Source organism: Artibeus jamaicensis, unplaced genomic scaffold, assembly GCF_021234435.1.
Source record: "Artibeus jamaicensis isolate MK-2021 breed Jamaican fruit bat unplaced genomic scaffold, CSHL_Jam_final contig_519, whole genome shotgun sequence".
NCBI classification, from domain to species: domain Eukaryota; kingdom Metazoa; phylum Chordata; class Mammalia; order Chiroptera; family Phyllostomidae; genus Artibeus; species Artibeus jamaicensis.
The window spans coordinates 29,950,202-30,492,035 of NW_026521871.1; the positions used below are offsets into that span (position 1 = coordinate 29,950,202).

Sequence of the window (541,834 nt, forward strand, 5' to 3'; positions counted from 1 at the left end):
TGGTCTTAAGGGGACCTGCTTGTAGAGGTTTTAATTAAACGGTGTCTTGTATTCAAGTGTTTCTTGATCTGCTTGTGGATTTTGGATTTAAAAATGCCCCGTTTCAGTTAGTAGGAAGCAGAGATGTTATCTGTTTCCAGAGAAGTTTTGTGTAGTATTCCAAGGAAGAGAAGCTTTGATCTTCTCATCTTCATATTGAGCCCACCATTGTGCCTTCAGGTCACACTTCCTGTAAGAACTAATTACAGAGAAAAAGTGAGTGAGTGGTGGAGTCTTTATTTTCCTCTGCATTTGAATCTTTCACATGGTTTGCACCATGCCCTGCTGTCTTCATTTTACATGTTCCCTGAAATATAACGCTCTGGACTATTATGGCCACCTTATTCCCGTAAAGAGGATTTTTCCATTTGAAAGTGAACGTGTTGGAGGAGAGCAGCTCATGTTGCTCGAATCAGTGTCGTGGACTTTCACAGGGACCGGAATTCCAAACAGAGAATGAGAAGGGTTCCGATGGTATCAGCTTGGCTGACTGGGACAAAGCCTGTGCACTAGTTGGGGAAGTCACTTCACGGGTGTGTGTACTTTTTAATCAGGGATGTTTCCTGAGGATCTGTATGCCATGCCTCTTGAAGAGAATAGGGGCTAACTTTGTTCTCTATATTCGATCTTTCCATTTTTGTCTTGCTAATATTTTTTAATACACCACAAAGCCCCTTTGGATCTGTGTGGTAACCCCAAGTCATATTTCCTAGGCAACAGCAGTCAGTGTATTAGAATCACAGAATATGAAGACAGAAAATTTTATATGCATTTAAAAATGTCGCATGGTTCAAGACCATCCTGTATGCATTAGAACCGACCTTGCAGGATAGAATAGAGTTGCATCTGACTCTACTTTTCTTCTGATTGAATGTAGATGATAAAGAACAGATTACAGGACTTCAATGCTTTTTAGGATGTCCTAAAAATTCTATAATAGTTCTTTGGAGGCAAGCATGCTATGAAAATTAAAGGGCTGGAGTTACAAATTATTTTTTGAGCAGTGTCCAGTGTTTCTGTGAAGATTGGTGGTGGGTTCAAAATCAGGCTCAATAAGGGGATCAGGCAAGATGTACTGTCTTTTCTGTGTTACTTGTAAAAGACAATATATAGTAAAGCCTCAATCAACATTAAATTCAACAAGTGGATATCTGATAAAACTTGTGATTACACAATATTTTCAGTGTTTTCTTCACCAGAAACCTCCTTTATGTGGGAGCTTCCTGTTTACTAAGTGTATACGATGGACAGTGTGTTTTCCTTAAGTTGGCAAATCCCAGGAAGCCCTTTATTTGGCTGCTGTATTCTTGGGAAAGCCTCTTGAGAACCTCTAGCTTTTAGCTCAGTAAACGTTGAAGACCCAAAGGCAAGTCTTGAAAAGCTGACAGTGATAAGGCTGACTTATTTGGGAAGGTTCATTCCAGCCCTCTGGTTTTGGCGCAGTCCTAGGGTGGGAGAGCACCTCTAGGCTGGCCTGTGGGGGCGCATCTCCACACTGTGAACAACAACTTGATCACTTTAAATCTGTGACTGTGGCTCTCTTTAAATCAGAGAGCTGGGGATGGGGGATGGGGGTGATGTGTCTGAGCTAGCTGTTTAATTTGGCAGATGCGGAAAGTAAACCTCAGAGAGGCGACTTGCTCAAGCTCAGAGGACTCATTCAACGGCCCTCTTGATTACTCCTCTCATAAGGAGACCCAAGTTCCCTGGAGATAATTACTGTGGTGGTGCCAATCTGTGGCGCCACGTGGGCTGATAATCTTTATTGAGTTGGAGATAGTGGGGGTGGGGCATGGTGGGGGAGCTCCCGCCTCTATTGTGGTGGTTGGAGGAGCCGGCTTGGGACTTATTACATTGCCGTCTCTAGGAGCCAGTGTAATACTTACCCGATAGATATGATTAAATTTGTACGAAGTCGTTGTCTGCAGCCATCCGTGTTAATGTGCCTGTTTTGTGAAGAATGGCTCATGCGGTCTTGGCGTTCTATTTTAAATGTCACAACCCAGTCAATAAAGTAAACAAAGAGATTTTATGAGTGTTTACAGTTCCAGGGACCCACAGGAGAATCCTTTATTCTGTTTGAAATTAAAGGTCCGTACAAAAAGAATGGACTTTCCAAAACATTGCTTTTCTATCTCCGGTGCAGAACAGAACATTTCCTACTTCATATCTCTTACTCTTTAGAAAGCTAGAGACAGTTCTTGGAAACATCAGGGGGAAAGTACAGTGTTTCAGGTTAATTCTAGAAACCTTCTCAGGTTTCAGGTGTACTGACCAAAAACCTTCCTTATTCAAGAGATCACTAGCTCTGTAGGGGAAATTCATTTCGCTTTGAGGGAGAGGAGGAATAAAATCAAGGTGGCCGGGGTCAAAGGCCTGGGCAGCCCAAAAGGTTGAGAAAAGAGAGGAGCAGGGGAGCCAGTCGGCATTAGAGTAGATGATCGCTAGAGGGCGCCGGAGCACCGGCGGAGCCCACCTCCCGGGACCAAGAACTGGACTTCTAGCCTCAGAGATGGGGTTTGACAGAACCCGAAAGAGGTGCTCAGGAGTGAGACATTGGTTTGTCTGGCGCCTCTCACTCTCCACCACAAATTACCTCTCTGCAGAGAGGCAACAAAGGTTTTTGCTTTGAGCAGCTGGTGGGGATCTTCCAGCGTTTGGTGGGGTGGTTAGTGGCTGCACAGCCTGACCTCTGCTCTCAGGGTTTTACCTGGCAGCCTGGAGTCCTGCTGCCCTTGGTTTCCGCGGAGGCAGAACTTGTGATCCAGAAATACCTAGTTTGAATCTTGGGTTTACAGTTTTCAAGCTGCAGGTCTTTGAGTGAATTACTTCACCTGCATGAGTGTTAGCATTTGCGAAATGGGACCAGTAATGACTGGGGGAGTGTTTCAAGTGTCCAGTATTTTAGTGGGCAGGCAAACGCTAGTGCCTGTGCCCTTTCTTGACAGTTCACTCAGAACTCCTCCTTCCTTTCCTTTCCATCTGAGCTGCATTCTTCTGTCTCCACATCTATCCCCGCCACCCCCTCAGCAGAACAGTCTCCTTTGTCCATCTATTGAAGTAACCAGGCACGGCCTTTATGCCGAGAGCTATATTAGGTCCCGGGGATAAACATGAAGTCCATATCTTTTGAAGTCACAGGCTCGAGGGGCAGACAGGTGCGTGAGAAGAAACATGGTAAGTGTGAGGCAAGAGATGAACAAATGATGTGTGTAGGACATACCAGAGTCATTTGCTTTGTCTCGAAGAGCCTGGAAAAGGGTCCAAGTCCTTTACACTCAGGTGTTTTCTCATCTCCCTGTATTTCAAGGGACAGGGTCTATGGAGGGGAATTCTGAGGGAGGAGAAAGGGCAGGCGAATCTCACTCAGCATGTGATTTGGATTTTATGTGCATTTAATGGTGCTCATAGAAGTTTCCAGCCAGCTTGTACCACAGCCTGGTGTGGCCTGATTTCATCGGTATCAGAAAATGAATGCTGATCTAATTGACCTAATCTGTTTAAACAGGAAAGTAATTTTTATTTTTCAATTGTTTTCATTTTATGTATTTATTTTTTTAAATTTATTTTCTTTTTTGGTCACCATTTATTTCCCCCCCCCTTTCCCTCTTCCACCTCCACCCCCTCCCCCACCCGCGATCATCACACTGTCGTCCCTGTTCCTGGGGAAACAGAATAGAAATATACCAACAACCAAACCCTTACCACTAAGCGGCAGGTCTGGAACAACCTACATAAAGGTTCCGTTTTGAAGATATTGAAAGACGTATTCAATGCAAGTATGAACAAAAATGAAAATAAGGGCAGTTGAATGATCCAAAGAAATACTTTATTATCACCATTAAAGTGACAGAAAAGCTTTTATTATTTTTTTAGTAGGCACTGGAGGTACAGGGATACCTGGTTAGATGTCCTGGTTATATTTTGTGCTATTGTTTCAGCAATAACTTTGAGACAGAGATTTCAGTGGCAAAATGCAAGAATCAAGGAGGTTCATGCCTGAGATCGTGTTGAGGGGACCCCGGGGATGGGCACTTGGGGCCACGCGGGTTACTTTTATCTGACCAGGCAGGTGGCAGAACTCCTGGGAAGTCGTGGTTGGAATTCTTGTGCTGGGTGCCCCTCAAATCCTGTGACTTGACTGATTGTGAATCGTGTTGGAGGAAAGGCCTGATTAGAGGGAAAGGGGGGAAATAGTTGATTGGGGGGCATTTAATGGCATTCTTCACAGCTTGTGGCCTGATTGAATTTTAAAGAGACAGGAAAAGACATGTTTTTTGTGGAAGCAGAGACTGTGAGAGCTGGACAGTCGCGTGCAGTCAGGCCCTTCCTATTTTGCAGGGGCCCAGCCAAGCGAGATCACCACCGATGCCAGTTGGGGGTGCTCGGGTCCTTCAGGGGTGCAGGCCTCTCCCTGTTCTGTGCACTGCTGAACCCCATGCAGGGCCAGACGTCTTGTCGTTCCTCAGACAGCCTTGGTCGACTTCATGAACGGTGCTCTTTCTTCCTTCCTTACTCTTATTCTTCCTCACTCTTCCTTCCTCACTCTTGGCACTTCCTCAGGATGTGCCAAGAAATCCCCAGATTGTGATGCAATTTGATCATGACTAAATATTTCTTGAATTTTGTTATGACTTGGTTCAAATTCTGGCTCTGCCGCTCAGTAGCTGTTTGGCTTTGGGAAAATTACCAAACCTCTCTGAGCCTTATTTCCTCATCTGTACCAATGGGGTTAAAGCTATATGAGGTAGCAGAGGACCTGCATCCCAGGTGTGCACTCTAAGGGCTGCCTTTTCTTCCTCTCTCATTCCTGCTCTCTGTTCTTCCCGGTGGATTTAAAGGAGGGTATAGGACTTTGTACAAAGTGTTTTTACTTATTTATCTTGCAGAAGAAATAAAATTATGGCACTAAACATAAAGGCATACCCAACCGCTACAAATATATATTCTATGGATTAGATATTATTAGCCCCAGTTTTTAAATAATTGGGTCAATGCCCAAGCACTAGCACCTGAGGAGGAACAGGACTCAAATCTAGGGCATCCCTACCCAAAATCTAAGACAAGGGTGTTTTTCTCAAACCCGTGTGTCTTATGATCTTTGTTTCTCACCCAGCTTTCCATGTCTGCTTCCCTTGAGAAGGCTCAGATCCTCTTTCCTCACCGGCCCTCAAGGCCTGGCTGTGCTCTGGTCCCTGCCTTGTAACATCACTGGGTACAGGTGGGCCCTCTCCCCAGGTGCAGTGTAAGCTTCTCTGGGTAGCAGCTGTCTAGTGCACTTCCTGCCATAACTCCAGAGTACCTACACCCTTCTGTTACCCTGCGTGTGTGCCCATTCCCTTAGCACATGTCCTGCACTCAGGCCAAGTTTGTGGGTGGTTCCCGTGTCCATTTAACTTACTGAAAATCAACTCTATACCCTCTCTCATTTATTAAAAACACTCATATTGGATTGTTTGCTCAATATTATATAATCTAAGTGAATGTGTGAAGTTGTACAGATATATTACTGTACGCTGTGTATGTAATGCAGTATATATTATACTTGATGAAAAATTGATGGGATTTTTTTTCCAAAGATTTATTATGGGAGGTTTCACTTATGTATTAATTTTGCATCATAGCCCCTATCTAAAGTGTTTATTTGCAAGCCTCTTCTCTGTGCTGTATATAGATAGGTAGAGTTATCAGTGAAGGGCCTGCATGGCGAGTCAGGCATTCCTGGGTTTGAATCCCATCTGTGTTATCTCTTGAAGCTCACTTTCTACAGATGTAAAATGAGAATAATGATAGTCCCGTGTCCTAGGCTAGCTGTGAGCCTCGAAAGAAACCGTGCACATCTCTAGCATCCAAGCACCCCTCTTACTGCGGGCACATGGAAATTACTCACATTGCAGCTGTTGCTGGCTGGTGGCATCCCTCAAAGGTTAGGACTCATGAGTAATTTCCCTAATGGCAGTGGTTTGCTGTGTTGCCAGTGAGCTGTGAAAACTAGAAATCAGCAATCCAGTGCACGCTTTCCATAGGTACTGACACAGCCATCCCCCCTCCTCTTCTCTCCTCCTACCCACAAATTTTATGTGTAGCCACAAAGATCGCTCAAGGGTTATGCTGGGGTTCCTCTCGGGGAGAACTGGCTGTGTTCCTGCAGATCCCAGTTTTATTTTAAATGCAAAGTATGTTTAGCACTGGACCCCAGATACATAGCCAGAATACAGAATTAGTCACTCTGCTCTGCAAGGCCCACAACAGATGTTTATTGTATTTGACTTTCTGGATCTCCTGCTTTTGTCCAGAAAAGAACCCAGGCAGCCAGCAGTAGGGAACATATTGTGCACTTTCTGCTCAAAGTCCAAAATGCTGCTAGCACAGAATACTCTTTTTTTCAGGGAGGCCCCATGCATATCTTAAAGCCATGGTTCTTGAGCACAAATTAGAATCTCCTGGTGGGCTTGTTCCAACATAGACTGTTGGGCCCCACTCCTAGAGTCTCTGATTCAGTGGGTCTAGTGTTGGAGCCAAATGATTTATATCTGTGACAGTTTCTTAGGTGATGCTAATGCTTTTAGTTTGGGAACCACACTGGATAACCCCCGTCTTAAGCATGCACCTTATATAGATAAACTGTGCATTTCTCTCCTGTGCGGTACACCTGAGAACATTGGTGGTGAAGAAAGGGAGCTGACATTTACTGAGCACCTGTGACATTTGCCACACGCCACCATCAACTCATATTTATTTATCGAGACCATGTTATGGCTGTGCTAGGCTTTGGAATGAACAGAATGGGCACTACAGACATAATCCTGACCTCCTGGATATTATACTTCAGTAGAGAAGCATGCTTGCACAGATTAGTCTGACCCATAGAAAATGGAATATCAGAGAGGCTAAGTAAGTTGCCTAGGGTTACACAGCTAGTGCCAGACAAGAGACAAGAGAAGCTTAGGTACCATTTTACTTCCATTAAACCAGAGGTTCTTGGACATTTTGGTCTCAGGGCCCCTTTATACTTTCGAGAAGTATTAAAAACCCATAAAGCACTTTTGTGTATTTGGGTTAAATCGGTCATCACCTGCTGTGTTGGGAATCACAACAGAGCGGGCCCTGGTGGCATCAAACCATCCTGCAAGCGGCACCACCGCTCTCAAATCGTGAACTCTCATTTGTCTTAATGGCTCTTATAGCCATAAGGTCTCATCTTATGGAATCTTATAGCCATAACTTCTCATCTCCCTCAAGACATTTTTTTTTAAACACGAGGGTCTCTCTTAAGCCTTAGCTTATATTTCTAGTGGTGGCAACTTCCCTGCAGAAAAGGCCGACCTGCTTTGGAATTGCCTCTTTTGTATCTGTATTGTATGCATGTATGTATTTATGTGTATGTGCCTTTATGATAAGGAAAAGCAACAGTTAAATTGCCAGTTGCAGAACAAACTAAGGTGCGGCGGCTTTGCTATTCGTGGAATGATCTCTCTCGTAGCCGGGGGCATTGAAAAAGATCCAGGTCACGGAAGCCTGAGTGTGACGTGCACTGCCTTCAGGGTTCCTCCAGGCGCGCGCCCCCGAGAGGGAAGCCCGAGCACGCTGCCAGCAGCTCCGCAGATGCACAATTGGGCCCGAGGGCTTGCAGCTTTTATGTAACGCTGCCAGCTGAACTGAGTTTAATCGCGGGCTAACGACCGAAAAACTGCCCTTTCCCATCATTTGTATTCATTATCTAATGGGAATGGAAAGTCCTGGTAGATATTTTCCTTCGGTGTGTAATGGTCCGTGGTTGCTCTGGCACTGATGCCCTGGCTGACTCTGCATGCTTGACGTCGTCGTTAAGTTTCATTGTGTAAAACCAACCGAATCGGAGCTGACACAACTCAGTGTGGTTCTCAGCGGATGATCAATGAATTCAAATAGCCTTTTATCTTCACAGAGACCAGTGAACTGAGGGGGATGCTGCAGCGAGGGCGGTGTGGTTATTTAGAGGTAACAGATCCTCAGAGGAGGTGTTAGAAAGAGGGACTCTTCCAGGCATCTGACGATTTGATCTTTCCAACACTAAACATCTGGATCACTGGTTCAAGGAGAAACTTTTAAAATGTTTATCCAGATGTTTGGTGTCACACAGCACATCCTGTAGCCCAAGTCAACCAACCGAGACCGCATGGTGCTAGATGAGCGCTTGTCACCATCCTTTAAAGCTGACACTTGCTGTGAAGCGTCTCTGTTGGGTGACCCGTGGCAGCATGGATGCCTTCACACAGCATCTCTGGGTACAGGGCACATTTTGCGAGGCGATTATAACTTTTTGGAGGAAGTAGCTTCCTGGAAAGAAGCCCTTGTAGGAGGGCCTAAGGCCTAAGTGATTGTTGAATCACCTTTTCACCTTCACATCAAAGGGGAGTCTGAGAGATACCTCCTGGGAACCCTTTTGGCCAAGTTTCCTGAGCTGTTTTTCACTTGTGAGCATTTGCCCAGAATCCTCAGATTTTGACTCAATGGGCTCCTGTGAGCAGCATGCACTCTCACTCTACGTGATGAGCTGTCGGTTTTGCAGATTGCCGGGGCTGCGTCGGAGAACCCCTTTCTCTCAAGTGGGCACAAACAGGGAGGCAGCCGGGCTACCTCTTTCTCACCTACCCACCCTGCCCAGGTAATGGACTCCGGGAAGACCAGGCCTGCTTACCGGCTGACCCTTCCCACCTGCCTGTGTCTGCCTTGCCGTCTAAGCTAAGCAGCCCCGGCTTAGAATTGCCTCCAGCAGGAATGGATGAGAGTTATTTTCCATGTGGGTGGAATGATGATGGAATCTACCTAATATCATGGGAACATTATCTTCCCCAAGCTGGGGCGATGCAATATTCAATGGGGAAGGCTCAGTGCTTTGTTACTTAGATGGAAACGTCTGTCTGTCTTTGCTTACATGGGCAGAGACAGTTCTATTTCTGATTCCCCCCTCTCTGTGTTACGAGAGTAATTAGAATAGCTGCTTGTGAGGTTCACTCTCTGAACTCCTTGCTTCCTTTTTCTGTTATTTTTCATATATATATATATATAAACTTTGATGAATCTAAGGGAGGTTTGAGGTGAGATAAGACCCGATTAAGGCAAACTTGAGATCTGCAGCCCAAAAAGGTCATTGTCAAATGAGACCCACTAGGGCAGGGGTCAGCAGAATACAGCCCATGCATCAAGCCCAACATGTAGGCTTTTCTTTTTGGAAACAAAATTTAATTGGAACATAGTCACACCTCTCACTGCCTATAGCTGCTTTCACACTACAATGGCAGAGCTGACTAGTTGCAACAGAGACTGTATGGCCCACAAAGCCCATTATCCTTGCTTTTATTTTTTAAAAGATTTTATTTTATTTTACTTTTAGAGAGAGGGGAAGGGAGGGAGAAGGAGAGGGAGAGAAACATCAGTGTGTGGTTGCCTCCCACGTGCCCCCAACTGGGGACCTGGCCCACAACCCAGGCACATGCTCTCACTGGTGACCTTTTTGGTTCGCAGGCCAGCACTCAACCCACTGAGCCTCACCAGCCAGGGCATATCTTTGCTTTTTATAGAAAATGTTTGCCAAAACCTGCACTTGGGGCATGTCTCCGTTTGGCCATCTCCAGGCAGGAAACATACACAGACTTCAGGAAGTCCAGGGGAATATTATTCTGAAATATGTACTGTGGACCTAATATCTAACTGATAAAAATTTGTTGCTGTGCATTGTGAGGAACTCGTATACAGCAGGCACTTATAGGATGAATGATTATGCATTTTGATGTAACTGGTCTGGGTTTTATTTCCCCTTTTATAAAATCAAGGTGTCTGATTTGATGTCCAAGAATCCTTCATACATGTGTATTGTACAAAATATTAGGAGGTAAAACAGCCTTGGTGTCTTGTACCCTGGTCTGCCAAAGTGACAGCCACAGCCTCCTGAGTCACCGTCAGTCATCTTCACTTAGCATCAGCGGGAATTATTAGGCAGGGTCAAAAAGCATGACCGTCTGCTGTCATAGTGATATCAAGTGTGTTACATGGAGAGAAACAAAGGGATTTAAAAGTCGAGAACACCCGAATTTTGCATGATGCTTGTTCTGAGTTGCTTTCTGGAGATGGGCTTGAGGAACAGATTTGTGTGGCTCTTGACATATTCTTGGTCACATGCCAGGTGTGCCTGAGGTCCCTTCGCTCCTGTACTGAAATCATACATGAAAATCACACTTCCACTAGTTTCCAGGTTTATTGTACCGGGAGGAGGACAACTATTGATTGATTATTTGATTGAGGAATGGAAGGAGGGAGAGGTGATGGCAGGCTCCTGGCTCTTGGTGTCCTCTGCCCCCTGGGGAGAAGTATGACGTGTGTCACCCCAAGAGAAAGGCTCGTGCTCTGTGGTGTGATTTGGGCAGTGGACTCCTGATTTAAAGCGTATGCTATGCCCCTCTTTAGTCACTGGAGTTCCCACGGTCCTCCATCCTGAAAAAAAACATAGCCAGGGTTTCCATCTGTTCAGATCCACATATTTGACCATGGGGTTATCATTTATTAATTCATTCATTTGGGAGGGTGGCACGCTGCCTCTGCTGAGACGTGAGCAGAACCTCACCCTCCGTGTCCTCATCCCAGGCTGCACAGGGGCTTTCCTCTCAGGCACTCCAGCCTCCTGAGCGCCGGGGTTCCCATGGAGCATCCCTGCCTGCCTCCCATCTGGTAAGTGACTTACTCACCGGGGCAGGTCGGACAGCTGAGGGCAAGCAGGACCCTGAGCAGCCCCGGGCTGAGCAGGGCAAAAGCTCAGGCACAAGCTTTTGGCTTCCACGTGCAGGAGCCAGACCACTTTGTCCTTTTGGAGAAGAGAAGGGTAGAAGGGTAGAAGGGTGGACCGGACTGACATTAGCAAGATAACAGTTTGTGCTGGGTTCTGACTCTCATCCCTCTAACCTGCATGGGTGGAGGGCGTGGTGCATGGACGGACTGACTCGTTCTCTTGGCTGAGGAGCAGAATTTGCTACTTTGTAAGCTTTTAGCTTCTGAGAACTCCTAACACTTAGAACCTCTGAAAGCCATTAGTCTTAGGACTGGAAGCAGAGAGATTGCTTTGTGATCTGCTGAAGCATGGCTGGTACTGCAGCTCAGTAAACTGGCATCACTGTGTTAACTGAGAGCATCAGGGCAAATGTTCCTGAATTCTCAGTTGCACACTGGGTACCTCTACCATTCAGGGTTTTCAAGTAATGGGACAGATCATATGGAGATCACTGGAAATCTTCCTTATTCCTTTACATGGGTATCTTCGTATGCCCCAATTAATATTTTCCTTCACTCACCAAATTTGTGTTTTAGCTGCACTGCATCGTAAACTGGTGCAATACTGTGCCTATTGCTCTGAATCAAATTTATTTAAATGCTTCACCTAAAAAACAACAGCAGTCTGAATTATTTAAGTTACTCCCATCCCAGGACTTAGAAGATTTTATGTGCAACCAAGGCAAAGTCTTAGTGTAGAAGTTTTTAGTTAAAAGAGGGCACCATTTTTGCAGCTTGGAAGTAAAGGTGCTAATATTCGGCGTCACAGAACTGGACATGCTGTAGAACTTTAACACACTTTCTCGCTTGTCCTATTTGTAAATGTTGATCCTGGCACTGAGAACCTCAGAGCTTTTTCTATTTTCTTGTTTCACAACTCTTTAGGAACGTGCAAAAGGAAAGGTAATAAAGGACAATCTTTTCAAGATAAAGCATGATTTATAAAGGCGACAGCCATGCCATATGTGAACAGTGATTAACAGCTGCAGAGTCTGCCAGCAGCTCTTTAAAAATAAAGTGATAAGGCAGATTTTCCCATTATTTCATGTTTCGGTGCTTGCTCAAGTGCATTGCCCTGGTTTTTCTCGGCTTCATTTTATTCTGTAGCAATCGAATTACTCTTCATGTCCCAGCAGTGCTGTATCGGGGCTTACTTAAATACTTCACACAGATCCCTGGTTATTCTTCCCGCAGCATTTTAAATTTCAAGACAATGATTTGGTGTATTAAGACTGCAACCTCCTTGAAAACTGCTCATCTTTTTTTTTTTTTAAAGAGTGCATTTGGATGGACCGGAGGGAGTGTATTTCTAAGGCTTATTCATTTGGAATTGGTTCACTTTAATTTAGAGCTGGGATGGCAGTGGGCAGGTGCTTAATGAAGTGTCACAACTTTAAATGGCCTTCCCTTGCCATTACCGACAGATACGGGCTGCAGGGCTGGTGGGGACAGACAGACAGACAGATGAGCACAAAGACTGGTTTATCTCTGAGATGTGAGGTGGAAGGGGAAGCGCTCCTAAATTGAAATTTGTCACCTTAGAGAAATAGGTTAATTGTGGGAAATGCATTTTCATGAAATTCAGTTGTCTTTTCCTAATTGATAAACCCCTGACAATTTGCCTTGTATTGGGTGGTAGTTTTAATCTTGTTGGGATCCTAGTTTCCTTGGGGAATCTACTGAAAGCTATGGACCTTCTCACCTGAAAAGTGAAAACAACCTACAGACAGAAGTCTGTATATAATTTCAGGGGCTTAATGGACCTGTCTTAGGCATAGACCTTTTCCCATCAAGAGTCCCTTCATTGTATATTCAATGGATGTGTTCTCCTTGGCAAATTCCTTTTAAAAATATGTACGTTAATGTTCATGATATTATAGCATTTCTGTGAGGGGGAAAGGGAGCAGTAGAGCTGGAGACATCTTGGGAGACCCGGGCTGCCCGGGATGTGTTATGGGGGTTACCACAAAGAGCTGCGCACTTGCCAGGAAAGCTTTAGGCTGCAACCTTCCTGTGTCATCTGGGCACACTCTGCATTGAGTGTCTAGACCCTGGGGGGTGGGTGGAGGAGACAGGTGGAGGAGGGATGATGGCTGTGCCTCAGGGGGTTGGCAGAGAGGGTGGCCTGGCTGTGTGCCAGTGAGTATCCTCAAAGGCGCTCCTCTGCCCTCACCCCATGGAACCTGGGAGCCCTGATTCCCTGATGGGCTGCCCAGGATGTGGGTGGACTGAGTGGGTCATGTGATGCCTTGGCACAAATAAGAGGAGAAGGCCTCCCACTGCAACTCCTGCTGGAGGACCAGTGGTGCCTCGGGCTTATGCCCAGACATCCTCCAGAGCTCTGAGTCCTGGGCCATGAAATGCAGCCTTCCTGGGGCTGACTTGCCACGACTGGTGGCACTGTACTGGCAGGAGATGGTGGGTGCTGACCAGTGAAGCAAATCAGCATCGGAAGTGGTTCACGCACAGCTTTATGCAGGTGCACCGACAAGCCCGGAACCAGGTGCTGGGTGGCCCATAAGGCACCAAGAGCTATTTTGGAAATAGAAAGGGAACAAGTATAAAAATGGAAGATCCAGAAGTACAAGGGTAAGTCTCGTCCTGCATCCCAGTTTTGCCCCTGTTTTTCAACCTCCCTTTTCCCTCTTCCCACTCTTTCTTCTCTTTCCTTCCACTTTCCCTTCCAACCTTCCTTTCTTCTAGTCTCTCCTCCTCCCACCCCTTTCTCTCTCCCTCCTTCCCGCTTTTTCTTTCCCCTCCTCATTTTTCCTTTTCATTACTTCCATGAATCTTTCCTTCCATCTCATCTTTTTTTCCCTAGATCCGTCTTTCAACTCAGCAGATGTTTTCCCGTGTCCCCTGGGTGCACTTTGTCCTTTCCGATCCTTCTCCATCACGATGGGTCTGCCCTGCAGCACAGTTTTGTTCTGTTGCCTTCCCTCCGCTCCTTCTTCCTTAATTGACTGGCATATATTGAACACTGACCTGTGTCATTTACTGCCTCAGAAGAAAGCTAAAACAATGACGGGCTTTGCTTTCAGGACGGCTAAAGTCAAATTTAGGAATCAAAATACAAGTTTGTGAAGAGCCAAATAATAGTGTAATTGTTACATGATGTCACAAGAGAAAAATGTGAGATCACGCAGGACAGTGTGAGCATTACTGCTGCGGGAGGGGAATGAGACCCCCTTTTGAGCTCAGAAAATGGAACAATTTTTTGTGGGGTGCTTGAGTCTGGGAAAGTCCTGTAAAGAAGGAACATAAACTGGGGTTTCAAATAGGATTTTAATACTTGGAGAGGAGAAGAAATTTCAGTCTGGGAAGTGGGACTGATGTAAGTAAAAACTCAGTGATATTGGTTGTTGTGGTTGCTGTTGTTGCCTTTGTTTTCCAAGGGAAAGTTCCAGGAGAGCCTGTTTTGCCTGTTTAGGGCTCCTCTGCCTTCTCCTCTTCTCCCCGGCGTCAACATTTTCTCTCTAGTCTCCGTATTTCTCTCCCAAGTGCCATTTGTCTTCAGCCAGCGAGTGCTCAGGGGAATCGTCCCGTTCATCTCAGACCTTACCTTGATCAGCAGTCACTTTATGCTGCACATAAAAGCTGCTTAGAATGGGTGTCTGACTCGAAGAGGAGGCATTGCATCCTAATTCCCAGCTCGGTGGTTGAAATTTCAACCATTCATTGTTGTCAGCGCTTGGTGAGCCAAAGCAGATCAGGGTTGGAAGGATCTTGGAGGTTGCCTTGCCTTTCACACAGTCCAGTTTCACCGGTCAGGGGACGCTCCCTCTTTTCTGGCTCATCACATACACATTTAATGTGTGTGCTCGGATGTTTTGATAGTAGATGTGTGTTATGAGCTGAAACCAATTTATATTATTTAGTTCTGGCTTCCCCGATCCAGGAAGGGATATTTTCTTTCCAGGTGTCTGAGCAGCCCTATCCGAGCCTGCCACCCGGGCGTTTTCTGGCAGGGACTTAAATAAGATACGACTGATACCTTGTGGTGACAGCCGAGCTTGGGAGGCTGGAGATTCTGTCTATTCCCTCCGAGGCTGGCATTTCCCTGTGACTGTTCCATCAGGCCCAGCCTCGTCAGCAGCGTTGCTTGGGAGATCCAGGGTGGCTGGGGTCCCCTCCGCTTGTGGCCTTTGGATGTTTGCCCTTAACTAAAGGAAATAATCCCTTTACCAAATATTTGCTGGCTGCTCAGAGTAGAAATTTTCTCATTGGTACATTATGACTGCTTGTTGAAGAGTTCACCTTCAGGCACCATATATCTCTCGCGTGTGTTTGTGACGGAGGGGAGTTAGAACAAACAATTCCTTTTCTTTCCAAGGACAGTGTGGTGATTCTTAGGGTCCATATCACCTTTCCTTCTCATCCTTCATCAGGTGAAACCTGGTTAGAGGGGTTGCTGCTTAGCAGAAAGGAAGGGGGCAGGCGGTCCCCGTGGTGAATGGGAGCCTCACCACAAGCTGTCCTGGAGTGATATCACCAGAAGGCAACTTGGTCGTTTTTTATTCACACACGTTACAAAGAAGAAGAACCCAGGTCCAGAGAGAAGTGGTCTGGGCCAGAGCGATGCAGCAGATTAGAGATAAACCTCGATCTGAGTACAGCTCTCTGACACTCGAAAATAATTTGAGTTACCGGATCTTTGCATTCTATCACCAAAATATGTTAGCCGAAGAAAACAAGATACATAAATACTTAATCAGCAAATAAGTCAAACAGTTTTGTTCCACATTTTATTGGGAGTGATTTTAAATAACTGTTTTGTGAAAGACAGAAGCCAAGAACACAATCCTTGTACATTAAAAGGCGATAGAAATGTGTTCTTCCCCATGTACCATGGGGTACGCTCCTGTGTAATTAGACTACATTTTCTACTCCCAAATGCCAATGTTAGACAAGAAAAAAAAAAGAGATTAAAATAGCTTCTGAATTGAAAACATTTTAAGGAAAGAAAAGTAAAAATAAAAATAAGCTGGGTACCAGGGAAGGAAAAACGAAGTGGTCTAATGAGCCAAGCTGCCATTTCAGCCTCTGCTTGAGAGCGCCTCCGTCTCCTCCTCTTCCTCGGCTGCCCTGGCCTTTCCTCCAACCCCTGGGAAATTCAGAATGCCTGACCCCTGCACCCTGTGGGAGGAGGTTTGGGGAGAATGCGGTGGGGTGTGGCTCTGGGGCCATTTTTTCTTCCCTGTCCCCTTAGGGAAGCCTCTGAAAGTACCCAGAGAGAGCACCATTCCCCCCTGTAGACCATTTCCAGGGCCTTCCAGTCTGAGGCTATTGAAAAAGGGACTTTCTTTACAGAGCCGCCCCCATCTTCTTGAAACTCTTAGAGTTTGGCTCCCCTTTGAGAGCCCTCAGGAGGGTATAGCGTGCCTTACCCGGAGAGAGCGGAGCAGAACGAGTGTGCAGGCAACCGAGCAGCTTCGGCGTAGCTTCAACTCGGGCCTCGTCCTTTGCCTCAGAGTCACTACTGTCATTAACCCCAAACATCGATTGCTCTCCTGTATAGGTTGCATTATTAGAAGCAGGTAGTCCACAGAAGTTAAGAGCACTGGCTCTGGCATTGGGATGCCTGGGTTCAAATCTGGGCTCTACCACTTGTAGCTACATGAGTTGGGGCAAGTTACTCTACGTTTCTATGTCCCAGTCCTATTATTTGTCAACATGGAATAATGATGATAACAGGTCCCAGTTCACAGGTTGTTGTGTCCTTTTGGTGTCCTGGGAAAATGTAATGGAGAGAGCAGTCCAGTTTGCAGAATCTTAAACCGATTTATTAATAGGATGCCCAGACAGATGCTGTGGGGATTAGCATTTGAGACGTACCTTAGAATGAAGCATCCGTAGTTCCAGACAAGTCCTTTCTCTGACTGCCAATACCAACCTTGTCTGTTTAATCCTCCTGTCAGCTTGATGACAGTCAAGTGTGGGATCAGAGGAAGAATTTCCCACCACTGCCATCTTGACTCCTGATTTCTGTTTGACCAGGAGGATTACCTCTTATGGGCTTGCGTCCAAGACCTGGAGCTCAGGTTCTGCCCACCTCATGCCCACCTAGAGCAGGGCTCAGCAACCTGTGGCCGATGAGCCTAGTGTAGCCTACTACGGTTTGTTAATAAATGAAGCTTTATCAGAACACAGCTACACCCATGAATGTACATATTGTCTATGGCCACTGTTGTGCTGCAATGGTAGAGTTGAGTAATTGTGACAGAGACCGTGTGGCCTACAAAACCCGAGGCAGGTGCTGTCTGGCCCTGTGTAGAAAAAGCCTACAGATCCTTGACCTAAAGATCAGCCATAAGGAAGAGGGGGAAGTCTATCCAATGCAATATAGGGAAGCGGAGGTCACCAGCTAGTTCTACAGGCAGGGAAATTCAGGAGAGAGAGAAGATAAGTGTAAGAAGGTGGCCTATAGACCAAGGGGGACTAAGTAGTAAAGAACTGTTTTAATACAGGGTGCTGTTGCTTAAGCTGGAGTATATAATAACTTCTCTCATTTTAACTGAAGTTGCCCCTAATAATGTGCCGTGTCTTATCACAAAAGTCATAGGTAGTACTCCAGGGATGGGAAACTTAATGGGGTTCTTTGAACTGATCCTGTTTTCCCATAGCTGTGCCGTGCTGGTTGTTACGACTTCAAAACTGAACCATCCTTTGGGATATGAACTCACATTTTTAAGTGTGCATTCTGAACTGAGGGATTATTAGATTCCCATTCCCCAAGTACCAGAGTCCCCTCACTCCTTTGAATAGGTTGAGCGACCAGCTACTGTGAAATATCTCCGAGGGTCCACCCGCCCAGGTGGTCTGCCTGTCCCCTTTCTGTCATTAAAGGTGCCTAAAGGAAGACAGAGTGTGAAACCCAGGCTTTTTGACCAATGCATCTTGCTTTTTGAGGACAGCAGATAGTTCGTGCATAACTAACACCATCTCTACTAAGAGCTTGTCAGTCTCATCTCAACTCTGCGAGAGCTCATCTTTGTGGTTTTGAGTACACCCTTCCCCAGAGTTTCTGCACAGAATGGCTTGGGGCACAGCAAAGCCTGTCTATTGGTTGGAGATTCGGATCACTTTTGCTGTCAGGCTGTTGTTCACTCTGCTCAGGACCACCGCCATCCCGATGGGCACTGTTTCTAATTTCTACAAAGGCACCCTGTGGGCTGGTGGCAGTCCTGCCCCTTCCTCTCTCTGAGCTTCAGCTGCACCAGCTAGGGGAACCTGAGCTAGCTGGTTTCCAAGGCATCTCCCAGCTCTTTGATTGAAGGCCTTTTGAGTCAGCCAAGCAGTTCCCTTCATGCTCAGTGGTACTGCCCTGCCTGGAGTGCCTTTGAAGCCGGCAGGGAAAGCCAAGTGCCAGGAAATCCATGGGGCTCTGAGAGGGGAGAGCTCCTGGGTTGTTCTGAGGACAGAGCTCTGAATACTGGAGGTAACAGTATCGAGGCAAATAATGGCTATGGGAGGTCAGAGGGATGTCAGACCAAAGGCAGGTATGGCTGAGTCTGCCTGATTTTACTTAGTATTGGAGCAGAAGGGAGGCCAGAGCTTTTCTGGCTCCATGTACAAGAAGACATGTGCCTAAGCATCAGGTATGGACAGTCTTCTCCCCCTGACTGTACCGTCACTGGAAGTCATGCGTGGCCTTTGACACAAGACCTGGGCACAAAAGTGACCAGTTCTCTGGGCTGACAAAGATGACAGCGATAGTTGGGAAAGGGCAATAAAGCACACAGTTGGGTGTGAATGGACAGTGGTGAGGCTTGTTGGGGCCAAAGAACCCTCTGAGGAAAGAGGCAAGGAGCATCCTTGGGATCATTCATACTCCACCTCTAGCTACCTCCTATGACCAAAGTGCTGGGTGTATTTCTCTTAAAACCTTGTTTTGTTCCGTTTTGCTGCCACTTTGTTGAGCACTCAGTAATTTGTAGCTCTGTGTAGACATGATGTAAGTGGTTTTTGTTTTGTTTTCAACACTTTATTATGAAAATTTCAAATGTACAGCCAGGTTGAAAGAATATGTCCACTGCCATCTAGATTCAATCACTGATTTCTTTTTACTCAACCATATCTATCCATTAATCCATTTTAAATGCTTTTGGAAACAAATTATAGTTATCAGCATACTTTTCCCTCATACTTTAGCATGCATAACATTAACTAGAATTCGATAGTTAAATGCTTTCATATCATTATCTCATGTCATTTAAACCCCACAAGGTCAGGTGTGGCCTGTTCTGTCTGCATTTGGCAGAAGAGGAAACTGAGGCTCAGTGAAGATTGGCAGCCTCTCCAAGGCCGCAGAGCTAGAGAGTTCTGCACCTAAAATTCAAACCCAGATCTGTAACACCCAGATGATACTGTTCTTAAATACTGTGCCCTGGGGCCTCTCCACACTGCCTCAAATGTGGCTGTTTTAAGGGCAATGCGGTTGTAAGAGAAGGGGGAGCTTTCTTATCTGTTCAGAGTTAACCTAACCCAGGGTTTCTCAACTTTGGCGCCCTTGACATTTAGGGCCAGCGAATTCTTTGCTGTGGGGGCATCGAGAAATCTTTGACCTGTGCTTTGTAGGATGCTTAGCATCATCTCTTGCCTTTACCCATGAGGTGACAGTAGCACCCTCATTTCCACAAATCAAAGTATGTCCAGGCTTTGTTCAATATCCCTTGGGAGACAAAATTGACCCTGGTGGAGTGAAAATCACTGACAGAAACTAACGTTAATTTGTCATTAAAGAAAACAATCTCTACATAGGTAATTTCTGTATAAGTTTCCTCCCCCCCATCAAAAATCTATTATAACGAATACTGTGGGCCCTTCTCCCTGCCTGGCTGGTATCCTGACCCGTGTTCACCTTGCTGGCATCTTCCCCAGCTTTCCAGACATCGTCTCTTGGAGCATGGAGTCTCCCGAGGAAGTATTAAGAGCCAACCAGCTATGAAAACAGTGTGCTCTTGTGCTAAGTGCCTCTGCACAAGCAGTTAAAATGCTTCAGTGGCATAAACATATGGCATCAACATGGCCCCTGAAAACCACGCTGGGCTTCTAACAAGCATGGAGGGAAGGGGACAGGCTGTGCTGAGCTCCGGAAGCTTATAGAACAGGACCTCAGGAGCCCCCAGGAGCAGCTGGGCTGGGGTTTCTCAGGGACCTGGACGCCTTGCAGAGCAAGGCTTTGCAGGGAAGAGGCCTGGTGCCTTTAAGCCATTGCATTTTGTTCTTTAATAAAACGCCCTGCAGACCTTGACATCTGCCACAGAGAAAAGCCTGGAGCTGCTGTGTGGCCCAGTGCCTGCCCTTACCTCAGGCTCCGTGCAAGCTGCCTGCTGAGCTACGCCTTCTGTCAGGTAAGAGAATGTGTGCAGCTCAGCGGGGACCCCCTGCACCCTGCGGGCACAGCCTCCTAAGGGTGGGGCCCATCGCTCTGAGAGTTCTGGGCCCATAAACCACCTCCGGTCTTGGTCCCAGAGCAGGTGTCTGAGTTCCTCGGCAGCCCTGTTTAATAGTGCTAGGATGCAAAAGTTAAGGTCACTGGCATGGCTGACCAGAAGAGCGACTGCCTGGGACTTTTCATAATCAGGGCTAGAGCAGGACATCTCCCTCCCGGCTGATGTCCCCATGGAGACTGTTAATGGATTTTTTAAATAGGCTTTTTTTAAACGAACACACACTTTTGGAGCTAAATAAAATCACCAGCAAAAGTCTTTAGCAGTCCAGTGCCGTGCTCTGTTCTTTATGAAAGCGTGTAGCAGCACATCCGGCGCCACAGGCAGTGTGAGGTGTACACGGCGTGTGCCCCGATCTGCGTGCACGTGTACGCGGGCCTGGTTTTCTCCATCTGGAGTGATCACAGGGCTCAAAGCCAGACGAGCCTGTTTCAAGTTCCAGTTTAATTACTTCCCACAAGTAAGGCATGAATGAATTACGTAAGGTCCCTGAGCCTGTTTCCTTGTCCTTGAAAAAGGAATAATAGTACCTACAACGTGGCATTGTTGTGAAAGTTGAATGTAATGCATTTGAAGTTGCAAAGCATAGAAGGCACTTGATCAATGGCATTATTATTATTATTATTATTATTATCATCATATCCTCTTATGAACTATTAAGAAAAAACAGATACCAAGTCTGGAATAGAGCTAATTTTCTCAAATTACCCTTCAGTAATTAGGTTGTTATACCAGATACTCTGTTTCCCTCTTAGGACTAGATATGGATGTTTTCCATTTCAAAATAATTTTTTTTCAATTCCCATTTGATACGAAATGATAAGTCAACATTTAGGAATCTAAATTATTCTCACATGACACTCCAAAGGCTTCAGCTCATTCCACAAGCATTTATGAAGCACCTACTGTGTGCTGGGTGCTGCTCTAGGGGCTAGGGGCTCAACAATAAAAACAGAGACGAAGACCCCTGCTTGCTGGTAGCTCACAGGCCGAGGCTGCAACAGTCACGTGTCCAGATAGGATGGGTGCCATTCGGTGTTGGAGCTGTCAATCATGAGCAGACTCTGTTTCCCACCCTGTGCTGGGTATTGAAGGAAGCAGGGTGCAGTGAGTAAAACACTGGAATACGGTTGGTGTGTTGGGTAACTGACACGTGAGTAATTGACTTTGAGACAGAAAATACAACATCGTGACAGGTGTCATGGCAATCCAAGAATTGCTCTAGGATTTGTTTATGGATGAGTGATTCATTGAGATTCATTAAAGGGAAGTTGGTGGCATAAGTCCCTGGAACACAGTATGTGAATGTGCATGAACAAGCTGCTGAATGAAGAAAAAGCCTGCCAGTCATGGCTGTGCAGGTTCTATAGAACGCAACTCCAAGGCATGCCATTCAGATCGTGGAGATCGTGTCCCACCTGGGCAGTCAGCGACTCTGCCAAGCACTTCCCACACATTGTCTCATTTAATCCTCCCAACACTCCACCAGGTAAGTTGTGTTTTCTCTATATTGCAGGCATGGGATTTGGACTCAGTGAGGTTGTCACCTGCCCAGGCTAGCGATGAGCCAGTGATGGGGACTCACAGTCGGAATGCAGACCCCTCTGGCTTCAGAGTTTATGCTCGGAGAAAACAGCCCCTTGAAAATGAAACTGGATGGGTTTGAGTCTTGTCTTTAACCAGATGCTTACGTCTCTGGGGTCAAAGAGAAGTGAAGACAATGAAATTCATGAAGGTCCTGGGCTTCCACTCACAACCCCTGTCATCCCTGGCCCTGTTTTCTCCCTCCTGACCACATCCTGTTCTTCACTCTTCTTCTTCTTCTCCTCAAGAGAAGCCCAGAAAAACCCACCTGGTAGATAAGCTGGGCAAACCATATGCATTATTAACAAAAAATGAAAAGTAACAGCCTTGGACCAGCTGAAGGGAGGAGCTGTATTTGTAGCAGCTGTTACTGTAGTGTGAGTGGCTTCTTGGTGGAGAATCACCTCAAGCTCTGATGTGCTGTTTCTTTTGTAACTCATTTTTAATATCTCTCCACCCCTGAGTCACCAGTAAAGTGGGTAATACAATGTCATGTTGGTGTGTTCTCGAGACTTGTTGATTGTGAAATAACACGTCCTTCCCCTCACTGCCCTGCCAAGGTCTTGGCACTTCAAGCCCCTGTGATCCCAGAAACCCACGGGAGGCGGGATGGTCTGACTGCTCGTAGTTGCTTGTTGCTCGTAAAGGCGATTTATATCTCAATCAACTTTTTAGTATAATAGCTCAGCCCAGAGAATGGCAAAAGGTGAAAGAAGAATATATGTCAGGTTAACAAAAAAATGAAAGGTGAAAGTAAAAGGTGTGTCAGGTTAAAAAATTGTGTGAACCAATGACTACAATTTTAAAGTTTCCAGGTGTGTGTAATAATGACTCTGGAAGGGGACAGCAGCGTAACTGCCTTGGAAACATCCTGATTCTATGCTGTATTCTTCTGTCTCCATTTCAGAGCCTGTGGCATATATAGAGATAATGCACTCATTTGCTTTGCATCTTTTGTTCTGTTTATCTTTCTCTCTGAACGAAGGGTACGAAAAAGAAAAAAATTATATTTCTGAGTTACGTGCTTGATTTCCTTAATTTCCTCCCAGGATCCCGAGAGAAACATATTACTATCTCAATTTTACTGATGATGAAATCAAAGGCGTCAGAAGTCACATGGCCCAGGGTGTGTGTCTGAGCCTGCACAATGCAGAGCACACACTCCTTCCGCAGTGTTGTGTGCTTTGACGTTCAGGAAGAGGCCGCTTCCTTCAGTAGAAGAAGCTACCATTTTTTTCTTGTTTTGCTTTTATTTTATTGTTATTATTTTTAAGAATATTCATTTTGGGAATGACATTGGCTACTAAGATCTTATAGGTTTCGAGGGTACAATTTTGTAAAACATTGTCTGTGTTTTGAATTTCGTGCACATCACCAGCAGTCAAATCTTCTGTCACCGTATATTTGACCCCCTTCACTGCCTCACACCCCGCCTTCTCTCTGGTAACCACTGTGAGTTTTTGCTTGTTTTTCTTGTTTGTTCATTTCTTGGCTTTCAGTTTTACATTTCACATATGAGTGAGATAATATGGTTCTTTACTTTTTTTGTCTGCCTTATTTCATTTAGTGTGATATTCTCAAGGTCCATCTATGTTGTCACCAATGACAGTATTTTTTGTTGTTGTTGTTACAGAGAGGGAAAGAGAGGGAGAGACACATCAGTGTGAGAGGGAAACATCGATTGGTGGCATCTCATAGGTGCCCTGACTAGGGCCTGAACCCGCAACTGAGGCACGTGCCCTGATTGGGAATTGAACTCATGACCTTTCACTTTGTGGGACAACACCCAACCAACTGAGCCACACTGGCCAAGGGGCAAATGTCAGTATTTCAACTTTTCTTATGGCTGAAGAGTATTCTGTGTTAATAATAATAATATTCCCTACAGGTAAATAAAAACCAATAATAATAGGTATTAAGAATAATGAGTAATTACTCTGCATTAGACATTTTAATAGATGTTATATTTTCATAGTGCTTCAGTGAGGAAGGTACTATATATTTATTTATTAAAAAAATTTTTAAATCCTTACCTGAGGGTATGTTTATTGGTTTTAGAGAGAGAAGAAGGGAGAAAGAGAGGGAGGAAAACATCAATTCAAGAGAGAAACATGGATTGGTTGCCTCCTGTACGGACCCTGATGGGGGATTGAATCTGCAACCTAGGTATGCGCCCTGACCAGGAATTGAACTTGTGACCTTTTGGTGTACAGGATGACGGTCCATCCAACTAAGCCATCCAGCCAGGGCAGGAAGGTACTATTTTTATACCCATTTGACTGATGATGAAGCTGTGGCTCAGAGAGATAAGTGACCATCCCAAAGTCACACAGTTGTTAGAAGTTTCCATCTTTGCACTCTTGTGGTTTTCTTTTCTGTTAGACTTCAAACTTCTGGAAGGAGAGACTGTCCCTAATTAACATCTCTATTCCTAGAAGCCCCTGCAGAGTAGTTTTTTTATAGTAGGTGCTGACTGGACATTTGAATAGATGAATGTCAGCTAACTCTGGAGTCTGCCCTCCTTGATCTGTGCCTTTGGTCCCTTCACATGTTCTGGTCAACCCTGTTTTATCAGGTGGGCAGATGGGGGAAGAAGGGTGTGTCAGGAGATTGCTGTCTTTCTTCTGTAAAGCATAGCAACCTACAGCTATCGTCTATATATGGTAGGAAGGGAACATTTGTTTCTTTATTTTTGGGTGACTGTATCATGATAAGATGGCTTATGTTAACTTGACAAATAACCCCAGTGGTTTAGTATTACTGAGCAGCTAGCTCTTTAGGGCAGTTGTCCTGTACTTCGAGTGGTCCAAGATATGGCCTTGACCTTCGACTCTGCCATTTCAACACAAGGTTTCCTTCGTGGTCCCACAGGAGGATGAATGGGTGCTGGGGCTGTCTTGCATTGGTCTTTGAAGAGACATTCATCATTCCGGTCTCATCCTATTACATGTCTCCAGACTTCAAAGTAGGTGTAAAAGAGAAATTAATTTGCCCATGTGCTCAGGAGAAGAACATTAGATGTAAGTGAGCTCCAGGAGACTCTACCCTACTGGTATTGGTTCTTTATTGTGTTTCTGCTGCCACATCATAGGAAGGATGAAAGGTGACAGTTATAATTCTACGATGTTTCTTCAGAATAGTGTCATGAATTGGCCATCTTGTTGGGTGTGTGAGATTAATTTCAAGTCCATATGCTTAACCACAGTGACTTGTGACCAACCCTGGCTATTTAAAGTTTCTACATGTTGGCTAAACAAGCAGTTGCATTTTTAAAGGGTAAGATATTTCTTCTAACCTATTGAGAATGGTTCAGTTCAGGAAATTGTTCTATTTTCTCAATATTGTCTCAAAAGATGGACCAGCTGGCTTACCTAGAATGGTTGGTATTTTTTAATGATTGTGTAAAAATATTTTTTCAACAGATTGTTAGAATCCTTCACAAAACAATGCTAAGTGAGCTTAATGGAATATAAAATTATACATATATATGTAATCCCAAATTTCTAATAACTTCTGTCTGTGTCTCTCAGTCCCTGTGCACATGTGTGAATGTGTGCACACTCACACACACTCATGTGTTCACACCTTATACTGGAAATCAATACATCAAAATATTAACTGATACAATTTGTATGCTTAAGGGTTATTTTTGTTTCTTCTACATATTATTCTGAATTTTATAGAAATTTTTATGCAGAATATTCACTTGTAAAGTGTGTAATTTATTTTGTTTAGATTATGTTATAAACAGAAAAAATACATTTTGTATGTAGAGATAGAATGGATACTTAAAAGTGTTCATGTATTTTTTAATAATTCTTGCTCACAAAATAGAATTAAATAGTCCTAACTGTAGATAACTTCCTTGCTCAGCTTCCTTTGTGAAGTCATTGAGAACTTGGAGACAGTGTTGAAAGAAGGATGTGGAAGGCATGGGGAGAGAGAGAGATTCCATTCGGAGATGAAGGGACCATCATTTCCATCACGAAACTCAATTTAATTAGGGTCAGCCAGTCCCTGTATCACCGTCCCCTTCTGCTCTTCCAGGTTAGTTAATTTGGTATCTTCTGATGAATGTTATCTTGCAATTAAAATGCTGGTGCCAGCAAGTTCCAGCATCGTGCTTTCCTTGACCCCTAGTTGTCAACAGATCTTGTCTTTTTAATCAGAACCTGTATAACTCTGTTCTATCAAGTAACTCATTTTCCCAGATCCCAGCAAGTATGAGTGGAGAAGAGAGGCACTAGCTGAATTTTAATTTAATCACTTGCATTTCAGGAAATGTGTTAAAAACATGGCACTAGGGTGGTTTGTACAGTGCAAGGAGGATGCACCTGCTGTGGCCTGATTCCCACCCACTTGCACTCCATTATGGAGCACGCAGGGCAGACAGAAGGCCTGCCATCCAGAAGCAGGAGGTGAGCGTGGCTTCCTGTGGAAATAGGAGAGACGGGGACCATCATGTGGGCTATCATCTGAGGCAAGAGAGGAAGGAGATCCAAGCTCCACATTTGCCTGCTCCCTGGGAATGAATGATGTAGAGAGACAAGGTGCTGGGGTCAGCAGAGTGTGAATTGGATAATGGGGGCCTTTGTGAACAGGCTCATTGGACTCGACAGCTCAAAGCCCCTGACCACAGGTAATCATTCAAAACAGACTGAGAAGTTGTTCTCTGTGGCAGATGGCCCTGGTCCTCCCTCACTTTTCCCCTTAACTGCATAGAGTCCCTCAAGCAGCAGCCTTGATGTCATCTGTGTGACCCATGTGGATGGGCTTACGTGCAGTGTGTGCATTCACCACAGGCAGCTGCCAGTGCTGGGTGAACAAGCACAGTATGTCGGTGAAGATGAGTCCCATTTGGAACCCAAAGCTTATTCATTGAACTTGGTGCTTCTTGAGCTCCAGAGTGCGTGGAGATCACCTGGGCATCCTGATAAAATGCAGATTCAGTCTCCGTAGGTCTGGAGTGAGGCCTGAGATTCTGCATTTCAGCAGGTGTCCAGGCCGTGCTGAGACTGCTGACTATAGGACCACAACTTTGAGTAGTGAGGATTTAATTGGCAGCTGTTGTCTTCATTGGGATGCTCAGCCTATCAGAAGGATGTTGGCAAGACTTGACTTCTTGACCTGTTCCCTTATTTACATTTTTTTTATTATAAAGGATGCTTAGCCTTTGGTATACAAATAACTCTTAAAGGGATCGATTCATGGTTGTTTTTTTTAAATCCTTACCCTAGGATATGCTAATTGATCTTAGAGCGAAAAGAAGGTGGAGGAAGGAGAAAGAGAGAGAGATTGATTGATTGATTAATGTGAGAGATAGCACTGGTCGGTTGCCTTCTATATGCACCCAGACCAGGGATCGGACCTAGGTACGTGCCCTGATTTGGGATTGAACCTGCAGCCTTTTCTTGTGGGCGCAACACTGCAACCAACCGAGCCACCCATCTGGGGCACAATTGTTTTTTTTTTAAGTTGGGAACAGAAGTGTCCAGATGAGCACCATGAGCTGATTTTCTGCAGTCTTATCCACAATACACCTCCTAACCTAAAAGTTAATTTCTTTTGTTTTTAAACTCTAATTTCTTAAACTATAAGCTTCTGGAGGACAAGAGCTAATGCTTTGTGCAGACAAATGTGTAATAAAGACCTGCTTGTCATATTCCACGTTTTATGCTGTGATCTAACTTGACAAAAAACAAAAACAATAAAGATGGTTGATACATTTGAGTTAAATGTGGCAAGAAAAATTGAAGCAATTCCTCTAGAACTTCATGGCCTTGTATTCCTACTTAAATCGGAGTTGAATTTCGTATGCGTCCCATGAACATAACAAGTCAGCTACCCGTTAATGAAAGCTCTGGTCTCTGTCACCTGCCAGTTCTTCTTGGGTCTCTTTGAGGCTTTCTGCCAAAGCATTGGTTTAACTTAATATCCCCATCTCTGCAGAAATTGGTCTATGGCCTTTTGTGATTGTTCTGAATGCCATGATGTGCCATTGAGATGATGAATGGGGCAAATAAGAAAAGTCAAGAAAGCAGCCATAGGAGGCTATTGCCATGTGGGTGTGAGTGCCAGAGGTGACGACAAGATTGGCAGCCTAATAGATTTTTATTAGCTGGCCCCGATGTGTCTACAGTGATATCATCCTTCAGAAAGTGGCCCAAGCACTCACTGGGAATAACGTAACGTGGTTAAGGGAAATAAAAGTGTTTGGAAAGGCTCAGAAATGGGAAAAAATTCTATTCAGCAGCAGCTGATCTAGGGAAGTTACAAAAATGAAATCGGTTGCGTACGGGTTACCAGAGTGAACTTGAAATTATTTCTTCCACTGGGTACATTGTAAATAACCTTCTATAAATTGGAGGGACTCTGTGGTCTGACCCATAGATACAGGTTTTAGCTTCGATTCAGCCCTCGAGTCTCTGGATTTGTGGAGTGTATGGAAGGAGGAGAGAGGCTTAAGGATCATCTTCCATGTGCTTTATACAGGCATGGAGCTGTTTGTAGGAGTTGTTGCTTTGAATCACATAGGGAGGGAAAATTTTTTTTTAATGCTGAGAACTACAAGACTTCAGGTATTTCTTACGGCTCAGGCCAGTAGGCTTTGAGTTTCTGCTTGTAGCAATTGTGACATGATATTTGTGATGTATGTATAGTTTTCATTTGCAGCCAGATTGCATTTATCATTTCATTTGTGGTATATTGATTGAAACAACCACATTGCTGACATTATCTACTCATCATACTTGAGTAAGATTTGCCCTCTGCCCTTTCATGAAAGTGTTTTATTTTGTTCTTCTGAATTAATCATAATCCTCATCTATTCAAATCAAATAATCTTTTGGTTGGCCTAATTGACCTTCTTGTTCTCAAGCCAGCAAAATAAATTATTTGGTGATGAGGATTTAGTTGAATTTGCTTTGCTTTCTTGTTCAGGTTATAATATTCAGAACCTTCGAATTTTACTTCCTTTTAAAGCTCGCATCTACCAAGCAAAGGGCAAACAGGCTCTGATTGCACATTAAAGCAATTTTGTTCTGGCGCGGTCATGACTTATTTTACCGAGGGTTGTTTTGAGTGGATCGAAGCTGTCTTAACATTTCTGTGTCCTATTTCCTTAACTGTAAAATGTGTGTGATTTATAGGACACAGCTTATAGGGCCGCAGATTTCAGCAACTAAGCGAGATGATAATATGTTCTCCATTCTTTGTGTAAATATTTGAAATGCTGCTGCCTCAGAACTTCATCCTGTCTGGAATGTTTTTCTTCCATTTCGCCAGCTCTCTCACTCCTTCGTGTTTTCACTTAAGAATCCCTTTCTCAGTGAGAACTCCTCCTAACTCTTATAATATAAGAATATTCTATGTAATATAAAGTATTTTATAGCCTTCTTCCCTGCTTTGTTCTTTGTCTTGGCTCTTTTCACTGTCTAGTAAACTGGATAGTTTATCAGGTTTACTGGCTATCATTCCCTCCCTTCAACCCAGTAGAATATAAGGTCCATTAAGTAACAGAAATCTGTGCCTTATTTTATCCCTAGCACCTGGGAATGAAATAAATATCTGTTCGATTAATATAATGTGATTGGTACAGCTCAGCACATAAGTACTTAATACACATCGAGTTGTGACCTGGAGACCTCACACTGCCTTCTCGGGACTTTGTGTCTAAATTTTCCAGCTGAATCCAATCTCATCCGTCTTCCTGGGCCGCTCCGACATCCATTCCTCTTTGCCGGTTGCTTTTTTCTTTAACTCTCATTTTTATGATAGCATTATCTTTTTCTTTCTCCTAGCTTGTTCTCTGATTATTTCATATGACTTGGCCCAATCTCCTCAACCATTTGTGCGAGGGTTTTTTTTGAAGTTTGAAAAGTGACTCATAGTTTTTATTTTCTGTTTCCTTCAGCATAGTGGCGGGGACATGATGCATGTTCATTGAATATTGTACCAATTCACATTGAGGAAATGTGTGACTACAGAATTTATTATTTACTAACTGGAAACCATGAAACCAATTGAATGGAGGAAAAGCAGTATCATTTTTAGTCAGCAAATACGTGAGTGAAGTACATTTACTTGTGTGAATTAGCAGATTAGTACTCATCTTTATCCCATTAGGGTGCTCTAGCCATACTGGACTTCTTTTCTTTCCCTAGCTTTGACTAGGAAAAAATTTAAATATCAGAAACATTGAGGGAATTTTACAGTAAGCACCTGTGTACCCGTGAGTTAGGTTCTGTTGTTAAAAATTTAGTCTAATTGTGATATCACCTACCCACCCAGCTGTCCACTTTCTGTGTATTAACTTCTTCTGTTTAGTGCATCTCAAAGTAAACTGCAGACATCGCTATACTGTGCCAATAATCACATCAGCATGTATTGCGCTAGAGTTTAATATTGCACCTATCCTTCTGAATTTTTTTGTCAGCATAGATTTCATTTTCTTCTTCTAGGATTTCATATAAAAGGAAAACATGTAGTAAGTACTGTCTTTTGCATAAGGCTCATTCACCAAACACAGTGTTCCTGAGATTCATCTATGTTCTTACAAGCTTATTCCTTTTAATTGCCAAGTAGTATTCCATTCATGGATATATCTCTTTGTCCTTATACCAGTTGATGGACATGTGAATAAGGCTGCCATTCATGTACATCTGTGTACAAAGCTATCTTTTTCACTTTGGATAATACCTCAGATTGACATTTCTGGGCCATGGAGGGCACTTCTTTTCGTTTTTGTCCTCAAACATCCATGCTTTTCCCTGCACTAGCTCTTCCTTTTGTTGGGAACGCTGTTCTCCGTGGCTGCCTCTGTTGTATCACTCAGATTACAGCCTGCCCTGACCACCCATTCTGAAGTAATCGCATAGTCCCTCTTTAGCACAGGGTGCTATTTTCATTATCCGCATAGCATTTCCCATCATCTGATACTTCCGTTTTCCCCATTATTTTAACATGAGCTAGGGATAGGGCCTGTTTGCCTTAACTGTTCTCATTCCATAATCTAAAATGGTCAACAGTAGTTTAGTTTTAGTTTTAGACTACTCTATGGTCAATATGGCATGGTATGTATTAGGTTCTCAATAAACATTTGAAGATGTCAGTACAGAAATGAATAAATTAAATTCCAGGTTGCTAGAACCCCACTTATTTTCGTCATTGTTCTATTTTCAGTAGCCAACACATAGCAAGTGCACACTATGTATTTGATGGATGAATAGATGAGACCATTTCTTGGTGGATCAGAAAATCTTAAGAAAATGCCATTCTGGAAAAGGTCTTTCCTGCCTTATCCTATAAAGGCAGTGAATTCAATTGCTTAAATGTGTTCAAAACCTGGGTAAAAATAGGTCAGAGCTGAAGGTAGGAGGCATCTGCCCTATATGCCTTGATATCCAGGGGGAAATTGCTGGCGGCAAACTGGAAAACACACTTGTAAGCTGCCATATGAACAGATTGGCTCATTAATTAGATGTTTAGTGATGCTAAAATATATTTCTCCAAATTCGAGATTTTGGTAGACACCTTAATTAAGGGGATAAGCATCAAGAAGGAAGGGCTTACCTTACAGAGTAATCAGTACACACAGTGCGGTTGGCAAGTGGACATGGTTTTCTTGACTTGCTCATGGATTGTTATCTAGGATGCCTGCAGCAACAGCAGCAGGGGATCTTTGAAGTCCAAGTGCAGGAAAAGTCAGCATTTCTATGCTCTTAGAATTTCCTGGAGTGGTTGAGAGGGACAAGAGAGAAAGAAGGCATAGTGATATCTACATCTAGGTCCTTTCTTAATCTAGTTGACCTTGTACTATGTATCAGCAGAGAACTGGACCTGCCCATCATGTGAATTGAGAAGGGGGTTCTAATATCATCCAATACTCCATAAAAGAAATGGACAACCAGTGGGGACATTGGGAGAGAACCTTCTCAATATCAGCTTCTCTTTGCATTGGCCACTGGCATGCCTGTGCCCTGAATTTTAAAAGCAGAGGTATGCAAAGAAGCAAGGTGGAACTTAAAATTCAACTTGGACATAGCTCCCCAAACCAGTGTTCCACCCATCAGCCCTAGTCTTCTACCACAGTGCCCAGTAGAGAATCCACTTATTTGGAGATCAAACTCAGGAAGCCACCTTCCAAGTTGTGCCTTTCACTGTTAGCACTGCCTCTCCTTTCTCTATAGGAATAGCTCATGTTTAGTACGGTATCATTACACAAGTTGAGTTAAACCCTGCCTGGCAAATTTTGTAGTTTGAGGGAAAGGAAAGTCAATAGCATTAAGATGATCTAGGGAAGCTTGATAAGAGATGTGGGAAACTTTATGTGGGCTTTTATTTCTGCAGCAGACATAACCATGAAAAAACCAAGCACTCCTCAAGCTTTTTTTTTTTTTAAATCAGGCCATAGTAATTCTCAGGAGAGGCTAGCTACTCGGCAATGTAATATTTTGAGAAGCAGAGTTTGCTCTGTAATGTGAATAAGATCCATTAGGTCTGTTAAAAACCACAGTGGGATTCCTTCCTTAAGTACCCAACATTATATCTGTTAGAAACTTGGACTTTAATTATTTAGTTATATATATTTTTTAAATATTTGAGTTTCAGGGACACTCTGAGGTAGGGGATTCTGGAAAGGTGGCAAGTAGAAGGTATATTCTTCATATCATCCCCTCCCAACCTCCAGTGATCTACTTCTACTGAGCTGGGTGGGAGCTGGGGTTGACAAGCTGGCAGACAATGAAGGTATAATTAAGGCATTTTTTTTCTTGGGAGTTTCGGATAACAGAGGAAGCTTAGGAACTTATTCCCAATTGGGCCAAACAGATTATAGAAGATAGAGAGCCTGAGAGGCCAGGGGCCAAGGATGCCTAATGATTGGCCTAGGAGAGATGAAAGGACCCCTGGAAGGAAGGAGCCCAAGTGTAGTCTTTAGTGGGGCTGTTGGATCTGCCTGCACCCTCAATAATGGCCAGGGAGTTAAGTGGATAAGATGGGATCCTCAAATCTCTGAGTCTAGGAGACCATTAACTACTGTTAATTCAGAAGGTCTGGTGCAGAGTGGCTTCTCCCAGGAGAATGGACAGAAGGTGGGTGGTTGCTGATCAGTGCCTCACTGGCTGACAATGACCGCTGCACTGTCCACTGTTTGCAAGTTTCCTACTACCTGGGGTGACTTTTAATTTTTTAAAAAAATTAGTTATTGAATTTTAGAGACAGGGGGAGGCAGGCAGACATTGAATTATTGTTCCACTTATTTATGAATCCTTTGGTTGATTCTTTTATGTGCCCTGACTGGGGATCATACCCACAGTCTTGGCATGTTGGGACAATGCTCCAACCACCTGAGCTAATGGGCCAGGGCTAGGGTGACTATTACTTGATTGCTGGGAGGCAAGAGGAGTGTGGAAAGGTTATAAGTAATGATTAACCAAAGACAATAATAATGCAGCTGTGGGGGGAGGGCCCAACAGAATACCCAGGACAGATGTTGCCAGTGAAATTGAGCTGCTACAGATGCAGGCTGACCAGTGGTAATAAGAGTATTTAGGGAGATTTGCCTAAGAGTAAAAAGGAGTTATTGGGATTTTTAAGTTATTTTGAAATTAAAAGGCAATAGTTCAACTGAAAGAATAATTGCTATTAGGAACTAAAAGAGCGGCTTGGAAGATGAATGTGAAGAAATATTTCAAAGCTCAGAGGAAAAGCATAAAAATATTAAAATAGTGAGGGAGGCTGAAAGGCCCAGAGGACAGCTGAGGACCCTCACGTAGGTGTTCCAGAAGGTCCACGAAGAACAGAGGAAGGAGAGGCGGTTATTTTTAAAACTGATAAAAGAAAATATTCTGTCTTTGAAAAACTTTAGTCCATAAATTGAAGGTCCTCGCTAAGTTCTGAGCAGGATTAATTTTTAAAAAAAGGACACACGTCTGGGCACATGCTTTTAAAGCTTCCTGGGACTCATGTGCATAAAACTATTAAAAGCTTCAAAACATAAGTTACTTGGAAAGGAAAAACAAATTAGACTGACACCAGATTTCTCATCTGCAACTCTGAAAGCTAGAATGTGGTAGAACGAACATCTCTGGAAATTTTGAATTTTTATGTTGTGTTGGACTTTCTGAAAAGAGCGTACTCCTGGTATGAGGCTACGTGGCTTAGACGTGCTAACTGGTTTATTGGGACAGAACTCAGAAGACTAGTGGGCATTCCAGACATACTCTCGTGCATTACAGAAAAAGCCCATTTCACTGCGTTTTCTCCCAAACCTCACCGTTTGTTCCTGGGAAAGCCCTCATCAGTATCATAGAATATAGTTCCTGAAAACAGAGATCTTGGAAAAATATCAGGCTTAAAATAGATCTTTTGTATCATCTGATTCTACCTCCTACTTGATAAAGACCAGGAGGCTAAGAAATATCAAGCAGTAAATGAACTCATAGGTAAAGAGTGGAAAAGCCAGGACACACGGGCACAGCTCTTGTTTCAACTCTAATAATCCTCCCAACTAAGGTGAGGGAGGAGTTCTTTACTTTTGTGATCTGCTCCATGTTCTTCGGATGGATTTCTCTGTGAAGTAGCCTTGAATCGGTTTCTGTTGCTCACAATGGAAGGACCCTAGGTGATTACAAATTAAGCTATTTCCCTAGTTCCAAGATGACATATATGTACTCCTATGATTGCTGGATTGATGTTTCTAGGCCTGTATGATATTTCTAGCCATTTCTTGTCCACTACTTTCAGTATCTCAAGTTCCCTAACAAGTGTTGCTCATTCTATGGCTTATCCACTTTTCTTTCTTTCTTTTTTAAAACATTTTTATTGTATTTTTTTCCATTACCATTTAGTCCCCAAATACCCTCTCCCTCCAACACGCTTTTCAAACTCAGTAGTTAGGAACTCGCACTTACATTGTCATCTCCAAAGTGGTCATTTCCTGATGTTCCTATTTCTACTGGTATCACTATTACTCTATAAATGCACGTTGCTTTTGCCCTGACCAGTGTGACTCAGTTGGTTGGAGCATCGTCCTGTAAACTGAACGGTCATGGGTTCGATTCCCAGTCATGGCAAATGCCTGGGTTGGCAGTTTGGTCCCTGGCTGGGTGCATACGGGAGGCAACCAATGGTTGTTTCTCTCCCTCTCTTTCTCCCTTCTCCTCTCTCTAAAAATAAATAAATAATATATTTAAAAAGTTAAAAAATTTATGCCACCCTCCTCAGAAACCTTCTGCTTTTCTTCCCTGCTTGCAAGATCATGTTTGTGAACACCTCGGCCTAGCGTTCAAGTCCCTGTCAAATCCGTCTACTTTATTGTCATTAACCTAATTATTTTCCATTTATACCTGTGACCATACTTAACATTATGCCTACAACAGCTTTTCCCTGCCTATAAAAATGTTCTCCGTCTTGCATGTAACCAAAGAGTTTCTGGCTGTGTGCTGAAAATCAAAGGTTTTCTTATCTATAAAATATTCATCTGTTCTCTCTTTTGGGCCAGCCCTTTCATTTTACTCATAGAGATAAAGGAAAATAAGCCGTAGAGAATTTTAGGGACTTGATTAAGATCACAGTGCTTCCAAAGAGCCGGGCCAGAACTGAGGAGAATTGAATTACTGTTTCTCAGGAGTCCCCTTGCCTGTTGCTGCTGGTGGAGCCATGAGCATAGTCAGCTGGAGGATGAGTCCACACAGGGGAAGGGGGACTGGGCAGAATCCGACCCGTACAATCGGTTTCTGTGTTTAGAATAACGGTGTTGGGATGCCGGAAAATTTCATTCTTGAGTAGTCTGCCATTTTTTCTTTTTTCTGTTTTTAAAATTTATTGATTTTAGAGAAAGGGAGAAGAGAGAGAAAGAGATAGAGAGATAGAGAAAGAGAAAGTAATTTCTTTTGTTGTTCCACTTATTTATGCATTCATTGGTTGAGTCCTGTATGTGCCCTGACTGGGGATTGAACCTGCAACCTTGGTGTTTTGGGACAACGCTCTAACCAGCTGAGGTACCCGCCAGGGTGTGGTCTGCCATTTTCACTGTTGGTTAAAAGCAAACTTTTAATAGTCTGGGAAATATTGTTTCAGGCAAGTAAATTAGGCAGTTGGAGGGGCTCTAAAATCCAGAGACCTTTATATAGAAATAGATCGCCTCAAAGCCATGGTGAAGAGAGTGACTCTTGACCTCGTCCGCGTTAGAGGGAGGCGTTTCCAGTACTCATGCTCTGTCAGCACTTATCACGGGCCCCTCGCCCCAGCTCTTCTCTGCGTTGTTATTTCCATGTGAGGGTTGTTGATGTAACCCAGCCATTCTCACCATCAACACATTTGTCTCCATGGTTCTTGAAGTGGATGCTTGGCACATTTAGGTGTGTTTCCAAATTGCTGGTGCCAACCCTCTAGGCCTCCTAAAACTCAGTGTCATTTCTAGGCAGGGAGATACTTTTCCAAAGAGATGTGGCCATTCCTTCATTCTCCCCTCCTAACAACTACCAAGCCGGCTCATACCTTATAGGGCATGACAGTGCAATCCCAGGGGACTGGGGATCCCTCAGTAACTACAAAACTGTGAAATCTGCTCTTGTAGGTGACCCAGCAGACAAGCCTGGTCATATTGTGTCAGTACTCTGCAGGCAGATGGTGGCTGAGTTCACCACCAGTGCCCAAAGTGCCAGAGGGCACTAAAAACTCCCGGCTGGTGTGAGGATTTTCTCATGTGCCCATCGCTGGGTTCCCTCCCCCGACCGCTCTGACATTGCTGAGCTTGTCCTTCTCGCTCTCCTTTTTGCTTGGCCATCAGTGTGTGCGTGGATTCCTCTCCCTCCTACTTGTTGACTTTTTCATCTCTAGCCTTTCTGCCTCGGGCCCGCGTTCGTTTTATTTTTAATGGAATTTCTCCTCTGGTTCTCTTCTCTCTCCTCCTACTCTCTGTGTTCTTCCTTAATCCCTCAGCTATAAATAACCCAAGGCATTGAACCTTTCACTCTCATGGAGAAATGAATAATTAAAAATGTAAAGGTAGGCACATGGATTAAATTAGGCACTTAATTCCTTCAAAACATAGCATTTTATGGTGTCCTGTTTAAATGGATGAGTCACAGCCAATTACTTCAAGAGGGAAGAAAGCTGAGGTTTAGCTTGATTAACAACATGTTTTCTAGAGACGAAGTCTGCTAACCAACGCCAGCTCTTGGCCAGGAAAACACTGCCCCCAGACTCCGCAGCCTGAGACCTGGTGTCCCCGACTGTGAGGCATGCAACAGTGACCGAGTTCACTGGCCAGTTATTTCTGAACAGTGTTTCTCTGTGAGATTTTTTTTTACATAATCAGACGCCACCAGTCCTGAGTTCCTGCTTGGTATGTGTGCCACAGTGGTGGTTCATCTGCTAGAAATAATCTGTTTGGTGAAGTGGGAGATAGGGATTCTCTTAGAGACCATGTTGAGGTGGACTTCAGAGGCGGTTTAACAGCAAACATTCAGAAAGCAGCCAGCCTGCTTTGTGTAGAGAAAGTTTCAGGGACACCAAGGAGGCTGGGAGTCGTTTGGCTAAATGGTTCTTACCAGCTTCCCCGTTTTACAAGTTCTCAGGCTTTTGGCTGGTTTCCTTCCAGAGTGGTCTCACTCTGTGGCATCTTGCTGGGTCCAAGAAAGCACCATATCAGGATCCATCTGGCCACCACTCTCTGTACTGTACTCTTGCTCTGTGAATGGACTTTCTTTATTTTTAATTTAATTTATTTATCTTTAGAGGGGAAGGGAAAGAGAGAGGGAGAGAAATATCAATGTATGGTTGCTCTCGTTGTGCCCCCTGCTGGGAACTGGCCTGCAACCCAGGCATGTGCCCTGACTGGGAATCGAACCTCTATCCTTTGGTTCGAAGGTCCGTGATCAATCCACTGAGCTCCATCAGCCAGGGCTGAATGGACTTTCTGAACGAAAGTCACGAAGTGTTTTTGACCTGGCCAGAGTCTGAGAGCCTTTATAGGGGGGTTGGGCTAGAGGCTTCTACAGATCCTTGGAGGAGAAAGTAGGGCATTCAGGGGCTCAGGTAGAGGAGAGGCCTGGGTCCTGGATTTAGAAATAAAGCACACACACACTTAAAGAAGAGAGCAGTAACGTCACAGGAATATGGAAGACCTGGCCCACCCATGTGATAGCCGTGTGTGGAACTCTCCCGAAAGAACAGGAGCATGTGTGTGTTTCGTGTGTGTGTGTGTGAACTCTGCTTTGAGTACAGATACAATAAAATGGAAAGTACTTTAGAGGAAATTACTCAGTGAGGTAGGAGTAAAGAAAGAGTGGCACCCGAAAAGTTGAGCAGAAAGGAGGAAAGTACCTGTGTATCTTTATTTAAAAAAAAAGATTTGTCAGCACGTGCTTTTGGTTAGAGCCCTTCTCTTTTTAACATTAAGTATGCTTTTCTCTACAAATGAAAGTTTCATTAGAGAAAATCGTTTTTCATCCGTATATTCCCCCTCCATCGTACATACCAGTATCTAAAACTTTGGCTTCTTTGGAAGGAATAGGTGTTCATTAAGCTAATTAACTTGCTTTAACTTAGTCCGACCTTAGATATGGCTTCAGGGCTCAGTACATGGGGCTCTCCCAGAGACATAAACAACAGACCTCGGAAAGAACTAAAAAAATAAAGAATTTAATTAATTTCCTTCACTTGCGCTTTGATACTTAAATAAGGGAAAAGACTTTGGACAAGAGTGATTTGTTTGGAGAGGGGCTGGAGGTGGAAACCACACTAAGACAGTGCTTCTCGGACTTTCATGTGTGTGTTGGCTGAACTGCCTGCGACTCTTGTCACAGATGGGGAGCCTGGCTCGGCAGGTCTGGCGTGGCTGCCCCCGCTGGGCCACAAGCCACATGCCGAGAAGCACGGAGCTGGCCTTTCAAACTCTAATTCCTTGTCCTCCGAGTTTGGGGTTATCTTGACTTTTTCTTATGTAAGGTGATAATTTGCCAAATTATAAGCACAGACTCGCCTTACTGATATTTTGATTCATATTGAATCAAATCTACACAACAATATTTAGTCATCCAGTCCACAAAGTGGACATAGCTCTCTCCGTTTACTTAGGTCTTCTTCAATTTTTCTCAATATTTTATAGTTTTTAGCATACAAATCTTGAGCACATCTTGTTAGATTTAGACCTTCATCTAAACTTAGATTTCGTCTAGATTGAGATTTCATGTTTTTGGTGTCACTTTTAAGTAGTACTTTTAAAAAATGGTAGTTTTCTATTCCATGGCTAGTATGTAGGCATGCTATTGACTTTCGTATATAGTCTTTGTATTGTGCAACTCTGCTAAGCTCACTATTAGCTCTAACAGCTTTCTTTGTAGACTTTTAGTATTTTCTGTAGAGATAGTCATTTTGTCTGAGAATAGAGAATAGTTATTTCTTCCTTTCTAATCTGTATGCCTTTTATTTATTTTTTTCTTACATCTTTGCACTACCAAAGATTGCTAGTATGTTGTCGAATCAGAATGCCTTACTGGTTCTTTTAAAAGTAAGAATTTTTCAAGCAATAATGAGAGCACATTGAGGAGTGCTAGCTTAAAGTGAGGGCCCATTGCCTATTAACATATCTTCAAGCATTTTTCATTCTCTTTATTGTATTACAAAAAGAGAATCTGTTTTGAGAGTTAGATACCTTCCTGGAGCTCTTCTCTATCCAAGGCCATTGTTTCTGCCACACTTGAGGAGGGTGAAGTTTACCCAGATACCCGACTTCCCCGAGTCATGCTAATAATTATCACCAGGACCTCAGCTCATCACCTTCTACCACAGGTGGCAAACACAAGATCCGAGGCCTGAATCTGGCCATCTACCTTGTTTCAACCATGAGGCTGATGTGGCCCCTGGTGAAAATGAGTTTGACACCCCTGCCTAAGCCATGTCTTTCTTCTCTTATCATCCCTGCACACAAAACAGGAGTGTTTCCTGCTCGGGCAACCTACACTTGAATAGCTGTAACTAACAGTATTCCTCTGTGAGCATCCTTTGCTTTTTGAAAAGGATGCTGAGACTGAAATAAAAATCACAAGTTTTCTGTGCCCTTTTGTAAAAGTCCTGAAGCAGGGAGCATTTATCAATCTACTTAACTTCACATAGCAAAGGAAACAGCAAAAGTATTCTTTCCATAAAGCTTTAGTGCCGTCCATGAAAGAGAATGGAACGTTTTTGTATGGACCCAGCTCCTTAATATGTGGTAATGAAATTGCTTATACTTCTCCAGAGCCACAGAGGGACCTCTTCTGGCTCTGTGGTGTGCCTAATATGGTGAACAAATAAATCACGATGGACAGAAAAAGCAGGGGATACGAGTGATTATTCTAATCCATTTTTGAAGTATAAATTTCAAGTCAGATATTTATTTTACTAAAAGAGATAAAAGAGAGTAAGGAAGCTCAATTCTTTCATGTTTCATCCTAGCCTCGCACCTGTTTTTGTGAAGTCAAGTAACACTTCTGCTACAAGTTTCACTGACTATGTCCTTAAAAAGCTCTGTACGTTTGTTACTGTGTTCTCTGGGGAGTTGTAAAGTGAAAAATAACTTAAAACAACATTTATTTAATGCAAAACACATACAAAACATTTATTTACTTCTATTCATAATGTCCATATAGACTTAGTCACTAAAAACCTGGTTAGAACTCAAGACTCAACTCAGCCCTCCACCCAAGAAAGTTTTAGGGGTGAAAACCCTATAGCATGTACAATTACAATTTAGGTATTGAAATTATTCTTTCCCCAAAAACCTATAAGCCAAGTCTTTTCTTTTAGAAACTTGGATATAGATACATTTTTTATCTCTTGAAAATATGGTCATAGAACTCTATAGAGCCTTGTATGGTAAGTGAAAATGATAAAAGAAGATTTGGGATTTTAAATGCCTCCTTGATAAGTAAGCATCGCTTGTAGCGAAATCACAAATATCACAATTCAACTGGAGAGCATGTGGGCTTCGACTAAAAATTCACGGTAACCCAATATTTGCAGTGTTCTCATCATCCAGTATCTCGTCTGCTCCAGAGCCATTCACGACTTCCCAGAGCCCACGCATTACACTGTAGTCTCCCTAGCCCAGTACTCTGCCCTCCCTGCTTCATCCTGACCTTACCCACCCCGGGCAACCGGACTGCGTTCACTCCAGTCTGCCAGCTGTTTCCCAAAATCTAAATGCAGTTTTGCTTCTTGATGCTTTTGACATGGCATTGTCTTAGGCTGGACAGGCTTTTCCTACTTGTCGAAATGGTATTTATTTCTCAGCCACCACCACCTCAAGTGTCATTGTCTTTACAATACATGCCCTGTCTCCCCAGTAAAGGAAAATATATCATTCCTCAGTGTTTCACAAAAATTGCTTCTCTCTCTTCTTAGCAGTAGCTATATTCTGTCTATATTGCTTTTTGTTCTTCCCATATCTGTCCCCCTGGTAGATTATAGTTCCATGAGGGTCAGACTCTTGGTTTATAGGTCCCCAAACTTGCACTGAGTTCTGGCCGTGGTTAGTGCTCAAGGTATTTGTAGTCAAAGCCTCTGGTGACACACCCATGGTGACCGATGAAAACTCAATGTGTTATATCCCAGGGCAGCATTTTGTGCCTGAAACAAGCCTGAGTATTTTTAAGGACATGTAGTTGACCTACAGAGGCCTCTGTAGTTGACCTACAGAGGCCCCAGTCAACTCCATACGCCCATGCTTTGGTGTTGACTCTGATCTCAGTAGCCACTGAAAGGTTTTATTTCCTCTAGATACCCAGGCCTGCCGCTTGTCTCATCCAGGTCATGTCCATCATCCACCCTGTTTTGTGAGGCCCCTGTAGTCAGTCATTCAGGCAGGCGGGCTCTGAATGTACTTTTGCATGTTGTGCATTTAAATACATACAAATTTTATTTGTCAAGCGTGCCTCAGTAAAACTGGAGGGAAATCCCACTGTTTTATAACATGACAACAAAACAGAACAAAGCATACATGACTCTGGGGAGTGCATGCAGCACGCGACGTGCCAGCAGAGCACACGGTCACAAGAAATTTCCAAAGAGTGTGTCTCCGCAGACAGTAGGCCACCGTCAGTTTGTGAGTGGTGGAGGAGAGAAGGAGGGGAGGCACAGAGAGGATCATGTGGATTCCGTTTTTGACCTGTGGGGGCTTTGTGTTCATAGTGAGACATATGTGGGCCTGGCCCGACCGTGATCTCTCCTTGTGTGTCTGCCTCACGTGCGGAAAGCGCTCCCCTGACATTGCAAAAGAGGTTCTATTGTTATCATCAGACTCTTTTTTGTTTCAAATTTGTGGATCTATCTTTAGGAAAAGTCTTATATTTGATAAACTATGTTTACTGAAAAGAATACTTTTGCATGACATGTGGATTATCCTGGCAAGCCTGAAAAATGTGGGAACAATAAAGACAGGGTTCCCCACCTTTGCAAATGACAGCCCCGTTTTTACTGCTGTGAAGATAAGACTCAGAGTCATCTTTGACACCCACCCCCATAATCGGTCTATCGTTGATACTTGTCCGTGTTCCCATGTAAATCTCTGTAAGTTATTTCCATCTCCGTCTCCTGTGGCAGGTGGTGGTAGGAAATACCACTGTTGTAGCCACTCAAATCTAATATGATAAAGCATAAGTTTTGCTAGAGGCACTATGGCTTAGTAGAAGGACCACAGGACGAGGAGTGAGGAGGCTTTTGTGGCATTTGACTCAGTCACTTACCATTTATGTGGCCTCTGAAAGGAGCAACAGCTCCCCGAGTCTCCACTGAAAGGGAAAAACTACCTGCCTAGTTCATTTGTTGTGAGGAGCACATGGAATGGTGCTTTGAAAAGGGGTTGGTCGTCTCAGAGGTGGAGGCAGGAGAAGCCACGTCTTCCATCAGCCACCAGAGCAGGGTACTTCTGATGGCTTTTGGCAGGATTCCTGAGTTCCCGGTGGGGCCTGGTGATCACCCCACGCTTCTCCCAGAACTGCTGCGATTTGTGGTCTGAGACCTGGTGATGCTCGTGAGGCACGTTCAACACATTGATGTAAATCAGCTGCTCCCAGGGACTCTGTGCAGCTCTTGTCCTCAGTAGAGAGTGTGGCTGCCACATCTTTGTTCATTTCCTTCCTGGAAACGGTGTTGATACCAGTATTGCCAACATGTGGGAACATTTCCTCAGCTCCTCAGACATGAGGCAAAGAGTTCACAGCAAATGCCTGTGTTAGAACTTTATTCTAACTTATTCTTAAATCCAAGGAATGATCATGTTAGATTTGGGGGCTGGAAGGTGGCTTTTCTCTCAACACACCTACAATTTTATGAACTAAGTTCTACTTGTACACGAGGTATTCATTTTGCGCTACTGAGCAAATTATAACTGGGTAAATATTTAGGTGGAAGTCTTTAGAATTCCAAGAATTTGCTGCATATTTTGAACTTTAAAGAGCTCCTTTTCTATAAATTATGTTATCCAACATGTCTTTTCTCGTAGCTCCACATAGGAGCAAGGAATTTATAATATGTATGTATTTTAAAGATGCAATGTGACATTCTAGCAATGAGACAGTCTCAGTGTAATATAAATGTAAATTAGTTCTGTTAAGCTCTGTTTTAAAATTCCAGTGCAAAATCATATACATTTTAAGGATGGACCTATAGTTAGACAAAAATTACTGGCGTTATTTTTTTTAAATAAATTTAGACAAATACGGATTAACTAGAGTTAATTCCTAGGACCTAAATACTTTCTTTTTGCAAGCTGATGGGCCTGTGTGTTTGTACTCAGTGCATGGAAGGTGTGCAGGGCATAACTGCAGGTCGGTTGGACTGAATTCTGACTTTTTATTCATTTATTCTTATGATAGTTTATTTGTATCTTTGACAGTGTTTTCACTAAACTCTGTTATACCTGTAAGACTTTTCACTAGTCTCAAATGGCCATCCGTTAAGAAATTCAAATGGATGAGTTCTGGTGGTAAAAGGATCTATCTCATAGGCTACATTGGTAAATAAAGCTTAAAGACGTAGGTGTAGCAGGTTTCCAGAGCTTTCAGTGATCATACAATGGACATGTTAAAGAACCATTGTCTAGAGGAGATGCCTAAAACTAAATAGCGTAGCAGTGGTTCCCGTGTGTGTGCATGCGTGTGTGTGTGTGTGTGTGTGTGGAGGGAGGCAGGGGGAAGGTGGGGCAGGCTGGGGGAAGGTAGGTAGTGTCTTCCTTGGGAGACTTATTGTCCAATATGAATTCGCTGGATTTTCAGCATAGGATGCCACTTTTGTCTCAGGACCTTATCTTGTGCTGCTTTTCACGGCCCTGAAAAGAGGAGGTGTTGTGATGGTTAGTGGTTCCTGTGTCTGTGTTATTGGTATATCAACAAAATGGTGCCTGGCTTATCATTAATCACCAGCTTATGTGGTAAAGATGTCTTCCTGGTGACTTGGTTTACTTATTAAACCATTAAAGGGCAAGTTGGGGGAGATGGCCTTTTTTTATTTATTGTCTGCTGTTGTCAGGTCCTTGGGTGCAACAGAAGACTCTGGTCTCTGTGCCCCTCTCACTGCGTCTCCCTCGCTTCACCCCTTCAGCTCCAGTATTGGTGCCAGACCGAATTAGTCTATAGTTGGTTCGCGTCTTTACAAAGGCTGGGAATGGAATGAAGTAAGTTTCACTGAAAGTAGGTTTATCCAGAATGGTAATGTTTTTTTCCTTTATCACCTATTAATTTTTCAGTGTTGGATACTTATTCTTTTCAGATATTTAGAAGCTGGATGTCAAATCCTTTGCCAGCCATTACACAACCAGGTCATTTCCTTGGACTCTAACTCAGAAGTAATTTCCTCGATCATTTATTTGATCCACTTCCCCCCTGACCCGCCACCCCCAGGCTCTCTTAATTACTTTTCCTCTTGGGCATTGTGCAGCCTGATGCTAGACATAATTTTCTGACATTCATGTTCGCAAACTACTTCCGGGGGAGAATTTTTTCCTCTTTTTTTTCTTTCTTCTATTTTTCCTCCTGAACAATAAAGAAACAAAGAAACAATAACAAACAAGCAAACAAAAAAAAACCCGACTTTCTTTTACAGAGTCTTGGACCCAAATTGCCACATGCGGGCTGATCTTTAAGGAAGAATAGCTTAGGTGAACTTCATTAAAGTTTTCTGTTGTTAGTACTGAGTTTTCCTTTGTTTGCTTGTTTTTATATGAACTGAACATCTTTTGGACGAAAAAGTAAACCAGGGTCATAGTATATGAAAGAAATTAAGCCCTATGAAAATAAACCTTCTCCCCAGCCCAAAGTTCTCACCCAAGCTTTCTTCCCCGATGCTTCTTCTGTAGTGATAGGTAAGGCTGATTTGAGCAAACACAAGAGAAAAGGATCACCTTGCATTTTCCCTCTACAGATGCATATATCAGGGTGTTTATTTCTGTAATGTAGGCTTCGGAGCCGTGGAAGCAGCATGAGTAGATTTCCTCGGATGTGAGATGGGGGCTGCAGAGGTTGGAGCCAGCAGCACCCAGGCTCGCCCCAACTCAGAAGCCCAGGCTGGCGGCAGTAATCGAACCCATCCCCTCCCTCATTCTCCGTGTGGAGGGACTGGACATCTAGGGAAAGTCCTGTCTGGGTCACTCACTCCCGAGAGGGGCAGAGCCTCCTCTTCCCCACCCAGGGCTCATTCTACCACACCGTGGACACCTATACTTTGTCTCTGTATTTCCTGCAGGCTGACTCTCCTGCTCTTTGTTATTTCCATTCATGACCTTGACTGGATCTGTTACCTTACAGATTTAGAGTAGAAAGAGACACTGAAACACCTTCTCATTCAATCTCCAGAACCTAGATCAAATCTGGCAGGCAGTTTTCTCTTGCAGAAGAGATTTTGCCAACTTCTCTGAGGCTGGAATCTCAATTTGATGATAGTTTCAAACATAGTGCTAAAAATTAATGCTATAACTTTTGAAAAAATTGATGGTTCTCTTTCTATATCCCACATCCCTTTCAAACAGGCCGAGGGGACCAGCCTGGCCCTATTCACATAGCATAGGGGAGGGGAGGAGCAAGCAAGCAGAGACTTTTTCTTGCCGGTGGGAACCTTAATGAATCAGATCCCATCTGAGTTTGGCCCTTGTGTCATTAGAGGCAGGGAAGGGGAGATGCCTCTTGGTGTCCTTTCTTGGTTGAATCTGCTTCCAGATGGACAGGTCATATGTCAGAATCATGAGCTGAGAGTGTCATGGTGAGAAGTTGGGAAGTCTAATACATGTATATATATTAGATTTGTGTGAATGTGCCCATTATGTGTACATACATGTGCACATACTGCATGTGTGTATATATACACATGCACATATGTGTGTGTATAAATGTGGGCACATGCACACATAAATATGCAAACACATATATACACACAATAGCTTTTACAATATACAGTTGTGAGGGCGAGCAGAAGATATGATCCCTCCTAAACCTCTTCCAGGGAGAAAGAAATAACTGTATTAAGAAGATCTGAGAACAGAAGGTCCTGACAAAAGCAAGAGTGCTGTTACTTTTAAAGTAAAATATCTCCCACAGGGCAGATTCTCCTCAAATGCCCACTTTGTACCACAAACAGGAGTGTAATGACAGCCTTCCTCCTGTCTGTTTGTATGGGGGCATCATCATGGACTCTGGTAACCATGGTGACTTAAAGCAACTTGGTATGGCCCTCTAGTTTGGGTAAAGAGCCCAGAGAATGCACATTCTGTGGCATGGCACCTTGCTGATCTGTGCTGAATTCTTAGGGTAAAAAAAAAATCAATGCTATGCTCTATGAACCAATTTCTTTTGACAAGATATTTACTTTTGCTTCCTTGTTATAGTATACAGATTAAATGGACCTTAGAGATAAACATTCACACTCATTTTTTTATTTTTATAACTATTTAAATCATTCCTTTCAGATTACTTTGAAATAGACTCATATTTGAGGAGAAGTCATTCAATGTAATGGGTTGAAAGCCTTGATTCTGGAAGCAAATTGCCTGGGTGAATCCCAGCTCTGCCACTTTTTGGCTAAGCGACCTTGAAAAAATTACTGAAACTTTTGGATCCTCAGCTTCCTTTTCTGCCAGCAGGGGTAATAATGGTCTCTATTATTTGTACTAAAGAATAAATTAATATATTTAAAGCACTTAGAATCATGTGTAGTTCACACTATGTACTACATAAATGTCAGATATAATCATCATCATCATTATCATTACTTATTTCTATTATTATTACATTAAATTCTTGGCAGGGAAAATTGCCATTTTTTCATCATGACTTTCTTCATCCTACACTTAGATGAGCTTTGGAGGAAAGAAGGAAAATAAGAAAGTCCACAGAACAGAGGCTGGTAGAACTTAAAATCACACAAATTATTTCAGGATCACCTAAAAATCTTGAAACCACCTAAGGAGCTTCATGCATTCTTTTCTTCTCCTAAATTCAGGTTTTGGTTATTTTTTAGGTAGCCGTGACACCCTTAGTCTGGTACAAAGTGACTTTCTACAAGTCACTAGATAAACTAAGTGTTCAAGCTAAATCATACTCTTCTATTACATCCAGCTGGAGTTTTGGAACCAAGCTATGAGTTAGGGAGCTCACATACATGTGATGGGGAAGAAGGTGGAAATTAACCTGAATTGTAGACCTGTGTTACCTTTAATTCTCTTTTTTAAAAGTATGTGAAAACGCTGAGAGTTCAGGGAAAGATTAGGAGTAGAACTTATTAGTAGTGCTTTGTTGCCAGGCTTTCTTTGAAACGTGTGATCTTAGAATGGTAGGTCTGGGAAGAGTCTGCTGGGCACATTTGGCCCAACCCTCCCATTAACGGAGCAGGAGACACAACCCCAGAAACCTGAGTGGCTTGCCCAAGGTAACCTAGGGAGGGAGGGACCAAGGGAGGATGGAAACTCAGGTCACCTCTGGCCCATTCCAGAGCTCCCTTTAGAAGCAGAACTGTTCACAGTTTGAGTCCTCTGTACCATCTGGCCTCTTCCTCATTGTCACCTTCTAGTTCCTAGGCTGTGGTATAGAAATGACTTCTTGACACTTTGACACTGATGAAGGATTCTTCTCAAAGGTGAGAGGATCTTTTGTGCCAAGACAGCAGCAGCCTCCTGTGTGGTACAATGATTCTCCTGTGAAATTCCCGCAGGAAAGCCCAGTGTTCTTTGTCCCCAGTAATGCCATCTATTTACTTGAAAGAGAACCAGAGGTCACTGGGCGGTTGGGGTTGGTCTAGTTCTGTGGGCTTAAGCAAAGAGATTCATTTTAAATGCTATGATGAGGCTTCAAGTTGGCCAGCTGAACTTGGGGAATTCACTAGGCAGAGAGCCAAATATACATATATGTGTGTATGTATAGTTATACTGGACTGAAGACTTGTTGACAGAAGTGAGACCTTTGTGTGTCAAGGGGGTGTTGATGTGTAACCTTTCATCATTTCATTCACTTCAAAGGCTCGGAGAGAACTAGTCACTGTCTTCTGGAAGGACAAGCATTTGTTTGTTTGTTTCGTATACTTTTTTTTTCACTCTAGGATAGGACGATAAGTTTCATAATCCCATTTCTGGCCTTTGGCTGTCCTGTGCATTTTCTTCTCTTAAGTATATAAGCCTTGCCATTCTCTCATCCATTCCTTTGTCTATTCAAACATTAAATATCTACCAAGTGCCAGGCACAGACATAATGAAGGGGGAGCAAAGGCAAATAAGCCCATCCTGTACCATGATGGGTCTACAACCTAGTGGAGGGGAGGTAAGTGAGTGGTTTCATAGTGTGCTCAGCAGATAGTACTTCATAAATGTTTGGTGAATTCAGATGAATTAAGAGTCATGGGTTACCTGGTAAGATATTTAAGGTCTGTTGTCTCACAGAGGGAATATTTCATATCTTCCAGTCTAAGGGAGGAGATATTCCAAATCTTCTAGTCTGTTTATGATCAACTTTTTGTTGGAATTTTTGTTGTTGTTTCTTTTTGACATGGGTCAATTCAAGAATTGAATTCAATAGTAATTTCCTCATTGATTTCTCATTAAAATATTTTAATGTTAAAACAGAAAATATAATCTAAGCATGTAAGTACTTTAATGTAACACTAACCTCAAAGAGGCCTTACGTATATTTAATTCAGAATTGTTTTTAATACAGGGGTTATTGAAGTTAGAAAAAAGTAGTTACCATTCTCGAGGAGGATGTCTGGCTGGAGCTGTAACCTGAGCTCTGCTAGAGGAACATGACCAACTGCAATGCTCCAGGGGGAAGGGAGCCAGGAAGTCCTGCCCCTTTTACTTGCCCTTTACTCCCCTACCAGCACCTCCCATTGGCTGCATCCGAGGAGATACCAGAAGACAAGGGAGCCAGTGATGCAGCTCATACAGATTAGACTTCCAGGGAATCTAGCAAGGGAGTAAAGGGTGGAGGGTGCCTTGGCAGGTGGAGGTGGGGTTATGGGGAGGTAGTGCTATTGTAAATGAATCCAGATAACCCTCTGTGGCTGAAAGGAAGGCATTTAAACTTGGAATTACCATTCACTCATCCAAGATTAATGTAGCGAGTAGGGTTTCTAGGTCCAATGATAACTTAGAGAATCAGAGAAGCAGTCAAGAAGTTATTTTATAATAAAAATGGTTACAAATACTTTACTAATCCTCCCTTTAAGACATAGAATCTAATAGTTATATCGTTATATATAACCTAATTGGATTTTTTTACTAATAAATTTAGTAAAATTTATTTTACTAAATATAGTTATATAACTATGTAGTTATATAGTTATATATAACTCCTCCATATAGTTATATATAACCTAATTGGATTTTTTTTTACTAATAAATTTCAGCACAAGTGCTATTCTGGGACTTCTAAGGCTAGGTCCTAAGAAGCCTTGCAGATTCGGCCTTGGAATACTCTTTCTGGAGATCTTGATCTACCACAGAAGAAATCGAGCTATCTTTAGACTACAATGTTGGATAGTCACGACAGTTAACAGACCTACACAAGCCCCCGCCACCCCGCTGTCCCCACCAAGGTGCCAGGCATGTGAATGAAGTCATCAGGACCCCCTAGACCAGACTTGCCATTATGAAAATACCACCGAGTGGCCTCATCTATGCCGCATAGAACAGGAAACTCACTCAGCAGAGTTTGTCCTAATTTCTTGACCTAAAAATACATAAGATACAATAAAATGGTTGTTGTGTTAAACCACTAAGTTTCGGGACAGTTTGTTAAGCAGCAATAGAAAATCGGGAAGTGCTTCTACCCTCTCAGATTGATGATTTCCATTCATTCTAAATCCATATTAACTGTGGGAGATAACAGCAACACTCCATCAACCCCTATACTCATGTATGAACAAGGTTTGTTCAAAAGGTATCCATCCATGTAATATGAAAAATAGAGACTTTTATTGAAGAAGATACAAAATATAAGAAACATTGTACACAGGGCAGTGACATCTCAGTCCCCTTGAAAGTAGGCACCTTGGGACCTCACACAGTTCTAATCATCAGCTGCCCCATTATATTTTCCTGAATCTCATGGATGGTCTGAAATCTCTTACCTTTTAAAGGTGATTTCAATTTGGGGAAATTTCAGAAGTTGCAGGGCACCAAATCTAGGCCATAGGGGCTGAGTCCCCTGGGCGATTTGATCTTTCACTAGAAAATTCTACATGAGACGTGACGCATGAGTATGCACGTTGTCATGATGAAGCTGCCAATCATGGTTGCCCAAAGCTGTGGTCTTCTGAATCATTCAAATAGTTTCTGTGGAGGACTGTTCAAGCTTAATGCAAAATTTGTTGAAGATTTGTTGCTGCACTCACTCAGTCATTTTGAATGTGACAGCCACACAGTACATATGCCCACTCAAGGGCGTCGACCATCCCCACTGACTAGTACAGTGAAGTGGTCATTGTTCACACACACACATTCAGTCTGCTGTCCTTGGCTGCCAGGTTACATCGATGTTGTGCAAACTGTTCTCGTTATATTAACAATGGCTGGATTTTTTCCAGAAGACATCATATACTAGCTCATACAAATTAACTTTACAATTCTATAATAAGTGATCCAGCTAGATAATGAACTCTAGTGTGAAGTTGTTCTGTGTGGATTTTGATTTCTGGAAATGGAGAAGGCAGTAAAGGGCAGCATCACCAGATAACTTAAAAAAGTGTAGCACATGTTAAGACAGTCACCTTCTTAACCTTGACTTTTCCTCAAATAAAAGTTTAATGTTATAGAACCTTAATAAATTATATGCTTTTTGCCCAGGTGCTCCATCAAAAAAACAACCATAAATATTTTATGTCACAGTGAACTTTTTTCATTAGACTGATTGCAACAAGAAGTGTGTAGCTAGCAAGACTTAATCAGGAAAAGGACCTAACGTATATTAAGTACAAATTTGATCAGAATACAGTGGATTGTGCCACCATAACAAGCCCCATATCTCAATGACTTAATATGAGAGAAAGGTATCTCTGGCTCTTGCTATTGGTCCAACTTAAGTTGGTGTGTGTCTTTACTCACTGAAGTTGCTCAGAGTCACGTGGCAACTGAGGCATCCCCGATATGTGCTTCCCACATTGGCAGAGCGTTGGGAAAGGGACATGGCAGCTCACACACTGATTCCTAAAACTTCATTCAGAGTGAAACAGATAATGTTCATTTCACTGGCCAAAGCAAGTCTTGCAACTACATTCAGTTTGAAGAGGGCAGGGAACTTTGCCTGGAAGAAGGAAGAACTGGAAACCCGTGGTGAGCAGCACCAGTCATGTTCACAAGCATCTGTTATGGGGCAGGCACTCTGCCAGGCCTGTCTCACTGAATTCTAACAGTAATGCAGTTTATAGGTAGAAAACAGGCCCGTCATGGTTGAGTAACTTGAGCATAGTCACAGGTAATAATTGGCGAGGAATCCAGGTCTTTGGGTCTGATTCTAAATGCTTTTCTTTTCTTTCTTTTTCTTTTCTTTGTTTTTAAATGAAACATAGCTTCTATCAAGCAATTCATATCATTTAGGAACTTGAAGGGGCAAAAGGAAGTGAGGAAAATTTGATAATCATATTGGTACTTTGGGATCACTTTCGTCTTAATAAGGTGCTTTGTTCCCCCTTTGACCTGTGCTCTGATTTGACTGGGAAGTTGTGGAGCCTGCCCTGTGTTCAGGGCACTGTTCTTGGTTTGTAGAGGTTACTACAGTCTAGGGGAAAGGAGACATTCTTTTAAAAAAGGCTTATAGACACCTCAAGAGTCCACTTGTAAATTAATACATGGTGCATTTTTTGAAGTTTGAACAAGGTATTTTATCAAAAATAAAGATTGCTTTTATATGCAAATAGCAAAATCTTGGAACTTCTTCAGGTTTAAATATATATTGTTCCAAGCAGAGTTTAGAACAATAGTTCTTACTTTTCTTTTTTTTTGAATCAAGGACTCTCTTGAGAATCTGCTGAAAGCTGTTCTCTTACTAGGAAAATGCATTTTTACACTTGTAAATTTTTTAGCTTCAGGGGCTTCACAGATGCATTTTCCCACTAGAAGCTCATCTATTTGCTTAAGAGTCCAAGATTTAGCCCTGACCGGGTGGCTTAGCTGGTTGGAGTGTTGCTCCATACACCAAAAAGTTTGTGGGTTCAGTCCCCCGTCAGGGCACATACCTAGGTTGTGTGTTCAATCCCCGGTTGGGGCACATACCAGAAGTAACTGATTGATGTTTCTCTTTCTCTCTCCCCCTTCCTCTCTTTAAAATCAATAAACATAACCTCAGGTGAGGATTAAAACAAAACAAAACATATGATTTAGATAAAATATTTAATTATAAATGTTTAAGTTCCTAGAACAGCACCTTCTACATATTAGGTTCTCAATAAACAACAGCAAATGAATGAATGGAGAGGAAAGGAAGGAATGTTTGAGATGTAGCTCTGATACCTGTGCTTCCTTGTGTGGCTGTCACTCAAAATACAGACGTTTTGCTTTTAGGCGTCTAAGTACATTTCGCTGTGGTTCGCAGCATGAGAGTTGGATCCAGAGGAGCTGAGAAAAACCCCTGGGAAGCAAGATCACAATGAATTGAGAAAACACGCCAGAGGATGGCGGTTTTACAGATCTTTTTATAAATTAGATTCAAAGGAAGAGACGTGGGGCAGGGGTTACATGAAATCTATTGGTAGTAGGTTTGGGAGATGGGAGAAAGTACAGTGCGGATGTCTCTGAGACTGGATAAAGAGTGAAACAGAGGCACACATACTTCTTTTACATCGGTGGGTTCAGGGCAGGTAACAATGTACATTTACAGCATGGAGATGGTGTATGGGAACAATAGAAGAATGGGAGGTTCTGTGGTCTTCTGCTCCGGTGGGAGGTTGTGCCCCGAGTGGTCTGGAAAAGGGGAATTCTGTCATTCCAAGGGTATGTTATCCTACATGCAAAACAACAATGGGCAGGTTCAGTTAAGGGCAAGCTTGACCTTCACGAAGAAAACCACTGGCCTGACACGTGACTCCCTGCCGTGACCCTCTTTTAGTTAGGAATTTGTGTGTTCAGACCACCCTTTGTGGTTACTTTTGTAATGCGGTAATGCACTGAATGCATGGTTTAATGACTGTTTCAGCCAGACATCCTGGCCGAGCACTCAGGATATTGGAAAAGCTATAATCTAAGTGTGTTCACATTGTTCGTGGCCCAGCCTCATTTCCTTTGGCTTAGTAATAATGTGTATTTGCTGAGCGCTACTTTGGATGGGCTCCTGGGTCAGGCAATATCACACGTGTTTGTTCCTCCCAGCAACTGTGGGACTTAATCTGAATCATTAATCTGAATCGTTACTGTTTAACCAGTGGTGAAACTAAGGCTCGGAGTGAGTGATTCAGTTACCTGCCCAGGGCCATAGAGGAACAGCTGAAACTCAGTCCTTCAGAATGTAAGGAAGCTTAAATTCCAATGAAGCATTGTGACATGATTCTTTAAGGAAAAAGGAACAAAATCATTCTAGGAGTCGTAGTTACTCTAAAGGGTTTTTTGTTTCGTTTTGTTTTTCTGGTTGTCTCTCTATAAAAGCATGTTTAACATGGACCAAAGTGCCCTGGTTCAAGATGCAAGTGATGAAGATTTTAATGCTGCTTCTGCCCCTAACTACCTACCTCCGTGGCCTTAGAGAAGCCGTTGGGCATTCTGGACCTCTGTTTCTTGTGACATCTCTCTGAGGTTGTTTTGTCCATCTTGTAACAAGCTGTGTTGTTTGTTCTCATATGAATTATGGTAGCGAGACTAAACTTTCTGAAACCAACTCTGCGGATTGAAGGGTAAATCAAATATCACATGAAAATAAACAGAAGATGTTATCAGCATTTTCAAAGCAATAGGGTTTCTGAAGTAATACCATTATATGTTCTGCTTGCTATTCAGTATGAAGAGTGCTCTCTCTCTCTCTCTCTCTCTCTTTCCCTTGTACCCCACATAGTCTATTATCAGGCTTACAGTTCTTTTCTTTCCAAGGCTGTTTTTGAGTGAGTCATTTTAATAATCCGAATCTTTAGGAGTACCCCAGAGTATGACATAATACTTGAATTTTGGATTTTTGTATTCAGAAGATATATTTTTTTTATAACAATGCAGTTAGTCATTCAAAAGAAAGAAGGTTCTCTCAGGCATTCATATTGATAGGTTATTGTCATTGTAATTCAGGGCACTGTTTAATGATTTAATTTAGGTGGCTTTGCAGGTGAGTGGGTGGGGGAGGTGGTAGAAGGGAGTAAAAAGAGATCACCCTAAATTTCATCTGAGAGTGAAAACATTCTTTGTCACCTTCCATTATTTTTCAGGAGTCACCATCATGCTCTGGGGCCATAGGCAGTTACATGAATAAGCCAGACTGGGTGGGGGAGAACTTTTTATTTCATTGTTTTATTTGAGTGTTTCAGTTTTCTCCTTTCCGTAGTCTGATGGTGTGTTCCCAATGGTCCTCGAATGAGAAGGTGCTGGCTGTGCCTCCTCAGTGCCATCTCTCACACTGTTCTGCTCAGGTCCATTGGCCTTGGTGATTGATAATCTGTTCTGAAAGGACAGTGTTTGAGTTTGTGATTTTTTTCCTCATGGCTTTTTTTGTTTAATCCTCACCTGAGAACATTTTTTTCCATTGGATTTAGGGAGGGAGGAAGGGAGAGAGGAAGGGAGGGGGAGAAACACTGATGTGAAGAAGAAGCATTGCTTTTCCTGTACATGCCCTGAGTGGAAATCCTATGCACTTGGCCCAGAGATCCAACCTGCAACCTAGGTATGTACCCTGAGCAGGAATCGAACCTGTGACCTCTTGGTCTACAAGATGACACTCCAACCAACTGAGCCACACTGGCCAGGGCTCTCATGACTTTTGATGAAAAATAACCTGCCTTTTCTCCCCAACCTTCCTGGCACCCCAATGCTTAGATGTTGCAATATTTCACTGAGTCATTTCTCTATTAGTGGATGTTTTGATGTCTTCAGTACCCATTAATGACTCCTAATCCCTCAGGTCTTCTTTGCTAACTCCTTGGCCTTTGGTGTAGGTCAGACACTCTTGCCCGGTGCACAGCATATGGCCAGTGAACTTGGGCTGCAGGTGACATTTATGGAGCCTTCACTCCATAGAGTGAAGACACTTTGCTTGCACTTACCTCATTTTATTCATTATAAACCTCTCCAGGATTGGGAATGCAGGAGTACTTCTTATTATAACTCCATTTTGGGGAGAGAAGAACTGAAGCTCAGAAAGGAACACAGGTTGCCACACGTCACACAGCCGGTGTTGTATGCGGGAGAGCTGGAATTTCCCTCCAAACCTCTGATTGCAAAAGGTTTGAGACAGAGCAGTGGTTCTCCAACATCAGGCACGTCAGAGTCCCCTGGAGGGGCTGCTAAAAGCTGCCTGGGTCCTAGCTCCAGTTCCCGAATCAGCAGCTCTGGGGAGGGGACCTGGAAATGTGCATTTCTAGCTGGTCACACTGGAATCACTGGTGTGTTTGTTGTGCAGAAATGGGTTTCTAGAATCAGTCTGCCTGGCTTTAAACACTGACTATTACTAAGAGCAAGAACCAGGGAAAATCACTTGGTCTCTGAGTTACTGATTGAGCATCTATACCTGCTTCATAGAGACGCAGTGCAGATTACATGAGATAAAGCATTTCAAATGCCCGGAATCTAAAAATAACTCTATAAAGTGATTCCTATTGTTATCTTTCTCACTAAATTACACTGCCAGGACTCTGCTAGTCTTTCTTGTGCTTGGAGACATCATCTATTCTATTCTTGAAGTCCCATTATTTGCTTATCACACCCACATTGTTTTCTATCATACTCTATCATACTTTCCCCCTTCTCCAACAACTCCTGCCCTAACTCACATCTCTTTCCTTCTAGCCCAAAGCGCGGTGTTTAGAAGTGTCCACATCCACAGGGGTAGATAAAACGTCCATCCCTCTAGCTTTGCAATTTCTCTTCCTCAACTTTATCTGTAATTATTCTTTGCCTCATCTGCCTTCTGGCACAGGAGATGCAGTATAATCATTGGCTTCAGAACGCTCCTAGAATAAGCTCCTTGAAGATGGGAGCTGTGCACAATAAATCTTTGACCCTCTCTCTGCAATGCCTCCCACAGAACTAATATCTGGTGAGTGAGTAACTAAGCGAGGGAGTTGAAGGCAGGTCTGAAAGAGCTTTGACACTTGGGAGGAATATTTCCCCACGTGGATTCTGATGCCTCAGTGAGAAGTTTGAATCAGACTTTACAAATTTTAAATACTGCCTCTTCTGTTACATCTACGCATTCCTCAGGTCAGACGACTTCCTATTCAGCAATACGATAACAATGCTGATAACCAAAGGTTCTGTGTATGCTTTATTGAGCTAATTTTACAATAAGGGTCTCCTTTCCAGTGTATTTGATGCTGAATGAAAGGCAGGCCGCACTAGTGTACACTGCGGGGACTTTTCTTTTTCCAAATCCTTAGGACAATACCAGAAACATTGTTTGTCCCACGTCCAGGCTGACAGCCTTGGAGACATTATCGTGCTTTGGAAAAGAGTTGCTCCCTTTTTTGTTGTTTTTTAACAGTTTAGGGGAAGCCCTAGATGTACTCTGACAAGAGTATGGCTCTAGTGGGGATATAGTCTGATACAGTTACAGAGGAGAGAGCAGCTTCTCACTGGGTTCCAGTGTGGGGTTGTCTTGCGTCCCACCCAGCTCAAGTAGGACATGGTGTTACTGAGTGAAATAGGCCAGGTGTTGGTGCTGAAAGACAAATACCATATGATCTCACCTTTAACAGGAAGCTAAATAACAAAACAAATAAGCAAGCAGAATAAAAACAAAGGCACTGAAATACAGAACAGGGGGACAGTGACCACAGGGGAGAGGGGAGGGAATTTAAGGGGGAAAAAAAGGGGAGGGATTTGGAGGAACAAGTATGAAGGACACAGGGATGAGGACTAGGGGGGGTGGAAATGGGAGGGAGGTGGGGAGCACGGGGCGGGGGGGGGGCTGGGATGGGAGAAATAGACAGAAAACTGTACTTGAAAAATAAATAAAATTTTAAAAAAAGAAAAGGAGTAAGTAAAGCAAAAAAAAAAAAAAGAAAAAGAGAGAGCTGTGCACCCAGGATGATCTAACACCCCATCCTGGATCCGCGTGCCTGTAGAAAACCGGTGGCTTTTTATTTGTATTATCTCTAATTCCTTTACTCGCCTCTAAAAATTATTTTGTTGAATTTATTAGGGTGACATTGTATGTTTTTTTCCTGATGACAAAAATATCGTCAGGTTTATGATAAAAGATATAAAATTTTAACGAAGAATATAGCAATGCTATAACTTTGGGATAGTTCCTGCTAGTCTTTTACTCTTTCTCCCTCCTTCCCTTTTCTGGTCCCCTCTCATACCCCCGCCTCTCCCCCGCCCTCCGTCTCACCATTTTCAAACAAAATTAAGTAGTAATAGAATAGACACACTTTTCTCACCTGCCAACCCAAAATATTTTCTAAATATTTTTCAGGAATATAACTTTTATTGGCTACATGATATTCAGTTGGGTGGATATAACATATTTTTAAGACAATCTCCATTTTTTGGTTATTTATATCCTTCCCCCCAAATCAGTGGAATTACAATAAATTCTGTATTGTACTTCTTTATTGTACACATAAATTGTGTCTTAAGTAGTAAAAGTGGAGTTTTACTGGATCAGAGGGTATGAGCATGTTTGCCATTCTATAAATTTCAAACATATTTTTTTAATACAAATCATTTTAATACTTAAGATTTCACTGACTGATAGAGACATAGAAGACCTCGGTGAGCCAAGGCCCATGAAAGAAACAGACCGGTAGTTAAAAAATATGATGCCATCTGTCCTGCTTTTCTCCACTGTAAGAAATACACCAGGCTAATAAACTTCGAACACAAATTTTCTCAAATTCAGTGAACCAGTAATTCCTGTTTCGTGCATATTTCAGAGAACACAGAAAGACAAAAAAATCTTCCACACTCCTTTTATAGACAGGTATTACTTTGATACTCAAACCACATGCTGACAGTAACAGAAAAGAATACTTGTAGACCAATCTTACTTAGAATCATTAGAATCATAAATGAATAATGCCTAAATAGTAGCATATAAAATCCAGTATTTTATTTATTTATTTATTTATTTATTATCAAATCTATTGGTACGACACTTGTTAATAAAATTATAAAGAGTTCAGATAAAGTTATATAGGTCTCAGGTTTCATCACAAATACAAATGATTTATCTTGAGGATGAAGGATTGATGTGTTTCCATCTCTGTATCAATATATAGCACCATATTCGTATCTGAAAGAGATTAAAAGAGGAGGATGTTCATGTTGTCTCAGTAAACGCAGTAGGATTTATCCTAAGGACCCTTGTCTGGATTTATGGGGAAGCAGAGCCTGGGGCCCCGGGCTCACATGCGCACTTTGAGAGGGGCAGAGGTCAGCAGTGGGAGTGAGGAGGCTAGGAACGTGGCAGGCAAGGGAAGACTGAAGCAGCTGTGTCTCGCTGTGCTGGCCAAAACTTCTCAACCCGTTGTGAAGGCGCTCAGTGGTAATTTCGCAGCTCATGGGAACTTCTCCAGGAGGTTTGTGAGAGGAGGCTACCGTGAAGCAGTTCAGAGAGGGACAAAAGGAGGGGAAACTTATCCGATCAGTTCCCTCCTAACTCTTGTTTTCCTTTGCTCAGGGTGCATCCTGCAGAGACCTAATACACAGCTGACACCATGGTGGCTGCTTAAGAAATCCCAAGAAACCCCACCCTAAGCCCCATAGGGTGCCATTTCGTCCCACTCCAGAAGCCCAGGGGAGCTTGGAGGCAGGTTGGAGGACCAGCCAAGAGAGAAAAGGAGGCAGCTGAGGGACACATGGGGGGCACACACACGTGGAAGGAAACAAAACCTGATATATGCAGATCGATTCTGACAAAGCACCAGCTAGGATGTAACATAGGCAGTTTAATTTAGAAAAAACATTGGATATGATTTAACACTTAGGATAAAAAATACATAAAACAAAAAAACCTCTTGACTGAAAAAAATGAAATTACATCACAGGATTCAAAATATCCAAAAGCTACGGCAAATTTTTAAGATTGGTTTGGTATTCAGGAGACGTTGAAATTTCATAGGAATTTGATGAATCCTATGGGATATTGCACTGGAATGTTATTCAACCATAAAAGAAGGAAATCCTGCCACTACAATATGGTGTAGGCCCAAAAAGAAAGCATATAGATCAGTGGAATAGAATTGAGAGTCCAGACATAAACCTATAAATCTGTGACCAATTGATTTTTAAACATTTTATGTATTTATTTTTATATAGAGGGGAAGGGAGAGGGTGGTGAGAGAAACATCAATGTGTGGTTGCCCCTCGTGTGGCCCCCACTGGGGACCTGGTCTGCAACCCAGGCATGTGCCCTGACTGGGAATCGAACTAGTGACCCTTTGGCTTGCAGCCCGCACTCAATTCACTGAGGTACACCAGTCAGGGCCCAGTTGTTTTGTTTTAAGTGTGTCAAGTCCTTTCAACAAAAGGATAGTTTCTTCAACAAATGGTATTAAGATAACTAAATATCAATGTACTGACGAAGTGAAGTTGGATCCCTACCTCATGTTGTATGAGGGGTACGAAGTACCCCCACCCAAGAAAGGGAATTATCTTCTGGAGAGTGGGCCCTTCTTACGACAGGCTTCTCCTGCTACGTGAGTGTTCTAGGAACCCATGTGTATCAGTGTGCCAGCTGGCCTTGTTGTGAGAGGCTGAGTTTGGCTTCAGTGAAATTTTTTGAAGGCGCTTTTAACACATTCACCCATTTCGTGAGAGGTGATTTACAAGTGCACCTGCCCACCCCACACCGAGTGTTCAGCAGTTTTCAACCCAAAATGGCACGACCTCCATGTCCTACCCACCCTATGAACAAAAAATGGCAGAAGCACTACAAGGCATCAAAATCGATGAGTTTAAAAACTGTTTTGAGCGGTGGGAAAAAAAAGGCTTGATAGGTATATTGCCTAAAATAAAGAGTACTTTGAAGGTGACTGAAGTTTAAACATGTAAGAGTAAACACACAATTTTTTATAAATAAATTCCATTTTGGGGGTCTCCTCTTGTATACAAAATTAACTCAACATGGATCAAAGACCTAATTGTAAGAGCTAAAATGATACAACTCTTAGAAAATGTTTTGGAACTAGATAGAGGTGTTGGTTTTACAACAATGTGAAGATAGGAAATGAGAGTGAATTTTCTTTAAAACATTTAATTCTATGCAATGTGAATTGAACCCCTAAGGAATTATTTTTAAAAATATTTAGACCAACCACTGGAGCTTCGAATAGATCTGTGATGGGTATGGACTGTGTCTATCTGAAAACAGCACAAGTGGCTCAGGCCTGCAAGCTGCTGGCCTCCCCACCAGCCGCCCTGCGGACTTTCACGGGCATTGCTCATTATCCCCTTGCCGCCCTTGCTGAGCCCTCTGAGGACCTGAGCAGTGGGTTATGTTCACTCCCTGTGTGTCAGTTTTGGTCCTCCCAGAAAGAGGTGCCAAGATGGGATCAGACAGGAAAGACCTTTATTGAGGGGAAATAACTGCAAAGAATAAACAGGTAGAGAACAACTTAGGTGGGAAGGACTTTCAGATTGAGTACAAGTCTGAGGACTGGGAGAGGGCAGCAGGGAGGTGGGAGGATTGGATGAGAAAAGCTTCAGACTTCAGGGCGGCTGAGAAAATCTCAGTGGGGCAATATGGACCCCCAGAGTGCAGATTGCCTATCAGAGTCTGCTTTGGGCTAGAATGACCCATCTTCCCCTCCCCTCCCCTCCCCTCCCCTTCTTTCTCTCCTTTTTTGCTCCTCTTTCTTTTTGCAGTCATTCTCAATCATTGGCTGGGAGCAGCCCTGGGAGGGTGTGGCCTCAGTGATGGATGCTGCTGTGGATTCCAAGATAGGCAGCTGGAGGACGTCCAGTGACCCTCCTTGCAGCAGGTTCTCTTGAAGAAAGATCTGAGCAGTCCCTCCTTGGTCACCACAGTGTGCTATGGGACATGTCCCATAATATTTCTGAACCTCATTTGCAAAGTGAACTTAGTGTCATCTCCATCACCGGGTTTTAGGGAGACCAAGATGACATAAGTAAAAGCACTTGGCATTGTATCTGGAAAGGATGTAAGTGAATGACCATTAAATTCTTTTTCCCATCATCCATATGAGTAAACTGTGTCTCAGAGAGAAAATGAGCAATTTTTTCTCAGAGGTTTCATGACTTGTTGCAAATGCAATATTAAAACTCAGCCTAACCTCGTAACCTACACATACTCCATTTAAGCACGTAGTTACCTAGGAACTTATTCCCAGTGTGGAACCAGGGGCTGTACAAACACTCTGTAATCTATAAGCTGTCTGTGGTGGCACATCTGCCAGCCCCGCGGGGGCGCATGCATACCTTTCACTTAATTTCCTTGTGTCTTACTTTCCGTTGGGCATCACAGACAACTGCCCAGCACATTCTTTTCTCATCATTGGATGCATATTAGAATTTGGAGCTTTTGGAAGGAGGACAGTATTTCCAGCACTGAAATATTCATCTTTGATAAACACTATCATAGGAGGAAAAAAATTAAGATGTAAATAGGAAGGGGTGGGCAGGGCAAGGGAGAGCAATGCAGGGGTCGGGTGGGGGGAATTGGGACACCTGTCATTGAACAACAATTCTTTAAAAAGATGGAAATAGGTTTCATTTAAGTTTTACCAATTCCACCACCCAACTCCACGAAGTTGACACAGCCAGACTAGAAATTGCTCTCTTTCTCCCACGTCATCAGTAGAGAGATGGATGGAGAACAGCGCCTCCCTGTCTGGGGTTTTGGGGTCATGGGACGCAGCTTGCTGCGGGCAAGTTGAGCTCTGGCCCTTTCATTTCCCCTGCTGCCGCCACTGTTGTGGAAATTGTAACAATACTGATAGCCAGGAGCAACCTGCGGCCAGGGGTCAGGGAAGCTGCATGTAACCCCCTGTGGTCTCTCAGCCATTTGTCTCACTTCTTACTTACCCGCTTGACCTCTTCGGATGTTGCTCAAGAACCATCCCCCCTTCCCTCAAACTGCCCACTTCCTGAAGTCATGCCTCCGGATGGTCTCCCTGGGCTTTCCCTGCGCAGGTTGTTTTCTGGAGATAAACATTTGATGCCTGGTTAAGCTTGTAATACATGTAGTGTTAGACCTGGGATTCAGTTTGATAAACACTTTTAGTGTTGACCATGGCTTAGGTGCTAGAAATTTTGAGCTGAAAAGGCAGTTTCTGTTTTCACAGAGAGAGACATAGATGCAAATCAGTTCCAATCCCCTGTAATACATGTGGTGGTGGAGTTAAGTTAGGTATGTGGCAGAGTGACAACAGAGAGGATAATGACTTGGGGCATGTGCGATGGGGTGTTTGAGTGCATCAGGGAAGGCTGCCAGGAGGAGGTGCTGCCCAGAGGGGACATCAAAAGCTAACTGTGGGTTTATCAAGTGGATAATAGAGATTAGCATCACAGGCAGAAGGAAAAGCTTCTGCAAAGGTGCCCTGTGTTTGATGGGACTTAGGCATTGCTAGAGTAAGGTACAAAGAAGGATTTAGTCGGAAATGAAGCAGGAACCAGAGGTTTGGACCAGAACAAGAATTGGTTCTGTAGATCATACTGAGTGATTTAGACTTACTGGAGTCAGTGACAGGAAGCTGGTGAGGGTAGTAAGTAGTGGGGGGGGGGGTGTGTGTGTGGTCGCACTTGTATTTTCAGAGTAGTCCTGTGCTTCTGGGGGAAGAAGAGTGTACTGGGGGAGCCTGAACCAGGCTGGAAGATCAGTTAGGGGGCTGACAGAAAAGTCCAGGTGAGAAAAGGTGGGGATCAGAATTAGTGCAAATTGCAGTGGCCGTGGGGAGCGGGGATTAACAAGAGAAGGCCCTTGGATAAGAAATAGTAACAGTAATAGCAACATAAATTCTTATTGCTGTAGTAATATTATTCAAGCGCCCTGTGATTGATAAACACTCTTCTTGTTTACGACAGTCCTATGAGGTATTAAAGGGTTACAATCTCTCATTCAAGATTCTAAAATTCCCTGAAAACAAAAAGTTTTCTAAGTTTTTTATTTGCAGTAAAACTTGGCCAGATTTTTTAATTACCTTGGTGGGAAGATCTGACCTGAGTTGCCGGGAGGCTCCTTAAGTTTCATTTATGTCTCCCAGTGTGGATATCCTGTTATAGGAATGAATAGAAATGTGTTTGATGACAGTGCTGCCCCAAACCCTTCTGGGGATTTTACCAAATATACCATAGATGATGTAATGCCCTCTGTGGGTGTTACAGATGATACTTTGTATCCACTTTATTGCCTTTGTAAATGTCAAAGCTTCTCAATTTCCATAACACATTTGACCCCAAGGGTTTCATTCAGATAAGGGACTGTGGGCCTGTAGTCACCTTTTATAGCTGTGGAAACAAAGGCACAGAGAGGTTAAGTAACTTGTTCAAAGGTACCCAGCTCTTTTGGGTACACAGCTCTTTTGGACTCTAGCACCTGCACTTGAACCCTATTTCTGTGTTGTCTCCATTTAGCAGAAAGAAAACTTAGAGATCACTTTATAGATGAGGCAACTGAAGTTTCTACCTGTGAGTGATAATACCTTCATAGGCACTAGAAGAGTGGAAGCATTTCTTTTCCAAAGTTACTCAAACGAATCCTGTGGCCAGAAAGAAGACTCCAGGGTGATGGGGTAGGTTTCCTGGGGTGAGAGCCGGGGTGGGGGAGAGGGAGAGATGATGGAGGTCGGTAGCCAGTTCAGGGGGGTTCCTCCAGTGGAGATGGAAGATAACAGCTACGTACCGTCCTGGGGCTCCAGATTGGAGGAACTGGGACGAGATTTTGGTCTCCAGCTTTCAACGCACAAAAGTAAAATGATGGTGCCCATGTGTGTGCGTGATGGTGCACACATGTGGGCACCATCATTTCACACACATGTACTGGAAGGAACTCTGTCAAAGTGTTAACAGTGGTAAACTTTGGGTGGCAAGGTTATGGATGATTTTGGTTTTGGTTCTTAAAGCTTTATAGATTTTTTCAAAGTTCATCACATTTAACTTTTATAATTAGAAAATATGCTTTTAACATTTTTTGTTACAAATGACATTATTTTGAGGAGAGAGAATGCAGGAAGTGCCTTGTAAATAAGGCATTCGGTAAGTATTTCTCCTGTTCAATTGGGAGACAACTTTCTTGTCCCACTGGTAATGGCCATCAATACCGGAGAGTGGGAAAGTAGAATTTCTGTTAATTATTTGGAATCACGTCATGTTTTCCAAAATATATTTTAGTTTTTAAAAGCTATGTTGGCCCACTTTATTGCAATAACAAATTTTAAAAGGAATTGAAAGATTTTTTAAGTCATAATGAATTATTTGATCAAAATGAAGCAATACTTAGTTTGATAAGCATTCCAGTGCCATTAGAGAATTTAGGCAGTCTTTTGAAGCTTATACTAGGTTTTAACAAGAGAAAAAAGTCTCTTCTGTGAAACAAGGTATAATTATGTCATTTTATGTATATTAGAAGTAAACAATAACATATCTATATCTCATAAGAGGCAAATTTTTATTGAGCACCTGATTTATGCTAAGAGGATGGGGGGACTCTAAGCAGTGGTGGGTCTGGTCTTGGGTTTTAAAATATGTATCTTCTAAACTGGAAGTTTTAACCTTCTCTAATCTATCACCAAGTCAACCTTCTGTATAATATTTTGCCTTTAAGGAAGAGGAAATTGCAACAGATATACTGCATGATTTTTTCAAAAATAACTTCTCTTTGGGTCGTAGTCTTCTCGTCGGTAGTCAGGGATAAGAAGACCTATTTTGTAGAACTGTGGCTGGTCGTGTGCTGCTAAATGTTTAACAAACAGCCTCTGAAAAGAAGAAAGGAGAGTAACGCTCTGATTGGCAGTGTTTCCTAATGCCTGAGCTGGGAGGAGTCCCCCCAGGGCTGACTCCATGCTACCGTGGGAACATCAGACCACCATTATATAGTATTTCCCCCCTAACTCTACACTTACATATAATAAATATAAATAACCTTAAGAGCATAGACAACAGTAAAGTGTAGTCAAACAATTAGGGAGTGATGAGTTTCGAGTATTGATTACCATTGTTTTAAATATAATTTAATTTTAAATGTACATAATTTGATTTTTAATAACGCCATGTTTCATAGCAAGCTTGCAAAGTTCCTGAAAATTTAACAGTCAGTTCTTGGAGCCAATGCAAGCCAGCTCCAGCATACTGCTCACTAGTTGTTGTGCACATTAAAAGGAAATGGTTAATTTTAAAACTGCCTAATAGTGACTTAGAACATCATAGGTCCTCCATAAATCCTAATGTTCTCCTCTCTTTGTGTTTCTTTAAGCTCCATCCCCCTCCTCAGAGCCCATGACAGTTCTAGTGTGATGCATTAGCCAGAACATTCAGGAAAACTTAGTGAGCAGGATTCCCTTACTCTCAGCCAGTTTTTGAGAGGGGTCAGCTTAACGATGAGGAGAAAGGACAGTCATTGCCATCTTCCTCTCTTCTGGGAAGCATTTGTTCCTGTTTACAAAATCTGCGTGCCCGGAGTTCACTGCCTTCTTTTCCCCTGGATCAGTTGTTCTTTATTTTTCCCTCATCCTCGATCTGACCATGGTTCAGATATGCCATTAACGGATTTAAGCAATTCTTTATTTTTCAACTTTTAGACTGTATGCAAAATTTAGCTATTTCAGATAATGCTGTAATGAATAATTTTGTGTATGGGAATGGATGGGTCAAAAGGTACATGCCTTTATAGTTTCAAACAGTATTGCTAAGACTCCCAGTATAAGCTGCGTACCGATTTGCGTTAGCGGTGTATGAGAGCACCCATTTCCCCAGGGCACTGGCCACAGAACATACTGGCCACTTTTTATCTTCGTTTTGGCAATTTGATATATTGTGTAGTTTATTTACTAATATGCTGAACAGCATTCATGATGATGGCTATACCTGACCTTAGTTAGATGCCCCTTGAGTTTGCCCATTAAACCTAATACTGTCTTTTGAGTTCAGATTTTTTTTCAATGTTAAGTATCTATATACTAGAATTTTGTGATGCTTTATGTGTTTTTTTAATAAACACCTTTTTGTTTTTTTACAAATGATATTTGGGAACATCTGTATTTTTATTTTAATATTGTCTTGATAATTATAAATTTATGTAACATGCTTAGTGCATTTCCCTCATTCCCTCCTTTTTTCCTTCCTTTCTTCCTTCCTTAATTCCACACGTAAGTGATATCATGCAATATTTACCTTTCTTTGTCCGGCTTACTTCACATAGTATAATGCCATTCAGTTTTATCTATGTTGTTGCAAGTGGCAGGATTTTCTTCTTTTTATTTATTTATTTTTAATTTTTTAAAAATGTTTTATTGATTATGCCATTCCAGTTGTCCCATTCCCCCCTTCATTCCCCTCCACCCTGCTCACCCCCTCCCACCCACTTTCCCCCCATTTAGTTCATGTTGATGTGTCATAAGTTCTTTAGCTTCTACACTTCCCACACTACTCTTGCCCTCCCCCTATTTTCTTTCTACTCTTTATGCTACTTATTCTCTCTACCTTCTCCCCGCCCCCTCTTCCTCCCACTCCCCTGTTGCTAACCTTCCATATGATCTCCATTTCTGTGGTTCTGCTCCTGATCTAGCTGTCCTCTTAGTTTGCTTTTGTTTTAGGTGTGGTTCTTAATAACTGTGAGTTTGCTGTCCTTTCACTGTTCATCTTTTCTATCTTCTTTTTCTTAGATAAGTCCCTTTAACATTTCAAATAGTAAGGGCTTGGTGATGATGAACTTGAACTTGATCTTCTCTGAGAAGCACTTTATCTGCCCTTCCATTCTAAATGAAAGCTTTGCTGGATAGAGCAATCTTGGATGTAGGTCCTTGCCTTTCATGACTTGGAATACTTCTTTCCACCCCCTTCTTGCCTGGAAGGTCTCTTTTGAGAAATCAGCTGATAGTCTGATGGGAACTCCTTTGGAGGTGACTGTCCCCTTATCTCTTGCTGTTTTCAGAATTCTCTCCTTCATTTTAATCTTGGGTAAGGTAATTATGATGTGCCTTGGTCTATTCCTCTTTGGGTCCACCTTCTTTAGGACTCTCTGAGCTTCCTGAACTTCCTGGAAGTCTATTTCTTTTGCCAGATTGGTGAAGTTCTCCTTTATTATTTATTCAAATAAGTTTTCCACTTGTTGCTCTTCTTCTTCCCCTTCTGGTATCTGTATAATTTGGATGTTGGAACATTTAAAGATGTCCTGGAGGTTCCTAGGCCTCTCCTCATTTTTTTGAATTCTTGTTTCTTCATTCTTTTCTGTTTGGTTGTTTCTTTCTTGCTTCTGGTCCACTCCATTGATTTGAATCCATTTTATCTCCATCATTATTGGATCCCTGTGCATTTTCCTTCATTTCACTTAGTGTAACCTTCATTTTTTTCACTTAGCATAACCTTCATTTTTTTAATCTAATCTGTGACCAAATTCAACCAATTCTGTAAGTATCCTGATCACCAGTGTTTTGAACTATGCATCTGACAGGTTGCCTTTCTCTTGGTCACTTAAAATTATTGGCTCTGGGGCTTTGATTTATTCTTCTAATTGAGCCATTTTTGGTCAGGTCGTGCCTGTTACGTATGAGTGGCAAAGTCTTAGGTGTTCACCAGGGTGGGGCAACCCACGTTGCTGGGTCGTGATCCTGTATTTGGGGGCAGGGTCAGAGAGGGAGCAAGGACATTTGTTGGGTTCTCTCTCACATTTCAGTTCCCTCTGCTGCTTCCCACAAGCAAATTGGGCCCTTCTGGTGCTGGTTCCTGGGTGTGTACATTCTAGGACCCTGTGGGTCTCCCCAGTGAACTCTCCTGTGAGGCTGGAAGCCTCTTGCACCTCAACCCCTCAAAGTTTTTCCAGTTGGTGCTTTTAGGCTTTATTTTTTGTCGTTGGGCCCCTGGGTTGTGCAGTCTGTCTCATTGCCCTTTTTTTTTTGCCTGATTTATCTGCACACAAATGTGTGTCCACGGTCAGCCAACTGCCTTGCACGTCTCACTGGGTTTGCTGGTTTTTTTCCTGGATGTGGGTCTGCCAACCACCGCCTGTTACTGCTGGGACCCCTCTCCGCTGGCCACTGACTCTGCCCCTCTAATTGGTCTGTATGAATGGCTTATTGTTGTCAGACTTTGGTATGGTTCAATTTTCTGTCTGTTCTGGTTTTGCTTTTGTTTTGAAATCTTTGTTGTCCTTAAATTTGGTTATGCGAGGAGGCACAGTGTCTCCACCTATGCCTCTATCTTGGCTGGAAGTCTGAGTTTCTTCTTTTTAAAGGCTGAATAATATTCCATATAAATATATATGAGTGCATATACATATATATGTATATATGTCTACATAGGTATATATAGTATATATATATATGTATGTGTGTATATAATATGTATAGTACATACAAACATTTTCTTTATCCATTCCTTGGCTATTGTGAGTAATTCTGCAATGAACATGGGAGGACAGATATTTTTTGGGTGAGTGATTTTATTTCCTTTAGATGTATCTCCAGAAGTAGGATTGCTGGGTCACATGTTAGTTCTATTTTTACTCCATACTATTTTCCATGACGACTTTACAGTTTCCATTCTCATCAGCAGTGCAGAGGGGGTCCCTTTGTTCCATAGCATTTATCTCCTGTCTTTTTACAGGAGACCTCTTAGCAGGTGTGAGGTGATTATCTCCCTGTGTTTTTGATTTGCATTTTCCTGATGATTAGTGATATCGATCACCTTTTCATGTACCTGTTAGCTATTTGTATGCCTTCTTTGACAAAATGTCTATCCAGGTCCTTTGCCCATTTAATAAAAATTGGATTATTTGGGTATTTTTTGCTATTGAGTTGTATGAGTTCTTTATATATTTTGTATATTAGCCCCTTATTGGATATGTGGTTTGCAAGTATTTTTATCTCATTCCACACATTGCTTTTCATTTTGTTGATAATTTCCTCGACTGTACATTGGCTGTTTCAGCCTTAAATCATTTCTAGGTTCTCTTAATGCCTAACGGGAAATTCATACCCTTTCAACAATCCATCTCTACTATTTATAGATTCTAAGTATTGTCCTTTCCCTCCAATAAACCATTTCCAGTTGGTATTTTCTAGAATTTTCCAAACAACACACTTCTCTAAATATTTTACTTCTAATGCAAACATTCCATTCTTCATTTTGCCTAGGTTGACGTCTGGTTGAACCTCTAAGTTACCACTTTTGCTGTAGCCTTCTCCAGCAGAGTGTATTTTTCAAAGCCACATTATTAAGCCATGCCATCTTCTCCTCTTATTGCCTGGTCACACCATTTCATGCCTGGCTCCCTGCCTTCTGCTATCAACCTAAAAAACTTGACGTCTATTTTGAACATCCCCCAGAGGACTCAGATCTCCCCTTTCCTTGATTCCTTTCTGTCTTCTGGTGATCTTTTGTTTTCCTGTACTGCCCTCTTTCAGTCTTTCATATTGTTGCCTTTCATCATAATACCAAGTGCCCCACCTCCAATATTGCTAATTCAGTCATCCGGCTTTCCAGTTCACATGCTCCAGTATCTCTATACAATGATTCTGAGAACTTATCCAGATGCTCAAACTATTGATTCCTTAATTTCTGTATTAGCTGCTTCCTGTTGCATTTTATCCTATCCAGATTATATTCTACTAGCCTTCATTTTACTCTCTCTCTTGCAAATAACCTCGTCTTACTTGCCCTCCTCTCTTTCTCTGTAACTGCCTGATCTCCGCCCACTGGAGTGAAACTGAGTACCCACATCCAAAGAGTTAGCTCAAAATGTCTGGAGAAAATCACCCATTGGGAAAGAATGGTATGTGTCATTGTCACTTTATGAGCATCAACCTCCAACAGCACCCTCAAAAATGCCAAAACATCTCATTTAAATTTTCCTACTGAGTTTTCCCTTCATCACTAAATGTATTTTCCATCTCCTTCATTGTCCTTAAATCTTTAAACTGCCTTCCCCCAAACTTCATCAAGTGATGTCTTCCTGTTCAAAGAAGAAAGAGAAGCCATCAAGTGGGAACTTTTCCTCCTCCCACCATCATATCCACAAGACTTGCCTGCATTTCCTTCCTTCCTGTTCAGGGGTAGAGGCATCCTTCATCTAATCAGCAGCTGGTGCCTCCACAGACACTCCAGACACTCTCCCTTGTCATCTTCACGAGCCTTACCGTACTGGGTGCCCCCTCAAACACCAGCAGCTTTAATCTCTCCACTTTCACTGGATTCTTCATAGCAGCCTGTAATGGTCAACCTCAGCTGTAAAATACTTTTCTTGATACTGCATCTCTCGATGGCATTTTATGACAAACTTCCTGAAAAAGCTTTGTACACATGCCACTTCCATTTCCTTACCTCCCATTCATGTTTTCATTCACCTCACTTTAGATTCTGTGCTTGTTATTTTCCATGAAGTGATCTTGTTAAAGTCAGCATGTTCTTCCTAAATCCCAATGATCACCTTTAAGTCCTTACGCGCAATGTCTTCCCAGCCGCAATGAACATAGTTCTATTAAAGCAGAACTCTTTACCTCCATCTCTGGTCCTATGTCTTCCTTCCTCAGTGTCTCTCTTCTCCGTTGGTCATGCCCTGAATATAGGCCATATCATTTTTTCATCTTCTTCATTTTCTATTCACATATCTCACTTTCCCCCCACAGGACACTTGTCAAATATGCCCAATTTTCCCCCTTCTCCTCTGCTACTGCTTCAGTCCAAGCTTTCATCTTCTGACTGCATGGCTGTCATGACCTAATAGTTCTTCTCACTTTTATTCTTGCTCTACCCGATTCATCTTTATACTGCTCCAGAGTGCTCTTTCATGAATGTGCATATGTCATGCCACGCACTACTATAATTAAAATCCAGAATCTTCAATGTGGTCTACAAGATGTGATCTGATCTTTGACTTTCTCTTAATTCTCATTTTCCTCTTGTTCTCAGTGCCTCAGCCACACTGACTGACTTCAAATGCAGGCAGGTGAGGAGACTTCACATATACTGAACGTTCTTCTACCCACTCTTCATGTGGCTGACTCCTACTTTCCTCCCAGGTTCAACTTAAATGTCCCTTCCTCAGAAAATCTTGGTCTGACCCCCAAAGATACCCCTCTTATAACATCTCATCACACTTTTTAACCCTTTCTCCATGGTCTTTATTCAATTGTATAGGAATAGATTTGTATATTTATTTGTTTAATGCCCATCTCTTCCATGAGGAGAGGATCCAGTTTAGTCTTGTTTTTCACTGAATTACCAGCATTTCTGGCAGAACATGACACAAACTACAACTCAGTAGATAGTTGCTTACTGGGTGATTGAAAGGGAACTTAGGCTTGGCTTTGCTTTGACGCAGAGGTATTTAGTGGCCTAATCTCACATAGCCAGGTGCCCTTTCAGGGTTCTGTACTGTGACTCGGGCACTGAATCAGCAGGTTTTATGGTAATGAGGCCTTTCAAATCATGAGCATGAGTATACTTTTGTTTACATGGTGAACCTTAGGGTCCGAGACCTCTCATCCTCCTCCCCAAACCCATTAGCTGCCACGTGAGGTCTCTCTGACATTCACAGCCACATTATCCAGGAAGCCTCTCGAACCTTCTTGTCCTCTGACTACTGGTCCATTGGGAGCCTTGCTTTTTACTGTGAAAGCTGTAGCCATATCATGTTGGTGCTCTCCTGTATCACCGTGCCAAACTAGAAGTAGGAAAAAGAAGGAGCATTTTGAAAAGCAATAAACTTTGAGTTGGGAGAACTAAGGGGAGTGTTTTCTCTCTCCCGAAGTCATACAATGTCAGAAAGGGAAAGTACTTTACAGCTCTGATGCAAACCTCCATTGAACAGATAAGTTTGAAGCCCAGAGAATTGATTTATCCAAGGTCACACAGTTGTTTGACCTCTGTGTCTACTACACTTTGTATTTATCTTGAAGTTTTTTCTGAATTATAAAAAGGCTGGAGCAAAATGAAGGTTATGGATGAAAGGGGGTTGGGACATAGTCTCTGTGGTTAGAGGGAAATTCTCAAGTTCTTTATCCCTCAGGGTTGAAAGGAACCTCAAAAGTCAGGTAAACCATAAACACTGGTTCATGCCTTACCAACACTGTTGCCATGTCCATGGGTATGATGCTCACCATTGAGGAAATTAGGTGAATATAGTGTCCTTGGCAAAATAGTGTTGTTGACGAAGAAAAGGTTCCTATTCTACTTGAAGGGACTTCAGTTTATCCCTAACCTTTTAATTAAATGGGTCCACCAAATTCTCCTTCACCGAAATGATTTTCATTTCCTTGCCTGGGACATGTTCCACTCCTCATATGCTAAGGATTTTATTCAGTGTTGGTTGGGTTTCAGAAGTATGGCCAAAGGATTCTACAGTCTGAGTGGTAGAGCAAGTTTTCATTGGCTGTGCTTCATACCATGATTGAAACTGCCCTGAAATTTATGAGGAATGAGTAAGTGTAAATTGCCTTTGCTAAAATATCAGGTAGTAATATTTCCTGTATGAAGTATTGGGCCATGCATCAACGGAATATTTCTAACCAGCACCCTTAGTTTCCTGTGCATGAGCTCATTCTTTCTCACCTTGCACAGTTCATCTGCCTCCCCCCACCTTGTGGGAGAGGCAAAGGCACAAGATGGGAAGCAGGAAGTTCCAAGGCACCTGCTTCTGAAAAACCCTGTGATTACAGGCGTCAGATCTGAGCGCTCCCCAGCAGCGAGTAAGTTCTTTGTACCTGAAGGGAACAGGTAACCTGGAGGGTGGCAGCTCTGGTCCATGGGGTCCCGTATGTGAGGACCCATGGAGACCTACACGTAATTGGCAGCTTTCAATTAAGTCTGTCCCAATTGAAAGACGTAAAGAGTTAATATTCAGCGAGCAGTTACTATCCACCAGGCACTGTGCCGAGTGATTCCTGGGGTTGTCACGTTGCATGACTCCAGGGGGAGCACCCTTCCCACCGCGGTCCTTGTAAAATGTGCCACCAGAAGTTGTGTGGTGGGGCGTCCTTATGTCTATTATAACAGTGACTGCTACTGACTGTTAAATAACCATGCTGATAAATTAAATCCTTTGGCTTCCTATTAATTTTTTTAAAAATGGCAGGCCCCAGCAGGAGATCAGAAGAAGGCAGGAGGTCAGGGTGTATATTCCCCTGGCTTCTTCCCTGTGAGGTCATTCTGGGCTGGCTGTGCCTTTGCCCTTCTCAAGACAGTTTTTTTTTTTCTATATAACTCTGTTCCTCTGGGTTCTGGCTTATTCTGCTGTCCCTTTGCTTCACTAATCCTTGAAGATTCTCTGTATTGCACTTACCCTAATTTGGATGTGCCCTCTATTTCCTGTAGGGACCCCGACTACTACAGGCTAGATTTCCAGATGAAGTCTATCTGACTAGAAATTTAGGGTCCTTCCCACTGTCTCTTGTTAACACCCATTGAAAAATGCTGATACTGTAACACAACTGTCTTTTGAGTCAAGTGGAGTAACTGGCAAGAAGCTCCAAGGTGGTGCACATTGGGTGCCTACTTGAAAAATCTGCACAGGACATTTACAATAGTACTGGAAGCGGAGAGGACCTGCCCTGCATGCTCACGGTGCTTGAATGATTGCTTGAGACACACTAGGATACTACCTCCTGTAAAGGAGGTCTCTCTGGACTCAGAAGCTTGTCAGTGCTATTAATGCAGATTCATTCAATTGGACTCACGTTTTGGAACTCCAGAAGTGTTCAATTAAAGATTAAAAAAAAACTTGTAAGGAATAGGAGTATACATCTTGACGGAACAGCTAATTAATTGGAGAGCTTTTTAACAAGATGGTTAGGCAGGAGAGAATGGGTCACGGAAAAGGTCAACTTTGATAAGGGAGGGAGAATGTGCAGAACAGTGTGTGGAGCTTTGCCAAGGGGGCAAGTTCGTACCAGTGGGGTGGTACTGTGAGGAAGCCCTGGGAGGTCAAGGGCACTACCCACTGGAGGGCAGGTGAGGACATGAAGGAGGTGAGATATGGGACAAAGCTGAAATCTCCACCTACCTGACAGGTTTTCTTTCTCTTGCCTTGGATGACGTCATTGTAGATCTCAGGTAACATTTCTTCATGGCTTAGTTTCATTCTTCCACCTTAGTCTAAAAAGACACTCTAATTTCATGTTTATTTTCCAGCAAAAGGGAAGTTCAAAGCATGTGATTACAAGCGGGTTCACAGCCTGGAGGTTGTCTCCATAAAAAAGATTAGAAAAGCAAGAGGAGTCGGCCAATTTTGGAAAATGTGTTTCTGTTACTTAGTTGTTTATCTCTTAAGGAGGCCCAGGGTTGGGGCAGGAGCTACCCAGAAGCCACTGGGGTCTATGTTAGTGCCATTGGTGCTCTAACTTCACAACCATGGTTCTGATCGGAATACCAAGGATGGAATGGAAGGAGAGAGTAGAAAGGGCCACGGAAGGGAGGCCAGTGGTTAAGAACAAGCTCTGATGTCAGACCTCGATACTTAGTAGCCACGTAACATAGACCAAGTTACAGTACTGGGTTGAACTTCAGTCATGTTATCTGTAAGCAGGACAGTAATAATATATCTTACATGCATACAAATGTACCTCACGAAGGTACATTTGAAGTTGTTAATTTGAGTTGAAGAAGTTAATTTGAGTAAAGTGCTTAGAACAATTCCCGGTACACAGTAAGGGCCATTTGGCCATCACGGTTTATTGTTACTGTTAGGCAGTAAGGGAAGGAAGGAGTGCTGTTAACAGTTGGTGAGAGGTTGCCAGAGAACTATTACTGACTTGAACTTGGCTAAAACTGGTCCAGATTGTGTAACTCAGAAGCACGTTAAGTGTATACGGAGAAGGAAGAGGGGGATGGGACATTTTAGCTGGAGGTTGGCCTGTGGACCAACCCCTTAGTAGAAGAAAATAGGTAATGCATTGAACAATACACTTAAGGTCAAAGTTGATTTATTGATCAATTCAATAAGCGTTTATTGAACACTGCCCCCTTGCCAACCATTGAGCTAGGTGCTCTAAAACGCCATGAGGGTAGAGACTTTATCTCTCTCTCTGTTCTCATTCAATGCCTGTGTATGAATACGAGAGTGTGTAAAGGAAGTCAGAGACCTAGATGATTCCAAAGGTTAATCAAATCTTGGTCTTTATGGCGAATCTCTCATCCCTTGTGACATTAGTGTTTGTAATAAAGGGATGACATCAGTGCTTCTTATCTGGCACAAATGAATGAACAATGAGTAAATGTGGCCTTCAACTCATTGGTATCTTCTGGAACACAGCAAATTTTTTTTTTGTGTGTGTGTGAAAACATGTTGGGGGCTGGTGATTGGTGATGAAAAGAGAGGTTGGCAGGGTGTATGACATGTAAATCTGATTAAACTGAAAAATCTGAAGCGTCCCAGAAACTGGGATACTTACTTGATGGACACCAGAAATCAGAATGACTTCCTTTGCTCCCATTGCTTGGAAGACTCTCTAGCCCTGCTTTTCCTCGGCTAATCCGAGGACTGGTCCTCTGCACTGGACTGCATCCAGAGCCTCATTATTCACCATCAATACCAGAAGCCAGGCTTCGATGCTGGTACAGCCAGCTGCTGCTCATTCCCTTTAATCTTTCCGCATCCTGACAGAGGTGTCAGGGAAACAACAGCTTCTCAAATGACAGCTTCCCCTGGCTTGTGCCTGGGAGACCTAATGTTCTTCCATCTGCTCCAGTTTGGCCTAGAGTGAGCGTGGGCAGCAGAGCAGTCACTCCAGGATGTTTGCCTTAACAAGCGTGGTCCAGTGCAGACATAGGACAGACACAGCTCGGAGACACATGGAGATCACACCTTAGGCACACCCACTAGGACACAGCTTCAGGTCTCCAGATGGGCTTTGGAATGCTGGCTGTGGGCATCACTGCCAGGATGCCGCTGCCCTTTCAGACCCCTGTCTGTGACAGATGGGCAACTCCTGTTGTTGAATGGCAAAGGAGTACGGGCAGCGGGGGGCACTGTCTTGAAAGGCTTGTTCTTCTTAACAGGTTTGGGCGGCTTTTGTGATAAAATTCCCATAGGATTTCACAGCCAGGTAGACTTAAAGTATAAATGACAAAGTGTTTGTTTCAGTACCATCCCAATGTACCTGCAAGCAATTTTTTAGAAGAGCAAACATAAATTTTAAATTATAACTTACTTAGTTCACTGATATAATTAATGCATGCTTATTCTAGATTTTGAACATGGATATTATGTAACAACTCATGTCTGTAGAGTTTGCTTAATGCTTTGTTACAAAAGTAATATATGCACGTTTATTACTTACAATTTAGAAAATACCAAATGAACAACACTGAACATTAAAATCGCCTGTAATCCCTGACTCTGAATTAGATTCACATTGTAGTGTATTTTCTTCCTGGCTTTAATCTTATGAATACATCTAATATGTTTTTGAGTAATTTTTACATATAAAGCTAAATAACATCAACAGCGCAAAGAGCAAAGAAAAGGAAATTACTTTTTTTTTTTGCCTGTTTGCAAGTTTGCCCTTGAATGAGTGTTCTCACAAACACAACACAGCTACCTCTGTCTCCTACTTCACAGACAAAGCCAGAAAGCTGTGGTGAGGACATAGGCTGGGGAGTGAGGACAGGCAGAGGAAAAGGAGACTCCGTTTAATATCTAGACCAGAGGGTCGATTACCTTACTGAATGCTTTTTGGGGGGGTTGTTTTACACAGGCGAACATAAGGATGTTTTATTGCTTAATTGATTGATTCATTCACTTATTCATCCATTCAGCAAACATTGATTAAGTCCTCAGTTTGAACCAGGTATTGTGTAGGCAATGAGATAAAGACATAAATAGGACACCCCCTTGACCTCAGAGGGCACCCAGTCTGGGGTGGAAAGGAGATGAATAACTCGGCAATGACAATGAGATGGCTTAGGAGTTGTGACAGAGCCACATGAATGTGTGGAAAATAGCACCTCAGTTGAACTGGTTGGAGGGAAAGGCACTTGTGGAGATGTGGTGGGAGAAGGGCTCTCTGCGTGCTGTGCTGGGGAGTTTGTCCTTCCTTAATCCTGAAAGTGCCTGGAGTCCCCGAAGGATGTAGAGAGGGGAGTTAATGGTTCACGCTCGTATTTTGGTGAGCATGATTGGAAACAAAGAAGACTTTGACATCAGACGGCTGCATGATCCTTTGAAGAACAAAACAAAACAAAAAAACTAAAAAGCAAGTAAGATTCTCAGAGCTTCAGTTATCCCATCTGTAAAATAAGAATAACTGTCTATAAGATTGTAGTGAGGTTTTAATGCAAAAGAAGGTTCCCACTAAACTCCTTGTAATTTTAAGTTCCTTCAGCATCCTTATAACCTTTACTTTGAATGCTATGTCTGATAAATTGCTTGCCTCAATTTTGTTTAGCTCTGGGGATTCCTCCTTTTCTTTTGTTTGGGGGTTGTTTCTTTGTCTTGCCATTTTAGCTGTCTCTTTTCATTTGTTTCCATGTGTTTAGATAGGTCTGCTTTGACTCCCTGCCTTAGTGGGGTGACCTTATGTAGTAGGACTCCTGTGGGACCCAGTGGTGCAGTCTTCTTGATCTCCTGAGCTGGATGCTCTAGGAATGCCCCTTGTGTGGGTTATGTAGGCTCTCCTGTTGCATTTGGGTCTTGATTTTGTCGGCCTGTTCATTGGTGGGCTCTCCCCTCCAGCTCACTGATTGAAAGGCTCAACCCCAGTCACCCCAATCCCAACAGAAAAAACAAAACAACACAAAAAGACAGGCAAGAAAAACAAACAAAAAAAACCTCTCCAACAACAACAGTAAAATCAACAACAAAAAGCAAAGAATAAGAAAAGAAGAAAAGGAAATAGAACAGTGAAGGAAAAAAAGAATACAAGACCAAAAGAAAGAAAAATGATTATGAGAGAAGAGAGGGCAGAGAAACAGTAAGAATAAAGAATAGAAATAGGAAAATAAAACAAAACAATTAAAAGAACAAAAAAAGAGGAGGAATAAAATATAAGAAAAGGGAAGAAGAGACTTCCGCCAAGATGGAGGCATAGGTGGATGTGCCGTGCCTTCTCACACAACCAAGTTTAGAGACAACTAAATATTAGCAACAGAAAACACAGCCAGAACACGGAAAATTGAACTTTTCGGAAGTCCGTTAACAACAAATTCTTCAGCCTGACCGGTAAGGGGCGAAACCAGTGGCTGGTGAGGGGTTGCACAGGAGGACTCTGGTCAGACTGACTCAGGCGCGGAATCCAGACACGGAATCCAGGCGCAGGGTTGGACCTAGTGAGCGACCGCGAAGGAGACAGCGGGGAAGCGGTGCTGCGTGTTGACTGTGGTCGCCCATTTGTGCACGAGCAGACAGGCGAGGGAGTGGGCGGTTGGACCGGGGCCCCAGCGGTCCCCGTCCCCGTGGCTAGCGGCAGTAGAGGGCGCCGCCATTTCCCCGCTCTGACCACGCCCCCACATACAGTGTCACAACCCAGCAACCTGGGAGTCCAAGGCACCGCTTCTCACACTTAAAGGGCCAGAACAGACCAAAAATGTCGCAAGTTCTCAAAGCCTCAGAGCCCATAGATCTAAGCGATGAAGAAATAGCAAAACTCTCAGACGCACTGTTTAAAACACTGGTCATCAGGATCCTCACAGAACTGGTTGATTATACCGACAAATTAGACAAATATATGAAGGCGAAACTAATTGAAATGAATGGAATTGCACAGGACACCAATAGCAATGAAAAGGAAACTGGGACTCAAATCAATGGAGTGGACCAGAAGAAAGCAAATAATGGCCAAACAGAAAAGAGTCAGGAAGCAAGAATTCAAAGAAATGAGGAGAGTCTTAGGAACCTCCAGAACATCTTTAAACGCTCCAACATCTGAATTATAGGGGTACCAGAAGGGGGAAAGGCACAGCCACCAGTGGAAAACTTATTTGAACAAATAATAAAGGAGAATTTCCCCAATATGGCAAAGGAAATGGACTTCCAGGAAATCCAGGAAGCTCAGAGAGTCCCAAAGAAGTTGGACCCAAGAAGAAACACACCAAGGCACATCATAATTACATTAGCCAAAATTAAAATGAAGGAGAGAATCCTAGAAGCAGCAAGAGCTAAGGGGACAGTCACCTACAAAGGAGTCCCCATCAGACTGTCAGCAGATTTCTCAAAAGAGACTTTACAGGCAAGAAGGGGCTGGAAAGAGGTATTCCAAGTCATGAAATCCAAACACCTACAACCAAGATTGCTCTATCCAGCAAAACTTTCATTTAGAATGGAAGGACAGATAAGGTGCTTCTCAGATAAGATCCAATTCAAGGAGTTCATCATCACCAAGCCCTTATTATATGAAATGTTAAAGGGACTTATCTAAGAAAAAGAAGTTAAAGAAACATGAACAGTGAAAGGACAACAAACTCACAGTTATTAACAACCACACCTAAAACGAAAGCAAACTAAAAGGACAGCTAGATCAGGAGTGGAAAAATAGAAATGAAGGTCTCAAGGAGGGTTAGCAACAGGGGAGTGGGAGGAGGAGATGGGGGGAGAAGGTACAGAAAATAAGTAGCATAGACAGTAGATAGAAAATAGAAGGGGGGGCAAGAATAGCATGGGAAATATAGAATTTAAAGGACTTGAGACACATGGTCATAAACTAAAGGGGGGGTAATGGTGGGGATGGGGGGTAGGGTGGAGGGGAATGAAGATGAAGGGGGGAATAGAACAACTGTAACAGCATAATCAATAAAAAAATTAAAAAAAAAGAAAAGGGAAGAAGAAAACAATAGAGTAAGAAAAGGAAAGAATAAAATAAGAGATATGAAAGAGAAAATAGAGAGAAAAAGAAAAAACAATGCAAAGCCTACGAAAAGAATTATGAAAAAGAGCAAAGTGGAATTTGTGCCAGCAGAGTTTAGTGCCTGCCTGCTGTGTTCTCCATTTGGATGTGGCTCTGACGTCGTCTGAAGCTGGTATAAGCCAATGTCAGATGCTGTTCATGTCTAGCTTTTGGCTGCCTATTCAGGGCACAAAACAATCCATAGTTTGTGGCTGTCTCCTCCAGGCTTGGCTGCACATGGGATGGGCCAAGCTGTGCTGCACGGCTGGCTTTTACCAGCACACAGGGCCCGGCTTAGGTCAGCAAATGTGCCGTAGGATCACTTCTGCCTACCTCTGCCTGCAGGCCTGCTGTTAGTCTCAGTTACTGACCAGACTGTTTCTGAGAAGGCTTACGGTGGAATTGGGAAGATGGGACCCCTGGGTCTCCTGTGGGGGTGGGGGAGGTGCTGTGAAGATTTCAGTGAAGATGGTGGGTAGGTTTCCCAACCCCAGAGACACATGTCTGAGATTGTCCTGGATTATTTCCCTGCACTCAGCAGGCAGAGAGCTTCTAGTAGGAAAGTGGGTGGGGTCTCCAGAGCCCAGAGTTCGGGTCTGCCAGAAACCAGGAGGGTGTTTCTATGGGTCTCCCATGAGGGCAAGCACCAGTACAGTTCCCAGGAAAATGTGTGGAATGATCATGCCCTAAAGCCAGTCTCTGACACCCCTGATCCTGCCTATGTTGCTCTCTCCTCAGCAGGGTTTAAAATGCAAAGGTCATAGAAACTATAAATAAGAACCAGTCAAACATGGAGAATGCAATAGCTGAAATGAAGACTATATCAAAAGAAATTCAAAACAGGGTAGATGAAACAGAAGATTGCATCAGCAATTTGGAAGATAAGGTAGAAAACAATATCCATGCAGAGCATCAGAAAAAGAAAAAAAATACTTAAAAAGAATGATAGTTTAAGGAAACTTTGGGACAACATGAAGTATAACAATATCTGCATCATAGGGATACCAGGAAGAGAAGAAAGCAAGCAAAGGATAGAAAACATGTTTAAAGAAATAATGACAGAAAATGTCCCTAAGCTGGTAAAAGGAAAAAGTCACAGAAGTTTTGAGAAACCACAGAGTCCCAATCAAGATGAACCTAAAGAGACCCACACCAAGATCAATCATAATTAAAATGGCAAAGTTTAAAGACAAAGAGAGAATCTTCAAGTCAGTAAGAGAGAAACAAATACCTACCAGGGAATACCTACCTATAAGACTGTCAGCAGATGTCTCAACAGAAGCACTACAGGCCAGAAGGCCAAAGTAATGAAAAGCAAAGACCTGCAATCAAAACTACTCTATCCAGCATGGCTATTGTTTAAAATTAAAGGTGAAATATGGAGCTTCCCAGACCAAAACAAACAAACAAACATTCATTACCACCAAACCAGCATTGCAAGAGATGTTTTTCTTTATGTATAAAGAAAAAATGACAACAAATAAGTACCTATCAATAATAACCTTAAATGTAAATAGGTTCAGTGGTCCAGTCAAAAGACATAGGGTAGCTGAATGCTTAATAAAACATGACCCATATATGTGCTGTCTACAAGAGACCCACTTCATAACAAAATATTTACATAGGCTGAAAGTCAAGGGATGGAAAAAAAATAAATGGAGACCAAAAAAGCTGGGATAGAAATACTTATATCTGACAAAGTAGATTTCAAAATAAAGACAAAACAAGAGACAAAGAAGGTCACTATATAATACTAAAGAGATTGATCCAACAGGAGGACATGACCCTTGTAAACATATATACTTGCATTATAGGAACACCTAAATGTATAAAGAAAATCTTGGTGGGGTTTAAAAATGATATTGAGAGCAATACAGTCATAAGAGGGGATTTGAACACCCCATTGTCACCAATGGATAGATCTTCTAGAAAAAAATCAACAAGGAATCAGTGACCTCAAACATCCCACCAGATCCAATGTGTTTAATGGAATATTTACAGAACATTACATCCCAAAGCAGCAGAATATACATTCTTCTCAAGTGCACATGGATTGTTCATAAAAACAGACCACGTGTTAGAACACAAACTTAGTATGAATAAATTCAAAAAAACTGAAATCATATCGAGTATTTTCTTGGATCACAATGGCATGAAACCAGAAATCAACCTGAATAAAAACTCAAAAACATTCCCATTCATGGAGGGTAAATAGCATGTTATTAAATAATGACTGGGTTATCAATAAGATCAAGGAAGAAATCATAAAGTACCTGGAAACATGAAAACGAACACACAACAAACCAAAACCTATGGGACACAGTGAAAGTGGTCCTGAGAGGGATGTTCATAGCATCATAGGCCTACCTTAAAAGATAGAAAAGAGTCAAATAAACTGTCTAACCCTACACCAAAAAGAACTAGAAAAACAACAACAAACAGCCCAGAGCAAGTAGAAGGAAGGAAGTAATCAGATTTAGAGCAGAAATAAATGACAGAGAAACAAAGAAAACAATTCAAAACAGTAATGAATCCAAGAGCTGTTTTTTTTAAGAGATACACAAAATTGATGGTCCTTAAACTGGAGTCATTAAGAAAAAGAGACAGGATCTAAATAAATAAAATCAGAAATAAAAGAGAAGTAACAGCTGATATCACAGAAATACAAAGGATTGTAAGAAAATACTATGAACAGCTATATGCCAAGAAATTGGACAACCTGGGTTAAATGGATAAATTTCTAGAAACATATAGTCTCCAAAACTGAATCAGGAAGAAGCAGAAAACCTGATTAGACTGATAGCAACTAATTAAATCAAAGCAATAATAAAAAAAACTCCTAGCAAACAATAGTCCTGGATCAGATAGCTTCACAGGTGAATTTAACCAATCATTAAAAAAAGAACCAACACCTATATTTCTCAAACTATTCCAAACAATTCAAGAGAAGAGAAGACTTCCAAATTCTTTTTATGAGGCCAATATTATCCTAATTCTAAAAACAGATAAAGATACAACAAAGAAAGGAAATTATAGGCTCATATCTCTGATGAACATGGATGCTAAAATCCTCAGCAAAATATAGCAAACCAGGTCAAGCCATACATTGAAAAAAATCACACACCAGGATCATGTGGAATTTATTCTAGGGTGCAAGGTTGGTACAATATTTGTGAATCAGTAAATATGATATACCACATAAACAAAATGAAAGATAAAAATCACATGATCATATCAATAGATGCAAAAAAAACTTTTGATAAAATCCAGCACCCATTTATGATTAAAAAAAACCCTCTCAGCAAAATGGGAATAGAGGGGTCATACCTGAACATAATAAAGGCCATTTACAAAAAACCTACGGCCAACATCATACTCAATGGGAAAAAACTAAAAGCATTTCTCTTAAGATCAGGAACGAGACAAGGATATCTGCTTTCACCACTCTTATTCAACATAGTATTGCAATTCCAAGCCACAGCAGTCAGACAAGAAGAAGAAATAAGAGGCATCCAAATGGAAAAGAAGAAGTAAAACTGTCGTTGTTTGCAGATAACATGATATTGTACATAGAAAACCCCATAGGTGCCACCAGGAAACTACTAGACCTAATAAATGAATTTGGCAAAGTAGCGGAATACAAAATCAATACTCAGAAATTGATGGTATTTTTATATGCCAATACTGAACTATCAGAAAGAGAGACAAAAAAACCCCATTTACTATTGCAACAACAATATAAGGTATCTAGAAATAAATTTAACCAAAAAGGTAAAAGACCTGTACTTTAAAAACTATAGGATACTGAAGAAAAAAATTGAGGAAGATACAAATAACTGGAAGCATATACTGTGTTCATGGATAGGAAGAATTAATATCATTAAAATGTCTATACTACCCAAAGCAACCTATAGATTCAATGCAACTCCTATTAAAACACCAATGCCATATTTCACAGATGTAGAACAATATTCCAAAAATTTATGTGGAACCAAAAAGACTACAAAAATCCTCAGCAATCTTGAGAAAGAAGAGCAAAGTTGGAGGGATCACTGTATTTGATATCAAACTGTACTCTGAGGCCTCTGTAATCAAGACAGCCTGGTTCTGGCATAAGAACAGACACAGAGATCAATGGAACTGAACAGAGAGCCCAGAAATAAACCCATGTCTCTATGGTCAACATTCAACAAGAGACAACAAAGTCAGTCTCCTCAATAAATGGTGTTGGGAAAACTGGACTGGTCCATGCAAAAAAGAAAAAAGTTGAACTGGACCAACTTACACCAGAATAAACTCAAAATGTATAAAAGACTTAACTATAAGTTGTGATACCATAAAAATCCTAGGGAAAAACAGGAAGTAAAATTTTAGATATCTCAAGTAGCAATATTTTCACTTATATATCTCCCAGGGCACAGGTGGCAAACACAAGGCCGAATCCGGCCCTCCACTTTGTTTTATCCGGCCCTGCACCTTGTTTCTACCTGGTGGCAGCGCCAAGCTCTCGCTTAACTGTTAAGGAGTAGTTACATTTACACAGTCCTAAAATTATATTCGGTCCTCTGAAAACAACTGCAAGGCTGATGTGACACCCCCCCCCCCCCCGTGAAAATGAGTTCGACACCCCTGTTCTAGGGCAGGGGAACAAAAGGAAAGTAAACAAACAGGGCTACAAAAACTTACTCAAACTCAAACACTTATGCACAGCTGGAAAAATCCCATCAACGTGAAAAGGGAACTGACTATGTGGGAGGACATATTTGCCAATGATTCTTTGGACAAGGGTTCAATCTCCAAAATATATAAAGAACTTATATGACTCAACATCAGGAAGATAAACATCTAATTAAAAAATAAGCAAAGGACTCAAACAGATATTTTTCCAAGGAGGACATACAGGTGGACCATAGACATATGAAAAAATGCTGAGCATCACTAGCTATCAGAAAGATGCAAATTAAAACCACAATGAGATGTCATCCCACAGCTGCCAAAATGGTTATCACTAATAAATCAGCAAATAACAAGTGCTGGTGAGGATGTGGAGAAAAGGGAACCCTGGTGCACTGTTGGTGGGAAGACTGGTGCAGCCACTGTGGAAAACAGTATGGTGTTTCCTCAAAAAATTAAAAATGGAACTGCCTTTTGACCCAGTGATTCCATTTCTGGAAATATATCCTAAGAATCCTGAAACAGCAATTGAAAAGAATATATTCACCTCTATGTTTCTAACAGCATTATTTACAATAGCCAAGATTTGGATATAGTCTAAGTGCCCATCAGTAGATGAGTGGATAAAAAAGCTGTGGCACATAGTGGAATACTATGCAGCAATAAAAAAGAAGCCATTTCTACCTTTTGCAATAGTATGGATGAAACTAGAAACTATTATGCTTCATGAAATAATCTGGTTCATGAAAGACAAACACTATCTGATCTCACTCACAAAGTGGAATCTAAAGAACAAAATAAACTGAAGATCAAAATAGAATCAGAGACATGGAAACATGAAGACTGATAGCTGTTAAGAGGGGAGTGATAAGGTGGGGACTGCTTGAAAGAAGGTGAAGAGACTAGACAAAGAACGTATATGTGTGACTCATGGACATGGACAGCAGTGTGGGGATTGTCTGATAGAGGGGGGGGGCTGGGTGGATGTGTGAAGGGGGAAATTGGGGACAACTTTAATAGCATAAATGATAAGATATTTAAAAAAGAAAAAATGCAAAATAAAGGTGTGAGGCAAAAATCAATGAAAACAGATGAATGTTCAGTAAATCACACTAGCTATTGTTAGTTGCAAGGTATACAAGTTCCTTCAGTCCAGCCTCCCTCCAGTCCTGCTATCCTCTCCACCCCACCCTGCATTCTAACCACATGGACCACTCCAGGCTGTACACCCGCCCCCCCCCCCCCGCCCACCAGCCATTGCTCCAACCTCAGACCTCCTCGCCTTTGTCCAAGCTGTTCCATCTTTATGGTATGCTGGTTTCCTTTCTCTTGCCTGCTTTAAGAACTGTGACCCACTGTTTAAGACCTGACTTTAAATATTCACTGTTCTCTACAGTAGTAAAGGAATTTGGAGACTAGGGAGAAATGGAAAATTTCTCACTCAAAATTGGGAGACGGAGTTTAAAAGAATCTTCTTAACAGTCTCTCACATTTTGAAAAGTGAGATTTGCAGATACAAACTTTAAAAGAGTTCATTCTTGCTTAAAACAGCCAACCCTGCAACTGGGGCGTGCCTCTCCAGGGCAGGTCCACGGATTGGTATGTGACCCGGGAATATCAGCTTCCTTCTCTGGTTCTCCTCCCCAGCCCCTCCTCGTAAGCCATCACTTGTTTTGTTCATATTCTAATTGTATTTTATCTTCTAATAACCCCACTTGTTTTTCTCATTATAATTCTTTTCTTTTGTCTTATTGATCTTTTTATTTTTAAGAATATCTGTCATATTATTATTATTACTCATTTTAAATTCTTGATGCATCTACTCCAGTAATTCTGCTTCAGATCAACAAATGTTTGCTGGCTAATTGTCCTCTTACGGTGCTTGTCCCAGGCTAACTGGAGGACAAGCAGGAGAAACACTTAGAAGTTTTTCTTCATTTTGTCCGTCCCCTTGGAGTTTCTCACAGGGTTTTTTTTTTTTTTTATCCTTCTGATTCATACTTGCCTCTTGTTTCTGTAGAATAGATTCTCCATCGGTAATTCTAGGGGAGCTATTTAGCCATTTTACTATTTTCCTTAAAAAATCACACTTTGCTGTATCTTGGGTATATCATAAGCTTTAAATGTTGTGTGTCTGCATTTGTTTTAAAGAACCACATCAGAAAAACCATAGAACTTTTTCTACTAATCCTTAACTGCTGTGATACCTAATTAACATCCCTCTTTCCTTAGTTGGCTTATTTGCTATTGAAACCCACCAGAATGAATAAATCTCCCTCCCACCGGCATGTCACTTACAGATGGAATTTCCAGTGGCCTGCAGACCTTTTCTGCGGTTAGTCTCCTCTTTCTCCATCTGCAGATGTGAAAGGGTCAACCCTGTTTCTGACTTTCTCACTTTCCTGACCAGGCAGGTAGAAAATATGTCGACTATCCCTAGATTCCCTGAAATTCTCAATAAATGCAGGATGACATGGTGATTAATCACGGAAGAGTGTCCATGTTAGTTTCTCACCTTTCAAGTGCCCATTTGCTGCGTGACCCTGGGGAAAGTGCCCCAGTTGCCTGAGACTGTCCCTGGGGAGTGTCTCAGTACTTCCTTCAGGTGGCTGCTACAAGGGCCCAAGGCGCTGGCATCTATGTACTTTAGAATGGCTCTGGGTGCATGGTAAGGATATATTTTTCTTCTTTCTCTTCCCATTTTTTCTTCCCCATCCTCAATCCTAAAAGACATATTTTGCCATTCAAGTAGAAGAGTAAAAATCTCCTATTTTCCCTGAAGCAGAACCTTTTTTTCTGCACAAAGAGTTTATTTATTTTTTATGTCATGTGTCAGTTCTTGGGGATTTACAGATGGAAAGCTGGAGGGCCCATACCCTCATGGGGCTTACAGTTCTGTGAAGGAAGCAGGCAAGTTAATTGATGATTTTGATCAAGTAAGATACCTGTGTCGGTGCAGTGATGAACCCAAGGAATTACAGGAGCCTTGAAGGGGGCAATCAATTTAGCCTAGGGATAGCCCTGGGTGGCTTCCTGGAGTAGGTGGTGTTTTAGCTGAAACTGTGATGTGTATGTGTGTGTGGGGGGGCGGCCCCAAGTAAAAGGAACGTGGAGGGGAGAGCAACAGACACTTTTAACAAATCAAAAATGACTGGAAGAAGGACCCTCAGGTTTTGAGAGTGTAACTTCTTTGTGAAGATGAATCCACATGAAAATTCCATGTGAAGAGGAAACTCTTGCAGCTGGTTCTTGTTGAAGGCCAAGACCTCCCCTGGTTTACGCTGTGCTTCCAGGTTTCACTAACAAGGTCACTACCCCATTTGGAAAGCCGGGAAGAGACCTTAGGTGAGGTTACAACTATGACTCTGCTGTTTGAGTGCCGGGGACACATAAGTCATTTTGTCAGCTGGTTGATGATGCAGGTATTTCCATTTATTAGTTTGTTTTAGGGTTTGACCTCCTTTAAAGTAAAAATGTACATGTTTCCTATTCTACTCTTTCTGGGGAATGGACATGAAATAACTGGTCTGCATCCTGTAACATAAATCTCTACACTCATGGTTTCTAAGTCCTGATGCATATTAGGATCACCTAGGGCACTTTTAAACTTCCCCGGGCTCAAGTCTCCCTCCAATTAATCAGCATGGCTGAGAAGGAACACAGCTGTCAATATTCTTTTAAAGATCTTCCAGTGGTTCCTGGATGCAGAAAGGTTTTGGTACCACTGCTGTACTCATGGGAAGACAATTTGTTCTTTTCTTCGCATCCTAGATCCTTTTACAAAGTTTTCCATTACTTTTGTCATTTTTGTGGTCTTCCCTAAATCCCTTCTGTATAATGTCAATGTTATTTAGTTTAGTATTTGAACTAACTTCATGACTGAGTTAAATGCCTCATCCCTCCTGCTGTTCACTGCCCCAGCTAACAAAGTTGGGAGTTAGGGCAGAGGATGGAGATGAATGGTTACAGGGGGCTGGGGAACAAATGAGACTTAGTGGATGAAAGGGAGATAGGACATGTTAGATGCGAGCTGTTTGTTTTTAGCTGGGCCTCTAATGAGATGGGGTCAGGACCTTTGTTCCTTCAGTGTCCTTGGTGGGCCCCCAGGAGACATGTCATGTATGGAGGACTCTAGATAAACTGTCACCAGGTGGATCATTGACCCCAAACCCTACCTAGTGTCCCATTCTGTTGAATTGACTGGACCACAGGAGAGTCAGGAGGGTCCCTTTCATCTTTTGAATTGAGAGGAGAACAGAGGCAGGCAGCTAGCCTCTTGGTGCCTTTGCCTTGTTCGTCTGTGTAGACGGACTCTGGTAGAGAGAGGAGGATTAGAGATAAAAGCTGGGAGCAAAATGAGTTGTTTTCCTGAGAGCCTGAGTCTTAACAGGCATGAATTGCTAGACCCCTTTCTAGTCTTCATGGGTTTTCTGTGTTTTCCCTGGCCATTCTCACAAGCCAGATGGCCCTAGCTTCACTTGGAGGAGCACAGAGCAAAAGTATCCGATTCCTTTTAGGAATGGGTCTATAGAATTTTATGAAGCTGGGCTTTGGGTTACATATACCTACTAACTAACAACACACTGTAAATGGTTGAAATATCCAAGAAAAGGGACTGGTTGACCAGATTTCATATGGCAGTATAATGGAACACTAGCTATCAAAACTCATGTTTATAAAAATTGATGACACTGGGATATATTCTTTAATGTATCATTTGAAAAGCATCATGAAAGTGTGCATGGATTTTGATTCTATTTAAAAGTCATAAACATAAAAAGGCTGTAATAAAATATACAAAAATAGTAATCATGTTTTTCATCTGGATGATGAAATCACACATGTTTTTGTTCCTTTGTGCTTTCTTTCTTTTTTAAATATTTTATTCATTTGTCTTTAGAGGGGAAGAGAAGGAGAGAGAAATATCAATGTATGGTTGCCTCTCGTGTATCCCTGCTGGGAACTGGCCTGCAACCCAGGCCTGCGCCCTGACTGGGAATCAAACCATGATCCTTTGGTTCACAGACCTGTGCTCAATCCACTAAGCTACACCAGCCAGGGCTCTTTGTGCTTTCTTAAGAGTTTCCATTTTAAGTCATGGATGTGAATTTCTTTGATTTCTGAGAAATACTAAATAGAAGAAAACCGTAAGTTGTATTTTTTCAAATGTTTGACTATGGAAGGCACATGACATCAAACCCATGGGCAGAAAATGAATGATTCCTGGAGAAGTCGTAAACAGTGGACCGTGGCTCTGCGATGCCGGGATGACAGGTACTTAGTAGTTGGTTATAGAGAAAATCAGAAGTGATTGAAGAAGAACACGAGAGATTGGTAATGTAAAGTAAGAACTGGCTTTCAAGGCGCCATTCTGCCTCACAGCCATTCTGGGAATAGCCACTGACAGAACATTCAGTTGTCATTATAGGTAGCTTCCTCTAGAAGCTTCCTCTAGAAGACCCTTGCCTGAATTTAGGAGAAAGGCCTAGCAACTACAGCCGGTAAATCACACTGTTCTCTAACAGTGAACACATTTTCACATACTTTTCTCTCAATTTCTTTTGCTCATACCCCATCACACACATACATTTTGTTTCATTCAAGAGAAAAATATGAATACGGATATTGTATTGTTCAGGATAAGTTAGGTTATGCTGCAGTAACAAACAAGCCAAAATCTCAATGCCTAGTGCACCAAAGGTTCTTTTCTAACTAACATCAAGTCCTTTAAGTTCTAGGGCTACTGTCTTGCAGTGGTGACTTGGTGACTACAGGTGCTTTGATGTTGTCACTCGACTGTCTTAGTAATGGTCTTTGGTCAATGTGGCAGTGGAAAGGACAGCTAGAGGACATACACTGGCTCTTCTGTGCTCCTTCCCAAGGCATTTACCTCTCAGAACTTATCACTTGGCTCTGCCTAACTATGAGAGTGCTAAGGGAGCAGGTGAAGTGTTTGGTGAGAAGATTTTACACATACACAGATTTTTACCTTTGCTTCTTTGGTTCTACTCTTATCATGAAAAGGACTATGATTAAGCCAAAGTTATTTATAACCAGCTTTCTAATTGAACTGAATTTTGACTTTTCAAGTTAGAATGTGTTGAACTAATTTTTAACCCCCTCAGAAGTTAATTTCTTTGTCTTCAGAACTTTCCAGAAAATCCCACATGTCCCATAAACCAGTATAAATTATAGTCGAACCTTATTCATTCTCAAATTTTTGACCCAAGCATGAACTGAGTTTTCACTTGGAGTCTTGATTTATAATAATGATTTATCTTTAAATCATAGTTTTCTCAAATGATCCGAAACTCGAGTGTGGGAGCACTTGGGTACTTGCTATATTTTAAACCACAGGACAGGAGAAACAGAAAAACATTATTGTAGCATCTGCTGGGTTTATTATTGTGCCTGGTTCTGTTATGTCTGTTATCTCCTCTAATGCTCAAATAGTCCTGGGAGGTAGCTATTACTATCTTCTTTTCAGAATGAGAAAACTGATGGCCAGCAAAGTTATGGTACAACTAGGAAATGTCAGAGCCAGGACACAAATTCAAGTGCATAGGTCTCTGAGGCACTTTTGACTCTCATGCACCACTCAGGTGATACTCGCATCCATCTGAGCATCTTATGACCCCAAGACATGGTTTTCTCATCTCTAAAATTGAAACGATATCAAGCTGCCTGTCACAACCACTGGAAGGATTAACTGGAAGCGTGGAGCACAGTGCTGGGCATGTGAGTGTCCAATAACAGTTGCATGGTTGGGGTCACTGCTGCTATTATTTTACTGCTGCTATCATGTTACTATTTTACATGTGGCCCTGTCCCTCTGGTCTGTCTCTGCCCACACTGAAGTCCTCAGGTTTTCCCGTGGTCACATTCTCTTCACATTGAGTGAGGATCACATATTCATACCAAGTCTCAGCTGCCCCACACAGGCCATCTGTCACAGTTCTTCCTCATCTAATAAAATCTCCCACAAAGGCTGGCCCAGGTCATAGACAAGCAAGTCAGCCAACATCACCACTTGCTGCCAGAGAACCCCTACAGTTTCTCTGTGCTAGTGGGGGGACTTGAGGAATGTGTGTAGGCCCACATCCGTGTGTGGCTGCTGCCATGCAGATACCACTCCTTCCATGTCTGCTGTGGCTTTTCTCTTCTCCAAAGTGTTGCCCAGGTGTCTCTGAGACAGACGTGATGCTCTCCTCCAAAATGTCCTCCCTGTCAAACACCCCTCTCTCAACCACCCAAGACATACCCTGTTCACATGCTACATCTACCTAAATTCGTGTCTCTCCATTGTTTTCATCCAGAGCTGCTCTAGCAACCCCATTGGCCTCGGCTAGAGGCAAAATGGGAGCTAGTGAGCTCCCATTTTGAAGCATTTAGTAGAAATATCATTACACATTAGGAAGAAGTTCTAAGGAGAGCTGAACTCTAGTGTTTTTCTTAAGGTCTCTCTGAGACCCAGCAAGATGTGGCCTAGGGCTGTCACTTTCTTCTTCCTTGCACGTGGATGGCACTCACCATCCACCGATCAAGCACTCTTCCTCGTGCGTCCGTCTCCACGCAGTTGTCACCCATCAGTGGCACTGGTAGGTGCAAGAAAGGCCTTATGAGCCAAACTTGAACCTGTTGAGTCCTTTTAACACTTCTGCATCAGTCTCCACCAAAGAGTGCGAAGCTGGATTTCTCTTTTTATAAAGGAGTCCCATTTAATGAACTGCTTTGAGATGAAGGCCTTAGACAATGCATTTGTGTTGGAAAGACCAACACCATTCAGTTTAGTATTCAGGAGAAACAAAGGAAAAAAGAAAGCTATCACCAGTACATGTCTACTATGGTAGTCACTCGCTGTAGGTGGCTATTTAAATTAAGATAAAATATAACTAGCCCTGGCTGGTGTAGCTCAATGGATTGAGCGCAGGCCTGTGAACCAGAGGATTGAGGTTCAATTCCCAGTCAGGGCACATGCCTGGGTTGCAGGCCAGTTCCCAGCAGGGGACACAGGAGAGGCAACTACACATTGATATTTCTCTCCCTCTCTCCTTCCCTTCCCCTCTAAAAGATAAATAAATAAAATCTTTAAAAAAACTTTAAAAAAGATAAAATACAACTAAACTTTATTTCTTCAATTGCACTAGCCACAGTTCAAGGGTTCAATAGCCACTTGTGGCCAGTGGTCGCGTACTGGGTGGTATAGAGAGAACATTTTCCTCATCACTCACATTTCTTGTGGCCCATGGTGAACTCGAGGTTGTGTTCAGTATCCTAAGAGGAATTTCTTTTTACATTTTGTCATTTATTCAACTCCCTCTTCTCCCCTTAAATGCTCTATCTTGTCTGCCAAGTAAGTGAAATCACGACAGTGTCAGGATGTCATTCAAAGTGGATGAAGCAAGTCTTAAATGAGAAGGTGCAGAAATAGAGCAAGGCCCATAAGTAGATCACTTCGCATGCTTTCTCAGGGAAATTGGCTTCTGGCTTCATGTGCTGTCTGTTGAACGTAAAAATAATCATGCTCCTTTTCTTCTTTTAACTGTAGCCACATGTATGAGACCAGAAGCACATGCTCCACTTTGAGAGCCCTCAGTTTCCTGCTAAACGACATTAGTAGAAGAATCCAACCTATGCGTATATTAACTGATCAAAAGGAGACGGGGATTTGATCTTTCTACTGGATAAATTTAGTTGCCTGAGTGGCATTATCTGCAACTCATTCAGAAACTATTTCAGTGCCAAAATCATAAAAGCATCACGGAATTCGATTTTTTCTCCTCTGATTCAGGAGCTGCTGTTGCCTTTGGTGTGGTGGGGAAGGGAGTGGGTGTGACGAGGAGGAGACAATCATTCATGAGATTTCTTTATTCAAGTATTACTTTTAAAGCTTTCTATAGCCTTTTATAATTATCTAGTTAAATTTATAATCCAGTTCTCCTAAAAATGGGTGACATTTGAGTGCTATAAAATTAATATGAATGAGACGCCATGGACGTAATTGGTTTCTAGAAAAATCTCATCTTTACGATTCACTGTTAGAGACAAAAATGTGAGCCCAGAACTTCCTAGAATATCAATATATCTGATTCCTTTTGTCCGTTTTCCCAAGAAAGCAGTTTTTCAGGAAATAGAATCTCTGCTGGATTTTTTTTTCTTTTGGTCTCTTTATTGTTTCAAATTAGAAAGCTCAGGAAATGGCTGAAATAATAATTCACTGCACTTGAGTGATTTGGCGCGGTGTAGTTCAGAAAAACATTCACATTGCCCGACTGGGAATCGTGTCCATTGGAACCATGACCCTTTGTGGTTTACAGGGTTTATCTCTGCGTTCCGGGTATTGTAGCTCCACCATCTGTACCTCATCAAGTGCTCAGTGCTTGAAGTCGTCAGAGTAGGCACACCGAGTTCCCAGACCCTCCGACGGATGAAGCTGCTGTCACTGAGTTCCCAATGTGCTGTGAGCCTCTAGAACGAGGCAGGGGAAGGCAAGTGTTTAAAGATTGCTGGAGCACAATCTCATGCTCAACTATCATGCCCTTACCACATCTTTGCAGTTTATTAAGATTGGAATGGGGTTGAAGTTTGCCTTTGCATGATCTAGAAAGTTACTGTTAAGCAAATTAAGAATGTGAATCATTTTATAAGATATGGCCAAAAAGACGGGTTTCGGAGTTCATTGGACCCAGGCTCCCTTGCTGGTCCTCTTACTTACCAGCTATGGCTTTGGGGCAAGTTATTCACTATCAGTCTTATTTTTTATGTGTGTGAAATGGGGCTGACAGCTCCTATCACAAGAGACTGTCTCGGGTCTGTTTTTAGTGTAGTGAGTATTAGCAGTTAAGAAAGCAAGCTATTTTTTAAAAGATTTTATTTTTATTTATTTTTAGAGAGAAGGGGAAGGAGGGAGAGAAGGAGCGGAACATCGATGTGTGAGAGAGACATCGCTTGGCTGCCTCTCGCACGTCCCCCACTGGGGACCTGGCCTGCAACCCAGGCATGTGCCGTGACTGGAAGTTGAACCGGCGACCTTTCAGTTTGCAGGCTGGTGCTCGTTCCACTGAGCCACACCTGCCAGGGCCCAGAGCAAGCTATTTTTAAAAGAAATTTATAGAACATTATATGCTTAATGAGGACAAAATGTATAAATATTCATAGCTTTCCTTCCTCTCCCACTCTCTTGGGAAGAGTGGGCGTTTGTACTGCCCAACCGGGAGCTAGGGGTGGGGGCGGGGCTGAGCAGAATAAGCAATGATTAAAGTTGTGAGTGGAAAGAAACCTAGTGGGCAGATGAATTTACAAAATAACGGACTCTTTATAAAAGAAAAATACTAAAAAGTGTCATATAAAAGTCTAGAGGATTGAGAGGGAAGGGTGCTGGAAGTTTTGCGGGACAGACAGGGAGGGAAGGAGGGGTCGCTGCAGTGCAACATTCAGGGGAGCCAGGTGGGTCAAGAAAATTTTGGAAGTGTTGTGTGCTGAAAGTCTCCGGTTGTCGGTGTTATCAAAGTCTTCTTCAGTCCCTGTCTCACAGGGAGGCAGGAATAGCGGAGTGGCTGCGGGCCTACATTCTGGACCTGCGGTTCCTGGTTCAAATCCTGCCCTGTGACGCTGTAGCTGGGTAGCCACGTGCAGCTGTACCCTTCTCTACGCTGAAGTTCGTCCCTGTGAAACGGGCAGCCTAACCAGGCTTCCGTAGGGTGACCCTGAGGATCAGCGGGAGGAGTCTCTGGGGGGTCCGGCGCCTTAATGTTCAGCGCTTGGTGGGTACGTGAGAAGTTGATAAATGTGAACTCAGCGGTGCCATTTTTTAAAGTACAATAATGATTTCCATTTATCAAGTGTTTACTATGAACCAGGCACTCTTCTGCAGACTCTGTGAGGATTAATTGATTTAATTTTTAAAAAAAACCTCTGCAAGGGAGGAACTGTTATTATCCCCATTCCACACATGATACACTGAGGCACAGATGATTCACGTAACTTGGCCAAAGTCATGTAACAAGATAGTAGCAGAGCTTGGGTTGCCCTCAAATGCTGTGGTGCTAGGTCCTACTCTGATCTTCGGTGCCATCCTGCATCTCGTATATGAGTGTCTGATCTTAAGATAAACTCTGGGGCCACTTGTCCTCTTTTATAGGTGCTCGGTTTATACCCAACACCCTAGCTACTCACACTGTGGTCCACAGGCCGCCCGGGAACAGAGTCTCAGGCCCACCCCAGACTCTTGAAATAGGAACTGCATTTTAACAAGCTCCCCAGGTGATTCACCACCATGTTCAAGTCTGAGAAGCAGCGCTTCAGAGTGTGAACCTGTCCGCGCATAGACTGTGTCTCATTCATGTCCCCATTCTTTAGAGGGTCTAGCATCGCATTTGTCACCCTGGAGGTTGACACTTGATCCAAAAGTAGATCAAGGCATGTTGATTATGAAATAAACCGACACATCCTGGTTGAATGACAACTGGTTTATCTTCAGCTGAGTGAGTGGATGCTCAGGGCTGCCAACTTCCAGCAGAGGACCAGGCATAAAACGTATCCCATACATATTTCTTGAGTTGAGGTGGAAATATTCTGTGATAGAGACATCGAGTGTACCAGCCGTCCCTGGATGTGCTTCGACATTTAGAAAGGCCAGAGGATGCCAAAGCAAGCAGAACAGCGATTACCCACTTATTCTTAACACAGCTTTAAGACAAGGTCTGCTCAATTGGTTCCCCTGTGAACTCTTCCCTCCTGAGCTCTCTGTTGTCTTGGCACTGTTTGCAACTCATTCAGAAGCTAATTAAGTTTCAGGATCAGTTTGTCCTGTTAGAGAGTGTGGATATGCTGAAGTAGGTTTTTTTTTATAACTTAAATTATCTGAGTGAAAGGGCAATTATAATTTGCTTCTAAAATTGGCCAAAAGTCAGCTTTCATCAAAATAATTCTCAAAAGACATTAGTCTCTGTAAAACCAGGATATTTTATGAAAGACAACAAATAGGATTTAAATAGGCCATGGAAAATGTATTGATAATCTGGCCATATTTTAATCCTGTTCTCTAACAGAGTGTGAAATTACTTGTTTACTTCACTTATCTGGGGCTAGAGGTAGCTCATCACTCGTTGACAGAGCCGTTTTTTTGTGATCACCTTTCGGCAGTGAGCTTCTGCTGGGCCAAGGCCAAACAATTTGACTTCACTGGCCCAAGTACTACCTCCAAAGTCAAGGTCAGGACTGCTGGTACCTCTCAGCAGCCAGAGGAACTCATGAACTCTGATATGTCTGGTCAGGGCTCTCATTTGTGCCTGGACAGGGAGGTAAGCCAGGAGTCATAGTGGAAAGTTGGGAGTTTTATTTTCAGTATCCCCACATTTCTTTCCTGTGCCATATTCCTCCAGAAGCGATGGTTGTGTTGGTTTTATCATCAGTCTACAATATTATCAAGTAGTTGAACACTACTGGGAATGCAGTAAAGTGTAAGAAGTAGTCCCTGATCTAAAGGAGTTCACATGTATATGAATAGCTACTGTGGTGAAACAGGCCTTGTTCAAACTCGGTCCAGATCCCCTTTATCAAGTTAATCCATTCATCTCCTCCTAATGGCCATGTTAGAGGCTAATGGCTCACAGCTGCTCCTTTCTGGAGAATTGGCTGATTGCTCTCAGCCAATGGAAGGGAGGGACCAAACCTACGTGTTTCTGCTTCCCTAGCATGACTACAAGAGGCTGGAGCCCTTTCCTTCAGGTGGGACCATCCCGTGGTGCATTGCCTGTGCCAGGGCCTCCCTTGGAACCATGCTGAAGCAAGACCCCTGCTGAGATCACCTCGCATCTTCCTTCACTTCCTTTCTGCCCTGTTTAGTTAATTGAGTGCATCTGAATCTTCTAGAATGCTCAATTTAAAACTTGCAGAAAGCTTTTACTAATAAGCCTGAAGGAGCCAAGGAGGAAACAGTTCCCCGAGTGCAGTGAGACCTGTGCCCTTGGAGATGGAGTCGCCTGGCAGGACCTGGGTCATGTAGGGACGTGGCCACAGCTTATGATCAGAGTAGGGATTGGGAACAGATATGCCCTCTCTCTCTTCTCTTCTCTGGGTCTGCAGCCCTTTATTCAAATCCAATTCAAGCTGCTATAACAAAATATCACAGACTGAGTGGCTTACAAACAATAAAAAATTATTACTTACAGTTCCGGAGGCTGGAAGTTCAAGATCAGAGTGCCAGCATGGTCAGGTAAGGGTCCTCTTCTGGGTCACAGACTTTTCATTGTATCCCGACCTGGTGGAAGGGCCCGGGGAACTCTTTGGGTCTCTTTTATTCGAGCTCCAATCCCATTCATGAGGGTTCTTACCTTATGACCTAATTACACCTCCCAAAGGCTCTTTGTCCTAATACCACCGCCTTCAAGCCTTAGGATTTCAACATTTGAATTTTGAGGGGACACAAAGATTCTGACTGTAGCAACAAGAAACTAGTTAACAGTGAGCTGGCACTTAGTAGAGGGATTGTCTTCATTTTATAGATGACAAGGTTCCCCTGTAGGGAAGTAGTGCCTTGTGAGGTTGAGGACGCTGTTGCTGGTGTTCCTGAGGAATCTACAAGGACACCGAATTCCATGAGAAGGATATTGAATTTCGCTCCTGAGAGAATCTTTCAATGTCCTTACAGGTCCGGTCTCCCTCAGAGAAGGAGGCAAGGGCCTCTGGGGGATCCCTGTAGCCCTGAACCTCCTGATGCTAAGAGTTATTGAAAGGTTATAACATGGAGATGGGGTGGGGCCTGCAGTGCTTAAGTGTGGCTGCTGTTGGCTTGAGTCCAGGATCAGCGGCTCTGTGCTTTCTCCTTCCCCCACCAGTCATCCTCCTGCTTTCCCCCTTCTGATTCTGAATCCTGATGTTGCAGGTAGGAGCTGGAAAGGGAAAGGTGAGAATGGACTTGGGCACTTGGGGCAGGAAATCAGATTCTGGGTCTCTCCCTTGGAGCTGACTTGCCGAGGGCATCTTGAGAAGGTGGATCAGAGTTTAGGGAAGGGAAATTTGGACAGTTTCTTCAGGTGGGGCTGCGTACCTCTCTGTGCCCTCATATAGAAGAAAAAAGGAGAGCTGGATTTGGGGGAGCCTTAAAAACTTGGAAAGTGATTCAACTGATTAAGCAACAAGCCTGTAACATTTCACACAATCTATGCCCTTCATGGAGAACTGGATTACACTTCGCAGTCTATTGCACTAATTCATGAATTTTATTTCACAGACTAAAAATTTTACTGTGCAGATGTATACAAATCATATAGGAAAACTGTTCTTAGTTAAGTGCACCAACACCTGTTGAAGGTTTTTTTTCTGTTTGTTTCAGTGTTTTGTTTGTTTTTTATTGGTTTACCTCACTGGAGCTGTGCCACTGGGTAGGATATGAGATAGTGTGAATAGTCAATATTTGAAGCTGTGTGTAGAACAAGTTGCTAAGTGGTGACTGAGAGGCTTTATCCTTTGACAAACACTGTGGTGATTGGCATGTCTCTTTTCCTCCTTTTCTTGCCTAAAACAGAATGAAGAAGATGAGCAACATTTATGAGTCGGCTGCCAATACCCTGGGCATCTTTAACAGCCCCTGCTTGACCAAAGTTGAGCTGCGGGTGGCCTGCAAAGGCATTTCCGACCGAGACGCGCTGTCCAAACCAGACCCCTGTGTCATCCTCAAGATGCAGTCCCATGGGCAGTGGTTCGAGGTAGGCTTGTCCCCGCCGATGGACCGAGGCGTGGCTGGAGGGTGGGTTCAGAGATATTTGACATTTTTCGTCTTTTGGTGATTTATTTTGATAAGACGCAAAAATCTAGAAATGAATATGATCATGATTCTGCTTGCATCGTGAGGTTGCGATGCGGCTGTTTTAGTGCCGTGGATATGTTGACATTTATCTTTGGTTTGTGTGGTCATGGTGGACACGGTGGCCTTGAGGACGGGCAGGGAGGACTGCCTTTCAGGGACCACATTTTGTCCACAGTGTTTTTGAGAACTTAATATTAATTACCCTTTAGTGGGTACTTACCGAGTGTCAGGCATGGTTCTAAGTGCTTTATGTAAAAATAACTAAGTCCTCACAACAATCCTATGAGGAAACAGAGACAGATTGGTCAAGGATTTGTCGAGGATCTTTGAGCTTGGACAGAGACAAGCTAATGTCTGTACCCAGGTAGTGGAGCTCCGGAGCCCTGGGCTCTTCATTGTTCTTTTATCGTAATGGTGGGCACCTGTGTAGTCTTGGGTGGCTTGTGTGGTAATGTTGTGGGTTGAATTCTGCAGTTGGGTTTTGTTTATTCAAAAGTTGGAACAAATTGGATGAGCACTGGATTTTAAGTTTTTAGTTTTTTCCTTTTTTGCTTCTAGAAACCTGGTCTAATTAAGCTATGCTTTTGAAGATCAGGCCTGCAGTGAATGGGGCGTTAGGGAGAAGCAGGGGGTGCAGCAGAGTAAACAGCTCTTATCCGCTCTAGGGGAGCCAGGTAGTCGGTGGAATTTGGATCTAGGTTTGAAGCCCTGCTGAGTCAAGAAAGAGGAGACAATGACCTTTTTTGGATCCCTGAGGACAAACTCGTTGAATGTTCAAGACTCCTACCTCTTTGCAAATGGTTGGAATGTGCTCCTTCATCTAGGGGGCAAGGCTTCCACTTCACAGTAGGAAGAAGGCTGGAAGGTTCTAGGGACAGCACATTTGCTGGTTTGTACCTAAGTGGTCAAAGCCACTTCTCTGGGAGGGAGGTGTGACCGAGGCTGGTGAGCAGGTGCAGCCAGGTGAGGAGACACTGTGCGTGGGGGGATGGGTGACAGATGGGAAGGTTTGGGATCTTAATTTAACTTCAGGCTTGTGTTCTCAACTCACAGGTACCTTGTATTCTAAAACAGCACTCACAGGTACCTTAATGTGTAATGTTTTTTTTTCCTTCTAAATGTCCTTATTGACTTTGTTAGTGGGGTTCATTTTTTTTTTATTAACAAAACTAAGTGGAATTTCTACATCAGAAAAAAGTCACTCTGAAAATTAGGGGAAAAAATCTCCTAATACCCTCTTTACATAATTCTGTGATTTTTTTTTTGGTACATATTTCTTTTCAGTCTTCTCATGTATGTAAAATTTCCTTTCCTGATTTTATTACCTAGTACTATGTTTTTCCCTTAGTGCTATGATACTCATAGTTATAATTTTTAAGGCTATATAATATCCCATCGAATGGATTAAATGAATCATTTTTCTATTTTTTTAATTTGAGGTTACTTCCAGAAATACCCTATTTTGAATAATGCTGCACTAAACATCTTTGTGCATGAGGCTTTATTTTATTTTTCTCAAATTTATTGGGGTGACGTTGGTTAATAAAATTATGTAGGTTTCATGTGTACAGTTCTACAATATATCATTTGTATATTTATTGTGTCAAGTCTCCTTCCGTCACCATTTGCCCCCATTTACCCTATCCTACCTCCCAACCCCTTTGCTCTTGTCTGTCTATGAGGTGGGTTTTTTGTTTCTTTAATCCCTTCACTTTTTTTTTTTTACCTAGTCCCCAACCCCCTCCCCTCTGACAGCTGTTAGTCTGTTCTCTATCTATGAATCTACTTCTATTTTATTTGTTAGTTTATTTTGATTAGATTGCACATATAAGGGAGATCATATAGTCCTTGTCTTTCTCTGACTGGCTTATTTCTCTGACCAGAGAGTAGTGTAATACTCTCCAGGTCCATCCATGCTGTCTCAAAGGTAAGACTTCCTTCTTGTTCATGGCTGAGTAGTATTCCATTATGGCACCATACCATGGCTTTTTTATCTACTCATTTACTGATGGGCACTTAGGCTGCTCCCATATCTTAGCAATTACAAATAATGCTGCAATGAGCATAGGGTGCATACTCTGTCAAATTAGTGTTTCAGGTTTCTTAGAAATATTCTCAGAAGTGGAATACATCTGGTAAGGTGTTAATATCCAAAATTTATAAATAACTTACAAAACTTGACAACAAAAAACCCCCAAACAGTCCAATTTAAAGGTGGGAAAACGACCTGATTGACATTTCTCCTAAGAGGATGTTCAGATGGCCAACAGACATGTGAAAGATGCTCAATGTCACTAATCATCAGAGAAATGCAAATCAAAACCACAGTGAGATACCAACTCACACCTGTTGGAGGCTTTTCCCTTCTTCTGAGATGAGTCCCTGGGAGAGATTCTGTCAAAGTGGAGCTAGTGAGACAAAGGATAGGCCACTGGTGGGCCTTTTGATACACATTGCCCAATTGCTTTTCCAAAGTGCTCTATTACAGTGTCACTCAAAGCGTGGACCGCCCCCAGCAGCGCGTCCACACACACGCTTTGTTGCCAACGCACAGTGAGATAAGAAACTTGTGCCACAGTGTGTCTGGATTCACTGCTTCCTTCACCTGGAAAGCCTTCACTCTTTAAAAACAGTCTTGTCAGCTGAACGCCCAGTGGGCTTAGTGATATGGCTGGTTTGTATTCTGGTACTTTGAGAAGCTCTTCTGATAAATTTTACATTCATCACAAAATACCTTCAGGATACAGTCAGGAAAACAGAGCTCATGCCAGGTAGAGAATAGAATTTAATTCAGGCAGCCAACTAGTAACCACAGAGTTAGAAAGGCAGAGAAACTAAGAGGGACTGTGAGGGAACCCAGAGATTAACAAGGGAACCTGCTTCGTTGCACAGGGGTGAGCAGGGTGTGTGGAAACCGGCTTGCATAGGCTCGTGAGTGTTGGGCCAGTAACTAAATGTTGAGGAATTGTGCAAGCCCGAATGTGAGTCTCCACGCCGCAGACATAGGCAAACATTTCAAATCAGGGCTTCTTTTCCCTCCCCTCCCCTTGCAGAGCCAGTTGTTGAACAGGGACAAAGGAGAACCCAACAGCCGGGCCATCTAGCAGCAGCTGGATCCACGGACAGAGGGCCTCCCCAGTGGGAACCAGAAAGGCAGCAGAGACGCAGGTAGTGCTGCAGACGCTGCCTGAGAGGGAGGCAGGGATAGCCTGGCATTCCCCTCTGTTGTTCTCTGTTCTCCCGCCAGAGTTTTCCATTAACCAAACCTTGATGGAAGCCAGTTGGCAAGGTTTGCAGGCATGGAATGTGTGTGAGAGCAGAGAGGTAAATGATTAGCACACAAACCGCCTGACAACTCACAGAAACTTGGGGAATCGTTCACCCCCTCTCGTCATTAGTACTAACACCTACTTTTCTGTACAATTCAGCCAGTGGTCCTATGCTACACGTGGGAAGCACCTGACAGTCTATTTAAACTGTGTAGCTACTACTACCAGAGTTTAGTGAAGACTAGCAAACGCGGGCAGTGCCCTGGGGCAAGACTTGCCAATATGTGAGTTGTCCTGTATATAGCCCGCTGGATATACCAAGCGAGTGCTCTGTACATTACAGAGTTGAGAGAAAGCCTTGCAGGAGAGAATTCACTCTGGCTGTGTTGGTTCCTTGGGTGTCTTAGTTATGGGGAGTCTGGTAACAGACTAAGTGAAGATGAAAAATAGAGGCCGAGCTAATTTGCATAATGAAGAGATTGCTGGGGAGCGTTGGGGTGAAAAAATAAAAAACAAAGCGAGCTTCTTTTTTATAGAGAATTTTTTAAAGATTCTATTTATTTTTAGACAGAAGGGAAGGGAGGGAGAAGGAGAGGGTGAGAAATATTGGTCGGTTGCCTGACTTGCCATCCAGGCATGTGGCCTGACTGGGAATTGAACCAGTGATCTTTCGTTTTGTAGGCGGGGGCTCAATCCACTGAGCCACACAGCCAGGGCTATAGAGAATTTTAAAGTTTGGAAGAGGAGGCTTTCTCTAGATTAGCATTGTCCCTGCAATGTTGGAAATGTTCTCAGATCTGTGCTGTCCAATGGGCAGTCACCGGCCACACGTGAGCCCTTGGAAGGTGGATTGTGTGACTGAAAAACTGACATTTTCAATTACTTAGTTGTAATTAATTTAAGAGTAAGTATCAATAGCTAACACAGTTCCGGGGTATCTTTGGTGTGCTGGAGAATGCAGCTGGGTTAAGGAGGAGAGAAAAGGGAGTTTGTAGACGTGTAACTGTGGGCTATTCATGTTACAGCTGAAGTGTTTTTCAGGGGAGCTGTAACTAAAGATTGACATTTCCTTTTCATTACTTGTGATTGCTGGCCTGTGCTTTAGGTAATGAAATTCCAGCGGGGAAAGGGGCCATTATGTCAGGTTCGAAGCTCAGGTTACTACAGCAGTAGTTAGAACTACCTCAGATGGTCTTCCCAGATGGAGGGAAGCTGTTTGCTCTTTTAATTGGCTGTCAGTTGTTAGTGAAAAAAGAGAACATTTGATCTCTGAGATGGATCCTAAAAATGAAAGCCTGATTTTTTAGACTCAAAAAAGACCCATTTTAGGCTCAAAAAAGACCCATAATCTGACTTCCTGTGCTGTTAATAGTATTGAGTCAATGAGGATACATTTATGTCTTTAAAATATTAGAAATCAGTTGATCTGGATTGTTCCTCTTTATAGACCAGCAGTGTTTGGGAAATAGATGCCTGAGGACTGAGAGACAGACAGGATGGTTTTGGTGGGTTTTTTTGCAGAATAGGGAGATAGAATGGTGCTTTTATTGGGTGAAACTTTTAATAAATCCTTAGCGACCATGATGGTAACTGTGAGAAAGAAGGAAAGAGAAAACCTGTCACTTGAAAATATATTCCAGGCAGAGTGTCAGACTTACCATTTAATTTCCCTAATTTAGAATCATACCTATTTTTTAAAATCTGCCTCGCACCTACTCCTGGCCATGTATTAGCAACAGTATATGGTGCCTTTCAGTGTAATGCTAATTTAGAACTCATTTCATCTTGCAGTGAAGAGTGGAAATAACTTTCTCCTGATTTGTGGTGAGTACTGATACGTTCACCAGCTCCTGGAAGTAAACAGCATTCCAAGTGGGATAAATGATCACTTCTCAGGGACTCAAAAGGCAAGGGCCCCTGCGCACCACACACTTTCATTCCGTGTCCTGGAGCTTGCGCTCTGTTTCCTGGGCGCGCTGAATGTTCTCCAGGAAGCAGAGAGGATGCTGTAGCCCTTGGCAGAGTACTTGTCCTCATTAGGAAAAGCCAACTTATTTCCCACACTACTAGGATGTTGCTCCAAACACCTTTCATTGCATTTTTCCATTTAATTTTAGTGCACAGTTATTAAGCCTCTCCATGGGAAGCTCTCAGTAATCCTGAGGACTCATTACCCTTGGATCAATTACGCATGAAAACATGTTATGATGAACCTGGTGCTTTGGTGGATTGTTGGTAATAATAATAATTGTTAGTGATAATTATTATGGTTATAGTTTAACATATCAACTATCAGTGGACTCTAATGCAAGATTATTTATAATAATAATAATAATGTATCCACATAGCCCTTTATATTTACAAAGCCCACCTACTGACATGACTTCTTCTCATAAAAGCCCCATGAAAAAGTAACTGGGCATTGAAAATAACCCGAGTATGTATTGAGTGTCATGAAAAAGACAGGTTGTGTCCTCAACGGCCTCGGAGTCCAGGAGAAGAACTCCCCCTATTTTAGACACAGGCGGCTAAGAGCTCGATGGTCACGTGACCTTGAGAAAGCTGGCTCCAAACGAGGCTCTGACTTAAATTCTTCCTGTCCTTCAATGGGCACCAGGCAGGCCATCTCACGGGGGCCTCAGGGACCTTTATGTGGAGGGGCGCTAAAAACTGCTCTTTGACCCCTCCGTTAGTTTCCATCTCCCCCCACCCCCCCCGCACACTCCACCTACCCAGCTGTGTGTAGTTGTCATATGACTGAGCGTCCCCGCTAACGGCACAGAAGGGGAAGGGCCATGGTGGTAGGATGGCCGCTCCCACGTAAGTGGGCTGTGAGCTTTTTTAGCAGTTCCTTTCACTAGAGGGCTCACAGAGGAGTTCCATGGGGGAGTCTCTTTCATGCAGGGGGCAGTAGTGAGCCATCAAGCTGGGAGGATGGAGTCCAAAATAGTAGTCTCACCCACACCTCGGATATTCAGTTTTCCATTGCTCCAAAGTGCTAGAATGGTAGGAAAATGGGTCAGGCCATATGGACATTTAGGTGATGACAAAATAAAGTTGCCAATTATATGCATCGATACCAGCTGTGTATTAGCCATTTTACAGGTATGTTTTCTAATCCTCATAACTATGCTGCTGTGTAGACTTTACTAACCAGGTGAGGAAACTGAGGCTGGGCAAAATTAATAAATCAGCCAAGGTCACACAACTAGTAGACAGAAAATTTACTGGGATCTGGTTGATTCCAAAACCTGTCTTCTGTTCACTGTCCCAGAGGTTGCTGACTTGAACCTGAGGCCTCTGTCTAGTCTTCAGGCTATTCTGCTTGGCTTTGCACAGTGTTCAAACCAGTTTTGTACTTGTGGGCAAAACTTAAAGATCAGCAAATTGTCATAAAACTCTGTGTTTCTGGTTTCACATTTGAGTTACCAGGAAATCTGGCAACACGAGTCCTTTCAGTTTTGTGCAATGATGAGCTGGAGATAGTTAGCACCCAGAGCCTGGGTTTGTCCCCAGGCTTCCCGCTGGTGAGCCAGCCGGCTCCACTCACCTCGATTGCCCTGCTAGGAAGGCCCCCGGAGGTGTTCGAGTGTGGAGTACACTCCTGTACCCTGCTGCACGGGGTCTCTGAAGCATGATGAACTCATCAATGGTGGACACAGACAAGTGCTGAAAAATGAAAATTATGTCAATTAAAGCATTCTCTCTGGATATCACAAACAAGCTCCTTTCTCAAAAGATTTTCTCTTCACACGTCGCTGACTTGCGGTGTGTTAGTGGCTAACACCTAGCATGACAGATGATTAAAAAAAACAACAGTTTTCTTCAGTTGTTCACAAAGTTTCCCCCTGTGTTTTCACATCAAACTCCCATTTGGGAAAACTTTGATGTTCCTTTCTATCTTCCCCTTAACACATCCTTAATAATAATAATTTCTTAAGAAACAAACAAAAGAAAGTTGGTTTTGCCAATATTAGAAACCTTAACTTGAGCACTGAATAGAGAAGAAACAAAATGACATGAAATATTAGAACCAGGAAATGTTTTCTCCCGGCTGCCTGAGGTTACATCCCTGTGACCAGAGATTGAGGTCGCACAATGCTCACTCTGTGGGGGATGCACTTGGATGACGGGATAGAAGATGACTGGGTTGCAGAATGGGTGACTAAGTGGCTTTCTTATCGTTGAAATCTCAAGAGTTGCCAATGTCATGATATCTGAGAGCAGAATCGCACAGAATGAGACACTTGGGGCTGCCGATGAGGAAATGACAATTTCAGCTGAAATCTTGTCTTGACTGTTAATTCTCTTGTGTGCCCTGAAGATGATTTATCAGCAGGAAGAATAATGTCTGGTCTCCTCTGGAGAGGAAAGCACCAGGACGTGGGCTTCGCTGCCTCTTAAGCTAGAAGAACTGGCATGTCACACTCTGGGCCATCTGTGGGTTTTCAGAATATAGCCTGAGTCCCACGAGGAGTACTTGACATAGGGAATTATAGGCTGGGGAAAGCGCCTGGGGCATCTGTGGTTTAGAGCCTACTGCCTCTAGCTGGAAACTCCTCCAATATTCCAGACAAGACATTTTCAACAGAGATCCCAGGGGCCTGTGATAATGCTTAACTGGACCCACTACTGATAATTATCTGCTTAAGAGAGTCAACTTTCCTTTGTCATTTCAGCCCATTTAATTGGTTTTGCTAATTGTAATGGTAATTTATTGATAACGACACCTGTAATATGTTGAGGGCAGTTGTACCAGGTATCAGGTAATCTCCTAAATGGGTTTATAGGTGCCGCCATGTTTAAGGATCACGACAGCCCTACAGACTGGGGTCCATTTGTATTTTATACGTAGGCACAGTAATTTGCTCAAGTAGTAAGTGGAGGAGCTATGACAAATTGAACCCAGACTGTCTGACTTCAGATCTGTGCTATTCATAGAATCTCCAAGGCGCCGTGAGAAGATGGAGGTTGTGATGACCCATGTTACAGGTGAGAAAACTGATACCCAATAGAAAAAGCCCAAGTCCAAGGTTACAAGGGTAGTAAGCAGCTATACTAGGATTTGAACTTGGATTGCCCTGTCTTCAGTGCCCATGATTCTGCGCCTCTCTCATCTTGGCCTCTGTGAAGGTAACTCCTTATAACTGCCATTAGTCTTTAAAGTGAACGTGTTTTTCTCTCTTCAGAGAACTCAAGAATGCATTTAAAACCGTTTGCTTTTTATTTTTTTAAATGTAGATCCTGTTGTGGTGAATACTTGAAACCTCCTTCTCATCCCCAATTTACAGTGGTTTCAGCCTGACCCCCCGCATGGCACAGGCTGTGGGGCCCAACTGCCTAGATCACAGGCCTGGCCCAGCTGTGCTCAGGGCCAATGCCCAGACCTCTCCGTGCCTCACGTTTCCCAAGTATAAAATGGGCATCATAATGGCACCTGTGTCCCGAGGGCCGTTATGAGGACGAAATGAGCCCGCACACATGGGGTGCTTAGAACAGTACCCAGGTGGAGACACTGAATGCTCACTAAGTGCTCTGATTATTGAATGCGTAATTTTCTGAGAAATCTTTTCTAACTAAGGATGTGCTGTTCAGTCTTCAAGTTTTGTGAGAACTAAGGCAATTTAAAGTGCCCATGGTTAGGGGCAGAGAAGTGGGGACACATCTGGAGGTCACTGGGGCACTGAAGCTGTACCCACCTTATTGATTTTGCATTCCCAGTGTCTGACACCATGGATGCCTGTAATTCATTTTCCTGGTCCATTTCCCTGTGTTTGCCTGCAAAGACACTGAATTTTTGAGGGTCATTCTATTACCATTCAGGAGAATACAAACTCTACTCACAAGAACTTAACTTGACCATGAGGCTTATCCCCTTCACATTAAGTGAGATTAGGGGTGCCTGATATGAGAAGTTGCATCTAAAAGGGCTTTGTTTATGTGTTTGTGTATAAATTCTAGGCAAGATGGTTGTAAATATGTTGAATAGAGTCAGGAAGTGAGATTTGAAGGACATTTCCTTGCCACTCAGGGATCAGGTCTAAGGAGTGGTTTGTAACCTGCTCCTGTTAACCTTGATTTTCCTTTGGTTTTGAACTTCTTCACACATCTCTTCTTTTCTTCTCCCCTCACTTTTCCCCCTCTGAGGACAGCAGAGCAGGAGCATGAGGAAAGCCCTGTAGCCACAGTTAGCGTCGGAGACCTGAGGCCTGGCTGCTTCCTCTCTCCTCCTCCGCAGGCTGCAGCCGAGTTGGTCCTCCTCCTGGGTCTCTCACTGAGGCAACAGGGAAGACGGGGTGGATGATTTGCGGAACACGCAGCTCCATCCACCTGCTTTTCTCCTCTGCCTCCTTCAAAGGCTACTGAGTACAGATGTCTCGGAGGGTGTTTCTTGTTGGCTCTCAGGGAATAGATGGTTTTTAAGCCATAGGAATTCCTGGGATGAGATTCAGGTTCTTCAGTGTCTTCATTTGAACCTTAGGACAGAAACAGTTTTCAATGTCCCCAATCTGAGTCCCTGAAATGTTTGCTTGCAAGACTGCAGTTAGTGTTCTGGAAGGAGCTTAGTTACTTCAGAAGTGCTGAAAACATTTGTTTGAAATATAAATATAAGTGTTTGCTTTTTATCTGCTTGAATGAGGTAAGTTGCATGTAAGATACAGGAAAATGCATCTATTTTAAATAGATGCACCATCCCACTGAAAATACAGACCATTTCCTAATATAGACTTTAATATTTTAAATATACAACAGTAAACAACACATACCTTCAATATACTGGAAACCGCTAACTCTCAGATTATGTTCCCATTGATTGGTATTATAGTGACAGACATTTGAACTTATAAAATAAATTTATGCTAATAAAATATCACTTTTATCTATTACATGTATTGAGGGCCTATGTAAGATTCTGGTTTACCATGGGAAAATATGGTTCCATTGCTTAAAAATATTTGAGAATGCAAGAGAGAATAATATGAGGAGAAAAATAAACCCAGAGCTGGTTTAGCTCAGAATCAAACTAAGATATTGTAGATGGTGTGGCTCACGAAGCTTCGGTTCTACTTGAGATCACCACCCAGCACTTTAGGAAGCTGTCATAGCTGGCAGGCTTAATCTGAAGTTAGTCTGGAAACAAAGTGTAGGTCCATGACATATTAACTTTGTGACCTTGGAAAGTCACCCAACACCTCTGTGTCTCTCCTACTACCTCATGTCTAAATGGTTGTTGACAGGATTAATGATTGGCTGGCAGGATAGTGGAGAGGCTGATGCTACAGACTCTGAAATCAGACCGCTTGGATTATCTGTGTGATCTTAGCTTATGGAAATGCCTGAGCTTCCTCGGGCCTGCGCTTTCTTCATCTGTAAATTGGAGGCAACAGTAAAACCTATTATGGGTTTATTATAAGAATGAAACAACACTTAAGAGTTGCATATCATACTACCCAGAGCATAGTGAGTGTTTAATAAATATTAAATGGTATTATGTTTACAGGAGATAATGTATGCAAAACTAATGTGGCGGACACATCACCTAGTACTCGGTGTATAGAAGATGTCATATAATACCTGTATCAGGGTACTGTCCAGTCCAAGTATTCTTGGTCTCATACTTTTGTGTAAAATAAGAGAACTTCCAGTGAGAAAATGAAACAGGTCTCTAAGTTTCTGCCAAATCTCTGACTAACCACTTGGATTGATCTGTTTCGGCTTCCCCAGTAGGGAATTATCGAAGACCCCTTATCCCCTGCAATCCCTGTATTTTGAAGAAGATGAATAGTTTTGGAGCGACTTCATTCCACTCGTCCCCGTTCTCTAATCTGTGGATGGGAATCAGAGAGGCCATGGCGATAACCCCAGCCTTCCCTCTTTGCTTCTGCGCCAGCGTCAGCCCCCACTGTTTGGCAGTCTTAGAAGAGCAGTGACAAGAAATTCTTCCCTGGTGGACACTCCAAATGTTCTCGGGGTCAGTTTAGAGGCTAATTAAATATTTTATCTCGATTCAAGCTCAGAAATGTTCAACTCCCTATCTTGGCTTGTCAGTTTTCAAATACTTTATATTTCAAGAGCTTCCTCTCATCTGAGAATCTAGTTTTAGACATTTTCTTCTTGAGTGTGAGGACTAGTTTTTGTTGAAAGATTACAGTTTTGGAAGTGTGTATTGGAGCAAGAAAATTTGATACCTCTTTAAACCCCCCTCCTTTGAATTCTAGCCTTTTTACAACAACTTCTGAAAACCTGCAATTTGGTGCAGGTGCCTATTTAGGTCTACTCCTAATTGGAAATTTGGTTCATTCAGCTTGTTCTAGTTAATGCTGTTGTATAACAGTCATCCCCCAATTGAACAATCATTTCATTAAACTCATGGATTGCGTGCATTGGACCCTCAGACAGGGCACAGTAGGGGTGGCTTAGCCCTGTTCCACAGTGTCTAGGACATTGGCTGGGAAGACTGGAAGGCTAGCAATGACATAAGGCTTTCAGATCATCTAAAAGCCTCTTCCCTCTCAAGTTAGGCTTGGACTTTCCACTGGAGCATCTGCAGGTGGCCTCTGCAGGGCAGACTCAGGGTGCAGACATTACCCCTGCCTCTGCACGGGAAGGTGTCGAACGTTTGCCTCACAGGTGAATCATGGGCTAGATCTGGAAATGTTAGTTAACTATTGGGCCTCATCTTATTATCCTGTGTTCCTATGATTACCTTAAAGGGCGTGGATAGGAGTGATGGTGGAATATTTATTATCCCAATTCTCATTTAGGGTGTTGTCTTAGAAGCTTGGAAGATGCAAATACTGAACTTGTAAAAGGAGAGACTTTCTAGTGTATTCTGAATGATAAACTTAGGAAATGCATAGCCTGATGAAGTACAAGAGGATGAAAATATAAGCTAAAGTCTTTCCCCTGGCTTTAAACACCAGTTTCTTTTTCTTTTCTTTTCTTTTTTTTTAAAATTTTTAGAGAGAGGGGAAGGGAAGAAGGAAGAGAGGGATAGAAACATCAATGTTTGGTTGCCTCTCACATGACCCCCACTGGGGACCCAGCCTGCAACCCAGGCATGTGCCTTGACTGGGAATCAAACCATGACCCATTGGTTCATAGCCTGCACTCAGTCCACTGAGCTACACCAGCCAGGAAGACACCAGTTTTAAGAATAATAAACAACAGTGTGTTGATTGCTGGGGGGAGGGCGTATAAGGGAACCAAGTGGTAATGGGAAAAAAATGAAGATTAAATAAAAATAAATTAATATAAAGAATAACACACATATATGCTACCGCCACTAGATACAGCAGAAGAAGAAAGAGAAGAAAAAGGGGGCGGAGGGAAGAGGAACAGGACATAAGAGCAACTAGTATCTGTATAGCTCTCCTACGTTTTTTCCATCAATTCCTCACAACAACCTACTGAAGTCAGTACTGCCATTTTTACTGCCAATATACAGATGAGAGAACTGAAATTCTGAGTTGTCATAGCATCTCTAAGGTCGTACAGTCAGCACGAATGGAACCTGCGCTCTGAAATCACAGCACTTCAGATTCCGGGTCCCTCAGTCACGCACGAGTGCTCCGCTGCTGGAGCCCACTGTGGGGGTCCTGTCCCCTTCTTAGAAGCCAGTGTACCCATGGCAGTGGGAGCCCCTGGGCCCCGAACACAGTGCTCTCCATCTCTGTGCTGCTGGGTCCTTGCACACTCTCTACTTGCTATCTTGAGATGTGCCCAACCACATTTAGCAAAGCTAATAAATATTTTCCTCTATGAGTGACTGACAAGAGAGCAGTTCATACTACAGTTGAGCTGTGATTCACATACCAGTACACCTGTAAATGGTTCATTTCTTTATTCATTCAATGAACACTTCTTGAGTTTCTGCCATATGCTAGGCATCGGTCCATGGGCTAGGAATACAGCAGGGGACAATATGTGGCCCATGCTTTTGTGCTAGTGGGGGAAATAGAAAATAAGCAATAAAGACCCTACTGTCATGTAGTGCTACATGCTATGATGAAAAATGATGCCTGGAAGGGTGTGGAGCATGACAGAAGGACGACTTTAAAAATCGCCCTGGCTGGTGTGGTTCAGTGCATCAAGTGCCAGCCTGTGGAGCAAAGGGTTGCTGGTTCGATTCCCAGTCAGGGCACGTGCCTGGGTTGCAGGCCAGGTCCTCAGTAGGAGGCACGTGAGAGACAACCACACATTGATGTTTCTCTCCTTCTCTTTCTTTCCCCTCTCTCTAACAATAAATAAATAAAATCTTTTTAAAAATTGGATTCAGGCAAGTGTTCTCTGAGGAGGCAATGTCTGCACAGAACCCTGAGTGGGTAAGGGAGGGAGTGTTCCAGTAGAAGGGCTCGTAGAAGCCAGGACGCAGGCATTTTCTTGGCTTGTTTAGAAGAAATAGCGTGGAGCAAGGTGGCTGGAGAGCAGTGGGCTGAGAAAGCAAGAGTGAGAGGAAAGGATGTTGAAGAGGCAGCTAGAGGGCAGATCGCGTAGGGCTGTTTATGCAGAGTAGGGACCCTGGGTTTTAGCCCAAAGGTGATCTGTGGTGGGCGGGCACTGGAAGGCTTGGAGCAGGAAGTGATTTGCATGTTAGGAGACAGTGTTGTTTGCTTGCACCAGGCCGTGTAGAGAGACACGGAGATGCTGGAGACAATGCAGGGGCTGCTGCATTTGTCCATGTGAGAGAGATAATAGTTCGGATCAGGTGGTAACCAGGAGGAGATGAGAAGTGGTTTGAAATGAGGTGTTTTTTAAAAAGCAGACTCTAATTTTGCTAATGGATTGGGTGCAGGATATGAGGAGAAGAGAGGAGGCAAGAGTGAGTCCAGAGATCTGAGCAATTGGGCAAATGATGATGGATAACACTGGGGGGAGAGCAGGTTGTGTCAATAATTCTACAGTGAACATGCTTCTAATGGAGAGACAGTGTGGTCTCACCATACGTGACTTTGGCCACGGACTGTATTTGAATCCCAGCTCTATTTACCCGCTCTAAGGTCGTGCACAAGTCAGTTACCTCCATGTTCACATCTGTATAATGGGACAATAAACATACCTACACCGTGGGTAGTTCTGAGGGCTTAACACACAACAGTGTCTAGCACTTTGCCATCGTTTTTACTATTACTATAATCATGTAAATGTTTGTGATCGCTTTCTTAAGGGAAGTGTTAGGTCAAAGGTTACACACATTTTTGAGCTTTGAAAATTACCCAGTTGCTTATCTGGAATGATGATATCAATGTGTTTCTACTAACTGTGAGATGCAAAGAAGGAAATTCTTTAAAAATTATGTGAAACAGTTCAGGTTTAATCTATAGACTCCTCAGACCACTGTCCTCCCTTCTTGCCCCAGTCAGAGAAGGAGCATTTGCTTGGCTCGGCATGACTTGTGCCTACTTAAATGATTCTAATCACATGTCTGTTCTCCTCCCAAAATTACTATACTAACATATATATTAATTAATATAATATAATGTGGCTGACATAACGCAGTACTAACCTAATGAAAATGTAACCAATTATTAACATGTTCTTATTACTATACAGTGTATGCGCGTTTGCAGGAGAGTGAGAGTGTGCAAGAGAGAACTGGGGTTTGTGTACGTGTGTGTTAGAACTGAAGGGTGAATCCAAACATCTCTGGGTTGTCGTCTTTAATTCTAAGTGAGCACTGTACTGATGCTGTGCTTTATTTAAAGAGAGGAAGAGAAATTGATTTAATAACCTGTCATATTATGCAACATAAAGGGAACTTGGGAAGAAAAAACACTCTGATATTCTTAGTGGGAAGAAAAATATTATGACAGCTGCACGGAGAAATCTTTGTGCAGAGAGAACTAGTAGGAATTATGATGGTAAGTGGAGGATCTTAGAGAAATAGACCGCTTCCACAGAATAAATTTGACCTCTGTGCAACAGAGCTCTATGTTATAGAAGGAAATTTCCCTTTATTACATAAGAGGCATAAGAAAATAGAAACTCCAATTATTTATTCTTTTTTTCATTTCTTAAACATAATTTATTTCATCATTTCCTCTGGAGGTTTTTTAAATATTCTATTTAACTGAGGTGGGACAGAAGAACAAGTTATCATAATGCGATAGAATTGCAAAATTTAATCAAGAGAGTTTAATATCTTAGTGTTCGACTCTGGCATCCTGGAAAAGTCAGTTTATACTTCAGTGAGCAAATAAAGTTAGGTAATAATACCCTCCAACCACCAGGAAGACGCCTGTGGTTGAATAAGTTGGCTTTGTTGCTTATTGCCACAAGAAAGAGCACTCTTCATGGTGAGCTGTGAGGCATCTTAGTAAGAGTTTAAGAAAGGACTTACAGAATGCAGACTATTGTTGGGTGTTTTTAGGAGAATTTAAGGAAGACTGCTTTACCCTGGATAGGATGGTTTTAGGAATCCAGGACAGTTCTATAATTGAGCCCCCCAGGAGATCATATCTAGGAGGGAAGAATAGACCCATGCTAGAGCTGTAGTGGGGAAAGAAGCAGCAGTCACTCATTTTAACCAGGATGAGGGATGTTTAGTCATTGTGTGTATGTGAGTGTGATTTGGACAGTGTTCATGTTTTTGTTTGGTTCAAGCATGATTATGGAGAAGTCTAGTTGTTGACTTGCTCCTTCAAGTCACACAGCAACCTTGGGCTGTGCTGGTGTTCTGATGAAATTCCTGTTTTGTTCAACAAAACATGTATGTTTTATGCTGTATGTGCCAGGCCAGCCCCTAGCAACACCGAGCCCTCACTGACAGCACCAAGTCTGCCCACCAAGCCCCCTCCCAGATGTCAGGGGTTTCTTTCCTTTTGCTCAGAGCGAAAACCAGAAGTTAAGCTGTTCCATTTAAAAAAAAAAAACATCTTAACAATGAATGGACCAACGTTGGCTAAACAAAATAGCAATCATACAAGTCTTAAATCTCAACAAAATAGCAATCATACAAGTCTTAAATCTCAACAAAATAGTAATCACAATGAGTCTTGAATCTAAACCTTTTATTTCTCAATTATTATTCAAAGAATGATATTTATGAGGCTCATTGTATGTGGATTGTAAAAGTTATTTTTCTCTTTCAGCCTAACCTTGTGTCTCCCTCCTACTCTTTTCCTATCTTCCTGATCAGTCAGAGGGAAAATTCCCAGCAGCTCTTTTGAAGACTTTCTAGTTTCCGCTCACCTCTCCTATAGAAATTTCCTTAAGAAATACCCTGAGTCACAAGAGATGTAGACAGGAGAATGTTTAAAGATGAGATAAATGGCTTACTTTCTGTACCATTTATTAAGCCAGCTCCTTGTGTTTGCAGGAAAATTAGTTTCCAGAAGTTTCATTTTATAAGTAATACCTGGTCACTGGCATTCATTCAATAAATGGCGATCGAGTATTTACCATCATGCTGTTCACTCTCCTTGCCACTGCATATGAGAAGGGGCAATCATGGTCCCTGCCTTCGTAAGGCTCATGTTCCTCAAGGGACAGAAAGCTTTGTGGTCCAAAATATTTCTTAAAAGCTTGAAAGGGTCAGAGGTCAGTATTTTCAACTTTAGGTTTTGAAGAGATGCCAGGTAAGGTTTAATGGAGAAGCAGGTACTTGAACTAGATCTTAGGTGATGAATCCGCCAGGCAAACAAGGTAGGGAATAACATTGTTTAAGAAGGGAAGGTTGTTCAATGTGCAAAAGGATTGACTTCAACAGGAAAAGACAACCCCTTCCAATGACCAAACCTTGATAATCGTGACAGTAAGGTTCTTGAAAGGACCTTATGAAAGAACCAACATTTTTTTGGCTAGAGCTCTGCCTAAACCATGCCTGCAGGAGAGAACATCTCTTCTATTTTTAAAGACCTTTGGAGAAGGGGAATCCGCAGTCATCCTAGGAGGTCGAGGAGTTTTAAGTCACACAGCCTTATTAGCACAGATGGTGTTCAACAGCTCTCAGTGGGGGGAGGAAGGAACATCTCAGGAGGGATAAGGGGCCAGTTTGGAGGGCTTAATCTTTTGAATAGAGAATAACCCTGATACAGCCTTGAACTTGAATCACATTGCTGATGCCTTGGCCTTTTCCCATGAATATAACACAAGAGACTGGATATGGTAATGTCAGATGAAAGATGAAACAGTTGACTTCTTTTACATCATGAGATCTTGGGGAGGGATGGGAAAGCTTAAGAAAAAACTCACTAATGGAAGAGATTTATGTCAGTCGCAAGGTTTCAGTCTTACATACATCCTTATTTATATACTCTCCTATAGTGTTCCATACTTATTTTACTCACTTCACCTAATCATATTTTTGTCTCTTAGATAGTACACCCCAATACACCCACTGTGTTGCTTGTGGTCACTGACTAACTCTAACAATCTGAATATGTATATCTGTATGTTTTAATTAATGCTCATGTATACTTTCACACTTTTACTTAACTGTGGTTAGTGAGTTTACCAAATGAAGCTAATATCAGGAAATCAAACAGCCACCCTGGTAGGTGTGGCTCAGTTGGTTTGAGCGTCGTCCCATGAATCAGTGTCATGGGTTCAATTTTGGGTCAGGACACAGGCCTAGGACGCGGGTTCAGTGCCCTGTTAGGGTGTACAAGGGGCAACTGATCAATGTTTTTCTCTCACATTGATGTTTCTCTCCCTCCCTTTCCCTCTCTCTAAAATCAATAAGCATGTTCTTGGATGAGGATTTAAAACAAAAAGTCAAACAATAGGAGATAGACTAGGTTATATATTTTTTAAGTTAGTTTTTATTTATTTTTAGACAGAGGGGAAGGGAAGAAGAAAGAGGGAAAGAAACATCAATATGTGGTTTCCTCTCACACCCCCTACTGGGGAGCTGGCCTGCAACCCAGGCATGTGCCCTGACTGGGAATGGAACTGGTGACCCTTTGCTTCACAGCCTGTGCTCAGTCCACTGAGCTACACCATCCAGGGCTTAGTTACACTTTTGATAAAATCTTTCAGAACAAACAAATCAATTTCCTAGGTGTCCTTTATTCAGGAATGTAGGGTGGGGCAAGGTAAAATCTATGAGATCAAGATTTTTGTCTATCTTACTCACCACTGAATCTCTAGCTCCTAGAACAGTGTCTGGTACCCACAAAGCACTAAACAAATGCTTGAATGTGTAGACGGAAGAGGTTTCCTCTTGCTTGTACAGAGTATTGATGTTTCATCTGTGCTGAATTTCATAATTTGGAAGTCCTCTGTCTAGCTGTGGGACATCTGTTGTTAGTGGAATATCTTATTTCTTGACAGCAAATGGATTAAGGATATGTCTTCTTGTTATTTAAATCATCTAATTAGTGTGGAATTTTGTTTAAGAGTGTCTTTGGAGGAATATCCTCTGATAATTATTTGAGGTAATCTTTTAATTTTGTAAATCAGGAGTGTAGAGCTCAAAAACCTTTCCCAAAATGAACCCAACTCTAAAACCTGCATCCGGATTAAGAAACAACAGCAACAGCACCTCAGGGCCCCTCTTGAGCCTCCTCCTGTTTACTGCCCATCAGCCTCTGTCAGGAGTGAACACTAGCCTGACTATCTTGATTTTTATACAGAGAGAACAGGTTCTCTGCAGTGGCATTTAGCTTTATGGTTGTGAGATGCCTGGTATCACTTATAGTCTGCGGCGTTCATTCTTGTTGCCGGGTACTGTTCTACTGTATGGATTTTCCACAAGTCGTTTGTCCATTCAGCTGCTGGTAGACATTTGGGTTGTTTCCAGTATAGGCCTATTATGAATAATGCTGCTACAAACATTCTTATAGAAGATTCGTGGTAAGGATATGGATGTATGGCTCTGAATAAATACCCAGGAGTATGATTGCTGGGTCAAGGGTGAATATATGTTTAGCTTTAGTAGATGTTTCTGAACAGCTTTCCAAAATGGCTGCACAAATGCACATCCCCATCAGCAGTGTATGAGGGTGCTGATTGCTCCCCATCTTTCCCTGCATTTGATAGCACCTGTCTTTTTCATTGCAGCTATTCTGGTAGGTATGTAGTGTTTCATCGGAGTTTTAACCTGCATACGCCTGATGAATAGGAAGATGAGCACTTGTGTGTATTTGTTGGGCATTTGGATATTCTATTTTGCAAAATGCCTCTGTGTGTTACACATTTATTAGTTGTGTCTCTATTCTGTGTATATGTGTCCAACCCCAACATTTGCTCTTGTTTTAATCTATTTCTGATTCACTCGTATAGTAGTTATTACCATAAGAATCAGGGTAATTATTAGCTTTTACAGTCAGTTTTGCCACCACTCTTTTATTGTGGAAATTTATACTAGTAAAGTGATCACACATATTGTTGATATTTATATTGTTGATAATCTCTTTATTAAAAATGGTATTCTTGACTCATGGTTTTTTAAAACCAATATTAACTTCTAGGACAGAGAGAGCACACCCTCCTGTCTGTCTTGGTGAAGTTTTACAACAGTTGGCTACCATCAACTTGGAAGTACCAGTTATAAACATTTTCATGTTACTGGTTCTTTTTTTTAACCCTTCCTGATTTATCCAGGGACCAGTTTTTTACAATATATTTTATTTATTGATTTCTAGAGAGAGGGGGAGGGAGGGAGAAAGCGAGGGAGAAAAACATCAATGTGTGAGAGAAACATGGATTGATTGCCTCTCGCATGCCCCCAACCAGAGACCTGGCCCACAACTCAGGCAGGCGGCCCCCTTGCCAACTGAACCTTTCAGTTTGTATAATGGTGCCCAACCCACCCAGCCACACCACTCAGAGCCAGGGACCAGTTTTGATTTCTCCAATATTTCTTCCTTCTTTCATTCCTTCTCATTTCCTTTTCCCTCACTTTTCAAATTTTTTCCTGGACTAGTGAGGTAGCTTAATGATGGGTCTCCCAACCTACAATCTTTTCCCACCCCTACACTCTTAACATCACAGAGGGCACTCAACCAACGCCTGGTTTTTCCTGGGAGGTGGTTATTGAAATGCCATTGCACCTGTTCTTCTCCAGGAGGATTGATCCCACTGCTCCCAGCGCTTTTCTAACATGGCTCAGTGTGATGTCTGCTACCCCGAGTCAATGATTTCTAAATAGGAACCTTCTGGTAGCAGCATTATTAATTAGCACCCTTTTTCAGAATATCTGAAAGAAGCTAGTTGGAAGAACAATGTGCTCCCAGCACAAATGATGAAGTTTGGAAGTTGGCTCCTTTAAAGATAAAAGATAGATGGATAGATAGATAAATAGAGTGAGCAGCCCTTGCTAGTTAAGTGTTTATGAGGAGTTTATGGAGCTTCTCTCTGTTGTTCCTTGTTCCTATACCTACTTGTCTTTCAGCGACTACACTATGCCCTGTTCATGCCCAATTATGAGTAGCTAAAGCCCCATACATACCACCAACTTACGCAAAAACTGCCTTTGCTGACAAAACCAGTTGCTCCTTGAGGGTAGGGACCAAGTCTTATTTAACCCTTTAAGCTCTGTAATTAGAGCACAGGGCAGGGCACATAGTAGATGCTCAGTAAATATTTAATGACTGAGCAGATGAACCACTTATTAGTAAGGAATGCTATTTTGCCCACGTTGGGTAAGGCAGCCAAGTGGGACCTACAATGACATCATGTTGTGTTCCCACTGAGATGCTCCTGGGCAGTTGCCCCTATTGTTCACTCTGCTGAGGATATTCTTCCCATTGCCGTCATCACTGAGACATCTCCTGCTCACTGTGGGTAGACTTTAGCCTAACTGTCCTTTCCAGAGGAAGTTCCCCTAACCTCCTCCAACCTTTAGTCTCCCTTCCCTTCTTACTCAGTTAAGGATTCCTCTATATGTTTCCTTATGTTTTTCATGTTATAGGAAATGCCCTATTTCACTGTTTGCTTATTAGTTATCTATATTTGCCTTCAAACTATATGACCCAGGAGAGACAGGTTCATATGTATCTTGCTTTCATTGTAGTCTCAAAGCCATACTGAGTTTCTGGTATACTGTAGACTCGGAATAAATATGAATAAAAATATAGGAGTGATTAATAAAAACAAGATCCTTCCCTGTGAGTCTTGGAATAGTTGTCTCTTCCCCTGTCCTTCCTCCACCAAAGGACTATATCATCTGTATACTTACTATTGTGCTATGAAAAAATAAAACCGCAAGAAAATGTAACACATTCAATACATTCCACAAAAAACCCAGCAACATCTTTTATTTATGCTTTTGTCTAAAAATATTTCAGTACTGTAATATGTAGAAATAGAAGATACAAGGCCCACAAATTCTCCTCGAATTGAAAAGCTGAGCTGAGTAATGGACTTCGGTTGCCTCCGCTGTGCATTGTGAATGGGCTCTCCCAGCTGTTCCGAGCACCATAGGTGCCATCCATCTACGTCTTAGAGGAGACTCTGTTTACTGTGAGAAACATTGAGAAGCTGTGTTTAAAAATGGCCAAATGAATGAATAGTCCTAATGCAAGTGATGCTGGAATAATATTTCCTGCTCTTCCAGCTTCACCTGCAATGGGCTGTCAGAACAGACACTACATGGGAGGCCAGCAAGGAGAAATTCATGGTCTCACTGAGCACAGGCAGAGTCGAGGCTGACTTCCCCACCCCTTCGCTTTCTGGAAGTGATAAGATTTATCCGAGTGCTTGTTTTAGGACTGGGCCAGTGTGGAGGCGCTAGAAATGGGAGAAAAAGTAAATACTTCTTTGTTTACTTACTCAAAATTCCACTTGAATTTTACCTTAGGTCTCAAAAGCCTTTAAAATGCACCCTCACAGCAGCCCTGGTAAGGGGTGCCTGTGTATGTCAGTCATTTACCTACTATTCCTGATCCTGAGTTCTCATTTCCTCCTAGTCCTTACTTAGATACTTTGAGGAGAATAAGAGTCCTTCCTAGAGGTGATATCCAATATTTCCAATGTAGTTCTTGAGAGGCAGTTGTCCCCTTTAACTTGCTGTAGGACTGTCTTTTCACGTGGAATGCAACATGAGCTGCTTCTGAGATGTTCTGCTCTGGGATGAATTCCGTTTGAGAGGGTTTGTATTTCAGCTTACATCTGCTAATGGTTGCTTTTATCTATTTAGAGGGAAGTAGGAAGTGCACTGGACATAGGTGTCAAAATTGCCATGTGTTCAAATGTCAGTCCTATTGGAGTTGGGCTAAATCTGTAGAATAAAACTATTAATTCCTGTCCTTATACCAGTTAGGACTTATTTGGACTGCAAGGGAAGTAAGTAAAAACATTAGTTATGAAACAAAACAGAAGTTTATTTGACCATATATTAATGGTTGCATATTAAAGATTCTGCAAAAGCAGATTGATGGAACCATTAGGAGCCCAGGTGCTTTGTCCTGTTGCTTTTCCATCCCCCACCTGGAGCTTCTGGCCCCAGGGGTTGCTTGCACTCCACCAATCAGTCTATAGTTCAGCCAAGGAAGCAGAAAAGAGGAAACAGGTGCATGGCCACTTCTTTTTAAGGGTGTTTTCCAGAAATTACAGCACTGTCTTTGTCAGAAACGTGTCCTGCCTTGCTGTGGGGGAGGTGGGGAAAGGCAGCCTTTATGTCAGGGTTCTTGGGCTACAATAAAGGGCAGAAAGAATGGACGTGGGCGGGGGCAATTACAAGTCTTTGCTGCCTTGAGGGTTAATCCTCATATTATGAGGATTAAGTGATACACATGCATTTCTTAAACTGTTAAGTCCTGTATCTTTGACAGATTTTATTTAAAAAATATAGTTAGTACTATTTGTGTGGTAGGAATTCAGAAAAATTAATACAAAGGAATTTGGGTTGTCCATTTCTTAAGAGGGCAGTTGTTAGGTAAAATTTCATTCTGGAGAGTTATTGTTGAGATCTGTTTTGTGAAGGATTGTTATAAGGAAACATCATTCATTATTCATCTGCATAGAGGATGCAGGAAACGGAGAGAGATGGTCCATCTCTTTCATTTTACAGATGAGGAAATGAGGCCCAGAAACAGGGGCATTATGCTTCAAGGTTGTAACGCTGATCAGTGGCAGAGCCAGAATCAAAACCCAGGATCCCTGACAGAATAATCAATATTTTACCCATATTTCTGTTTCCCCCAAATGAAAATCAACTGTAAAATGAGAGGTGATTAAATTAGCAGGGGAAGTTGTGGTAAAGAAGTTGCTAGAATTTTCTGAGACTGTAAGGGACTGGCATTTGCACAGATGAGTTGATCTCTTAAGGTGACCTCAGCCTTGGGTTTTCCTATTGGCAGGAGTTCAAGTTCACAGGGACTCATTCAATATTGTCCCTGCTTCCTTTTCTTAGAGTTGGTATTGGCCACCCTATGTCACCCTGTAGTTCCATTCTTTTCTCAGTCCTGAAATCTGTTTAACGTTTTACTTGTCCTTTGGTTGCTGCATCCCAAATTCAAGGATTCTTAGTTCTCAGCTCCTGGTCCTTTTTGTCCTCATAGTTTTTGCTGTCCACTCCTGTGACAGCTGTGCCCCAAGGGAGGAGAGGTGGGGGACTCAGTTTCTCCTGAGTTGTACAGCCCTCTTTTCATCTCTTCCCGTGCATCAGAAAAACATTTCTATCTTCAGAATGTGACCTTTAGCTTCTTTTATGAACCATGGCAACAAACACTTAACACAATCCCAGCAGCACCAGCTGCCGTCTCAATTGTCACTTGCATTTCTAAGGAGTGTCACTGACTGGTGGCTGAGGGGTCTGTGCTTTGTGTTTCCTGCTCACTGTTTTGTCGTACTGCCGGGTGGGGTCTTGTTCCAGTTTTGTCCTTTTCTTTATTCTCTTCTTTCCCTCTTTAATTCAAGATGACTTTGACTCTGTCCCAGCAGTCTGTTTTCTGCTGTGTCAGGGGCTGCAGGCCTCTCTCGGTCCCTCATCTCCTCTGGGAGGCCTAATTAATGCATATGATTTTGCTATGCTAAGTGGGAAACATTCAGTTTTCGAAACAGGAACTGCCATATGAATCTATCCTGTCTGTGGTACCCAGTCGTATTACACGTCACTTGTTTCTCCTTTGGACCCGGGTTTTTAAACCTGCATGTAAGTGGCAGAAATTCTTCGTTATTTAATGTCTATTCTCTCCTTTTCACTAACAGAGAACTCTGCTTTGGGGCAGTCTAAGAGAAACACAATTGCTACAAACTATAGAAATAATGATTTCTGTGCCATGAATTTTTAATCATGATACAAGACAAAATTTAGTTTATACTTCTGCTGCTCCAAAATTGTTATCTTTATGTGTCTGTCTTTTGCTTCCCTCAGCCAAGACTCTACACTTGGATGGAAATATGTCTTTTATTTACACATCTCTATTATCTCATTATAATGTCTTACACAGTGACCATTGTATTGTGACTAATATATATAGTGATACAAATTGGGAAAGATTAATAAATTTGAGTATGATTAAAAAATTATAATTTCTAGCCTCCCTTTCATCTAAGGGTGGCCATGTGATAGTATTTCCCCCAAAACATGTAACTATGAGGGTGGGACCCCCCCCAAAATCAAAATTATCTTCTGGAGGACAGGCCCCTTGTAGTACAGGCTTCCCCCAATAGGTGAGTGTTCTAGGAATCCATCTGTGTCTGTGTGCCAGCTGGCATTGTTGTGAGAGGCTATGTTCAGCTTCAGTGAATTTGTTTTGAAGACTCTCTCAGTGCACAGGACTTAAGATTGCCCCCACCCACTCTGCACTGAGTGTTCAGCAGTTTTTGACCACAAACAGCATAACCCCCACGTCCTACCCTCCCTATTCACCCGATCTCACTGCAAGCGACTTTTTTTTTTGTTTCCCTGGATGAAGAAAAGTTCTCAACCGGAAAAATTTTGCTGATGTGGAAGAGATTAAACAAAAAATAGCAGAAGCACTAAAAGGCATCAAAATCAACAAGTTCAAAAACTGTTTTCAGCAGAGGCAACAAAAACGTCTTGCTGGATGTATTGCACAGATGGAGAGTACTTTAAAGGTGGTTGAGGTTTAAATGTGTAAGAATGAATGCACATTTTTAATAAATAAATTCCAGGAGGTTTTTTTGGGTCCCCCCTCATAGAAATCTGAGCTGGGGAGCTGTGTAAAAGTTTGACTCCCCACAGATCCCAGCTCCTTATTCTATGTCCTTTGTCATTTGTGCTCCCTGGAATGTGGACATGACAGAGGAAACTGCTACAGCCATTAACCTTTGACCACAGGAGAAAGGCCCAGAGGCCTGAGGAGACCTCAGCTCTAGAGTCCTGGACCACTGAGTGAATGCCAGTGATCTCCATTCTCCAGAAATCTTTATAAAAACAAGAAGAAAAATATAGCCTCTGATATGCTTGCTTCACTGTTGGGGGGTCACTGCTGCTCTCTGTTAAATGCAATTGCTAAGGGATCTGTTTATAATTAAATGAACTGAGACCCTGTGATGGGCACTGTGACATGCCACCCAGATCCCGTACAAGGAAGAACTTGTCACCTAGTCACTGGCAGTGATGTCAGCAGGCAATCCTCAGCTGTCAGCCCCTTCAGGCATTACTCAGTTTCAGGGAGCCTCTTCACCCAAGGTGACTCCATTTTTGGAGGGGTCCACATTCAATAAATCATCAGTTGGGTATATACAGGCCTGGCCATGTTGATTTCACTTGGGACAACTCCAAAGGGCAAGAGCTCCTCTGGGAGCTCAGTGTCAGTGGCTGTCATTGAGACCACATAAGCTTGAGTTATCTCTCTGTTGTCCAGTGATTTCCTCCCTGTCCTTCCATAGCTACTGGTGCCCAGAGCACTCCTAAATATATGCAGACCTCTCTACTAGGTTCTGTCTCTGGGGTTGCTGCTCAGAGAAATCAACCTGTGAAACCTGCCGAATTGCACTTCAGTCCACAGATGTGTACTGACACCCTAGCCGGTACCAGGCTCTATGCTGTGCCTTGATTGTTGGTGGGGAGGTTCGGTTGGGAGCACAAAGGCAAATAAGACACTGTCCTTATCAGAAGTAGCTCTGGTCTAGTGAACGAGTAAAATAGATAAACAAATACTTTTCATGATGGGTGATAAGTCCAATTATAGGGGTGTTTATATGGGAATATATGGGGCAGATTGAAAATCCTTCTGTGATAATCAGAAAAGCTTCATAGAGAATGTGAGATTTGGGAAGAGACTTTAAGACTGTGGAGGTGTTTACCCTATAAAGTAGGTGGTGAAAGGCATTAAAAAAGGGAGAGCATGCATTGAAATACACAAGAGCTTGAAAAGGCATGGCATGATTGAAAAAGACTACTTTTTTGGTAGGAGGGGAAACAATTGAATTGAAGCCAGAGAATGGAAGGCATGTAAGTCCTTGAGAAACTGTTGGTATTTGCATCAGAGTCAAAGTTATATGAAAATTCAAGGATTGATGAAAGGCCAACTTATGGTCATGTAAGAGGTAAGCAAACCACTAAAGAGCCTGTTAGGGTATTCAGGTAACAGATGATAAGAGACTTAACCATGACAGGGACTGGGGGTATAAAGAGGATGTAATAAATTTAGGAAATTTTGGCGGAAGAGTTGACAGGGCTTGGAGTTTAAGTTGACATGGGTAGTTGACTTGGAGTCAAAGTTGACTGAGAATTTTGGCCAATGAGATACAGTCATGGTACTCTCAAGAGCCAGGAGAGGGATTATGAGAGATTCAAGGTATCAAAGACATCAGGAAGACAGCTTGCAGTAAATTTCCAACCTATGGAACCATCCTTGGGTTGCAAATACAGGTTTCTAATACACTGAGGTATTTATACTACTTGAAGATACATACTTGAGTGATATTATTTAAAGGGAGGGTGTCAAATATAAGAAAAAAATTGGCAAAGGACAAAGCCCCCAGGGAACAGCTGTTGTGTTTAGTAGGACTTAAATAAATACTGCTGAAGTGAGCAGAGTGACAATGACTAAGTATTTGTGTCCCCATTCCCTTCATTAACATGCAGCGTAACTCCCTCTTTCACTGTTCTAGAAAACTCTAGAATAGTGTGGAGGCTTTATCTCTTAGTATACTCACTGGCTAAAAGCTTGTTTATTTTTTATGCCTTGGAACTCTCTTTATAATAGTGGAGGGAAAGTAGCATTTTCTCAAATTCTAACATCTTATTTTCTTTTTAACAAGATGGGGTGTCCCAAACTTTGGGTCACAAGAAGTAGCAGGCTTTCAAAGAAAGCAGACGGAATTTTGCAACTTCAAATTCTGAGTCCTTGAATCAGAAGAGCTTTCTGCAGTAAAATCAAACTCTGGTCTCAGCACCTAACCTATGAATTCTTTGAAAGCAAGAAGTGTCTGATTTGTCTTTGAAAGTCTTGGTAAGGAAGAAACACAATGACTGCATTGAACTGAATCAGGTGGAACTGAACCGAGCCTGTAAGAATCTCTTCAATGAAATAATGTATTACTATTATTACCAGGCTCCAAATGTGGAGTTTTCTGCCAAGATGGGTGGTATATGCCTGATTTCCAAAAGACTAAAATGAAGGTAAATACTAATATATTTGTGATTGTACTCAACAATAAGACCTCAACTCCCTTTTATATGAGGTGGTGCCTTAGTCCATTCAGGCTGCTATCAACAGATTGTTATAAACTGGGTGGCTTTTTAACAACACAAATTTATTTCTCACAGTGCTAAAGTCTGGGAAGTCCAAGATTAAGGCGCCAGCACATTTGGTGCTTGGTGAGAACCTACTTTCTTGTTCACAAACAGCATCTTCTCACTGTGTCCTCACACAGAAGAAGGGGCAAAGGAGCTCTTTGGGAGTCTCCTTAGTAGGAGCATTAATTCCATTCGTGAGGACTCCACCTTCATAACCTAATCACCTCCGCAAGTCCTGCCTCCAAATACCATCACACTGGGGATTCGGTTTAACACACGGATTTAGGGGAGACACAAGCATTCGATCCATAGCAGGTGGATACAAATGCTCAAAATCAGAGGTGGCAGGATGTAGCTGACATGGGGTTTGTATATTGAAACTAGCAGCTTAGGGGAGTAGCATTTGCATTGTTGGACAGGGTTCTTTCTCCTCAAGTATTAAAGACAAACTCACGAAACAGGTGTTATTCAGTCAAAGACTCACCTGTCATTTGTTCTGTATGCTAAGCACTGTGGTTTATTTTTGTTGTTGTTTTGTATTGCTTGGCAAATAGGGGGTACTAGTTATTTTATCCTTCCAGCATCTTCTATGGCATAAGATGTGACATATAACTCCCATTTACAAATGAAGAAACAAAGATTCTTTGGTTTGACAGACTTAGTCATACAACCTACATCTTTCAAACTTAGGTCTACTTGACTCAAAGTCTGACCCTTTTTAAAATATGTACCCAGTGTTTCCAATAACCCTTCATTCACAATGTGCACAGAGCTTCAGTCAAGGGAAGTCAATACAATTTTAAGGTGTCTTTATTTCTCTTAGTGTATTATCCATCCCAGGGACAAGAAATACTAGGGAACATGCAGACTTTATCTCACTCAACTGTGTTTTGTTTCATATCCTGCCATTTCTTTTAGTGTTTTATAGCAATAATGAAAATGAGCTCGATTAGTTTTTTACATCTTTATATCTTGGCCCTACTCTTCTTGAGTTCTATACAACCAATAATCCTCAGTTAATTTTTGAACTGTTTATGAAACAGTCATCATTATAATTTAGTAACACACTTGTAAGTCTGTGCTTAGAAACTACTAGCTTTGATGGATCGGCTCTTCATTTTGACTGTTTGTATCTTCCAAACATAACTTCTGAGGCAATGGTTTTCATGCTTTGTTGCGTGATGTGCCAACACAACTGGGCAGACAGGAGGTCTAAGTGATGACAAACAGTTAAGAGCCCAGGTGCCTTAGCTTGTCTAAGTGACTTGGGGGTTGTCATATTCTGAATTAATGAGCAATAGACGGAGCCCAGGAGGTTACTGGTTTGAGATGAAGAAAATAAATGGGGGAGATAATTGCTGAGTGAGAAAGTATGGAGTGACACTTTCTGTGGGGTCGTTCTGTGGATGGATGTGCAGTGTTTTCTGTTTTAATCAGGTTCTGGCCTAGGTTCTATTGGATCAGAATCATTATAATTTCTTTAACCAGAGTCATTACTTCTCTGCATCTTTGTCCACTAGCCTCTCACACAAGTTTTGACTTTTGATGTAAGGTTCTTGAGAAACTAAAGAAGCCTGGGAACACCAGAATCACAGACGGAATCCAGGGCCTGCCTATAATATGAATTGGATGGAGTTCAGTGAGTGGCAACACCAGCTGCTTATTGGAGTCGCCTGGACAGCATTGGCTCTCAACCCTGGGTACACATTCAAATCACCTTTTAAAAGTACTGATGCTTGAGTTTCACCCCCGTTGATTCTGCTTTTATGGAGTATGGCCTGGATAATTGAATATCCTATGGTGCAGCTTGAGAACCACTCAGACAGAGGTTGAGAAACACTGAGATTGCTACTAAATTGGGGGGAAAGTAGTAATGAAGAGGGTCCAAAGCAAAGGTTAGCTTGGGTTGCAAATGTAATCAAAGGAGTCACTGCAGGTGGTTTCTGGGGATGGGTATTGGGCAGAGCAGAGCATCCTGAGGGCTCCTGACATGCCAGCAGATGAGAGGCAGGCAAAATAAGGATGCAAGCTGGGACTTGTAATGGGCTTTGTTGGGGTTCTTCATGGGTAAGGTTCACATATAAATTATTATTTAAATCAAACATTTTTGAAAATGAAAAGGAGTGCTATAATAATTACATTGAAGGAACAGGCATGAACCAAGATTATCTTGGAAATATTGGGATGTATGGTCACCTCAGCATGGGTCTCATTCGTGACTTCTGGTGCTAAGAGCATCTTTATAAGTATGCACAGTTGAAAGTTGCTTTTGACCTTTGATAATATCATCACCCCAGCTCCACCAGCTTCTCTAGACAGTGGTTCTCAACCTTAGCTGCACATTAGATTCACATAGAACTTCTAAAAATACTTGTCCCCCCTCCTCAAGAAATTTAGATTTTGGTCGTAAGAATGCAGACATGGCAATTCTCCCTTTAAAGCTTTCTAAGTGATTCTAATTTGCTGCCATGGCTGAGAAGCCCTGCTTAAGAGAAAAGGGACTGCTGGAATGCCACCTGTTTGCATTCCTTTCTGTAGGATTGACAGGTGACAACATTATAAAGATTGGTCGTGGTCTTCTGTGTAATGAGTCTTGTTGCTCCTATAGCTACAACTCCTGGATGTACCTTGTTCCCATTTGCTGTTAAAATTATGTGACCATTACGTGATTTGAGGATTTATGGCCTTTAAGTTGCTGTGACCTTGTGAGGACTTTGGCAGTGATTATTTCCAAGTGTTTCACTGATATGATGGCATTCAAAGAAGAACCATGATAATTCTCTGGGATGCCCACTTATAAAAAGGTCTCCAGGAATGACAAGAGACGAAAAGCACCTTCCTTTGTGTTTTTAGTACTTATGAAATACTGCTGCTTTGTAAACATATCCACTCTTTTTTGTTTGTTTTAATCCAAGGCTCTGTGAAGATAATTAGAGCTTGTCTGTCCTCCTGTCTCTTACCTTGAGGCTACTTGATTTTTGAGCAGAAGCTCTTTACAGTCCATCAGAGGAGGGGACATCATAAAAGAGAAATGAAAATCTTAGAAGAAGAGAGAAGGAGAGAAACATAGTTTGTTCTCTACATCCCCTACTGGCCTGCACCCAAGCATGTGCCCTGACTGATCGAACTCTTTAGACTCAATCCACTGAGCTACACCAGCCAGGGCTCAATTGCTATTTTCTTTAATGGATCTGGTGATAGGGTTGAATGGGAGGAGGATATAAAGCTTGGGTTTAAATGATGCTTTTACATTGTCTTTGTGATGCAATTCATTCATCTTTTTTATTCCTTGTGTTCTTGGATCAAATCAGGGTCAAACCTCCGATTCTCTTGCCTTTGAGAATTTAAAAGAAGTTTAAAGATATAATTGTGTGAATTAACTTACAAAATGTGAACAGTTGATATTTAAAAATTAATAAAAATTCTTGAAGAAATGTGTATAGCTGGTCTTAGAAGTTGAGTTGTCAAGTTAAGAGACTTACTTGCATAATTTGGAGAACTTATTCCCCTCCAAACACCCATGTGGTAGTATTTATATGGGCTACATCTGGTATGAGGTGTTTTTCTTCTTAACCATATAGCACCTGCTTGAGATTGCTTGTGTTGTTAGTAGAAATTAGGATTCTGTTAGATTGAGATTTCTCTGTGGATTCTGCAAGACTTGGTTCAGGAGTATAACTGATTGAGCAGTAGAGAGGTTGGGAGATGAAGAGGCAGTGAGGACTGGAAGAAGGCTTCTTTCTGATATTCCACAGAGGGTTTCTTTCACTGACCCTTTTCCCAGAAAGTAAGAGTCACAAAGAACATTCTGTCCTGAAGCCAACCAGCACCAGTTCTGTAGAACTATAGAATGTCATATCTAAGGCCTCAGATGATTTCTAGTCACCCAACTCCTTTCTGCAAAATGAAGAAAATAAGGCACAGACAGTCAGAAACATCACCAAAGCCAAGCTAATTCAGTCTGCTACTCTCCAGCTTATTGCTCTTGTCACTGAATCCCACTGCCCACCCCAGGCTCCAGGCATAGGTTTTGTAAACTCTGCAAATGAGGAAGTACTTGTCAAACAGAGAGGGACTGAATTGCTGCTAGAAGACCTATTCTTCCCTTTTACCCGAGTTATGTTACAGAATTCTACACAGGGTTTTTAAGATAGAGAAAGAAACCTCAGGTAGTTTTGCTACTAAAAATAGAAAATATCCATGTGCCTACAAGAGTAAGTTCCACTGAATGCAGTTTTGAAACCTTAGAATCTGGCACTAAGATGGGAACCAAGCTGTCTGTCAGTAGGTTTTTCTTTAAAGAGCATGAGACAGAACATGTGAATGGAGGAACGTGACTTACAATCTTTGTTTCTCTCATTGTACAGTCCGTGAAGGCAAAGATTTAACATCCACTTCTAGGTGCAATGGTGTAACTATGGTCTAGGCCAGGGGAAGCTACCATGTTTTGTAAACAGAAATAATTGACAAAAACCATTCTATGTTATTCCACTGAGTGAACAGACCAAGTCTCCAGAGAGTTCTTCCCAACTTTTCCATCTATGAGCTGTGTGAAATCTCATATGTCTTCTGTACTGTACTTTGCTCATCTGTAAAATGGGGATAATAACCTCTATCTCATGGGAATATGAAATCTTCTAAGGCATGCAGATCCTTAGAGCAATATCTGGTACATAAAAATATTTAATAAATATTAACAATTGTTATCAGCCAAGAAAGATAATGCCTGGAAAATCCTTTCGTTGACATCTTCTCTAAGGTCTTATCATTTCTCAGTAGGCTTTCCTCTCTATCTCCCATGATTCTCATTCACATGTGTGTTCTTTTCCTCTCCAATAACTTAGTGCAGAAATTGCATGTGAACATCCCACTGAACTGTTGCCTGTATTCATCATATTCTGAACAACCATAGAATGTCAGAGCTGGAAGAAATCTGTAGACTATTTAGAATGTATAATGCCTTTGATTATTTCTGGCTCATTCCTAAAGGCATTTTGGAATACTGTGTTTTTTATAAAACATCTTAGCCTGGACAGCATGAGTGCACGATCATTATGAAAGAGACAATTATATAGAAACTGTGTAAAGGGAAATGTTTGTCTTCCAGGGTTCTGCACATAGTAGGCACCCCAGAGATATTTGCTGAATCAAATTGACTTTATAGATAAAACCACATGGTTGGTCATGTTCCTCTTATTCCTATTAGGTTATGTTATCAAAATTTCCTGGCCTGCCTTGGAGGAAAGCACAATATATTGGCAAACAGAGGAACGACTCCAAACAAATTACTTGTTATCTTGAATTTCATATATATTCCTGGTTTCAGTGGCACTTCAGTCAGAGGAGAACTCACAGAGAGGCAAATATATGAGACCAAGTGCAGGAAGAAGCTTACAGTAAATTTTACTTTATATGAACTCAATATCTGTTTATTAGAAAAGATCAGCCTTGGCTGCAGGGATAATAATGACAAATATTGCCGGATATATGATGATAGATATAACTGAGCAGAGTCTGGAAGTGAAACACTTTATAAACAGAGGCCCAAACAAATTCTTCAAAATTAAATGTTTGCAGTATTACACACACACACACACACACACACACACACACACACCCTCACGAAGCACAATTGGGAGAACAAATTACTACTTGGATCAAGGCAGAAATTCAGGAACTCATCCTTGTGCAACTAATAAATGTGAAATGAAAAAGGAAACAGATGATTTTGAAAACCATCCAAGTTTTGAAAAAGAAAGTAGGATTGCAGGAGGTAAAAGATCCTTTTCAAATACCTGAAACAGCTTTTCCAAAACAAAGGCAGAGTCAACTTTCCCATCAGTGCTGTGAAGGATGGTCCATTTATTGCAAGTCAAGAGCCAAAAATACCTGCTTGTTCTTAGAAACTGAAGCCTTATGTACTTGCCCTCTTTATGTCTGCTCACTCATTGGATTCTGCCTCAGTTGGCGCAGACCCAGTACGGTCATGGTGATAAGGGACGAGTTCCAGGACCAAGTCTCCTTGTCTTTTCATAGGCCAGTCTTTGTCCAGTTGGGCAATCATGAGACCTTGTTCAACAAACAGAGCAGTGTGTATTTTTGGGACCAGGGGAAAAAGTCCAACTACTGTGAAATAGATCAACTGAGATCAGACCCGACAAGACCCTCTTGACTGTTGGAAACTGAAACCCAGAAAGAGGATCATCAGAAATGCACCAACACGAAACAAAAGCTGGTTTCTCTTGAATTTTGTTGTATTCCTGATCAAAAGGAATGATGGGAACACTGGTTCTCTGGTAGGCTTGTCCAGACCCATGGAAAACATTTGCTACAAAATCATTTGAATGCATTTGTTATGTGTCTTCATCACACAAAATTGAAGTTCTTGGATTGAGTGTACTTGTGTTCTTCAAATAAATCTGTTCTAGTTTTCTAGTAATCCTCAAAAGAAGAAGAAGAAAGAAGGAAAGATAGAGGGAGAGAGGGAAGAAGGGGGTAGGGAGGAGGAAAAAGAAGAAAAGAAATAGGTACATATAGTCTCTGCCTAATGACATGAAGTATTTCTTATTTTAGTAAGGGAATGGAAAATGTTGATGTCTTACTTTGGGTTGGAGTTCAGATGGAATGCACAAATATCTTCCCTGATTAATATTTGACCATTTTTAATGGTCAAATTTGAAACCATTTTTAACCCTTTTTTTAAATTGAAGTAAATCTGCAAATAAAACAAACAGATCTATTCAGTTTGTTGTCAACACATATTTTTTTCAATAATTAAATACACTTCTGTAACAGCCACCGAAAACAATATGTAGGATAGTTTCATCACCCCCAGAAAGGGGTGAGAGTGAACCTCTTTTCTTTGTTTCTGATTATAGGGAAAAGTATTCAGTGTTTCATCATTAAATTAGATGTTAACTCTAGCTTTGTTGTAAATGCCCCTTATCACACTCAGGAAACTCCTTAGTATTTCCAGTATTCTGAGAAGTTTTCATATAAATAGGTTTTTGAATTTTGTCAGACAATTTTCTATTTTTAAATTTAAATGTAATTTTTATTGAACTTATTGGGGTGGCATTGATTAATGAAATTGTATAGGTTTCAAGTGTACAGTATTGTAACACATCACTTGTATATTTTTTTGTGTCTTCACCATCCAAAATCAAGTCTCTGTCTCCATTTAGCCTCCTTTTACCTTCTTCCACCTCCCCTACCTCCTTTCCCTCTTGTAAGCATCATACTCTTTTCCGTGTCTGAGGTTTTTGGCTTTATTCTTAATCCCTTCACATTTTCACCCGGCTCCCCAGCCCACCTCCCCTCTGAGAGCTGTCAGTTTGTTGTTTGTATCTGAGTCTGATTCTGTTTTGCTTGCTTGTTTGTTTATTTTGTTCATTAGATTCCACATATAAGTGAAATCATATGGTGTTTGTCTTTCTTTGACTGGCTTATGTCACTTAGCATAATATTCTCCAGGGCATCCATGCTGCTGCAAAAGGTAAGAATTCCCTACTTTTTATGTAGTATTCCATCGTGTAAATGTACCACAGCTTTTTTATTCACTCAAGTACTGATGGGCACTTAGGCTGCTTCAAGATATTGGCTGTTATAAACACATAGGGGTGTATATATTCTTTCAAATTAGTGCTGCAGGTTTCTTTGGACATATTTCCAAAAGTGGAATCACTGAGTCATATGGCAGTTCCATTTTATTTTGTGAGGAAACTCCATAATATTTTCGACAGAGACTATACCAGTCTATATTTCTACCAACAATACATGTGGGTTCCCTTTCTTCCACATCCTCACCAACACCTGTTGTTTGTTGATTTATTAGTGATAGCTATTCTTACAGGCATGAGGTGATTGATATCTCGCTGTTGTTTATTTCTGGGCTCCCTATTCTGTTCCATTGACCTATTGTTTTGGGGCCAGTACCATGCTGCTGATTACCATGGTTCAATATCAGGTACCATGATTCCTCCAATTTTGTTCTTTCTCAGGATTGCTGTGGCTATTTGGAGTTTTTTAGGTTCCATATCAAATTTTGGATAGTTGTTATAGTTCTGTAAAATACACTTTGTATCTTGGTAGAAACTGTGTTGAATCTATAGATTATTTTGGGTAATATGGACATTTTAATGATGTTAATTCTTCCTATTTATGAACATGATATATACTTCCATTTATTTTTATATTCAGTTTTTTCTTCATCGTCTTATAATTTTCCAAGTATAGGTCCTTTACATCCTTGGTTATGTTTATTCCTAGGTATTTTATTTGTTTAATATAATTGTAAATGGAATTTTTTACTCTTAGTTTCCTTTCTGATAGTTCATGATTGGTGTCTAAAAAGGCAAACATTTTCTGGATATTTATTTTTATCCTGCTACTTTACTGAATTTAATTGTCAGCTCTAGTAGTTTTTTGGTGGAATCTTTAGGGTTCTCAATTTCAGTATCATGTCATTTTTAAATACAGACAATTTTACTCATTTCTTTCCAATTTAGATGCCTTTTATTTCTTTTTCTTGTCTGATTGCTGTGGCTAGGACTTCCAGTACTATGTTGAATAAAAGTTGTGAAAGCAGGCATCCCTGTCTTGTTCCTGATCTTAAGGGAGATGCTTTTAGTTTTTTCCCATTGAATGTGATGTTGACTGTGGGTTTGTGATATATGGCCTTTGTTAAGTTGATGTATATTCCCTCTGTTCACACTTTGCTGAGAGTTTTTAACATAAGTGGATGCTGGGTTTTATCAAATGCTTTTTCTGCAACTATTGATATGATCATGCAATTTTTATCCTTCACTTTGTTCAACAGATTGATACAGGTTCAAACTTGGTGCCAGTTCTGGGTTTGCAGCCACTCAGCAACTGTCCCATGATATACCAAGTTTAACTGCCACTTGCTAGGTGCCTGTACACCTTTGTGGTGTTGTAAGGTGTCAGGGAGTCATCAGGATGAGGCCAGCAGAGTTTATCAGGCCCAAATAGGCAAAGATTAGACCATGTAAAAGGAGGACTCTGCACTGGTGAGGTGTGTGAGGGAAAAATGTTCTTTGTTATAGAACCACACAACTCAGTCTGTCTCAGATTCTGACCAGAGCCTGATCTCAGCGGGCAGGGCCATAAGGAGACAGTAGGGTGGGGCTGTTGAGAGCCTGGAGAGTGGGGCTAGTGTATGCCCAGTGGAGGAGAAGCACAGGTCAGGTTTATAGGAAGTGGGGAGAATGGCCCCTGCCCCAAAGCCACACAACTCAGTTACTGACACACTCTGAGTCTGCCTATGAAGTTGACTCTTCAGCAGGGCACTAACTCCACAGTTGAAGGCAACAGGGAGTCCAAAGGGTGGGGCTGTTGCATTTTCCCATCCTGATGCCAGGAAATATGGTGTCTGCAGTGTTGGAGAAGAACTCAGAATAGGGATCCTGGTAGCTTTCCTTTTAGCTCTCTCCCTAGAGACACAAACCCCAGTGTCTCCTGATGTGAATCTAGTCTACTCTACCCTCCCTCCACTGGAGCCCAGAGTAGGTGGCTGGGAATGAGATTTTGTGCATTATTCCTTTAAGAAGGCACCTGTTTCTCTAGTAGACTCTTGTCTCTCCCTGGTGGCAGATCCCCACTGATTTTCATAGCCTGATGTCTTATGAGTGCCTCTTCAAAGCTCTGGGGCTCTTGGCTGGGGAGACTGGCATGAGATTGAGCCCTCACACCTCTCAGGGGGGAACCTCTGCAGCTGAGATAGCCCTCCAGGATCTCAGCCACCACCCATGGGAGTGGCGCCAGCCCTTTTCACATCTCTGCCCTTTTTACCAGTCTCAATTTGGCTGCTTTTGTAAATCCTTGGTTATATAACTTCTCTTCAATTGTTCTATAGAAAAATGCAGGTTAATTGTTCTATATTTTAGCTGTAATTCCCATTTGGTCTTGGGATGAGGTGAGTATAACATCCACCTACTCTGCCACCATTTTAGTAATTTTCTTCCATCTCTTGATGAGTATGTTTTTCTCCTTTATTCTGCTAATGTGATAAATAACATTGATTCATTTTTTAATGTTAAGCCAACCTTGTATCTCTCAAATGAACCCCTCCTTGGTTGTGATATACTATCCTTATATATTGCTGGGTTTTATATATGGCTAATGTTGCAGTGGACACACACAGACATCAAAAGTAAGTGGGTTGAGCCCTGGCTGGTGTAGCTCAGTGGATTGAGCGCCGGCCTGCAAACCAGACAATTGCGGTTCGATTCCCAGTCAGGGCACATGCCTGGGTTGCAGACCAGTTCCCTGCAGGCCAGTTCCCAGCAGGGGACACACGTAAGGCAACCATACATTGATGTTTCTCTCCCTCTCTCCTTCCCTTCCCCTCTAAAGATAAATAAATAAAATAAAAAAAAAGTGGGTTGAAAATATTTTAAGAATAAAATAATTCATAAATAAACAAAAGAATGTCTCTATCTTGGTTCTCCTATGTCTCTTTCAAGAGTAGGCTTTGTTTAGCAAGAAGCTCAGGCCTAAAGCCTTCCCTCCGCGTAGGTCAGTGCCTTCCACTGACGTGTGCTACCACAGCTGTGCCTGGTGTGCACAGGTGTCGCTGTGGTGGTTCCATTATCGCTCGTGAACAGAGAGGCTCATCCATGAGACTGTGCAGTGACTAGAAAAGAGTTCTGGCTGGGGGCCTAGTCTGGGCCCTGCTGTGACAGGGAATCTTCAGTAACCTGCATTTCCTGCCTGTGACTCTGTTCCCTCATCTGTAAAGTAAGAAGACTCAGTCCCTGAGACCTCCTCTGGGCATGAGATTCAGTATGTCTGCAGGTGGCAAACTGAATTTCTGGAAGGCCAGGAATAAAAGCCAGAACTCCTAGGACCAAACTGCTTGTGTATTCCCTGGGATTGCTCTGCCTTTCTTTTTCTAATAATTACTGTTCTGTGCTGTTTGGAGGCTTATATTAAAATTGTCCAGCACTAGGAATGCCTATTCTCCCTCTCTTCCATCACCAACTCCTACAAAATGATTCTATAAAGTTTATTTCTACCAAGTCTCTATTAAGATAAGGATGGAAGTCACACCCTTATTTTCCTTTTCAGATTTTTTGAAGTATAACTGAGGAATAAAATTGGTAACATATTTAAGGTGTACACAAACCCTCATGTAGCGACTTGTTACTCTTTCCATACCTCAGAGCCATTCTGCAGGTATGCGTCCTGGAGAAGAATGCTCCAATCTGCGTGTTATGATTGCTCCCATTCTCATTTATTCAGCTGGTCATCTTTCCTCTGCCCAACTGTTACACAACACGTGCTAAGCTCAGAGAATTTTCTGCAAGTCAGCTTTTGGAATTTCTCGTTGAGTTTTTTGGTAAGGAGGGATTAAAAATATTAATTTTTAATTGAATGAGAAATATACAAATACAGTCTCATTTTTATAATTTCAAATGTTATAAATAATGCTTAAATTTTCTGACTCACCCACCTTCTTTCCTGGTCACTTCCCAAGAGGTTAGCCATTTGGTGACTTTTCTTATGTATTTATGCATATATACGTACCTACATAAATACAGAATATAAACATAAATAGCATCATGAAGTGCACATTTTTTGCAGCATATTCCTTCATTATATTGTTTCAGTAAAATATTAATATTATGAAGGCTTTTTACTGAATGTTCTTATACTGTTGTCTTGTACACAAGTATAAGAAGACGGTGGCAGGAAGTTAAATTGCTGCCTCATGGATTATGTGCATATTTAATTATAATAGATAATATTACAGCAAAGTGGCTAAGAGCATGGGTCCTTAAACCAGACTACTCAGGTTTGAATCCCAGCTCTGCTACTTACTGGCTATGTAATTTGGGGCCGTTTAAGCACTCGGCAAAGTGGGGGTAAGATCTCACAGGATTGCTATGGGGATTAAATGAGATAACACGTGTGAAACACTTAAAACAGTACTCACCCAGTGTGTCTTCCACTATACTGAAGCCAGGGACTCATGTTGTACCGCCAGTAATATGCTGTACTTGGCACAGTGTTCAGTCAGGAAATCCTTACTGAACATTGTTAGTTTAACACCAAAATGGCTATTCTTCCACATAGACATAGTAGCTCCTTGCATGAGATGGGAAATGGAGTCAGAGTGGGCAAAAATGAATTTAGTATATTGAGCAGCTGGTATATGGCAGACACCATGCTGGGTACCCTACATTCCTTACCTAATGTAACTGCCCTGTGAGGTCTCATTATAGATTAAATGACTGTGGCTCAAAGAAGTTAAGTAACTTGTCCAAGGCCACATAGCTATCAAGTTTGAATTGAAATTCAGTGTTGTCTGCTTTCTGATCCATTGAACACTCTCCCAGGGCAACCTGTGCCTTCCGTCCCTACAGGCACAGACCCTGTGAAGGACGATATGTCTGCAGGTGTCATATCCCTACATCAAGGACCCTTAGAAAGCACTTTGTAAGAGCAGGCACTACCTTAAGATCTGTTTGACATTAAGCTGATGAAAGGAATCCTGGATTTTAGCAAACAAAACAAAACAAAACCAAAAAAAATCTGTGTTTTAAATTTCAGAAAAATGGAAATGACTTGTACAGACTACTGCAACAAAATGATAACTCCCAATATTGAGGTACCAGTGAAGAATATTGCAAATTTTATACACAATGGAATATAGCTTCTGTACTTATACTGAAAGTTAGATTTACAGCATCAGATCCAAAATAAGGTACTTCTAGATCTTAATACCTTCATATCAGTTTGCCCTTGACCCAGTGATGCCGTGGAACAAATAACCATGAAAATTCAGTGGCACAGAAATGTGACCTAATTTAGTTCAGGAGTCTGTAGGTTGACTGATCGCCAGATGATTTATTTATTTATGCTGGGTCCTTCTTGGTTGGGACAGCTCTGTTTCATGAATTCCTCATCCACCGCACCATGTTCTATAGTGGCGACGGCACAAGTCCCAGAGTGAGAACCATCACACAGACCTTGTAAGGCCTGGACTCAGAGCTAATACACTTTGCCTGCACTTCATTCTATAGCCAATGAAAGTAACATGGATAAACCCAAAGTTAAGGTGTGGAGAAATATACTCTATATCTGTAGGTGGGGAAACTTCAGAATCACTTGACAAAGGGCGTGGAATGCGGGTGGGTGAGAAATTGGAACCAAAAGTGTAGTCCTAAATATCATAGGAGTTCCCCTGAGGATATTATTTGCTCCTCCCTCCACTCTTGGTTGGGCAGCTAAAACAGAAAGAGGAGGTGATGGTGTCTGCGTTTATTTGTTTCTTTTCTTTTTTTTCCCTTCTTTTTGAATCACTGTTATTCCTCTACTGAGGCTGTGATGGAATGCCTGCTTCAGCCCGCCCTCCCCCATGGGCATGTGGAGAGAAGAGTAATTTAAAATGAGCAGGCTGCTGTAGATTTTTCAGAACACCTGCATCTTATTTTAGAAGCAATTGACGCTCTTGGCCTGGTTTGTGCTTGGGCAATTTGGAGTGATTAAAGAATTTTACATTTCTCAAGTGTTGCTGTGTTCAGATGAGCCAAATACAGGTTGGGTGCAAATCTTTGTTAGGACTTTTTTTTTTTAGGTACTTTTAATTACTAATCACCTAATAAAGTAGCTAAAATATGAAGCTCCCAGTGTCCCACTTTGAATTCACAGCAGAACAAGTTTAGAAGCCTCCCTGGGAAACTCCAGTTCATTGTCTTGGTATATTTTCCCTTTGCCCTTCTTATTTTTAACAACAAAAAGTCCTCACCTCTGGGTTTGTTATTTTTGTTCATGTGATTGGGCTTGAAGGAAGTAGCTTAAAACTAATGCTCCCTTAAATGAGAATATCCTGGGATGGGTTTTAGTGGGATGAGATGAAGTAGGTAGAAAAGAATGGTGGGGGTGGAGGATGGAGTAGAACCCAGAAAACAAGATTGGCCATTGGGAATATCTGCTTTAGATAACCTGGAGAGGATAACCATGATGCAAAGGGAAATTTTTTAAAATTTTTATTTATGTATTTATTTCCGTTTTTTATCTTCTTATCCTCACCCAAGGATATATTTATTGATTTTAATGAGAAAGAAAAGGAGAGAGAGAGAGTGAGAGAAACATTTATATGAGGGAAACATCAATCAGTTGCCTCCTGTATGTGTCCTGGCTGGGGATGGAACCCACAACCCAGGTATGTTCCCTGACCAGGGATTAGATCTACAACTTTGTAGTCTACATGGTGATGCTCCAACCAAGCCACCTGGCCAGGGCAACATTTGAATTTTTAAATTAAGCTGTCTTCCAAGGAAGGTGGATTATACTAAATCCAAGTTCCATTGGTTGACTAGACCAGTGGGTTTGGAAAGAAAAGGTGGGTTCAGAAATATAGCCTAGCCGTAGAAGCCCAGAGGAGAAGAACTGATCTGCGTAAAAGAAAAATATGGAATTCCCAAGAGCCTTCTACTCAACAGTATCATCTTGGACCAGCAGCATGGGTAACACATAGGAGCTTGTTAGAAATGTTGAATTTTGGGCCCATCTTAGACCTATTGGATCAGAATCTACATTGTAGTAACATCACCAGATGTTTCAGATGAACCTAGAGAAAAAAACTGCCTTTGAACGGCCGGGATGGAAAGGGTTAAGACTAAAGACAGAGGGAGAAAAGGGAGATCGGGAGGAGGTGGTGCAGACTAAGGAGTGGGCAGCTCCTATGAGAACTCACCAGCGATGGGTGGGCTAATGGACTGTTAAGAACAACATTGCCTGATGTTAAATTTTAGTTGTTTTCTGAAATATAAATTCCTTATCTGTATCACCTCCTACCCTTTAATAAGGTTTTTTCTATGTATCGTAATGGCTTGGGGGATGTCTGCTTTCTCCTTTGCATGTGTATGGAAATCTCAGGACTGAGTTTTGCAGCTGAGTCTAGGTGAGAAAGAACAGACGGCACATGCAGCACAGAAAGGCGATTCAGGACTTGAACTGATCTATTGGAACTGGGAATCTGGGATAGGAGACAACCCAGGAAATGTTGATACAATGAGAATGTTTTAGAATATATTAATATATTTTCCCCTTGTGCATTTGACCCTTGTGACCCCTATATTCAACCAGAAGAAGTCTTTGCCTCAAGGAATGTTGGGATTATTAAAGCCACAGAGCAACCAGAGAGGCATTCATTGTGCAACTTGTGATTATCTTGAAGACCATAAGAATTTTAAAAATTGGACACTCTCCCTTTTACATATCAAGAGTCACAAGAGCCTGCCTGGCTCTGATCATAACATTTTATTCTAAACTCTTGTGTAAAAAGATCCAGACTATGAACATAGGAAATACCATGTGACAAGAAGTGGACATGGGAGTCTTCAGCTGGGTGAGGACAAAGAGAGTTTAGGATCCAAGTCTAAAGTGAGGACTCTGTAACTCCCATCCTCAGGAATCCAGTTTCTTCATTCCATGGGCTTCAATTCAGGAGATCTGATAAAAAAAAAAAAAAAGAAACCACAGACAGGTTGAGGGAAAAGCTGAAAGGTCTTATACCTGCTCTTGTTTATAACTCTGTAGAGAAATAGCAGAGATACCTCAGGTTGACATGTGATTGTCACAGTAGGCTTGAAACGGCATTGCAGGATGTAGAATAAGGACTTGTTGCCATTTCCCCCCAGTCCCTACCATACTTTTCTCATAGCCTCATGGACCATAAGGAAAGGACCAGACTTCAATGCTTTCAAGAATTTTCCTATAAGAGCATAACAACATTGCATACTTTAGGGGGCAGTACTTAGAGAATATTTCAAATTTCTTTAGTGGTGATTGGACAGTTCCGATTGTCTGCTTTTACTTGTGTCAGCTTTGGTCCTTCATATTTTCTCACCAATAAAAATAGTCCATTTTATCAAACTGAACCCATTCCTTTATAGTTTTCTAAGTCTCCTCCATTTTTGTTACAATAAGATTTTTTCCCCAGTGTTTTACTGTGAATTTTTTAAATGTTCAGAAATGTTTAGAAGATTTTACCATGAATACCCATATAACCGTCACCAAGATTCTACTGCTAACAATTTGCTGTATTTGCTTTATCCCATTTCTATCCACTAGTTCATCTTTTCTTTCTTTCTTTTTTTAAATGAACTCCCAAGTAAATTGCAGACATGGTGATAGAATTTTAAATGAAAACTTTTTAAAGAATCTCATTGAGCAGTGTAATAGTCATGTATTGTTGGTTGACGTATCTGAGGGTCCTGGTGGGAAAGAGGTGGCATGTCAAGTTGGTTAATTTGAGGATCATTTACCAAGATGGGAATGGTAGGGTGGCCAGGGACATTGGGGCACCAGTGCCACCCTGGGGCCTGGCGGGGCAAGAGAAGAGAGTGCTCACTAGAAGTACAGATAGAGTTGTGTGGAGGGGGCTGGCGGACAGGAGAGATTCAGGTCAGAGCTGGAGGAGGAAATGCCAGCCTCACCCTCCTCCCTTCTTCCAGTCTCCTGCGGGTGATCCCCATTTACCAAACCCTGCCAGAAGCCAGACAGCCTGGTCAGCCATGGGAGCAGACAGCAGAATGGGGAAGGGTGGAGAGTGGATCAGGAAGGGAGAATGCAAGCTCTTCAGCCCAATTTTAACTTCTACAGGGTCCAGCAGAAGTAACACCTGCTTGAGTGTGGTTGATAGCGTAGTAATATGGGTATAATAATTTATAGTTTTAATCTGAACATTTCACCAAAAATGTTGTATGGTGTGCTTGAGTGTGCTATTGTTACGTCATGGGATTACATGCTTATGATTTTGTAATTAAAGATTTTGTAATAGAAAAGGTTGTTATCTGTGCCAGACCCTGTCTATCTGGAAGAACTTGAACCACCTAAGTAGCATAAATACTAGACAGAATGTAACATGTTCAGTAGTAACCTGAACGTTGAAAGCAGTGGGATAGCTCAGGTGGATATATATGTACATGGTAGGTACCCAGGAAGTGTCAGTGTAGTGAATATCAGAATTGTGAGAAAGCTTAGTTTAAAGGTGATTGAAGCTGAGAACAAGAAAACTCTGTGGCTGATTGATTATGCTCTAGGCTTTTGTTTTCGGGGGTCTCCTGTCTCATTAGATAAGATAAATGGCAAGACCAATGGACTGCCAACTGCATGGAAGTGTGCTCTCAGCTGTGCGCATCTGGCCTCCTGCTGACTCACTGGCCTGCTGGCTGTGCAGCTGAGAAAGTTTGAGACGAGGCACTAATTTATTTTCTCAAAAGAAGTGTTCATAACCTCATGGTTACCTTTATATTGGGAAATTACAATTTGTAAGACAAGAAATGTATGCAAAGCACCATCTAGGCACTGGGTGCCTTTCTCAGCCCATCTAGGAAGGGCTGCCATGAGGAGCTTTTAATCAATAAATGAGTTCTAATGAGGCACAGGTGACATCTTTCTTGCAAGCATCACTGAGAGATGATTTTATCTTAAGGTGGTTGCCATGTGTATCCATATTATAATTTCTGCTTCCTCTTAATGCCGCGGGTCAGGCCAAGGGCAATCAAATGAAGAGGCCCCCGCTGTGAAGTGTAGTAGATGCTTCTCATTTGTTTCCACTGCCCAGCTGCACACTTATTTCTGTGTTTGGGAGAAGCCTCCAGCTCTGTGAACTGGCCACGGTGGTCTTGGTCATAGACTCAAACACCAGTGATTGAAACACAAGAGGCAAGCAGTTCTTTCTCTCTGGGGCAGTCGCCACAGGGGCAGTGTTTTCTCACCAGACTCAGTCAGAAAGGAAGGTGGCAGTCATAGTTTCTGGCTGCTAAGCCTCATGGCTGGTTTTCAAGCCTCTCTAAAGTACCTCTGAACCAACTCAAATCCTTTTAGCATAGTCCTTTTCCTTCCTTCTTCCATTCCTCCCTTCCTTCCTTCCCCTCTTCCTCTCTCCCTCCCTTCCTTCCTCCCTTCCTTCCTTCCACTCTTCCCCTTTCCGTCCCTCCCTCCCTCTCATTTACTCTCTGTCTCTCATTCTTTCTCTCTTTCTTTCCTTGAATTTAAGAGCCCTGACTGATAAATAAATCCATGCTGCAGATATTATTATCACATACATGTGAGGCAGCCTGTGGACAAAATTCCTAAAGCAGACTTTTAAATGGTTAATAAACACATAAAATGTTCTACTCTGTTAATAATCAAGTAAATATGAATTAAAATAAGATACACTTTAAAATTTATCATAATTCCTTAGATTTTAAAGATGATAATACCCGGTGTTATTGAGGCTGTGTGTGTGTGTGGGGGGATGCTCTAAACCCCTTATGGTGGCCAGTAGAAGTAGGACATAATGAATATGTAAATCTTGTGTATAGAGAAGGTTGCTCCTCACAGTGTTGTTTATAGTAGTAAAAATATGAAAACAATAAGAACTGCCTACATGTACAACAATAAGAAAGTTATTACATAAATTATGTTCATACAATTTAATATTGTTCAATCATTAACAATGAGATTTTCAAGCAATATTTAATGACATAAATCATGAATTAATGTCACTTAGAAAGAAAAATACTTAACTGTAGGGGTAATATGATCCCATTTCTGTTAAAATTATGAAAAAGATATATCATCATGCACAAAATTGCCAGAAAAAATATTTCACTAAAATGTACACACTGTTTATCTCTGTGTTATGAGCAAATGAGAGGTTTTAATTTTCTACTTTATTCTCGTTGATACATTCCAAGTAGTCTTCCAAAATCAAGTATAACTATTTTTTTAAATCCATGGTCATGATTTTCCGCCTTACAGCTTGCTTGATAGCTCATCTGCTGCAATTAGCATCGATTTTCTCTCTCCATTTGAATTTTTTGGTACCCTCTTGAAGTAGTGGAGTTTTTAATCAATGGGATCTCTAAAGTAGATGAATATCCATATTTCTGTGCTGGTCTTAAGACTAATTGTACTGCCCTGACTGGTGTGGCTTGGTTGGACAGCTTCCTACAAAGCAAAAGGTCTCCTTCAGTTCCCAGTCTGGGCACTTGCCTGGGTTGCAGGTTCAGTCCCTGATTGGGAAATGTACAAGAGGCAACTGATTGATGTTTCTCTCCTCTTTTTCTCCCTCCCTTTCCCTCTCTCTATAAATAAGATCTAAAAAAAAAAGACTAATTATACCAACCTGGACAAAACCAGCATGTGATATTTGAGGGAAATCCTATTGCTTTGGCATCATAACACTGATTTAGCAGTAGCTTTGGATTCAGCCTCTGCTGATCCATGATTATCTTTTCAATTTTCCTACAAGTTAGGAAAGAATCAGGTTTGTTCTCTGATTACACAGGGCCAGCAATGCATTCAGTTATACTTACTCATATATGCTCAGGATGGTGGGAAAATAAATCACTGGAACATCAGTTTCTGAAACTAGTAACACTAGTTATAACTAATAATGAAATAAATGGAATTTGCTTCTTTATGGAAGACAGACAAAGAAGTGAAGGGCATATGTATAACTTATATGAGACAAAACTGACACTGAGTGGAATAGTGGAGGTGAGCAAAACCAAGCAAACGTAATCACCTGGACCCAGGGCACAGCTACAGAGAGAAGGTGAGATGGAAGCCTTAGGAGATGGTGTCTAGAAGCAGAATGGCAGGACACCGCCTGTGAGGAGCCAGTGATGAGATGGTGTTATAGCTGAGTCAGAAGACTAGACCAAGTTCGCTAGAGTCTGAGAGGCATGTAGCACATTGCGTTTTCTAAGGATGGCTACAATGATACGATCATTTCACATGTTCCTCCTAGAATAGGGCTTTGACATCTGTCTTCAGGATGTGGCATCTAGGTAGACTTTTGACTGCAGTGAATTTGATGCTATGTGACTTCTGAGGCTAGGTCATGAAAGAAAAGGGAGCTTCTGCCTGTTTGGATTTGGGGGGGGTGTTTAGTGTTTTGTGTGTGTGTGTGTGTGTGTGTGTGAGACATATGCTCTTGAACCTCAGCTATCATGTTGTGAGGAATTCACAGAATCTATAAGCATGTTAAAATGATTGCATTACACCACTAGATGTAGGATGTGTGTTATATAGCATAATAACGGGAGTAGGGAACATGTGAACATAAATGGGTCAAAATCAGGGGATTTGGTGCCGAGACAAAGCTGGATCCCAAAGGACAGAACCAAGTTGATAAAGAAGGATGAAAACAAAGCAAGTTATCTAAAATAAAAGATGACATTTAGCTAGTAGGAACTTCATGTTGAAATATCACTAAACGCACAGAAGAAAATTACGACACCTTCCAACATCAGGAAAGACTGTCATAGCTCCACAAGAGTTTTCACACACTTTAAATCTCATGGAGCGGAACTGAGAATCCCAGTAGGCAGCCCGCCCGCTGAAGCCATTCCCTCGTGTGAAAGGAAAGGAAAGAAGTAAGGAAACACTTTCTCACTTCCTGACTACAGTCTGCATCAGGCCGAAAACTGATCTTTTTACTGTGTGGGTATGAGTTCGTGAAGCCACCGGTTTATTTTATCTTTGCCATGCCTCCTGTAAGTGTTCCTAGTAAATTCTAATCTGATTCATTACCTTTATCCACCTCTTGAATAAGGCCAAGCCCATAACACCTTTCTAACTGCATCTATTCTGAGACAGTTTTTCCCTGCCAATAGGCAAAGAAGTGGGTAAGGGGAAGCGGGCTGTACTATGGAAACTGGAGTGATACAAAGGGTTTTTAAAGACAGAGTTCTGACAGCAAAACCCAGTAACTGAAGGGAAAAGAAGAACTCAGGTAGCTGAACATTGGAGAGAGAGGGGGTGGGTATCTGTTGATTTATTTCACTGAGAGTGTTGGTGGTCTAGGAAATAAGGAGAGAAGATATCAGCTCATCCCAGAGGATCTCTGCTAAATAAATGCCTCTTGGATCCTGGAACGTATACTAGATGTTCTTGAAGAATATATACTTAACTACGTGCCAAGCGGTTCTAAGTTACTTACACGTATTAAGTCATAATAGCTCCATGAGTAAAGCACATTGTTTTCTCCATTCTTCATATAGAAAATAGGCATAGAAAGGTGTGTCTTGCCCCCAAATTACACAGTTTGTAAATGTTAGAATTCAGGCAGTCTAGCTATAATCTCTGTGCTATTGGCCTCTCTGCTGTCAGACTTCAAGGGCGTAATTTAATTCCAGTTAACTTTTCAGAACTTAGAATAGAATCAAGGATGCAGACTGAAAAGGTTTATTTCATTTCATAAAAAATATAATAAAGACTCAGTCCTCAATTTACTGTGGCCAAGTTTTTTTTTTTTTCACAAAGCAAACATACAAAGCCTGTAAATATCTTAAAGGCAACCAAAATCAACCTACTGTCCAATTTCTATCACATTAAATGCCAGAGGAAACTGAATAATGTCTGCATAGTCTGTGGGCAACAAGGATACGGACCTCCAATTTCATGTCTAGTCAAGTTGCTTTAACCAATTCTTTGTTTATTCCTTCATTCATGAAATCAACATGCTTATTAAATGACTATTATGTTAAAGGAAGTACCTGAAAACAGCAGAAAAATATCCTTAAAGGTGTTTTAACTGCCTTGGATCCATGATCTACCTCTTTGCCTCTTGACTGTCTGGGTTCTTAAAGGTATGACATGTTTCTCTTGAAGTTAAGTAGATTAATGGCATTGTGTTGCAGTTAATAATAGCTTTCAAAAGACTTAACTGCAGTTAAATGGGAAGGTAATGTGAGCTTTGGAAGGCAGCCTCCAATGTCAGGTAACACTGGGTGTGAGACCTATGTCTGTTCCTCAGCTGTGACTTCAGGAGAGACACTGATCTCTTTTAAGACTCAGTTTCCTCATTGTGAAATGGAGTAATAATGTCCTGAGGCTGTTGTGAAGATTAAGTGGGTTAATACATTTAAATGGTTGAGTGTGGTACTTGGCATAGGATTAATATTCAATATGCATTAATGATAGGGTGGTGGTTGTGATTTTGTTATAGTCATATATGTAGTAAGGAGTCCGTATTTTATATCAATTTGCTAGAGCTTTTCGGCAGGTCTTAAATACAGTGAAAATGCATAAATGGAATCAAAATATTGAGAGTCCATTTTTCTTTTCCTGTTAGATGTTTTCCCAAGCTCTCTATTTATCTCACCCGATATTGAAATGCAGTCTGAAGGGACTAGTCAGGAAAGTGATTTTTACTAAATAATGAAGGTATAAACTGGGAGTAGCAGGTGAGACGAAACTCCTAGCTCATAGTAATCACACTTTCCCAAGAGTGTTGACTTGCGTAGTGTGCAGAATATTCTTTCATCAGATGGGAGCCATTGTAAAGAACTTCAAAAAAGAAAAAGGATAGTTGTGGCTGGATAAGATGCAACATGTTAATATATACAGGCTCTGCAGTTAAAAAATAAAAAATGGGAAAGAAAGAGATTGTGTTTCCTGTGTTCTGTCTTGTTCCATGCTTCCAAGGTAGAAATCAGACAACCAGCATGAACTGAGTGTCTCCTTTATGCCGGGAACTGTGAGGGACTCTGGTGGGGAAGAACCATGAGATGTGGGCATCACACAGCATGGTCCTGAGAGCTTAGCCTCTTGAGTTGTCAGCCTAGACTCGAATGCTCATTCTGTTCTTGCAAAGGTCTAGATCCTTCCATCCATTATCCTCCTAGAATCTTCGTTGACTTATCTGTTGAAAGGGGATCATAACAGCGCCTAAAACAATGACCATTTTGAATATTTTATGAGATCATACCTATAAAAACTATTTGCCTGGCATGTAGTCAACAGGTAATACCATGGTAATAATTTTTTTGACAATAGCAACTTCACTTAAAGAAGCTACATTTTGGCAGATATAATAGATTTAAAATAAATAATGACAACATGGCATATGTGGAACAGAGATTCTTGGGATCATTTATCGAGGGAAGAATTGCTTTTGTCTGTCTAAGGGACTCAAGGAAAATGTCACAGAGACCTTTGAGAGAGAGCAGACATTTGTATGTGCTGTAACGACAGCACAGACTGGGGCCAAGGTAGGACGTGGGAATGGCAGTGTGTGTGTGCAGAGTGGGAACCAAAGATAAAGAAGTGGAGGGAAAAATCTTTCTTTGAATTAATTTCCCTGAACATCTTTATATTGCTTCCTTATTGTTCCTCTTCCCTGTGCTTTCTGTGTTTTTCCTCTGCTGTATTCAAGGGACAGTTGTCTGTTTGTTCGCTCCTCAGACCAGCTCAGGGAAAAAGACCAGGTCGTGGCAGAAAGTCTCCTCATTCTCATTTAATAATACAGGGCTAGGGAACCCAGGATGGAGGGTCACATCGGTGGCTCAGGATAAAGTGGCAAAGGTCCTTACAATATGCTAGACTCACACACCGAGTACTGTTTATGCAACGGATCACTTAATCTTCATAGCAATCCTGCGATTGGGCGTCTCATCATCCCCATTTTGCACAGTAGAAAACTGAGGCCCAGAGCGCTGGAACTAATGCAAAATGTCAAACTATAGTTTAGAAACGATCTTACCCAAATAATCTGCTGAATAACAAATAACTTCTTACCTCATACACATTGCCAATGCCCACTACTTCATTTTTCATAAAATGTTTCTAAAGTGTGTTGATTAACAAATGCTCACACTTTCCATGTAAACACTCTCTTCTGTGTGCACCATATCACTCTGCCTCTTTGTTTGAGTGATGGAACCCTGTGGTGTGTAACTAAGAGATGACAAGTCCTATAATATGCATGGGGGAGGGACACATTTGAGAAAACAGAAGCATGCATAATGCAGATAGCAAGCCCTGTCCTACTCAGTTTCTGCATAAATAATTTGCAGATTCCTTGGATTCTGCCAGTAACTCTCCCCATTTCCTCCTTCCAGAAATCTCTGAGTCATGTTGGGCATGATGTAGGGAGATGGGGATGGTAGAAGTAAGATCTGTTTTTCTCTGAACCTAATTATTGTTATTTCACTTTTCCCAATATGTTTTATGATTAATATGATTGGATTTTAATTATTTGTACTAACAAGAAAGTTGAGATGTGGACATGCTGGCGGGAGCCCCAGGAACCACAGCGTGTTCGTGGAAGGGGTGAGTTTAGGGCCAAAATCCCCGCGTGGGACGGTTGGTTGAGTCTGTGCTCCGTTCTCACATGCCTCCCTTGCCCACTGTCTCTGGGTGTTTCCATCACAGCGTACTTTTCAGATGTGTGTCTGGGGGTCACGTGTTGCATATTGCTTTTACAGATACATAGATGGCTTACATTTTTCAGTGGCCAACTCAGTTGTGAAAAGATATGTTTATGTTTCCACAGCAGGACATCACTGAATCTTTAAAAATTTTTTTAAATATGTTTATTAATCCAAGAGAGAAAGAGATCAATGTGAGAGAAAAATATCAACTGGTTGCCTCCAATATGCACCCCGACTGGGGATCAAACGGACAACCTAGGTATGTTCCTTGACTGGGACTTGAACACCCAACCTTTTGGTGTGGAGGATGATGCTCCAACCAACTGAGACACATCAGCCAGGGCCGAAACATGACTTACTCTTGAGCCCTCATTGCTCCCTTGTGGTGATGAGAATGGCCCTAAATTTGCCTGCTAGAGGTACTTTTATTATTTCCAATTTACAAGGATTTCTTTTTTAAAATTTGTTTATTTTAATTGTTGTTCAAGTACAGTTTTCTGTCTTTTACTCCCATCCCAGCCCACCCACCCCCAGTGCTCCCCACCTCGCTCCTATTTCCACTCCGCTTAGTTTTTGTCAATGTGTCTTTTACACTAGTTCCTCTAAATCCCTCCCATTTTTCCCCCTGAAATTCCCTCCCCTCTCCCCTCTGGTCACTGTCCCCCTGTTCTCTATTTCAGTGTCTTTGTTTTTATTTTGCTTGCTTGTCTGTTTTGTTGTTTAGCTTCCTGTTAAAGGTGAGATCATATGGTATTTGTCTTTCACCACCTGGCTTATTTCACTCAACATAATGCTTTCCAGTTCCATCCATGCTGTTGCAAAGGGTAGGAGCTCCTTCTTTCTTTCTGCTGCATAGAATTCCATTGTGTAAATGCACCATAGTTTTTTTTTTTATTTAATTGTTGTTCAAGTACAGTTTTCTGTCTTTTACTCCCATCCCAGCCCACCCCCCTCAGTGCTCCCCATCTCTCTTCCACTTCCACCCCCCTTAGTTGTTGTCCGTGTGTCCTTTATACTAGTTGTACCATAGTTTTTTTGATCTATTCATTTACTGATGGGCACCTAGGTTGCTTCCAACACATGGCTATTGTGAATTGTGCGGCTATGAACACTGGGGTGCATAGGTTCTTTTGGATTGGTGTTTCAAGGTTCTTAGGATATAATCCTAGCAGTGGAATTGCTGGGTCAAAAGGCAGATCCATTTTTAGTTTTCTGAGAAAATTCCATACTGCTTTCCATAGTGGTTGTACCAGTCTGCAATCCCACCAACAGTGAACTAGGGTCCCCTTTTCTCCACAACCTCTCCAGCACTTGTTGTTTGTTGTCCAATTTACAATAATTTCATCCAGCTTAACATTGTCATTTTGGTATAATAGTCAATTGAGGATTTAAATCCACTCCATTCAAAATTCAGACTTCCTATCCAGGCAATGCTTCCAACTCAAGGGATCTCCTTTTCCTGTTGTCTTTCCAGTATGGTCCCGGAGTTATAGGGGCATATACATGGGTAGCCACATGGTGTCAGAGGAACGGGGTCTGGCTCTCACGCAGTCATCCGGATTTTTCCTGGCCACCTATGAAGTAGATGTCTGTATCCATTATACCGTATGCCCTTGGAAATGGATCCACTTGGACACTGGTGAAGCTCCAGCACCTGCTGATGTTCATGGTCCCTTTGACTTCCTCTCTTCCTCTTCTTCACCCCAGTTATAGGCTTCTTCCAGCCTATGGGCCCTTTTGGCCCATTTCCATTTCCTGCAGAAACTTCTGTAACTACATATGGGTACCCGGAAACTGAAGCATACGCTCTCACTCTTTCTCTCCTTCAAAATGCCACTCTGCCATTTCTGTTCTGTTGTGGCCCAGGGCACTCAAAGGCCCCAAGCCCATCTTGGGCCTCATCCTATCTATTCTTAAAGGGAGAGGCAGGGATCAGGCTTCAAGTTTCGTTTCAACACTCATGTTTCTACCCTGCCTCCTCTTATAATCCTGGTCCTAGTCCCTATCTCTATTTCTATTTCTCCATCTCCCTCTTGGCTTCTCTAACACAAGCAGAACTTTTATTTCTTCCCAGTGTGGCAGGAAACCGCCTTCAGCTTTATATCACGATGTCCCCTGCTGCATGGTTTATAGCCAGCTCTGCCGGTGATCCCCCAAGAAGCTGTTACTGAGGGCTGTCTGCTAACAGCCCTCCCAGCTGCTGGGTCAGCAATTCCTTCCCCAGAGAAGGACCTGGGTGGTGCATCTCCATGCCCGTTACAATGATGGATGACTTCTGTGCTTGCTTAGCAAGGAACTTCTGCCTTTCTTTCTATGCACATCTAAATACCCTACATATCTCTTTGCCTTGTGGAGTGAAAGGAGGGGCAGTTTATACTTCTGCAGGAGGGAGGGCTCAGTCACTTCTTCACAGGAACCAAACATTGATGTCCCATACTCTCTCCTCACCACCAGGGCTGAGTCATGAAGCCCTGCTACATCCCTGTGTAACACCGAGTAACTCCCCCGTCACTGCAGTAGCTCAGTGGTTCCTTCCTGGCCCTTCCAGGCTCAGAACCACAAAGGTGCCACTCTTGTTTTGGAAACTGTGAAGATAGCATTTCAGCCCTTTAGGAGGTGGTGATGGGTTGGGGATGAACTCTGTTCTGAAGCAGTGTGTGGATTTAAACAGGAGGGAGACAGCAGAAAAGATCCAAAGGAAGTCACCCCACTCCTTGAGAGATTTCTCCAAGGAGATAACACAGCAGGTGGCCTCTATTCAGGTAGACAACCATACCTGAAGATTTCTCCCCACCACTCTCACCCCCCAGGTACTATAAACACCTATTTGTATCATTCCTACTGATACAAAGCGACTCCAAGTGCCTTTCCTGCCAAGGTCAGGTCATTAACAAACCAACCAGAACTTGCATTCCAGAAGCCCACTCTAGGGATGCACAGACACTTTAACTAACCTGATGCCTGCAAAAAGCTAGATGATAAACACCCTAAAGGACTCTTTAAAGGGCTGTCAAGGACTCAGGATGGTGCCCGAATGTGTGAAAGAGCCATCCCGTCCCTCTGAGACTGACAACTGAAACACTAACACAAATATTTGTATTGCTGCTTTGAAGGTCCTTTGATTAGAATTCTAGAGTTAACCAGCTAGATATACCACACACTCAGCTGAGCAGAAATTTAAATCAAACTGTAGAATTAAAATCCTGTTGATAAATATTTTGGCTGACTGTTTCCTACTGAGGCCGGCATTTAGCCAACATATTTCTTAACTGAGCTGCGATTTGTTCTTTTTGGATTCCAATTCACTGGTTCTCTGTCACTCTTTGGCTGCTGACAGGGCTCACTGCAGAGGAAACTGAAATAAAAACGAATAATGATCCAAACGACTAATGGAATAAAATTGGGAGGCAATTGAGAAAATTACAGAGGAGAAAAATCAGCTGAACTGGAAGTGGAAGGGATAAGGCTGATTATGCTAACTCCTTCATACCAACGTTTCTGCTCACCCCACCAGATGTGGCTTTCCCCTTACAAGCCCTCGCGGCACTCAGCAAATTCTCCCTTGTCCGAGAGGGATTTGTGTGTGCACGATGGTTTCCCCCCGACTGGACATGGGTCCTTGAGAGTACGTCCACCTTTTCCATTTTATACTGCCTGGGATAGTGCCTCCCACATGTGAGGTAACCAAGCTGTAACATAATTGAGCTAAAGGGAACTGTGAAATGACATAAGGTAATTCCTTCTGTGGTGGGGGAGAGACCTGAGGACTGGGATGATTTAATAACCTGCCTGGGGTTACGTGGTTAGTGGCAACACAGCAACTAAACAGCCGGTCTCCTCACTCTCAAGGCACAGTGTTCTGATTATAATAGCACATGGACACACGTGTATGTCTGCTCCTGTATGTGACAGAAAATGTAGAGCAAAACTGAAAGTAACCCATGATCCCTCCACTCAGAATAATCACTGTCAATTCTGTACTTAATATATGTGTAAATATATAAGTGTATGAAATAGACATTTAATGTATTGGTATCTAAAATATATATAGTATATGAGGTGGGACCCCCCCCCCCAAAAAAAAACACTGGAATTATCTTCTGGAGGATGGGCCCCTTGTAGTACAGGCTTCCCCCACTAGGTGAGTGTTGTAGGAACCCATCTGTATCAGTGTGCCAGCTGGCATTGTTGTGAGAGGCTGCATTCAGCTTCAGGGACATTTTTTGGGAAGACTTTTTCAATGTGTTTGCCCATTTCATGATGGGTAATTTACTAGTGAACCTGCCCACACTGCACTGATTATTCAACAGTTTTTGACCAAAAATGTCATAACCCCCATGTCCCACCCTTCATCCAATCTTGCCCCAAACAACTTTTTTGTTTGTTTCCCTGGTTGAAAAAAGTTCTCAAAGGGGGGAAACATTTTGCCTATGTAGAAAAGGTAAAACAAAAAACAGCAGAAGCACTAAAAGGCAACAAAATTGAGTAGTTTAAAAACTGTTTTGAGTGGTGGAAAAAAGTTTTGATAGGTGTATTGCATCAAATGGAGCATACTTTGAAGGTGACAGAAGTTTAAACATGTAAGAATAAATGCACAAATTTTAATAAATAAATTCCATTTTTGGGTGTGCTCCCTCATATAATCTCCATGTAAGTGTAAGTACATGCTTATTAAAATTTTAATTAAATATATATTAAATACCATAAATTAAACAAACTATGAATATATTTATATATAGGTACATGTGCCCTGATTTTTTAATTCATTCTATGCTGTATGGTAAGCATCTTCCCATGGCATTGTATTGATTACAGACTACTTTAAAAATTACATTGTGCAGGCTTAACACAATTTTTTTTATGGTTTATGCTGTTATAGCTGTTCCAGTTTTCCCCCTTTGTCCTTCCCCTCATCCCCCACTTCCGGCTGTCAACCCGCCCCGCCCCGTGGTTGTCCATGACCCTGGCTGAGGCGTGCATGTTTTGTCTAACCCTTTCACCTTCTTTCAACCAGTCCCAACCGCCCCTTTCCCCTATGACTTGACACAGTATTTAAACTCCACTTCTACAATGTAAATTTAGAAGTTTTTCAAAATGTTTACCATTATAATGTAAATATTTTCTTTCAAAAATGTTTTTACTATTAAATGTAAAGCTATAGGGGCCATCTTTGCACCCTGGCTTGGTCCACACCTCACATTGCCTTACAACAGTAATTTCTAAAACCCAGCAATAAACCCTCTTAAGGCGTTCAATACATATTACAAGGCTGTTTTCTAAAACATTTGCACCTGTACATACTCCTATGAACATTATTTGACTCTCTTGAATAAGGTGTTGGGTCAAAATTGGCTTTCTTTTATTTTTATTTATTCATTTGCTCAGTAGACATGTGATTTCTTTATTCTTTATTTGGTTTTTAATTGTTATTCTGTTACAGTTGTCCCAATTTTTCCCCATTTGCCCTCCTCTGCCTGCCCCACCGCCCCCACAGTCAGTCTCCACACCGTTGTCCATGTCTGTGGGTCATTCATACATGTTCTTTGTCTAGTCCCTTCGCCTTCTTCTCACCATTATTCCTCTGCCCCCTCCCCGCCATCTGACCATTGTCAGTTTGGTCCATGAGGCATTAATATTCATTATCTGAAAATGAATAATATAGTTTATTTATTTGGTCTGAATAAGTTCTAATTTTGCTATTTTAAATTACTATCATTGTCATTGTAAATAAGGTACATTTACTAAATATATACATACCCATAGGTGCATGTCTACATACATATACATTGATATATGTCTGCATGCGTATAAACATACATACAGTCACTTTTGAATTGACAGAAGACATTCTGTAACATTGTTCCGTCACTTGAGTTTATTTGGCTCTGTTCTATGAAATGCTTATATTCCTTTTTCTCTGATTTGTATTTCCTTTTGGTTAAAGTCTTCAAGACATAATTTAATGTTGATCAACATTATAACTTTAATATAAAAATTTAAAATTATTTCTTTAATTTGCCATTGAGTTCTTAAAAATTTAGAGTTATTTTAAAATATCATATTATATCACCTACAGAAATAAGCTTGTCATATGCCTTATATGCCTTTTTTTACTTTCTACTGGTCCCTGTGGGATAAATTTGTCATGAATAGTAGCTGAATTGTCTCTGTTCAATATTGAGATATCTTGGATATTCTAATGAGAATCGTGCTTCTAAGCATTGATGACAGAACTACATTGCTATCTTGTTATTTGTACTTCTCTAACATGCATTGTGTGTGACATTGTAAAAATACTTCTGTGCCTAGAGATGTTCGATATAGATATTAGATAATTTTTCCAGAATTTTAGAAGAATAATAAGGTTTAAAATCATTTTTAACATTTTTATTTTAAAATAATTATATAAAAATAGCACGGAGACCGGAAAAAGCATATCTTCATAGCTACTAGTCTGGAGCCAGGGATGGGACAGGGAGTGATGCAAACCAACACGAGGTTTCCTTCGGGAGTGATGAAAGTGATGAAAATGCTCTAAAAATAGTTAGTGCTAATGGCTTTACAGCTCTGTGAATTTACGGCACACCATTCAATTGTATACTTAAAATGAGTTTTATGGTATGTACATAGTGCTTCAAAAAGCTCTTAAATATTGAATCAAGATGTATATCTGAAGCTAATGTGTATCCGTTATACCACAATAAAAATAAGGGATTATATTTCTTCTAACAAATACATGCTGAGTCCCCATGTTCCCTTTACCAAGCTTCCCTCAAAGATAATATTATATGTAAATAAAGTTAATGCAGTTATCAAGACCAGGAATTTGAATAGTGTAGAATAGTATTAACTAAGTGACAGATATTATTTTGTTTTTTATCAATTTTTGTGCATGCATTTTCATTTTGTTATTTTTGTGAGGTAGGGGAAGTGTATAGTTCTTTTAACTTTATTACATGTGTAAATTTGTATAACCTCTGCCACAATTATAGTGTAGAGCTATTCCATCACCTCCCACAAACACTCCATTGTGCTACCCTTTACAGCCAGGCCCTTTCGCATTCCTAATCCCTGTGGCAACCACTATACTACAATTTATCATTTGATAATTTTAGATAAAGTGAAGTCACACACTATGTAACTAGTTGAGATTGGCTTTTTTCCCCTCAGGGTAACACTCTTGAAAAGCCATCTAAGTTGTTTTGTGTATCAAAAGCCTGTCCTTTTTTAGTGCTGTATAATACTCCACGGTATGACTCTCCAACAATTTGTCTGTTTACATCGTGCAGGGCATTTAGGTCATTTCCAGTTTTAGGGTATAAACATTTATGTCTAGGTGTTTGTATAAATATGTTTCCATCTCTCTATGGTATATCCCCAGGAGTGGGGTTGCCTAGTCATGTTAAGTATCTGTTCATAAGATACTACCAGTTTCCCAGAACGGAGGCACCATTTTACAGTTCCATAAGTAATGTATGAGGACCCACCTCATAATGGCAGTATTTGCTATTTTAGCCATTCTAAAGGTCTGCAGCCATATCTCATTGGGGCTTTAATTTGCATATCCCTATCATCCAGTGATGGCGAACATCATTTCATTTGCTTATTTGCTATCTGTATATCTTTGGTGAGTGTATATTCACATCTTCTACCCATTTTTAAATTGGATTGCTTAGTTTCTTACTGTTGAGTTTAGAGAGTTCTTTATATATTTTCCATACAAGTCCTTTGTTGGATATGTGATTTACAAATATTTCCTTCCGGTCTGTATCTTGTCTTTTTGTTCTCTTAAGATGACCAAATTTTTTTGCTTTGATAAATTCTTCTCAACTCTGTTTATTGTGAATCATGCTTTGGGTGTCACATCTAAGAACTCTTTGCCTAACCCCTGATTATAAAGGGAAATTTTTTAATTTTTTCCTTTCTAAACTATTTCTTTTGCTCACCCTGCTGTACAAACTTGTGCATCCTTTGTTAGGTAAGAGTGGTGAAAACCAGCATACTTACCTTATTCTTGATCTTAGAGAGAAAGCATTCAGTCTGTCTTATTGAGTATGAGACAAGCTATATAGGTTGTTTTCTAGATGCTTTTTATCATGTTGAGGAATTTTCCCTCTGTTTCACTTTGCTGAAAGTTTTTAGCATGAATAGGTATTACATTTTATCAAAGTCCTTGTTCTGCCTCAATCAATATGATCATGAGGATTTTCTTTTTATGACTGTACATATGGCAGAATGCATTAATTCTTTTTCAGTATTGAACTAATTTTGTGCCCTGGAAGAAATCCCACTTGATCATGATGTAAAATTTGTTTATACTAATATTTCATTGAGAATTTTCTTGTCTGTAATCAGGACTGAGGTTCAAATGCCAATTTTACTTAAAGCCTTCAAAGTGTTCTTCTGGTCTCTCCCACTTGTGCGCCACCTAGAGGCCAGCCTAGCCATTGAGTGATATTTTTTATGCCATAGTTCAGTTCTCAGAGCATTTGCTGTGTTCACTCTTGTTGGTTCCATGCATGGGTCAGTGCAGGGTGAGCCTGAGACATCATATCGGATCGTTTTCTCTAGCTCCATCTTCTCAGTGATCTTCTCCCTACCCTCTCATTTGAGGGAGGAGGGAAGTGGAGAAATGCTGCCTTTGCTTACGTTGGCTGGGTGAAGGGTGTGGACAGTCCTGTAAAGTTCCACTTCACTCTATCTGCAGCAGTCATGCAGCGGGTGGGGGTGGACACTGTCTCTTCACTGACACTTGCCCAGTGGAGGAAGGAGTGAGTCGATAGGGCTCCACTCCAAGATTCTCTGGTGGATGCAGCCACTGGGGAGAGACAAACAAAGGAACGCCGCCCGAATAGCTATGCTGGTGGCCAGTGAGAAGGGTGAGACTTCTTTTGCGGGTTGTTGTTAGTAGTGCAGGTGGGTTAGCAGGTACATCACACAGGGCCTCCTTCTCCTCAATCCTCAGGATAGAGGGAGCAGACCTTTCCTGGGACTTTATTTGTTTATTCTTTTTCTGTACCTTTGGTGGTTCTGTGTTGCAGGCAGCTCTGGAAGCTGACTAGGATATATTTGAGATAAAAATAAACCCCAAGGAACTCACTGTCAAGTCTTTCTTCTTCATTAGAGCAACCATCTCCTTGATTTCAGCTTTCAAAGTATTCTAATAGTTGCTTTATGCGGGTCCAAGGTTTCAGTGGTAATTAGCAGGAAAAGTAAGGCGTCATGTATTTTATTGCATCCGTCGGACCAGGATTTTTGTCACTTGTGAGAAAAAATTTGTTTGTTGTATTTATTATTAATTTTTATTTCTTATGTGAATTCCTGTGTATACCTTTTGGTCCATTTCAAGTGTGATTTAAGTGTTTTTATTATTTAATATGAATACTTTATATCACTTTTTTATAATTATCTTATTTGCTGTAAAATAATTTTCCAGGGTTTTGTTTTTTTTAATATTTTTATTATTTTTTACAAACCTATAGTTGTTTTATTGCAATTTCTTCTTTGTATATTCTAACATCAGATAAACAATCATACTTTTTTCAGATTCATTTACTTTTTTCACACTTAAACTGCAGTCTGTCTTGAATTTGTTTTTATTCTACGTTGAGAAGTGAAATAACTTGATTTTTTTCTTCCAAATAGTTAATTGTCTCAACATCTTTGTTTATTTGGTGATCTTTTTTCTACTAACAGTTATAATTATTGAATGAATAAGCCCTTTTTCCTTTAAAGAAGAATTTCTTCACCACCCACACCTTCTAGTCTAATGAGCCCTCTCTTGCAATTTAGATAAGAGAATAAAATCTAACTTCTCTCATAAAAAGTGACACAAAAAGAATTTCCTTCTCTTCACTTCTCTACCCCTCCCTCATCAATCTATATCTAAAGACATAAACAAGTACATGAACCGAACGGAGAAATAAGAAACATAATTTAAAAGGAGATAATTGATAATGAAGTCTGGCTGTCCCATGATACTAATAAAGGAAGAAAATGAGGGAAGATAAAAATTATCATAAAATCTGAAAAGGTATTTTAAACCACAGGCTTTCACTATTAGTCTGCATTTTTCTCCCTAGCTTTTGTCTTCAAAAATGTAAAACATATGAATATTCATTGTCATCTTTGCAAAACATGGAATTAAAATTGGTGTTTTGTGAAGTAGTATGTTTCTCAATTTGCAGATATTTCATATTTTTCTGCTTAATTCTTTGAATTATTCAAGTAATTTTAATTGGCCATTTTAGTGGCTACAGGAATTTGAAGACACCCATTCCCCTGGCCCCCCCTCAATTGTCCCAGCTTTTGTGTAGATGGGGAAAATGTGTTCCAGGTGCCAGTTTCCTTCTGCTGAGACGTGTGTGGCTCTCACAGTGGGGGAAGGGACCATGGTGAGAGGCAGGGTAAGGGAGAGGCTTGGCAGTGTTGGAGGTTCCTGATGAGTCAGTGGTGACCTTTGCAAATTTCCCCAATTTTGATGAATTATTCTCGAGCAAATTAGCCCAACCAACTTTTATATCTTGATACTGTTGGCCAGCTCACCTCTGGTACAGATGGCACATTTCGCTGTAGAGACTTGGAGGTCATCCTCATTCCCAAAGCGACCTCAACTGACCTGTCATTTACTGTCACTCTCCACAACTGGCTGGACTTGCTGTACAAGAGTATCCCTAACAAACCCTTCCTTCCGCAAAGTACAATGACATATTGCTATAAATGTCAATGATAAAATATAAATCATAAACCCATTAAATAGAACTTTGCAAATTTGACTTGAAGATTCAAGAGTGGTCTGGACAGGGAGGAATGGAATTTAAAGGTGAAGAATCTTTTCTGACCCAGAAGGGAACTAACATTTTAAAGCACCTACTTGGTGGTCTCACATATTCTATCATTTCACTGTCACCTTAGTCTGCAAAGTAGGCATGATTCACCCCATTTTGCAGGGGAAGGAAGATGAAACCAGCAGGGATGATGCCTCCAGCTCAAGGTTGCAGAATTAGTAAATGATGAGGGACAGCATTTAATCCAGATGTGGGACTCCAAAGTCTACCCCTAACTGCCTTATGGCACTAAAGACAAAAGACATGATTTTAGGGGAAAGCTGGACACAGGATGAAGTAATACTGAATCGCACAATGTAACGGCCCTTTTATATTCTCCCTGTGTGTTCAGATGATGATGTCAAAGGAAAGCTTTGCATGGCATTATATGTTTTTAGATCCTTTTAACATTTTATGTTCTCCATTTTCAACATAGAAGAGAAAGATCTCAGACTCAAGCACTAGGCCAGCAATAGTATCTGGTTAGAATTTCATACTTGTTTTCTTTTCATGATATGTGCTTTTATTTGTCTCTTTTATTCATGGCACCTGGTAACTAATTTTCTGTTGTGATAGGGATATAAAGCTTCAGCTGTTTAGATGGATATGCTTACAACTTAAATGTTTCAATATCAAGAAAAAAAATGTCTAAATGTAAGCATTAGGAGTATACGAAAGACTAATATGTGGGAAGCACAGATGATGCTATAAATTCCTAGAACAATGTCAATGCTTGAACGACGCGATGTTTAATTCCGTCCCCTGGGCCCACAACATTCATTCCAAGGGTCATGGACCACTGGGTTTGAGAAATACGAGCACCAGGACATGGCAGCACTTTCCTTACAGGGCAAAGAAAAATGTACTCTTCACAATTTTGAGGAATTTCTAACAATGGTATATACTAGATGAACTGCTTAGAAAAATTACAGATTTTCTTCCTTTGAAAGCCCTCCTTTACTTCCAGGTAAGATCATTTTTACCTGCGGTTCCACATGGAATTTAAAATTTGACCTATGACAATGCTTCTAACAGCGTCTTTCAATATATTTTCTAAATTCTCTATGCTGAAGTTAATCTCAAGGGACACCTTCATTCCCAGAAGCATCTAATGCAAGGTTTTTCATTTTTTTTCCACAAACGTTTATAGAGTACTTACTACATGCTAAACCTTGCACCCTTGGGAAATATCAATGAACAAAGTAGATGAGAATTGATGGAGCTTACCTTTGTGGAGCTGGTTAGGAAAGAGCAACAGTAAATAATATCTCTATATAAAATAAATACATATATAGAAAGAAAACAAAGTCTATAGAAAAACCAAGTACTAAGACGTGTTGGCAGACAGGCGGGTGCTGGGTTTCTGTTAGGGTGGTCTGTGCAGGCTTCATTGAGAAGACGGCATTTGAGCAAAGACTTGAAGGTGGGTTAAGTAAGAGGGTAAAGGAACTACCATCATATTTCTACCGTACAGGGGTGACCCTGACTAGCAACAGTGGAGGGTGGAGAGAAGTGGAATGGTCACAGGTGAAGTCTTCAGAGGGAAATACAGTAACAACCACCTATCTTATTTTTTCAGAAGATCATGCTGTTAGCCAGTTTCAGAATAAGCTGTTGAGGAACAGGATGAATACAGGGAGACCACATAGAAGGATATTTGGGACCAGGGCAGAGGTGGAGAAAAGTGGCCACATTCTGGATGTCTTTGAAAGCAGATGAATTTCTTGGTGAATTGGATGTAAAGTATGAAAGAACTTGTCCATGAGAGGGCAACATAGAATGCAATGCCTGGGGGGGAGTCCCTGTAGCAAAGACATAAATCTGGAGGAGGATGTGGTCCTTGGTTAGCCATATTTTAATGGCTTTATCTAAGCTCCAAACACTTACTTAATTCAAGAGAAAAGTTCTATAAAATACTTTTTTTTTCCTTTTTTGCCTGTATAACCAAGTAAATCTAAACGGTGACCACCACCACTTCTTGCCATAATCTCCTCTCGTGTCAACTTTTGGAGGTGTGCGCACACAGATGTGCGTGCATGTAGGATTTTGTTAACTTCTACCTCTAAAAACTCCCACCCAGTGGCTCAATTGAAATGCAGCACCACCTTCTGCCGTATACACGCCTGATGGCAGTGATGTGTATAAGTTATTTCAACAACAAAGGACACATAAATCCAACCAATTTCTCCCTATCCTCTTGTGAAGAGGTGTCACTTCTGATTTATTCTAGCTCCGTATCTACGACATTTGTCAAGCGATGTTCCACTGGGCTCTTCACTCCTTAATTTGTTGTTTTTTATAGTGCTGTTACACTATCGTTCCATAGGATTGTGTAGTTAATGTTCTGGATGTCTTTTCTTGTATTTGCTGCCTCGTCAGCTCCATCTTGGACTTAAATGTTAATTCTTGGCTCGTATTAACTTTCACCTTGTGCTGGTGAGGTTGGGTTGTGGATAAGAGGCAGAAACTAAACTGCACCAGTGAAATGTAAGTTTGGTGGACTCAATAGGAGCACACATTTCATTTGACAAATATTTACTAACCGCCGGCAAAGTGCCAGGCACTGGGATTATAATGATGGAAAGATACTGTCCCTATGTCAGGGTACAGTATTCCAGATGAACGATGATGAAGCCTAGTCCAGAGCAGTGATTTTCAAGCAGTGTGTCATGGCAGGCACCCTGGTGTGCCACGAGAATTTTTAAATTGTGCAACACCTGACTGTTTAGTCAGGAGCACTGACCTCGTTTCTCTTAGATTATCAAATAAAATGAAAACAGCCAGTACCACAATAGCCATCCAATGTGAGTGAATCAAAATCATACCTATTTTCTTTGTCAGATCAGCAAAAAACATATTTTTTGGTGTGCCGCAGAATTTTAGGAATTACTTTATGTGTGCCATGAGATAAAAATGTTGAAAATAATGGTCTTAATCAAATGACTTTGATCATAGATGAGAGAGAAAGAGATTGATTTCAAAACTGTATCATCCATGTCCATAAATAACAAAGACATTTGTGTAAGTTCTCAGGAAATAAAACAATCTCACAAGTAACATACTACTTATCAAACTTTGCAGCAAAAAGCATCTAAATATGTGATCCAGATCACCAAGAGATTAGTCAAAACGAGTTCAAGAATAAAATGTGTGAATTCAACAATTCCCCTCCTTCATATTCATCCAAGACAAAAATATATCCACACAAAGACTTATATAAGAATGTTCATAGGATCTTTATTTATAGTAGCCCAAACTTGGAAATAATTACTTGGAAACAATCCAAATGAATGAATAAACAAATTGTGGTATATTTATATAATATAACAAACTAAAAATGCATACAGTAATGTGACTAAATCTCATAGGCAAAAAAATCTCTTTTTTGACTAAAGCCAAATATAAAAGATACATACTGTGTGATTCCACTTACATGAACCCAAACTAAGCAAATCTGAGTTAGGACAATAGAAGTCAGTACAGAGAGAAGCTTGCTCGGATTATAGAAAAGTTCTATATCTTGATTATGGTATTGGTTAGATTAGTATATATACTTGACAAAACTCATTGAACTGTATTCTTAAAATCTGTACATTTTATTGCTGGGGAATTATATCTCATTAAAAATTATTGAGCTATCACTGAGACTCCAGCAATCAGAAAATGTCATTAGCAAATTTAGGATCTGAGCAATGCAGTGGCCTACTGGCTTGTCCTGGACTTGTAGGGATGCTACCACCATATATATGACTTTCTATGTTGGGTATTTTTAATTGTTGTTTCTGCCTCATTTTCCCTCACTTAAAATGCACTCATTAGTTTTTCATTCATCTTGGTCAAGCACATAATTCATGTCACAAAGTATGTCCTCAGTTTAAGGAAAACTACGCCAGGCACCAGTGAGGGCGAGTAGCTCCCGTGAGGTGTGTTCTGCAACTGCCCTGCACGTCTTCCCTGCCCCACCTGGATGAGCTCCATGTCTCATCCTTTTGTTTTGTCTTACTCACCTCCCAGGCGCTGCTGTTACAAATCAAACTGGAAGAGCTGACATTTCCTACGTTTCAGTTTCAACTCAGTACACTTCCTTATGATATAATAAAATTAGACTAAATACTAAAATTAAATACTCTAACATGGACCATTATCATGGTAAGAAATGAGAATTTACTAGTGATTTGATTCACTTGTTTTTTTTCATTTATGGCTATTTGCGTTTCAATCACAAAATGTTCTCTGTCTTGCTGCCCGGCCAGTTGTATCCTGTTTGTCCATTGCTGCTATTTTCTGCCATTTCAAATGAAATTAATTTAGAGGCTGCTACTGCCGATGAGCCCATGAGAGTGTCACAGCGACCATGGGTTACTTTGACTACTTGGTTTATTGTGTCTTGTTTTACTCTTGAGTATATGCTCATTAAAGTAATGTGTACAGTGAAGCGGTTTCCATTGCTGGCCAAGCTAAGGAACTTCGAAACTGTTTTTACAATGCAGTTTTGATTCCTTCCTAGAATATGTTTTAAGGTAATTAAATGTGCAGTTGGACATAGAAGCATTTGGGAACCAGGCTGAGCAGGCTTGATAGGTTTTTCCTAAAATCATCCCGAGGCAATTTCTTTTCTTCTCCCAAGTACATGTCTCTGATGCTAACATTTTACATGCATCTTGTTTTGAATTCTGTAAGAAAATTCAACAAGGTAATTCAATGTTTTCCTTTTTAAAGTGAAATATAACATATGTTATAACTTCAAAGTACATGCAGCAATCATCAAGGAATAGTAAATATAAAGAATTAACAACTCAGGCTGTTTGTGGAGACTCAGAATTCTTTGGGTTTTGGTGACTGACAAAAGAACACCCAGAATTCCTGATGTGACAGACAGAGTATGCAGCACATCTCTGAGATTACACTTGCAGGATAGGAATGGCTGTTAAGAGCTCAGTGAGCCGTGGATGCATAGCTCAGTTGGTTAGAGTGCTGGTCTGATAATACTAAGGTCACAGGTCCATCCCCAGTCAGGGCACATACAAGAATCAACCAATGTTACACCAATAACGAGCTATCAGAAAGAGAAACTAAGAAAACAGTTCCATTCACTATTGCAACAAAAAATATACCTAAGAATAATTTTTTCCAAGGATGTAAAAGACCTGCACTCTGAAAACTATATAGGCCACTGAAGAAGGAAATTGAGGAAGATACAAATGAGTGGAAGCATATGCCATGTTCATGGACTAGAAGAATTAGCATCATTAAAATGGCCATTTTACCCAAAGCAATTTATACATTTAATACAATTCCTATTAAAATACCAATGGCATACTTCACAGAACTAGAACAAATACTCCAAAAATGTACATGAAACCAAAAAAAGACCCTGAATAGCCTCAGCCATCCTGTGAAAGAAGAACAAAGCTGGAGGTTTCACAGCTCCTGATGTTGAATTATACTACAAGGCCACTGTAATAAAAACAGCCTGGTACTGGCACAAGGCAGATGTGTAGATCAGCAGAACAGAATAGAGAGCCCTGGAAGAAACCCATGCCTGTGTGAGCAACGGATACCTGAGAAAGGTGACAAGAGCGTACAATGGAATAAAGGCAGTCTCTTCAATAAATGGTGTTGGGAAAACTGGACCAGTACATGCAAAAATAAATAAATAAAACGAGACCACCAACTTACACTATTCGTGAAAATAAACTCAAAATGGTTAGAAGGCTTCACTATAAGTTGTGAAACCATAAAAATCCTAGGAAAAAAACATAGGGAGTATAGTCTCAGAGGATCAGTGTGGAAATATTGTTGATGATGTGTCTCCCAAAGGAAACAAAGGAGAAAATAAACAACTGGGACCACATCAAATTAAAGAGCTTCTGCACAGCTGAAGAAACCATCAGCAAGACAAATAGGGAACCCACCGCATGGGGGAGCATTCTTGCCAATGATATATCTGACAAGGGTTTAATTTCCAAAATATACAAAGAACTAATACAACTCAATGCCAGAAAGACAAACAGCCCAATTAAGAAATGGGTGAAAGACCTGAATAGACACTTCTCCAAAGACGATATAGAGAGCACTGGCAGACATGTGAAAAAATGCTAAATATCACTAATTATCAGAAAAATGCAAATTAAACCTCAATGAGATATCACCTTACATCTGTCAGAATGGCTACCATCAATAAATCAACAAACAACAAGTTTTAGCAAGGCTGTGGAAAAAAAGGAACCCTAGTGCACTATTGGTGGGAATGCAGTCTGGGGCAGCCACAGTGGGGAACGATATGGAGTATCCTTAAAAAATTTAAAGTGGGCCCCGGCTGGTGTGGCTCACTGGATTGAGCACCAGCCTGCAAACCAAAGGGTCACTGGTTCAATTCCTAGTCAGGGACATGCCTGGGTTGTGGGCCAGGACCCCAGTAGGGGACGTGCAAGAGGCAACCACACATTGATATTTCTCTCCCTTTCTTTCTCCCTCTCTTCTCCTCTCCCTAAAAATAAGTAAATAAAATGTAAAAAACATTAGAAATGTAACTCCCACCCAGCTCTTCTCATGTGGTATAGTTTGTATCCTTTAATCATTTGCTTTAGTTTTAACCAAATGACCCCCCAGACTCTCTCGACCTCCCTTAGACCCATGCAGGGACAGACAAACACACTTTTTGGTTGTCTGTTAGAAGCCAAACACTCCACACGTGTGCACACACACACACACACACACACACACTTCACTCATCCTTATCCACAACCTATGAAATGGGTACTTTTTCCCCATTTTGGAGGTGGGAGAGAATGGAAATTTATAGGAATTAAGCAATTTACCTAGAATATAGCTTGTGTGATTCAGGATTGGACTTCAGGGCCTATGATCTCCACTTTGTCTTGTTCCAACTCCCTAAAATATTCACTAATTTTATTTATTTATGCAAATCCAGGACTTCTGCTGAGTACCCACTTTGTATCCATCTCTACACTGGGGATTTGGAACGTGTATAAAATATTAATCTAGCATTCTCTTTCCCCTTTAGGAGTGAACATAGTCCAACAGAGATACCCCCAAAACTTTTCTAAAATGTTAAATATCAGATTCTATTATCTTTAAAACCTAAAATTTGTGAGACACTATAAAATGTAAAATGAAAAAAATACAAAATAAAAACAAAACAAAAGTAGGGTGAAAGGAGAGTTTAGCTGGGGGAGAAGCTCACGGCTCCTGAAATGATGCTGAGGGACCGGCATGTCAGCCCGCCCTGAGGTGCAGTCCCAGGTCTACGGTCAGGCCTGGTGCAGACGCAGGTGGTGGTTCCACCTTCCGTGCAACAGCATCCTGTCCCAGCATGGGGCTAATACAGGAGCGTCTGTAGGGTTCTCTGCTTCTATCACAAGCTGCTCTGGGCCCCTTTAATTTCTCTTTTGATTATTTCTGGCTTTACACTCTATCCACCCAAACCTGGGGCATAGGGTGTGGGCTCTGGGTAATGCTTTGGTTGTCAGCATGCTGAAAGCAAATGGCCTGTGTCTTTGAGTCTGCCATTGGAGGAAAGCAATATTGCATGAGTTGACTGAGGTCACTGTGTGCTGTAGCCTTTATGAAGTCCAGGGCCCTGGGCTGGGCCTCTTTCTGGTGACCTGAATGACAGTCATCATCCCGGGGAAGGATTTTACTGACAGCTCCCAACCTCAGCCTTCACAGGGAGGATATATTCTTGCCTGCCTTGAACTTTTTGCTAATACCCAAATTACTATAGTCCAGGCAAATCAGGACGTGAGCAAGAAGCAGCTGACATTGGTGGGAGAAGAGTGACTTCTTGTATGTTTCTTCATTCTCACATTCCTCTTGGGACAAAGCTCTACCTTAGAAATGACTACTCATGAAAGTTACCACTTTCTCCTTTGTGGATTAGACCTCCAAACAGTGGGAATGGTTTTGCCAAATTTTAGCTGCCATTTCTGAGGCTGCTGCAAGAATCATCATGTACGCGGTTCCTATTTCTCACTATTAATTCCATTTGGGATAATTCATTACTGGGATGCCAGAAGCTGCTGAGGAATTGCAGGACAGGCCCTGTGTGGTTCCCTGAGCTCCGAGGTCCCACAGTATGTCCTGCTTAGGCAAAGGTCAGAGGACTCATGGCCATTCCATTGGTGGCAGAAGTTCAGGGCTCATGTTTCCTGAGATGCAGATGAGAGACCCCACCTGAGCACTGTTATAGGGAATTTTCAGGAATATCAGACCTGTTTTACTTCCTGCCCCCTACTTTGTCCACTGCAGGCCCTGGCCAAAGATGCTCATCAAGTCCTCGGTACCCAGAAACCGGAGGAAGGACACTTGGTCTCCTGCTCTATTTTATTTTTCTCCTCTGGATCTGCCTCATAGGAAAAGGAAGCAGAAACAATAAATAACTAGAAAAAGCCGCCCCCCTCACTCCACTCCCAGAAGATCCTGTACTTAATTTGCCTTACACAACTTGCTGGGCTTTTTCTTTTTTTCCTGTGAGAAAAATTTACACAGGCTTACTTACCTGAGTGTGCATAAAACTGAGACCCAGAGACAGTAAAAGACCTGAGCAGACCCCTGACTGATATTAACCTGAGCACGTTCTACCCTCTTTCCCACCATATCCAACCAAAGGATAAAAGGCTGGGCACCACGTCATGGTACATTTTTGTAAAAGTTCCTGGCATCCAGTGAAGACTTGAACTCCTTCCTTTGATGGTATACTCAAGAACTTTCAAGTATGCTCCCTTTCAAGAGATGGGTAGTTCTCTTTTTTTAAAAAAACTTTGCATTATGTATTTCTTTCTAAGTCACATTCCTTTGTTATTATTGGATAACAAGAAAGATATCAGCAAGTCTGATCTGAATAACTAGGTTTTGATTTCACAGAATCACAGAGTCACAGAGTTAGGTGGGGCCTTTAAACATCTCATTTGACTTAAATGACTTATCCAACTAGTTAGCTGCGGACGTTAGGTTTTCTGTCTTCTACATTAGAATCTTTAATTCGCTGAGAGTTTAGCATGTGAAAGATTCTCAGTGTTAGATTCTGGCCTCTGAATAAGGAAACGGGCCCTCACTCATTTAACAAGAACTCTCTATGTATCTCTTCCCTGCTAGGTGATAAAAGGGCTCCGAAGAATCCCGAGATCATTCTGTAGCCAGGTCTTCCAATCTAGTTTCAAGTTCCAGTGTGCACACCAGTACCTCCAGTCTTTTTTCATTTCGATAAATGAAGAGAAGATGTATCTGGCTTGCTGCACTTTATATCAGACTAGAAACAAAATACAGTTCTGCTGTATGGTCTTGTGTAAACCCCTCGACGTGTGCTTATCTTTAAATATTTTGCCCTGTGACTGATGAAATCCAGTTGGCCTTCATGCCTACCCTTTAAGGAGAGTGTGATGGCAACATGATTTTGCAGCTCCAGTTATTTTTGCATTGATTAGAAAGGGCCTAAGCGATGCTTTGAAGCGCCTCCATTATTTGCTTTCAGGAAGGTATCTAATTGCTCTGTGCTCAGTGAAAATGAAAGTCTTGACCCTATCTGTATTCAGAACACATGGCACATTTTAATCTCAGCAGCTCATGGTGGTAGTGTTTGTATGGATGGGCCGGTCTCCGAGAGGCTGATGTCTGACCAGTGGCGGCCCCCAGCTCATGGCTTGCTGGCAGTGCCGTGGTGGAAAGCACAAGAGTGTTGAATTCGCATCAAATACAGCTCCACTAGCAACAGGGTAGGGGGTCTTCGGCAAGCTACAAACATCGCCAGACGTCCGTTCAGTGAAAATAATCCAGCCTCTTGCAGCATTGCTATAAGGAAGCACAGTGCTTGACACATAGTAGGTCTTTAGTATGTGTTAGTTTTCTTCGTCTTTTTCCTGTATTATATTTTTTAAAAAGACATGTGATGTGTGAGTTGCCACTTATTTCTGTGTCCTTGCAAGAAATGGGGAAATTATTTTGGAGCAAGTTGAAGTATGTGGAACAGGAGTATTTCCCAAGTGGTCTCTTAGGTAGATGGATTTTTCTGGGACTGCTGGAGTGAGGTAATGACCTGGATATATGTCACAGCCGTGCAAGCAAGGCACCCCGGACTTTGTGACATTGGGTCTAGGAAGACATCTGGTTCCCTGTGCAGACAAAAAGGCCAGCCAAGCCCCAAGGCAGACAAGGACGTCACCTTGGTGGCTGAACAGCACCTCATGGCCGGGCTCTCCCACCTTGTTAAATTAGTAAAGCCTGAATTATGTGGGAGTATGGGAATAGGGTGGATGTCTAAGGAGAAGAGGTGTACATTGATTTTTTTAACCCTCGTGTATTTATCCCATTGGAAAGTGATCCATTGAGCTAAGACTGAAGTCCCAGTGGTTGGCCTATGCCAGTCTGACCATCAGCACAACCAGCGGAAGGAAACATAACAATCCCTCTGTGAGATTTCTCGCTAAAGAACCAAATTCCGAATCCTACGGTGGGACTCTGGTAGGACTCCTAGAGAGGTGGCCTGACTGGAGCTTAAAAATCTAAGTAACTTACTTCAGAATCTGGAAAAAAAAAGTTTTATTTTTTGTAGTTGCCCTGTGCATCAATTGAGTTTTACTTTGGTTTGTAAATCCAGTTTCTCTGAATTTACAGAATTTAGGAATTTATTAGCTTCCTCTACCATGGTTATTAGGCATGCATATAAAATAGCAGTTTCTCTAGATTATTGGAATGTCTACCAAGTCCTTACTTTCTGGAAATGTTCTTTAGAAATGCACTTCTATTGGTGATGAGGGGATAGGCGATTCCTTGAGGAGATACTCATGGCTGATTTGTCAATTAAAAAAATATTTTTTCAAAGGAGTCTGTCAAGGCATAAGAACCCCTGGAGAGACCTAGGGCTCTGGGAAGCAGGATCCTGCAAGGATTTGTACAACATAAGAATATAAACAGCAAGTTGATTTGTGGGCATAAGACTGAGTGGGCAACCTGCAGTCATAAGTGTGGGAATCGGCAGTGCCGTGCTCAGCTACAGTCCCCTTTGAAATATACACCGGCTTCCTTTTGTGAAATGAAATCTCTCCCAGTTTGAGTAGGCTTGGTACTTGAGAAATTTCATGTGTCTCCAACCAATGGAATCATGCCCTCTGCCCTCTCCCTGGTATAGCCTGGGCCAGCCAAGGTGATTTCTCTCCAGGCCAGCGTCTTCAGTGCATGAGGAAGGCTGGCAGGAGTCTTTGGGAGTCATTCGTCACAGTGCCTACTGCGAATGCAGGATGGGTACAGTGCGGGACAGATCCACCCGGTCTCGCAATGAGGAGGCCCCTGGCTTCCTGGTTTCCACCTCCCACCGCCCAGGGCTGTGTAGTCCTGCCAGTTCCCAAGGCCGGTTCACCAATCTTCCACTGATTTCCTAAATTCCTACTATTCTCCAACAAACGCTCTTTTGTGTAAATTGGCCAATGCTAGTCTCTATTGCTTGCAACCGAGAAACTGTAACTGATCTAGACTTTATTCTAAACTCATTTCCAAGCACATTACACCCCATCAACTAATATGCTGGGTTATCAGTGGAGCCTTCTCAAGCTGAAAGGGACTCCGGAGGTCCCATAATCCGACCACATTCTTTTTCTGCAGTTCTTAAGTGTGTGGGCTGGGGAGGAGACCTGGGTTGATTACGGTTTGCAATGTGGGAACATTGTGGCATAAAGGTTACGTGAGTTGGTGAGATACATGAGTCACCTTTCTCAACGAATGGGAAGATGTTGGACAGGCACAACAATGGTGTGGCAAGGAGTGCCATTAAAAACCCTCTCACTTTCAATTGCTTACCAGAAAGAAGTATAGCCGTTCTCTGCACTTGTTTCTTCACCTGTGAAATGAACAGTCCCTCGTAAAATTACTGGGAGGTTTAAATGAGATGAGCGTGATCTGTCAGAGCCCCGGAGCCCAGGACCTAACAAAGCACTAAAAGTTATTTTTAAGAATACAATGTTAGGATGTTGATCATAAGGAATTTTTCCTGGACCCCAGAGTCTCTATTAGTAAGAGATGTTTGTGAGGTTTATATGTGCAAAGCAAACATTACTTGCACAGTGTGCACGGGATAGAGAGCTGGGGCACCCAGATCGCCTTTCAGAGGGTTTGCTGCTCAGCTCCTGAGAAAGCTGTCAGCACAGTCAGGGGTTGGCTCCGCTGCAGAGAGCCCCTTTCCCAAGGTCATGTCCTTGCCTGAGTGGTCCCTGTCTATTGACTGACTGATGGAGGCGGGATAAATGTCCTGGCCATCCATGTCAGACCACTGTCACATAGCTCTGTCAGGCCAGGTTAGCTCTAGAACTTCCCATGAGGTCAGCCAAGTCGGCTTGGGGGCCTTTATCACCACATAACATTTTTTTCTGTCTGATCCTGCTTCCTTCTCTTCCCTTCCCCAATTGTCAGCCACAGGGGCATTCCCTGACGAATGTCCTGAACACTAAACTCAAACACTGTTTCCAGGGGAAGCTAGTCTACAGTCCCCTGTGTTGGGCATTTTACACGGAATTCTTTTTAAGAACTTTATGAAATATCTATTTTTATTTCATTATAACAGATGAAGGAATTGAAGCTTGATGAAGTAAGTAATTTATCTAAGGAAGCACATTATGTGATAAAGCTGGGATTCAAACCAGTTCAGTTTCCCAAAGACTCTGCTTGGAGAAATTATTAATGTATCGATTCTTGGCCCGAAAGAACCATCTCCTCTCCCAGTGTAAGCAGCTGGGCTCAGTGCTCTGGGCTGGGCCCGTCGGTCTGTCCGCACAACTGTCGAGGTGGCTCGGATGAGATCCCCTTTCCTTTTGCCTGTACTCATCAGCATCCTCCTTTACCCCCTGAGTTAACGGCTATTGTTTCAGCCGAAAAATAGCAAGTGTCAGCTTTTACACATTTTCAAAATTTTAATATAATCACTTAAAAATAGGCTCTAAAATTTTGTTTGCTCTCTATCGGCAACCATGGTTGCTATGGAGTTCAAGTAATAGATTGTGATGTTTAACACTGAATTAATTACTACTTCTCACTCCCAGGGAACATCTAATTATACATATTCATGCCAAGCAGGATTTAGTTTTCTTAAGCAAAGTGAGGTGTGTGCGTATGTGTGTATCTTTTTACTATACAAGGGGCATGAGAGAAGGGTCTTGGTTCGTGGTTCTCTAGAAGACTTTTTTCCTTCCTTAATTGCATTTCTCCTGCTTAATCTGGCCTATATTAAAATCATATATCTCTCTTACACACCCAAATGGCTTGTCCTGCATGCTTATGGTATCCTTTTTCTTTTGTTTTAACCATATCGAGGTAAAGGATGAAGATTTTCCCTCATTTCTTCTTTCAGTCTTGTTTTCTTGGTCACGTGTATCACAAGGCAATGAGGTGTTACTGGAAACAGCATGAATCTTTTGGATCCAGATATACCTGAGCTTGAATCTGAGTTTTGCTGCTTTACTGACTTGGAGCAAGTTATGACTGAATATCAGGACTGAACCTCAATAATGTATTATAGAATTGTATACCTAAAACCTATATAACTTTATTGACCAATGTCACTCCACTAAATTCAATAAAAAATAAACTACAAAAGAAAATACTAAAAAATAAATTTAAAAAAATTGGAATGATTTTATCTACCCCATGGAGCTGTTGCAAATTAGGTTTTAAAGAAACTGACCACTGTGCTTTTCAAACTTTAATGTACAAGATGGAGATCTCATTAAAATGCCGATTCTGATTCAGATAACAGAGTTAGGCATCAAGCCCCAGGTTCTGCCTACTGACGGGCTTCCATTGATGCCTATGCTGCTGGCCCATGGGCCACACTTCCAGTAGTAAGAATGTAGAGGATGCTAGACACAGAGTATGAGGTCAATGCATTTGTAGCTGTTAATATTAATAGGAACCCTTAATTAGTTATCCTACCCCTTTTGCACTGAAGAGCGCACATCCATACCCATTTGCCTGTTGGAGAAACTGCAGTGTGGTCAAGCAGGTCATGCAGCGTCAGCAAGATGAACCCACTGGGTGTCTCTGCCGCTTACTGCGGCCTCACCCCTGTGCAGCTTCTGTCTTCCCTGTGTGGGCTGTCACAACCTCCACTGCTACTCATGGGAGTTACTCCGAGCGTGTGTTGAGCAAAGAATATAAATCCTGTGGCGTTTTTATAGACTCAACTAATAAAGCAATTTTGTGTTGTACTAAAAAGAGACCAGTGTTCTGACATTGAAAGTAAAGCAATGAGAAATTTATTTCTTTTGATTGACTCATCAGATGACTATTTAAAAAAATTGCATCTAGGTGTTCATTTGAAAAAGCAGTTGTGGCTCAGAAGGGTTGGGAGACCTGAATGGCTGAAATAGTGCGAAATGACATGGTGCATTTTAAGATTAGAATACGGCCCCTTGCTGAAAAGATCCTGGGATTCTTACAAAGCAGGAGTTGGCAACCTTTCAGAGGGGGGTGGGCGGTGTTTTTTTTATTTATATTCTTCATTTGGGGGAGCTGGTAAAATGCCTCTTCTCTGAGAAGGCTGGGGAGGGGCCTTCCTGGTGCTTTCATCGGTGGTTCAAGGGAGTCCTTTCCTCGGTAACTTCTGCCTTCAGCATCAGCAGCACGATCCCATGTGTCCCGGGCTTCCTGGCTTCCTGGAGCTTCTGTGTTCTTCTAGCCTGCCCACTAATAAGTCATTTACCCCTGGCTGTCCTTTGCTGCTCCATTTTTTGGGGTCTTGGACCAAGACTAATACATACCTGCCATGTTTCCCCCACTGATGACCTTGCTGACCCCGGGCTCTCCTTCCACGCTGCCACATGACATGGCAGTATAACAATAATAACCTAGGTCCTCCAGTGGCCACCCAGACTCACGGTTTGATTCCTTTCAAACCTCTCGGACCTCCTGTCCTGCGTACTTGGATCCACCAGGTACGTTCCTACATCTGGGCCTGAGGTGTGACTGTCCCCTTTGTGTGGAACTCTTTACCCCCTGAGAGCAGCCCAGTTAACTCCCTACTTTCCCTTAAAAGTGTTAACCTTCACCACAAAGGCTCGCCCCAGAAAGACTCCTTTAATACCGTAAACTGCAAATCACGGCCACTCCCACATCCACATTCCCGGTCCCCCCCCCCCCCCCCCCCCCCCCGTCCTTTTCCTTCTTATTTTCCATGAAGTTCATAAGCTTCTGTTCTGACGTGGCAAACTACTGTTCCAGTAGAAATCTCTCCTCACCCCCTCCCAACATGACTGATTTGGACTGAAATTTCTCTTTCCTCCCATATTAGGTAAACAAAAGTCTTCAGAAGAGCAGAAATAGTTTTTCCTAAAGAAAAGTTAAGGCTGTTAATGTATCTTGATTTTGGTGGTGGCTACACAGGTGTGCACATTTGTCAAAACTCATCAAACTGTGCACTTTAAAGGGGTGCCTCATACTGTATGTACGTTACACGTCAGTGAAGTTTTTTTTTTTAAGAGGATGTAACTGTTCATTCTGGGGTATGGGGTGAGTGTGAGGTAGACTGATATTATGGAGTGGAGATGGTTGTTGGCATTTAGGAAGGTCAACTTCTTCCTAAAAATAGTGTGGACAAAGAAGTCAGTACACATTTATATCATGCAGATCACTTCCCCTGGCTTCAAATGGCTGGAGCAAAGGTTTCAATGTTCACATTGCCATTCCTGTTGCTGGTTCTTCTCTTATTTGCTGAGTTTCTCTTGGGAACCCAAAGATTATAAATTTCTGGATTAGTTTGATTTTATGTGATTCTGAAATGAGCTGATCCCTGTTTTATCCCTGCAAAGGGATGTAGATTAGAATTTTTAACTCTAAAAACATGCAGTTTTCATAAAAAAAAATAAAACAAATAAGCAAAACCCCTCATCTTTTTGTTGAGAAACAAGCTAGCAAAAAGGAAATGATTGGAGTCTTCTTGTGTTAGTACAGGGAACGGCTAAGAAGAAACCAGCTAGCAAGCTCCCCAAATGCACGTATTGGGCGTTTAAAGGTGCCCCCTCCTCCCACCTTTCGATTTTAAACTTTTTAAAAAAATATATATTTTATTGATTATGCCATTACAGTTGTTCCATTCTCCCCCTTCATTCCCCTCTACATACCCCCTCCCACCCACCTTCCCCCCCTTTAGTTTATGTCCATGTGTCATAAGTTCTTCAGCTTCTGTATTTCCCCTATTATTCTTGCCCCACCCCCCTGTCTATTTCCTACCTACCGTCTGTGCTACTTATTTTCTGTACCTTCTCCCCCCTTCTCCTCCTCCCACTCCCCTGTTGCTAATCCTCAATGTGATCTTCATTTCTGTGGTTCTGTTCCTGATCTAGCTGTCCTCTTAGTTTGCTTTTGTTTTAGGTGTGGTTGTTAACTGTGAGTTTGCTGTCCATTCACTGTTCCTATTTTTTATCTTCTTTTTCTTAGATAAGTCCCTTTAACATTTCATCTAGTAAGGGCTTGGTGATGATGAGTTCATCGATTTTAAACTTTTTGAAGTGAGGCAGGAAAGGGAAGGCCTAGGTCTGGATTCGGCCACTCCCACCCTGCCAGCAGGGAAGGTTTGAGAAAACTTGTCACCTGACTATCAGTGTTAGTGTTGGATGAATTTTGGTTCTAAACTTCAAAAGTGTTAAAATGCTTACAGAGTCATTTTACATAATGCGATTACAGTGGGCAAGGCTTTTTTTCACCAAAGCACACCCCCAGTATTATAGATAGTGAGGTCCTGGAATCTTCCCCATACTGGAATAGAGGGAGGGCTCATTGTAAAGTGCCACTTGGTTTACTTACATGTGTGGTGCTCTCCACTGTCAGAAATGTGGTCCGGAGGATGTACCTGCTTCTCTCCTGCTGCCTGCAGTTGGAACCTGCCTAGGCATCCTGAGTCTCTGGCACGAATGCGGGAGGTGGACTTTTCCACAGGTGCTCCTTATCTCCATCCCTGGACATCTGCAGTTCTCATCCCGTTCTTATCCCTCAGAAGTTTTCCCCTATGGTCTTAAGTAAAAAGTATTCAATAATGTTCCTGTCCCTATCACTTTATTTAGACTGTTAGCAATTTGTCCAATTTCCTGACACCAGAGCCTGTTTTCTCATATCTCTCTCTAGAATGTCTAGTGATGCTTTCTGATTTTCATGCTGAATAATCTTCCCTTCAGATCCTTTACATCGCACGGATATTTTTAGATTGCTGCCATGTCCACCTCTACCACCCACTGGTGCTCCCTACTGTGTCTGCTCAGCTAAACTATACATATTTAATTCTTCTAATCTTTCTTTATCCACCAGAGCCTCCAGTCTCTTAAAATTGTGTTGCTCATCTTCAGACCTCCTCCCGATTGCTGGTGCTCTGTGACCCTGCAGACGGTCTGAGATGATATTTAAAGGCACTGCTTGGATCCTATCTCAGGGTCTCATTCCTCTGCTAAAAATAAGCAATGTTGAATGAAGGGATTCTGGTGGTAGTCATTAAGGATGTTTGTCAAGCATTTTTAGTTCTCTGCCTTCTGAAAACACAGGAGGATTGTACTCCCTGGGCTCTTATGATTGGCAGAGACTTGTGACTAATTCCGGCAAGTGAATTAGGGGTAATGAGTCCCTTCCAGACCAGTCAAACACCGCTTTAGAGTGTCGTTTTCTCCCTGGAACAGCGGCTGACAGCATTCAAGACAGTGGCTGCTCTGTGAGCCTGATTCCTTGAGTCATTGTAGAATGAGCTGAAAGCCCCCCACAGAGCTAAGGTGTCTTTATGACAAGAACAAAGAATACAGTTTTGTTGTTTTTAGCCTCTGAGATGAGAGAGCTGTTTGTTACAGTAGAATAACCTAACTTGTCCTGACTGATTCAACGCTAACAGCTACTCTGAGATGCTCCCATGTATGATAAAGGTGTCTACATCATACCCAGCAGCCTGTTACAATACACTTTAGAGTCTGCGAACACAGCAAATCTCTATTGGATACAGCATCATAGCAAATCGACACCTTCACCTAGACCCTTGCCATTTCTCAGTCAGGAATGGGGCCCAGAGAAGATGACACAACTGGAACTTCTTGCCAAAGACCCAAGATAGGGAGAAATTAAGTGACCCCCATATCTTCAGCTGAAGAATTTCAAAGCTGTGTCAGGTATAATTAAACACATCGCATCTTGGATTCAGCACTGCAATAACAGCAGGAGTGAACATATGTTCTGGGCCTTTTCCTCCTAGAACCCACTGCTTCATTGCTCGCAAATCACTCCCTTCTTCATCTGGCTTCTGTCTGATATTTCTATTTCAGAATGAAATTAGTGACTTCTTTTGCTTTCCCCTGGAGAAGTAGGTTAACGTGTTTATTCCAGACTTACATAAAATGGAATATTTGAGATAAACTATGGAACCATTTTTAAAGGATTCCGATTAATTGAATATCACCGTGGTTCACCATGCTTTAAATTTATATATGCACACACATTTGCATGTATACATAGGTACATTAGATACACATATATGTATATAAATTAAAACAACATGGATGGATTTTTACTATTTTTACTTTTGCTGTTCTGTTACAACTACTTTCATTTCTCTACTTTCTTTTTAATCTTTGTCAATATGGAAATATATTTTGCATGCTTGAATATTTGTGCTGTATTCATTTAAATATTTATTAAATATTTGCCATTATTTCATGAATTCTTTTATCTGTTACTACATGGTCTTCATAGGTTTTCCATTTCATTGGAATAACTTTCACTAGGTGGAAATTCCATTGGGTTAAATGATGTGAAAAATAGTCAAATAGATTACTGAATCAACAAAAAAAGTTTTCTTGCCTGTTCTTCAGTGACTGAATGTTTGGATTGTTTGCTGATTTAAACTGCAGAAATAATCTGCTTTAAATACCTTTATGGATTTATTTTAAAACCTGTTTTCTTAGTGTATAGAGGTGGGATCACTGAGTCAAATGTTTATTCTTCCCTTTATTCTTCTCTGGTGAACTCCTATTTGTACTTGGGGATCCAACTCCAATGTTCTGTACTTGGGAAGATATGCGGTATTCTCCCAGGTGCCCCCTTCCAACGCTGTGCATATATCGAAGCACTAACTGTTCTTCAAATCTTGAAATTATTAATCTATCAGTCTGCTTTCACCAGCCTCTGAGCTTCTGTTTTACGGGGTGTGTGTTGTTGGGGGGGGCGGGGGCACAGGGGTGTAACTTTCATGAGCTTCACCAGTGTTGTCAACAGTTCCGACAAACACAGTAAGTGTTTGCACTTACTGTGTGTCTGTGGAATGGAATGAATAAAAAGTTAGGTGCACTCCTAGGCACCCATTGCCATGTGCTATTTTACATTTCACCCCTGGGCCGCTGGTATCAAAGCAGAGCTCAGAGAAGTTCAGATTCTTCAGAGGGATTGACAAAACAGCAGGCTCAGATATTGTTGTTTTTGTCCCTGAGCCCTGCTTGTTCCTTGACTGGACCTTCACCTTGCTTTGTGTTACAGTGTGTGAAATATTTATCTTTGACTTTTTCTCTTTTCTGAGCATTCATTTTGCACCTTTCCTCCCCTCACTAACCTAAATTTCTTTGCTTTGCTCCTTCCTATCTTTAAGTCTCTAACTTTATTGATTTGTTTAAAATTAGAATTTGTTGCAAACCCTGTCCAGCAGAGTCCGCCTGTTGTGGTTTACGACGAGAATCATTCACAGACGACAGCAATCCTGTGTGGAAAAAGGGAGCAGGCACGACTACTCTCTCAAGGGGAGAGTGCCTAAGGTGCCTCGGCCACTCCCTCAAGAGGGGAGCACCCCGACCCTTGCCTAGACAGGCTTTTATTGTTTTCCTGGGGCCTTACATCATAGAAAGATTTATTATCTATCACATAGAATATTATTGCCTACATTCTAGGTACAATCAAGGAAATAAAAATAGCATGCAGAGGGGGATGGCAATGAACCCATTTGTTCTGTCCTTGGGAGAGCTGACATAGGCTTTGGAAGTTACCTTGAAGATAGACAATACACATTTGTTGTTTTAGACCAGGGCGATGGAGTTTTAGCAAGAGCAAGCCATAACAATCTATATGCATTTTCTAGGCCTGATTCCCACGGGAAAACTTGGTTTGAAGGTCTGGCTCCTGCCCACCACTTCACTTCTGTAGGTTTTCCATACAGAGCTGAGTCACATTTGCCAGGCCAAGACAAACCGGTTCCCTACAGGAGTTGTGCTTCCCAGATTTTGTGGGGTTTTGTCCCCCAGTTTGGACAGCTTAATTTCCATCTTCTTGATTTCCTTTGGGGTAACTATGAACATTGCATCCAAATTGTAGCCCTGAATGATTTACACCATCAGTTAGGAAGGACATAGGACTGAAATTGTTTAACGTGTTGTCTTTTTTCTTTTAGATTTTCTTTTATTTAGTTTTAAAGAGAGGGGAATGGGAGGGAGAAAGAGAGTGAGAAAAACATCAGTGTGTGGTTACCTTTTGCATGCCCCCAACCAGGGACCTGGTCCACAACCCAGGCATGTGCCCTGCATTGGGAATCAATCCAATGACCCTTTGGCTCACAGGCTGACACTTAATCCCCTGAGCCACAGCAGCCAGGGCTAATGTGTTCTTTTATAGACCTGAACACAACCTGGCAGGGGACACATTGGAAGCACTGCTCCTAGCAAGCATTATTGGTTTCCGAGCCCTCCCTTGACTGATCATTCTCCCATACTTGAATTTCAAGCAATACCCTTCAACATTGCCTTTCTGAAAAGCCATGTTCCTGCCTTTGCTGTTAGCTGTGCAACCTTGAGCAAGATGCTTTATCCCTTTCAAACTCAGTTTCCTGATCAGGATGTTTACAGTTATCCTATAAAGGTGGGGGAGTTAAATGAGAGATGCATATCATATTTCAACCCTTTAACACAACACCTTACACAACATTAGCCCTTCAGAAATATGGTTTCCTTTTTATTTTGGACTATGTTCAGTGTGGTTCACTGTTTTAATTGTTAATTTAAGAAAGTCTACATGTCCTGTCTCCTGGGACACTCAGTAGACTAAGAACTTTTACATAACGACTGATTTGAATAAGATTCTCAGAGAAAGAATTAGAGGCGAGGTGAGGACAGAAGGAAAACATGGAAGGGTGGATTCTCATGAAAGACAGCTTAAAAAACATGGCGGAAACTCCCGTTTGTACCAGGTGACCATCCTGTGGGATGTGAAGCCATTCCCTGGATTGTCTTTCTGCGTTTTCTCTTTCCCTGCCCCACTGTCCCATTTGTAGATATTAACATTTTTATGTATTGCTGACTCTTCCACCTTCTTTTCTTCTTCCTCATCCTCTTCTTTCTGTCCTCCTCCTGTTCTCCCTCTCTTTTCTTCTCCCTCCATCTTCTCTCCTTCCCACTCTTCCTCATTTGAACTTTTTTTCCTTATGTGTTCCCCAAGATTTTTGGCCAATGCCAGAGTATAACCCTATAATCCTGTTATTTAGACCGACATACGGCGATCATTTGGTGACCTTAAGAAACACTGGCTTTTCATAGACCACTTGAAGTTATTGATTCCCTTTTTGTGTTATTTTTGCAAATTTCTCCAAAAATCTACTAGATCTTTATGACCTGTTCACACTCTTACAAGTGGTTGTTGCAGCCTGTGATCGTCTGTCTACATTTGGTTTCCTGTTGGCACATGTTCCTTTGGTTTCTCGTTAACCCTGGCATGTTTCATTGTCAATCTTACTGGGTTTTTATGCCCACACAGTGGTGGGGTGACCCTGCACATTCTGCTCTCTTTCCTACATGTCCACTGAAGTTTCGTGAATGAGGGGAGAGTGCTCTTTTGGCAAATTCCCTCAAACCTAGTGCTTTGAAACAGCACACATTTATTACCTTACATTCTGTATGTGACAAGGCAGACATGAGTCACCCTGACTAAAATCGAAGTGTTAGCAAAATCACCTTTTGGGGCAAAGCACCTTCTCTTCTGAAAAAGTGCTATTATTATAGTGCTTAGTTCCCCCCCTTTTACAAAACCCCTTATAACGAATTCTTCTTAAAACACTGGGCAAAGAAGAAGTTTATTCTCTTTCATTTCATGATGTAAACTGGAGAATTGTCAAACTTGTGCTGTGTGTTAGAAACATCAGTGCTAAGTCTATTAGCTAGATTTCCTTGCAGAAGACTTCATTACTTGGCTCCAATATTTTACATATATGTAGTATATATTATATATATACATATATACACATATACATATAGACACTTTATGCAATTGATTTGATAACAATATTAAAGATGGTTTCATTGAAATTTTAAAAGACCCAAGGCTTTGAGGAATAAACAGGGATGACTAATATAATCTAAAATCAAATAGCACAATGAAGTGGAATCAACAAGATGAGATTGATTAGCAATGAACATAAAGACCCAACTCTACATTTCAGTGGTCAAATGCAAGTGTACAAGAAACAGAAGACCTGACTCAACTGAAAGTTAATCTAGCACTTTGTCAGCTATGAGATCAGTAAAAAGTCAAGAGCATGATATAATTGGAAATTACATATGTACGTATACATATAATTTCCATTCATATATATATATATATAGCTTTATTCTCTCTTAATCAATAGATGAAATGTCATAATCTACAAAATGGTATTAGCAGGGAAGACGTTAATGACTAAGCTGATAAACAGAAGAATGTACTAAAGAGAGAGATCTGTATGGTTTGTGATCTGAAAATAATATTAAATGATTAATAGTCAAAATAACTACTTAAAGACATGACAGATAAACGTGAATAATGCTGGGGGGAGGAGTGTTCCCTCATAAGCCCAAGATTGAGATACTCTCTAGGAAACTGATTATCCACATGCATTCTTGAATTGAGCAGACAGATAGCTTGAAGATCTCTTCCCACTCTGGAATCATTTGAGCCTATTTAAGGAGGTACAACTTTGGCCTAGCTGCCTCTTAGAACACTTACCCTTGGTACCATGACACCATAACGTGAAGAAGTCCTGGCCACATGAAGAGACCACTGGTAGGTGTTCCAGCTGACAGCCAACATCAGCCACCACCACTGTGAGTGAGGAAGGCTTCAAGGTGACTCCAGCTGCAGTTACAACTAGGCTGCAGCTTCCTTAGAGACCTGAGTGAGAATCACATAGTTAAGCCTACTCAATGCCCAGAGTGATGAGAAATAATAATAATAAACGATGGTAGGTTTTTTTAAATACTGTTAAATCAAGGGTGCTTTTTAGCAGACATAGAAAACAGGAACAGCTCATTGGCTCAGGGGCAGAAACAACACTGAGTCAGAATGGTCAAAGTTGTTGGTATTTCCTGTTTATGGTTTCACTGTAGATCCACTGCTGATTTTTTCCATCCACTTCTTTATCTTTCCATAAATAGTTAGAAAGCATGAAAGCTCCCTATCACTAATGTCTCTGCAAAATTTTTCTGCAGAGTAGCTATTCAGACAATGCATTATCCCAAGGCACCAACAGAAGTGAGAGACAGTCTTCCTGGGGAAACGCATGTCTCTCAGTGTTGCGGCAGGTACCATGTAATTCACTCATGGCCTGGTTAGATGGAAGTGAGGAGAGAAAACTCACAACTAGAATTCTCCTGGCTGGCTCTAAGGACAAAGAATTTGGGAAGCGCTCAGAATTCTGCTCATTTTGGAATCTAATCTGCTTCTGACTTAAATAATAAACCATCCAAATATAGTGGTTTAAAACAGCAGCCATTTATTTAAATCATTGCTAGGTGGTTAACAATTTATGCTCTGCCTCGCTGAGCAGTTCTGGTCTCAGATGAATTTTCTCATGTGTCTTTGGTCAACTACAGTAGGCCTGGCTAATGCCAAGGGCAACAGGGATGACTGTACCACACGTCCCTTGTTCTTCAGCAGACTAGCCTGGGATTAGTCACATGGTGGGGGCATAGTTCCAAGAGAAAGAGTGGAAGCATGCAAGTATCTTAGAGCCTTGGTTTAGAACTGGCATTCTGCCACTGCTACCACATGCCATGGGCTCTGAAGCAAGTCATCAGGCTGGTCCAGATACGTCAGGTAGTCAAATATATTGCAACTTTTGATGAGCTGAATTGAAGTCACATTGTAAAGGATGTTGGACACAGGGAGGGGTAAGAATTCAATTTTTGCCATAACTTAGTCCCGGTCTTGGTTGACCAGTAGTATAAACCTTAGTAGTTCAAACGAACTGGTAGTGCTAGTTCCATAGACCAGGCTATGAAGGGCAATCTCTGAAACAAAAAGGGCTGGATGCTAGACATTTGTTTACCAGGCTGGAGTCATATTCAGGGAAGCTATGCTTCTGTTCGTAAGTAGTTTTTACAGATATTTACAGTTTGTATTTTTGTAATACTTGCCAACTCTCTGAAATTAACATTTTGTCTCTAACACCCAGATTTTATTTGGCTAAATCATGGGGATTCTTCTTAGGGCTGATGAAGTTCCACAGAGATGTAAATGGTAATGGTAAAACCCAGTGTGAGTGGATAGAAAAGGCAGAAAGCGACATCAACTCTCAGAACTTCTATGTGATGTTAGAATCAAGGAATCTCAAACCTTCAGTGCTAGAAAGGGGTATCAACCAACCACTTTAACTCTGATGGTATAGATGAATTAATAATGATGATGTATATGTATGTGTATATGTGTGTGTGTGTGAGAGAGAGACAAGGAGAGAGAGACTGGTACTGTGAGGCACAATAGTCAAAACAAGATGAGATTTAATGTGCCAGGAACTACATATTATAAACTCAGGTGCTTAGTGATGGAATCAAACCTTAATAAGAACCTTAATTTCTTATTTAGTATAAGGCTACAAGTTCTTATTTATGGTTTTTCTTTTTTTTATAACTGTCATTTTGATCACTGCACAATGTTCTCTCAATTAGAAGTATTGGGTTGGCCAAAAAATTCATTTGGTTTTTTCCATCCCATGGCTCTAGTAGTGCTTAGCTGTCTTTAACTTCATTTGAAACAATTTTGTTAGAGTGTATTGCAGCAGCTGTCAAATAAGCATGCATTGTAAAAAACTGATCCAAGTTGGTGAATTTTTCTGCAGCCATTTTAATATTGAAGATGGAAGAATATATGCAACATATTCAGCATGTTATGCTTTATTATTTCAAGAAAGGTAAAAATGCTACTAAAATGCAAAAAAAAAAAGGTTTGTGCAGTGTATGGAGAAGGTGCTATGACTTGATCGAACATGTCAGACATGTATTCCTAAGTTCCTTGGTACTACTGACATTTTGGCCAAATAATTCTTTGCTGTGGGGCTGTCTTATGGTTTAGAAGATGTTTAGCAGCACCCTGGCCTCTATCCACCAGAAGCCAATAGTGGGAGATAGCTAATATACTCAAAGTATCCAAATCAATAAAGTTGTTGGTGAAAATAAAAAATGTGTCTTTTATTTTATGGAAAAAACATAATGAACTTTTTGGCCAACCCAATACATAATTTACTTAACCACCTCCCTGTTGTTTAATAGTTACCATATTTTGCCTTGTAAAAAGTGTACTTTTTTTGCCCAAACTTTTGAGGGAAAAATAAGGATGCGCATTACACATGGATAGTACGAATTCCATACCTATGTAAATGGTTTATTTATGCTTATGCATTAAAAGTATAACTCTAGAAAGCAATAACAATATCCATATGCAAAATAATAACTAGGAATATGATAATAGGTTTTGTTTCTAAATATAAGTAAATAAATAATTGAATTTAAAAATTAAAATGAAAGATTTTTTACTGAGAGTTTGGGCCAAAAACATGGGTACACATTAGACTTGGGAGCCTATTATACACAACAAAATATGGTACATCATGTCTAGTTTCTTATCATTACAAATTGCATTGCAATAAACATTTCTGAGCAGGGAATGTTCTCTCCAACTTGTGTATAAGCTTCAGGAGGGCAGAGGGTTGTCCGTCTTATGGGTCTCCAGCACCTGCCTAGAATGGCGCCCGGCACAAAGTAGGTGTCTAATAATGTTTTAAAATTTCTTTTCTCACACTTTAAACTCTTTACTCAGAAAAGATTTCCAGAGGTCTATGCCCCAAAAGTATTTTTATCCAAATATGTCCTTTATGGAGAACAAATCACACGCACAGCTTTTTTTCTGTGTCACAAACGTGATCGAGGCGAGTGTTGGCCAAACATTTTATTTTCATTCTCTGGTGAGAAATAAGGAAACTCACTTTCCGTGGGCCTGACTTGACAGAGAAGGAGAAGAGAAGTAGCCTTTTCTACCACCTACTATGTTCCAGACACTGTGCAAACTACAATACTTGTATCATCTCACGTCATTTTCACAGCACCCAAGATGTCAGTGAAATTATTGTGCCCATACACAAGGGTCAAGTGGATTGTGCAACTTGCTCAATTCCAAGGTCACCCAGCTGGCGAATTTGAATTCAAATTTGTTTGATTTCAGAGCACTTGTTTTTTTGACCTCTCACTGCCTACCTGGAAACCAAACTGGATATGTAAACTTCAAAAATCCTCTAATAAGCCAACCTCGAAAACGTCGAATTCCAGTCCTGTGTTCATTAAGTTTTCAGTCTGAGGTCAGGATATTTTAATGATCTCCGAGGGCTGAGGTACCTAAATCAGGAACAATTGTCTCGTGAGTTGCTGACCTGTTCTATTGTGATTTTTGGCGCTGTGCTCTCAAAACCTGGTCTCTCATTGTAGATCATCAGATGTGTCTGTAAAGCCGAATTCTGGCCTCATTGTTTGATTTCATTCTGAGCTTTCAGATCCACGAACATGTTTGGGGGAGGTTCCAGGGTTTTACTCTGGGAACGCGTTGTGCTTTAGGGATGCTGCTGAGCGTCTCTGCTCAGACATCTGTTCTCGGAGGCCGTTCACAGCCTTGCTGTGAGACTAGTGCGGTGCCACTCGGGTCTCTCCACTGAACGGTGCCTGCCAGCACTGTCCTGGCTCCCTCCCAGCTACACAGTGCGCAGCCGGCATCTGCTGACTGTCTCATTCCACTTCCAGTTTGGGAACCCAGAAGTAGCAGCTGGACAATTTGTCACCATTTTTTGCTGTGCAAACCAGTGGAGTTTGTAATAATCTACTATTCTACACCCATGACTAGGAGTCTGAAGCATTTGAATGCTATTCCTTAATATTCTTGGTTGTTTTCTGCCTCGGGATCTGATGTTTCTATGGGCCTGAGTCTCTGTGACCCGTTGGGAAGGAAGCTGTGCATTCTACTTTGACTAGGTCTGTGGAACCTGATTGTCCCCCAAATCCTGGGACATGTTCCGTATTACTCTTTTCCTCTCTTACTTTGAATGCATTGCCTGTTTGGCATGAAACTGACCCTCCTTTTTTATCTTATGCTTGAACTTCTCCCACTTTATGTCCTTGACCCGGAAGATAGGCTCATCTGATTGATTATTGTCATCTTACCCAGGGATCCAGCAGCTCCTCTCTCTCTCTCTGTTCCTGTTGGCTTCTGGCTCAGGTTTGTTTGTTTGTTCTTTTGGTTTGAGTTCTAGCCTTGCTTGTGCTCAGCACCACTAGGCAATATACCCAGCCTAAGTCCCAACACTGAGCATTTACTAAAAGCCTACCAGCAGTCACAGGCCTGAGAAAATGCTAAGGACGTGTGCTGCCTTTTGTACCCTGAAACTTTTCGCACCGTGATGTCCTGGTTTTGAAAGAGTTACGGGTGAGTCCTGTCTTCCATGAAAAGCAATGACTCCATAGCTCCCCAGTCTCCCCGGTTTCTCTTTGGCTGACATGTAACTGCCAAAGGACTCAGCAAATGGGAAGTCTAGGTTTGATTCCTCTTCTCTTTCTCTTTGGGGTCACAAGTCAACTTTTTTTTTGCCTTAATTATATCGATCTAACGCTTCTGCAGTGGTATACATGGTCTACCACTAGAGTGATTGGACAGGAAGTTATTGTGAAATGCTGGAAAGTGTAAAAATAAACCTGATCCATTTCAATCAGGAAAGCAGCATGAGCCCTTTAGAAAATTCCAGGCACTGCCTGCATACTGACTGATTGGCCTGCTGTGGGCATTGCTCAGAGAAGCAGGTCATTTCTCCGAGGCCCCTTGCACAAGTGACAGCGGCTGCCTGCCAGCACCCTCTGAGGAAACGTCTGTCCGTGTCCCACACGTCAGGGTTCTGGAAACTCGCTCTTCTTGATGTAAGCCCCTGCTGGTGTTTTGAACTTTGTCCTTTTTCTCAAATCTTTCTTCTTTACAAACCCACACGGAGTCCCTTGGAAATCTTTCTAAATGATCCCTTTCTGTGACGATATGATGAGTTCACTCCTAAAATAGCCCTCCATCCACATTCTTTTTTCTTTTTATCCTCCTTGGGGCCTTCTTTATTTCTCTCACAGAAGGTGGAATAGGCAGCTGCCTATTAGGCATGTCTACCTTTGTCCTTGTATTTCTCTCGTTACTACTGGGAAGAGTTCCCCAATATGGATCTAATCATGTGAGTTATTCTGAGCATCTATCCAGTGTTCTCACTCATCCGTTCAAAACCTTCATTGCAAAATTAAGGCCTTGCCCTTGGGTTGGCATTCAAAGCCTCTCCCTTCTCGCCAGGGTTGTTCCCAGCCAGGCCTTCCCAGCAGGCACACGGGCGATGTCAGTGGGAGAGACGCCGTGGGAGGCCCTTGCACAGGTTTCATAGCCCCACAGAACTTACCGCCCTAAACGGAATAGGAAGAAACGCTCCTTTTCTTGCCCATCAAATATGTTGGCTAGTAATGTCTCAGATCCATTCAAGCCCTGACATTTCAAGGATCTATAAAATTAAAATACTGATACATATAGGATACATGTAGGATCCTGAGTATTATTTCCTTTATTGCCTGTAGTGGATTGATGGAATGTGGCAGAATTAGCAGGGGAGTCAGATGTGTGGAAAACCATTCTTCCATCATTATGGTAAAGCTGCATCCCCAAAGCTATTCCCATTGCACCCTCGTCTCTCCATCTAGCCATCTGTAAGTATTCCCTGGACGACCACTACCTGCTAGGCACTTGCAAGGAGCTGAGAGTATGCAGGTTTTTGAGATAAACAGGCCCTGTCTTCCAGCAGCTTGCTGGGTAGGAATGGTAGAGACCTGAAGACGGAGCTGTATTATTAGGTGTTATGAGAGCTGCAATAGCAATCTTAATAGTTATGTGGGGAGCACAAACTCCCTTGGCGTGTTTAGGAAAGGTTTCTGGGAGAGATGTAATGTCTCAGTTCCCTTTGAGCCCTGATGTTTTAGGGTGTATAAAATTAAAATATTGGTATATTTAGGGTGAGAATCCTGAATGGTATTTTTTTTTGCCCATAGGGGATTATAGAATGTGATGGAATGTGAAATAGACACACACACACACACACACACACACACACACACACAGTCTCACAATAAATAGTCCATGTGAAGACAGAGAGCTGATGACTTGGGCTGTTGCAAACTAAAGCCTTCTCCATGCCTACACCTTGTATTTATCTTCCACAATAGAGAGAAGGCAGCGGCCCTAGCTGGGGGCACTAGCCCCCAGGTACTAGCCCCAGGGTAATCTGCTGGCCATAGAATTATCTTCCCGGGTCTGTTTTACAGTGACTACCCTAGGGGAAGCGAGTCCAGGCTTTCATTTAATACAGGGTGTGTGTGGGCCTACCGTTAGTGATAGAGCACCATTCAGGGTAGCTGAGAGATGGGAGGAAGGGAGAGAGAATTGTAGAAGATTATTCCAGTTTATTTCTTAATTAAATTTGGAGACTGGGGAGGAAGAGCAAAATATTAGAAAATAAAAATAAAAACAAAACACAAGAACAACAAAACAAGACTCAGAGATACAGAGAACAAACCAATGGTTGCCAGAGGAAGAGGGCTGGGCAGTGGGTGAGAAAAGTAAAGGAGAATAAGAGGCACAAACTCTCAGTTATGAAGTACATAAGCCACAGAGATGTGGTGTACAGCACAGGGAATATAGTCAATAATATTGTAACAGCTTTGCACAGTGACAGATGCTTACTAGACTTATCCTGGTAATCTATCCTAAGATATATAAATGTCAAATCACTGTATTGTACGCCTGAAACTAATATAATATGAAATGCCAGCTATACTTTATAAATGGAAATGGAAAGAGACTTGATTTCGGGGGGTGAGCACATAATGCGGTGCGCAGATGATGTCCTGAGTTGTACACTTGAAACCTGTGTGGTGTTATTAACCAATGTCACCCCAACAAATTCCATTAAAAATCTTTAAACATCAGAGCAGGTAAAAAACAATCTCATATCAGCATGGATAACTCTGTGAGCCTGTCTTGCCTGTAGAGTGGGTTCCGTGAGATGGGCCGGAAAGCACCCTTGCCCGCTCCCGTGGGAGAGCTCCGAGCGGACCCCAGCTCCGTGGGTGCCGTGTTTCGGGCGCGGTTATTATGGTGGTCCCAGGCGGTAGTGCAGCTGTGTTCCTCGCCTCAGTCTGAGAGACGTTGCACGGAATTTAACCTTTAATGAGTTTATTTTTACCTCAGGAGCAAATCGCGGCCCAGCTGTTGGTATCTTTTCTAACTCCGTTATATCCAGTCTTGTGGGAATAACTAAAAAAGTAAAAAACAATTCCTGAGTAGCGTTCATGACTTTTTTTCTTTCGGGGCCAGTTTCCATATGTACACAAAGTGAATAAATACATCGTGGGTTCTTTGCAAGCGTCTTGTCAGGGGAGTTTGCAGAAAAGTGTTTTTACTGCAATATGGGGCCCGTGGTTCAATTTTAAACCCCAAAGTCTAATGGAGTTAAATCCTGCATGATTTTATCTCCCAGACACTCATCTGAGTTTTGGTTGAAAAAAGGAGAAAACTTCCAAGTAATCATTTCTCTTTGTGAAATTCAGGCTGTGATGCCAGTAGCGTTAACGCCGTATTAGCAAAACATTACCAATTTTCCATCACCTAATGTCCATTTAACGATCCCAATCCAGCTAATTATTCTTCTAGTACTTTCTTTTTTAATTCATATTTTCATTATATTTTTCCATTACCATTTAGTTCCTTTGTACTATCTTCTCCCCCAGCAATCACCACACTGTTGTCCGTGTCCATGAGTTCTTTTTCCTTTTTGCTCCATCCCTCCACCCCCACCCCCACAGCAGTCATCCTGTTCTCCATCTATGAGTCAGCTCATTCTTTGATTCCCAGCACTTGCCCAGTTGGAAGATAAGTGGAAGGTTGAAAAATTTCTCTTTTGGACTCCAACTACCTCATAAGACTATTGCATCCCACTCAGCTTAAGGATCAGTTCTTCTAGGAAGTATCTTTGATACAGGGTGTAGCTGGCGGGGGGAGCCAAAAAAGATTTTGAATGGTGTCCAGAATTCAAAGTATATAGGAATATTGGAGAGACATATAACATGTCCTCACCACCCCCCCCCCAAGGGGGAAGGGACGAATGGAGCAGGGCCATTGAGAGCTGTTTTGCATAGCAACAGTTTTGCAGCTAACCTCTGGAATGATTATTTAACATATCTATAACCTTTGACTGGTTTCATAGATATGTTAAATAGTAGTGGCCAAGTTTGGAGCAGGGGAGAAGGTAGTGGCTGGGACTCAGGATGAAACTAGGGGCTGCACTCCTGAGTGAGAAGTGCCCGTGTGTGGGAGCTTGGAAAAGATGGGCTCCAGGACATGAGGGGATAACTGCCCAGGTGAAAGGGAAAACCATGCAGCTTTGCCAGAATGGAGATCCCTGCAGCCAGGTGAAGAAGAAAGCCACATGCTTTTGGTGGCGTGCAGACCCCTGCAGCTTTGGTAGAAGAGGCCCACACGGCTTTGGGATACTTCCTTTGGCCGCTTGGCCTGGAAAGCAGGAGAGACTTTGACTGGAACTGGGTACAAAGGACTCTTGCCAGTGGACCATGAGAGGGTGTCACAGTACTTTGGATTAACTCGAGATCCTGCACAGTGACACAACTGACGGTGCCAGCAGCCTGCAACACAGACGTGCGCTCTTTTCCTGATTTACGGTACCTGGAGTTGGGACAGCGGGAGAAGGGAACGCTGTGTGGGTGTAGGTGTACACCCTAAAGGACTTTGATATTTTAGTGGAGGCATTAAGCCTAAATAGCATTAAATAAACATTTCGTTTTCTTTTCACAAATCTCTGGCATTGAGAGATGTCTTTCCAATTGGCGGCAGACAGGAGAGCCCAGTAGATACTAGTATACCATCCTTGGGAGGGGACCCTGTTGTGTAGCATTTTTTGGCATCCCGAGGTGGGCCAAATACTGCCCCCCCTCCTTGGACCTCTTGTTCGGTAACATCTTCTTAACCACCCCTTTATAGGCTAAGTTAGATGATGTTCCTAGGTGTGCATTTTCGTAACACTCTTTGCGTATCTTTAACATCAGACTCAGATTTTTCGTGTGTTTGTAAGTTACCTGTTTCTCTGTCCAACGCTCTTCTACTGTGAGATTCTTGAAGGTGGACGCCTGTTTATCGCCCCACTGGCTTGCCCAGGTCATGGAATAGAGTATGTCCTAGACAGCAATTGAGTGAGCTATTGTCTATATCTTCATATCTTAGTTTTCGGAACTCTACAACTGAAGCCTTTGAGGTGCACTCTCCTCCTGATTATGGCAGAAGTTCAATGGTAGAGCGCTTGAGTTCCTATGCCCATTCACTGGGCAACTTCACTCATGCTTTGCACTTCTAGGCAGGCCTCAACATGGCTCATTCAGTGAATTCGGGTGTAAAAGGCAGTGACGTGTGACATCTGAACAGGACAGTCTGTCTACCTCAGAACATCCATTTTAGTGTTAGTGAACAGTGACCAAACAGCTTGCTTTTCCTAACTCGAGTGTAGTCATACTTAACCCATTTTCTGTAGCCTTTGACTGTGGTGTATTCATAAGGTTTGTCACTCAAGATGCCCCTCATTCCTATGTCATGGGTTCCTGCGGAACAGGACAAAAACCCGTATTAGGTGTCCCAAGTGTTGGACCCTTCTGGGGCGTTCATTGGGCGGGCTGTAGGACACTCTAACTGAAAAGCTTCTGACGGAATGCCTGGTCATCTCTGGCTGCATTCTGGGAGGAGCCCCGGCGACAGGCGGTCTTGATTAGCCAGTGGCAATAACTCAGTAACCGTCATGGTTATTTCATGCTGGAAAAAATCATGGGCACATCCCCAGTCAATTGGATACATTCTGTGCTGACTTGCCCAGAACCCTTGCCAGTTTGGGGATGAATACCTTCTCAGGAAATAATAAATCCAAGAAGACAGATGGAAGCCCAGGGTCATTGGAAATTAGAGGGGCATGAAGTATTCAGCTTTCAGCCTATCTCTTTTTGACAAATGAGAAATGCCAAAAAAGATGGTCTTGATGTGGCCAGCATTTTAATCCAGAATTCAGACTTCCATACCTTAAGAGTACCAAAGCCACTGTGGCCTACGGTGTTTAATTGTACAGTACGGAATGAAACTTAAGTAAATACATGTCTGGGGATTGGAGATGACCAGTGCCATTGTGCCCTTCTCCAAAGAAAGACCGTCCAGCCTTCTGGCTGGAGGCAAAGAATGGTTAACTTTGCCAAGAAAGTTGAACTTGCCCAGCATCATTAGATGAAAAGAGTGTGTGTGTATTATTCTAACAACAAAGCCAGAGCAGTGAGAGGAAGGCTCCTGCAGGCTGTTCTGTGAGCCACGGTGGCCTGGATGCTCTTTGAGGGGGAGGTTTCTGTTCATTTGCAAATGCGATGACATTTTCAGCTTTTTGTACCAGGAAGGAAGCGCCTTGGGAAGCTCCTGGTTGAATGCTTCTCTCTAGAGAGCAGCAAATGAAGTGAAATCCATTTACTGAGGGAGGGTCTGCGGGGCAGGGGGCTCAGGAAGCGGAAGGGGCAGTCAGGTGTGTGCCCATCAGTTGTTCTAGATTGAACTGACTTGGAGAAGTATTCATTTGCATCTTCCCTCCAACCTTCATCATTTCATCCAAAGACGGCAGGGACAAGGCTCAGAAAACATGATTCCACAGCAGAAAGCCATGGGTGGTTGTACGCACTTGACCTGAGGGGGCAGGCTTGGGCTCCTGACTTCGTGCAATAGGGATTCAGTTCAACAGCAAATTTGATAAAAAGGGAGGTCAGCAGTGACCAAACTGTGACCCTCTTAAGTCATTAATAAGGCTGAAGGTGATTCCAAGCGGCTTAATATGGCAGAAGTTATCTCCCGAGATGGCTTTAAGTGACCCAGTAGTGTTGGGACTAAAAAATACAGTTGTCCACATCTGCAAAGTTCTGCCATTTCCTCCTTCCAAAGAGATCGTAGCCCAACGGAAGCTAATGTGGTGCTGAGTCCACCCCCTCAATTTCCTTGGGAGAAGGAGGAACCCTGAGAAGTGAAATGACTCCCACGGAACTGGGGGGGGGTCTCACTAGTGGACCACTCTGGGTTTGAAGACTGCGCCTCTCACTCTGGAGTCTTGGGCCCAGCTGCCGCCCCACAGGCACTGGTCACAAAGCAGGACTCCTTTCAGAGTAACAATAAGAACACACCCAAGTAATTGTGGGAAGACCTCTAGACTTTTTTGTCCACTTGCTAGCAGATTCGTGACTCACTGAAATTCTTCTACTGGGATTAGGTACTTTGAATAATAGATATGTCATCTGCACACTAAAGCACTAAGTAAACAAGCAAAAATCCTAGTACTGGCAGGGCTACTTGTACCACATACAGAATCTTTGAGGAAATGAGGGGGGAAATGCCCCCTCTGGTGGTTGAATTTGAGAAAAACACCCTGTCCTCTGGGGTGACTTTCCCTTGTGACAGGGGACTGGAGGGACACAGGGCTGGATATTGCTCACCGCCTTAGCCAAGCACATTTTTGCAGGGTGCAGTCTACACATGGAATGCAGGGACTCTGGTGCCAGCCTTACTCCAGGCTTTTGTGAGACTGGAGTAAGGAAAACATCTATACGAGTTCTTGGTGAGGGGCAGCAATCTCTGTCCATGTCCCATGAAGGTACTCAAGGTGATGGTGACGTCCCATGACACCTAAAGTGTTCTTGGGTGGCTAATTTGAATCTCTTTCTACTACTGAGAGCTTTATGCCCAGATCAACTGCATCTCTGAAAAAGTAGTTTCCAAAATGGAACTGGATGTTTCGTGAGTATTTTCTGGGGAAAGCTCTCTGAAGGATGACTGTAGATGCCTGCCCATCAGAGTCCATCCCCAGAGAGAAGCATCGTTCCCCAGAGGCACGCAGAGGAGCCTCCTGCCAGCACGGCGTGTTAAGAACCCTGTAATTCTGGTGCTTAGGATGGCTGCATGCCATAGGCAAGGAAACAGAAAGACAGTTACTGACAACAAGCTCGTAGAAACTTGGATTCATGATATGTAAGGGACTGGAGGATGCCAGGTGGGAACTCTTGACATGGGGACTCTGATCTTATATATCTTACATACATAGAAATGAAGGTTTACGAGTCTGTTGCCCAGTTCTTTGTGAGTCTCTCCTCTTTGAAGAGGTAATATTTGAACAGAGAACTAAATGACAAGAGGGAGCCAGCTAATGTGACAATGTGAGTATATTCCAGAGCAAAGAAACAGGTAGTGCAAAGGTCCTGGGGCAGGCACAAATTTGGTGCGTTCAAGAAAGGAATGGTACAGTATGTTTAGAGTTTAGTGAGAGGAAGAGCGATTGGAGAATTGGGAAGAGTAGTGGGCAGAAGTCACATCCTATTGGACAGTGGTTGTCAACTACCATCGCATATCAAAGATGCAGGTGCTTTGCTCCCAGAGCTTCTGCCTCGGTTAGTCTGGGGCGACGCGTTCATGTTTGACTTTTGTGGCTGTTGCTGCTGTTCCTGCTCTTGGTACTTCAGGTTCTTCAGGTGATTCTAATAACAAGGTAAAACCACTAGTATGGAGCCTTATAGGCTTTCATAGAAGTTTGGATTTTATTTTAAGAACAGTAAAAAAACAGGATTTTAAGCAGGGAAGTGCCATGATGTGACTTCCATGTTTAAACCGTCATTTCTGCCTCCGTGTAGAGAATGGATTGAAAGGGCAGAAGGGAGCAAGAATGAGGAGAACTATCAGAAGTTTCTGGCAAATAGCCCTGGAGTCTTGGTTTAGTGGGTAGGTAAGGGAAATGGGAGGTGTAGTCCTTCCCATTTCCAAAAATACGAGTTTGCTCATGGATTGGATTTGGCAGTACTATTGGATTTCATACCAAATCCATGGTATGCTGTGGCAGTATGTGACTTTTTTTTTGTCACAAAGAGTTATGAGACTAATTGACAAACCATTTTAAAAATGAATGACTGGCAGTTCTTTTGTTTGAGCGACTCAGCGTATTGTGGGGTCATTCACAGAGACAGAGGTAGTGTAAGTTTTTCTTAGGCTGAGGGAGTGGAATAAAAAATTCTGTCCTGGCTTACTGTGTTGGAGCTGCAGGTCAGATTTCTAAGTGAAGGTGTCTGATCGGCAGCTGGATGTTCACAATAGGAATTTAGGAGAGAGATAAGGGCCGAGCATAGAAAGCTGTGAGTTTGTATGGTGTGTCAGTGGTATTTCAAGCCATAGATTGAGATTTCCTTGAAAGCAAATACGGACAGAGTACTGGGGTATGGTACCATTTAGGGAATCTAGGGCAAGTGGGTGATTTGGGGGTACGTTGAAATTGGGGATAATGGCTCTGTGCAGAACCTTGCAGTGGTATTAAAATATCTTTCCAGAAGGAAAGATCGAGGTGAAAGAAAATGGAATGAAAGTGTTTGTGGAACTAATGTGTTTATCATGCGTAGGTTTATTATCTTCGTAGGTCAGTTCTTCACTTAAGAAATTGGATGGAAATAAGTATGAGAGAGTATGAGGGTGGGGGTAGGAATAACCTTTTCAATGAGAATCATTTTGGCTTATTTTGTGTTACGGCAGCAAAAGGCAAATGTATGGAAGTCAATCACTGTGTCCTGTGCCCAGTGAATTCCGCCCCTCCCGCCAGTCTGGCTCTCCCTGCCAGGAAAGAGACGCGTATTTTCAGTTCCTCATTTCTTTTCACTATGATTCAAACAGAAAATTGCCAGTTTTATGACCAAACGACTACAGTTCAATATCTTACATAACTTAATGATGTCTTCCGACAACCCTAACGCCAGACTTAATGGGGAGAATGAGTCCCGTAGTTGGAGAATGGCTGAAATAAAGGAGGTAACACAGCTTGGCTGCAGATGGCCCAGGGGAGGCGAAACCTGCCACTAACGTGACCTCAGGACACCAAGGGGCTGTGGAGGGTACCTTCCCGCAGAATCTTAATGAACTTCTCTGTCCCAGAAGCATGTTAGTGATCTGCCTCCTTTCCCAGTCTCACATGGAGTATTGATGGGCTGACTTTGGGCAACACTCCTCAAACCCAGAAAGGCACCCTAGAGAAACATGAAGATTTTCCAAGGGGTACACAGGGCTTAATGGGCAGACCTTTAAGTTCTACCTGTACTGCTTCCTAAAATTGAACTGCCTAGGCAATCACCTTTCTCCCACTTCATCAAACAAAAGAACCTGTCAGGGGCAGGACGGTGCTGGTGGTGCAGGGCCCTGTCGATTACAGAGGCCATTTGAAATATTACTGTAGGTGTTAGAAAATGGATGGTTGGCCTGACTCGGTATTTAACAAATCTTTTTGAAAGTCAGGGTTTTTTTTAGCTCTTTGTGGAAAACCGAAGGTGGACGTAATTGACTTGTCAGTTGCTGAATCATTAAAAATAACTTTTTCCCGTGACCCGTATAGTAGGGCTCAGTGGGTTGGGCGTTGTCCCACAAATGGAAAAGTCCCCGATTCAGTTCCCCGTCGGGCCACATGTCTGGGTTGCAGGCCAGGTCCCCAGTTGGGGGCCTGTGAAAGGCAACTGATCAGTATTTCTCTTGCACACTGATGTTTCTCTCCCTTTCTTTCTCCCCCCCCAAAAAATAAATAAATAAAATCTTAAAGAAATAACTTTTAATGATAAATCACCATGTGATTTTGACATACAACTTCAAAGGGTACAAAAATCGAATGGCGTCACCATTAAAAACTTCTTGTAAAAAATATTTGTTTACAGGAAGAATTTTCGAGTATTTACAGAAATGAAAAATAGGAATGCAGCTGAGGCTGAACCTCATTTGTTCAAGAAATTGGTTATATTTACCCATGAATACATGAAATAATTATAGGAGGCATAGCCATTCATCTCTTTGAGAGACACACTTTGAATTATAATGTTAACTCAATAATTATTTATTATAATTTGGAAGGTATTTTTTTGAACAATTTTGTGTTCCTATTGTAATGACAACTCAATCTTTAACACTTAGGATTACAGAAAACTCTTTTTTTAAAGATTGACATTTGTAGACATTTCTGTCACAAAGAGGTATGAGAGACTGATTAATAAAACATTTTACAATGTAAGATTATATTTCATTAGAATAAAATTCTATTAGGAAAGTAAAGTGGAAATATAATACACAGGGAGACAAGGAGGTTTATAAAATTTGTTAGAGAAGAGCTTGTCTCTGTTTTTTTTTCCTCAGCAGATAATAGCATTAAATCACTTACTGCGCCTTCCAATTGCCACAATAGATTTCAAACAGTTTTAAGGTGGCAGAATTAAAATATGCTGGATAGTACATCCTTTGCAGCTATTAAAACTTCAATGAAGGGCCCTGACTGGTATAGCTCAGTGGATTGAACATGGGCCTGCGAACCAGACGATCGCGGTTCGATTCCCAGTCAGGGCACATGCCTGGGTTGCAGGTCGGTTCCCTGAAGGCCAGTTCCCAGCAGGGGACGTACAAAAGGCAACCATACATTGATGTTTCTCTCCCTCTCTCCTTCCCTTCCCCTCTAAAGATAAATAAATAAAATGTTAAAAAAAAAAACTTCAATGAAGGATTTTAGATGCCAGCTTAGAGATGTTTAAGTGGATTCATAGCTTTCAAAATTCTTTTAGTGCCCATATAAGCGGCAGAACTAGAAGATGCCTCTTTTAGAGCAGGTGCTGGACCTTCTAATGGGCCATTCAGATTCCTCTTAGGCCAAGGACAGAAATCTCCCTTCTAAATGGCCACTCCTGGCCAGTGCAGCACTGGTCTTGCAGTCTTCTTTAGTTCGGGATGATTCCAAAGCAACCACTGGAAATATAAATATAGCACATAACATAAAATTTGCCATTTGAACCATTTTCAAGTGCACCGTCCTGAACTATTAAGTGTACATTTGCATTGTTTGTCCTTCACCATCATGGAAATATTTTAAAAAACTATTCAGCACCTCAAGTATATAATCAATAAAATGCATTTTATTGGTGTTTGCTAAGAGGAAACCAGTCATAGGAACCCCCTCGCCATGTTTTCTGCCCCACCCTGACCGAGAGCTGTGTTGGCTGTGGGACCCCTATGAGAAGTGCCTCCTAGCATCCAGGTCTCGGTGAGAATTGGATTGAAAAATTGTTAGCAGTGGCTGGGCTTTTTGCTTTATGTATATGCATTTTAAAAACCTGCAATAATTTTGTATTCCTTATGTGGTTAAAAATATAAACCAAAAACAAAGTCTGGATGTCTTTTACCAATGGAGGTGAGCTATACACTCAGCTCTGAATGACGATGGGTGGCCGTCTTTGAAGCCCTAGGGGATTCCAGGCCCAGTGGCGGGTCTTCGAGGACAGTTTTTTTGCCTAGGATTTTGTCTTATATCTTTACATAAACTTGCATACCTGACCTGTGTGGGAAGTTCATTCATTCACTCACTCACTCATTAGTCCTTCATCAGACACTGACTGCACACCTACCATATGCCAGGTTACCACCGGTCAACACTGGGCTTCAGGGAAAAGTTATAATAACCAACCTCAAAACCACTCATGGTTTAGTGTTGAAAAGAGAATGATTCAAAATGTTATCAGTGGGGTGAGTGCTTTTGCTGACAGCTAAGAAGCACCTAACTGAGCCAGGAAGCAGAGTTAGAGAAAGTGTTTCTGACCGGGTGACGCCACAGCGGAGTCTCGGAAGACAAGCAGGAATCGGCAGGGTAGAGAAACGGAGGACAAGGTTTCTAGTCAGAAAAAGCGGCGAGCTGGCCTTCCCAAATAGCCCTCCCCAGGCTTGGCCCATTCTTGATCTGTATGGGAGAGATTTGAACTTCTATGAAAGCTGCCAATTAGAGGCAGGCACAGCGTGACTGGCAAACAAAATCACCTTTGTTGGAGGATATCCAGGCAGGACCCATTTGGCCTGCAGAACAAAGAAGCGCACCCATGGAGGGGGTGGCTAAAGTCTTAATTTTCAGATGTCCCTGTGTTCTTAAACCTGTGACAGCAAGACATGGCTTTTTACTGCTTTGTGAGCACAGGGGTTAGCACAGCCTTTCACTGAAGGTCAGACCAACCCATGGAGGAGAAATATGTGACGCCCATAGCTGGCTGGCAGGAACAGGAGAAAGGACCTGGAAATGTCAAAAGCATGTCACATGTGAGTGCAGGGTGGTGTTATGCTGCCTGGCTGCCTGCAGTGGGAGTGGGGACGCAGAATTGGGAGGACGGATGTGCTTCTTTCTTACTCTCTCTCCTGCTGCTTGCCACCAGTTTCCGCTTAAGGACTGACAAAGGGAGATGATTAGAAGGAGAATGGAATAGAGGAGGAAAACACATGGATGGAGTGCCTACTCAGTGCTTTAAGCTTCAGTTCATTGTCATCTGCTCTTTGAACTCAGGATTGGAGAGAGGAAGGACATTTCTGTGCTCCTGGGGTGCCTTCCCACCCCATTTACTCCTCTGTTGGGGGAATTTCTTTTTCTTCCTGAATATACCTTCTCATTATCATGACTTGCAAAAGTGGAGGTTATTGATTGTGATATTTTCGACCCCTAGTGAGGACTTGGCACATAGTAGGCTCTCAGGTGCTTCATTGCTGTGGTGCACCCTACTTACCAGGACTGCTCTAAGTGCTTCTTAACCCTATGCTTCTCCTAAAACCTTGTGCAGTGAGCACGCTTACTGTCTCCCATGAAATAGGGGCCACCATGTCACATAACGGTTAAATAACTTGGTCCTGGTCTCACAGTTAGTAGGCAGCAGAGATGGGGTTTGAACCAAGCAACCTGACCCCCGAGTCTGTGCTTCAAACTGTTGTACCACACTGTTCCTGCCATGATACTATTTGGTGGATATTTATGCCTTATAACCCTGTTGTTTTGCAAAGAAGGAAAATGAGTGTAAGGAAGTTGTGCAAGACATTCAGACTGTAACTGGCTGGCCTCGGATGCAGATTCAAACATTTGCACCCCTGAAGTTCATGCCTATTACACTCCAGAGTAATTTATACACTTTCAGAACTTAAGTCATCTTCTCAAGTATTTTGATTGAGGAAGCAGAGTTAAGGTACCCTTGCTTCAGGAATGTAAGAAAGTAGGTGAAATGGGTAGCTAGAGAAAGGGCAGGAGTAGGCTGAATTTTTCTCTCTTATTATTTAGCCTCTTATTTAAATGTGTGTATGTGTGTTTGATTGAGTTCTCTGAATATAAAATCATATGTGTACAGTATAAAAAATTTGAAAATACAGAAAAGGATAAGGCAGACCATAATTATCATCACTCTACCTTTCTGACATAATCATTGCTAATTTCTATTCACCTAGTGTGTATGTATAAATATATTTTTAAGTGAGTTTAGATAACATTGTTTTGTAATTTTATGAATATTCAATGATGTGATTTTTAATAGCTTCACGGTAAATGGATAAACCATAATTTACTTAATCCTGATTCCTCTATTAGATATTTATCAGTATTTACATCTCAGATCATTTCTTCACAGAAAATTCTTAAAAGCAAAATGGTTGGATCTCAGACTTTCTATAAATATGGGGAAAATGTCCCCAAGAAAAATGGTATAAATTTATTCTGCCACCAAATTTGTATGTAAATCTCATCTTCCCATTCCTTATCTACAGTATTATCTTTATAAAACTTGTCAGTTAGATAGATTAGAAACATTTCCTTCAGTTTTGAAATTGTAATCCTTTGATTATTAAAGTGGCTTGACCTTTTCTATGTACTCCCTGCTCATTTGTAGTTTTTCTTTTTTGAATTGTCCTTTTTTCCTTTAGGATATTTTCATTTCCCTAATCAAGTTGTATGACATCATTATCTACTAAAAATATGACTTGATCTCTTTCAAATATTTTCCAAATTGTCCATTTGTCTTTATTTTTTTTACATATGGAAGTTGAAAAATTATGTAAGCAAAGTATGAGTTTACTTTTTCCTGTTTTTTCTGAAATTTGACTACCTCAAAATTAGAATCTTATTTACCTCTTCTTTTTAGACTTAGGGTTTCAATTTTTATATTTAGACTGTAATGCATTTGCCATTTATTTTGGCACATGGTATGATGTAGGTGCTAATTAATCTTACTATTTTCTCAATTAAACAATTGTTCAAAGTGGTATATTGAGTGGCCCTTTCCCCTGTGGTCCTTTGTAAAATTCTCCCCTAGGTTTTTATTTAACAAACATCTGCTTCATTCTCATTATATAAGAGGCACCGTGCTCTGTGCTGTGAAGTTTTTACATGCATAAGTCCCAGCTTCTGCCCACCAGGGATTTACAACCCAGTGTGGGAAAGTCAAGCTACCAAATTAACCCTCACACTCATGGAAGGACAAAGGAGGGCAGTTGTTTTGGTAATGGCCTTAACAGTCCACTAAAATATTGATGAAATCTTAGGTCTAGTTTTAATTTCCCCTATGGAAGATGCAAAGATGCACCACCCAGATGCCTTTTGAGGAAAGTCGATGTTCATTTGTAGGAAGGAAGCTCATCCGGGAGCCTCCGACTGTCAGATCCTTCAGGTTTGCCCGGGTTGCAGCAAGTACCTCACCCAAGGACACAACCTTCCCAGGGCATCCAGTGACTGAGTGAGGCCACCATATGTAGGCCTAGGCATTTGGGCAGCCAGTTGGAACAGACAGTATTTGCTCCAGAGATCCTATAAGTTGGCCGAGACTTTATCCGCCCTGAGTTTTAGTTCATCTTCTCCCTCTGCTAAATTCTGCTTCTTCTCATAGATGTGAATCCCTAATAAACATCTTTTTAGAATAAAAGATTGTATTTATTTTTCAGAGAGAGGAAAGGAAGGAGAAAGAGGGAGAGAAATATCAATGTGAGAGCGGAACACCCATCAGTTGTACACACACCAGCCCCCAACTGGACTGAACCTGGGTATGTGCCCCGACCAGGAATGGAACCATCAACCTTTCACTTTGCAGGATGATGCTCAACCAACTGAGCCAAACCAGTCATGGCCCCTAAAAAACATCTTGTACCCACCAAACCCACACCTGCCATCTGCCGTCTGCCTCTGGAGAACTTAACCCGAGACACTCTCCTTCTCTCTCCCTCCTGTATTGACCTGAACCAAGGGGACAAATCAGTTCTCCCAAGGCATCTACTGAAACTTAATTCTGGAGACCTAGGAGAATTCTTAAAAATGACTTTGGTGTACTAGGAAATGAGTTGGAGCATGATGGGTACATCAATTAGCAAGTAACATGAATTTAAAATGTGTGAAGATACAAATAGAGAGGCAGAAGTTCAAGTTGGTCGTAACTGATGTGTTCACAGAAGGTCTGCAGGGAACCACCTGGCAGACAGAGAGAGAGTGTGCTGGTGCTAACTTCTTAGGATACGACAAAGGAAGCGTGGCATCCTCTCTTCATGTCCAAAGAGAGGATTTTTATTCCCCTGCCCAATACTAACATGATCTCCAAAGGGGTGCTGTGTAGTAACACCTAACATTTACAGTGCACTGTGTGCCGGGCACTGCACTAGGCACTTTCTAGGGATCTGCTCACTTAATCTTCACATTCATTTTAACTAATGTCATCTCTATTTTCCTTAGAAAGTCTAAGAACCTTGTTTAAAGTTATGTGCATCGTAAGTGGGGGACTCTGGGTATGTACCCGGGCAGCCCACACACTGCTTTATTCTAGGTGTGTCGGCCACCTGCCAGCTGTGTGACCCTGCCAAGTTACTTTAACATCAGCCACTTCTTTAAAATGGGCATAGTGGTGACTATCTCACAGAGCTGTCTGGATGACTAACTTAGGTGATGCAACAGAACTCCCCGCAGCATTTTATCTGCCACCCAGTGAACTCTACATGTGTCAGTTACCACTGGAGTTGTTACTAGGTTTGTGAGATGAATTTCCACATTGAAATTGTTTCCTTTTTGATAAGGGGGGTACATGGGGGGGAAGACTTCTAGTTACCTTGGCAAACTGGTCTGGCATAGAAATAATAGATGAAATATACAAAAGTATAGAATAAACACAGAACTGAGCTTGAAAGTAGGACAAGGCAATCCAGGTGCCAGACATGAAAAGGGGGAACAAAGCCCGAGTATGTGGCGGAAGCTATTGATGACTAGTCCAGAGAGCTATTGGGAGCTGACCGCAGGCCCTACGTCCTGGAGAGCTGGTATTGAAACTCCCACCCGGGGCAAGGGAAGAGGGCTTCAGGCCTTGCATCTGAGCTCCCACATAGACAGGAGACTAACTGTGATCGGAGAATCAAAGAAGAAATAGCAGCATCAAGGAAGCCGTCATGCCCTGGCTGGTGGCTCTGTTGGTTGGAACATCCTCCTGTGAACCAAAAGGTTGCAGGTTCCATTCCCAGTTGGGGTACATACAGGAAGCAACTGATTGATGTTTCTCTCCCCACCTGCTTCCTCTCTCTCTAAAATCAATGAAAACATATCCTCAAGTGAGGATTTTTTTTTAAAAAAAAGAAAGAAAGCTGGTCATTTACCTAAAGTCACAAATAAAAACAGAGTCACCTGGGAGTTGATAACGCAGTCCTGATTTATGCTTTCTGAATATGTGAAAACCCGAGTCAAGAAATGAACACACAAAACAAGTAGCCTAGAACTTGTGGATCTCTTAGGGTATCGGCAGAAGCAAACATACCCATCCCCTTGGGATGACTTTAAACCAGGGTACCCACGCTCTCGGGGAACACGGCTCCTGCTGGAGATGAGCGCTCACTAAAAACTACAAAATGCTTGTGGGAAATAAGCCACCACAAGGGAGAGAGAGAGCTAGCAGATGTAACGAACTGTCAATTCTGTGCACAAAGAACTGGAGATAATAGCACAGTTTGACAAAACTTTAAAAAGAAGTATTTTGACAATATGCAGGGAGCTAAAGTGAGAGACACAGTAAGGGAAAAATAAGGAAACAAAATCCCTGAGGATCCGGGGAGTCACAATGAGCAGGACAATAAAGAATAAGGTGTTCGGGGAGGCTTCCAGGGGTGCGTGAAAAGTAAGCAGAGACACAGAGGAGGTGAGGGAGCTAGTTGAGCAGGTATCAGACAGCAGAGAGTTCCAGGTGGTGAATACCTCTGAGACAGGACTGGGGCTGTTATGTTTGAGGGCAGTAAAGAGGCCAGGGTAGCTGGTAGGGAATGCCTAAGGGGAAGAAGAGTTAGGGTAGTTCATCTTGCTGAGCCTCAATTTACTCATCTGTGAAATGGAAACTATTCTTTCTCAGAGCCGGGAAGATTAAATACCTTAAGCTAAGGAGACATATTTATGGGAGAACATTGTTTTAGACTGTGTTTGCTATCTACTCATAAGAAAAAGCCTCTGAGGTAGGTCATGTTACCTGCATTTTACACGTGAGAACACAGAGACTTCAAGAAGTTCAACACCTCGCCCAAAAAGGCAGTGAGAGGTACATCTGGGATTTAAACACAGACCCCTGTGTCCCTAACACCCAAAGTCTTTCTAGAATCTCCATGTGGAGTGGCCAGACACTGGTGTACAGTGTGTGATTGGTAGCAGTAGTTTTAGTTTTTTCTCACCCTGAACGAGATACATCAGCAATGGAATCACTCTTAGTTCAGGTTCCTCCCAAAGCACAGCTGTAAGGCGTGATATGAATGTAGGTCATGCATTTGGGAGCCGATGCCGGCAAGCAGGGATGAAGGAACGGGAAGAGTGAGAAGAAAGAGAAGACAGGAAAGGTTATTACTACTGTGGGCAAGGAGGATGCAGTCATACTGAGGACTTTCGGAGGAATTGTGTTCTTGGGCATCTCAGACTTGGCCCTCCAAAGGGCGGGGTGCTGGGACAGTCACCCCATTTACCTAACTATCACTGTGCATGGTTTGCCCCCGGGGGTGGTTCCAGGGTGCCTTCCACGTGGGCTCCCACAGCTTCAGAGAGTCTGGAGGCTTTACCAGTTCCTTCTAGAGAAATTTCCGGCAGTACAGGAAGGTCCAAGAGACCTGCGTTTCCATTCTCCCTTCCCCACCGGGGGGACCACAGCCTCTGGCCTCGCAGCTGCTATCTCTTCCACAATTTACTGTAGTCTCATTTAGAATATTTAAAACCTTATTGCCTAATTTCAGAAACCGTGTATGGCCTTTTTGGAACAAAATTAATCTTTCCTAAATGAAATGTGTGTGTGTGTGTGTGTGTGTGTGTGTGCGCGCGATTTTACCTAAATGAGATAAACCATACTGAACTTATTCAGATGTGTTCCAAGTGCATTGACTATTCAGGGGATATGGGTTACATTATTAAATGTTTCAATATAATTATGTAGTATTTGTAAAATGTGACGTGTTGATGAACATCGAATCTGAATGGAGGTGAGGTGATAGTATATGAAAGTCTTCTGTCTGCATGTCTTCACTAAGATCTACTTCTAGGAATTTCAGAAACTGCCATCCTCAGAATTGACCAATAATACTCACTTTACATACTACAACGTTTGACCTTCACAGTTGTGAAGAAAAATCTCTAAGATTTTGAAGATGATTAAGAGCACACAGGAGGGAAGAATCAAAGAGTGGCAAAAAGAGGGACATTTTAAAGTCGTCTAACCATTTCAAAGTATTTTCACATCAGTTATCTCCTACCTTCCTCCACTCATTTGCTCCGTCTCTTACTGGACAGCCCCCTCTCTGTGCCGGGGCCTGTGGCCACTCGGAGATGTGGATTTGAAAGACCCGCCTCTGCAGGATCAAGAACCTGCTGCATCCAGTGGATGGCGGGGTGGGGGGGGGGGGGGGGGTAGGGTAGCTGGGGTTCCTCTGTGCACTCTGAACAGTGAGGAAGATGCGCCTGAAAAACATGAAGTCATTTACCAAATCAAACAGTGATTAATGTTCAAAAAGGGCTGAAATTTTAACCAAGTCCCCCGGCTTTGGTGAGAAGCCTAGACGTTTTTAAGACGGTGCATTGAATGTGTTTCACACGGCCTATAGGACCAGAATGTTGATTTTCGAGCCAATCACGCCCCAAAGGGGAAATATTAAAAGACAAGAACATGCAAAAATGACCACTTTTGTGTGCTCATCCCGATAAGTGTGTTTCTTTGACTTCAACTTCAGTTTGGACTCCTCTGCATACACTTTAAATTTAATTTTTCAGTTTTTTGTTTAGAAGGACCCTGTACTTTGCTCTGCTATTAAGATTCTGAATGGCCTTTGCATAGTCATTATTTATGTTTTTGTATTTCTCCACTTTGGATATCCAAAGGCCTGGGGTAAGTAAAGTGTGAAGCTTTAACTCCAGTAAACACACAGTGAGGTCCAAATTTATGACACAGTCGGCCTTACGGAAGGCAGGACAGGGAGGCCTCGTCCAGCAGGTTTTCTGCCCTGGTAGCTTATTTGTTCCCGGACAATGTGTGCTTCCAGCCATGTCCAAGCAATTTATGTAAAAACTGGAAAAATGGTCTGTATCTTTATCGCTTCTCAGGAACTTTGACTTCTTGGTAAGAGTGGGGCCAAAGAAAGAACCAATTTCATTTCATCCATACCTGGGTTCACCATCAGGGAGAGATAGATTGACTCGGGGGAATTTCGTTCCTTCCCCTCTCCTACTTCAGAGAAACGTTCAGGCAGGCTCACTCAAACTTTCAGGGGATCCCCGAGCAAATTTGTTTTCACTATGGTCAGGATTCATGCCCTCCTCTGTTTTCCAGCGCTCCCCTGGCCTTTCATCCTTCTGTTTGACCCCAGGCAGCCCTTATAGCCCTGGGTCCACACTCTCCCCTTGGACCTGACGGCAGGTTTAGCTTCTCTGATTTGCCCTCTGGTGTTCCTCTCTGGGCACTCATTTCTGTACAACCCTCCAGCCCAATAACCTGCCCGCCCATTCATCTCAGCTCCCGAGAGGGAAGGTAAGACGGGTAGCGGACAAAGTTCTGTACCTTGCTATCCACAGTGTCTAGCTAGGCTAGGAATTTTCTCAGCTTGCTCTGTTGCAGAGCTCTACAAAGGAAACAGATTTTCTGATCTACATATCACACAATAAAGTTGGAACAGGAAGGCTGACTAGGGAGAGACCAGATAATATCTGCCATATATATCCCCTACTCTGTTAGAAACTGCACTTCACATGTACTTCCTGTGTGGTAGTGATGACAATCCCCAGTTTCCACATGAGGACACTGAGCTTCAAGGATGGTGCGTGACTTTGAGGTTATACGCCAAGTGTCACATCACTTGTAAAAGCAGTGATTTGAACCTTACTTGTTTCTAACTCATACTCAGTCTAGAACAGGCTGCTTCATAAGATCTGAACTATATATACACTTCTGGGAGGGGCACATTCTAGGGGTAGGGTAGGTGTACTCATGAAGTGCACCAGGCAAGGCTCTGGCCTCAGGGAGGTCCAGCGTGGGGCAGCATGGTGTTCCTAAAGGCAGAGTAGAAGTAGGCAATAGGAGGGGCTTCAGCAGTCCAGAAAGGTTTGTGAGAGCTCTGATTGGTTCCCAGGGAACGGGCTTGATGTTGGATTCATCCACACTCAAATCCAGAGGACAAGGGCAAGACCAAGGCAGGATCCCTATGCAAGATAGCACAGTCACTAGAGAGCAAAACTCAGTCCCTCTGGGGGACTTGGTTTTGACAGCTGGGTCAGAATCAGTGTAAATCCCCTTCCTTGAAGACAAGGCTATGAAATTCCCTCAACACACTATCACTGAATAAGAGTTGCACTAGGAGGGTGTGTTTCACCCCAGGCTTGCTTAGGAGAAGTTCTCCATGTGGTTTCTTTCAGCCTTGCCCCAGGATAGGTGCTGGGTGCTTTCCATTCCACGTCCTCACCATCCCTCCGCATGCCGAAGGACCACTTCTGGTCTTGGAGGGTTTAGGATTCTCCTGGGGATGTGGAAAGGGTGTTGCTAATAAAAGGTGGGATCCTCGAAATTGTGTAAAGTCTTGGGGTACATACTGAGTTTTGAGGGCTGTGATTGATAAGATGTCCTCCCCTGGAGGGCAGTCACCATACCTCCTGATGGACAGTGGTCCCTAGAATGGCTCTCAATCTGCTCCTGGGTCCCTGTTGACCAGTCTCTCCAATGTGATCCATCCTCCAGCAGGACAACTCTTATCCACCCTCTGGGGAGGTCTTCCTGATCTTCAGCTATCTCTCCCCAATTCGGCTGTATAGAATAACTTTGCTTTTGTTACTTGAAATATCTGGGCTCTTGAAACTAAAGAAAAAATACTCCCTTGCTTTGGCTGGTGTGGCCTAGTGGACTGAGCACCAGCCTATGAACCAAAGGGTCACTGGTTTGATTCCCAGTCAGGGTACATGCCTGGGTTGCTGGCCAGGTCCCCAGTGGGGGGCACAAGAGAGGCAACCATATCTTGATGTTTTTTTTCCCTCTTTTTTTCCCTTCCTTTCCCCTCTGTCTAAAAATAAAGAAATAAAATCTTAAAAAAAAAAATTAGAAAGGAAATTCTTTATAAAAAGAAATAGAAAAAACATTCTCCAAATGTTAATGTCTCTGGTCCAAAGTCTACTTAAAAACTCATAGCGGAACACATGTCATATTTTCTGTCCTTGTTTCTACAGTTACAGGTCTCCCTGAGGACAGGGTATGTTGAAAGCTCTTTTTGCTTTACGTGTGAAAGACAGACGCATCCTTCTAATAGTCTCACCAACAACACAACTCTGCAGGGTAGACAGGAAGGGCTTCATTAAAGATGCATCTTTACTGTAGGATGGACCCCTGTTGCAAAAAAATTAATGTGTGTGTTTGAGATCACATCCTGAGTCAGGCAAAGTCTAAAGGGAGGGTGTAGTCCCGTGGCTCTGCTCCGAGGACAGGAAAAGCATGGCACCTCCAGTTAGGAAAGATGAAACCACGATAGCCTCCAGCCAACCTTCCTGAGCTACTAGGGGACAGAAGTGGCAGCAACCGATATAAAACTCTGAATTACCCTGTCACTCTGTAATTCCATCTGTATACTTGCTTGAATGTACTTTTAAAGTTTAATAGGTCTCCCTAAATATGTGTGTGACAGGTGAAGGATGAGGAGAGGAGTTCCCTTCGCCCTGAAGAAAGGTCCTTAATTGACTGTCAGCTCCTAATGAACAGAGGCCATTGTCCAACGAGACGCAACAGATGCAGTGTTGTTAGGCAAGGTGGCCCCATTTTCAACGGTTTGTGGGAAAATATGTCAGCATTTGGAGATGCTGATTGCTTCCAGTCTAGGTGCTTTTGTGCCGTGCTTTTCCCAAATTGGCATCTGCAGTATCTCTAGGGGCATCTCTCTTGCTTGGCTTCAATGCATCTATTTGAAGCTGACTGGATTGATTTTGTTGGAAATAAAGTTCCCATTGTGACACACTCTCCTTATCCCTCGTGGGAGGCAACAGCATGCCCAGGTGAAAAATGTTCAGCCAAGATGCTATCAGTCTCCTCCCTCAGCGGTTGTAGGCTCTGCTTTCTCGCAGCCTCTGCAGGGCTTTGGAAGGTCCCGGGGACATGGAAAGAGCACCGACTTCCCCAGCTGGAATCCCAGTCTCTGAAAGTTTCTTAAAATCTTTGAGCCTTGGCATCCTGACCTCTGAGAAGGGAGGTAATCTTCTTGAAGGAGGTGCATTCACCTCCACTGATGTGCACAGGAAGAGGCCAACATGGGATGCTTGGTTGTTTGGGGAAGTTTATTGGAAAGTTAGTGAGTAGTTGAGAGGGAATGAGGCCGTGACCAGGTCAGAAATATACCCAGGGAAAGCCAGGGAGGAGAGACCAGCAGAAAAAGAACACTGCACCCTGGAGGAGGGTTCCAGGGCCGAGCCTGGAAGTGTCTGCTGCCTCACGTGTATCTACCTGTGGAGCACATTTGTGCGTGACGGCCCAGGAAGCCCCACAGTCTGTTTAGGCGGATGCATTTACTATGCATGTACTTGCCCCATGTGCTTTGCCCACAAAGGCCTCTCTTACCAGAACATTCTCCCAAACACAGAGAAGCCATGGCATTTGCACTGTTTCCTTCACCTTTTAGTTCTGGTTTCTGAGATTATGGAATGAGGCAAATCGAGAAGAAAAAGGAGATGGAGGGCCCTGAACTCGCTCCTTGTTTTCCAGCTGTACCATTTCCAGATTCTTTTTTCAGCCGTCTGCCTGGCCCTCTGCAGGTTGCCAGCAGGAACCCTGACCCGCGGCAAACAGACCCCGAAATTCAGGGCTGTGCGGTATTATTTGCATCTTACATTTTTACCTGTGTACCATACTGAACTCTGAAAAATACAGGTTAGACCCTTCCAAAGAATTACACATTCAGTGACATTTAAATTAATGTAAGAAGTGGTTTTTCTTAAGAACAATTTTTCACCCTTCCCTTCCGTTTTCATCTCTCCCCTCATTTCCTCACTCTCTTTTTCTAGCATCTTGTTAGACATTTACTGTGTATGAACTAAAAGTCGACTCCAGCAAAGGTAGATAACTTTCTGGAATGAAAGTTAATGATCGCTGAAACCTGTCTCAAGAAGAATCAAAGGTGCTGGAGAACGGATGCTCTGTCGGAGCCGCTCGCCCAATTACAGCCAAACGGGACAGCCTCACAGTCCTGCTATCTTACCCCTTTCTTCTTCTCTCCGCTGTAGGGCCCACGGCTCTTTCACTTCTCATTAGGACCTTCTTCCCTAGAGGTGAAAAATGAAAAAAGGAAAAGACAAAAGGAAAAAAAAAAAAGCTAGAACAGGAAATAAGCTGGTTTAGCTCTTTAGTAGCTCAGGGAAAAGAGATCTAGATAAGAAAGAAGAAATTAGCCCAGGCCAGTTAAAGGATAGTTTCTTAATTGTCTGGGGATCTGATTGTTTCTTCCATTCAGCTCCATCCCTTATCAGCCAAAATAATTGAGGGGAGCTTTAGAGCAGGATTTTAAGAGAGGTCCTCTTAAACAAAAGGCAACTGCTGCTTTAGGATTGGCTTGAAGAAAATAAATCCATCTTCAAGGAAGATGCCCAGAGTGGTGCTGTGGTTTTCTATTATCTTTAATCAGGAAAAACTTAACAAGGGTGATACCTAACTCCCAACTGTGTGTTAGAGGGTGAGTGGGCGCAGGGCGCAGTGGAAGGCAGGATGCGGTCTCCCCAGGTGAGTTTCGCCCTAACAGCCCGTGAAGCTCTGAGGAAGCTTCCCCCGAGGCCACCAGATCACATCGACCTGGTGATCTTGTGGGCTTTCTGGCCAGTTAGGGTTGGGTTGAAATCTCATCTCTGTCACTCTAGCAGCTAGAATGCTTTTGACAACAATAGGATACTCGACTATTCATTAATTATGATTATTTATGTTCCTACAAACCTAGGATTTTTTTTTTAATTCTTTTGCTCCTTTGTCCAAAAACATGCTGGTTTTCACCTCCAGGCTGGTTCCACGTTACAGTGAGACAGCAGCCGCAGATAAGGAAAGGATGTCCTCACTCTCCTGTGTGCACAGGAAGAAAAGGGGGTCTTCGTCTTTGCTTTTCTCTTTCTTTTCTAGGGAACAAATATACTGCAGAAGCTCAACAGACTTTCCCTGCTGTGTTTTTGGCTGGAACTAGATAGAAACTCACCTCTAAACCAGCCACTGACCAAAGAAAATGAGATCACCATTTGGGCTTGGGACCAATTATGCTTCCCCTCTGGGTGGGAGCCCACCTTCCATGAGGACCCTGCGAACTGGACAAAGCTGACATTCTATCAGGAAGGAGAAAGGGAGGAAGGGCAATTGGGCAGGCAACCAGGTGTCTGGTGACCTTGAGCCTCAGTTTCCTTACTGACAAGTAGGGAAAACAAAACTTATCACAAGATTGTTGTGAAGATCAATGAATGATGAAAGCTGCAGGAAGTTCAGAAAATATATTTTTAGGTTCAGAAAAGATATCTTTAGGTATAGTCTTTTTTTGTAAAGTTTTAAATTGGCTGGAAGATTAAATAAAGCTTATGTCTTTATGCATTAAATTCAACTGCCTCCTTCTCCTAAGGTAGAGGAATGTTGTCGTCAGAACTAATGAAGCCACTTATCCATCTTTTCAATCATAGATTCAAGTATGACTTATTGAAAAAGCAATGTATTAAGTCCAGTATAGCTCCAACCTTAGTGAATCACTTGTTCTACATAAATGAAAGTGAAAGATTGGCCTCTATTCTGAGGGACACAAATCAATCAGCGAACCCGTGATTTTCTTCTAATATGTACATAATGCTAGTATGATCACTCGTCAGACCACATATTCTGAATTAAGCTAACATCTTCTGTATATTGCAAGTTAATAGATTTAACCTGCAAGATAATATATTATTCAGTTTTCCAAAGCTATAGGACCACCCATAAATGTTTTTAAATCCCTTTAGTTATAAATTTAATGAATTTCTTTCATTGAAAAGGCTAAACATCATATGAAATCAAAATTGTCCTAAAAATTAAAAATATAAAGTGACCCTAATATTTTGTTATAAATTCTACTCATATCCCTATTTTTTCCACTGGAAAACATTCAAGAAATATTCAATAGGAATCATTATGTTCAGTTTATTACTAACTACAATCTTTTTAAGCAAAGATGTTTTATTTTTCTCTGTACCCCATCTTTCCATGATATCTCAGTGATAGTATTTGGAAGATAGATGTACTTCTGAACACAGATTTGGATATAAAATATACAGAGTAGCTTCACTATAAAACTCATTGGAGTGACATTGGTTCATAGGGTCATACAGGTGCCAGGTGTACATTTCTATGATACATCATCTGTATATTGTATTTGTATCCCCACCACTCAAAGTCAAGTCATCCGACACCATATATTTTCCTCCCTTTACCCCTCATCTCCTTCCCTCTGGTAACCACCACACTGTTGTCTGTCTGTGTCTTTGAGTTTCAGTTCTATATCGCACATATGAGTGAAATCATAAAGTTCTTAGCTTTTTCTGGCTGATTTCTTTCGCTTAGCACAGTCTCCTCAAGGTCTATCCATGTCGTTGCAAAGGGCAGTATTTCATCTCTTCTTATGGCTGAGTAGTGATCCATAATATATATGCACCACATGTTATTTATCCAGCTATCTATGGAAGGGTACTTTGGTTGTCTCCATGTTGGCCATTGTGAATAATGCTGCAGTGAACACAGGGTGCATGTATCTTTACAAATACATGTTTCGAGCTTTTCAGTACATACCCAGGAGAGGGATTGTTTGGTCATATGGTAACTCTTGAGGAACTGCCATACTGTTTTCCCTAGTGGCTGCACCAATTTACATTCCCAGCAGCAGTGAATGAGGGTTCCTTTTTCTCTGCAACCTCTCCAACACTTGTTATTACTCGTCCTGTTGATAATAGCCATTCTAACAGGTGTAAGGTGGTATGTCGTTGTAGTTTTGCTTTGCATTTCCCCAACAGCTAGTGAAGTTGAACATCTTTCATGTGTCTGTTGGCTCTTTGTATGTCTTCTTGGGAGAGATGTGTATTCAGGTCCTCTGCCCAGTTTTTAACTGGAGTGTTTTTTTGTTTAGTGTTGGGTTGTATGAGTTTTTGTATCTTTTGGGTATTATCCCCTTGTCAGAGCTGTTGTTTACAAATATCATCTCCCATTTGGTTGGTTGACTTTGTTTTTTGCTGTGTAGAAGTTTTGCACATTGAGATGTAAAAATGTTCACCCATGCAGCCACTTGAAAAGTAATTTGGTGACATGTTTCTAAGCTAATAATTATGTTTCAAGGAATCATTTCTAATGAGATAACCCCCATAAATAGGGGGAAATGTTGGGCACAAAAGATATTCATCCCCTGTTATTTTTAAAAAGTAGACATTTGTAAACCACCAAAATTGTCCAGCAGTAGAAAATGGTTAGGCAAGTTTTGTTTTAGCCACTTCATGGAATATTATATAGCTACTTAAAACAGTTGTAAAGAGTTTTCATAACAAGTTAAAATGTTCCCATTAGATCATGAACTGAGAAGCAGGATGAAAGATTTTATAATTATTGAAAATCTAGAAACATGAGATTTTTTGCATAGGGAATTTTACAAAGTGCATCATGTGCAATATGTCAAAATGCTGCAGTGACTGTGTGTGCAAGATTGGGTTGTGGGTGGTTGTTTCTTTTTTGCATTTCAGTGTATTCCAAATCTGTATTAATAATCATATATTGCTTTCATCATTTAAAAAGTATACATTAACTTATGCACTTATTAAAATAAAAGAGAACATGTTCTTGCTGAAGCTAGCTAGAAAATCTGCCCTACAAATCCTTTACATTTCTCTCTATAGAGATTAAAACGCTGGCCTAACGAAACACATGGCTGGTTTTCTCTACCATCCTGCCTCACTTAGCAGATTACGAGATTCCAAATTGAGAGTCAAGGGGTTTTGCGTACACTGGATTCTATGATGTTCTGCACTGTCTAGTTAATACTAGACACCCCAAAAAGTGTTTAACCCTATTCTTCTGTAGTTTACCCAAAGTTAGTTCAGTCTAGTAATTTCAGTACACACTCAACCCCAGAAGACAAACAATCCAATTAAAAAGGGGTCTAAGGACCTGAACAGACACTTCTCCAATGGGGACATATAGATGGCCAATAGACATATGAAAAATGCCCAGCATCATGAATCATCAGAGGAATGCAAATGAAAACCACAGTGAAATATCACCTCACACCTACCAGAAGGGCTCCCATTAATAAATCAACAAATAACAAGTGCTGGTGAGGATTTGGAGAGAAGGGAACCCTAGTGTTCTGTTGGTGGGCATGCAGACTGGTGCAGCCACTATAGAAAATAATACGGTGTTTCCGCAAAAAATTAAAAGTGGAACTGTCTTTTAACCCAATGATCCCACTTCTGGAAATATGATCTAACAATCTCAAAATGCCAGTCAGAAAAATTATATGCACCCCTATGTTCACAGCAGTATTATTTACAATAGTCAAAATATGGAGGCATCCCGAGTGTCCACTAGTAGGTGAGTGGATAAAACAACTGTGGGACATTTACACAGTGGTGTACTACACGGCTATAAAAAATAAGAAAATTTTACCCTTTGCGACAGCACAGATGGACCTGGAGAACATAACGCTAAGTGAAATAAACCATTCGGAGAAAGACTAGTACCATATGATTTCATTCATATGTGGAATCTAATGAACAAAGTGAACTAACAAGCGAAATAGAGACGGACTCATAGGTGGAGAGGAGGCTGACAGCTCTGGGGGAGGTGTGAGGGGTGGAGGGACTGAGCAAATAAAAGGAAAAGAACTCATGAACCTGAACAACAGTGCAGGGGATGTAGGGATGTGGGGAAAGGCAGATATGGAAGAGAGTATGGGGGGATACATGGTAATGGAAAAAATACAATAAAAACAAACTATTAAAAAAAAACAACAGACTCTTACCCTTTTGCAACAGCTTAGATGGACCAACTGGGAGATTGTTTTGCTAAGCAAAATAAGCCAGTGAGAAAAAGATAAACACCATATGATCTCAGTTGTATGTGGAATCTAATGAACAAAATAAACTGATGGACAAAATAGAATCAGAGGCCTGGGTACCTGGAACAACTGGCAGACTTCAGGGGAGGGAGGTGGGGAGGAGTGGAAGGTGAAGAGATTAGCCAAAGAACATATTCGCATAGCCCAGGGACACGGGCAGTAGTGTGGTGGAGGCCAGGGGAGGGGGAGGCCAGGGCTGGGGGGGGGGCATGGGCAGAGAAGGGGAAAATGGGGGACATCTGTAATAGTGTCAACAATTAAAAATTCAGTACATTCTAAACAGGTTTCAAGAAATATTTGGATGATTGCTCATTTGTTAGTTGTTTCGATATCACTTATAAATTCAATATTTATTGTATTTTTTCCATTACCATTTAGTCCCCTTATCCACCCCTCCCCCAGCAGTCAGCACAAAAATCACCATTTCTGTCCATGTCATGAGTCCTTTTTCCTTTTTGCTCTACCATCCCCCCCACCACTACCTGCCATCCTGCTCTCCACCTATGAGTCTGTCCCCATTTTCCTTGTTAGTTCAGTTTTTATGGAATCCTGTCATAAAATTTGGAGGCATAATTTAAAGTTGTTGAGCTATAGAAGGTCTGTCCAGAAAGTATCCAGCCACGTAATATGAAAAATAGAGACATTTGTTGACAAAGATACAAGACACAAGACACATTGTACACGGGACAATGACACCTTTGTCCTTTTCAAAAGTAGGCACCTTGGGACCTCACACCAATTGCCATCAGCTCCCCTTTGTAGTTTCTTGAGTCTCAAGGAAGGTCTGAAATTTCTTCCCTTTCAAAGGTGACTTTAGTTTTGGGAAAAGCCAGAAGTCGCAGATGCCAAATCTGGACTGTAGGGGGACTGAGTCACCTGGGTGATTTGGTGTTTCGCTAAAAAACTCTGCAGAAGATATGATGCTTGAGCGGCCATATTGTCATAATGAACCTATCAGACACCAGCTGCCCATAGCCGGGACCTTCTGAAGCATCTGAATAGTTTCCATGAAGGAATGTTCAAGCTTAATGCAAAACTTGGTAAAGCTTCATTTCTCTATACACTCAATCCTTTTGAGTGCGACAGCCACACAGTACACATGCCCACTCAATGGCATCTACCACCCCCACTGACTAGTACAGTGAAGCCGTCATTGTTCACACATGCACATTCTAGTCCACTGTCCTTGGCTGCCAGGTTACATTGATGTTGCCCAAACCATTCTAATATTAGCAATGACTGGGCTTTTTCTAGACAAAACTCACATTTCTCAAAGAGCAACCAGTCCATCTTATCACCAGACATACCACCTCCCATGGTGTGTTTGATAATGGAGCACACAGGTAGCAAGCACATCAGGCAGGGGGAGCCCAGCCTTGCAAAGACAGTGCTCACTGGGCAGCTCCAAACCCAGATTTTCCCTGCACACGTTCATGATGAGCTTACAGATCACAAGTTCTCCAAAGGAACAAAATGCCAACGGGAACACAGTGGAAAGAAATGTGCTGATGTTAAATCACATGCAGTGAGATCTGAGGTCAATAAACATCCCTCCCCACTGCACTCACTCCTTTTAACTGACAGGGTGTGACCAAGCCATCTATCTGTGTTTCACAAATCTGAGTAGAAAGAGCAGGTAACTTCACCTCAATAATTTCAGTTTCAAGCAGATCTTACGGCTTCTTGCATTTGTGGCTTTCCAATGCATCTGCTAAGGGAGGGAATGCATCTAGTGATTCTGATGCTGGCAAGGAAGTCTTATGTAGAATTTTTTTATAAAGATGTCATTTACTTACTTTTAGACAGAGGAGAAGGGAGGGAGAAAGAGAGGGAGAGAAACATCAATGTGTGGTTGCTACTTGAGCACCCCCTACTGGGGACACCTGGCCTGCAACCCAGGCTTGTGCCCTGTCTAGGAATTGAACCAGTGACCCTTTGGTTTGCAGGCCAGTGCTCAATCCACTGAGCCACACCAGTCAGGACTAAGTAGAATTTTCTTGAGGTAACAGAACTACCATGGTGATGCTGCCTCTATCTCACACTCTATCGACACTGTCTGACAAAACTTCTATTTTAACCATATTTAGTGGGCTAGACTCTTGAGATCCCACTCTATACTTATTTAAGTTAATACTCATAGAAAAATTTCACTCATTCATCCCATTCATTCATTCATTCATTCATTCAACAGACATTTGTTGAGCACCTACTACATGCTAGGTAATGTTCTTAGTGTAGTATAGGTATGAGCCACAGAGTCTTGGTTTCTTGGTCATTCTTTCCTCTTGATCACAATGAAGGCCGTCCAGCCAAGTCTGTGCTGTTGCTGCCTGTAGTGATCCAGCTCCTGTGATAGAACAAAGAACCTGCTTGAGGGATGTGCAACCTGCTAAACCTTCTGGGACATCTCCCACTGCCTGGTCATTTGTTCGTTGATGATGTGGGGTGCTGGTGACAGCTCACAAAAGGACACTAACTCCCTTAAAAACCAGTTGAAGTAAATGTAGAACCATAAGCAGGAATGGTTGTAACTGGAAATTGGTGTGCTAGAAAAGAAGTTAAAACCTGATGCTAACCTCTAACTGTGCAGCAGGGGTCTGAGAGAATCAGGAGCACATGAAATCATTTTCAGATATCGTGATGTAATCAGGATGGGGATTTTGAAAAATGAGTATGATTCCAAATCCGGATTTATTACCAGCTAAAAAAATAACAAAATAAATGTAATATGTCTTAAAACTTTCGTGTGTTCATTTGTGGCATTTGAAAGGTCTTTTTGTTGTTTCTTGAACAAATAAGTACTGAGCCTTTATTATATGGCAGACTCTGCACTAGGCACTGAGGATACAGCATTAAAATAGTCAGATATGCTTTTCGTGTTCACGAAGCTTAAAACCTGGTAGAGACAAAACCTTAACAAATAATCACATGGAAATAAGGAGTTATCCACATGGAGACTGTGGTGGTCATCAGGCAACACTTTTAGCCATTATGTTCATAAACAGATTTCTATGTGTTCTTGTTTTGTCAATAAAATAAAATGTCAAGCTTTTTGCAGGCAATATCTGTATTTTGCAGGCAAGCAACTCCAGTAAATGGCTCATGAATGGTATGAAGTCTTCTGTAGTTTAGATTTAGGGATCCCAGTCATGATATTTAACTCAGATAGGTATCCAGGAGGGTTGTGGTGGTAGGAGCACAGTGTAAGCTAGTTCTAAGGTGACAGAAATCTCAAGATTCCAGCTTTGGAAGTTGCTCCTCTATGCTGTATACCAGCAGGTGGTTAATAGCACCAGGCTGAGGACTCTGGCCATACACCTTCATTTCTGCTTCTAGAAGACTTAGTTTCCTGAGTCTTCTGGAGGCTCATAATTGTTTGGGTCTTCGGAAGTGTCCTCCAGGTGTAAGCCCTTAAAAGTGACATAGGTGCAAGAGAGCTCAATGCTGTCTGCCTTCCAGGAGAGCCACCTGACCAACAAAAAAGTCTCCTATCTTTGCCACACCAAAGGATGCTTGTCCTTAGTGCTCCTGCCCTCCGCCCAATTTTTTTCTTGTTCTGTTCAAATAGGTACCAAGGAAATATTAACAACCCACCGCACAAGCAGGTCCCCAACAAAGGGCCAAGATACCCCACCTGTCTCTGAGGAGAGTTCTCCTGTGGCAACTCTGCTCCACTGAATTCGTGGAATGAAGACCTACCTCCCACTGGGTGGGGACAGGGAAGTCACCACACTCCCATCAGCCAATTAGAAAATTCTAATATGCTTCAGCCTTTCTCTCCAATCTTAAACTTTCACTGGAAGTAGAGATATATGGTTAGGGATTTAGTCATCTCCTCAGAGGGGTTGTCCAGCCCCCAATCTAATGGTCTCTTTAAAATATGGGACATTTGCCCTGGCTGGTATGGTTCAGTGGATTGAGCGCTGGCCTGCGAAACAAGGGGTCACTGGTTTGATTACCAGTCAGGGCACATGCCTGGGCCAGGTCCCCAGTAGGGGATGCACAAGAGACAACCACACATTGATGTTTCTTTTCCTCTCTTTATCCCTCCCTTACCCTCTAAAATGAATAAATAAAATATTTAATAAAAACAAAATAAAATATGGGACACTTGACATTTGTGTCCTCAGGATAATTCTTGGGATAATTCTAGGACAACAGGAAAAGCCCCATGTAAAATTCTTTCACATTGGCAATGTACTACCGCAAACCTAGAACTCAACAACTGCTTGTGAATCCACATCATGGCTGGGCCAGTGCACGGCACACATTTCATTCTGTTGAAAATAAAACCTCACAGATACAGAAATTCAATAACTCGAAGTCCCTCAAAGGCTTCTTTGTTGTTGAAGTAAAATGATAAACTACTCATGTTGAGTGTTTTAGAGCCCAGACCAAGAGTAGTTTAGCTCTGAGAATAAGTTGAAGGTTTCTCTTTGGCCCTATTTTGGGGGGAAAAAGTAGTAAGGCAAAATAAGCAATGCTCAGCACATAATGCAGTTCTAATTATTTGGCTATTAAAAAGGGCTGTGTTAAGTAAGATAGGACACACAAATAATCACTCAATTTCCAACTCAAAATAGAGAAGGGGGAGTACTCTTTCCCATTAGTAATGGCCAAGTGGGTTGTCCCTGCTACCATGTAAATTCAAAGACTAGCAAGACTGGCCGTCCAGGAAGGAAGATCAGGAGGAAGCAAGCAGAGAAGAATGGGAAAGACGTTTTCTACACAGACCGTCTGGTCAGTCCCGTGTTTCCTCTCGGCAGCCTCATGACCACATTTAGATGTCAGGATTCTTCCCAATTCCCCAGACAGGTTATTGTCGTTGTTGCTTGGGGTCTTAGGCAACCATTCCTCTCTGGACATAATTCACATCTAGGACCCTCACTAACCTAAAGGAAAAATCTTGAAATCTCCCTTTTTAGCACAGACCCATCAGCTGTCAGCAATCTTGTCTACAAAAGTAACTGTTAGATCTAATGATTAGGTATTCTTCACACAAGTGGACACCCTCATTTACAGACAGGGTGTCTCACGGTTTGTCAGATGAAGGGGACCTGGCGCTTGAGTTTTCTTCACATCTTCCCACAAGCCCTAGCAAGACACCCACCAGTAGTGTCTCTGTTTTCAGTAGGTAGCAAATTGATGCTAGAGCCTCCCAAACTCCACCCCTGAGCTGCCCTCCGATGATGCATATCCAAGAACAGGATCATTGAACTAGATAAGTGACTTCACCTAACAGAGGGGAATCCATAAGGACTGGGAAATTCCATGGGCAATAGAATGTGGGTCTCTCAAGCAGCACCAATGGATGCACACAGCTTGGATGAGGTCAAGCTTTGTAGATATTTGATGAAAATCCACACATTTGTGCCAACATATTCTTAAAATATATAACTTGTAATAACAATTTACTCTGCCCAGTTGTCAGGCCTATGAAATATTCAAAATGTCCTTTTCTAGGCATCTGTGAGATGCAGAGAACTTAGACTTTCCCTTGAAGAGGCAAATCGCTTTGACGGGCGGAGGTAGCCTTTCTCTCTAACTGGCATCGTTTGGTGCTCAAGTTTCTTTCCAGGAGACTCATTCAGTATTCATGTTCAATCTGGTTGCACGGCAGGGAAGTGTGGCATTGAATTAATGGTGCAAAGGATAAGAAACAAGGCAACAATCCATCCTCCACAGCAGAAGAAAATCAATTCTGTTTTTCCCAGGCCTTTGGACAGCAGATCAGAGGGAGCCGTTCCCCACCTGCTTAAGATGAAGTTTCAGCAAACATCCCTCTGGATCTTTCTGATTAAAGCTGATTTTGCAGACAGTGCAAATGGAGTTTCCTCCAGTTCAAGGTCTTTTAAGCCCTGCAATTTCTAAAAATTGAGAGATTCTATTTGATACCAAATAACACTGAGTGGAAAGCAAAGATCAACACGAAGGGCATTTACACAGAAGATGATTTCTGATTCAATATCTGTCTCCATGGATGGTTTCATTCTGTACTCAAGATATTACATTCATGATAGGATTTTCCTAAAGTCTCTCCTGGATCCAGTTTAGCCTCTGGCGGTCTGTTTTCCTTTCTACCTCTCCTTGCAAAATGTGAAATTAGAATTCCTGAGCTGTGACAGAATCTCTGTTTCTTGGCAGCCTTGGTTCCCTGGACGAGCCACTGGCAGTCCAGATTGGGTTCTAGAATAAGTAGGTGCAACAGTTCCCCCAAAACAGTTCTTGGTTTTCTGCAGGAATGGTGGGGGTGGGAGAGCACTGAAGCTACTGATACCTGCAGAATGGCTTACGCCTGGTACAGGCATGCGTCTTAGACTCATGTTCCCCCAAGTTCCAGGTTCCAGATGCCCTTGCCAATAGCTGCAGTGCACTGCTTTTCTTTCCCTCTCTTCTCCTTGACCAGACCTGGGAAGAGAAAGAAGGCAAGGAAGCCGATAAACTTTAGGACCCAAATAATCCACACACTGGAGACTGGCTTTCCAAATAAACTAATAGGCTGCTGACTCTGTTTGATAATGTGCTTGACTTCCTGGACACAAACACGTAAAATCTGTTTTTCCAAAAAACTGAAATCTGAGTGTGGGTGTTTTGGGGAGATGGGATTTGGGGAACTGAAAAGAAATCCTTCTAGCTCAAAGTTATCCTTTGCTAGACAGATTGGATCTGAAGCTCTTGTTTTGAAGAAATATTCATTGGGGAAGCAGAGAAAAGTGTGGCTGTGATTTTTTTTCCTTTCAAGTATGACTAAACATGAACAATGTTCTCTCCTTGCCTAAAGGAGAAAGGGGGGCATGCCTGCACCCCCCCAGGTCCTCCATCGGTGCCCCAGCCAAGCTGAAGGGAGACAATGGGGCTGACCGTTCATATTTTTTTAAACATGCCATGCACTGGACTTAGGTCCAGCCCTTCATTATTGAGACCTGCTTATTTTTTAACCAGTCTGAACTGGTTTTCTTCAGCTTTCTTTAAAGGGCCAGCTCTAAATATATGTCTCAATACAGTGCATCCCTCCTGGATTGAGGATAAACCAAACTGAGAAGTGATGAAGGTCTTTTATTAAATATCTAAACAGAATGCATAGGCACATGCCACTCACACACACATACCAACACACACACTCAGCAATTTCCACACCACTTGTCGAGCCTACACTACCTCATAATCAGATGTCAGATGTAAGCTACAGAGTAAAAACAAAAGCAGGAAAAAAAAAGAAAACAAGGAACAGTGAGGGAAAAGAAAAGAACACACAAAAAGGGAGGGAGGAAGGGTAGAAGGGAGGGAAAGGACTTTTCCTTCCTTGCACACATGCATTCACCCTCAAGTTTAGACTCTCTTTAAACTTTTGCTATGATTTGTTATGGAGACAACATTAACAGGCATCCAAAGGCAAGAAAATAATCACTTACAGTCTTGCTTCGACAACAAATCAAACTGTTGTCACTTTGCTGTATTCTTTTCCTGTCCCCATCCTGATGTTGGCATCAATTTATCTGTCACTTATCGCTGATTCCAGAGCCGCCTTACTTGAGCAGCATCACTGATTTATTAATTGCTTTTCAGAACAAATACAAAATAAAACAAAACAACATTTAGTGGGGGCTGTAAAATGAATCACAAACACAGAAAATCAACACAACCGGGGAAACTGCATCTTACATTCATGGAAGCCTGTGAGTTACCATCTCATTATAGATATGATTTTGAATCTTGATTTCTTCAATTATCATAAGCACTCCCTAGATGGGTGTCTAGTCTTTATAATTCTGATATTTATAGTATCATATTAGGTTATCAAGGGGCCTCCTACTGGCCATTCTGCTTTGGCAAATATTTAAGCCTCTTCCCAGTGGTGTACTTAAGGCAGCTTGTACCAGTTCGCTTGTGTGGGCTCACTGTGCATATCTCTTCCCTACTCTGTGCTCAGTGGCTTCAAATGGATAGCTCGAAATTGGCCACAGTGGGAGTCTTTACACAATAAAAATCGGCAAATATTGTAAATTTACCAACACCCCACTGCTTATTTATAATTATTTTGCTATTGTATATCAAACCATCTTGATTATCTTTGACTAAGGTTCCCAGTATTCTTTTTCCCTTCTGTCATCTGAAAGAATTCAACCAAGGAGATAATGATAATTAAAAAAATAATAGATAAAGGCTAATACTTCTTAAGTACTTACCATGTGACTTAAATAAGGCATGTCACCTACCTTATTTAATCTTGAAAACAACCTTACAAACTGAATATTACTTATCATTTCATTTTACAGGTGGGAAAATCGAGGTTTAGAGTAACTGAATGATATAGTCAAGAAGATCACCCAAAGTTGCACAGGTAGCGAGGGGCAGGACCAGGGGCTCAGTGCAGGGGGGCTGGGTCAGAGGTCATGCCCTGAGCCACACTGCTGTCAGCAGCATTCCAGGAGCTCTGGCTCAGAGTGCCAACAAAGGACCCTCTGAAGCCCTAGGCTGCCAAGTCCTTACCTCCCCTGTCACAAGGACAGTAAGATGTGCAAGTTCCCCTGGGGCACTCTGAAGTTTGGCAGCCCTGAAGCTGCAGGTGCCAGGTGTGCTCAAGGTGTCCCTTCCCTTCTTGTACCATTTGTTTCCAATAGTCAGTGAGTTGACGCAGCTTCTCCATCCTCAGGATCTTTATCCACTCTTCCACAGAGTCCTCTTCTTTTCCTGCTCCCCTAACTATGTGGGTGTCCTTCACAGGGTCCCAGGGTTTTCTCTGCCTCTGCAATGTCCCTTCCATCACCTCATCACTCCCTCTGTCTTCCCATTTCTTATATTAAGATTTTATTTATTTTTGGAGAGAGAGGGAAGGAAGTAGATAGGGAGAGAAACATCAATGTGAGAAACATTGATTGGTTGCCTCTTTTTTTTAAAGTATATTTTATTAATTATGCCATTACAGTTGTTCTATTTACCCCTCCACCCTGCACACCCCCTCCCCCACTATTCCCCCCCTTTAGTTTATGACCACGTGTCTCAAGTTCTTTAGATTCTGTATTTTCTATACTACTCTTGCCCTTCCCCCTATCTATTTTCTACCTACCATCTATGCTACTTATTTTCTGTACCTTCTCCCCTCTTCTCCTCCTCCCACTCCCCTGTTGCTAACTCTCCAGGTGATCTTCATTTCTATGGTTCTGCTCCTGATCTAGCTGTCCTCTTAGTTTGCTTTTGTTTTAGGTATGGTTCTTAATAACTGTGAATTTGCTGTCCTTTTACTGTTCATCTTTTTTATCTTCTTTTTCTTAGGTAAGTCCCTTTAACATTTCATATAATAAGGGCTTGGTGATGGTGAACTCCTTGAATTTGATCTTTTCTGAGAAGCACTTTATCTGCCCTTCCATTCTAAAGAAAAGCTTTGCTGGATAGATCAATCTTAGATGTAGGTCTTTGGATTTCATGACTTGGAATACTTATTTCCAGCCCCTTCTTGCCTGTAAGGTCTCTTTTGAGAAATCAGCTGACAGTCTGATGGGAACTCCTTTGTAGGTGACTGTCCCCTTAGCTCTTGCTGCTTCTAGGATTCTCTCCTTCATTTTAATCTTGGCTAATGTAATGATGATGTGCCTTGGTGTGTTTTTTCTTGGGTCCAACTTCTTTGGGACTCTCTGAGCTTCCTGGATTTCCTGGAAGTCTATTTCCTTTGCCAGATTGGGGAAGATCTCCTTTATTATTTTTTCAAATAAGTTTTCCACTTGGGGAAGTTTTCCTCTTCCCCTTCTGGTACCACTATAATTTGGATGTTGGAACGTTTAAAGATGTCCTGAAGGTTCCTAAGCCTCTCCTCATTTTTTTGAATTCTTGATTCTTCATCCTTTTCTGTTTGGTCATTTTTTTCCTCCTTCTGGTCCACTCCCTTGATTTGAGTCCCAGTTTCCTTTCCATTACTGTTGGTTTCCCGTGTATTTCCATTCATTTCAATTATTTTAGTCTTCATATGTTCCTCTAATTTGTGACTAAAATCAACCAGTTCTGTGAGCATCCTGATCACCAGTGTTTTGAACTGTGCATCTGAAAGTTTGGCTATTTCTTGGTCACTTAGATTTATTGGCTCTGGGGCTCTGAGTTGTTCTTGAGCCGTGTTTTGATGTGTTCGTGCCTGTTGGGTATGAGGAGTGGAGCCTTAGTTGTTTACCAGGGCGGGGCCACCCTGGTCACTGGTTTGTGATGCTGTATGTGGGGGTGGGGTCAGAGAGGGACAATGGCGGTTTCCTCTGCCACTTCCTGCTGCTGGGGCCTGCGTGGTCCATCTCACTGCTAGCTGCGTCACCGGTTTATCTGTGCGCGAATGTGTGACTGCAATCAGCCCTCAGTGGGTCCACCGCCTTGTGCCCACAGTGGGTCCGCCCACTACTCCACACCTGGAATCTGCCCATGGCTGCCGGTGTGCCTGGGTCGCGCTCCCCGGTCAGTCTGGTGGATCTTTCCTGTCCAACCCCGCTCTGCTGCTGGCTCTGCCCCTCTTACTGGTCTGGCTGAAAGGTTCGTTGTTGTCAGACTTTTGTGTAGTTCAATTTTCTGTGGTTTGGCTGCATTTTTGTTGCTAAAACTTTGTTGTTTTTAAACTTAGTTGTGCAAGAAGGCTCAGTGCTTCCACCTACACCTCCATCTTGGCAGAGGTCTCTGGTTGCCTCTTATACACACCACAACTGGGGACCAAACCTGCAACTCAGGCATGTGCCCTCACCGGGAATAGAACCAGCAGTGTTTCACTTTGCAGGACAGTCTCCAACCAAATGAGCTACGCTGGCCAGGGCTCTTTTTCTGTTTCTCAACCTCAGGGGAGTCAACTGTTACCTTAGCAAAAGACCTCCAGAAAATGTATTAATTAAGAAAGCAAGCTTTATTAGACCTACAGCAGCAGCGAAAGAGAATGCTACCCAGACAAGTGTTATTGTGTCTTGGATGGGGGGGTGGTGAAGAGAGAACATTTGAAAGGTGCTAGGGTCTGGGCTGCCTGATAGAAGGTAGGTCTTGCAAGGCTCAGAATGGGTTGGGGTAAGGGAGAGTATAAACTTTTGATTGGGGGCACAGTGAGGTGAATGACCTAAAACAACTCAATAAGCAAGCCATTAGTCTTCATAAGTAAGCCATCTTGTTGGTTCATGGTCTCATCTTCGTGACGCAGGTGTTTTCTAGTGCAATGAACTAAATCACTTTTGTTTGTTCCCAGTATCGTTTACATCACAGAGAGAGGAAAGTGTGATATTTCCAGTTCTTGGGAGGAAGAGGCCCTTTCTGCACTAATGCTCTAGTCTTGAACAGGGAGAAGGCCTTCATCTACTTCTCATAGGCCCTTGGGTGGAGTTCTGAAACAAGTCCCTGAAGACAATCCTGATGACAACCCAAGGCATCATACCCAGGAGGCCTTCTGTCCCACAGTCCACTGGCATCCCTGCCTTGAGGTCTAGTCCTTACTCTTCTGCATGCGTTTCCTGGCTTTAGCGGCACCCAGGACATGGACGGGAGGCCTTTGTTAAACCATCTCAGAGTTCTTCCCCCTGTCCTGTCGTCTTCCTCGCGAGCCTGTTGGGAAGCTGTACACATAGCTTGCTCAGCCCTACCTGTGGGTGCACAGATTAAATCTTTTCATTATGTACTTCTTACCAAATGCGTGAAGCAGTTTTCTTCTTTTGAATTGTGATCATAGGATAATTTCCAAAACTGGGACTATAGGGTAACAGGAAATGGTCATTTTCATGGTTCTCGAATTATACTGCCGGCTCCTTTCCACAGGGGGCAGTAAGGATCTGTACTGCTGGAAGCAGAGCATGAGTGTGCTGCTTTCACCCCTATGTGACTAGCATTAAGTTTTATGATTAAAAATATACACTGTAATTTAATTATAGTATTTCTTACATTTAAACTTCCACTTCTTTGATTTCTAAGTAGGCTTAATATTTGAATTCCTGGTCTATGTAACAATGACTAAGAGATATGCAAAAAGAAAACTTCAGAAGCACTCTAACAATGCCACCTAAAAAGAACCAATGTCACTAGGCAAATGTATCTAGAAAGACCTTTAAAGTCTTTTTCTTTCTAGAAATACATTCCTTCTCTTTTTCTTGGAAAATGGGGTCACACCATCCAACCTATTTTGTAACCTGCATTTTTTCATTCACACACTAACTTTGAATACTTCTTCATGAAATAATATGTATCCCTAATATCATCTGTACTGATGGAACACAATGCCATTGTCGTGAGGCAGCCTGAATGGATGTTGAGAATGTATAGAGCCAGGCGGTTGGGCTCAACTGCCAGGTCAGCTGTTCGGTAGCCGTGTGACTTTGGGCAAGTTGTTCAGGTCCCTGTGATTTAGGTGACTCACTTGTAAAATAGGGATCATAACATTACTGCCTTGTAGGATTCTTTTAAAGATTAAATAATTAAAACTTGTAACACTTAGAGAGTCTGGCACACTATGTGATTGCTGCAAGCAATATTGGGTATACCACAATTAATTAATCAAACCCATATTATCGGATATCTCCATTGTTTTCTTTTTTCATCTCTTACTGAAAATACTGGGATCCACACTTCTTAGATTAATTCCTAAATATTAAGTTGCTCGATCAAAGAACACAGACATTATTAAGGTTTTTGCACATATTGCTAAGTTCCCCTCCAAAAAGTACATCCCTTAAGCAGTGCAGAAGACGATAATTTGTTCCTTAATGTTAGCAACCAATTTCCTGTAGATTCTTTGCCTGCCTGAGACAGGTGAAGTCTGGACGAGAAACATGACCGACTGGAGAACCCAATTTCCTGTGGCCTCTTTGTTCTGCCCATCATAATCTCCTCATTAGCTGGCCTAGGAGTTCATCTATACCAGGGAACATTGGCCATGTAAGCGCAATTTAAAGTGACAGATAATAACTGCTAATGCTGCATTTAGGCTTATCATTAACTGGAGGTAAAATACAATGAGGCACCTCCAGAAATAAGTAGAAGATTTGGAGAAATAACAACCTAATTCATTATGACTCTCCAGGAGCACAGTGAGAGCCGGGCAGGTTTATCGTGACGGGCACTTCAGAGGGTGCACTTCAGATCAGCGGCGTCAGATGAAGTCTGTTTCAATGTGGCAGCTGTGGTTCATGTTACCTCAGTTATTAAGTCAGTTGCTAAATCACACTTACTATGCTACTTTATTACTTGTCTGATTTAAAGAGGAAAAGCTCCTTATGCAGGAGAATCAAACACTGGCTCCTTTATCATAGTTAAGGACACATGAAACAGCCTAGACTTTCTCGGGGGGAATGTTAAGGACTGTGTTGGAGGAGAGTCTAGCTGGTCATGTTCTACGTGGAACAGATGGCTTTATTTTCTAAAACAAACCGTTTTCTGGTCTATATATTCTCTTTTCCCCTTCTTCCTCCTTCACCACAAGAATCTTAATGGGGTTGGTCTAGTCACTGCTCTGTGTGTGTCTTTTTTTTTTTTTTTTGGTAATGACATGCACAAATTCAACTGTAATATTGAAAAGAACATAAACCTATGCCCATTGTAACTTGGTCAAGGAAAAAAATAATGTATATCTATAGTAAGGGTAAAAGAGTTGATATTTTTAAAGTTATTACCTGAGCTTTCCCACCGAAAGGAATGAAATTATATTTATCAAATGTTTGTATTTCCAGAAGTGGTTCTAGCTCTTGCTTAAAATGGTAGGGTGTCAGTGATCTCTCTCTCTTTCTGGTGACCCTCTTTGGGTCACGTGCCTGACCACTAACTTGTTACTGCCTGAGGAAAAAGGTCACGGCTTGCATGCCATCATGCTGTTCCTTTTAAGCTACTCTCAAGGCTTGGAGGAGGGGATTGAAGCGCTTGACCCAGATGAGGTGACTGGCCAGTCTCTATCGCTGTTACACTTTCTCCCCAAAACCACACAGATGGAGAGAGAGGTGACTCTTTCTGACTGGCAGCCCCATGTTAAATTCACCTGTCATTTACAGCATTGAAAGCATGTATTAATATTATTCCCTCTTATGTATTATTCAAGAAACGAAAACCTAGAAAATTGTGTGTTTTAACTGAGGTCAGAAAGAGAAGGGATAAGACAAGACACTGGAACTAACATACACTGAGCACCAACGACAGACTAGACATGCTAACATGTGATCCATGATTTAACTTCGGCTAACAGCAGGGAGATAAGATAGGTACATCTCCTATCTTGGCAAACATACAATGCATTGTTAAGGTCAAGAAAGATTATAGTGTTTTAGTTACATGCAGTCAGTTCTAAAGTGCATTATAGAACTTATCAGGGTTTTAAATTTGCTGATTAGTCTTGTGTATCTTCTAGAAACGGACATATTATGCAGAGTCTTCCAGCTTATTTGGCACAACTCCCCTCTACACACACACACACACACACACACACACACACATACCCAAACAGACACATTATAAACAGACAATTTTGCCAGTTAATATTTCACAAAATACATTTGGAAAATACCTCTCATTATACTAGTGAGATTATAAAGACCCAGAGAGGCTATGTGACTCTTATTACCTCATGCAGAAATTTTAAGGTAGAATTGGCGCTCAGCCCCAGTCCACGGCTCTTTCCACTACACCCCACCTAACACCCACCTTAATCTTGAGCAGTCACACTAGTACTTTAACACTGAAGCCTTACAAGGCGATAAAAATGGTTGGACTCCAGCTGATAAATATTTTCTCCTGTGGTTTCTTTTTTATCCTACATACCATTCAATATTAATTCTCAACTTAAGTAACAGGAGTAAGTAGTTTCTTGTTTGTCCTAAGCAAAAAATCTTAAGATACTTAAGATTTTTTTTTCTGAGAAATGAGAGGGCCTAGAGAAGTTTAGCAATCTTTGGTTTGACCAGGCACAGTGCAGAGCTTAAGGGCACAGCCTCTGGTTGATACAGGGAGCCCTGACTCTTATCTGCTTCTGTAACCTGACTGCTGGGTTCTTTAAATTTAATGAGGACAGTTTCTATGTTGGTTTTGTTATAATATATACTCAATTTCGGCTTATAGATCTTTAAGGAACAATAGTTAAGCATGTATAATACCACGTCATTCCCACCCTCCAACCTTCCAATGCCCCCTCCCAGCTCACTGGATCCCGCAAGACACCTACTATGTAAGACCACCCTACTAAGACTGGAAGTCATAGCAGATCTACCTAAGACAATAGAAACAAGCTCAAAGAGGCAGTCAAAATGGGAAGACAAAGAAAAATGCCCCAAATGAAAGGACAGGAGTAATCTCCAGAACAAGAGCTAAATGAAATGGAGGCAAGCAATTTTTCAGATAGAGAGTTCTAAAAAAATGGTAATAAGGGTGCTCAGGGAACTTAGTGAGAATTACAACAGCATGAAAAAGGACATAGAAACCATAAAAAGAAACCAGTCAAAAATGAAGAATACAATATCTGAAATGAAGACTGCACACACTAGGAAGAATAAACAGTAGGTTGAATGGAGCAGAGGATCAAATTAATGGTTCAGAAGACAAGGATGCAGAAAATAAAGCAGCAAAAGGAAAAAATAATTTTTGAAAATGAGGATAATTTAAGGGACCTTTGGAACAACATGAAGCACAACAACATTTGCACCATAGGGGTAACCAGAAGGAGAAGAGAGACAGCAGAGAGATCGAGAACATATTTGAAGAAATCATGACCGAAAATTTGCCTAACCTGGTAAAGAAAAAAGACACACTGTCCAGGAAGCACAGAAATTCCCAGACAAGGTGAATCCAAAGAGGCCCACACTGAGATACATCATAATTAAAATGACAAAAGACAAAGACAAAGAGAGAGTGTTAAAAGTAACAAGAAAAAGATATTAGTTACCTACAAGGGAGCTACCAAAAGACTTAGCTGATTTCTCAGCAGAAACATTTCAGGCCTGAAGGCATTGGCATGAAATATTTAAAGTGATGAAAAGCAAGGACATAAAACCAAGACTACTTTACCCAGCAGGGCTATCATTTAAAATTGAAGAAGAAATAAAGAGCTTCTCAGATTAAAAAAAAAAGGTAGAGGAGTTTTTTAAACCACCAAACCAGTATTATAAGAAATGCAAAAGGGTCTTCTTTAAGAAGAAAAGGATAAGACAGGAACATAGGTAAAAGAGCAAAGTGGCAGTAAATACATACCTATCCATAACTGCTTTAAATGTAGAAAGATTAAATGCTCCAATCAAAAGACATAGGGTAGCTGAATGGATAAGAAAACAAGACCCATATATATGCTGTCTACAGGAGACCCACCTCAGAATGAAAGATGCACACAGACTAAATGTAAAGGGATGGAAAAAGATATTTCATGCACATGGAAATGAAAAAACAAGCCGAGGTAGCAATACTTATACCTGACAAAATAGACTTTAAAACAAAGGCTACAGTAAGAAACAAGGAAGGACACTATGGAACGATAAAGGGAGCAATCCAACGAGAGGATGTGACCCTTGTAAACATTTATGCACCCACCAAAGGGGCACCTAAATATATAAAGCAAATGCTGTTGGACATAAAGGGAGAGATTGATGGTAATACAGTCATAGTGGGGCATTTAAATATGCCATGAACTTCAATGGCTAGATCTTCCAGGCAGAAAGTCCACCAGGAAACAGTGGCCTTAAATGACACACTGTATCAGATGGGTTTAATTGATATCTTCAGAGCCTTTCACCCCAAAGCAGAAGAATATACATTCTTTTCAAGTGCATGTGGAACATTTTCTAGGATGTTAGGACACAAAACAAGTCTCAATGAATTTAAGAAGATTGAAATCATATCAAGCATCTGCTCTGACCATATTGGTATGAAGCTGGAAGAGGGAGAAGAGGGGATAAATGGTGATGGAAGGAGGCTTGACTTGGGATGGTGCACACACAGTACAATATACACATGATGTATTAAAGAACAGTACACATTCTGTAGAACTGAATTATAGAACTGTATTATAAAACTGAAACCTCTACAATTTTATTAACCAATGTCACCTCAATAAATTCAATAAAATTTTTTAAAAGCCATCTGTTCTGGTTATCAATCACTTTGTAAAAAAACAGCCTTAAACATTAATGGTTTAAATGAAAACAGTTTATTATTGCTCTATTTGATGATTTTGTGAGTCAGCATATCAGGTAGAGCATAGAGAGGAAAGCTTGTTTCTGTAACCCAGTGTCTGGGCCCTCAGGCAGGATGACTTGAAACGGTTTGGTGTCCACTACATGCGTCTTTCTCTCCTCTGTCTCTCTATCTCTGTCTCTCTCCCCTCTCATGTTTCTTCCTACACATGCCTTGGGCTTCCTCACAATATGGCATCTGCAAGTAGTAAAAGTTCTTGCAGAGCAGCTCAGAAGAAAGAAGAAACCAAGGTGCAAGCTGACAGTTGTCTTGAAGCCAGGCCAGCAACTAGGTAGGTATCATGTAGCTTCTGCCCAATGCTATCGGTTAAAGAAGACACCAAATAGCCCTGATTTTAGAGAAGCGAATAGAGGTGTAAATGGACCTATTCTTTTAATAGAAGGAATGACAAAGAATTTGAGCCCTGTTTAACTCACCACATGTCTTAGTAAGAACATGTCTATCATTCCCATTTAAAACTCTAATCCCTTTGATATCTCCTATCTCTGTTTTCAAGTTTACTTATAACAACATAACTACTAAGTATGTTTTATGTCTTACATATTTCATTTGTTGACTGTATCTTCTGCTTGGATATAAATTCCATGTATCCAGGGACTTTTTTTATTATGTTCACTGTTCTATCTTCAGCAACTAGAATAGTGTGTAACACAGATAGGCTCTCTATAAATAGCTATTGAAAGAATGAATAAATGGCCCTGGTCAGGTAGTTCAGTTGGTTAGAGCATCAGCCCAATATACCAAGGTTATGGGTACAGTTTCTGGTCAGGGCACATATATAAGAAGCAACCAATGAATGTATAAATAAGCAGAACAACAAATTGATGTTTCTCTTTCTCTCTCACCCCCCTTCTCTCTCTCTCTCTAAAATTCAATCAACAAAAATTTTTTTGAAAGAAAGAAAGAATGAATAAATGAATGAATAAAACTGGGGCAAGTTAACTACTGTGACCTTTAGTTTACTGATCTGCAAAATGAGAATAATACTATATTTTCACTCTAGGGCTCTTGTGAGGATTAAATCAGATCAGGTATATGAAGTTTTTCACATAGAATCTGCAAAATAATTAGTAGCTATTAATTTGAGTGGCCACTGGGTGCACCTAGATGGATTTTAGAAAGATCATAAAATAGACACACACTGTCTTCCCAGGCACCCCTTAATATTTGAACATATGGTGGAAATGGACAACTTGAAGCCGGCTAGAGCTTCCCTCTCCAGGATATTTGAGTTTAACTACAAAGGGAGAGAGAGGAAGGGGCAGGAGTCATTTATTTTTAAAATGGCATTCCTCTTGAAGCAAACATCAAAGTTGCTAAAAGAGATCCTTAATAAATTGGGCATCATGATGGGTCACTATATTTCACCAGGTGGGGAAACCTCATCTGAATGTTATCATTTGCTTCCTAATTTGTTGGCTATAAATAGTAGCCCAGTCATTTATTTCTACTTAAAAAGGCCTCCTAATTTGTTCACATGAGCGTTAAAGCAGTGCTAATGCAGATTTCCATCTCTCCTCAGCTGGAGAATCGTGTGTGTGTGTATGTGTGTGTGTGTGTGTGTTTAGAAAAATGTCTAGACATGCTACCTGCTTCCATTCCAACATCTGTTTTTGCTCCTTTTTCTTCACAGAGTTGCTGAGAGTTAACCCAAGACACTGTAGTGAGTGGTGAAAGTCCTAGGGTTCTAAGAGGGGCAAACACAATCAGAAACAGCAAGAGCACATAATTTTAAAAACACCAAGTGCAGGTGTCAGCTGCCTCATGTATCTGGTGGAACTCGGCCAAAGTTATTTCATGGCCTGTTGGAATCTAGAGCCATCCCCTGCCCCCTATCAATTAATAAAATCTCTTAGAAGCTTACTTTGTGGGGGACCTTTGCCTCTGGGACCCCCAATGTTTTTTCTGTAGTACTACTCTATCATTTCAGACAATAGGCCCAGGCTTTTTTATTTAAAATTTTAATTTTTGTCAAGTGTTTTGAGACTTTCATAACCTGATTAGAAACAGAAATGGAGTTACTCAGCACGCCAGGGGAGCGCTCCTCATTTCATCTGCTGTGCTCTCTTTTCCACGCCGTCCTCTCCCTCGCCATCTCTTCCCTCTTTGGAGAAGAAAAGGCAAATCTTACCCCATTCCAGGCTAAACGGTTCTGTCTTCATTCAGAGTCTACCCCAAAATGAACTGGCGTAGTTTCTTCTTAATAAGGAAGGTGTGTTTCTTCCTCAGAAAGGGCTCAAACTAACTTCTCATTTTCTGATAAGAAAATGAAATCATCTCCCTGAATCTCCTTCCTCTGACCAAGCTCGTTCTCCTATCTGATTCACCACATTAAGACATGAGAACAGACAGAACTGGTAATCTCCTTTTAGGAAGAAGGGGCTAATATTTATCTACATTTTCAAGATGCCCTTTGGAAAATAAAAACAAAAGCAAACTAAGAGGACAGCTAGATCAGGAGCAGAACCATAGAAATGGAGATCACATGGAGGGTTAGCAACAGGGGAGTGGGAGGAGGAGAAGGAGGGAGAAGGTATAGAGAATAAGTAGCATAGATGGTAGGTAGAAAATAGGGGGGAGGGCAAGAATAGTATGGGAAATGTAGAATCTAAAGAACTTGTGACACATTGACATAAACTAAAGGGGGGTAATGGTAGGGGGTGTGCAGGGTGGAGGAAAATGAAGGGGGGAATGGGACAACTGTAATGGCATAATCAATAAAATATATTAAAAAGAAAAGAAAAATGGTCACATATGGAAAATGAAGGATCTGGTTGCTATCAGAGTGTGAGTGAGAACTTCCAAAGTTTCTCTTGGCAAATCATCCCGGAGGGCAAAGCAATGTATCCCTTGCCCTGAAATATGCAAATGAACCTGCACCAAATACCTTGAGGGCATCTCAGGTGAATGGCAGGATGAAATGGGGCTTTCTGCTATATCTGGGGCTGAGATTTGGGTCCCTTAAAGTGAAGGTTTAGATGCATGTCATATGGGATCCTGGGCTTGATTAGCAAAACGGAGAACTGCCAACTGTTCTTCCTCCCTCCCTCCCTCCCTCCCTCCCTCCCTCCCTCCCTCCCTCCCTCCCTTCCTTCCTTCCTTCCTTCCTTCCTTTCTCAATTTACTTTAAGGAAAGGGTCAGATTCAAATACCAAATCCTAAACTTAATAGTAAGCATCCTTACACTAGTTATAAACCCTCCCTAAGCCTATTTTCTCTTATCTGCCAAACAGGGAGAAGGATGCCCACTTCGCAGGGGTGTTGTGAGGACTGAGTTATGTAAACATGTAAGAAGGTCTCAAATGTCGGTCTCAGAATTTCCTCCCAAGATTCAGACAAAATCCTATAGTCATAACTTAGGCTTCATTGTCATGCTTTTCATTTCAATAATGTTGTTCTTGAGTGAACAGCTATGGTGGCAGTTGCAGGATTGATGAAAGTTTGCACTCTGACCAAGATGTATCAAAGCTGCTAGTGAGATTCTCAGGTAAGTGAGTATTATGTCAGGTCACAGTGACCAGGGCATTTTCTTTGTAATGGAGGACACACTATTCAGAAGTGGCAGTGCTGTCTGAGATCGATCCTGTAGAAGGGACATCAGATAAAATCATAATATTGATGACCCTCTGCATCTCACAGAACTTAAGGTGCATTAGAGTCCAATCTTCAGAATAGCTAGTGAGCTGCTTTGTAGACTAATTTGCATTATAAGAGGGATGGTGCTGAAGTTGTCTAATTTCTTATTAAATTGTTAATCACTTCCTTAAAGAACTCCCCTGCAGATATGCTTTAAAGAACTTTTAAACTTTCCTTAAGCCCTTATGCAATTTCCTATTCATTATCTCACCAATGATGGAGCAGTTGGCAGGGGCTGACAAATAAAATAAAACAATGTCGGTACTTGATTGTACTTCCATATTTTTCTCCCTGACATCGTTTTTTTTTTTCTTGGAAGATTTTTTTTTTTTTTTGCAGGGGGAAGAGGGGAAGGATCTGATCCAACATCTTTCTTGCTTGGGCCAATAGCATTTGCTTGTTTTAATGGCGGGGGTGAGGACAGCTGGTACCACCATTAGATGAGTACTAGGATTGTAAACTAGAAGTTGAGTTTCAGGGAAAGAGAAGCTCTCTACCCCCTAAGGGATTTGTCCCAGGAGTACCCCCTAAGGGTACTCCTAGATTCTGGCTCTGGACAGTGAGATGTTCATTCAGGTGGGTTCCTGTGTGGGTATGGTGGATTCTGAGGCTATACAATTGGTGAGGTGGAACCGGAAGCCCAAGACAAAAGAACTAATGCTCTTAAGTAAAACACATTTTTTGCTCAGCACCTGACAAGGGAGGACTTGAGCAGGTAAAATATACAGCTGTTAATTCTATGAGGTCATTTTTACTTTAGCACTAATGAATATTTGCAGGTTTAATTACCAAGGCTTTATTAACACTTCTTGGGTCTGGCAAAAGAAATGTCAAGTATTTTAAACACCAGAGCTTTCTGGCATTCTTCACCCACTGTCTCTGTATAGTTGCCCATAAAGTTCCAGCATGACACCTGGCACATGGCACATGGCACACTCACCACCCTTGGTAGTGTGATAGTCATTGGTTCAGGGGGACTTGGGTGAGCTTATTGACATTCTCTCAGAAGGGAATGGAGACTTTATGGAAGTACACTGTCAGGAATTTCTCTTAGACATGCCAGGGACATTTTACATTTTGAAATTGGATTGGAGAGTCTCTCTGGAAAATGTTTTACTATATGAGCAATCCTGACAGTCTGCAGGTTAAGAATGCCTACTGGGATGGGGCAGACGATCCTGATGTTATTTACTTAGTAACACTATAAAAAGGTAGACATGTGGCCTTTGTATTGATACACCCCATTACAAAACACACCGAGGAAATAATCAACACCAGAAAGTGTAAATTCTGAATAGAAACTTACATGGAACTACCATAATATCCAACAATTACACTCCTGGGGATTTGTTCCAGAGAAGTTAAGACTTACGTTCACACAGAAACCTGTACACAAATGTTGCTACCAGCTTTATCTGTAATAGCCACAAGCTAGAAACAACCCAGATGGTCTTTAATAGGTAAATGGTTAAACAAAACGTGTATATCCCCATCATGGAATTCTACTTAGCAATACAGGGTATTGCTGAAACACACAACCTGAATGAATCTCCAAACAACTGTGGTGAGTAAAGAAAGCCAATCTCAGAAGCTTACACACTGTTTGAGTCTGTTTATGGAAGAAAGATTAGTAGGCATCAGCAGTTAAGAAGGGTTTGAGGATGTGAGGGAAGTGAGCGTAGCAATAAAAAGGGAAACATGAGGGATCCTTGTGGGAATGGAAATATTCTGTATCAGTATCAGTATTCAGGTTTTATAAGATGTTACTGTTGGGGACAGCTGAGTAAGTGGCACAAAGGATAGCTTTGTATTATTTCTTACAATTGTATATGAAGTTATAAGTAATTCAAAATGAAAAGTTTAATTTAAAAAATTTAAAAATTAATTTTAAAATATTTCATCACTTTTTATAAGTGTACTATTTTTCCTATTTCTGTTTCTGTTTTTTTCATTGTTGTTAAAATTTTTAAAAAGCCAATAAGTTAAAAAATTTCTCTCTTTAAATCTTATATTTTATTTTCAGGCAACTTATCGATTTTTTTATTCTCACCCAAGGACATGCTTATTGATTTTATTTTTTATTTCACCTTTATTGTATTTTGTTCATTACCTTTAGTACCCTTTCATTCCCCTCCCCCAGCAATCTCCACACTGTTGTCCATGTCCATGAGTCCTTTTCCTTTTTGCTCAGTTCCTCCACCTGCTTCCCTTCCCCCACCAACTAGCTGTCATCCTGCTCTCCATTTATGCATCTGTCTACATTTTCCTTCTTAGTTGAGTTTGTTCATTAGATTCCACATATGAGTAAAAAATCATATGGTATTTATCTTTCTCTGAGTGGCTTATTTCACTTAGCATAATTTTCTCCAGGTCTATCCATACTGTCACAATGGGTAAAATTTTCTTCTTTTTTTACAGATGAGTAGAGTTCAATTGTGTAAATGGCCCATAGTTATTTTATTCACTACCCTACAAATGCATACTTGGACTGCTTCCATATCTTGGCAATTGTAAATAATTCTGCAATGAACATAGAGGTGCTCATATTCTTTCAAATGAATGTTTTGGGTTCCTTTGGATATATTCCCAGAAGTGGGATCTCTGGGTTAAAAGGTTAAAAATTAAATCCACTTTTAATTTTTTCAAATATCTCCACACTGCTTTCCACAGTGGCTGCACCAGTCTGCATTCCTGTGAACAGTGCAAAAGTGTTCCCCTTTCTACACATCCTCACCAGCCCTTGTTGTTTGTTGATTTATTGATGATAGCTATTCTGACAGGTGTGAGATGATATCTCATTGTGGTTTTAGTTTGCATTTATCTGATGATTAGTAATGCTGATAATCTTTTCATACACATTTGGCCATCTGTATGTCCTCTTTGAAAAAGTGCCTATTCAGATCTTTTGCCCATTTTTTAAATTACATTGGGGTTTTTTTGGTGTTGAGATTTTACATTCTATATAATATTTTGGATATTAACCCCTTATCAGATGTATCAGTGAATATGTTTTCCCATTCTGTGAGTTATCTTTTTATTTTGTTGATGATTTCCTTTGCTATGCAAAAACTTTTTAGTTTGATGTAGTCCCATTTATTTTTCTTCTTTTCCTTCCCTTGCTTGGGGAGATATATCCAATAAAAAATTGCTATGAGCAATGTCCAAGATTTTGCTGCCTATGTTTTCTTCAAGAATTTTTATGGTCTTGGATCTAACATTTAAGTCTTTGATGTATTTCGAGTTTATTCTTGTGTGTGGCATAGGAAGATAATCTAGTTTCATTTTTCTGCATGTATCTGTCCAATTTTCCCAACACCATTTAATGAATAAACTATCTTTAGCTCATTGTATGTGCTTGCTTTTCCTGTTGAATTTTATTTGACTATAAAGATGTGGGATTATTTGGGGGCTCTCTATTCTGTACCATTGAGCTATTTGTCTGTTTTTATGCCAATGCTATGCTGTTTTTGATTACTATGGCCTTATAGTATAGTTTGATAGTAGGTAGCATGATTCCTGCAACTTTGCTCTTCTTTCTCAGGATTGCTGTTGCTATGTAGGGCCTTTTTTGTTCCATCTAAATTTTTGAAGTATTTGTTCTAGTTCTGTGAAATATGTCATTGAAATCTGGATAGGAATTATGTTGAATCTATAGATTGCTTTGGATAGTATGGACATTTTAATTAGATTAATTCTTCCTATCCATGAACACCCTATGTGCTTCCACTTACTTGTATCTTCTTCTAGTTCTTTCTTCAGTGTCTTATGATTTTCCAAGTACAGATCTTTTACATCCTTGCTTAGGTTTAGTTCTATGTATTTTGTTCTTTTTGTAGCAATTGTAAATGGTATTGTTTTCTTAATTCCCCTGTTAGTGCATATAAAAATGCAACTGATTTCTGGATATAAATTTTGTATCCTGCTACTTTGCTGAATTCATTTACCAGTTCTAATAGTTTTTGGTGGAATTTTTGGGTATCATTTCATCTGCAAATATGACAGTTTTACTTCTTCCTTTCCAATTTAGATGCCTTTTATTTCTTCTTCTTTTCTGATTGCTATGGCTAGGACTTCCAGTATTATATTAAATAAGATATGTTCAATGGAACATCCCTGTCTTGTTCCAGATCTTAAGGGGAATGCTTGTAGTTTTTGCCCACTGAGTATGATGCTGGCAGTGGGTTTGTCATATATGGCCTTTATTATGTTCGGGTATGTTCCCTCCATTTCCACTTTGCTGAGAGTTCTTATCATAAATGGGTGCTGGATTCTATCCAATATTTTTCTGCATCTATTGATATGAAGATGTGGTTTTTATTCTTCATTTTGTTTATAGTATGAATCACATTTTTTGATTTGCAAGTATTATACCAACCTTGCATTTCCAAAAGAAATCCCACTTGATCATAGTATATGTTTTGATTCATTGCTGTTTTCGGTTTGCTAGTGTTTTGTTAGGATATTAGCATCTATGTTCATCAGTGATATTGGCCTATAACTTCCTTTCTTTGTAGTGGCTTTATCTGGTTTTGGAAGTAGGATACTGCTGGCCTAATAAAATGAGTTTGGGAGCCTTCCCTTCTCTTGAATTTTATTAAATAGTTTGAGAAGGGAAGGTGTTAGTTCTCAGAATGTTTGGTGAAATTCACTCGTGAAGCCATTTAACCAGAGCTTTTGTTTGTTAGGAGTTTTTTATTATTATTATTATTATTATTATTATTATTATTATTACTGCTTCAGTTTCAGTAGGTGTAATCTCTCTGTTCAAATTTCCTGTTTCTTTCTAATTTAGTTTTGGAAGATTGTATATATCTAAGAATTTATCCATTTCATTCAGGTTGTCCATTTTGTTGGCATGTAGTTCTTCATAATATTTTCTTACAGTCCTTTCTATTTCTTGGGTGGCAGTTGTTATTTCTTCTCTTTCATTTCGGATTATATTTATTTGGATCCTTTCAATTTTTTTTCTTGATGAGTCTGGTTAAAGGTTTGTCAATCTTGTTTATCTTTTCAAAGAACCAGTTCTTGGATTCATTGATCTTTGTATCTTTGCTTGGACTATATTTTGCTTATTTCTGTTCTGATATTTATTATTTCCTTCCTTCTACTCACTTTGGGCTTTGTTTGTTGCTCTTTTTCAAGTTCCTTTAAGAGTGAAGTTAGATTATTTATTGAGCTTTTTCTTGGTTTTTTTTTTAGGTAGGCCTATAATACTGTGAATTTCCCTTATAGAATTGCTTTCCCAGTGTCCCACAGGTTTTGGACTGTTGTGCCCTCATTTTCATGTGCAGCAATGTATCACTGTAGGAACATAGAGATGTTTTGAGTCCGCCCTGTGTCCTGTTCTGATTGTTCCTGAGAGGGAGCAGCCCAGGGCAGGCCCACAGCCTTCCTGCCCCAGAGGGCTCCTCATTGCTTCTTTCCACGTTTTTTTCCTATTAACTTCTGGCTGGTCTACCAAGAAGCTTGTTGCTATTGTATCTTAATACTACTAGCCAGCCCTCTCTTCAGTTCTCCCCACCAAGATCTGCATGGTTTTTAATAACAAACAGTTATAACTCCTCCAGGCTATCTATGTTCTCAGCAAAATCAGCCCCCCTCACAAAGAACTCTTCTTTTTCATTCTTACTTCCCACCTTGGGCAGAATGTCTGTGCCATTGAACTAAGGTGGGGGGGGTGGGGAGAGCCCAGTTAGATGAATGTGTCTGACGTTCAGGGAGGACATCTGGGATTGAGATATCAGTTTAGAAGCCATCAGTTTATCAATTTTATTTAAAACTGAGATGAAATGAGATGAGATGACCTAAGGACCTGTGTAGAGAGAAAATAAAAGCAGTCTAAGAATTAAGGTTTGGGCCATGAAGACCTGCAGAGCTGAGCTATGGCCATGCACATGTGAGGCATCCCTGCCTGAACTTAGGGCCCCCAAACACCTGGCTTTACCAGCTATAGGCCAGCTCCGTGTAATGCTACAGTGGACGTGCTGAATTTCAGTACTTTATTTATCATATCCTATGCCTATACTTGCTTATAAATGTGCTTTTTTCCTCTATTGAGTCTACAATATGCTATTTTCTCAAGAATCCAATTGGCTCTGTCAGCAGGAGTTGAGAAGCATCCTTCCCATTCTATCTTTGCTACCTTGTAGCAGAATTAGGGGAGGCTGATTTGACATTCACTTTTGGTATAGGGAGAAGTAGCTGTGGTATAATACATACATACATACATACATACATACATACATAAATGCCTGGAGCAGAAAGCCTGGCTACATATTCAGCACTGCCAGAGCTGAAAGTATAACCTTGGACAAGTTACTGAATAAATTTCTCAAGGGTCAGTTTTCTCACCTTTAAAATGAAGGTATTGATTGCATCTACCTTGCAATATTATTGTGTTTGGAAACCTAAGTAATATAATGTAAGCACAGTGCATATAGTAGGTGCTTAATATACATCAGCTTCTTTCCTTTACTGACCACAGAGGCCAGTAAAAAGCAATTTAAATCCACGAAATAGTTCCTAAATTTCCATTTTAGTTGTTTCTTCCCTATGAGACTATCTACTTGCCTAGAGTTAAATTTTTTAAGGGTACCCAGGATTTGCTTTAATCTGGTATGGTAAAACACACTCACATGGAAATTACTGTCATAAAGGAAGAAGACTGAGATGCGTGCCCTAGAACTAATTGCCACATGGAGAGGCACTGGGGTGAGTCAGGAGGCAGCAGAAGAAAATGTGGGCACTAGCCTTTATTGTGGTTGTCACAAGGCAGAGTTAGAAGTTTCAGATTAGCTAGTTTGAGTAATTTCAGTGAGCTCTGAGGAATAGTGGCTGTGCCTTCTTATCTGATACCTGGCCCTGGTCCAGGCAGGGGGATGGTAATTGAGAGTGTAAGAGCTGGATAAAGGAGGTGGGTTGGGGGGGTGCATCACATGTGAAACACATGATCCAGGCTTCTTTGCTATCGCCAAGAATTGGCTAGCTTTGAGAGGAACACTCCCTTCAGGACCAGGAAGGCCCCAAGGTGTCAAAACATACAAAGTATAGAAAATGAAAAGGCATGATTAATATACACACACATTCTGTTTTGTTGATGTGTTTGTTGGCATGTGGACCAAGAGAAATAGACCTCACATTGGATTAGGCAAAATCAGAGTGCTGGGAATGAACCATGGACAATTTATAAACACTAAACTCATCTTCTGTGTAATTAAAAACCACCCATTCTCTATTAAAGCCAGTTTAAAACAATCCTCATTTGGATTCAAGCATAAAATTTAGAATTAACAGGCTTGGAAGAAACCTCAGCAGTCAGTCTGGTCCTCCCCTCTAGCCTCACCTGTTTCTTGAATCTCTTCTTCATTTCTACCAAGTCATGTCTTATTCCTTCTTCAGGATTTTCTGATTGTAAGAAAAGTCTTCTCTTTATGGTGCCAAAATCTGCTGTGTTCTGGCCTTGGCTTGTTAATTCCTGAAAACTTGATGTCCTGCTGTACAGTTAGAAAAAAAAAACCACTCAGCTCAGATCCCAGAACAGCTGCCAGATCAGATAAAATGTGTGCAATGGGCTTGCAGAACTGCTGTTACCACTCTGATGAAGAGCCACTTGTATTTGTCACACACATTGTACATCTAAAAATGTCACTTATGAGAATTTGTTTTCTGTCCTTCTTTGTCTGAGCAGGGATTCCCCCACCGCAGGGCACCACAGAGTATTGCTGACAGCCACCACTACACAGAATGTCCTTCCCCTGTACTCAAGGCCTTCCGTAGAGTGAATAGAACATCTGTATTATAAGTTAAACACTTTGCTTTGGGACAGATGGTATTTGTCTAGTTTAATGCTGAATCCCTACGGCCAGTGCTGGAAAAATCAAATGCATTCATTAAAACTTCATTGAAGAATGAGAAAAATGCATGGAAATGCATACAAATCGCTAATCAGAAGGAATTGCAAGGAATTCATTTTAGCCAAATAAGTAAGACATAGGAAAGAAGATTTGAGAAAAACAACATTCTTCCAGGGCTGTGGGGGAGGAGGGCCAAGGCCAGGCACTGAAATCACTGAGGTTGTCACAAGAAAGCAACATATTTTGGATTATATTTCCTGAACCCTCTAACCTGTTAAGCAAGGGGCCCATTTAGAAGGGCTGGTGTGTAGCTTCAGAGAGAAAATGGCATCAGAAACTTAGCACAGGGCCCGTGGTAAGCTACCAAAGCACATCAGCTATTGTTGATTTGCTGCTTCTGTATAATTATGAGACTGCCTAACCCCTCCCTGGTGCTTGTGAAATGTAGGCATGCAATAAGTATTGGTTGCTGGTGATCATTTGAATGATACTGATGGTGATGACAGTGTGATGGGAAATTTCACCGTTTAGAGATTTGGCCCCATGCACTTATCGTGCTTGTACCTTGTGAAGGACCCAGCAATGTAAGCTCTTCAGCATCAACAGACATAATGACAAGTGTGTAAGAGCAATGCCAGCATTAGTGGGGGGTGTCTCTAAAAGAGACATACGCTTCGTTAAAGGGGCATTGTGTGCTGCAGCTACGTGTGGATTCACAGGCAGAGGAAGCAGACATTTAAGAATGGGAAGGAGAAAAGGAAAGACAGAGAAGGGTTTTTACCTCTTCTTATAAAGACATTATCTTGTGACTGTCTTAGAGTAATTGCCATAATGAATCAGTTTACCCAAGTGGCTGGCAAGAAATTAAAAAATCCATTGCAGCTAATTTTCTGATTACTAATTCTTTTTATCTATCAGAACCTCTCTTTCTTATGTTTACAATGAAAGAAACAGAAATAGCAAAGAAAATATATATTTAGAGAACGTTCTGGTATGCAGAGTAGCTTGAACATGCTGGATCAGAGAGGGAACCGTCATCACCCACACTGGTCTAGAACAGTCTAGCACTCTAGCAGGTCAGACCCAAGGCCCCCAACAATGAGAATCCATCAAAGGAGAGGTGCTTCCTGAATTCTAGGTGTCCCTCCCATCATGCTTTCTCTCAACCCTGTGCCAGCTGCTTCAACTTTTCAATGAACAGATAGAGTAAAATGTTGCAAAGACTTCAAGAAGAAATTTTCAGGATCTAGTAAAACAAAAAGTGATCTATATGGAAATGAAGCAAGCAGTGGGTGCTAGTTGTTGGGTCACAGCGGGAAGAGGTCCTGGTGTGTAGCTAGTGACTGTCAGACAAGCATCAGCCCAGCCTTGCCACCAGGCAGGGCCTGTGGCATACAGCTCAACAAAGTCATCTGGTCTAAACTGACTGTGGACAGAAGCTAGGGAGTCTGTGGCTCACCCTGGAATCCACCCCGGGCTGAGAGGAAACTCAGTTATCTCTACCAGTCTGTCTTCTGCTAGTAGGATAGAGTCTCATGAAAATAAGAATTTGTGATAACTTGGGTTTGGCTTCAGATAGAAGCTCAATATTTTAATAAGGAGATAGGGAAGAGAGCTGGTAAAGGGAAACATCAGGGAATAATAGAGGCGGGGAGTGGAAACTACAAAATATTGAATGCACTTGGAGGCTTGTCATCTGCTCATTCATTGCATGAATAAATACTGAACAAAGTTTGTTCTCGGCACCTTGCCGAGTGTGGACTACGTAAGACAACTTGTCGCACTGGTGTTTTAACTTCTTTGCTCTTGGAGAAAGTACAAGATGCTGACTTTCTTAATCCTTTAGTGCAAACTTCTTCAAATTTGTTTTGTTAAATATTAATTGGATGCATTTTATGAGGGGGGAAGGTGGGTTAAAAAAGTTTGTAAAACTTCAGAAAAGTGAACACATTATTCTGCTGCAGAACTCCTCAAGAGAGCCTTTAGCATATATTCTGCAGGACAGCCTGTTAAGGATAAAACTCACTTGACTTCAGGACACTTGGCACTGGCTGCTTGTGGAGCTGGTGTTTTGCAGAGTGTGCTTCAGGAGCGTTGTTCGAAAGTGTCCATTATCCCATCCAGGGACCTGAACTGATGTCTGACCAGGCACTGCCCCGCTAGCCCACCGTCTCTGCCCAGCTTGGTTGCAGGTCCTCTCTGGTATTCATGCAGGGAGGCACCAGGACCCATCCATTTCCCACAAGCCCATTTCCTGGCCTGGCTTGTTTCCATAGTGTTGCCTCCTGTGGTGGATTTGATTTTTAAATGTTAGTTTCAGATGGTGTAGGGGATTAGCCCTCACTGACAGACATACACACAAATTCTGAACGTGCATATGTGTATGTCTGTGTTAAATGTTGAAGCCGAAGCGCTGGGCCCTGGTTCCTGTGGGCACCTACATAGCTGTGTAGGAGTCTCAGAATAAATGGTTCGGTGTGGTGAGACCAGGAGTCAGAGAACCTAGCTGGGCCCACATCTCAACTACCAGTTTGTAGCTTGAGGAATTTAAGAATGTCATTTAAAATTAATTTATATTTAATTACAGTTGAGATACAATGTTATGTTAGTTTCAAGTGTGCAATACAGTGAGTAGACATTTATATATCTTTGATATATATTAGATATTTATATATCTTTGTAAGATTAGGGTGATCTTACAAAGTGATCACCCTGATAAGCCTACACCCATCTGACACCATACTTAATTATTACAATATCATTGACTATGTTTCCTGTGGTATACTATACATTCATAACTATTCTATAACTGGCAACCTATCCTCCAACCCCCTCCCATATGGTGACCAACAATTTGTTCTTTGTCCACTTATTTTGTCTACTAGATTACATATACAAGTGAAATCATAGGGTATTTATCTTTCTCTGTCTGACTTACTCTCTCAGCATGATATCCTCTAGTTCATCCATGCTGTCCCAAATGGCAAGACTTCACTCTTTTATGGCTGAGAACTAGTCCATTTTACATAGAAGAATGTCATTTTCATAGGGCTTCAGTTTCCTCTGCCAAATGTTGAATCACTGGAGTAGAAGAGAAATGACATACATGTGATACTTGAGCCACCATTACCCTCTCTTACACCCAGGGCGGACATTGCTAATTGATCAGTCTTTCCACCTTGTTTCCACCATTCACTCTGCACTGAGAGGCAGGATGAAAGCTGCTGCCACTCCCAGATTTGATGACCTCTAAGAATCCAAGATCTGAGGTTATTGCTATCAACCTCATATGCTTAATGGGGAGAGCCACGTGTCAAGGAGAGGGGAGCACTGTGGGGAAGAGCGGAGGGCATATGGCTGATGTGCTCTTTCCTGCCCAGTGGCATTTGGGGGAGTTCCACTTGGATCCTGGGACTAATTCACAATTTGGGGACTTGATAATTGACTTATAAACAGAATGAATGTTGGTTATTCTGAGGAGTTGGGGGAGGGAGAGTTGAAAACTAAGAGGCTGAACCCAAGCTATGGGATGACCTCCATTGCTTCATGCCTGCAGGCGGACATCTATGGTGAGGAGGGTGGACGTAGGCTCGTGAGTTTATCTTCACAGTCTGCTGGCTGGTGAGCATGTAGGACTTGGAATGCGTGTGTAGCATCCTGCACATGAGTTGCTGTTCACTCTTTCAAGCATCAATTAATAAGAAAACTAAGCCTCTGAGTCTTTGATGACCTTTCCTGAGGACTCTGCAGCTGTGATGGAAAGATGAAGATGGTGGGAACATCCTGTTAATAACCAACATCTGAATGAAGTGCAAATTGCTATATACTTGTGTGCAATTGGCCTCCAAACTCCACATGAGGAGGATCTGATAGTAGCTATGACTAGGAGTGACCCGCAACCCAGAACCTTCCCACTGCCATCCTTGTAGGCTCTGCCTGCTTTTAGGATGTGCCATTTTACAGCTGGGCTGAGGGTTAGACAGCAGTTGACCTGGGACTGAAAGTCACCATTATGTCATAGAATCTCCCTATGTCCTCTTGGCTGGGAATATCCAGATTTCTTTATGTGCCATTTAAAGTGGAAGGAACTTGAAGAGTAAGATAATAAAGGAAAGAGAAGAGAAAGTTAGAAGACTGGCAAAGGAATGCTAGGCACTCAGCCGACACACTGAAAAGACTTGTCAGGGTCTGTCACCCAGCTGAGGATGTTGAAGATTATTTTCCTATCGAGGATTTGAGAGGAATGGTGGGCACGTGGAGTGTTGGAAAGGGCTCTTCGTGAAACCACTCTGGACAGGGCACCCAAGTAGATTTGTTCTCTTCAAGAGAGATGCCACATTCCAGGAAAGAGGTCTAAAGGAAATCCCAAGTGGCTCCATCACTGAGTAGCTGGTGACTTTGGACTTGTTAACCTCTTTAACTCCAAGTTTCCTCATGTATAAAATAGTGTAGTGTTAATACATGGTCATTGGGATGATTAAGTGGGATAGTGTATGTGAATTGGTTAGAAAAATGCCTGGAGCATACAAAATACTCAGTGAATGTTGCTTATGACCCATTTTTGGGAGTGGTTGGGGAATAGGATGCTGTGCCGAAGAGGGACATATCACATGAGTCTCACATGAAATACCACTTTTCAAAGTTTCAGAAGACCATATAATTCATTCATCATGAGCTACCATACCCAATACAATTCCATCTGCCCTTCAGATTCAGAAGGCTCTTGCAGGTTTTGCAGTATCTTGGGCCATTTTTAAGAACATTGCTGAGCCAGTCAGAGTTCCAGCCAAAAAAGAAATGTTAATAAAGGGACCACTTTGAGTTGTGTGGGCAAAATTAAAAGAATCAGCAAGGGATGGTGAGATGTTCTGGGACTAGCAGTCCCAGTGGGAAGTCACCACTGGGCTTGATGGGCAGACGGGGCTGGGGGTGGTACTAGAACCAGTGAGAGTTGGAGCCCTGCAGGAAGTCTTCTATGAGAGTCTGTAGGGGGAGGGATGTAATCACTGCCTAAATTGCAACACAGGGCAGGGGGGAGGCAAGAAAAACACACCAACCTGTATTTTCTCTCACTTTCTGATCTCCAACTGGTGCCTCCTATTAGCTGATGGAGGCAAGGAGGCAAAAGAAACCCGAAGGAAGCAATCGATGCAGAGCAGAAAGATCTGGGGATGCAAACAAAGGAGAAGAACCAGCACACTCGCTAACTCTTGATACACAAATTGGCAGCATGCCAGTGAATGCAATGCTTTCTGGAATTAGATATTCAGATAAACCAATCCATAATGTGGTTATTTCTTTCAGTCTTCATATCCTCTAATGAAATGAACCATAGTCAAAACGGGGACTTCCCAGGAAGCAGAAATGTCCTAATCCACAAAGACTGATCCAGAGGTTGGGGTGTGCTACTCAGAGTAGATTTCACAGTACCTGTTACCTGACATACGTGCACCTGAAAGCTGAGCCATGGCAATTGGCAATATAATATTACTGCTTATCAAATATAACTGTGTGTTGTCTAAAAGTTTTAAACTACTGGGTAGATTTTTAAGCTAAATCACAGGATGTTTTAGTCCATTCATGCTGCTATAGAGAAGAAGACCATAGATCAGGGGTGTCAAACTCATTTTCACCAGGGGCCACATCAGCCTCACAGTTGCTTTCAAAGGGCTGAATGTGATTTCAACTTCTTAACAGTTAAAGAGTAGTTACATTTACACAGTCCTAAAATTATTTCAGCCCTTTGAAGGCAACCACGAAACTGATGTAGCCTGTGGTGAAAATGAGTTTGACATCCCTATTATTTATGAGTGGCTTACAAAAAATAATTTGTTTCTCACAGGTGTGGAGGCTAGCAAGTCCAAGCTCAAGGCACTGGCAGATTTGGTATCTGGCAAGAGTCCTATTTCTGGTCCATAAACGCCCATCTTCTCACTGTGTTCTTGCATGATGGAAGAGACAAGGGTGCTGATCCCATTTATGAGCATTTCACCCTCATTGAATTTAAAATTCAATCCCTCAGTCCCACAAGCTGCATTTCAAGTCCTCAGTAGCCATGCCTGACTAGTGGCTACCATGTTGGACAGTGCAGATATCAAAAACTTCCATCATCATAGAAAATTCTATTAGATCGCACTTGTCCAGTAACGAGACCCCCAATGCAATGAGACATGGAGCAGAAATCAGGAAACTAAGTTACACAAACTGGGCATTTACATTGTGGGAAAAGGGCCAGCTGTGGGGGACACAGAGGCATTCAGCACAGGTAGACATATTTGAGACCCCCCAGCTGATATGCTGATCCAGGCAGGATGGGCTCGGGCTCTGAGTGGATGGAGCCAGCAGCCTAGAAGGGCTGGGGAGGGCAGCGAGGGAAGAGGGAGACCCAGGACTCACAGCTGTAGCACTACAGACCTCTCCAAAAGTGCGTGTAGGGTGATGATTATTTCATGTACTTCTGAGCTGTGCTCCTGGTCAAGGAGATGGGACTCCGCTGTCCATGCTGAACAGCACAAGCCCAGGGCTATGTCAGGTGGTGGAAGGGCTGTCTAGCTCCAGGCTTTCCAGAAGGTTCACCCCCAGAGCTCCAGAAACAGAACCAAGCTGGCGCAAGCAGCCCTTTACTTGAGAGCAAGTTTAAGTGCAGAGCAGGAAGATGAAGGGAAGTTTTAATTGGATTGATAATGAGAGAGATATTTGTCATTCTTAATTACTTGTTAAGTTAATTCTGGAACATTTGAATGTTTTATCATGTGGTGGGTGAAGAGTGTCTTTCTGGAGATAAGTCCATGAGAGGTACCAGGCTGGGTGTTTCTCGAGAGGTAGAATGGTGTATTAGTTTACTAGGACTGCTGTAACAAAGTGCCATAGTCTGGGTAGGTTAAACAACAGGCATTTATTGTCTCATAGTTTGGGAGGCTAGAAGTCCAAGATCAAGGTGGTGGCGGAGTTTGTTTCTTCTGAGGGCACTTAGGGAGACTCTGTTCCATGCCTCTCACATGGCTTCTGGTGGCTGGCTGGCAGTCTTTGGTGCCTCTTGGGTTGTAAGTACATTATCACTCCAAAATCTTCCTTCATGTTCAAATGACATCTCCCTGTGCGTATGTCTGTGTCCAAATATCCCCTTTTGTGAGACAGCAGTTTTATCACATTAGGGTCCTTATTCTAGTATGATGTTACCTTAATGAATTGCTTCTAGAATGACCTATTTTCAAATAAGGTTACATTCTAAGGTACTGAAGATTAGGATTTCAACATACATATTTTGACATTATTTAACCCATAACAAATGGTGTGGTAGAAAGAGCATTATTTTGGAACCAGACAAACTAGGTTTGAGCCTTGCTTTTTGCCACTGCTTTTCTGATGCAATTTTATTTTATCATTTGCAAAATGAGAATGATATATTTAATAGAATCATTGCTAAAATGATAAATCAGTGGTAAAATAAAGCACTATTTTATGGATTACCAGTTTAAAAAATACTTTCAATTAAATAATGACATTATCATCAATTATAATATGCATCTCCAGTTTAACTGTGTTCAATTGTGAAATAAAAGTATGTTTTAAAGTTATTGAAAGTAAGGACTGAAGATAATATGTAGGGTGCCTTCTGTGGGAAAGTAAAAAGGTGTACAAAACAGTGCATCATTTTTTCACTCACCCCTTCCTTTGCCTGAGCAGAAAAGCCGCCATTTCTATTGGTCACCACTCAACTTGCCATTTATTTCAAGAAGGAATGAAATGCTTCACTGGGCAGATGTCAAAATGATTCCTTAAGGAGATGGTTCTGTGAAATGTGTTATTCCCACAAAAATTTTACTTCAAACAGGGGGACTTCCAAAGTTTCTCATCTGGAGGATTCCACTCTTTATTAAATTCATTCCTGTGGATTGTTCTGAAAAGCAGAGAGCCCTTGGAGGAGTTTCTCTATTTGTTTAGTTCAGGTAGAAAGTGGATTGAACTAATAGGGAATACTACTAGCTTTGTGGGATGTGTAGTTCTGTGTTAATTAGGGCTAACATCCGCAGTGTAGGATATTTAGCATCCAGTGATGTCACCTTGTCATGACCACCCCCAAAGCCCCTACACATTTCCAAATAACCCCTGGGAGAGTGAGTATTACTCCAATGAGAACCACTCCACTAGAGGAATGTAAGGTAGATTTTATAAATTAAGGAGAAGCAAAGGACACCAATATCAGGCATGTTTTAGTTTTAGTTTTAGAAACTGTTGAGCAGGAACACCGAGTCCAGCCCCTGAAATGATGCATCCTCAGCATGTAGACCTATCACCAAAATAGCACCAGTAAACTTGATTTCACGTGTGACTCTGTGTAACCAACAAATGTGAGAGTTTTCATCCTATGGAAGTAGAGAAATCACTTAAATTGAAAATAAAAGTCCTATCTCACTTGCTAGCACCAACCTACCTCTGTTGAGTGATTCTGAGACTCACGATTCATTGCAGCTGTAGGACAGTCACTTGAAATCAGCAACCGGAATCCTGAAGTTGGGTAATGCTACCCAATTGGTGGCTCAGTGATTTGATTTTATTATCTAAATTTTATGTGGTTTAACATGTCACCTTAGAAATTATATAGTTTGAAAAATTGTCTGCAATAAATCCTCTACTTTTGAACATCAAGAAAGCTATCCATTCTTTATTCAGAGAAAATTAATTTTCTTCCCAGCCTCACTAACTAAATATGGAGGAGATATTTAAAGAATGTCAGTTTGAAGGAACACCTAATTATAAGCCTGACCTAGAGGCCGGCATGTCTTTCTGGCCCCTGATGTCATTCTTCACTGCTTCTGTTACCCTTGGGATAGGGGCTTGTATTTCTTCAAGGAACCTTAGACCATCCAGTGACTGGGATCAGTTTGGGCCCTGCCTTTACCCTCTCCCCACTGAGAGCATCCCATTGTTCAGTGCTAACTTCCCAACAACCTCTTCTCCTCTACCTATGGCAGTTCCAGCAGCCCTTGGAAGCCCAAAGTTCCAGAGAGCCATTCTGTACATGGTCTTGAACTGTATCTTAATGACATACTGTCCTTGTCTCCTACCCAGTCCAGTCTGGGGTTGGGCTGGTCAGTGTTCAGGACCTCCATTGTATCTCCCATGTGCTCAGTAGACGAACCAGATCTTTAGGGACACCACCGCAGACTTACTCAAGTTCTGTTACTTCTTCATTTTACATTTGCTGTCTGGCTTGTGCATTACTATGAGCAATGGGGTTTAGGTGCCAAAGCTTCAAATTTGCATGACTATATACCACAAAAGTGAAACGCACAGATTCATGAGCTTGGCTACCTAGGTTCAAATTCTACCCTTTATAAGCTGTGGGAAATTTACAGGGTCTCTCTACCTGCCAGCAAGAGGGGATAATGATAGTACCTACCTCATAATGTTGTCATAAGGATGAAAAGTGGGTGCCTGTCAAAGGGTCTGACTGGACACTTTACCATAGAAGACATAGAGATGGCAAGTAAAGATGTGAAAAGAGGTATAACATCATTACTTATTAGGAAAATGCAAATGAAAACCATGATGAGATATCACAACCTGCCTAATAGAATTTTAAAAGTTAAACATACATTTATTTCACCCTTAGGTATTAAGCCAAGAGAAGAATAAATACATGGTCATACAAATGCTTGTACACGAATGGTCATGGCAGTTTTATGTGTGATAGCCAAACCAGGAACACCCAAACATCCATCAGTGGAATATTACTCAGCAATAAAATAGATGCACCGTTGATATATACAACAATGAACAAATCTAAAAAATTGTTGTTTGGGGATGGGGGATGAAGGGGTGCCAGGATAGAGTCACAGAGGGGCATGAGGAAACTTTACGGGGTGATGGTCATGTTCACTATCTTGTTTGTGGTGATGGCTACACATGTACGCACATGCATCAAAACTCGCTGAATTGCATACTTTAGATAGATGTGGTTTATTATATGTCAATTATATCTGAATAATGCATGGCAGGCATTCCAGAAGTATTACTTAGTATAAACTTTAGCATTATACTGAAAAATGTTGTAGATGAAATTTTTAAAAGAGCAACTTCCTAAAGCAAGATTCAATGACTGAGTCTATCACCATCATGCTATAACCTAGCTGCATTTTTCATTTTCAAGGTATGCACATGAATAAACCCAAATTAAGGACAATCACTGAATCTCTCTGGTAAAGTCCAAGCTTTGAAGTCAGGACACATGAGTTCAGGTGCCTACTCTATCAAGTAACAGGGGTGCCCAACCTGCAGTCTCTGGGCCACGTGCAGCGCAGGACGGCTGTGAATGCAGCCCAACGCAAAATTGTAAATTTGCTTAAAATAGTATCAGGTTTTTTGCATGATTACATGTTGCAATGAATTTAATATGTAGCCCAGGACAACTCTTCTTCTTCCAGTGTGGTGCAGAGATGCCAAAGGTTGGACACCCCTGGTAGTGACTTGTGCTGAATTTTTCTCATTATAAAATAGTGTACCATTACATCCCAGGATTGCTATAAGAGTAAAGTTAAAAAATGAATGTAAACATGTTCTGCAAACTATAAAATGACATGGGTATATCAGTTATTATGACTACAGAGGAAGGGCGACAAGCACACTCTTTGAAGAAGACCTCGTAACAGAGAGCCAGAAAAATTAAAATAAACCTTGACAAAAAAAAATAATAAAACCTCCACAAGAGCCAGGAATAGACCCTGCATCTTCCCAAACCCCTTACTCTGATAGTCCTATATCAGAATTGCCTGGGACACTCTTAAAAATACAGATTTCTGGGTCCCAGCTTATACTTACTGAATCAGAATTGCTGGGGGTAGGGAACAGGAATCTGAGTTTTTGTTTGTTTGTTGTATCGTTTAAAAAATTTTTTTTATTAGCTGATAGTGTTCTCATTACATAGCTAAAGAGAACAGCAAGACTTGGGTAACGTAGCACACAGCAGAGCAGAATTGATTTAAAAAGACTTGGGCTTTCCATCTTGCTTGACCACTGATTTTTGTTGCCTCAGAACAATCACTGAATCTCTTTGGGCCTCAAATAACTCACCCATAAAATGGTCTCATGATCTATAAAGGACCCTTATAGTTCTGAATGGTTTTTTATTGTATTTTTTTTTTCAGGAATCTGAGGTTTATAGAAAGCTGCCTGATTGATTCTGGTGCAGCCAGTAGCATGTCAGTGGATAGTCTTTTGGAAACAATCACCTTGACCTTAATACATCCTAGTGAGAAACATGAGCTACCTTGGGCTGTGCTACTCAGATTAAACCTGGCTTCAGTCTTCAGAAAAGATGATGTATCTCCCATAATAGCTGGGAATGCAGAAAGATTTGAAACATCTTTCAAATAAGCATTTAGTATTGAGAACGTGCCTTCTACCACCATACTCCTTCTTTTCCTGAGCACCTAAGTGCTGTTAGGATTTTTACTGGCCCTGAGATTACTTTGGAAATTACCTCCCTTGATAATGCAAATGTGTATTTGCTTAATTTCTTTCCAACCAGTCATTTCCCTCCAGAAACCATACCACTCAATGTTGCACGCTTGCTGCTTGCCACTTGCCTTGGACAGCATGAGTTGTGTGGGTTGATGCCAACATGAACTTTTTACCTACGTGGGATCAGCAGTTGGAAAATCAAGAAGTGAGAAGAAAAGCAGAAGGATTGGTGCATATCAGCCATTTGTGCCATTTGCAGTGGTTCAAGCAGAGCAAAAACAACTAGGAGGGGAAGGAATCTAAACCTGCCTTGGACGCTGTTGTTCCATCCATAACAAGAGATGGTTCTGTTTCTGGGTCTAGAGGATGTCAAGGCCGCCTATGGGCTAACTTCTTGGGAGTCATTTTGAAATTTTCTATCAAATGATATCAAAGGAATATAATTAAATCTTTTACTATATGGCTCATTATTCTATAAATTTGGGCCAGATGTTGCAAAGATGCCTCTAGGGGCCCAGCAGGGAAATTCATTGAAAGATAGAGCTTGGCAACCAGAGAATGAGTGCCTCTTCTGAATGGGGCAGTTACCAATTGTTGCCATGTGCAAATGTGGCCCCAGATTGCCAAATATTCTGAGTTTTTTTCCCAAAAGGTTGAGCAATAGAAATAACCTTTCTTTTATGTTGACAAATTAAGGGAAAAATACTATTAAATGGGACCAACAAAATACCTCCAACTAAGCTTGAACTTGCAGACTATGAGTTTTTGACCCCTGATTTATATACTATTATTCAAAATCATGATCTCCTAGCAACTGAAAAATAATTATGCCCATACAGTAAACCCTTATACCTGTACAATCAGCCATGACATATTCAGCCCTGTCTTCCAGAATGAACATTGTACATAGGGATGTAAAAGTCAGCTCAATAGAACTTGAGTCTTCAGAAATAGCCAGAATAGTCAAATCACCATTGGTCTGTGATGCGTGCACCGGCTTGCAGTGCCCATGGCATCATGGATGAGATATGAGACAAATTCACACGGACTACTGAGTCCTGTGGAGGAAAAGGGCCCTCACAGCCACTCCCTCAAGGGGGAAGTACCTCAGAGTGGCTTGGCCACCCTCTCAAGGGGAGAGCGCACCAACCCTTGCCTAAACAGGCTTTTATTGGGTTTAATTTGCGCAGGAATACAGGTACAGCTCATTAATCATTGTCAGACAGTAAGGATCAAATAGTAGATAGCATACAAAGAACTATTAGGGCTTCTTCTGAGTCAGGGTCTATCAGCTAAAAGGCTACAAAACTTTGGGAAACAAACTCATTCCCTGCTTGGACCTTTATCATTTAACTAAGAGTATTCTTAACAAAGCAGGTTTCACAGGATTTTACATATCTTTTCTTAGGCCTGATCACTCCGGGAGCCCGCCCTTTCCAGCACAGGGCTGCACAGTCCTTTGTCATTGTTTCAGGCTTAAGTCAGGCAGAGGAGGCAGATAGCCAAAGAAATTTCGGAGACTTCTCGTGGACTCAGGGGGGTCAGGCTTGGTCAAGGCCAAGGGGCAAGGGTCCATCACCCCCTTTCTCCATAGCCCCCCAAGTCCTTCCCTGGGGCCTCCACATGATCATGCCTGTCTTAGGTCAATTCTCCCTTGAGGAATCTTACCCGTCATTGGCTAACTGATCAAGTACTGGAGGCCAGTTAATGGAAAAAGGAGCAGAGGCAGCACTCCTGTCAGGGAGATAAGCTTTGTCTCCTTAGTGGCTTATGGTCCAAAAGTTGCTCACTCAGCCTTAGCCATGGGGGGGTTTACACCTCCTGAAACCAGGCAGGGTGGTTCCCAACAGGTCTGAACAATAGCTTTTATAAAATGCTAATCAGCCATTGGTTAGGATTTGGTTTTCTATCTGTGGGACAGGGACATAACCAGACCATATTCTTTTCCCTGTAACGTGGATTATCCATCCCCCCAAGAATAGCAGGGGATGTTCCTTATAGCACAGCTTTCTCATATGGGGCCCATAGGCAGGACCCGGGCCAGGGGTAAATCACTGAACTCAAGAATGTCAAATAGAAACAGACCCATAGATACAGAGAACTGACACCTGTCAGAGGGGAGGAGAGTTGAAGGGCAGGGTGAAAAAGATGAAGGGATTAAGTATAAAAATAAAAAGTAAAAACCTCATAGACACAGACAACAGTATGGTGATTATCAGAGGGAAAGGGGGCTAAGAGTAGAAAAGGATAAAGGGGGGATAAATGGTGATGGAAAAAAGCTGGATTTGATGTGAACACAAATTACAATATACAGATATTATATTATAGAATTTTACTCTTGAAGCCTATATAATTTTACTAACCAAAGTGACCCCAATAAATTAAATAAAAATTTTAAAGTAAAAATTTTCCTGAAATGGAGGAAAAAGCAAGTGTGCAAAATCTGATTAAAGAAACAATGAAGAGAAGAAAACCTTTAAAAGAAAGAATATCTGTGGAGGTTGCAGCAGGCATCAAATTTGCTTTGCTGGAAAGCATGTACCTGCAGGACATGGTCAAAGACCATTTCCCTTCATTTTCTTCAGAGACTCCCAGTACTCCCAGGGAAGTAGAGGAAATAGCTTTCCCACTTTGCACTAATGAATGCCGTTTATGAAGTATTCATTAAACAGTATTTCTATTTGAAAGCCAGCAGTACACATAGACTCCAGTTGATTTGTAAAATATGAGTGATGGATATCTCCATTTGAGAGATATTGTAAGATCTTGGATAACCTGTAACTTGGCCCTTTAATATTTCCCAGAATATAAATGGTGTTGTGTATTTTTACATGTGATAAGCATAGAAGAATTTTAGCAGTAAGGGTACCAGCAGAGAACAGATAACATACTGAGAGAGAGTTTCACCCGCTAGGTGAAACTTTTCAAATGCATGAGCAGGGATAAAGAAGCCCACATAGGACAGTGAAGCATCTAAGACATCAGGGTAGCAACAGCACAAAGTCATTACCACCTGTTAGCCTGAAGAGAGGGAAATGGGGCGGGGCTACCAGATCCCAGCAAAGGTTCTCTTTGTGGAAGGGCATCTGCTAGCAGACTCTGTGTGTGCAGAGCCTCACAGCCACTGCCTGCACCCCTTTCTGACTTCCATTCTCTGGCATCCTGCCAGGTTCCTCCATTGGCCGAGTCCAGCCAGAACCTAGAGGGCAAAGGAGCCCAGGAAATTCTATCCAAATTGGTCAGCCTCCGGGAGCACAGAGTAGGGTAGAGAGTGGCAGATACAGATGCAGGACAGAGGGGCAAAGGGAGTTATTATCATGAAATGTTAGAACAGGAAGGCACTTTTCATCCTCTTTTTCTCATTATGTTGTTAAGGAAAGTGAAGCCCAGGAAATTGAAATGACCGAGTAAACATGATAATCCCAAAATAAGGCATTCTTAAGATCCAAGGCAGCATCTTCATATCCATTCTCCTGGCCTTTCCACTTTATCATGCTGGGAATTGTGAGTTACAAAACTCATATAGAGTAAGATGGACTAAAATGAGCACCTACACATTTACCATTGCTATACCTATCAGACATCACTAATCTATTACCAATTTCTCCACACACCCCACCCAGCCCAGATGTGCCCTCAGACTCTTTCTCATCCTAAGGCTCCAGGCAGTCACTAATAATTGATGCATCTGGCTGCCCAATTGCCTAACAACACTAAATCTTTAAATAGAAAGCTTCGGATTATTCTGTCTAATTAGATTATTCCTCCTCAAAACATGGCTCATTCCCTGAGGGTGATGCTTCCTTGAAGACTTGAACTGCTGGCCTGGTGACTTGATGGAAGGCATTTATGGTTTGCAAACAGGTGAAGCACCATAAAATTAATTTGCCTAAAGGTTAATAATAAAAAGCCCTAATCACATGTGGATTTTCTCTTTCTCTCTCCTTGCAGGTTGACAGAACAGAGGTGATTCGCACCTGCATAAACCCAGTGTATTCAAAACTGTTTACTGTGGACTTCTACTTTGAAGAGGTGCAGCGCCTGCGGTTTGAGGTCCATGACATCAGCAGCAACCACAATGGGCTGAAGGAGGCTGACTTCCTTGGCAGCATGGAGTGCACCCTTGGCCAGGTGGGTCAACAGATGTCTCTTCCTCCCTCTTGCCTTCTTAGGGACTTCCTTCTTTCCATTTATTTCTCTCCTCTTATTTAGTGCATCCTTTCTTTCTGTTGATTTTATTTTCTTTTACATGTGGCATTTTAGGGCTTCCCAGGCACTGTCATATCCATTGTATTTATATGGGGATGATGTTGCAACTATGTGAAGAGTTACTTACTTTGCTAAATTAATCATTTCTCTTCTGAATTTTTTTCATTTATTTAACAGTTGTTTATTGAGCACTTACTCTGCTCTGGTTGTGTGTCCGTTATAACTATATCTTGATGCATTATAAATTTCCATCTCCCAACTAACTGTGAGAACCCTCACACAGGGAATATTGCTCATTTTCATGTATTCCAAGCCTGTTGTGACCAAAAATAGCCCAGGAGAGGAGCCAAATAGATATTTAGTGGGGTGAATAAATGCTTTTACTTTATCTTCAGAGATAAACATCATTACTGTATACATTTGTCAGTGAGAAAACCAAGACTCAGAGAAGTTAAGCTTAGCCATGGCTGGTGTGGCTCCGTGGATTGAGCACTAGCCTACGAATCAAAAGGTTGCTGGTTCAATTCCCAGTCAGGGCACAGGGTTGTGGTCCAGGTCCCCAGTTGGGGGCATGCAAGAGGCAACCTATCAATGTATCTCTTGCATGTTTCTCTTCCTCTCTTTCTCATTTTCTTCCCTTCTCTCTAAAAGTAAATACATGAAATCTTTTAAAAATTTTTTTAAAAAGGAAGTTAAGCTTAAGGCACCAGACTAAGAAGTGGCAGAGCTAGAACTTGAACCAGGTCAGCCTCACTCCAAACCCCATCATTTTGTTTCCCATCATTTTGATTCCGTAACACCTTTCCTTTCTTTCTTCCCTTCCTGCTGTGCCCAGAACTTTAGTAGGTGCTCAGGGGAAATCTAAATGGAGAATTAGTCCCTGTGCCCAAGAAGGAGACACTCTGATCGGAGAAGACATATTATAGACATCTCAAATAGAGCAATTTAGGATGCTCCTGAAGCCACAATGAGACAAAATATCCTGGGCTCTACCCACAATGTGTTGTGGACCTTTGGGGAAGGGAGAGATTTCTGCTGGCTAGAATCAAAGAAGTCACTGCGGGACCAAATGGTGAAAAAATGTAGTCCAGGGATGGGAGAGAAAGCAGGGAGGCCTTTCAAGTAAGAAATCAGGGTAAACAAATCATAGAGATCAGAACAACTGTGGCAGAGTGAGGGGCAGAGGAGACCAGTTTCATGGATTCAAGGTCAGATGCTAATCTACTCTGAAACCAGTGAAGCTTAGACTTCAGAGCCTTCTATTCATGTGGACCCCTTCCAAGGCTCTATGTCACATTTTTATTTGTAGTTTTTTTTCTCAAAAAAGGATTCCAAATTGTATGAGCCTCTAATGCCACAAAACCAGCATCAGTCCCAGGCAGAGGTAAGGGTTTGAATAAGGGATTAGTAAGAAAGAGTCTGCCTGGCGAAGAGATGGCCCATATGCATTTTACTTCGTTTGTTTGTTTTTACCCTTCCTCATGTCACTAATCACTAAAAATAAACTTCTCCCACGTGGCACTGAGTGAAAAAAATAGGCAATGTCCTGAGTTACCTTTTCCCAGCAAATACAGCGATTACTTTCATAGGATTGTTCCTTGTTACTTTAATGAAAGGCAAAAGCCCAATGCGGAAGTACAGCTGAGGGGAGGCAGTCAGAGCAGGTGGCATAGTCTCCGCAAGTATAATCTCTCTCGTGACTCTTGGGAAGGATTGATGGCACAGTGTTCTAAGGTATTGCCAGGGATAGTGTCCAATAAGTAGTCACTGAGTGAATGAATTTCAAGTGAAATAGTAGCATAGACGGTAGATAGAAAATAGATAGTGGGGGCAAGATTAGTATGGGAAATATAGAATCTAAAGAACTTGAGACACGTGTTCATGAACTAAAGGGGGGAATGGTGGGGGAGGGGGTGTGCAGGGTGGAGGGGAATGAAGGGAGGAAATAGAACAACTGTAATGGCATAATCAATAAAATATATTAAAAAATTAAATTAAAATAAAATAAAAAAGTGAAATTCCATAATTTATAAATAAAATAAAAAGGTGATTAAAATGGCATTTTTTAGAGGCAAGATGAGTTACTCCAAGATTTTCTTTAGGCAAGGGAATTCCTTATGTGTAAAAGCCAAAGTCTGTCCCAAGAAATAAATGTAGATCCATGGAGAGGTCCTGTGAGTGAAAGATCCTTTTCATGCAAAGCTTTGCTCATTTTGTGCATGTAAGTATCCCTCAAACTCACATCTTTAGTCTCTCACCAGCCTCATCTTTCCAGCAGCCATAAGTCCTTGACCCTCTACTTTGTGCCCGGCTTTGTCCTCGATGCCAGTGATATAGTGGTGTGCCCAACATTGTCCCTGCCTCAAGCTGCTCACAGTCCAGTTGGGGATAAAGAGGGGAGCAAATAATTGCACAGACAATTAATTAAACTGCATCCCTTACAACCACTGTTAAAGAGAAATATAGGTTAGGAGACCAAGCATTAAAAGAATGGCATCAGGTGGCCAGGAGGTCATGGAAGATTCCTGGTGGGAAGTGACATTTCCAGTGAAACTGGATGGGAGCGTGAGAAGAAAGGGTCACATTCCAAGCAGGTGGGGACATGACAGATCCCCTTTCCCGGGCCACAGAGACCTGGTCAGACTCCAAGATCCTGTAACCAATCTTCATTTCATTCATTTAGAAACTCATTCTGCATTGGCTTGAGAAGTGACTTTCAATCAGTTTAGTAAAATCATTTTCTCTTAGTTAGCACTTTTATACCCAGTTATCTGGTCCCCATAGCTAGATTATAAGTTTCCGAAGGCAGAGGCCACACTCAACACTTCTTTGTGTCTAATGGAACACTTTCTTTGCATGTACCACATGCTCAAGAAAAATTTATTAATTAGCTAACTTTGAAAAGATTTTTTAACATGATAAAGTTCATTTATTTATTTATGCTTTTTTTTTTCTACAAGCATTTAACGAGTGCCAGGGCCATGCCAAGTACCATGCTAGGTACTAGAGGCATAAAGATGAAAAAGACAGAAGCCCTGCCCCCAGAAGAGTTTATAATTAGCTGGAGACATAGACTGATTAATAAATAATCAAAATGCATATTATTAAGTACCACAATAAGATGCTTTCCATGAGTAGGGGGGAAAATATGTATCTCTGCTCAAAGGGAATCAGGGAGGTCTCACAGAAAAAATGAGTCTGGACCTGAATCTCTAAATGGTGAGTAGGAATTCAGCAAAGAAAAGGGTGAAAAACAAAACCCAAGGGCTCTCCTGGCAAAATACCATCCACAAAGGCACAGAAGCACAGGAATGAAAGAGGACATCAACATAACCAGATAAATATGTGAGCATGGGAAAGAGATAGAGGCTAGATAGGGGAGGACAAGCCAAACCATGAGGCTTTTAAATACCTTTCTTTAAAGTTTGTGAAGCATAAACATGAGGCACTGGAGACCTGGAAGGGTTTCCACTAGTAAAAGACAAGACTGGGTGTATACACTAGAAAGGTCATTTTGGCATCCCTGTGAAGGGTGGATGGGAGAGAATGGATGGGGGGCACGGAAACCAGTCAGGAAGCTAAGGCAATAACAGGAAAGAGATGAAGAGGGCAGTGATCATGGAGGTTGAGAAGAGGCCCAGAGAAGAGTTTGTTCAAGAGCAGAACCAATGAGGGTGGAGACTGGTTGAGGGAGAAGGAGTTATGAGATACCTGGTGTAGGTTACTGGTGAAGCAATTTGGCTTTCTTTGAGGGAAATGAAACTGAAGAGTGAGTTGCAGAATAGAATGCAATGCTGACAGGTTCAGCTCAGGATGTGTGTGCGGAGCAACCAGAACAAGTTGCCGGTTGGTAGCTGAGCACAGGGATCTGAAGATAATATAGATTTAGGAGCTAACTCCCTACAGATGGTCATGGTCATGGAAGTGGGTGAGATCCCTCAAAGGGACTCTTTTATTTTTATTTTTGGAGGGAAACTTGTTGAACATGCCACATATGAACAAATCATACAGAATTTTTTATTTTTAATTTTTTTATTGGTCAATTACAATTGTCCCCATTTCCCCCCATTACTCTCCCCTGCCCTACCCACCCCCCACTTTCCACATTCAACCCTACTTTCCACCATTGTCTTTGTCCATGGGTCCTTTATACATGATCCTTGACCTGACTCTTCCCCTTCTTGTCCCCATTAATCATTGGGTATGTAAGAACATCTCTACTTTCAGATAAAAGTGTGAACTTGATGTTGTTTTGAAATCAAAACCTTTTGGTGAGTGTTTTCTGTGTGTAGACTGACATACTAGATACATGTATTTGTAATAAAACCTTCATGAAGGGCAGGCAGTACTTTTACACTCCATAGTTACAGATTATGACATTTAGGCATGAATGGGAGTTTTCCTCTTTTTTAAAAGAATTGTTCTCTCAATGTGATCAAGCAATAAGAAAGACCTTCAACATGTTCCCTCTGTATAGCTCCTTGTACAGCATAGTTAGGCAGGGAATGGCTGGCTGTGAGCTGGCGAGCAGTGCCAGGAATGGCGTGGTCAGATCCAAAGACTGTCTCATCACATTCCAGTGTGCAGGCTGTGGAACCTGGTGGTCCAGCGTCAAATCCCAGCTCATCTGCTCTTGAGTTGTACGTGCAGAGGTGGATTCCCACAGCTATTTAAGCCTCAGTTTCCTAACTTGAAAAATGAAGATAGCGGTAATGCTGGCCTCAAGAAATATTGTCAAGATCAAGAAAATATACGTGAGGAGTTTAGCAGAGTCACTGGCCCGGAGAGAGACTCAGGGTATGGAAGCTGTTGTTAAGACAGTGAGAGTCAAGAAAACAGTGGGAAGAATTGGCACTTGTAGGGGCCAACATTGTTTCGGGAGTGAAGGTGGCAGTGAAAAAGCATGAAAGCATCATGACAGAGCTCCCATGTCCTGGAGAATTAGTAAAACTGAGCTTGTTGTTTCACCTCCAGCTTGTTGAATGCTTTCCTTAGTCAAGGGGTTTAGTGTGTGTGTGTGTGTGTGTGTGTGTGTGTGTAATATTTAATCTTCTCAGACTATTTTTAAGTAAAAGTGCTTTCGAATCAGGGGCAAGTGTTCCGATTCCTGTCTTGCCACAACTGATGCTGAAAAAAGGAGAAAGTGACTTCCCAAACCCATAGGCAGTCACACATGCAAAGCCTGTCCCCTCAAAGCTGTCGACAGGTACTTGTGCTCTCCATCTGAGTTTGTCACATTCTCTCTCACTCTGCCATGTGACTCAGCAGGACTCCCGGCCTTTAGGAATGGAAAGTAGCAGCCCTGGGCAGGCCAGAAATTTGCACCGGCCGTGAAGTTGGTACGAGCACAGCAAGTGACTGAGCACTGAGCAATTATGCCAAATACAGGTTCACGTCCTCTGAGAGCACTGCAGGCAGAACTGCGTGTTCTCGGCAGATGGGTGAGGAGGGCAAATCCCAGAGATGCAGGTGCTTGAAAAGCTGCGTAGTGCTTCTAGATGAGCTTGGAGACCATCCTTGCACTTCTGTGGGCCAAAAGGAGACCAGAAACTAAGCCCCTCTCTTGCAACACCCCACAGAGGGCGTGTTCAGGAGAGACATGACCCTTCACTATCTAGAACAGCAATCAACCTTTTTTAAATATGACACCTTTGCTTTTTGCTTTCACTGCTCATTGACTGCTTCATTCATCTTAATATTTTCCTATAGACTCTCTCATTTACCAGCCACTGGGCTAGGCACTCACGGTGCTTCAGTCCACTGAATCAGCACAACATCTGTGGGAGGTAGGCATTACAATTATCCCTGTTTACATTTGAGGAAACTGAGACTGAGTAAAGCTGGGTATTATTTAACTATGTTGCATAGCCAGTTAAGTGGTACAGCTAGAACTTGAATGCAGGTATGTTCAGCTCCTAAACCCCTTCTATTTTCCATTTATTCTAATAGCTTATCACTAGTGTAAATTATGATGTTGCATCTACTAATGCAAATTCAGGTTGGAGTTGAACTTGCTAGGTTTTTTTTTAAGTTCGTCTTACGCAGAGCTGATGGAGGTAACATAGAAATCCTCAGGCAAAGAAATAGCCTTGGTTATCTTTCCTCAAGGTTTGCATACTGAAGTTCCTTTAAATGTTACATGGCTTCTTAAATAGTATCAATGTGTCAACCTCCCAAATCAGTAACTTAAAGTGAAGTGCCCTGGAACTATTTGCTCTTGACCTTTTCACCCTCAACCATGTTGAGTAAACCCATTATCTAAATTAAAGGGTTGCCCTGAGGCATTTTTCCTTTTCTGTAGCTTGGAGGACAGTTACAACTGCGCAAAGTCCTCCTTTCTTCATTGCTGTGTGGCTGCTCTTGAGTGTATTTCAGACCAAAGTTCAGACCGCATCTGTTTAAAGAACCAAGAATGTCCTGCCTTATGTTCTCATAAGTGGGACAGGGAAATCTGTGACCCCTTGAAGTAACCTTAGACTGTCTGGGGGCTCTGACCCCTGTTCCTGGGGAGAGATCATGTACCCTCTTTCCTCAGAGAAGCTGTTCTCTAATTTGAACTGCATCAGAATTACCTAGAGACTTGTTAAGACACAGAGTGTGGGCCCCACCCTCAGAGTTCTTGAGTCAGAAGATTTAGCAAGAGACCCAATATTTGCATTTCTCAGTGATGAGGATGCTGTTGGTTAGAGGCCACACTTGAGAACTATTGCCCTAAAATATTGGGGAGAGCAATGCGAATAGCTATTGGACATTATATCATTAGTTTTCACTGAGAAAGAACTAATATTTGGGCCAGTTGTATAACAGCACTGAGGGTTTTATCCAAACTGGATGTAATGCCCACACTGAGATTCCACAGGTTGGCATTTTGTTGCATAATGCCTAATATCTTCATGGCACAAAATTGATGGCCCGTGGAAGTCGAGTTTACACATTATAGCTGGCAACTCATTTACTTTCTGCTTCTCTCATGGAAAGCTTTTTCTAGCTTTGCTGAATTACTGTAAGTAGAAGCTCCATGAGTGATGAACGATGTCACAAACAAGCACCATCATCTCAGCTCCGTGAACTGGCTGAGAAACCCCTCGGAGCAGTGCTGCTTCTCATGCTGGCTGCCTGTTCTGTTCCCGGGCAGGTGGGGTTCGCCTGGAGTGATTGTGAGCGAGCAAGCCCTAAGTCCTCCAAGGAAAGCAAAATTAATTCTTGCCTCTTTCTCTGCTGTGTTTGTCAAACAAGTAATCTTAAATTCAGATCCTATGGTAATCCATCTGCTTTCAATCTGCTTTTTGATGTCCTGGGCTGGAGTCGTGAGCACTCAGTCCTGGATCTGCCACCAAACCCCTGTGGAATCTTGGGCAGTTTGCTTAACCTCTCTGACTCAGTGACCTCATTTGTAGAGAGGTTTTGTTTTGATTAAACTCCAGATTCTTAACAGTTCAGGAGTCAAGGATTCTCATTCATCTCTTTCTATTCCCCTTGTCTCAGAAGGTGAGCATCTTTCCTGCATTCTCATTCCTTTTCAGGATGCTCTCTGGCCCCACCCCTGGCCCCTCCCCTGCTTGTCTCATCTATGACCTAGCATGTCATTCGGCCACAGACCGTATCCAGGAAAGCAGCTCTTTGTGTCTGTTTAATTTTAAGGATAGTTTTTAAAAGATATATTTCATGGCAGTTAAAACAGGCCTGCATTTAACAGGCCCTGTTCTGTATACATTCACAGTAATATGATCTCTCTCCTAACTCCTATTGATTATGGTGGAGAAGGGCAAGAGATCTGGACCTGGGTGAGGATTTGTAAGGAATGACCTGTCACGACTGAAAAGCAATGCTTGGTGTTTGTTGTGGCCCCGACCCTTTAAGCCAGGTTGGTGTGGGGCACTCTGCCCCCAGCTTACCCCACCAGCATGCCCTGGACCTGTGTGCCCATACAAGGAGCCACATGTGCCACCTGGGTTTGGGGGCAGTACCACAGCTCCTGCTATTGCTTGTTCCCAACCAGCTTCCACTGCAGTCCCTTCGGCCCGCTCAGAATGACTAACTGGAAAAATCCAGTCTGAACCCTGTCTCCGTGGTGTTCACGAATGCCCTCCCGTAAGGTAGCCCTTGCCTGTCCCCTGCAGCTGTGGCCTTGCTACACCTTCTCACTTATCAGCATCCCTGAGTGCCTTCTACAAAAACGTTCTGTGCTTGTCTTAGCCCTGAAGCATGAGATACCACAGCATCATAAACTGAATCATCAATATGTCTAATGTCCCATTTGCTAGAACCAAATAATACAATAGCCCCTAAAGTAACTTCCTACCAAATATTGTAATTTACAAAAAATAAGGTTTTTGAATTTAGAACTTGTAAAAAATTCTGTTTTGTTTTTTTTAGTTTAGGCTTCTTATGGAATTTAGTTACTGATTATCATAAACATTTCTGAATTTCTAGTGTATCCATATGAAGGCTGAACTCTCCTTTGTCCTTTCTCCCAAAGGAGAGGGAAAAATATGGTACTAGCTCTTAGAGTACCCATTTTTCCATAGACCAGGAGGACACATTCCTACAATAAATATTAGTAAAAACATCGTAATACAGCCTGCCTGCTGATTTCAGAGAACTCGTACTCAGCTGGGGGAGTATAGCACTAAAGAATTGTATCGATGCTTGAACATGTGAAGAACTTTAAAACATGCAAAGGATTCTAATTTGGGGACTGTACAGAAATGCTTTGGGGTGAATTGCTTGCTGAGGCTGTACTGTGCTCGCCCTTAGGAGTCTGAGAGAGCATTTTGCAGATGCTACAGATAGGGCTTCAGTTGCCCTGCCTGGCCCCAGGGCCGAGGGTTTGCTCTGGTAATCTGATGCTGATCTTTTATAACACTAATTTTGATTATAGAAGAGACCTGAGAGGGCTTGGAGCACTAATAAGTAATCAGTTTACGAAGCATCCTTGGAACTGCAGGGAGATTCTGACATTCCTGCAAAGCCCAGAATCTCCAGTTTAAGCTTAATTAGAGAGAGAGAATATTTTGTACTAATAATGTCCAGGAGAGAAAAAAAAACAGTAGTTGCTTGGGTTACAAAATCACTCCCAGGAGTTTTTGGTTTCAGATTTAAGGCCAAAATGAGGCTAGGTATGCATTTGTTGACTTCGTTTTGGATGCAGTGTGAGCCTTTGGGGCTTCCCTGTGCACCAGGGCAGGGCAGGGCAGGCGAGGCCCCCAGGGAGCTGGTATACTTCACCCACTCTTCCTTGGCATCTGCCACCAGGAGCCTGAGGTCTGCACACATTCCCATGCTGGTTATCAGAACCAGAGGATCAGAAATTCTTCAAACCTCTCTCTCTCTCCAATGAGATTCAGACCAAGAAAACTAGTATTACAGGCACTTTGCTGCGGGGTTCCAGGGGAATCAGAACCGCTTAACTTGGGGAAGAGGAGAAAAGCAGTGCTGAATGTAGCCAGGCCAGTGCAGGGTCAGCTCGTCAATGTTTCTGTCCTCTGCTCATGCCCCCGAGGAGGGGGATTCATCCTTCCTGTCAGGTATCCTGGTAATAACAGGGTAACCCAGGGCTCCTTTCATCCAGACCATCCCTGTTTATAACCATTGTCATGGTTTAATTATTCACACTGCCCCCTTTCATTTTCAAAAGTGTCCCGATTAGAACAATATAGTTTATGGTCTCTTGGTAACAAATAGTCCTTTTCCTAGCTAACATTACTGAGAGCTGACCCTGCCTTAGGCATTGGTGAGCTTGGTGTTATAAATGTTATAATCATCATCTGTAGTCCCAGATTACAAGTCTCCTTAAGGGGCAGAGCCAAGACGACACAATGGGTATTTGGATTCAAATACAGAGTGCTAAGCTATTCCTGCCTTACTCCTAAATCGTATTACCATTGGGCTTCCATTTCATATACTTAATGAGAAAAAGGTCCACATCCCTGCACAAATCTCCCTTGTCTTCCCACTGATTTACTCACAAGTGGTCAGTTGACGGAAGGAAGACTGATATTTGGGGGTCTTGCTGTATCCCAGGTGTCACGTTGAGTGAAGCCAGTGTTGTCTCCACTTGATGGATCAAGGACTAGGCTTTGAGAGCTCAGCTAATTCGTCTGAGATCATGCTGACAGAAAGCTGTGGAGCTACAATTCAAACCTAAGTTGATCTGATTTCATTACGGGCCTCCCCGTTATACCGCATTGCCTACCACACTCAGTTCGATTTCCACAAGCCTTTGCAGATTGAAAAAAGCGGTGTAGCCATTCTGCCTAAATGCTATCACTATAATACTGCTCACAGAGGTCAAGACAGGAGCAACCTTTTCCACAAGTTGATAAATTGACTTCAATATCTAAAAAATCTCTTTCTCCCAGCTCAGGAAGACCTGTGACATCACCTGCAATAGATGCTTTACTTGTGAGTGTTCATCTGAAATATTCCTGACCTCCCTCTTCCCTTGGTGGAGACCTGCCACTCACATAGCAGTTAAGGATAGCAGTCAGGTGGAAATAACTGATAAGATTCATTCATTCATTTGTTCATTCATTTAATGGTAACAATAACAATGGAAACTTAATATGTGTATGAGTGTAACTGCCCTGTGGAGGAAAGCCCACCAGGACAAGATAGAGTGGTGGGAAGAGAACGGTCCTAATTTGATAGGACTATCAGGGAAGCAGAGGCCAGAATCAAGTGTGGGCATCCATCATGAAAAGGCATCCAGAAAAGTGTCCTAGGCAGAGGGCAGAGAAACTGCTCCTGTACACTGCCAGACCCTGAAAACTTTGCACCAATTATCTCATTTAATTCTCATAAAACTCCTGATGGGAAAGTACCAGCATTTCCTCATTTGTCTGCTAAGCACCTGAACCTGGAAGCCACTTGCTTAGGTGCACATCGTTTTCAAGATAAACCCAGGCCTCCTGGCTCCCAGACAGCGTCCCTACACAGGCTGAACAGTTCTGTGTCTTGGCCGGTGGGCAACGCACGTGAGCATTTCCAATGCAAGATTTAGACAGTGATCACTGGGAAGAAACATCTGCCAAGCCTGCATCACCCATCTCATTCCTTGATGATCCTTTGTAACATCATTTTCGATTACAGAAGAGACCTGAGAGGCCTGGAGCCCTAATAACGAATGGATTCAGGACCTTCATGGGCCCATAGGGTGAGGAGTTTCACTTTTTGTGTCTCCAGGTTCTACAGACATTGGACTCTGACAGCTGCTAGAGGCTCCTGCTCCCTAGGCCCTCGCTCAGCTCTGCTTGAGGGCTGTGGGCATCGCAGGCTCTCCCTCCAGCCACCCAAGAACATCTTCCATATGACACTGAGAAAAGCCAGGGGAGATCTTTTGTCCCTCTGTCCCACTATTTATAAGAAATGGCATTATTGTTTCTCTGTATGCAAAGGCAATACAAGGTTACTGCAAAAACGATTTAGAAATATAAAGAAGAGGTAAAACCATCCTTTATCCCACATTGAAAAATTGCTACTAAGCATTCTCGTGCATATTCTCTCAGATTCTTTTTATGTACATATAGACAAATGGTTCTTTTTTTAAAACAAACATTTGGTCACTTATACATGCTTTTTGTTGCTTGCTTTTTTTGCATAAAAATATATCATGAACATTTTTTCATGTTAATGCATATACTTTTACATGATCTATTTTAAGGGCTAAACAGTATTCCATGATAGCAAAATTCATGGACAGTGTCCCCTACCATGGACACTAAAGCTGCTCCCAGTTTTCCATTTTTATAAACAGCACTCCGATGAGCAGCAAAGTATACCTTCATGCCCTCAAATACTTTGTAGAATAAATTAGTAACAGTGGAATATTTGGGCACACATTCTATTTATTTATTTCGGGGGCACACATTTTAAAGTCTTTGATATAAATGGCCACATATTGATGTTGAAACATTATAGCACTTTCTGCCAACCTGTGCAGTGCACAAAATACTCTTTCCCCTGCAACCTCAGGTACGCCTTCCACTTCCAATCTTGTTCCTGTTGAAGCTTCTATCAGCACACAAACAAGAAGGCAGCCCCTGCTCCAAATTGAGTTACCCACCCCCTCACTGAGCCATCTGTAGCCCCAGCCTGAGCAGGAAAGACACAGAGGGGTATGATCCCGCAGTGCCCTTGTGGTCCTGGAGGCTGGGTCCCCCCACAGGGTTTGTTTAAGGGCTGTAGAGAGAGTGAGGAGACATGACTGTGGGTCTCGGCCTGAGCAGGTTGCCTCCCTCTCAGACCCCCTCCTTTCTTTCCTTCATATATTCCCCCACCAGCCCCTGCCCTTCTGTTTATCATCCATACGTTGGAGACTCTCAGCCCAGGCCTGTTCTCAGAACCCCAGACTCAAGCATTCAACAGTATCTAGATACTAGCTCCACGATTTGACTCGCAGACGTCTCAAACTCAACAGCCCAAAACCAATCTCACCATCTCCTCTTGCTCTCCTTGCTCATTCCCTCCATCCTCCTAGATGCAGAGGCCCAAACCTCAGAGTTTTCCCACATGCCTCTCCTCCCTCTCTCCCCACCCACAGCCTACCCATCAATCAACCGTGAAGCCCCATTAATTACCTACCTCTTCTCTCCCTTCCACTGCCACACCCCAGTCCAAGCCAGCCAATGACCATAGTTACTTGTTTGGGGGGATTGACTGGATGGGAGAGAAAAGAGGAGGAAGGAGCATCTGAATGTGCCCGATGCTGGGATTTTGTTAATGCTCATTATGCACATGATAAACTCATGGAGCAGATAATACTATTACTGTTTCACAGAAGAGGAAACTGAGGCTCAGAGAGGTTAATGATTAACCTGCTTGGTCCCACACCAGTCAGCATTCTGAGCCTCTTGGGTGATTCTTTTTAAATATTTTTTTTTCAATTACAATTGACATTCGATATTCTATTAGTTTAAGTTGTACAGAATAGCGGTTAGATATTTATATAACTTATATAAGTGTTCTCCTGATAATTCTAGGACCACCCTGGCACCACACATAGTTATTACAATATTATTGATTGTCATATTAACAATAATAATATAAATTCTTTGGCTACTCCATTTCCCATACTGTACTTTACATCCTCAGGACTATTTTGTAACTACCTATTTGTACTTCTTAATCCCTTCACCTTTTTCACCCAGTCTCCCAAAGCCCCTCCCATCTGGCAACCATCAGTTCTTTTTCTGGATCTATGAATTTGTTTCAGTTTTGTTTGTTTATTTTGTTTTTTAGAGTGCACATATAGGTGAAATCACATAGTATTTGTCTCTCTGTCTGTCTGAGCTATTTCACTTGGTGTAAAACCCTCTATATTCATTTATGCTGTGGCAAATGGTAAGATTTTATTCTTTTTATGGCTGAGTAATGTTCTATTATACACACACGTGTGTGTGTGTGTGTATCTCACATTTTCTTTATCCAACTGTCTGTTGACGGACACTTAAGTTGGTTCCACATTTTGGCTATTGTAAATAATGCTTCAGTGAACATAGGGATGCATGTATCTCTTTGAATTAGTTTCTGGGTTCATTCAGATAAAAACCCAGAAGTGGAATTGCTAGGTCATAAGGTGGTTCTATTTTTTTTTACTTTTTTGAGGAAGCTCCGTACTGTTTTCCGTAGTGGCTGCACCAATTTGCAATCCTACCAACAATGCAAAAGTGTTCCCTTTAGTCCACACCCTCACCAACGTTTTTATTTGTTGATTTATTGATGATAGCCATTCTGACAGGTATGAGGTGATTTCTCATTGTGGTTTTAATTTGCATTTCTCTGATGATTAGTGACATTGAGCATCTTTTCATGTCTATTGGCCATCTGCATGTCCTCTTAGGAGAAGTGTCTATTCAGGTTCTCTGCGCATTTTTTAAGCCAGATTGAGGTTTTTTTTGGTGTTAAGTTGTAGGAGTTCTTTAATGTTTTGGATATTAACCCCTCATAGAGAGTATCCTTGGCAAATACCTTCCTCCACTCAGCATGTTGTCTTTGCATTTTGTTGATGGTTACCCTCGCTGCACAAGAACTTTTTAGTTTGATGTAATCTCGTTTGTTTATTTTTTTTCTTGTTTGAGGAGATGTATTAAAAAATATTACTATGGTCAATCGAGCCTCATGTGTGATTCTTGCTCAACATTATATAATAAGAGTGAAGTAAGAGGACCAGTTAAGTGGCCCTGGCTGTGATCTGAGTGAGAGGGATCTGCCTGCCTGAAGGGTTCATTCAGCACAGGGCCTGGGTCAAGTCTTGCCTTTGTCATTTATGGGAGGCAGGAGAGTGTGGCTGTTAAGGGAATGGACTCTGGAACTCCAATGACTGAATGCAAATAACTGCTACTTCCTGGCTCTGGAGCCTTGAGCAAGTTACCTAGCCTCTCTGTAGTAGGCTGAATGGTGGCCCCCCAAATAGATGTCTGCACCCTAAGCTCCAGAATCTGTGAATGTGACTGTATTCAGACAGTCTTTGAAGACCTAATTAAGTAAAAAATATCAAGAGGAGATCATTCTGGATTATCCAAGTGGGCCTTAAATCCTGTGACAAAGGTCCTTATTTAAGGGACCCACCGAGAGCAGACACACACAGGAAGGAAAGGGCCATGTGAAGGAGGTGGAAAGATACAGCCACAAACCCAGGAATCGGGGCAGCCACCAGAAACTGGAAGAGACAAGACACAGAAGCCACCCCTGGAGCTTCCAGAGGGAGCACCGCCCTGTGGTCACCCTGATTTAGGACATCTGCCCTCCAGAACCATGAGAGAATGTATTTCTGTTGTTTTATCACCAAGTTTGTAGTGATTTGTGATGGCAGCCCCAGCAAACTAATGCAGTCCTTACACTCAGTTCTCTCTTCTGTAAATGGACGTATGTTAATACTTATTTCATAGGGCTGTCCTGAGAATTAAATAAGTCAATACACCTAAGGCACTTCACACCGGTAGCTGGCACATAAGGGCTCTTGCAGTAGTATTTTTATGACTCTAATAGTTTTTGACCTTAGTTTCTTTGAGTCTCTTGTCCCTTCACCTATTAACTGGCAATAATACAAATTCTTAGTCTAATAGCCTCAAAGCTTCCTTCACTTAAATATGATCAAAGAATTTTTCCATGCCTCCTCTGTCCTCTGGACTATTAATATTTGGTGGCCAGATTCACTGAAGACAAGTCACAACCTGCCAAATGTGGTGGCTAAAAAGCTGTCTTGTGCCCTTGATCGGACAAAATGCTCTACCTTGGCCATTGGGCCACTTGAAGATACAGCTCTCTCTTCTTTCTCTTGAATGCCACATGGTGTGGCAGGAGTGGGGGCCTCTGACTAATAACCGAGCTAGGTCATTTGTGGTGAAGATGGGACCTTACCCCCACATCAGAGGCAAAGGTGGATAATTAAGACACAGCAGTCCTTAAATCCCTCTCTGAAACTCTCCCTCCACTCCATCCCTTGCTAATGAAGTCAGAGAAAGGGTAAAAGCCTATAATTACACTTGAAGTTAATTAGAGCCCTGCTTAATAGAAAGCTTAGGACAGGAAGACCAAACTAGTAGATTACCCATTGCTCCTGTCATTCTGAATCATTCTCTCTAGGGTGGTTCTTTTGTAGGTCTCCACTGGGGAGTGAGGAATGTACAGAGTTTACATAAAACTTGTATACACACACTCATGTTCTGTGTCCTGTCCCCTGGGTGTCTGAGAAAGCTTCAGCATTATACCTTACTTCCTACACATTTGCCCATTAATACAAGACTAAGTCAGCAGAAACAAGGAATTTTAAATTCCTTTACTATACGTCTTTTAAATCTGATCATATCAAACTAATATTGCCTGCATGCAATTCCCACTTTCTAGCCTAGTGCTTCTCAACTGTACTGTGCATGCAAATCACCTAGGGATCTTGTTAAAATGCAGATTCTGATTCAGTAGGTCAGGTGGGCCGAGGATCTGCATTTCTAACAAGTTCTCCGGCCCTACTGCTGCTGGAAGGGGCCAGATAGGATAAGGAAGGGAGGAGATGAGAAGCAAAAGAAAAGTTCTTCTCAGTCCTACAGGCTCTTCTCCGTTCTATTCTACTTCATTTTCCTCAGACCTCAGCAACTACTCCCAACTTCTGATGTGGATCTTAAAGAATGAACACAGTTTGCCAATTAAAGTGAGAAGGTACAAGTTCCTAGGCAGAGGAAACAGCTGAAGAAAAAGCACAATCTTTGAAGGGTGTTTTTTTTTAATGCTCTCTAAAATATTTTTCAGGCTTCCTTTTATTGATAGGGGATATGAGAGGCCAGAGATCTTGGGGATTACTCTGTGCTAAGACAAGACTTGGTGCTTGGGTCAGCAAGTGGGAGCAAGGAGCCCAGGACGTGGAGGGATAACACCAAGAGAAAGTTCCTCTGGCATAGTATGTACCCAGATCAGCCTGATTTCTACCAGAAGCCTTGGGGAAGGACATGGGATGTTAGAGATTTCCCTAGAATCAGTCATCACTGAAGCCATCGCTGCACCTTTTCCTGGGACTCTGAGCCCAATCATCAGCAAGTCAGTTTTAATTCTTCATTTCTACTGTTACAAATTATTGCAAATTTGGTGGCTTAAAACAGCAGAAATTCATTGTGTTATAGTTCTGGAGAGCAGAAATCTGAAATCCAGGTGTTGGCAGGGCTTTGCTCCTTCTGAAGGCCCTGGGAGATAATCCATTCCCTGCCTCTTCCAATCTCTGGTAGATGCTGGCATTCTCTGGCTTGTTGCCACATCACTCCAAACATCTAGGTCTTCTGCTCTCTCTTTCTGCTCTGTCTGCATATTTCAGTTCTGAGTGTATCTCATCAAATCTCCCTCTGCTTCCCTTTCATAATGACACTCGAAATTTCATTTAAGGTCCACATAGACAATCCAGGGTGAATTCCCCATCTCAAGGCCCTTGATGTCATTGCAAAGACTCTTTGTATTTGCCATATAAAGTAATATACACGGGTTTCAGGGATTCGAACATGGATATCTTTCAGGGATTGTTTTTTTCACCTATGATAGCCAATGTTGCAAAAGTATCTAGAGTAAGGCATACTAAGCACCTAATCTCTATGGATAAATTAAAGGTCTTCTTTCTGTCCCTAATACTTACCCTGCTCTTCCTACTCACATGTGACTTTTGTACCTACTATCCCTCCACTGAAGCATCATCTCTCCTCTCTCTGACTGTTTGATTCTCCTCTTCCCTAAGTCTTCGGATCAGGAAAATTGCCTCAGAAATGCCTTACCTGACCTCCTAGACCAGGCCAGTTCCCTTCTCAGGGCCTTTTCATGGTTTTTCCTTGCAGAGTTGAAATTTGTCATGTGTTTTGTGTGACTCTCTGGGAGGACAGTACCCCTATCTGCCTTGTATCATCATTTTTCTCTTAATACCCAGCACATAATAATAAATATTTGGGCAATGAAGAAATGAATCTTGGCTTTATCTTTTATAAGGCATACATAATGTTAGTCCATTAGGGCTGCCATAATGAAATACCACAGACTGATGTTGATTTGAACAACAGAAATTTGTTTTCTCACAGTTCTAGAGGCTGGAATCCCAAGACCAAGGTGAAAGCCGGGTTGGTTTATGGTGAGGTTTTTTTTTGCTGGCTGTCCTCTCAATGGGATCTCACATAGCATAGGATCTCTTATGCTTCTTTCTCTTCTTATTGGACACCAGTCATATTGGATTAGGGCCCCGCCCCTATGATCACATTTAACCTTAAATATCTTCTTAAAGCCCTATCACTAAATACAGTTACATTGCAGGTAAGGGGTTCTTCGTAAGAATTTGGGAGGACACAATTCAGTCCATAATGCTATGTGATCTTGAATAAAACCCTTAATTCCTCTAAGCCTTGCTTCTCTCCTCCCAATTCTTTGGGGGCAAGAGCGAGTTTGATCATTAAATGATAATAAGTGGGATAACTTTGGGTGAAGCACTTTATGTATTATCCAACACAAAGTTTTGGTTGTTTTCCCCAGAAACAGACAGGATTGGACTGTAAGTACCTTATAGGGTACACTGTCTAACAAATCACCACTGGAAGCAACTATAGCTCCAATAAAGGAGTGAATCCTGGCTTTAACTCATAAACTTTGTGTGTATTATTCTATTAGGGATGCCATGCACTGGGGAAACTCAGGTGCCTATGTAGAACAAACACCACAGAGTCACCCCCACCCCTGGGGAAAAGGAGCTGGGAGATTCCTGGACCAACTATAGTCAGTCATTGGTTGAGGTCCACTCCCAAGGGTGTTCATCATCCTACTTCCAACCTGCTGCGCCTGTGGACAATGGGCATGGATGCTAGAGGACACCTTCAGGCAAAGACATGATCTTCCAGCTCTGCAGAGTAAGGCCTGTGGGGATCTGTCTGCTACAATGAGACATTAGGTACCAATCATCCTCCTAGAGGTTTTCAGAACACTAGACATGCTGCTTGACAAAAGGGTTCTGGGGGCAAACAAGTGTAAGGAATGCTCAGTGGACAGTTGTCCTTGGGTATTTTCCACTAAAACTCTATTGATGTAATACAATTCAGACATCAAACTTTTTCTAATCCTGTGATTTCCAGCCTTGCTACAGAAAGACTTTTCATACACTATGTATTGTACTTTAAGGAATGCAAGGTCTCTGATCCATGCTTTGGGGATTCTCAGTTCTGGCTGATAGAGATGTGACTGTCAAGTAAAGATGCTTTTAATCTCTTCACTACTGGAGCCTCTGAACAGGGTCTGGCACAGAGAAAGTTTTCAATAAATGTTTGTTGTTGCAACAGAGCCTTACTACTGTTGCAATTTCAAAAAAGCATCTGAAAATATGTTCAGTAAAAGCAATCTCATGGAAAAATAAATAACTGTTTAATCCCCCAAATGGCTGTTTTGAAAAACTTTGAAAGAAAACTAAGCTGAATATACCTACATTTGTTGAGACATTGACCAAAACATGTCTTATTCTCCTGGCTTTGTTCCCATGGTTTGTAAGGTGAGGACCTAGGGTATTAGAATATTGTCTGCCTTGTGGGGGTGGGTGAACCATGTCTTCCCCACATCCACGTGAGAATGCAGTTCCAGGACTTAATGGTACAAATGTCCCTCTGGTCCAGCTTAGATGAAAAGAGTGTTCCAAGTTCTATTGCCTCCCTCTATATTTCACCCTTCTGTTGAATGCTGAGTTGTAGCTGTGACCTCACTAATGGGTGAAAGGAATCAAATTAGAGGACTTCTGACAAGTTGCCTCCCCTTTATCTAGTTGCCAGGCAGAGCTGGCTATTTGTTGTCCTCAAATGTCATCTGGGACCAGGGTAAGTCATTACCATTCTTTCTCACCCTTGTCAAGACTGAAGGCTTTGCTGAGCCTGGTACAGTTGCTTCCACTGCAACGAAGCAAGCATGAGAAGTGATATCTGCAAACAAAGAGGCTTTTCTCTACAGATCGCTGCTCCAGCTGGGCATCCCCACTATTTTTCCCAACAGTTATGAAAATGGCAACGTCACTGTTTGCTGATCATTATTGCAAGGAAAGGTTTGAAACCCTAATTATCACTCATTTATTTGGAGCTGAGATGGAAGACTAGGGACTGTAAAATGAGTTCAATTGCCTGCTTGATTAGCCATTTGTATACCCAATGGCCCACATCTGAAGAAGGAATATTTTGGGGGAAGTTTCTCATCTTCCTAGAATTTGTAAAAGGCAGGAGATGGAACATAGATAGCATTCATTCTCTTCACACCCTACAAATGGAAATGCTGGCCTTTCTAGATAAGAGTGAGGACAGAGCACTGTGATGATCCAGGTTCTCATGGTTTAAGTCTCCCTTGGTCTTCCTTGAAGAATGATAATGTGGATCTCAAAAGACATACTGTAAAGACAGCCCACCCACACCCGATAACCCAGAGAGTGGGGTATTACAGTGCTGAGAGGGTTGTTGGGGTCACCTGGAGCCTCACTGGTAGGTAGCCAATGGGGTGAAACACAATGACAATGAGCGGAAGTATTTCTGAGACCGGATTTATCTTGAAATGAGGTATGTTACCTTCCAGTGGTCTGATGTTGACCCAGCTGCTACTTACCTGTGACCCTCATTTTGCCATTTGTTCTTTTGTCATCATTCCTCAGCCCTGCTTGCTAACAACCCCTGGAGAGAAACTGAACAGTCTTCTAATGCCTATTTGCTGTTTGTTTTCTGTTTCTTCTGTGTTTGGGTTCAACTCCAGTTCAAGAATAATTTTCACATTTTTCTAGGAAATGGTAGCTTTCATATCTAGGAAAATAATTTTGCCTACAGAATGAGAGCAATCGCCACCTTCTCAATAAGTAGGGTGAACAAGGTGAGGCATTTGGATTCAGAAACAGCTATAGGATGGAAAGCCAATTCCTTTGCCATCTGAAATTTTTTTCATGTCATTTTATGCATAGCTCCTATAAAGTAAAGAAACAAACCCTGTGTTCTTCATCATCATGCTACACTGCCCTAACTAAGGCCTTCAGATTATTTCATTCTCGAGGTTTAACTTGATTATTTCTTTATAACCTTCTCCAGGATTACGGGATCCCTTAACTAACACTAACACTAACAAGGGATCCAAGGTAAAAGCAAATACATTTAGTACAAATCTGGCTGTGAAAATTTTCTAAATCTGTTTCATGACTTTACTTTCTCGTCAGAATGTTGCTAGAGATCAGTTCCTGGAGGCAGACCTGTGATCAGGTCCCTGCCTCTTAGTTCTGTGGCCTTGGGAATGTTAATTAAAATCCCTATGTCCTATTTTTTTCATCTGGAAAGGAAAATTAATGATATCAAATTTGTTGGTCTGTGCAATTAGCAATAAAGTAACTAAATCAAAACCTTACTCAATTTCTCATTCCCTTCAGATTCTGTTCTATCTCTTTTCCCCACTTCATAGCCAACCTTACTGAAAGAATCATCTTCATGTACTCTCTCCATTTCCTTCCCTATTCCTCTCTCTTCAGCCTGCTCTGTTCCAACCATGATCTCATGTTCTTTTCTTGCGAACTTAATGTTCCCTTCTCATGTCTTTTATCTTGGTGAATGGCATAAGCATCTGATCCAGTGATGTAATTAACATGCCTCCCTCTCTCCATATTCAATCCATTTCCAAATTCTGAATATTTTACAAATGCATATCTCAGCCTCATCTTTTCATCTTCATGATGACCATCATCTCTTGTCTGGACCTACTGCAAGAGATTGTTACGTGGTCTACTTTCCTCCACCTACACATCTCTATTCATTGTCCCTACCGTGGCCAGGGCATCTCTCCTTTGTGATGAGTTTTCTTTGCTTATTTGGCCACTTGGTTACTTCCTATCTCTGCCACTAGAACATAAGCTTGATGGTAAGCAGAGGTCAGAAATTGCATCTGACCTCTGCTTACCATCCTATTCTTCGTGCCTAGCACCACACCCAGCATACAATAAGGGCTATTTGTGGAGTGAATAAAGCATCTGCCACATGATACGTACTCCTTAAATGGGAGCTCCCATTGCATTCATTGTCTCTGTCATCATCATCATCATCATCACCAGGTGATTTTTTTTTACAGAAATACTCTTTTCCCTTCAGATTATAGCTACTAAACATCAGTGTCTTTAAATCCGCTTAGCCTGGGGATGTTCTCTGAACTTTCTGCATTGGACACTAGCCCACTCAGAATTTTCATCACTCTAACACAGAGGCAAAAATATATAAGAATTTCAGAGAATAGGTTTGTCTCCCTGCTTTTCCCAGTGATCTCTTTTCCTCTCTCTCTGGAAATAATGTATGTTTTCCTAATACTGCATAAAAAGTTACCCCCAAACTTGACAGCTTTTAAAAAAACAAACATCTCACAGTTCCTGTGTGTCAGGAATTAGCGGGGGGGGGGGGGGGGGGGGGCAATGTGGCTGGGTCCTCTGGATCAGGGTCTCTCCCAGGCTTCTGTTGAGTTATGTCAAGGCTCAGCCTGGGGGAGGACCTGCTTCCAAGCTCACTCACGTGGCTGTTGGCAGGCCTCAGGTTCTCGCTGGCTGCTGGCTGGAGACGTAAAGTGTTGACCACATGGACTATTCTCTAGGGATTCTCACAGCTCTCCCTGGGGGCTCTGAGAGAGAGTGAGAGATGGTGAACAAAAGGGAGCCACAGCAATTGGGGACTTCACCTCAGGAGTGATATACCATCACTTTTATGGTATTCCTTTCATTAGAAGCAAGCCACTGGATCCATCCCACACTCAAGGAGAGGGAATTACATAAGAATCTACCCAGTCCAAGGGGTGGCTTGGCTCTCCCCAGGCAAGAGCAAGGTTTTTACTTGATTCTCTGAAGCCTTTTTTCCTTGGGAATCATGGGTAGCATGCCTATCGGGGCCTCAATACCTTGCCACATTCCTCTTTCAAAAAAAGGAAGAAAAAGCAGAACAGAGAGATGGGACAGGTTCTGCTAAAGAAAGCTCCTAATATAGTATCACTTTTCATTGTCATCAAACGTTGTGCATTAACACATAATCATAGAGAGGACCCCAATTACTCTCATTGGCTTGTCTGAGCATCAGTTTCTTGATGACTTACTTTCTAGCTTCCTAATGACTATATTAAAAATAGAACTATAGAGGCAATAGGTACAAAAGGTGTATATTTAGATCTTGGGTTTCTTTCCCTCCCTGCACCCCATCCCCCACTCTGCACAGAGGTTTCAGTGCTAATTTGAGATCATTCTGAAACTTCATCTACTTTATCTTAATGCAGGTATATCCAATATTTGCCATCTAATTTTGATATCAATCCCTCAGCAACAATTAAGCCACCTCCTAACTGACTGAATTACCTGTAACTCATCACACATTCTCTTACATCACAAGCCATAGGAGGAAACAGGGAGTAACCTGTATTTAGGAGAGATTCATGGACAATCCTTGGAAAATTAATGGACACAGATGTCAATTCCGAGCAGAGCTGTGAATGCAGACTTTTGTAGAGAAAAAATGTAAAAATACACTTGCAGTTATATGACCTATATCTCCACCTTTTGTTTCCTTTGTGCAGATTGTCTCCCAGAGAAAGCTGTCCAAATCCTTGCTGAAGCATGGGAATACTGCAGGGAAGTCCTCCATCACGGTAAGCCCTCTCTAGGCTGCCCAGGTGCCCGGTGCAGCTGCTCAGGGCACACCAGACTTGTGGGAAGCAGACCCTGATGTCACAATTGCTCAACTGTCCAAGCTACCTCTCTCTTTTTCTTATTTCTCCATTCTGCCAATATACTTGTGACCTTTTTACACCTATGAATAAGGGGTAAAAGAAAAAAGGATCTGAAAGTAAAGCCATTTGCTTTTACTAAGCACTTCTGCAATTGCAATATAGGTTTTAGTAGGGGACAGAGTAGGAGTTGGCAAGCTCAGTAAAAATATGGAATTGTGTGGGGTTTTTCAAATAGTCAAAACTAAATATCTTTGCCTCTCATTTTCCTGAGAATTAAAAATTTACTCTAATCGCATTTAGTACAAGGTTTGATTTGTTGCCTACAGACCAGAGAGCCCAGCATTTAACTCTCTTTGTCAATGTAATAGTTTGGAGCTGTGCTGTCCTACTTGGTAGTCACTAGCCACATGTGATTATTTAAGCTTATATAAAGCTTAAATAAAATTAAAGCTTAAATAAAATTATTTAAAATAAAATAAAAGGAGATATTCATTGCTAAGTCATACAAGCCACATATGAAGTGCTCAGTAGCTACCAATAAAGTAGCTACTATTTTGAACAGTGTATATTATAGAAACTTTATGTGATTGCAGAATGTTTTATGGGCAATGCTAGAAGTACTTCTAAATAAAATCTTAGATTTTCCTAGATTTGAAACTTTGATGTCTTGTATTAGAGCCTTTGAGAAAAGGTAGAGAAAGTGATCTAACCATTTGGCTGTGTGGACCAAGATCAATTAATACGTGAAAGGTGGGAAAAAAAAAGGACCAGGAGAATCTAAATTGTTAGGGAGGCAAATTGCCAGGAGGCAAACCTCCTGAGTTCCTTTAAACATTTGTTTTGAACTTGAAAGTGACGGATTTATATTTTTTCAATGTAAGATACTTTTCGAAGGAAAAATTCAAAAGGATTCCTACTGGTGAAGGTTATGAGCATTCTTACAATAACCTACCTAAGCTTGTTGCTTAAATGTTTGAAATGATGCAGTCACATCAAAGCTTTTTCTTGATGGCCATGCTCAATCATGAACGAATGGTACAAATGGCTTCGAAGACCCCATGGGTGCTTCAAAAAAACCATGGACTCAAAGGCTCAGTCCCAAATCCCAAAACTTGGTGGTAGACCCAGATGTGAGATCTGCCACAGTTCTTTCTCATGGGAACAAAACCTCACTCTGCCACCTTTTCTCTAAAACACCTTGGAGAGTTTCTTTTTATGCACATCTTGCAGAAACTTTTTTTCCTTCTTAATTTTAAATACTTAAATACTCCTCTTAAACTTGAGACTTTGGATCCAAACAATGGTTCTGTTAGCTTTTGGAAAACACTTGAAAATATGTGCCCATTTTTCTTTCATCCTCTTTCCGAAGGTGTCTGTGACCACAAAACAGTTAAAGATCTCTGCTCAAGTGGAGTATTAGAGGCATTAGGTGGTTTGGTGCAAAGGAGAATCAAATGAAAAATCTAAATAGGATGGTTTCTGGTTTACCAAGAAGTTCTTGAGTTTTGGACTGTCTATCTGGACTCATGTTTCCTACTTCTTAGGTGGTTTGGGGATGGATTTCCCTCAGTAGGCAAACATTTTGGCTTTAATATTCGGTGTCAAATAAAATTTCCCAGAGGCTACCAGTGTGGACCCAACTCATAATGGCTAAGTTGAGCTCAGATAGTGTGGAGATATAATTGAATTAAAGATCAGTGTCTCCACATAACCCATTTGATAAGGGTACCCACATGCTACCACCTCTGAATGCTTGGTGAAGTCCTAAACATTATTTATAAATGGTTGAAGCTATATACAACTAGGCTGGTCCCTAGATTTTTTGCTGTTACTGCTTTTTTCCCATAAGTTTTCCCACCAATTTCTGCTCCAAGGCTTTGAGAGTCACTGAGTATTAAATATTGGAAAGTGCTGTTATGAAAGAGGTTCTTAGGTAACACGGTCTTTTCACTTATACCAAAATTCTTGTCAGAAGTCTTATTCTTGAGAGTTAAGGGCTTAGATATCTCTCTATCTATCTATCCTCATGTCTCAGAAAGCTCAGGGAGCATCTTTTTTGAAAAATAGGAATTAGGACATTTTTGATGGCCATATAATCATTGGTCTGGAAAGAATGTAGGGACTGGTTTATTTTCCCATGCCATGTTGGTCTGACTCAAAGCAGTGGAGAAATGTTACTGCTTCTCCTTATTTGCAACCTCCCAAAGGAAAAATATATGAGTGTATGTATGTGTGTGTGTGTATACAAAATTATTTATGGGAGTCCATCCAATGCTATGTAACCCATAAAGAAAGAAGCTCTTCCTAACTGCTGCCCCATCTCCTGTGTTCTCACACTCAGCATAAAAGAAACCTAGCTAGTTATTTACTGTTGCCTATTCTAGAGAGCTGCCTTGAGCACCTGGAAGTGCTCTGCCATGTTCACTAACATTGTGGAAAACTCCTTTCCCAGCATGGGACTTCCTTGGTTTTTGAACCAAGTATTAGCAAAATTTGTTCGTGAACTTCAGGGCAGAGTGGCCTAACCACTGTGGCTGATGCATGCTTTTTCCTTTAGGTGATTGCTGAAGAATTGTCTGGCAATGACGACTATGTCGAACTTGCATTCAACGCACGGAAATTGGATGACAAGGTAAAGTGTTTGGCATTAACCTTATTGAAGGAAGTAATAAAGCCAACACACAACGTTTAATCAGATTTTCCCCTACAGCTATGTTTTCCCTTTCAACCCACATTATTAAACAGATCAAAGATTTCAGAGAGATCTGAAAAGTAAGGCTTTTCCCAAACTGTGAATTAGTTAAGGAGATGGGGGAGGGACTCTAATTAAAACAGGGCATTTTTATTACACCAAGACTTCATTTTGTTCCCAAATGCCACAGCTCAGATGTATGTGGGTAAATATGATTTAGCCCCCTTGCTAGGGACATTTTAAAGGAAAAGGGATGTGAAAGGGGAGAAAAGTGACATTTATTAAGCACCTATATTTACCAGAGTTAAAAGCTTTTCATGCATTATCACATTTATTCATTCACATAACTTCCATGCAATAGGCATTATTAACACTGTTTTGTAGACAAGGAAAGAGATTCAAAGATGAAGTAACTTGTCTAAGGTCACATGCATTAGTCCAGATAATCCAAGAAAGGAGTAAATACGCAAGGACTTTGTTAGAAAATGTGCCTGTGTAGTGAACAGAAGGAGGAAGTCTGGGGGAGCAGATAGACCATAGTGCAAGTCTGGTGAGCCAAGGAGAGGGGGAAAGAAGGGTGGGTGGCAGTGGACTGGAATGTCATGCCATCTAGAAAGTTCAGCAAGGCCATCCAGGAGTCCTAGAGCCAAAACTGCCTGACAAGTTCAGTAGTCTCCACCTGCAAATATCCTGGAATTAAGGCTAGATGGAGTGTCGTGAGAAAAAGGAATGCTTCAGAATTTAGGAACTGATCACAAGGCCAAGTTCAAGTTGAAGTCCTATCCATTTTACTGAGCATAATTGTTAAACCAAGCTCTTCACTTATCTGACCCATTCCTTATTTAATAGATAAATGAGACCAGTTAATCTTAGCATGAATAAGCAGTTAAGACTTTGTTGAACCGAAAAATAATTCCATCAAAACAAGACTTATGGGAAAAGTAACCACATAGCTCAAAATGTGTTCCCAAGTATTTGGCATGAAGTTTAAAATCACAAACCTGTAGGAGACCATAAGAACTAGACCCCAAAGATCAGTAATGTTTACTACATACTGTACATCTAATTTGTAGAGTTAGTCCTTGGCCTCCTTGACATACAGTCACTGGCTGGGAGCAGCCCATGGGAAGCTAGGCCTTGGCGCAAGTTCAGGGTTGAGTTTGCAAGCAACATAGCTAAAGCCCTTAGTCAGTTGCCTCCTCCCTCCCCGTAACATGGGAAACATGTTCTCAGGGCCACCACGTAAGTGTTTAAACTGTTATTTTGGCCCCATGTCTATCCTACGCCCATCTGTATTCTTTCTATTATATCTCACATCTTCCACCCAAGCACAGGCTATATTTTTCTTATGTATACAGAAAAAAGTTCTGCAGTCCCTACTTATTTAAAAAAAAGGTGGGAATGTCCACACCATATATTTATGATTTCCCCTCAACCACATCCTTAATCAGAAAACATATCACATTAATAACTGTATTCACAAAGGACTCCATTTTCCTAGAGTACATCCCGAGAACAGGGGACTTTGGGATGTGGCACCATTTTTTGTAAGCCTAATTGCTTACAGGCATTAGGCTGAAATAGGTAAAGCAGTATCTTAAGCAATTTCCTAAAGTCATAAGCAGCCTCTTATGCCCTGGCATAGTTTGTTCATTTCCACCCACAAAAATTCTCAGCCTGTTTGTGTGTTCACTCATTCACTCTCATTTGTTCATTTATTCACTTATGCATCAGTCATTTACCAAACCTTTGTTGTGTGTTTACTGTGCATCAGGAGATGGAAAAAAACATGCTTTAAACCACTCTCACACCTACAACCTGCAATTCACCATCTAAATGAAACATAAATATAAATAATAAATGATATAATAATAGTACAGCCATGACAGCGTGTGACAAGTAAAATGTAACCAGAGTGTCCTAAAAAGGATAATTCATTCTGCCTGGGACATCAAGAAAGACTTTATCCTTATAAGTGAATGATATTTCAATTTTTTAGTGTCCAGAGTAGATTGTGTGAAACTTTCACAAACTGCTACCTTTTGACATTCCATGAGCTTGGTGCTGGGAGCCACAGTGTGCATTGATTTCAGTTGGGTGTAAGCTTTTCACCTTCAGTTCCTCGGGACAATTATGCTCTTTTTCCTGATCACATCCCCAGCTTTCAGAATAATTCACCAAACCACTTTGTAGTGTCTTTCCTGGCACCATTATAAGCCATTGGGTCAGTGTGTAGCAGTGTTAAGCTCCTCATTTAATGGCTTAAAATGCCTTCTTTCTTCCTACTAGTCTCTTTTAAGTACCACTAAGTTGTCCTCTGACTTAGGTCACAGTGTGAGGAGACTTCAGGGTTTGTTGGTGGGCTCATTGGCTCTAAGGGGTTTGAACAGTTTCCCTTCATTCCAACAAGCACTGCTCACAAAACTGAAAGAGCCCCCAGGTAGCATTTAATCTGGTTCTAGATGGCCATTCCCCACTTGACTGTGCTGATAGCCCAGTGCTCTGGTCACTGCTGAGACTCAGTGCCCCAGTGCTGCAGACTCCAGGTCCCTTATCATGTGCAGGTATCTTGCCCAGACTCCTTGGTACCAGAGAGGAGCAGGCCCTCTTCAGAACAAAGCAGAAGCCATTGCTTCAGTTTGGACTGGAAGGTGAATGGTCTCAGGTGGAAAGAGGGCAAGGCATAGAATTTAAGAAACAAGAGGATAGCATAAGGATTTTCTCATACAGCCTCTTCAGGAAATAAAGGCTGTGATTGGTTTGATGACTTACCCAAAGACATTACTACTGTGCTGGTTATCTATTGCTGAATAACAAACCACCTCAAAACCCAGTGACTTAAATGAACAACACTTTTATTATATGCCATGATTATGGGGGCCAGAAATTCAGGCAGGGTTCATCTGGGCAATTCTTCTGCTGCTAATGATGTTGACAGAAGTCACTCATGATACTCAGTGCATAGAGGAGCTTGTCTGGAGAGACCACTCTAGCTTTACTCACTTGCCTGGCATGTGGGATGGCTGAAAGCCTGGGCTCAGCTGGCCTGTTCGGCCAGAGTGCCTACATGGTTAGTCACACTTCCTGCACGGTGGCTGGCTTCTCCCAGAGAGAGCACCCAAGAGAAACAGATGGAAGCTGTATGTAGCCTTTTCTGATGTACCCTTGGAAGTCGTGCATCATCCCCTCTGCTGCATTCTGTTGGTTACAAGTGGTATACAAGTTATAAGGCTAGCCCAGAGGCAACGAGAGAGGAGTCAGACTCCATGCCTTGATGGGGGAGTGGCACAGTCACATGGTAGGAAAGCATGTGGACAGTGGACATGGTGCTAGCCATCTTTGGAAAATGCAACCTGCCCAGTGTTTTTGTAGTCAAATATCGGTATCAAATATTCTGATATTCTTTTATCAGAATAAGATAGTACAATTATTTCACATCACAGCTGGAAAAATAGCTCCCAGGGATTCTCAAAGAGGATCTCTTTTCAGCTTTTAGCATTCAATGATGTTGTAGCTAGCTACATGTTAATGGTTGAACATACCATATCTATTAATAGAGAAAATATATCATGACTAAAAGCCACTGAAATAAATAAAGCTCTCAATTTAAAAAATTTGGTAAGAAGTATCATGTCAGCAACTAATTTCGAGGTACATTTGAAAATTGCATTATGAATATGTGGGGAAAATGTGCTGTATCCAATTCAGACCACAGTTATAGGAGATCTGGATCTCCAGCCCCTTTGCAGTCATTCTGGTCACCCCAGGCATCCAAGTATCTCAGGTAGAAAGCTTCTGGTCTAATGCAGTTGCCTTCTTTTACAGATGATAACATTGATGTGCAGAGATGTGAAATGACTTACCCAAGGCCACATACACACACATACACACACACACACACACACATTTCAATGTTTCTTCAGGGAATAAGGTTACTGAATACCAGTTGGATTGGTCGTGAATGTGGAGGACTTAGTAGTGTTTGCATGTATTTCAGGGAAGTAGGAAGCCAGGGAGGAAGGAAGCAAAGGGAGTGCTATAGGCAGCTGTCTTCTAAGTGCGGTCCAAGGTCCCAAGCCCCTTTCAGAAAAATACATGAGGTCAAAACTGTTTTCATAATAATGCTAAGACAATATTTTCTACCTTCACTCTCATTCTCTTACACGTGTACCGTAGTTCTGCAGAAGCTACATGATGCCTGATATCACAACAGAGCCAATGGAGAAGCAAATATGGCAATCCTGTTGCCTTCTATTAATCCAGTCATATAGCTAACTTACAAAAATGTAAAATAATGCCATTCTTCTCTTTTTATGTTTGCAAAATATAATTATTTTCCAGTAAAAATGCTACTTTTGCTATAACATAGTGGGTTTATTTTTATTATTTTAAAAGTGATATGCCATAAAACTATTTTTTAAATTCTCCAGTTTCAATTTATAATGTGGTAAATATTGATAGACATAATCCATGTCAACAAAAGTTCTTTGGGGTTCTCAATAATTTTTAAGAGTGTAAAGGAGTCTAAGGCCAAAAACTTTACACATTGCTGTTGCAGGGCATACCAGGGAGCACTAGGCACTTTTGCAAACTGCAATAATGGAGCAGTTTGCAAAACTGTCATTAGAAACTGTCATTTTTAACTTGTCTTTCCAATATTGTTCAGCAGACCATCTACCTGAAATGGAAATCTAGAGTTCTAGAAATCTGAGAGGTACCCTTCAGTGAGAGCTGCAGGTACAATGGATTAAGTTTGCAAGAAATAACTTAGTATTTATCCAGTAGCAGTGCAGGGCACTTTGTGAAGAGATGGGCTTTTGACCTTTTAAAGCCCCTTCATCACATTAGCAGCTAGTTAGCGGTTAATCTAATAAGTAAATAAATAGTAAGCGGCCACTTTGGAACATTTAAGCTGAACATTTGGTACTGTTCTTTCTCCCCTTTTCCCCCAAAAAAGTATTCATGTTGGTGTGTTTGAACTGATTATCACGCTCGTGGTCTCCACATCTGTAATAGCAATCATTATCAACCACACTACTAGTGCTCCCATGATGCAAGTTTGGTGGGGTGCTGTGTAAGCAAACAAATCTGTCTCTAAAGCCAAGGTTAGCAAACGTTCTATAAAGGGCCAGATGGTAAAATATTTTAGACTTTGCAGGTCTCTGTCCCAAGTACTCAGCTCTGCCTTGGAAGCATGAAGACGGACATAAGCAATATGTAAATGTATGAGTGTATTCCAATAAAACTTTATTCACCAAAGCACGCAGTGGGCTGGATTTGGGCCACATATCATAGTTTGCCGACCTCTGTTCTAAAGCAATGTTACATCTCTACCTGCTGTGCTGTGATTTTACTGTGTTCAAGTGTGTATGCCTGGAAATTAATCCAGCCTGCATTAATGATAGCAAATCATAACTAATGAGCATCTCCAGTGTACCAGATGTCAGGATCTAACCTACATAACCATATTTCCAAAGATGGGTTTACAGATGAAGGAGAGTGAGGCAAATTAAACAATTTGCCTGAAGTCACATGGCTAGGAAGCTACAGGGTCTGGATATGACTCCAAATCTTTCAGACAATCTTTTCTAGTACCAATATTCTATTTTCAAGATCACTGTCCTAGAAGTACACTGCTTCCTTTTTTATTCTAAACCTTAGATGATGCCTTATTGCTCTCTCACTTGACTAAATGTCTTTCATTTTGGACTAAAAAGGCAGAGTAATGTGACATCCAAATTATTTAAAAACTTCACCATAGCAAAACTTCAGTAAAATATCTACATAATTCACAATATTGTACTAAACTGTCCCAAGGGCCATCTTAGTGCCGATAGTCAAGCAAAGAAAGCCAAAAATTCCAGATCGTGGTCACGTAAGCATACAATTAGATGCAGAGTTGTTGTTTTTAAACTATGGATCTCTTAATGTACACTTAAGATACTTTAGAGCTCCTTATGAGTTGTTTTATTTCCAGAGATCAGATGCCTTCTTACTAATAATCATCCCCAATACTTGCATAGTGCTTTACAATGTGTCCTCCAGCATTCTCCCTTGTGTTGATAATAATCATAGCAGCAACACTTTCTGAGTGCTCACCATGTGCCAGGGACTGGACTCAACACTTCATGTGCATCAGCTTCTCTAATTCTTTCATGTTGCCATGAGGCAAAAGGTGATACTCTTCCAATTATAGATAGGAAACTGAGACGAGGAAGTGAACTGCCTTGCCCTGGGTCATCCAGATTATGCACGGTGGAGTCAGAACTTGAAAGTAGTTCTGAAGCCAGTGCGCTGCATGTTAGATTTTTAGTTACTTGAGAGCAGAGACTTAATCCATTCTGTCTTGCCTTGATATGCTCTGACAGCACCTCTGTACTAGCCCTAAATAGTGTTTTAAGAAAGCATGAAATAAAATAGAAAAAGCATTGCAATATACTACCCAGGGAAAAATGGGGCACTAAAGTATATATAGAGTATGATTACAAATATATTCTTTTAAAAGGAAGAAAATTATGTCTAGATTCTGGAAAAAATATTTACCAAAATTTATTGATAGTTATAGAATTAAAAGTAAGATTATAGGCTATTTTTTTCTTCTTTCTATTTTTCATCTTTCTATTTTCTCTTTTTGCTATTTCTAAATTAAAATGGTAACATTTTTAAATTATAAAAAGGAAAAAAATCAATAGAATTCTACCAGTGGGGTCAGCAACTTTTAAGTACAATTCACAAACAGTTCCCTGAGGGATCAACAGACTATTTAAAGGAGGCAAAGCCTAAAGCTCCTGGCGGAGAAGCCCAAGGGCACCTAGGAACAAGCTAACGTGGCCCATATCCATTAGGGAAGGTGGGGGAGAAGGAGGTTCCAATATTCTTATGACGAGTGTTGGAACAGAAATAGGCCCCCGGGGCAAATGTCTTGAGTAAATGCAGTGAGGTGGGAATCAGCTAGTTGTGTGTCTAGGAAGAAAACAGGCATCATTCTGGTGGAGAGGTAAGGTCTACAGGGCAGACTTATCAATAAGAGCAGCCCAAGAGGGTTCTTGACAAGACTAAGGCTGTGGTAATCAGGCACCTACAGAAATAGAACAGAAGGGTATGTTCCAGACTCTGGGTGTTGTGAAGTTTGGTGTTTAGTCCCTGGTTGGGTGGGGAGGACAGCCAAAGGAAAGATAATTATTACCACTCCCCATCTCTTCTCTTTCTAAGGCACAAAGTTTCTAGGGTGATACTCTTCACTACAGAGCCACTGTTGTGTTCTGCTCAGAATCCATCTGTGGTTTCACATTGCCTCTCCAGGCAAGTCAACGACTTCAGATGTGCACTGAAGGCCCCTCACATCATGGAGCCGGCTTTGTCCACATTGTCTCACATTCCTCCCTTACACATCCTGGGCTGCAGGGGAACTAAGCTACTCAGTGTGCCCACTCTGTGTTTACTCTTTACACCTTCATTCAGTCTGTTTCCTCTCTACAGATACCCTCCCCAAAACCATAGTTTCCAGTCAAAATCCATCAACTTCCCCTCTTCTCTGCTGTTCATTCATTCATTCATACTTAGCCCTCAGATATGTTTACTTATGTACTTGTCTTACCACAAAACTAGATGGTTCTTTGGATGCCCAAGAAGAGGTTTGAGCCTTTCTTAATAGTCTAACATCAAGCACAAAGGCTGTATGATGAGTATATCCCCTAAGAATATTTTGTCAAGTTTAAGACCATGATGGCTATGGCTTTATTCTCCATTGCTGCAGTCTAGATTTTGGGGGAGAGGGGAGAGATCACCTGCTGAAATACATAAGTGTCATAACTAAGGCTATTGCTCAGAGAGCTTCCTATTACCAGGTGTTCATGTCGTTCATTCATTAATTTATCTGTTGGTTCATACACTCAGTAAGCACTGTGTAGCACTAAAAGCTAGACACTATGAAACATGCTGGAGAAATGATAGAGATATAAAGGAAAATAAGATACAGTTCCTCCTTTCTCAGAGTTTACAATCTATCGGGAAAAAAAAAGTTTAAAAGAAGAATATGGATTAGGTCTGCTTCCAGTAATAAAGTATCTATTTGTTTCGCATAATTCTCCCATTGTAAATAACTATAAACTCTGGATAAGATACAAGAAACATCTGTTTGGAAGTCCTAAGGCAGCCAAGATTCGATGAGCCAAGAAAGACTTGAGACAAGAAAAAATTCATTGAGGTGAATCAGTTACCCTATTCAGATTTTCCACAGAAGGCAATTGCTCAAGGCTGATTAGTAAAAAAACACTTTGGATAAAAAAGATGGGAAGCCTAGCAGAAATGTCTAGTAAGAAATAGAGAAACTGAGCAAAGGTTCTGGTAGTCCCATGGAACTGGGTAAGCAACCATTACTAAAGTTCAGGGCTACTGAGAGAGCTGTGGCTAAAGCTTTAGAGATACTTCAGAGAAAGGAAGTATCCAACAGTCTGAGTGATGTCTCTCAAGGCATTCACTAATGAGCAAATGTCACAGAGAGAAACCGAACAAAGAGCTAGGACCAAGAGAGTATGGAGATAAATAGCCTTGGAGGGTCTTGCAAATAGAAATTGGCCTCAAGAGCTTGTCAAGGGGGAATAGCCCTCATAAACACCCACTCTTTTAATTGGAGCCCTTTAAGAATATACCCAAGCAGTAGAGGAATCAAGGAATATATTGTGCCTTTGCCAGAAGCTACAAACTCATCTAAAGGCTTTATAATCTTTTTTTACACAGTGTCTGGTATTTAAAAGTTAGCAAGTATACCAAGAGGCAAAACTAAGAAATAGGTAATAGAAACGGACCCATAGGTGATCAAGATACTGTAGACCTCAGACATGGGCTTTACAGTAATTACAATTAACATGTTTAAGACAGCAGCTACATTGCTTCTCAGAGAACTGGCATTTAAATTGGTCTTTAAAGAATACATTGGTCTTTACAAAAGACTTACTTCTCAAAGGACGTGGAGTTCAGAACTGTTCATTCTAGCCAAGGCTGGATCACAGGAATGAGGAGTAAAATGGGGAAGGATCAAATCCAGGGATATTTGATCCAGGGATGAATTAGATATATTTGTGCAGAAGAATGGACACAACTCATTTGTGTTTATGTGTCTGTTTTAGGATTTCTTCAGTAAATCTGACCCCTTTCTGGAAATTTTCCGTATGAACGATGATGCAACTCAGCAGCTTGTACATCGAACTGAGGTGAGAAGAGTCATCTTCAGCTATGCCATCTCATTCCTAAAGATGACAAATTGACCTGTTTTGAGAAACCCCTTTCATTCCTTAATATCTGTAGCTATGTGCTCAGACACGGAGTCCTCATTCTTCTCAAGAGGACTCTTTATTCTCATTTAGATACCAGAAGAGAAGATCCTCTCTCACTCAAATTTTTCATTATTGTCCTTCAATGCAGATAGCCAGCAACTTATTAATAATAAAAAATATGAGCATTTAATGAAAGTGACTAGGTGCTAAGCATTGTTCTAGGTGATTTTCTATGCATTATTTTATTTATTTCTCACGACAATCCCTTGCCATGGTTATTATTATCCCCATTTTGTAGTTGAATAAACTGAACTTTTGGGAGGTCAAGTCACTTTCCCAGTCTCACAGTTCAAGGGGTACAGCTGGAGTTTGCATGGAATTTCTTTGACCCTGAGCTTCACTGTAATTTGGAAAGGCAGCTTGCCTCCTCAGGGAAAGTTCATGCACTTCACCAGCTTCCCATGTGGACAGCTGCCCTGTCTCAGCAGCCGCTTGGTCCAGGTGCATCTCCCTCTCACCTTCCCCTTTCTCAATGAGACTCCACTTATGCTTCACTATCCAACTGCCCACTACCCACTGCTACACACCACTCAATAACCAATCCCAATCTCTATTTTTTAATTTTATTTGTAAACAAGTCTAAGAGAGATTCTGTGGGAGTGAGAAGTACATTGATAAGGAGGAAGTGGGGTAATTTTGATGACTGGCTTGGAGAAGACTCTAATGTGCTTACCAGTGGTGGGGCAAAGGAAGAAGGAGCCCTTGTGACTTGTAGGATGATACTGGGAGTGCCGCGTTCCCAGTACCACTCACTGGAAATCAGGCTCCATTTTCCTGAAGTGACAGAGTTGCAGGGAGCATTAGACAGACAAATATGCTACACTTAAAGTAGACAAGAATTGAATGGTCTTGAATGGACTAACCTGTGGACAGCATCTAGGGCATATTTGGCATTTAATAAAATGTGTTTAGTAAAAGAATGAATAAATGAATGGAGTTGAGTGTAGATAGTGTGTCCACTACATGTTATAGCACAATGTGATTCTCTGAAACTTAATCCCTAGGAAATAGATTGAGATACAAATGGGACAGTCTCCCACCACTGAATGGAATCTTTTCACACCTAAAGATTCCTTTGGTGGGACAGGCTTTCACAGAGGTAAATAAACTTTGGGGAGGATCAGAAGTGGTATCCATTCAAGCTTTTACTGCAGCCAGTGAATGGAGGCTTGTGCTGGGAGTACAGAAGGACGGTGTATTATTGGACTGCTCTCACAAGGTCCTTCTCTCCTTTGCCCCTGACAGCATTTCTCTTCTCATCATTAATATTGGTAAAGTCTCCTGTCCCAATAATCACTAGAACTTCTCCCTGTTACCCCATGGCTGAGGGGCTTCTGGAGTCTCACGAGAAATGGGATTGTAAACTTTTCCAGTGAGTCAAGCAACACAACACTGATTTTTCCTTGTGGGCATGCACGTCCCCCATTTTAATTACAGAGAAAATTTCTGGTTGAAATTTTGATTTGCTAATGCATTTTTCAAAACTGTTATGATGAAACATCTTCACTTCTTAAAATTTCCATATAGAGGTAAGAATTCTGAACTAACCCAGACAATTTTATCTAACTCTTCTTCTCACGATCACCTTGATCATCCCAAGACAAAGTCACACAGGAAAATTATTTTTCCACTTTCGTGAATTAAGAGAAATTTAATAGTAAGCCCATGATCGGGAATAATTATAATAATGAATAATTCATAGTTACATTAAGGAATCCAGTAGAAGAGAATATCACTTATAAAATAATTATGTTATTTGGATAGAGATTTTTTTTTTTTACAATTCTAAGACCAGCAGTGGTTACACACATCAGAGTTACCTAGGGGTGCCCACTCTCCAAAGCTCCTGTCTGTAGGTCTGAGTGGAGCCTAGAAATTTGCATTTTAAACAAGTGCCCAAGTGATACTGTGCCTGCTGATTTGGGAATCTCACTTTGGAAACCCCTGCACTAGAGTACACAATACAGTCTCAGAGAGACACTCATACATTCTAAAACAAAGTGAATTATTTGAATCATAGTGATGACAGGATAAGACTTGACATATATGGACCCTCAGGCAGGATTTAACCAAGTTCATGATTAGTACGCTGCTTTTAACATGGTTTCACTATATTATAGACTTAGTTTGTAGCACTGAAGATCTAAGCATCTGCCCTGTATTTCTTAGGAGAGTTAGAGTAAGTATCTCCTGGAAATTTTCTTTTAGAAACTTCTCTTCTGGTTTGCAGTCTGACCTAATTCAAGGTCATGGGTTACCAAAGATCATTCAGTTCTTCAGCAGCAGAATTGTCCTGCCCCGTCCCCACACCCACCAATAGCCTTTGGCTAGGCTGACCTCAGTAGGAAAGAATTTATGCCATAGGACTGTCAGTCCTCCAGAGCAGAGGATCTTTTATCAGAAGCCAGAGGCAGCCCCACCTTATTGATTCCAACTCCTCTTTATATAGAATGGCTCATCCCCAGTATATACATACTGGATAGTATTACTGTTGTTATTCTTAAATCAGCAGGCAGGCCAGTGGTCACAGGAGTTCTGCCCATAATGACCTACTTTCATGGACACGCTTAAAAAACTCACTACTCCAGGTTTTTATTAAGGCACCCATTCCATAAATTGTCCTTTTTGTAAGTGCCACAATGCTTCTTAAGAAGTTTTTATGTTGAAGTGTGAAAATGTCATGCACTTCCTCCCCCCAACAACCATCCCTCTCTTTCTTTCTTCTTAGGTTGTGATGAACAACTTAAGCCCAGCCTGGAAGTCATTCAAAGTATCGGTAAATTCCCTATGCAGTGGAGATCCAGACCGCCGGCTGAAGGTCAGAAATCTATCTATGTCTGAGAAATGCAGTTTTTATGTATTTAACCCTTCTCTTTCTCCTCAAGTGGGCGTTGGCAAACCCAAAATTTTCCATACCATTTAACCAAATCCCTTAGCATCTTTTTGGAAAAAGCAGGGGCTCTTTTTTCTGCTATAGCCATTGAAGCTCATGAGCTAGCCTAAGATAAATCCAAATTTTGTTACGTCAAGAGGCAAATCTTACGGCTTCTCAGAGACAAATTGTAGCAATAACCAGGGCATAATGGGGAGTTATTAAAAACACAAATACTGATTATCTACTGTTGTATAATGTACTATCCCAAAATTTAGTAGCGTAAAGTAATAACCATTTATTTAGCTTAAAATTCTGTGCATTGGCAAGTTGAGCTCACCTAGGAGGTTCTTCTGTTGGTCTTGCTTAGACTTCCTCACACATTCGCAGTCAGCTGCACATGAGCTGGAATGATTGGGGCGGTTGGGCCATTTGTCTCTCATCTTCTAGCAGGCTAGCTTGGCCTTATATACAGAGCAGCCTCAGGATTCCAAAAGACCAGGAGCAGAAGCCATGAGGTCTCTTGAGGTCATACATGGTCACTTCCTCCACATTCTATTGGCCAAACCAAGTCATATGGCCACCCTAGATTCAAGGAGGGAGGTAATAGGAAATAGACTCTACCTCTTGGTGGGAGGAGTTTCAAAGTATTACCACCAATTTTTTTCAGTTGACCACAAATGTATTTTGAATATCATGGGAATATAGAAATTGAAAGAGAAGATGCATTGTGATTGGTGTTAGGGTTCTTAGAATATAATCCTAGCAGTGGAATTGCTGGGTCAAAAGGCAGGTTCATTTTTAGTTTTCTGAGAAAAATTCCATACTGTTTTCCATAGTGGTTGTACCAGTCTGCAATCCCACCAACAATGGATTAGGTCCCCTTTTCTCCACAACCTCTTCAACACTTGTTGTTTGTTGCTTTGTTTATGATGGCTATTCTGACCAGTGTAAAGTGGTATCTCATTGTGGTTTTAATTTGCATCTCTCTGATAGCTAGTGATACTGAGCATCTTTTCACGTGTCTCTGGATCCTGTGTATGTTCTCCTGGGAGAAGTGTCTGTTCAAGTCCTTTGCCCACTTTTTAATTGGGTTACTTGTCTTCTTAGAGTAGAGTCATGTAAGTTCTTTGTATATTTTGGAGATTAAACCCTTGTCTGAGGTATCATTGGCAAATATGTTTTCCCATATAGTTGGTTCTCTTTTTATTTTAATACTGTTTTCTTTAGCCATGCAAAAGCTTTTAATTTTGATGAGATCCCATTTGTTTATTCTTTCCTTTATGTCCCTTGCTCTAGGGGACATATCAGTAAAAATGTTGCTGTGTGAAATATCTGAGATTTTCTTGCCAATGTTCTCCTCTAGGGCTTTAATGGTGTCACGGCTTATATTTAAGTCTTTTATCCACCTTGAATTTATTTTGGTTTATGGTGTAAGTTGGTGCTCAAGTTTCATTTTTTTGCATGTAGCTGTCCAGTTCTCCCAACACCATTTGTTGAAGAGGCTATCTTTAGTCCATTTTATGTTGCTACCCCCTTTGTCGGATATTAATTGACCATAGAGACTTGAGTTTAATTCTGGGCTCTGTGTTCTGTTCCATTGTTCTATATGTCTGTTTTTATGCCAGTACCAGGCTGTTTCGATTATAGTGGTCTTGTAATACAATTTGGTATCAGGTATTGTGATCCCTCCTACTTTGTTCTTCTTTCTCAAAATAGCAGCTGCTAATCAGGGTCATTTATGGTTCCATGTAAATTTTTGAAGTGTTTGTTCTATGTCTGTGAAGTATGTCATTGGTACTTTAATAGATATTGCATTGAATCTGTAAATTGCTTTGGGTAGTATGGACATTTTGATGATGTTAATTCTTCCAATCCATGAACATGGTATATGTTTCCATTTGTTTGTGTCTTCCTTGATTTCTTTGTTCAGTGTTGTGTAGTTTTCTGCATACAGGTCTTTTACTTCCTTGGTTAGGTTTATTCCTAGGTATTTTATTTTTCTTTTTGCTATATCAAATGGGATTTTTTTCTTGATTTCTGTTTCTGCTGTTTCATTGCTGGTATACAAAAATGCCTTTGATTTCTGGATATTGACTTTGTATCCTGCTGTTTTGCCAAATTCATTTATTAGGTTGAGCAGTTTTTTGGTAGAGTCTATAGGATTTTCCATGTACACTATCATGTCATCTGCAAACAATGACAGTTTTGTTTCCTCCTTTCCAATTTGGATGCCTTTTATTTCCTTGAACCTATGCACCCCAATGTTCATAGCAGCACAATTTACAATAGCCAAGAGTTGGAAGTAACCTAGGTGCCCATAAGTAAATGAATGGATCAAAAAATTATGGTACATTTACACAATGGAATACTACACAGCAGAAAGAAAGAAGGAGCTCCTACCCTTTGCAACAGCATGGATGGAACTGGAAAGCATGCTGAGTGAAATAAGCCAGGCAGTGAAAGACAAATACCATCTGATCTCACTTTTAATAGAAAGCTAAACAACAAAACAAACAAGCAAGCAAAATGTAACCAAAGACACTGAAATAGAGAACAGGCTGACAGTTACCAGAGGGGATAGGGGAGGGAATTTCAGGGGGGAAAGGGGAAGGATTTACAGGAACAAGTATAAAGGATACATGGACAACAACTAAGGGGGGCAAAAATGGGAGGGAGGTGGGGAGCACTGGGGAAGGTGGGCTGGGATGGGAGTAAAAGACAGAAAACTGTACTTGAACAACAAATAAATTAAAAAATTTAAAAAGATGCGTTGTAAGAGTCAGGATGGCCAAAGGAAGGCAATAGGCTGAATGCCAGAAGAGAGCTTTCCAGCAGACATTGCTTATGGTCTGTGGTCTGGCCCTCTCTCTACCTTAGAAGTCCAGAAGCTTGGATGTATTATCAGTGTTAATCGTAGAGTTGATTAACATTGAACGAGAAGCATGACCATCAAGCCAAATTAACATTCACCTCAGCCTCACCAGGGCATTTTCTCTGTGTGGGCAGGCCATAGGGCAGACAATTGTCAGAAGCTTGCTGTGGTAGCCAGAGAGCAAAACCAGGGATGCTGGACAATGGCAATGACTAATGGCTTCAGACTCTAAAAGTTTGGGGCATCTGTCTCCACAACAGGAGTATAAGGCCATTAGGCAGACTAAACATTCCAGTCAGTCTTTCAAGGCACCAAATCCCATGGAAAGGGTTACATGGGCATTGCCAATGTTTGTCTTTGAAACTTTATATGTTCTTTTCTCTTTTGCCCCACAAATCTTCTTTCTTCTCTCTTTCTCCATCACTGGATCATTCTGAAGCAAATCCCGGATCAGGACAGACTCACCCTTGGGCACAACAAACGTGGTGCCAGAGCCCATGACACTTGTAAGAAACTACAGAAATATTTTAATTGCTTTTAAAATCAGAAGGAAAAAATGAACTTGTAAGATGAAATAAAATGTCTTAATCTTTTCTCACATTAAAAAACAAGGCCATATTTAGGATCCCCAAAATCTATTACAAATAGATTTTGTAATAGATTTACAAAAATCTATTAGCAAAAAGTGTCTAAGGCCAACAAAAGTTTGATGTGTCCTTTCATGAAACATCATATTATTTCATCCCAAAATATTCAGTATGTATCTTGAAGGTAAGGAATCTTTCTAGAGATTAGACAACAAACCCATGGTCATATCTAAAAATGTAAACTAAGCTTCCTTTCAATCAAATATTTTGCTACTACTCACATGTGCTGATTGTCTGTCTAATTTATGTTTTTTTTCACTATGATCGAAATAAGGTTTAAACATTGCAAGAGATGGAAATGTCTCCGAAGTCTCTTTTAATCTGTTAGTTGCCTATTCATCTTTTTTTCATCCTTGCCATTTACTTTTTGGAGATACAAGTTTGGTTAGTTTCATAGCATTACTCACATTCTATATTCTCTATTAACAGGTAGCTGAAGCCTGACCAGCTTCAGGTCTCTTTTCTAGCAAGAAAGCTTTACACGTACTGGTGCTCTCATACGGTGTTAGCTCTCATGGAGGAACATTGCCTAGATTCATTATTTCATTGGGGTTTCCAAAGTGGTGTTTCTCTGACACTATCATCTCTTTGTTATTTACTATTCAGAGTTCTTTTGTAAAGAAGGACTTCAATAACTGTTTTGTTTGCTGAGGTATGATTTGTACACAAAAGGTAGAATATGGTTTATTTGGCCCTTTTTACCAATTTTCAGAATAACAAATTACTTTTGTAGCATCCTCCATAGGTGACTAGTGAGGTCCCCCAATATTATTAAGAATTCCCTGGCTGGTGTAGCTCAGTGGATTGAGCATGGGCCTGCAAACCAAAAGATGGCGGTTCGATTCCCAGTCAGGGCACATGCCTGGGTTGCAGGCCAGTTCCTAGCAGGGGCCAGTTCCCAGCAGGGGACACACGAAAAGCAACCATACATTGATATTTCTCTCCCTCTCTCCTTCCCTTCCCTTCTAAAGATAAATAAATAAAATTAAAAAAAAAGAATTCATGGATTTTTTTAATATACTCAATTATTTTTGTTGTTATTATGTCTTTGAAAATGTGAATTGTTCCATAGTTAACCAATTGGCTATTGGTTTCTTTTGTTTAAATTTAATAGTGTTTAGTAGTTTCCTTGCTTTCTGGTATGAATTTTTAAAGTTGTTAATTTTTAAGTTCTTTTTCTCCATAAGTTAGATCTCTCTGTGGATGGTAACTCATATTTTAAAAATCTTAGCTTCTACCCCATAGTTAGATCTCTACACCATAAAACTATCAGGTTCATTTGCTCCATTTTGCTTTCAGTTTTTAGGATCTTTATCTACGATTATAATTTTGTTTTACAATTATATAAAATTTTACATGATTCTAAAGCCAAAACTACAAAATAAGGTGTGTTCAGGACAGTTTAGCTCTCATTCCTGTCTTTCCCAGTTTTTCACCTTTTCCTTTACAGCTAATCATTGTGTAGTATATTTTAATGCCTGGTAGAGCCAGCCCTCCCACTTCAGCATTCCCTGTCTTTTTAGGGGTTTTTCTGGATATTTAGCTGCTTTGTTCTTTCCACTTAGCTTTACAAGCAACTAGTGCCAGAAGAGGAAAAAAACTTTGATGGTATTTTTATTCAGATTGCAAAGGAAACATCTTTTAATATTGTCTTTCCACCCCAGAACATGGCATTCATTCATGTCTCCTCTTGCATTTTGCAGGAGGGCTTAATGTTTTCTCTTATAGGTTTGGAGCGTTTGTTTTTAAGTTTGCGCCTAGTTAATTTCTTTTTCTCTCTTAATTTTGCTATTGTAAATTGAGTCTTTCATTATACATTCTAATTATTGTTAGTATACATAAAAGCTATTGAATTGTTTTCTTAAATTACTATTTTATTAAGTTCTATTATTTCTGTTAATTTTTTACCTAATTCCAAATATGTAATTGCATCATCTCAAAGTAAACGATTTTTCCCCTATTTACTTAACTAATAGTTCCAGTTTTTCCTCTTTTTTAGTTGTATGGACCAACACCACATTAGTGGGGGTAGAAGGCATCTTATCGTCTTAGTCGTCACTATAGTAAACAAATCCCATAGTGCTTCCCCATTAATTCTGACAGATTAATTTTACTAAGCAATTCTGAAGGGGTCAGTGGTTGAAAACTTTCTAAGCCACATCTACTGAGCCTTAAACACCTGTGGTAGCTTTCAGAGAGGACTCTTATTCGTCACGATTACCCAAAGACAGCCTGCGCTATAGCCTGCCGAAATGTCTTCTGAACTACGTGGAAGACCTTGTGCTACTTCCTGAATTGATTTAAGTTTATATTTAATATTAACTATTTAATGAAATTGCCCATGATTTGCAGGGTGTATTTGAGTCTTTGTCAAAATCATCATTTTGTTTATTTCTCGCCATACCATGAGATAAGTTCCATTGTCTTCAGGTCACAGATGAAGAAACTGAGGGTTAAACCCCTATCCAGTCAAATGCCAAATGTAATGCTTTTCATTGGCTTGTACTGCCTCTATTTTGTTGTATTTATTAGAAATAAGTCATCCTGATAAAGCATATCTCTTTACTCTGACCCACCACAATGTGTGCTTATTATCATTCTAGTATGTGACATAAACAAGACTTGTCTGTATGTGACATATTTCATAAAGTATGAGAAACTATCCATTATTTAACATACCAGTGGGGTGAAAAATGCTCTCAGTTAAACTTATAACATATTGCTTTCTTATCAATATGTGGCTGATAAGAAAAGGAAATGGTATTAATCATTTCCTTTGATTTGATCAGCATGATATTAATGTCCAGTACATATTCTTTAGGAGGCAATGCTGTTATTCAGAATAGGTTCTTCCAGCCCTGGCCAGCTAACTCAGTTGATCAGAGCATTGTCCCAATAGGCTAAGGTTGTAGGTTCAATCCTCAGTTAGGGCACATCTAAGCAACAACCAATGAATGCATAAATAAGTGGAACAACAAGATGATGTTTCTCTTCCTTCCTCTCTCTCTTAGAATAGGATCTTCCAGATTGGGGCCTTGAAGAAGAGAGTGAGTTGACACCATCAGTAAGCATTTATTAACACCCTAATTGTGCCTAGTACTATGGGAAAAATGCCATGTCAGAATAATCTGGACAAACACCATATAAGCACCATGAGGCCAGTCCCTCGTGAGAGAAGGAGATAGGATGCCTAATAACCTCTATGAGGAATGTCTCCAAGTCACCTGTGTGGTTTGAATTCTCCTTCTCAAATCCTCCCCTCATAGAGTTTATCAGGCATCCTCTGAGTATGATTGGTAGAAGCCACTTGCCTTGAAGAGGGATCTATGGTGATGAGGACCAGTTGTTTCTGCTTCAACCTGCCCCCAGGCCTTATATAGGAGAGAGGCCCAGGTTGTGTTGGGATAGGCACAAGTAAGAAGACCTGGTAGAGGAAAATAGCCAAACAGGAGGAAAAGCAGTTCCCCAAAGTCAAAGCCAAGGTGATAGGTTGCTGGAGTCCATGAATGGGTAAGAGGTACAAGTCTAAAGCAACCAACAAATGATGCTTTCACCCGGGATATATCCTGCTCATTCTTTATGCCCTTCCTCTTCTGCAGCCATGTATCACTGGTTTAAAACAGCCATGTTCACAAGCTCCCTTCTGGTACCCCCAACGCTGGACTCCTGGCCAATCAGAAAAGGGCTCTATGGAATCAGAATTCTAGCCCCCCATGGTCCTGGAATCTTCATTTTAACAGTTTTCTTAAACAATACTGGTACAGGCCATTTGCCAAACACATGCTGAGAAACCCTCTCTTCCTAATGATTCTCCAAACCTAGCTGAGTTGCTGGTGCGTCTCCTAGGTAGTTGTGCTTTTTCTGCTATTTTACTGCAAAACTAAGTGATTATGTATTCATTCATTCTGCTCTTCCTCCTTTAGAAAACCCTTAGCTTACATCAGCTATTCATGTTCTCACTTCTCCCATGTGGCCAGGGCATCTTAAATTAAAATTGTATGTTCTCCACAAATTCACTGTCTTTGCTTTGGACTCGGTGAGCCACACTGACACACAATTGCAAGATGGATTTGATTCCTGAAGTGGGCCCTTGAAGTCTGCCTGGAACCTTGCCCCTTTATTCCCAACTCAGATATTCGCAAGTATTTTGATTTCTAACTCCTGGACCCCTGAGGACTTCTTATTTTGCCTCTGGTCCTTTGGACTTAGTTGCCATCCTTGTTTTCTTTCTGTTTTATTCTGATTTTCTCTAACAAACCTTCTGGCTCACACTGCTTGGAAAGGAAGAAATGCCACCCCAGTTCCAACCTGCAGATCTCAGTCCTTGACCATAGCCTGATTCAGCCCTGTGATTCCACCAAACCCATAGAAAGGCTTCAATCATTGTGTACCCCTTTGGGTACATTAGCATTCCTGATTGTTTTTACAAAACACAGAAAGCTGGAATTGAGGGGTCCATTGTTAAAGAGCCTGTAATAAAGAACCTGACCTTGTCAGGTAGTTGAAAACAAGTTCAGAGCTGATGGTTACCAGATGGGAGGAGGATTGGGGAGCTGGATGAAAAAGGTGAAGGGTTTAGTAAGTACAAATTGGTAGTTACAAAATAGTCATGGGGATATAAAGTAGAGTATAGGAATATAATCAATAATATTGTAATAACTATGGTTCCAGGTGGGTACTAGATTTAAGGGGGGATCACTTCATAAGTTATGTAAATGCCTGACCATTATGCTATATACCTGAAAGTAATATAAAATAATACCAAGTGTCCACTGTAATTGAAAAATAAAAAAGTTAAAAATAAAGAGAAAGCAAGTTCACTTCCCTCTCTACCTACCTTACAATTGGCAAGGGAGAAAAACTTGCCAATGGTTCGTGGCCTTGTTAAGTTTTCCTGAGATCTGTTAAAATTCTGATGCTTCCTTTCTAGCCTTTCTGGACTTGAGGGCTGCTGATTCTGTCCCTGTTGATAATTCCCTGAGCCTAAATGTCCTGCAGTTACCAGAGGATTGCAGACTCATCACGGTGCCTCTATAGTGGATCATCCATGGTGCAGAAATTCTTGACTCCACATAAGGAAATGGCACCTTTGAGCCCAGCAGGCTGTCTTTACTGAGAGCTGTAATCAATACTGCAGTGTGGAAAAGCAATAACTGGCTTAAATAGTGTTAAATTATGCAGGGATAGAGGAGGCTTCTGAATGAGAGAAAACTTATCTATTGCCTTAATTTTAGTAATCTTTTTCATTAATATTATCCCCCAATTTTTAAAAAAAGAAGGAAGAGCTCTCTGTGTTTAAGCAAATTGCTTAAGATTACACAGCTAAGTAGCACAGCCTTCATTTAAACCAAATCTCATGTTCTATAGACCTTGCTCTTAAGTATTAAAAGACAGCTCTCATTCACTGAGCATTCACCAGCTATCAAGTACTATGATGGACACTGCTTACGTTATTTCATTCAGCACTATAAAGTATTGTAGGCTAAACAGTTCTGCAGTAAAAAAAAGAGTGCCATACAATGTGAGTTTATTTCTCACTCACATAATGATCAAAAGGAAACTGTCCTAATCAGTGTCTGCCTGTCCTCCGTGCAGTGATTCCAGAACCTTGGGGCGTCTGCCTGTGGCTCATCCATAGCTTAGGGATTTATTGTTACTTGCACACAGCAGGCAAAAAAGTAAAATAGTGGAGAGAGCTCTCACAGGACTGTCCAGCCCATGAGTCACAGGCCACAGCAGCCCAGGGTGGCTATGAATGTGGCTCAACACATTTACTTAAAACATTATGAGATTTTTTTTGTTTTTATTTGTGTTTGTATATTTAATGTGTGGCCCAAGACAACTTCTTTTCTTCCAGTGTGGCCCAGAGACACCAAAAGGTTGGACACCTCTTTGAGGTTTTAGCTAAAAATAGTACTGGACATTGTTGCCTATATTCCAGTGACCACAATTCAGTCCTGTGGCCACACCAAACTATAAGAAAGGCTGGGAAATGTGGGCTGGTTGGATGCCTAGAAAGAAAGGAAAACAGATTTTTGGTGACCAGCTATCTGATTGTTCTACAGCGGGGGTGCCAAACTCCTTTTCACCAGGGGCCATGTCAGCTTCTCGGTTGCCTTCAAAGGGCTGAATGTAATTTTAGGACTGTATAAATGTAACTAGTCCTTAACTAGGGGCGAGGAGCTTGACCCTGCCACTGGGTAGAAACAAGGTGCTGGGCCAGATAAAACAAGGTAGAGGGCCGGATTCAGTCCACAGGCCTGTAATACCACTTAACATAATAACTCTAGGCTTGTCTGTATTGTTGCAAATGGCAAGATTTTATTCTTTTTCATGGCTGAGTTAATATTCCATTGTCTACATGCACCACATCTTATTTATCCATTAGTCTATCCATGACTCTTAGGTTGCTTCCATACCCACAAGTAGGATTGTTGGGTCACATGGTGGTTTGAATGTTCATTTTTTGAGGAACTTCCATACTGTTTTCATTGTGGCTGCGCCAATTTACAAACCCACCAACAGCATATGGGAGGTTATTATCCCCCTGTTGCAGATGAGAAAGCTGAGGCTCAGAATGGGGAAATGACTAAATTTATGGAGCTTGTGAATGACATAGAATCAAGTCTGTCTGACTCTGGGAACTCAACTCTCTGTCAGCACTTCCTGTGACGGTGGAAATACTCTGCATCACGCTGTCCAAGCGAACAGCCACGTCTCACATGTAGCCAGAGTAGTTCTCTCCTAACTTCTCTCTTCCTCTTCAAACCTCCTTCCTATTTTCAGTCCTTCTATTCTGATGGTACTTCATCCCTTCTTCTCCAGTACCATCCAAGGAGATAATTCTACCGCTCTGTGTGCCAAGCCTCTGCTGCTAATGGGAGCCCTCCTCTGTCAGTCTCACGACTCTGGGGGCGGGGGGAGGGCTCCTATAAATGAAGTCAACAGTAGGTACTTCAATGACAAGACAATTTTTCATCAGTAAGAATGAGTTCTGACTTTTTTCAATATCTAAGAAGAGAACACACCTTGCCAAATCAAATGCTATGTTTTTTTTTCAAAGAAGCCATACAATCTGTTTAAATATATATATATATACATACATATATATGTATGTATAAGAATCATGTCTATAAGAATCACATCTCTATAAGAATCACATCTCTATAAGAATCATATCTCTATGTAAGAATCATATCTGATTATATATGTGTATATGTATGTGTATGTATATATATATATATATAAAAGAATCTTCAGGATTAGTGCTTAATGGGTGAAAGTGTCAGCAGGGAAGATGGAAGACTCCTGGAGATGGCTGCACAACAGTGTAAATGCACTTAATGCCCAGAGTCGTACACTCACAATGGGAGATTTTAGGTTATGTATCTTTTATCACAGTTTTAAAATGTACTTAAAAAGAATCTCCTTCCTGTTGACATGACTTTGGACTTGCCTGTTTTGAAATCCCTACTTGATGTTATTGTACTCTGGAGTGTTTGACTCCTGCCTACACCTGGCGTCCCTTACCTGACGCGGATTTTGCTTGGTCAGCGATCTGGGATGAGTGTACGGCAGCTCCTAAGAGCTTTCTGACCACAATTCCTCCCTCCAAGAACCCCTTGTAGAGGTGGAAGGGAGGTTCTTCCTAGCATAACAAAGAGCATTAAAAGAGATTGCATGGTCTGGCCAAACTATTTTTGGGGAAAATTATCCATGGCCATGCTCTTTGACTCAGAAAATGGTTTTTGTTGTTGTTGTTTATTTCTTTGAGGAAATCACCTTTGGAAAATTTTTGAAACTCTGAACTAAAGGCACGAAAGCAACACTAATCAGTACCCTGGTGAAATTTCTAGTTTAGAGTGAAAAGAAGAGTTCTCCTATCTTCCGAGGTGGACATTTCCCTACTAGAGACAATAGCCATCTCAGTAAATGACAACTGCTGTGCTGAGAAGCAGGCTCCTCACGTTATTGAACCCACCTATGCCTGCTTCTGCACTGAAAATTGGGGTAGGTAACCAGCTGCTGGGAAGATGCTTGTGGAAAACTAGGCAGCTGGACAAAGTTGCTGAATGATGAAGGCGGGGGGTAGAATATTATAAGTTGAAAGTCCGAGAAGTTCCATGCAGCTTTGGGGTGTGATGCAAACACATGTCTGTGTCCAAATAATGCCATGTACTGGTGACAGTCACTCATGCTAGTCGCCCTTAGTTGTATTGTTGTTGTTGTTTTACACTAATTAATTAATTAGCTTGTTTATTTATTTGTGCAAGCCATTTCACTATTTATTGTACTACTTAGTGGGGTTTTTTTTGTTCAACCCATATTTATTAAGCATGCATTAAAGAAAGAAAGCAAATTTGTACAACTTAACTGAAAGGGGGCCTTCCATTTCCAGAAAGCATTCTTGGTATAAAACAGCAATGTATTGTGGATAAATATATCTGTAGATAATTTAGGAGAATAACTGCACTAAAAACAATGTCAAGGAAGAGCTGGGGGCCACAAATGACAGGAATGCAAGACCTGGGAGAGGCAGGCAAACCTGGAGCCCAAGTCTGCTGACAGCCCCTGCTGCTTCCTGCTGGCCCAGAGCCTGAGTCCTCAGCTCCCAGGATATGGGGCCAAGCTGGAGGACAAGTCCACCCTGAGGGTCCTGCCTGAACCTGACCCAGCAACCTCAGGGAGAAAATACTGGGGCAAAACGTGCTCTCAGGAGGTGGATAACTATGTTTGTCTGACCTAGCTTTAGAGAGAGTAAGGGAAAACAGAAAATAGTCTCTGAATGTCCCTAAACCATAAGTCCTTACTTACGTGCTTTCAGATTTGAAGACACAGTACTGGTGAAGCCTTAAAAAACCAGGCCAAACCGTGTAATGGAAAGTACCCTGTGTAGGAACAAATCTGAAATCTGTGTCTTCAAATCTGAAAGCATGTAATTCTCTACCTGCGCGGAAAAGTGCACATGGAAAACCTTCGTATGTGGTTTTCAATAGTTCTTATATGTTGTGTGTGGGGCGGGGAAATGTCAACCTTGGCTGCTATGCACAGAAACACAATTTCTACAGAGTAATCTTATACTTGGCAACCTACTAAAGTGCCTTATTCATTCTGATATTTTCTTTGATTTTTTAATGCAAATATCATTTGCAAATAATGGCAGTTGTTTCTTTCCAATTGTCAGACGTTTTTCCCCTTTCCTTTAGTGAGGGCTAGGATTGCCGTCCACTGTGAGACAGAAATGACCCCGGGATTCTTTTTTTCTCCAAGGTTTGAAAGGAGGGTTCCTTGAGTATAACTTTCATCACCATATTTTTGAAGCTATTTATGAGCTGAAGATATTCTATTATGTTCCTAGTTTTTCAGAGGATTTATTTTAAGATCATAGATTAATATTGTGGATATCTTCCCACATTTATTGACAAAACCATATAGGGTTTCCTCCATAAATATATTAATGAGATGAATAGATATTCTTACCTTTAATATAAGGATGATCCTTCAAGCATTAATGATTAAAAATTTGCCCCTCCCCCAAAATATCCCCCTGCAGGCACAATTTTATAGATGTCTTTCTTTAACCATCCAAGGAACAGCTATTTTAACTTTGCACAAAACCTATTAGTTTGAAAAATTAACTGACATAAGTTGGTACCTAAAGCAAACAAAAATAGTGAAAGAAAAAAATTGCCTGTATGATTCTATTTCCAGGACATATCCAAAACAGGCAAATCCAAGGAGACAGAGAGCAAATCAGGGGCTGGGGAGGGAAGAGACTGCTGATGGGTAGCGAGTGTCTCTGAGGAGTGATGAAGATGTGCTCAAGTTCAGGGCTGTATCAGTGGGATCACTTGAGTGGCTCTGACTGTACTGAACCCATTGACTCACACACTTTAACTGGGTGAGTTATACAATACATGGACTATATCTCAATAAGCTTTTTAAAAAAAGGATTAGCCCATCTTACTCTTGAGTATAGTTGTAAAAATCCCACGTAAAACATCCGTAACACTTATCGGTGATACAAAATGACAGGGCATGTGCCACGACCAAGGGTGCTTCACTTCACAGCTAGACGATTGGTTGCTGTCATCTGTTTCATAATGGAGTTTTGGAGGAAGTCCTCTGTGCTTTTTCTGTAGAAAACTACAGACCAATGGTGAAATGCATTCAAAAACTGAATTGAGCGGTAGAAACGCTCTTCACTGGGAAAGTCAATATCACAGCGATACCAGTTCTCCCTGAATGGGTCTAAAGAGTCAGTGCAGTTCCAGTCAGAATTCTAGCAGGTTTCCTGTGGGCCACGACATACTGGTTAAAAAGTATATGGACCTTCTTCTCCTTCCTCCCTGTTCTCATTTTGCTGCTTCTCTCTTTCCTTCCTTTTTCTTGCAAGGGCAGCATGGCCAGGGTCCAAAGAGTCAGTGGAGCCTGTAAATATAAATAAATATATAAATACACATATGTAGAAGTGAATTAACAAAGGCATACATAGAAATCAATTAACAAAATGGGTAACATACATGATAAGGTATTGCACAAAACAGAAAACACAAATGGCCAATAAACAGAAGGGAAAGTACCAGGTTTCATTAGTAATCAGGAAAAAATGCAGTTTAAATTCACAACGAGGCTTCATCTCATATCATTGCACCGCTTCGTTGACACTGAAGCTGAAACAGTTGCCTCAAGATCTCAATTTTTATTTTTTCACTTTGGAAATACTGTTTTTTTAAATCTAACCTTGTCAGATGGAAGGTTTTCCCAAACCGGGTTGCTGTCTCTAGAGGCCTTTGTGTTGAGTCACCTTCTGTAGGACATTCAGCTACTCTCTCACATTTTAAATATTAAACAGGATGTTATTTTATTTAAAAAAAAAGTATTGCAATCTGGGAATTTCTTTCTAGAAAGTCTTTTCAGTAGAATACCAGATAAATCATTAAGAGAGCTATTTCTTAGGAAGAAGGACAACTTTCATAAAAAAAGAGCCTTGTCGGCCAAGAGGAATGATCCTTTCTTGGGTGCTTGGCAGGACAATCTCACAGGCCCTCCTTCCCCAGAGCTGGAGGAGTGTTAGCATCTCCTCATGGAGATGGTGCTCACAAAATCCCAGCTGTCTGCCATGTGCTGGGGCTTCCAAAAGTAGTTGGGGGGGGAGGCCAGGGTGCTGCCTGTGGGGAGCACATGAAACTAACATCAGGGGCGAGCAGGTTGACTGACCTCATAAATGAGTTATGTGTTCCCTGAGAACATATGAATTACCTTCCTTCCTGTGACCTTTAAAACTTTGCAGAGGAACACAATGCTTTCGAGCCATCCCAATAAGGAGAAGAAAGCTAGGATGGTCATCAATCCCACCTCCACTGATCAAGTTAGAGAAACAAGCTAGAGATGCCCTCTCTTGTTGACTGCAGAGGCCACTGAGGCTGCAGTGTTCAGCCAGGGTCTCCCTTCGCCTGCTCTGGTCTCCAGCTTCTTTGCTTACACACGAACTCAGCTTTGTTCAATCACCCATTCCTGATGGGGCCTGGAAACTTGACTCATGGGAAAGGCAGATGCATCAGTCAGGATGTCAATGTATTAATTTACAAAAATTTTAATAAATTAACAAAAATGATAATACTCATGCTCCCTATAAGGTTCACCTTTCCTGATACTTGAATACTGATGATGCAAATTCAGCAATTAGAATGTTACTTGGCAAGCGTGGAAAAAGCAAGGGCGGATGAAGGGTCTGGAGAGATTCTACTCTAGTCAGCAGTTTGACACAAAGAGCCTTTAGAGAGCTTGATTAAGTTAACAGGATATTTGCATGTGAAAATGTATACAATGCTAGGGCTTTGTGACCTCATTAAGGCTGCTCCCTCAACCCCAGACCTCCAAGCTGAGCTATGGTGAGTCTTACTATAAAGTATAACTTAAAGAAATTAAAAGCATGACTCGCAATCAACTATCAAATGAACAGGTGTCAAAGATTTTTTTCAACTCACTCATTAATGAGGAAACTAATAAGATGATGAAACTGTTCCCCAAGAGCATTTCAGCTTTACATAGTCTTTGTCTTTAAACAAGACTAAGATTTCCAGAGACAAAATTGATTAATGTCCATCACAGCAATGTATCATAAACTTTGGAGTTATCTTTGCTTATCGGATCAAAATTATTGCATCGTGTACAAGTTTAACATGTGTAACTTCACAGAGTCTCGGCTCTTAATTCATATATACTATGTAGCAAAATCAGCCAGGGGTATATTCTTGTAGGAAAATAAATCATCTTTGGGCGGGCCCATTAGAAGGACAGACTTGCAGTCCCACTTTTGGACTTGTTGCCATATTACAGATAATTTTTCTATATACACTCAAATAGCCTCCTGAGCTCACATTTCCAGAGCCTGACATAGGCCTAAAATTTCTATTTGTTCCCCTTTGCCCCCTCTCCACCCCAGAATGGCTGGCGCATTCTTAACCTTGAAGGGTTAGCTCAACACTCAGTCACTCAGAGACACCTTCCCAGATCTCATTGCTCACACATGCATTCCTCTAGCCACTCTCCACCCTCATCCCCTTGTTACACTCTCCCTCGGGGCATTTACCATCATCTGTAATCACCACGTTTGTCTTTTTACATGTTTATTTGTCTCTTGTAGTGAAATGCAAGTACCGAGGTCCAAGGCAAAGGAACTGTTCTATCTAACTCTGCATCCTCAGACCCTAAAATGGTGCTTGGCATACAGTAGATGCTTAATGAATATCTGCTTCATGTGTGGATGAATACATATGCATGCCTACATTTACATGAGCTAGATCCTATGGAAGACATCCTGGAGGGTTTTGTTATTTGGTCTGCCCTTTTAAAGGCTCCAAGAAAAACAGCTCTCTGATCCACTCACGTATATTAACATTGCTTAATTACTCCATGAGTGCCATCATATCACTTTTGACCTGGAACACTTCCTTTCATTCAAAGCAAGTCTAAATTCACTAGGGAAATTTTTTCCTTATTGCCTCTCTTGGAGAACACCCCCCACTGTAGTATATTTATCATCACATCCTCCCCTAAGAGATTTTCCCCCTCAAATTGTAACATATTTATTCCTCCACCAGTCCTGGAGGGAAAGAAAGGAAGGGAAGAGTCCAGATGAGGAGGAAACCAACAGGGAAAGAGACTTCTTCAGGGATGAGGAGCTGGAATGAGAACTCACTAAAAGAAGCGGCATTATCTTGGCCTCACCTGGCTCTCACAGCACAGCTTTTGGAGGACAAAGGTGCCTAAATCCCTTCAGAGAAGAAGGGAAAGGAGAGCGGCCTGGTAGATTTTTCAAATGTCAGGCCTCTTTCATTTCACTGGCATTTCTCATGGGTCAGGCGCATTCCTTCCTTCAAGCCATCTCTGAAATAGCAAGGCCTCAGTCTCATACTAGGAATGATAAATCCTGGCTCACCTTTAAGCTGTGAAATTTTCAATGGAAAAAATCCGGATGTGGAGGTGGGATGAGTGAGATAAGCAGGATTCAATTAAGTCTTGCAATGGGTAAATATAGAAAAAGGCCATCCTCTATATTCCGACCCTCTGAACCCTTTCTATAATTTACTCATCTCCTTTTTCTCCTTTCCTTTTCCCAGGCAATTAAATGTCTACCCAAATGTTAATGTTGTTGACCACCCAGCATGCCTGGTTGCACTGTCATTTAAAACAGTTTATGACAGCTATCCCATGAAAGAGTAAATTCACTAAATGGGCTTGTCAGGAAGCATTACCTCCAGCTCATCTCTCCTGCAGACTAGCTAGGCTTCTTCATAAGCTCTCTTGCAATCCACCTACCCCTACTCTTCCCCAAAATGAAACTGACCCTTGAAGGTATGCAATGTACCAAATGACAACAGAACTTTTAACAGGTCGACATATAAGCAATCTAGAATAATGTTTTCAAACTTAAGCAGGCATCAGATCTTTTGGAGGTCTTATTAAAAGACAGATTTCTGGGCCCTGATCCGAGCTTCTGATTCAGTGGGTCTGGGTGGGGCCCAAGAATTTGCATTTCTCACAAGTCCCCAGGAGATGCTAATGCCAAGTTCAAGTATAGGAAATCATTTAAATTGAAGAAATAGTTAAGAGAAAACCCCAACAACATGCATCCCTCTATTTACCCATCTGTACCTTAAAACTTGTCCATATCTGCACTTAACTGTTTCCTTCTTTCCGAATCTAACTTATTTATCTGCCTACTTCGCTCTAAGTTCCACATTGTACTCAAAGGTTCTTCCACAGCTCATCACTGGCACAAGCATTTGAAAGCTAGAAGGAAGCTTTGGGATCATCTCTTCTCTCAATCAGGATTTCTCAACTTCAACACTACTGCCATTTGGGCCAGATAATTCATTGCTGTAGGGGACTGGCCTGTGCATTACAGAACATTTAGCAGCTTCCCTAGTTTGCACCAAACAGATGCCAGCACACACACCCCTAGTTGTGACAACCAAAAATGCCTGCAGCCATTGCCAAATGTCCTTTGGGGGGACAAAAATCACCCCTGGTTGAGAACTATTCTTGTCAAATGTATCTTAATCTCTCCTTCTCTGTTGGGGTTTAAGGATGAAAATTTATTGCATTCCCTCCTGAGTTTAGTCCAACTGAGAAATAAGAGTAGGATTCAGAAACATGGAGATCACATTATCACTACCTTGCTGCTAAAGCTGGCTCCTGCTATACAGGGAGGAATGCTTCTCCTGCTAGAGGTTTGGGTTTTTTGTGATTAGCAATAGCTGAGGAAGCCCACGGGAAGCTTAAGATGGGCAAAAAATTGCTGTGTAAATACCAGGTGCCCCTGGAGTGACATAAGTAAGGGAGGGTTCTCAACCTTTGATATATATATTGAGGATCTTTAAAAATTATTGATTCCACTCTTGTCGGCTGGCTCAGATGGTTGGAACATCATCCCGTACACCACAAGATTACAAGTTTGATCCCCCGTTAGGGCACATACCTAGGTTGTGGGTTTGATCCCCAGTCAGGGCACATATGGGAGGCAATCAATCAATGTTTCTCTCTCACATTGATGTTTCTCTCTCTCACTCTCTCTCTCTCTTTCTAAAATCAATAAATATATCCTCAGGCGAGGATTTAAGAAATTTTATTGATTCCTAGATCCCACTTCAGACCAATCAAGTAATTTCTGGCCAAATGAGGCCAGAGCATGAGAAATTTTGAAAAGCTCCCACAGTGATTCTAATATGCACTCACGGTGGAGAAACACTGTTCAACTCAACAGACCAAGAGGTAGTCAGTCCCCTGTTGGATTTGCCTTATGGGTGTTGAGGAGAAAGCAGTCTAATACAGGATCTCCTGGTATGTTTCTAAAGACTTTTTCACCAACTGCACTTCAAAATTCTGCTGATTGTAAGTCACATAAACTTATTATAGAGAGCATAAAATATTTACAAGGCTTCAGAGGAGGCTTCCTAGGAGAGCCTGTCATCTAAACCAGGAGCTTGAAGGTTTGTGAAAACAGGCCCAATTCCACAGCATGTTCATATGTTGGGGAAGAGGCCATGGGAAGGACAGGGTATAGAGATAGCTACAAAACTAGTGAGGTAAGCAGAACCTTAAGGAGTTTGGATTTTTATCCTGAAAGCAATGAGAGGCAATGAGGGGTTCTTTGCAGCAGAGTGATGTAGTCATGTTTGAATTCTTGGGATTAGTGTAAAATGGTGGAATTTGTATAAAATGAGGGGACGGGGTAGTGGAATGGCTGGAAGCAGGAGATCTGGTTAGAACTCATAGCAGTAATCCAGGTAAGAATTACTGACCAGACAGGGATACTCAGAACTTGGTACCAGGTTCACTGTTAGATGGAAAGAGAGGAAGAGGAATTGGTCCCTAATTCCTGGCTTGGTCACATGGATGGAAGACAGTACCATTCATTAATTAAGATCAGACCATTGAAGGAGCAAGAGTTCTGGGGTGGGAATGTGGAGTTCAGTTTCGTACTTGCTAAGTTTAAGGTGTGGTTTGGTCATCCAGTGGGCCATTGACCCAAGATTCTCAGTTTTTAGTACAGCAAGTCCAACATCCCAGGAAACCATCAGTCTTGGGCAAACCTGCACCATTGGCCAACTGGGAGTTGCCTGTGAGTTTGAGAAAGTGAGGCTAGGGCATAAATATAAACATTGTCAATAAATAGGTAGTGTGTGTGTGTGCATGTTGGAACACAAATGCAGAGTATACCTATGTATGTGACTAGAAAGAAACACACCAAAAATGATGTTAATGGTGCACATTTCTCAGTGGCTAAATAGTAAAGTTATTTCTTTTTCAGAATTGTTTTTCATTTTCTACCTTAAGAATATGTTATTTTTGTAACAAGGAAAAGGAAAACACTAGTTTAAAATAGACACACAATTTTTAATATCCATGCCAATTTTCTATATTTGCTTAGAACTTTTTAGTTCCTATTTTAAAATTCAGAATTGAAATAACTATTTTTAAAAGTCCCAGCGGGTTTTCCTGGTGATAGGCAAGCACATCCTATTTTTGTGTAGTGGCATTATATAAAGTTAAGAAATAGGATTCAGATCAATTTGGCTTATTTCCTCTTAAATTCTGGGTTACTTCTGCTTAAAGTAATGCGGCAATACAGCAATTACTTAGTTCAAACAAACAAAGAAGCCTGCTGTCCTTCTATACTTTCATTAGTTTTCTAAAATGAGTTCGTCATATACCACATTTCTGCAGCATTCATTCTATGATTACAACCCACACTACACAGTGTTAAGTATACAAAGAAGCAGCATCTAGCTTCTTTGCAAAACACAAGTCCAATGCTTTCATTGGCTATTTTTCCAAAACTAAGTGATCTAGGACTTATGACACTAAACCCCACACTACGGTCAGGAAGAGGACATGGGGGAAGCCTACATGTGTGTTTTCCTGGACCCCATGGCAACTTGTTTGTACAGCAGTTCTGGCGTTTTGAAGCCTAGGACTCCTTAGAATCACGTGATAGAGACCCAAAGAGAGAAATGACTTGGCTTGGACCACATGGCTCATTAGAAGCCAAACCAAGACTTGAAAGTTACCAAAGGGAAAAAAGCATTGAGCCATTACTATGCACCTATTGAATGCCAGCAACTATGCTGGGTACATTCCCACAGTCCATCCTCTCTAGTCCATACAACAAAACTGCAAGGTTGACAAAGAAGGAAACTAAAGCTCAGAAAGTTGAATAAGCTCCTAAAAACCCACAGACTTCTTAAGGCCCAGGGCCTGACACCTAGGTCTGGTTGACTCATAAGTCCCTCTGATACCTTGTGAAGGTTCCTTCTATCAGGCCACAGTCTGTTCTGTTAGATCTACTGTTCTGATGCTTGGCTATATGGAGGATCAGGTTCAACTGCTGTCCCCATGGCAAGAAAGAAACAAAATAGAAGATTTGTTTGTCCATCATTCTCCATGATTGAAGGATGAGGGAAGAGGAGAAAATGCTAAGGACATTCCTGCAACTGAATACCACTCATCACATTTCAGGTGAAGTTGCTCTTGCAGTGAACAACCAAGAAACAGGGTCTCAAGGGTTTTAGTGAGCTTGTTATAAAATCCCAGAGAGCCCCATAGTGTTTTAAATCTCTTGGGAGCATCATCTTGCGTACATGTGGAAGAAATCTCAAATGGGCAAAAAAGAGCAGGCACATTTCTTGTTTTTCTTATCTGAAATCAGAGAGGATTTTTCTGCCTATTTTTCTTCTTTTTTCTGCTTTTCTGCCTATTTTGTATATACTGTATCTATTTCCAAATGTTTTTCCAACACTTTCCCTTCAGAGCTTCATCTGAGAGGTAGAAAGGGCATTGATTCTAATTCTAATTTTGCAGATGAATACACTGATACATAGAGTAAATAATTTGCACAGGATTGCACAGATAATTAGCAAAGGTGGGAAGAGAAAGTAGGGAAAAGAGCTGTTGTTTGGAATGGGTTACAGTATTTTGATTACACATTCCTATCAAAAGCACCTTCAACATATGCATATTTTATTAATTATGCACCTTTACTATTATACAAATATAGTGTGTATACTTCAAGTTTTATACAATAGTGGAATTTTTAAAAGATGTGATAAAAATGAGTATAAATGAAAGTGCTGATATTGTCTTTCTTTACCCCAGTTGTGCACACACTGGGGTGTGATGACTCCTACCCTTTAGTGACCATGTCTTAGTGTATTTTTTCCCTTTGATGTGAGCAGAACCTGTAACCTTCTAATCAATAGGTATGGCAAAGGTGATGGGATATCCTTCTTGAGATTATGTTCCAGTATATGGAAAAGGTGGAGATGTAATTAAGATTCCTAATAGTTGATACTTAATTACTCAAAAGAGAGATTATCCCTTTGGGCCTGACCTAATCAGGTGAGCTCTTTAAAAGAGGACCTTCCCCTTCTCTAAATCAGAGACTTCAAAGAGCAGAGACCCTATCTTTTGTCACTGTTTTTTTATTCTATTGATTCTAGAGAGGGGGGAAGAGAGGGAGATAGAAAGGGAGAGAAACATCAACTGGTTGCCTCTTGCAGACACCCCATCTGTGAACTGAACCTGTAACCCAGGCATATGTCCTGACCGGAAATCAAACTGGCCCTTTCGGTTTACAGGATGATGCCCAACCCCCTGAGCCACACCAGCCAGCGCTCTGTTATTAGCTTTTAAGAAACAAGCTGCCGTAAATTCCAAACGCACAAATTTTGTCAACAACCCGAGAAACCTTGAGAGCAGATCCTGTCCAAGTCAAATCTCCAGATGACAATGCTGCCTGGCCAACACCTACATATCAGCCTTGTGAGATCCTGAGCAGAGCCAGGCTGTGCCTGGGCTCTTTACCCACAGCTACTTAAGATAACAAACATGCGTTCTTTAAGCCACTATGTGGCAGTAATTGTGCCACGGCAATATAAAACTCGGACACTGTGAGAGGTCTTTTGACCCTTTTGGTTTTGTATAATTTTGTAGTCAAAAACTTGAATACTTACCAAGCACTTGGCACTCTGTTCAACATTTTACCTACAAGATCTCCTTTAATCCTTCCCCAAAACTAATGGAATGAAGTTTTTGTACCTATCTGGGGGGAGGTGAGGAAACACAGTCAGCAGGATTAATTGTCCCCAGGTTCCACAGTCAGAAATGAAAGGCAAGGGACTCAAGCTTCAGCTTGGAGCTGAGAATGAAGTTGGTTCTTCTAGCTTATCTTCTGTTGCATCCCAGTGACCCCATAGTACACTACAACATACTCTGCTGAGTCTTGAAAAGCGAGGCACGTCTGTCTGCCCTACCCTTGTGCAAAATTTGGCTCAGAGAATAACCACAAAATCTCTTTCACCTAAGGGGTCTAGTCCACAACCCTCTTCAAATACTATTCTGGCAGTGTTTCCATTCCCTGTTTTTCTAGGACAGTGCTAACAACCCCCTCTCCCTTAAGAGGAAAAGTTGAGAAATTGTTTTCTCCTCTGTATCAATCAGGATTCTGACAGAGCATTTAACGAAGGACTATTACAGATGTAAAATGAAATGGGAAAGTGTCCAGGAACTAACAATAACACAAAGCTTTTTACCACCCCCGGTCTAAAGGCACAAGGAGAGGGAATTATGGTACCAGAGAGCTAAAGCGGTAGAACCCACCTCCTCCCCTCCCCCCAGGAGCTTTCCCTATAAAGAAAAGCAATTACTGCCAAGACCTCAGTATGGCAGGGAGGGAGCAAGGTAAATACCCCTGTGCTCCCTTAACAGGAAGTCAGCCCTTAGCTAGCCTTTCTATTGGATTTTTATTAATTCCATTCACACTCTCTGAATGCTTTTACTTCCACACTCATGTATTGTATGTCCTGTATCTCTTAAGTGGCAACAGTGGACTCTGTGTGTAGCTGTTGCTTATGCATGAGAAGGAGTCTGTGTGAGGACCATCTACCAGGGCCGTAAAGATACTGGACTGGAGAGTTCAAACCATTGAATGATTCATATTATTGTGTACCTGAAACCTATATAATTTTATTAACCAATGTCACCCCAAAAAGTTTAATGAACAATAAAATAAATAAATAACAGTAATGGAGCATGGAGTTCTGGGAGGCACTTTGATAGTGACCTGCCTTTCACACTATTCTGATGACCTAGCAAGTTATTCTGGAACAACTTGCTAAAAAACTGCTGCTTTTCGTGAATCAATTTATCACCTGGGTACAACTCTCCTAGCAGCTGTTGTCTGAGGTTTCAGACCATGCAGATCCATCTCTCATCAGATCCAGGGACCAAGTAACATAGAAAAATTCTTGGTTTCCATGTCTGCCTAGCCAGTTGCCATTTTGTTCTAGGGAGAAAGGGCTTTTGCATGACTGCAATGGTGAGCAGTCAAGCTGCACTTGTTTCTGGCTCTGCCACTTACATGCAGGTGATTGGTCCTCCCTGGGCACTGCCCAGAGCTGCGAGGCCAACCTCTCTGAGCCTCACTTACTTCATCAGTCAAGTGGAAATAGCAGTATTGATTCATTCCATAAGACTGATTCATTCATTTATTCATTCACTCAACAAATCTTAGATTGCCGACTGTATGCCAAAACAGCCTTAATAAGCCACATTTAAGAAACTATGATCAAGGAGAGAAACCTGAATTTTCTAAACCAATCCAATTTTAAATATTTAGACCATTTATTCCTTAAAAGTGATAACTATTTACTGAACGTATTTTAAGTAACAGCTCTCTTTTTTATTTATTTTGTATTGTTGTTCAATTACAGTTGCTCCCATTTTTCCCCACTATTCTCCCCATCCTACTGACCCCCACATCCCACATTCAATCCTCCCCCCACTCCCATTGTCTTTGTCCATCGGTCCTTTATTCATGTAAGCAACAGCTTTCTTAACTACATTACATACATGAGCATTCATTCAGTTCTGTATAAATCTCCATTCAAGACCCGTTAGGTTCTGGAGTTACGTAGATGAACGTCTCCGTCTCCAGAGTGTCATGGGGAAGCCTGATATCAATGCATAATTAGACAGATTTTTTTTAAGTAGAAAAAAAGGCAAAAGAATATCCATAGGGCACCCATCCTATGTTATGGGAGAAGAAAGATATGGTACTATTTGTGTTTCTAATGGTTAATCTGATTCCATGGACTTGAACAAGAAAAAAAAAACAGTTAAGGTCCTACTGTGGTGTCCAGACAAGAGATGATGAGGCTCTGAAGTACAAGGACATTGAAGGCAAGACAGCAAAGGAGCTGTTTGGAGATCAAAGGCAACACATCTGGCAGAAAATGTGATCACCAAGGTATCAGATGGGGAAAGGGAGAAAGGGAAAAAAGAAATGAAGACTCTTCTCCAATTTCTAGTTTGAGTGCTCTTATTACTTTCTTTGATCAGCCATGCAGGGTAGGTATTGTTGTTGTCATTTTACTCACAGAGCCTCAAGATCAAGTGACTAGTAAAGTCAGGGCCAAAATTCAAACCCACGCCAGACAGACTCCAAAGCTCATGCTTTTCTACTGCAGTCTCAGCCTCCTCCAGGATCTTGGTTTTAATCTGACTGCATACCCCTCTTCTTAGATCTAAAACTGCTCCTTGACCCATGAGATGAGACAGGGGAAAAGAAGGGATGTGGCTGGGTTGGAGGTGGTGGAGGGCAGGCACTTCTTTTTTTACTTATTTACTTATTACAGAGGGGAAGGGAGGGAGAAAGAAAGGGAGAAAAACATCAATGTGTGGCTGCCTCTCACATGCCCTCTACTGGGGACCTGGCCTGAAACCCAGGCACATGCCCTGATGGGGAATTGAACCAGCGACCCTTTGGTTCAAAGGCTGGCATTCAATCCACTGAGCCACACCAGCCATGGCTAGACTCCACTTCTTTTTAACACCCCCACCCCTTCCCCATCTTTCTTCTTCACCAACAAATGCATGGTTTTCAGAGTTTGCTTGGTAACCTCGTCCTGTCTATAGAAATCAGCACAGACAGTCACTGCAGTGGTCTCTGCCAGTCAGATTTGCTGGGTTGCTCATGGGATCTCCAGACTTGGGATGTATCCAATGCACACCAGAGGGAATGGCTTAAGAGAGGAGCTCCTGGAAACTCCAGTTTGCTCTTTGCTTACCAGCATTCTCTGGCTCCATCCTTCACTCCTGCTGTGAAAGCCATATCTTGACAGTGGATGGGGATTAGTTAACTCCTCTGCATTTCCTCTGGATCTGCACAACAGTAATAAGACAGCTGTGGGAAAAGTAGAAAGCTCCTCTTCCCTCGTCTTTTCTTTGAGGCTTTGCTCCCAAAGACTTGGGATCTGGTGATTCAGATGACAGATTGGTGCCATCTTCAGCCCAAAGCTCAACATCATCAAGGATTTCCAAGGTAACAAAGGTGTTCCTTTGCAGCAATGGAGCCCAGAGATGGTACCCAGCCATCATCACTAGCTGTCCAGCTCTTTTCCTCATCCTGACGTGCTTGCATATCTTTTTCTTCAACTTACCCATTCCCAGCTGCTCCAAATTGCCAGAGAAAATTTCAAGGAATGCTAATGGCCCAGAGTTGAGTTGGTTTCTTAACCCTAGATCAGCTGTGACTATCCCCAGCAGCACTCTGTGACTTTAGCCCTGTAACATGTGCTGGACCTTGGAGACGTGGGAGAGGTTTCATGAGGAAGTTTCCTAAGGATAATATTTGACCTCCTAAGTTTTTCTGCTCTCGTAATAGGTAAGGGATGAATTGTCCTTGATTCATAGAATAGGTGGTTTCCGTGAAAGTTAGTAATAAAATTTCTGAAGCAAATTCTGTTTTCCTATTGATTCCATTTTATAGTAAGAAATATGCTGCTGCAGAAGGTGGGGGAAAATCCTTGGCCTCTTAATTCTTGAGGCATCATGTGTTTTCAAAGAAATAGGACCAGAACTCTTCAGTCTCCTAGCCTGATAGGCAATGAAAGGCTTTTGCTTATTTTTCCTTCTATCTGTGTATAATTTGTTGCCTTTTTTCCAACAGTTTGTGTCATTAATGAGTCACAAAGAATAGATTTTGACTACTTGCTGCAAAAAGTCACCCCCTACATTAGGAATTGTATACTCTGGAGCTGTTGAAAAGAAAGGCCTTGCAAGGGCAGGTCCTTCACCTCCCTGAGTCTCCAGCATCAAGGTTTGAGTTCTACTCATGATTCTGAAACTCTTCCTTGTGACTTTGGATAAATAACCTTCCTGTGCTCAAATTGCATTATCTATGAAACAAAGATGGTAGTGCTTGCCCCCACCCACTTCTTAGTGACGTTTTTTTTAATTCAGTGAGAAAGTCTGAAAAACACTTTGGATTGCTCTAAGGGCTTGTTAGTTTAGAAACACATGTTTGTCTGCCAGAGCCACACAGCCATGGCAGCCAGACACAGGCCACAAAGGCCCTGGGTGCTAAGACAATTTCTAAGAATGTTGAGAATGAAAAAGTCCACTTACTGAATTCTTTATTAAGATACTATATTCGAAACTTTATATCTCATTTAATTTATGTGACTAGATGAGATACTCTACTTCTCTGGACCTCCATCATGGACATAAAATAGTACCTGCCTCACAGAGTGGTTGCAAGGGTTAAAGGCAGAAATGAAGGCAACACACTCAGCTAGGTGGTCAAGAAACATGGGCTAAGTTTTCTGTATTAGATGTTATGGTAGATCGATCATTGAGACCATAGTGGCCAGGAACCAAACAAAGTGGACATGTATGTGTGTTCTTTGAGGCACCAGCCACTCCTATAAAGAGCATCAGGATTTTCAAGAAAGAAAAAAACACACAAACACACACAAATACTAAGCCCTGGCCAGGTAGCTCAGTTAGATATGCCAAGGTTGCCAGTTTGATCCTTAGTCATGGCGTGCATGATAATCAACCAATGAATGCAGAAATAAGTGGAACAACAAATCAATGTTTCTCTCTAACATCAATAAATGCACTTTTTAAAATGACCCTATCTGTAATTGGTAACCAAGCGGCTTTCTGCATAGATAACTCTAGGTCTTAGTGCTGAAGGTCTAGTCTCCTTTCAAGACGGGTTAGCTTGAACCTGGCAGATGGCTAGTGGATCAGCAGCAATAACAGGAATGTAATTTAAGACATCCTGTGCCCTCTCAGAGCAGAGAACTTCTCCCCAAGATGAGTCCAGTCTCTGGCTTTTTCCTGTTTCTCCCTCTAGGCAGTGATGGTTTGGTACCTCCAGCCTCTCTCCTGACATCAGTTCCCAATCCCAGTTCATTAGAGACTTTGTGTTGGTACATCACTCTCAGTCTTTTCCTCCTTATCAGAAAAGTGATTTTATTGAGCCAGAGGTGAATTACCTAAAGCTGGAATAATTGCTTGCTGTTTCTTTGCTTCTGTCCATTACTGGAAAGCCATTCAGACTTTAAATGGTGCCCAACTTCTCTTTATCTCCCTTGATTATGTCCCTCTTATGTTTCTAGATTCCACAGCATCCATAGGATGGTATGGCATCTTTGAGGCCACAGATTCAATCAGGGGGCTGTAACGAAAAACAAAGTCTCCTCATTCCTCATTCTGGGATCTTCTCACTTCCCATACCAATGGCCTCTTCTCCCATAAACATAAATGTGATTCCCAACTAAAAACTGGACGTAGAAAATGGCCTAAGCTGAAAAGAATTATTAGCAGGTACTTATACTAGTGTTTTCTCAAAGTGTGATCCTCGAACCAATAGCACCAGTGTCACCTGGGAACTTGTCAGAAATGCAAAATTTCAGGCTCCACCCAAGCCCCATGGAAGCAGAGTCAAGTCCTCCAGGTGATTGTGTTGCACCCCGATATTTGAGAACCTGTGGTACAGACTATGCCAAAATCATATGCCTCAATTATGTAAGGCCATTAAATAGCCACTGATGCATGAAATTGCGTTTGGATTTCACAAGTAAGTTTGAATTACAAGTCTGTTATTTTGCCCAGAAAGCAGGGTAAGCTCATACCTTTCAAAGGTCCAAGGTTCTACTGAAATTAGCACAAGTGTTCTCAGGGCCCTGTGGAATCGCAGACCTGGCAGAATCCAGGATCCAGGGTAGACACTGCTAGATGCAGGCAGATGTTTTTCTGGATGGAGCATATTGTCCAATTCAACAGACATACTACATCTCTCTCCAGTCTTACACTGTGGTGCTTTACCCACAAGTTTTAGCTTCCTAGTCTCGGAAGATATTTGAGTTTGCTACCCAGCCTAAATCCTATTAACTCTTTATGTAGGATTTTCAGTGTGTCCCAGCCAGGACTATCTGATAAAACTTTCTGTGATGTTCTATTCTGTGTTCCATTGAATGTTTAATATCAGTGCTGTGCAGTGAGGTAGCCACTAGCCATGAGGAGCTATTGAGTACTTGAAATGTGGCTAAAAGCAATAGAGGAATTGAATTTTCAATTATACTCTATTTTAATGAATTTGTATTTAAATAGCCACACGTGGCTAGTAACTACCCTACCAAACAGTGCAGGCCTAGATACATCAGTCTAATATCTTAGACAATAATTGATTAAATAGAAAGGTGATTGTACACTTTCAAAGAATATTTAGAAAGCTTACAAGCTGAATCCAGAATGATCTTTTATAAAAACTGATGAACCACTTTTAAGGTCAGTCCAAAAGTGATTATATTTAAATCATGTATTAGGGTAGTTTGAATAAGTTAGGAGCCTTTAGTGATGGGGGCTAAGTAATTCTAGGGCCAGACTTTTATTGGTCAGGAGAAATGAAGTCCACTTTCTTCGTCTTCAACCTAGAATGATTTCAGTTTATAAAGTAATGATTGAAAACCAAAGAATAGTTTCTCTCTTTTGCTTTCCAGTTGTATTGAGAAATAATTGGTATACATCACAGTATACATTTCAGGTATACAGCATGATGGTTTGAGTTGCATACATTGTGAAATGATTATCCATAACAGGTTCAGTGAACATATGTCTTCTATATAAATACATTAGAAAAATAAGAAAGGGAAAAAAATTCCTCTTGTGAAGACAAGTCTTAAGTTGTTACTCTCTTAACAACTTTCTTATATACTGTACAGCAGGGCTAGTGATACTCACCACATTGTACATTGCATGCCTAGTCCTTATTAGTAGTTATTTATCTTATAACTAGAAGTTTATACCTTTCAACTATCTTCCTCCAATTCCCCCTACCACCCCCCCACCCCAGGCCTTGGTAATCACAACTCTGATGTCTTTTGTATGAGTTTCTTTGTTTGTTTGCTTTTTAGAATCTACTTATTAGTGAGATTACACAGTATTTGTCTTTCTCTAGTTTATTTCACTTAGCAAAATGCCTTCAAGATCCATCCATGCTATCACAAATTGTAGGATTTCCTCATTTATTACAGACACTTAGGCTGTTTCCATGTATCTGCTATTATTTTTAAAATGCTGTTACAAACATGAGGGTGCAGATTTTTTTTGAGTTAGTATTTTTGTTTCCTTTGGATATATTCCCAGAAGTAAAATTGCTGGATCATATGGTAGTTCTGTTTTAAAACAAATTTAAGGGTCCTTCATACCATTTCTTATAGTGGCTGCACCAATTTATATCCCCGCCAACAATGTGCAAGAGTCCCCTCTTCTCCATGTCCACACCAGTATTTGTTATCTCTTGTCTTTTGTTAATATACATATTCCAAAATGTGTTTTTCAATAGCAGTTTATGTTCAGTATTATTTTGTATTAGTTTCAAATGTATAGCATAGTGGTTAGATAGTCATGTACTTTACAAAGTGTTCCCTCGATATTTCAAGTACTCACCTAGCACCATACATTGCTATTACAACATTACTATTCTTTACACTGTACTTTACATCCCATGACTCTTGTGCATCTACCAATTTCTACTTCATAATCCCTCTACCTTTTTCATACATTCCTGCAAACCCCCTCTCCTCTAGCAGTTATCAGTCTGTTCTCTATACGTATGAGTCTTTGTTTTGTTCATTCATTTACTTTGTTCTTCAGATTCCACATATAAGTAAAATCATGTGATATCTGTCTTTGTCTGATTTCATTTTGCATAATACCCTCTAGGTGCATTCATGTTGTCACAAATAGTACAACTTTGTTCTTCTTATGGCCAAGTAATATTCCATTGTATATACATACCATAGCTTTTTTTTATCCATTCATTTATTGATGGGTTGCTTCTATATCTTATCTTTTTGATAACAGCTATTCTAACAGGTGTGAGGTGATATCTCATAGTGATACTAGTTTGCATTTCCCTGATGATTAGTGATGTTGAGCTTCTTTTTATGTGCTTCTTGGTTTTTCAATAATCTCTCTTATAAAAATAGCTAGAGACTCTTTCAACCTCAGTTTTTCTAATGAATTCAGAAAGAACATTGTTTCCCCTTTACATTCCTATCCTCTGAGCTTCATTCCAGTTTGAAGGTATTGTCAGGCTCTAGAACAACACTATTGACACTCAGAGTAGCCTTAAGGTAGAAGTAATCATATTTGCCCAATCTAAAATGTTCATCTTGAGAATGAAGATGAGCAAATAAGGAGTGACTATGAAATTAATGACTAATACTGGCCCCTTAACTGGAGATCTAAGTTTAATTGTACCTAGAATTTCTCTTCTGGCTGAAATTTAGCCAAATTGGATTGTTGTAATAAGTGGGTTTGATTACTTACTTTCTTCATTGGTTCTGACATCTCTACCTGTGGAAATAATCCAAAGTGAAGCACTTTTTCTAATCTAAATTTTCTATGAATAAATCTTTGACAAAACATTTGCCAATCTTGACATTCACTTCTTCTAAACTTAATAAGTCACTTAATGGATGCTCAGAGTGCAAAGTTCAGGAGACTATTAAATGTGCTTCCAATATCGAAGGGATAAATATGCCTGCTGGCAGTGGAAATACATTGTTACACAGAACAGAGTGCAAGATAGAAAACAGGCAGAGTTGGTCATTAAATATGCCAAGGATTGTGTCATAATCTCCAATGTTAATTGAGGTCAATATAGTTAATCATATTGGTATATATAAGAACTCGAGCAAGTGCAGATTTTTTTAACCTTACAATTATTCTATTTTTTATTCTATTTTATTTTAGCCTTACAGTTTTATATTTACAAATGAAATGTTCAACATAGATGGATGGTAATATGAACAACAGAAAACAATGTATTTAATGGAATCCTCTGCACCCTTTAAAAATAATGTTACAAAACAAAGATTCAAGATAAGTGGGGGGTGAGGTAAAACCAAAATCATCTGTAATTTTTCCCTTTTTATACTTTCTTGTAGTTTACTCTATTACTTTTTAAATTTAAATGGAACATTTGGCTTATCAGTTTTTTCATCCTGCTTCATTACTAATATAAATTTTCATTTAAAAATCATTTAAATCACATCATACAAATTCTGATGTTTACTGTCTTCATTGTCATCTAGTTCCAAGTTATTTTTAGTTTCCATTATTATTTACTGATTGATTTTTCATGAGTTCTTTAGATTAGTGAATTTTTAAAAATAGGTATATGGAGATGTAGTTTTGTTTGTTTAATGTGTTTTATTGATGGTGCTATTACAGTTGTCCCAATTTTCCCTCATTGCCCCCTCCACTTGGATTCAGTTTTAGGAAACTGAAACCCCGTTCCCTCTGGCAATCCCCTCCCTTAGTTCATGTCCATGGATCATGTATATAAATTGTTTGGCTTCTCTATTTCCTATACTATTCTTAACATCCCCCTGTTTATTCTGTACCTACCAATTTGTGCTTCTTAATTCCTACACCTTTTCCCCTAATCTCCTCCTACCCCCTCCAATGGTAACCATCCAAATGAGCTCCATGTCTAGGATTCTGTTTCTTTTCTGCTTGTTTGCTTAGTTTTTTTTTTAGATTCAACTGTTGATAGTTTCTGATAGGTTACATAATACCCTCGAGGTGCATTCAGGCTGTCACCTAGAATAGGTGACAATCAAATGATTACTTCTACCTTTGTGAATTTATACACAAAGCAAAGAGACCAGTTAAGAGGCTATTGCGATAATTTAGGCAAGAGATAGTGGCAGGAACCATGGAAGTAGTAGTGGAAGTGTAGAATTAGATTAAGGATATATATTTTTAAATAAAACTAACAAGATTTTCTAAAGGATTGAATCTGGGATGTGGGAGAGAGACGTCTTGCCTAGGTAACTATGAGGGAGGGGTGCTATTAACTGAGGTGGGGACACCACAGGTGGAACAGTCTGGGGGTGGAAGACTGAAATGGACAATAAGAGTTAGACACCCAAATGGAGATGTATATTAGGCAGGAGAAAGGTCTGAACTCCAGATATAAACTTGGGAAATTTCTGTTTACTGGTGGTTTTTAAAGTCATAAAAATAGGTGAGCTCACCTAAGGCAAGGGTTCTCGACCGGGGGCAACTGAAGTCAGTGCTATTGGCATCTAGTGAGTAAAGGAACACTGCTAAATGTCCTGTAATACACAGGATTGTCCCACCACAACAGAGAAATATCTGGCCTAAAATGTCTATAATACTGAGGTTGATAAAACCTAGTATAGGATATGAGCATGCCCAGAGAAGAGAAGTTGCTCAGTGAATCAGCTTTGGGGCACTCTTTACTAGGAGTTCAAGGAGATGAGGAAAAACACGCCAAGGAATCTGAAGTTATATGTGTAGTAACATTGGAAGGAAACCAAAAGAGTATTGTGTACTCTAGAAGATAAGTATAGAAGGCCTGTTAAGAAGAAGAAGGTGATCGGCTATGTCAAACGCTGCTGATAGGTCAACCGAGATGAGAACTTATAACTGACCATTGGATTTTTCATTGTGGGATTATTGACAGGACCCCTATGTTGACAGAAACATTTTAGAAGAATGGTATTGGCAAAAGGTCACAGAGTGAACTTGGACAAGGTTTACTCATACATAAATTTTAGTTTCCTCATACATAAGATGAAAATAATCTACTTCATTGAGTTGCATGATATAACATGAACCATGCATGTAAAGCACCTAGCACAGAAGTGGCATGTAGTAGGCACTAAATAAATATAAAGGCTCCTTCCACAAGTTTTCTGTTGACTCCACACTCCTGTCCTCCTGCACCCTCTCCTGACACACATGCACATACACCTACTGCTTCAATGCTTCATCACACTCGAGGGACTACTTAGTATCCTATATGAGGCAGTTCTTTCATTAAAACACATGTTGTGGTGGGAATCATATTGCAATTATTCCTTGTTATGAACTGAAGAAAAAAGAATTAATAATTGAAGTTTTCTCTATTTTTCATTTTTATTTATTTATTTATTTTTAGAGAGGAAGGGAAGGGGAGAGGGAGAGAAATATCAATGTATGGTTGCTTCTCATGCATCCCCTGTTGGGAACTGGCCTGCAACCCAGGCATGTGCCCTGACTGGGAATCAAACCGCCATCCTTTAGTTTGTAGGCCTGTGCTCAATCCACTGAGCTACACCAGCCAGGGCTAAAGTTTTTCTGTATAAGATAATATACTGGACTGGGAGAAAGGTAGCAATTTAAAAACATATAGGATCACAAAGCAATTTTTCATGAAGTTAAACATTTTGTTGTATCTGAAGACTTTCTATGGTTTTGGACCTGTGCAAAACTAAACCAGTAGCCCCATTTTTTAGGTCTACTATAGTTCCACATATTTTCCCCACACAAAACTCCTATGTTCCAAACTCTCAATCAAAGCCAAAACCCCTCAGTGAAATATGTCAAAGGATAGAGATTCAGAAAAATGTAGAGAGATGGAAATTCACTCTTTAAAACTTTTTACTCTGGAATTTCCCACTGATACTGTCTTCTTTTTGGACTCAGAAAATGCTTACATTATCCTAATGATTGCACAGTAACTTTATAAAAATGAATTTAATTTCAAAAGGTCAAAAGTAGCCATATTACAGAAAAGAAGATATCCAAAAACATGTCATTCTGCATTTAATTTTAATTTCCACAGAACTAGGAGCCCAGGAAGGTCATTCAGGTAATGAGATTTTGTGTAAATTCCCCAGTTAGTCATACACAGTGAGCTCTTAGTCCAAGAAGCTCCTGGCTGCTCTATGGACTCAGAAGGCAAAAGATGAATTCTCCATGACTTAGAATTTCTAAATGCCCTGACTCAGTCCCGAGTGATTTTCAGGCAACCTGCATCTCACATCTGCCAAGTCCTCAAAGAGAGCTTTAACTTCATCTCACTACCTCTGCATCTGCTGCATTTTATAACATTTATTATATCTACACACTGTTCTCAAATTCTTAAGACTCAGAAACCAGGCCAGTGACAGTTAAGGTAGGAGAAGGTTAGGGGGTAGAGGGATTAAGCAAAAGGGAGAAAGGACTCATGGACATGGACAACAGTGTGGTGATTGTGGGTGGGGAGAGAGGGATAAGGGGACTAAATGTTAATGGAAAAAATACAATAAAGATTAAATTTTTTTAAAAAATAAAATTTATAGCAAAAAAATGAATAAACTAATTGGAGGAAAAAATTTTAAAAACCAACCAAGCCAAATCATGCAATTAATCAATGGCATGTTACTCTTGTTGCTGGTCGGCACTGTCCAAAATAACCCTCTGTGATGACAAAAACATTCTGTGTCCATTTGGTCAAGTATAGTCACCACTAGACACCTGTGGCTCTTGAGTACTTGAAATGTGGCTGATGCAACTGAAGAAGTAAATTTTTAATTTTAGCTAATTCTCATTGTTATATATTCAAATAGCCACATGTAGCTAGTGATTACCATATAGACAACACAAGTACAAATTGAATTCTTTGAGAAACGATTTACATTTGTTTCTTGCACTCACTTGAGGAATGACCAATTCAAGACTTTTTAAGATTAAATTCTCTGTTGGAGATTTTGGGCCTGCTCTGGTAGTGTGATTTCAGATCATGACCCTGAAAGAATACCAGTTTTAGCTCAAATTCTCAGAGATTTTTCTTTTCCTCCCTCCAATCAGAGCCAGGATTGAGATTTGTATATGTTCCTGCTGCACCATTCTGCATGGTGGGCTTTCTTCCGCTCACTTGCCCTTCCCCTCAGGGATTCGCCCTGGGGTCCCAGCATTATGCAGAAATAGTTTCCTATTAAACTCCTCATCTTGGACGTTTTTTACTTTCATAGTGAAAGCTAAAATAATGGTGCTTCCTTCAATCAGTGATAACTTATAGCCAATGAAATATAGTAATATAATTTCTTATGCAGTAGAAACTTAATAAATATTGATCGAAACCAAAATTGTATGGCAAAGAAAATTATTTAAAAAATGGGAAGATGACCTACTCAATGGGCAAAATATATTTGAAAAGGGATTAATTCAAAATATATGAAGAACTCACACAACTTAATAGCAAAAAAATTCAACTAAAAAATAGGCAGAGGATCGGGATGTGAGTATACATTTTCCAAAGGAAGCATACAGTTAACCAACAGATACATAAAAAGATGCTCAATATCACTAATAATTAGGGACATTCAAACCAAAACCACATTAAGATATTATTACCTCACACCTTTTAGGATGGCTTTGATCAAAAAGACAAGAAGTAACAAATGTTGGTGAGGATGTGGAGAAAATGGAATCCTTGTGCACTGTTGGTGGGAATGTAAATTGGTACAGCCACTATAGAAAATGGTATGGAGGTTCTTCAAAATATTAAAAATAGCCCTAACCTGTGGTTCAGTTGGTTGCAGCATCATCCCATAACCAAAGGATTGCAGGTTCAATTCCTGGTCAGGGTATATACCTAGGTCGCAGTTTTGATCCCTGATTGAGGTGCTGATCCCCTGTCTGGGGACGTTCAGGAGGCAACCAGTCAATGCCTCTTTATTGCATTGATATTTCTTTCTCTCCCTACCTCTTTCTCTAAAAGCAATGAAAAAAATGTCAGGTGAGAATAAAATTTTTATCAAAAAGTATGTTAAAAATAGAACTCTCATGTGATACAGCAACCCCACTTCTGGGTACTTATTCAAAAATAATGAAAACACTAATTCAAAAAGATATATGTGCCTCCATGTACATTGCAACATCATTTACAACAGCCAAGATATGGAAACAACCTAAGTGTCCATCGATAGATGAGTGAATAAAAAAAATTGTGTCACACACACACAGAATAAAATACTATTCAGCCATAAAAAAAGTCATGTAAACTTGCCATTTGTGTGACAACACAGACGGACCTTGAGGGAAGTGAAATAAGTCAGACAGAGAAAAATACTGTATGATCTTACTTAAATGTGAAATCTAAAATAAAACAAAAATAAGTAAAAAGCAATACAAGCTAAAAGATAGAGAATAGATTAGTGGTTGCCAGAGGTCGGGGGTAGGTAGTTGGCAAAATGGATAAAGGGGGTCACAAGGTCAAAACCCCAGTTATAAAATAAATAAGTCACAAGGATGTAATAAGAGAGACAGAGAAGGAGGGAGGGAGGAAGCAGGAGGAAGGGGAGGAGGAGGAGAAAGAGAAGGAGAGGAGAGGAGAGGGGAAAAGGGAGAGAAGTCCAAATAGGGCCATAGAGTTTGAATGTTTCTTAAAATGATGTTTCTGTGACCCCACTAGATGTTTGGGAGGGGAGGGGTTTAAATGCCCTGCTAACTTGTTTGGATGGAAGAAGAGAGGAACTGAAAATGAATATATAGATATATGAGACCTGGTGGGGTATAGGGGGTGGAAATGGCTTAATGCTTGGTGTATCAGTCAAAGTCCCGGCAGGGAAGAGATGGCAAGTCATAGATGGATGAAGCAGTGTCTCCCTTGGTCTGGCTTCTTAAACTGCACTAGAACCCTGTTTGCACAGGATGAGACTAGAAGCTAAAGACACTGTTTCATGAGCATCTTTAGAGTTTCTGTGAACAAGAAGTGCAGCTTTAGATGCCAGGCACAAGCACAAGCAAAGGGTCCCTCTCTTCACTTCTGCAAAACCCATTCTGCTGTGGCCTCCCACATCTTGCAGCTTTGAGAACTTTGAGGGCCACTTTCTGTGGTGCATGTCATCCTGAATACCAATAGCACCTGAGATCACAAGGCATCCTTAAATGACCAAGGAGGAGTCTAAGAAAAAGAAGCCACCATGCCTCATTGGGATAAAGCTAGACAGGTTGGTTTCTGTGCTCAGTTGAAGACTCTCTAAGGTACTTGGGGTATGGTGTGACCCTGCAAATGACCGTCATTTCTGCTTGAACACATGTAACTCAGCCCTAGCAAATTTTTAGTAATAATATTTGTGGGACCTCACTTCAGTTGAGGAGTGGGTAAGAAATGGTATATTCAGATTATGAGAGAGGGAGGCAAATAAAGGAAGAAATTGAGTTATTTTTCCTAAAACTGAAACCAAAATTGCAGAGGAAAATAACTATAATATCCCTTTTCATCTAATCCATTGATATTTTATCCAAAAGATGTAAAAACTGGAAAGCCAGTTTGAGGATTTCTGGAAAACCATGAGCCTATTGGACTCAAGACAAAACTGGGATTTGTGCAGAGTTCATTTTTGGCCTCTGGGTTGTTGGACATCAAAACAGTCCATCCTCTATCCCTCTAAGGTTACATTAAGCATTGTAGACAGAGAGTACCGGCCTTGGGTAAGAAGGCTCAGGTTTGAGCAACTTTGGTCAAAGCTATGCATCCTGGCAAATTCATTTAACCCACCAACCACAACCTCCTTGTCTGACAATAGGATATGATACACCTCTTTGAGGCCTCACTGAGTTTTCATATCATCAAATGAGATAATAGTAAGCCGGTAAAGTGCTATATGAATGTGGGGGGGGGAGCTTGTTTTAAATAGGGCCAATCTAAGGTGAAACATTAGTTCATTGAAGGAAGTAGAAAACACAAGTGATGTTCACCTCCAAAAACATTACTCCAAATTAATATCTATAGGTTCCAGTCCAGATCTCTCAACTTAACTGAATCCATTTGGATTTGGGGTTGAATTGAATGTATGTTAAGCTCTGTCAGTGATGAAAGAGAATGAGAAGAATACAGAAACTTAGCAGGCTTTCTAAGAAATAGACCCATTTATTATTCCAGTTGTGGTTCATTATTCTACTATTAAGAAAAAACACTTAAATTGAGGAAGGCACAAGGAGTGGCTCTAGCGGAAGGAGTCTACTTTATGTAGGGAGAAAGTAATAGCTTTTATTTTCCTGTGCAAGGGCAGGTTACTCCTCCCCTAGATAGGACCCTGGAAGTCTCTAAAGGCAGCCACAATTCCTAAAAGCCTAGACCCAGATCTCAGCAGCAGGTAGGATAGTATGCATCCCATGTTTAAAATGAGAAAGCTACATTCCAAGTGCAGATGCAACAAGGGGTCGTGGCCACAGGGCAGAGTCTCAGCAGACTTGATGAAAAGATAGGAAGTGATGGGCAGAAAGATGTCTCAAGTCAAAATCAAAAGGTCCAGATGGATTGAAAGCAGAAATAGAACAATAGCAAAAGTGACAGAAGAAAAAACTCAGAAAGACACATGTACAATAACAGAGAATAGAGCATGGCTAGTCACTCAAAACTAAGGAGGATGGTGGGAAGGGGCAGGCCTATCAGAGTTAAAGGGGAGGGCAAGATGGTGAACAAGTGCCATGGCAAATAAAATGAAAAGGAGCTATACCCTCTTTGCCTTTTATCCACAGGACCCAGGGCAGTACCTAATACAGAGTAAGCACCCATTAAGTACTGAATGATTGTATAGCTCAGTAAACAGGTTTAGGATATTAAAAGCTGGCTTTTCTAATTCAGCCAACTGCGAGCCTAATCCAGTGCTTCTCAGACTCTAATATACACAAGTTACCTGGGGATCTTGTTTAAAGGCAAGTTTTGGTTCATTTGGTCTGGGGTGGGGCCTAGGAGTCTGCATTACTAACAAGTCTATGACTGCAATGCTGCTGGTGCACAGATGCACTGCTCCACACCACAATTTGAGTTAACAAGGGCCTTGACCCAGCAGCTTATATTAATTTTTTTAAGGTAGGAATCAATTCCAAGAGGGAGGACTGCAGCGGAGATAAGGAAAGCATTTTCTAGGAGTAAGGAAATTAAGTTTGGAGAAAAATTATGGTTCTTGTGCAATGTGATTTGGGGAACTAACCTGGGACAGCGGCTGCTGACAGCCCCATGCCCAGCAAGAGGAGGCCTCGGGAGCCCAGAATGGTACATGCAGGTTTGAGAGGAGAGCAAAATTTGTAAAATGGTTGAATTTGTCAAATGGTTCATCTACTGGGGCCATCCCAACTTTTCATAACCTAACAAAAATCAGCACCCAATGATGGACTTCATTTATCACATGCCATCTATCTTGTTGCATAAAAATAAAATTTCAGTTTTAATTTTTTAGTTTGGGCGCCTTACTATGGTAGAATTTAGTGACATAGGACACTGATATAAAAATAGAGTTGATTGTGTAGCAAAAGGATAGAAATGGGAACTCTGTAGACATTTCAGACAGAGAATTATCACATTAGTTCTTTGTAGTCTCCCATTAGCTACTCTGCTCTTCCTTTGTCCTTTTGTACATATTGTCCTCTGTGAACTATAGATAGCATGTGGTCTGGGTTTAAAGAGAATTTGGAGCATGCTCCCATTTCCTCTAGATGCCCCTTGGTGTGACCAAGCAGCTTTTTAAGGTTGTGATGCAAAATCAACCTTAACCTGACTGTGGTTAGATTCTGTGTTCTAGGGCCAGTGCTTTCAGAGCCATGGACAGAGGCAAATTCCTGTAGACATGTCTCTTTTTGTATGGCCTGAAATTGGGAGTAAGGCAGTGAATTTAAAAGAGGTTTCTGCTGTGACTGGTGCGACTCAGCAGTTTGAGCACCAGCCTGCAAACCAATGGGTCACCAGTTTGATTCCCAGTCAGGGCACATGCCTGGGTTGCAGGCCAGGTCCCCAGTAGGGGGCACATGAGAGACAACCACACATTGATGTTTCTCTCCCTCTCTTTCTCCCTTCCTTCCCTTCTCTCTAAAAATAAATAAATAAAATATTTTTTAGAAAAGAGAGGTTTCTGAGAGTGGCAAAACCAGGTTGCAGACAACAAGTAGAGAACAGTCATTTCTGACCTGTCATATCAAGTGCCCACCTTTTCTGCCAATTGTGACCCCTTTCCTTATGTTATATGACTGTTCCCTGCTGTGCTTGTACATGGGACAACATACTACTTTTCCCCTGAGGAGACATTGCCATGTGTATTTCTGCAGTTAGGCACCCATATATCAAACAAGTTACCCCAGATGCATGTCTGGCTCCTAGACTGTTTCATACTGAATTTTTACTCTGCTTTGGCCTATGTCTTTTAGCTACTGGCTATCAGCTAACATCTTCTTGTATCTGTAGGAGTAGGAAGTGGCCTTCAAGACTTTTAAATGAAGCACACTTTAGGGCAAGAATCTGTGATATGTGTTGTATCATAGCAATCTTAAGGTCATGTATGGGTGATCCAATCTTCTAATTTATTGACAGTTCTTGTGAAATGTGATTTGGGGAGCTCACCTGGGACAGTGACTCTTCCTACTGCCACTCTTCCTACTATAACTTAGCAAATAAAATCGCTTTGCAGCAGATGGTTAACTTCACTCCCTAAGTCCAAAGTTGGAGTAAAGTGAACCTAAACAAGGTGTTTGAAAGTGGTAAAATCAGGAAGCAGACAACAAGCAGACCTAGGGCTGATGACTCCAAATAAGAAACTCTGAGGTGCAGAGAGTCATGAGACATAGTCTTTATCTAAGGAAGACAGTTGATTATCATTGGAAAGATACACCTTGTCATGTAACGCCAAGACACATGCCATTTAATGCCTAATTTTTAGCAAACATTTGTTCTAATTTCCTCAGAATCAGATGTGCAGACTGAAACTTTCAATAGGGAGATTTTTCTGAGGTTGGCATGACAAGTACAATTTCTAAGAGATAATGGCCAAGAAGATACCTGAAGTGGTAGCATCAGGAAAAGTCAGAGCAAATGAGCATAGGAAAGGTATGGAGGTGGGGCGCTGTCACTGGCAACTGTAAAGAATAGAAACTCTATGGATCTTAAAGTCAAGGGAGGAAATTTGGGTTTTTCTGCCCAATGATGGTTCTAAATCAGGGTCAACACCATAGACTTTGAACTTGGGTCTTAATTTGACCCCTTCACTGATTTTTCCTAAGGATCTACAGGGCCACAAGAGCCTTCCTACTCTGCATGGAAATACCAGACATAAGCCACTTGAGGAAGGTGTATTAGTTTCCTATTTCTGCTGTAACAAACTACAAACTTGGTGGCTTAACACAACACTAATATATTGTCTTACAGTTCTGGAGGTCAGAAATCCAAAGCCAGTCCCTCTCTAGGCTAAAATATAGTGTCAGCAGAGCTACATTCCTTCTGGAGGCTCTAGGGGAGAATCAACTTCCTTGCCTTTTCCAGCTTCTAAGAACCTGCTTTCATTCCTTGTCTCATGACCACTTTTAAGCAATCACATCTCTGACCTCTGTTTCCATCCTCACATTTCCTTCTTTGATTCTGACCCTCTTGCATACCCTTATAAAGAACTGTGATTACACTGGCCCCACCTGGATAATCCAGGATAATCTTCCTATCTCCAAGTCTTTAATTTAATCACATCTGTGAGTCCCTTTTGCCAGTAAAGTAATTTATTCACAGGGATTAGGATGTAGATATCTTTGAGGAACCCTTGATCTGCTCACCACAGGTGGTATCTTCACTGAAAACCAAAAAAATTAGCATTTATCTGGCTTACAGGTAGTGAGTAATTCAGGACTTGAGGGCTCAGGAAAAATGACCCAATTGTGCTAAAAGGAAAAGGATTTACCCTAACACAGATTTGTCAGTTTAAAACCTTTAAAAACTTAGCCCTGGCTGGCATAGTTTAGTGGATTGAGCTCGGGCCTGTGAACCACACGATTGCAGTTGATTCCCAGTCAGGGCACATACCTGGGTTGCAGGCCAGTTCCTAGCAGGGAACTCATGCGAATTAACCATACATTGATATTTCTCTCCTCTCCTTTCCCTGTAAAAGATGAATAAATAAAATCTTTAAATAAAAAAAAACTTTTAAAAACTTTGAAATATTTTTTTTGCTCCAAGAAACTCTTTAAATCATTTAATTGCCATACATCATCATCATCATTTTTCAAGTCTACCAAATAATTAAAGTAACTTTCATGTCCTGAAAACAGAGACATAGTAGTTGATTACTCTCCCCAAATCCTTTTTACATTTCTTTCCACCTGTGAGTATTATGGAAATCATCTCCAACACATTATGCAACCAGATCAATCAATATACCTGCGTGATGCATACTCTGACTGAAGCTCTCCTAGGGTGTTCACACTCAAAGGAACGGAGTGGAATGGCCATTCATAGCTTTTGCCCAGGTTAGAAAGGGATATTGTTGTAAAACAGGGCTTTACAGTCCACAGAATTTGGGACAGAAAATGCTGACCAGGGACTGAAGAATTTGCTTTCCTGCAATCATGGTTGAGACCTGTCAATTCTATCTTCTTAATCTCTCTCTACCCCTTCCTTTTCTTCTTTAACCTCACACCACTTTTCAAGGCAGCATGATACATTCCAGGGCTCCCCGAAATGACCTGATCCTAAGAACAACCAAGGGTGCACATTAAAAAATGCAAACTCCCAGACACCTCATTTAGGCATTCTAATTCTAAGTCTTTCCAGGGGCCTTAGAATCTGCATGTATAGTGATTTTTATAATTTGGCAAGAATTAATAATAAAGCAAGTAATAAAACAAACCAGATGGCCTTGGAAACCAGGCACACCTTTGTCTGAATATTTTTCAAGCTGGTAAACTTGGTCAATTACCCTAGCTTCCCAGTACCTGCACAATCAAAAGTTGCAAGTCGTTTTGAGAAGTTAATAGGATTATGAGTGCATTTCACTATACACAGAGCCCAGAGTTCAGTAGTTATGAATTATCTTTTCTTCTTGCCTTTCACACATCCCCACACAGTACTGTGTTTTTCACAACTGGGAGATGTTGACTGACTGCAAATGTTATAAACTGACAACTAGCAAATCTTAGTTAATCTCTCTTCCAGGACTTTCCCTACCGACCCAGTGTTAACTTCATCATGTAATTTCATGGGCTTTCCTAGTTCTCCCTGTAACACAGCTTCTTCTCATTCCCCAAAAAATTGTCCACAAAGGTCTTCCTTTCTTTACATCACTCAGCTATGGAAACAAAACGTATCTTCCCCCTCAGCTATGTCAACCATAGTTCTAGGACATACCTCCATGGAGTGCTTGACTTTTATTCTACAAGGAAAAGAAGCATGACAATTTTACTACCTAGTAGCTACGAGACAGGGGCCACTGTCAAGGTCTTTGGTCTCCCTGCAGCAGGCCTACCACAGCAACGTATGTCCCGTGCCATATGCTCCATGCTATTGTCAAACACTGCAGCGCCTGAGAGATAAATATTTTAGAAGTAGAGGGACCTTTGATGAGTGCTTGTTCAAATCATATCAGACAGGCCTTGTCTATATTTATGAAAGACCAATCTCCATATTTTATTAACTAATAAAAATCTCCACTTTTACTAAAATAAGATTAAATGGAAACATGTCCTCCCACATTGCTATGTAACTGAAAGTATCAAGCCAAATGAAGCCAAACCTTATTTCTTTAGGCCTGTCAGTATGCACAGACAAAGAGGCCTAAGTGTGATGTAAAGGAAAACATATTGTAGGAGGTAGGGAGGTTGGGTGGTGCTCAGGAGACTGAAGTGTAAGTCTTCCCAGTCAATGACTGCCTGTTTTTGTGATCTCACTTAATTTCTTTGGAACTCTGTTGGCTTCTCCATAAATGGATTATTAGATAAGATATCTTTAAGACAGACTTCATCCTAGCTTAATATAACTTTAAGCAAAGGTGTCAGCAAGGCTTCCTTATTATTCTTTCTTGGTACTCCCTTTTTGCCATAAAAGTCCTCCTTCTTTAGGATAGCAGAGTATAAAAATAGAAAGAAGCCTTCTCTGCCTATACCAAGAGCTCTTGTGTAGATTCAGAAAGTCAGGTGATCCTTGCAGAAGGGTGGTTCCCATTTTGAGTACCATCTCTGCTAAAATGCCTTCCCTGACCTCTCATTCTCACTTAAAACTTTCTTCTCTGTTTCCACAGTATCCTGTTCTCATCTTTATCATCATAGCAAGTGCTCAACTCTATTATGAACTCGTGGTGTATTTGCTTGTCTTTCCTCTGCCCTTCCTCTGCTCAGCACCTCACTTCTCTACAGACACCACATTCTAAGTTACTGGGAAAACAGGCACCATGACTATCTTTAGCTTTTAACACCATTTATAGCACATAATACTTGCCAAGAAAATGATGAATGAATGAATTGGCTGCTGGTGGTGTTAATGTCGGTGATAAACAGAAGCCTCTGGAGAAAATGGTCACAGCAATCAAGTAAAGGCTCAGAATAGTTTATTGGAAATCCAGAAAAGTTACTACCATTCAAAAGGATTCTATTTATAATCCAGTGGAGATCCTGGTTTCATTGTAATTGCATTCCTGTCATTAGAAACAAAGCATTATGCTGATAGCTAAAGATATTAAGTCAACACTGTCCTTAAGAATAGACCTTTGCTATAGTCTGGAGGGTGTGGCATGGAGATGAAGGAGAGGGTTATGATTAAAAACCAGCATTTTTTGTTCCAAATATTAGTTTTAGAAGTGTTTTCAAATATGTTATTTTTTGGAAAGGCATCTGAATCCGAAGCCAGAGCATCTGGGTTTCCAAAAAGCCTACCCTCCCTGAGCTTTAGCCTCTTTGTGTATAAAATGGAAAGGATGCCTCTGCCCATCTCAACGGGTTTGTTGAGAGAATGGAATAAGACAAGATATATGACAGCAGGGGAGCTATGCATTATAAACGGTTCCACCCAATAAGCGATTGAATAGGTAAAAGAAAGTTTTTACTGTCTCTGTGCTAAGGGCAAGTAGAGCAAGGCTTTAAAAGTAATATTATCATTCAAATAAATACTGTGGTGTTCATCCTCCTACAACCTGTTTCCTTATCCTTAAAATTAGAGTCAGACTGGAATGATCTTCAAATTGCCTTTGAACCTAAGATACTAAAACTTCTGGGACTAATTTGAGACAGGCATGGGGAGCTAAGTTCCCATTTAATTAATCTAAGAATACCAGCACGCATCAGAATAGTACTCAGAGCCTATAATTCTACACCACACAAATGCAGGGTGACTCTCTGAAGCGTATTGTTCTCTGGCTTGTGTCACATTTGAGATCTTTGGCAGCATGTCCCTCAATCTCATTATCCCTACTGGACCTGGACCAATTAACCAAAGTCTTACAGAGGTTGACAGCTAATTATTTATAGGTGCAACTCATCAAAGGCTTTGCATCTTCCTTTGGGGTAAGGGCTGAACTCTCTGACTCTCACTCTTTTTTTCTCTTTTATGTATTATCTGACCCTTGATTCCTTGCATTTTTATGTGCCTTCAGTTCTGATGAATTTGAAGCTGTACAAATTTTAACTTACTAATCAGTTGGGAGTGCTCAGGAGAGAGAGCAGAGAAATACTATCCCAATTTTTCAGATAGAGACCTGAAATAAAGATTGGAAAGTAAGCATCAGCTATGTGCCAAATCTATCACCAGGGAATTTCCATAGGAGTTTATGTTACTTAGGCTGTTTTTATTAAAAAGACTTTTGCTGACCTTTAGTTTGGGTGAGTTATGTAAGAATTCACCTAAAAAAAAAAGGAGGATATGGAAATTTGCTACAGTCCCAGCATTTGCTATAGTCACCAGGTCTTCCTGAGCTTATTAAATAGTTCAAGACTCAATAAATTACTTAGAATTCAGAGCAGAACTAGTGACTGGGTCATCTGGTCAACCTCCTAAGCAGCAGGGATTCACAAGTGTTTATTCTCATGCTCTGCTATGATGTCAACTCAGCTATTCTCCCTGTGTCCTTCAGTTACAATTCCCCCAACCAGCAGCTTCATTCTATTTCTCTGTCTCAAGTTCTGATTGGTCCATTTAGTTCCCATTGTTCAAGATGAGTAAAACTTCCATACCATGTTGTTTGGTAGACTCTTGGCCATCCTACAGATTGACTGTCCTTAGACAAGTTGCTCACTTCAGGAGAGCACAGACATGAGGCACCATTATAGTAATTTATGTGGAAAGAAATCCTCAGAATAAGGATGTGGGAGGAGCAGATATTCTGAATCCTCTAGTAAAGCGTTCAAAGTCAGTGCCATAATAAAGGCTGAGATGCCTATGTAAAACAAATTATTTTCTATGAGTAACTATGATATATAAAAATCAGTTCCAACCTAAAAAACACAGACTTTTAAAAACTCTTATGAACCATTTCACTATTTTAGCATAAAATTTATTTAATGCTACTCTATTACCCTTTGATTAAAGGTCATTCAGTTAGTGAGGTTCCTAATGTGCTAAAATATAATTTAATTTATCAAACTTTAGTGATCACATAACTTCTAAGAATCAGCTGTTGGAACTGAAGCACCCATGTTCAAGATTAGGGTTGATTTAACTAGTCATATTGCCATGGCGTTGTTTTCTGTGATTATCTATTTCAGAACTGAGTTCATTAGATATATTCCAGGTGACCAGCACTTTTGTGCTGAGCTAGAGACCTCAACACTATTTACAACTTTGTTGCTCTAAGGAAACTAATATTTCGAGTTTTAAACATCAAATTCTCAATAGGAACTTCTAAAAATATAATCATTTATACATTGGAAGTTAATGCAGTTTTATTCCAGCAATATTACATCACCTTAAACCAAGCATCTTTGAAGCATCCTCAAGGCTCTGCTCATCACAGTGATCTTACAACATTTGATTCTCTCTATGTCTTGGGAAATTCTGTAAATATGAGAGAAAGGTGAAAGTACATCTATCTAAAACAGTGGTTCTCAAACTATGGTCATAGTACTAACATATCAGTATCACCAGAGAATTTGTTAGATGTACGAATCCACAGGTTTTACCCCATACCTGCAGAATCAGAAACTTTGCAGATGGGACACAGAAATCTGTGTTTTAATAAGCTTCCCAGGAGATTTTTTTGTATACTAAAGTTTGAGAATAGTGATCTAAGACTTTCATGAGCTCCAGAAGATCCCAGAACAACTTTATTTCCCATGAGAACAAAACATAACCCCATAACTTGGGTTAGGAACAAGAGGCTATATTATATCTCTAGTTACTTCTAAGTAGGAGTAGAAGAACTATACCTTTAGTAACTTCTGACTGGGAGTCAAATCTGGGAGAAAGCCCAAACCAATGACAGATGCCATCGATATACATTGGTTCTCTTCCATTATTCTCTGTCCTTTTCCCTTCTGCCCCAGCAGGCTGCCCCCACTACCCCCACACACACAAACACACATGCACGCATACACTATTTCTAAGCTTCAGTTTCCTACATATAATTTCCTTTTACTTACTCTTTGTCAACCTAAACTACACATTTCTCCAGGAAACTTTCCATGTTCTCTCTCAGGAGCATTCATCAAGCATTCATTAAACATCTAATTTTTTTCCTGGCAAAAGTTACAAAGATAATTAAGATTCTATCCCTGTTCTTGTGTTCAGTGAGGACAAACGGAATATCATTTCTCTCCTTTGCTTTCACTCAAATCTTTCTCTGCAGTTCTTAATAAATTGTCACACAACTTCACTCTCGTTTTAGGTTACTTCCAATATATGTTTTCTTCCCTACTAGATGGCAGGTTTTTTGAGTGGCCATGTTTTTAGACTTACTTTGTGTATGGTATTTTTCCTGGCAGCCTGCTGAGCACATACTATTAGGAGGATGATGTTGGGCTGAGTGATTGAAACAATAGTGTAGATGTATACAGACTGGATTCTATACCTTCATAGTAAGCTTTTCAGTCTTTTCTTTCTTGCCTTTGATTCACTCTTACCAACTAAACTGGGTTATTAAACCAATAAAACCCCAAAGACAACTCATATGAATAAGAGCAAATTCATGTTTCTTCATGTTGGGCTGGAGAGGAGTCCAAACAAGTGTCAGGCCAACCGCCAGGTCAAATGTCAATCCACAAATCTCTTAAGTTAAAAAACTGACCGGAGGGGAAGGAGGAGGAAGACAATGGTAGAACTGAAGGGGAAGGCACTAGACAAAGAACATGAATGAATGAACCATGGACATGGACAACAGTGTGGGAATTGACTGAGGGAATGGGGGGTGGGATGGACAGAAAAGGGCAAAGGGGGGGAAATTGGGACAACTGTAATAGATTAACAATAAAACTGATTTAATTTTTAAAAACCTTAAATAATTCCCTCTCTTGCTTTTGGTTGGAATAATGTTTGGGCTTTGAAGAAAAATTTTGTAGAATCCTGACTTTGGGCCAAGAAGACCAATTGGATGCTCTTAATTAGTGGAATTACAAAGAACCTGCCAAATGAATGATTTGTACATGACCAGAGAGACACAGAGAATGATGGTCTGTTTAGCAGTGATTATATGTTCAAATCTTTCAGCTGAGCTGGATCACATGCCAAGTTGAATTCTACACCAACAACTGCCTATCCAAGCTGCTTACAGATTCTCTTTTGACTTATAGGTCAGAGTAGTACTTAGGTTTATCAAGCACATCCTTGCTTGCCAAGGTAGGTGTTTGCAAATATGAATAAGATATTGCAAGGTCCATGTTGGTCAGTTTGTTTACCTCCTCATAGATGAAATCTCCAGAGAATATCTTAAAAACTAAGCTTTTGAGTAAGGACAGAAGGAGAAAGAAAGCAAGGTTCCTGTGACTTTATTAGACAGTTGTGCTGGGAGAATCATCATCATCATCATTATATCCATGGGATGCTGGAGTCTTGCATCATCAGGAGACTTTGCAATTTCCTACCTGATTGCATGGCTTTAGTGACACATAAAATCAGGAGGACTTGCTGTAGAAAATGAGTGGCTTTGTGAAAAGGAGGAGGAAGATATGAAAAGGAGAGGTAGAAGGAAGAGATGGAATAGTAATTTCTACAAATGTAGTAATTTCTTGCTATCTCATTATGAGTTATTCATAGTCTTGTAAGGTGACAAAAGAGGAAAGCTGCCTTCTTTAATAAAATAGCACTAGGAACCACTAAAATTGTCAGTAGGAGGGAGAATCTCAGAGTAAGGAAAGGAAAGGTGGCTAAATTAAAAGACCTGGACTCCCTACCAGTATTCACTAACCTGCCATCCCAGATATACTCAGCTTTCAAGGAAACCCAGCTTCCCACTTAACTATGACTCAGCCATAGACACACAGTTTTTCTTGAGTACTCTGTGGCCCAGCTTGACAGGACAAATCACTCAAACCAAATGTTATTAAAAGACAGGTGAGAACACAGAGAAAATAAACCCAGGGAGTGCTGTTAAGTGAAAATGATATGGTTTAGAGGATGTGGCTCACTCTTCGAGACTCATAGTCCTGCCCCAGTGGGTAGAGCATGGGTGTTCAGGGACTTGTCTCCCTTCTAGCACCTGGCTTATCATCGGCATGTACTAGACACACGTGCATTCTGACTCATCAGACTTGAGACTGACGATAGGAAGTGGGTATTAATCTTAGATTCCAACTCTGAACTATAGACAGTTACTGACTGGGATGCTGAATTGAGGAGGAGTTGGAGGTTTTATCCCAACTCAGTGAGGAAAGTACAGTGATTGATGGGTGATGTCTATGGTGGGTGGGGTAAGAGGCCTGGCAGGGAGTCCTGGAGAAAATTACTGGTAATGTCTGTGCCTGATATTTGCTATCTTAGTCTAGACCTAAAAGATGCCAAGAGAGGGGCACAGAACTTGCTCTTTCACCACTCAAGGGACCTAACTCTCCTTCTATGACTAATATTTCAAAGACTGCATCCTCACTTCAGAGAAAACCCCACCTACCCCACAGAGTCCAATTACTACAGGCAACCATGTTAAAATACTGTATATTGGCCTCAGTATTCAGACAGAAGAAACTCACACTAATGGTGGAGTCCTCTTTCCATTAGCCATTTTTTTCCCCTCTGGAATAATCCTCAACAATTGTCACTGTCTTTTTCTTGGCCACACAGACAGTAGAGTTTCTAAATTTACAAGTACCTATCATGGGCAGAGAAGCCAATCCTGGATGACCATGAACTTAACAAAACAGTCTACATATGAGACGAAAGCTCTAACCTGGTGTCCTCTACCCTCGCTCATGGCGCTTTATGCCTGGTTAGCTCAAAGCGGAGTTAAAATACAGCTTTAGTGAGAGGAAACTATTACAGAAGAGTGTAAGTTGCTTGTTTTAAAAGAAAACTAAGTAAAAGCAGGGACTTGTGGACAAAAAAAAACAAAAACATCACAGGCCAGAGAGACTTAAAAAGAGAAAGCCATTCCAGATAAAGGAGAACCAAGGGATTCTTCATAATGATCACCCTCCCAGACAACATGGGTTGCAGCCACCAGCTTTAAATCTAGATCTGAAAATCAAGTCCCCATCAATGTTGAGCCTCACAGCAGCCCAGGGAAAAACAGTCTAAACAGGAAGTTTAGACTGACACATCGCAAGTCAACCTTCACATCCCACATGTAGCCCTGTGACGAATGTTTATACAATATGATGGATTACCCTGCAATTTACTTTGTCAATCAGTCATGGAATTAATTACATGTTACTCTTGGGCACTGTTATAAATAATGGTATGGCAAACAGTGCTAGGTTTAATGGTCCTTGGCGTTCAGCTATTAAACTGATGACACAGACACTTCAGTATTGATGAACAGGGACCTTCTCCATCAAGGATAATTTGTATCACAAAGTGTAACAGTCTGTCCCGCTCCCATTTTTGCCAAGGCATTATTCACCCTGATCCAGGCAATGAATCCAGCAACAATGGAGGAACAAATATATTTTGTTCTGTGGTTAAAAAAAAAATCCCCTCATAAGTGTTAATCATGAGGAAACAGGGGTTTCTGTATTGCTGACATAGAGCTTAAGGAAGATGTGAGCTCACCATAACACTTGCCAAAATGAAACAATAAGATGGATTCAGGAGAGGTATCATATTCTACCATGTATAATGAACAGTTTTTTGCCCAAATTTTTGAGGGGAAAAAATAAGGATGTGTATTATAAGTGGATAATATGAATTTGTTAGTAGTACATAAAATTTCTTGTACCATAACATGTTCGAAAATAAATGCTAACGTTCCCTTATAATACAAAAACAAGCATCTAAATATAAATAAATAAATAAATAAATAAATAAATGCATTAAAATTTTAAAATGAAAGATTTTTTTCTTGAAAGTTTGGGCCAAAAATGTGGGTACACATTATACACTGCAAAATGTGGTAATTGGTACCCAACCACAGCATCACAAAAGGAAGTGTTTAGGTGTCCTAGAATATCTTTCTTTTCCACCCACTCCCTACACTTGGTTGACTCTATTTACCCATCAGACATCATTTTATTTTTTTTTTAAGATTTTATTTATTTATCTTTAGAGGGGAAGGACAGAGGTAGAGAAACATCAATGTATGGTTGCCTCTAGTGCGTCCCCTGCTGGGAAATAGCCTGCAGGGAACTGGCCTACAACCCAGGTATGTGCCCTGACTGGGAATTGAACCATGATCCTCTGGTTCACAGGCCTGCACTCAATCCACTGAGCTATACCAGCCAGGGCCAGACATTTTAAATGGCACATCTTCCAAGAAGTCCTCCGTGACTTTTTGGACTAGGTCAGATGCCTGTTGTAGGTTGGGTTCCCTAGAAGCCAACCCCGAGACAAGGATCCATGTGAACACATTCCCAGGAATAACTGATAGGGCAGTGGGCAAGTGTGAACAGAAAAGGGAAGGATACAAAACAAGGGCAGGGTATCCCTCAAAGTCTCAAAACTGGGAAATTTGGCTCAATCTTCCCAGGAATAACTAGCAACAATGCAGTCACATATCAGCGTTGTCTCAATCGAAGGTAACATTTAAATTTCTGTATGTCAGTCAGTCACTGGTTAAGAGCTGCCCCCAAGAACTACACACACAGGGGAAAAAGTCTAGGAGGTTGGAGATAGTCCTCTGGGTGTTGGGAGAGAAAGGATGTCAGGAGTTGGTGTTCCCCCAACGGTAAAGAAACCAACTGTGATGTGGGCAGAATGTACAGAGAGCTGTACCGGCCCCACAGTGTGTTCCCATAGTGCCCTGTACACACTCTAAGAAAGCACTTAATCCTGCATTGTCATTGCTTAGTTAGTTGTCTGTCTTTCCTGCTAGACTGTAAGTTCCATGAAGGCAGAAGCAATGACTGTCTCGTTCATCATTTTATCACCAATAACTGGGCATGGCACCTGGCCCCTGTTTGGTGCTCAAAAACATTTATGAAAGAAGAGGAAAAAAGGTAAAGGGAAGTTGGTTTAATAGAAGGATTACACTCATATAATACACTGCACACTCAAAAACAAATCTTGGTAAAACAACATTCTTACAGAGGTCATGCTGGCCTAGTTTCATTCACTCTGAACATGAGAATCTTGGTTCTAAAAGTCAGGTGTTGCCCATGTGATTTCACTTACATGTAGAATCTAATGAACGAACTGAACTAACAAGCAAAATGGAGGCTCATAGATAGAGAGCAGGATGATAGCTATTGGTGGGAGAGGTTAGGTGGTAGAGGGATTGAGCAAAAAGGATAAATGACTCATGGACTCATGGACATGGACCACCAAGTGGTGATTGCAGGGGGTGAGGGGTATAAGAGGGTTACATGGTAATGGAAAAAGATACAATAAAAAATAAAAGTCAGGTATTTCTCATCTAGCCCAGGAGTTCATTTGTAACAGCCCAGGAGGGGCTCATAAATTAACTGGATGAGGGGAGAATAATCAAATGTATGGAGTGAAGGTTTGAATCATTTAACTATACAATTAATCTGAACAAACCTACATATGGTGACAATAAGATTTCTATGAACTGCCAGCTTCTCTTTATTAAACTCTGTTAAGAATCCTTGGCTAATGCGGTCTGGAGGGGCTGCTCTCTTCTGATTGAATCTGGATTGCCGTTTAATCTTCTGTTCATTCTTTCACATGTATTTTTAAAAAACTGAACTCTCAGTGGCTTAGTAAAATGAAAGCTTATTTCTCAGTCAAGGAAAATCTACTTGGGTATTCCATGAGCAGTCTACATCCTGTGATTCAAGGGTCCAGACTCTGTTCACTTTGTAACTCCATCATCCTTTAAAGCCTTAAAGTCCTTTACTTCTAGCCAATGGATAGGGAGAGAGAGAGGAGAAAGCACATCCCCTTCTTAACCACTTCAGCCAGAGGGCAAACACATCACATTGCCCTAGTGGCAAGGAGTCACATGGCTAGGAAATGTGGTCCACCTAGAAACAGCCTCGCGCCACACTGGAGAGCTAGCCAACTCTGCCACACAGCCATCCAACAAATATTTATTAAGCACCTGAGGTGCACAAGGTTCTACGTCAGCTGTTTGGAATAAAATGGAAAGTGAAACAGAAGTGGCTGGTGTCCCTGGAACTAACTTACAGTTTAGGGGGGAGTTAAAAATTGACCAGATAATCATTAGAAGAATTACTATATGAAAACACATAATCCCCAAATGTTCAATAAAGAAAAAGCACAGAGAGAGAAGAAAGTCTAAAGCAAACTAGATCTAGTCTGACTTCCTGAAAAAGGCACATTTAAGGTGATACCCTAAAATTTAAACAGAATTATCTAGAACAAGTCAAACAGAAAAGCATTCCAGGCAGAGGGGACAGCATGTGCCAAGGCCCTGAGAGAAGCAGGAGTAGGAGAGCATGCCTGTGTAGATGAAGGCCTGAGAGTGAGAGGTACCAAGGGGGTGGGGAGAAAATGAGGCTTGAGAAGTACAGACCTGCAGAGCCCTGTAGGCATGATTATAATTTTGATCTTCTTCCTAGCTGTTGATTCTTATTGTATGTCCTTCTGCTCACATGTTGGTCTATGAAGGGTGTTTATACACACATACCCATGCCCGTGCTCTTAATTGTCCATTGTTATGAACCTCCCCAAACATCCTTTCTTTAAAGCCAGTTGATTTCAATGAAACTTGGCTTCCTCCCCGTGGCCCCATCATGTGCAACACTGTGCAGTTCCCCAGACTCACCGCGGATGTTCGGACCTCAGTACACACAGCACGCACTTGCTGTTCCTTCTACCTGGCAAATTTGTCACACTCTCACGTGTCAGGATTAATTGCATTTGTTTCTCAAAACTCGGCTTCTCCACTCAGCCTGTCTTCAAGTCCTTTCTTCCCTCCCCTCAAACTCCAGTCTGAGTCAGATGCTGTCCACTCCAATCCCACAGCACTCCGCATTAGAAACGCTGAATAAAATGTATACTTGGACTGATTTGCCCTAAGAAATTTCAATATTTTAAGGAAAGGGACTATTTTCTTATTTTTTTTATGTCCCCAGTGCCCTGCCTGCCATTGTTTGGTACCATACTAGACACTCAAAAATAATTTTTATTGAATGAGTGAAAAAAATTAATCTATTTCTGAAACTTCTTTTCATAAGACACTAATCTCATGAAATATTTTCACCTATATACCAATACACACACAATTTTTGGCCAAATTGGTAAATACTGTATATTATGCTCTAATCTTGAAAATTATTTACAATGCACGTTAAGAGGAACTGGACTAGAATAAGGCAACAGGTGTATTGGGTGCAAAATTTAAGGAAGCATTCATTCTCGGCTTTGTGCAAGTGAAAACTCTGTACTTGCAGTGCTCTGAGAATAGTGCTTCCTTAAATTTTGTACCCTTGGCTGCCCATTTGCCTCACTCTACTGTACTGCTCTGCACATTGGCATTTCAAAGGCTCTGGCATTCCCTACCACAGTCAAAACTGTTTAACTTTTATTATCCCAGGGTAACCCAAATTTGTTTGAGGATCCAGCCCTTTTTTTATTTTTCATGAATGCCTATTAACCCCCTGCAGAGTTGGTGCTCTGTGAAATGAATTTTAAAGTGTTTTCTATATGGATTAATAATTTTTTTCTCTCTTCTCTGTCATATGATAGTGGAGAATCTAATTTAGATGAAAACTTGGGTCCATTTATCAAAAAAAAAAACATTGAAAATACATTTACCACTTTGATAGCGAGGAGAAATTTCTAATAGTTTTCACTACTTTTGTTGGTATCCCAAAGTGGTTATTGATGAGGCTGTTTCTAGGAGGGCTATACCCATCAATGAATGGATGGGTTTACACTTCCAGGTAAAGAAGTTCTGTTTCATCTCCCCAAAGACAAATAAAGCTATTGTTCTGTCCAGCAATAGAAATGGAATGAGAAGAAATGTTCAATTACTGGGGTAATAAACCTGATAAGACAGGTCAGTGGCTCTGCTTAATACTGTCAGAATCTCAGCTCTCTTCTTGTCCACCTTGCAAATGTGTGTCTGACTCCATTCAGATGAAAAGAATGGAGGCTGTTCTAGAGGCTATTTGGTGGCCTCATAGAACCAAGTCCTCCTATCTCTCTGGAAAGTGATATACTCCAAGTCTATCTATAATCATTACTGTTTAGAAGAGGGGAAATTATTCTCTTACACAAGTTTCACTTGTTAGCAATTTTAGGCTAACAGCTTAGTACAGATTTTTAGTATTCTTGTTTTATGCAGGAATTTCCAAACTCTTTTTCTCACACTAGGTAAGTATGCATCATAATTCAATGGTACTCACAGGGCCTGTGACTGACTGAGTTTATGTAGAAAAGCTAAGTGACAGAGAGACCCTGTCACAAATAACTAAAGAAAATTTCAAAAAAAGAGTAATTCGATTGTCCTAAGCTTGGTTTCAAGGGTGGCTGAAGTGTACATAATTCAGGGTCAAGAACTGGGTCAGATGTGGTAATTGCCCAAAAGAGACATGAGTGAGAGGATTTCAAGGATTAGCCCTAGGGGACGCTGAGCATCAGAAGTTCTGTTGTGTTCAAAGGATAAGCTAGATGTTCAAGCAAACCAAAAAAACATTATAGACACTAGAACAGAGCAGGAACTAAGATCAATGGTCACAACTAAGCAAGAGGATCCAGAATAATTTTTGTAAATCTGACTGGAATGCCTGAGTTTATTTCATATTGTCTTACAGACAGATGGTTAGTCTAGTTTAAATATCTGCAATTGACTTGGACATGGTAGCAACAAACTGTTTTCCACAGATCATTCCATGGGACTGGTTAGGAGCGGCTCTTTTCTCCATGCTTTTACAATTTGTTTCATTCCTTTTTTTTAAACTTCCAAGTCATGAGCACCTGTGATGGCTGCATAGACAATAATTAAACAATAGAGTCAAGTAAATGATCTTACATTGGAAAGACACAGTAATCAAGTTGGCTGGCTGTGCCAAGACTTCCTCCTGGCTGTCGGTGAGTCCCACATTGCCAGCTTGTGGTTTCCAGGTCAATTAAGCCATACAAGTGGAGTTGTCAGTTTTTTTCCTGGTCTTCAGGTGCCTTTTCCTCCTTGAGGACCCAATGGGAGGTTGTCTCCAGGCATCGTGTTATAGCAATCAATAAACTGTGAGCAGCATGACTCATGTATAAACAGAGACAGAGGCATTTTGCTAGAAGAAACAATGATTACCTATCATAAGACCAGAGAATCATGGTGTTTTCTAGAGGTCAGGAATGTGGGATTCAACATGCAGCATGGCCAAATAATAAACTATCCTTTGGCCCTCAAACTACCTACCCCTACGTTCTTCTTCCTGTGAGTCCCCTCTAGGTGAATGATACACTGAATAATGCAAGCCAGAAGCTTGGGGGTAATCCACAATTTTTTCTTCTTCCTCTCCTTTTCTCTAAATCCCAACATCTACTTAGAAATTGAGACCTACAGTGGCCACTTTTAAAATACCTCTGTAATCTTTCATGTGTAACAGAGCGTTCATTGGACTTCTATTTCTCCCTTTTATTCATACTCCATGTAGCAGCCAGAGTGATCTCTCTCCATTACTAATCTTACTATGTCATTCCTCTGTTTAAATTAGTTTACACCTCTGACTTACCAACAGAGGGTCAATCCAACCAAGGAATTCTACAGAATGATCTCAGGTTTGATAAATGCTGGGGTAGATTGACTTCATAAAAGTAGTGAGATAGCATCTTGTATCAGCTGTAATAGAATCAGTGCCCCAGAAAGTTACAGATACTCAATAAGTGTTCATTCACTTATTATGATGAATAAATAGGCAATACAGTATATGGAAACTCATGGAATTTTTTCCAAGAGACCGAAGTTCAAATTCTCACTTTGCCCACACTTACCAATAGCACTTTATCATTTATGCTATTACAGTTATCCCAATTTTCTCCCTTTGCTTCCCTCCACCCAGCCTGCCCCCCTCCCACTCCTATAAGCAATCCCCTCACTGTTATCCATGTCTGTGGGTCATTCTTATATGTTCTTTGGCTAATCCTTTCATCTTTTTTCAACCTGTCCCCACCTCCTCTCTCCCCTCTAAATTTGAGTGACCTCAGAAAACTTACCTACTCTAACTTCAGTTTTCTTCAAAATGTGTTTGACACCTGCCTAATAGGTTTTTTGTGAGGCTTAAATTAGATAAACTTAGAGAACTAGGCCAATGAATGCCTGGTACACAGAAATAACTCAAATGCTAATTGTATTAAAAATGAAGTGGCAGAACAAAAAGCATATATGTATTAGGCATCACCTATGCAGAGTCCTTCATGAGGGAAATTGAGGAGTTGTGACTTCTGGCCCGCAGGACTTACCGCCTGCCTTGCACACATCATTCCATTCAGTCAGTCAACGGCGTTTACTCAGGGTTCATTACTCAACGAAATTTGCCTCTTTCAATAGGGCTAGGAAATCTTTCCCCCTTGTAAAATAAGGATTTTAAAGTTTTCAAAATTTAGCTCGATGTTTCCAAGGGAAAGATCGACACCTCTTAGAGCAGATCTATGTTATGTAGAAATCAAATAGGAAGATTCTTGGGTGGAATGTCAGCCTCTCGGGGAGTTCTTACACCTGTACATTTGGGAGAGGAGAGTGGGGCTGCTTGAGCCAATGCAGAGTGACTCAGATCATAAAGCGACAGCTCTTGTTGAAAGCGCGAGGCATAAGTCACTGTCAGAGCCTGCCTCTTCACTCAGCTCACACAGCCATAAGAGTTTCAATCTTCCTAAAGAGTAGTGAGGTATGAAGTTAAAAAGGTTTGGACAAGCATTTGGGAGCCTCTGAAGCTTATCTGAACTAACCACATCTCACAAAGCCATAAATCTCCAATGAAAGCTTCGAAGAGTGACACACTTCATGTGGAATGGCCCTGGGCTTGGCTGCAGTCCAGAATAGATGCGTGAACTGGTGAGATAAAGCCAACATAAGCAATACCCTTCCCTCCCAGGCATCTCTCTGTCCGACACTCACGAGCAGGCCATTTTAGGATTTTTATGCCTGCTCAGACTGGTGCTACATTGAATGATTGTTAAGGAGCCAGGATGGCCCTTGAATGTTGGTTTTTGTATGTGTGTCTGTAGTTAGCTTTTTAAATTGCACTGAAGAAGACATTATGAGCCAGGATATAATAGTAATTATTGTCATTGTAATTATTGCCACCATTGTCACAAACCATGGACTCCTGGATTTTCTGCCCAGTGTTTCTCAGTTTGTCCAGAGACTGCATGCATTTAAACTGACTTTGCAAGTGAAATCTTGGGGCCAGAAAACTGAATCAGAATCTCCAAAGGTAAGGCCTAGGAATCTGAAATTTAATAATCTCTTCTCAGGCATCCTAAATCTCTAGGCATGAAAATTCAAGAGTGCTATTGTTTCTATACTTAACAGACCACTAGCAAATTATCCCCAAGGTCAAGGTGTTCCCTCTCACAGCTCAGAAGTTTCCTTCAAGTAGTGGATATAGTCCAATGGTGATCACGTAGTTGGAGATATGTGGAAGCAGATGTAAACTAATTGCAATGGAAGCTTAAGGGTTGATGTGACTAGGAAGCCAGGAGAACTGGACAAAAGACAAGTTACAATGTTAAAATAAATAAATGTAAAAGTTAGGGGGAGAAGAACAGATTTCTTTTAACTATGAGAATTCTGCCATGATCAGTGGCATTGGGTAGTTTTATGATCACAGTTTGGACAGCTCGCCCCGGCCTCTAGGAACTGGATCAGATTCCGATTCTGAGAACTCAGATGTCAAACTCAATCATACTTTAAATGTCCTAAATATCCTACAACAGGAGTAGATAATTAAGCTCTCTATTTCTCAGTTTCCTCATCTGTAAAGTGGAGGTGATAACAATGTCTCACTGGTAGGGTTGCTGTGAAGATTAAATGAGTCTTTAAGTGCTTAGAACAATGCCTGGGACGAAGTAAGCGTTCAATGAATGTTGGCATATCGGTATGAGAAAACTAGTTGTCACTGAAAACTCACTCCTTGATGTGAATATATAAATGCCAAGGGAGAAGGTAAGGAAAGATGTATTGTTCAGGGTCAACCAGAGAAACAGAACCAGGGAGAGATACATATTAAGAGATTTATTGCAAGGGCTTGGGTTATGCAGTTGTGGGGATGGACTGGACAAGTCCGAAATCCTCAGAGCAAGCCAGCAGGAAGGGCAGGCTGGAAGTTGGGAATAAGCTGAAGTTACAAATCTAAAGGTAAAATTTCTTCTTTCTCAGGGAAGCCTTAGTGCTGCTCTTACAACTCTGCAGCTGATTCTATCAGGCCAACCTAGATTATCAAGGAAATTCTTCTGTATCTTTTGAACAGCTTCTTTGAGATAGAATTGACATACAAAGAATTGTACATAGTTAGTGCATGTAATTGGATGAGTTTGGACTTATGCAAACACCTGTGGAACCACCACTGCAGTCAAGGTAACAAACATATCCAGCACCTCTCCAAGTTTCCTTGCCTCCTTTTGTTGTGTGATTGAAGCACTTAACTTTTGAAGTGCACAATAGCATATTGTTAACTGTGGGTACTATGTTGTACAGCAGATCTCTAGAATTTATTCACCTAGCATGAATAAAACTTTATACCCATTGAACAACAGTTCCCCAATTTCCTATTTTGCCCCAGCTCTTGGCAACCTCTATTGTCTCTGCTTCGATGAGTTCAATTGTTTTAAATAGCTCATCAAAGTACAATCATACAGTATTTGTCCTTCTGCGACTGGCTTATTTCAATGAGCATAATGTCCATTCATGTTGTCACAAATGGCAAGGTATCCTTTTTTTGTAAGGCTGGAATAATATTCTATTGTATGTGTCTACCATGTTTTCTTTATTCACTCATCTGTCTACAGACACTTGGGCTGTTTCCATATCTTGGCTATTTTGAATAATGCTGCAATGAACGTGGGAGTGAAGATATCACACCAAGATTCTGACTTCAGTTCTTTCAGATTTATACCCAGAAATGGGATTGCTAGATCAAATTATATTTGTATAGTATAATAAAAATTATAGTTCTATTTTTAATTTTTGAGGGCCCCCTGTACTGTTTTTCATAGCTGCTGCAGTATTTTACATTCCCACCAACCATGTCCAAGGGTTCCAGTTCCTCCACATCCCTGCTGACAATTATTGTTCGTGTTTTTTTTAATAATTTCTTTTCTAACAGGTATGAGGTGATATCTCATAGTAGTTTTAATTTGCATTTCCCTGATAATTGGTGATGTTGAGCATTTTTTTATTTACCAGTTGGCCATTTGGATATCTTTTTTGAATAAATGTCTGTTTTGTCCCTTGACCATTTTTTAATGAGGTTATTTGTTTGGGTCTTTTTTTTAAAAAAAAAAAACCTATTGACCTATAGAAGTTTCTTATATATTTCAGAAATTCATCTTTTACCAGATATATAGTTTGCAAATATGTTCTTCCACTGTGTAGGCTGCCTATTCATTTTTAGGTTTCCTTTGCTGTGCAGGAGATTTTTAGTTTGATGTGGTTCCACTTTTGCTTTTGTTGCCTGTGCTTTTGGTATCACAGCCAAGAAATCATTGCCAAGCTAATGTCAAAAGGATTTTTCTCAAGTTTCCTTCTGAGCGTTTTACATTTTCAGGTCTTGTGTTTAAGTCTTTTATCCATTGAGTTGATTTTTGTGTGTGGTGTAAGATAGGAATCCAGTTCCTTTTTTTTTTACATGTAGATATCCAGGTTTCCCAAAATCATTTGTTGAAGGGACTACCCAGTACCCATTGTGTGTTCTTGACAACCTTGTCAAATATCACTTGGCCATATATGCATGGTTTTCTTCTTAAGCTCTCTATCCTGTTCTATCAGCCTATAGATCTTTATGCAAGTACCATGCTATTTTGATTACTGTAACTTTGTATTTTATTTTGAAATCAGGAAGTGATATCTCCAGCTTTGTTCTCTCTCTCTCAAGATTGCTTTTGTAATTCTGGATTGACAGAATTCAACACAATTTCATGATAAAATTCTCAACAAGCTAGGTATAGAAGGAATACACCTCGGCATAGTGAAGAACACATAGGGCAATCCCTCAGCTAACATTGTTCTCAGTGGTGAAAAATTTAAAGCGTTTTCTCTAAGATCAGAAATAAGACAAGGTTGCCCACTATTGCCACTTCTATTCGATTAGTAGTGGAAGTTCTAGCCAGTCCTAATCAAGTATGCAACAAAAAGAAATTTTAAAAAATCTAAATAGGAACGAAGTAAAATTATCTGTTTTCAGATGACATAATACAATTCATAGAAAACCTTATGGAGTTTACAAAAAAACCTGTTAGTATAAATTAATTCAGTAAATTTGCAGGATACAGAATTAACCTATAGAAGTCAGTAGTGTTTCATTACTCACAGTAAACCACCCAAAAAGGAAATTTAAAAAACAGTATCAAATAGATAAAGTAGTGATCCACACACATACACACACAAAACTGAATATCATTCACCTGTGAGAAAGAAGAAAATCCTGCCACTTGCTACAATATGGATGGGCCTTGAGAGCATGATGCCAAGTGAGATAAGTCAGACAGACAAACAGAAACACTCTGCTAGCTCACTTTTGGGTGGAATCTACAACAACATAACATGGAGGAACAGAAAGCAGAATGGTGATTATTGTGGTTACTAGCAACTGGTGGTGGAGGAACTGGCGAGATGCTGGTCAAAGGTGCACACTTGTGGTGAAAAGATGAGTAAGTCCCGGGGACTGAATGCACAGCATTCTGGTTATAGACCACAATGCTATACTATATTATGTACTTCAAAGTTGCTAAAATACTGGATCTTAAATGTTCTCACCAGAAAAGAAATGATAATTATGTGACCTGATGGAGGTGTTAGCTAATGCTACCTCGGTAACTATATTGCAATATATAGATGCATCATATCAACACATTGTATACCTTAAACTTGGCCCATGTTACATGTCAATGATAGCTTAATAAGAAAAAAAGGAAAAGAAAGAACACAATCTCTTACAATAGCATCAAAAAGATTAAAATACTTAAAAATAAACAAAGTGGTGACACTGCACCCTGAAAACTAAGAAATTCTGATGAAAAAAATTACAGGAGACACAAATAGAGAGGCATCTATGTTCACGAATTGGGAGACTTAATGTCGTTAAAAATATTCATAGTACCCTACAGATTCAGTGTTATCACCTTGAAAATTCAATGGCATTCTTGCAGAAATAGAAAAAAAATATCCTAAATCATGGAACCACAAAATCTGTACTTTAAAAACAGCTGATTGTGAGCTGGTTAACTATGTCTGCAAAACATATTCCCTTCAACACCTGGATTAGTATGTGATTAAATACCTGGGGGCTGTAATGTAGCCACAGTGACACATAAAACTGGCCATCCCAAGAGGCCACTGAGCAGTAAGCTGGCACCACTGCTGAACACACCCTTCTTCTAATGGGTTCAGTGCAACTGTGAAATTAGAGTAGGAGGGAGTAACTTGACCACTCCATGCACATCTGCCCACGCATTTCACAAACGAAGCCGAGAGCCCAGGCACAGTGCACGCACTGTTGCCTCTGAGTCCTTCTGCAGAGGAACAGTGATCAGCTTCTCCATGCTGCTTGATGTGTTCATTGAGCCTTGGAGGGTTGCTCCGGCCCGCGGAGCAATCAACTGGGGCTCGACCACCTACCTAGAACAAATGAGTTGGGGGGACAAGAGGCGCGAAGAATGGCAGCAAGACAAAAGATTCTGATCAAGCTGCAAACTTTATTTTTCCGAACTGGGTGTATATATATAGGGGGGAGGGAGAGGAAGGAGATTAGGTTGCTTGCTATTGGCTAGCTTGAGACAAAGAAGGGCCCGCTTATTGATTACTTGGGTGCAACTGGTACTCGTGGACACCTCATGTGCCTGTAGCCGATTGGCTTGGGGAGTGCATGCACACCTCATGCACCTGTAGCCGATTGGCTTGGGGAGCGCATGCACACCTCATTTACCTGTAGCCGATTGGCTTTGTGGAGCGCACAGGTTCCTGTAATCAATGCAATGTTTTTAGCTAGAAGCCAGGTGTAAGGTTCCCAACATCTGCTCCCCTTTTTATTACTTTGAGGGCGAGGAGAATGTAGGTAGGGTAGACTTTAACCGGCTGGGGGAGGCAGAGGCCTGACTCCTCCTGGGCTCATTCTGAGCTTTAGGGTACCTTTTGGGAGGAGAGGAGTTGGGTACCAACCTCTTTGCAAGTCAGCTTACCTCTCAGGAGACTCGAAGTGGCCGTATGTACAGGCCTCTCCTTGCAGTGCTTTGCCTTGCACCCAGCGGTGTCTATCACAGCTACTTGGCTGTGAAGCATACCTTCGAGGGTTATGCTGCTCCCGCAGGAGGGGAACCTGGCAGGAATCGTGGGCTAGCACCCCAGCGGCTGTACGGCTCAGAGTCCGCTCCATGTTCCAGCATTTCTAATTGTTGATAGTGCACCTGAATAGGTCTTCCTAGTACACTGTTAAGTTGGTCTTTGACTAAGTTGGTTATACGTCTAAGAATCCAGGGGGCAAAAGAGAGGATGAGGGTGATAGAAACTAAAGGTCCTAAGAGGGGAAGGGGGTAGGGAAGAATTCCGTTAAGTCCACCCCAAAGGGGGTGTTCGGAAAGTTCTTTTCTTCTTTTTTCTAAGTCTTCTCGTAACTGTTTTATCTTGTCTCGGACGATGCCTGGTTTGTTGACATAGAAGCAGCAGTGTTCCTGTAAAGCCAAACAGATACCTCCCTGTTCTGCAGTAAGTAAATCTAGACCTCGTCTGTTTTGAAGGACAACTTCTGCTAGGGAGTCTGCTTGGTCTTGGATGTCACTAATGGTACCGGACAGAGCCTGGACATCATCAATTAGTTGTTTAGAGAGCTTTGTGTATGAATGGACTGCGACTCCCAATCGTGCAGTCCCTGTGGCAACTGCTCCAGAGACACCTAATCCAACTAATAAGGGTATGAATGTTAATGCTCTTTTTGTCGCCCCGCAATATGGTCTAAGCTGGGAATGGGGACAGGCTCGTCTCCGGGGAGAATATCTATATCTGGTAGTAAGGTAGCCAAGACACATAGCCCGGTCCAGTTAGCGGGCAAGGCTGAAAAAGGCTAGGTTGTTTCCACAAACGAATATTTGTCCATGACCTGGGCAAAGGGGGTTACTATAATTGGTTATGCTGCTACAACTAGTAAATTCTATAAAGCCGACAGGAATGTCGAAGCTATTATTTTGAGCTATGCCTTGTAAGCACGGGGAGGGTGGAAATATTGTAGGTTGGACTTTAAAAGGTAAACTAGGGTTACATTGTAGCTGTGATTCATTAAGGGTGGATATATTGACAGGAATAGCTAAAGGCATGGGAGTGCCTAGGCTCATACATAACCAGCAATCCTTGGCTAGGTGAGGGTTAGATATGTTAAGAGCTTGATGTGTGGCTATTAAAATGTCAGCAGTCTGGGTATCTAGGTCTACTCCTCGCGGTTTGGGGAAAGTGAGTAATTCAGTGGGGGGTGGATACGGTCAAATCAGTGAATTCTTTAGCCACAGCCTTGATTTCTCGAATGAGAATTAAGGCTTCTTGAATGGAGGTTTTTTGGAGAAGGGGTTTTTGGTGGATTGTTGGTGGCTCGGGGTTGTTTAGAATGGGGGCTAGAATACGGGTGGCTGCGAGCGGTAGGTTTGAGGGTGCATAGGGGGGCGGCCGAAAAGCTGGGAGATCTTTAAGTAAGGGGCAGAAGAGAGAGGAGGCCAGTCAAGGTTATTGTAAGAAGCTGCCTCTTTTTCCAGTTCGGCCTCTTCTGCTGGGTTTAATTGGTCGACATGGTTATTTGAGGAATTACGGGAAGGGTTAGGGGTTTTTTAATCTCTTCCTCTATGTTAATAGAAATTGAGGGGCAAATTGAGGGGGCCCTCTAAGGGGGCCGAGATTGATTTTTTAGAACTTCTTTTCCCTCTTTACAGAGGCTCTGGACATCCAGAGAATGCCCATGAGTGACTAAGATTTCTTTAATAAGATTAAAATAACTGAAGGCGGTGATGGGGACGGTCTGGGGGCCAGAGATTCGATAATAGTCATTAAGGCAATCTCCGACCTGGTTCCAACACTGCGGGTCAATCGTCCCCTCTTGGGGGAACCAGGGGCACATTTTGAATATAAAGTCAAAAAATAAAACTAAATCCTTTTTCTTAACTCGAGTTCCTCGCACCTTGAGTGTTTGCTTTAATCTACTTATAAAAATATCACTTTGTGAACATGCTTGTCCCATGATTGGGGGCCTTACCTGGCCGAGTTCGCCGTCGAGGGGAGGGGGCTCCTGGATCTGTCTCGCGGTGAGTAGTCGCGGCGATCCAATCTGTGCGGGGAAGTCACTGGCGGGGACGGCGCTTTGTTCCGGCGGCTATCGGGCCCCACGTTGGGCGCCACTTGCTCCGGCCCGCGGAGCAATCAACTGGGGCTCGACCACCTACCTAGAACAAATGAGTTGGGGGGACAAGAGGCGCGAAGAATGGCAGCAAGACAAAAGATTCTGATCAAGCTGCAAACTTTATTTTTCCGAACTGGGTGTATATATATAGGGGGGAGGGAGAGGAAGGAGATTAGGTTGCTTGCTATTGGCTAGCTTGAGACAAAGAAGGGCCCGCTTATTGATTACTTGGGTGCAACTGGTACTCGTGGACACCTCATGTGCCTGTAGCCGATTGGCTTGGGGAGTGCATGCACACCTCATGCACCTGTAGCCGATTGGCTTGGGGAGCGCATGCACACCTCATTTACCTGTAGCCGATTGGCTTTGTGGAGCGCACAGGTTCCTGTAATCAATGCAATGTTTTTAGCTAGAAGCCAGGTGTAAGGTTCCCAACAGAGGGTCCCAGCAGTTCACAGCTTCAATCAAAGATGGGGGCTTTTTACACAGAGTAGACTGAAGAGACCTTCACTATGAATTCCTGCTTCCATTCAGAGGCATGTGATAGAACAGAAAAAGATCAGCTATGGCACCCAACACCTGGATTCAAATCCATCTTGGTCACTTTCCAAGTGTCCAATCAAGTCACTTAACCTCTCTAAAGCTGTGAATGACACCTATGAATGGCATTTTCCTGTAAAGGGTAATAATAATATTGTCTTTCAATGCTATCATAAAGGATTAAACACCATAACACATTGATCAGTTAAGACAAACTATGAAGTTCAGCATCTTTTAGTTCAAAGATACCTGGTGTTAGCTGTGTGGTCTAGGGACACTCACTTCACCTCTCTGTGCCTTGGTTACCTCAGCTGTAAAATGAGCAGAATTATAAACTGTTCTGGGGATGAGTTGAGTTGATATATATGAGGTGCTCAAAGCAGTACATAGATATTAAGTCTGGTACCTAGTAAGCATTCGTGTGTTTTAATTATTATAATTTGGTATTTGTTGTAGTGATAAAATCAGGGAGGCAGAAAACCTGGATTTTCAGCCCCAGCCATGCACTTGGTCCAAATCACCAAGTGAGAAAAAGGAGCAGGTATTGAGCAGCAGTCACTTTACTTCCCTGCCATCACTCTCCTTCTGTGTAAATTGAGGGAACTGACAAGACCATCTGTCCAGCTCAGACATTTCAAGACCACCTAAACTCCACTGTAAGCTGTAGGAACTCAAGGAGTCTCGGTGGCTTGTAGCTAGTTTTGAGCTTCTGATCGCTCGCAGATCTGTCAAGACTCCCTCATTGATTCACATCAAGATCACCGCCTGTCTCAGTGTTTCTGCAGAGCCGCTGATGTGTTTACTCTCCACCAAGACATGTTCCTCTGCCAGCCATGCCAGAGCTGCTACAAGCCAGCTTCCTGGCAGGGAGAGAGGGAAAGATAGTGTTTTTATTTTTCTGCCTCGCTATGTCTCCCTTCCTTTGGGATTCTTTCTGAGAAAGGTCAAAACAGAATTCTGCAGCCGCCTTGATGAGAAATGCCAGCTGACTGAAGAAGCTGGGCCCGTGTAAGGGCGGTGCCTGCCCCTGGGAGGCCCCCACTGGAGTCCTGTCAAGCCTGACTCATCCCCCAGCTCCATGGTCACTCCCTTTCTGCCCCAGGGAGAGAGCATGTTATAAATACCTCGACTGCTGTGGTTGGCAGATGGAGGGGAGGACAGTAACTGAAGTGTGATGGGATATTAAGAAAGAACAAAGAAGCAGGGTAAGAAGTTTTGCTTAAGTTTGACAAATCAGAGTAGTCCGTCCATCCGCTCTTGTTTTCTTCATATTCTGCTGTGGCTAGGGAGGCTGGAAGTTACACCCACTCTCCTAGAAAGGAGGGAACTTCCACCCTATTTCCCAATGCAGTGGAGTGTGAAAAAGGCTGCCTCTGCCTCTTTTTATATATTTTTAATTACAGTTTACATTCAGCATTATTCTGTTTGTTTCAGGTATACAGTATAGTACTTAGACAATCATGTACTTTATAGAGTGGTTTTCCCTCCTATTTCGAGCACCCACCTGTCCCTGTACAGAGTTATTATGGTATTATTGACCGTGTTCCCTCTACTGTAATTCACATCCCTGTGACTATTTTGTAATTACCAGTCTGCACTTGTCAATCCACTTTCTTCCTTCTATTTACTTCTGCCTGCACCACCTTCTTATTTGCTCCTCCCCAAAGGTTGAAGAGGGAGGACGTGAGAGTCTGACGCAGGCGGTCTGTGACTGTATTTACTACCAGGCAGAGCTGTGAGCCTTGAAGGAGGGTCCCAGGAACCAGCCTGCTTTTCTTTTCTATGTCCAAGCCCAGAAAGCCTTCTTCTGTTTCTTGTGCCAGATAACAAATATGTGTCAGGCTTAGTAAGGAGGGACGGACAAACAGAGAAAAAGCACTTGGTTGGAAGGAACTGTGGGTCAACAGTGTTTGACTATGTGAGGTTCACAGTGCACATCCTGAGCAGTTTCTCCAAGTGGCTGGGTCATTGATGGCTTCCACTGTCCATTAGAATAAGTAAGGTAGAACTTCATCTTACCTTGAATGAAAAGGGGTTCTTATCACTTCCACCAAAGCTACCTTGCACTGTTGGGCGTTTCAGCCAGGAGGAGCTAAGCCTTTCATTGACTTTTTGCAACCTGTACAACTATAACTCGTCTGAGAAACAAGCTCGGTGAACATCCCACCCACTCCTCTGTAGCATTCTCTTTTTGACTTTCTCTACTACATTTTATGCATCTAGTCCTGCAGTTTCTATTTGAACATTTCCAGCAATAAAACAATCTTTCACGGGTTATTTTGTTTTTAGACTGGTATAACTATTGGCAATTGCTTTCTTTGTGTCTTCCTTAAAAATTCCTCATGAAATTTTTTCCCCTTTTGGAGTCAAAAATCCAAACCCCCTTTTCTATGACAGTGTTTTAAGTACCAACGAGTTCTTACACTAGGTTATGCTGTAGTGATCCCGGGGGCTGGGAACAAGGGCAGCTTTGTACTTGTACACCCACGTGTCCTTCATGGATCATCTGGAGTCCACTGCAGGGCATTGCCCTCAGGAGGGACTCAGGTTGACAGAACAGCTACGACTACTAGTTTGCTTTCAGCAGCTACCAACTGAGTGAGCATACAATGGCCAAAGAGTTAGTGTCGACCAAGTAATGATTTTAACTGAATTTTAACTTTTATTCTTCAACTTCTGGGGCTCAAACTTTCTTTCCAAATCTAATAAGATATCTGGAACTCCAATTCCAGGTCACTGCAGAAGTTGACCTTCCTCCCCAGCATGTCTCTGAAGTTCTACTCTTAGGACTCATCTGTCAAGCTCCTTCTCCACAGTCCTGCTCCCCACCCAATTTTCAACCACAGTGTGGGCCATCTCGTGCTGCTCTCTGGTGTCTTTGTCCCCAAACATGGATACAGCCCTTCTCCTTTATTCTCCAAGTCACCACCAGCATAATGCTGTTACTGATAGCAGATTCCTTGGAGTGTCAGGGTAATGGTAGAGAAGTGAAGAGGGGCGTGGAGGGATATGTAAATCACTTGACATTGAAAGTTTTACATCACAGTTTCCAAAGTTCCCTACCTGTCTCTCACCTCCTCCCAGTCCAATGTGAGGCCCATCTCCAGCCTCCAGTGAATCCTGCCCTTGTTTCTTCTCAACTCACATCCCTGAGCCCACCCCCAACCCACTCCTTACAAAAGGAAAGCTCAACTTCGCCATTTCTTTATTTAGCAGAGCAATTTAGCTCCCTTTGTCTTAACCTCTTCCATTCTGAGTTATTCTAATCCATTCTCTTTCATAACAAAGGGCTTATTCATAAACTTTGTAAGTAAAATAATCTACCAAAGCCTCCACAGTGGAAGAGAGAACAAAAGCTGAGAAATTAGTTAGTTTTTCTTTAAGATGCCTAAAAATTTCTTAGCAAATGCTTTTGATTCCAACCAACCTCATTTAGAAAAACTTTAAAATACAGTAAGCATAAATTATAAAGGGTGTGTTTGGGGATATTTAGGGAGTAAGGTCATGTAAGGCCCTGGAAAGCCCATTACCTATATACGTTTTGATATGAGCAGGGCATGAGCGTGAGCAGTGGACTCTGGGTGGTAGGGTAGCAGGAGGGCGGCATGGAAACCAGGAGGAGGCAGTGATGCAGGTGGGCAGGGGCAGAAGGAAGGGAGAGAGGTGCTAAAATCAAGCCTGATTTAGAAAACAGAATGCCCCGGAGTTGGTGTGGGAGAGTGAGGGCAGAGAGGAATATCGGGAATGATGATACCTAGTTTTCTTTTTGTAGCAACGGGGTGAGTGTTGGTACAATTTGCTGTGATAGAAAATAAATGAGCAGGAATAAATTAAGGGGGGGAATTACGTTTCATTTTAGACATATTTTATTTTAGGCTTGTGGGGTATCCCATAGGATCAAAGAAAAGATTCAAAACATGGGTTTTCCGGTGGGATGTGCATTCTGAGGTAGGACTGTGCAGTCTCTTGGGACCCCAACATTCCAGGGCAAACATCTGAATAAAAGGTCCCCTTTGCTGCCTTGATCTCATTTGAGGGTTGGGACTTCCTTGATGCAAATCACTGGTGTAAGATGTAAAAGCTCTGTCTAACATACTTGAGACCCTAGTCCAGCCTCAGCCCTGGAAAAACATGGAAACTTCCTCTTCACCTAAGCATATATATCCAAACATATGGCTGGCAGCTATTTCATCTGAGTCACTCAGCAAGGTGTTGCCTGGGAGCCCAGAAACATCTTATACGTGATGGATGCCTGATATTTACCAGTGTGACTTGTCACCATTTTCCACCCCTTTCAAATGTGGGTACAGTTAAAGATTTCACAGTTTCACCTTCTTACTCATTTTTCTTAACATCACTCTTTTGCCTTCAGGAAAAAAATATAGGAAAGAAAATGTGATTAATATGCTCTCATTCCTAGCACTAAACTTAAGCTGTTACTGTAGAAACTCCGGCATGGACTCAGGCATCTGATTCCAGCTGTGCCCCAGGGAGGCCATCTGCTGTGGGGAAAGAACACTGGAGTGGGGGTCAGGACACCTGCCTTCAAACTCCAGGTTTTCATTCACTAGGTGGTCCCTTTGGCAAGTCACTTATCTCCCTTTTGGTCTTACTGGTCTTATCCGAAAAATACACAGATTATTGGCCACTGCTATACCACAGGCTGCTTGGAGATGGTGGCACAAAGGCTACCTCAAGTCCACGGCAACTAAAGGAATGTTGCACAGCACATGCCACAGTCCTAGACTGCTGGGCTTTTGTTCCCGACCAGGCATGTTCTCATCATGTTTGCACTGCCTTCAGCTACTGTGGGTGCATTCTTAATTTAAACAAACAAACAAACCAAAAAAAAGAAACCCTTTTCTCTTACAGTGCATAGTGTGGGACTGGGACTCCAACGGCAAACATGACTTCATCGGAGAATTCACCTCGACATTCAAGGAGATGAGGGGAGCGATGGAAGGAAAGCAGGTATGCGGTCAACCACTTGTGATATTTTTCCAGACACTTCTCTCATGATGCACCCAGGTACACATAAGCAGCTGCAGGTGAGATGTCAATACATGATTAAAAGGGATGAGAGGAGAGCATGGTGGGATTTGAGTACCTGGCTTCAGATACTACCCCAACCCAAAGCAGCTGGGGTAACCTTGGACAAGACACCACCCCAATGTGGTACAGCTTCTCCATCAGGTAAATGAAGAGGTTAGATGAGAGTAGTTCTAATTTCCTTTAGCTGTGTAGCCCTAGACAAGTGATTTAATCTCTCTGTGCCTTGGCTTTCTCACCTAAAAAAATGTGGCAATTGTACCACTTTCATAAAATTTTGTGAAGATTAGTACGTTTACCAGAGTACCTTGTACCAAGCTAGAACTTTCAAAATATCTGCTGTTAGTAGGAATATTCTTTCTAGCTCTACATTTCCATGGCTTGGTAACATAGGCCACACATTTAATGCTTTGAAGAGATTATTTGATCCCTCCAAAGATTTTGTGGGCACCAGATCTTCATCAAGTTCCACCTTTTTATTCTTTGGGTGCCGAGACATGTCCCCACACTGTCAGGTGCCACAGAGGCACACAGGGGTTTCCTAGTACCACGCAAGAACCTAAACCTCTGTGCTCTCGCTTTTATACACACATAGATATCAATTTATCAGTCAGTTGCTGTCATCTAGATGTACATGTAACTTCTGCTCTTACCTGCCCTTTGATGTTCACCTGCCCAACTTCCAGCTGCAGAACCTAAATCTCGTTGCCTGAGGGCTTTCTCTGGCTGCTGCAACCTACTCTGCCCACTCCCAAGTGGGTGGCAGTGTTGGGGGAGGGTAACACCAGCCAGAGAGCAGCCCTCAACAAGTAATTAACAGGAGTTGAAGTATAAAAGGGGCAAACCTCTGAGCTGTGTACTGTGCGGTTTCCCAGCAGTACCTGCTTGCCCACAGAGGCAGCTGATTTTTTGCCTGCCTCCCTCTGTTAATTTCCCACTTTATTGGTACTTCCTGATATTATCTCCCAGGTGAGCTACATGCAGTAAATTCTTGCTTGGTTTCTGGGGAAACTCAAACCAAAATACCTGACATTCTTCCTCTGCAGCCAGTCTTCCACATGGAATAGAAAGGAATGGCAGCAATGGCTTTAACAGAGGTCTTTTCCCTTAGAGATAAGACCCTGCCCCTGATCTGGTCAGAAGTGTAGAGGAGATATGCCAAGTCATTGTTCAAGTCTCTTATTTTAGATGTGAGATCAAGATATAACCAGGCTGGATGGAAATAAACTGAATTGTGTAGAATCAGAAGCTTCACCTGAATCAGACCTTCTGTTGAATACACACCTTTGGCCTGGAAACTCAAAAGCAGCTGTCTGAACAATTGCAACAAAACCTGCTTTACCTGCTCTGCTGTGTACTGGGTGCTACAAGACACTGGCTGACACACAGAGACCTTCATCTGCAAGCAGGCACGCACAGTTTGGGGCCACAATGAAAACCAGCATTGAGTTGTCAGTCAAGTCACTTCCAGGGTAAAAAGGAATATAGCCAGAGAAATCTCTCCACTGAATGTACTGGATAAGGCTCTGTGGAGCTAATAAATCAATGACAGCTTTTGACATCCCCTGCTAGAGCTCTAAAGAGGTTTACACAATGTTGCCTCATTCTTGTATACAAATAAGAATATTCAAATTAATACATACGAGAACTGTTTCATCTTGAGGCTCCTTAGAGGGTGTTAAAAGTAAAGTGATAACATATGTCACAATTGAAGAACACCAAAACCTGATGCCTTCAAAGTAACAGAAATAAATCTTAAAGTCTCACTGAGGAAATGGACCATATGCTGCTGTATTTTTCTGTATCCCTGAGATGCCAAAAAGATTTTAGTCCAACCTCCCAGCCCCTGTTTTGACACATTTGCACTGTGGAAACTGTTTCCTTATTTGGTTTTACCAACATTGATAGTTGTTGAGGAGCACCTACTAAGTGCCAGGCATAACGATGCCACCTCTAGTTGTGCCATGACTGTGCATCAGAGGAAACGGTAAGCACAAATCAAATAAACAAAACAATAAACATGCAGTTAGAACTTGTGACAAATGATATAAAAACTGAACCAGTTGTTATAAAGCTGTGATATAGAAGAGATAATCTGAAAAAGTGACATTTAAGTTCAGGGTCTTTAAACATGAAAAGAAGTCACCCATGTAACAAGCAAGGGAAAAGTATTTCAGACCGAGGGAACAGCATGCAAAGTATTGAGTTAAGAAAGAGGTTGGAGCTCTTCAGGATCTGGAAAGAGCCCATTGTATCTGGAGCAGAAGGGCAAGGGAGTCGGGCACAAGATGTAAAAGCCAGAGGCAGAGGCCAGGAAAAGGAGATTCTGATAGTTCAGGAAAAAGGGGGAGTTGGGGCTTTCTTTTCTAATCATAATGAGGGTACTCTAAAACTGTGCTGATACAGTGGCCACTATCCACATGTGACTATTTAAATTTTAATTTTAACTACTTAAAATTTTAATTCCTCAGTCACACTAGCCACATTTCACATACTCAATAGCCTCATGTGGCTAGTAGCTTCAGTATTGGCTGCTGCAGGTATGGACTACTTCCACCGTTGCAGAAAGTTCTACTGGACAGTGCTGCAAAGGAGTGTAGGCAAGAGAATGACAAGATTGGGCTTAATTCTTTGAAGATTACTTTGGCTACTTTGTAGGTAATGAATTACAGAGAGAGGGCAGAAAGATCTGTTTAGAAGCTAAAACTATAGGCAAGACAAGATGTGACAATGACTTGCACTAAAAACAAAAGGTGATAATCAAGGTGGAGGGACGTGGAGAGATGTAAGAACAATTTTGGAGATAGCAGCTACAAGATTTGTTGGGGAGTTCTGTCTGAAGGGAAGGGGAGTAAGCAAAGAATGACTTGAGGATGGATGGGTACATGCTGGCACCTTTTCCCGAGTGAGGCAGTCTTATTTCAGGGAAGTCCAGTTTGGGATGAAGGTTCAGAATTGAGTCTGGGGGCGTGGCATTCAGAGAACTTACCTGGAGATGTGTTTTAGGAGCCCTAAACAATGAGGTAGTATTTAAAGTCAGGAGAATGGATGAATACACTTGTGGAGAAAAGATAGAAGAGCTAAGAGGGGAGGCCTAAATGCTGTGGCAGAGACAGAAAGACAGACATGTAGAGACAAAGAGACAGAAAGACATGTAGAGATAGAGAGACAAAGAGATATCTTTCAAGCTTTTTCCTGTGAGAGTTAAGGTCGTTCAGGTAGAGAGTAAATTCTTGATCAGCTCTGATTAATTCCTAGGTAGCCTTTGTGAACGTGCTTGGTTTGAGGTGGCCAAAAGGGAAATATAAAGGAATAAATGGGAGAGCTCCTCCAAGACACTCCTAGAGGTGAACGCGATGACTTATAGGCCAGGCTTTGGAGTGAGGCTGGTGTGGTCTGATCCCAGCTCCTCCAGTGACCACCTGTGTGGCTGAGCCTCTTCTCTGAGCCCCTTCTTTTGTCTAGAAAAGTGAGCCTTACAGGGAGTTAAGTGGGATGGTAGATAGAAAGTAAAAAGCCCACAGCTACATGACAGTTTCATGCCAAGACAAACACAGGCCATTTAGACTTGCTCATTCGGCACCACCTCCCTACCCACCCATCAGGCATAAAGTCCCCAAGTACCTGCCAGTTTTGATTTTGTCCCTGGGAGCTCTCGTCTGGCTGAGCCAACTCATCCTCCACTCTTGGCCCATCTTTGCCTGAGATGGAAATGAGTAAACTTTTTCCTGGGTGGTCATTATAATTCTTAGTAAAACTTGGAATCTAACTCATTCCAAGTTTGTTATGTCCTGCTTGATTGAAAAATTGAGGGTAATAGCAATTATTAAAAATGGCAAAAAAAATCAGCAGATCTAATTTTAGGATCTTTTCTTTCCAACTTCTAGGTAAATCCCTAAGATACTTTTGTGCACTATAACATTAGAGAGAAGCTTTGGAGGAAAGGCAGTTTCAGTGTTGATGGGTTCAGGGGTGGACTTAAGTTCCTTTGCCTGAAATACTAAATCTACTTTGAGACAGAATGGAATCCTTGATTACCAAGTGATGGCCCCATGAAGAATGAATTAGAGGAAAACCCAAGAGAGGAAAGAAAAACAATCATCATGATGGTGGAGAGTTAGGTCTTTTTCAAAATAGGGCTGGAAATCTCCTGATTTCACATTCAGTTTTGATTCTTTTCTCCTTCTTCCCTCCCACCCTTCCTCCCTTCCTGCCTTCCTACCTTCCTTCCATTCTTTTCTTTTTTTAAAATATTTTATTTATTTATTTTTAGAGACAGGGGAAGGGAAGGAGAAAGAGTGGGAGGGAAACATCAATGTGTGGTTGCCTCTCATGTGTCCCCCCATTGGGAACTGGCCTGCAACCCAGGCGTGTGCCCTGACTGGGAATCGAACCAGCGACATTTTGCTTCACAGGCCCGTGCTCAATCTACTGAGCTGCACCAGCCAGCATCTCTTTTTTCTTTTTAATGGAAGGAACCTTAGAGGCCTCTTAACCTGTACAGCATTCCTCTCTTCCAAACCTGTGTGTGGTTATGCAGCCCCTACTGCAACTTCCCCAGTGTTGAGAAACTACTGCATCAGTTATCTATTGCTGAGTAACAGTTTACACCAAAACTTCCTGATGTAAAACAAAAACATTAATATTTACTCATGATTCTCTGGGCTGACAATTTAGGCTGAGTTCAATTGGAATAGCTCTTCTCCGCTACATATGGTGCCAACTGAATTTACTTATGCATTTTTGCCTCAGCAGTTGGAACTTTTCCATGTGCTTTTATTCACCAAGAAACCATCCTAAGCTTTTTTCACATGGTGGTGAGAACTTCCCAGCAGCAAGCCCCGATATAAAGGTACTTTTCAATCCTCTGCTCCTATCACTTCTGCTGGTGTTCCATTGGTCAAAGAAGCCACCTGACTAATCTCAGCATCTCTGTGGGAGCAAACCACACAAATGCAAGGACACTGAGAAGAATGGATCTCTGTGGGCCAGTGCTCTATCAGTCCAACCTATTCATTCTGCCTCAGACAGAGATCACTTCATTTTCAGACAAATTTTCAGAGAGTGAAAATTTGTCTCCTGAGTAGAAACCCAAGGATTCAGCTCCCACAGCATGATGGGCAGAAGCGTTCATTGGATGTTTGACTTGCAGTTGACTTTATCTCATGAAGTACTCTGGAGGCTGGAGAGGTTGAGATCTGTTCCCCTAAAAAGCCCCTTAGCTCCCTCCTCAGTCTCCAGACATTCCTGCAGCTCAGATCCTATCCTTCAAAGATCTCTCTTTGGAGATCTAGTGTGTCAATCCATTATTTTAGTGCTCGGTAAACACATCATTATCCCCATGAATTTCTTGTAGCCGGTATTGAACGTTCCTCAGTTTTTCTACCTTTTAAGTCGATTCCCGGGCACTAACACTCAGCACTTGGGTTACTCAACTGAGTGTGTTCGGATCTCTCCTTACCTCTGATGCTTGACTTGACCCTATGAACAGTAAGCTTTTATAAGTGCCAGGCACTGTCCTAAATGTGTTGCATGGATTAATTATTCAATCCACACAATGATCCTATGAGATAGATACAATTATAAGCTACATTTACAATGGATATATCCAAGACATTGAACAATCGAGTACAGTTAACCCTTGAACAACACAGGTTTGAACTGCTTGAGTCCACTTATATGCAGATTTTTTCAGTAAGTAACTGTACTGTTTTCAGTCCATGGTTAGGAGTCTGTGGATGCAGAGGGCTGACTGTGTGCATTGACTTACATTATTTTGTATAGGAAACTTGAGCCATCCACAGATTTTATTATCGTGGGGGTCCTGGAACCAATTCCTTTTGTATACCAAGAGTAGTCAAGTTTTGGAAGAGTCAGAAGTTATACACGGATTTTCAAACAACCTTCACAGGTTTTAAGGGTCAACTGTAATTTGCCAAAGGTCACACAGTTGCAAAGTGAAAGAGCTGGGATTCAAACCAAATAGCCTGATATCAGTCTTACCCTCAAGCACTCCTCTTACATTCACTTTAGATGCAAGGGTTATCACCTGGAGACCATTGGTCAGCCCCCAGTTTCCTCTGCAGCAGCACCTGGGGGCTCAACCTCATCAAATGACTCCGCTTCTTCCTGGACAGGCATTCATGCTGTGAGTTTTCTTGTTGCAGGTGCAGTGGGAGTGCATCAACCCCAAGTACAAAGCCAAGAAGAAGAATTATAAGAACTCGGGCATCGTGATTTTGAATCAATGCAAGGTATGTGCCTAACCTGTCTTTCAGGAGTGCGAAACTAGGGCTGTCTTGAAGGAATAGTTCAGTGGGTAGAGGGAGAGAGTGTCAAGAAGATGTGATCTATTTAAAAGTAAAAATCAGAAAGTCAATGTATTAATGGACGTACAATGTGAAATGTATGCATGGGTGGTCTTGGCACTGTGGTGGCTCAATGCCACCATCCCCTCTACAAGGACAGTCCTGCCCCTAAAGAGAGGAGAGTCCTGATCACAAGTCAGTGTCTTCTCTGCCCTGGACAGCACCAGAGGGGGATACCCAAAGAGGGCAACCGACCTTTCCAAAGCACCTACTATGTGTCTGTCACGGTGTTCAGTGGTTTATGTGTGCCACTTCATTCCTGCTGGAAGGGAACCATGAAAATAAGACAATGGAAAAAGTTCGAAGGGCCTAGAATTTTTTCCCGGAGGGGCTCTAACTTCCCCAAAAAGTCCATATGCTAACAAGGAAACCCATTAAATCACATCTGAGAAAAATTCTGCCGCTGGTTAGTAAGTTATCTTACTTACTAAGTAAGGGTAACTATATTACGTTCTATTTGCTTTTATCACAACCCTGAGATTTCCACTTTCAAATGAGATCAATCACAAGTGGTAAGGTTAAGAGCTGAGATTTTAATCTAGCTTTCTGACTTCACCATATAGGATTTAAGTTCCATCCACTTTCTCACTAAATATGTCAGGTTTCTTCATACAGATTGGCCTCCCAGAGCTGCAGGAGCTGCAGGAGCACATCCTTACCTGACAAGAGAGTAGAGGAAAAGACTGACTGGTCTGGTGTTGGTCCCAGGCCCACTCTTGAACCAGTCCCTGGGACCAGGGAATAATGTATTGTGACTGGCCTTCTGGGGTCATTGTTTTAATCATGTCTATTTATTTATTTTTATTTTTATAATGCTTTGACACCTGAGGGCCTTGTAGGGACTGCCTCTCCCAGAGGTAGCTAATTCCTATAGATAGCAATCCATTTGCCTGCAAGCCTGCCTTCAATATGCAGGCCAATCAATCCAGAGCCTACACTCCCAACTACCTCCTTTACTTTTACACACCAAGGCAATGTTCTGCCTGCACTATATCACCCCAGGGCCAGGTTTCAGACAATTAGAGGCCACCCCTATAGCTAGAGCCTGCCAAAATTATCCAAACCTCAACCTGCTCAGTTGCTTGCCTCACCTCACTCATTTTTTCCCATAAAACCCACAATAAAGACATTTACTCACACTTTCCCCTCATTCCTGCCTCTTGACTAGAGCTAGTACTTCTCCATCTGCCCCACCCTACCTGGCATGACAGACAGGCCTCCTCACCTTTGGGGAACTGAGTGATAAACTCTTCTTTCAAAGGCAGTCGTCTCTGGTCAGCTTACCTCCGTACACCAGTCACATCCCAGGTACATTCAAAATGTCATGTGGTCATCCCTGCACCCAGAGGAGCAGGAGAAAAGAAGATCTAGATGAATGAATTCACTTGTTTCCTTTAGGTGTCATAGGATATGTGCATGTATCTGTTTTGATTCTGTGCGAGTTGATCTGACAGTTCAGCACTCAAAGGCCATTGCTATTGAACTCATTTTCTTAACATACGTACAATAGTAGGGTATCCCAACTATCAGGCAAAGCACTGCCATAGGAAGCCAAGAGCAAGCACTGTTCAGAGGGCCAAGTGAACATCAGCTCTAGAAAAGTCTGTTAGTAGGTGGGTGCCATCTGGAGGTAGAACCTAGAGACACCAACATGGGGTTTTGTGGGTGAGTCTCTGAGAAGCTGCCCTGAGCATTAGATGGAGTCTGAGAAGTGTTGAAAACCACAGTTACTATTTGTCCAAGTAAAAGGACCTATAACCTTCACAACTATAGGTACTGTGTCTTTTTTTCTCATCACTATGTCTCTAATATCTAGTACCTGGTAGGGTGGGAGTGGGGTGGAAGGCTCAATAAACCTTGTTGAATAAATGAATAGATGAATGTCACCAAGAGTCATGCAGCAGAATCACAAAGAAGCCGATGTTAAAATCGGAAATAGATAAGGCACATCAGAACTCAAATGGTAGTGGTGGGCAGAAAGCAAGGACCATGCATACTTCCAGCATAGAGGTCACAAGAATGGACTATACAGTTCAGACGGTCACCATTGGAGTCCCACCTCTTCCATCTACTAGGTAGGTAATCTTAGCCTCAGTGTCCTCATTGACAAAACGGGCACAATAATAATAGAGTAGTATACCTTGATAGGGTTGTTCCAAGAATTAAATGAGATAATGGATATGACGTGCCTGACATACTGTAAGTGCTCAATAAATGTTAGTCATTGCTGTTCATGGCAGGGGAGGAATCCAACTAACTGGAAGCCGTTGGAAGAGGGCTTCTCGGGTCACAGGGATCTTGACACTGCCAATCTAGAGTCCCTGTAGAAAAAGAATGTTACCAGGACTAGGACGTAGACACAGAGAGCAGGACTGACACCCAGTGTGAGACTTTATTGATTTCAAAACAGTGATGACCCTGAAAAATATAGTGTTAGTCTCACCCCAGAGACAGAAGCTGATGAAAACCATCCATAAACCAAAAGTGGGGTGGGGAGGAGAAAGGGATGGCTACCTGCAGTCTTCACAGGCTTGTCTGAATTCAGCATTGCTTTCTTTCTCTTTTTTAATGAAACCAAACAGCTGACCCATCTTTTTCCCACAGATCTCTCTCTGCTCTTTCCTCTAGTTTAGCAGCCTAACCCCAAAATTTAAGCCTTCTGTCTGTAAGGACACAGATGACACCATTACTAAGACAGTGTCCCCTCCTCCTCCTATGCAGATCCACAAGATGCATTCTTTCTTGGACTACATCATGGGCGGCTGCCAAATCCAGTTTACAGTAAGTTGTTTCCTCATTTGTTCTTATTCAAGGGGCAAGACTGGGGAATGATGCTGGGCTCGGGGCACAAGGAGGCAAAAGTCTATTAAAACACTAGTCAGCTTTGTGCAAGTCTCATTGCTGAAATATGGTAGGGTCACATGTTTTTAAATAAATTCATATTTTTGTTTTTCCCAGTGATTATGGTTTTCAACATCATGTCAGGAAATTCATGCCATTGAACCTCAGGTGGTTTGGGAAGCCATCCTAATGCTTCTCATTCACTCACTGACTGTATAAGGCATCAGGCAGTAGGCACAGTACCAGGTCTCATCACCTGGTGAGAATGATTGGAAGGAAGTGAACCAGGCTAGTAACACCTACTGAACCAGGGCAGGTGCCTTTGTTGTATTCACGTGGCCAGAATATAGGCACCAACGTCATGTCCAATGGTCAATGCTAGGACCAAGCCATACGAGTGGTTCATCAGGCAATGCAGAGGTAAATTCCAAAAGATTAGAAAACCAGTCTTTCAAAGTTTAGAAAGGGAGTAAATACCTAGGCTCAGTGGGTAGATCTACATGTCATCTGTAAGCCCACGGGATTCACATATTCCTTAACATGCTTCTGGGTGGGCGGGCTGGGTCTCTTTAAAGTTTCCAGGTAGGCCAAATTTGTGAGTCCATCTACTGTGGAAAAACTTGTTCTTAGACTTGGGCAGATGTGACCTCCAGAAAGCGAACCCCCACGTGGTAAGAGTAGATCTTCTAAAACCTATGGGAAAGCAGCATGGATATAAACAAGAAGATTACAATAGTGCAGTGTTTGTTCTTCTCATTACAGGAGTATACTCATGAAGCTCAGCCCTGTTCAACCCCCTAGACTGGCTCAATCGCATGAGGAAGTCAAGAAGAATGGGTTTAATTTTTAGTCCAGGTTTGAGCCCAAGAGAGTTGACAGAACCAACGAATGCCCATGACCTGAGATAGTGGTGCTCAAAGAACTAGAAGGGGAACTCCTGAGGGGCGGAGTTAAGGCGTCTTTTGTTAGGTCAGACTCTCCCTAGCTAGAGGCTTATCCTCTGCAGTAATCTCAGATGCATCTACCCATGTCCTGCCTAAAGTCGGGCATCATTCATTTACCCCTGATTAGTTACAGGGGTTAAGTATAGAATTTTGTCATTTCTTTGAGGTCTGATCTTCTTTGAAGACACACCCACCCAACCTTCCTATGTGCACACTGGCACATATAGAAGGTAGCAAACATGTTCGTGGTGGCACACACATCTGACTTTCACTGTCCTGTGGGTTCTTTGTCTCTCTGAGTGTATAAAAATGAAGTAGAGAAGCCAGCAATGTCATACAGGAGAGCTACTAGAAACAGTGTCTGTCCCAAGATCTTAGGCAAAGGAGTGATTTCAAGAAACTATTTATAGGTTTTCAAGGGAAAGCTCTATTGATTTGGGTTTCTTTTAGATTCTATAGATCCCATGCTCTTGAACAACATTTTATTCAACCTCCAGGGCCTTGCCTTGCCCTTGAATTGTGCTGCAAAGGATCAGCCCCTATAAAAAACAGAAGTTTAGTCTCACAGGGTTCCCAGGCCTACATCCTGACTTCCAAAGGTCTGTAAGCCTTCCCGATACAGAAGCATTGCCCTATTGGCTTTGATCTCCCCTTCTTTCTCACTTTTGCTGACCCTCCCCAATGAGAGGTACTACCTTAATGGGTCTCACCATCATCTCCCCAGTCTCAGCTTCTCAGCCTCTCCCGAATCAACTGATGGACCTATGGTGGGCCTGGAGTGAATCTGGAACAAGGAATGAAGAAAGGAGGAGAATGTACACATAAATGCTGATAAGGGGACAGGCCATCATCGGTGTCTGCCACCAAGCCCTTGACCTGGCAGGTTCAGGCTGGGCTTCAGAGGAAGGTTGCAAAGTGTTCTGTTTTAAGCTTTCTAGTAAAGAACACATCCCAGTCACTTCAATGTAATTTTCCTCCAAAATTAAGTCAGCTTTCTCATTAATTTATTACTGCTCAAGCAGTACATCTAATATAAAATATAAGCTGTAAAGCAAACTATTAATAAAAATTAGCACATCTTACTTAATATGGTCTATAGGGGTTTAGTATCTGTCCTGTAATTAGTTGAAACCATCTGGCAACATGAAAGGAAGGTGGCAGAGGGATAAGAAACGAGAAGAGGGCTTCCTGGCCCCGAGATAGGCAGAGAGGGAGGAGAAAAGATGTTTGTTGTAGTCAGAAACTCCCATGGGCACAAATTAATTAAGCCCAGAAGCTTTAGCCAAGATGAACTTCCTGTCTCCCTGGAGACAGACCTTCAAGAACCAGCAGTGCAATAAAGTTCTGGGTGTTTCCTCTACTCTTGACCCTCCCCCCTGCACCCCAGGAGGCCTTCCTCTTCGGCTGCACTAGCCAGCCTTTCTGGCTCACAAGGTTTAGTTGACTGTGACCAATGGGAAGAACCAGCCAGAGATCAAAGAATGAGAGGAGGGAGAAGTGGGGTGGCCCAGGGCCCCCACTGACCCCGTGCCCCCACAGACACTGCCAGGCTGTGGTTTGTCAGTGACCATGTTCCTCTGCAGAAGGTCACGGTACCTGTCAGGTGCCCTGTCCTGCAGGTAGTACTCTTATGAAGTTCTAGCAATGACTTTTCCCTACTCTTTCTAGTCAGTCCCTCTTAACCTTTTTGAATTGTCTTTCCATTAAACTCTCCCTGGCCACCCCTTTTGAGGGGGCCATTTGTTTCCTATCAAGACTGTCACCCAATGGGCATGATGAACAGGAGCAAGGAGAAAGCTTTTGCACCTTCCATGGATGCCTAGTGCTTCCGATTCAACCTTCACCTTTCCTTCAGGTGCCAGGCTAATGTATATTAGGTGCTCAAAAATATTTTTGTTGAATTATAAATGGATTGAACCCAGAATCTTCAGGAAGAGATAAAGTTTAGGGACAAGAGGAAATTTAATGAATAAATACACTAGGTTTTTGCTTTGTAAAGCACCCCTATGAACGTAAATGTTTATGCATCTATATATTCTAATGATACATGCTGAAACCTTGTTATGAATGAGCGGGGTATATTTAAGGGAGTGTTGTGGAAGTGGTTGGAATTTTGAGATAATTTGCTGAATAAAGAAATGTTCAGAAGCCTCTTGGGCAGGACATTGAAGCTATCAGACCCATGCTAGGGAAATAAATCTGGGAGTGTCGGTGAAAGGCACCAAGAGTGGCGAAGGGACTGTGGAAGATGAAGCAAGAAGATTAAAGCCCACTGCGACAGTCCTGAGGACAGGCAGTGAGGGGCAGTAGAGGGGCAGCAGGCAGAAGAGGCACTGTGGAAAGAGAGGCAGCAAGCCTTGGCTCGCAATACTAAGGGAAAAGCAGCAGAGAATGATGAGTCCAGGAGGATTCCAGTCTTTTGTGCCTGACCGACAAAGCATGGCCGTCCTTCTCGTGGAAATATGGAACTCCAGGGGGGCTGCTGGACAGGTGATGAGTCTGTGGACATGTTGGAAGTACTTTCAGATGCCCCAGTGCAGCTGGCACTTTATAAATATGGGCCCAGGTTTCAGGAGAGAGATGCAAGCAGTACATATATGGGTCTAAATAAAGTGGTCAAAGGGAAGACTCCAGAAAGCAAAGGAGCCTGGAGACAGGAAATGATAGAAGACCTGCATTTGGTAGCCAGGGAGAGAGGGGCCAGCAGTAAGAGATGCCAGAGGCAACAGCCTAGAGCTGACTCCAATGATTAGGCAAAAGAGGTTACAAAACTGAGGATAATAATCCCAGAACCTAAAGAGAAGTCTAAGGGTGAAGAGTAAAAATCGATGACTGGGTTATGTGATGAGTAGGGACACACCTTTGAAAGAACCATTTTAGCAGAAGGAGACAGGGAAGACCCTGGAATGAGGGCATAAACAGGAGGTAAGGAAGTAAACACAGCAGGACGCTACTGTTCATTCAATAAGGCTGACAGTAAAGAAGGAGGGCAGGAGAGGGGAAGAAGGATGGCAACTGGAGGATTAAAAAGGGGAGGTTTTAGTCCAGAATTTGACCAGAGCAGAGGAGAAGGCCAAGGGGAGAGGAGAGATACGTGTTGCTCGAAAAGAGCCCTCGTCAATGATTCTTATTCTTTTTTGGTCACCTGGACCACTTAGGAATCTGATTTAAGATCTGTGTTGCCTCACCAGAAAATGCACATGCTCCATTTTGCACACTATTCTGAGGACAATCCTTGTTCCTCCTGTGAATCGTGAACTTAAGGGCAACTGTGTCCTTGCAGTCTTGGAGTAGGTGGGTGCAGGTAAAAGAGAGACCATGTGGAGAGAGATGGGGTTAAATATATTTGGCACATGGCACAGCAGCTCAAAATAAAACTAGATACTAGAATTTCACAGGCAAAATACTAAATTACAGACAGCACAGAGACAGACACCATAAGGTGTTTGGAAAGAAAACAGTAGAAGAATTGAATATTTCCTTTGAAAGTTACTGCTTTTCCAGATGCACGAAAATATTCATTACGGAGCAGATTTTCACAGAGACAAGTTGTAAGCAACCTCTGTGCCTGACAATAAGTAATGGCTGTGTGAATGGCAGTATTTTGTTTGGACAATGGCAAGGCCATTTTAAATGGTAATTCTAATGACTGGAAATAACATGGGGACATGTTTATGACATAGTGTTAACTAAAAAAAGAATATAAAGCAGAGCCACCTATGATTAAAACTATCTAAGGTGTTTAAAATATTTGTCTATATACAGATGATAACTAGAAAGGAAAAGAAATAGGGAAAAGGGCTTATTAAGCTGGTGGAATCTTCTAGAGACAAGGATTGCCCTCAGGGTGCTCTTGACCTCCCAAAGTTGTGCACAGAATGGGATGTGTGCCTCTTTCAGTGAGAGGATATCGATTTTGTATCCAATTCTCAAGTGGTTCATGTGACCAAAAAATCATTTTTTCTTATTATTTTCAAATGACCATTTTCATTGTTTGCAATTTTTAGAAATTACAGATGGTGTTGCTTTCCTTAATCTCTAATTTTATAGTCTATATTTTAATAACCTAATGTGATATAATATTATCAACTAAATGTGGCTTCTCCAGGATTAACCTTGAACCCTATTAAAAAAAATCACCAGTTAAAGGTTCTCAGGAAATCTTTTGTAACCCTGACACATTCAGGGCATCCTGTGTCCACACTGTTCCAGTTTGAATTTTAAATCTTTGTTTTATATCCCAGATTAAGCACTGACAGATTCTCGTGTAGACTCTCTGAGAAATGGGAATGAGCCCAGGGTTGAAGAGGGAGGGGAATGCTTTGCAGGAAATTACCTCGGGGGCCTCTTCCGTCTAGTCTAGGTTCCTGTTTCTTGGCTCTCTATGGAGTTTTGAGGAAGTAAAAAAGCACAAGAATATAGCCTGTCATTTAAGGAATGGTGGAAAATAAACAGTATCTTCACCTACAGGCTCATTGTGTAGTTCTAAATTGTATACACAAAAAACAGCTATGTAGCCCGGCAGGTGGTATTGCCGAGAGACTAGGCAGCGGCAGAGGTTGGTTCAAAGAGGTCTCCCTTAGAAAACATCTGGGAGGGTCCCAAATGGCCCATTTGTGACAGGCAGGGAAGGGATCTAAACAGCGTGCTCATTTTATGAAAAAATTAAAAATGTCCAAAGACAGTCACTGGCCAGTGTGGCTCAGTTGGTTGGAGCTTCATCCAGTAAACCGAAAGGTCCCAGGTTTGATTCCCAGTTAGGGCACACACCTAGGTTGCACGTTTGTCCCCGGGCAACTTTCAAGAGGCAACCTGTGGATCAATGTTTCTCTCTTGCATCTATGTCTCTCTCTCTCCCCCCTCTCTAAAATTAATAAGCATGTCCTCAGGAGACACAGTTTCATCATTCACTTCCTGCCTTTTCAGAAAAGCAGCCCCCCACGCATGAGCGACTTGTGGCAGGAGGGAGCATTTTGCATTCTTACAGGACAGGGTTTTGCCAAGCTGCTCCCCAGCTCTGCTTAATGGTGGGAGAGGCGTCCTGGGCAGAAAGAGAGAGCCATGACAGGCCGGGCGCTGTTCTTGGGCTGCCCGCTGAGAAGATAGGAGCACATACCAGAACCGCAGGCTTTTGTAAATAAACGCTCCATATCGGGAAATGAAAGTGTGGTGGCTCTGTGAGCCCACTCCGTTCAGGCCACCAGGCGTCTGTAGCCACCTCCACAAACAGGCAATTTTCAATCATTTGCTTGCTTTTATTTCTCAGCTTCATCCCATCTTTAACCGTCTCCCTGTTGCTTTTTAAAATAAATAGGGAGACAGCAACCTTCCACTCTCTTCTCTTTTCATTCATGCTCACTAGGAAGAGCGCAGAGAATTCTTGGTAGAAGGCCGCCTCCTGAAGACAGGTATTTTATCTCCCGCTCCATCAGGAGATTTCAGAAACCATCCCTTGCCAGGAAAAAGATCTTTAGATGCCACGTACTTAAGATTGTTACTCTCTAGACAAATGATAAAATATTCTCATTATGAGCAATGGAAACGACAGAAAGGGGTAGGAGGTGAGGATCATCGGTTTAGTTCTTTATTCGTCAGGTAACTTTTTTAAGTTTACACCCCTTGCTCAAAGCTTTATCAGAATTCCTGAGCCGGAAGAGTCTCTGTGGGTGTCAGACTCCGGGCGTCCCCGTGGGGAAGGTGGAAACCTGCCTGCCCGCAAACAGAGACAAAGTTTCCATCAGGCACGTTGTTTGCCTAAGTGGCACCCAGTACCAGCCTTCTGACATTGATCTCCTCGATGTCCCGTATCCTCGGGATGTCATCTCCTCCATCCCCACAGAAATCTGGCTGCTCCCTTTCCCCAATTTTCCTAAATGTGGAATCCAGTTCCGCATTTAATCAGTCACCAAATCCGATTCTGTCCTTAACATCTTCAGTCACAATCCCCTGCTCACTATCATTTCCGCCCCACCCTCGTTTGTTACACAGAAGGGCATGATCCCAAGCAGGAGGATAAAGAGTGGAGAGAAATGAAATGTCATAGCAGGGCCAGACAAAGGTGAGGCAACGGAGGCACCAAGGGTGCAAAATTCAAGGAGGCACTGACTCTCAAGATCATGCTAGTGTAGTAGGGTCAGCTGAGAATGAGTGCCCTCCAGAGTGTCTGTCCCAGTCACCTCTCTTGCGTGACCCCAGTTCCAACCCCACGTTTATTTGTCTTTTTATTTTCAAACATGTTGCCAGAATCTGTGTTCATCTAGACATTCTCCCAATACCACAACATACTCATTCAGGTGTTGTACCTGGCCTCAGGTGTCACCACTTGGTGAACTGCCTGCTTGGAGGACCTTGCCCCTACCTGGGGAGGAAAGAGGAATAATTGCATCTCTTGAGTTGTCATTTTTTTAAGGAGGTTCCCCTGCCCCCAAACTTTACATTATCTGATTTTATTCTCTGGTTTTATGTCAAGACACCAGCATGTTTCTGCCATTATAGGATGCCCTTGACACACAGGAAATCAGCACATGGGACAGTGGCCAGCTTCAGGGTGGAGTCGCACAGGTAGGGGAGTGTGGTGATCTGTGGTGAAGGGCGTCATCATGCTAAGGGGTGAGGTGAGCCAGAGATACTCGGTGGTCCTAAAGTATCCACACCTGCCAATGATTTGCATTTCAGATAAATTGGAACAGAATCAAGGTTATTTCCATAAAAACATTCTCTTTGGAAGCCTCTAGATTTCGAAAATGTTTTCTTCAGTAGGAGAGAAAGAGGTTGCTCTACATCTGGCCTCCCCAGCCCTGTTTTCACCTTTGAAACACTTCATACGTATACATGCAGGGTGCCATCACTTACGTGTGTCTCCTCAGGACCGAAAGGCTGAGTTGGTGGCCTTCTGCATGTTTGAGCTTAGGAAAACCAGGAGACCTCTAGGTGTCTGATTCCTTCAGACACCGTCTCTCAAGCACCTCTGAAGTGTGCTTCTTGGACCTCTGTCTGGTTGGGGCCTGGTGGGTGGGTTCTGAAATGCTTCCACCTCCTCCTAGTTCACAAATACACATAGGTCCCCTCCCTCCCCACAACCACTATGTCATCAGTCTGTGAATAAAAGGGCCATCAACTATTGTCTTCCTCTTTTATTCCCTAATGGATTGGCTCTCACCTGCTGGCTAAAATTTATCTCAGAATACACTGGATTTTACTTGTCCTTTTAGGTCCTTTTACTAGTCATCCTCGGTAACATGTTTGACCACTGTTGTACACGCAGGAGCACACATACACACACACTGCAACCGCCCTTTTCCTACCTTCTACAAACTTCTCTTTGTAGAGAAGAGACCTCTACAAAGTTGGTCTCTTTGTGACCAACTTCTCTTTGGTCACAAAGAGATCTTCATTTGCGGTCATTCTTCTCTCCTAAACTACTGTACTTGCCTCCTAGTTAGTCTCCCTTCCTCCAGGCCAGATCCCTTCCATCCTTTGTAGGACTAAAACATACCCAGGAGACATCTCCGCATGCTGGTTGCAGACCTTCCTGTCCTCGTGGGTGTATACCAGAATAACAGCAGAGCAGAGTCTTTGGAGCCATGTGGACTTGAGTTTGAACTGGTTCCATCCCCCTAACCTGTGTGGCTTTCATCACGCTTGGGTATCAGGCTCTTCATCAAACAAAAGGAATAAAATATCTACCTCCCAGAGTCCTTGTGAAAATGAATCATACCTATAAAGCAGTTAGTGTAGTATTGGACACAGAGCAGGGTTACCTCTTTCTTCTTCCCTTAGTCGGTTCTAGTAAGGGCGTCTACGAGGGGTAGGAAAGTACTGTGCCATTTTTATTCACATGACCTTTCCTTTGGAAACACTGGGAGTACCAGCATTTTATCCATTGGTATTCCCTTGTCGAAAACATCTGCATGTTCTGAAAATAGAATTTGTATCCTGCTTCAATTAATTTTCAACATAGTCCTATGGAGGGGTGAGGGGGAAAATCAGTAAAAAAAATAACTTCATAAATAAAGAGGCTATAAGTAAATTAGTTAGCTTTATCTCATCTAGTTACTTTGATTCTGTTGCAGGCTTACAACATGAGATATGGGTGACATTTTTTCTCTGTGAACTTTTCTCTTCTAGGCTAAACAGACAGCACAGAGCACTTTGTCCTTTCAAAAGTAACTTCTCACCTTCACAAACCCAATGAGACGCCCTAGTCATTTGCTATAACGATTCTGCCAAATATTTGATGTTGTGCAGATGATGTTTCCCACCCATGAGATCATGAGAGAAAACAGAGACTTTGTGTTATTAGTAAGCCAGTGAGTGAATTCTGCTGAACTCCAAGAAAAGGAAAAGATGCAACATGAACCTTTCTTTCTTCCCCTATAACTCTTTCATTTTAATCCCTCTCTCCCCCTCCTTACCCCAATTTCTAGAGAGGTGTTTGCTGGGTGGACAGTGATTTAAATAGTAATTGTGTTAGAAATCAGAAGGAATTCCTTCCCATTTTAGCACTCTTGAAGCTTGGCTCAAGCATTTTTGTTGTTGTTATAGTGTTGGGTGAGTCCATTTTTTATTTAGATGATCTTGGGAGTCAGAATAAATTTGAGAAGCTCAAGGATAATGACTCCCTGGTGGGAAGACAGGACTCACTTCTCCATTTCCCACTCACAATGCACCTAACATCCAGGCACCTTCTCTGTTACAAGGCAGCAGTTCTTACATGAATGGGAACCGAAAGCTGAATACCTTATGCAGAACTGCTCCTTGCAGAAATTCATTATAGCCACATCAACACATCTCTCTTCAATACGGCCACTCATGAAAATACAACAATGGCTTCATTAGATAGACCACAGCTTTAACACAGAATGTGGTTTTCAGGGATTTGACCTATGGCTCCAGGATGTCATTGCTTTTCCAGAGAGCACAGACATGCTTTCTCTGTGAATTATGATATTCTGTCCCTGCTGCCTGGTGACATGGATCAGTGGCAGCTGAACTTTCTGACCTGTGTGTCAATCCGAAGTTGTTTAGAAAGGGAGAAGAGAGACCACTGGGGGATAGGAGATGGAAGACTACGGAAATGATCTCAACCCTGGTTTCTAAGCTAATTAATTTTTTCTCTAACTCTCCCCATTGGCAGGGTGCATGACATACTGCTTTTGTCCATCTCAGGCTGTACCTGCCTTGTGGCCAATCACAATTCCCACAAGACACATTCACTTTAAATCTACCCATTCTCCTGTTTTCTCTTCCAGGTAGCTATAGATTTCACTGCCTCAAACGGGGACCCCAGGAACAGCTGTTCCCTGCACTACATCCACCCGTACCAACCCAACGAGTACCTGAAGGCCTTGGTGGCTGTGGGGGAGATTTGCCAAGACTATGACAGGTATGAGTTTTGGTCGGCTCAGGCCTTACTGTCCCTCTGCAGATTCCTCCGTGGTTTTCAGATTGAGATGAAGTTGTTCATGTGTTTGTTCAAGAAGGCTCTTTGAAGTAGAACCAATGTAAACATAAATATGGGTAAATCCCAGTTGACTCCCCTTGGTGATTATAAAACAAAGCTAGTTAATAACGAGCAGCAACCTGATGGAATGCTCTTTTCAACCAGGAAAATAATGAAAACAATTCTATCCTTCAATTTCAGAGAAAATTTAGGGGATAGTATGATTTCTGTTTTATCTAGTCTCATAATTGGTGATAATCACACTTTTTAAAAAAGCTGTTACCACAGGCACCATAAAGAATGACTCAACCTAGGAACCAACAGGACAGGTAATGGGAAAGGTACCGTTAGGGTCCTTCCTGCTGGCGAGTCTCTGGACTCAGTGTGATCATTGCCAGGAACTCAGGGGCGTGAGGGCTGCTGGGGAATGAACAGAGAGGTCCAGTAAAATCAGAAAGCTTTCAGCACTCGCGCTCTTGCCGACACTTCCCCTCCTAAACATTCAGAGTAGAGGACAGCAGCATTTGCATTTTCTTATTGAAGTGATACTTCTGATACTTCACCTTGAGACGATTGTGGAGATAACTTGAATTTTAGCTCCGATTTCCTTCGGCCCCAATACAGGAAGGATGCCTAAAGGGGTTTGTAGCATATGGAGATTTTTACCAAGAAAAGACTGACAATTTGCATCTCCACTCCCAGAAGCTTCTCCATATATCCTCAGGACTCCAAAAACAGTCCCGCTCACCCTTCTTTCTGTCTCACACACATTACACACACCCCCAAATAATCCAGTATAATAATGTGTGCACAGAAGACAAGGAAGATGAAAGGAGGTCTCTCAGTAATCTTAGTAACTCTTAAATTCTTGAAATGCTTATAAAAGAAACAGAGTGAGTAAATGCACTTGATATGCGTCATTCAATAAATGCTTAATAATGCAGCTGACTCAGACTCTTCAGGGGAGAAGCCGTGTAATAATGAATTCCCGAGAGAAAATTGGTGGGTTGTCAGAAAATGAGGTGCTGACGGCCAGCACCCTGACCGTGGCCTGGGGCAGCCTTGCTGGCTAGTCTGGAGCAAGTTGCCACACGTCTCTGTGCACTGGTCACCTCACACGCTGGATGTGGAGACTCTGATTGGAGCGACATGTTCATCTTTTGGGACTGCTATCCCTTTATAGTGTGAGGCAGACAGAGTCTGAGGAGTGTTTTGTATTCCCTCAAAAATACAGGTCCGGCACAAAAATAAGATATGACATCTTAGGGGTTAGGTGAAAAATCGTGACTCTTTTTAAAACCATAATAGAATAATTCTGAAGTTATGGGCTCCAAGTGGCCAAGAAAATCAGGTCTCTTCAGGTCAGGCAATCACTTACATAAGCATATGCATATATATGTATGTATGCATATGTATGTATATATATGACAGCTCAGCGTAAAATGAACAAATACCTAGAAAGAAAAGGAGGATTGTAAAACCTGGGCACTCTTTTAAGAGACTCCCCAGCAGACTGTGTAAAGCAAGCTGCTCTCTTGAAAACTGACAAGTGCCGCCTTTGCGTGGGTGGACAGGCAGTAGACAGGCAGAGTCAGAAAATTTCAAGTCCGTGCTTTGGCATTAATTTTTCCTCAGATCAAAGCCAGTGAGGTTGATGCTCAGAAAGAAACACTTGAATAAAAACTGACGGAAGGCATCGTCGCCCCTCCCGCAGTGACGTGGAGGCTTTTGATCCCCATGAGCCTTAGAAATCCCTCCCGGCCTCTGACAGCCAGGGCGTTCTTTCTGCCTTGTGCAGTCATTGCCGGCAGGTCGTGACGAGGTGACCCATGAAACAGAACAGCTTCGAGACGTGTAAAGCTCTTCTCAGGGTGGCCTGGAAGCGTAGCTCCTTCCAGGTGTCTGGTCCTCCAGCCCAGAAGGAAATCCTGCCAGCCTGTTCTGTCTCTGCACCTCTGAAACATACCACCACTCATCACCTCCCCTTTGACTCCACAAGTCACACTTGCACACAGGCTTACACACATGCACACACAGGCACACACTCCTATTTTCCTAGCCGGTTGTAGATTTGCCCAGCTCCTGTAGACATCCTGGCCTCCTCAGGCTGCTCAAGGCCAAGGCAATAGCCATCGTTGGTCTCATGGAGATGTGTCTTTGGCCGCCTGCCGTGTCCTCCAATAAAAAGGCTGGTGTATCTGCTGTCAAGAGAGTATAGATTCTGAATACATTGCTTGGAAGCACAGGCTGCCTTTTATAGATGCGGCCACCCCAGAACGAGACAAGGATCTCAGAAACCGAGGCAGCGGGCTTCCTCCTCGGTGTGCTGGGTGCGGTGCTCAGACTCAAGGTTAGAACTGAAAGCCAGCCTGACAGGTGTTTTCAAGTTCTGAGGATTTCCAAGGGTGGAAAGCAGAAGGCAGATTAAGACCACAGTGTGACCTTTTCCGTCCTACCAATGTCAGTCAGTGGTTCTCAACCTTGGCTGCACGCTGGAACCTCTCGAGAGGATTTAAAATGCACTACTGCCTGGGCTCCGATTTAGTTAGACTGTGATTTAGCTAGGCTGGTGCACTTCTTGTGGAATCAGGATTTTTAATTCTAATGGGCATGTGGGGTTGAGACCCAAAGCTGTTAGGCAAGGTGGGTCAAATGCAATGGCTAAGAGCTTATGCAGGACCTACTAGGTGCCAAGCACCTCACATAGTGCCATAAGGAGAGACCGAAGTTAATAAAGCACAGTTTTCCCCCCAAGTGGTTCACAATCTCATGGGCGAGAAAGGCACATAAATAAAAAGACCTGGGCAGTGCTGTCCTCTGGGGGCTGCATGCAGAGGGCACAGATAACTCCTTTGTGGGAAGAGAAGTGGCCAAGGAGGGCCGCCTGGGCATGGTGAATCCTGCTAATTCTGTCCTTCATGGATGAACTAACTCTTGTTATTCTGAGTCATTAGACCAGACCAGCCGGGCAGGGCAGAGTTAGCAGGGGTCATAGGAAGAGCATGGGGCCCTGCTGACAGGTGGCCCTGGGTTCAGACCCCAGCTCTGTGGCCCGTGTTCTCCTCAGGGTGACATCCCCTGGGTTTTGGTTCCCTTGATTGCAAACTGAAGCTTTAACTTCCCTCACAGAGCACTTGTAAGGATTAGATGTTAAGTGGGTGGCTAGCACAGAGATGTGAAGTTCAGCACAGGGAATATAGTCAATAACGTTGTAATGACTGTGTATGGTGTTGGGTGGGTGCTTAAATTATGGGTTCTCTCAGGGAGAACACTTTGTAAATTATATCATTGTCTAGCCACTATGCTGTGCACCTGAAACTAATATAAAATAACATGGAATGTCAACTATAATTGAAATATAAGATTTTTAAAAATAAATTAGTTCATGCAGCTGAAAGAGTACATAAAGCAGCTAGGTAACACAGGGTCTGTCTGTTGTAAATACTCCACCAATGATGGGGACTATTATCATTAATACTCCTAATTTATTTTTTAAAAATAAACTATACACAACAGGGGAAAGAAGTTTTGTGTCAAATTAAAGGTCATTTTGGACCAAGAACCTTTAAAAAATTGGCTCATATGACCCTAAAATGAATTTTATAAAAACGCATAACATTCACACATTTTTACATTGAAATCTAACATTTTTCCATCATAAGTTTAAATAGTGACAACGAATGAAAATTCTCGTGTATTGTAAATATGAGCATTTAAAAATAAAACTCTTATATAACTTTGTGAGTGCGTTCAGGGGCCTCTAAATGCCACAGCTGTTAGATGCCCACCAGCATCCATTTAAAAATGCATGAACAAGCTTTTCACTTTGAGTGGAGAGTCTTTTTTTTTTAATTTTTTTATTGATTATGCTGTTACAGTTGTTCTATTCCCCCTTTCATTCCGCTCCACCCTACCCCCCATCCCCACCATTACCCCCCTTTAGTTTATGACCATGTGTCTCAAGTCCTTTAGATTCTATATTTCCCGTGCTATTCTTGCCCCCCCATCTATTTTCTATCTACTGTCTATGCTACTTATTTTCTGTACCATCTCCCCCCCTTCTCCTCCTCCCACTCCCCTGTTGCTAACCCTCCTTGAGATCTTCATTTCTATGTTTCCACTCCTGATCTAGCTGTCCTTTTAGTTTGCTTTTGTTTTAGGTGTGGTTGTTAATAACTGTGAGTTTGTTGTCCTTTCACTGTTCATGTTTCTTTAACTTCTTTTTCTTAGATAAGTCCCTTTAACATTTCATAGAATAAGGGCTTGGTGATGATGAACTCCTTGAATTGGATCTTATCTGAGAAGCACTTTATCTGTCCTTCTATTCTAAATGAAAGTTTTGCTGGATAGAGCAATCTTGGATGTAGGTCTTTGGATTTCATGACTTGGAATACCTCTTTCCAGCCCCTTCTTGCCTGTAAGGTCTCTTTTGAGAAATCCGCTGACAGTCTGATGGGGACTCCTTTGTAGGTGACTGTCCCCTTAGCTCTTGCTGCTTCTAGAATTCTCTCCTTCATTTTAATTTTGGCTAATGTAATTATGATGTGTCTTGGTGTGTTCCTTCTTGGGTCCAACTTCTTTGGGACTCTCTGAGCTTCCTGGATTTCCTGGAAGTCTATTTCCTTTGCCAGATTGGGGAAATTCTCCTTTATTATTTGTTCAAATAAGTTTTCCACTGGTGGCTGTGCCTTTCCCCCTTCTGGTACCCGTATAATTCGGATGTTGGAGCGTTTAAAGATGTCCTGGAGGTTCCTAAGACTCTCCTCATTTCTTTGAATTCTTGCTTCTTGACTCTTTTCTGTTTGGCCATTATTTGCTTTCTTCTGGTCCACTCCATTGATTTGAGTCCCAGTTTCCTTTTCATTGCTATTGGTGCCCTGTGCAATTTCATTCATTTCAATTAGTTTCGCCTTCATATATTTGTCTAATTTGTGGCTATAATCAACCAGTTCTGTGAGGATCCTGATGACCAGTGTTTTAAACTGTGCGTCTGAGAGTTTTGCTATTTCTTCATCGCTTAGATCTATGGGCGCTGGGGCTTTGAGATTTTGCGACATTTTTGGTCTGTTCTGGCCCTTTAAGTGTGAGAAGCGGCGCCTTGGACTCCCAGGTCACTGGGTTGTGACGCTGTATGTGGGGGCATGGTCAGAGCGGGGAAATGGCGACCCCCTCTGCTGTTTCTCACAGCTGGGTGAGGATCAGCGCCTTAGGTGGTTCACCTGGGCCGGGCCACTCAGAGTCACTGGGTTGTGACGCTGTATGTGGAGGTGGGGTCAGAGCAGGGAAATGGCGGCGCCCTCCACTGCCGCTTGCCGCGGGGACCCGCCAGGCCCCGGTCCAACCGCCCACTCCCTCGCCTGCCTGCCCGCGCACAAATGTGTGACCTCAGTCAACACGCAGCACCGCTCCCCCGCTGTCTCCCCCGCGGTCGCTCGCCTGGTCGCTCGCTCGGTGGCTCACTAGGTCTGACCCTGCGCCTGGATTCCGCGGGCCTGAGTGTGTCTGGCCGAGTCCTCCTGTGCAACCCTGCTTCACCAGCCGCTGGTTTCGCCCCTTACCGGTCAGGCTGAAGAATTTGTTGTTATCGGACTTCCGAAAAGTTCAATTTTCCGTGTTCTGGCTGTGTTTTCTGTTGCTAATATTTAGTTGTCTCTAAATTGGTTGTGTGAGAAGGCACGGCACATCCACCTATGCCTCCATCTTGGCGGAAGTCTGAGTGGAGAGTCTCAATTGTTTGTTTTTCTTTTTCACAAACTCCTATTTCCACTCCCTTCCCCCATAGGATTTCATCATAACATATCTTTAAATTTTTGGTTTGAAATTCTTTTATCAATCACCTTATCACATGTTTCTAGCCTAAGTATATGAATATCAACTTTGAAATTTCAATTTCTAAAATTTTTCTGTGATGAAAATATTCTAAGTACTTTAAAAATATCTTCTAGTTGAGTTTTATTAGAATCATTATTAATGCACAATTCAACAAATGAACAAATACATTTGAAATTTTAATATCTAATTATTGCCTCTAACAAATAAAAACTCCTAATGAAACAAATTGGGTGTTTTTTTTTAAATTTTATTTAGTTATTTTTCAAGTACAGTTTTTTATCTATTTCTCCCATCCCAGCCCCCCCCCCCACCCCATGCTCCCCACCTCCCTCCTATTTCCACCCACCTTAGTTCTCGTCCCTGTGTCTTTCATACTTGTTCCTCAAAATCCCTCCCCTTTTCCCCCCTTAAATTCCCTTCCCTCTCCCCTCTGGTCACTGCCCACTTGTTCTCTATTTCAGTGTCTTCGTTTTTATTCTGCTTGCTTGTTTGTTTTGTTGTTTAGCTTCCTGTTAAAGGTGAGATCATATGGTATTTGTCTTTCAACGCCTGGCCTATTTCACTCAGCATAATGCTTTCCAGTTCCATCCATGTTGTTGCAAAGGGTAGTAGCTCCTTCTTTCTCTCTGCTGCATAGAATTCCATTGTGTAAATGTCCACAATTTTTTTATCCATTCATTTACTGACAGGCACCTAGGTTGCTTCCAACTCTTGGCTATTGTAAATTGTGCTGCTATGAACATTGTGGTGCATAGGTTCTTTGAAATTGATGTTTTAGGATTCTTGGGATATAATTCTAGCAGTAGAATTGCTGGGTCAAAAGGCAGGTCAATTTTTATTTTTCTGAGAAAATTCCATACTGTTTTCCATAATGGTTGTACCAGTCTGCAGTCCCACCAACAGTGAACTAAGGACCCCTTTTCCCCACAACCTCTCCAACATTTGTTGTTTGTTTATGATAGCCATCCTGACCGGTGTAAAGGGGTATCTCATTGTGGTTTTAATTTGCATCTCTCTGATGGCTAACGATATCGAGCATCTCTTCATGTGTCTCTGGATATTCTGTATGTCCTCCTTGGAGAAGTGTCTGTTCAAGTCCTTTTCCCATTTTTTAATTGGGTTAGATGTCTTCTTAGAGTGGAGCCGTGTAAGTTCTTTGTATATTTTGGAGATTCAACCTTTGTCTGAGGTAAGATTGGGTGTTTTTTAATTAGTTTCCTGATCTGTAGGTGAATATTACCTACTACCAGAGTGGGAGAGTCTAGCATCAATTTTACTCTAATATTTTGTTCTTATCAGTGTGAATGCTAAGGAAACTTGTTCTTACAAGTAAGTATGTGGTGATGGAAAGAGTTTGACTAGTAGAATTGTTCAGTTCTAAGTTATATATAAAAAACAATCATATAGTGGTCTATTATCAAAATACATTTTTAGTAATCTACCAGCTGACATCAGCACTTCTTACAATTTTTTAAAGCAAAAATTGGCAACTACATGTCTTGCAAAACAATTTAATCATTCACATTTAGAATTGTTCCTGTAGAGTGTTTTTCACTGTGGAGGTTAAGAGTCAGACTGGGTAAAGGAAAGGGTAATTCTGAAAGGAAAGGTGTGAGTGGAGAGCAGGTCTCCATCACAGGTCTTCCCAGAAGATCAATTTCAGCAAAGAATATGTAGGGAGCTGAGAAACTGGATACTGATTTCCTTAAAAGAAAAAACAAACAAACAGCAAAAAAACACACTCTTATAGCCTCAGAAGGGTTTTGCATGTCTGCATTTTCAGGTACCCCTGTTTTAAAGCCACTGTTTTAGAGAACTATCTTTATTAAATATCTAGGTGTTCAAAAGTGCCATTTTGCTCTGAGTGTGTCTCCATTTTCTTGTGGATGCAGTAATTTGTCTTTATTCTGATTAACTTCTTGCTTTAGTTCAAAGTCTTCCTAATAGGGAGGGTAAAAATGGTGGCGGAAGATGAATCTTCCATTTGGAGATGCTTCGACCACGGTCATTCCCAAAGAAGTCAAGAACAGTATGCTCATTAGCATTGAAGGCCATAGGCTCTCTCACTGTATTTTATACTATCTTATTACAATAGTAAGAGAGATTGCTTTCAGGGGTGTGTGATGATGTGCCCTGAATTTTCCATATAGTCAGCTTTCACCAACCATTTTCCCAATACTCGCTAAATGGCCCCTTCACTCGGCGCAGAGTGGACCCAGTCTCGAGTTCTGTGACGTGTTGGCCTGCTGATGCTCACCTTGCCTTCTCTTGCCTCTTGCATAATAAGACTCCTCTCTGCCTAGTTTCATTTTTAATCAGGAAGAGCAGTGTTTAAACTCATTGTGCTTAGGCTTGACATTTTGTCTTCAGTGTGCTTATTAGCTGGGGTCTTTGTGGTGACTAACTTCAGAGGATTGTTGCCCGCCCGCTCCCCACCCTGCTCCACCAGCTCATTAATTAAACTTGTAGGTGAGGCATTTTCTCCACCTGCATATGCTTCAAATTCAGTTACATAGCAGCACATCATGCTCAGCAAGTTCAAATTCCCACGGGTGGCTGAGAAGGTGTAAAGGAGTGTCATTAAGGCTGGAACACTGGTTTAGAAACAAGTGGAATGGTAGATCACGCCCTTCCTAAACTCACCAAAGAAGAAAATGAAATAAAGTCCGTGGTGCCTCCTGGGTTCCTGTTTTGACTTCTGAACCATCTCTTAGTTGAAAGAACTAGGACCCATCCTCCATCCCTGAAAGCTTTCTTCCAGACTCGACTGGAAATTACCTATAAAATTCCCCAGTAGATTCCTCCCCACACCTGCTGGCCCTTGTTGTGGTTAAGGAGGCATTGCTGCGGCAAAGGATTTCATGTTTTCAAGGACCAGAAGTATTTTTTCTCAGAGCTGTGGCTGACGCTTTATAAGCCGTTGTGATTTTCTGTTTATCAGCATTAATGCCTATTCTAAAACATGCCAGTTGCAATGTGCCACAAAGCTCATATATACACAACAGTGAGGAAAAGGGGGGAGTTGGTGATTTTCTGGAGAATTCAGATTTGGTTTCACAGAATTCCGGCTTCCTTGCACCTACCAATCCCTACCCCAAATTTGGTCACACCAGCTGTGTTTTGGTCAAGTTCCACTGAAGCCATTCTTGGCTACTAATGATGTTTAAATGAGACAGGTGGTGATGGGTGAGAATGGGACTCTGCTGCTTTGACTTCTCAGTCAATCACAGGGTGGGGTTGGGGGGAGCGGGTGTTCCCTTTTGCTTATAGAGATGCCGGGGGACAGTGAGCCCTAGCCTGAATTTTCTTTTCTCTAAAACTAACTCCGCAAAGAACTGAGAAATGTGGGGATTGTTCCAAGAACATATCTCAGCGGTGTTTTTAATGGGAGAGAAAGTAAAAGGTAAATGGCGTGAGAAGGACATGCCCTCTGACAAGAGCACTATTCCAGAGTGTCCATTGCAACAATCTTCTGACAGCACAGAATTTGCTTAAGGGTAGAATTCTGTGTTTTCTAGCCAGGGGGCCTTGCTGCGGGAAGTGCCATAGGGAAATCACATTGAATGCTGTGTGTAATCGTTAATGGAAAAAGCAAGGGCTCTGGAGTCACACAGTTCTCCCTGGGAAACACCTTAGGGTTCCTAAGACGTTCTTAGCCTTTCTGAGACTCTGTTTACTCACCTGTAAGGTGGAAATAATAAGTAGGTGAAACTTCAAAGGTTATTTGAAAATTAAATAAGTATATTCAATGCCTAGCATAGTGCCTGGCTGACATTAATGTTAAGAAGTGTTCATGCTTCTCCCCAACCTCTCACCCATTGTACAGTAAAGTTAGAGTTAAGATATAACATATGTGAATGAGTAAATTGAGAGAATTCAATACTGTAAGAGAAAGCAAACCAAAAAGCATATATGTGACTCTCATTGGTTTTCACAAGAATTTTTCTTCTTTACATAACCATATCTTAATGATTCAATTTATGTATTATCTTATCTAGCCATTAAATATTATTAGGCACACACTCTATGGCAAGTATCACTCTGAAGTCAGGGGCAAGGGTCAGTTTGAGGCAGGGAGGCAGTGGAGATTATAGAGATATTAGTGTAAAATGCAGCATTCCTTTGAATTGAGGAGACAAGAAAAGACATGTAAACAATTTATTGCTGCTTATATGAGATAAAGTAGTGGATACAGTGAGTTCTGTCCATGAAACCAAATTGTGTCAATAAGTCAGACTTCCAAGCTTTCCATTACTGTTTAATATCCCCTTGGATTCAGGCTTGTCTGGACTTGAACCCTAGCCCTAACTAGCAGCATGATCTTGGACTAGTCACTTTACTTCCCAAGGCATTTCTCCACTTGTAAACTGGGTACAATAATCTCTCCCTATAAGGATTTAAAAAGATAATATATATCTATCACAGTCACCCATAGGAGTTAACAAGCCATGATCATTTTTCAAAAGGGACAGGGGTAATGGAGGTGAGGAAATCCTGGGGCCATTTTATTCCTTGCTATCAAATCTCGCAAAAAGTAAGGGAAGAAGTTGCAGACTAATGATTAAATAAACTCTGGGGATGATTTCTTGGTTTTTAATTACCCATACTAGTCCAGCTCATCCATCTGCCTGTTCCAGCACCGCAAATAATCCAGAAGCATGAGTCAGCACCTGGCATAGCAACATACCTAGCAAGGTAACCGGGTTCATGTTTTTCTTCCTCATTAGATGATAAATAAAGCAACTTCTTTTTTTTTTTATTTCAGTGACAAAATGTTCCCAGCCTTTGGGTTCGGTGCCAGGATACCCCCAGAGTACACGGTGAGTGCAGAGACCCTTTGCTGTCTCCTTCACAGTAGTCTCACTCCTTTGCCTCGATGTAATTACATAAGTAGGGCCCAAAGACTCAGGAGTGGTCTTCAGAATCAGTGAGAGTAGGTCCTCAGAGCCTGTCTTTTGACGAACCCCAACCTCCTGGTATGCTGAACGGTTCTTCTCAGAGGTCCAGGTGAAGGCTTTCAGGTCTTAGCTTTTTATAGATATGGTTGGAGGCTGAGAAAACACTCAGGAAGTCGATCTGCAGTGGTTCAGAACCTATCTATCCAGCTATCCCCTGGAGAAAGACCCTGTCGACAATACCAACCATGGAAGTCCATGACAGTGAAGTCTGCAGACTCCCTCACCCCAGTTCTCTGAGCACCAGTCTTGTGTGGCAGACACAGAGAAGTCCTAAGATTGAACCACCCTGGCTTAGGGAATCAAGAAGCTGAATGCTTCCTATGAGAACATTGAGCTCCTGTCTGGGTTTGATACTGATTTCCATGACACAGAGAAGGCAAAGATTGTGCAGAGAGAGATTGGCACCACAGTGGAGCTGAGGTGCCCTAGTGTGGTAGACCAGATGCTCCTGCAGAACGCTCTCCACAGAGAACTCAGCTCCCCAGGTGAGGGCCTTGGAAGGGCAACAGGGCTCCTGCCCCAGCCTCACCAAGTCAAGTGCAGGCAACACTGTCCAATCATCAACCTCTCCTTTACTGGCTGTGTCAGTTTCAGGGCAGGGGGCAGGTGCTGACATTTACTCCCACACCAGAGCTGTGGGGCCAGGGGCCTTCCCCTTCTGTGCCCTCCGTGAAGGAAAGAATCTGTCTCCCTGTGACTGCGAGAAAGAGTAGTGGTTGGAGTGGCATGTCCCTGTGACCTGTCCTCCTTGTCTGCCTTGTATTCCACGCTGGCCTGCCTGCCGGGCATGCCTATGGAGTTGCAGAAGCATTTGTGGAAAATAGAGCACATGGGGGGGAAGAACACAGAACTGCAGTTGCTGACTGGCGGTGGCCTGGAGACATTATTCAGGCCACAAAGATATTAGAGTTGACACACAATTTTTTATTAAGATTTAGGCAGTTTCATATAAAATGTCAGATTTCTGGCTTTTAAAAAACTAAAAGGCCTGGCAACACTAAGATTAAAAGATTGCACAACACGAATTAGTCAGAGCTGAGGAGTTGCAGCTCTTCCAGGGGAGGTGTCAGCTCCAGAACATGCTCAGGTAGGCGCCCACCTTCTGCACAGAACTTTGACCTTCGAGACTGGAATGCACCTCAACAACCACCAGTCCCACCACCCAGAGATGCTTGAGCATCCCCACCACATCCTGCCAGGTAGTCCTCCGGTCTCAGCTTGGCCCAGCGGGGCTGAGAACACCTCGTCCCAGGCCTTCCTTTTCTCATCCATGGCACTGCCTGGTTCCCCTACTGGTGTAACTTACCCTTCTGGCTGTTTTCTGAAGTCCTCATGCTCCCCGGACACCCTGGCTCCATCCTGCCTGTCAGCCAGCCTCTTCCTGCTGCTCTGACACGCCCCCTCACATCTCCTCACTCTGCTCCCACAAATGTCCCCCATTTCAGGCCTCATTTTCCCTCTGTCCCAGACAGGCTCTCATGGGTTCAGCAGGTCAGGTACCCCCAGCAAAGTTTACGAGGTCACCGCAATTTAGTTCTTTTGGATAAAACCTCAGACTTTGCCTTGAATTTGAGCCACAGGCACCTCTGTCTTAGTTTACACTCTCCCACAGACCTTGAGACAGGATCTGGATGTGAGTAGTTGATCTGAGTGGTGGAGGAAACGTCAACAGAAAGTGGGGGAGTGAGTGGAAGTCGACATAGGGCATCCTGACAAGTCATTTGCCATTGTGGGCAGTCCAAGAAGACAGAGTGGAGCACACACAGAGCCCAGGGGAAAGAGGGCTGGGTACCAATATACCATCTCCTATCAGCCACTGAGGAAGGGCTGCTCCCAAGAGCCATTAATTCCCCAACACTTTCAACCTGTCACTGGGGCAAGCAAAAGCAGGCTCTGGAGACCCAGGAAAAACTGAAGGTAACCAAAGCAGGTAAGGTTGTTGGAAGTTAGCCGACTTGCCTGGAAGAGCTAAGGACAGCAAAGGTGGGCCATGCATCCGCTCTGACCCCCCATGAAGAGAAGAGAGGTGTTTTAACACAGGGACTATTTTCTAACCCCCAAATGCACAGCTTGGAAGTAACCTTTGAAATGAATGGAAGTCTCTGTAAAACCTCAAATGATCCAATTACATCCAGGTGCCAAGACATCCCTCCTGTTTTATCGGATTTTATAAAGAAAGAAGTAAATATGTCCTTTGACCTTGTGATGGGTCCTGCCAGGTAGAGGAATGTGTGTTGGAATATTACAAGATGTATTATCACTTCTCCAAAAGTAGAGTCTATTTTACTTGTATATACGTGAAAATCCCGCTGTCCTATCGCATTAATCTTAAATGTCAGCAGGAGTGGGAGCCGTTATAGCCGTCACTGTGTTGAACAGACATGGTGCTGACTCACCCTTTTTTAATCACCGCATCCAAGTAGAGCTCAGCCAAATCTAAGCCTCCAGCCTGTGGCCAGTTCTTTCTGGGGTTACATTTTTCTGAGATCTTATCTTGGCTTTTTTTATATGCAGTATTCTCCCCCCTCTGCCAGCATTTATCTGATTCTAGATAAATACTATGCTCCCTGTCACCTCAACTCCACAGGGAGCATAGAATTCACCCTCCATCTCAGACTGACTGTGTGAAGTCTTCAAGTGATTCCTGCTGCTTAACACATAATGGATGTAATGGGCATTTGTTTGCAAACTCTTCAACCCTCTGCCTCCTTACTGGATTAAAGTTGTAATTCTCCTGTCTCCCTTTTTACAATTTTAATTGGTGTCTAGGTCTCTCATGACTTCGCAATCAACTTTAATGAAGACAACCCGGAGTGTGCAGGTAAATTACAACATAAAAGAAAGCCAGTGTCTCTCAGCCCTTTTGCTTGTACATTTCCCATTTTAGTTTCTCCCCTCTGACAGGGTATATCAGCTAAGATTGTCCACAGCAGAAAAGTAGATTTTCTGGACCCAAATAGACCATACTATTCCAAAGGCAACAGAGAGCCATAATGACAGAGCAGAAAATTAAGAGGTGAAAAAGGCAGCATGCAGAAGACATCTTGAGTTGATTCCAATTCTGGATTCCTCTGGCCAAAAAATGGGAGGGGTGGAGAATTCACCTGATAGGCAGTGATGATCCCTCTTTCTGCTCTCCACATCTTCCTCAGGTATTTATTTTTTCACAACTTCCTCCCTGTGAAGGTACAAGGTAGAGGTGTGGGTGGGGAGGACATGGACATCATTTGACACTTACGGGATGTTGGCAAAGGATATACAGCCTCAGTGACTTCCAATGAGTAGCTACATGGTTTGTGCTAGAGAAAGCCTTCTCACAGACTTGGGTCCCCATTCCCTTATTTCCAGGCAGAAGTTCCCCAACACAGTTCCACAGAACAATGATGATGACATCTATGACGATAAATTTTATCCTGGAATTATTCTTCCTGCTGACAAATAGAGCCAAGTACACCTGTTGCTAAGAAGCTTGTAAGATGGTTTTTATAGTGAAATAGGTAGAAATTTCCAAATCTCTCTCCTCCTTGTCCGGGAGGAAGGGAGCTGATCCAGGGTTAATTCGGATCCAGTGCCGTATGTAGAGCATCTAGAAGTTTCTTTCACCAAGTCAGCACTTAACGTCCAAGAACGTGACATCAGTAGCGTTGGCTGTGCACATGGTAACCTCTGAGACCTGCTCTCCGCTCTGCCTTTATTCTCTCTCATGATCCCCCTACCCTAAATTTATCATGATTTAGAGTTCACTCGTCCCTCACCACCCCTATTCTTAAACTATAAGAATAGGTTTCCACCAGAGCAAAACAAAATACAAGCCACGGGTTCACCTGCTTCACACTCTTAGAATTCATCTGCCTGTTACTTTTGAGAGAGAAATCCAACTTGCTTATCTTAGGTAAAAACTTAGTCAAAACTCAAGAGCCAAAATAGGAAAATAGCCTCTGTTGAGTGTTACTTAATTTCAGAAGCAAGCTACAAAATGACATGACATCTGTCTTTAGGATAGCAGGCTTTGGGGCTGGGCAAAGAGGATGCAGCATCAGTAGGGAAGCATGTGTATAAGGGCAGAACACACAGAACTTGCTTATCCAAAATACCCAAGATCCGGTGTGCAAGGCATGGTGGATGTGGAGAACCATTTCAGGACCAGTGCACTATTTCAGGATAGAAAGGGATAAAAAGGGTGAGTTAAACAGGGAAAGGCAAGAGCTAACACAGGCACAGGCACCAAGAGGAGCCAATGGAATAACATTCATTAGCAATGGGATTCTTGTGGGATTGTGAGCATGACATTAAATGTGCAGTCAAGGCTCATACAGTGCTAGGAGAAGCTGCACAGTCAGAGCTGTTCCTTCCAGCAGAGTCCCACCTTTAATGTTTCCTTGGCTCATGTGGCCCCAGGACGGAAACCTCCTGTAGTGTGAGGTTGACCATGATGATGAATGTCACTTGACTGTACTAAGGTCCTCAGCAGACAGTTGTGTCACCATTTTGCTCCTTCGTCAGACATGTGGTATGCCTGACCTGCCTCGAGACCTTTGAGGGAGTAGGTCACAACTCCTGCCCACAAGGACTTTAATGTCTGGAGCGATGCTCATGTACACGTGCAGATAACTCCTCTAAGCGGACTAGGGTGGTGGTGTGTACTACAGTAGCATCAACAAGGTGGCGTGGAAACTAGAGAAGCGGTAGAGCTGACTGCCTACAGGCTGAGAGCACAGCCCGTAGAGCCAGACAGACCTGGGTTTCAGTCCTGAGCTTGCTGAGTGACCGGGGCAGATCATGTAACCTCTCTAAGCCTCAGTCTCTCCACCTGTAAAATGGGTATAATATCTTTTTCATTGCGTTATGAGAATCTAATGAACTTTTATGTGTAAAATGGCATATTGGGGAAAAGTTTGTGAAGATGATTGCTTTTGATTTAAGCTGTTACAGAGAATGATTCCAGTGGGGGGGTAGAGGCAACAGGATGGCATTTTTTTTGTCTTAAGATCATACATGTGATGTTAGGAAGGACGTTCGGGGGAATTGAATGCTTTGTGTGTGTGTGTGTTTGATTACAAATGTATTCGAGGGGACAACTGGACTATTGATCACTGACTAGACTATTGACTAAGGTCAATTTCACCTTAGGGATTCAAGGGGTCGTGGAAGCCTATCAGAGCTGCCTTCCCAAGCTCCAGCTCTACGGCCCCACCAACATCGCCCCCATCATTCAGAAGGTCGCCAAGTCGGCCTCAGAGGAGACGAACACCAAGGAGGCGTCGGTAAGGAGGGGCAGTTTGCCTGCTGGTGGGGGATGGCCCTTTCTCACCGGGATATTGGCCATAGCACACCCCCATTCTGACAATAAATTATAGCATTTCTGCCTGTGTGACTTTGGACAAGTGACTTAGCCTTCTCCTGTCCTCAGGCTCCTCATCCGAAAATGGGGGATAATCGCACCCCTCTCTGCCGGGTTATTGTGAGGCTTAGAGATGACACATCTCCAGTGCCCACAACTTTAGCTGGACAGAGGGGACACTCAACAATGGAATGTACTTTATTCACTGGAGTGTGAGTCACACCCATGTGGTGTTCCTGGGAAGAAGGGAAAACTGTCCAAAGTAAACTTGCTTTCCCATGTACCCATGTTATGGATGGAAGTGAAGCAGAACTGTAGATATCTCCATCCCCTGGTGGTCAGGTGCAGCGGCACAGAACACCGTAGCAAAGATTTGTTTTACATTCTGTTTGTGGTTTTCTTAAGAAAACTGCAAACCAAGGCTATAAGGCCCAGCAAAATTTGGTTTTTTCCCCGAATATTTTGGAGTTAAACACAAAGTGAGCAAACATAGGTTTACAGTTGTCATACAAATAAACCATACAATAGTTAATTAATAATAAAAAAGAACAAACTGTTTCATGTACTCACAGCTGTAAACCTACTATGCCTGCCCCTATTACCAGAATAACTTTCCTATGTATCATTTTTAATGCCATCCATATATGTCATTTTTCAGCAATGGGGCTTTTTTCAGGTTTAGTCTCACATTACCGATGTCTGGAACATTCTCTCTGAGTTTTTCCTGGGTTCCAAGACCCTGCCTTTGCAGCACCTCCTTCCATCAGCTCATCTCACCTGCTGGCACTGCACCGTGTTCTCAGACTCCCCTCAGGGCAGACGGGCGGCAGACCCTGCTTATCTGGAATCCCAGCCTCTTCTGTTCAGGGGTACCTCTCCTCTCAGTTATCCAAGGACACTGACCCAGCAGCTGTATTCCCTCTCTCTCACCTATTTTTCCCCTTCTTACTGAAGACTCATTTTTACTAGCAAATAGAACATCCTATAATTTCCCTGGCCAGTGTGGCTCAGCTGGCTGGAGCATCGTCCCATTAACCAAAAGGTTTCTGGTTCGATTCCCAGTCAGGGCACATGCCTGGGTTGCAGGTTCAGTCCCCAGTCAGGGTGTGTAGGAGGGGCAACCAATTGATGTTTTTCTCTTACATCAATGTTTCTCTCCCTCCATTCCTTCCCATCTCTCCAAAATCAATAAGCATGTCCACAGATGAGGGGTTTTTTTTAAATCCTATAATATCTCCTGTTTAAGTTAAAAATCTTTCCCTTAACATCTCTTTACCATATAGAGCTACATACGTTCGTTTACCTCCCTTCGGAGCAAAATTCATTTAAAAACTTTCCTGTATTCACCATCAGCATGTCTCCCCCCATGGGCTCCTCCACCTGTGCCAGTCAGACTTTCCTCCCGACATCCCTCTGAGAACTGCACTTGTCAAGATCAGTAGTACATCCACCTTGCCAAACCCATGGGGGCCTGGGAGCAAATCTGATTCCTCACAGATGCGAGATCTGGGGATATGTGTTGGACAGGCTCATTATTTTGTTATTTCGTTTTATTTCAAACAATTTTTTTTATCATCAGAACTTCAAATTCAAATTCTTCAAATGACATGTTACTCAGAAACCCAAAATAGAAAGTCGATTGTAAGGAAACAGACCAGTCTTGCTGAATCTGAGCTAAGAGGTGGGGCCCAAACTTGTCTATGATCCTTTATTACCCGCTTTATTCCCAAAAGTATTCAGTGTCCCCAGGACTCCTCGGAGCCCAGATAGAAAACAAAAATCATCTCAGCTCTCTGGGGAACCAGGAACTAAAAGCATAAGAAGAGAACAGGGCTAACATAGGTGTGGATTTAGGCCTCACTCGCTCACACAGGGACAGGCGGTCAGATCTGGAAGGACCGATCAGGAAATAGTGCAGGAAGTGTCTAACCCACATATCTCAAGTAAACATTCTTCTAATCCGGGAACAAGGATTCTTTTCCCCAAAGGTTTCTCCTGTGCTTTGAACAGTGTGTGGTCCAGGGCCCCCTGTTATCACTCATTGCTAAGGGTCTTAAGTTTGAACCTCTTACACAAACTGATCCAGGGAGGCTAGCTGTAGGATTTTCTCCTCAAATCTGTAGAATTCTTCTAGGAAAAAAAAAGCCTCCTCTGTATCTGAACAGGGACTTGTGTACATTCAAAGACTATAATATTTCATCGTGAGCATTTTCCTAACCTGGCTTTGGAAGCAACTCTTACTGTAGCTTCACTGGGAATGTCCATCAGGGTTTTGTTCTGGCAGGCTGCAGCCTCGTACCTCTTAACCCCGGATCAGATTCTAGAAACCTGACAGTCTCTTCAGACTAGGGATTCTCAACCTTTTTTGTCCCGTAGGCTCCTTTAGCAGCTGATGAAGTCCACAGACCCCTTCTCAGAAGTTTTTTTTTTCTTTTTTTAAAATATTTTATTTATTTATCTTTAGAGGGGAAGGGAAGGATAGAGGGAGGGAAATATCAATGTATGGTTGCCTACTGGGAACTGGCCTGCAACCCGGGCATGTGCCCTGACTAAAAATCGAACTATGATCCTGTGGTTCACAGGCCCATGCTCAATCCACTGAGCTATACCAGCCAGGGTTCAGAAGTATTTTTTTTTCCTGGCATGACTTATTTATTTATTATCGTTTTTCAAGTACAGTTGTCTCTATTTCCCTCTCCCTCCCTCCCACCCTTGATCCTACCCCCCTTTGTCTTTGTCCATGTGTACTTTATACATCAGAAGTATTTTTAAATGCATAAAATAATCTCATTTTAGCATGTGCTCCATATAAAAACTATAATATATTTTACACTTTTTTATACTAAGTCTTCAAAACCCAGTGTGCATTTTACACATATATCATGTTAATTTGCATGCTAAATTATCATCACAAATACTTGATCTTTATTTAGACTGTGTAAATTGATAGTGAGAAAGTAGATTTACATACTTGAGTTGTTTCAAACATATGTAAAAGGTTTCCAATAACTGAATCTGGTATCCATTTTTAAAGTAAAGTTTAAATTTATTAAAAGGAAATAAAATTAAAAATTTGATTCCATTGTGCCAGCCGCATTTCCAGGAAGGGCTCAGCAGTCCCATGGAGCTAGTGGCTTTGTGTTGGGCAGTTGCTGCTTTAGATTCTTAAAATCCTCAAGCTGAAAGGGCCATACGTACAAATGATCGACTTCCACCCCTCACTTGAGACATGAAGCTGAGACCCAGAGGAGATAAGGGTTTTCCCAGAACCTCAGGAAACGAGGCTTTAGAGCCAGACCTGAGCCCTCGCTGCTGCTCTGTCAACCACACTGCGCTTGATAACGTTCACCAAGGTGGTTGTTAGAATTAACCTACGATTACTCTGCCTGCCTTCAAGTCCCATTCATCATAACCTTCGGTCTTCAGGGCCGTCCACACAGGCACTCAGAAAAAGTCTGTTGTCACTACTGCTGTAGTCAGTGTGCACTGAAGCCACCTGGGTGTGTAACTTGTATTGTCCTTGTTTCCTCCGCCCATTCCCACCCCTCTGCTAATCCCCATCATTGCTCTGTGTCTGATCCATTGCAGCAATACTTCATCCTGCTCATCCTGACCGACGGTGTCATCACAGACATGGCCGACACCCGGGAGGCCATTGTCCATGCCTCCCACCTCCCCATGTCGGTCATCATCGTGGGCGTGGGCAACGCTGACTTCAGTGACATGCAGATGCTGGACGGTGACGACGGGATTCTGCGATCACCCAAGGGAGAGCCAGTCCTTCGAGACATCGTTCAGTTCGTGCCCTTCAGAAACTTCAAACACGTACGCCTATCTCAGGGGCTTTTGATGGGAGGGCAGAACCAAAACAAAACTTCACTCCCTACCTGTGTCCCCTGGTTTGTAGTGAAGCAAAGCCAGCTGTCCCTGCCCAGTCCAGGCCATCCCCCACACGGGATGTGGAGAGCGTGGCTCTTTGGAGATAAAAGTGTAAGTTGAAGTATAGATGAGAAGTCATGCCGACTATGGTAGCCAGTATGTCACTGGCACTTGTTCCCATCCCTGTAGTGTAGGATCTCAGTGCCCTTGGGGCTGCCATGTACCGGTGAGCAGATTGTTCTGCCTGGCTTCTGCTTGTCCTGCCCCGGGCCCCGGCCTGTGTGGGCCCTGGCAAAGTGCGTTTTCAAAATGATGGAAACCTCAGTCTTCTAGAAACACAGTAAGGACCATCAGAGATGTATTTAAGTCACTGAGGGGACCAGTGGGATGACAAAAGGTGGTTCAGAGGAGGACATTAAACAGTTGATTATTGTCAGAGGGGACAAGGCTGGAGTGAGTTTGCTCAGCAGGTTCAACACTAGGCAATGACCAAAGGGGCTAGAAATAAATAAGTAGACTTTGGATTACCTCCTCTGCTAGACTGAAATTTGTTTTATAAGTTAACATCTAGCTTTACAGCCTCTCTAATCCATACTAAATATAAGTATTGCACCCTCCCGACATCCTGAAAGCACACCCGCTAGTGCTCCAGTAGAACATCAAGAAGTGCTCAAAGACAATTTTTTTTTTCATTTCCAATGTTTGGATACTTATTAACTCCATGGAAGAAGGGGCACCTCTAACATTTCAACACCGCCCTGCACCTGCGAAGTTGCAGCTGCCCAGAAACACACTCCTGATTCCTACAAAGTCCCCCTCGGGGGCTCCCCAGCTGTATATGGGAGTCCTTGAGGGTGATGTGGGCTGGCACACAGTCCTCTGTGACCTTTTGTCCTTTGCCCCTAGTGAAAGTCACTTCCCTCTCCCCCGCCCCTGGTGTCTCCTGAGGCTTTGACCTATCCACTGCTGGTGAGGCCAGCAACATGCTCCCGGTGGGTGGGGACTGAACTTGAGCTGTCCCTGTAGGAGGGAATCTTCGGGGTGCTCAGTGCCCTGAAGCAACTCTGCTGTCTCCTTAGAAATGATGAGAATGCCCTGCTATCCCTGTTGCAGTGACCCCTCGGTCATTGGGACCATTCATGCAGTGAAGTCTGTATCCCCACATTTCAGGAACCCTGCCAGAAACATCCTCTTTAGCTGCCACTGCAGCCCCTTCATCCTCAGGGCGGAGCTCAGCTATTTAGGGTCCGGAGAGGGAGGGGCAGGCACTATGCCATCCGCAACAAGCATCCTGCCTGATGCTTTTTTGGAAAAGCCTTTCTACTCTGGCCCAAACCCCTCATTCACACAAGTCCTTGACAGCACCCTAGCCAGTTTATCGGATCTGTCCAGGCTCATGTACAGCCCTCTTTGCACCCACGCTGGGAGCCCACCACACTAGGTAAGGTAAACAGAGGTTGAAAGGCTGGGTTGACCGTCATTGATGTAGACAAGTCCTGGTGCCGGCATCAGGGCCTTCGGTCTGTGCTTTGTACAAACTGCCATTTGTTCCACTGCCTTGTTGGGACAGTCATTAAAGCCAGTGTTCAGGTGAATCACAAGCCCAGTGGCCTCCATGAAGCCTAGATCTCATGAGCTGCCGGAACCATGCAGGGAGGTCACTGTGTGTTCCAGGGACCCTTGAATAATGAGGCGTGTCGCTCAGAAACACAGTGACCTCTTACGGAGGGCTACGGTGTAATTAGAATCACTAAAGGAGCATAAAGTCAATCCTTGACTACAGAGTTCAGTGCAGGGGGAGTTCCAAGTAACACCAGCAGTACCCGAGACCCCTATAGGCTCCCAGGCAATGAACGTGGCTGAGGGGTGGCTTTTCCACTGTAGCCCATCTTCCACCAGCCAAAGAGGAGGTTTCCAAAGGAAACCACTCATTAGGCGAAAGAGCCTCACCATGCCCTCAGGTTGCACGTGCACAGCAAGGAGTGGTGTCCTCTTCAAGGAAGGATGCGCTGGGGCAAGCTGAATATACTACAGTCACGTTCATCAGCGAAGCTACTTACCTGTCTGATGGCAAGTGGGCAGAGGGGTTTTCTTCGGGGTTGTGATGTCCTGCTTCATTTTGTCAGCCAGAGAGAAGCAGCCGTCTCACTGACTACCGCCTATAATTTTGACTGAACAAAAGGTCAGAGAACTGACTCCCTGGGAGAGCGATGCATTTTCTCAAACTACCCTCTCCCTGACCCCTGCACATACAGCACATCTGTGTGCTGAAACGATGCAGCTGACCCATGCGAGGCTCCGGCCTCTACCCCAGACTCCTTCTCTTTTGGAAGGTGTGCACAGCATGCGGTAGCATGGGGACCACAGCCAGGTGGTAGAGCCATGGGCCCGGGCCTGCGGCATTCACTGGGGAGCTGCATGGTTGGTGTCTGCAGAAAAATCCCTTGCTGTGCAACCTGCGGGTGGTTGGAAAGGGCTAAAATGTTGCTGCAGGACTTCGGAACAGAGAGGAAAGCCTTACAGCTTCAGCTGGGAATATAAGGAAGGTCAGAGCCTTGGAAAGCGGGGAGCTGGTGGGGGAGGCATTGACAACCAGGGAAGTGACCTGATCAGGGCAAGGAAGCATGCCACCACTCACCATCGGTGCTGCACAGTCTGCAGCCACTCCACGGACGACTACCTTGGAACCCCAGGAGCAGAGCCTGTCTTATCTTTGTGGATTTCAAATTAGATTTGAAAAACCATTTCATTATCCAGACTACACTGAATTCAATAAGCCATAAATAAAATGAAATGTGCGGGCCTGATACATCTCATATAAGCCCGTAACCCATGAGTCATCTCTCATTTTCTGCTTTGCATGGTAACTCAGAGCTTTGAAGTGGGCAGGACCCGGGCTCCCAGCACTGTGATTCTGGGCAAGTTATTTAACCCCTCTGTACCACAGACTCTCATCTGTAAAACGTGCACGGCACACACATTGGAAGAGCAAAGGTGGTATCTACATAAGCCCAGGACAGTGCCTGATCCGTGTAGCTGATTAATAAACACAGCTGTTACTCCCATCTGCTTTCACATTTTTGGCCTTTTCCTAACCAACTTATTCCCCCCATCCCTATTTGCTCACCAGAATCACCAACACATGTAAGAAAATGGGAGAATCTCTTAGGAATTGTGCTGTGCAATGCAGTAGCAAATAGCCAAATGTGGCTATTTAAATTTAAATTTATTAAAATAAAAGATTTACAGTTGCACTAGTCACATTTCAGGGGTTCATCGATTGTATGTGTCTAGTGACCACCATACTGGACAGCAGAGAGAGAGAACACGTTCATCATTGCAGCGAGTTCTGTTTGACAGTTCTGTTTAGGAAAGTTTTTGTCTCCCAACAACAGCAAATCCATCTTATAGTGGATGACATGAATGGTTCTTCACCAAGCATGACTTTGTTCTCCAGGGCACATTTGGCAATGTCTGGAGACATTTTTGATGGGGACAGTGGTGGAGGCCTAATTCACAGGCAGTGGGAAGATGCCAGGATGTTGATGAACATCCTACAGTGCACAGAACAGTAACCCACGCGAACAGTTACCTGGCTCAAAATAGCAATAGTGCGAAACCCTGGACCATGTAAGTGCAGAAGTATTTTTCTCACATAGGCAGGATGGAGGGGCTGGAGGCTGCTGACATCTGTTTTTGTTGTTGTTGTTTCAATGATTCAACAGCAGCAGGGCCAGCACTTGGTGATTCTTTTTGCTCTTGCTTCATCATGATAAAATGGTTGCCATAGCTCTAGGAATCATATTCCAGTTCAAGGAAAAGAAGAAGAAGAAGAAAGGGAAACAGAAAACCATGTCTGTCCTCTTTAACCAAGAAAGAAAAGCTTTCCAAGAAATAGCCCCCAGGAAACTTTCATTTATATCTCAAAGATGAAGTTGAGTCACAGGGACCTACCCAGAAGGAAGGGAGTCTAGGGAATCGCACATCCGGCTGTGTAATCTTTACATGAGAGGTGGCCAGAGAGAGAGGGTGGGAATGACTTGTTATATTCCCCAGTGTACACATGGACCATGATCTAAAACACAGCCCTGAGCATCTATTTATAAAATAAGAGCGTTCATGGATGTCAAGTGTCCAACATGCTATAGCATCTCCAAAATGTGAAGAATCATTTTAGAACAACTCCCCACCATGTTTTCAGATTGTCGTTAAGAATAGTCTCTTCTTTTGAGCCTCCTAAAAACTCTGAAAGTTAATGAATTCTTATTCTTCCCTGTTTTGTCTGGCAAAGCTGAATGGTTGAGTGACAAGCCGCATAGGAAGGAAAGAGCTAGAAACCAGGCCACCTGGCGTTTCATTCACTCCCTTTCCTTCGGGGTCTTTCCTGAGGAATCTCAATTACCTGTTAACGTGTCACTCTGCTTTAAATTTTCAATCTATTCAGTGCTTATAATGAGGTTTGGGGAATTCTGCTTGTCCAGGGGTTGAGGAGTTAGTACTGAACATTAGAGTCTGTGCAGAATATCAACCTCCACCTTAATGCCTCAAATTGTGCAGTGGAGCTGCGGTGCTGATGGGATAATAGCTGCATTAGTTAGCGTGGTGGTATTCAATACGCTTCATCCCACCCCACCCCCACCTCAAGGCGGGGCATTCCATGTTTCCCATGAATGTCCCGCCCACCCTGCACTTGCAACACGCACGCACACACACTCACTTCAACCCCATGTGATGACTTACCATCCCAAAAATGATCAAATACCAGTCCTCTCCTTCTCTACATTTTAAAACATGCCCCACTCCAGTGCCACCTTCTCTCGGAAGCCTGCTCTGATTTCTACCAAGATGACTCAGCCTCTTTGTTTCCTGTGCTCTGGTCACACAGCATTGGTGACTTTGGAGCAGTACTTCTCAGATTTCAAATGCACAGGAATCATGTGGGCATCGAGCTAAAATGCAGATTCTGATTCAGTAGCTGGGGCAGGTCTAGGATTTTACATTTCTGATAAGCTCCCATTGGATGTGATGCTGTTCGTTTGTAGCCTGTGTTGCGTCTTACCTCATGCTAGGGTTAATTTTGGCCACACCAGGCTCCTCTCACATGACTTTAACTTCCCTAATAGCAAGAATCATAGACCCCCTAATCTCTACCATGGTGCCTGGAACATGAATAAGTATCTAGAATTAAATATAAATCAGAAACAGAACTGTGAGACAATTCATTCTGCTATCCAACTTTCACCCATATTTCAGATGTGAATAGTTTTCTATGTTGAGCCAGGCGTGTAAAAATATAATTAGGAAATAAATAGTGCACTTTCGAACAACCTGGAAACTCTTGCTTGGAGGCCCTTGACGAATAGTGAATGAATGAATGAATAAGAGAGAGAGAGACTAGCTGCTCAGAACAGGACTCAAGCCTTCTAGGCTGATTCTCAACCAGATTCCCTTGGCCGGGGGCCAAAGTCACGGTGCTTTCCTCTCCCCTGCAGGCGTCTCCAGCTGCCCTGGCAAAGAGCGTGTTGGCTGAAGTCCCAAACCAAGTCGTGGACTATTACAATGGCAAAGGGATTAAGCCAAAATGTTCATCAGAAGTGTATGAGTCTTCCAGGACACTAGCACCATGAACTCCGCACACTTTTACAGCGTTCTGAAATACTATTCCCGCTACTATTTAATACTTCTACTACTCCTGTACCTAAACTAAACAAAACAAAACAAAAACGTACACATTTAAAAATAGCACGTTTTGTTGATTTTTAACTAACTGACTGTTTTTTTGTTTGTTTGTTTGTTTGTTTGCATGTGTAGCCCTGAGGCCTGGAGCTGGTAAGCCCTTGTACTGTGAAAGACTTTTTACAAAGAAACACAAATCATTGTAACTTACTCTTTACATTACAGCATGTCGCCTTGAAATCAAATGGTATCTGTATCAGTTTTTTTATACAGGTTTGTTGAAATTTTGCTAAATTTCTTATCTTTACACTGTAAAGCATTTTGAAACATTTACCGAACGTCGATAGCCAAAACATACTTGGTTTTATCTGCTTCAGGATGAGAGACTTTTCAAAATGGCAGCTGCATGGACTGTATTTTGCATGTTTAAAATAATAAAAGAAACACCCAGTTTTTGCAGTTGTTATCTATAACTCATCCCTGCTGAGAATGGTCTCTCCATTGAAGAAGAGGGCTAGCCACCTAGCCATCTTCTTGACGTGGGTCTGGGGCTCCTCGCCTAGCACCCCTCGGACTTTACCATGCACACAGATCACCTGAGGATCTTGTCAAAATTCAGGCTGTGATGCCCTAGGTCTGCCCAAGATTCTGCAGCTCCAACAGGGTCCCAGGTGATGCCAGCACAGTTCTCAGACTGCACGGAGAGTACTGAGGTTCTAGACTTCAGGGTGTGCTGTGGAGACCATCCAAAACAGGGCAGAACCTCATCTGCTTGGGAATGCCACCTCCTCCCCACCAACAGCACACAGGTCCTGCCTGTCTCTGAGGTGGGAGTAGAAAGCAGCGAGACTGATTCCAGAAGCTGCACACCCCAAATCAGTCTCACTGCTTTATAGTCACACCTCTTCCTTAAACAGACGAGGGAGTGCTTCTCCTGGCTGGGCCCGCCCTCTTAAAGGAGGCATCACCCACCTTGCATGAATGATTCCATGTTTGCATCAACCCCTAGGAATGACCTCAGAAAGTCTCCAGTTGAACCACAATAGTGGAGACTTGGCCATGCAGTGTGGCTCCCCAGAAATGTGGTCCACTAAGGTGATTTTTAAGCTTTGTGTGGGGCTTCTTTCTGTCTCTTGTTATCACTCCCGAGAGCCAACTCTATCAGCAGAAATGCCTGGAATCATTGTTTTAGGTGAAGGTGTTTTGTTTCAATATACACTGGCCAGTCTTCAACCAGAAGAATGAATGTTTCACATGTATAATCTTCTCACACAGAAATGGATGAGTGTTTTGCAGCATAAAAATCATAAGATAGTCATAGAGATGGGGAAGTAAATCACAAGGCAAAATAGATCTGTTTGTTGTTTGTTTGTTGAGGGGAAACATATTAACATGCAAATCAAATAGGCCTTGTATAATTTCCAGTGTTATAATTATAGATTCTAACCTTGCAAATACATGTCAGCACAACATTTTGGGAATGATGGTAAAAATGTATGACTGGAAAAAATCATAAATATTTAAACTGTATTGTTTTATGAATAAATTGGGTACTTACAGAATTTTTTCTAAGTGTTATGGTCTTGTTTCTCTTTTCAAGGCAATTTTCTAGCAGTGATTTCTTTCATGTAGGTGGCACGGCCTCAGAGTAGGACAGGTTCTTTCATAGTCTCATAGAAACATGGTTCATTGTTTTTAACAAACAAGGAGTTAAAAAATCTAGATTCTGTCCTACAGAAGTAGCTGGTGGTTGTTTCTACCCCTGAACCAGGACATGAGTTTCATTGTCTGTGTGCCTGGAACACAGTAAGAACTCAATAGATATTTAATGAAGAAAGATGTGACTAATCAAAGGAATATATGGATGAATGAATGAATAAAATTGTTAATGCGCCTCATGAGTGATCTCAAACCCATCACAGTTTTAACAGGTAGATTAAGTGGCTGTGGCTGGCAATCAAAATGATGCCCCATGTCACTCTCAAATATCTCTTGAGATCTATTACATTTTATGTCTGGACTTCTGGGCTCTGTGAGAGGGAGTGATAAAGACCGCGTTCAGTTTGCCTAGCAGAACCTTAATGACACTTTACTTCCCTTTTCTTTTTTCTTTCTTTCTGGTCCTCACCCCAGGATATAGCATTTATTGATTTTAGAGAGAGTGGAAGGGGGAGAGACAGAGAGAAAAAAAGAGAGGGAGACGTTGATCGGTTGCCAACCAGGGATCAAACCTGCAACCCAGACATGTGTCCTGATGGGGGATCGAACCCACAGCCCTTTGGTGTACAGGGTGATGCTCCAGCCAATGGAGCCACCAGACCAGGGCTTCCCAGCTCAAAAGAACAACAGCAAAAATTAATAATGGCTACAATCATGGAGGTGTACTGTATGCCAGCCACTGTTCTGAGTGCTTGCCACATATTATCTCATTTAATTCTCCCAACAGCCCTAAAAGGTAAGTAGTAGTGTTAATCTCATTTTGCACATAAGGAAACTAAGACACAGAGAGCTTAGGTAATTAGCCTAAGGTCACACCGCTATCACAAGGCACTGACAAGTTTTGAACACAGACACTGGCTCCTGAACCCAAACTCATTTTGAACAATCCCCACTGCAGCCACCTTCCTGGCACAGTCCCCAGCCACTGTCATAGCAAGCAGCAGAGTCTTAGGAGAGATGAGAGAATGTGCCTTAAAACATGATCTTTGCCCCATTTCAGGAATGTGTCCTCATCTCGTGATCTCAGCTTTTTGTTGTGAGTTCTCGGCGTCTTGTGATGTGCAACACCCCCTGGGAGCAGTGGAAGAGTCTCAGGAAACAAGTAGGTCTTCCCAACTTCTTGCCACCAAGGAGGCCATGTAGATGGGACATTCCAGATGCACATGCTCCCAGGAGCTGAGCAAGCCATGGGATCAACCGGGAAGAAACAGGTTCAAACGAAGGGACACGGAGTGTGGTGGGGACGGAGGGAAGCTGGAAAGGGTGTGTCCAAAAGGGGGCAGCCCAGCTGGACCGTGCACCACTGTGGACCCAACGCAGCCAGGTCACCCAGTTTTTCAAGAGAATTGGGTTACCCAATGTTCCACATAAATCCCACCAATTTGTAAATAGGGGAAACTCATCCAAAATCAAACAATCGTTTTAGACACTACAAAATGCAAAATGCCTCTGAGCTTGTGTTGGATCGTGAGTACAAATTTGGAAGCACTGATTTTCTCCATCCATCACCTGCTCTCCCCTGGGCTTTAATAGATACTGTCTATAGATGCTATCAATATTTGTTGTATTGGAAATCGAAACTGCAAATGTAATATATTTAGAATTCATTTAAACATCAATGGTAAACCCATTACATGTTAACCTAAATACAATATTTTTATTTAAAAATGTACATTTGCAAACCCAAAGAAAAAGTGGGACACAGAAGCCCTATGTGTCTTGTTTCATGAAAGACAGCTGGTCTCTCTGTGTATCTGCTTCTGCACTCAACCTGTTGTGATGGGATGTTTTGGTTGAAGTACCATCAAGGAAATCTAGCCTCACATGGCAACACAGTTGATAAGAGGAGGAGAATTTTTTCCTTTCTCAGATAAGTGGGCTTATCCTTCTTTTTACCACATCAAAACTCACCAAGTGGTGGCTTCTCAAATGTTAGCTGCAATGTAAAGTAGGCAATAATATCAATAAACCTCTTCTGGCATTTTTAATGGTTCTTTTACCATGTGAGATTCTGCAATATCATGCACAGGTCTCTTGGAAAATATTGACCCACTCAAGTGTTCAGATACTCCAAATGCTCATGTACTTTATGTTACGATATTTTTAAAAATCACATTCTTTTGCTTTCTAATGTCACTGCCAATCTCATCACACAGACTTTAAGTATTGAGAACCTGTGGATTCAGGTTTTCCAAAATTATAATCTTTGCTAGAAAGCTCCAATGTTATCATTGGTGACAAACACTATCCATCAGTTGCTTTTCTTGAAATGTCAGGCTCAACTTCGTTTGTTTTCAAGAAAATATCTCCTAAATACACGTTTGAATAACTCATTTATCTGCCAGTCTTTATTTCAGGTAAAAGTGGAGTTCTAGGGGGGGGGAAATCCAGCGAGTTCAGGTCACCACACAATGGCCACATACTCTGAGGCAACCATCTCAGGCTGCAGTCAGGGGAAGCACTTTCTGGGTGCTCTGTGCTTTGTTTCCTAGCATATGAAAGAGACATGAGAGTCAAGATGTAATCATGTATAATTTTTCTGCTCTATTTTTAACTTTTATTTATATTTAGAGAGAGGAGAAGGGAGGGAGAAAGACAGGGAGAGAACCATCAATGTGTGGTTGCCTCTCACACACCCCATACTGGGGACCTGGCCCACAACCCAGGCATGTGCCCTGACTGGGAGTCGAACCAGCAACCCTTTGGTTTGCAGGCAGGCACTCAATCCACTGAGCCACACCAGCCGGGGCAAATTTTTCTGCTCTATTAAGAACATCTGTGAGACTGCATGTTCTTTCCTGCAAGGGTATGACAGTGAAAATTAAGTGACCCCTGGTACAGTGTGGTTCCACACTGTTCAGTGAACAAAGACTCCAGCAGTTTCACTCACCATTGCTTTTGCACCATTAATTTGAAGGTCAACCAGTGAAAAAGGCAGGTAACATCTTGGTGTTATTGTGAAAATAGTTTTTACCTCTTAGGCTCCTTGGAAGGGTCTCGAGGACCTTTGGGAACCACCCTTAGAACTGCTTGCTGTAGGCTACTTGACAAAGAGCATATTGGTTCACTGTCTCTATATAACAAATCACCATAAGCTTAGTGGCTTAAAACTACATACATTGATTAGTGCAGTTTCTGTGGGTCACAAGTCCTGGGAGATTCAGCTGGGTCCTTGCAGCCTTGTAAGGCTGAAATCACAATATCACCAGGACAACATTCCTTTCCGGATGCTTTTGCAAAGAATCTGCTTCCCAATTCACTCAGACTGTTGGTTGAAGCTGTGGAACTGAGGTCCCTTGACCTTGCCAGCTGCCAGCTGAGGGAGGTGGCAGGAGCAGTCTTTACTCTTAGAGACTTTGCCCATTTCTTCTCGTGCTTCCCACGCGGTCCCCTCCAGCTGTTGTGGGGCAAATACCTCTCAAACACTGAATCTCTCCAACTTTCTCCGCAGCATCTCTCTGACTCCAGCCAGAAAACGTTCTCTACTTTTAAGGGTTCATGTGATTAGATTGCACCACCCAGATAAATCCAGGATTCTAAATTTTATAACCTTAATGACATCTGTGAAGTCCCTTCATGCTCATAGGTTCCAGGGATAAGGGCAGGGACATGTCTGAGGAGCCATTCCACCTACCACAATGGGGATGCAAGATACTGTCAGATGATATTAAAAGGAAATGTGGGGTTTTCCATGTATCTCCTATTTGGTTAAACGTACAGTGTGGAGTAAAGCCCAATGTGGATTCATGAAGGGACATAGGCTGTCAGTCCATTCCTGTCTGTGTTTCTGACTCCTGAGAGCATCAGAACATCCTAAAACTGCAACCTTGTTGACAATACAAAAAATAAAAGAAAAAGAAAACTTTTCCCCAGAAAGTAAATACAGTGTCAAGCACTGGCTTATGAATTATTTCTCTAGCCTTAACAAGGAAATTCTGGAAAAAAATAGACTTACACACACATTGTGGAGTGCCCCTTTCTTTTATGCACATATGCATCTATATGCACACATATTCATTAGCTTTCCCTTTGGTAAAATTGAAAGCAGAATCCAAGTGTGGCAGTGTAAGATGAACCCGCACTACTTCCCCATTATTGTTCCCATCCTGATGGCCAGGGTGAGAGTTCCAAGAGATAAGATTCTTTCACAGATGATTAAAAGGTATGATATATTTTAAAAGGAATATCTTTCTTCCCTCCTGCAAGTTGAATGATTGCTCCGAGTGACAGAAAAATGCTAAAAAGGACCTCCTGAATTCATTAACAAAACAAAGGTAAATCCTTGGCAACCGGCTGGAGTCCCAGAGGACTGCCATCCCTGCATCTCGGAAAGCCGCAAGAGAGCTGAGTATCAAGCCCCAGTGGACTGGAGTGTGGGATATTAAAAAAATGTACACCCGCAGGGATGGATTAGGCTGAGAAGATAATTTTATAACCTGAACTAATTCATTTAGAGTTTAATATGAATCAGATGAATTGAAAATGACTCAAAACATCATTAAAGATAGCCCCAGCCCAGAAATCACCATCCTGTCTGTTCATGTCTCTTTATGCAATGTCCTCAGGATCAGAATGAGCTGGGCTGAGCTGCTGTTCTGCAGCTTTCAGTTCATTTCACAATGTGCACTTACCCATCCCAGCCAGGACAGGTAACAAGCTGCTCTGACCCTCCCAAAGCAAGCAGAATCATAAGGGTTTTGAGTAAGAACGCTGGTGTCAGACAGAAATCTATTTCCCAGAAAACGTAAATTTAGCTACCTTCTCTGACCCTCAGATGCCCTGTCTGCAAAATGCAAACAATACCATCTACCTCTTCAAGTCTGTGTCAGGACTTAAGGAAATAATATTTTTAAAATGTTGAGCTCAATGTATGACATATATTAAGTGGTCTATGTAAGTCGTGATTTTAGCGTACTGGTTAAGTTGTATAGTATAGAAGGCAAAAGCATGACTCGAAATAAAGTAAGCTGAAAAAAAATGCAAAAACCTTTAGCATTTGATGGTATTTGTCACAGTGACTGACTCTGGGATAAACATGGGACTTGAGCCAGGCCAAATAACCCCAACCCAGGACTTCTGCTGGAGCTCTGGGAGAGGGTTGAGTCTCCTTTGATGTTGCTGCGCTATGAAGACATGAATCTGTGTGAGCAGGGAGTCATCCTGCCACCTTATGGGAATGAAGCCAAAACAGAGGAAAGCAGCACTAGGAGGTAAAAAGGTAAAATGAGTGAGACTACATGTTGATGACCTCAGTCAGGTTCTGTATCCAGCTTTGCCTTGTTGGGAACTTCCCAGCCTGGTTTCAGAAGCTGTAATCCCCTGTGGCTAAGGCTGAGTAAAAAGACCTCAGGACCATAAGCCATCAAGGAGACAAAGCTTATCTTCCTTATAGGCATGCCACCTCTGCCCCCTTCACCCTGCTTGGCCCCAGGCAGATGACAGGTTAGCCAAGGATAGGTAAGATTCCTCAAAGTTGGGACAACTTAAGACAGGCACAGTCTTGAAGGGGCTCTCAGGGAAGGACATGGGGGCTATAGAAAAAGAGGGTGATGGACCCTCACCCTCAGCTTTGACATAGCCTGAGTCCTCATTCTGTCTGTAAGAAGTCTCCTAATCTCTTAGCTGCCTTGCTTCCCCTGCCTCACATAAGCCTAAAACAATGCTGGAGGTGGGTGTGGTGCTGTGCTGGAAAGGGCAGGTTCCCTGGGGCAATCAGGCCTAAGAAAGAATGCTTAAGATCCTATGAAACCTGCTTTGCTAAGAATACCCTCAATTTAAATGATAAGGGTCCGAGCACAGAATGAGTTTGTTTCCCCAAAGTTTTATGACTCTTTAGTTGGGTGACCCTGACTCAAAATAAGCCCTCATACTTCTTTGAATGTTATCTATTGTTTGATCATTACTGCCCGACAATGATTGACAAACTTTATGTATATGCCCAGTATTCCTATGCAAATTAAACCCAATAAAAGCCCATTGAGGAACAGGCTCCTGGCCCTTCTCCTTTGAGAGATCAGTCACCTTTCCTCCCCAAGCAGATCGTGTCTAGGATGAGACTTATTCTCATACATGCTGACTGGAGGGGGGCCCTGTGGGTGGAGCTCCCCCATATTGCCTAAACCTCAGTCTACTACTGGACTTCAGCTGCCAAAGCCCGTAGATTTCCTTTGCATTTGACCCAGTTGAAGTTTACATGTATATATGAGTATTTTATATGCAATATATAATACTAATATAGTATTAATCTAAGTTAATATTATATTATCTATTACTTTATTGTAAGTGTTCTGTCTTAGAGCCTTGGAGAACAGGTTTAGCTTTGATTCCCCTATAGGATTTAGCTCATTGATAGTGCATAGCACATAGAATTTGAAACATGGAAGGTGCTTGGATATTTGTTGAATAGAATAGCATGTTGCCCATTCACTGACTTCTACTTCACTTTCTTACATGAAGAAAGCAACAGAGGAGGTACATTTACTTCTAGACGGGGTAAAATCATTAGAGCTTCCACTGCAGGAAAAGAGCAACAGGACAGGTGATTATCACGTCCTTCTCCACCTGAGAAGCCCGCTGTGTCCCTGCCTGATATTGGACAGCTATCACTTCCATTTCCCTCATGTCCACTCTCTGATGCCTCAATACACTTCCCATTTTAGGTTTTGGAAGAATTCAGACTTACTTGAATGAAACAATGGAGACCTTAAGATCGAATCTCTCTCACATTTTTGGAAGCAGGAGGGCAATCAAGATTAAGGTGTTCTCTAAATTTGCTATAAGATTGGGGGGTGGAGGCACTGAGGAAAGTTCGAGGGAGAATGGTTCTTTGTCCCACAGGCTGGCCTCTCTTTCCTCCTCAGGAAAGGCCATTGTGCTTTAGAGTCCAAGGAAGCATCCATTACAACCGGTACCTTCCTCTGCCTGAGACATCCCAGCTGCCCCGTGCTGGGACATTCCCCTGTGCTCATGGGAGAAAGTGCCCAGTGCAGGTGACAAAGTTCCTTAAGAATCAAGTTCTGATATATTTTATTTTGTTGAGTGACCAAGTCCCAAATTCCCTTTTGCAGAAAGACTTGCCCACTCGGAATGACATTTTACATCTAGACATTTCCAGTGTAGTTGATATTTCACTTTAAATATCATTTTCCCCTCTCCTGCTGGTCATAACTTAAGCAAGAAGACGTTTTATAAATAACCTCTGCTTTCAGTCATCCAACCAGCAAACTTAGAGTCTCAACATCACATAGAGTGGAAAACATAGGGTTGTAAATTAGGAGACCTAGATTCCAAACCAACCTGTACTAGGTTTATGGCTTTACTAGGAATATTTACTAGCTACATAGTCTTAAACAATTTACTCAACCTCTCCGGCCATGGTACTTCCCTCATAGATTATTGCAGAAATTAAATGAAATAATATTTGCAAAACATTTAACATTGTACCAGACATTATATCAATGGCTCAAACAGCAAATTTACTATGGGCATTTTCATTGCTCCTGTTACTACCATTATGGTATAGCAACAATTCCTTTTCCAGGGAACACATGTTCCCTCAAACAAATTACTGTTCTCATCATGACTGACCCACCTAAAGGAAACTCTTTTCCTTTAAGGCAAAGACTGCAGAACTATAGTTGGTGTTCCCTGCAATGCTCCTGGGCTGAGGGCTGTGAGTTCCAAGGAGAAATGAAGAGATGGGAGGAACAAAAGCAGGTGGGCTGAACACACTACACCTTGTTTAGAAAAAATACCTGGGTCCCTGATGGTGGTGTCCATGGTGTTGATCATGATGATGGTGCTGATGTTTTTAAACAGTGAAAACAACACTCTCGTGTATGTTGTATTTCTTTAGTATTAAAAGCAGATCAGCAAACATGGACATAGAAAACACCAGAGGCCAACAGAGAGAGACAAAGAGATCTCCTAAGATCTTGTTAGGAATCTTACAGGATTGCACCCAGATGAAATTGTTCATGCAGGAAATACCAACAAAAAGTCAGAAGAGGGTAGATCAAGATTTTTCATAATTATTTATAGTAGGTAACAGAAAGTCAACATAAATATTAACAACACTAGTAGTCAGCATTTTTTAGTTCTTAGTATGTGCTGAGTACTGTGTAAAGCACTTAATGTACATTGTTTCATTTAATCTGTATTGTTGCCTTGTGAGGTTTTTATTTTCATTTTTTTAATCATTCTTTTTTATTGTATTTTTCCATTACCATTTATTCCTTTCATATCCTCTTCTACCTCCACCTACTGAAGGAGGTTTTTTTTTTTTAATCATATCTTACAGATGAGGAAATTTAGAAAAACTAAGTGATTCACCCAGGCACATGGAAATAGTAGCATAGACGGGATCTGAACCCAGACTTCCCACTTCTAAAAAAGAGTTCTCCTAGCTGGACACATGGGTAGGGCAAGTCCTCTGCTCCTCCTGATGTTGGTGAAGGAGGAGGCAGAGGAACATAGCAGTGGGTCAGGCAGAACCCTCTCCTTCTGTTGGACATTTGGTAACCCAAGTTCAAATCCTTTCCACCAAATTTTGTTCCTAGGGTTTCCCATGCTGTTGATGTGGAAATTCTGGCTATTCTCAGCATTTCACAACAGATTTCCTTATATTGTTTATATCATAACATTCTTCTTTTCAATATGTACACTTCAGTGATTTTTAGTATATTTACAAAGCTGTACAACTATTGCTACTAAAATTTCCAAGTATTTCTGAAATTCATGTACATGTAGGGCTTCCAGAAGAGCTGAAGAAATGTATTATATTGTATTATCCAGTCTCTTTAAAGAGTTTACAGTCTTGTCAAGAAGATATGATTTATAAAGTTGAGGGTTGTCAAGTTTACTACTTATAATGAAAGAAAATACATGCAAGAACATATATACATATGGGAAATGCTAAGAGGAATTATCAGCCAGGGCTAGGGACAATGAGGGAGTCCTCAAAGAGGAGGCTGGTCTAAGGCAGGTCTTGGAGACGAGGGGAAATTGAAGTGCTGTGAGTAAGGATGGTGTCAGATGCGAGGAACTCCCAGGCTCAGTGGCCCAAGTGTTAAATTCTTGCCAAGCATAAGTATTTGCCCTACTGAGAGACTGGCTGGGAGGGACTTCAGTAGGAAACAGAAAAGAGATTAGATGAAGCCAATGATTTCAGCCAGAGATTGCCTGGTCTATTTGAAGGTAATTTATATAACAGCGACCAGCAGCTCCTCTCAGAATTAGGGTGTGATGGCCATTGGTTTCAGTGGGATGTGTGCTTTGTGAAGTGAAGACAGCATTTGGCTCTTCGTTGGAAATTCCTGCTCTAAAAAGCCATTTTTTTTCCATTTTGAAATAAAGTGGGAGTGAAAGCCATGCCCCGTGATGCTTCATGGTTAATAAAACTGCAAAGGCATTTCTGCCTGGCCATAAAAGATTATTTTAAGCATCATCTCCTGGGCTCCTTGGTTACTAAGGGAATCCTGTCTCAGCTCAGCAGCACAGACAGGCAAGTTGCCATGACGATTCTGCTAAGCCTGGCTGGAATCTAAATACCACAGATGGAGGAACCACTGTCACACCTGACTCCTGAGAAGTCTGGCAGTGCCCTCCCTTGCCCCTTTCAGCTTGCCACTCCTCCTAAAGCCACCTCAACTCCCCACTCTTTGCCACCAGGGGGCACAAACCCAGCAGGAAGGACACAGAGTCACTGGCTCATGTGGTTTGATGGCCAGTCTCCTGTCCCAGAATGTGTTGATCACACTGGGATATTCAAGTCTTCTTAGGCATGCACAGTCCTTTAAACCTTGCCCTTGTCTCTAAGCAAAGAAAATACTAGATATTTACCAAGAAGCTGCACTAGGAAGCAGAAGGAAATCTGGACAAAAATCTTCTTTTCTTTCCTGTGAACCAATCTATACATAACCTGAAACATTTTTAACAGGGTTGGTTTGTCATGGTAGTCAGCAACTGGTCAACCCCTGCAGCTCCCTGGCTGCAATTGCATTCTTTCATGTGGAAAGACATGTGGTGTTTGTGGCCAATTATATTTTCTAAAGACGGCTGTAACCATCCCATGTGCTCGTCTGTCAATGTGATTTTGCCATGTTCAGACTGAGGGGTACATTCATGTTCCTTCTCCTTGATCTGGGCCAGCCTGTGTCTGAAGAGCAGTGATCCCATGTGATTTCTGAGGTTAAGTCATAAAAGCTAACTTAGCTTTCTTCTGGTTCCCTCAGGATGCTTGCTCTTGGGACCCAACCATTATGTTGCAGGGAAGCCCCAGCAGCCACATGTGAGCCCACATACAGGTGTTCCAACAAACAGTCTAGTTGAGGTCCTGGCTGAAGGGCAGCATCAACCACCAGATATGAAGCAGCCTTCAGAGGATTTCAGCCACCCAGCTAACATCACCCCTCATCATCCCAGATGAGACCCAAAGTAAAACAAGCCATTCCACTGTTCTCTTTCTGATTTCCTAACCAAGAAAAGTCATGCAATCAATAAAATGATGTTTTTTCTATGCCCAAATTTAGAGTGGTTCACTGCAGCAATACTACCTGGAACTATTATCTTTTTACTTGAAATGTCCTTTCCTTACTGCTGCTAGACACTCTTGCTCTTCCCTTGAAGGGTAATTTAGATGATACCCATTCTGTGAATATCCCATGCAGGTGCTTTGTACAAACACCTCTACTTAGACTCTTACCATATGGCTGTTTACTTCCTCTGTCTTGCCTGCTACACCATAGGCTAATCAAGGTCTGAGACTGTTCTGTCTTGCTGGTTTAACGTAGAAGCAGAATAGTAGAGTGGGGATTTTGGAGTCAGATAATTTTGAATTCAGCTGGACTACTTAGCTATGTGGGCAAGTTACTTACTCCCTGAATTACTTCATATATAATCACATACATAAATTGGTGAACTTCTCTATTATTTTTGACAGGAGCAAATTTGATGATATCTGTTCTGAGCTCAATCCTGGTATTCAAATAGCAGGAATTATTGTATTATTTTATTGTCCCTGCACTTAGTGCAGTGCTATTCAAGTTTATTTGACTATTTAACCAATATTTGTTGAGCACCTACTCTGTGTAAAGCACTGAATATTTTATAGTTGATATCCAGTAAGTATTTTAAAATATATAGATTTACAAAATAATGCAGTTGGTGATTGATTTAGATTTTTCATAGATACTAGCCTTCCTACCAAAAATTACTTTTCTCAGACTCACTTCTCCATGGAGGACATACAGAGGGCCCATAGACACATGAGAAAATGCTCAACATCACTACCCATCAGAGAGATGCAAATTAAAACCACAATGAGATACCACTTCACACCAGTCAGAATGGCCATCATTAATAAATTCACAAACGACAAATGCTGGTGAGGTTATGGAGAAAAGACAATTGCATACACCATTGATGGGAATGCAGACTGGGGCAGCCACTGTGGAAAACAGTATGAAATTTCCTCAAAAAACAAAAATGGAACTGCCTTTGACCCAGTGATCCCACTGCTGGGATTATGCCCTAAGAACCCTGAAACACCAATGCAAAAGAACCTATGCACCCCTCTGTTCATAGCAGCATTATTTACAGTAGCCAAGTGCTAGAAATAGCCTAGGTGCCCATCAGTAAATGAGTGGATCAAAAAAACTGTGGTACATTTACACAGTGGAATACTATACAGCAGAAAGAAAGAAGGAGCTCCTACCCTTCATGACAGCATGGATGGAACTGGAGAGCATTATGCTGAGTGAAGTAAGCCAGGTGGTGAAAGATAAGTATGACGATACCATATGATCTCACCTGTAAGTGGAACCTAATCAACAAAACAAACAAGGAAGTGAAATAGAACCAGAGACATTGAAATAAAGAGCAAAGTGACAGTGACCTGAGGGGGAGGGGAGTGGGATAACAGGGGAAAGAAAGGGAAGGGGCAAGTCAAGGAACATGTATAAAGGACCCAAGGGCATGTGCAGTGGGGGGCATTGACTGTGGGAGTAGAGAGGACAGGGCAGGGGAGAGCAGTGGGGGAAAAGGCGGGACAACTATTACTGAACAACAAAAAAATAAATTAAATTAAATTAATTATAGAAAAGAAAATAGAGCAGTGATTTTTTACTTTTGTTGTCAAATCTTATAATGGTCCAAAATCAAGGTCTATTTATTCTAAGAGCTACCAGCATTTAAAACTTTGGGCTTAAAGGTTTATATTAGTTTTCTATTGCTGCCATAACTAATTACAGACTGAGTACCTTAAAATGATGAAAATTTATTTCCTTGCAGTTCTGAAAGTCTGAAGACCAACATGGGTCTTACTGGACTAATATGAAGGTGTTGTCAGGGCCACAGCCACTTCTGGAGGCCTTAGCGGGGCAATCTATTTCCTGCCTTTTCCATCTCCCAGAGACCACCACATTCCTCGGCTGGCTGACCTCTTCCTCATTCCCTTCCTCCAGCCTCCAAATCCACAATAGGCTAAATCCTTTCCACATTGAATCTAGATTAAATTTTTTGTTCTCGCTGCTGCAGCCATGAAGCTTCCCTGATTTTAGCAGCACATGTGATTGCATTTAGGGCTCGCCCACATAATTCAGGAAATGTCCACCCCCTGAGGTCCTTAACCTTAATCATACAACCAAATCTCTCTAAAACGTACCACAAAACACAGTCAAATGTTCCAGGGAGCAGGATGTCAATGCCATTACTCTGCCTTCCACACAGAATTTCACTGAAAAGGCTGGAAGGGGCCTGGGTTGGACAAACCCTTTTCCCTCAGCATCTCACAAACGAGGAGACAGAAAGTGGGGACTTATTCAGTGTTACACTGCTAGCTTAGTTTAGAACCGAGGCTGGGCCCCAAGTTTCTTGACTTTGGGTCCAGAGTTCTTTCTAGAACTTTACTACTATTCAAAGTGTGGTCTGCTCACTAGCAGCAGCATCATGACCATGAGTTTATTAGAAATGCAAACTCTCAGGCCTCACATCATATTTGCTAAATCAGACTGCATTTTATCAAGACCCCCAGGCGATGCTTATGGGCACCTAAGTTAGAAAGGCACTGATCCAAGACATCAACTACCCTCCTGTTTCTTTCCTGACAAGAAAGCTGTGTATGATTGAATGAGGGAATATCTCAAGTGGTTTGGCCTCACTGCTCTCTAGTGAGCCCAGCTGATTCTGACCAGACTAGTCAGATCTCTAGAGGCGCAGACTTAACACTACCATTCCCAGTCCTTGCTTATCTGGGGCATCGTCTGGGTGCCAAGCTGGTGTTCCAGTACTGTGCCACGCAATCTTCTCTTCTTGGAAGACAGGCAGTGAAGCCCTTGGGCTCATCTCCTGGTTCCACCACTTAAGGTTTGTGAACTTGAATGAGCTGCTTATCTTCTCTATGCCTCAATTTCTTATAAATAAGGATGAGAATAATAGTGCCTACTTCATGGCTGAGGAGTAAAAGAGTTAATGTATATAAGCCTCTTAAAACCTGCCACTTAACAAGAGCAATGTGCTAGTTATTTCTCATTCTTATGGGACCCTTTCCAAGTAGAATCAAAATCCTAAATGAACTCAGTTTCCAGGAATTTCTCAAGATTCTGTCTTCTGGGATCACAGGGGACATGCTGACCATGGTCCTGGGTGACAAATGTCACTGGCATCAGAAAGGAAACCAGGAAGAAAGGCCGTTCTTGGCTGAAAGCATTTGGTCCACTGGCATGTGATTCTTCATGGCCCATCCCTAATGTTTCTATTTTTTTCAGTCATCACAGAACTTTAAAGAAATGCACACAGATTTAAATACATTAAGTTTCAAAATGATTCTGAATACAACAGAGGGGGCAGAATGCTGAGACTTGCAACCCACACCACAACATGGTCACATTGCTTTTTTTTTAAGTCTTTCTTCAAGCCAAATGTGTTTCCCTTCTGGTCATCTCTTGGAGCCCTAAATCTGTGGGCTAACTTAAAAAAAAATACAGGGTGGGGCAAAAATAGGTTTACAGTTGTGTGTGAAACAGTTAATTCTTGCATTATTATTATTTATTAATTATTGTATTATTTGCCATACAAACAACTGTACATCTGTTTTTGCCCAAGCCTGTAGTATGCTTGTAAAATCACTACACTGAAGTTGAAATTCGCAATTTGGTCTTGATGGAGGACATTGAAGCAGAATTTATCTTCTTACTGAATGAGCATCCCTGGATTTTGCAATATGGCCTTGTAAGATTTCTACACCAGCAAGCAATTAAATCTCAAAGTTCAAAATTTCTTAAAGTTCATTTTATACATTCACTCGTCTAGTGCTTGACTTGCATTCATAATATTTCAATCAATTTTAAATTATACTAAATTCTCTTTAGGAAGATGGAAGAAAGCCAAGAATAATTTAATAAAAACTAATCTCACTATAAAAAGATTTTAAATTTCTATTATAAGGCATATTATGAATTAAGACACAGCATAAATGAATATAAAATGCAAATTAACCAACAATAAAAAATGTGTGTTATTCTGAAACAAACCAACCATACAGAACATGTCATGAACACTATAAAAAACTAACTGAACAGCCTAAAGTCAGGAACACAATAAAAGTATTTCCAATAAACCCTTGGTTTGAAACTTATTCCTTCAAAAACAAAACTATTCATAATGTTTTACTTTATAAAAAGAACCTTTATTATATCACCTTTTTGTTTGAATTAGAGGAGTAAGAATTATAGAATTGTACAGCAGTAAGTTCTCACTTAATATCATCAACAGGTTCTGGGACTTTAAGGGAAATGACAAATAACAAAACCAGTTTTACCATAGGCTAATTGACATAAACAAGAGTTCAGTTCCTACAGCATCTCATCAATGTTATAACAAAATGACATGGAACAAAAGGACATTTTTCGAGGACGTGCTATACTAAAAAGAGGTAGTGGGAGTTATTTTTCTTCCAATGAGGGACCAAAGTCTCAGAGAGGCAAAGTGGTATCAGAGTCCCAGGGTCCAAGACAGTCTCAAAGGAGGGTATCAGAAATAATGGGAAACTCAAGCTCCATACTTGAGTGCACAAAAGGAGCCTGAGCTGGGTGCCCCAAGAACTGGGCCCAGACTTTGTCAATTAGCAGCACATTGCAGTGACAAAACTGAGTATAATGACACCTCCCAGCCCCGGCTAGCAATCAGGAGGCATGTGCTGTGTAACAGATGAAGCACATTTTGCTTTGATTCAGTTCAACAGTGCTTCTTGCTGAGGGTTTCACAGACTCAAGGTCCCCATTATGGACCAAGAGAGATTTGGCACTACAGGCAAATGTCAGACTGAGTGGCTGCCTCCTCAATCCTCACTGACCACCATGTATCATATGTTTATGTGTCAGTTCTCCTCTTTAACCACAAAGAAATTCCAATGCAAGGATAGTAACAAATTCATCAGAGAGAGCCAAAGAAACAAAATGGCTGAGAGTGCAAGTTGTCTGGATGCGCTGACAAGATGTAAATCTTGGTTCTACCACTAACTAGGAGAGTTATCTTATTATGTAATGTAATCGTTCTTATATCTCTTTATATAATATCTCTTATTATGTAAAGGTATGTAATATTTCTGTTTATCCTCTCAATTCTAAAATGGAGATGATTATGTTATGATCACATGGGGTTGTTATAAAATGAGACAATATACTGAAAGAGTAAATATGAATCCTTAGTAATCAGACTGCAGTGTTTATAATGGAACATCAGTACAATATTTCTAGGAGTCCATATCCAAGGCCACACTGTTGGTACAGCAGCTCCTTCTTCCGAGTGATCTCTGATTTCTTACCAACATCATCCCAATTGCTGAACTCGTCTTGCTTCTTCATAGCCTTCATTTCAAAACAAGTCTCTGCTACTCACATGCCATCTTAAAACCACCAAGCATAAGTCCAGATCTTATAACAAGCCCCTCCCAGTTCTTATAGAAATTCCCTTAGGTGTATGCACTCTCTTGCTGCAGCAAGCTCATTAAACTTAACCTTGTTTAACATCATCAGGTGTGCTAATGAAGGGCCACTCTTATGTAACTGGGAAGCCATTTAAACATGGCTAGGATAAAGAAATGTAATTTTTTCCTCCAAGGCCCAAAGTGTTGTTTAGAAGTCCCCCAGCATAATCACAATTGGTGAAATAAAAGAGAAAGCAAAGCAAAGGTTTTGAGCCTACTGAAGTCCAAGTAGTAACCAGGAATTGGATCGTTCCCTGAATCTTTTAAGCCAGGCTAGCCAGATAGCTATAAAAAGAGGGCGTTAAACTAGCTTTTTTTTTTTTTTTTAGTTTTTATTTCCAAATTTCTACAAATTAGGAAACAGACTTTTGGAGTAGTAGAGTGAATGAATGCTCAAGACCGATTAGGCTGGGGCTGGAAAAAGGACAGGACTTTGTACAAAAAGTGTAATTAACGACCTATTGCTGTGTCACAAATCATCCTAATAGTGACTCAAAATAAGAGTAATCACTCATTCTCTGGCAGCATCTTCTGTTAGGAACCCTTGAGTTCCTTGGCTTGGTAGTTCAGGCTCAAGGTCTTTCATGAGTTGCAGTCATTAGAAGCGTTGCTGGGGCTGAGGGATTCCCCTCCCAGGTGGCTCACTCCTGCTTGGAGAGTTGGTCCCTCTTCACATGGGCCTCTCTACAGGGCTGTTGGAGTGTCTGCAGGACATGACCAGGGCTTTCCACATAGGTAGCAATCCCAAGAAACCAAGACAGAAATAGCAAACCTTTTATGACCCAGCAGGGGAAGTCACACACCATCACCTTGGCCATATTCTATTGCTAACATGCGCCAGCCCTGTTTCAGTGCCAACTCTGCTCATCTTCTAAATAGATATGCTATTTTGGACCAACACCAATTCTGAGTCTGCGTTCCCTCATTTGTAATATTAAAATAACAACTTCCCTTTAGGGCTGTTTTGAGCATATACCAATATAAGAAAATCAAGCTCTGCTTAGTATAATAATAAAGCAAGCGGGCATTATTTAGAAGTGATTTCATTTCCTTAAGATGCCTGTCCCGAGTACACCTCACTTTTTTAAGGTTTAAACCCCAAACTTTTTTCCCCAAACCCCCTGGAGAGTGAATCGGTCCCCGCCCACCCCACACCAGCTGCCACTCAAAGTAAGACCATTCCCGGGGCATAGTTCCGGGCTGAGCCCCCGGAACTAAAGTTCTGCCGGGGGCGGTGCCCGGAACTCATTGCGGGACGGACCGGAAAAGGCTCTTGCGCTTTTTTTCCCGTCCGGTAGAGAAACGGCGGATAGCCGGCGTGACAGCTCTGGGTCGGTAGCGGTGGGTGCGTGGGGACTCCCTGAAGGTACAGTGGAGGGGTCCCCGGAAGTCTGGCGACTCGAGCCCTCTCCGGCTCCTCCATGCTTGGCTGGAGGCTGCTAGCTCAGGCCCGCTTCCAGGTGCTGCTGGGCCGCCACGCCGGGGGCCTGGATGCTGCCCCGGGCTCCGGGAACAGGTGGGTGTGGAAGAGAGACAAATTAGGAAACAGACTTTTGGAGTAGTAAAATGAATGAATGCCCAAGGCGCACTCTGGGTGGATAGGCTGGGGCTGGAACGAAGGACAGGACTTTGTACAGAAGGTGTAATTAACTACCTATTGCTGTGTCACAAATCATCCAGGGTGGTCCCTGCAAAACGGCGACTTGCAGCAGTTGCTCGGCCCGGCACAGAGGGGTCGGCCCTTAGTGCCGGAGGAAGGGTCTATGTCCAGACCTGAGGTAGGGACGACTAGGGAGCGTTACTCCAAGGGAGCCCTTAAACGACTGAAGGGGTGGTTTTTTTGTTTTGTTTTGGTTTGGTTTTGACGCTCGTAAGCGGCTCGCCACGAGCAGTACTAACAGCAATAATAATGCTACCTATCCATTAGTGAGCGTTTTCTATGTATTAAATGCTCTATTAAGTATATTAGGCGCCTTAGCTCATGTAGTCTCACGTGAGAGGACTATCTGTTTTTACAGAAACTATCGTTCCATTTTGCAAATAAAACGGAGGCTTGGATAGGAGAAGTAACTTGCCCATGGTTACGGAATTACTAAGTGCAAAATTGTGACTTTACCCTGAATAACCCACCTGAGTACAAAAGGGGGGGATAGACAACAGAAAGTTTTACTTCTTTTTTGACACTCTGCACAAAACTTACTGACCTCCGTCCTCTAAGGTCTCCCTTGGTGTGTTCAGCTTGATCAGAGGCCATGTCTCTTGCAGATCTTTTAAATGTGCACACCCAGTTTCCTCACCACTCTGAGCCTAAGCCATGTCATTGTGGAGAAGAGATGAGCTTCTCAGAGAAAGATCACCATTCCATATTCTGCCACTTCTACTGGGTGCGAACTGCTAAGGTTCACATACAAATGACTGCTCCCACCTGCGGGTAGGACTCCCTTGTCAGAAAACTGTTTATCCAGGAAGAAAAGATGAAGTACTTTTCCTCCAGGGTAACTATTCATACTTAAAATGTGAGCCCCATTATTATCATAAGGAACGTCATGGGGGAAGAAAGTTGCATGGAATCCAGGCCTTTTCCTAAGGCCCTGACGGACACTTTCCAATTCATGTGACCTCCCCTCTCTATATTAAATAGAGAAACTTTGTAATTGTGGTTTGTTTTCTTCATTTTTATTTTTACAGAGCAGACAGCTGGCTGTTAGTTAGAAGTCTCCATGGCAAGAGTAGTACTTGGTGGGATGAGCATCTTTCTGAAGAAAATGTTCCATTTGTTAAGCAGTTGGTCTCGGATGAAGATAAAGCTCAATTAGCAAGTAAACTGTGTCCTCTGAAAGATGAACCATGGCCTGTACACCCTTGGAAACCAGGTGGTTATTTTGTATATGATGAGTTCTCCTAATTATTTTGTGGCTGGCACATTCAAAATTATAGTGACTGCTTTGATAAATATATCATCTCTTGAATTTATTTTTCATGTTTTCAGTGTTTTGTTTCATTGTGGTTTGGTTTGCAAGTTTATTTCCAGCTTCCTATTCTGCAGTTGTCAGTGTCTGGTGATAATGAAGACTTATCGAAGGAGCTGTTTGTATGTGAAATGAGAATCATTTTGCATATGCTTTCTTGTTTCCTTCAACTAAAAATAACAAAAATAAATCAGAGAAGGAAATCTGGAAGAGCTGATCTAAATTGTGTAGCACAGGTGTCTTCAGTCGGGGTGTTCTAGCACTCCAGGTTTGCCAAGCATAACCCCACAGTCAGCTCTTTGTGCCTGGTAGAGTGCTGATCCCACAGGTGGGCAGACCAAGAAGAATAAGGCCTTTCCTGTTGAGCATGCATTTTCTGGTGGGGGTTTATTATAATGGTTGAATTGTAGAGTGGAGCAACTTTATCAACTTATGCAGCAAACCTAAGTGTCATGGTGAAGGCCACCATATTTTAGCAATGTTACCACTTATGTCATCCTTATAGCCCCAGCTCACTTTTTAGAATTTGAGTTGTAGATGTTTTCTAAATAAAGAGTCTGCTGTTTATCATACTCTCTATCAATACCACTATTTAAAGATAAGATATATCCATTTAACTGTTTTCTTTATTTTGTAAAGTCCTCTTATATTTCTTTATTATATGGAGATTTATTGAGTACAATATCTTTTTTTTCCTTTTTTTAAAATTTTTTTATTTATTTATCTTTGGAGGGGAAGGGAAGGAGAGAGGGAGAGAAACATCAGTGTATGGTTGCCTTTTGTGCGTCCCCTGCTGGGAACTGGCCTGCAGGGAACCGGCCTGCAACCCCGGTATGTGCCCTGACTGGGATTTGAACCGCGATTGTCTGGTTCGCAGGCCCGCGCTCAATCCACTGAGCTACACCAGCCAGGGCTGAGTACAATATCTTAATGTCAGGCATGGTTGAAGGTGCTTTCATCTGTCGGGAACAGTTGTGTTTTACTCTGTTAATATATCAGCATGTTTGTTATTTGCCTGCTTCTTACTTTGAAATCACAATTTAGAAAATACTGTTCCAACATGTTGGCAAATGTTGAAAAGCTTGTGTTAACATTCATTTGGTTTTAATTGCCAGGTTCCCTTAGAGTAGGCCTTGTTGCACTGAAGTTGGGCATGATGCCTTTATGGACCAAAGATGGTCAAAAGCATGTGGCCACATTACTCCAGGTAAGGAACAGACTCCAGGACATGTAACAGACTTGTGTGTGTGCCAAAATCTATTTGTGCAAACCTAAATGGGCAACATTTATACCCTGAAATATAAATGTGTATTGAAGAAGGTTGATGTTGAGCAAAAATACTGTTGAAGAACTTTCTTTCTAATGGTTTCAGTAAATGTTCTCATTCTTGCCTGAGTGCCAGCCTTCTTGACACTGGCATGGGAAACCTGAGACAATTAACAAAAAAAGATTGTAATGATTGTAACTTAGCTTATCGCAGACTTACTAGTTTAATGCATGAGGAGAAAAAAAAAATCTCAGTTCCATCTTATTTTCATTATGATGTTCTTTCAACTCCAAAAATATTTTGATCTCTCTGCTAACTCAGAATGAAACACTCTTGTCAGGGGAAGCCATACTGTTCTCTGAGATGAAGTAAACTCCTCCGATGGTTAATGATGTGGACCCTGGGACCAGAAGGCCTGACTTCAGGTCTCGGTTCTGTTGCTTCTGTTTTCTTTGGAGCAGCGTCTCCTCTGTAAAATATATACTATTCTGTAAAAGAAGTAATTATGACCTTTCTCAGAAAGTTATGGTGAGGATTGCACAAGATGATAAACATCAAGCACTTAAAATGTAAAACAGTATAAATGTCTGGCTGCTATTTTTCTGGCTGTAGTTTAAATGTTGGCTGCTATTGTCTTCATCATTATAATTATAAAAAGATCACTGATAATGTTAGGAGACTATCATTCTCCAAATCACATTGGACAGTTCTGCTCAGCCCAGCCTTAGACAACTGATTAGGCAGGTGATGGTAATTAAAATAAGGGCTCACACATGTAAGTACTCAGTGCTGATGGGCATCAGGAGCCCACAGGCCCTTAGTAACTTTTTCCTGACTCTAAATGAACAAGGGTAGGATTATAGTTTCTAGAACTCTAAGGAATTTGGGGAGCTTTCAGGAATGATTAGTGGGATTGTAAATTGGTATGATCACTTCAGGAAAGGATTTATCCTTATGTGGTCAAATTGAGATAAGCCAACCTTGTCAGATAGCGATTCCATTTGTGAGCGTTACTAGATTTAAACGGGTATGCAAACTGTACAACAATGTTTATAGCAGTATTACTCTTAAAACTCCAAAACTAGAAATGGCCCAAAGGTCCATCAGCAGTAGGATGGGTGAATCAGGGTATTCACGTGGTGGAATGCTGGGCAGCAGTGAGAGGAGCAGAATGGAGCTACGTGCAACAGTATGGGTGAGCCTCACAGATGTAGTCCTGAGTGAGAGAAGTAAGGCATGGAAGAGTACAGCCTGATGCCATTTGTACAAAGTTCAAAGCAGACAGTGCTAAACTACATCGTTAAACAGTGCTTTCATTATTAGAAAGACAAGTATAGTAAAGGAGTACCATGAAGTCGAGAGTGGTGGTTATTTCTAGGGCAGTACATCTCAGAATCACCTGGAGGGCTTCAGAAAAACCGAGGTTCTGAAACAGCAGAGCTGTGCAGAGGCCTGAGAACCTGCATTTCCACCAAGTTCCCAGTGATGCTGATGCTGTTTGTGTGTGGACCACACTTTGAGAGCCGCTGCTCTAGGGGTTTGGAAAAGAAAAGAAGGGTTGGGGGAGGGGGCGGTGATTGGGAGGAGACAGAGGTTTTAGGGATTTTTCTTCTTGACATGGGTAGTGGTTTTATGCACATTTTCTTTATAAATACTCATTTTGTATATTTCTGTTTTATGCCCTTTTTTATATGTGTTGTATTTGACCTTTTTTTTTTCAAAAGTTATCTGTATGTTAAGGGTGTGGTTGGTGTTAGAGGAGTAAGAAACTTGTAGGGAATTACTAATTGTCCTAGGGCCTCAGTGTGACTGGTGTGTAATGTTAAAATGTATCTTGGCGCATACTTAGTTGTTGTTTTGTTTGTGTTTATAGGTACAAGACTGTCATGTCCTAAAATATACTCCAAAGGAAAACTATGATGGAAAAATGGGAGCCCTAACTGTAGGAGGAAAAACTGTATCCCGTTTCCATGTAAGGATGTATTTTCATTCCTAGAATAGTAACATTTTACTAGTTTCAGACCTGAACTCTTTAAGTTTTGAGTATATTCCATTGCCACAGGCTTGTGTTTGTCCATGAGATAAATTGTGGGTCTGGGAGAGGCAGTCCAGTAGAGCCATTGACCCCGGAGTGAGAGAGACTGAGTTTGCTCCAGTACCTCTCCTCACTGTCTCAAGCAAGTACCTGCCCTGTAGGCTGCGGTGTTTGCCCATCTGTAAAATGGGGATAGAAATACTGCGTACGTAAGAGGTTTGGTACCAGGATTATATGAGAGTTTTCAGATGTGCCTGGCATGTAACAAGACACTCAATAATATTTTTTTTAAGAATCATTTTGTTGTTTTATGTTTAGTTTCATTTTTTTCTAAATTGTTTCAACAGTTAACAACAGCATAAAGGTTAGTTTTGTATATTTTTCAAGTGATGCATTTTTCCCAGATAGAATGTTAATAGAATGCTGAGTTTGTAGTTTAATTTTGAAAAATCTGCACAATTAGTATCTTTTACTGGATGACTGAAAGAAGAGAGTACCTTTCTAGAAATAGCGATGGTTTTCACTAATGGATACTGAAACATCTGCAGGCTTACTAAAACATTGCTTACCTCTAACATAAACATTTTTCCATTGTAAATCGTTTGTGAAAGGAACATGGATGGAAATTAGGATACAACCTATACTGTGCATCTGTAAAAACTAGCAAATGCTTATTGTGCACCTCTTGTTTACTTGTCATAGGTAACTTTTATTGAGCACTTATTACATACTGGGTACAGAAGCATTAAGCCCTTACATTTATTAATTAATCTTTCACCCTCTGAGGCTAAAGAGAGTTAGTTAGCAGCTCACTCAGGGCCATCCACTGGTAAGAGGCAGAGTGACAAGCAGACCCCAGAGCCTTACTTTCTTAACTGTGACTTGATGTCTACCCTCTGGGATCACACACGCTAATGGGGAAGATGTTCAAGTAAATCGGTGATCTCAACATAGTATTTAAATGCACAAGCACAAAATGGGTGATGGCCACTTCTGGTTGGACAGACCCTCTGAGGTTTAACAGGAAGGAGACCAGAAAGGAGAACATGTTAAAGGCACGCCAGAGGGAGTGGTCTCTGGGGGACCAGAGATGTGGAGGAGTATGTGGGCTTGCAAAGAGAAGTGCAGTGTGTCTTGATCTTGGTATGTGGGTGTGGGACCAGTGGGGAAGGTGGCAAAGGCGTACCTGTCAGGATGGAGGGCTAAGGAGCTTGGACTTCATCCTGTAGACCCAGGGGGGCTTCTGATTCTTCAACCAGGGTAGTAAGGGGTCAAATTGTTATCTTGGTTAAATAAATGATAAGAATATGGATGGAGGGGGATATTCAGGAAGTTGGCTTAAGCACTAGGGGAGAGTTGATAAAGGCTTTTGAACCTGGGCAGTTGCATTGGGAGGCTTGGAAGGAGCAGAGATGTGAGAAAGACTGTGAGTGTGCATGTGCGGCTAGAGGACTCGGGCCCAGAGCGGTTTCTTACCAGGTCAGTGCTCGTGCTCTAGCCTTGAACAGAGACAGAGAAAGGGAAATGGGAGGAAAGGTGTGTTTGAAGTGTTGAGAGAAAATAAAATCTAGGTGGAGTTGTCTTGTAAACAGTGATGTACTCGGATACTGATTAGTGACTTGTTTGTAATCAAAATCATCCAGTCCTTTAGTTTAATAGGATGTTAGGCTGGTCGGTCTGTCTCATAAGTATTAGAGAAGTTAACTGTTTTTGCACATTGTAATAGTATAGTTTATTTTTCATTAGAGCATTATAGCAATATCTATTCTGCTAATAATTTTGGACAATTTATTGACTAGTGATTTCGGGGTTCAAATAATTCCACCATAATTAAAAGCACAATGACTTATTTATGGAAACTTCTTTTTAAATGCCAAATGTTTGAATTTTTAACTGTATAAATATGTGCCAGCCTTCAGATGAATCATGCGAATCATTTTTTGGTTTAATGGATGCCACTGTTTTCTAATTGATTGTGTTTCTGTGTTTTTGTTATTACAAGCAGCATCATCTTTATTTTTATTAGCAATTATTATAAATTTACAACTTTACAGCCTTGATATTTGTAAATGAGCATCATTTTGGGATAATCATTTTGCATCCACAGATCTGTGAGCATTACTTCCTCACAGCTACAAGAGAGTGGAAAAACGGGTGGGCGGAGGGTCAGAAGAGCTGAGTTCTAATCCTGGTTTCTGCTGTTACCTCTTTCACTCCACCATTTAGAACATCCATTTTCTGACCCATGAGAACAGGGGCTTGGCCTTGATGGGCTCTGAATCTCTCCCAGTTCTAAGTCTCACATTGTTTCTCTAATGTTCTAGGGTTCAAGAAAACAAAAGTCATAACACCCAAATATTACAGAAATTACTTTAACCAACAACATAAACGTTGAATACCGCTCACTTCTCAGTGTGGGTGGTGCTGCAGAGACCTTTCTCATTCGTCAGGGCACAGACCGTGTAGGTGCAGAGGACACCTGTTACCATATTGAGGAAAAGCTTTGCCTCTGAGTGGCCTTTCTTCAGAATGGCATGTGGAGGTGAAGTTACAGAGTTCTGTATAAGTAAAGCATTTTGATTCAGAAAGGAAAAAGAAATTTAAACTGGAAGTATACAAACTTTCTCTTGCATATTGTAACCCTGAGGGAAACTGCAAGTAGATAGATTATGAAGGGTTTTAAGAGAGGAAGACCTATGGATATTATCAAATAGTTAAGTGTTTTAAAATAAACGGAATCAATTTTATTTATAATAGAGTTAAAACTGTTCTATTTTAATCTAGAAAAGATTTATGCCACCAAGAATGGGAGTCATTTTGTTTTTGCTACTTTGGTACCTTATTATAAATAAAAATTGACGTGATGCGCATAGTATTTTTGAGTGAGGAAGCTGAGTAGACTTAAACGTTGATGAAATCAGTTTGTCTCAGGAGCAGACGGCATTTTCATTGGAGAGGACACCTGCAGAAACCGTGGGGTGGGGAACGTGCAGCCTCACAGACAGGCTCGTCCAAGGGTGGCCTCGCTGCCAGGCTTTTAAATGGCCTTTGAAGTTATTGGGAAGTTACAGTAAAAAAAAACTCCTTTGTTACAGTTCTGCTGGTTTCAGCTCCACTTGAGCATTTGATTTTTCTCATGACTGATACCTAACTAGTTATATGATGTTCCGATTTTTAAGAGAAAAAAATTGAAATGTTCAATTTTAGTGAAATTGGAAGATAATCAAGTAAATACTATATTTTTTTTTATAGTTAGGTCTATAGTTAGGTCAAGATGTTTATCTTGTCTTTTTTTATTACTAAAAAGGTAAAGGATTTTTCTCAGAAGCCTCCTGATACATAAAAACTGATATTAATAAAAATAATATGCTTTTTACACCACCAGTTGGAATATGTAAATGTTAAAATTGAAGTCTATTTTAAAATTTGATACATCTGACTCTGATTAATTAGGAAAGTAGGATAATTTCAAGGAGCCACATTTAAAACTTTTTTGTTTGCTTATGTTATAGAACATGTGAGTGTGATTAAAATGAAAAGCCAGGGCTTGGTGATATTATTCTTAGATTTCAGCAAGGGGGGAGTGAAAGCACCAAGAACGACTGGAGTGAGTTCACGTCATCACTCCCAGGGGAGAGGGTGGCGTCTTGAGGGAAGTCTCCAAGCTACAGAACAGTCTTCAGCGGACACAGAAGCAGGCGGGCTCAGCATTTGCTGCACGGTCCCACCTGGGGGCCCCAGGGAGAGTCCCAGGGAGTGTGGACTGACCCAGAAATTAAAGTTCTATGTTCGCAGGCCAGTGCCTCCCAATTTCATGTCCACGAAAGTCAGCCTACTCAATAAGTTACAAAGGGGCACTAACAGGTCACGTTTAAACAGAAGTTAGCAAGTCCCTGAGGTTTGCTACATAATCAGATAAGTCTGGCTGTGCAGGTGCTCCACTGGATTGGGGGGGGGATGCTTTGTGTCAGTAAAGTCACCTGTGTCATCTGTAGCTGGTTAAGGTTATTCAGTTGCTGCTCTTCTTGTTCTTTTTTAAAATTACAAATTACTCTTGGTTTGGCTTTATAGTAGCTTAATTTCTTATAAATTTGTTCGTCCTCAAAATAAGTCATGATGTTTCTTTTAGGCGTATGAGTTTTTAATTACTGGAAGGGAAGCTAGAGGCCGCGCACTGTCAGGCCACAAACACAGCAGTGTCCTGTGCTCAGAACTGACGCAGCAGCGGTAAGAATGAAAAGGCAGGGTGTCCCAGAGGGACAGGCCAGGACTTCACACCCAGGTGGACGTCTGTCTTCTCTCTCTGTGTCTTCCCACCATTCAGTCAGCTCACTTTGCAGTGTCTGCAGTGAGCTAATAATGCCACAGAGACACCTGGGTAAAACGGCCCCTCCTCTCCAGGGACTCACAGACTAGCAGGCAGGCCGACATGTAAGTTAAATAAATGTGAGGGAACGTGGACGACAGTTGATACCCACATAAGGTCTGGAGCTGGCGTGGGTGGAAGAGCAGTCTGCTCTGGCGAGGCTGCTCAGGGAGGGGTCTGGACAGGAAATACCACTGCATCTGGGGCTAAACGTATACTTAACAGGTTTTTAATGAGCTTTGGAGGTACGGGGGGAAGGAGATTGTAGGGTGAGAGCCTGGCAGAGGCGGACACAGGTAAGCATACGTAGAATACCACGGCTCATTGAGGGCCTGCTGGTGCTGCGTGTATGGTTAGAGGGGAAGTGGAGGGAGAGGGAGCAGCAGGAAGATGGATGTGCCTGTGTTGGCTGTATTCTCATGAAAGAGGCACTGTTCACATCAGGAAAATATTAAGTGTACAACTTTTTTGGCAAGTCTTATAGCAACATATATTAAGAGTCTTAATTTAAAAAATACCCAGGACATTGTGGTAAGGAAGTAAGATGTCCGTAAAATTTTCTACTCAGGGATGTTTAAAATAAAAGAAAAAGAAAAGGTGGTGGTGAAGGGAGAAGCAGGTGGGGGACCTACCAGGCGCTTCAGCCATAGCAGCAGCTAAAGTCTCTGCTCTCAAGAAGTTTACGTGTTGGTGGGATTAGGGGTGAGACTGGGAGGCTGTTGCGTAGAAGATAAAAAATTAAAGCTGTATATCATGGTACATTGAGAGAAGTATTTTAAAGACTAATAAAATAAGCTGAGGGGATTGTGAATGACAAGAAGTAGTGCTTCTTTAGATAGTGATCAATCAGGAAAGGTCAGTTGATGTTTAGATGGAGACTGAAATGAAGTGAAGTGACTGCAGAAGTCTGGCAGAAAACCATTCCAGGTAGGGGGAACGGTATGTGCAGAGGACCTGAGGCCACTGTCCAGTGTGTTCTTAGACTAGTAGGAAATGTACTACACCTGAACTGAAGCAGGGTGAGCCAGGAGAAGAGCAGTAGAGGAGGTCGGATTGTATAGAGCCTTATAAACCACAGTGAGGACTTAGGACTTGATTCTGCGCGACACGGAAGCCATTGTAAGGACATGGAGTAGCCTGAGTTGTAAAAAGCACATGCCAGCCTGTGAATGGAGAACAGACCTGGGTCAGGAGTAGGCATTTTGAAGACTAGTTTAGGAGTCTATTGAAATAATCCAAGCAAAAGATGGTCGGGTGGAGTGGGAAGTGAGAGGCAGTTGATGTGGGCTGTTTTTTAAATAAACTGCAGGAATTGCTGGTGGATGTGAGGAGAAAAAGAAGTCAAAGGTGACCAGGAGATTTTTGGTCCAGCAGCAGAAGTATGGGGTTGCCATTTGTTGCGATTTGGAAGATAAGAGGACAGCAGGCTTGGGGAGTAAGGGGGGGGGAATTGATTTCAATTTTAGACCAGTTAAATTTGAGTTACTGTATGACATCAAAGTAAGATATTGAGTTGGCAGCTAGACATAATGAATTCGTAGTTCAGAGTAGAATTTGGGATTGAAATTACAAATGTGAGGTCAGTAGCATAGGAAGGACCCAAGGGAGCAGTAACTGGAAGTCTTTCAGGGGGAGAGTGGTCACCTGTCCTAAATGTTACCGATAGAGCTAATAACGTAAGTGTTGGCCAGTGTATTTGACCACGTGGAGGCATTGGTGATCTGACAAAAACTTCCCATCGTGAGTATGGGGCTGAGAGCTCCTGACTAAAGGAGGTTTGAGAGCGTGAGGGGAGAGGAAACAGACCCAGCAACTCTTTCAGGGAGCAAAAAACCAGCTAAAGGAGACTGGCTAAGGAAGAGTTTTGTTCTAACATGAGTTACTGTGACAACTTCATATACCAACAGGACAGTTTCGGGAGAAGCTGGGAAATTAGTGATTCAGAAGACGATGGGGACAACTTCAGTAGTAAATTGAATGGATGAGGGGCTTGGGAATGAGATGTGGCTCTTAATGAGAGCATGACAGTTCATCTGTCATTGTGATTCCAGCCCTTCTCACATCACAATCACGGAGTGCTTTAAAAAAATACCGAGGCCTAGGTGCCTCATAGACCAGTGAAGTTACAGTCTGCAAGCTGAAGGCCCCGGGCATTGGCATTTTCTAAAAGTTCCCCATGTGCATCTCGGGTGACCGGGAGCGAGGCGGGAGGAGGACAACATAGGAATGTAAGTGCCGATGTGGACTGTGAGGGGGATTCGGTGACGGAGTGTGGGGAATGCTCCTAATTCTTCTGTGTTCTTTCAGTGAAGTAAGAAGCAACATGATCAGCTCAAAGAGGGGAGAAGAAGGGAACAGTGCTGGTGATTTTAAAAGTGGTTATGACGTAGTTGCCTTGGAGAGAGTGAATTATTTAACCAGGGGAGGGAGATGTAGGTCGGCCAGGCCACATTTGGGATTCACTTTGAAGTTTGTGATCATGTATTTGAATGTGACCTACCGAGTTTTCTTGTAGCTGCTTGGAAACAGGAATCCAGTCCACAGGGTTGAATTTCCCAGGATTGGGGTTCTTGATACATAGTCTCCAGTGAAAATTCAAATACAGCACAACTCTGTTTCTTTTCCTACAGAACAAAGGTCTTTCCCTGTGTACGTGTAGGGTGTTCTAGCTACACTGTGGTTGGATCCTATGTGTAGTGGATCGTAGGTGAAAGTCTCACCTCCCTTCAATGACTAGGGTGCTCTTTGTTCCTTAGGGGAACAGAGTGCTCATCGGTTTGTTTTCTGGTGTGTTAATAACTTGCATTGGATCTGTGTTAAACCTTCAGTATTAATGTGTTATTTATGTGCTGCTTTTCCTCCAGAAATCTACACCTAAATTGGAATTTTACCAACAACTTGGATTGCCACCAAAACAGAAAATTAAAATATTTCGCATAACAGATAATGCTGCAATTAAACCAGGTAATGTGAGGTTGGGTGAAGAGGGGGGTAAAAAAATACCCAAGTACGTGATTTGTTTAACGTCAGCCCTTTCAGCTAAGGTGAACCACAGTGCAAAGTCCCAGCCGTGTATTTTTAAATATAAAAATGTATCTGCTTCAATCACTAATGGCAAACAAGTCTTTCTTTTTTCAGTGAAAAGAACTGTGGAGAACTCTGGTTTCCATGACAGAGGGAGGAGCACTTTTGTTTTAATGCTCAGAGAGTTTCACATATGGAAAGACCTCTCAAAGTTTTAAATACGTCAGCTGTTAAAATGGGAGGCTTACTGTGTGTAGGTTGGCGTTGTATTACGTGGAGAACGGCTGCACATCCACCAAGAGAGAATTTGAAAGAAAATGGCCTGAAATTAGTGCCCAAAAATAGTACCTGTATGTAAAAATTATTACCTAAAAATTTCAAAGTATTTTACCTACTCCATGGAATATTAAAAAATGAGATTTGGCAATATGATTATATTGGCTTATGTACTGTAATTAACAGCATTGATGCCTTTAAACTTCAGAAGAGCTCTCTGATCTCTTGAACTTGAGTTCTAACAAGAACATAATTTTAAGATTCGGTATTTTAATATCTGGGCTGAAGTTTTTGAAGTAAAATTGCAATTGTAATAGACCTTATTACTCGGCATGACAGAGGGTCAGCCTTGGTGTAAGTTAGAATTGAAAGGTATTTTTCTGAAGTATAAGATTCGCAATTCAGTGGAATTAAACTAACAAATGTAAAAATTAAGTCCGCATTAACTTTTGCTGTAGTTTAGACCATGTGAAATTATTCTTTTGTGTGAAAAGTAGTCAAATATCAGCAATTCGGGTCAGTTAACCTCATAGAAATTATTAGTCTCTCCTATTTTTTTTAATTTTATTTTTCAATTACAGTTTAACTTCAATATTATTTTGTATTAGTTTCAGGTGTACAACATAGTGATTAGACATACACCTTACAAAGTGATACCCCTGATATTTCAAGTACCCGCCTGGTACCATACATAGTGATCACAATATTGACTATAGACTGTATTTACTGTGCTGTATGTATATGTGTATCCCCATGACTGCTTGTGACTACCAGTGTGTACTTCTTAATCCCTTCACATTTTCCCTCCAGTCCCCCAGCCCACCTCCCCTCTGCTGACCATCATTCTGTTCTCTGCAACTATGAGTCTGTTTCTGTTTTGTTTACTTTGTTCTCTAGGTTTCACTTGTAAATGAGATCATTTGTTATTTGTCTTTGTCTTTGACTTATTTCACTGAGTGTAGCATCCTCTGGGTCCATCCATGCTGTCACTACTTCACCTGTTTGTTCTTAACTCAAGGTCTTTTTCTCCTTACAAATCCAGTTTAGGCACTACCTTAAAAAATACTACCCTTTGGAATTCTACAGCACTTTACTCCCATTTTTAAACAAGCGAACAAAAATTATCTTCCCATGATTCCTCTATTACATCAGCTCCAGCTATTTAAATTTAAGTATACTTGGCAAGCACTATTAGTTGTATTAGTTCCAGGTGTACAGTATAGCGATTTGCCCTTTTTCTACGTCCCAGTGTGATGACCCCACTGGTTCTAGTCATCACCTGTGAACTGGGCGGCCGTGTCACAGTATCGCTGACTGTCTCCCTCTCCCCCGTCTTCACCCAGCTCCCCACCCCTCCTTTCATGTAACCGTCCCTTTGGTCTCTGTTTCCGTGAGTCTGTTTTTGTTCTGTTCTGTTTTGTTTGTTCATTTGTCTCTTTTATAGATTCCACGTATAAGTGAAATCACACAGTGTTTGTTTTTCTCTACCCGACTTAATTGCACTTGGCATAATACTCTGTAGGTCCATCCATGTTGTCACAAGTGGCAAGATTTTACTTTCTCTTATTGCTGCATAACATTTCATTGTGTATATATACCATATATTGTTTATTCAAGCTGCTTCCATATTCTTGCTATTATAAATAATGCTTCAGTGAACATAGGGATGCATATCTCTTTTCGAATTACTGTTTTCATTTTCTTTTAATGAACACCCAGAAGTAGAATTGCTGAATCCTATGGTATATCTACTTTTATTTTATTTTGTTTAAAAAAAAATACCTGAGGATATGCTTATTGATTTTAGAAAGAGGGGAAAGGAGGGAGAGGAACATCAATGTGAGAGAGAAACAATGATCAGTTGCCTCTCATACACCCCAATTGGGGACAGAACCAGCAACCTAGGCATGTGCCCTGACTGGGAGTCAAACCTGCAACCTTTCAGTTTATGGCAGGGGTGTCAAACTCATTTTTACCAGGGGCCACATCAGCCTCACAGTTGCAGCCTTCAAAGGGCCGAATGTAATTTAAACTCCTTAACAGTTAAGGAGTAACTGCACATTTATACAATCCTAAAATTACTTCAGCCCTTTGAAGGCAACCATGAACCTGATATAGCACCTGGTGAAAATGAGTTTGACACGCCTGGTTTATGGGATGATGCTCCAACCAGCTGAGCCACAGCAGCCAGTGCTAGTATATCTATTTTTAGGGTTTTTTTTGAGGGATCTTCATACTGTTTTCAATAGTTGCTGCACCAATTTTCAGTCCCACTAACGGCGCCCAGGGTTCCCTTTGCTCCACATCCTTGCCAGCACTTGTTATTTATTGAATAATAGCCATTCCAATTGATGTGAGGTGGTATCTTAGTGTGGTTTTGTTACATTTCCCTGATGATTAGTGATGTTGAGCATCTTTTTATATGTCTGTTGGCCATCTGTATGTCTTTGGAGAAATATCTTTTCATGTTCCCTTATTTGGTCATGTAATGTTGATTCTTCACCTAGATACTAATTTTTTAAATTAAATTTATTGGGGTGACACCAGTTAACAAAATTACGCAGTTTTCAAGTCCACAATTCTACAACACATCATCGGTACACTATGTGTGTGTTCACCACCCCAAGTCCAATCTCTGTCTGTCACCATTATCCCCCCATACCCTCAAACGCCTCTCCCCATCCCCCCTTAGATAATAATTCTTGAGGTCAGGAGCCATGTCTTATACTTTCATATTTCTCACTTTACATATTGTAAGTGCCCTGTAAATGTTTGGAGATTAACTGCCAGATTACCGTATTTTTCAGACCATAAGATGCACCTAGGTTGTAGAGGAGGAAAATAGGGAAAAAATTTTGAAGCAAAATGCGGTAAAATATTTACTAATATAAATAACATAATATTTCACCAGTGTAAATGTAAACAGAACTCAACAGCAGCATTAACAACCATTATTCCTCCCAAATTAGGGGGTGGGGGGTGCGTGTTATAGTCCAAAAAATACAGTAAATAGTTCTTATAAGTTTTAATTCCAATTTATATAAATACAATACTGTGAAGGGTTTTGTGCTACAAGATTCCATTAAATAGTACATTTCCCAAGTGCACTTAAGGGAAGATTTTATTTACATACAACTAGTTTTGGAAACATTAGTATATAAAATTAGGGGTATCTATAGTAGCAGCTTTTTGCTATTCCAGATATCTGGGCCATGCTAGAATAATTGTATTTTATTGGACTAATGACCAGTCTCCAAAAAATCTGATGTGTATGGGCTTTATAGGGATATTATACACACTATTATTACCCAGAGAATGATGGACATGTGTTCAAATAATTCAAGTTTCTAGTTTAGATAACTTATCCCTAATGGGTAAAAAAAGATTTGATCTAGTTCCAACATTTTTTGTCATTCTCTTTTTATTTGTCTTACATGAAATAGGAAATTTACTTTAATTTAGTGCATTGTTACCAAAACAACCAAGAATCATCCAACACCTGTTCACCAGCAAGGAAACAGTGTCTTTTGGGGCAGCACCACATCGACAGTGCACCGTCCGCCAGCCGCGCTCCGCTGGCTCGCTCCCACACCACGTCCCTCATGCTGGGGCACGGTGTTCTTCAGCCCTTGTAGTCAATTAATGTGTGTTTGTTCAGTAATTTTGTTATGTTAGAGTTGGTGTTTCTGCAGTGATTGTAATTGCAGAAGAGACTCTCCTACCATTTTTGAAATCTGTTACCTAGGTGTGTTTTATGTTTAGTGATTTCTGGGCAGACAAACTTCATATTGTTTTTTTGTTTGTTTTCTTTTCATAAAGGCACTCCTCTCTACGCTGCTCACTTTCGCCCAGGACAGTACGTGGATGTCACAGCCAAAACGTAGGTCCACGGAACAGGTTCTCTTTTTCTTTCTTTTTCCTCATGTATTGGAAAATAACAGAGCAAGTGAAAAGTACAGTTTTTCAAGTTAGTGAACAAACGATAAGTAACCATTATTCTTGTTCATAATTCTAATCTCTAATGTTACTGACTATGCTGTGTTTTAAATTTCATAGAATTAGTTGTATGTGAAGAATTCATGTCAGGTTACAGCCTTTAAACTGAGATGTGTGCCTCATTAAATGGGACGGAGAGAAAGGTCGCTCTGCTTGGGTGGGGCGGGCCCACCTCCGTTTGGAATACTGAAGGCTAGACCCAGCTGGGTGGTGAAATAAGCGTGAGCAGTGCTGTGGAGTTCTTTTAAGGTTATTGTCTAGTTTAGTAATTGGTGGTTCTTCCCTGTTCTAGGGAATAGTTGGAAACATTTTATACCATTTGTGATAGTGGTTGTTGTGCCTAAGTTTGTCCTTAGGTAACTAGAAATCACCTTTGTGTTAAAAGCCTGCTAGGATGGAAAAGAAGAGTTAGTGTTATACCTTAAGTAATATTACATCTCTTAGGCAGCATAACATTACCTCTTGGTATCAGGTGAGACTTCTGTAAAAGCAACCTTTTTAGTATACTTAAGCCAGGGTTTAATTTGATACAAATCAACACTGAACAGAAGTGCTGACTTTGAGTCATATTACAGTGGACAGTGGTATTTTTGGCACTGTGGTCTTTTCATATTTTACTATCAGGTGGCTTAAAATAAACTTGGTACTGCCAAGATGATCTCTGGGAAACATTTAGATTTTATAAAAGTAACTTTTCTAAAATTGGTTGAGGTTGCTACACTATACTATGGAATGAAGTAATTGAGCCCTGATAGGTTTATGTAGAAATTGTTCAGTGTAGGTTACGAGAATCCACACGACCTAGGCTGAAGTAAACTCCAGATACCAGCTCTTGCCCATTCCTGTTTCTTGTTCTGTCAACACAGATGACAATTTCACTTCTTTATGGGCCTCAGTTTTCTTTTTGTCATTTGACAAAGCCTGCAGCCTGTGTTCCGGGAATAATCAATTCAGATGAGGAACCCTTTGAGAGTGAACAGTTGTCCACAGGCGCTCTGGGATAGTGTTAAGATTGAAGCAACCGACCCAAAACAGCTAAATTGTCAAAGGAAATCAGATGACTTGTCAGCATCAGTTTCCTTAACGCGGTCAGTTAGATACACCTTCATTTCCATACTGTTACTGCCTGCTCGCAAATGCGGACCATTGCAGGCAGCTGCTTCAGTGCCTTTACCTTTGATGAGCTCTTTAGAAATAGAGTGGGGTCGATTGGCAGGAGAGTTGAGTCCTCTTTCTCTCCCTACATCTCCCCGCTCCTTGATTGCTGTGGACTTACTCGTACTTACTTGGCTCTCTAAAATCACTGCTTGCTTGGTACCTTTGTTTAATTCTGCCTTCTCTTGTCAAGAACCCAAAATATTGCCGTTGTAAAGCTTTGGTTAGTTGGGAGATGTATGTGTTCTGAATTAGATTATTTTACTTTTTTAATTTCTGAATTATTACATATAATAAAATACCTCACAGTAATTCTGTAAATTTAAACATACTTAATAGCATGTGAATTCCAATGCATATTTTATAGACTATATTGGATATTCTGACAAGACCTGTGAAGTCAGAGGCCTTTCTTAGCTGATACCTTAGGACAGGATTTGTGACTAGCTTGGATTAGAGCCTTGCTTTTCCAATGCCTGTGTTCAGTAAAAGCTTTCATTTCATGCTACTGCTGGGTTTCCTTGGCTGCTTAAAAGTTATTTTTAAAACTCCAGCCTTCTCCTTGTGAGTGTAAAATGAAAGCGGAGGAAACATGTTGGTTTTGCCTTGTTTTAAGATTCTGTAAAGCCATGTGCCAGGCTCAGAACCAGAAAGCCGATTTGAGCTGGGAGGATAATTAGCCCTGGGCTTTAACGTAGTTGATGGGTAACTCAGAGAAGGGAGGACCTTCCCTTGAGAAGATCCTCATAGTTGTATTGGCTGCAGTACATTATTCCCTTTGACTGTCACTGCATAACTGTTGGGAGGGGGGTGCATGCAGTTGTGCACTGCACTCTGGTGTGCATACCTTTACACACATGTGTGGTATTACCTGGGATCAGAATGAAATGGATTTTACTTGGCCTTTTGCTGAGTGTTTGGGATGACTATAGCTCTCATAGCTGGCTCATTACAGCCTCAGGATGCTTGTAAGTGCTATAGGTTTGTAGGATTGTCCTTCTCATGTGGAGCTGTTTTAAATTACTTCTGGGTACATTTGCTGCTGACCTTCCTGGGTTGTGCGAGGTTGGTGGGGATGTGGGTGTAGTGTATATGTTTGCTTGCTTTTATTTTTCCTTTTAAAATTCTTCTGTTTTTCCCTGATGCTTCTCATTTTTGGACAGTTTCCTCTGCTTGGAGTTTAAGTCCTTCACAGCCAGTGAGAATGTTTTCTTGTTGAATATAAATGGAACCATCATCTTTTGGGAGCAGAATCTTGAGTCCTCAGTCCCTTTACTGTGGCTCACTACTGCCAGAGATGAACTACGGGGATGGCCCAAAAAGTCTGTTTAGTTTTTTCCATAAAATAAAAGACACATTTTTTCATTTTCACCAACAACTTTATTGATTTGGATATTTTTAGTATGTCTGCTGTCTCCCACATGTTAGAACATTGATTGTTCTCAATGGATGTCTCAATTTGACCACTCTCAATGGCAGCTGGTCTATCTGACCATGGAGCACCATCCAGCAAGAAATCTCCTGCACGGAGCTTCACAAACCACTTTTGACACATTCGATCTGTCACAGCACCTTCTCTATACACTGCACAAATCTTCTTTTGTGTTTCAGTTGAGTTTTTACTTTTCCTGAATTAACAAAGCATAATATGCAGAAAATGTGTGTTTTCTTCCATCTTCAATATTAAAATGGCTACACAAAAAATTTTGGTAATTTTTACAAAATGCACACTGATAGGACAGTTGTCATAATATAATCTTAACAAAATTGTTTTGAATGAAGTTAAAGACAACTAAGCGATACTAGGGCCATCTTACATAAAAAACCAAATGAACTTTTTGGCCAGCCTGTGCCTTGTCCTCCATTTCCAACCCCTATTTTAAAATTTTGAAACTTTTGGGCTCCATCTTCACATTAATGAACCCTGTTACAGTTGAAGAAACTAGGGGGAAAAATGTGCAATGACATGGTTAGGTCAGATGATGAAGGGCATGCATGGATTTACAGCCTGGAGTGTTGGTTCTCACACTCGAGTGGGCCCCGGAATCTCCAGGGGGGCTCGTTAAACACAGATGGCAGATAGGACCCCTCACCCCCATCTTCTGATCCAGCAGATTTGGGGTGGTATCTGAGAGTTTGCATTTCTAACAAGTTCTCAGGTTGTGTGGATGCTGGGGGTCCAGGGGGCACACTTTGCAAACCACTGGACTGGAGAGTAGCTGGGAGCTCACCGCGTCTCAGCCCAGCGTAGAATCCTAGTACTGTCTTCTTCAGTGCCGCTCGAATTGTAGCATAGAAACGTCTGTGTTACAGCAAATAAATTTAATCAATCCAGTTTCAAATAGCATTGTCAATAAAACTTGGCCTGCTTATTATTCACATTTTAGTTAGCAGGAAATAGAAAACTGGTCTCTTTAGTAATTGGTTTCATTATCTCCCTTCCATTAGAAAAGAGAAAAACCTCAAATTAATCTCTAATTGAATTCTTCATTACTCTCGTGTTATAATAATTATATTTAATTGTAAAACTTACACTTGCTTTGAGTATTTCAATTTTAATTGCTGGATTAAACATACATTAGAAATAACTAAGTAAGAAAATTTAAAACAAAAAAATACTTCCTAATTTAGGAAATAATGTAAATAGAATCCATCTACTTCAAGAATGAAATTGCCTGCAGACTTTTATTTTTTATTTTATTCTTTTACATTTTATTTATTTATTTATTTTTAGAGAGAGGCGAAGGAGGGAAGAAAGGGAGAGAAACATCTATCTGTTGCCTCCCACATGCCCCCAACTGGGGACCTGGCCCACAACCCAGGCATGTGCCCTGACCAGGAATTGTACCAGTGACCTTGTGGTTTGTGGGATGTTGCCCATCCCACTGAGCCAGACCAGTAAGGGTCAGACATTTTTAAAGTGACCAGTGACCAACAGTAGAAGCTTCTTTTTGAAGACTTCCTTAAAAATTTTACATGTTCCTCAGTAATTACATTGGGAAATCTGCTTATATTGAAAGACACATTGTATTTACCTGTGCTGAATTTGGGTATAATTCTCCATATAAATAAGTAAATATACTTGTATCACTGCGGGGTGTAAGGTGAATATATAGTTACCAGAGTTTATTTGAATTTTTACTTTCATGCCAGAAAGTGTTTTTTACCTAAAGGGTCTGAGAATACAAATTTAATTTAGGTTATATGGGAAAGTTTTTTTTCATCTAATATACATGTAACTATTCCAGCAGAATAATTTTCATAATTTTATTATTCTATTAATAGATAATAAAGCTTAGTCTTTGAAATACGGCAGTTTTATGTTATTCGTTCCAAATGAAACTTTAAGACTAGCACGTATAATGATACGTTCCCGCACCATCGCCATCAACACTCCCTCGCCCTAGTGCCCTTGTGAGGTTTATGTTCTTACTCCAGGATGGTGATTATGTTCCAGTGTAACTTCTGATAGGTGGGGACCGAGGTCTAACCTTCTCTCTCTTATCCTCTCTCTCAGTAGTGAGGAGGAAACTGACTCTTGATTCTGTCTTCAACAGAGTCTGTGTAGCCCATTGTTTTCTGTTGAATCCTAGAGGTGCTTATTATAATGTGTAGGGTTTTTTTTTTTTTTAATGAAAGAAATCAGGAAAGAATGAAACAAAAAGTAAGCAAAAAGAAAGCTGTAAAAATGCATTTGCATTGTTTAAAGGGAAATGTTAGGTCTCTGTCTCAAAGAACTTGAAGGACACAGATGGTGATGAATTGTATCCGTAACAGTGGCCAAGGGCACACTGCCCTGCCAGGCGTCATACTGAGTTTTGAATTCACAACAGTGACATACCTGAAGAGATTTTTTTTTTCTTGGTTTTCTGGAATAAATGAATGGATTAGCTAATTAATTAATCAGTTAATTAATTTAGAGTTTGAAGCCCAGATTGAACTCAGAAAACATGTCATTCAGCTACTTAAAAGATTTTTCTTCTTTCTGAATGAAGAATAACCTAGAAATCTTGTCTATAGGTCTGGGCTAATTAAAACAACCCATGTTTTTCACACATGATCTTATTATTCTAATAGCAATTTCTGGCAAAATCTTACTACTTTAAAATCATCAGTATCTTGCCCTGACCAGTGCGGCTCAGTTGATTGGGCATCGCCCTGCAAACCAAAAGGTCACTGGTTCGATTCCTGGTTGGAGCATGAGCCTGGGTTGTGGGTTCGGTCCCCCAGTGGGGTGTATGTTTCTTTCTCACACACGGATGTTTCTGTATCTCTTTTTCTCCTGCACATCCCCTCTCTCTAAGAATAAATAAATAAAATCCGAATATTAATAATAATAAAATTGTCAATGTCCTTTAAATTCTCATTGCCCTTGAGCCTCAAAACAGAAAAGTGGGCACTTACCTTGATAATGTTGTCTCTGGTAGAAGAATGAAAGGAGTGGTTGAGATCAGACGACCTGAGGGAGCGCGTTTGCACATTTTCTGAGATCCACTTCGTTTGGGCTCGTTCATTAAGATAGCAAATGTGTACAGAAACACTGTTGCTCATCAGAGTCTTCCTTCGGGTGTAATTCTTGCCCACTCCTGCACGTTTTCAATTTCACTTTTTAGTAGGTTACATTATTTACTAGTTATTCAAAGCAGTAAATTTTTAAGCACATTAGTAAAACAGTTTTCAAAATGAGTGATTAAACCATGGAGGGCAACATCTCTGTTAAAAAAAAATAATTCGTATTTAATCAGTTAAAGTGAGTGCTTGTTCCAAGATAAAGGCTAGAGTTTGGAGAGTCATGTTTTAGGGTTATATTTTGTTGTTTTAAATTTTTTTTATAGTAGGCATCTATAATTGCCCTACTTTTAACTCTCAAAGAAGCAATTTTTGTAACTGGAAGTCAGTAAAATTAAGTCCTAACGGGGAAAATCCAGGGACTGACCAAAAGCATGGGCTCTGCTTCTCTAGCCCTGTGGCCTGGACAGCTCTCTCGGCCTCCCTGTTACCTGCTTAACGTGAGGACGCGCACAGCACCTGCTTCCCAGTCAGGCGGCAGAGACGGCAGGAGGTGGTGAACAGGAAGCCCTAAGCTCAAGGCTTGTCACACAATAAATGTTTGGGAGTATTGGCTACTCTCACTGTTATCAATATTACTACTTTTTAATTTGTTTCAGATTTTAATTAATGTTTTCTTCAGCAGGAAATATCTTTTTTAAAAGAAGATTTTATTTATTTACTTTTAGAGATGGGGAAGGGAGAAAGAAAGAGAGGGAGAGAAACATCAGTGTGCAAAAGGAACATCCATTGGTTGCCTTTCCCATGCCCCCATCCAGGGACATACATGGCCCACAACCCCGGCATGCGTCCTCACTGGGAATGGAACCGGTGACTTTTTGGTTCGCAGGACCAGGCCCAACCCACTGAGCTATACCAGTCCGGGCGGAAATATCTTTTTAAATGATTAAAAATATCGAGTCATTAGGAATTCAGCTGTGGCATTTCTTTTCTTTATTTGTATTGTTAGATACCGTTGCAGACATTTTCTTTCCCTTTGTCCCCTCCTCCCAGCCCCTGGTCCCCCTTCCCTCCGGCTGTCACCACACTGTTGTCTGTGGCCGTGAGTTACACATGTATGTTCTTTGGCTAATCCCCTCACCAGTACATTGAGTTCTTGCCATCTTACTGTAGACTGTCTTTTATATACCCTTACAAGGCACTGTAGGTAATTTTAAGATTACACATCATTAGCTACATCTAGAATTTACAGAATAATGACAATGCCCTGGAAATAGCTTCCTGCCTCTCTGATTTGCTGGACAGTTTTATATTTTTGCTGTAATCCATTCCTCAAGAGGCGGTATGGCCTGGGTTGAAAGTACCACTCGATGCTTTCATCTACGAGGGATTTGACCTTGGGCAAGTAGCTTAGCTTCTCTGGATGTAGATTTTATGATCTTTAACGTGAGGGTGTGGGACTAAATGGTTTCTAAAGTTCCTTTCAACTGTAAAAATCTCTCTCCAAAGAATAATCCCTCAGTTTTCCAAGAGGCATAACTCATTCTTACCTGTATTAGTGAGAAGACAAAGCATAACAACAGATTCATAGCACATGGCAATGTGGTTTTATGATTGAAGAAAAGATATGACTGAAGACCTTCGGAAAACTTAAATCCTGTCATAATATTGCAGAATTGGGTACATGAGTTTTTTTTTTTTTAGAAAGGAGTAACGGTTTTCAGGAACATGTATAAAGGACACATGGACAAAACCAAATGGGGATGGGATCAAGGGTGGGAAGTAGGGATGGCTGGATGGATGTGGGGGAGTGGTGGAGGGAACGTGGAGACAACTGTACTTGAACAACAATAAAAACTGTGGGGAAAAAGATGAGCAAACAAACAAAAGAGCATACTGAACTCAGGGCAGCAAATGTGGTGTCTGGGGTTTATTTAGGACAGCCAGGACATGCTCCCTTTCATAGAGGACTCAGGAGTCACCAAGCATTCAGCTCCTTGTACTATTGAGTGAGTTGGATTTGATGCCAGAAGGCTGTGAGCAGGGCACTTCTGGCAGCTCCTTGTTGATAAGAATGTTCTGAGATGTCGATGGGAGTTGTGCGGATTGTAGTCAGAAACAGAATGCTGTCCCGAATGCACTCAGAGAGCAACAGCACTACAGGCATCCCGTGCCGGCTGTTCGCTGCCTGTGCTGGAACACAGAGCAGTTGGAAAAGCCCACCCTGACTTAGTCGTGGGCTCAGCAGCTGTACGTCACCGATCAGGGTTTAGACGGCAACACTGAACTGGGTAAAAGTGACCCCCAGAGTTTACAGAGGGCTTCAGTGGAGATGCTTTATCCTTAAAATGTGTGGAGGGGACAATAGGTGGGAAATACCTGGGTGAATTCGTTGAAATGAAGAGGAGCTATAATTAAAGATTAAAATGTTTATGCCATGTTTATCACAAATTAAAGGTGAAACCTGATGGAGATAATGAATAGCTAAGAGGGCCTTCTATATACATGTATTTTTCCGTACTGAAATTCTTTATTATTAAAAGTTTCCTGAGTGGTTTGAAGCTAGAACATAACAAACCTGGTGTTAAGGTATGTGCTACAGGCCATTATTTAGGTGTTTGGTTTGGACATTATACTTCTATACTCAGTATATATTTTTCCATAATTAAAGATCTTATCTTACTCCAGTCTGTTCTCGGCGGTTCAGTTTTATCAAGCCCAGTCTGGATTTTGACTAGGAACTGACACGAGACTCCATTTCCCTGTGTTTGAATGGAGTGTTGACCTTCCCACCCCCACCTTCATTTTTATTTATTAAATAAAAAATGTAGCCTGATCTTGGGGTATTTTTACAGAAGTCAAAAGTCCTCTCTTCTATTTAGTACTCAGGTATGGGTTTTCTGAGAGACTGTGTACAAGTCACTTAAAAATTTTACAGCATAAATCAGCTGAAGAGAGAAAGTTCAGTCTTAATTTGGAAATGTTTTGGATTGAAAAACCTATTTTATAGTATGGATTTTTATTTTTTAATAAAGACATTGAGTACTTTTCAGCTGATGCAAAATTTGGTAACACCTCCTGCTCTTTTTCGGGTGATAGTGGAAGGACAGTGCGGTGGGCAGGGTGTCCGAGGCTGAGGGAGGAGACGAGCAGCCACAGAGGAGTGGCACATGTAGGGTCACGGAGTCCTCTGCTGTGACTGGATCTGCAGTGGGCAGCGTTTGAGAACGTAGGCTGGATGGACCCAGGTATCATATGTGGCCCAAGCTAGAGAAATTGCTAGGGAGTATTTAAAGTTGTTTAGTTAGTTTGCTTGTTTTTGTTACTGCTGTTTGTTTTTTTTAGAGCAAGAAACAGCTTGTGTGAAAAGCTTACCATAGGAATTTCACACTAGTGGTCATGGAGGAGGGTATGTTGAATGGAGAGGGAGCAGTCCGATTTCTGTTTCTGAAACACTGGTTGAATGGCTGAGGTCCTTCTGGTTACGTATGGTCTGCACATCTGCAGAATGGCATGTTAGCAGGATTCTTGCCAGAGGGCAAAGTTCGTGGAACTCCAGCTTCAGGGGTTAGCAGACTTTTTCTCAAAAGGCCAGATAGTAAATACTATAGGTTCGTGAGCATCATGGTCTCTATTGCAACTAATCAGCTCTATATTTCTAGCTCTAAAGCAACCATAGGCAGTAAGTAGAAAAATGTGCACGACCGTGTTATAGTAAAATTTTTATTTACAAAAATAAGTGGCCATTACAGGCCATAGTTTGCCAAGCCCTGGTTCGCATTATAGTGAGAAGAGGGTCGGAGGCAGGACTCTGCGATCGTCTCTTCATGCAGCTGTACGGGGAGAGGGACTCCTCACAGAGCATGGGGGGGGGGCAGGAGCACAGGGACAGAGTGAGGATCGGGGCAGTGGGAAGAGGGTGGTAGGAAGGAGTAAGGACAACTCTTGTTTTTAAAAGGAGCCATAGGAAATTGAACACTGAATATTTGATATTAAGGAATGGCTAATGTTTTTAGATTGTGATAATGGTAATGTGGTTTTGTTCTTAAAAAGGATTCTTATCTTTTAGAGATCCACATTGAAATAATTATCGATGGAATGATGTGATAAATGGAAGTTATTTTAAAATAATCCATTGGAGTTGTAAGAGAGGGAAATAGATGGAACAAAATGGTCTTTGAGTTGAAAATTCTTTGACCCTGGGTGATGGACACATAGGGATTTGTTGTACTAGTCTTTCTGCTTTTCTTTTTAAGTTTTTAAAAAGGATTTTATTTATTTTTAGAGAGAGAAAGAGAGGGAGAGAAACATTCATGTGTGGTTGCCTCTCATGTGCCACCTGGCCTACAACCCAGGCATGTGTCCTGATTGGAAATCAAACCAGCAACCCTTTGGTTTGCAGGCTGGCACTTAATCCACTGAGCCACACCAGCCAGGACTCTGCTTTTGAATATCTTTTAAAACTTCCATAATAAAAAGTTATTTTAATAAAAGGCTTTGGATTTGGCAATTAAGGAGTTTACTTCAGAGTCCGTTCCTGAGACAATTGGAGAAAAAAGTCGATTGCAGGTGATGGATGACAGAGGGTTAAGCAGTTTGCTTCCTGAGAAAGAGGAGAAAGAGGAAAGACTACAAAGGAGAGAGAAGGTCGAGGAAGCCAGTGGCGAGGCAGACTCAGTGATGAGAATTGTGGAGGAAGTTCTCGGAGGACCCAGAGTGGAGGGACTTGGGAGCATTCTTCACCTCATGGTCATTTTGATTTATCCCCAAATACAGGTGTGTCCTGAACCATGAATTTATAGAATAATGACAGTGCCCTTGAAATAGCTTCCTACCTCTCAAAAATGAAATCAAAGGTACTTTCCCACAAAGTAGGAAAATAATGATGGGTTTGTGTAAAAACCTGTGTGTCTGCTGGTAGACATTTGGGCACTTGTCACAATATGGCAAGGGAATGAATTTCACATGACAGTAATCTCTAGAGATTTATAGAACAGCTGAAAACATTAAGTTATGCATTCTCTTCTGCAAGCTTCTACAGTCATACCTTCAAGTCCCTCCTCTCGTTTAAATACCATCTGCTTAGACTTTTATGAAAGGCGTGCCTCTTATACAACATTTGGAAACTACAGGGCAAAATTAAGAAAACCAATCATGTTTTTTCCTAAGACACATCTAATGCCAGTAACGGAATTACTCTAACTTCTCTAGGTTGGGCACTAGAATTAATACACCGCGCCTTCCCTTCATGCATTTAAAGTATATTAAGGAAACAGGCCAAGAAACAGGGCGATAAAGTCCCCTAAATTTAAATAGTCTTTCTGAGTTTTTTGATGAATTCTTGCTTTAACAAGTATAAATGCCCTAAATAAAACACCTTTTTGTTTCACTTTCAGTAAATTTGGAACTTTTAACATAGTGTTCTTTCTAATTCGAATTTTCCTTGATTTGATTATTTTTGCTGTCATTAACTAAAACCCGCACTAGGAAGGGGGGCAAAGCATGTGTGCTGTATGTTGTGTATCATTCTAGTGAGACGAACCTGTGAGAACCTTATATTTGGAGTATGCGTGGGCAAGCTAAGTATAGATGAGTTCACTTCTTTTGTTTTGTTCTCAAGTTGGGTGACAGCTGAGAGAAGCAACAGAATAGATACCTGCACCACCCATGGATCAGCAGGTGCACTGTATTCTCCATCACTTCATCTGAATTGAGCCAGTAATGCGTCATGTCATTGTGTTTTGTCCTTTTGTTTAAAAGTTATTTATTGGAGACTTTCCCATTGCACACAGTATAGCAACGTGATGTACTCTAGGGCTAGATGAAACAGTCTGTAATTAGCTGACAGATAATTAGCACTTTCAGGATACCATTTTCATCTTATAATCATTTACTCTCAATGAGCTAAGTTGTCTTCTGTAATTTACCTGGCATGTGTGTTATTGGGGTGCAGTCATGCTTTCTTTTTACATAAGAGATGAATCAGTCAGAAAACTCGGAAGGCACCAGTAGACTTTCTACCAAGAATGGCCAGTGTTAGAATGTGGTATTTTTCAAACATCTTCGTTTTAGATTGAGTGTTGCCAGTCTCCCCTCCCCTGTTTATTTAAAGTGTTATTTACCAACCAGTATCATAGGTTCAAATGACTAGGTATTGCCTTTTTAAGTTGCCAATATTTTTCTTTTTCAAGTACGTTCTAAACTCCTGTGTTAAGTAGAAATATTTGTTAAGTTTCTAAAGCAAAATTTCAGTAAAATATTTGATTGTCATAGTTTTTCTTCTTAAATGTTTATCTCACAATTTTTTTCTTTAACATATGTTAAACTTTCATTTTAGGTCTTGTCTCAAGAATAAGCATTATTTTGAGTTTTTGAGGCAAAAAAATTATGTACATATAAGTAATTTGTCCAGTTGATTAATAAAAAGGTGGTATAAGCTACATTTAAATAATTCATATACAAATAACTTTTGACTCGTGATTTGATAATGCTTAGCTGTTAGGTTTTATACATCATTCAGACTGTGTTTACATTGAATTTTTGATTTATCTAAAATAAACTATTATACATGTATGTTACTTCAGTCCATTATTCTCTGATAATTGTTAAGTACATGGCACAGTCCTTATAGAAATAAGGTGCTTTTTATAATCTTTTGCTTTTGGTCCTTTTTTGTGAATAGCCTGGACTATTCACTGTCTATTTAATAATAGCAAGCTTTGTTAGGGGGTTAGGAAACACAACATTAAAAATATGTTGACATACTAACTAATGAAAGTTGGAAAAAGTGTTCTTCTTGAGACTCTATAAAAATATGTCCAGTACAGCTTACAATTTATTATATCCTTTTTACTGTATCATTTGCAGTAATACATTTGACAGTCAGACAGGCTTGATAATGCTTTGAATCTTAGTATTGTTCACTTTCCATCTCCATGGCAGAATGTTTCTCTAGTTAGAAGACTTCGAAAGTACAATGGTTTTGTTTAAAAAATGAAGTATTACACTTCAAGAAATTATTGCTCTCTGGTTTTTTTATTAGCTTCCTCTTCAACCCTTGAAACTGATATCCATCTGGTATCTTCTAATAGTGAACCATTCAGCAGTTAGGGCGTTACTGATTTATTTAGTGTTCTTTTGGGTTAGTCTTCTATTGCTGCCCAACACATTACCCCTACCAGGGGCGTCCAACCCACGGGCCACACGCAGCCCAGGATGGCTGTGAATGCGGCCCAACATCAAGTCGTAAATTCACTTAAAACTTTTTTTATTGCTTACCAGTTTTCATTAGTGTTTGTGTATTTAATGTGTGGCCCAAAACAACTCCTCTTCTTCCAGTGTGGCCCAGAGACACCAAAAAGTTGGACACCCCAAACCATAACAGCTTAAAGCAACAAATATTTATTACCTCACAGTTTCTGTGGGTAGGCATCCCAGAGAAATGAGCTGAGTTCCTCTGGCTGAGGGTCTCTCACAGGCTGCAGTCATCTCCAGGTTCGACGTGGGAGAGTTGCCTCCAAGCTTACTCACACGGCTCTGCCTAGCCGTGGGTCCACACTTGTGGGCTGGAGACATCCTTGTCTCTTGACTCTCTGTAGAATAGCTTGCAATATGGCAGTTGGCTTTCTTCAAAGCCAGTCAAGAAAGAGGTAGCATCTCATCACTTTTGCCATAGTTTATTCCTTAGAAGTGAGTTGCTAGCTCCACCCAGACTCAAAAGGAGGTGGTTATGTAGGGCGTGGGTACTGGGAGGTATAGGGATCTTAATGGTTGCCTGCCGAATCTCTTGGGAGTACTTTGGAACTCATAGAAATTTACCACTCTTCCTATATTGCTTCATAGGATTATGGTGATAAAACTCCCTGTTCAGATTGAACTCCCTTCACTTAGCTTGCTTTCGCCTCACAATCTTGAATGAATCACTTGTAGCTGCTCTCCAGTACATTCTGGTATTTTTGCAGGAAGGGATACAAATCAGGTCAGGGGTAAAGGAATGTTCATTTACAGATACAGGGCTTTGTTAAAGGCTCTAACGTGCTGTATCAGAAAGTGTACTGTTGGAAGTATTTTATGCTCTGTTCATCATGTAGATTCTAATGTTTACCTTGTTCAGTATTGGTAAAGGTTTTCAAGGTGTCATGAAACGATGGGGATTTAAAGGCCAGCCTGCTACTCATGGTCAAACGAAAACTCACAGGAGACCTGGAGCTATTTCAACTGGTGTAAGTACAACTTAGCGACACTCTTCTTAAGGCTAAATGTTCAACTTCTGTGCATGGAGGCTTTAGTCTGTGCTTGGGATGAAGTCACATAATGTTAATGTGACTCAAGGTGGGTCCTGGTACTTGTCACACATTTTTGAGCCCCAGCCTTACTTAATTTCCAGAAGCCAACTTGAATTAGTTAAACGCTAAGTATCTACAGTCAGTATTGTTAATGTTTTTCTACCTACTTTCCCATTCCCATCTCTGACTCCTATGCTATACTCTGAAGTCAGCTGCAAGAAATCGGGGATTAGCCCTGGCTGGTGTAGCTCAGTGGATTGAGTGCGGGCCTGCGAAACAAAGGGTCACCGGTTCGATTCCCAGTCAGGGCACATGCCTGGGTTGCAGGCCAGGTCCCCAGTGGGGGACACGTGAGAGGCAACCACACACTGATGTTTCTCTCCCACTCTTTCTCCCACCTGTCCCCTCTCTCTAAAAATAAATGAATAAAATATTAAAAAGAAATTGGGGATTACAGTGCCCTTTCATCTGGACCCCCTGGTTCCTTCACAGATTCTTTCCCCTTAAAAGACAGTTGGGAAAGATCATCAAGGACCAGTATAATGGTGCACGAGAAAAGTGGTAGAGAAGAAATGGAGAAATAGACCATACGTACATAGGAAATGGAGAAGGACTTTCGTATTGCTAATTCAGTTCGACCTTCCCAGAGATGTAGCATAAAATGCCAGGGTGGGGGCTGGGAGTGTTCTTTGGAGCATCAGAGTAACGCAAGTTTAATCTCTAAAGCTTGATGTATATGTATATGTAGGGTTAACTGCAGGTATTTCTACTTTCATAAGAGGAATACAGATTAAAGGTGCTCTGGAGTTGCTCATTTCTTCTGTAGCAGATTGTGTTATGAAGCTCTTTGATTTTTGCCTCTGTTAGTAAGGACACAGGGAAACGGCACTCTCATCCATGGCTGGTGGGAACACAGTAGTGTGTTCCTTATGGAGGAGAATGGACAACATCTAACAGAGCTACATCGCAGTCCTGCCAGGACTCTACCCTAAAGATACCCTCCCCAAAATATGAAAGTGCATTTTCACAAAATTAGTCACTGCAGCTTTATTTGTAATTACAAGTGTGATGCCCATTCCTGGGAATTTGGATGAATAATGTATGGAATTGTGCATCTACTCAAGAATACTATGCAGCTGAAAAAAGAATGAGAACATCGTTTTTAAATGATGGAGTGATTTCCAAGATATAAGGAAATGCACGTTACCTGCTTATTTTTGCAAAAAAGGACCCAAAAGATAATCCAGAAACTAATGAGATGTGTTACGTACAAGAGATGAGTGGGACCAGTATGGAAGGGACAGGAAGTGGCAAGAGTGATCGGCACTTCCCTGGATATACTTGTTATACTTGGAAACGTGAATGTTTTACGTAATGAAAATAAAATGAAGGGGAGGATCCACAGTGGGATGTAATTAGAAGATGAACCTACCTGTTTCAAATGAACAGCATCACCTCACCAAAGAGGTAGGGAGTAATTCAAGTAACTTTTGAACACAGTATTTGGCTCTATACCCTGAGTCCACATTTAAAATGTACAGTGCACAAGCATTGAACCCTAATTTTGTATATTTGCAAAATTACTTCAGCTATTCTGAAGTAATTTTCTTTGAATTGTAGGATTGGATAGATAGGTAAATATATGGATAATGGGAGCCAAGTTCCTGACTGTTAGAGAAGGGTATTAAGTTATGAAAAGGAAGGAAATTAAAACGAGCCTTATGTGTTGATAGGTATCAGTATATATTTACTGTATGTTTATGTAAAGAAAGAAACAGATACAGATATGTATATGGGTGTATATACATTTGTGTTTTCGCTATTGAAAGGACCTAAAAGCAAGGATATTCCATAGTAATGAGCACTCCTGGAGCTGAGGTCTTGCTTTCTAAACACCATTCCCCGCTAAAAGGAACTGGGGCTTGTTGGAGAAATGACTGATCTCGTGCATGGGTTAGGAAGAACACAAGATGAACACACACCAGCTTGCTCAAGAAATCAAGGCAGTGCTTAAAAAATGATGACACATGAAAAGGACCCAAGAGCCAGCTAAAATTAGCTCTGACTTGCAAAAATTGGGAGGACAGTTGGATCTGAAAACTTACAAAATGAAATAAACTTAGGATTGATGAGTACACACTGATGCAAATAAACAAAATGGATAGGTTAATAAACAAGTGGGAGGAAAGGGGCTGCTCTTCCTTACAGTGTAATCTCAGCTGACAAATGTGGAAGGGATGATGGAGTGAGAATTTCACTTTGACCGCATCATAGGAATAATTGATTCAGACAGCAGTTACCGATGAATGCCAAAACAAGTGGTAAAAGCTTGATGGAGACTAGTTATTTACAAAGCCCCAAAGCAAATTTCCTCTTAATTACAAAGGGAAAAGTGGTAACCATAGAGTGGATTAACCTAGTGAGCACATCCTGAACTAGCTGATCAGTGTTATACATCACCACTAATTGAACAAGCCAACACCATGTGCCTCCTGGTCGCACTCCAGGAAAAAAGCACATCATCACTTCTGTAGAGATTCCTGTCGGACATGCATCTAATCACAGGGAAACATTAGGCAAACCCAAATCGAGTGATATTCTACAAAATAGTTGGATCATAACCTTCAGAACTGTCAAGGTCATGAAATGCAGCAGCTGCTCCAGATCGAAGACTAAAGAGACGTGACAACCAAGTGCAATATGTGACTGTGAAGTGGGCCCTGCGCTTGGGGGATATAAAGAATTTGTTGGCGCAGTTGACAAAATTAGAATGTGGACTGTGGATAAGATGATAATGTTTTAAATTTCCTGAGTTCTAAAATTGTACTGTGGTTGTGTAAGAGAATATCCTTCCTAGGAAATAGACCCTGGAGTACTTACAGGTCGAGGAACAACATGTCTGCCCCCAAACTTGAGTGACACGGGCTGTGTGTACATAGTGAGAGTGAATGGGGAAGCAGATGGCGAGGTGTAAACAGTCGGTACATGGGGGCAAAGAGTATGGGAGCCTTTTCTGTTACTTTTGTGACTTTTTCATAAATATAAAATTATAAAAATTATATAAAATAAAAAGTTATAAAAATGAGGTAGATCATAAATGTAAACTTTAGAGCTTAAGACCTCTTTTTAGAAAATGTAGGAGTAAATCTTCATGACCCTTGGTATGGCAAAACTGTATATATGACACCAAAAATACAAGTAACCAAAGACGATGTAGATAAATTAGACTTCATCAAAAGTTTAAACTTTGGGCTGCTCAGAGTTCCATCAAGGAAATGAAAAGGAGAAACTCTTACAACCCAGTAGTAAAAAATAACCCAATTAAATGTAGGCAAAGGACTTTGCTTCCCAAAAAAAGATATACAAATGTCCAATAAGCACAGGAAATGCTTAACATATTTGGCCGTTACAGAAATGTAAATCAAAACCACAGTGAGATGTCTGTAATTAAAAAGGCAGGTAATAACAAATGTTGGCAAGGATGTGGGAGAATGTTCTAAAACTGATTGTGGTGATACACAGCTTTCTGAACATACTAAAAACATTGAACTGTACCCTTTAAAAGGGTGAGATACGTGTTTGTGAGTTTTATTAATAAAGTTCTCTTGAAAATTAGGCATGTAGAAGAAGGACCCAATCTTATAACTCAAGTTAGTTATTTGTTATGAAATATACTGTGATGTGTTTGTAAATAATCCTTTCAGTAAGGACTAGCTAGTGACTGCCTTTAAATCCTAACAGTTGGGGTATGCTTTTAAGGAGAGTGAATTTACTGGGGAGAGCAGAGTCTTTTTTTAGTAATGTCATGTTAAGCAAGGGGCTTATCACGGAGCATATTAAACTTTCCTGTGATATAGAATAAATACAGAATGAATAAGAGTGATGGTCTGTCTGTAATATTCAGAATTGTCTTATAAGCTCTGGATTATCTCCCAATACGAGCTGCTTCCCTGGACGTTTGCCTGTTGTTGTGAGAGTAGTGATGCAAAAGTTATCTTTCAAGAATTCTTGTGTTATGAGGGCCTTTCCGATTTTAGATGTAATTCAGATTTCCTTCTTTAGATGTGAAATTATTATCCATTATCAAAGCCAAAATCAGAGAGACTGTGTGAAGCCGTTTGATTTATGTGGGTCAGAGACAACCGGGGCTGAAGAAACAAAGTCAGTAGTCTGGTGACTCTGTCCTTTCATCAGTCCGGCGCAGGGAGGGCACAACAAAAGCGAGGGCAGGAGTCGGGCCATTGCAGCGGCAGTCGTGGGGATGGGGCCCATTAAATCCACCAGCACAGAAGGTCAGTGCAGGTGGGCCAGGCAGTTCGTTGTTTCTCTGGTGTGTGACGTGTTCGTGTAACCTTTAAAGTTCTCAACCAGTGTTCGCGCAGCTGCTACTCTCTTGTTACTTGAGTTTTTCCCCTAAATCTGTTCTTAGTCCGTATTTATTTTGTTGCTCTAATCTTAGATTACTCTTACTGGGGTGAATGTGCCTAAATCCGAATTTAGTTCTTTACTGGGGCCTAGCAGAATGGGGGGGAAATGAAACACTTTAATAACTCCCTTCTTGTTTACATTTTGTTTTGATCAGAACTGTTTGAAACTGACTACTTAACAGTGCTGATTTCCGTTCTCTCATTCAGGATGTAGCAAGAGTCTGGCCTGGAACTAAAATGCCTGGACAAATGGGAAACATCGATAGGACAGAATTTGGACTGAAAGTAAGTTTCTGAAGTCGCTCTTTTTAAGAGCAATTAAATTAATGCCTAAATGCAAAGGCGCTGGAGTATGTATTTAATGTGTGTCTGTTTAATTATTGTTGTTCAATTTAATGATTGATTCTAATAGATTTTACAGTTATTGAGGGGTGAATAATACAAACAGTTCATGTATTCTGAACTGTGTTTGTATTATATATTCTCAAATTTTTTAAAGTTTGATTTTATTTCTTGCTTTAGGTGTGGAGAATAAACACAAAGCACAATATAATCTATGTAAATGGCTCTGTACCTGGACATAAAAATTGCTTAGTAAAGGTATGTTTCACTATCTTTATTTGCTATTGTTTGTGTATGTGGATGTGAATAAAATTCTCCTTTAACCCATAAACATTGTAGCTTGAAAATTAGTGGCTGTTTTTCCATGAGCTCTCTGATTTTTTTTTTTTTCTTTTTAGCCTGAGTTAAAAAATTGCACAAAATAACCTATAGTACATGTCTATACAATGATGAGCCTGCAGAGGGGGCAGGACCAGTAAGCAGAGGCTCTTTAGAAATGTGGAAAGGAGATTAGGGTACTGTTGCCAAAATATGATAATACAGTTAAATGAGAGAGTCAAGAAGAAAGGTGATTAGAGGTAGACATTTTAAATAAATAACAAAAATCCCGTTGTTATTACCACCATTGCTTTGATTGTACTTTTAAGTATTTTTCCTGAAAATATGCATGTTCATTTTTATGTTCAAAAACAAAGTAAAAAGAAGAAAACAAACATGTTGCACGGGATAGATGTGAAGAAGAACCCGTGCTCTCAGAGATGTGTTTCTATCAGATAAAATCCAAATTACATTCTCTGCCTGGGCTCAGACCAATGTAATGCAAAGTAACAATATCACTTGAATTTTGAATCTTTCACTCTGAGAATAAATTTATACAACAATAGCTATTCCTAGAAATATATCCTTTATTAATTTCCCAACAATAACAACAAAGGTAGGTTGAAACTTAAACCTGAGATTTTGTTTTTTAAGATTGTATTTATTTATTTTTATTTATTTATTTATCTTTAGATGGGAAGGAGAGAGGGAGAGGAACATCAATGTATGGTTGCCTTTCGTGCGTCCCCTGCTGGGAACTGGCCTGCAGGGAACCAGCCTGCAACCCAGGCATGTGCCCTGACTGGGAATTGAACCACAATCCTCTGGTTCGAAGGCCTGTGCTCAATCCACTGAGCTACATGAGCCAGGGCTAAAGATTGTATTTATTTAGAGAGGGGAAGGGGGTGAGAGAGGGAGAGAAACATCACTGTGGCTGCCTCCTGAGCGCCCCCTACTGGGGACACAGCTGGCAACCCAGGCACATGCCCTGACTCGAAATCAAACCAGTGACCCCTTGGTTCACAGGCTAGTGTTCATTCCACTGAGCCACACCAGCCAGGGCTAAACCTGAGATTTTTCATATTGGGTCTCTTTCTATGTATGGTTTTTATTTCTTAAAGTAGATTCTATTATTATCATAAGGTACAATATTTGTTTTAGTTTTACAGTAATTAAAGTTCCCTTATTGCCAGTATTTTTGACTTCTCACTTTTCTTTAAAAATGTATTTGATGAATATTAGCAAGATCTTTTTTTTTTTAAAGATTGCAGGTGTTTAGGCTTAAGTAGGTTTCCAGGCTCCAAGTGACCCCCTTCTCTAACTGACCACAGTGACAAGCTGTTGAAGCCAGCAGCTTGTCATTGTGCTTCTCATAACATTCGGGCTTTAAAACTCAGTGTATTCCTACCTCCGCACTCCAGGTTTATTACATGTTATGCATATCACAGCCTAATAAAAGAGAAAAAAGGAAAGGGATTACTTTCCAGAGTGCAACTGGACTGGGTAGCAGGAGAATTTTTTGTGTGGTCAAAGCCTTACAGGGTCCGCACAGATAACACCCCTTTTTTATCACAGAATCTTTTATTACAAAATCATCAGCATATAGTCTGCAACACAACTATACCACACTCAAGCACACCCTATGACATTGTGGGTAAACTATTCAAATTAGAACTACAAATTATCACACCCGTATTATTGCCCTACCAGCCTCACTCAGGCGGGCCCTCCGTCTGCCGGGCCCTGTGCGTTCCCACTCGCTGCACACGAGGCCCGGCGGGCTTGCCGCTGGCCTTGCTGCTGCTCCTGTGGCTTCTCGGGCGCCACCTCAGATGTCCTTTGACACCAGCGGGGTGAATTGGTCAGCTGGCTGGAAAAACCATACTATATGCACTGGTTTTCTGATCTGGCTGTTATGAACAATTTATAATCAGTAACATCTATTACTCAGCTTTTCGTCCACTTTAATGAAAGATTACTTTCAGAAACTGAATCAGCTCTCTTACTGGACGATAGCCTGCTGTCGCTGAAGGCGGTCAGAAGGTGCCCCCGAGGCCATTCTAAAGGGGAGTCCAAATATGTTCTGAGAACTAGAGCAGCAGAGAAATGTCTAGTCCACTTTGAACTGTGAACATAGTCTCAGTGAATATTCTCAACAAACATATTTTGATTTTAAAAAAAACTCATCTTGGAAGAAAAGTCTTTGAATTGTGGTACCTAAACAGCTTCTGTTTTGTAGCCTTAAATGTCTGCCCCAAGCATTAGGGTGTAGGTTTGAATGGGGCATTTGTGGGCTTGCGTTTTAAACCTCACAAGTCCGGCACACCTTTTGCTCTCCTTCAGCCCACTTTCCCGATTCCTCGGGGTGACTGACTGCACAGCAGGTGAGGAAGCCCCGTGCCAGTGCCCGGGAGAAGGAGGCACTTCCTGTGGGCAGGCAGCCTCTTCCCCGTTCACTCTCCCCACGGGAGCTTTTGCTCCCTCAGAGTGCGGGCCACCAGTAACACGTTTTTGTAATTCTAAAATGAGTAGCCGTAGCACTGGGAATGACCGGCCTGTTTAACTACCGTAAGCTTTTGTTGTTGTTCGGATTCACTAAAGGGTATGAAGATGGGTGAAGAACTATTCACAGCATAATGCAGCTTATGTCATGTGTGCTCACTCCTGTATCTTAATTTATCATTTAAGTTGATTTTCACGTGTGCTTGTTGTTGTGTGTGTCCTAACCTCTACCATTCCTCAAGGATTTGGACTGATTTGCCAGTACACATACACTTATAAAGAATGGGGCAGATAGTTGCCGGGTCTGGGGAAGCCGGGGTGCCGTTAAGTGTACAAACTCACAAGCCCTGCGGTCTTGCACAGTGTAAGGCAGGCTGCACACTTTGGCCCTAGAGACACGGTCGTGACTTATGTCTCAAGTCAGTGAGTTACATACAGTAGCACTTACAGCTAAAATATTTAAGCAGTGCATTGGTCTGAAATGTTACGTATGATAAGTTTAGAAAAGTGTAGAAGTAACTGAGAATTCACTGTTTAGGTCATTTAGGAGCAAATGTTTGCATTTACCAAATTAGCATAGAAAATTTAATTGTTTTAATACAATTAATTTAATAAAACTGAAGATTTATTCAGTTTTATTTTCAGTTCTAAATTCTGACACAGTTTAAATTGGTGAGAATATGACCTTTTATTCCCCTGTTAAAGTTCAACCCAAGATTAGTTGGAAAAAAAATAAGATTATTTTCTTCTGGGCAACTTACTGATAGTTTTTTGGAATAGTTTTAATGAGAGAGATTAAAATAGATACATTTTTCTGTAGTTAGCTATTCCTAGCAGCTGTGTACTTATTTCAGCCAAAATGATTATGACTTATTTTACTCTGTGTGTAATTAATTCTATGTAATTTTTTTATTCCTCTCTAAGACTATAGAACACAGGTGGCAAACACAAGGCCCATGGGCCGGATCCGGCCACCACCTTGTTTTATCCGGCTCAGCACCTTGTTTCTACCCAGTGGCAGCACCAAGCTCTCAGTTAATGAGTAGTCACATTTACACAGTCCTAAAACTACATCCGGCCCTTTGAAGGCGACCGTGAGGCTGATACGTGAGGCTGATATGGCCCCCGGTGAAAACGAGTCTGACGCCCCTGCTGTAGAGAGAATAAGTCAGAGGCTTTAAAGAGCCCAAAAGACATTTTCCAAAAAATAAAACCCAACCTTTTAGATTGTAGCAGTAGCTGGACTGTTCCTTCGTTTATGAATTCACAGATAGAATATTTTTAGACTATAAAGAGTTATTAATAGGGATATAAACTTATGAGTTTATTTTTTTGCTGAACACTATTCTGTTCTTAGCTTTTAAATGAGAATGCTACTTGTTAAATGTAAGCTAATTTCCTTAATGATATTTTTGATTATGTGCTCTTAGAATTAAGACTCATAAAAATACTATGTAAACTATTTTTAACTCCAGCTAAACATTTGTTATAAAATAAAGTAGATAATATGAATAACTGTAATTGAGAAGTAGGTAGTAATGCCTTTTGGATATACAGTTTACATCAGATCTTTATATTTGAAACGTCAATTGGATATAACTTATGTAACTAGTAATTAATAGACTAAAATTTGTCCTGTTGGGCCATTCTAAAGATTTACAAGTAATGGATAAAATACAAATTAATAATCAGTAATTTTCTTAGGAGGTAGCTGATCAAGTTGAAGATTGGATTAAATTTATAAGTAAAAAGAATACATTGAGTTCCTTTTACATATAACAGTTGCATTATTCACATTAGAAAATAAAGAACCAGTATTCCTTGATTATGAATAATCATTAGAACAGGTTATCTTTAAATAACTTAATTGGCAGCACTTTTAATAAGATCTTTGCTTCCTCCCCCAGATCAGAGATTCTAAACTACCTGCATATAAAGATTTCGGTAAAAATCTGCCATTCCCCACGTATTTCCCTGACGGAGATGAAGAGGAGCTACCAGAAAATTTGTATGATGAAGATGTGTGTCTCCCCAGCTCCCCTTCGGTCACATTTGCCTGACCTCATGGACACGGAAGAGCAGCACATGTGTTTTTAACTTGGATGAGCCAGAACAGTCAGACACCCAGGAATTATACATAGTTTGCTTTTTAGGCCACAAGAATGTCACACTTGCCACCTTTGTCAAGGGCAAAAATGTGTCATTCATCCTTCAATGGCATTTTTAAACATATTAAATAAATCAATAAATTTTGCATATTAGCAAAATTTTTATAATTTGTGGCTTTTATTTCTCTCTTTACTACATGTTTTTCAAGTTACCTTTAAGATGTTCATAAATCTAACTTCTGTTAAAGACCTGTCTTTGTAAATGCGCTCGACTGCGGGGCAATGGCGACCGAGGTGCAGCCTGTGTGGAGAGCGTGGCCGTGTCCTAAGGTTCTGTCCTGTCGGTCCACCCCATTCACAGTCCTAAAGGAGCGGGAAGGGGGGCTCTCTGTTTAAACTACAGGAACAGGCGTCACAGTACAAGGCCTGCCAAAGACAAGAAAATCATAAATTATGGGTCTTACTTACACTTGTGTTGAGAGGAATATTTACTTTTAGTTTGATCTCTCAGCTATAAAATAGGTATAATCATGTTTTTCTAATGCCTTCTAAAAAGGATTTGAAATGGCCTGGGGTAGTTAGTACATTCAACACACTTTGAGCACCTCTTGCTGAAAATGTTAATGGCTCCTGAATTCTCTTCATTGTATGAAATTAAAATGTGTTTACCAGTGGCTACTTAGGACAAATAATTAAGCTTAACAATGTTAAGTATAAGCAGGCCTCATTTAACTGCTGGATTTACTCTGGACCAGATTCCTGAGGCCCCACAGAATTCATTTTAAGTCCAGGTGGTTTCTGAGGCCACCAGAGAGACTTACTGAGCACAGTGTTAGGCTCCACGTGATTTCCTGATAACTAATGAGTTTGTTGCTGAAAAGGCCCCATAATACCTTCCGCCCGTATCCTGTTTCTCTCATTCTTAACTTTAAATCCAAATGTAGCCACATCTTCTTTTAAAATTTACGTGCCGTCTCATTCTATTAAAGATTTGTGGAAATTGACAGGAAATTCGTGCACTAAAATGGTTCAGTCGGGAAGATACCGAGGGAGAGAGAAATCAACAACACAGGTGCAGGGTTGGAAGGATGATGCCCGTGTAACATAGCCTGCGGTTTGTGGTTGTCACACTCGAGTTGGCGCTGATCTTCCTGGGTACCCAGGCAAAACAGGTGACTTCCTCAAGAGGAATCATTTTAAACTGGAGTCTTAGTTTCCATACTCCTTTTTTACTAGAAACATAAATCACCTATCAACCTAGAAATTCCTGAACTTGTTAAAAGATAAACAGACATCATACACAGTGGTAAAATATTAAACACATTCTTCTCAGAGATCAAACAAGAATACCCTTTACTAATTCTATTCAGCAGTGTTCTTGGAGGACCCAGCCAGCGCAATAAGACACAATAAGTAATGAGATACACATATATTGGAAAGTGAGAATAAATCTTAAATATTTGTAAGAAAAATGTTCTACCTAGAATAGCAAAGACAATTAACTGACAGCCTGTCACAACCAGTGAAGAAAGTTCAAAAAGGTGGCTGAATACAAAATTAATATGCAAACACATTAACAGCAATATTTAATTGGGAAATTTTATGGGACAAAAATGGAATCCACTCACAAAAGCAATTTTTTGTAAAACGTTACCTGGAAAAAGGTCTAACAAATTTCCTAGTCCTGTTGGAGGAGATAAATTTTTTTAGGACATTAAAAAATAATAATGGAGAACAATATTCTGGTTATGAATGAGAAGACTTAATATTGTAAAGAATTCAACCCAAGTGTTAAAATCTCAACAGGACTTACCATAGTATTCAAACAGATTCTAAAATTCATGTGAACATGTAAAGTCAAGAATAACCGAAACTTAAAATTACTTAGGTATGACCCATACTGTACTTAGGGACTTAGGGTTACTTAATTTGGGAATTCAGAATACTGTATGACTTAACTCTTTAATTAGCTACATCTGATTGAAGATTTTAATGAGAGCTCTGACCAGGTAGCTCAGTTGGTTCCGATAAGCCACAGCTGTGGGTTTGATCCATGGTCAAGGCTCATGCAAGAAACCGATGTTGTGTTTTGTTTCTCTCTAAAATCAACTAATTTTTTTTTAATTTTACAAAGTTTTTAATGACTAGCCCATGGACACAGACGACAATGTGTTAAAGGCCAGGGGTGGGGCTTGGTGGAGGGAGGTTAAAGGGGGAAATGGAGGACATCTGTAGTAGTGTCAGCATTTAAAAAAAAGGATTTTAATGAACTCACAGATGTGTCAAGTTTGCTGATAAAGTGATGAGAAGCATCTGTTACCTTGGCAAGAGAAATGAGCAATTATTACTTGGAGAACATAGTCTTGGAATCATAGCATTTGAAAGTGCCAGACGACAGAAGAGCAAAGATCAGTTCAATAGCTGTTGGCCCAGGGCATGTGTTTTGATTGGCATAGAGTCCTGGAAAGAGCGCCCCCTGACGCTGAACCCACCACCATCTATCTATAGAGTCCGCAAGTGGCCCACGGGTCTGCAGTTGAGTTTTAAAGAAAAAAATTATGCTCATCTTTTGTGACTACACATGGGAGCCCTGGCCTCCAGAGCCAGACAGCAAAGCACCTGTACCCACCCACCACCCTCAGCCTCCCTCACACCCACTTCCCCTGCCAGCACCCCGTATAGCTGCTCATCTACTGGGAATGTAGATCTTCCTTTTGCAAGCTTTTTCAGTGGCCCAGGAGACACATTTTCCTCAGCCAGCTGGGAGAGAAGGAAGCCTTCACCACAGCTATGGATACATAAGTCAGTGTACCTGGTGCAACACCAAGCAGAACCCTGATCGTTAAAAACCTTGGCTCACTATTTTCTGGCTACAGCACCTGTCATTAAATGTTCAACTCAAGAAAAATGGAACTCCGCCTGCAATGGACACAGTACACAGTCAATGCCGGCTGGCTCACCTCTCTTTGGAGCCCACGCAATACTAGGGACCTACTCTGGAGCAGTGTTGGCCCCGGACAGGGGTGGAGGCCAGTCAGTTCTCAGGAGGGGAGCCCACCTAGTCCTGATTTGGGCTTGATTGTTTTAGATTTTTGTTTTGAAATGGGGGGCCTTTTTGTAGCCAAACTTCATTCAAATTAGGTACTTTTTCCAGCCTTAGTTCATACTAGCCATTAGCTATAAAACAGATAAATATGGAACCTTATGTAATAAATTATGTATACCTCAGGAAGGCCAACTGGTCAAGGCATACCTGCTGTAAGAGTTCCACTAACTCTTGGTTCTTCCCTTCCAGGACCCACAGCTGACTACTGCGGTCACTGGAGCTGATGCTAATGTTGGTTGGTCCTGTCTCCACAAGGGCCCCCACAGTGGGAGAACAGTAGGTGATGCCAAGCTGTCACAGACACTGACGTTTCAAAGCATGTCTTGCACAAAGCAGACAGATGTAAGGATGTGATTTGCAAGTACAGTAGATTATTTCAGAGTCAGCTAATAGTGCATTTTGTAACCTTTAATGCTGAGACACGGACCTACTTGTCAACTTTTCACATGGGGTATAGAGATGACTTTTCCAGCTTATTTCCAGAGATAAGTTTGTGAATCGGCCCTGACTGTGTTTCGAGATCTGTGATGAAGTATATACAGAACTATGGATTTTTTTTTAGTGTAAAAAGTGTTACGATACGCAAGTTCGGCCAGTCGTTCGGGGGTCCGGATGTTGCGGGATACGTGGCACCTGTCTTTGGGACACCACAGTTTGCTGTGGCCACTGTGTGCCCATTGTGCACAGGATTATTATGCCCATGGTATGTATGTATGTGTAATGCACACCCTTATTTTTCCCTCAAAACTGGGCAAAGAAGTGCAAGTTACACGTGGTGAAATATAGTACTTTACATTCAGAAACTGAACTGTTTTAGTTATAAAAGAACCCCTCTATGATAAAAAAAATATGTCAAAATAAGAGCTTCTTTTTTGCAGCAAAACTGGACCTTGGTCGTAAGTCACTGGCCAACCCCTTCAGGAGGAAAGACCAGCATTTCGATGACTGGCTCTGGCTCTATTGTGCCCCTGGGGTGAAGGCTCTCCTGTGGGTACCTTCAAATGTCTGTACGACCCCTCGTTCCCGTCAGGGTACCAACAGTGCCCTGGCTCCTTGTGGCGCTGAGCCTTTCGAGGCGGCCCGGCCTGCAGTGTGATGTCCTAGCCCGACCGGCGTGGCCGGTTGGGCATTGTCACGCAAAGCAAAAAAGGTCAGCTGATCCATGTTTCTCTCTCTCCCTCCCTTCCTCTTGCTCTAAAAATAAATAAATAAAATCTCTTTTAAAAAAGGAAAAAGCATGCTGTCCTAGCTACTCTGTTGTTTGCTTGCCCACAGCCGATTTCTTTCCTTTGGGATGACTCTAAAAATGCCCATTACTGCCTGTGTCGTCCCAAGACCACCGTTTGGAAGTTCTGCCTTCTCCTGCAGGAAGTGTGGCAGGAAGAACGCAGTGGCTCTTGTTTTCATAGTTTCATAGCAGAGCACTGAGTAATGGGGCGGTTGCTGCTGACACCAGTTTTCCTGAACTGCTTACCCAAGAGAACACTTAGATTCAGACGGAACTAGGTCCCCAGCCTGTGAGGCCCCCTTGGGCAAACATCTGCGGGAGCTTCCCAGTCCCGCATGTCACTGCAGAGCTACCTGTTTTCTGCGTAGGAAGCAGTTCTTCACACAAGAGTTCACTTGACTAATGATGGCTAACGTTTCTACTGCTTTCAGGGATTTTCCCAGGAAGTCGACTTTCCTGTGAAAACAGACACTTTTCCATTTCTAGTTTTACTGCTCTATTTGTTAAGAAGCCTCACCTGCCAGCTTCCAGTAATGATTCCTGTCAGATCAGGTGGCAACTAGGCCCCAGAAATAGCGGCGATCTCTGAAAGCCCGCCTTACAGGACAGCTGACGGCTGCCACCCACACTGTGCCTCTAGCTATATGCCTAGGATTCCCCGAAGCGAGAGGCCCCAATTAAAGTGTCACTGTCCCCCCTCCCAGATCCTAAGTGCACAGGGCGCTGGCTCCATGTCACCTGCCTTTCCGCTCTTAAATCTTTCCATAGAACTTAGAGCAGTCCACGTCACAGTTTTTCAGTCTTCTAGCATCATACAGTGGCCTGCTCAGGTCAGATGAGCCAGATTAATCTCAATGAGTGCGACCCATGACACCATAAAAGCAAACAGATGATCGTAACTCAGCCAGAGAGTGTCTGGGTGTGGGAGGTGAAGGGTCGTTTCTTCCTGGCGTTCGACTGGAAGAGTAAAAGTAACAGTGCGATCTTGATTCTCCTGAAAACGGTTCACGTGGGCATTGAGCATGTGCCAGGGCATTTAGAAAGCTTGTTGTTCTTAAAGAGATAAATACCCATGAGGCTGTGGCACTGCACTGAATTTGCATTATTTGAGAAGGAACTAGACAAACACTCCATCACAGAAGTCCCGATAAAGAGGCATGGCTGCCCGTGTAATGGGACTGTACCCGAATGAACAGTAGTAAGTGGCTTTCTTGGGCATCCCACATACATTTCCTTAACTCAGACGGGGTGTCTAAAGGATGAAGCAGAGTCAGCACCAGAACTGGTGGCCACCTGTCCGTTTTTTCCTGCTGACTGCAGACGCCTTGCAACGCGGGCCCTCACAAGGGACACCTGCGCTGCCAGGGCGGGTGCTCACCACCTGCACACACAGTGTCACAATCTGCTAATAGCCACTGGCCTGTTGTCAAAATACCACTGCAAACGACAGACCGACGTGACTGTCCACACTGGAAATGGATACCTAGGAAAACACGAATCAAAGTAGAGGAAGTACGCAAAGAATTCAAAAACTGTTCAAAAGAAGGTGAATAAGGAAAGACCTATACAAACGAGACGCTTCTACCTGTGAAATGAGAACGGGCAGTATCTCTTCCTCCCTCTCTTGCCTCACTCATTTCTCTAGCCAGTAACAGGAGATAGCTTACCTGCTGTGAATGAATGACCCAATGCCCTTTACTAGACACCACTTCCCATAAAAAGAGTGGCCGGACTCTGTGGCCCAGGAGCCCCTGAGATGCATGTTTATCACGAGGCCCGCCCAACCGAAAGGACGCAGGAAGGGACCATGTCCAGCACAGGTAACTCTCCCAGTGGCTTTTCAGGCAAGTCTCATCCTCACCTAACATGGCTTCTCGACCTTGGCCGCACATTAGAACCACACAGGGAGCATTTAACACCCCAGTTCAAACAGACTGATGGATGCCAGAGAGGAGGGGTGTTGGGGCAGGGTGGGGTGGGAAAGGTGGTGGGATTAATACGTACTAATTAGCAGTTACAAAATGGGTGTGGGGATGTGGGGTAGGGTATGGGTCAACAATACTGTGGTGGCTGGTGCCCGGTGGGTGCCTGAGTGATCGGAGAGGACGCTTTGTAACCCCCTGTATCTATGTGGTGTGCTGTGCACCTGAAACTAATGCAAAACAGTGTTGTGTGCAAGTAATCAGGAAAAACAGGAAGAAAAAACCCAGCTCAATACTCTCGGAATCTCTGGGGCCGGGCCACAGGTGTCAGCACTTTTTGAAAGCGCCACAGCAAAGGTTCAGGACGATGGGCCTGAGCAGCTGGGTGCAGAGACAGATGAGTCACTTGCGGCCCCCGGCTGCTATTGGGAACCTCCATGAAGCTATTCAAGTTGGAGAAAATTTTATAAAAATGTAATAATAGTAATGTTTTTATGTGAATAGTACTTTATATTATAAAGTGTTTTTATGTTCTCGTGAGAGTATCCTGCTCGGAAAACGCTTAGCATCTTGCAAAACCATACACATGTGTTAGAGGTAAGCAATCCTGTGTGGTAACCAAGAAAGCCAGCATCATGGGAGGCTGGGGGCTTGTTCGGGGTCTCACTCAACCAGCGGCTGGACAAGCTTGTGCTACAGCCAGGGCTCCTGCCTCTCCTGTGTCCCTCTGCACAGCCACCCAGAACACATGGTGTCTTCAAAGGGCACCATAAAATATGCATATATTAGCTTTCCTCTGTTACACTAGAACTGTGATGTAACCTCATATACAAACATGTATTAAATTGTTTTGGGGTTGCTTTAGAAACATGTTGCTTTAGCACCTCAATCAATGATAAAATCACCAGTGAAACAAGCTTTTGGTTTTAGATTGTCTGGTGGTTTCAGAGGTGACTGTTGTCAGAATTTGCTATTGTATTTATTTCGCTTGTCCTGCACCTGCAGCAAGTATCAAAGATTTAGGGAAAGTTACTGAGATAAAAAAATTTTAAATGGAGGAAACTTTTTAATTAGCTTAGTTTCTTTTGATGCTAATTGGGACGGGTCAAGACCGTTCTGTTCAAGGCTGACTGCAGCAGGACCACTGCACGGAGGCCAACGTGGCGACCGGGAAGCGCAGGTGCGGGCTCCTGAGAGCCGGTTCTGAGCAGTAAGCCCTTTCCCTCGGGCCTCATCGGGGCCCCTCTCCCTATGACTTGAAGGTAACAGAACTACTGGGCGTTTATTGAACACCCACTATGTGTCAGATAGTTTACACCATCTCTCGTCTGACCCTCCACCACCCTTCCAGGTGGTTGTCATCATCTCTACTTCATAGATGAGGGCATTGAGACTCGGAGATTTGGAAGTCAAATATCTATCTGCGCTGGGCCCAAAACTACAGGTTGCCTCTGGGCAGAAAATCTTCTAGTGATTCTTTTCTTTCACCAGCAGGCAGAAAAGTACCTGAGCTTTTTAGAATCTGGGTGCTCCCCAGGTGTGGGGATTTGTAATTTCTGACTTGCTGGTCTCTGTGTGGAGTCACGTGTCTGGCCAGGGCAGGGGTCCTTTTCGTTACCCCCTGAGCTCTTAGTGTGTGGATCCTACATCAAACCAGAGCTAGTTTCCTGTTCTCGCTGACATGAGAGATGATCAGAGACCCAAATGAATGAGTAAACAAAAACTAGGGAAAAAATCATAGATCAGTAGTCCACTCTGGTTTTAAGAGGACACCAAAGAAAAGGAGAAATGGGCTTTTCAAACTTAAAAAGAAATCTCATTTTGTATTACAACAGTGGTTTTCTCTATTATGTCAATTCAGAGAAAGAAGAACAAGATCTTCATGATCCCCCCTTGCGGACTCACTGTCAACATGTACAGTGAAACCTGGACAATAAATAGGACTTCCTGTGCAGGCCATCCATGGACTTTTTTTCCAGTTGATAACATATTTTTTAGTATCTTAAAGTTCGTTTCTTTGGTGGTTCTTTTTGTTGTTGTTCTGCAAATGGAAACAATCCTATGGTGGACATCTTTATGGCGAAATCTTTGTGGACGTCATTAATTATCCTCGTATGTAAATTACTGGAAGTGAAATGACTGGGTCAAAGGATGTATAATACTACATTGGCCCCCAAGTTAAATGTGTTCCAAATCTGGTCCCTCCCTGACGTGAAGTGTTCCTTGGCTTCCTCCGCCATCCATCACCCACTCACCAGCAATTGCTCCCCTAACTCCAGCTAGGGATGTTGTTCTTATTCTTTCCTTCCCCAAGTTCCAGAGGGGTCAGTGCCCACCCTTCCTTATTTCATTTTTCTTCCTCCATTCTTGGGCTGGATTTATCATCCCATTGATCCAAGCAAGTTTCCTTAACACTACCTAGAACTTTTCAGAATCTCTGGGAAGAACCAATGCCCTGGGTAAAGTTACTGGGCCACTGTGTAGAAAGCAGGAAGGAATGCAGAAGCACACATCAGCTTCCGGATGGTGGCTGGGTCCAAGTATGTCCCTCAGCAGACACCCAGATCCCTAGGAAGGGGGGGCCATTGCAGCGCAAGGGAGGAGGGAGGCTGGCTTCACCTGGCCCACCCCAGGTGAGAGGTGCTGTTTGAGTTGGCAGCATCAGGATGGTGTTAACACTTGACCGCCATAGCTGTGCGTATCTCCACTACAACACGGCTTCGAGGCCAAAAGAGGGCAGGGGTTGTCACAACCGCCCACTGCTGGGCACACTGTCCACATTCCTTCCACGGGGGACTCCCTGATTCAGTCCTCTGGGGGAGCCATGTTAAAGGAGCGGTGTCTTTCCTGTCAAAACGAGACTGATTCCTTGAGTCAGTAAAGGAAGACATTTAGTCCTTCATGTGTTTCTACTTTGGCTCCTTGAAAACAGCGTAAAAGCCAACCAACCACCCTTAGCCTGGTGTCTGGGGTAATTCTCTCTCCTCACTCCATTTTTCCAGGCCGCATGGTAAACAATAGTTAGGTCTGTATTTTCAAGTACATACAGTCCTACTGCGAATGTGTCCTTTGTGATGAGGACGCCAGCTTGTAAAGAGCAGGAAGGCAGGAAGGGAAGGAGGTCAACTGGCGATTTCACGAAAGGCTAATCGGAAACTGAACTGTGAGTCTCAGGTTCCGTTTTAATTTGCTTGCATACTAGAAAAAGTTTCTTCCCTTCCACTTATCCAAAACAAGATGGACAATAAATATTCATTAAATTCCTCTTTACTGAAGACAAGCTCAGGAGTTGGAAAAGCACTCGAGGCAGTGTGTCCCAAGCACCCTTGGGAGGCACAGAAAGGGGAATGGGAGGGAGAATGAAGGCAAAAGAAATGGAGGACAAATAAGGGATGGCCCGGGAATGTCTTCTGAAGCCACTGAGATAGTCTGAGTGATTATAGGTCACGGCTGAGCAGTGACACGGGCCACTTCTCCCCCATGAGCTGGGTAATGCTTGTTTTGGAGACTCAGGCCCAGCCTGACGGAGCAGCACGTGATCTGGGCCACTTCCAGGAGCTGACAGCCCCCTGAAAGGGGCTGAGAAGCTGATAAAAGCTAAAGATGTTTGCTAAGCACTTCTAGACCCACTCCTTGTCATTGGCAGTGGTGTCCGGTGACCTTAATTGCTTACTGCAGGAAAGCCAAGCTCTGAACCCTCTCAAGTGGCGACAGGGGACATGCCTGCCATTTCCAGCCAGTTCTGTCCCTTGGGGCAGGACTGTAAAAGTTTCCATATTTTAAATTATACTTTTCTAAAGAAAATGTATAAGTGTTTTTTTTTTTAAGAGAGAAAGCAGAAGAGGGAAGAAAAAGAGGGAAACATTGATGTGAGAGAGAAACCTCAATCCTGCCCCTCATATGCACCCCGACTGGGTTGGAACCCACAACCCAGGCATGTGCCCTGACTGGGAATCCAACTGGTGACCTTGTGCTTTGCAGGGTGACACCCAACCCACTGAGCCACATCAGTCAGGGTGAAAATGTTTGTTTTTTTTTAATGGTGAGATATACTCCCTCTTCCTTTATCTGCCTTATACGCTCTTTATGTAGCAGCAGTTTCCCCAGGCTGTGAGTTTAACACCTTATGAATTAATCATATAACATTTTATCGAAGCTTATTACTGAATTAGTAATAACTTTCCGGTCCGTGCTTTGCTATACCAAGCAGGGCGTTGCACTTCCCGTCCTAAAACCACTTCCTTCAGGCCCTAACAGGTGGCACCATGGTCAAGATTTTTGAAATTCGATAGACAAGTTCGTGGTCGTTTCATCCCAGCTCATTAGGCTGCGGCCCTATGACCCTTAGTCTCTGTGAACCCTGGGGCAGGGCCCATGGTTTGCTCAGCTCTGGGTCTCCGAGGCTGGCCCTGTCCTGCAGGTGACATTGAAGGGTCTCCACAAGGAATAGACACGAAGGGGATGAAATGAGCATATTGAAGATTTTATTCATTTTCCCTTCTATCCATTTAACATTATACTTTTCTCTGGCTCAGCTTCCCCTCTGTGTCCCCATGTCTAGTGCCTGGCAGGTGACATGGAGAATCGCCAGAAGGCTTATTTGGTAAGTGAATGAAATGAATGAATTGAAGAATCTTTTTTGTTTGTTTTCCATTTCCTTGCTTATTTTGTTTTCCTCTTGGTTGACACCAGCACTATAATGACATTCTCATAAAACTTTAAAATCATTTGAAAATCCCACAGATCAGTAGCACAGCTCTGTACCCTATGCTGCTTACTGCTGAATATACGCTCATTATGAAGGGCATTGACCAGATTAAAACGCGAATCAATGGAGAGCAGACTTGCTCCCGTTGGAGACTACATGTCATAAAGTTGCCTGTTATTTCTAACTCGGTTTGTAGGTCCAAAGCCGTTTCATCCCAATTCTGCCAGAGCTGAGGGGAAGCAGTGAGGACAGAAGGCGGGGGGAGGTGGTATACCGTATTTTCAGACTATAAGACTCACCCCCCCTTAATTGGGGAGGGGTGATGGTTGTTAATGCTGCTGTTGAGTTCTGTTTACATTTACATCAGTGAAACATTATGTTATTTATATTATTAAATATTTTACCGCATTTTTTGCTTCAAAAATTTTCCTCCTATTTTCCTCCTCTAAAACCTAGGTGTGCCTTATGGTCCAAAAACTGTGGCAATTGTATAAAAATGGTTCTAAAATTCCTCCAGAATAATACATTGGAAGAAACCTCAAAAGAAACTGTAATGATAAGAGATAAGATAAAGTAATGGAGGAAAAGTCTTATCTTCCCAGACTCTAACCCGTACATACCGCTTTAAGAATGAACAATGCCCATGCGGTACTAAGTAGATCAAGAAAAATAGAACAAATACAAAAAGATGCTTTGACGAGTCAGTTAATTCACATTAAACCATTTGAAAACCTAGGAATCCATGAGTCCATACAATAATAAATACAACCGAGTGAATGAGAAGGGAGGACCTCTGCCTGCCATTGAGTGTTGGATGCCAAGGGACACGTGTGGAAGGCAGGCTCACGTTAGAAAACCACCGTCTGCAACCATGAGGCCCAAGGCTATTTCAGGCAGAATCATCCCTGGGGACTGGAGCCCGGTGTTTGCATGGCCTTAAACTCCATTGCCACAGATCGCTTAGCAGTTGTAAGGGGGAAATACTAACGAGACAGTGATTACCAGGTGGTCAAGATTAACATCACCAATGAGGGACAGATGAACATCTAAGATTACCAGATACAATACACTGAAAAGGACCTAACGTCCCTTACACAATAGCCGGGCTGGGATGCATAACTGGAGTCTAATCAAGCAATGTTCTGCAATCTCCCACCCCCACCCAAAGGAACTAATTCTTCAAACAGTATCAAATGCATAGAAGACAAATATAATCTGAGTATACATACCAGACTGAAAGAGACTAAGTACACATGACAACAAGTGTTTAATCTCCCTCCTACGACTGATGCTGAGGGGGAGGTGCTCTAAGGCCATCACGGGGCGACTGGTAAAACTGGAACGGAGACTTTAAAATCTTGCATCAGTGTGAAATACACTTAAATTGATAAATTCACTGTGGTTATATAAGAGAAACTCTTATTTCTAGGAAATGCATGCCGAAGTATCTAGAGGTAAAGGGCCATGGGGAATTCAAGGTTTTTTTCAAATGTTCAGTGAAAGGCTCAAGAGACAGCATTTATACAGAATAGAATACATGTAGGTAGATTAGCCAGAGGCAGATGACAGGTGGGTACATATGCAATAGGGGATAAATGTGAGCAATAGGTGAATCTGGGTAAAAGGTAGATGGATGTCCTTTGTCCTATTATTGCAATTTCTCTGTAAATGTGGAACTATTTTCAAATAAAAATGTTTCTTTAAAGAATATACACAGTGATGGTTCCATGAATATACAGCTCAAGAATAAACAAAAACTCCTCTGATCAGAATAGAAATCTGAAGGTCCCCTGTGAGGGGGGGGGGATACTGACGGAGAAGCAGCTCACAGGAGCCAGCTGCGGTGTCCAAAACGCTCACTTAATGTGTGTATTTATATGTATTATGTCTCAGTTATAAATTCAAATGTTTTCATTAATTGCAGGTTGAGACTAAGTCGTGTGTATGCAAGGGTGGGAATGGGAAGTGAGGGGGGTGACAAAGTGGGTAATAAAATGGTACCAAAAGTAACACTTCCTACTTTGCTTCAGAGTTTCCACAAATCAAACACCTAAGCTATTGTAAATTACATAGAACTATGACCGACAGAATCATATAATTTACCCATGGCTGCTGCTATATATGTGCTTAACAACTTAACTTCAAAAGATACAAAGCGTGTAGAAACAGAATTGCAGGGGAAAGTCACGAATCCGCACGAGCGCCCTCGGTGGCCCCCGGGAGCTGTCTCTTGCTTCAACAGTGTTTGGACGGAACAGACGCAGGGACACCCCTGCTTCCAGCCTCTGGCCACCCTCCACCCTCTTTTTCAGTCACCACCTTCGGGACCCTCCCAGCCACCCTCGGCCTCTGAGAGTGGCCAACACCAATTTTTGTTTTTTGGTTTTTTAGTTTAAACCCTTATTGCTGAGCAACCACGAGCCCCCACATTTGTCAGAATTATTGCACTGAGGCCAGCCTCACCTGGACAGCCTGCCTGTGCAGGCTTCCTAACCTGCCTCTCCCAGGGCTCCTGTCTCCCCCGGGACGATGTGGCCCTGCAGGGCATGGCCTGGCCAAGCGACTCTTAAAGGTGCAAAACCAGCAAGGTGATCTCACCCTCTTCCAGGACGGGAAGAAGCCGCGGCCAGGTGAGCGGGGTGAGGCTCCGGACGCCATGGAAGCCACCGTGGTCCTTGAGAAGAACCTGAACCCGGCTCTTTGGGGCTGCAGGCCCTGGGTTCTACCACGCAGACCCTCATTTCTGTGACTTCCTGGAGAACCACGTCCTGGACGAGCCGGTGAAACTCATCAAGAAGATGGGTGACAGCTGACTCACCCCTGCAAGGCCGGCCTGTTCCCAGGCTGGGCTGGGTGATCATCTCTTCAAAAGGCTCCCCCCCAAGCCTGACTAGGAGCCTTCGGAGCCCAGAGGCCTTTTAGGGGCCGCTCTGCACCCCTGGTGTCTCGCTTTTGCCTGATCTTCTCCCTGAAACCACTAGACACCTTTTTAACCACCCTGGAGCTCTCTCCCATGCCTTGGACCAAATGAAAACAATAAAGCTTTTTGCAGCTAAATAAATAAATAAATCACAAATACATGGTTACAGTAGAAAATTTTAATGTATCCCTGTCAGGGATGTTAAACTGATAGATGAAGCAGACAAAAATCAGTAAGACCTAAAGGATTTTAGCAAGACAGTGAAGTTTAATCTAATGTTCATTTAAAGAGCCATTACTTCCTGGCAGCACAAAACTCCCTCTGGACTCTTCCAGGTGTTAATGAATATTATACTCTTTCTGGAACATTCACTCCAGCCCCACCCTGGATGAGGCTCCTATCATTTCTGCCTTTATTGCATCAGTGACGATAATAATAGCTCAGATTTACTGAGCCCAGGGCTAATTACTTTAACTGCTACCTAATTTAATTTTCAAAATAACTCTGTAAGGTGGTACTTTCCAAAACAAGAGCTACCAGCCCCATGTGCTTCTGGAACACCTGAAATGGGGCTGGTCTGAGCTGAGCCCTGGTGCAAAGGTAAAATAGGCACTGGATTTCCAAGGCAGAACCAAAAACACGTGTATTACAGGTCGACACAGACAATGCCAGGCACAAGCAGCGGTGGGCAAGTCTACTCTGTGCCCACAATGAAGCAGGACAAAAACAGTGTCACTCTGAAACTGTACCTGAGGACAAACAGAACAAGAACCTGGTCAAAACCACAAAAGGACCAAATGCACCTCCTCCCAGCTGATCCTAGCCACCGCTTCTTTATCAGTCACAGCTTTCATCAATTACGACATTGCTCCTCTCCCTTCTGAGGGATAAAAGTCATCACAGAATCATAGAATTGCTCCTGCTTCCAGACAGCACCCAGTCCAGACCAACACCACATTTCTTGGAATTCTCTTCCAAACCACCTTGTACAAGTTCAAATCCTGTCACACCCCCTCCCAACATGCTGTTTCTGAATCGCCTCCTGGCTCCTTGTGAGGTGTTACTTCACTAAAGCAACTTTGTTCAACTACTGTGTATTCCTGGTGTTCTTTACTTGAGGGTGTTGAGAAGCCCATTTAACAGAAAAGAAAACTGAGGCACAGAAAGGCCAAGTAATTCCCTTAAGGTCACACAGGACACTGGGCTACAGGGTCCTCACCCCCAAGCGCAGGTCAGGTTCTCTGGAGATGGGACCAGAGAACCATCATGTGTATTGACAGCTTCCTACAACCTAGAGGGTCGTGTGTTAACTGAAATAATCAGACAAGGACAAATACCATGTGTTTCACTTATATATGGAATCTAAAGAGCAAACTCAAAAAACAAAACAGAAACAAATGACTGATGGTTGCCGGATGGGAAGGGTTTGGGGAGTTAGGTGAAAAAGGCAAAAGGATTTAGAATTACAACTTGGTAGTTATAAAATAGTCATGAGGATGTAAAGTACAGCGTAGGAAATACAGTCAATAATATCGTAATAACTATGTATGGTGCCAGTGGGTACCAGAATTATTGGGGGAATCAGTAAATTACATAAATGTCTAATCACTGTGCTGTACACCTGGAACTAATATAAAACAATATAGAACGTCAACTGTAATTGAAAATTTAAACAGAAAAATCCCATAGCGAGAGCCAGCCAGGGCTGAGAAACACTGGCTAGACGATATCTATCGCAGCGCACCCCGCACAGTAACGCGCCTACTGATCTCCCTGGGATCTCGGGACGCGCGGATTCTGATTCAGGGCTCAGGGAGCAGCCTGAGATTCTCCAGTTCCAAGGAGATCCCAGGTGATGCCGGTGCTGCTCACACCCAGACCACAGTTTGAACAACAGGGTCTAAAGTTCCCCGCGGTTCCAAAACCCTGACTTGCCAGAAGTGTGCTTTGTCTCTGTATTTATTTTAAACAACAGCACCACGGTTTACTTCTTCATTTACTGAGCCCCTCTAATTCACCAAGCACCACGCTAGGCACCTGGGAACCAGCGGGAGACCAGACAGAAACTGTCTCTGCCCACCAGAGCCACCTTTATAGGGACCGAGAGGAAGTGTCCCGTCTGCTTAAAGCTGGGAGTCTAGAGCCCTGGGGTCAGTGGGTCTGTACTTCCACACTAGCCTGGTGACCTTGGTGATGGTTGGGGGACCTGGCGTCTTCCTGTGGCAGCAGCACTGTGTTATTTGATTATCCCCCAAACAGAATGAATTCGGGAACCACGTATGTATTCCAGACACATTCATCCTCTAAGACAACTGGAACATGTTAGGGGCGAGCGGTGCAGGGGAGCATCATATATACTCAAGATCATGAAAATAGAAAGTCTGTTGTTCTTTTTACAAATCACGGCAATTCTCATAGAATTTAAAAGTAAATTGTTTAGCACCCATGACAACCCCGCCCCCCAAATTACCAATGTTTTAAAGTAGGTCAGTTTCTGGGTATGGGTCTCAAGACTGTACCTGTATAATAAGTAAAATTCAAATGTTTTCTTCACTCTTACATTTAAATGGTTTTGACATGAAATTTTAATTAGTCTCCAAAAGGCGTCCTTTGTCTGCTGCTGGGAGCTTGGGGAATTTGCAAACCCCGCCTTATGTGTTTCTCCTGAATGTCAGACCCGCAGAGCCAGCCCATTGAAAGCAGGAGTTCTCTTTCAGCATCTGGTCAGCTGTGCAGGGTGAAGGAGAGAAAGGTGGTTTTTGACTCCCAGAAGCTGGCATGGTACTCTCAGCTGGGCGTGGCGTCCTCCTGTGCACAGAACCTCAGCATCAGACCAGGTCACTCTGTGAACTTGATAGATGGAGACAAAAATGAGACCACCCTGCCACCATGTCTGAACACAGGCAAAGCACGAACATCGTCCAGACCACAAAAATGGCCTAACATCCCCCTATCCTGGCTCAGATGAGGGACTGCTGGTTCTTTGCTGATTCCAACTTGACCCCAGCCTATTCTCCCCTCTTTCTGAATAGAGTTATTGATGCACCCACTCCTTCATAGAATTCTCCTGGCACATAGTGGCCACTCAAGAGAGAATTGTTGACTAGAACGCCAAATTCTTGATTTCATTTACCCTCTGCTCCAGCCACTATTTCCCATTCTTCCAGCTCCTGTGCCTCATCTCAGGTGCACTGATCTCACTGAAGCAAAGCGGGGACTTCTATCTTCCCCAGGCCTGGCCTCTGAGACTGGACATTGCCAGTGAAAATTACAGCGTCAGTCTGACCACTTCATTTTATTTACTTTTTAATCCTTCCCCGAGGACAAACTTATTGATTTTTTAGAGAGAGGGGAAGAACCGAAGAGAGAGAGGGAGAGAAATACGGTGTGAGAGGAACATTGATCTGTTGCCTCTCATAAGCAGTCCAATCAGGACAAAACCAGTAAGCTAGGCAATGTGTCCTGACCGAGAATCAAACAGGCGACCTTTTGTTTTATGAGAGGCCGCTCCAATCAACTGAGCCACGTTGGGAACCGCTCCGCCTGGTTTCAGGAGTTGTAACGGCCCCTCATGGCTAAGACTGAGTGAGCGACCTCTGGAATGCAAGCCACAAAGAGACAAGGCTTGTCTCTGGTAGCAAACGCTGCCTCAGCTTACTCCCGTACCCCCAATGCATGGTCTGCTAGTCAGAGATGGGTAAGACTCCTTGCAGAGAGGGGCAATCTAAGCCAGACACGATCACTTGGGAGGCCATCATGGAAGGGCTCGGGGGGCTGCAACAAAAAGGGAGCGATGGACTCTTGCCCCCCCCCCCCACTGTTCTGATATACCCCAAGTCCCCATGTTCTCTGGGAGAAACACGCCCTGGCTCTAATCCACTTAAGCCTGAAAACCTGTGATGGGGAGGTGGTGCAGCTCCTTGCCTTGCTAGAGCGGTATCTAGGGTAATCAGGCATAAGAAAGGATTCCTAAAAATCTGTGAAACCTGCTTTCCTAAGAGTGCTTTTATTCATATGTTAAGGGTCCGAGTAGGGAATGAGTATGTCTCCCAAAATTTCTGCAAACCCCTTTCCTGAGAGACACTGACTCAGACTAAGCCCTCAGATTTCTTTGAAATGTTATCTACTGTTTGATCCTTGCTGCCCTGTATTCCTGTGTATTACAACCCAATAAAAGCCCCTGGAGGAAGGGGCCCCCTGGCCTTTTTCCCCTGAGAAACTGGCCACCTCTCCTCCCCAAGCAGATCATGCCTTGGTAGTTTCATTTTAATCCATGGTGGACGGGGGGACTTGAGGGCAAAGTCGCCCCCGCAGAGCCACACCAGCCAGGGCTGACCAGTTCACTTTAAATTCATGCACATGGGTGATGGCTGACTGCTCCCACCTGTTCAGGTTGCAGGACAGATCCTGGCGGCGCTGCTCAGCAGTGTCAAAATCTGAGGAAGGAAAAATTTTGAAACAGAACTGAGAGGTCCTAAGGGGGAACACAGGCAGCAAAGAAGAGTCAGCAGCCAGGGTGCAGGGCGGGGGCGGCGCCATCTTTGACAGCATTGGCTTCCAGTGGAAGAAAGTGACACTTTAAATGTCTCCAAAGCAGGAAAGAAAATTCCTTTGAGGCATGACCCTTTACTCCCCATCCCCCAAGATCTGAGTTTTCCCATTCATAAGCCCTTTTACATATTTTAGAAGAGGCTTTATTTAACTAGAAACCACTACTAACCAGCTTAGTTAGGCCATTTGCATGCGGGCAGAGAACCCCATAAGGGCCTCCTGTCTGGTTAATCTGCCATCGTGATCACCCCAGACAACTAGACACGCATGGAATCATGTCACTCCCTGACCCATAGCCCTCTGCCCCACCCTCTGTCCTGCCCTCTGCCCTCACCTTTCTGGTGACTGGGAACATCTCTGGCTTTTCCATGAGACTCTTTTCCTAGAGTTTTCTCTTAGGAGACGCTTGCTTTTGAACTTCCCAATCACCTACCTCCTCCCCAGATACATCTTCAGTGTTAACAAAGGAAGGCTTTCTGTTTAAGCCAAGTCTCAGAGCATGAAAGGTTAATGTTCCCATAGAGCAGGAGGGGAGCATTCTTTCCTGGGGGTATGGTGGGCTAGAAAATGCCTGCTCCAAAGATACACACAACGTAATTTCCCACCCCCCAACTGTGAATATTACCTTATATGACAGAAAGAACTTGGTGCATGTACCATATTTTTTGGACCATAAGATGTACCTAGGTTATAGAGGAAAATAGGGGAAAAATTTTTTAAGAAAAATGTGGTAAAATATTTAATAATATAAATAACATAATATTTCACCAATGTAAATGTAAACAGAACTCAACAGCAGATTAACAACCATTATTCCTCCCAAATGTGGGGGTAGGGGGCGTGGGAAATGTGTATCTTATAGTCTGAAAAATACGGTAATTAAATTAAGGATGGTGAGATGGGGAGATTATCTTGGATTGTCTGGGTGAAGCCTAAATGTGATCATAGGTGCCCTTATAAGGGGGAGGCAGACAGAGATGACAGGCACGAAGGGAGAAGCCAACTTGGCCTTGGACGCAGAGGTGGGAGTCGGGCAGCCAGAAGTGAGGAATGCCAGCTGTCACCAGGAGCTAGAAAAGGCCAGGACAGATTTCCCTCTCGAGCCTCCAGAAAAAGCACAACCTTGACTCAGACCTCTGCCCCACAGAACTGTGGAAGAATATGTTTCCATTTAAGCCAACAGATTGATGGGAATTTGGTACAGCACCCTGAGGACACTAATAGCGGGAGGTCCCCCTTCCTGCCCCTGGTTGTGGCTTCCACTGGAGGTGCTATACAGAATTGAGTGACAGCTTTTCTCTCCTGACTCCTGACAAAGCTGAGGGAGCTGGTGAGCAGCCTGTGGGGGAGCAACGCTTGGGCGTTAGACACAGAAGGACAAACGGTGAGTGCGGAGGCACAAGGCAGGTTCCAGCCAAGTTCTCCACCAGCATGTCTACCCTTGACCAGTCCTAGGGGATGTGGGCTGCTACCCAGCAGGGGGTAAAAATTGATCGTTTCAGATGAACCCAGAAGTCCTCAGCTACAAACTTCAAGTGTAGCATTTCTATACTTTTAGAGTAGAAATAGTTTTCAGGGAATGCCTTCAAGGGGGTGACCTTTCCTGAAACATGGCCCGTGCAAGCTTCCAACATTTGGTTAGGCAAACACAGGGGCCTGGGGCCGACAAGAGGCAGGCCAGGGAGAAGATCCGGCCCAGGTGGCCCGAGGTAAATCGGCATTACTCAGGGCCGTTGGTTTGAAAGTGGAAGGAACCGCCGGGGACTGGGAGCTTTTGCAGGAAGCCGTTTCCTTTTCTCAAATGACCTCTGAGTCCACCTAACTCCAATAGTGTCCGACGGGTGCAGAGGAACCAAAACTTTCAATGAAATAAAAACATTTCAAGTCTCCGAGACCTACTCCTTTTCCAGGCTCATGTGAATGGCAAAAAAAAAAAAAAAAAAAAATCCCTCCAGGCTGTAAGCCATGCTGTGCCCAAGGGGAGTCTGGGATATCTTCAACCAATAACTCTTTCTCTTTTAATAGTTATTATTCATAAATAAAATTAAAATATGTAAGCATCTTACAAAAAATTATAAAACAGAGGATAGAAGGGAGGGAAATCATATACCTATTTCTCTAAGGTACCCCACCCACTGTTAGGATTCAGAGTATTTCCATTTCCACATCATTTTTCCTTGGCTTTAGAAAGCTACAGTTGGAGATGACTACACTTTTCACATGCCACCTCCCCCGAGAGCTTGTGCCCGACAACCCAGGCTGAAAAGGCCACCTGTTGTGTGGCTGCCTATCACTTTACCCCATTCTTGTGGCCCTTGGAGCCCTCATCACTGTCTAAAAGCTCATTTCTTGATTGCTTCCTCATAGGTTGAAAGTCTCTTCCCATTAGCTCCATGTGGGACTTTGTCTGGTGCCGCAGGACCTAGAAGAGTGCCTGACACCATAAATACATACATGTGGAATTCATTAATTAGACGGATGGATGGACGGATGGATGGATTGGGTCCTGCCCACTGCCTCGCCAGGGGCCCACGTGGTTTGCGATCTCCAGTGGCCCCTCCTGTTCCCTGCCCTCTCCCTGTTCCCAGTGGTTTGGCCAGGCTATGAGTATCACCTTGACTGGGAATTGAACCCACAACTCTGGCATATTGGGATGATGCTCTAACCAACCGAGCTACCAGGCCAGGGCTACAGCAGAATTCAAAGTAAAATTTCATTTGAAGAACTCTGTTGATTAAAACAAAACCACCACAAACAAAACATGTTTAGAATCATCAAGTCCAAACTTCTTTATGCACTGATGAGAAACAGAAGAACACAAGGTCAACACACAGTGACATAACCAAGACATGACAGAGCCAAAAGTAGCACATGACCTTGACTGCTATTTCCGTCCATGCCACCCAACACGATCAGACACGCAGGGAAGGAAGTGTCCGGAATTTGGTTGTGAGAGGAGACTGGTTTGTCCAAGCCGGTTATTACAGCAGGTACCGAGACATCAGTAAGTGGAGCTGAGATAAATACGGACTTCGGTTTTGACACCAAGAGTTAAAGTACATGGTCAAGGGTCACTATTTATCTTTATCTTGAATGAGAGAAATGATAAATTGGATCTTTAAGGGCCTTTATTTTTTAAAAAATTATAAATAAGTTGAAAACTCATCAACCCATTAACTAAAAGCTTTGCTGTCCCAAACATGGCAATTTCCCAAACATCAAATCAGTGATTTGCAACATAAATAAAGCAATCAGAGTGATGGAAATAGGAAGCTTTCAGCAAAACCCACTTCTCAGAGCTGCTGCCAAAGGGAAAAGGAAGAGCATTTTTCAGCTAAAATATTGATGGAAAACCATCACCTCTTTCTGAAACCCCGTGCTTAATTACGCTGTTTCACAGCAAGGTGGGAACAGACGCAGCTGTGATAAGAGGAATAAATGTACGGTCAGAGAAAATCCAGACCACAATTCCTTTGATGGTGTATTATTCACTTTGCTGTCCTAATGCAGTCCAGATTGCAGATGTTACGCTGACTTCCTTCAGTGGTGTTTGTGAAATCACTGGAAAATGGCTGAACAACTTTGCTCTTCTTCTCAGATGACCAGCTCTCAGACCCCTTGGTTCCGCACTCCTTTCTGGTTGTTATTTATGTCTCTGCGAAGGTTCGGAGCTCGTTACCTCAATACATGCATCTGTGGCATGCAAATTGTTTTGAGCTAAAGGCAAGGCAATTCTACACTTAGGCTCCAGAGAAACCTGTGCCTCTCCCGTTAATTACCTAGAAGAACGTAATTAGGGGCCTTGCCCACAACAGGAGATGATCAGCCAGGATCTTTTCCTGACCCACCTATACGACAGGGAAAACTTTTATTTACTAAGCTTCTCTGCCTTTCTGAGTATCCTGTGAAGACCCTCTGAATCCTCCCCACCCCGGGTACATGCCGTCATCCCTAGCTGCAAATGTCTTATGTAGCTCAATCCCCCTTTCTATCTCTAACTTCTGCATGTGGGGTCTCTGACTCTCTCAGGTGTGCGGGGTTCCCATATATTCATATGTATTAAATGTGGTTATTTTCTCTTAGTAACAATACCGGCACAGTGCCAGGAGGAGCAGGAAGGGGCAGTAGGAGGAGGTCCCCCGAGACAGTGGTAAACAAGCTGGCATTGCGTGTGACAGATCCCCTGTACCCCCAGGTGGAGACGCAGCAAGAGGAGACATTGCATGGTGTTTGCACAGGCTGGAGAGGGTGGTTGACTGAGGGGAAAACACCCCTGCCCTCTTCTGGAGCATGGTGACGGGGGTGGGGACGGGCCTGCCAGTCTAGCCTGAAAAAGGACGGGACCGACTGGGAAGCCAGACACTTCCAGAGCACATGGAATTATGGGCCAGAAGATTTAAACGGAGGGAGGGCAGAGATTTCTCCTTTTTTTCTTCTTCAGGAATCCATGGGGGTAATCATGCAGCACCCACCTGCGGTTTCCCAGAGGGCAGTATTTTCAAGTGGGAGGGAGAACTCCAGGCACAGCCTTGAGCTGGTCTGGCAGAGGGCCGAGGGGTTGCTCCCTATATGTTCTAGAGGGGATGGACCCCGAGGCAGAAACCTGCCATTCTTCCAAAACTGTGTAGCCTTAGAATAAAAGACTCCTTTCCTTTTTCAAACCTCTGCCTCCAGAATTTGCCTCTCGGTGGCGGGCAGCAGCCCCCATATCTCTGTCCTGTAACACTAATATCTCAGGCCTATTTGATTATTAGACTGGCCAGAAAAACCCTAAGCATAGAGGAAAGTTTGTTCCTCCCCCACGTTCCCATCTGAAAGCACCTGGAGAGATTGTGGGAGCAAACCGGGGACTTGATGGACTTCTTGTTCCTCCCTCTGACTAAGGAGCAAAGAGGTAGAATGTCTCACCCGGGCAACTGCTGGGGGGCTGTTCAGCTCTAAGTGGACATGCTTGCTCTTCAACTCTAAATGTGATTTATATTACTGTTTAATTTTTATATAAGCACATCTATTTACAGTCAAAGGCAGATAAAATAGGACTACCAAGACAATTTGAGTAATCATAGTAGCTCATGTATCAGGATTGTTGATTGAGATACCAATTTGTGGGTCACCACAAGCCTCTCATGTTCCAAACTGGTGTCCAGATCCTTAATATTTCCTTCCCTTGAGGATTTTTGTAGATGGAGGAATAAACAGAAGCTGCTTAAAGTGGGAAGCACTTCTGGGGTTTTGGAAACACTACAACTTAACAAAGAAGTCAGTCTGGGAGGGGCAGAGGAGAACTAGAGTCCCTGGAAAATGAGCAGGAAAGATTCCCCCTGAAGCAGAGACAAGGATAGGATGCCTGTGAGTCAGGGACTGATGTATGTCCTGGTTTGTGGTGAGGTCTTCCGAAGGGTCCAGGCCTCATGGGCAGATGTGTGGTCTACTCAGAAGGACCATACCTGAGTTTGGGTCCCAAAGCCTCTAGGACTCTCTTCAATAAACTGTATACAAAATAAGGCATAACTGTTAATATTTCATTAGAATGAAAAAAAAACAGATCACAGCACATGAAAAAGATAAATGTTCTGACAAATACCACAAACATCATGAGGTCAAGGAAAATAATATATTTTATTGATTTACTGCTCACCACACCTCTGTAAAGCTTTCCCCCCTACATTTTGGGGAACTCTTACCTGTCTTTGCACCTGACAGCTTTATAACATTTTTTTCTATAAAGAAAATGGAAGGAGTGTGGGAAGGAAAATGTTTTCCTTAACTCTGTTAGGGTCCCTGGCTGGGTCTAAAAATTAAACTGACAAAGACAGATTAACAGGAGAAAAGCATACAAGGTTTATTAAAGTTTTGCTTGTACATGGGATGCTTTGCAAGAGAATAAAGACTTGAAGAAGGAACCACAACAGGAAGCTTTTATACCTTTTAGATCAGCGACTTTTAACCCTTTTCATCTCGTGGCACATACAAACTGATTATTAAAATTCTGCAGCACACCAAAAGTATATTTTTTGCTAATGCTAACAAAAGAGATAAGTATAATTTTGATTCATTCACATCAAATATCTGTTGTATTGGCTGTTGTTGTTTTTTAAATTTGACAATCTAAGGGAGAAGAGGTTAGTGCCTTTCACTAAATAGTCAGAGTCTGCATGTTTTAAAAATTATTACAGCACACCAGCTGAAAAATCTCTGTTTTAGACAAAGAAACAATAAATTTGTGAAGAATCGAGAAGGGGTTTGGGCTAGGTAGTAAATGCAGGTTATTCAATCCAAATTCTCTCTGATAATAAGAATATCTTCCTCCTGGTACAGGGAGAGCACCTTTCCCACAAGGACTTTATAACCTGTTTCAGGAAGAACAGGTGGGCTGGGCAGGTCAGAGTGGCTCTCCCACCCCTCAGACTCCTTCAGTTATCCATCAGTAAATGAAGGATCAAAAAACTGTGGTACATTTACACAATGGAATTCTATGCAGCAGAAAGAAAGAAGGAGCTCCTACTCTTCACGACAGCATGGACGGAACTAGAGAGCATTGTGCTGAGTGAAATAAGCCAGGCAGTGAAAGACAAATACAATATGATCTCACCTATAAGTAGAACCTAATCAACAAAACAAGCAAGCAAGCAAAATATAGTCAGAGACATTGAAATTAAGAACAAACTGACAGTCGCCAGAGGGGAGATGGTGGGGCATAATAGGGGGAAAAAAGGGGAGGGATTTTCAGGAACATGTATAAAGATCACATGGTCAAAATCAAAGAGGGGTAGGATCAAGGGTAGGGTGGCAGGGGGAGTGGTGAGTGGAAATGAAAACAATTGCACTTGAACAACAATAAAAATATTTTAAAATATAGTTCTGAAAATGAACTGTTAAAAGACAAAATGAGTAAATAAAGAACTCTTTATCCTAAAAAAATAAAATAAAAAAGAGATCCAACATGCCTGTAACTGCAGAACCAGCTATGGTCCTCTCCTGTTTAACAAGGTACTGAGATGCTTTTCAGCAAGTCCTACAGCTGAAGCATGTGCAGAGGAAAAAACTTTGATCTCCCATTGTACCAGGAACCAGAGTCTTGCTCCTCCCCACACCATCCCCCTCCCTGCCCAGCCACAAGGAACTAAAGGACCAGGGCATAGCCAGAACTTGAATACCAGGAACCCTTCCATAAGCCAAGAGTCCGTAGTCCAAGAATATCTAGTATTGATGCCCCTTCGCCATAAATGGCCAAATTCCAAGGTGCTCCATTAAAACCAGCCCCACCAACACTTCCATGTACCTGCTTCCCCTAGCCCTTTAAACACCCTTAACCCAGTCCAGTGAGCAAGATGGATTTGAGGCACAGTTAGGTCTCCCATCTCAGTTGGTGTCTTCTCAATCAAAACTTTCCTTACTCCAAATTCTGATGTGTTGAATTTTGACCTTTTGAGGCACCAGACACACAGAATCTGGTCTGGCAACATGCCAAGTTGCCACATTTTGGGGTAGTGTCCTGAACCCCACCATTAGTCTATTTTCTTCTCTATCATGGCTCATTAAAATTTATTATTATTTACAGCTTTAAAAAACTTTCTTTTATCTTTATTGCTCATTATTTGTAAACTTAGGTAAATATTTGGAGTTATTGTCAAATTAGGAAATCATTCAGTTTTTTTTTTTTGCATATGCATTGGGCTATCTCGAGGCACGTCAGGTTTTCCTACATACAAAGCAATCAAAGAACTATCACATCAGGGTATTGAGAAGCCGTTCTATACTCAGTCACATACCACAAACCCTTCATTAGAGGTTTTTGTTAATGTATGAACCTATGCTTGTAAAGTTCTTTTAGGAAAGCTGGCCTACTTCCTGGCCAACGAGGTCCCAGCCTTATGGGTGCTAAGGAAGGTCATTTCTTGGCAGGCCAGGAAGCCTAGAAAATTTAGGGGACCTTAGAAAGAGAGGAATTCACCAAAATTACAGATTCTCTGGGTTAAATCTGGTGGACAGTTTCCTGGGCTTAGTTCCCAAGCCTCAAGATAGGGAATATCCTGCAGTCGTTCTCCCATTTATCTGCGGCTTCACTTTCCACAGTGTCAGTTACCTGCAATCAACGGTGATACAAAAAATAGTAAATGGAAAATTCCAGAAACAAATAATTCATAATTTTAAAATCGTACACTGTTCCGAGCATTGTGATAAAATATGCTCCCACTCGATCCCGCCCCCGCCATGAATCGCCCCTGTGTCCAGCAATCCACACCGTATAGGCTCCCCACGTGTGAGTCACTCAGAAGCCGTCTCCATTAGGGGGCATCTGAGGGCTTGTGCTCAGGTAACCCTTATTCAACTCAGCAATGGCTCCATATCGCCAAGACTCGTGGTTCTGGCAATTCGGGCATGCCCAGGACAAGCTGTGATGTGTTTCCTTTAAACGAAAGGTGACTACAGTACATTATGATATTTTGAGAGACACCACATAACTTTTATTAGGGTATGTTGCTATTATTGTTGTATTTTATTATTAGTTATTGTTGTTAATTCCTGTGCCTAATTCATGAATTAAACTTTATCGAAGATATGTATGTATAGGAAAACACATAATATGTAGAAAGTTCGATACTATTCATGGTTTCAGGCATCTATTGGGGGGTCTTAGAACACCCCCCAACAGATAAGGGTCAGGAGGCTACCGTAATAGAGACTTTTCAAATTCCAATTTGAAACTTCATCTCAATGTAGTTGCACAGTACTGCGTGGCTCTAGGTTTGCAAAGCAAAGTCAAGCAAGCCTGTATGGCTGTTTAACACTCTTCCTGCATGGGCCAGACCTAATGAGAACAGCCTTTTCTGTGATCAAAAGTAATCTTTGCAGGTTATTTATGATCACAAAAGGGGAGAGTGTCAGGAAAAATTATCCCCAACTTGAAAACAGGCAAGAGATTATTGGGATTCTTTTGAGAGTGATGTTAGGAGTGCACCTTTGATTGGCTTCCTATTGACCAGTCTGTTTCACAACTCTGTGGGGGCAGAGACTAGCTAACTTGCAAAAAGTGAAAACAGTGCAAACGATTTTTGCCTGAAAGCAAAACAAATGGTGCCTGACAAACGCTAATTCTGTTTGGTGCTGAGACGATTGATTTCCATGGGTAGAAAGTACAGCCCCCAAGTTAGCCTTTATTGTTTGTAGGATATAAACTAACATCGCATGTATGAACGAACTCATTTTAACCTTTTCTTTTGTCTCACTGCTGTAAAGCTCTGTTCTTCAATTCTCATTTGAATTAGTTTTTACATATGACTGGTTCCTTAATGAGTGGAGTGAAGTCCTTGACGTATTTATTTTATGTTTATTGGAGGGTCACGTGTGTAACTTGTTGAACAGTTTTCTTTAGCATGTGCACTAAAAATATGCCAGCAGTTTTGCAATGTGCCTAGCCAGCCCTTTCTTACCCTCCAGTTCACACTAGAGCTGGATTCTGCCTCCCAGTGTCCAGCTCTGACTGTATCACTTCCTCGCTCGAAACTCTTCAAGATCTCACTCTTCTTGATACAAGAAGGTTCAAACACATTAGATTGGTATCCTGGGCCTCTTGGGGTCATTTCCCAACCTCTCTGGACCCACGCTTGGCTCCAGGTAGACAGAACTTCACCTTCTCTCCAGACATACCTTCACTTTCCTGCCCCCTGAAAATTACTCTTATTGCTTACTCTGCATAGAACAGCCTTTGAATATAATCCTTTCTCATCCACCTTGCAAAGTCCCCTGACCACCAGCATAAATTCTTTCTTTTTCCTCAGACTTTTACAACCCTTTGATTTGAATATCCTTTAATCAAATTTCACTTTGCATTGAGGTATTTATGGACCTCAGAGTCAAAACTAGATTTAAACTTTCTGAAGACAGTGCTTGGTTCAGTATTATGTACACAGTAGGTACTCAATTAATGTTTGGTAATAAATGGTCAATGACCTCCCTAACATCACTCACCTGAATGTCATGGTTTGCTTTTTGTTCTTGAGAAAGAATAAAAGCTGTCCCTTTCCCTTACTGGGCACCTAAAATTTTTTCTTCTTATCTTTGTCTTAGTTTGGCTGCCCCCCAGATTCAGACCCTAAGACAGGGATTCAAAGACAAGTAGTTCAGTTGAGTGGTGATCCAAGAAAACAGCAGTGAAAGAGTCAGAAAGTGAGCTGGGGAGAGAAAGACAGAGATGACAGGGAGTCCCCCAGTGGGTTACTGGAGGGCAGTTCTCTTCAGGTGCTCCGAGGGGTATGTCGGACCCCCTCTGAGCTGTCCCAACTAAGAGGTGAGGACATGAGCGGTATTGATCTATTATTTCCCCATCTGCCGTTGTTGAAGGGTTGCTTCTGGGGACGTTGTCTCCTGACATTTCAGCTTCTCTGTGCACAGGCCAACATGTTCCCTCCACCAGACAAAAAACGCTCAAGCAGAATCAATGGTCTCTGCAATAAGCAGGCTTCAGGGCACCTCCAGCTTGGGCTATGTTACTGGAGAGGCTCCCAGACAGGAAACCCAGTGCATTTCCTTCAGCTTAAGAGAAAAGACAAGCTCCTCTCCCGTCACCTCTGTGTCAGGAGCTCACTCAATTTTTTTCCTGATTATATTGTGGCACTACTGAGTTCCGTTACAGTCCTAGATGTAGGTGTTATTGCTTTGGAATATATTGAAGAGTATCAGGAGTCTGAACTCATTAATATTTAGCCATAAAGGAAACTAGATGTCTGCAATTTTTTATTAATACTGTCTACTGTGCCAATTACAAGCAAAATGAGACTGGTAGGGACTCCTGCTTGCCTCTGTGACATTACTTCTCTATGTGCTCCCTCAGGGGTCTGTTTAGCATGCAGGTTACAGCGTGGGGGTGCCCAAAGCAGGGAGGCAGGCCAACTGCTGGGAATCTGAATCATCCTCGTTCAAAGTTATTCTACATGCAAATGAGGAAGGAGAGGCAGGAGGCTCACTCTCTCTGCAGGAGGTGCCTAAAGGGCACTCACAGAAAACTATTTAGATGGTCACCTCTGGAAAGGGGGCTGGAAACACAACCTTAGGGATGAAAATTTCATGACAAATTTCCACTGGGGCCAAAATAGAACCACCCATGTATGTGATCCAGGTAGAACACAGCCGACTCCCAGTTCAGGCTGGGTTATTATCCTGGGAGAAATACTCTAACCCGTGAACTTGCACACCAAGCTGCAAGTCCCCGGTCACGTCCCTTGGCCTCACCCTCCACCTCCAGCAGGCTCCTTATTTCTCTGCGTTCCAGGGCACTTCAGCTTTTTAGTATCACCTGTGAATAGTGGTCTTCAAACATTACCTGCATCAAAATCACCTGGGAGATTTGTTAAGCTACAGATTGCTGGGCAGAGTTTGCTTCAGCAGGTCTGAGGTTTATTTGCAGCACTAGGAAGGTCTCAGGTGAGGCTGATACCGCTAGTCCAAAGATCGTAGCTTGAGAACGACTGCACCCCGGACCTACTGCTTCAGCATCTCCATAATGGCAAGATCTCCAGGCAATGCACATGCTCACCGAAGTGTGAGGAGCACAAGTTTCTCCATTCTCCAAAGGATGGAACATCGCTCTTTTCTAGGTGCATGGAAAAGAAGTTAATTGATTACTTACATAGGATACTTTAGGCATTAAGATTTGACCACCCCTGCCAAGGTTGGAAAGGGCTGAATTGTCTAGAAAAAGTTTCCAATTTTTTCAAGAGTAGAAAATATTTTATTCCCTTTATTTCAAAATAGTTTATATGCATCCTTCCCACCCTCCAATGGCTAGTATGCATAACAGCATTTGTAGTAAAAACACCCTATATGGACTCCGCCTCTGATTACCAAAAGCCCATGTAGAAGCTCCCGCTGCAGGATTGACCGTCCTTGCAGCTGTATTGCTCAAATTGGGGGGCGGTGGCATGCTACAAACTACAACATTATTTAACCTCCCCTCCTCCACTGATTTCACAGTGTATTCCTACATAACATTGTCCTTACGGGGTAGAATTACAACCAGCTCAACCTGTTTGCACCAGGCAGACCTCAAATCACATACTCATCAGTCAGTCACCTGGCATTCCTTATTGTTGCCATCCTAACCCAAACCCCTTGAAGGAGCGAGGGCACTAGTAATCGCTCACAGTTTAACACCCTCGGAATTATTCTGTCCAGCCAACTCAGATTACAGTCGAGTTCATAGTTGAGCACTAATCCTCGCTCAAGGATTACCAAGCATCCTGGGATTTACAGCAGCCTGATGACTTCTAGCAAGTCTTACTAATTTACTGCTTCCCCCAGCGATCAACCTAATCGAAAGCTGTTTGCAGTCATATCAACATTCTCTTGATCTAACCTGTCTGCCATTCTCGTAGGACTCCACATCAGCATCTCGGCCTTGTACTTGCTATACCTGCTAATTATAGCTCAACAAGGCAAATGCGCCCACCTCATCAACATCAAACCCTCCTATACATAAGAAAATACCCATATAGCTATACACATACTGCTCCTGATATCATTTTTAAAAAGATTATTTATTTATTTATTTTTTAGAGAGAGGGGAAGGGAAGAAGAAAGAGAGGGAGAGAAACACCAATGTGTGGTTGCCTCTCGCATGCCCCCTACTGGGAACCCAGCCCCCAACACAGGCATGTGCCCTGACTGATAATCCAACCTACAGGCCAGCACTCAATCCACTGAGCCACACCAGCCAGGGCAACCCTGCTATTATTATCTATCAATCCGAAAGTTATTTTGGGGACTTTGTACTGTAAACTATAGTTTAATAAAAATATTCGATTGTGAGTCTAACAATAGAAATTAACTTCTTATTTACCAAAAAAGTATGCAAGAACTGCTAACTCATGTCTCATACCTAACAGTGTAGCTTTTTCAGGTTTTAAAAGGATGGAAATTATCCATTGGTCTTAGGAACCACAAAACAGGTGCAACTGCAAATAAAAGTAATAAACCTATTCTCTGCCTCACTACTAATATCACTGTTCTTTTTAGTTATACCTATTGTAACAACTGCATCAAATATTCACGCCCCAGCTGGGAGAACCGGGACAATTACTGACAGGAGGTTGATAAGGAACGAGTTGTTAAAGAGAGGATTTGAACCTCTGGTGATAAAGGTTTAGGTTTTATGCAATTACCGGTCTCTGCCACTTTAACAAACCCTGGTCTAGGTGATATTATTGAGACTGTGTGACTGCTCAGTCTTGAAGGCGCTTCTTTTAAAGTGGGCCTTGTCTCTCTTGTCCTTTTGTACTGGGAGAGGCATGAAAGAGATAGAAACTGACTTGGATTGCTCCGGTCTGAACGCAGGTCACGCAGGACTTCAAAGGTTGAACAAACAAACAATTGATAGCGGCTGCACCCTTGGGATGTCCTGATCCAACCCTGAGGTCATAAACCCTATTGTCAATAGGGGCTCTTCAGTAGGATTGCACCATTATCCCTAGGGTAACTTGGTTTGTCGGTCAAAAAATTTGCATCAACAAGTGATAGGATTATTTTTGACTCGTCCGTCTCAATTTATAATCACTGGAAGGTTGTTTTGTGCTCTGAGGCCACCCCCAACCTAAATTATCAGCGTACTACAGATTGTTTTGTTCCTTTGGGTGATTAGTGGCTCCTCTTAGGCTGATTAATTAAAGCTCTATAGGGTCTTCTAGTCTTGTTTAATCATCGCTGCCTCTTCTCGGAGAGGTCAATTTCACTGATTGAGAGGAAGAGACAGTAAAACCCTCATGTGGCCGTTTATTCGAGTCCTTATTTAGAGAACAAGGGATTACGCTACTTTGCATGGTCAGGGTACCTTGGCCATTGAACAGATGTCACTACACAGGTAGCGCCTCTAATACTGGTGATGCTAGAGGGGATGTTTTTGGTAAACAAGCGGGGCTTGTGTTTGCTGACTTCCTTTTACTCTTTTTAATCTGTCCTTTGATGCACTCCTATGTTGGACTAACAAAATGTTAAATAAACAACCTGTTGTTTAGTTGGCTTTACTTCTTGTTAATTATCAGCAGTTATCCATTTTGATACGTACTTACTTGAGGAGAAGCCATTCTTGTTACTTATATTAACTTTTTCTTCTATAATATAATAGAATAATCTATTTATTTATTTATTTATTTATTATTTTTAGAGGAAGGGCAGGAGAGGGAGAGAAACATCAGTGTGTGGTTGCCTCTCACGCCCCCTGCTGGGAACCTAACCTGCAACCCAGGCATGTGCCCTGACTGGGAATCAAATTGGCAACCCTTTATTTCACAGGCTGGTGCTCAGTCCACTGAGCCACACCACCCAGGGTAGAATGATCCAGTTTTATATTGGGAGTTGGTCAATACTTTTGGAGTTAAGACGATTGTATTGTTGAGCTTGAATACTTTCTTTATTGGTGGAGGCTTTTAGGCCAACTATAATTTGTGTGTGTGTGTGTGTGTGTAATAAAGGTTGTATCCTATATCTAAAAGGCTGTACACTTTTAGATTATTATCTAACGTTACAATTGAACTGAAAATTTTCTAGGTAAATTTGAATCTGAACTAAGATTTTTTTCTGGATAACCAGCTATCACCAGGCTGGGTAGGCTTATCACCTGTACTCACAAATCTTCTCACTATTTTGCCAGGTAGATGAGTTTGCTGTGCAAAGCTATTGATGAATAGCTCGTCTGGTTTGGGGGACATAGTGAGAATTAGCGTAAGTTCTCTCTGCTAAATTATTCCAGTTAACTCATCATGCACAAGGAACGAGGGATAAGCTGTGCTGTTCATTGCTTTAGTCTATTTTTTCATTATTCCCTTGAGGTACTTTCTCTGTAGCACCGATTAAAATTTCTTTCCCCTATACTCTTATCTATATAATGAATGTTTTATTTTATTTAAGATTAAGAGTTGTATTTCATTTTGTTTGGGCTAAATACAGCTCAAAGTGGTCATTTCACATGAAATCTCCTAGGTGTAAGCTAGGTGCTCCAGCTTTAAGCTACCCGTTCTATTATCCAAGCGCACATTCCAGTATATTTACTTTGTTACAACTCACCTTCTCCAGTAGGCTTGGTATTTTGCTAATAGGATTACAGGTCATTCCTTCGTATTTGAGGAGGCTGGCGGGCACTGTGTGCATGCTTTATGGCCTCATTTACTTAAGCATTCTATTCTTAATTTACTGCTAAACCCACCTTTAGTTCTTGGTTTCATAGGGACTTTCACGTATTAGTGGTGACCTGTAAGTAAGAAGTGTGACCAGCCCATTTCTTCCCAATCCATGAGCTACACCTTGACCTAATGTTTTTTGTATAATAATTGAACTTACCATTACCCCCTTTCAGGGTTTGCTGAAGATGCCAGTATGTAAGCTGAGTTGGTGAGGATTGATGAGGTTTACCGGTTTATCGATTACAGAACAGGCTCCTCTAGCGGGATACAAAGCACTGCCAAGTCCTTTGAGTTGTAAGCTTTGGCTAGTAGTACTCTGGCAAAGAATTTTGTTATAATGAATTTTTACTTTTAAGGCTAAGCATAGTGGAGTATCCAATCCCAGTTTGGATCTTAGCTATTGTGCAGTCAGATAATCTAAAGCTACTTTCATGATAGCTTTTACAAAAACTAGAATTTTTTACAGTTTAGCTAAAATTCAGCTCTATTATTTAAGTGATCTTAAATATGCTTTATGCTGTATGTCTATTAATTCTGGTTAATCATATGACCACGGTGACTGGCATGAAATTTACCAACCCTCAGAAGTATAACCTAGTCAAACTTCAGTTCACGGCTGTTTCCTGTGGGGGGCATGGTTAAGCAAGGTGTTATGAGCTTCATTAGATCGAAGGAAAATAACTGACCCTTAAAAACCCAAGCACCCCATGTGCACAGCTCAAACTCCTGTCTAGACTTGGCAGTTAGAGGCCCCACGGTCATGGTCACACAAGCCACAGAGACGCGTGAGTGAAAGTGATTAAGCCAAGATGGGCAAGGCAAGCCAGCAGAAGCCAGGAAGTAGGATTTCCTCGAGCTGAATATACTCAAAAGTTAGGAGAGCCACAGCATCGGCAAGAGGTTTTGAAGCTGAGGGAGACATGGCCACCTTGCTTCAGCCATGAAGTCGTCTCTATGTCTGTGACTACAGCTGGTCTGCTGGTGCTGGGACTTGGCCCTCTGGAGTGCAGGACTCAAAGTACAGCGTGTGACAGCCCTCTGCATGTCCCAGGTTCTAAGAATGGAGGCCTGGGAGAGAGAGCGCTGGGAAGCAGCAGAGCCCCTAGGAGGATTCTGGAGCCAGACCACCTCAGTGCAGACTCTGCCCCAACCACTCGCCAGCTGCATGACCTCACCGGACTTGGCCATGTGCTGGAGCTGGGCTTGTCTGGCCTCTGAGAGCCCACTGTGCACATTTGTTCCTGCTCCCATTTGGTGATGTCCCATCACCCACCCCATGAAGTCAGCTGCAGAGGGTGTATCTGCGCCATGGAAATCAGGCTTCCTCTCTATACTATCTTCATCCCACTTTCCAGAACTGGCTGTTAAACGTCTACCAGCACGCCCCTTCTCACCACTACCATTTACAGGGATCCAAAAAGAGTGTAAATGTGGACCCACATACCATATGTCTAAATTTTGAAAAGTTACAAATCATGCTAACACTGGCATGTAGAATACGTCCATCCTCCAACCCTGGCAAATAGACGTTCGCAATGACAGAGTGCCACGTTAACTTCGAAATCTAGTGCTCTTCAGAGCTGGGCGGCAGGAGGGGAAGAGTCTGCTGCTGCCAGCCTTCTCTTCCCACCCTGTCCCCAGGGCCACCCTGCCCTGTGTGAGGCCCCCCAGCCTGCACATTCAAACTCTCCCCAGACCCCACAGCCACAAAAAGCTGTTCTTCAACAACCCTAAGGGTTTACACAGTTGGGGGTGGGATCGTCCACTCTCGGGAGGAGGGATGGCCCTGGGAAAAATGCCTACATGGGACCTGGGAACATTCTCAGGACTGTTTAGGCAGAGTGTTTGGGGTTCCCTGTACCTGGCTGTGCCCTCAAAGGTGGGCCAGAGCCTCCTATCAAATAGCACTTGGCCCCACTGATTCCTCAGCCTGCAGGGAAGACAAGAGGAAGCCAGTGTGTGGCCTCGGAAGCAGTGCCTCAGTTGGCTCTTTTCACTGTAAAATGAAAATAAAAATAGCACTAACCCCCGAGGGTCATCATGAGAATTAAACAGGTTAATATTTGCATAGCACTTATGTTGGCCCATACGTGGTTTATAAGGTTTTGTTATATAAACTAATGCCTGTGCCTTGAAAGAGCACATCGGACTGAGGGTCTACAATCCTGGGCTGGAGAAGAGCCTGTGCAAAGGTCCTGTGGAAGGAGGGAACTTGCGAAGGACAGACAAAAGGCTATTTTGATTATGAACTTAGAGATGGAGCAACGGCCTCATTGGAGAAAAGCGGGCAGGTCCAGATCACGCAGGACCTCACAGGCCATGAAAACATACAGTTTATTTGTTTGTTTGTTTGTTTGTTTTCCCCTAGAAGCCACGGGAAATCATTGTCGGATTTTAAATGTGGGGAGTGCAGGATCAGGTTGCTTTAAAATACACGTTCTGAAAACCCACCATCGAGAGCCTGATTTAGGAGCCTTGAGGTGAGGCCTAGGTCATCTGCGTCTCCAGCCAGCAGCCCAGAGGATGCTGTCACATGCAGATAGTCCTGGAATCCCTATTTAAAGAAGCACTGGGACCTCCCATTGTTCAAAGGGTTCTGAGCATCCAGTGACACAGAACAAGACTTGGGCATTGCACAAATTTGCCTCAGAAAAGGACACCGGTGGGGTTTTATCAGGGCCAGATGGCCTATGATTAAAATAGAGCACAGTACAGAGGACATGTGCTGTTTTTCAGGGACAGAAGGCAGGGGACTCTACCAGCCTGCTAACTGTGCACTGTGCTCCTGAGACAGCCAGGCCTTTCACATTCTCTCCAGTGCTTGGGGGTTAACCCCAAATGAGTTTTCCGTAGCCAGGTTTCAAACTGCAAGTTCCAGATGCCCTGCTCAGCCTTGGAGCCCAGCTGACAGCCAGAATCATGTTTAAAAGCATCAGCTCCAAACTTTGGGGAATTGCTATCCAAGCACTGCTCCTAGCTCTCTTGGATGCTGGAACAAATCTCTTCTCTGAGAAATCAAAGAAGATTTTGTCTTCAGCTGCCTAATTTGCATACAGCTATCACTGTAGCCCAGCCTAACCCCCAGTCTTCCACACAGTGATTTGTCTGCATAGCCCTTGAATTAGGAACTGAAAAATAACCAACACAGACCATAGTCATCATTGTGGCTCTCTCTGCTCTCTGCCATGTCAGGAGAGAACCAGAAGTTGGCGGTCTGCAGCCCAGTAGAGGGCCCTCACCAGAGCTCAACCCTGTTGGCACCCTCACCTGGGATTTCTGGTCTTCAGAACCATGTGACTCCAGAATAGAGCCTAGTGTTAGATTTTGCTTTGTTAACAAATCTGAACAGTGCTCTTAAATAGGTTTAAGCCAGCATAATCTGTGTTATAGTAAACAAAAGAAATAAAAGGAATCCGGATTATAAAGGACATCATTTTATTGGCATAAAACATGATCATTTTTTGTGACTATCCTATGGAACCGTCAATAAAGATTCTATCACTAACCGTGCATTTGGCTCCCACCTGTGCAATAGATGCAGCAATCATTCTCACAGGACATTTTTGACTGAGCAGCTGTCAGCGACAGCTTGAGCTATAGAAAACTGCTGGAGATACATTTGGAGAAATAGAAGTCATTTTTTCTTTCAGAAGTTAGAGTATGCAAACTAAGAAACAAAAGATTGTAAGGTCCAAAGATGCAAACTTGAGAAGCATGGTAGACAGAAACTCTTAGAGTGAAAAGTTAAAAAGACAAAGAACAAACCCATCATAGAATTACTATTTTTGTTCTCTCTGGGTTATTTTCTAGTTTTCAGAGAAGAAAGAAAAAATGTGTTATGAAGTAAGCAAAACAACAGCAACAAGTAAAAAACCACCAACACCAAAAAGAAAACCTCAAATTTGAATATTTATTGCAGAAAAGTACTTGAGATGGAAGGCAGAATTAAAATCAATTAATAAATATGTTAAGGAGATGAGAATACTGGCATCCAATCAAGATGGTGGCCTAGGCAGACATGGCTCGCCTCTTTGCACAACCACATTAAAATCACAACTAAAATATAGAGCAACTGTCACTCAGAAACATCAGAAATTGATTTGAATGGGAATCTGACAACTACGGAATTAAAGAAACCTTATTCATCTAGATGAATAGGAGGGGTGCAGACACAGAATGGGCTGGTCCCACATCCACAGGTGGTGGATAAACATTTGGGAGGGATATCTCAGGAGTGAGGAGTCCCAGCCGCACGCTGGGCTGCCCAGCCCAGGGTTCCAGTGTCAGGAGGATAAGACCCTGCAATTTCTGGCTGCAAAAACCAGTGGGGATTGAGTCCATGGAAAAAACTCTGGAGCCCCAAGCACATGCATAGACTGACTCAGACTCACTCCCTCTGAGCTCCAGCACCTGGGTGGCAGCTTAAAGGGTATGAGTAGCGTAGTGGAAGAGGTTGAAGTGTCTGGCATTGGGGTGAGAAGAGGTCATTGCCCCTTTTCTGAGCCCTCCCTCTGCAGAGCCACGGAGCTGACAGGCTAGTGTCATATTTGAGACTCCATCAACCTGGCTAACACTGTTTGACCTGCCTTGGGGATCCCTAGAGTTTCCGCCCCACCTAACTTACCAGGCTGCCCCCAAGCTACTTTCCCATATGAACAACTGGTCTTGGCTCAGACTTCACAGCTTCCTAAATCCTATCAAACAAGCAACAGCTGGTGTCAGTGAGCTCCAGGCCAGGTACTAGCAACAGCCAGATTAATTTCATACCTTGGCTTCACCTAGCAATCTCCAAGCCCAGCACAAGCAGCAGCCATCTCAGATTGCTTTATAACTCAGGCAGGTGTGGCCCTGGGCAAAACACATGTGGGAGCTGTACTTGGCCGGCACTTGCTGGGAAACTCCAGGACCAGCACACCCAGTGGGCAGCTGCAGACTACCTTGGAACACTTCCACCCTGCCCCTGCACAGCTGATCCTCCATGGAGAGAGGTGGTTGGTAGTAAGTGATCACAGCCAATCCTTGCAGCTGACTGGGTAGATCCCTTTCATTGATCTGCCAGCAGCAACCAAGACTCAACTACAACAGGAGGGTATACTCAGTCCACACAAAGGGTACATATCAAATACCCAGCTTGGATGATAGGGGAGGCTGTGCCACTGGACCCTATAGGACAAAAACTACATTGGGACACACTACCAAGACACAGAGTCAAAGTAGCTCTACCTAATACATAGAAATATAAACAAGAAGGCTGCCAAAATGAGGATACAAAGAAACATGGCCCAAATGAAAAAGAACAAATCAAAACTCCAGAAAGAGAGCTAAACTCAATGGAGATAAGCAATCTATCAGATGCAGAGTTCAAAACACTGGTTATAATGATGCTCAAGGAACTTAATGAGGATCTCAGCAGCTTAAAAAAGATCTAGTCAGAAACAAAGGATTCACTAACTGAAATAAAGAACAGTTTATAAGGAAACAATAAAATGGATGAAGCCAAGAATCAAATCAATGATTTGGAACATAAGGAAACAAAAAACAACCAATCAGAACAAGAATAAAAAGTATCCAAAACAATGAGGGTAGTATAAGAAGTACCTGGGACTTCAAGAGGTCTAACATTCACAACATGGGGGTGCCAGAAGGACAAGAGAAAGAGAAAGAAATTGGAAATTTATTTGAAAAAATAATGTAAAAAAAATCCCTAACTTGGTGAAGGAAATAGATATGCAAGTCCAGGAAGCACAGAGAGTCCCAATCAAGTTGGACCTAAAGAGGTCCACACCAATCACATCATAATCAAAATGCCAAAGTGTAAAGATAAAGAGAGAATCTGAAAAGCAGCAAAAGAAAAGCAGAGAGTTACCTAGAAAGGAGTGCCCATAAGACTGTCAGCTGATTTCTCAAAAGAAACTTTGTAGGCTAGAAGGAACTGGCAAGAAGTATTCAAAATGATAAAAAGCAAGGACCTATAGCCAAGGTGACTCTATCAGCAAAGCTGTCATTTAGAATGGAAGGGCAGATAAAGTGCTTCCCAGAGAAGGTAAAGCTAAAAGAGTTCATCATCACCAAGTCATTATTATGTGAAATGTTAAAGGGACTTAACTGAGAAAAAGAAGATAAAAAATGTGTATAGGAAAATGACAACAAGCTCACAACTATCAACAACTGAATCTGAAAAACAAAAACAAACTAAGCAAACAGCAGAACAGGAACAGAATCATAGGTATGGAGATCCCATGGAGAGCTACCAGCTGGGAGGGGGAAGCGGGAGAAAGGGGGAAATGGTGCAGGGATCAAGAAGTATAGTTGGTAGGAACAAGATAGACAGGAGGAGGTTAAGAATAATATAGAAAATGGAGAAGCCAAAGAACTCACACGCATATCCCAAGGACGTGAACTGGGGCCCCAAAAATTGTTGGAAAGAAGGGGGGTTACCAGGTGGAGGGGGGAAAGGGAAAAATTGGGACAACTGTAACAGCATAGTCAATAAAATATACTCAAAAAAGAAAAATAAATAAATATAAGAAATCATTTACCAAAATACTATATTTATCAAATTAATAAATTATTTTTAGGGGGAATGTATTCTTCCCCCTAGAAGACAAACACTAAGCTTTTTAGCATTGGGTTCAGGTGACTTATTCAAATTTGAAAAATAACAGTTTTTACTTTAAAAGATGTTATTATAGGTATTAATAACAAAACGTTAAAAAGTCCCCAGAACTTATTAATATAGTACCTCTAAAATGGGAAGGATTTGTTAAAAAATAAATACTAACCAAAGGAAATAGAAACAGAACAATATTTTAATGCCTTTTCCTGGTCTCATAAGACTCCGGAAAAGTAGCACTGGCTTGAAAAAGGACTTTGGTGGTGGAAATGGGGACAAATTGACTGAATTGTGAAATAGTTTTGAGGTAAAAGCAACCAGAAGTCCACCACTAGTCTGTTGCCAAGAATGCAAAAAAGTTCTCAAGTAATTACTGGAATTCTTCATGGTCAGAGAGTGACAGGATTAGGAAGGTCTTCCACCAAATCCCCTTAGAATGTCAATGTCCCAGAGAAAGACAGCATCGCCTCAATCCTGATCAAGCCTCATCACCTCGGTGGGACTAACTTGAAGAGTGCACCATGGAATGATGCTACAGAAATGTAGCCGTTCACGTCCCAAAGGCGTACGTGGTCTGGCAGGTGGAGTAAGTGAGTGAACTTCTAGTTAGCACTATGCATGCTGAAATGTTTAGGGGTAACATATCTGGAACTTACTTTGAATTACATCTTTTTAAAAGATTTTATTTACTTATTTTTTAGAGAGGGGAAAGGAGGGAGAAAGAGAGAGAGAGAAACATCAATGTGTGGTTGCCTCTTGCACGCCCCCTACTGGGGACCTGGCCTGTAACCCAGGCATGTGCCCTAGACTGGGAATATAGAACAGGCAACCTTTTGATTCCCAGGCCGGCATTCAACCACTGAGCCACACAAGCCAGGGACTGAATTACCTTTTAAAAGCAGAATGTAATGATGGATGGACACAGGAATGGGTAGATAAATAAAAATGTGATTGAGCAAGTGAAGTAAAATGTTAGTGGTAGAATCTAGGCAGTGGGTATATGGGTATTCCCTGTACAATTCTTTCAATGTTTCCATATGCTTGAAAACTTTTATAATTAAATGTATAGGAAATTTCAGTAACATGATATACATGTGGGCAATTCATAGAAATTTTTTGCTGTATTTAGTGTAGGGAAGCTCCTATGCGTATATAGATGTTTAAAAATTCTACGTAGCAGGAATGAGCCTCCAGAGATGCATGCCAGTGTCATCTCTTAACAGAGGAGGAAACTGAGGCCAGCGAGTAGCCGCTTGCCCTAGGTCACACGGCTAGGTGGTGGTGGGCCAGGCCCAGAACTACGAGCTGAAAACCCTCTCAGTTCTATCACGTAGAAAAGGTTTGGCTTCGAACTGAAGCATTGCTCTCAAATGCATTTTAGAATCTTGGGGTTTTACTTCTCTAATAATATACTTCTGCAAGTGATCGTCTTTGGTATCCATCCAAGCAATTAGTTCAAATACTATCTTTTAATGTTTGTAGACACCAGGGGTAGAAGAGAATGAAACGGTACTTTATTTTAAGTGCCTTAATGAAAGTCTTAACTCCTCATGTACTTATTGCTTTATTCTGAAATGTTTTTGCAAGGCCCAACTGCTTTGGCAGGGCATAGAGAAATACAATTATTAATCACTGTTCTCATAGCCACATCGCGACGCAGTCAGTACTTAGCCCTTCACCCGGACTGCCTGGGAGCAAGAGTTTCACACCAACGTTCCTCAAAGACAAGCAACTAGAGAGTAAAATGTTCGTACGAATCATCAAGAGCTATTATTAAACCCTGTTCAGAGTTTCGGAGGCATGAACTAAAAGAAGATTTAACTACGGTTTAATTGGAGGGCATAATAGAGGGCTACCATTCAATATTTTTCTTCTCCCTTAAAAAGTCCTGGTCCTGGACCAAGTTTTTTTTTAACTTCCTGGCCTTCCTATCGCTCCTTCTAGGAGGGAATCGATATTCAGAGGCACTCTGGTTCTCCTGGAAAAGACGTGTGTCTGTGAGGAATGCATTCCCGCCTCCTCCTCTTTCTCAGGAGGGAGTCCGTGGAGACGGGCTGCTGGCCCCTTCCCACAGACCCAACCTGAGAAAGCCACGGATGCAGATGCAAGCAGAGATCTGAGGAAAGGATCCACGGGACCCCAAACTGTGACAACGGCCTGGGGAGACAAGGTTGTAAGAGCAGGCAGGTGAGAGGTGGGTTGCGCAGCCTGGCCTGTGTAGACAAGTGGGGGGCAGAGTAGACAGAGGGCGGGCAGAGGAAGGACTCTGGATCCTCCGCATCCTCCTCCACGCCCGGTCTGGAAAGGACCACGGCTCCACTCCTGGCCACGGGCCATTGCAGTCGGGTGTCTAAAAGCGCAGCAAAAGCCCTGCTGGAGTGGGGAGCTCAGGGCTAGAGCACCGACCTGCTGATACGGAGACTTCGCTCACTCACTTCTTCCCTCTCCAACTCCCTGGGTGGTACATTTTAATCTAGGACACCCCTGCCCAGAGAAGTTGCCTGGACCAGAGCGGAATTACCTGTCCTGGGGCGTATCTCTCCCCTTTTCCTTAAACTCACAGGGGGGCTTTCAGTTCTTCCTCAAAACACAGTACCGGCCCAGGTAGCTTAGGACCAGAACATGGGTTCCCAGGGCAAATTAAATCATCCACCTAAAGACAACAAGTGGGACAATAAATGCTGATTGGAACTTATGGAGAAGGGGCTGAAAATGAGCATAATAAATATATTCTATGGGGCTGAGGGTGGGGAAATGGGGAGAGGTGGATCAAAGGCTGCAAGCGTCCAGTTTTATGATGAGTAAATTCTGGGGATAGTTAGCAATACTGCATTGTACACTTGAAAGGTGCTGTGAGAGTAGAACTTAAATGTTCTCACCATAATAATAATTAAGAGTGATTCTGTGAGGCAAAGGAGAAGAGAGCTGAGAGATCAAGAAGAATTTAGTGCCAGGCAGGTCCTTTTTGCATCACTGGCTACAACCAGCCACTCCCGAACTTTCCAAGGGCACGGGCGGGCCAATAAAATCTTGATGGGGTGTGCATGCACCTGTGTGTGCGTGCTCAACAGCTGAGTTGGTTTTCCCTCTCCTGCAAATGGAGGCCCTGACTCACGTGGTGGGGAGGAGGAGAATTAGGCATCACTAAGCCTGCCCTTAGCTCTTGCCACTCTATGGTGCTGCGAACACAGGAGGCTCAAAGCATCATCCCTCTGCGAAGGAGCTCATTACTTTAGCAAACAAGTCACTAACTAAAGCCTCTTGTCTTCCACTCCTCTTGTCCATTCCTTACTTGGCAGTCTTCATAAAATAATATGTATATGTGTACTCTTTAGAATACACATGAATTATCATTATATTTATGTGAAGCTATAGAACAACAATGTTCAACCCTTTTCATCTCATGGCACACAAACTAATTACTAAAATCCTGTGGCACACCAAAAAATATATATGTTTTGCCAATCTGACAAAAAATAGGTATAATTTTGATTTATACCTATTTGATTATTATTATTAATAATAATAATAGTTGTTACCTACCCTTCTTGCTCCAAAGTGACTTTTAAAAAAATTAGATGCCTATAAGTGTAGGTCCCAAGAATTAACCAATCAGGTGCAACCTCATTATGTGACTCAACCAATAAGATGCAACTCTATTTATGACCTATGTATTTATGGTTCAAGACAGGGCATTCCCACCAGACGGCTATTGTTGGGTTGGCTCTGTCAGTTTTTTACTTGACAGTCTAAGGGAACAGAGGTCAGTGTCCCTGACTACATAGTTAAGTATTACATGTCTTAAAAATTCTCATAGCACAGTGGTTGAAAATCACCAGTCTAGAAAATAAAAACTAATCTCTACTGACAGAAAGATCAGTGGTCACTTGAGCACAGCAGTGGAATGGAGACAGGATTACAAAGGGGGCAGAGAAAACATTTGGGGGGGATGGATGTTTTCTCTCTTGATAGTGTTTATGGTTTCAGCAATATATATCGTGTGGAAGTTTATACTTTAAATACATGTAGTTTATTGTATGTCAATTATATCTCAATAAAACCATGAAAAAGAAAACAAAAGCAAATCTGATCATGTCACCCTATTTAACATCCTTCTGTAGTTTCCAAATCCTCTTTACTGCAAAACCCAGTCTCTACGATGTGACTCAGAGGGCTTGCTCGATCTGGCCCCCGCTCAGTTACGGTGCAGCCCTTACCATGTCCGACCTCCCAAACACGGGCCCAGACACCCTGAATTTCTTCCCATGCTTGGGTCCACTCCAAGCGTTTGCATTCTCTTATGTCTTGGAACATTCTCCTGTGCTTCACACTACACACACACACATGCTCATGTACTCGGATAATTGCTTTCGGCTTCTGCTTAGATGTCTCCTCCATGAAGTTGTCACTGACCATCTGTCCCTACCCCCATGACCGCATTAGGAGCCCAGCCTGTGTGCACTGGCCAGCACTACACAGAGCTCCCTGCGTCTTAGCACTCAGTACTCTGTCTCGTAAGTGCCTATTTACTTCTCTGAAGCCTTTCACCACCCTGTGGGAAATTTTGAAGGCAATAGATATGTTTGTCTTATGTATTATAGGTCTGGTGCCTGGGACACTGCCCAGAATATGATATGTTTGCTGAAGGATTTGATAAAATAAGCCAATGAGAAATAGATGATCCAAGAATACATTTTAACCACTAAACTTAAAGGAGACCCGGGCCAACTCTGTAAACACGGGAGAGGCAGGGTAGTACAGTGGTAGGAGCTCAGGTCACCTTTTCGGGTAGACTGGCATTCGGACAGAAGCTCTGCCATGGACCCATTGAATCATGTGGACATTCCCGAACCTCACTGCGCCTCAATACTCTACTCTGTTTAATGGAGACAACAGTGATGCTTATCTCATTGGGTTGTTTTGGGGGTTAAATGAGAGAGTGTGTGTAACTGGGGTCCAATGCCTAGTTCAGACCAATAAATGTTAACTGTGACTAAACAAAATAGTACTATGGTCTGTTAGAGCAAAAGGAACTCAACAAAACAGAAGTCAGTCAAATAAATGTTTCTGGCATTCCCCAAACTTGGAAGCCAGTTCACAGGTAAGTAGCTTTCATAATCGGTGATGGCACAGACTCCAGCTCTGCCTTTGAGGCCTTCTGTCCTCTTTTCTACAGTGTTTCTTTGGTGAGTCTACAGGTGTTGAGGACTTCAGAGTGTCTGCCAACTGCTGAAGAAATATCAGGATGTGAGGGGTCCATAGGAACGTCCCACCAGAGAGATGTCCCTCTCAACTTACAGGTGGAGGCTGTGGTTTGCTCCCCAGACCCATGACATCAGGGCTGAAGCACTCAGACCCCACTCCTTCTGTCCTCCACCAACCCCCAACTCCCAGTAGAGTTGGCTGTGGACACTCAGCCGAGGCTCTGGGAATACATGAAAGCACCACCTACCCACCTCACACTCTTCCCAGGACAGCTGCATCCAATGGGTTTGATGTGTGGCCCTCCCAGTTGGAGATGACTTCAGCTCCAGCTCCCTGTAGTACTGACCTCTGTTAGGGCTGCATAGCAGTTCCCTCTACCCGATCTGTGCCTGAGAGCACTTCCAACGAACTCCTTGTCTCCAGATCTCTGGCTCACAACCTGCTCCACTGGAAACTGGACCTGCAGTGCCCTTTACGTCCAAACAACTGTCTCTGGAGCCACTGGACACCCTGATGCCCATATACGCGGGTGCCACTGGGCAGGCAGCTAATTCAAGGCCCAGACGCCTTCTCTGAAAGCAAAAAAATAGGGCAGCAAAGAGTCTCTTCCATCAGAAGAGTAAAGGCAAATTCCCACTGCCCTTGTGATTTGAGATGTTGACTTATATTTCAGAGCAAGTAGCATCCTGAACAAAGGCCCTGAGTGTAGTGACTGACCAAAAAGGGTATTTAGGGTAGAAATCCGGGAGATCCGGACAGAATAACTGAGGGTAAAAATGTTTGTCCATTTGGTTCACTGCTGTGTCTCTAGAACCTAACATAGTGTCTGGCACATAGGAGGTGCCAGTAAACATGTACTGAGTCGATGAATATAGAGTTCTGCAGAGGAGACTGGGCAGGGGAGGAGGCAAAGCTAAAAGCAAAATAAAAAATATAATTAATTCAAGTTCAGGCAGACAGTGAGGCAGGGAGGCTTGGTGGGTCAGATAGTGAGCTGAGACCACAGGCAGACCCGAGTGCAGCTCAGGCTTTGCTCCCTGTAGCTCCGTGACAACCGGGTGTCATTTAACCTCTGCAAGCCTGTTTCCTTATCTTTGCACGGGGACTCATTTAATAAGGTGACTGTGCACCTTAAATAAAATGACTTAGATGAACTACCAGGCACATAGTAGGCACTCCATTTTCTGTTCGCAAAGAAGGACATGTGGTACATGCGTACACACACATAATCTCAAACAAGCCTTGGGGGAGAGTGTTTTAAGTGTACTTCCACACCCACAGGGGGAACGAGGGTGGCGTATTGTGAGCTGTGAAAGTCTCGATAACATCTTGACTTTAAGGGCGACAAAAATGATGCAAAATGTTCTGGCCAAGTAGAGCCTTTGAAGTAAATTTGCAAGGCTACCCCAGCCCATTAATTTGAGTCCTAACCATAGTAATTTTACAGTCATTCAAGCAAATAAATGTTTCAAAATACCTTTTGGAGAACAGCCTGACGTGTAAATAATTTTTTAAATTGTCTATTGGAGGTATTGCTGCTGAGGCTTCAATGTTCAGCTTTGACTTCAAGGAGGACAGTTGTGTCAAACAGAAGAGGGGCGGCTGGACCCTTTTATCCTCGTGCCAGTGTCCATACAAAAGCCATGGTCACAAAATTAGCTCTGTCTAATTACCACCTCCGTCTCTGACTTCAGGCTCTTATTGAGTGTGGGGTGGAAGTGGGGAAGCGGCCAAGGACGGCTAATGGCTTCACATAAACCCTTCAATTACAGGGAACTGTGTGAAATTAGTCAGAACAATGCAAGTTTTGTTGGCGACCCCCTTACTCTTTGACAAAAATAAGCATGTACTTAATCCAGAGGTGATGTTCCGGCTCATGGCACCATTATAGCCGGTTTGGACTTTGTGGTTTTCTTCCCTCCCTCACTGAAGAGCAGCCATGAAATCTGAAAGGAACTCGCCCTTGATTGGCTTCCTGCATTTCGTGCCGGGGGCTCAGCCCACAATTCCCTGTAGTGACTCGCACAATTAAGATAGGTGATCTGACTTAAGCAAAATGACTTTCCTTCACATCTGAAGCAGAATCCTGAATATGCAATTTACTTGTACGGGAGCATTGCACATTCCCTTTCCTCCCAGTTTTGAGAAATAATTACATACATCACCATATAGGTTTAAGGCACAAACGTGAGGGTTTGATTGACTTACATTGTGACATGATTGTTGCAGTAAGTTCAATTAACACACATCAACTCACATAGGTACCAGCTAAAGAAGAGAAAGACGAGAAGGAAAAAAAACATTCTCCTCATGATGGGAACTTTTAGGGGAAATGTTTCTTTGCATTATTAGAAAACCAAAGGGATCTTTGAGATAATTAAGCCAATCATTTCACAGATGAATTTATTCAAGTACTTATTGAGCACGTACTGTGTGCCAGGCACTGTGCTAAACAAGGGAAGATACAGGGCACCCTTGAGATGTCCTCATGAAAGGGGGAGACCAAGGGGCAGCCCGAAGTCATGTGACCACTGGACTTGCACAAGAGACTTGAACCCCAGTGTAGTGCTATTTGCCACAATATGAAAAAGCTCATTGGGAAATAACTAATATTCAAAATGAACTTCTACAGGCTTGTTTAACTTACATAAAAGAAAAAGCCTTTTCAAGAAGCATGCACATAGGAAGCTTATTGAATCTGCTTTACTAGCACCATGCTAGATCTGGGGAAATATAGTCGTGTTCTCCTAGGACCAAAACAGTGAAAAGTCAGAATCCCGGCCGGTGGGATGGTGCTGCTGTGGAGCGTGTTCGGGTTGCCACGGCAGCCCAGAGGGGCGGGGTGCACGCTGTCTGACAGGGGTGACGAACTTCGAAGCACAAGCAGGCTTTAGCGAGGTTTGGGGCAAGTGGGACTTTCCAGGAATGGACAGCAGTTACTGTAATTAGTGTTACTAAAAAGAGGTTTGGCATTTTCTTAGCAGTTTCTGACAGCAGGTGCCCAGTGCCTGTGGAGATGTGTCCAGTTTCAACCACTGAGCTCCTCTGTCCCCCAAACTGAAACTACTTTGACCCACCACAGGTCTTAGTTCGAGAAACAGGGTAACAAAGCCAACATTTGAATGGATCTCTTATAATAAGTACAAGGTGCTTGAGTCACCGAGTGGTTCAAGCGGCTAAATTATTTTATCTGAATCATTTGATCCGATCACACACCAAAATGCAGTTTTGACTTCTTCCACAGGCAAACAATCCGTAAACATTGTGATTCCACTGGTGCCTACCTCAGCTGGGCAGCTTGTCCCACACCCTCAGTCCCACGTCCTCCTCTGGTGTCCTCCGGGGCTCAGCTAGGTCCTCCCAGTCCCTTGTCTAGGACACCTGAGGCTGGTCTGGTCATCGAATGGCAGGGCCAGGCACTGCCCCCCCAGGAGGGCCCCTCAGAACCTCCCCCCGTCCATGCTCAGGGCAAGAGGGTGGTTGTGCCAGCGTCAGGCCCCCACGTGCCCCCGCGCTGCTTCCAGCCACCTTCCGGTCTCCACGGCCTCACCTGTTTCCACGCGCAGTGCTTTCCTATCCTGGCCTCTGCCTGGAGCCCCAGGCAGCGGATGCGCCAGAGCAGCCACGCGGTTGGCGCTTCTGACCCCGCGTCTCTCAGACCTCGCTGCCCACCACGGTTCCTCGGAGTTATAGGACCGCAGACGCCTCCGGGCTGAAAAGTGAGGGTTCTCCCCGTCTGCACTCCACCTACCAGAACACATCATCGACTGTAGCATGAACTGTTGTTTTATGTAGCTCTAAAAAATCCTTCCATCGGCCTCACACAATGCTTTATCACTTACAAGTTTATACAAAAATTCTCTACGTGTTGAAAAAGATTTGACTTTCTTAGTCATGAGTTTTTATCATAGGTCACTCTTGGGAACACACAAGAAGGAAATAAAAGCAAAATCATTGATTTAGACATCCCTGAAACCTCTGCAGAGGGTCCAGCTCTTTGAATCACGTTTCCACTTGGGGTCATAGGTGTGTTTTTCCACCAATCATTGACCCTTGTGCCGTCAAGAGCCCTGGTGTTGCAACCTTCCTTCAGAGTTCTCTGGGGTTCTTCTAAGCTGTCCACATGCACCCCAAGTTTTCAGGCCTTGTGCGGCGAAGCATCCCCACCGGGTATAAATAGTAAGTCCCAAATGATTCCAAGATTTTTTAAATATGCCTCTCAGAAAAATGGGAACGAAAGGGTAAGTCAGAACTGACGTTTCTCAGCACATCACCACTGCTTTAGAAGTTACCAGAAAAACAGTCTAGCATCCTAAAGTGCCCCCTCAGCCCTTACACGGCACCACCCCGGGTCCAGCTCCAGATTTCTAGGATTTGGCTCTCCCTGGCCACCTGGCTCCTCCGAGTGCACTTCAGGTAGCAGGTGGCAGCTGCAAAGCCAGCCCCTCCAGCCCCTCCAGCCCCTCCCACACAGACCAGCGGCCTTAACACATGCTACTCTCAGAAAAACATCGGAATATTCCTCCCACTGCCCCATGTGGCTACTGCTTCTCATTCTTCAGTTTGACTACGCCTCAGAGAAGGCCCTTCTAAACCATCTCAACTGAAAGTAAGAACTGTCAAGGTGGGATCAGCACCAACCCTTCATTGCCGACACTGACATAAATAAAACAAGTAGACAGCCATCCTAGTGAAACAATTGTGTCTTCCTCTCTACAACAGGGGTTGGCAACCTATGGCCCACAGGCTGGTCACCTTCACTTAAAAAGTTGTCCTGAGCCCTGGCCTAGTAGCTCAGTTGGTTAGAGTATTGTCCCTATTTGCCGTGGCTGTGGGTTTAGTCCCTGGTCAGAGCACGTACAAGAAACAACTGATCAATGCAGATGAGTGGAATAAATCGATGTTTCTCTCTCTCTCTCTCCCCTCCGCCCAATCTTCTCTTTAATATAAGTAAAAAAAAAAATTTTAAGTTTTATTGGAAAACAGCCACACACATTTATTTATGTATTCTCCATTTCTATTTTCGACATGGAAGAACCAAACAGTTCCTATGAAAACCTAAACTATTTGCCTATGGCCCTCATCCCTAGATCCCCAATACCTCATACACATAGTTCAAAGACCCGAAGGGCCAAGAAGCCCACCTAGAAGCCCTTCTTTATTGAGAGGCTCTTTTTGTCACAGCAGGGGCAGACCAGGACTGGGTCAGCCTCCTTGTGATGTCCCCAGAATCTAAGGGATCCAAAAGATGAAAATACTGAAGGGGTTGAATCAGGACTCCAATGTGTCAGTTCAAGGTCAGTCCAAGGAGAACGAGTCATTTCCTCACCTGTTTTGCTCAGTTTCACAAGAGAAATTGTTGATTAAGGCACATTTTTTTAAAAGATTTTATTTCTTTATTTTTAGAGACAAAGGAAAAGAGGCAGAGAGAGAGAGAAACATCAATCGGTCACTCCCTGCATGTGCCCCGACTGAGAAGATTTAACCCGCAACCCAGGCACGTGCCCTGACTGGGAATCAAACCAGTGACCCAACTAACCAAGCCACACCAGTCAGGGCTGGTTAGGACCCTTTACCAACTTTCAGGGGTATACTGCTTTGGCCAACTCCCAGGCCAGGGTGCAACCACTTTCAGAAGGAAAAAGGGTCCTCTGCTTCTCTGTGCTCCACATCGATCATGGGCTGGGCAAGACCATGGAGAGCAACCACGTAGGAATGTGGTTCAGAAGCTCCTCCCCAGCAAGAGAATGGGATGATGACAACCTAGGCCCCACATATGCCATTTCCTGGTTAAACTAAATTTTAGGGGTCAGGGAGGCACCAACTTGTGTGCAGGCACAAATTTTGCATTCACATCCCTGGGGGCTGCCAGGATGCATGTGTGCAAAGGTACAGGGAGGAGGCAGGCTCTGGGAATTCGCCAGGGCCTCTGTGATGAGCTGCAGATTTCTGTCCCTGATGCCACGAGTTGCCAAGAGCCCTCTGCTCAGAACACATTGCACACACTTCTTTCTTTTTAATATGTTGCCACCTATCAGGCCCAGGCCTGATCCTCCCTCCTTTCTCCTCCCTCCCTCCTAAGTACAAAGGTCCTGATCTCAGAGCTGAGCTCTTAAGTGCCATGGACAGAACCAGATTCCAGCAGTCCTAAGTCCTTGAGGGCTTCCAGCAGCTGCTCCCTCGCAGTTCCAATAAAGGTATTCTCCAGGAAGGTAGGCAGGCCTCCCACACCATCCCGCAGGGTATACAGGGGCACCCGCACCAGGCCCAGCACCTGTGAAAGGAGAAAGACAGGAGACACTGGGCGCCCAGTAGTTGCTCATCCCAGCCAGCCTTTCTAAATCAGACTCCTCACCCCTTCTCAGTACAGCAGAACCAGGCCTGGAAACTCAGATCTCCATAAAGCCTATGGGGCCCAGCTCTCTGCAGACAAGTGACCCAAGTCATGCTATCCAGCTCCAAAAAGGCAAACCCTTCCCATACCACTAAACCTTTAGTGGCTGCTTCCTCCAGGATGCCTGCTTGGCCCTACTCAGTTCTCAAAATACCCAGCTCGGCCATTGAGAAACTTCTGAAAAATGCAAATTCTCAGGATATTCCCTCCCGTCGCACCACTGAACCAGGAATTCTGGGAGTGGGGCCAGTAAGCACTGTTTTAACAGGCTTCCCAAATGATTCTGATCACTGCCAAAATCTGAGAACCATCTCCACGCACCAGCAGTCCGCCTATTCCCGTAGCCTAAGCGCTAGGTTTCCCCACCAAGTATCAGGGCACATCTTTCATCAAAGAAAAACGGGGGCCTAGGGTGCAATGCCTGGCCATTATAAAGGGGAGAAGAGAGGCTTTGTAGAAAGCCACAGAAGCCAGAAAAGGGGGAAGAAGGGAGAGACTTTTGCAGGGAGCCAGTTTGGCGGGCTGTGGTCAGTCATCCTGATGAAAGACGCCCAACATCTCAACTAAAACCAGGAAGTTGATCGGGCGGAGAGGTTATGAGGGCGGTTTCCGGGATAGCCCCACCTCCAGCCCGTGGTCCTTGGCAAACGGCGCGCCCTTCTCCACTGCAGTCAGCTGCTCCAGCGTCAGACATTTAACATAGAAGTGAGCCACGACGCGCTGGCCGGACGCCGCATGGGAGCTGCGGTAGTTTGCACGCTCCACGCGGAAGGCGCCCGCTGCCTCGCCCAGCTCCTCTAACAGCTCGCGGTTCAGCCCATCCTCCAGGCTACCGTCCTGCTTGTCCATGAAACCTCCGGGGAAGCCCAAACGCCCGTCAAAGCGCATCTGCATCTGCAGGGGAGGGAAGCGGGGATTGCCTGGAGCGCCAGAGGCCAGCCCCCTGGGGAGGTGGTGGGCGGGACCTGGCCGGATGCGCCCCTCCTCACCAGGACCGCATAACGCAGTGGAATGCGGTGGAAGAGCAGCCCGGGGTCTGGCGCGTAGAGCAGCGCGTGGCACGCATGCCGCCAGTTAGGCCCCAGCGCCAGGGCCTCCTCCAGCTCCAGCCTGCGCACCCCGGCCATAGTCGTCCTCTCTCCCCTCAGCTGCTCCGCGGGCCCAAGGGGGCCATGGACCTCAACTGGGACCAATATGAGCCTGGGCGTGGCAGTCAGGACCAATCCCTGCACGGCTCAGGGGCGGGACCCAGGAGAGTTTGGGCGGTGACTGGCCCGGGCGGCGGCCAATCAGGGCGGGGCTTGGGCGAAGTCTGGGGCTGTAGGACGGACCCTAGGGATTCGGAAACCTTGGTCTGGATTGGGCCTCGGAGTAGGCGTCCGGAGCACGAAGGGTGGAGGGTAAATTATGCCTACTTCACAATCCAGCACCTGTAGAATTTCCCGAGTGCGGGTCTGGAGAGTGGGGCGCTCGTAAGGAGTTGTAGCCTGAGCTAATTAGGGACAAACCCTGGGAGCCAAGGGACACACACACACACAAAAAAACGTTGGTCTGGATGGTTCCGGAAGTACGGTGGCTGGGGTGAGAGTTGGAAATGAGCCTTGGCTGTGGCTTCAGAGAGGTGGCCTTTCCTAGGGCAGTGGGGATGGAGAGCGGCGCTAGGTGTAACGGCTATCCTGAGTGGTGGAATTGAGGACTCCGTGGCTGGTTCAATGTTGGAGAAGAATGATACTAGTATGAGGTCAAAGTTTCGGGTGTGGGTGGATGGAGGTGTCATTTTTTTGAGATGGAGTTTTGGGAAGGGCTAGTTAACAACTATAGTGCTGGTCAAGAATTGGGGGTGGCAAGAGGCAGTGCATAGGATAAATGGGATCGATCAAATTTTCCGAGGAAGAGTGAGGAAAGAGCTGTGGGTGAAGTCTTGTGGGTGAAATTCACAGGAAGGAAAGTGAGAACGGTTTAAAGGTAGAAGGGGTGACTAAGGCTTTCTACCCTTAACCCTCACATACTCTCAGATCACTGAGCTTTGAAGAAGATGGGGAACAGCCCCCTGTCAGGGCAGGGGGCTCCTCAGGGCCGGATGCTGAGGAGCCAGGATTAGGATCTCTCACCCCAGGCCAGGCCTTCCCCTCCTGTTCTGAGGCCTTGCAACTCTATGTGGATTGTCAATATTTATTACAAAGGAAAGGATGAGGGCTTGGGCTTAAAGTCACAATCTGTAAGTGACAACTCGGGGTGGTGAAGGGCCCAAGAATGGACCCAAACACAGGCCTGTGACCTTAGCATCATTTACCTCTGTCAGATCCCTAGTTGCTCCTCTGTTAAATGGAGGTGGTACCAACCTATGAGGAATATTGAAAGATTTAAAGCACTTAGAACTGTGCTTTCACCAAGTAGATGTGGCCGCCCTTGGTGTTGAGGATGGGCCGAGTGCTCTGTCTGATGTTAAAGACCTGTTGGCCGGCAGTCAGCCACAATCCTCAGGCCTCAGCATCCCAGGGAGAGGGAGGCACCCCTGGCATCATCTCTCCTAGTTTGTAGTCGTGTATAAGTTGGCAGAGATGGCGTGCACTGACATCAGGCCACTGGATCAAGCTGATGAGACTGTAGATGCCACTCAAGTCACTACTGCACCAGAGTTCTAATGGGCTTGGGAATGGCCATGGTTAAACATTAGAATCACCTTGCAAAAAGCTCACAAAAACTGCCAGTTGCAGGGGTCCACTCCAAACCAGCTGAATTAGAACCTCTGGTGGCTATGCTGAAGCTTAGGTGTTTTGTTCTTGTTTTTTATTTTTAGAGAGAGGGAGAGGAACATCAATGTGTCAGAGAGAAATCAATCAGTTGTCTCTTGCACACCCCCTACTGGGGGCCTGGCTCGCAGCCTAGGCATGTGCCCTGCCTGGGAATCAAATCGGCGACCTTTTGGTTTGCAGAGCTGGCACTCAATCCACTGAGCCACAGAAGCTTAGGTAGTTTTTCAATGTTTCAGGTGACTCATAAGCAACAAGGGCTGAGAATCAGTGCCTTAACTCTTACCCCTAACATTCCAAAAGTGGCTTGGTTTGTCTCCTAGTCACTAGGCTTCCTTGAAGGATTTAGGGTCAAATATTCCCATTCCAGTATATTTGGACTGTTGTATATGTTTTTCCTGGTTGCTTAGGGAGGCTTTCAAAGATGGTTCCACTGTTTCTAAGGCAACGTGAAAAACTCTGAAACCAAGGCAACAGTTATCCAAGAATCAATGACTCGAGACCAGAGCTCTTTCAGGATGAATGAACATGGAAGTCCTCGGTCTCCCTTCCTCCCTCTTCTCACCCCTACTTTGCCTCTCTTTCCAAACTGTTCCCTGCCTCTGCCAGGAGAGCCTCGCCTCATGCCTCCCCACTTCCCCATCCTGTCGAATGAAGCAGATTGCCCAGAATGAAAGCTGGGAGTGGACTGCTGAGTAGACTGCTGAGCTACGCCATGTGCCTTAAGAGCTATTCCGTGCTCACAATGGTACTCAAAACAAAAATAACTCAGCGGTCAGCCTCAGGGGATGCTAGGGAATAAATTCATCATTTTAAAAATAATGAATCAAGCATTGACCCTGTCTTTTTATTATAGGCTCTACCTGGGGGGCTACCAAAGAGTTTGCCAGGGGAAATTCTCTTTATGTAGAGCAGCGATTCTCAACCTTTTTCATCTCACGGCACACATAAACTAATTACTAAAGTTCTGCAGCACCCCCAAAAATATATTTCTGATCTGACAAAAAATGATATGATTTCAATTCATTCACACCAGATGGCCATTGCGTTGGCTGTTGTCATTGTTTTCTTTGACAACCCAAGGGAAAAGAGGTCAGTGCCCCCGACTAAATAGTCGGTACTGCATGCTTTAAGAATTCTTGTAGCAAACCAGTTGAAAATCAATGATACAGAATATTCCAGTTAACCAAAAGAAGAAAGGCAAAGCCATGAAAAATTACCATTTTTTAACTTTAAAGAATTAACAGATCCTAGGGATTTGATCATCGATGTCTGCTAACATCACTGATAGAAAAACAGATATTTTATATCTTCTGATGGAAGAACACATCACATCCTATTAAATGTCAATCTTAAAAAATTGAATTTGAATCTAGCTACCGTTTTATAACAAATACCAAAGAACATCTTTAAATATCAGGTAGAAGCTAGAATGACCCACATGATAGTGGATTGAATTGGAGATACCAGTATGAAATTGTGTTTAACTTAATTTAGGGACATAGAGTTGGTTACATATAAAACTGTTTATAGATATGTGTATATGCAAGACTTGGTGTACGTACATATTTCTTTGCTCTATCACCTGAGAGGGGACCCAGGGCAATGTTACCCCAGTAGCAGTAAGCACCCCTAGTGCCCAGACTTTGATTTCTAATACCATTTTCCAGTGAAAGGAGCTGGAGGAATTCCCCATTCCGTGGGGAAATGGCTGAGTCAAGCACTGGGGCAGGACATATACACGATGGATTCATGATGAGCCTGGAGCACCTTGTGATGCCTGAAAGGAAGTACACCCCCCAAATTATATTTGATAAAAAAAAACCATATTGAAGGGAGCATGTCAAAGGGACAGGGACACAGGAGCCAACCGAAGGAGCTCCCATGGCCAAAGCTGAAACCCTTTGAGCAACAAAATAAAGCAGCATTGGATCATAACCCAAGTCTAAAATATCTGCAGGTTCATACTGATGTAGACAATGAATATGTAAATGAATTGGTGAGAAATCTCCCGTGCAGAATTTGAAATAATGCACTCTGTCCTCAAGGAGGTGGAGCGCCCCTGCTCCTCCTCAAGAGTGGGCTGTGAATAGTGACTTCCTTCCAAAGAAAGGACAGTGTGGAAGGGGGTGTATGGGTTGGGAAAGGGGGTGAGGAGAATTTGCGACTTTGTGGAAAAATTTGACAAACATTATTACTTAAGCCAGGGGAGCAAGGTCAACATCAACAGGGATAAGTCATGTTGATAGTATGTACCCTTGCTGGTAGGATGTGATGATTATGATACTTAATGTCAGTGGTCTTCCTCCCAAAATGACACAACCCCCATCTACTCATGAGAAAAGCATTAAACACATCTCAGCAGAAGGGCAATCTACAAAACACCTGAGTCCATACCTCAAAGCTGTTAAGGTCATCAAACACAAGGGAAGTAGGAGAGACTGTGCTAACGAAGAGGACCCTAAGGATTCATGACTACCAGATGTAATACCATATCCAGGATGGGACCATGGATCAGAAAATTTAAATGAAGTATGGACTTCGGTTGACAGTGATTTATCAATATTGGTCCGTTATTGTGGCAAATATACCATACTAATGTCAATGTTAATAATGAGAGAAACTGGGTGGACTATATGAGAACTCTTCACTTTCTTCAAATTTTTCTGTAATTCTAGAACTTCTAAAGAATCAAGTTTGTTTATTTTGCTTATTTCAGGGGGATGCAATCAGCAAAATCTAGGCTGAGGGAAACTTTGTAAGACAAATGACCTGGTTGTAATTCAGGAGGTTGAGCCCAGGGATCTCAGTTGCTCATTCGAAGAAGCTGAATAAGCCACCAGAAGGACTGGATGAAGCAAAGCCTTTGTTACACTTATCATGGGGAGCAGCAAAGGCACAGATCAGTGAGGCAGGACCACACCTCCCTGAGTCTTAGACTTGTTTTAAGGGGTCCTGGACAAAGGGGGCATGTGTCTTGCACGTGACTCTAACCTACATTACCTCATTGTGTACATGAGAGGGGGGGGAAGAAAAGGTCAGGAAGCGGTCACACGGGACAAGAAGCCTTCCCAAAAGGAGATAAGGAGGGAATTACAATCCATTTCCAAAGCAATGCACATTCCTTGTGGCCAGGGCCCTCCGCGTGCCTTCGTCACGGGGGCTGGAGGAGCCCGGGGCAGCGTCACCCCGCCCTGGGTTCTTCAGGAAGTGAGTTACAGGGGGGAGAGTGGTGGAGGCAGATCTATACAGTAAAAGAGATTGAGGAGACATTATTTGAAATGATCGGACTTTATTTGGATCCTAATTTGAAAAAACAAAGAAAAACAGCGGTGGAAATGTGCAACTGACTGGATATTTGGTATATAGGAAATATTGATCATTTTTTAAGTGTGATAATGGTAATTTGGCTTTTAAAAAGATCATTTTAAAATAATAATAAAAATAAAGCTTTTTCTTGCTAACTTTACATTTTGATATTATGGTTTATATACCTTTATAATTGAGTTTCACGGTTTAAGTTTTAAGCACATAGCAGAATAAAAAAAATCTCATGATTCAACAAAAGAAAAAGATTATCTTTTAAAATACTTGCTAAAATATTTATGAATGATATGATAAAAATAATCTGGTCGGGGGGAGTGAGCGAGAACATAAATAAAATAAGATTGGCCATGAATTGATCACCTGTGAAGCTGACTGGAGGTTCTGGAACAAGGGCTTATTATATTATTCTCTTTACTTTTATAGAGTTTGATGGTCTCCATAATAAGATGCTAAAAATAAAGAAATCTCATGAAGTTAAAGGTAAAGGTTATAATTTACATTTGAATAAAGCTTTGCATTTCACAAAACCCTTTTCACAGGCACAATGAGAGGCCGGGTCTAGTCTCACTTTTTAGGCGGAAAGAAGACTGTGACCAAGTCTATCATCTGTCAGGACATTTAAACTCATTCCACTCAGTCCTAAAATTTGCGAGGTCTTTCAAATGCAGAGCCGAAGTTGAAAAGCATTGATTCTGAAGGGTGGAGGTGCCACCAGCAGAGGGCTGCCAGCTAGAGCCCGCTGGGTTTACCCACAAAGACTTCCTGGGAGGGCTGGATGCTGTTACATTTTAGGCATTCACATACCTGAAGGCACAATTAGCAGCCTTAAAGGAGATGCCATTCTATAGAAGCCAGCCCTGTTCTTGAGCGAGAAAAATATCCTCTGCTGTGTTGTCTGGAGTTCATTGGGTGGGTCTGCCTCCCTCTAAGGACAGAACTTTCCAGATACCTCCAGCCTCACACCAGGGCCTCTTCACCCGAATACCCTACAGGCACCTCAAATCCAACATGCCCAGGAATGAACTCAGTATTTCTCCAGCCCCCACCCCCCCCACCATGTCTGCGTCTCCCATTTCCCCAGCTCTGTGCATGGCCCACCCCCACCCCCCTAGTCACCGTTCTGGAAACCTGGTAGTCCTCAGCAGTCCCCCCACCCCAGGCCCCTCAGTCTTGGCTTCTCCCACTTCTCTCTCACTGTCTTCATTCTCAGCGCCCAGATGTCATCCGTGGGTGGTCAGGTCTCCATCTTTTCTCACCTGGACCACACCGTCTAACTGTCTCCCCGCCCTGCCTGCAGTCTCACCCTGCGCTCCACCCAGTCTCACGGTCCAGCGAAAAGCCAAGCCTCGTTGGTATTCCAGGGGCTGTCCTTCTCCATGGGACACAGCAGTGCCAATTCAACAACTCAGGTCTGCGCTCTGCCTTTTGTATTAGTGATCTATCGCCGAGACGTATTACACACTGTTGTGACTTCACAATAAACACTCACCACTTCACAGTGTCTCTGGGTCAGAAATTAAGAATTGGCGTAGCTGATGGCTCTGGCTCAGTTTCCTGTGAGGATTTAGCCCAGATGTCAGCCAGGGCTGCAGTCAAATGAAGGCTTGTCCGAGGCTGGAGAATGTGCTCCCCAGGGGGCTCGCTGACGTGGCTGGAAGTTGGTGTTGGCTGCTGGCAAAAGCCACACTGATCTTGATACAGGGTGCAGCCAGGGGGGCCCCCCAAAAGATTTAGAAAAGTGTCCAGAATTCAAAGTGTATAGAAATATTGGAGAGACATATAAGATGTCCTCACCGCCCCCCCCCCCCCCAGGGGGAAGGGATGAATGGAGCCAGGCCATTGAGAGCTATTTTGCATAGCAACAGTTTTGGAGCTAACCTCGGGAGGAATGGTTATTTAACATATCTATAACCTTTAACTGGTTTCATAGATATGTTAAATAGCAGTGGCCAAGTTTGGAGCCAGGAAGAAGGGAGCAGCTTGGGGACTCAAGATGGAACTAGCAGAGACTGAGGATGGAATTTGGGGGACTCAAGATGGGAACTAAGGGCTGCGCTCCTGAGTGAGAAGGGCTTGGACTCAGAATGTAACTAGGGGCTGCCCTCCAGAGTGAGAGCGCCTAGGTGAGAGCTTGGAAAAGACTGGCTCCAGGACATGAAGGGTCCCCGCTTGGCCAGATGGGGGAGAGCCACGCGGTTTCAGCAGAGTGAGGACCCCCTCTAGGTGAGGTGAAAGAGGGAGCCACGTGGTTTTGGCAGGGTGCAGACCCCCTCTTTCCCAGGTGAAAGGGAAGAACCACGCAGCTTTGCCAGAATGGAGATCCCTGCAGCCAGGTGAAGAAGACAGCCACATGCTTTTGGTGGAGTGCGGACTCCTGCAGCTTTGGTAGAAGAGGCCCACGCGGCTTTGGGGTGCCCCCTTTGGCCGCGGGGCCTGAAAAGCAAGAGAGACTTTGACTGGAACTGGGTACAAAGGACTCTTGCCAGTGGACCATGAGAGGGTACCACGGTACTTTGGATTAACTCAAGATCCTGCACAGTGACACAGCTGATGGCACCTGCGGCCTGAAAAAGGGACGTGTGCTCTTTTCCTGATTTACGGTACCCGGAGTTGGGACAGTGGGAGAAGGGAGCGCTGTGTGGGTGTAGGTGTACACCCTAAAGGACTTTGATATTTTAGTGGTGGCATTAGGCCTGAATAGCATTAAATAAACATTTTGTTTCCTTTTCACAAATCTCTGGCATTAAGAGATGTCTTTCCAATTGGCGGCGGACAGAAGGGCCCAGTAGATATTAGTATTTTGGTTTTTGGGAGGGGCCCCTGTTGTATAGCAGTTTTGGGCATCCCTAGGTGGGCCAAATATTGTATTGCCCCTCCCTCGGACCACCTCCTCTTGTTCGGTAACAATCTCTCCACAGGGTTGCTCAGTGTCCTCATGACATTGTGGCCAGCAAACAAGATGGAACCCATGTCTTTTATGACCTAGTCTTGGAAATCATTCTCGGGCAGTATTCCATCAGTCACGCAGGCCACCACTATGCCACATGAGGGGGACTGCACAGCAGCACCACCAGAAGTGACGACTGTGGTGGCCATCTCGGGGGCTGGTCGGCCTTCCTGCCTCTCAGACACTTCCTGTGCTACCAGCACAAAAAGATTTCCAGGTCTCAGGACCCAAGAGGCTGTGCCTTGTGGCTCCCAACTTTGTGTTCTTCACGTTCACAAGATCTTTTCCTCCCTCGTATTTATCTGGTGAATCTTTTTCCAGCTTGACTGAGGTATAATTGAAAAACAATTATATATTTTAAAGATATACAACATGTTCTGATATACGTACATACTGTGAAATGATTGTAACAAGCAAATTAGCATGTCTCTCGCCTCATATAGTTACTGTCTTGTGTGTGCGTGGTGAGAACACTTAGGATTTACTTTGTTAGCAAATGTCAACTACACACTAGTCCAGAGTATTAATAATCATCACCATACTGTGCATTAGACCTCCTGAAGTTATGCATCCTACATAGCCGTACCCTTTGGCCAGCATATCCCCATCTCCCCCCCGCCCCCCACCCCTCGCCGTTCCCAACTCCTGGCATCCACCACTCTCTGTTTGTGTGCATTTGACATTTTTAGATTCCACATGAATATGAGATCATGCAGGATTTGTCTCTCTGTGTCTCGCTCATTTCACCTAGCATAATGTCCTCCGGGTTCATCCACCTTATCACACATAGCAACATGGATGAATGATTTTTTCTTTTTTTAAGGTTGAATAATAAGGCTGAATTTTTTCTTTTTTTTTAAGTTATCGCTGGGTCAAAAGACAGTTTCACTTTTAGTTTTCTGAGAAAATTCCATACTGTTTTCCACAGTGGCTGCACCAGTCTGGAATCGCACCAACAATGCACTAGGGTTCTCTTTTCTCCACAACTTCACCAGCACTTGTTTATTGATTTATTTATGCTGGCCATTCTGACCGGTGTGCAGTGGTATCTCACTGTAGTTTTAATTTGCATCTCTCTGATGGCTAGTGATGCTCAGCATCCTTTCATATGACTCTGGGCCCTCTGTGTGTCTCTTTAGAGAAGTCAGATCACTAAAAAATATTCTTTACTGTGTGTCCACTCTGCCCCTCTTCTCGTCTCCTAGCTCTGTCTGTTTTTCACACACACAGACACACACACACACACACACACACACACACACACTTCTCTTTGCCTCATTTGTCACTTTTGCTTCTTTATTATCTTGGTGGCCTGGCCTCATTCCCTTCCCACACATTAGTTAGCGATCCCATCAATCCCAAAAGAGGCCTGGGGTATGTTTTCCCCTCAAGCTGTTTGTCAGCTCGCTGTCATGGCTGGACTCTTGAAATAGACCTAGAACTTTTGCTCCAGCCTCAGTCCAAATACATTCAATAATTAACTTCTACCATGCTCCTTTGTGTGTCTCATGTCTGCATCACCCAAAATAGCCGGTGGCATTTCTTCCACATAAATAGAAAGCAGAAAGGTCAACTGGTGTTTATGAAACATGTATTTTTTACAGAGCAGCAAGCTAGCAGGGTCCCTGTATCCCCTCATACCTGTGACTGTTTCATAACAAGCACTTTCTGGTTCTCTAACTCCTCAGCCAATTTCTGCTCAACATCCTGCAACTGGTTAGTGATTAATACTGACACTGGTATGTGTGTTACATGCTGTTGATTTGGGTCCGACTCCTAGTGACCCTCTAAGTGAATGTTATCCACAGGGTCCTGACCTCAGCAGCCTGCTCAGCTCCTGTAGACTCATGCCTATCACTTCTTCTGTGGAGTCAACCCACCTCATATTTTGTCTTCCTCTTCTTGTTCTTTACTATTTTTCCAAATATTTTAATTTTTTCCGAAAAACCCTACCTCCTTATGATGTGCCCGAAGTAGGGCAGCTTTAGTTTTGCCATTTTTACCTCCAGCGATGTCTCAGGCTTAATTTGCTGTGGGACCCACCCGCTTGTTCGTCTTTCTGGAGATTCAGGGTATGTATGCACGGGCTCTCCTCCAACACTGTGCTCCAGATAAATCGAGCATTTCCCACAGCCTTCTTTACTGTCCAACTTTCCCATCCATAAACGGTCATTGGTAATAGGAGTATGATCTTAACCTTGGTCTCTAATGACTCATCTTTGCTCTTGATGGTCTTTCCTAATTCTATGTAATTCAATGCATTTCCTAGTTCGA

At 42.2% G+C, this 541,834-nt stretch overlaps 3 protein-coding genes across 4 annotated transcripts; 2 read left to right on the forward strand and 1 right to left on the reverse strand.

Annotated features, from left to right (window-relative positions):
• Positions 1-13,382: 13,382 nt before the first annotated feature.
• On the forward strand, positions 13,383-420,976 carry CPNE4 (copine 4). Of its 2 annotated transcripts, none has more exons than XM_053669575.1 (16): positions 13,383-13,431; positions 99,655-99,835; positions 263,704-263,883; positions 287,014-287,085; positions 289,724-289,798; positions 298,987-299,070; positions 301,922-302,011; positions 373,976-374,074; positions 380,320-380,406; positions 383,242-383,301; positions 393,557-393,690; positions 404,345-404,399; positions 407,307-407,358; positions 409,668-409,801; positions 413,467-413,703; positions 419,250-420,976. In XM_053669575.1, the coding sequence occupies exons 1-16, from the start codon at positions 13,409-13,411 to the stop codon at positions 419,382-419,384; spliced, it is 1,698 nt and encodes a 565-aa protein (XP_053525550.1). In that variant the 5' UTR covers positions 13,383-13,408; the 3' UTR covers positions 419,385-420,976. The 2 variants fall into 2 exon arrangements, with proteins under 2 accessions (XP_053525550.1, XP_036999795.1); XM_037143900.2 differs by lacking the exon at positions 13,383-13,431 and adding an exon at positions 44,396-44,535.
• A 17,423-nt stretch (positions 420,977-438,399) lies between these two features.
• MRPL3 (mitochondrial ribosomal protein L3) lies at positions 438,400-478,834 on the forward strand. The gene is made up of 10 exons (XM_037143901.2): positions 438,400-438,650; positions 439,823-440,007; positions 441,219-441,310; positions 443,244-443,342; positions 450,636-450,735; positions 454,891-454,951; positions 468,845-468,953; positions 473,651-473,728; positions 473,966-474,043; positions 478,513-478,834. Exons 1-10 carry the CDS (start codon positions 438,556-438,558, stop codon positions 478,663-478,665), a joined length of 1,050 nt encoding a protein of 349 aa, XP_036999796.1. The 5' UTR covers positions 438,400-438,555; the 3' UTR covers positions 478,666-478,834.
• Positions 478,835-529,842: 51,008 nt separating this feature from the next.
• NUDT16 (nudix hydrolase 16) lies at positions 529,843-531,727 on the reverse strand. Its single transcript, XM_037143902.2, has 3 exons — positions 531,523-531,727; positions 531,158-531,427; positions 529,843-530,413 (listed from the first exon to the last, which is right to left on the reverse strand). Exons 1-3 carry the CDS (start codon positions 531,658-531,660, stop codon positions 530,252-530,254), a joined length of 570 nt encoding a protein of 189 aa, XP_036999797.2. The 5' UTR covers positions 531,661-531,727; the 3' UTR covers positions 529,843-530,251.
• Between the last annotated feature and the right edge of the window lie 10,107 nt (positions 531,728-541,834).

What these genes read in the sequence shown, in the direction of transcription:
- CPNE4 (XM_053669575.1), top strand. Translation starts at nt 13,409, where the DNA reads ATGGAAGATCCAGAAGTACAAGG. An exon ending in CAGGGAAGTCCTCCATCACG is followed by an intron (nt 287,086 to 289,723) that starts GTAAGCCCTCTC and finishes TTTTTCCTTTAG; the next exon opens with GTGATTGCTGAAGAATTGTC. An exon ending in AGCTTGTACATCGAACTGAG is followed by an intron (nt 299,071 to 301,921) that starts GTGAGAAGAGTC and finishes CTTTCTTCTTAG; the next exon opens with GTTGTGATGAACAACTTAAG.
- MRPL3 (XM_037143901.2), top strand. Translation starts at nt 438,556, where the DNA reads ATGCTTGGCTGGAGGCTGCTAGCTCAGGCCCGCTTCCAGGTGCTGCTG. An exon ending in TGTACACCCTTGGAAACCAG is followed by an intron (nt 440,008 to 441,218) that starts GTGGTTATTTTG and finishes TTTAATTGCCAG; the next exon opens with GTTCCCTTAGAGTAGGCCTT. An exon ending in ATAAAAATTGCTTAGTAAAG is followed by an intron (nt 474,044 to 478,512) that starts GTATGTTTCACT and finishes TTCCTCCCCCAG; the next exon opens with ATCAGAGATTCTAAACTACC.
- NUDT16 (XM_037143902.2), bottom strand. Translation starts at nt 531,660, where the DNA reads ATGGCCGGGGTGCGCAGGCTGGAGCTGGAGGAGGCCCTGGCGCTGGGG. An exon ending in CACTGCGTTATGCGGTCCTG is followed by an intron (nt 531,428 to 531,522) that starts GTGAGGAGGGGC and finishes CCTCCCCTGCAG; the next exon opens with ATGCAGATGCGCTTTGACGG. An exon ending in CCAAGGACCACGGGCTGGAG is followed by an intron (nt 530,414 to 531,157) that starts GTGGGGCTATCC and finishes CTCCTTTCACAG; the next exon opens with GTGCTGGGCCTGGTGCGGGT.